The sequence below is a fragment of the Nematostella vectensis genome, chromosome 6 (genome assembly GCF_932526225.1).
Source record: "Nematostella vectensis chromosome 6, jaNemVect1.1, whole genome shotgun sequence".
NCBI classification, from domain to species: domain Eukaryota; kingdom Metazoa; phylum Cnidaria; class Anthozoa; order Actiniaria; family Edwardsiidae; genus Nematostella; species Nematostella vectensis.
This window is the reverse complement of record NC_064039.1, coordinates 12,597,968-13,087,788: the sequence shown is the minus strand read 5'-3', so window position 1 is coordinate 13,087,788 and position 489,821 is coordinate 12,597,968. Positions and strand designations below refer to the sequence as shown.

The window sequence follows — 489,821 nt, the reverse complement described above, 5'->3', positions numbered from 1 at the left end:
GCTGAAATATTTATCATTCTGCACTTTTAACGATTTTGCCCAGATTTTTATTATCCTTTTGTCCGCTTATTTTCCTCGGTAAATAGGATTTAATTCCGCGAGTAACTGCACTGTCAATGCTTTTAGGATGTCAATATCAGTTTAATATTGTGTGTGCTCATCATAGGTCTAATAGAGCTGAGTTTTTCTAATTCTCCTCTCATTTCCCTCACACACACGGAAACTGCCATTCACAAACAAGTTGCGCATGTCACGTGACTTAGCACCAGACCGCCTCGGGCTTGTCCAGCAAGATGCCTTGCGTTTTACGAGGCAAAAACCAGGTGCAGTTTTTTCCCTGCTATTGAAAAGAACAGTTTGCCACAATTTTTGGGGCTCGTACACTCTATTCAACTATTTGTTTTTGTAAAAACGAGATCTTGTTTAAAAAATAAATGTTGTGGTTTTTGTGACTGACAAAATATAAAGGTGAGAATAAAATATAAATTTAAATAGACATTTGAGTATTTTGATATAAAAGTATATCTATTTTTCTTTTTAGAATAAGAATAATTTTAATCCTCGCTACATAAGATACAATTTAGGTTTTTGGTGGGTTTCAGAAGTAACTTTAACATAAATGGTATAAGAAGCAATATGAAATGATGTTAGTGTTATTAGCAGAATATTAAAACTATTTCAAATGGAATTCTCACAAAAAAATAAACCGTTGAAAGGGAATTATTTTACTTATGACTCTTCGAGTTGCTCAGTTTCTCAAAATTAGCCCAATTATTCTTCAATTCTCTAAGACTTAGATGCTAACTAATCGATCGTTAGCTCAGCCCGTTCGCTTTCGGCTTGTTTAACAGGCTAGAAATAATTAATTTACAGCCTATTTTCCAAGCTTTTAAAATATGTATTACCGAAACTCAGTATATTACCCGATTTAAAATTCCCTCATTTATCCATTGTAAATTACGTTGTTCCAATAATAAAGGTTTTCTTTTAATCTATGTTTTTATTAACGAACAGCTTTAGTTAATTTTATAGATCAAAAAAAGATACTGTGAATTTGTTAAGGAAGTCTGTTTAGGCAGATGAATCTGTTTTTATGTAAGCATCTATTTCGCCGGCACGAACTGTTCGGTTCATTCTCTTTTATTATCTAAACATCATGCACATGAGAGATTTAATTGAGAAGGCAAAAAGGGTAAAGATAAGAGTTTGTTAAGTTATTGTACCTAGTAGCATGTAAGCATATTAAAATCGTGTCCGGGTAATATTAGAGGCGCCATGATTATTTCAACATCTCTACCCAGCATATTTCATCTCGGGAAATAGTAATTTAACATTTACTTTAATCTTAGGCACCAAAATAAACATCGTATTTTTTTTACAAAGGTTTGTTATTTTAACTATCTACTATATCTTATCGGATTTTTTAGTTAAAGGTAAGGTTTATCATTCTGATTTACAACTTTTTTCGCAGCAGTGTAGTTCTTTTAGGTATGTTTATTTTGTAGATTTGCTGGAATCTTATAATTGGGTTATGACTCGCGAAAATCACTGAAATTTTGTTTTCTCGCGTTTTGTGTGATTGAGCCATTCAATGCAACCAATTGCCAAACAATGGAGACTAAAGTCTTCACTGAAGGAGGTAAAATGAAGAACAAAAAAATAACATCCAACCGTGAACGTTTTAAAGGCAGTTTCCACGTTTCTTAATCTAAACGATCAAGTGGTGATATTGGTGGTTTTAAATCCGCTTGTTAAACTATCTGTATGGTATATACAAAAATGATTTATTTGATATATTGACATATTTAATTCCAAATCCTATAAAGCGAGGATTGAATTCTCTCGCTGTTATCAGTTCTTGACTTTAAAACGAAACGATATTTTTCAAGGACAGTTTTAAGTTTAATCCCTGATAAAATAAAGCCATACGCTTTTCAGATACAAGTGTAAGCAGGGCGACTCGTTTTCGTATAGATACACACAGATCCACCTTTCACGGCAAAGGTGAAAATGATAAGTTTTACTAATTAAGAATTGATTTTGTGTGTTGAACGATTTCGCCATGAAACAAATCTAGCGACATAACTGTTATTGTTCTATCGGCAAATTACTGCCCGGAGTGTAATGGGCTACTAAGCACCTTTGTTTGGTTCGTAATAGAACAATGAGCGAAAACAATAGGCCATTTGGTACCAGTGAGCAATACATTGTACTGCCTTACCCTAAAATCAGCGTAGCTCCCACGGGAATACTAACTTTAACTGCATACTTGCTTTAAGCTCACTCGGGGGTCAATAAGACTACTCTACGAAACCACATCAAGGCTCGATTGTAATGTGATTGATTGAAGGGGTTTTAACCATTGCACATAATCGCTGTCATACTTCCAAATAATCTTATATTGCCTTTGTTTTTTATTTTGGGTGAGAGTTGATCCTCGTTGTTTTGTTGGCAAAGTATCGCAGTCCGTCAATACGAGACGGTATAAAGGAAGTTGGCCGTTTTTACAACAAACACAGTTCCGCCCAGTCAAAACCCCACTGGAAGTCTATTTTTCAATTTAGACTACAGCCCAAGGGATGCCTAACTGGACTGTCTTCCTGTGGCGGGGGATTGCTTCCTTATTGAGGTACCCACTTAGAGCTTTCGGTCACGAGAATATGTAACATTATCATCTTGTTCAAAACTCATTGGTTGATTTGAATTGTAACAATCTTTTTGTGCTTGGCACGAGTTCCATGCCCGGTACAATATATTAAATAATTTTTTGCGTCTTTGGGTTTTTCTATATGGCACGAGGAATACACCCAACAATCTATTGTACGCAGGTTTGGGTTGATTCACAGCTCATTTGCAGTATTTCAAACACTGTTTTGAGTGTTTAAGCACGAGGCTTGACTGTTGTCAGCTCGTTCACAGTTCTAGGTTAGCTTTTGGGGATTCTAGAAAAAGGAAGATCGTGGTACACACGGGGACAACGCTAAAACACACCGCTGTAATTCTTCACAGCTCATTTTCTGTGAACTTTCTTCCATTTTGAGACAATGAAAGCCCACCCTGAATAAATGGCCCTTTATTTTACTTCAACACAATCCTGTCTTCGATTCACATGTCTTTTCTGCCTTTGTCGTGTTTTATTGTAGTGATTTTAGCCTCTTAATATTTTATTATCTCAAGATCAGGCAGGTGTTGGTGTATCGGATTCCTAGTATGTAACGATAGAGCTCGAGTATTTTTCAATCGAGCTCATTTTTAAAATAAAATAATTATTTTGTCCTAGTGCCAAGTGTTTTCATTCTTATCGTTAGATATTTTGAACTAATCTGATTTATTCATTATTTTATAAGTACTGCAATGTGATTTTTTGCTATAAATACCATATAAGAACTCGTATTTACTTCTCTCTATCGCATGCAATTAGTTTCTTTATTTTAAAAATCCAGTAACAGCGATATATTTTTTAAACAAACGGTCTTAATTAAATGTTAGAATACGCATAGTCCAATCGAATCACGCCTAGTCCAATCGAATCGGAGCTGTAATATGAGCAAATTATACCTTTGTTAAAAAATCGTCAATCTACTTCGATCTTAAAAAATATCAGTTTGATTTATCGTTTTATTTGCGCAGGAATCTACGACGTTCTTTCTCTCAGCAATTTTATTCGAACTTTCTTTTAAAAAATCACATGACTACCAATGTCATTGATATTTGCTACATTTGATTTACATCTTTTGTTATCTTAATAAACTTGAAAAAAACTATTTTTGATCTTCTTTGCACCAATTGTTGAATAGACTCGGTAGCTACGTACATTTTCCTTTGGAATAAAAACAACCTTTGACTTTCGCCTCGTGAAAATTCCATATTTTAAGTTTGACACGTCTGTTTCAACTCAGAAAAGTATAAGTATTTATTTATCTTTCGATAGTTTGTTTTTAGATACGCTTTTTCATAGCAGGTTGTGGATTGCATTGTTTGGATTCATTTCATGAAAGCAAAATATTTCCCTAGCCGACTAACCCCAACCATTGGTTGGCTATCCGCCATTTTCTACGTATTTAGTAAATGTTTTGTCGCATCACTCCACGTGTACTTGTCCTACTCATTTTCTTGTTTGTCCACCCCGCTTTTCATCGACAGGCTTGAAATGGTTTCCATAAGCACTTGACGAGGAGGGCGCTAGTTCTGGCTTGTTATTGTTCAATACTTGTTTGCTATTTAGGGGTCCATTTTTTCGGTTGTGGTTTTAGATAAGGTTTGCTTGTACAATGTTTCCCCCAGATATTTTTCCCACATATATTTTCTCAAAATTCTTTAACTGTAGCTGGTATGCCTTACAAAGTCATCAATAGCATCATCAATGTTTTGTTCCGTTTGTTCTACAGCAGAGCTGTAGCCTCAAATTATTGAGGTTGAGGGGGGGGGGGGGGGGGGGCACGATGCAGAAACACTGATAAAATATTGGGGGCACAACCACGCCCTTATGTCCTTATAATTTGGGGAAAGTATTGGGAGGGGAAGTGGCACGTGACCAACCCCCTGCTATGCATATCAAGAAGATTCAGCCAAAATTGTCGTTTTTGACAAACGCGGTCACTTCCATATAAGAAACCTAAAATATTCCTTATTTCGAAAAAAACTGCATGATTCTTGTCATTTTTAAGGTTGCCGTACCACAGGTGCTTCGTAAACTTTGTGGATTCTAATCAGAAGAGAAAAACTGACTGTGACCGTCCTTGGTCCAAGGACAAAGTATCTGACAAAAAACTAAGATTCCTCGGTACCAGTCCCTCAAAACGACAACGTTTTCTTCATATGGGCCTGAAAAGCGTGAAACAAATCTTCCTACAAACATTATGATTATAATTAATAATACTTTTCAGCCAGCTTCCGTTTTACTGTAGATGGTGTCTATAACAAGCTTGTAACAAAATTACCCCCCCCCCCCCCCATTCAATCTTATCGTCGTTTTGTGTTAAGCTTGTTCTTGCGCATTTTCTAAAAATTGTCTGGCTTGTTGTAAGGTATGGTCCAAATTCTCCCTACTCACCCCTCCCCCTCCTCACCCTTGTAATAAAAAGTTAATAACTTGTAAAGCTTGGTCTGAATTCTCCCTACTCACCCCTCCCCCTCTTTACCCTTATCGGCTTGGTCGTTTGACAATGGTTATGATGGAAAGGCACAAAGTACAGGATCTTTCAAACAAACCCAATTTGCAGGTTAATAAAGAAAATCTACAACTTCTGCCAGAACCATTTTGTCCGCCTGTATTTTTCCAATTGAATGCACCCGTCATTCTCTCGGGGTATTGAAAAAAAAAACATAAAAAGAAAGGGATTTGGCAGTAATGGTATCATTTCTATATAGAAGGAACCGCCTTTTTTTACAGGTATGCCATCCTCTCTGTAGTCTTAGTACTTGGCTAAAATATTTTCACTATCTCCTCCTTTGATTATGTTTTATTTTAAGTATTTTTAGGAGGGGTTAAGTAAGGTGAAACTCTCAACTGCCCCGAACCATAAGAAATACCGCTTATTCTGAATATATACATCACAAAGCAATGATAGTTTATCGTGACCTTTATTCTAGGATAAGATACAATTAAGGGGAGTGATCGTGTAAATACTAAGACTGACAAAGAGGATGACAAGCCTATGCATCATTTAACGATTTTCTCTCCTCGTGTTGGGCTATAGATGTGCTCGCGTGATCTTCGTCCAGTTGTTATCGCTATCTCCCCAGCAGGACTTATCAATTGTACAAGAGTGAATCTTTCTTTTCTTCCAAAGCTTTCGATTAAATGTTTAGATAATTCCTTGTCTATTCAAAGGGATTTCTCCATGCATTTGCTTTCAGCTACGATAACTCGCTCGAAATACACATTTCGCCTTTGGTCAACTTGCATTGAAATAATCTGGGTAGATTATAGGCAACAGTACCATATTTTCTTCAATTTTTGTCTCTCCAGTAACTCATTTTTGGCTAATAACCGTCGTGGGCATTGCGTTGGTTCTGATTCTATGAACTTTTTTCGAATATTCTTCAATAATTCTTCTTAATTTGTCATTTCTCGGTTCTTATTGTGTTGTACCAAACAGATAAATATAAAAATAAAAATACTGCGAACTCTAGTCAGTTATTTTATTATCCTAAAAGGCAGACAATTGGTCAACGCGATAGCGTGAAACCATCTGAGTGCCACGGGCAAGTTGCCCAATAACGAAACACTAAGGGCTTTGATTGACGGGTTTCGTGTTACAATTGTCGCTTTCAATTTATGTATTTGATCTCGCAGAACTCTTAAAATCGCAGTAAAGCAAAAAAGATATAGCATGCACAAGAACAAAACATTTTAGCCCCAAGTCATAGACATTCACGTAACTACGCGCTTTTCCCCACCACACACACGTACATAAATATCCACACAACACACACGTACAGAAATATCCCCACCACACACACGTGCAGAAATATCCCCAACACACACGTGCAGAAATATCCCCACCACACACACATACAGAAATATCCCCACCACAAACACGTGCAGAAATATCCCCACCACACACACGTGCAGAAATATCCCCACCACACACACACGTACAGAAATATCCCCACCACACACACGTACAGAAATATCCCCACCATACACACAAACAGAAATATCCCCACCACACACACGTACAGAAATATCCCCACCACACACACGTACAGAGATATCCCCACCACACACACGTACAGACATATTCCCCCACACACACACGTACATAGATATCCCCACCACGCACACGTGCAGAAATATCCCCACCACACACACGTACAGACATATTCCCCCACACACACACGTACATAGATATCCCCACCACGCACACGTGCAGAAATATCCCCACAACACACACGTACAGGAATATCCCCACCACACACACGTACATAGATATCCCCACCACGCACACGTGCAGAAATATCCCCACAACACACACGTACAGGAATATCCCCACCACACACACGTGCAGAAATATCCCCACCACACACACACGTACAGAAATATCCCCACCACACACACGTACAGAAATATCCCCACCATACACACGTACAGAAATATCCCCACCACACACACGTACAGAAATATACCCTCCACACACAAGTACAGAGATATCTCCACAACACACACGTACAGAAATATCCTCACCACACCTACGTACATAAATATCCCCACCACACACACGTACAGAAATATCCCCACCACACACACGTACAGAAATATCCCCTCCACACACACGTACAGAAACATCCCCACCACACACACGTACAGAAATATCCCCACCACTCACACGTGCAGAAATATCCCCACCACATACACGTACAGAGATATCCTCACTACACACACGTACAGAAATATCCCCTCCACACACAAGTACAGAAATATACCCACCACACACACGTACAGAGATATCCCCACCACACACACGTGCAGAAATATCCCCACCACACACACTTACAGAAATATCCCCACAACACACACGTACAGAAATATCCCCTCCACACACAAGTACAGAGATATCTCCACAACACACACGTACAGAAATATCCTCACCACACCTACGTACAGAAATATCCCCACCACACACACGTGTAGAAATATACCCACCACACACACACGTACAGAAATATCCCCACCACACACACGTACAGAAATATCGTCACCACACACACGTACATAAATATCCCCACCACACACACGTGTAGAAATATACCCACCACACACACGTACAGAGATATCCCCACCACACACACGTACAGAAATATCCCCTCCACACACACGTACAGAAACATCCCCACCACGCACACGTGCAGAAATATCCCCACCACACACACGTACATAGATATCCCCACCACGCACACGTGCAGAAATATCCCCACCACACACACGTACATAGATATCCCCACCACACACACGTGCGGAAATATCCCCACCACACACACGTACATAGATATCCCCACCACGCACACGTGCAGAAATATCCCCACCACACACACGTGCAGAAATATCCCCACCACACACACGTACAGAAATATCCCCACCACACACACGTACAGAAATATCCCCACCATACACACGTACAGAAATATCCCCACCACACACACGTACAGAAATATACCCTCCACACACAAGTACAGAGATATCTCCACAACACACACGTACAGAAATATCCTCACCACACCTACGTACATAAATATCCCCACCACACACACGTACAGAAATATCCCCACCACACACACGTACAGAAATATCCCCTCCACACACACGTACAGAAACATCCCCACCACACACACGTACAGAAATATCCCCACCACTCACACGTGCAGAAATATCCCCACCACATACACGTACAGAGATATCCTCACTACACACACGTACAGAAATATCCCCTCCACACACAAGTACAGAAATATACCCACCACACACACACGTACAGAGATATCCCCACCACACACACGTGCAGAAATATCCCCACCACACACACTTACAGAAATATCCCCACAACACACACGTACAGAAATATCCCCTCCACACACAAGTACAGAGATATCTCCACAACACACACGTACAGAAATATCCTCACCACACCTACGTACAGAAATATCCCCACCACACACACGTGTAGAAATATACCCACCACACACACACGTACAGAAATATCCCCACCACACACACGTACAGAAATATCGTCACCACACACACGTACATAAATATCCCCACCACACACACGTGTAGAAATATACCCACCACACACACGTACAGAGATATCCCCACCACACACACGTACAGAAATATCCCCTCCACACACACGTACAGAAACATCCCCACCACACACACGTACAGAAATATCCCTACCACACACACGTGCAGAAATATCCCCTCCACACACAAGTACAGAGATATCTCCACAACACACACGTACAGATATATCCTCACCACACCTACGTACATAAATATCCCCACCACACACACGTGTAGAAATATACCCACCACACACACACACACACACGTACAGAAATATCCCCACCACACACACGTACAGAAATATCCTCACCACACCTACGTACATAAATATCCCCACCACACACACGTGTAGAAATATACCCACCACACACACACACACACACGAACAGAAATATACCCACCACACACACGTACATAAATATCCCCACCACACACACGTAAAGAAATATACCCACCACACACACGTACAGAAATATTTCCATCACACACGTGCAGAAATATACCCACCACAAACGTACAGAGATATCCCCACAACACAAACGTACATAAATATCCCCACAACACACACGTACAGAAATATCCGCACACGTACAGAAATATCCGCACCATACACACGTACAGAGATATCCCCAAAACACACATGTACAGAAATATCCCCACCACACACACGTGCAGAAATATCCCCACCACACACACGTACAGAGATATCCCCACCACACACACATACCCCATCATACACACATACAGAAATATCCCCACCACACACACGTGCAGAAATATCCCCACACCACACACACGTACAGAGATACCCCCACAACACACACGTACAGAAATATCCCCACCACACACACATACCCCATCACACACACATACAGAAATATCCCCACCACACATACGTGCAGAAATATCCCCACAACACACACACGTACAGAAATATCCCCATCACACACATGTGCAGAAAAATCCCCACAACACACACGTACAGAGATATCCCAACCATTCACACATACAGAAATATCCCAACCACACACACATACAGAAATATCCCCACCACACACACGTACATAAATATCCCCACAACACACACGTACAGAAATATCCCCACCACACACACGTACAGAAATATCCCAACCACACACATATACAGAAATATCCCCACCACACACACGTACAGAAATATCCCAACCACACACATATACAGAAATGTCCCCACCACACACACGTACAGAAATATCCCTACCACACACAAGTACAGAGATATCTCCACAACACACACGTACAGAAATATCCCCACCACACACACATACAGAGATATCCCCACAACACACACGTGCAGAAATATACCCACAACACACAGGTACAGAAATATCCCCACCATACACACGTACATAAATATCCCAACCACACATATATACAGAAATATCCCCACCACACACACGTACAGAAATATCCCTACCACACACAAGTACAGGGATATCTCCACAACACACACGTACAGAAATATCCCCACCACACATACGTACAGAAATATTCCCACCACACCTACGTACATAAATATCCCCACCACACACACGTGTAGAAATATACCCACCACACACACACGAACAGAAATATACCTACCACACACACGTACAGAATATACCCATCACACACGTGCAGAAATATACCCACCACACACGTACAGAGATTTCCTTACAATACACACGTACACAAATACCCCCACCACACACACGTACAGAAATATACCCACCACACACACGTACAGAAATATCCCCACAACACACACGTACAGAGATATCCCCACCACACACACGTACAGAAATATACCCACCACACACACGTACAGAAATATACCCACCACACACACGAACAGAAATATCCCCACCACACACACGTACATAAATATCCCCACCACACACACGTACAGAGATATCCCCACCACACACACATACCCCATCATACACACATACAGAAATATCCCCACCACACACACGTGCAGAAATATCCCCACACCACACACACGTACAGAGATATCCCAACTATTCACACATACAGAAATATCCCAACCACACACACATACAGAAATATCCCCACCACACACACGTACATAAATACCCCCACAACACACACGTACAGAAATATCCTCACCACACACACATACCCCATCACACACACATACAGAAATATCCCCACCACACCCACGTGCAGAAATATCCCCACTACACACACACGTACAGAAATATCCCCACCACACACATGTGCAGAAATATCCCCACAACACACACGTACAGAGATATCCCAACCATTCACACATACAGAAATATCCCAACCACACACACATACAGAAATATCCCCACCACACACACGTACATAAATATCCCCACAACACACACGTACAGAAATATCCCCACCACACACACGTACAGAAATATCCCAACCACACACATATACAGAAATATCCGCACCACACACACGTACAGAAATATCCCCACCACACACATATACAGAAATATCCCCACCACACACACGTACAGAAATATCCCTACCACACACAAGTACAGAGATATCTCCACAACACACACGTACAGAAATACCCCCACCACACACACGTACAGAGATATCCCCACAACACACACGTGCAGAAATATACCCACAACACACAGGTACAGAAATATCCCCACTATACACACGTACATAAATATCCCAACCACACATATATACAGAAATATCCCCACCACACACACGTACAGAAATATCCCTACCACACACAAGTACAGGGATATCTCCACAACACACACGTACAGAAATATCCCCACCACACATACGTACAGAAATATTCCCACCACACCTACGTACATAAATATCCCCACCACACACACGTGTAGAAATATACCCACCACACACACACGAACAGAAATATACCCACCACACACACGTACAGAAATATCCCCACCACACACACGTACAGAAATATACCTACCACACACACGTACAGAATATACCCATCACACACGTACAGAGATTTCCTTACAATACACACGTACACAAATATCCCTACCACACACACGTACAGAAATATACCCACCACACACACGTACAGAAATATCCCCACAACACACACGTACAGAGATACCCCCACCACACACACGTACAGAAATATACCCACCACACACACGAACAGAAATATCCCCACCACACACACGTACATAAATATCCCCACCACACACACGTACAGAGATATCCCCACCGAACACACGTTTAGAAATATACCCACCACACACATCCCCACCACACACAAGTGCAGAAATATCCCCACCAGCTCACGTATAGAAATATCCCCACCACACACACGTACATAAATATCTTAATACACAATACCAATACCTGTTTCTGTTCAGCCCAGTCCTCTATCTGCTGTGATACCGCTGACAAATGATTGTCGTTAGATAACAGTGGACCTTCTATATGACGGACACACTCGGGACCGATCAAATTCGAGAGTTAACACATTTTGCGTACACCCCGTACACCTTTTGCGTAATTTTGTTTTTGCTTGATCGCCATACTTTACAAGGCTACAGCATATAGGTTACATCAACTGAAACAAAACAGTGGCGAGGTACACAAGTAAAGAAGTCAGTAGGTAGAGACTGCGACGCTGAGAATCCTATCCATCGTAGTTTGCTTTTTTCTCAGTCTAATTGTAGAAATATAGAATGTCATTTGCGTCAGCAAAAAGAAGAGACACTTATTCTTAACTTTTGTCTTGGGCGAATTTGCGGAGACGTTCGCCATACAACGTAGCTTCTGCTATTGTCTAATTTGTGCCTACAATCTGTACGTCAGATTCATTGTCATCACTATTTGGTTTATTGTCCTCGATGGGACTCGAATCGCGGTTTAGTAAATACTAATTGTATAGAACAGCAATCACATCGATTTTTTTCATCGTGTTTTGCTTACTGTTGTTGTTTCACCATTTTTCTATGCAATGTAAATTGGTAGTCGTTGGTAATGTCATTTGGGGTTTCCAACCACGATGTCCGCTAGAGGGTGTCCGCTTAATAGAGGTTCGTTATGTAGATGTTCCACAGAGCCGTATCAGGCTACTGTACGTAGGATTGGGGGTGGGGGGGGGGGGGCACAATACAAAAACATTAAGAAAATATTGGGGTTTTGAAAATATCGGGGGGGGCACGTGCCCCCAGTGCCCCACCCCCTGCTACGACCCTGTTCCACTGTACCGACAAAAAAGCAGAAATTATTAGGCGCTCAGTTAACTTTTCAGTTACTGTAACTCTGCATATAGTGCTGTACATGAATGTACAAAGTCATGGGACTCAAAACTCTGTCATGGAAATATTCTCATATATTCCAGCTGATTATCACTAGATTTTACTTGATTGCTCAGAATAATTTCTAAACTTTATACACGTACATTACATTGTACATGACTGTACAAAGTCTTGGGATTCACAAGTCTGTCATTGAAATTATTCCCTCAGTCATTCCAATTATTCTGTCAGTTTGATACCTTTTGTTAAGCATTTTTTATGCATGAACGAAGACAAGCCCGCTTTTTTAGCATAACATAATTACACCATTCCTGACTAATTTGTACCACTTTATTGATTTCCATAGACAAAACCTCAAGCTATATTGTGTCTGCGGGCTGTTTGATTGAGGATGATATTTAAACTTTTCTTTACAAATGCCAATCAGACGTATGTAGTGCACGATATTCGCTTTTGCTGAGTGACATTTTTCCTCTTTTCAGTTATATGGAATTGCTATTTTGGGCGACGATTTTTTCGAATGTGTCACCAATTTTTTTTTTCTTCGCTTCGTAATGCGAAAACACCAAATTCTTTAATTGAGGTGCAGTAAATGTAACAAGTACTGGCGAAATTCTTGACGGTAAAATGAATAGATAAATGGGTTTACAGTACTCTGGAATATCACAAAGAACATGGAAACTTTGATAAATATCGGCGACGCTAGATCAGGCCTTTTTGCGAGATAGAAGAAATTGTAAAATATCCTCGGTAGCCAACACGTAATAAACACGAGTACGACCAGAACACATGACATTGTTCCTTTGCGTTTCTTGATTCTCTCTCTTTGTCGTTCGGAGTCCGACGTCTCCCCGTTACTCGGAACTGCTGGATTAATCCTGGATTTATGGCTTTTGATCGTAATCATGATCATCAGATTCACAACAAAGATCCCGATAGCGGGTATCAGCACAAAGGCGAAGATAAGAAAGATATTGAAGTTTCTGTCTATCTCCTTTCGCCTGTTATCTGGCATCTCCGTGAAGAGCCAACTCAAGCGGACCAGACCCGTTAGCACCGGAAGAAACCATACCAGCACAAGTATTATCACCACTCGGGACTTTGTCATCTTGGCGCCGTAGTAGAGCGGCTGGAATACGGCCAGGTACCTGTCGTAGGTTATAGCGACCAAATTCAGGATGACTCCCTCGAATGGTATATCCCTAAGCAAACCGAACAACCAGCACCATTTCACCAGCGGATAGACGCACTTGGTCTCGCAGAAAGCCGCGAACCAGGGAACGACCAGTACCGACATCAAGAGGTCACTGCACGCTAGGCTGAGAAGGAACACATTCATGAAGTTTTGCCTGAGATTTGTGTTGAGCAGGAATACAGCACATGTGAGGCTGTTTCCAACTAGAATTACAATGGCTATTATCCCGTCTAGGATCCAGAAAGCCAAGTCCAGATCTCTGCTGCAGAGGGACGAAGGTGCTAGGGCTGACCCTGTAGCGTTCGCATCCATGTCGTCAAGTTCTACGTTCACCTTTTATCGATTATCGTGCGCTTTCCTTCTTTCTGTTCGCTTACTATACTCTCCTTATGATAACTTGAATCACTGTCACAATTAAACGACGGGTTTCAGTTCATCGCACCTACCCGCTGATGACATTTAGTATCCTCGCTCCTCAAACACATGGTAGTTCTAAAATAAAGTCAAATGATTAGAGGGAAGTATAGGGAATTTGTCTTTATTGTCCGTTACCAGTGGTAACCATACGGTTAGCTGAGAGCTAGTCAATATGGAAACTTTAATTGACGGAAATGGGACGAAACAAGAACCAGCAAATGCCCAATCATCCTTAATGAAACAACATAACATCCGCTATGGAAAAAATTGCAATTCAGTTTGAAAACAAAAAATATCTCAATCTAGTTTATCTATTCAAGGAAATTCTGTAAAGAGAGTTTTCGAAAAACTTGAGTATACCCGTAATTTTCTGCATCAGATGGTCTTTTGGCGGTAATTTAAAAAAATCACATGTTCCTTGGTGCGACCGTCTCAACTGTGCAAGCAACGGCGACCATTTCCAAGTCGAAAATCGTTCTTAAGCTTGTCTCATTTTGATGAGAGATTTCAAATCAATGATCGTAAACATATCAAAATAAGCCATAGGATCAATTTCTAACTATAGCCAACAATTTCCTGCCGGGTAGACAATTAACTTTACCTTCTGTGATTTTGTGAAAAATGTCCAAGAGAATCAGCCTTTTTTATGTTTTTTTAAAATAAATCTTGACGTGAAAATCCTCGCTTATCGGAGTTTTTGGCACTTCCCACCTGCTCTCTTCTTCCGGATAAGTCAGTCCCGATATATTCCACTCTTTAAATCTAGTACAAGTCACGTGCTTTTTACCTTCTCCTAGCAACTAAGGACAACACAATGCCCTAACCGATTGATCTTCACGGGTAATAATTCCCATCGAGTGTTTCGGATACTTAATGCTCGTTATTTTCGAGAGTTCTTTTCGGGAGTGTCGATTTTGCTACCTTTTACGGTCTTTACATGATATAGCCTCACTTGAGAACGGCTCCGGAAACATCGGCTGTCAAATTAAGCCTTAGAGACAACAACAAAACGCTTACAGAATGCCCTGGACGTACAGGTGTTAGGAATATAGAGCTTTTATGGAGGCCTTGATCTAGGAGGGGCCGGGAGGTGTATGGGAACTAAATTCCACATATTTTTCTTGCACCTTGCGATATCCTGGATCTCCCCTGTGCAAGTGGCTAGTGCACTCATCTAAAAGCGCACTTGACTTTGCTGGATAGATACAAACGTTGCAACTTTTAATACTCTCGATACACTTATAAGAAAGACAAAGTCCTCTTTTGTTGTGCTTGGCAAACAGACCTTTTAATGAGATTGATTACAAAGCATTTGCTATAATAAATAAAGAAAGATCTAGAAGGCGGTTTTAATTACGAAAGTGCTCTTTTAAGATCTTTTTTTCTTGCGAGACCTATTATGTGTGACCTATTGTGGTTTTTGAAAACTTTTTAAAAAAAGAGTCCGGTCCATGTTATTTTAAAGTGATTTTGCACAAATGTAAACATTTTGGCTCTTTTTATAATAAAGAGTTTTTTTTATCGTAAATCATGAAGCTTTTATAATTTCAATTTGTTAGGTTCGTTTTCGCTAGGACGGATCAGGGAAAGCGAAAGATTATGCAACCGCTTAATTCTGGCCATCGATTCTCACTTGTTTTATGTTTGTGTTACCAACAAACGTTAATTGCTATCTTTAAATAAGAAATAAGTAAAAAAAAAAAACATCAGATATCTTGCGCTAATAATGTCTCCTTGCAAAGCCCCAGACAACCTGGCAAATAAAAGGGGGAATTCTCTGACCGGCTTAGGAAGTATTTGTTAAAAACGTTCTTCTCGCAAGGTGAAGCTTTTCGTGAATTGGACGAAATTGAAGGATACTTTTGCGATAAATGGGTCATAGTTTGAAAGGAACACAGAAAAGCGGTTCACAGATGGTGATGTGCTATCCGCCATTAAGTTAATCGACCTTGGATTCGAATAACTTTTTAAAAAATGGGGAAAATTGCCCTGATTTCGTATGCAAAATAAAAGCTTATTTATTACATTATTTTTTGCTATTTTGCACCGTTTTGCGCCTTTTTTCCAAATTAATAATATTTCATTAACGGTTAAATAAGAAAATCTATTGTAGATGTATCTATTAATTATTTCTCTCAAGACAATGTATATAGGAAGAAGCAATTCTCTGATCGTTTCGTGGTCACTTATCGTCGTCGGAAGTGTTTTGTTTTGAGTGTTCTTTTTGCCGCCCGTTGTGCCGTGTTTCTACCCTTTTTGCAAGTCATGTTTTCCATTAATGCACTTGATTGAAAATTTGGGCTTTTTTAGAGCTTTTTTTATTATCCTTGTAGCTATAGCGTATGTCCCTTGCTCGTATTCCCTTTCTACATGCAATCTTTACAATAAACTGGTCGAAAACAACTAGAAAACAGTTATAAAACGTGCTTAATGTTAGGATAAACAATATAGCTTTCACTTTTCAACCTGAAATTTACGTAATTAACTCCCAACAGAATTGCCCAAATTAGCTTAGGTCGGAAATAGGAAACAGTTAAAAAATAATTTGCTTGATTTTCACAAGATACGGCACGAAACCGTTTAACCACATGCTTAAAAAAATAATTGAAAAAGAGGATTATCCTAAATCAGGCCTCACTTGCATATTTTCAAGAGATGCAATTCTCGCTGTTTGAAATACACAAAATCTTCATTTAATCTATCAAATTTTGACATGACAGTGAATCGTGATGAATGTGCTATTATCGATTTATTTTCTGCCAAATTTTCATCTGGCCTGCGGATCTCTGGTTAACGTTGATAAAGCGATTCCCCGAAAGACTTTCTTCGGAATCAAAACAACGGAGTGCAATATTTATCACGGAAACTATATTCTAGATAACATAAACATGCTGATATCACGTGTTTTTCCAAATTTACAATGAAACTCTGATTTAGCTTGGATGTGACTAGAGCCTATAAATATATCATTTGCATTTTATCCCATGCAGTCAAATCAAATCTGTGGAATTTGTTAGAAAATAATTAAAACTTACAGTGTAACCTGGTGTCAAGTCGACAAGGAAACCATCGCAGCCATAAGAGGGTATACTTTAATTCAAGAGCTCTTATTGTTTTGTCCTTTTAAGTAACCGTCGCCAAGCGAGATTCGATAAGTACTTCATGAGTTCATGAGAGAATACAATACCGACAAAACATCTTTAAAAAACCCTTGGAAATTTTCTAGAAACTCCTGATTAAGATAGATGAACACAAAGTAAATTAATCTCGTGCTACTGTATTGTTATGATATATAAGATATGTCAGGAATGATCGAGAAATTATAATTGATGGGCTACTATATGATAGGAAGCTATTATGCGAGAACATTTTATCAGAGGTTTTAAACGCTAGAACGTCAGAGCAGCGCTCAGTGAGAACCAGTCGAGCATGCCAAGAAAAACAAAGAGTTGCGGTATCTCTTGCACTTATGTTCCAGTGTTGGCCTTGAAAGCTTGTTTCACTGTTTAAAAGTAGTTTTCCAACGAGCTAAAATTGTTGTTGTTTTTTTTTTTTTTTAAACTTATAGTTCTTGACAGAGTCACATGATATTTATTCACTTCAAAAAAACCCGCAAGACGCAAAACCCGACAAGGCGCTAAAGTTTTCAGACATTTCGTAATCATCAATCAAGCCTTGTTTTGGCAATATAGACTGTGTTGTCTCATCTTGAATTATAGAAATATGTTTAAATCCAAAATAGAGAAAGAGGTTACAATATTTTTATCTTCTTTATCTAGGTTTTGCCGCCTTTGAGGGCTTTTATCGAAGTTACTTAAAATGATTTTAGCATTATTTTGTTAAAATAATATTTTTTACTTAAGCGTTCTTTTATTCATAATATTAAAGATTTGTTCAACACTTTTTTCTAAATAAAGACAGCTTTCAAGTATAATATTTTCCCTTCTCCTTTTTATTTATTTGAAAAGCAGGCCCGGACTTTGCTAATTACTTTGCATTCTTTATAAGTAATCTTTGTTTTCTTTCAAGCGATGCATAAGGGAAAATCTTTTGCTCTTATTACTATAATAGCGTATATAAAACATATCTCTGTAAAATGTGTCTTGAGTATCTTACTTGAAAAAAGAGCATCGGGAACGAACGGAACATACGAGGAAAGCTTTGTCTCCGATTACCAATAAAAGTATCTAAAATAAACAGGTTGTAATATTCATTGTACATTATGTATTTCTCAGCAGAGAAGTAGACACAGACACATCAAGGATTCCCTATAAGACTTTTTTGATGAACATGCAGTAACGCTTACCACAGAAAGATGAACTGTACGCTTACCACAGAAAGATGAAACCTCGCAATGCCGATAAACCCAAACTTTACTTCACTTGAGTTATTGCAACTCAGAAAATGGGATGACCATCGTTTACCTATTTTTCAAAAGTGGGATTTTTAGGTAAAAACACACAGCATGAAAATACCATGGATTGGCTCAAGGCTTGAATATTTTGGCTCCAAAGGCACATTGGTAATGATCTATATGTTCTCAAATACTCCACAAATGCAATCCAGTTTATTAAATATGTTAAGTTTAGATCAACTTCATTTACCTTTAAGCGCAGTAGAAGCCGTACATCACCTAGATGGAGGGTAAATTGTATTTTTTTTACGTAGCGTTGATAATGGGAAAACAAAACTTAGAGATCAAGCCTAGGTCTTTATCGACGCAGCTGATTCAGTGACTGTCAACATTTTTCTTGTTGCAGCAAGATTGCAGTTCAGGAAATGAAAGTCTTCCACTTGATTAGCGAGATTCTCTTTCATGTCCATCATATGTGTGTACTTTGTTCACCAGAAAATGATTTAATTTTCGAATGCCCTGCTCTATTTAGTTTTTGTTTTATCAGATTGATTCCATCGACAGATAGAAATTCGTTTTCCTTGCGATTTAATTTCTTGTGTATATAAGTAAATTGGAAAGTAAATTCTAACCAACTTGATGAGAAAAACGTTTGTGATGTTTGATTTATCAAAATAATTCATGCTAGTCCCACCAACACTTCAATTCACTCATTTTACCAGTCTCAATTTGTAGCGCATTTGTCTTCATTAAGTAGGAATAAATGGAAATGAATAAATGGATAGGAATGGGGTGTTAAGACGAACCTGTTGTTGTTGCCACTAGCCGGCTACCTCGACACTTTCTCGCGCTAGGTACCAAGATGGTATCCAGAAGGTATATAATGTTCACCTATTATAACACTAACACCACTCAAACATCCTTTAAATAAACTAGTACAAGATCATCCACCGAAAAAGATAGCACTTGATATACCCTGTTTTAGAAACAACTCGAAGCCAATCAAATAGAGCGAATGATATTATTCGCGTACCCAGCTATGCTGTTAATAAAACAAAGGGGTTCTATCTTATTCAATTAAAGTCTTTGTTTAATTTTTCCTATCATTCATCCACGTCAGAAGCAGGCCTCTAGAGGAAAAGTGCATGACTAAACTCTTTTTTTAGTGTATCCCCTAGCTATGCTGTTAATAAAAAAAGGGTTTTTTGTTCTGTTATTCTATAAAGGCGCTGAAGGTCTAAGAAAAAAAGGGCATGATTAAACTCTTTTTTTAGTATATCCCCAGCTATGCTATTAATAAAAAAAGATTTTGATCTTCTATATTATTCAATTAAAAGCGCTATTTATTATTTATCTCTCATTTACGTCAGAGGCAGAGGGTATGAGGAAACAGGCATGACCTAACTCTTTGTTTAGCGTTGCGTTGTGTGCTATACTTATTAGTTATCTGCTCTATCGCGTGCTCACCATCGCGTGAACTAGCTGTTATCGTGAACTAGCTGTTATGTCACAAGAAGCGTAATTAGCTCTCAGTGTAGGCCATGCCAGCCATGATTTAGCAGTTTAGGAAACATCTCCACGATCTCAACAAACCTTGCAGAGGCAGGTGAAATGACAAGCGGGCGGACAGTCCCGTGAGGTTCCGCTACTCGTGAACAAAGCGTGATATGTGAGCGTTTTCGCCTGATTAACTCAGAATGGGAGGAAATTGTGTCACCCATAATAACCAATGAAATAAATTAAATTTGTGTTTAATGTTTTGTTAACGTTGACGACTTGGATACTGATTGTAAAAAATAATAATATTTTATAAAGAGAAATGCTGTCCACTTTCCTCTAACCGAAAATAATTTGGTATATCGTTAAAAACATTAATGTTCTACAAAGTGGTGACGACGGACTCTAATACCTTTCCTTCCTCTGTACAGCCCCTCCCCTCCCCTCCCGCATTTTCTTGCGATACACTTGGTGCCGAGAGCGTGGTACACACTGAAGTCATAGGCGCGCGCTGTTTTATCGTGTTCTTATGTTCAAATGTGTACATCCGCTACACAACAACATAACATCGACATAGGTCATGGACATAAACGACATAACACATGGACATAACGACATAACACATGGACATCACGACATAACATCGACACAAGTCATGGACATAATAACATAATCGAAAAACCATTTTTTTTTTCTCTTACGTCGTTATGTTGTTATGTTCAAATGTGTACATCCGCTACATAACAACATAACATCGACATAGGTCATGGACATAACGACATAGCACATGAACATAACGACATAACACATGGACATCACATCGACACAAGTCATGGTCATAACGACATAATCGAAAAACATTTTTTCTCTAACGTCGTTATGTTGTCATGTCACCTGTGTGCACCGCGTTTAAGAAAACGTCTTGTCATTCGGTGTCAAGTACCTTCATAAGCATTTACTTCAAAGACATAAGTTATTATCCAAAACATTTCAAACGGCAAGAGCAGACGGCTGAGTTGTGAGTGTTTCAAAGGGCACGCTTGGCGTCCTTTAACGCTGTTCCTGTTTGACACGCCTCGATATGCCTGTTCCTGTTTGACACGCCTCGATACGCCTGTTCCTGTTTGACACGCCTCATTTGCCTAATTACTGGGCCACGTCATTTCCCACGGGTCCAATCGAAACAAAGAGGTCGGAAAAGGAGTTGACTTAGCCTTGTCTGACCATCATGAGTGATGAAATTCATGGATCGGCCGAGGGATAAAAATGAAGCACCTCGGAGCGTATCTCAACATGGTTAGCAAGTAAAAAAATAAAATGAATTGCTGGGTCAAGCAAAGCAAGGTGTGGTCTCCCCTCCCCCCTCACTCTTCCGCTCCCTTCCCCCCTCTCTCGCTGGCGCCGTTTGCGGGCGCGTCCTTCCTTTTTAGAGTATTACGTACTTGATAAGGATAAATAGGATGATTTATCATCCTTTTCATCGCGACAACAAAGAAAGCAATCCTGTTAAAGATTTTATTCATTTCGACGATTCAAATTGATTCATTAGAGAAAAAAAATATAATCATATACACCAGAAGTATACAAAATAGACTCATCGATACAGTCTTCTAGTATGCTGACCTCAAATCAGCCATTTTGTGTCGTCTTTCGCGTAGTATTCCACTGCAATGAGTCACTGTTGTCGGCTTCAATTCACAGTAAACTTGGTAAAAAGGAAAGCCGCGTTCATCACAGCTTAACGCTGCATCATCCGCACCCTTCTCATCATCACCAGCATTTGATTCCATTTCACTATCAGACCAGACTCCAATCGGCCGTATTCAAGATAAACATGGTCATCACTCGCTAGATTCGGCTGATTCGAATCACTATCATAACATTCTGCTAGATTCACGAGAAACATCGGACAGTAGAAGCGCCGCGAACAAGTGTTCATCACTGCTAGACTCTGCATCATCCGCCACAGCATTTTCATCGTCATCACCATCTCATTTCAACGTTCGGTCTTAGCCGGGTGAATTCACGACAAGCAACCAGCAAACAGAAGTGCCGCGTGAGGATAAAAGTGTTCATCGCTGCTAGACTCGGCATCATTCTCATCACCATCATCCGCATCATTCTCATCAGCATCATCGTTGCCGAGTCGCGCGCTTCTCTCAGGAATATCTCCCAAATTGTTGATCTCGACAAAACCCTTGAAAAAGAACAGTCTCGCGCGTCAAGTACTCGCGCGTCCGTCAAAACACTCGTGAGACAAGGCAAATTGTAGTCGGAAGTTACCCGGGAAGAGTTGTTAAGCGAGGTGTCAAAATGGCAAGTTGATCACCTCGAATTCGTCTTCTTCCTGGGGGAGGAAATTACAGGGAGGGATATTATAAATCAACGCAAATCAAACGTTTAACATTAAAGTGCGACGTGCGCTACCGCGGTCATTGATACAAAGTCTTAAGAAAGCTAGCCAATTAGCATGCAAGAGTCATTAATGTACTTCCTTATTGGTTTTGATTGGTTTACTTAACAAAGTTGCCACGCTAGCGCACGTCGCACTGTAAATTTCACTATTAAGAATCAGGTTAGGATTAACATTTTGTGATTTGATTGGATTTTACTTCGTTTAGTGACGTAACACATTGACTTGTTATGACGTAGCACATTGCCGTGTTATGACGTAGCACATTGCCGTGTTATGACGTAGCACATTGCCGTGATATGACGCAGCACATTACCGTGTTATGACGTAGCACATTGCCGTGTTATGAAGTAGCACATTGCCGTGTTATGACGTAACACAATGACGTTTTATGACGTAACACAATGACGTGTTATGGCGTAACACAATGACGTGTTATGACGTAGCACATTGCCGTGATATGACGCAGCACATTACCGTGTTATGACGTAGCACATTGCCGTGTTATGAAGTAGCACATTGCCGTGTTATGACGTAACACAATGACGTGTTATGGCGTAACACAATGACGTGTTATGACGTAGCACCTTGCCGTGTTATGTCGTAGCACATTACCGTGTTATGACGTAGCACATTGCCATGTTATGACGTAACACATTGCCGTGTTATGACGTAACACATTGCCGTGTTATGACGTAGCACATTGCCGTGTTATGACGTAGCACATTGCCGTGTTATGACGTAGCACAATGCCGTGTTATGACGTAGCACAATAACGTAAGGGTGACACACCTCCTCCTCCGCCATGCGCACTCGGTTGAGCTGGTAGCACGTCTCGCACACGCGCTCGGCGCTCGTGTAGCCGAACTGCGGGAGGGGAACCCTCTGCTTGGAGCAGTCGCCACAGAACACTTGACCGCACGCCCGGCAGTGATGCTACGTCACGTGACGAAAATCACGTGACGGGGAGAGCACAAGTAAGTACTCGCCAAGAAGACAGTGATGATATGCCAAGTGAAGAAAAATCACGTGACGGGAGATATAATACGTCACGTGACTACGAAAAATTGAATTTTTCGTGCGAAGCTATCCAGACATAACGGTATTTGTGGACGGTGTTTCTCTTGATCTTATTAAGTTAGACCAGAGCTGCCGGTTTACCTTTCTCTTGGTCTTATTCAGTTAGACCAGAGCTGCCGGTTTACCTTTCTCTTGAATCGCGTAAATCTCTGCTTGCAGTCGTGGCACTCCTTAACACGCTCATCCGGGACCCACACGACCGTGTCAGTCGGAGGCTTGGGCACCACTCCCTGCAATACAGATAACACGTGACCAAATACTCATCCGGGACCCACACGACCGTGTCCGCCAGAGGCTTGGGCACCACTCCCTGCAATACAGATAACACGTGACCAAACGCTCATCCGGGACCCACACGACCGTGTCAGTCGGAGGCTTGGGCACCACTCCCTACAATACAGATAACACGTGACCAAACGCTCATCCGGCACCCACACGACCGTGTCCGCCAGAGGCTTGGCCATGACTACTCAGTATTACCGAATACGTGGTTAACTGCGCGCGCCGATTTTTGCTTTAATTTGCCACGTGTTATTAACCATATGCTGTTTTCCATTCGTTGAATTGCGGAAAGAGTGAATTAAAAAAAATAAATCTAATTTCATCTTGTCAAATGGTATGGTTTCATGATTAACTTTTTTTGTGTATGAAGTATAAACAAATAGTGAAAGCCATAATTTAAGTGTTCGATTGTAGATCGTATTTGGCGTTCTAGGTTCTTGTTTCTTAAAGAATATCGATTAACCGCTCCTTATTGTTTATAATTGCAAATACAACGGTTTATTCGCAACTTCTGACACGTTATTGACGATTTTGGAAATATCTTGGTTATATGCTTGAATTGGCCGATGGAAATGGCGGCCTGATTGGCCTTCTTTAAGCTCGGTATTTGTTATTTGATGCTTTACCGACGGTGAAGTAGTGACGTCATCCATGTCGTCACCAGGGTCGATTGGGGTCCAGGCCGTCTCGTCATACCGCAGGAAATAGTCAGACCAGAGCTGCAATCGGCGCAGACTTGAGACTGGCACTAGCATCTGAAAGGAAAACAGAATGTGACTAAACGTGCACCACTCAACATGGCACGTCAATGTCCTCTATAACCAGGTTCACGCCCTTACATACCATCACATACCATCTGTCCGCGTCCTCTATAACCAGGTTCACGCCCTTACATACCATCTGTCCGCGTCCTCTATAACCAGGTTCACGTCCTAAAATACCATAACATACCATCTGTTCGTGTCCTCTATAACCAGGTTCATGTCCTTACATACCATCATATACCATCTGTCCGTGTCCTCTATAACCAGGTTCATGTCCTTACACCATCACATACCATCTGTCGGTGTCCTCTATAACCAGGTTCATGTCCTTACATACCATCGCATACCATCTGTCCGTGTCCTCTATAACCAGGTTCATGTCCTTACATAACATCACATACCATCTGTCTGCGTCCTCTATTGGTATACGGTATTGCGGTCCGTACCTCGGCTGGTGCTAGTGTGAATGTAGTAATATGGCCAAGTACCTCGTTCGAGGCTCGTATGAATGCGGTATTATGGTCACATACCTCGGTCGGCTGGTAGATGCTGTTGGTATAGTTGTCTTTGACAGCATTTAGATGAGACCACAGAGAGACCGTAGTGCGGGTGATAAATGCATGGTGTCTCTCCTGTACGTTGTTGTACAAGAAATTGCCAAACCTGTGAGAACAAAATATAAGCACCTTCTCATGGATGAACTCTGGATATATGACAGGATTTACATGATCTTTTATCCCTTGTAAGCACATACGGGAATAGCCTCAAATTAAATTTGTCAGCCAACACTTTATCATCCTAGCGGAATAGTCTGAGAAAGTATGCTACTCAAGGGAAAAAGACGTAACTCGTGCTAGACTTCAGGTCATCCACCTGTAGAAGAAATTAGCTTTGTCTGGTGGAGGCAATCAGAAGAAAATTGAAGCCAGAGAAACATTTGCATTGACTTGAACCTCGCCTTACGATAAATAAATGTTCTAGCACTGAGAGTCCATATTCATACTTCCCCCTCCTCAATACTAAGAGTGAATATTTCCACTCCCCCCTCCTCAATACTAAGAGTGCATATTTCCACTCCCCCTCCTCAATACTAAGAGTGCATATTTCCACTCCCCCGTCCTCAATACTAAGAGTGCATATTTCCACTCCCCCCTCCTCAATACTAAGAGTGCATATTTCCACTCCCCCCTCCTCAATACTAAGAGTGCATATTTCCACTCCCCCCTCCTCAATTCTAAGAGTGCATATTTCCACTCCCCCCTCCTCAATTCTAAGAGTGTATATTTCCACTCCCCCCTCCTCAATACTAAGAGTGCATATTTCCACTCCCCCCCCTCAATACCAAGAGTGCATATTTCCACTCCCCCCTCCTCAATACTAAAAGTGCATATTTCCACTCCCCCCCTCCTCAATACTAAGAGTCCATATTTCCACTCCCCCCTTCTCAATACTAAGAGTGCATATTTCCACTCCCCCCTCCTCAATACTAAGAGTGCATATTTCCACTCCCCCCTCCTCAATACTAAGAGTGCATATTTCCACTCCCCCCTCCTCAATACTAAGAGTGCATATTTCCACTCCCCCCTCCTCAATACTAAGAGTCCATATTTCCACTCCCCCGTCCTCAATACTAAGAGTGCATATTTCCACTCCCCCCTCCTCAATTCTAAGAGTGCATATTTCCACTCCCCCCTCCTCAATACTAAGAGTCCATATTTCCACTCCCCCGTCCTCAATACTAAGAGTGCATATTTCCACTCCCCCCGTCCTCAATACTAAGAGTGCATATTTCCACTCCCCCCTCCTCAATACTAAGAGTGCATATTTCCACTCCCCCCTCCTCAATACTAAGAGTGCATATTTCCACTCCCCCCTCCTCAATTCTAAGAGTGCATATTTCCACTCCCCCCTCCTCAATTCTAAGAGTGTATATTTCCACTCCCCCCTCCTCAATACTAAGAGTGCATATTTCCACTCCCCCCCCTCAATACCAAGAGTGCATATTTCCACTCCCCCCTCCTCAATACTAAGAGTGCATATTTCCACTCCCCCCCTCCTCAATACTAAGAGTCCATATTTCCACTCCCCCCTTCTCAATACTAAGAGTGCATATTTCCACTCCCCCCTCCTCAATACTAAGAGTGCATATTTCCACTCCCCCCTCCTCAATACTAAGAGTGCATATTTCCACTCCCCCCTCCTCAATACTAAGAGTGCATATTTCCACTCCCCCCTCCTCAATACTAAGAGTCCATATTTCCACTCCCCCGTCCTCAATACTAAGAGTGCATATTTCCACTCCCCCCTCCTCAATTCTAAGAGTGCATATTTCCACTCCCCCCCTCCTCAATACTAAGAGTGCATATTTCCACTCCCCCCCTCCTCAATACTAAGAGTGTATATTTCCACTCCCCCCTCCTCAATACTAAGAGTGCATATTTCCACTCCCCCCTCCTCAATACTAAGAGTGTATATTTCCACTCCCCCCTCCTCAATACTAAGAGTGCATATTTCCACTCCCCCCTTCACAATTTTAAGAGTGCATATTTCCACTCCCCCCCTCCTCAATACTAAGAGTGCATATTTCCACTCCCCCCTTCACAATTCTAAGAGTGCATATTTCCACTCCCCCCCTCCTCAATACTAAGAGTGCATACTTCCACTCCCCCCTCCTCAATACTAAGAGTGCATATTTCCACTCCCCCCTCCTCAATACTAAGAGTGCATATTTCCACTCCCTCCTTCACAATTCTAAGAGTGCATATTTCCACTCCCCCCCTCCTCAATACTAAGAGTGCATATTTCCACTCCCCCCTCCTCAATACTAAGAGTCCATATTTCCACTCCCCCGTCCTCAATACTAAGAGTGCATATTTCCACTCCCCCCTCCTCAATTCTAAGAGTGCATATTTCCACTCCCCCCCTCCTCAATACTAAGAGTGCATATTTCCACTCCCCCCCTCCTCAATACTAAGAGTGTATATTTCCACTCCCCCCTCCTCAATACTAAGAGTGCATATTTCCACTCCCCCCTCCTCAATACTAAGAGTGTATATTTCCACTCCCCCCTCCTCAATACTAAGAGTGCATATTTCCACTCCCCCCTTCACAATTTTAAGAGTGCATATTTCCACTCCCCCCCTCCTCAATACTAAGAGTGCATATTTCCACTCCCCCCTTCACAATTCTAAGAGTGCATATTTCCACTCCCCCCCTCCTCAATACTAAGAGTGCATACTTCCACTCCCCCCTCCTCAATACTAAGAGTGCATATTTCCACTCCCCCCTCCTCAATACTAAGAGTGCATATTTCCACTCCCTCCTTCACAATTCTAAGAGTGCATATTTCCACTCCCCCCCTCCTCAATACTAAGAGTGCATATTTCCACTCCCCCCTCCTCAATACTAAGAGTGCATATTTCCACTCCCCCTCCTCAATACTAAGAGTGCATATTTCCACTCCCCCCTCCTCAATACTAAGAGTCCATATTTCCACTCCCCCCCTCCTCAATACTAAGAGTGCATATTTCCACTCCCCCCTCCTCAATACTAAGAGTGCATATTTCCACTCCCCCCTCCTCAATTCTAAGAGTGCATATTTCCACTCCCCCCCTCCTCAATACTAAGAGTGCATATTTCCACTCCCCCCCTCCTCAATACTAAGAGTGCATATTTCCACTCCCCCCTCCTCAATACTAAGAGTCCATATTTCCACTCCCCCCTCCTCAATACTAAGAGTCCATATTTCCACTCCCCCCTCCTCAATACTAAGAGTGCATATTTCCACTCCCCCCCTCCTCAATACTAAGAGTGCATATTTCCACTCCCCCCTCCTCAATACTAAGAGTGCATATTTCCACTCCCCCCTCCTCAATACTAAGAGTGCATATTTCCACTCCCCCCCTCCTCAATACTAAGAGTGCATATTTCCACTCCCCCCCTCCTCAATACTAAGAGTGCATATTTCCACTCCCCCCTCCTCAATACTAAGAGTCCATATTTCCACTCCCCCCTCCTCAATACTAAGAGTCCATATTTCCACTCCCCCCTCCTCAATACTAAGAGTGCATATTTCCACTCCCCCCTCCTCAATACTAAGAGTGCATATTTCCACTCCCCCCTCCTCAATACTAAGAGTGCATATTTCCACTCCCCCCTCCTCAATACTAAGAGTGCATATTTCCACTCCCCCCCTCCTCAATACTAAGAGTCCATATTTCCACTCCCCCCTCCTCAATACTAAGAGTGCATATTTCCACTCCCCCCTTCTCAATTCTAAGAGTGCATATTTCCACTCCCCCCTCCTCAATACTAAGAGTGCATATTTCCACTCCCCCCTCCTCAATACTAAGAGTCCATATTTCCACTCCCCCCTCCTCAATACTAAGAGTCCATATTTCCACTCCCCCCTCCTCAATACTAAGAGTGCATATTTCCACTCCCCCCCTCCTCAATACTAAGAGTGCATATTTCCACTCCCCCCTCCTCAATACTAAGAGTCCATATTTCCACTCCCCCCTCCTCAATACTAAGAGTACATATTTCCACTCCCCCCCTCCTCAATACTAAGAGTGCATATTTCCACTCCCCCCTCCTCAATACTAAGAGTCCATATTTCCACTCCCCTCTCCTCAATACTAAGAGTCCATATTTCCACTCCCCCCTTCTCAATACTAAGAGTGCATATTTCCACTCCCCCCTCCTCAATACTAAGAGTCCATATTTCCACTCCCCCCTCCTCAATACTAAGAGTGCATATTTCCACTACCCCCCTCCTCAATACTAAGGGTCCATATTTCCACTCCCCCCTCTCCTCAATACTAAGAGTGCATATTTCCACTCCCCCCCCTCCTCAATACTAAGAGTCCATATTTCCACTCCCCCCTCCTCAATACTAAGAGTGCATATTTCCACTCCCCCCTTCTCAATTCTAAGAGTGCATATTTCCACTCCCCCCTCCTCAATACTAAGAGTGCATATTTCCACTCCCCCCTCCTCAATACTAAGAGTGCATATTTCCACTACCCCCCTCCTCAATACTAAGGGTCCATATTTCCACTCCCCCCTCTCCTCAATACTAAGAGTGCATATTTCCACTACCCCCTCCTCAATACTAAGAGTCCATATTTCCACTCCCCCCCTCCTCGATACTAAGAGTGCATATTTCCACTCCCCCCTCCTCAATACTAAGAGTGCATATTTCCACTCCCCCCTCCTCAATACTAAGAGTGCATATTTCCACTCCCCCCTCCTCAATACTAAGAGTGCATATTTCCACTCCCCCCTCCTCAATACTAAGAGTGCATATTTCCACTCCCCCCTCCTCAATACTAAGAGTGCATATTTCCACTCCCCCCTCCTCAATTCTAAGAGTGCATATTTCCACTCCCCCCTCCTCAATACTAAGAGTGCATATTTCCACTCCCCCCCTCCTCAATACTAAGAGTGCATATTTCCACTCCCCCCCTCCTCAATACTAAGAGTGCATATTTCCACTCCCCCCTCCTCAATACTAAGAGTGCATATTTCCACTCCCCCCTCCTCAATACTAAGAGTCCATATTTCCACTCCCCCCTCCTCAATACTAAGAGTGCATATTTCCACTCCCCCCCTCCTCAATACTAAGAGTGCATATTTCCACTCCCCCCTCCTCAATACTAAGAGTGCATATTTCCACTCCCCCCCTCCTCAATACTAAGAGTGCATATTTCCACTCCCCCCCTCCTCAATACTAAGAGTCCATATTTCCACTCCCCCCTCCTCAATACTAAGAGTGCATATTTCCACTCCCCCCTTCTCAATTCTAAGAGTGCATATTTCCACTCCCCCCTCCTCAATACTAAGAGTGCATATTTCCACTCCCCCCTCCTCAATACTAAGAGTCCATATTTCCACTCCCCCCTCCTCAATACTAAGAGTCCATATTTCCACTCCCCCTCCTCAATACTAAGAGTGCATATTTCCACTCCCCCCCTCCTCAATACTAAGAGTGCATATTTCCACTCCCCCCTCCTCAATACTAAGAGTCCATATTTCCACTCCCCCCTCCTCAATACTAAGAGTACATATTTCCACTCCCCCCCTCCTCAATACTAAGAGTGCATATTTCCACTCCCCCCTCCTCAATACTAAGAGTCCATATTTCCACTCCCCTCTCCTCAATACTAAGAGTCCATATTTCCACTCCCCCCTTCTCAATACTAAGAGTGCATATTTCCACTCCCCCCTCCTCAATACTAAGAGTCCATATTTCCACTCCCCCCTCCTCAATACTAAGAGTCCATATTTCCACTCCCCTCTCCTCAATACTAAGAGTCCATATTTCCACTCCCCCCATCTCAATTCTAAGAGTGCATATTTCCACTCCCCCCTCCTCAATACTTAGAGTGCATATTTCCACTCCCCCCTCCTCAATACTAAGAGTGCATATTTCCACTCCCCCTCCTCAATACTAAGAGTGCATATTTCCACTCCCCCCTCCTCAATACTAAGAGTGCATATTTCCACTTTCCCCCTCCTCAATACTAAGAGTCCATATTTCCACTCCCCCCTTCTCAATACTAAGAGTGCATATTTCCACTCCCCCCTCCTCAATACTAAGAGTGCATATTTCCACTCCCCCCCCTCCTCAATACTAAGAGTGCATATTTCCACTCCCCCCCTCCTCAATACTAGGAGTGCATATTTCCACTCCCCCCTTCTCAATTCTAAGAGTGCATATTTCCACTCCCCCCTTCTCAATTCTAAGAGTGCATTTTTCCACTCCCCCCTCCTCAATTCTAAGAGTGCATATTTCCACTCCCCCCTCCTCAATACTAAGAGTGCATATTTCCACTCCCCCCTCCTCAATTCTAAGAGTGCATATTTCCACTCCCCCCTCCTCAATACTAAGAGTGCATATTTCCACTCCCCCCCTCCTCAATACTACGAGTGCATATTTCCACTCCCCCCCTCCTCAATACTAAGAGTGCATATTTCCACTCCACCCTCCTCAATACTAAGAGTGCATATTTCCACTCCCCCGTCCTCAATTCTAAGAGTGCATATTTCCACTCAAACCCTCCTCAATACTAAGAGTGCATATTTCCACTCCCCCCCTTCTCAATACTAAGATTGCATATTTCCACTCCCCCCCTCCTCAATACTAAGATTGCATATTTCCACCCCCCCCCTCCTCAATACTAAGATTGCATATTTCCACCCCCCCCTCCTCAATACTAAGAGTGCATATTTCCACTCCCCCCCTCCTCAATACTAAGAGTGCATATTTCCACTCCCCCCCTCCTCAATACTAAGATTGCATATTTCCACTCCCCCCTCCTCAATACTAAGAGTGCATATTTCCACTCCCCCCTCCTCAATACTAAGAGTGCATATTTCCACTCCCCCCTCCTCAATTCTAAGAGTGCATATTTCCACTCCCCCCTCCTCAATTCTAAGAGTGCATATTTCCACTCCCCCCTTCTCAATACTAAGAGTGCATATTTCCACTCCCCCCCCTCAATACTAAGAGTGCATATTTCCACTCCCCCCCTCCTCAATTCTAAGAGTGTATATTTCCACTCCCCCCTCCTCAATACTAAGAGTGCATATTTCCACTCCCCCCTCCTCAATACTGAGAGTGCATATTTCCAATCCCCCCCCCCTCAATACTAAGAGTGCATATTTCCACTCCCCCCTCCTCAATACTAAGAGTGTATATTTCCACTCCCCCCTCCTCAATACTAAGAGTGCATATTTCCACTCCCCCCCCCCCTCAATACTAAGAGTGCATATTTCCACTCCCCCCCTCCTCAATACTAAGAGTGTATATTTCCACTCCCCCCTCCTCAATACTAAGAGTGCATATTTCCACTCCCCCCCCCCCTCAATACTAAGAGTGCATATTTCCACTCCCCCTCCTCAATTCTAAGAGTGCATATTTCCACTCCCCCCTCCTCAATACTAAGAGTGCATATTTCCACTCCCCCCTCCTCAATACTAAGAGTGCATATTTCCACTCCCCCCCCTCAATACTAAGAGTGCATATTTCCACTCCCCCCTCCTCAATACTAAGAGTGCATATTTCCACTCCCCCCTTCCTCAATACTAAGAGTGCATATTTCCACTCCACCCTCCTCAATACTAAGAGTGCATATTTCCACTCCCCCCTCCTCAATACTAAGAGTGCATATTTCCGCTCCCCACCTCCTCAATACTAAGATTGCATATTTCCACTCCCCCCTCCTCAATTCTAAGAGTGCATATTTCCACTCCCCCCTCCTTAATACTGAGAGTGCATATTTCCACTCCCCCCTCCTCAATACTAAGATTGCATATTTCCACTCCCCCCTCCTCAATACTAAGAGTGCATATTTCCACTCCCCCCTCCTCAATACTAAGAGTGCATATTTCCACTCCCCCCCTCCTCAATACTAAGATTGCATATTTCCACCCCCCCCCTCCTCAATTCTAAGAGTGCATATTTCCACTCCCCCCTCCTCAATACTGAGAGTGCATATTTCCACTCCCCCCCCCCTCAATACTAAGAGTGCATATTTCCACTCCCCCCTCCTCAATACTAAGAGTCCATATTTCCACTCCCCCCTCCTCAATACTAAGAGTGCATATTTCCACTCCCCCCTCCTCAATACTAAGAGTGCATATTTTCTCTCCCCCCCTCCTCAATACTAAGAGTGCATATTTCCACTCCCCCCTCCTCAATACTAAGAGTGCATATTTCCACTCCCCCCTCCTCAATACTAAGAGTGCATATTTCCACTCCCCCCTCCTCAATACTAAGAGTGCATATTTCCACTCCCCCCTCCTCAATACTAAGAGTGCATATTTCCACTCCCCCCTCCTCAATACTAAGAGTGCATATTTCCACTCACCCCCCCCCCCACCTCAATACTAAGAGTGCATATTTCCACTCCCCCCTCCTCAATACTAAGAGTGCATATTTCCACTCCCCCCTCCTCAATACTAAGAGTGCATATTTCCACTCCCCCCCTCCTCAATACTAAGAGTGCATATTTCCACTCCCCCCTTCTCAATACTAAGAGTGCATATTTCCACTCCCCCCTCCTCAATACTAAGAGTGCATATTTCCACTCCCCCCCCTCAATACTAAGAGTGCATATTTCCACTCCCCCCTTCCTCAATACTAAGAGTGCATATTTCCACCCCCCCCTCCTCAATACTAAGAGTGCATATTTCCACTCCCCCCTCCTCATACTCAAGAATTAAGAATGCATTATAATCCCACACATCCCTAACCCTCCTCGACACTCACCACTGAGAGTTGACATGGTCTGCTAGCTTGAGCAAGTAGTTCGCAGTAAATTGGAATGCAGAAGGGAACTGTTTATGGACCTGCCACACACAATCCAGAAACTGGAGGAAGATGGGTGAGCGCTGACTAGGGCATGTCGGGTGGCCTAGACGGTCGCGGAACCGATGACCAAACGAGATCCACTCCTTCTCGATCAACACCTGGAACAGAGATATGAACCTGGATATAAAGGGCACCTACAGATGGTATGCGATGGTGTGGGTAGGTGGTATGAACCTGGTAATTGAGGATATGGACAGATAATATGCCATGTGAGGACATGAACTTGGTTATTGAGGATACAGACAGATGGTATGTAAGGACATGAACCTTGTTATAGAGGACATGGACAGATGGTATGTGATGGTATGTAAGGACATGAACCTGGTTATAAAGGACATGGACAGATAGTATACGACGGTATGTTAGAAAAAAGCACCTGGTTAAAGAGGACACGGAAAGATGGTATGTGATGGTATATAAGGACATGAACCTGGTTATAGAGGACACAGACAGATGGTATGGGATGGTATGTAGCTAAAAAAACCTGGTTAAAAGGACATGATATGCGATGATATGTAGGGGTCATGAACATGGTTATAAAAAAAATACATTTTGAACAACTTCTTGGACGTATAGAGATGTTGGACAAAATCTGAAGGTCTTGTGGAAGAGCAGTTTAGTTTGTTATCAGATTTCTCACCCCATTAGTGAGCCTGGCTTCGTCTACATGGTGCCGTACGGATTTTTGTCTGCTCAATTATTCCTAAGATTACGCGTTTTGTACATGGTACCAGGCTAATCGGATGAAAACAGAGACCGCTAAATGTGAGAATTTTGTCTATTTTCGTCCGGTTAACCTGGTCTCGTGTAAACTGAATACCTAGACGTACGGATGATTGTGCGGACAAAAAAAATCGTCCTTTACCGTGTAAATAAGACACAAGTATTCTGAGTAGCCGAAAGGTACACGAATCATCCATAGTTTAAAACATTTCCTTACGGGGGAATACGGAACTCCGGCAAGAAACGATAAACTCTTTATGAAAGTCTAGCTTTTCAACCAATAAATCCTTATAAAAAAACAGCCGACCAGAGCGCGTACAAAAAAACAGTCATATGATTACCCATTTCCCCCTCAGGTCTAGTTAACCTGGAATCCCCGCCTCAGCGTGTGACCGAGCTGACCTGGAATCCAGCCCCTCCCCTATCCCCCAGTGTGTGGCCGAGCTGACCTGGAATCCAGTGAAGGTCCGGTAGTAGGGGTCTAGTAGTAACTGTGCTAATGACGTCAATTGGGAGGTGCGGTCCCACCCATCGCTGCAGTGCACCAGTGTTGACACGCCCTTGTCCACAAACCGGGCAATGGTCGTAGCACCCTGGAAAGAGACATATTTATTATGTGTAAGAGTGGTTTCCAAAAACCCGTGAAATACTATTTAGTTGATTTAGTACTTAATACACTGTAATGTCTTTGTTCTCTTTTGTTCTTGATTGACACGGGCTTTTGAAAACAACTCTAAGACGTTTTACGCTATTCTATACGGCAAAAATGAGTGAGGGACCGACCGCATTCCTGAAAGGACCGACCTTAAGAGACCGACCCTCCTGACGGAGAGTTTTTCCTGCTTGATGTGTTTGCTCTATATCGCTGTGCTCTTTTGTCAAGTATTGCTTGGTCGATATTTCCTCTCGAGATTTTTGATTGCTAGACATTTTTGTGGGAATATTCGTTACCGACCTTTCACAAACAAGCCGCCTGAGTGGACGATCACATTACCTTGAGAATAGCTGCAATATAAGCTAGCCACTGTGTGGACTCTAGGTGTGAAAGCCACTTCTTCTGTGACGAGGACTCACACACGGCCTGCAGCCTATCCAGGCTGTCTCGCACTGCGTGGATATTCGGGATGTCCAGAAACACCAGACTACAGCCCTGGTACCGGTTTAGCGTGTCTTCGGTGCCTTTACCCTGGACACAAAAGAATGTACATAAAGGTCTACCTGACATACCAAATATACGATATGGTGGCTACATAAGAGTGGCATTTACAGTACTGTTCTAAACCATTTATGGGGTCTGGAAGCTGGAATAAAATGACGATTTCAAGCTGGCATCAAGTAAAATAAAATGTAATAGATGAGGCCTCAGATCCAAAAAGATGTGAAATCCACCTCCAGCAATTTAGAAAACCAGGTTTTTAGACCAGACCTACCCGGATTCGAACTCAAGTCTTTCGTGGCTAGAGAAGGGTGAGTATCTCTGAGCTATCAAGTTTCTTCTTATGTGACAAAGATTAGCATCAAACGTTCGACTCACCATCAACATGTTGCCTCCGGCTGCCATCATGGACCTGGCGTCAAAGATGACCAGTCGTTCAGAGGTGGTGTTACTTAGTCGGGCCCTGCTAACCACCTCCTCGTCTTCAGTAGAAATCTGCGGTAAAGCAGTTAATACTCAGAATTATCTTGAGAGGAATAGGGGTGTGATATGAAAGTAAAAAAAATGGGTGTTTCGTTTTTACCTTTGGGAGAAATATCCGAAGCATCAACACTAATATTCCCCCCCCACCTTTTTTCCATTCACATGGCTCTCGCCCCACTTGCCCCTCTCGCCCCACTTGCCCCTCACCCTCCTATCTTGCCCCCCTCGTACCTTGCCCCTCCCCCTCGTACCTTGCCCCTCCCCCTCGCACCTCCCCCTCCTACCTTGCCCCTCCCCCTCGCACCTTGCCCCCCTCGTACCTTGCCCCTCCCCCTCGTACCTTGCCCCTCCCCTCCCACCTTGCCCTCCCCCTCCCACCTTGCCCCCCTCGTACCTTGCCCCTCACCCTCGTACCTTGCCCCTCCCCCTCGTACCTTGCCCCTCCCCTTCGTACCTTGCCCCTCCCCCTCGTTCCTTGCCCCTCCCACTCGTACCTTGCCCCTCCCCCTCCTACCTTGCCCCTCCCCCTCGCACCTTGCCCCTCCCCCTCCTACCTTGCCCTCACCCTCGCACCTTGCCCCTCCCCCTCGCACCTTGCCCCTTCCCCTCGCACCTTGCTCCCCTCGTACCTTGCCCCTCCCCCTCGCACCTTGCCCCCCTCGTACCTTGCCCCTCACTCTCGTACCTTGCCCCTCCCCCTCGCACCTTGCTCCCCCCTACTTCGCTCCTTCCCCTCCTACCTTGCCCCTCCCCCTCGCACCTTGCCCCACCCCCTCGTACCTTGCCCCTCCCCCTCGCACCATGCCCCTCCCCCTCCCCCTTGCACCCCTCGTACTTTGCCCCTCCCCCCAGTTCCTTGCCTCTCCCACTTATTCCTTGCCTCTTCCCCTCCTACCTTGCCCTCCCCCTCCCCCTCCTACTTTGCCCCTCCCCCTCGTTCCTTGCCCCTCCCCCCTCGTTCCTTGCCCCTTCCCCTCGTACCTTGCCCCTCCCCCCTCGTACTTTGCCCCTTCCCCTCGTACCTTGCCCCTCCCCCTCGCACCTTGCTCCCCCCTACTTCGCCCCTTCCCCTCCTACCTTGCCCCTCCCCCTCGCACCTTGCCCCACCCCCTCGTACCTTGCCCCTCCCCCTCGCACCTTGCCCCTCCCCCTCGCACCCCTCGTACTTTGCCCCTCCCCCTCGTACCTTGCCCCTCCCCCTCGTACCTTGCCTCTCGCCCTCCTACCTTGCCCCTCCCACTCGTACCTTACCCCTCACGCTCGTTCTTTGCCCCTCCCCCTCATACCTTGCCCCTCCCCCCGTTCCTTGCCTCTCCCCCTCATTCCTTGCCCCTCCCCCTCGTTCCTTGCCCCTTCCCCTCCTACCTTGCCCCTCCCCCTCGTACCTTACCCCATCCCCTCCTACCTTGCCCCTTTCCCTCCTACCTTGCCCCTCCCCCTCCAACCTTGCCCCTTCCCCTCATACCTTGCCCCTCCCCCCAGTTCCTTGCCTCTCCCCCTTATTCCTTGCCTCTTCCCCTCCTACCTTGCCCTCCCCCTCCCCCTCCTACTTTGCCCCTCCCCCTCGTTCCTTGCCCCTCCCCTCTCGTTCCTTGCCCCTTCCCCTTGTACCTTGCCCCTCCCCCTCGTACCTTACCCCATCCCCTCCTACCTTGCCCCTTTCCCTCCTACCTTGCCCCTCCCCCTCCAACCTTGCCCCTTCCCCTCATACCTTGCCCCTCCCCCCAGTTCCTTGCCTCTCCCCCTTATTCCTTGCCTCTTCCCCTCCTACCTTGCCCTCCCCCTCCCCCTCCTACTTTGCCCCTCCCCCTCGTTCCTTGCCCCTCCCCCCTCGTTCCTTGCCCCTTCCCCTCGTACCTTGCCCCTCCCCCCTCGTACTTTGCCCCTTCCCCTCGTACCTTGCCCCTCCCCCTCGTTCCTTGCCCCTTCCCCTGGTACCTTGCCCCTCCCCCCTCGTTCCTTGCCCCTTCCCCTCGTACCTTGCCCCTCCCCCCTCGTACTTTGCCCCTTTCCCTCGTACCTTGCCCCTTCCCCTCGTACTTTGCCCCTCCCCTTCCTACCTTGCCCCTCCCCCTCCTACCTTGCCCCTCCCACTCCTACCTTGCCCCTCCCACTCCTATCTTGCCTCTCCCCCTCCCCCTCCTACTTTGCCCCTCCCCCTCGTTCCTTGCCCCTTCCCCTCGTACCTTGCCCCTCCCCCTCGTACCTTGCCCCTCCCCCTCGTTCCTTGCCCCTCCCCCTCCTACCTTGCCCCTCCTCCTCCTAGCTTGCCCCTCCCCCTCATTCCTTGTCCCTCCCCCTCCTACCTTGCCCCTTGCCCCTGTCTTTGGCTGCGCACACCGCATGATGAAGTTTTCTTTCTTGGCATTGTACCACGAAAGCGCAGGAAATCGGCCCTGAGAAATCACCACATCACCTCAGTGAGTCGTTCACAAGTAAGCCCAATATAAGGAAAAGAACTCAGTCACTTACCTTACATCGGAAATGAGAACACGACCTCAACGTCTCGTCCTGGCAACAAATTCAATGAAAACAATGAGTTGATACTATCGCATATTTCTTTACATTAAACTTCTGCAGGGCTACAACCAGATAACCAGGTGACATTGTGTTAAAAACTCATGGTTCGGTTGATGAATCATTATATCAAACGAGCTATGGTCGCGTGTTGGTCAAGATCTGTTGCCCTTGTCTAGGTTCAGTAACGTCACGTTAACGTCAGCATGATTTGTTCAAGTTAAGGTGCAGTGCCAATTAGGTCATGACATTGGGGTACTGAAAAGGGGAGGGGTCAAGCTCATTGGAGCCATGATATGCTTTCTTTTGCTTTGTTCATCTCCGCATGTGCTTTATGTACAGGTTGTTCTAGTTAAAGTTTAGACCACACCCTTCACACGTGAGTCAGGACAGGAGGTAGTAGCTCTCACCTTCCACAGGCATCTCAAAGAAAAGATATGAAATGGCTTTTCGGGCTTCCTGTGATAGGGGTTTCAAGGAGGTTTGAGAATGAGGCCGAGGGACAGAGATATGCCGGCAATAAATTGGTATGTCGTTTCAACCTACTGCCTCTTTCTACCCCCTCCCTCCCTATACGTAATCTTGTAACATTCCATAGAAGGCCTGCTTCTTTCCGTATTGAAATGCGTGTGGAAGGGAGTATCCTAACCTCTATCTCAGCTGGAATGTAGTTGAACTTCGGATACGACCTGCAGACGGTGAAATCCAGGTTTGCTCTGCTTAGCCGCCATTTTGACGACACCTGTAACAGATTCCATAGTGAGACTCTAAGGCCAATCAAGTCTAAAAAATGACATTTATAGTGGAACTCTGTTAGCTCGAACCCTCCAAGGGAATGAGTTATAATTAGCTGGAAGTTATTCGAGTTCCACTATATCCCATCATTCTACTTAATGTGTGTTCACCCTATGAATAGTAGGTTTTTAATAATACAACAACGCGAGTAAAGTGCAAGCTCTGATTAGTCGAGAAAAGTTGTTGATTAGAGTACGCACGCTTGAAGACATCATACGCGCACATTTGTTGTTGTATATAACAAATCCGTGTACCATTTCGTTCGGGACATGCTATGGTATACGTGGATCATTTGAGAATGAACGCACACAAAGAGGAGAACCCACTTGCTAAAAAAGCCGCTGGTGACGCTCGCTTGTCATTACCTTTTGTCGTGTGAACTCATCTTCGCAGTTGTACACGTCCCAGCCATTCAGTTGGAGATCTGACCTGCAGTGGGTAAGACAACATAGTCTACTTCAAAAAGTGAAAATCCCCTTGGTATGTGAGTGACAGGGTTTAACACTATTCAGTTGGAGATCTGACCAACAGTGGTTACGACAACATAGACGACTACAAAGTGGACATCATGTTGGTATGTAAAGTGCAGGTTTAGATGCTATTCTTTTCATGTGCCGTCCCATTTGCAAAAGAATGCAAACAAGAAGAGAACATGGTATGTTGGGAGTAGGTGGTATGGGGCACTTACGTTACGAATGCCTTGGAGGGAGGGTTATCAACTGAGTTGAGGATGATGTACTCCAGCCTCTGCCACAGCACAATAACATAGAACGGCAAGAAGCTGCAAGGAGTCATGGCCATTATATTGATGCCTTGATATCAGCGACAGAATGTAAAAGACATCTAAGGAATAACCTAGAAATTAGTAAGAAAAACGGTACTCACTTTGCAATGAAGTTGTCATTTCTAAGCTTGGAAACTCCAGACTCGGTCATGATAGAAGACTCGGCGACCATGCCAGCTAGAGATAGCACATTAGTAATATCTGGACCTAGTGTAGGCCTCTGGGGGACACCAAGAAGCCCTTCTGGATGTGACATGATGCCGTCAGCACTACCGCTGCTACTACTGTGTGACAGAACTCTAAAGCTGCTGTGGCTACTACTACGAGTCAGATCTTCTGTGTCAGCACCTGACCTTATGTCATCCACTACAAATAGAAATACTTCATTAAAAGGTAGCCCAGATAGGGAGATACTTGAGGCAATAGGTACACCAGGAAGGGAATACTTCAGGTTAAAGAAAGCCCAGAAAGGGAGATACCTCAGGTAAAAGGAAGACCAGGAAGGGACATGCTTCAGGTAAAAGGTAGCCCAGGAAGGAATATACTTTAGGTAAAAGGAAAGCCAGGATTGGAAATACTTCAGTTAAAAGGTAGGACGGGAGATACTTCAGGTAAAAGGTAGACTAGGAAGGGATATACTTCAGGTAAAAGGAAAGCCAGGATTGGAAATACTTCAGTTAAAAGGTAGGACGGGAGATACTTCAGGTAAAAGGTAGACCAGGAATGGAGATACCAGAGGCAATAGGTAGGCCAGGAAGGGAAATACTTCTGTTTAAGGTAAGCCAGAAAGGGAGATACTTGAGACAAAAGGTAGCCCAGGAAAGAAGATACTTTAGTTAATAGGTAGACCAGGAAGGTAAATACTTCAGGCAAAAGGTAAGCCAGGAAGGGGGATACCTGGGCATATGCTGTCCAAGGTCTGTCTGGATTCCCTAGTCTCTCCCCTTTGCTGTTCTTGCAGAACATGTGCTGACTCTGGTACTGAATCTGGACTGGACTGGCTGCTTGCTGGTTCTGGTAACTGGACAAAAAGGCTCTGCATCGGCTGGTTGCTGCTCATGAATGTCAAGAATATGGTGCGGAAATCCCAGCAACGAATGGTTAGGGTCTTGACCTCTGCAAAAGCAGCACTACCGCCAACATCACGCCGCACAACCTGAAGCGAGGAGAAGGGAAACACTGAGTGTTGAGCTCATAAACCAAGAGTACACCTTGAAAATTTTAAATGATTGACAGATATGATTGATAGCAATGATCGACAGCTATGATTGGCAGCAATGATTGACAGTTAAGATTGACAGCTATGTACCTTTTCATCTTCTCCTTTTTCAACTGATTGAATATTGTTAAGAGCAATCCACATGGACATATCCTATGAGAAACGTAATTTGAAAAAATAATAATAAATTAAGAAGCTCGCAAAGACAACATCACGGGAGCCTGTGGTTCTGGTATGTTCTGCCATGATGCTTATTAGGATAGTGCAGTGAATAATACCATAAGCAGGGCTTCTGGAATTACGCGGAAAAAAACTCAAAATTACGTGGGATTCTTTGCTAAATTACGCGGAAAATCAATCATTACGCGCTAAATTATGCTGGATTTTGCAATACATTTTTCTTTAAAATTCAAAATTTTGCGTGATTCTTTACTAAATTACGTGCTAAATAACACGGAATATCAACGGTTACGCCCAAACTACATTTTGTACCGAAGGAAAGCACGAAATAACTTGAAAAGGTTAATTTTTTGCGTGAAAATATCTTAGGCAAAGATCATTGGCTCCTAGCCACCAGCCAATTAAAAAAAGGTATTTTGTTATTAGTCCTAGGCCTTCGCGGTTTAGCAAAGAACGCCTCATTTTATTTGTTTTAGAAATTCAGTTCGAAATATCGTACTCTTTCGAAGAATATCTTCCTTTTTAACGAGAAAAGAACCCTAAAAGAACACATCAGCTGTGCAAAATGTTTTGTCTTTCAAAATATAGCCAAATTACGCGGGATTACGCGGATTGCGCGGAAAAAGCCAAATTACGCGCTTCCGCACAAGGGCGTAATCCCAGAAGCCCTGCATAAGGAATAATAAGCCAGACACACCATTCTATGTTTCCTCACAATACCGAGTCAGATAGATTGATAGACCTAAGGATGAAACAACCTATTCTGTGTGTATTCAGCAGCACCAATATAAAAAAACAACATTTGGCAGGAGGCAAGGTAAGTTTGTGGAATTAAACAAACCATACATTTCTTTCAAAGGTACCACTGCATAGATGGCTCAGGGTAGTGATGGTTGGCTAGGCAAGGTAAAGGCATGTGTGATATCAATGGCATGCATATACTGGGTGAAACACTCTCAGCGTGGGTTATCAGGACGATCAACAACTTACACAATGTCCAATGGCATGGTTTCCTGATGAGTTACACAAGATGACAAGCCTGCAAAAGCAAGGGTGAAACAATTCTTGGAAATAAAATCAAATATTATTTGATTAACCTTTCATGTGTTTATATACTTTGTTTTGCAGAAAAATATAAATGTATCTGAAAAATTGTACTTCAAGTATGTAAGTACAAAGTATGTAAACACATGAGGTTGAAAGGGTATCTGCAGGTAAATGCCTCTGTGAAAACATAGCAATATTGCTTAGGTTTCGAGTATTATCCCTCTGACAGAGGAAAAGCTGCTAAAAACGTCAGCTTCTCTGTTTTCACAGAGTCATAGACCACCTAGTTTTTCGACAATTTGACCACAGATTTTCTAGTCAAACTATGTTAAACATTACAAAAGACTCATTAATAAGATGCCCAACTTGTTGTGTGACTAAGGAAGACCGGTCCACAAGGTTAACCTTCATACAAACACATGTGTAGCCAGGATTTGCTGGGGAAAGGGGGAGTTCACTGTCATTGGTGTCATATATAAGAAGGATAGTATTTGATGATCCTTCAACAAGAAATAATAACCCACTTTTTGGAGGCCAAGGGGGGAGGGGAATGCGTTTTATGAAGCAAACACCGTTGCGATTCAGTGTCTTAGAATTTATGTGCTTTGAGTGAGTTACCTGAAGTCTGTCAAATAGACCCTGCCTATGCCTCGGTGCTTGCTTATTTCCACTACAACGTCGTCCAGCACCATTTCTACATGCTCTGCATCTCCAGGAAAGTCCAATATTGAAGCTCCTGACTCAAATGCAAGCTCAAAGCCAGGCCTTTTCTTGCACAATGCATGAAGCTCATAATCAACGTTCCATCGAGGCACAGGCTTAAAGAAAAAAGAAACAGCTAAACTTATCATGTGATATGATCAAATTCATCACCACCACCATGATAGCCATTTCATTTGAGCAGGTAAAATGATAATGATGGTGATGATGAATCTAATGACCTCTGCAACTGATGATAAGGGCTTTTTAATGATTAAATCAAACATTTTAACCATTTAAGAAAGGTTTGTCAGTACCTGTTTGGCAATCAGGGCTATTTCAAGATACATTTCTCCAGTCACGCCATCCTTGGGTGTGGCCCTACCAAGGGGATACCAGCCATTTCTCTGCCGTTCTGATAATGCTGAGACTGGAATCATAAGTCTTCCCATGAAGTCATCCCTGTTCAGTGTGTCTCGGTCCCACACCTCTATCTGGATGTAGTGGACCATACACCAATTGGCAGATGTCTCATCTATCAAAAGAACATGAGAACCCTGACTAAACTGAACAGAGATATACTAGACAACAGGATGATCATTAACAACGAATTATGTGCTACTTGGCAAAGTGGGTACTTTACCATTGACCTCACTGGAAGAAGAGAAGATAGGGACAATTAAGGGACAATTACGTAATTAAGTATTGACAAAATAGTTGAAGAAGCTATGATCCTTGCTGTCACACACAAGGGAAAAGACCTTGAGGTATGTATCAGAGGTGGTAGGCTGTAATTGAGGAAGGCTCTCAAGTAAAGCACTACGGGATCGAATAGGGAGTGGTTCTTGGGGTATTTAAGCATTAACCCCCATCTTCCCTTCTGCTTACCCCCATCTATCTGCATCAGCTGCGGGACACCGGCGACCTCAAACTGTAGTGTCTCCCGCCACTCAGGGTTGATGGTATTATACTGGACAGCTGTTCTCTGCTCTTGGTCGCCAACGGCCACTATGCAGTAGGGGTCTGATTTCCCGTTAGGATCCATCACCGGTAGATTACGACCCTCAACAACTAGAAAATGGTGAGATGGTTGATTTAATATGACAGCATGCATGTACAGCCTTACAATAGTCTTGTCCACAGATGTTATCAAATCTACCAAACTCAAAGAGGTAGTAGTTAGGGTGATGGTGGAGGCTTCTCTAGTTGGTTGGTTCTAGGAAAAATGTTAACGGCTGTACCTGCAGGTACCTGTGCTATAGTGAGGAGTGCTTGGCATACTTTAAGTAGCGGAGACTGGTTAGAAAACAAGGTTTTTGGCCTTTTTACATTGTTGAATACTGTAAGTGCTTCAGTTGAGCATACAATACGAGAGAACATATTCTTATGTATATTCTAAGTAAACAAAGAATTTAATTCTTCGCATCAAAACTGCACTAAAGTTTTTTTACAAAATTCCAAAGTATTGATACAAATTCTTATGAACACTATTATGCTTGCCATGTTAGCCCACTGGGATTCCGAGATTGTTTTGATAGAGATATACTATCTATAGAACAGCACAAAGCATACATGGCTGTATTAACTAATTTTCTAGGGCTGTAGAGCTCAGGTTGTAATGACAACAAAGCATGCAAAGTGATAGAGACAAAGATTAAAAGAAATTAAATACAAATAGCAAAGTTTTAAATACATTAATGTTATTTGTGCCCAAAAACGCATATTCATAAATTTTGTCCCTATGTTTTCTTGTATGGTACGATTTGTTTTGTGCAGGGTCTTGATCACATGAGGGTTGTTCAACATCAGAGACTGCCTATTTTTTATGCATTTGAAGTTCACTAAGTTTTGTAATCATTTCCTTCAACAAACTATATGCTTTCTTTACATAACAGATATATTGGGTTACACTTGAGTTGGAGCCGTGCTCTGTTGTGTCAACCTTACCGCTATTTCAATATGTGTAATAGTGGTAGAAGCCTTATAAATAAATAAATAAATAAATAAATAAATAAATAAATAAATAAATAAATAAATAAATAAATAAATAAATAAATAAATAAATAAATAAATAAATAAATAAATAAATAAATAAATAAATAAATAAATAAATAAATAAATAGACAGCCTGATTCCATTGGGCATTTAGCAGACAACCATCTCTTGGGTATCTCCTCCTAAGTCACAGAGTTACTCAATTTCTCTTTATTTGTCAGGGCCGTAGCAGGGGCTAGGTACAGGGGGTATGTGCCCCTCCCCAATATTTTCAACAATTATAAGAAAAAGACCAGTAGGGGTGTATCTGTGCCCCAAAACATTTTCTTTATTTCTCAATATTTCGAGGCCTGTGTAGCACAGTGTGTGTAGACACCCTAGCCAAGTGGGATGGTTCTCCCAACCCCTGGCAACCAATCAGCAACAAAATGCCAAAATAAATTGCTATGTCATTGTGTGGCATATGTAAAAATAAGCTTAAAACATCCAGTTATTTTATTCAGTAAGTATGTAAACTTATTATGCTAGGAAAACAAATTTTCAAATCAAATTTCAAAAGAACAACTAAGACGTCATAAAATAAAATATCAGCAAAAGTGCAGGCCACAAGCATACAACCTTACGTTTATGAATAAAAGGCAATTTCGCAAATATTATTTAAGTAAGCATTACAATTAAGAGCTCGAAGTTCAAGATAGAAGTATCAATTGCACAGGTATCGGTACATGGCACGGGTTTTCACTCCAACATAGTGCTCACCCGTTATCGTTAGCAAAGCAGCGCCAACTCCTTTCTTCTTCTGAAAAGCGATGAGACCCGTGGATATGGGCGATAGATGTGCAAGACCATGACCATCTCCATTATCGCTCGAGTTCTCCGTACTTTTAGGGGTAGAACCCGAAGACGGAACGTAAAACATGGTTCCCTCTCTGAAGATTATCACAGTTCTACATAATACACAGAGCAGATATAGAAGGCAGACATTTGCCTGTAAGCCATCTCCTTGTCTTGCATTAGCAAGCACAACAAAGAGGAAACAGTTGGAATTGTTTATGCTCAGAATAAACCAAAATACTGGTATGAGCTCAACTGAATTTGAGCCTGCAGTCAAAACAAAGCCGAGTGACCTCCGAAAATTCCCGACAAGGAAAAACTCATAATGAAGGAATTATTTCAAAACAAAGAAAATATATATTCACAACCTTGAACTTTTTGTAACGAACTTGGATTATTCTTAACTATTTAGGCAGGGAATCAAGGTTCTTAGTTTAATTTCAAAAATTTAAGCCGAATCCGTTTTTCCGTCGGTTTTCCGTCGAGTATGTTTCGGGGAAATTTAAGAATTTAAGCCGCTGGTCAGAATGACTGTATATCCGTTCTGAATATTAGGGGGAAAGATGGCGGAATGTTTCGAGCCGGAAGTGAAAAAACCTCGTCTAGATTCAAGCCCGCCTTTATATGGATCGCTGGGATACATATATCAAACCAAATCCAAGCAAGAAAAGATAAGGTAACCTAGTCGTTTCGTGTTTTCGTGTTTGGACGCCTCACGATATTAAAAACAATGTAATAAAATTATCTATTCTGATCGTGTACTGTATCATTGTAACAGATTCTAATCGATTGTGTCAAAATCGTTTGATATTATGAAGAACAATTATTATTGAAAAAAAACGGGGGAGGGGGAGTATACTGTATGGGATGTATGAGGGGGTTGGTGTACATAATAATAATCAAATATTACTCTAGACAGTTGTTTGTCATGGATTACTATTGATAAACTAAACTCTAACTGTCTGTATGTAGATATGAGGAACTCCAGAAAAAGTTTTTGAAGAAGTATAATGGTGTTTTCCCAGCATTCTTTGCAAGAGCACCAGGCAGGGTCAACCTTATTGGTATGCAAGAAATATTGTTTTTTTGTTAAAGTGTTATGGGATTTAACAATATGCTTTAAGGCACATTTGACCACAAGTCCCAAAGATCCAAATCAGTTTTTATTATTTCCAAATCCCATGGGGCCCTTTATTTTACTTTTGCATGATGCTAATTTAGTGAGAAGCATCCATATTCAAGTTTTTAGTTATCAACTGCAAACACTTTATAACATCACAATACAGGGGCGGATCCAGGATTTAAAAATGGGGGGTGGATAATGGCCAGATAGATGGCTTACTGTATAACTATTCCTGATACTTCACATGATACTTCACGCTGAATTGGATTTGTCGTGTCAGCAAAGTCAAGCAGGCGAAGGCACATGGACAGTACCTCCCATCCCTCAGACATTTATTTTCTTTAAACATAAAAGACTTTTTTTTTACTCAAAAAAGGGGGTGGATATCTCATACCTGTCAACATCCGAAAATCTCAAGGCTTGAGAATTTTTTGAGGGAGGGGTGGGGCATATTCATTTTGGGGGGGAGGGGTGGTTACCTTGCAGGCATTTGCCGTATAGAAAGCTCTCACAAACAAATCCACTTATAGATCTCACAAGGGTGTAAGATAAATTGTGCTGCACAAAAGAATTATTGTCTTAAATATTTTAAAAGAAAATAAGCAAAATGACTATTTTCTATAGAATAATTTTTCGGAAGCGATTAAAATCGCTAAGAAGCGGGAGATTTTGTGCTCAACGTGGTAGAGCGGGAGAAGGGGTCCAAAATCTTGAGACTCCTGCCCAATGCGGGAGAGTTGACAGGTATTATATCCACCCAATCCACCCCCTGTATCCGCCACTCTTCTAATAGCAATGATAAGTTTCTAACAGTAGAAGTGTGTTACATTTGCCTCTTTCTTTTTCATCTCTTCCACCATGAGTGGGACTTATCTTGGTTATGATCTTTGTCGTGCATCCTTCAGGTGAACACATCGACTACTGTGGGTATGGCGTGTTGCCGATGGCTCTAGAGCAAGACATTGTCATTGCTGCATGTCCCAACACTAAAGGAATTCTTCGCATTGCTAACACCAATCCAGATTTCAAGTATGATAATACTTAATAGTGGTACATGCAGCTGGGGTGGGTGGGAAGGCATTAAAACACCCACCCCACCCTTTAGACTTTCTTCCCAATTAATAATATTGAAGCTAAAGTTTATACATTTTAGCCTGCGTGCACCCGTTTACAATTCTTATTGTATAACAATAAGAATTGTAGATGCACTCAGGCTAATAAATTTTTATAAATTAAAGCCTTGTTTTTTGGGGGATTGGCTCCCATTCCCTTCCAGGATTCTGGATCTAGCATTTTTTTTATTTAGTTTCTGTTAATTTTTTTTTTTTGTTAAATTATGTGTATTTCAAAGGAACTTTTCTCTCTTACTAACAGCAACCCTAAATGATATCAGTTAGTTTTAGTAAAAGAGATTAATATGCCTTGTTATACCCAAATTATTTTGGCTCTAGAAATTTTTTTTGCAGAAATACCATCACCTAAGCAAAAAATGTTTCATCTTTGTATACTTTCTCTAGGGATTTCAGTGTGGATAACATTGATTACAACATCGATGGCGAGGAGTGGTATCATTACTTCCTCTGTGGATATAAGGTGCCATATACTATCACATTGTCACATCCATTTATTTTATTTTTTATTTTATTTTATTTTATTAGCTTCGCCACAATAAGCAGGGTAGCCGCAACAGCATGGCCATTTACTGCGGACCCTTTAAAAACTACATAATTACTACAGATAATAGAAGATGTAAAAAGACTATTTACAACAAGTTACTGTTGTAAGCAACAGGCTGTAGCGGTGTCATTGATAGACAGAAAAGACACCGCAGTGCATTGTTAAAAACTTCAAGACATACCGTCCTGGGTCAGCGGTATCTTAACTCAACTGGTAGTGTTGGACTTGAAATAGAGGGGGAGGTTTCTGTCTGTTGTCTGTTTTTCTTACAATCTTGCTCAAAAGTACCCAGTAGTTAAAATCTGGCAAAAAATTTTTGAAGTTGCAGAAATCATGTTTCTTTTAATTATGAATTTATTGAGACATCAAAAATTCACAATTTTTAGAGGTGCATATTCAATAAGTGCTTGTGAAAGCTCATGTACAAATATGTATCTATTGTTAGTGTACAGTATACATTCTACTGTATACTATCAAGTTTTGTTCGATGGATGTGTGATGAAAGTTTTTTTTCTTGATTTTCAGGGAATTGTTGACCGAGTCCCTATACTCGACCCAGTTGGAATGAACGTCTTGGTTGATGGTAACGTACCAAACAGTGCAGGTCTGTCTAGCTCATCTGCTCTTGTTTGCTGCTCCTGTCTGGCGACGCTTCATGTTAACACATTGGAGCTTAGCAAGGTACAGGGTATTGAATGGTATGTGTCTTGCATTCCTATTGGCCACAAAACAGGTGGCCACGCTTGGGGGCCACGGAGCATGTTGTGGGAGGGGGCTGACAATTAAAACAAATTGTCATATTAAAAAAAACGAAAAAGGATGAAATCACAGTATTTGACTTGTTTTCTGTTGCAAAAAGTGGATGGCCTTTTTATAGTGTGGATTCTGATAGATTATTTTGTCTTTTGTTGGTTCAGGTTTCTGTTTATTTGCACATTTTGTCCTTTTTATTAGACCGAGCTTGCAGAAGTGTGTACAAAGTGCGAGAGGTACATTGGGACTGAGGGCGGTGGGTAAGTAACTCACAGACACATTCAGGGGGGTGCACATTTGATTGAGAACAACACCTCTAAACTCAACAGCTTTTAACATATTTTAAATAGCCTGTAAATCCAAAACGTTCTTTTTTTGTGTGCAGCATGGATCAAGCAATCTCATTTCTTGCTGAACCTGGAACTGTAAGTATTCATTCTGTTTTACTGACTTTTTTAGATACATTAGCTCTTCAGTAAAGTAATTCTCACATCTAAAATGTTTCTTACATCTTATTTCCACTTGACTTTTACTAGGCAAAGCATATAGAATTTAACCCTATCAGGGCCTTTGACGTCACTCTGCCAGATGGACTTGCCTTTGTTATCGCCAACAGCCTGGTAAGAAAAAAAATTTGTGATTCCAAAGAAATTCCATATCCTCTTCCCATAGGCCCACCACCATCACCACCACCTCCTGAAATTTTCTTACCCTGAGATCAGCTAAAATTCAGCATGTTTATCCCCTTGGTCACAGGAATTTCCTGTCTGGGTGTTTGGGGGGGTGGGGTGGGATGGGTTGATCTATTCTAGAAGGATACATGAAGGATATATTTTGTTATTTTTTTCTAAGGTGGAAATGAAGAAGTCAACCTCTGCAGGGACACATTTTAATGTGCGTGTGGTAGAATGCCGGCTTGCTGCCAAGGTCTGTGTCTTTTTCTTACCACAAAATAAACAACACTTATGTGTCCTTGGCTTTGCCACATTGCAACAGTTTTGCTAGCTTTTCGGTAATCTTCTTAGTTCTCAGTGTGTCAATTTGTTAATTTTTTAATAGGAAGAGAAGTGGGATGCACCATGCCTGTCGTTCTAACCTCTGAACCCCCTTATTAACACTTACTTTATGCTTATTTTCATCTTTCATTCCTTGCTAACCACTAAAACGTTATTTGTTTTACTGTGTGTATATTTACCTTCAGGTTTTAGCAAAATCCAAAGGACTCGATTGGCAGAAAATCCGCCGCCTGAGTGAAGTACAAGATGCTCTTGGTGTGAGTCTTGATGAAATGTGAGTTTTCCCTTAATGATAGCCATCTATATAAAGAGTCACAATAAAAAATGTAGTCATTTTTTTAACAACAATGCTGATTTGATCATATCAGTTGTTCAACATAGATTTGATTGTTTTAATTGCAGTTGTAACTTTGTTTTAGGGTGACTATTGTGGAATCAACTCTTCACAATGAAGCATACACCAAGGAGGAGCTTTGTAAATTTTTTGAATTGAGTGTAAGTTATTACCGTGTCATTGCTGTTTTCTCTTATTTCTACTCCTCTGGTGGCTCGGGGCTTTGCTCATGATCACATTTTCCAATTGCTTGTCTTCTAGGATGCAGAGCTGGTAACAAAGTGTATGAGTGAGTCAACAGCTGCTGTAACCAGCTTTAAGTTACATGACCGATCAAAGCATGTCTACTCAGAGGCAGCGAGGGTTCTCAAGTTTAAAGAAGTCTGCAAAACCAAACCTCAGGATGCCGCACAGGTGCTTGCTGTATTTCATAATCAACAAAAGATATTAGGGAAAGTATATTTATTATCCCGAGGTAGGGGGTTGGGAGCATGAGGATTTTGATAAAAGTAAGGAATGAAATTAGTTGACCCCCCTCAGGAGGAACAAAATTTCCCATGCCCTCCTTACGCTTCCCCCATATTTTCGTTTACCCCTCTCCCGAAAACTGAAGAAAGAAGGAGCAAAGGAAGGAACTGCAATGAATGCGATCAAGAGAATAGCTGCAAGTTGGACAGAAAGTGGAGGGGAAGAAAATGGCTGAAAACATTTATTCAGAAAAAGTAAAGGCACTCGATTTCTCAAAAATTGGACTAATAACCCCAGGTTGCAACATGATAGTGTTTGGTGCTATAGATGACGTAAAAGAAGCAAAAAGGCTTTTCGATCCTCTCCATGCTAAAAAAAAGCGCAGCACGAGAAAAAAGAAAAGAAAGAGAGCGAGCGAGAAAGACAGCGAATCAGATGTGAGTGCGGATTTTGATGATGGAGAATGAGCGCTTATAGCATTGAAATGTTTATATTTTAGAAATGGAAAATAAGCACTTTATAATATTGTATGGCAGAAACCATAAAAAGATGTATTGGTTGCAACATGATAGTGTTTGGTGCTATAGATGACGAAAAGAAGCAAAAAGGCTTTTCGATCTTCTCCTTGGAAAAAAAAGCGCAGCACGAGAAAAAATAAAAGAAAGAGAGCGAGAAAGACAGCAAATCAGATGTGAGTGCGGATTTTGATGATGGGGAATGAGCGATTTCAGCATTAGAACGTTTATCTTTTAGAAATGGAAAATAAGCACTTTTTAATATTGTATGGCAGAAACCATAAAAAGATGTATTTAGGGTGTATACAGGTTCGCATTGCATACACCTATTTCATAATATGTTGTCAGTGCAAATGGCAAATGCCAATTGTTAATTGGCGGTTCTGCTATCAAAAAATACCATGGAACTCGTCAAATTTCTACTGAATGCAGGAAAATTTGGATAATATTTTCGCTAATAAATCACTTATCATGTTTGTCAATTATTAATACCCCAGAAGGCAATTGCCATTCACCATTTACCAATTGCCATTCACCATTTGCCAATGACAACCTTTATTAAAATAGTGTATATAAAACGTGGCTTAATTAATGCGTATCCTGGACGCCTTGATTTTGCATGCCAAATATCTGCCCCCAAACCGAGACAAGTTAAACCAAGAAGTCTGATTTGACACTTCGTCAAATTATATAGTAGAGACAAACATCCGAAGGAATCAGTGACCCCCCTTTTTAAAATCCAAACACTTTTTATGCCCGCCCCCCTTTTGACCTTGGAAGTTTCTTGTGATCCCCCCCCCCCCCCCCCCACAGTATCCTCATGATGAACTCAAATGAACTTTCCCTTAGAATTCCTACTGGGGATATTGAGCTGTTGTACCATCGTCAGTGATAGTGTTTCCACACTAGCTTTCACTGATTGTAAACTGTGTGGAGTAGACGATACTGATGACTAAAGTCAGTTGCATACTTAGCACATTTGCTCATGTCTGACAGTGCTTATTTGTGCTATACAAATACTAACCATTCCACTCCCATTTCCTTGATCTAGTCATTTATTAATTTTTTTAATACAACTCTACATGCGGTTGGTTTATACCCTTGCGATCATATTGTCTTAGTAGTCATATTTATTTACCTGCAGCCATTTCATGGTTGGTGATGGCCCTGTATGTTTTAGTTGGAATTCAGAGAAGTTTGTTTTTCACATCTGTTTTTTAATAAAACATCTTGTTATTTGTTCACAGGTCCTTGGAGAGTTGATGAACGGCAGTTTTAAGAGTTGTAGCGAGCTTTATGAGTGTAGCTGCGAGGAGCTTAACACCCTAGTGACTATCTGCAGGTATTGTATGCAGTCATCCTGATTTGTGTAATTATTATATATATAATTATTAGTATTTTAAATTAATGTCACAAATTTCTTGTTATTATTTTGACAATTTTTCCAACCATCCTAATGATTTGCAACTTTTCTCTTTACAGTATTTTGATTATTGTTATTGTTGGAGTCGTGTGATTTTTATTAAACATTTTTAATATAAAATATTTTTAAATAAATATTTTCAAATTAAAAAATTCATACTACTACAACTACTAATAATGTTTCTGTTTTTTTGATCAAAATTTTCATAAGGGATACATTGTTATTGTTTACATTTGAAATCTTTTGCAAGGAGATTTCGAAACAATAATCCACAATTGGAGTATGATGCACGAGTAACAGCTTTTTGTGTGTCATTCGGTATTTTGTGGGAGAAGGCGTTTTTTAAAGCGTTGTAAAAGCCGTAAAATCCATAATCCTTTGACTAGATTTTCAAAAAATTTATACAAAACCCCAATTAAAAAAGTGCGTTATCATAAAAAATAGGAGCTATGTTTTTTTAATATCTAACTTGGCATTTCAACTTCCTTTTTCCACAGGAAAGCGGGTGCCCTGGGTTCTCGCCTGACCGGGGCGGGCTGGGGCGGCTGCACTGTATCCATGGTCCGTGAACAAGATGTGGATGACTTCATCGCGAAGGTCACCAAAGAGTACTACTCCACCCCTGCCCGTCAGGAGCGAGTCTCGGAGGCGCTGTTTGCGACCAGGCCTGGTAGTGGAGCGGCCCTTGTCTGTCTCAATGATTGAGCTGTTCATTTGCATCCGTGTCATTCAATGAAGGGTTTCCTGTGTCTGTCCCTTCTGATGGAAATGCATCAATGTACTACGTGTCCTTCCGTGGGTTCCCTGTGTCTACCTCCGCTGATCGAAATGCATCAATGTACGACGTGTCTTTCCGTGGGTCCCCTGTGTCTACCTCCACTGATCGAACTGCATCTAGGTACCACGTGTCTTTCCGTGGGTCCCTTTGTTCCCTCTACTGATAGAACTGCAATACGGGTACCCTGTGTTTTCTAAGTAACTGAACAGTTTTCTGGTCATTTTTGTAATGTGTGTCTCATCTCCCGCGCTGGTTTTATCAGCGGCGGATCCAGGATGGCAAGTGCCCCCTCCCCTACCCCCTCCTTCGGACTGAGTTTTTAGAAGAAATGTGCTCAAACTAAATTCCACGAATAAACCTCCCCTCATATGTTTCTATAGTAATGGCTCACCCCACCCTTCTGCTCGGAACTCACCTCTCCGATATATCCCGGATCCGCCCCTGATTTTAGCTGTACCCTCATATTAAATCATAGCCAAAAGCAATGAATATCTTACTCATGAGTATTAGTGCGATTCCTTATACGTACCGTGTATACAGTCCTCCTAAGACAAAACTATATGAATCGCTACACCTATTATTACATAATATGGCCACCAAGAGACCACGTGGGATATGATGGTCTGTTGTAGCCGCTACACCTTTTCCCCTTAAAGCCGCATTGTCACCAGTTTACTTCCGGTCGATTACGTAACAATCTCCGATGATTTTTAACGGAAAACGCGAAAAATATTTCAAAATATTGAAAGCAGTGTGTCTATTGGAAGTTTCTTTGAGGATGTGATTGATAATTTAGAGCGGATGGCCTGTTAAATATCTCGGATTCTAATAGATTCTTTTGTCTTTTAACGGTTGAGGTTTCCGTCGGACCTCCGGAAGTAAACTGGTGCGGCTTTAACTTTAGTATGAACTCTTTCGTCCTTTGTTGATCACATAGTAATTTGGTTGAAAAAATATTCTAAGCTGAACAATTTTACTTTGGCAATTTTTCGAACAAAACGTTAATTCTCTAGTGTAAACTCGCTCCCTAAGTTTCTTTTATGATTGTAATAAAGGATTTAGGTTCATGTCACTGCTTGCGTATTTTTATTTCAAATGATTTACTCTTTCCTCCATGTTATCTTCGTTATCTTTGTGCAAAGGATGGACTTGCCCCTTTTCGTTATTTGCTTTGCTCTTCCGGATCTGTTGGCCTTTTTCTGATCACCTCTTCGATAATTCCCATCAGTACACTCTTCTCTCAACTTGCGCAACCCGATGTCCCTTATCGAATGCGGTGAAGGAAAGACCTCAACTCTCAGGAAATACACTTTAGCAAGATGGAACTTAATACTATGATCATTGCAATTTATGAGATGTTTGCGAACAGTACAGCAAAAATCCTAATCTTCCCCATCTTTTTAAAGAGCCCTCGAAATAACCAAAATTATTAATTATACCTCATTTACAGAATTCAATCGAAAATATCGCACTGGCTTTCCCATATCAGCCGATGTAAATGAATTCTTTCGCTCATTTGGTACTTTACTAGATGAAAAAATTAGCCTCTGATAAACTAACCACAAACATTCTTACACTTTGCTTTATACTTGCCTGTCACTCTGCTGGTCTGCTATGTATAGTATTCTGTTAGTAATATATGCAAGGGACGCTAGGTGTTACCTGGCATCCTCACTTTGTCCTTTGCTGTATAGTGGAATCTTTTTTATTTATGAGAAACTTTTTAAAAGAATTTTCAGCTTGCGATTTGACCGTATTCTAAGAAAATGCCGAGTATCAGATACCCTGGTTCAAGAGCCTAGAACGTCTCTCTATTTAGTGACCCTAAGTATCATAGTAATGGTGAATGTAAAATCCGGGTTGTTTTCGTACTAGGGAAGTGAAATACAATTGTGTAAACTCTATGTTTGATACTTTATTGGTATTATAATCTTGTATTCCCTATTCGATAGCCGGTTTGTTAGGCGACGATGTCACCGATATTAAAGAACATCCGGTATAACGTTTTCTGCCGCTTTAAACGTTCCAAAAATAAGCTTAGCTTCGTTTGAAAATTAGACGTCCTTTTAAAGTGTATTAATGCAACCACTTCTATACTCTTTGAGTCTTTTCCGCCTTTTACACTTGAGTAAATGCGGATTATTCTGACCCAGATCAAATCTTCCGAAGGTGGTGTTAAAAAACTTTCACCTAAAACAATAAAATCAAAGGTAATTATGGTATATACATTGTAAAACTCTCTTTTACACACCATTGATATAACAAAATCGAATATAAAAACGGAATGTTGTTCCGTTATCGTTCGAACTATCGAGGGATTATCGGAAAGTGCTCGAGTTACACTCGGAAATTTGATTTTTTTTATCTCCGGAAACAATATACGAAGAGCCAGATATAATTGTAAATCGTTCGGAATCCGTTGCAATAGCATCAACCGGCATTTATGGAGAGATCGGAAGCCCGATTGCGTTTGTAAAAAAAAACTCTAAATCTTTTTGACAACATAGTTGCGAATTTATGCACGCCCAATACAAAGAATACAACATTGGGAAGGGGCATGTCCCCAAACCTCACTCACATATTGTTGCGGTTTTGCATTTGCGAAATACCACCTAAAACTGCGCGTAGTTTTAATGAAAAAATTCTAATAATAGGAGGGTACGGATGTCCCTCTCTTTACTAACTTTTGTATTATTCTTATCGCAGAAAAAGCTCTCGTTCCATAGTATATCCTCTCTTCATTATCTTTTCGGTTCTCAAAGATATGTTGGCTCCCTTAGCGGCCGCCTTGAGTGGTTTGGTATGTTTTCTACTTTAGAACCCATCTATTTAGACTTTTTATGACACTTAATATCTCATGCCATTCGATGAACGTATGTACATCTCTGTTCATTTGTTCTTTCGCTAATAGGTATAGGCGCGATTTCAGGATTGGCAGGGGGGCGCAGTCATAGGTATCATATAGAAAAAGGAGAGTTTTGGAAGATTCCTTCATAAGAAATGACCCACTTTTTGGCGGCCAAGGGGGGTGACCGCACCCCCCCCCCCCTTCCTGTGTACGCGCCTGTAAGTAAAGTCTATTTCAAAACGTTTATTCTCTTTGTTTAACGTCAGTCTTTATGAGAAACATAAGGGTAGACCTACGTTATCGATTATATCAAGCAGCAGAATGTTACGACTAACACCATGCTGTTTATATGATTTAAAGGCCTTGAAAGGGGTCTATTATTTGCACCCATCTTGTACTCGCAGCGTCTACTTTGCCTCTGTTTGCCTCTATTTAAAGAATCACACTCAGCCACATCTTTGTTATTGTTTTCAACCAACATTGAAAAACAAATTATAAGGAGAAATCTTGAAATATGCAAAACTATCAATGATACACTCTATTTTTTAAGAACGTCTAATTTTCAGTTGAGGCTTGGCCGTTCTTATTTTTGGGATTTTAAGGCTGAATATGTTTTTATAGATTTTTATAAATTTTAGTATATATATAAGAATATAAGACCCAATGAATTATTAGGAAGGGAATTACACTAATGATCAATAGCAATAATAAGGTTGTTACTATTAGCACAATTTCATTCTGTATTTTAAAACGCATCAGGACTTAAACTTAGTTCTTAAAATTTGGTGAAATCTCAGTATGGACGTTCTTATAAAAAGGTTCTTATTAAAAAAAAAGTGTACTTAATTTACAGAACTCAATCGCAGATATCGCACTAGCTTTCTCGAACCAGTCGATGGAAATGGATGCTTTCTTGCACTTGCTAGGATAACAAAATGGTAACCTGATTCCAGCTTTCGCGCGGCCAGAACAAAAAAAAAATGGCGGCCACGTCTCGGCGTATAGCGAAAACACCGATAAAACATAGCAAAAAAAGCACTGAGTAAACGCCTGTAAGCAGGCTAACAAAATGGTGGCTGAAGAGCCCCGTCTGCCCACACGCTTACTTGAACATTGCTTTATATTCCTGTCATTCGGCTGCTCTGCTATGCGTCGTATACTGTAATAAATATGTATGAGATGCTAGGTGCTGACATCATCACTTTGCCCTTGCTGTACTTAACCACACCACTCCTATATTCTTTTAGTCTTTTCCGCCTTTCGCACTTGAATGCGAATATTCTGACCCAGATAATAAAATTTTCCATCTGAAAGGTGGTGGTCCTGCCTAAATAACAGCCCATTTAACGTTTTCCAGGGGATTTAGTTAGTTAGCTTCCCTCAATAACAAAGCTAATATAACAACGGAATGTGGCTGCGTTATCGTTACGACAATGGATGGGTGTTATCATCGGAAGTTGCTCGGATTACGCTCGGTTATTCGAATTTTTATTTCCGGAAACAATATACGAAGAAACAGATGGTATCGTAAATCGTTCGGAATCCGTCGCAATAGCATCACCAAGAATTCGTGGCGAGATCGGAAGCCCGATTGCGTTTGTAAAGGAAGGTCGCGAAAAAAACCCGTATTTTTCGATTAATAACATACTTGCGAATTCAAGCAATGGCCATCAAAATACTGCTCGTCTTCCTCGAAACTCTTACCTGCGTTACTTAAACCGAAATGGATGAGTTTACTGTGAATTTACTGAACACACTAAAGTTGTGTTACTCAATCGCGTTTTAATGAATGTTTTTATCGCGATAAAGATTATGATCGCCTCTTTTCCTCCAAGGATACGCCGTAATTCTGACCAAATTCCTTAGGACAAATTCTAGTACTTTATTCTAGTGATTAATAGTTGTTACTTTCTTTGTAGAAACAGTTTTGTCCATTCATAGAAAATAGAATAGCAAAATATGTGAAAAACGTTTTTTGCTCGTTCCGGTCACTAAATGTTTTTAGCATTGCTATTACTTGGAATGTTTTTCTCCCTATTATATTTTCGGCCACGTTTGTCTTCGCTTTTGTAGAAACAGTTTAGTTTATTTCCACACGAGAATTTAATAGAAAATAGTTGCAATGTAATAATTGATTAACAAAAAGATTCCCTTGTTCGATAGGACGGTCCCTAAATGATTATAATACTGCCAGCATGGAACGTTTTTCCTTGCGTGTTATTATTTTTTTGGGATACTTTCTTTGTAAAATCAGCGTTTTTGCTCGGAAGAACAGCTACTAAAGGGTTTTTTTTATTCTTCTGCTTAGTACTGAACGTTTCCCTCTATTATCGGTGACTCTCTTTGAACTTTCGTGTTCGATAAATGGTCACTGTATGCTTTTCGCATCGCTACTGCTCAGTACGACACGTTCCCCTTGCTTGATTATCTTTTCGGTTCTCAAAGAATTTGTAATAATCTTTGGTACCCGAAGCCGCCGTGAGTAGCCTAATGTTTTCCACTTTAGACACTTCGCCTGCTTTGTGGTGGTCACAAAAAGATTTTTTATACGCGCGCTAAAAGCCGACGCGGCGATTCAATAAAACATGTCATATCGTCCATTGAGAAAAGGATAATGGCACAGAAGAAAAAAAAGAATATATTGTTCAATTTTCGCTAAACCTAGCTTTGTATTGGAAGTCCTTTCTTGGGCGTTCCCCACTCGAAAGAACCTCGGAATACCGGTGTAAGGCGTAGTAGAGCCAATCGTTGATTTCCGTGCAGGTATCGCACCAACCAATCAATATATCATCGGCAACTCCTTTATCTTTTTATCGCTCCTTTCTATTTGAAGATTAAAAGGGACAAGCTTTTCGGGTTTTCCAAAAATTCCATGTTTGGTTGTGCTTTTTTATATACATTTTTCTTTGCTTTGAGCTGGTTTTCGCTTCTTTTTTGGACAAAGGGCAAAGTTCATTTCTTTGAGGAGGTCAAATGCATCGTAAATTGCAAAGAGCGAATTCATACAAAAAGCCCGTGAACGATAAGAATTATCCATAAAACTTATCGCTCTAGAAGGCTTTTACTGCTTATTTAGTGAACTCTTGACTCATATTTTCTGGCATTGCCTTGTTCAATCATACAAAGTTTTTTTGCAGATTATTGCCCCATATGGTAGTAGTTCGTTGTTATCTTCGGGTTTATTGCAATAGATTCACCGATTACGCTTATGCAAGCCATTATTTGAATGCAGAAACGGCCAGCAACCACTATATGCCACTATGACACGCAAAAAGCGAGTTGGACAGTAAAATTACCCTTTAGTTTTTATCTGTTTTTTAGCTAATTCAGCTTTTTGCGAATATTTCCCTAGGTTCTGTCACTTTTCTTTACATGACGGGTGCTGCTAAGAATTTAATGGAGAAAGATAAAACGTCTTCATATCCAGGGTACCTACTTTATGCATTGTAATCATCTTTTAGCCTAAAAGCTCAGCATTTGACCGTCGCACTGTTTGATCAGCATTCTAGTTCTTTGGACGAAGTGCCTTCGCCCTATGAACTAGCAAAGTCAGCAAAAAAGCAGAAAATGCCTGTCATTTGGTGAAGAACTTCTTAATTCTAGTTCTCACGGCCTCGGTCATCCTTCATGAGCTATGCTATTATTAGCAATCCTATTAAACAATTTAGATAATATTTCATTAAAACCGGGTATTTAATTTAGAAAACCCGCAACTTTATCAGTAAGCAAAATCTGGAGAACTCAAGTCTGCGACTATACTGTCCTTGAACCTTAAACCGATTATCGTTTGCTTAACAAATATTGTTAATCAGCCCGATTTCTGCCTTTTTCCAACTCCTCGAGAATTCTTTACATTTTCCCGCCCTTTCTCGCATTCTACGCGCGCGTATTCGTTACGCATGCGCTTTGCTGTTTCGCTGAGGCCAGTGATTGGCATCTTACAAACTTCTAGTAACTTGTCCTCGCAACTAGTCAAAGACAGACTCGCTTCTAGCCTGAGAGGGTCGAGGTATGCCCGGGTCACAAGGCCGTCTAGAGCTGATAAAAATCTTGAGTTTTCTCTCGGAGTTGGTCACTCTTTGTGCCTTTAATTGCTTTTAATTCCTACACTTAAACACGAATTGGCCAGGGGGCAAAAGGATTCAATTTCAGACTAAGCTATATTCGGCTCTGTTATTCTCATTAGAGGTTAATTTATATAGAAATACATCCTCGAGTAACGAACCAAAATACCTTTTCGTCCTAGAGGTTTTTGGTATACCTCAGGATCCCACAATGAAAATATTGGGAAATTGTTTATTTTCTTTATGGCATCCAAAGTAATTAGGTTGTTTAGTGTAGCACAAGGAGGTTTTTCTAACCCAGAAACCTGAAACTACAGATTTGAAGCAATCATCTCCACCATCCAAAGTATCAATACATCCTTTTCTCAAACAAACATGCTTAGATCTAGCTTTGTTTCAATTAAGTTTGGCAAATGGTAGAAGACTTGTGAAGACTATGAACTTGACTTGTAAGCACTTTAGCCTCGTCGCACCCGAAAATTTCATCGCAGGATTAATAAACGTTCATTTAATTTCATTCTAGCCACGTAAAAGGGTGTTTGGGAGCCCTCAAATTATTAAGACGTCGATGACTCTGGACAAAATCATACAAGGATCAGATCGAAATACTATAGCCCTACTTCTCTTAGCTAATTACCAACTTGGGGTCTAAAGGAAACGTCTCAAATCGTTCTACATTCAGTGAATAATTGAAAAGTTATAGTATAAGAGGCCACAATGAGGTGAGTTTGTTGTTTACTGAGCAGGAAACGAATAAAGGTTACGTGAAAAACTTTCCATAGAAAAATTCCAGCATGGAGTATACATTTCATCACGGCCAATCAAAGGTGTTCATTATGTCTTGCTCTTAAACAAATAATTGTCACCTAAATCGCTCGAGGATCGCGGCTAGTATTACACCTAAATGTTTGCTCTGGAGCTGTCGAATTTAACACTAAACTCGTAAAAAAATAACAAACCCCGATCATATAAAAACCTATTTATACTTGTTGGACGCACAATTGTGGACTCGGTCTCTTCCTCTACACGGTCGTTTGTGAGGTTCGTGCGAACGAAGAGATTATATTTTAGCCCCTGGGTACCCAATACCGGTTTCCCATGAGTCATAGGACTAGCTAGTGTCATGTTAGAACAATAGATCTGCAATACGACTACCTATTGGGTAATTGACAGCGGCTAAAAGCAGGAAATGGCCTCAAATACAGCGCTAGCCGCTTGGTTTATTTAGTCTGAAGAGATCTCCTACAAGCCAACATTGATTTGGTCGTGGGAATTGCGCCACTAACAAACCTTTCGACTTCCCTAGAGGATCATATTCGGCTGATTTCTCGTTGCTTACGCCATGAGTAAGTAGACGGTTTAATTTATAATTTAATATGAAGCTTAAACCGCGCATTGCTACAGGTTATCTAGGGCTGACATAATGTGTTGTATTGTACACAAGTCGTGCTCTTATATTGCATTGGTCGCAAGCATTTGCGCTCATAGAGTTCAGAGTTGCGTTGGTTTGTTTGGCTACACACTAAACAACAAAAAAATGTAAACACAAATTTTCTCAGATTTTATGCTTCCACTTTAGGACACCGAGAGTTGTTTGCCGTTGTCATTAGACGGAGCATGTCTTGACAAGAAATTCGTGTGTTTTTGACACCGAGATCCTGCGAAATCACACAATCACAATTAGATTCAATGAAATTCCATCCGCTGTAACGACTTACGCGCGCAAATGTTTATACTACATTCCTATGCTAAGTCAAGTGAATTGACATTTCGAATAGTGCCTTTATGTTTTTTTTTAGCAGCTACAACAGAAAAGTGTGAGCTCTACAAAGAACCAGCAAGCAAGCGGACTTGCGGTGGATGTGGCGTGCTTATAAACGAACGGTTCCTACTCAAAGCCTTGGACAGATACTGGCACGAAGACTGCTTAAAGTGCTCTTGTTGCGAATGCCGGCTTGGAGAGGTGGGCTCCACCCTCTACACCAAGGCGAATCTCATCTTATGCAAACGAGATTATTTAAGGTAAGAACACAGTAGTGCGCTGGCATTTAAAAGCACTTTGCAAGCTTTTAGTCCAGCCCTCCGTATGCAAGACATTGATAAATGCGCAGTGTTATCTGCGTTGCATCGACTAAAACTAGGCATTCCCGATTATAAACCTGTCCCTCGTGTTGGTTCGTTAATGGAATTTTCTGCTGATCCAATTTAGTTGTCTAGCGTGTTATTTCTCAAATTCACGCGCGTATGCTCAAGAGTGGACCCCCCTCCTACCCCTTCCTCAAGCTCCCATACCCGCAAACACTTACACACTGCAGACTATACCCAATAAAAAAGACAAAAATTACGCGAAAAGTCGGCCCTTGTTCGGCTTTTTTATAGACACATAAGTGAGAGCAAGTCTTGAGGCGATTGACAGACAGACAGGCTTGTCTTGATAAATAGCTTGAGTGAGTGTTGCTTGAGTTGCATCTAATAAGTCGTGTACTAGCCACGATCTGGGGTTCCCCATCGATTCTAGTCTATTACACCCTAAAACTTCGTGACACCGGCGAACCTGTCTAAATCAGTACCGGATTTCAAGAGCATTTGTTTATGTTTTAAAGTGCTTCCCCGTCTCGAGAGATTAAATCTGTAGAAGTTAATCAAACCGAAACGCGCTCATTTGTTTGCGTGTATTAATGCCGTCAATGTTGCCGTTATTGATCTTTATTCGCGGTAGGCGCGGGAAATGACAGTGGATATAAGGAAGCCCCTACCTCGCGTGTCTTAAAAGAACGGAGACAAAATTATTAAAAGTTCGCGTTTGACAGAGGTGTGTGATTGCAAGGAAAATAGGCCGCAATAGGATGGTTGTCATCGTAGGAAAGCATGTGAGTGTCCGCCACACATACCGATCACTGCCTTAAGGATCCCAGTATTAAGCTATGCGCGCTTAGAGACCTTAAAATCCTGTTATATCTTGCGAAATCTTCCCATCGATTCCAGCCACTACTAAACCCGCTATTCCGTTGACACAGCTAACAGAAGAAACGGCGTACTGAAGTGCTTTCAAATGTAATTAGTTTTTCTTCGCAAAACAACAGCGAAAAGAGATACTCTATTTCCGACGTGTTTTCCAGATGATTACACGCTTAATTTCGCACGCGGAGCTGACTCCATTTTCCTCTGTCATGTCGGCAGACCAGACTCTGAAGATGACAAAAAGGGCGAGACCCTTTTATAGAAGATCGTTAGTGCTCCCCAGGCAAAAAATTGTTTGAAATTGGTTTTGTATATACCCGAGTCTCCACGTCCCCGCCACGCTTGCCTTTTGAAGACATGCCAAGCTTGAATTAAGCTTATCTACTCTTGTTCCACCCATTGAAAACTGACATCTCGAACCTGTTGGGTACGGGTGTGTTTATTGTAAAATTGTTTTTGGCTCTCTAGCTCTCTTTCTCAAGTTTATATGTATTTTCAAACGATGAGAATACTTTAAAAGTTAACCTATCAACTCAAAGCACCGCTCGCCCAAGGGAAACCCAAGTCATCCTGGATCATTTACGAGCGGAAATGAAATCTCTGAGGAAGAGGACTTCAATTAGTGAAGAACTTACGATTATTTATATCTGCTGTTTTTTATTCATTTCCAGCAGCTAAAATCAGTCGCCTTCTGGCTTCCATCATTCAAAATCCTTGAAGCGTTTTCATTGGCCAGCACTGAAATTGTTTCCAAACACGACACCTCTCCGTAACGCGCTGACCAATCAAATAGCCCCAAATGCAATCCGTTAGTTTGAATGACAGACTATTTTTCAAGATTATCTTTTTATCATTTGTACTTTTGTTCTCGTCTGTTCCTTGGCGTCCTTGAACGAATTACTTTTACAAAATGTGTATTTCATCAAATGCCTCAAGGTTGTGATAGAAGAGCCCTAGACAAACTCTTTAGTGTTTCTCTTACTGAGGCACATCATTTATATGTCCGGTAACAGGTAGCGTTATATGTCCGGTAACTTGTCGTGTTATATGCCCGGTAACGTGTCGTGTTATATGTCCGGTAACGTGTCGTGTTATATGTCTGGTAGCGTGTCGTGTTTTATGTCCGGTAACGTGTCGTGTTATATGTCTGGTAACGTGTCGTGTTATATGTCCGGTAACGTGTCGTGTTATATGTCCGGTAACGTGTCGTGTTATATGTCCGGTAACGTGTCGTGTTATATGTCTGGTAACGTGTAGCGTTATATGTCCGGTAACGTGTCGTGTTATATGTCCGGTAACGTGTCGTGTTATATGTCCGGTAACGTGTCGTGTTATATGTCCGGTAACGTGTAGCGTTATTTGTCCGGTAACGTGTTGTGTTATATGTCCGGTAACGTGTCGTGTTATTTGTCCGGTAACGTAGAGCGTTATTTGTCCGGTAACGTGTAGCTTTATATGTCCGGTAACGTGTCGTGCTATATGTCCGGTAACGTAATAACACTACCCGTAACCACATAAGGGCATAGAGTAACACGTGGGAAAGTGTTCTTTCTTTCTCTCTTTCTCTCTCTCTCTCTCTTTCTCTCTCTCTCTCTTTCTCTCTCTCTCTCTCTCTCTCTCTCTCTCTCTCTCTCTCTTACTTTCTTTCTTTCTTTCTTTTTTTTTTTCTTTCTTTCTTCTGTGCTCTTGTAGAGACAAGCAATAGAACGACGCTTGCTAAGATACGAAGAAAGATGATACAGTCGAATTAACGGGAGTCGAATTAACGTGAAAGCTTAGAGTATAACCGGGTCAAATTTGACGGGGTTAGAGATATCTGAGTTTGAGTCATCCCAAGGGAAATCGAACTCGAGTACTGGACTAACTCAGCGGAGTAATACTGGGTGCGTATCCCCAATCCTCCGAGAAGTTTTTTTTTATTGAAGGACCCGACGTCTATCGGCTCTTTCGGTTTGCGGTTTGAACGGAGCCCTGTTCTCGTGCCTTCGGACCCCCCAGGAGCTCATAATTAACGACCGACTGTCTGTTTTGACTATTGTACTGCTAGCACACTTGATAATAAAGATTGCGGTCTCGAAAGAATCAGATATAATCTAAGGTCTACATGGAGTGCTTGGCACGACTTTGACAGAAACTCTAGACTTGGGTTACACACTACTAATAAAACAGTCCCAGGAATAAGGCGGATAATCGGTTGAAAATCCCCTCGACAATAGCCTACTGGAATGCTACTCAGTTATGTGCTCTAGGCGGGAGCCGATAATTGGCTTGGGAGGTTGAACATTTCATCAAAATCGGTTTTGTTTGTAAGCTATCGTTGAAGTGATGTTTTTAAGTGTCGAGTTCAAAGTGTCTTTACAAAGGTAGAAACATGGCTGTGTAATTATGCTGTTTCAAACACACCTTTGGGAGAATTCTCTCAGCCAATAGCCACGCCAAGGGGGTAATACTTGAACTGTTGTGCCAAGGTTTAGATTTTCAAATTCAAGTTTCATTCAACTTCAAATTCTGTATATTGGTATAATCCAAATAAGATTATGATATAGTAAGGGAGTAAAGGAGGAATTTCGAATTATGTCTTTAGATGCATACGATTCATTGGAGCTTATATGACATGATCAATCTATGAACTTTCCTTACCCTAACAAAATATAGCATTAGCATCAAAGTCAAGTGAAATTCTCTTTTGAGCTTATGACAGAGAGGCTTCGAAAAAGAGCAAGCCCGTCAAGGCAGACGATAGGAAAGCATAGACATCTGGCCCTCTCTTGACCTGTATGGACCTTAACGTCTAAGGCGGTGAACTCAAGCAGCTTCATTAGCCCTTCATAAGCTCCACGCGTGTGATGTGGTTACGATTACGATTAAAGAATGTTGATAAGCCACTGCTTTGTGTATTGTTTACATTGAAAATACAATCGTCTGTTTGCGAGAAAACTTCAAAAAACATAATCGATTAAAGTGTGATACTCAATCAACGATATTTGAAAGTATCTCAGTGTTCTAGCTTGGATCAGCGTATGGAATCGGAGTCTTTTCGTGACTCGGTTTTGTGCGTTTTTTTTTTGTTCTGGGGGAGGGCCTTAATATTTGGTCGCCTTCCCCCCCACCCCCCCCCCCCCCCCCCGAAAAAAATGACCTTTCCCTAAGTTGGCGGTGTAATTGGCCTACTAGAGTATAAATTCCCCAGACTCTTTCGTACTTCCCTTTGGATGGTTTTGCTCAGGATCTCGGTTTATTTTGACAAAAACTTAGAAGAAGCTGAACTGATTAGAACTGGAGACTGATATTTTATTAACGGTACTTGACTAATAAATACCCCTAAAGGATTCTCGCAGAGGGGATGGATGGGGGGAGAGGGGAGGGGGCACGGTCCTTAGTGACTATATTCTCAGGTTCTCGAGCTGGTGGTTAAAAAATCGAGGAAAACCTCCGTCTCCCTTGCCGTTACAGACATCCTTTTGTTCAAAAGACAAAACTAGCGTTATCATTTTTTTTCTAACAAATGAAGAAATCAAGAGCCAAGCATTTCGATTTATTAATATTATTATAATTACCCTTTAACATTACTCTATTTCCCTTTAATAAAGACTTCTCGCCCGACACTTTAATTTTATCCTGGTTGTTCTTTGACCCCTTAACCCAAAGCGTGAGCCAAAAAGCTTTGATCCTCTACAAATCCATCGTCAATGATTGATCCTCGCTCGTGTAGGACGTATCGTTTCCAAACTTTTTGCGCGTGACTCTTCGAGTTACAAGACATATACGCACGTGATCTCGGATTTCCTTCTTAATCTGACGCCCTTGCGTACTTGGTGTAAGTTCCATGTTAAAGGGTGTTGCTGTCGTGTACGTATATACGCTATAAGCTGTGAATTTTTTTTTTTTTTTTTTTTTTTGGGGGGGGGGGGGTCTTTGAGCTTGAAATTTCCTCCGGGTCAGCTAGTTTACAACCGGTCACTTAACTTACTCGTCGGGTTAGAAAGAAACTGTTCGAGTTGATTTAGAAACTTCACCGGTAAACCCCAAAATGTCGGGCAGGCCGAAATTTCCGTCCATAAAGTTTGGGGGATAAAGCATAAGATCTTATGTAAGGGGTTATTTTCAATTTCTTCTTATCATTTGTCTCCCAATCTTTGTTAGAATTAATAACAAAGGTTCGGCTCTTTAAACAAAACCAAAAACATTCCTCTTCTTAAACTTTCACGGGACACTTGTAAAACACCAGCATATCAAACTTTATGTTTTCCAAATTATTATTTTTCGGCTAAAAATGGATGTCACTTTCCTCCAGACAATAAGCGGTCAGTTGACATTGATGCATTCGACACCATTAGCACCCTCTAAGGGATAGCAGAATCTTTGAATACCCTCTAAGAGAAAGCAGTTTCCTCTAATACCCTAAAAAATGGCACGATCCCTCCCCGTTCACGATTCACCCCTCCCCGATTGCTACATACACAACCCTATTGAGAGCATATTTTTCACGATTTTTACGCTTACGTTAGTTTGCCTTTACCTCTATTGATTGCCCTGGTTCCTGTTTGCAGGTTGTTCGGCACTCGAGGGTTCTGCTCCGTCTGCTGCAAGACTATCCCCGCGTTCGAGATGGTAATGCGAGCCCGCGATAATGTCTATCACCTTGAATGCTTCTCCTGCCAACGCTGTAATCAGCGGTTTTGCGTCGGAGACAAGTTTTACTTGTTTAATAACCGGATTCTTTGTGTGGACGATTACGAGGAGATGATGTCATACAGAAACATGGACCATGGCAGTCGGTACATAGTGTGACCGGGAAGCCAGTTAAATGTTGGCTAGAATTTGAGTGAAAGGTGACCGCGCATGTGAAATAGCGCAATTGGAGTCTTGGTCTGCTGTTGTCCTACACTGGTATTTCAGTGCCTTAGATAGCTTGAGCGTCGATGAGCCCTCGAGCGGTCAGCGTCAGTAAGTGAGAGACATCGAGAAACTAGGACCATGGTAATTGTTACTGCGGAAGAAGGAAAAATATGTTTTTTTAGCACAAAGCAGGTTAAGATACATGACATCAGATATAAAAACGTATGCCTTTGACGGACTGCATATCACAGGTTTTATACTGCCCTATAGAGTCTACTGAATGTGTTCGTCTCGGCAGAGGGATAAAAGAGCTTAAAGATGCCCTATTCAGTCTACTGAATGAGTTTGTCTGGGTCAATTGAGTGTATAATACGCTTATATGCGCTATACCGCTCAGTCTAATGCTGAAGCTTCAAGATAATTAACTCTTTATCTCGAGTGTATAATTCTGTTTATTGTAAATAACACACTTTACCGACTAATATATTAGACTTTACGGTGTAAATAAATTTTGTCCCAGGTGTTATAAAGATTTTTTTTTCTTCTAGCCAGGGAATCACGTTTATTACATTAAAATACGATGGCAAATCAACGGGAATGACAAATAGACTGGGAGAAGTGGACACGGTGATGTCAAGCCGTGAATGATTCTCTGATGTCAAAAACGAAATAAAAAAATTGTCATTGTTAAAGTGTAATAGTCAAGCCAGAACAAAAGAGATTACATTGTATAGTACTAAATAAATTAAATAGTATTTCACGGGTTTTTAAAAACCACTCTATTCAGCGTTTAGAATCATTCACACATTTGCTATGGCAGAGAAATCATATATGAAAGATGTTTTCGTCGTTCTCTGGCGTGACGGGTGCAGTCATTTCTGTGTTCATTTTGGCGCGAGTTTGCTACTCAAAGAGGCACGTGATTTCTTATGACCGTCTATTGTGCAAAGAAGCATGTTGAATTGACAAAAAAACATATTACTTTATCCTTTATATAACAGAAAACCTTTGGAATATGAAGAAAACTAACCTCAGTATCAGGCCCTAGGCCCTAGGGAAGAAAAAGCAAAGAGCGGACTGAAAGCACAAAGATATGGGCTCTAAAGGGGGGGGGGGGGGGGGGAGCAAAGCGCGTTTGGGTAGTTTCATTTTCTCATCCCTCCCTAATAAAGCGTGTACGAAACACCCCCCCCCCCCCCAAAAAAAAAAGCCCGATTCTCAGGTTAGAAGAACCAATACAGCGTTATTGTTTACAACAATAGAGGCTCATTAGGGATGTACTCTGGCGTGAGAGCTTGGGTACCATTGCATATAGGGGGGGTAGGGATTATGTTTGTCAATAAGTGGACAATTTTCTTCGGATAAAAAGAGAAAACATTGAATGAAAAAGGAACGAACGATGCAGCCTCATCTTAAGCTCACAACAACAAAAGCTTGATGAACAATCTAATTCAGATAACTATCAAAACTTACGGTAATGGCTCAGTGTGAATGTAAAGGAGAAATTAAAAAGATACGCATGATGCTACAGTACATATTCATATTCATAAAGTACGTTGTTCTATATATTCAAAAGGTCTTTCCTACTTTATTGGCTTGTCATAGAGATGTTACAGTCCACCTTTTCAGGGGACAATTCTGATCTTGACTTGTATGCACATACTTGTAATAAACCCCCCATATCTCTAAACAAGAAAAAGTTACCGTCTCTGATACCTACGATAATTAGTTTAGTTCTCAAATTCCAGTAGAGATAGCGCAAGACTGAATACTCGAATCACAAACAACCAAAGAATCAAACACGTCAACGGTAGTATAAAAATGATCGAGGGTAACTGCGGTTTTATATCCGCGTATGCCTGAGTTATGCGGTGTCCAATATATGCAGCCAGGCGCTTCAGTGGTTTTTACTCATGCTTACATGCGGGCTGGTTGACGAAAACGTTTTGTCAATCGACTGTATGGGCGCACAGTCACGCCCCTACTGTTTTTTTCTTAAAATATATTTAGTGGTGGTGGTTGGAGGGGGGGGATTTCATACGCAATTTAGCTGCCACCCCAATTGCTTGGGGGTATTATCTCGACAAAAACTGAAATTGATCCTCTATATCAAATCGTATAAAAGACCTCGATTCGTTTATACGCATTCCACAAGCAACGCAGGACATTCCGCCGCGACACGCAAGTTCACGATGACTCAAGGTTTTAACACCATCACGCGATCATTCCACGCCACGCCCTAAATACATTTCATATATATATATATATATATATATATATATATATATTTCTATAAAACAGTTTATCGAACTGTTTTATATTTGCCAATGTGTTGTTCCAGACAATATCCATACCCCCCCCCCCTATTGAGGGGGTAGGATCCGACCCCTCAATAGGGGGGTATGGATATTTTAGGAGGTATGACCCCCAACCCCCAGTAAAAAACATAAATACAGTAACTGTTAAGGAAAAAAAGAAAAAGGGCATTTAACCCCCCCTTCTCCTCTGGAAATTCCTGGGCGTTTGAACCCCCACCCCCCCGGAATTTCCAATCCCCTCAATGGAGGGGAGGGGGGGTATGGATGTTTTCTGGAACTACAAAATCGCCGTTTGCACTTACATTTTTATGAAATGGGTATATCATGATGATTCCAGGTATTCATTTTATTGCTCTATATTGTCTCCGACACCCCCCCCCCCACCCCCTCCCTCTAATCCGTCTCTGCAAATTCAGCTTTCGAAGAATTATTCCTGAATAAGCAGACAGTACACTTTCTGGAAATTTTTAAAAATTACATTTCTTTCATACAGAGTCGGGCCTCGGGATAAATCCACTGAATAAAGCTCGAATCGCAAAGTCCTGCAAACACACTGGTAAAACCGTCATAAAGTACAGTAGCCAGGCCTCGGTGCATGTTTTGTAGAATGGGCGTGGCCTTTGTGACGTCACAGCCTGGATACAAGCGTCTACTACTTGATGAGTTTCCTTGCTACATGACTCGCTCCAGTCCATGAAGCCATTTTTAGCTGAAAAAAGAACATTTGTTTGGCAATATAAGTACTTCCAAGGAAAAGAAACAATCGGAAAATCTTTGAAAACCTTCTCGTGATGTAAGGGCTGAATTTAGATTGTCTCGAACAAATGGCGGTAGCTTAATTTGCGGAGTTTAGTTTTCCAAACTAATTACTGTTCAAAGGAAGCCCCCCCTCCCCCCCCCCCCAGGACCCACCTCTCATAATCGATAACTTTGTGCTTCGTTAAACAGTTTCTTGATACGAAAAAGATTTCCAAACAAATCTTTCGGTTTCTGCAGAATTCCAAACCCATTTTCGTTAGGCCTCTTTGTTATTTTGCGTAATAAAACAATGAACACGAATCAAGCAGTAAGTTACATGTTAATAAGGTCTAATTTTAGTCAGAATATCAGTTGACTGTCGTCGAAATCGATCTACAGCTAAGAACAGACACGCGCCGATTGTCGGGGGCGTGACATATTGTCGGCCAGGCAACTCAAAATCACGATACTGCACGACAAAATATGCCTGACTTTCCATTTTTCGATTTACCTTTTTGAAAGCCTCCCTCGCCGTAATCCGCACGCACTCGACCCGGAGCAGATTTCCAATTCTGTTCTAGTGCTTGAATCAAATTGTGCTTGTGGGTCATTTCGGTACGGTAGCCACCAGGTTCAACTACGATGACTTTGACTCCCCAAGGCTCCAACTCAAGGCGAAGAGCACTTGAAAACGCCTCAACTGCGAACTTGCTGATGCAGTAGACGCCTATACTAGGAACAGAGATATACCCTGAAGGGAAAACATTACTGTGAGAAAACTGATGAAAGATCTACCACAGCTAAAACCTGGCTACAACAGAGCAATCTAACCATCAGACAGAACTGCTTGACCAACAGAAAGACTAGCCCGACAATCACTCTTATCGAAACGACCATCGCACAGGACAACTCGACCATCAGACAGACCATCCCGACCATCAGACAGACCAGCCCGACCATCAGACAGACCAGCCCGACTATCAGACAGACCAGACCGACCATCAGACAGACCAGCCCGACCATCAGGCAGACCAGCCCGACCATCAGGCAGACCAGCCCAACCATCAGGCAGACCAGCCCGACCATCAGATAGACAAACCTGGCCGTCAGACATACAAATTTGGCCGTCGGACAGACCAATCTGACCGTAAGACAGACCAATTTGTCCATTGGACAGACCAACATGGCTGTCAGACGGATCAATCTGACCATTACACAGACCAACCTGACCATCAAACAGACCAAAAATCGACCATCAAATAGACTAGCTCAACCATCAGACCGGCCAACAGGACTTTTAGACAGACCAGCCTAACCATCAAATTGACCATAAATCGACCAGACCAGACCAACCTGACCATTAGACAGACCAACCTGACCATTAAACAGACCAACCTGACCATCAGACAGACCAACCTGACTATTAGACAGACCAACCTGACCATTAGACAGACCAACCTGACCATTAGACAGACCAACCTGACCATCAGACAGACCAACCTGACCATTAGACAGACCAACCTGACCATCAGACAGACCAATCTGACCAATAGACAGACCAACCTGGCCATCAGACAGACCAACCTGACCATTAAACAGACCAACCTGACCATTAGACAGACCAATCTGACCATTAGACAGACCAACCTGACCATCAGACAGACCAACCTGACCATCAGACAGACCAACCTGACCATTAGACAGACCAACCTGACCATCAGACAGACCAACCTGACCATTAGACAGACCAACCTGACCATTAGACAGACCAATATGACCATTAGACAGACCAATATGACCATTAGACAGACCAATCTGACCATCAGACAGACCAATCTGACCATCAGACAGACCAATCTGACCATTAGACAGACCAATCTGACCATTAGACAGACCAATCTGACCATCAGACAGACCAATCTGACCATCAGACAGACCAACCTGACCATTAGACAGACCAACCTGACCATCAGACAGACCAATCTGACCATTAGACAGACCAACCAGACCATCAGACAGACCAACCTGACCATTAGACAGACCAACCTGACCATCAGACAGACCAACCTGACCATCAGACAGACCAATCTGACCATTAAACAGACCAATCTGACCATTAGACAGACCAATCTGACCATTAGACAGACCAATCTGACCATTAGACAGACCAACCTGACCATTAAACAGACCAACCTGACCATCAGACAGACCAACCTGACCATTAGACAGACCAATCTGACCATTAGACAGACCAATCCGTCTATCAGACAGACCAACCTGACCATCAGACAGACCAATCTGACCATTAGACAGACTAATCTGACCATTAGACAGACCAATCTGACAGTTAGACAGACCAATCCGTCCATCAGACAGACCAATCCGTCAATCAGACAGACCAATCCGTCCATCAGACAGACCAATCCGTCCATCAGACAGACCAATCCGTCAATCAGACAGACCAATCTGACCATTACACAGACCAACCTGACCATCAGACAGACCAATCTGACCATTAGACAGACCAACCTGACCATCAGACAGACCAATCTGACCATTAGACAGACCAATCCGTCCATCAGACAGACCAATCCGTCCATCAGACAGACCAATCCGTCCATCAGACAGACCAATCTGTCCATCAGACAGACCAATCTGACCATCAGACAGACCAATCCGTCCATCAGACAGATCAATCCGTCCATCAGACAGACCAATCCGTCCATCAGACAGACCAATCCGTCCATCAGACAGACCAATCCGTCCATCAGACAGACCAATCCGTCCATCAGACAGACCAATCCGTCCATCAGACAGACCAATCCGTCCATCAGACAGACCAATCCGTCCATCAGACAGACCAATCCGTCCATCAGACAGACCAACCTGACCATTAGACAGACCAATCCGTCCATCAGACAGACCAATCTATCCATCAGACAGACTGATGGACAGATCCTATAGAACACGTGTATTCACCTCCCGCGCTAGACATGTTGACAATCCTGCCTCCCGATGTCTTGACCAGCGGTAGAAATGTCTTAGTCACATCCATCATGCCATACAAGTTGACGTCAAGTACCCAACGGCACGTTTCCATGGGAACCCATTCGATGGGTCCAGTTGTTGTGACAGCGGCGTTATTCAGCAAAGCCCAGAGTCCTTTTAAGGGTAGAAGACATTTTACCTTGATTAAAATTATGGGGCGAAGACATTGATTAAGACGTACATAAAAATAAATTAAGTGTTTAAAAAAATTCTTTCCTTTAAAGGCGATTAATAATAGTGCAATTGGAGAGACGGGATCTCCTTTTTGACGTTCTCTGGCTTGAGAATGCGAGAACAGAAGGAAATCAGTCCCTTGAACAGAACGTTTCTTAAACCTTTGGGAAAATATGACCTTGACTTCAGCACTTCGTCCCTACTGCGCGTGTTTTGAATTAATCAGTTACTACATCGTCATCGCCATTGGACGTAACCAATGACGTTTGGATAAACATAAACGACATTCGACTGGCTAATTATAGGGCAAAATGAATTAAAAATAGCTACATCGAATAGTAAATATGGGGGATAAACAATTAAACGATATTAAACACTTTTGCAAAAAAAAAAACATTGATAAATAAAAGAACACATCTAGATAATAAAAAAAACTCCCAGATCGCACTGTACTAACGCAGAAAACGATGCATTTATTTATATTTGACTATTATTAGCTTCTCAGATGTTCTTACCGACGCCGTTGGGTAAATGTTTACAGACGATGTTATATGCTTCTTCTATCTGTGTGGAGTCTGTAACATCCAGAGGAAGTGTGACTAGTCTCTCACTGCAATGTGCCTTCAAGAAGGCCTGCCCTTTGTCGGTAAGGCATGACGCAAAAACATGAAAACCCATATTATCCAACTGTTCCGCCGCCATCTTACCAAACCCAGAGTCACAGCCTGTGATAAGTACATACCGTTCGCAGTAGTCGCCGACTTTGAGCGAATGGAAATACTTAACAAGGAGAAACAGTAAGAGACTAAAAGTGATCCCAGACAAGATGAAAAAGAACGCGTAGCTCAGCTCCATACCTACACTTATGGCATAGATATCCAAATAACAAGGGTTTGGTGAGAGCGTGGTTACAGAACGAACTATATCAGGAATGCGATTCTATTGCTATTTGGAATCATGAACTGTGACAATAGAAAACATTTTTAAAGAATAAAAGAATTAATGAAATTCCTCCAACTAACATTTATATTAAATAAACGGCGTTCAAGCTGTGAACTAAGAAGACGTTTCAGTTTGTTCTTAATGACTCTAATTCGTGTAGACTCTGGAAGGGTCGTTTAGCTGATGCTAGACAAGGGCTTACTCTATTTTCCATACGGCTTCGCTCAAAGAGGTTGGATACTTGGCGAAGGCTTACGGATGACCTTTGAAGGTCATGTCGGCATCACGTACAGATAAAACACACGCACTGCATAAAAACATAACACTATTTTTTGGTGTGGACTTTAAAAACGAAAATACTCAACCCTGGGGGGTTCCTAACATTACATGACTACTGACTATAGATTTTGAAAGCAAAGGAGAAAAATTTCTTGATATTCTGATATAATTTCTTTTAATTATTACAAAAAACAGCACTAGTAGTTATGATAACTAATAATCACTCTTCCAAATATTCTGTCCCTATTTAAAAATATCGTACAGCAAATCAGAGAGCACATTCAATGTTACTGGGCGTATTGGCGGGAACGGATTTGTCATTCAAGAATCAAACAATTGCTTTTTATTGTCAGAGCTCTTGTTTTATAAATTGTATAATCAAGAAAATGGCGTCAAGCCGGTTTTGAAATCTTGCTTTTCCGAGGAGGATCTAAAAGATATCCAAATGACAAATGAACGATAAAAAAAGTTGAAAGAGAACATGCGGCAAATATCTTTTATTTCGGATTTTACTATAGAGGTGAGATACCACAGTTAAAAGAGATACCTCCATACGAAATGAACACCGAGCTGCAAACTACAAGTTTTTGCGAGCCAGACAGATAACTACATTGAAATGAATCTGTCTCGCTAGAGTCACGCATGAGTCTAAAATTTCCGCCAAAACATCAGCTCTACCAACAAACGTACGATGCATGCTTCAGTGTACGAATCAGGGGCGTAGCCAGGGGGGTGGCCTAGGGGGCCGCCCCCCCCCCCACCCCCTTCTAGCAGCCAAAAATACAGTAAATGTATGAGACATTTTCTAAAATACAGGAGAAATTGCCTAGAAAGAGCCTTTTGGGCCCCCTCCTGTTAAATATCCTGGCTACGCCGCTGCGAGTTATTTGTTATTGAGTATTAAGAAACACCTCGATCCGAATACCCAACTGACCATTCGCAGCGGTGGTCAGCGGCTGCGAATTCGGCAAGAATCTCGTATCTATTATTTCTATTTTCTCGAAATTAAACCACCATTGGCAAAAACAGGTTTACCAAAAAATAATTTCTAAAGGGTGTCCCAAAATTTCGTTCCTCTACTTTGGAGTCATAAAACACAGCTTGGTTTTCTACAAATGACTAATGTAGTCAAAAGTCTTTTCTGTCTATTTATTTGATACTTTAGATGGCATTTTTGCCTTTGCTTAAATTTTGGCGCCAAAATTGCACGCCGTCATGTGAGTCCGCCGAGCGATTTCCATGTATTTTTCATACCTGTCAAATCTCCCGCATTAGGCGAGAGTCTCAAGATTTTGGACCCCTTCTCCCGCGTTAACCACCAAATCTCGCGCTTTTTAGCGATTTTTATCGCTTTCGAAAAATTAGTCTATAGAAAATTGTCATTTTGCATTTTTTTTCTATTAAATTATTTAAAACAATAATGTTTTTCAAAAAATACTATTTAGTTTATTTAGTACTAATAGACTGTAATGTCTTTGTTCTCTTTTGTTCTGGCTTGACTATTACACTTTAACAATTACGTTTTGTTGCACGGGATTTTGAAAACCACTCTAACACCCTTTTGAGATCTATAAGTGGATTTGTTCGCGAGAGCTTTCTATACGGGGGTAGGGGGGGGGGGGACCGGGTCCGTTCATAGACGCGAATCGCCCCTCCGGGCCTCCCAGCCCCATTTTAGGCTTGGGAGGTGCGCTGGGCCCCTCCGACACCCCCAGCGCCATTCCAGGCTTGGGAGGCGCGCCGCGCCCCTCCGAGCCCCCCAGCCCCATTTTAGGCCTGGGAGGCATGGATCTCCCCCCGAGCCCCCCAGCCCCATTTCAGGCTTGTGAGGCGCGCCGATTCCCCCCCCCCCCCCCCCCCAGCCCCATTTCAGGCTTCGGAGGCGCGGGTCGCCCATCCGAGCCCCCCAGCCCCATTTCAGGCTTTGGAGGCGCGCCGCGCCCCGCCGAGCCCCCCAGCCCCGTCTCATGCAGATGAGGCCCCGCGTAGATTAATAGTTGCTAATTATCAATCTACGTCGGGACCACTTCGCGTATATAAATAATTGGCAATTGTTAATCTACGTCGGGACCACTTCGCGTAGATAAATAATTAGCAGTGGTTAGCAATCATTAATCTACGGCGGGACTGGGTCCTTTCATAGAAACGAGTGGGAACCTTGCAATTAGACCCCCGTCTGTCCTGTATTATATGCACATGTGCATATACACATGTGCATATACACATGTGCATAGCATTCGAAGGATGAAGGGCGGAAAAGATTACTGCGGGTGGCTAAAGGTCGGCCATGCAAACACGTGCGGCCAGAGGTGCATGGACACCTACTGCAAGGTGCATCTCCAAAGGCTCCGTAAGGGAAGCCCCCTACCCGTGCCGTGCAGGATCTGCGGAATAGAGACGCAGTCGGAGACGCGGTTGTGTCGCCCCTGCGGAGCGAATCGTGTAGGGCAGAGGATGCGCGGCACCGAGAGGCGGGCTCGGGAATGGTTCGCACTCGTCCTGTCTGATATCGCAGCCCGCGATACGGGCAATTAGAGACTGGGTGGCACAAGGCATACCCAAACACTCGCCCCGCCGGCTGCGATGCGGGCAATTAGAGACTGGGTGGCACAGGGCATACCCAAACACTCGTCCTGTCTGGCACAGCAGCCGCGATACGGGCAATTAGAGACTGGGTGGCACAAAGCATACCCAAACATGGACGCCTACATAAAGGAGATTGTCAATAGCATGCCTGACAAAGAGGCGCCTGCCGTACTAGCAGGGCTGGTCCAGAACATCCTGGACGAGGACATCCCCGACGATGTCAAACACAAGCTGCTTAAGCCGCTCGTACCGGCGAAAGCGTGGACAGAGGAAGTCTGGCGCGAGTTCGACCCTTTGCTGGGGCAAAAGAGCCCAGAGGGCTTAGACCCCGAGAAGTACTATTCTCTCTTCGTCGGCGGCGCCCATCTTCGGTTCCCAAGAGTGGATGCCACTCTTCGGGGCCAAGACATAAGCGCCGGTGTTTACCAGGAGATACGAGATCTTGGTGGAGCAGGTACCATTGCTCTAAAGCCGGTAATGCGGGGGCCTGATATTAATGACGATTGCTCGGTGTGGTGGGTCTCGCACGAGCGAGAGTCTCTGCGGGCAAACGCAGTGTTGCCACCGGCGTTACAGACTCTTTACGGTCGTTGGTAAGGCCCCTGCAAAGCCATTGGCGCCAATCACAGAGGAGGAAGGGCGCTCGGAACACAAGATTGGTGGGTCATTAGTCAAAAGAGGGGACCAAATCGCAGTCGGCGCCCTGGAAGGCATCGATGCGGGTATTTGGGAGAAAGGACGAGAGTACCTCGTCTACGTGAGATACGAGCTTCGCCCTTTACCTGAGCAAAATGGTGAGTCTGAGCCAATGTTTGAGCGAGAAGGGGGTGACACCTTCGCTAACTGTGTTGTGAGTTATGTTGCCGACTTCTTGAGGAATCGCGGCACCTCGCGCTCCCTCGGTCTAACCAAGACACGAGGCAAGATCCTTGAGCGATTTGACAAGAAGCTGGCCACTACGGGATGCACGAAAGAAGACCTCTTTGAGATGGAAAAGAAGCTCGAGGTAAAGCTAGTAGCCGTGGACGCCCTGGGCAACGTTATGTGGGACTCGGGGAAGTACAAGACCAAGGCGAGGGTCACTATCCCTTGCCACAATAATCACGCCTGGGCGGAGCTTCCGACCGAACCACCTGCGAACCACGGCCTAGACTTCGAGGCTGAGGGGGAGCTTCGTTCGTTATGTCAGGAGAAGGCTCTAACCAGTGCCGCCACAAAAACGCGCGAGGTAAAAGTGCGAGAGGTGCTCATTCGCTTTATAAACAGGGCGATCCCCAGGCGCACGAGGATCTGGCTGTGCGGGCGCGTTATAGTCAAGCACGAAGGCAAACTGTACCGATCGGGACAGGATGGAGCGGCTATCGACAGAGCGTTTACAGACGAGACAGGATATGACCATCAATGGCTCCCTGATGATCACCCAGCCTACCAAGAGTACACCGAAGCTACGCACTCGATGGGCGGTGCAGTAGGGTATCGCTTCAAGAAGTGGACCCAAAGAGAGAACATCAGGCCAACGCCTCTTAAATACAGGGACGTCTGGCGAGCGGCGCAGGTTGAGTTAAAAGTGTGGAATAGCAAGGAAAACTTAGGGGCGCAGCCTCATGCGCACATCGACATGCGTGCGGCGTACCTAGGATGCGAGGACAGCGTCTTCGGCGGCGCCTCGGACGCCATTGATTTGGTACGGAAATACGGCTTTCCTACGAACGTGTATCGTATTCTCTGAGGCCCGCCACCCCTACACTTCCGGGAGGGTAGGGCAGCACTTGGAACAAAACGAGGGCTGGATCACCACGCCAGAGCTCAAGGACCTGTTAGACTCGTGTGACCTCGTCATGGCCACGGCGAGGGAGGTGTTGTATAGCGTCGGCAAAAAGGACTCCATCAGGGAGGAGGGTCGAGATCGCGCTGTCCGTTTCGTAGGCAAGTGCGCTCGCCATGGCGACGAGTCGTCGATCGTAGTCCGCGACCGTGAAGAAGCCGCGTATCTGACAAACCTCCTTGCGGGCAACGACCACTTACTTAACTTCGAGCATGCCGACGGGGCTCATCTGATCCAATACAAAGACGGTGTCCGACGCTCACAATGGTACTATATCAGGGCCTTCGTCTTGGCGTACACAAACATAGCGTTGCGACGCATGTTGAGGCGGATCCCTCGCGGAGACGTCCTCCGAGTGTGCACAGATGCGATATACGCAAAGGCGGTGCCCAGTGGTGTAAAGCTCGAGGAGCGAAATCCGAGGTATGGAGAGTGTCCCCACAAGAAGCCTGGGTACGAGTGGCGACCCGAAGCGGCTTGGGGTCCGAAAAAGTCGGGAAGCTTGGCCAAGGAGCCAAGCACTGCGCCGAGTCTGCCGTGCGATCTACTGGCCGCAACCTCTGCAAAGATGTATCTAGCCGGCCAAGGAGGATCGGGGGAGACCGAGTGGGCGGTGAGCATGTTCCGCGGCCGCAACGTTGTGGTGCTCACCCCCGAGAATGACCTCGCCCACGACCATCGCAATAACCCGCGCCTCGCGGTGAAGGCTCAAACCTAACACCACTACCTTTGCATACCAGCAGAGAAGCCGATAGAAAAGTGGAGACCTTCCGAGCTGGGGCACAAACTCGACCATCTCGCAGAAGTAATCATCATTGACGAGTGCTGTAAGGTACAGACTAAAATGCTACGCGCCATCCTAGAGTACCTCGCCACGCGGCCGTGTCAGGTAGTGTGTTGTGGCGACTATGGGCAGGTCCCGCCCTCGGGAGATAAAGAGGGGCCTCACGATATGCTCGAGGAGTGGGCACAAGGGAACATCCGCCTGTTCGAGTCCGACTACCGCTGCCTGTGTGAAGACTGCGGAAAGCCGTACAGTACATGCCGCGCCCTCCTCCAGGCTCCACGACATAAAGTACCGGATTTGGTTTCGGCCAGATTCCAAACAGCTTGAGGTGTTTCGAGAGGAGTGGGATGGGGTAGCGTTCGACGCGGCGATCGAGCAGACCCGCCCAAGCGATATGTGGGTGTGCTCGACCAACAGCATGGGGGCTCTTGTTCAGCAGCGATTGATAGAGCACCACAGGAAAAACTACCCCCGATTGCCAGCAACCATCCGCTTTGACCCCGATCCTAGCGTCGCGCATCGTTATCGCAAGCAAGGGCGGCCAGTGCCCGTGCCAGGCAAAAGGGGTGAGAAGGTTGACGCATACAAAGGCACGGTAGTCGAGGTTCCTTTCGACGCGGTCCTTAACGGGCTTCCCCTCAAGTGGAAATACGCGGGCTGGGGAACCGTCCATCGGGTGCAAGGCAAGTCTATCCAGACTCCAAGACGTCTGTTTATCATAGACCACAGCTTAGAGGGCTGGGTCACGAATGCTGTATACACCGGCATCTCCCGCGTGCGGCACGCCGACCAGATAGTCCGCGTGATCCCCCCCGATAACACCCACGGTGCCTTGGTTCCCACAGGACTGCAGGCTACGCCCAGTGAAGAGCTCATTATAGCGCGAATCAAGCGATACGCTATAGACGACAGGCAAAAGGGTCGCACAAAGTACACGGGATCGCACCACGTTCTGACGGTAGACCACGTACTCGGCATGATTGCTGACGCGGAAAAGAATTGCACGGTCTGTGGCACTCAGCTTCTGTTTCAGGGATACACCATCCCCAATGCTTCAGTATCGACCGGCTAGACGACAGTCAGGGTCACTACAAGTGGAATGTCAGACTCACGTGCCTTAGCTGCAATAGAAGGCACAAGCGCTGATCACGCAACACGCAACTGCGAACGCGTGAAGCCGTGCTTAGAGTACGCCGTGTAATACAACACTGGCTGTCCGGGCTCCATAACCCTCTTTAGTATTGGGTATGCCTTGCTTGTCCACCACGGGTCCGTCGCTCGCCGTCGGCCCTTGTCCTGGAGGTCTTCCTCGTTTACGGCGATGTACACCTCCGTTCCGACCTCTAAGGGGGGCTTTTCGGCTTTGAGAGGCACGCGCCTCAGCTTTATGGCGTCTTTAGGCGCAAAGCCAGTCATGCGAGTCTTCGTTGCGTTTATGACGATTGGCAAAGCAGTAACCCACTCGCGGTTTGTTTCGCCGGATGCAAGCTCCTTCGAGTACTACGCACGAAATAGGCGCTGTGCCAGCCAGCGATGGAAAGACGCGGGGAAACCTTGGCTTCTGTGGTGCCCTGGCTCAGCCCGTCGGACCTCCACCCCGTGGTCTGTTAGGAGCTTTGTGGTGGCACCCTTGAACTCCGTGCCGTCATCAACCATGAGGACTTTAGGCCATGTGAGAGGTCCCTCTGCATAGATGTCAGCGAATTCGCGGGAGACGACGGCCGCGCTCTTAGTCCTCATTGGGCGGGCGGCTTTATATCGTGAAGCAACGTCAACGACAGTAAGGGCATACTTGTACCCGCGGTCGGTTGGCAAGAATAGCAGGTCCGACTGGTGGATACGGTTTGGTATCTGCTCCGAGAAGTGGGCGTAGGTAGTCGGAGGAGGGGGTGTCTGTGTGTAGCCAACGACGGGCTGCCAGCTTACCTACTTGCGTACTCGATCTATGGAAGCTGAGCACTTGGGGAGTTTGGCATGCAGAGCGGTCACTACTCTGGCGTAGTATATAGGACGAAGGAACGCATCGAGTTCTTTGTTGGACATGCGCTTCGCCGCCATTACGTGTCGGCATTGTACTGCAACAGGTGTATCAGTCTCCAACAGGCGGTTGCCGTCTGCTCGGGTAGTGCCGAGGCGGTCTTTCTGAGGTCGGTGGGCACTCGGAGAACGACATTGGCGAATCTCTTAACGCACTCCCTGTCTGCGCGCCACAACGAGGTAGTTGGCAACAACGAATGCAGTCGCGTTTAGGACTGCGCCGCCAACCAAAATTGCAATGGAGGCCATCGAGTAGTGTGTACGTTTCACGTGCTGTGTGTATGTGAACACGAGTCTAATACGTGGCCTACACAAGACTACATGGGCAGGATCTTCTGGTCCTCAAGGTAACCCTTCAAAGCGACAGCACCCGCAACAGCGGCAGTCATTTTTGCGTAGTTCATGGCGTTTGCGGAGGGGTCTTTGGTGAAGTCTTCGCCCAAGATCTTGCGCCCAACCCAGCCAATACCGGCGACGAGGCCGGTTATGACTGCGGCGTCGGTGATGGTCTTTGTAATCTTGCTTTGCTGCGTCGTCGACATATATACGCGAGTACGCATATGATGCACGGACGTGCGGATATGGGTGGGGCTCTTGTGTTTAAATGTCTGCTTACTCCATGGCTAACAGTCGAGATTTGCATAGTCCGGGAGCGCGAAGCGCTGTCGCCGGAGCGGCAAGCGTTCCACCCTTGATCTGCTGTGCATTTGCGTCACGTCGTCGGCCCTTACAAGTGGATCGGTAGCTCGCTGTTTGGCAGCTGGTGTACGAGTGAACGCGGCAGCTAGCTCCCGCCTACGTGTGTAGAGGCCGATCAATGACACTAGAAGACCAGCGACCCCGATAACCGAGCTGGCCGACCAAGCAGAGTTGCTTTTCGGGACTGGTGTGTGTGCCGAAGGCATCTTCGGCATGATAGCCCTCGCGTCCCTGCGGCTCGCTAGCGACCGGCGACTCAACGTGTTGCACAGCTTTCTTCTTCGCTCTGTTAAGTCGGTTCCACTCTGCCAAGCGCCTTCCGGCTTCGACTCGTCCAGGGTGTTTAGGTCGGGTCGCGGGTGGCTCGGAGCTCATGATTCTCTCCACCAACGCCGAAGGCGTACGTGCAGGTTCATGAGCAGTTTGTTCCGCAGCTTGTTTGTCAGGTTCCGCTGACCCGTAGGGTCGCTGAGCACTAGAACTTCCTTGAGGTCCCTCCATTTGTGATGCAACTACTTGGTTGCTGAAGAAGTGGCAAGCTTTCAAATGAACGTCTACTCTGGGGTGGCAGAGTCGCCAGTGTACGTTTCCGGGCAAACCAATGGTGGGTCCGCGACTGCTACCTCGTGTTGACACCGCGTGTCAGCGCTTGCTGTTCCGGCGGTGTTCACATGGCGTGCTACGTGTAACGCCCCGACGGCTAAAGTCATCAAACGACCGCAGCGTAGAGACAGGCTTCCGCACAATGTGCGGAGCTCGTTGTTGATGATGTAGTCGGACACTAGGTCATTGTGGAGATCGACCACACTGTCTGTCGGCAGCGCCATGACTACTAGCTTGGTCGTAAGCTTCAGAAAGCTGTCTGCCAGGGCGTCTGTAGTACGACTGGCTAGAGCGGTCTCGTATCGCTTCTCGTACTTCCTCACCTCCTCGGCGCTCATTTCTCTCGACTTCCCCGAGGCTTCCCCGAGCATCTGCTATCTCAGTTTGCTCACCTCCGGTTGCCGTTCCGGCAGGCTGCGTCGAGCAGCCCAACGACTCGACGGCCGGGGGGGCCGGCGGCGCTCCCCTCAAGAAGACTCTCAAAGTATTCGTCGCTCATCATGCACCCTAGGGTGCAACACGTGTGTTCCGCCTTGAGGGCGGTGTGATCGATGCGTATACGTATACGTATACGTGGACGGTGGTTTACTGCGCTTACCCTTCAACTAGGGCGATGGTAAAAGGGTGACGCAAGCAAAACTCTAACTTCGAGAACTTTTTCGTCTTGAGGGCCTTCATGTACTCTTTCATCTTCTCTTCTGAGAGCTCCGCGCCGTAGTCATGCAGGAAAGCTTTCATGTCCGCCTTGATCGGCGTATAGAAAACCACCAAGGCCGCGATGTTCTCACGGAACGGCTTCGTGATGCTGGCGAGCTGCTGCGTAATCACCCACACGCTAATACCTACGTGGCGCGCGCTGAACGCCAAGTTGACGAGCTGGTCAGAGCGCATCTTTACGTCTTTCGAGGCCGCACAGTCGTCGAGTATGATCAGCGTATTAGTGCCTTCGAAGACGGCGGACGCAAACCTCAGCAGTATGTCGATCTGACCCGCCTCAGGTGTGACGACAAACAGACGATTGTCGCCCTCGCCGAAGCCGTCGTATGTTTTTGTTGTAGACAAAGGTAGGGCACACGAGTACGATGTAGTCAAACTTGCCCCGGAAAGGGCCGCGCAGCCGGTCCACTATGAATTGGGTCTTCCCGCATGACGTCGGGCCCACGAAGAGAGCGATAAATGAGATGTTTTTTGGGTCCATACCGCGCTGCCGCAGCGCTTCGCGCACTTCGTGTCTGTGCTCAGTATTGTATGGACTCTAGCTGTCCGTTCATAAGGTTCATTTGGGCTTCGGCCACCACAAACATGTGACAGTTTACGGTACCCATGCCGCTCGCCGTGCGTTTTATCTCGAGATGCACACCGTCGCGGGTGTTGACCAATCGGAGACCGCCCCCATGGATAGCATTGTCGTCCGTCGTTCGAAGGTTGATCCACAGAACTTGTTATCGCCATAGAACGACTCGGGGCTGACTGCCGGAGCGGCAGGCGCTCCGCTGTGCCCCCCCCCTCCGGGGAGGGGCGGACGAACCGCCTTTTCGCCTCCCTCCAGAAATCCGTGGTCCCTGGCTTAAGACCTTATTTGGCATTCCGTCGATCGTAACGCGAACGCTCTTGATGTCGGGGTACACGAACTTCTCAGAGTCGCGAGCCCCTGCCGTGTATGGCTCCACAAAGAGGAGCAACAGACGACTCATAGACCTTCGCGGCAGGTTGACACTCTCGTTGATTATGCTGTCCGTCCCTTTGCTAATCACGAAGGTCTTGTGGAGGTTCACTTGCTCGTAGAAGAACGTTGTGCCGTTTTGGTAGGCGGCGGCTGCAGACCGGGCGAGGTTGTCGTCCCTCAGGCTTTCGTATTCCAGCTCTAGATTTTTGATGCCGTAGGATAATTCGGCAGCATCGCTTCCGACTACTACCTGGTCAACCGTTGCGAGCGTGATCTCGAAGAGCAGCGCCTCGGAGAGCGCCCTTGGGTACAGTACGCCGTGGTCCGTCAGCAGAGAATGGTCTAGCGGGATGGTGTACGTCGCCCCGTGGGCGGCGTTTAGAGCGTTCTACTTGGCGCTACTAGTCGCTTTATCGCCAGCCTTGGAGCGAAGCTTGCGCATGTTTTCTGACTGTATGCCCTGCTCCAGGCGGTCCTCTCTCTCGACCTTGGACAGGTAAAGCTCCTCATACGTTTTAAAGACATCGTTTCGGTTGGTGTCCTGGAGTGTTTCTCCTGCAAACGTGATTTTCAGGCGGCTCACGAGATTTCGGCCGACGTTGTTCACGACGGTATTATTCTCTTGGCCTGATATGGAGAGATCGAAACCGACCCTCAAGGAGCCAGGCACAAGCGTGACGCCTTCCGATAGCTTTGGGACCGCCACATATAGCGTCCCGCTGGGGGAAGCCGTCGACGGGTTGAGAGTGACCCGCTGAACAGTTCTCTCGGCTTTCAACCCCAGAGGAGTTCTGGGTGTTCGTTGGGGGTCAAGTTTATCGCTGACTGACATCCCTACGGTGTACGTACATAAAGTACGAAGTCGCGTGGCTATGGTGCGGACTGTTAGACATGTCTAATATAGCGTAGCATGAGTTATGCGCACGCATCATGGATGATGTTGACGTTGACATTGACGATGCCTTGCCGGGTGCGTCCGCCGATCGCGGAGCAGGGGACGACGAGACGACGCCCCTTATCCCGTTTGACCCCGACGATTGGGAGTCGATCCCAATGACGAGCACGTCGTCGCGGGGGGCCCGGACGCAAACGACCGCTGAAACCTCGTTCACCACAGAGGGTGCAGCGACAAGACTCGGTCTCCAGTCCCTCAGGGAGAAATACCCAGACCTTAACGAGAATCTGATACGGTTCCAGTCAGACCGGAGGGGAAAGACGCTAATACAGCTTCGCAACCTCGACAAAGGAGATTGGACTAAACCAAGACAGCTGTTCAATGAGAACGGGGGCGTTCGACAGGACGTTGCAAAGCTGAAAGGCTTTAAGCTGGCGATTGGGTCCGTGGCAGAGATAGACGCGGTGATCCAGAGAACACAGAACGAGTCCAAGAGCTGCAAGGGGTGGTAGCCCCAGACAGGGAGACGATCGACGACCCTAACACGTCAGACAGTCGCCGCCAAGAGGCCCGTAAGCGCAACGAGGAGAGGCTATCCGAGATTGACGAAGTAGAACGCGAAAACCGAGAGCTCGAGAACCAAAAGCCGCTAAGAGAGCGCATCAAAGCCATCTTCAAAAAGTACGGCTTTACCGTCACCGCTATCGGGTTGGCCGTAGCTAAGACGATCGCGCCATTGTGACGTCGCTCGGCAAGTCGCTCTCTTCCTTGGCCAGAGGGGTCGGTAACGGGCTTAAGGCTATCGGGAAAAAGCTAGGCGAGCTTCTCCCTGGGCTAGTAGGCAGCATCGCGAACTTCGTGTTTAAGGCTGCAGGAAAAGCGGTGAAATTTCTTGGCGAAAATGCGTGGCTGCTCATTCTAGCCGTAGCCGCGTTCTTGGTTCGTCGAATGCAAAGCAATCATCGGAACAAGTAATACGCCGCGGCCACCGCGAGTGCCGACAACCCCGCCTTGAGGGCGGTGTGGTCACTTATTTCGCCCGGTCCGGGTGCGCTTGCCGTTCCGGCGGCAGTCATGCTATACGCAGCATGCATACGTGGAGAGGGGGCAGGCGCCGCGCCCTCTGCGTGCACTTTCGCAGGTGCTAAAGCCTTGCTTCGCACCTCGCGGTCGATCCTCGGATCAGTCACGTGTTGCACACTGGCTTTGTCTCGGTGTTGATCGCGTTCGCGCCGAGCGTCATGGAGTCTGTGGCTTTCTGCAGTTTATTGTTTTAGCCCACGACGCTTTGCGTGTTTATCACCAGATCGCTCGGCATCAGCCACACTCCTGGTGCAACCGCAAGACTCAGTCTCACCTTGGCCTCCTGCCCGGCTAACTGGTACCTTTGCACGCTTTGAACGATGTCGTTTTCTATGATCGCGTCTTCAAGCAGCTTCGTGAACTCCGCCTGCGCCTCCATGGCCGGCCCACCGGCCCCCGCGATGGAGGAACGGACGTTCACCTGCGCGCCAAGCACTGCGTAGACGAACGCCTCGACCGAGCGATCGAGTCTTCCTAGCCCTGCTTTTGTCAGCCCCTCGCCTTTGGGAGGCGCAAACCAGCTATATTGCACGCCCCCGTGGTCGTCGTTGCGTATGAAACCCACCTGCTTCCCACTATTGTATGTCCCATCTTCGTCGCTAAACAGATTGAGGTGGCTCAGGTACTCGTCCGCCGCCGTGTCGTAGCCACGGATCACGTGCACGTTGCGATACCCCTCCCCCGGGTAGAACAAAAACACATCGCCTAGTCCGTGGTTCCGCCCCGCCTTTCCATCGGAAGTCCGGCTTACGCGGCAAGCCGAACTCTATACATAGACGCTCGAAAGCGGCTTTCTTGTAGGGGTTACCTTTTTGCGTGAACGGGCTGTCGCCAGGCACGGGGGCGCCGAGCTCGTAGAGTATCCTCCGCGTGGTAAAGTAGACGTGAAACCTTAGAATTCCCCTGATGACAGAGGAGAGCGTGGCGAAAGCGGGGTCGGTTAGGGACACCCCGCATCCGGCGGTTGCGCACCAGACCGCAAAGTTGAGTTGCTGTGGCCAGTACCCATAGAAAGGCTCTGATAGCGAGACTCCTTGGCGGACTTGTGCGTGACCACTGTCTCTTTGAATACGTCTCGGACCCTAGTCATGAATGATTTGTCCTCAGCCACGTGTATCTCTAGCTGCGAGAGTAGTGGGGTGATGTCGGAGGCCGTGCTCTCCACGGGGGTCGCGGGCACGGCGTAGAGCAGGCCTCTGCGAGGCCGCCCGAGGGTCAGAGATCTAGGGAAACCGGGTTTTGCGCGTTTGACTTGTTCGGCTATAGCGTGTTTGATATGTTCGGCTATAGGGCTCCCGCCGCAGTTGCCGCCTTCTTCGTCTCTTCCACCCCTTTCGCCTCCTCGTTCAGCATCCGCCAGCCTTCTCAATCAATGCTCAGTCCTATTAAACACGAAGGCGGGCTGTGTTCAACACAATGGTGGTCCTACATATTTTGCTCACCAAAGGCGAACAGACGCTCTACTTCGAGCGGCCGATAAGGCGCCCACGCTTCGTGGCGCTCCGGCACTGCTCGCTGTTTAACAGCTGGTATAATCCCGAGCGGGAGCATCAGATAACGACCCCGCCCATCGCCCATCCCGCCCATCGCTACCCTGCCAGCCGGGCACTACACGGCCGAGTCCATCGTGGAGACCATCAACCGCGCTGAAAGCAAGATCCTGACCGCGAAGCTGGATCCCCTCACCGGGAAGATCGCGCTTATGTCCAGTGGCGTTGCGTTCCCGAATGCCGAGCTTTGGGCACTATTTGGCCTAGAGGCTAAACACAATCAGTTAGGGGAGCGGGGCCTCGCACTGCCCTTGGGGGGACCCCCACTTAAGGTGGCTTTGCCGAAAATAGAGGCCCTCTACATCTGCTGCGATATCGTAGATCGCACGCATATGCCTCTCCTTAGGTGAGCCTTCAAACGTTCTCGCTTGCCTAGAAACCCGCGGGAGACCGCACGAGAAAGTCGTCTATGGACCCGACACCCCCGTTTGTGTCGCAGCATCTTCCTCCGAGTTTGTCTCGAGTATCCAAATATGGATCAGGGATGACTGCGGTAGACGGGTGGACTTTAAGGGCAAGCCTGTTCGCCTTGTATTAGAGCTAACCTAGCTCCGACGTAACAGACATGGCAAACAGCGACGTTAGCAGTGGTGCCATATACCCCTCGCTTCCCAGTGTTTGCCCGCAAACGCACATGACGCCTGCCGTTCCGGCAAGCGTCGGCGGCGACGTGCAAAGCTTCCGACTCCAGAAAATATGTGACACTCAGGCGGTTCTAGACAACGAGATAACGCATCATCGACAGGTGCGGAAAAAGTATAAGCGCGCCTTTGCCGTTACCCATGCTGTGTCTGTGGCATCCGGCATCATTGCAGGGGCGCTTTCCAGCGCCGGGGTAGGGGTCTCTTTGAGTGGGATAGGGGCTTTGATCGGCGGTCCGCTGGCAGGGGTCGCTGGGCTGGTCGGTGTCATGGGCGCAGGGGTAGTCTCTAGGGGTCTTACGAGCAAGGTGGCTAAACACGAAGACACGATGGTTTTAGCGGAGAGTAAGAAAAACTCGATCAGCGAGCTGGCCTCTAAGGCTCTGCAAGACGGGAATATCTCAGACGAAGAGTTTCGGCTAATACTTCGGGAACAAGAGAGATACTACGCGCTCAAGGCCGCTATCAGAGCTCGACACGGCCTCGCATCGCGTGAGAGAAAAGCCTCCCTCCCTGGAGACACGCGAAAATATGAAAAAGAGACTGCGAGAAATTCGCGAGGGGTTCAGGAGCGGGGTGTTCGGGTAAAGCTCAGGTTAAAACGCCACGCCAGCGGCTTTGAATTTACGGCCAAAAAACGGTCATTCCGCGCTCCGTAGGGTGGCGGCCCAACCCAATGCTATGCACATGTGCATATACTACAGGACAGACGGGGGTCTAATTGCAAGGCTCCCACTCGTTTCTATGAAAGGCCCCAGTCCCGCCGTAGATTAATGATTGCTAACCATTGCTAATTATTTATCTACGCGAAGTGGTCTCGACGTAGATTAGTAATTGCCAATTATTTATCTACGCGAAGTGGTCCCGACGTATATTGATAATTAGCAATTATCAATCTACGCGGGGCCTCATCTGCATGAGACGGGGCTGGGGGGATCGGCGGGGCGCGGCGCGCCTCCCAAGCCTGGAATGGGGCTGGGGTCGGAGGGGCCCAGCGCACCTCCCAAGCCTAAAATGGGGCTGCGAGGCCCGGAGGGGCGATTCGCCCCACCCCTCCCCCCCAAAAATCTCAAGCCTTGAGATTTTCGGAGGTTGACAGGTATGATTTTTGTCTACATCTTTTGGCACTTCTTCGCGATTTTCACGCCCTTTAAATAGCAATGAGCCCAATTTTATGCTTTTATTCACCCTTGAATAGCATGTTTCAATATTAAGAGACTTTTTTTGGAAAAACGTTATCTGAAAACAGCCAAAACACGTGGCCGTCCGTAGGTCTCTAAAAGAAACCAAGGGGCCATTGAACTATAAAAAGAGGTGTCAAAATAGTCAGCCATCAATTTCGTTTGTCTCGAGGAGAAAACTTGAAACATTTGGATAAAATTGTATGCACAGAAATCCATTCGGCGCCAAAAATAAATGATTTTTTTATTATGTAAAATCCTACTCCACAATTGACTCCAAAGAAGAGGAACAAAGTTTGACACACCCTGTGAATTCGGGGAAAACCCAGACTTTTGACCGTGCAGATAGACAGGCAAATAATTGTCGGTGTTTATGCGAAAGCATTACTTTTAAACAGCAAATTAGTTGTCAATCTTTATTTGCGTGACAATCTTTTATTGCTAAGAAAAAGCAAACCTGCAACCTCTTTTAACACAAGAGTTGCCACATATAAATTGCCGACTTTGTCCCATCTACAAGAGCAAATAAACATTGTCACATAAAATTGCTGGCCTACATACACGGTCAACTATAGTGATCAAATAAAAATTGCTCGTGTAGATGGTGCTTAAAAACAAATGATCGTTCTAAGTCGCTGATGATCTGGTGCGTGACATCGGAAACTTTGCTAACAGCTTGGTTCGAATGCTTAGCATTCTTGAGTTAAAAGGGGTTAAAATCTTCTTTAATAGAAATTAAGGTGCACATCGTGGTGAATCAGAGTGTAACTGATTTGTTTATCTCACCAAGTATTTATTGGGGACACCAAGCAACGATGTAGACAACGTGGGTGACGACAACATGGATGACAACGGCAGAAAATTGAATTGAGAATTTAACAGATGCAGGTAGCAATGCATTCTGTCTGATATCTACATTTCATGTAACCACTCTGCTGGCACGAATCATATTAGATATATCTCTCTCGTAGATTAATCTGATTGGCCCTGCTCTCTAGATTGACACCTAGCTCGAGTCTGATTGGTCACTTTCATCTGATTGGTCATCATCTGACCCTTGAGCCTGCAGTTCGTAATCTTGGAGTTCAGTGGATTTGCCCTCCTCCTTGTCCCAGTCTTTGAGTTTTGCGCCCATCATAAAATCATCCCGTAGTATGTTCCAAGAGTTAGAAGACTTCTGTTCATCCATCTTCTCACTCTGTGGAAAACGTTTCAAGAAATGTTAGAGGCTAAAGACAAATAGATTCATGATGGCAATTCCCCCCTTTTCACTGATGCTGATAGCAAACAGGCTAATTTCACTTTCAGAATATCAATTGTGCAACACACCAAACACTAAAAGAAGTCAAAACAAGATGGAAATAATAAGGACAGGAGACACTGTCAACTTTTCAACAAAAGCAAACTGCAATATTCAACATTTTTTATAATATTTAATGTAAGTGGCTCCCAATATTGGTTGCCTTTCCAATGTTTTATTTTGCTTTTTGTCATCTCTGCATCTGGGTATGGTCATATATGCAGTTAAGTTAACAGCACCATCAAAATGGCACAATGAACGTTGGAAAAAATAATCATTGTCCTGATAATCATGTTCATACTTGGTATCATATTGGCATACTCACAAATCTAGCCACTCTCACCAAAACTTAGAAATTGGGTCTCTACCAAGAGAAAAAAAAACTATTTATCTAACTCACCTTGTTCCCCTTTTGATTTGCTTTTTTAGTTGTTTCTGTGGATTCTTCAGTGACTGTTGCATCGGATGACCTCTTGAGCATGTCCAGAAATGATGACTTTGTCAATGACTCCATTACTATGAAAAACATAAATGGAATTAATCAGCAAACACAACCATCAAGGAGCACATACTATATACAGATATCAAGAAAACAAGTGAAGACTGGTTAACTTCAAGTACCTTTAGTTTTCTTTGTCTCAGTTGTTGCTTTACTTAATTTTGTGTCCATCTCCTTCTGATGTTTACTTACTGCATTGAATAATTTCACAACTGTAGAGAAAGGTATGGAGTATATTTTAAAACTTAATCTATTACACTGAAGAAAAAAATCAGAATAGCACATGAAAATAAATTCCATCTTACCCCCTCTTGTAGCTATTTTCACAAGGTTTCTGTCATAATCTAGATTTGATTTGTCAGGGATTATATGGTCTTTCTCAAGAATTGCATGTTTCTCTTGTGCTTTAGCCTACATCGATATCATTAAAAGGAGGACATTCAATAAAAAATGCTATGCAAACATTAAAAAAACTTTTAACAAACACACTCATACAATTTTTCTCTTACCTTTTTCTTTTTCATTTCTTCTCTATGCTCAGCTTTCCTTTTACTGCCTTTTTGATATTTGGACAATATTACTGGCTGTGAAATAAATTATAGTCATGAAAATACTGTTTATGTAAAGTAAATGTTAATACAGAATTACATTGAAGCAAACACTGTTTCTGCTACTCACTTTATTATCTGTGAGGGGTTTATTAAGAATTTGTGACATGGCATCGGCCCATCTACTTTTACTCTGAAGGTTCTCTTCACCTGGAAGTAACAACCATGACAAGCCAACATACACAACTTAACTTACTTCTGAGATATATTTATGCTTTCATCATCAACAAGAGCACAAGATTGGCCTATAAAAACTAAAATCTCTCTGCACAGGGTGTAGAACACCTTGTTAATGAGGACTATTATGAGGGAAGCTTCAATTTCAGGTGGATTTGATAATGCATTTCTGTTGCTGTTTTAAATAGTAGAGCATATTATCTTCCCTCCAGCTTCAAATAGGCACCATTATAGGCAACTTGCACTAGCAGATCACATGACTTTTTGGGTGGAAAACTAATGAGCACTAAGGTTTTAATGGTCAAAATAACAACAAAAAGCAAATTATTCAGCTCCTACAAATAAGCAAGAAAGTTTCTTTGTAAGGGCTTAATTTAATTTAAAGACTTGACTTTTGCCTCATTCCCTGTCATGATTGGCACATTAATGTCTGTGTTTATTTGGCTTAAATCTGCAACTAAGAAATTCATGTGATCAGCTAGTGCAAGTAACTATTGTCTATATTCGCACGCCTTAAATGGGTTCAGCAGTTGGGATTCAGCTAGTTCAGAACTTAGGCCAAATTTCCTCTCAGGGGCAGATGAGATAAAATATCCTATATAGCACTTGTGTCAATCTACATTTAACAGAAGGAGGGTTTAAATATATTGCTAGGGTTGCTTTCTTCTCAAAGGCAATCATCTTAGTTTCATCTTGTAAGGCTTACTGCTATACACCAAGTTAAAATTTGTAAAATAACAATAACAATAAATAAAAAAGAACATAAATTAACTAATTATTTATTAACTAGCTGGGGCCGGTTGCACAAAGTCTGGATAAGCCTTATCAACAGGTTAAATCCTTATCCAGCAGATAAAACTTATCTGAGTGGTGTGATTTGGTTTCACAAAGCCCGAATAAAAGTTATCCAGCAGTTAAAGTTATCCAGATGATAGAGGTCAAATAAAATCTTATCCACTGAATAAATGTGAAGAAAAAACAAATTGGCTTCTTGCTTTCTAATTTATTGTCAGAATTTAGATTAATTTAAGACACAGTGCAAGTTGAAACACATGCAAATGAAGAATTTTACTGTTGGTAAATTCTCTATGAACAACAAACTTACATGCAGCTGTTAGAAAAGGATTCAATTTATATTGCCTTCACTGTCCAGAAATGAAACTTCCAAATAAAGGAATAAGCTAAACACTATCCCCTTTTATCATTCTGTGATTTATGTGCACCTTGCCTCAATAAACTGTTTGTTTTCTGGCAATTTTTGTAGCTCTTTCAATGTTCACCACTTTGCATATTAACCATGGAAATCGGAAGTCATTTAGTGGTAAATGATGGCTATTCAGGGAATAGTTATCCAGCCTTCTATCAACGCTTTGTGCAGCACTATTTTATCCGCCAGATAACTATCCCAAGGGGGGGAGGGGGGTGTGAGGATACTGTGGAGGGCCTTGAGAAATTTTCAAGGTTTAAAGGGAGGACGTCAAAAGTGTTTTGATATAAAAAGGGGGGGCACTGATTTATTCGTTTGATGTTGCCTCTTCCATTTATTTGACCAAGTGTCAAATAAGACTTTTAGGTTCAAGAATTCTCAGTTTGGGGGCAGTTATTTGGCATGCACAATCCAGGAGTCCAGGATATGTATTTAAGAATGTCAATCACCCACTCCTTGGCTGTTGTTTATCATCGGTTTATTTGCGAGGAAACTTCGAAATAACAATCTGCAAATGAAGTCTGATATGGTATTAATGATCTTTATTTGAAAATATATTGGTTGAATTAGCCGATGGAGGATGCTTTGTGTGACTCGCCATTGAACTGGAGCATAGAATGGTGGCTTGATAGGCCTTCTTCAAGCCATGTTTTATCTATGGAATGCAAACCTGTATACACTCTATATACAATTTTTTTCACGGTTCCCGCTATACAATATTTATAAAGTGCTTATGTTCCATATTTTAATTATTCAAAAAATGTTCTTATTCTACACATGCTCAATTTTCGTCATCAACATCCTCTCTCATATCTGATTTGCAGTCTTTCTCTCTCTGTTTCTTTTCTTATGCTTACAATCACTTTTCTCGCAAGGAGAAGAACAAAAAGCCTTTTTGCTTCTCCTGCGCCATATATAGCATCAACCTTTACCGGGTTGACAACCTGGATGTAGTTGCACCTTTGAGAAATTGAGTTCCTTCACTTTTTCGGAATTAATGTTTTCAGATAATTCTTTCCCCTCCACTTTCTGACAAGCTTGCAGCTAATATCTTGCTTGCACTCCAGCTTGCAGCTAATCTCTTCCTCATTTGCACCGAAAATATGGGGGAAGCATAAGGTGGGGGGGGGGGGGGGGGGGGATGGAAAATTTTGTTCCTCCTGAAAGGGGGGGCAACTAATTTTATCCCTTACTTTTATCAAAATTCTCATCCCCCCTTGGGATAATAAATGAACTTTCTCTTAGTGTAATACTTAAAAACTTAAAGTGTTCAACTCTTTTTTTCTAACTTCAAAGTTCTTGCCATGTTATATTTGCTAAGAGTCCAGTTTGCACCGCATAAAGGGTATTTAGTTCATGTTCAAGGCTTTAAGAGGCTTAAATCACTAGCGCTATTTAAAAAGGCTGTCTCTAAAGCAACAATACAATGTATTAAAACCAAACAAACGACAGCCACGTGCTAACATACACCAAAACACTGCGACCTTTAAGCAAAAAGTCCTGTGCTTTAACACATGTCGTACACAACATGACAAACACATCATAGCAGACAAACCTTCGCTCTCAACGTCGCCATCTTCGCTCGCGTTATCTGAGTTTTCTGGTTCGCTTTCCGAGTATTGAACTTCTACTTTGTTGGCCGCCATATTGGTTTCACAAGAGCAGCCGCTGACAATTTCCAATTTCTTGCAGGCGCACATGTGAGCGAGGAAGAGTCAGGGGCGGCGGAGTGGGAGGGTGGCTGGGGGGATGGTTGTTTCGAGGGGGGGTGGGTAGCTAGGTTTGACAGTAGCGCTAAAATGAAAACATACAGACTAGATAATATAAATAGATTTATACATGTAGCGCTCGCTATATTTTAAACCGCGCTTTATGTGGGAAGGGGGAAGCTCTACCCACTCACTTGTGTGTGCGTGTGTGTGTGTGTGTGTGTGGGGGGGGGGGGGGGGATAGGGGATGGAATGCCATATGTTCTGATCATAAATGGTCATTCAAGGTGACTGGATTCAGATTACAATTAAATCTAGTCACTTCGAATCACCGTTTATGATAACGACAGGGTGAGGGATATTTTACTTTAACATGAAAGCGAAATATTACGTCCTTGTGGCATGACGTGCAAGTGAAATATTCAGGGAGAACTGAAAAAGTATCCACAAAATGCCTTTTACTCCATCTATCAGGCGCCTATGACCTTGAATGACATTATCCATGGTATGTCCGTATATGTGTAGTGGCATCAATCTGCACCCCAAAGTCTCGAAACGTTTTTTTTAATCATTTGCGTACCGTACGGGATAGCTCTTTATTTGATCCTTCTCCTTTGGCGTAGAAACAAGTTATCGCCATGAGATAACTCTTTTAATTCTTTTCATTTGGCGTAAGAACAAGTTATCGCCATGGGAGACCTGTGCGTAAATATCGCTAATAATGTCCCACTTACGTAATTTAGTCACATGCCCTGTGTGTGTTGACATCGCGTTTGACCCTCGCTCCAAATCACCTGTAAAACAACAAAACGGAATGGCGGCCTGCAATGGGGCCAGCAACTTGGCCTCAAAATCGTACGATTACTTCAGTCTCTTGCAGTATAGACTCGCCCCTGCAGATGTGGTAGGTATTAGGAATCGGTTTGATACGAGATTGGTACCTTTTCTATGGCAGATTTGATTCTTTTTGAAATCCAACTCATGTTTCGCTTTCTGCCGTAAGGTTGAGATGCTTTAGACGATATAAAATTCTTAAAATAAAGAGTCCTTAGAACAAGCGTTGGTCGATAGAATTTTTTTTGTGATAGTTTTTGGCTAGAGAATAAATCTAGATTATATCTACAGCATTTTAGATTGGAATTTACGGTGTATTTCTTTTCGCATTTCGGCAGCGTCAACGTCTGCTATCCGTTTTCTTTCCCGCCGATACAAAATCGAGAAGAAAATAATCATTAAAAAGGCTGGTTCTTCGTAAATAAAATATATTTGTTATGGTCGCTTTATTGTATTTCTTTCATGTTATTTTTTTATTTTTATTCCGAATTTACACCAAAAACCTTTCGTGTCCGTGGTTCAAGCCAATAAACGAAAACATAAATAACGAAAATGCCAAAATTTCTGGCGCGTGGATAGACTTCGCAATAAAACGCTTAAAAGTTCACTTAACCTTTCAATGTACACTATATTCTTTGTTATTGTCTTTTTTATTCTAATAATTTTGTCAATATTTTTGTTCTTTGCACCACTACTAACTTATATACAATTACCGTCAAAATCACTTTCTCTTGTGCTCTTCCTCTTGATAAGCAGTTGCGTATTGATTACGTTAAAAATTCAATTAGCGACTCATCGGCACCCTGGAATTTCCTAAGGGTTATTATAGAAACGGAGTATTAGATCTTTTTTTGTTTTTAGGGTGAATGTATTGGACTTTGTACCTACTGGTGGCTTTTTTGTGTCTGTGGTTGTCACAGTGTGTAACTTTGTAATCACCAGCACCCCTGGTTGAGAGAGTTGTTTGCCCAAGATAGTTGAACAGTAGCCAAACAAGGGTGCTTTGTTGTCTATACAAGTTGACAATATCTACCTATTTGTAGTTTGTTCATTGATTTAATGTGTTAAATATTTTTTGTGTGTAAAAAAATGAGCATAGTTTCATTATACATGATAAAAAACATCATTATTGTGTGCTACAGAGAACTGTTATGTGTTAATCATGTCTTGGATAAACCTTAAAAAAATTCTGTGCAGGGAAATTCAATCATTTTTTTGTGACATCACAACTTAACATAGCTAATACTTTATCCAAATTTGTGCTCATCTGAAAAAAATAATTATTCTTACTCTTATTCTTTCAGCTAAAAACAGCAGGACCAAAGCTAGTGCCATTCTTCAAAACTGTCTGCGTCTACTTTGTGGCCTGGCTCCCTGAGTCTGACAGACCTACTATTTTTGCAGCATTGCTTAAAATCTTGCCTATTGCTTGCCTCTGTGGTTTTGTCACACTTCAGGGTGTTTCCCTTACCAAGCAACATGACTACAGTCGGCGCATTCTCCTGGGCTTGATATTCTCAATGATCGGTGATGTCTGTTTGGTGTGGAAACATTCCTACTTCATTCATGGGATGGTAGCTTTTGCCATAGCTCATCTTTTGTACATGCGCTCTTTTGGATTCCGACCTTTGAAGCCTCTTACAGGAATCATTTGCCTTCTGTTGATGCTGCCGTTTTATGTGTTCTACTTCCCAAACCTTAAAGGACTACTGTTTTATGCAGTTCCTGTCTACATTGTGGTCATCGGCATCATGGTTTGGAGAGCCATTACTGGTCTTCAGGCACAGATCTATAGCGACGACGGACTATGGCGCTGGACCAAGCTATGTGCCTGCCTTGGGGCTCTGTCCTTCGCTATCTCAGATGCAGCCATTGGACTTAACAAGTTCTGCTTTCCCATCCCTCACTCTCGTGCTATCATCATGTTCACCTATTATGGCGGCCAGCTGGGCATTGCGCTGTCCACATTCAGTTTGGATGATGAGTACCACCTGCGCATGAAGCAAACTCTGAAGTCTCAGTAAAACACTGAAATCTCAGTGGAGATAGAGTAGGGGATATAAAAGGGGGTAGAGCATACCTGTCAACTCTCCCGCATTAGGCGTGAGTCTCAAGATTTTGGACCCCTACTCCCGCGTTGAGCACCAAATCTCCCGCTTTTAAGAGATTTTTATCGCTTTCGAAAAAATTATTCTATAGAAAATCATCATTTTGCCTATTTTCTATTAAAATATTTGAAACAACTATTCCCTTGCGTAGCCCAATTTATCTAAGACCCTTGTTAGATCTATAAGTGGATTTGTTTGCGAGAGCTTTCTATATGTCAAACACCTGCAAGGTTGAACCACCCCTCCCCCCCAAAAAAAAAAAATCGATATCCCCACCCCTCCCCCCAAAAAATGAATATCCCCACCCCTACCCCCAAAATATTCTCAAGCCTTGAGATTTTCAGAGGTTGACAGGTATGGTACAGTAGTCTATTTACTATGGCAAGCATGAATAATAGTGAACAAAAGCTTGCTGTCAGAGTTTTATCCTTAGTTATACTAATATATATATATAATAATATATATATATAATATATATATATATATAAACTTGAGTGAAAATTCCCGTCAGCCAACAGCCAGTCTATCTAAAAGGATCCAAGATACCAGGGCTCAGTAGCGAAAATATAAATATAGTAGTGTGAAGAAAGATGCTACGATTCCCAACTTTTAGACATTATTAAAAATTTACTAAACGTTATATATATATATATACATTGATATATTGTTTGAGTTCCAAATTATCAAAACATACCTCTTTTTAATTGATGATGACTGTCATGCATGTGTTCAAACAAGACTTGATAGTTGATAACTCAGATGACATTGCTTGATCATGGCATCAATAGACCTGTGCAAGTCAGAATGCTATTCACCTTGCATCAATTTGTTATGTGTTTGGCCACTGTAGTTGCTATGAGCAACATTCCCCTTTAAGTATTTTGATTAAAATAGGGGTTGACAGTGAAAGATGATGAAAATTTTTTTTTTTAAACATTGGCAACTGAAAACTGTTAACTATTAAAGTGCTAATAGCACGTAACTTGACACTTACATGTAATTTCACCATATTCAGCACAAAACTAGACATCTCAGCTTCAGCACTACCCTATTTCTTCCATCAGATATTAAAAGGAAACTAAGCCAGCAGGCTTTTATTTAACTCAGGGGCATAGCCAGAGGGGTGGCCCCCCCTTCTAGCAGCCAAAAATACAGTAAATGTATGAAACATCATCTTAAATACAGCAGAAAATGCCTTGAAATGACCTTTTGGGCCCCCTCCTAGTAAAAATCCTGGCTAAGCCGCTGTAACTTGGTGTTTTGATCAGTCAGAATTTTCAAACCCTTATTTGTGTAAATATGGTCGATTTATATAAGTATTTTGAGTATTAATAGGAAAATTGCTTAGTTATTTCAATCTATGAGTTTTTGTTTTTATGCTTTTTATAATATATGTTTTGTTAAAAAAATTCATACATACTTTGCACATACTATGTTATACCTTTATAGATATTATCTGTATTTATCGGTTTTACTTACGTTATATAAATGAGTTTACTTACCTTTGGTATTATCTTTACAACTGGGAACAAAAATATTTTTAAACGTCATGATCCTAACTTATAAGCTACTACACAAGCAACAATACAATATATCATAAAAACATCAATATAATACAATATATCATAAAATACATTAACAACCAATAAAATGTATAATAAAAAGTTTATCCACACTTGGCTGCTGTTCTGTTATATTTTCCATATTTAGCATTGTAACGGCACCTTAGGCTAAGTTCAAACGTTATATTATCCATTGAGCCGTATTCAATGCAAATGAAGATGTATTTGCATTTACAGCTCATATATAATACAACGTTTGAACTTAGCCTTATACATACATCCAAAATTGAAATTTTTTTCAGGAATTGCTCTATGATAAAGCCACAGCCAAATGGGGACGCTATATTGAAAAACATTTTCTTGTGCACACATCTTTATTTTAAAGTTGACATTTTGGATCCTAAAAAAATGCTCTTGGGTTTGTTATGGAAACATCACAAAATCATTTCTTCATTGCTGTGAATGAGTCATTCTCATTCAACATTGTGTCCACATTGATGAAATGGGATGAAGCATACTATTGTATATACCCATATATACTATAGTATCTGTACAGTGTGTCAGCCTCCATTTTGTCATCCTAAAAAAATACCAAGTGTCAGACAGCATCCATTTTCATCGATGAATTTGGAAAGCTTTTTCAGTATTTTTTTATTACAACATTGTAAAGAGGTTATTTTCAGATTTCTTATAATTTTTCTTTTTAAAAGGAATGAAAACAGTAATCCTGGTGAGCCTGACTAATGCTCTTTAAGTAAAAACCAAAGTGAGAAATAGTAGTTATAGCTTTCTGTCAATTATAACTTGCTTTGTATTGACTTTGACGTTGCTGTTCTCATATTAGAGAATTCAAAAATAATGAAAACTGATATGATGGGGACCAGTTTTCTCCTATAGTGTGAGTACTAGAGAATAAGGGTTTTATGTAAAGAAGATATTGTTTGTAAATAAAATGAGGGAATAATAAAAATGTCTTCTTTCTTTGGGGTAGTGAGAGGGGTGTCTTGTAATTGGCAGACAACAAGTAACAGTAATATCCATTTTTTCCATGCAAGGGTTGTGGTTTTAATGGATTTATAGAACATGGTATAATTTACACTTTTGGACTAATAAATTAAATCAGCACATAAGTACTACCCCTCTAAGATGAATAAGACATGTTCTCTCTAAGTACTTTTGATGTAATACAAATGTTATGTACATTCAAAGAGCCACAACAGTATACTGTTTCAGTCTCTGAATAGCCTTTACAAAGTTTAAGCTCTTTAAAAATTAGTTTCCTTCCTTGTAAGTAGATGAGCAAAACACCCAACAGACATCTGCTTATGACAGCAGAAGGCTGTTAATGTTTTGAGAAAGAATAACTATCGATATTCAAATAAAAAGTGAGGGCAAAATTACTCCTTAACAATCTTTTTCTAAATACCCCCCCCCCCCCCCCAGTGTATACTTTTTCTAAAAACCCTAAAATGCCTGTTTGACCTAGGCAAGCTCGTAATATTTGTTTGTCTTAGGGTCAAAGTAGCAATTTAGACATGGATCATACAGCAGGTCTAACTCCAGTTCATTGTCCTTGTGTTCACTGTGATCAGAGCTTATGCTGTGGTTATGACTTCTTGGCTGGGTGTTCTGGTTCATGCTGTTTGAGGGGGATAAGGCAGAGGTGATGAAATTCTGACTGCCATGATCTGTATATATAACAGGAAAATTATGTTAACAGGCCAAGATTCCTTGTTTGAAGGGGCTTCTAGTCAGTGGTAAAACAAAACAGGATATATGCATCATGGGAAAAAAGCATTTGCAAAGGAGTTTGGGAATCTTCCCACAATGCATTGCATGCTTATTACGTATGCACTAGGTATAAAAATAATTTTTTACTCGTGATTCTAGAATGGGAATGATTAGAGTAGAAAAGCGTGTGTTTATTTATCCCACGTTCCCATTCTGGAATGGAATGAAGGCCATTCACCCATTCTGCTACCTGTAGCAGAATGACTTGAATGCCATTCTGAACATTCTCTACCAACCATTCCCATCCCAGAATGATAGGAAAAAGCACCCTAAGTCATGGATGCTTTTTGACATTGGTGTATAAACTGATAATTTCTTAGGATACTGAGTTTCTCCAGCAATTTACCTGACAGCTTTTCGCTAGGCATGATAATAGGCGGGCTAAATACATCAGTATAGGCCCTGGGGTCCATAGGCAGAGTAGCAGACAGGTCTGGCTCAGAGCCTGGATGCTGAAACAGACAAAAGGATACAACTAAGACACAGTTAGACGGGAAACATACAATAAAAGAAGAAAGGTAAAAAAAGAATTTATACAATGCAAAAAGAATGAAGAGGAATAGTAATCTGGTAGTCATGTGTAATGTTATTAGGGTTGTTAATCACATATTTCACAAAAGAGGGATCCTTTAAAATGTCTATAGTTTGTTGTTTACTAAAACAGCCAAATAAACTGAGGTGTTATTGACAGGTGACAGATGCTATAAGTATAATGAAAAAAAAAACAGTGAGAGAGTCAGTTAAATAGGTACTGCAACTAACACCTAGAGATGTTCATACTGAGAGATTTAAATGTGTCCATTTTATTACAAATAAATTGATTACACTATAAATTTCAAATATTCCTTAAAGAATGCCAATCAACCACTCTTTTGCTTTTGTTTATAATTGAAAATACAGTGGTTTATTTGCAAGGAAATTGCAAATAAATGATACTGTATTTGATTGAAAATATATTGGTTACTCACTTGAATTGGCCGAGGGAAATGGAGGTGTACTTGGCAATTGTGTGTACACGGTATTGAGCATAAAAAGGCTGTGTGATTGGCAGGATTACAAGATGGTGTTCTTAATTGTGCTAGTAAAAGATGTCAAGGATTTTGTTTACGCTTAGTTGTTCGAAGAATTAACGGTTTTAAACAACTGGGGAAAAACTGAATGGAGTGGAAGGCAAACTGCAAATTGGATGCCTCTGAGCCCTACCATCATCTCGTCCTGATAACGATGCACCCTGTGACTCGGAGGGGGTGGCACCTTCCACGTGCTACAACTTTCATCACTATCATCCGATGATTCGCCATCAACATGGATGACCCTGCCAGGTTTACCCAGCCCGTTACTGCCATGGTGGTCACCATGAAAGACATGATCTCCGATCGAGCTGTTGAGAGACTGATCCAGTAGAGAGCTGCTGGAGTCTGAGGTGTCAAAGCGCCATGAGCTCCCAGCCTCTGACTGGTAATTTCTCCATGAGCTAGCAGTTGATTGGTAGGCTTTGGAGTCATAACTCTTGACTGGTAGTGATGCTTTAGGGATCTGTGGGAAAGATTATAATGAGATTCATTCAGGATCATTCATTGAGTAATAGATCAAAATGAAATACTTTAGGGATCTGAGGCATACTGTGTAGGTCATAATGAAATGCTTCTTGGCATTGAGAAATAGATCATAGAAAAAACATAATCTCTCAGTATTATTCTGACTGAAGGAAAGGATGTTTGCTCAAAGCAAATATATATATTTGTTTCCATGGTTACCAAGTAATATTTGGATAGCTCCATCTTGTTGTAGCTGTTTACCTGGACCACAAACTGCTGTGGGAACCTACTGAAGCAGGTATCATGTGGACATCTATGCAAAAACATGCAGTTTTCCCCAAAAACTCAGACTACGTGCCATAACAAGGGATTTGACAAGGGTACAAATGCCCAATGCACATATACATGTACAGCAGAGAACTACAGGCTCTCCACTGTTTGATGTTATTGTACTGGTAATGTGCAATCTTTGTTTTGCAAACTTTAATGAGCTACTAAATGAACTGCAACAGCCTCCTAGTTTGTGCAAATAAAACATGGAAAACTCTTATAATGGAATTACTGCTTCAAGGCAGTTTTGGCAACTGGAATTGAAGGCTGCAGAAAACCTATAACAGAAAGACTGGTACAGTAAGACTTACCTCTTTCAGCAGACTGCTCTTGATGCTGGTTCGCAGCACATGAGGTGTCTGAGGTGGTTCTGGGGTGTCAAATGGGCTGCGCCGCGACCCTCTAGAGCTTGTACGAGAGGCACTACTAGTCTTTAGTAGCTTCTGCAGGTCCTCTTCTTCTGAGCTCTCCCCAGATGCACGATAGAAATCCTCCTCATATTCAGATCTTTCACTCTCCTTCCTTCCCCTCTGCTTGGGGGAGCACTCGGACGCCTTCATATCAGGGCCGGCAGTGACAACAATATTTGGAGACTTTAAATTGTTTGTTTTGCTTTCAACAGGACTACTCACGAAATCATCTTTCCTGTTTTTCCTCGCCCTGGGTGACCTAGGAGCTCTTCTGGGTTTGGATGCAAACGTAAACATTGCATTCTGCTTAGACATTGAAGTACCATATTTCTCAGGTTTTTGTCTCTGTCCATTGATGTTCAACTTTTTAAAGCTTTCTCCTAGACTACTGTCATTCCCTGATGCTTTCAATGAACTCTCACTTTGAGATCTAGAAATAGATTCTGAACAAGAATCTGAGTCTTTTTCATACTTCTCACTGCCTTCAGATATTGAATCCTTTTTTTGACGATAGCCTGAAGTATTTTCCTGAGAACTAGGTTGATCTGAAGTTGACATGTTTCTAGAACCTCTTCCTCCCTTGCCCCCACTGCCCCCTCGTACTCTAACAGGTCTCCTCAAGCTCTTATTGCCTGACCCTGTGCGAGGTGGGCGTGGTTGAATTGCTGTTGGGACAGCCTCAACTTCTAGTGGACTTTTAACATTCTCAATCTCACTTGCATCGGACATGGACCTTTGAAAAGGAATTATCCTATGATCCTTGTCTCTAGCAGTATCAATGTCATGCGGAGAGGAAGAGCGTAGCTGCGTGACAGAACTGCTCCTGTTCAGCATGTTGGATGAGGACCTGCCAACAGAAGAGCCTTCCCTGGATGGTTTACGAGCATGTTTAGGGATAGCAACTCTGGAGCCGAAAGCAATATGAGTTTGTCTTTCCTCTTGCTTAGTACTGTCCATCTCAGAGATGGTTGGGGTAGAGGGTGGGGGGAGTCCTGCTACTTCTCTCGCATGAAGGTCTGCCAGTCGCAACTTGGTGATATTGATGACCTGGAAAAAAGATAAGGAATATATATGTAATGACAAAGGTGACACTACTTAGTATAGGCTCTCTTTTGATGGAATGTAATTAAACTTCGCCAATAGGGCCATAGGTTTTAGTTATTCTGATCAGCTAATCCGTTTATAGCCTTAATAAAAAAACTAGCAGAAAACTATTTTTTTACTTTCTAAATCTTTAGTGCAAAAAATTGTTTTCTCACTGCCTCTAATTCTCTTACATAGCTCAGCTAATAGTGAAAGATCCAGGCAATAGAGGATCTAGGGGGGAGGGGTATGTGGGGCTGTACACCCACTCACCCCACCCCCCTTTTATGAGAAATAGTAAACATGAAAACATTCTAAATGCGCCTCTGCAATAGGTTTAATAGAACCATAGTTTTAAGCATAATGAGTATTGGGGTAGACAACTGAGAGCTTGAAAGACGGGTATAATTTTAATTTTAAAAAATGGATCTGCCACTAGTTGATGATGGGATGAAACTCTTAGGTCAGAATATCTTGAGAAGAGTTTAGCTTTTTTTTTTTTAGATGCATACATTTTCTAACAATACAAACCCCAAACAAGTATTCAAGGCTTAATCTTAGCACTTTTCTGCTTAAAGAAATTATTCTGAGGCCTTGGATAGGTTGGCAAAAGAAACAGAAAAAACAGAAACAGAAAATAGAAAAAAAAACTCAACTTCATCTATAGTTTGGGCGACTTTGTAAAATCGAAAGTAATATTTTATTGGGAACCCTAAGTGTGAAGAAGACACAAATATTAATTGTAATGTGATAGCCCAGGAAATGAACCATTTGGAGAACATGACAGCAGATTGGCAGATGGGATCTCAAGAGAACAAGAGAAGCAACCTGTCTGAATGATAAGTACCTGGGTGTAATGTTGTAAGTCAGGGATCGTTGTAAACTGCATTGCTTTTGGTATTGCTTCCACCTCGCCACTGTTAGTGTGAGATCCATAAAGGTTATCGTCATCAGTGGTGTCTGGTGGTTGTGTTTTCATCGTAAAAATCTTTCTTAAATGACAATTTGCCGACACAGTTAAGCTTTCTAACACTTTGAAAGCTTGGCCTTTGAATGTCTCCCCAACTAGTGAGTTTAAGTCCAAACACAAATTCAGCCAAACGCCAAGTCTAAGAATGCTTAGTGGAAATCTGGCATGAAGTGGTGTAACAGTCACTTCTCTATGACTTGAAGACATGAAGATTCTTCGTTTGTTATTGCCCATATCTGTGATGCCAAGCTCGAACGAGAACGAATGACCAAGAGGTACAAAGAGTTGTAGAATCAGATATTTTTGTATAAGAAACAGCGATTGCTTCTCATCTTTTGGAATACTCATTTTCGTAGTAGTGGACTCTCCCTCGAGGATAAAAACATAGCTTTTAACATCCCGGTCGAATATTTTCTTCGCCGTGGACGCGTTTCCACAGAGTCGCCATTTGGATACAGGATCTCTTCCCTGAGCGCTAAACACCTCCACGAACGGCCCTCCCTACGAGTAACACAAACAAGATTACAATCCCATGATAGGGTTGATGCATAAAGCATAACAACTTAACGATAACAGAAGGATTATCAAAGTTTTTCAAAATAAACTAACTGCTAACAACAGCAAAAAGAGGTTAGCAACACCACAAACGCAAACATAAAACAAAAGACGCTATTTGTGAGTTACCTGGAATTCATTCTTAAACATGGCTCCAGGTTTAAGTTCTGAGATGCTGTGGCCTCGTTTGCGCAAGTGCACTCAGGGGAAGTAAGCAGGGAATCGGTGAAACCATATACAAAAGCTCCCTTATCGGTAATCAGCCGCCATTTTGAACGGTTGTTTGCGCATGACGTGCCACGGTCACGCAGTCTGGGCACGAGTCAGGCGAGCTGAAGTGCAGGAGTGAGAGGGCAAAAGGGGCAAAGTGTAGGAAACTTTAGGCTACGTCCACACGTATCAGGAATATATTTTTTTTGCAGATGCGAAAATTTCCACGTCAACATGCAGCGTATTCGAACGGTTTTCAGCCGTCCACACGTATTGCGCTCACGTACACAGTGGCCTCCTCGAAATCAATATTAAAAAGGGCTCGAAATTTTCGCTCTGTTTATACAAAAGAAGCAATCTATGGTGCATGATAATCACTCCAGAGACTCGATTGACCCAAGACAACCAAATAAGCTCGTTCTCTGTGGTCGCCCCCGACTGTGGAACAAGCTGCCCTTTGTAATTCGTTCTTCTTCAAATGTCAATTGTTTTAAATCTCAGCTAAAAACACATCTTTTTAAAATGGTATGAAAAAAATGTACAAAAGTTATTAATTAATTAATTAATTAATTTATTTATTTAATTTATCTATCTATCTATCTATCTATCTATCTATCTATCTATCTATCTATCTATCTATCTATCTATCTATCTATCTATCTATCTATTTATTTATTTATTTATTTATCTTTTTGCTACTGAGCCTGTAATTTATTAATTTATTATTTATAAATGGATACAGCATTAGATTCAGATTTAGATTAGATTTTTAGACAACACTTTTTAGACTTCAAAAAAATATTATTTGCGCTCAGAAGAGCGATGTATGAGCGCTTTATAAGTATTATTTATTATTATTGTTGTTGTTGTTGTTGTTATTATTATTATTATAAATTTTTCTATTGCATCCCTATAAATCCTTGGTTGCCTCTTAGCGCCTTTGTGTTGCACCGCTTGATAGCCGAATGAACACATGAAATTAATAATCTTCGGACGGTAAAGCGTCAACCGAAGAGTCGATCTCTTGTCGTCCCATGAGCAGGATTCGGACACGCCCCTGCTAATCACCGTAAAGCTCATACGATGATTTTCATCTGAGTAAGTCTAGTTCGAAGCCCAAGCAATTATATTTTATCGGTACCGATAGATTTTCTTTTTATATCGGTTTTCTTTGTTTTGATATAGACATTCGGTATTGTTACACAGTTTTACCATTCTCCATTCTTGATCATGTTTCCTTTGTTGATATTTATTAGCACACACTTTTTAAAACACCCCTCCTCCCTTGTGAAGATCCTTGTCCTTTGATCTGCTTTCTAAGACCACATATGAAATTTCCTGAATGAATGATGTTTTATTAATTTTCTTCTAATATATTTATATAACTATATAGCAGACTCAAATATCTAGTTCTATATATGACATCACAGAATAAAAAAGAAACATTGTGCCACAATTTAGCTTACAGCTTTTTATACATCTACCCCATACATTTGATGCATAGAAAGAATTTACAAGTAAAAAAAATTCACAATTCCCTGACCTCCTCTTGTCACTTTCACTTTCATATTACACTAATTACCACAAAGGACTTAAAAGTATTTACTCAGGGCTAGAAATTCACAAGTCAATTTTATGACAGTCACACAAAAAATCACCTTTATGCTTAAAGTTGAAATTGCAACTGAAATTTTGGAAGGGGTTAGAAATTTGCAAGTTTTTCACTATTTTTCACTATTTCCAACCCTACTAATGTTTGTGATATAAACAACTATGTGGAAGACCATAAGATACTTTAGATCTTGAAGGTTTTTTTTTCTAGAACAGGTAGGTGTAATATTTTTTTGTCAATATTGAAAACAGACAAAACGTTGTTGGAAATTAGCTCTATTTTTGGGCAGGCATTCCAGTTACGGTTTTCTTTTCCTTTTTTTTATATATATGCCAGTCTAATCTTTCCTTCCCCCAAGTTGCTAATGGTCAATGTCAATTTTTTGGAGAGGGCTGGTTATTTATACATCTTTTGACCTTGATACCTTCCAGATACTTCAGGTTTTCCTGGTTCTTGCATGGGTTTGTCCAGGAAGTATAACCAAGTGTTTACAAGCTTTTGGCATCTAATGCATTTGCACTGGCTTTTACATCGTTGCCTATACGCCGGCTATTATCAGCCAGCAAGTTCCTTAGTCCACCACTGCCATCCGAGCACTACACGGCTTCCGCCATCGGCTCAGTCTCGGGCGATGACGGAAGTTTCCGATTGAGGCCGAACGCAATCGTCAGTGAAACAATAACAATCGAAAGCCAAGACATCACACAAGAAGTGTGTAACAGAGTTACATTTCGTGTTTCGATGTAAGCCATTACGGACGCTAGAAACGTAGATAAGATATGACTGCACACGGCTACCAGACAAATAAATTTTAAATGTTGCCAATATTCCTCTTGAAAATAATATAGCAGTAGCCAAATCAAGAGTAAAATGTACGCTGCGAGATGAGATCCGAGTGTCGCGGTAGATGCTTGTGCGAAATGTTCACGTAAAGCAACCACAATGTGCAGAAACGCCGAGGACAGCGCGATAAACGACGCCACTGAAAAACAAAGAAGACTTCGGTGCTTTCGAACAAAACTTTCCTCCATCGACCAAGAGGGAAGTGGCTGGAGTGCACGTTTAGCGAGAGTTCTACTTAGCCGTGTTGTTGTGATGTTTTTCGCTAATCGCGAGAGGCTCTCAGTGATGTTATTGTGGGTTCCAGTTAAGTATAGAGAGAAATAGCCGGCTCGCTCCACTCGAAAATGAACAAAATCGTCAAAGAATGTTCGAACAAAGCGTTCAAATGATCTTGCTCGTACAAACGATGTTAGATCAGACCCTCGACAGGTTTATGCGACTATCGAAAACAGGACAAACAAGTTCAGGGGTTTTATTTGACCACTCGCACTGCGCGACAATCGCCGATCGCTAATTTGCATTTTCCCCTAATTTAAATTCATTCGGTTACTCATGATCATGAAAACAAATATACTAGATGCGAAATTTTCCTTCAACTAAATAGTTTTAAGAAAGCTGGTACATTACTTTTTACCATAAATTCCTTGCACAAGGTGTACTTCACAAGGAACAGAGATTACGCACAAGAGTACATAATTTATTATTCTTGTTTTAGTATTTCAGGTAGCCGAAAGCAATGAGATATTCGCTAATGGCAAAAAATACCATTATCTTCAAAAGCATGGCGGTGGCGCCTAACGGGGCAAGCAATTATAATATATTTCTATAAAATATAAAAGCTGTAGTTTAGTTGTTGGCTAAGAAAACTGGTCGCGTTTTTCGCAAAATCGGCGCTCCAAAAATTGCAACCCAACCCCCAAAACATAGCAGCCCTCCTCCCATTAAATAATGATCTTTTCCTTAGAAAAATCCTGAAAACATGTCATTATATTCGTTGGCGTTATATTGTTCTTAGATAATTCGAAACCCCAGAGCAATGCAAATTCCCTATATTATTGCATTCTTTTCCTCTTCATAAATTTATTGAGAGCTTGAAAGCTCCATAAAGGGTCTTTCGATATAAAGTCAACCAAGCATAAAACAACTGATGTTACTATCGAGAAATAGATTATAATTCCATAAAAGAAACCTTGCGGTCTTGTACTTATAACTTGCCTTCGTTTTTACTTTTTAACCTTTAACAGGAGACCGTCTCTTGCCCTTAGTTAGGACTTAAATGATATATAAATAAAAACAATACTCTTTTCAACCATTAAAAAAGGCAAAATTTAATTATAATAAAAGCATTTGTAACGCCATACTTTTACACCACTGATATAAGTAAGAAGCAACAGCTTTCCATGATTAATTTGCATGTATTTGCATTGAATAAAGTCAAAGTGTAAGTAATGTAAACAACAAGGCCACTTAATTTTTTGCTTAGACAACAATACATTTAGGTGTCAAATGAGAGGGCTATATATAATATCCAGATATGGGATTAAATATATATATATATATATATATATATATATATTGCTGATATATATATATATCAGCAATAAAAACGGTCAAGAGCAGCAACACACGGACAACGCAGTTCTCGAGTTTTTATTGCAAATGCTTCATAAAAAATATAACATTCAATGGAGAATATTTTAGAAAGAAAAATAACAAAGATCTTTTGTCTTCATTAAAAATGATTCTTTGAAAATTAAAAGGTTTATGTTATGGGAGGGAGAGTTTATTAGGGGGAAAAGAAACTTGAAAAAAACTGATAGACTTACGGGGCACGAAATAGGCCATGTGTCTTACTGAATGTTCAAGCCAGAGAGCACCGCTCGATGATCCTAGAACCTAAACAGAAACGAATAAGAACCTAAACAGAACCGAAACAGAACCTAATAACAAGGGGGGTAATTGTTAATAACAAAAAAGAAATCAAAATTACCCATTTTCTGCATAGAATAACAAAGTAGGGCTGCGATTTTTGCGCTATCTTTTCTTTTCCTGGTAGAAAAGAAATTGGCAATTGCCAATCTACGTCGGGCGGGGTCCGGGGTAGAAAGGTCGGGCAGGGGCTTTCATAGAAATGGGGATAACCCCCAGCCCGTTCTCCGTATGCCCAGCGCTTCGCGCGGCATGCCCAACGCCTGGGTATACCGTCTGGGGGCCTCGTGGGAGAGGGATGCGTCATAGGGGTCGCTTAAAGCGTTTGCTTAAAGCGTGGCTGCCCCCCCTTGTGTGGTAACATGTGGGAACCTTGCAATTAGACCCCCGTCTGTCCTGTAGTATACCGACTATTCGAAGGATGAACTGCGGAAAAGATTACTGCGGGTGGCTAAAGGTCGGCCATGCAAACACGTGTGGCCAGAGGTGCATGGACACCTACTGCAAGGTGCACCTCCAAAGGGTCCGTAAGGGTAGCCCCCTCCCCGTGCCGTGCAGGATCTGCGGCATAGGGACGCAGTCGGAGACGCGGTTGTACCGCCCCTGCGGAGCGAACCGTGTAGGGCAGAGGATGCGTGGCACCCAGAGGCGCGCTCGGGAACGGTTCGCACTCGTCCTGTCTGATATCGTAGCCCGCGATACGAGCAATTAGAGACTGGGTGGCACAAGGCATACCCAAACACTCGTCCTGTCTGGTACCGCAGCCCGCGATACGGGCAATTAGAGACTGGGTGGCACAAGGCATACCCAAACATGGACGATTACATAGAGGAGATTCTCAATAGCATGCCTGACAAAGAGGCGCCTGCCGTACTAGCAGGGCTGGTCCAGAACATCCTGGGACGAGGACATCCCCGATGGTGTCAAGCACAAGCTGCTTAAGCCGCTCGTTCAGGCAGAAGCGCGTCGGCGAGAGGCTGACGAAGAGGCCTCGAAGCAGGAGCCGTGGCGCGAGTCCGACCCGCTTCTAAAGCAAAAGGGCCCAAAGGGCTTAGACCCCGAGAAGTACTATTCTCTCTTCGTCGGCGGCGAACATCTTCGGTTCCCAAGCGTGGATGCCACTCTTCGGGGCCAAGACATGAGCGCAGGGTGTTTACCAGGAGGTACGAGATCTTGGTGGAGCAGGAGTCATTGCTCCAAAGCCGGTTATGCGGGGGCCTGATATCAATGACGATGGCTCGGTGTGGTGGGTCTCGCACGAGCGAGAGTCTCTGCGGGCAAACGCAGTATTGCCACAGGTGCTTGAGATGGTGGACCCTGACCGGCGTTACAGACTCTTTACGGTCGCTGGTAAGGCCCCCGCAGAGCCATTGGCGCCAATTACAGAGGAGGAAGGGCGCTCGGAGCACAAGATTGGTGGGTCATTAGTCAAAAGAGGAGACCAAATCGCAGTCGGCGCCCTGGAAGGCATCGATGCGGGTATTTGGGAGAAAGGACGAGAGCACCTCGTCTACGTGAGATACGAGCTTCGCCCTTTACCTGAGCAAAATGGTGAGTCTGGGCCAATGTTTGAGCGAAAGGGGGGTGACACCTTCGCTAATTGTGTTGTGAGTTATGTTGCCGACTTCTTGAGGAATCGTGGCACCTCGCGCTCCCTCGGTCTAACCAAGACACGAAGCAAGAAGCTACTGCGGGATGCACCAAAGAAGACCTCTTTGAGATGGAAAAGAAGCTCGAGATAAAGCTAGTAGCCGTGGACGCCCTGGGCAACGTTATGTGGGACTCGGGGAAGTACAAGGCGAGGGTCACTATCCCTTGCCACAATAACCACGCCTGGGCGGAGCTTCCGACTGAACCACCTGCGATCACGAGCATACACGGCCTAGACTTCGAGGCTGAGGGGGAGCTTCGTTCGTTATGTCAGGAGAAGGCTCTAACCAGTGCCGCCACAAAAACGCGCGAGGCAAAAGTGCGAGAGGTACTTATTTGCTTTATAAACAGGGCGATCCCCAGAAGCACGAGGATCTGGCTGTGCGGGTGCGTTATAGTCACGCAGTGACTATAGAAGGAAAACTGTACCGATCGGGACGGGACAGAGTGGCTATCGACAGGGAGTTTACAGAGGAGACAGGACATGATCCTCAATGGCTCCCTGATGATCACCCAGCCTACCAAGAGTACACCGAAGCTACGCACTCGATGGGCGGCGCAATAGGGTATCGCTTTAAGAAGTGGACCCAAAGAGAGAACATCAGGCCAACGCCTCTTAAATACAGGGACATCTGGCAAGCGGAGCAGGTTGAGTCCAAAGTGTGGAATAGCAAGGAAAACTTAGGGGTGCAGCCTCATGCGCACATCGACATGCGTGCGGCGTACCTAGGATTCGAGGACAGTGTCTTCGGCGGCGCCTCGGACGCCATTGATGTGGTACGGAAATACGGCTTCCCTACGAACGTGTATCGTATCGCGGATGTTGTGGGACGGCCACTGAGCGAGGTTCTTCAACTAACCGGGGTCATTCAGCTGACCAAGTGGGAGTTCTCTGAGGCCTGCCAACCCTACACTTCCGGAAGGGTAGGGCAGCACTTGGAACAAAACGAAGGCTGGATCACCACGCCAGAGCTCAAGGACCTGTTAGACTCGGGTGACCTCGTCATGGCCACGGCGAGGGAGGTGTTGTATAGCGTCGAAATAAAAGGACTCGATCAGGTTCCCCCACTCCATCGCGAGTAGCGAAGACTCGCAGTATCCTGAGGGTCGAGATCTCGCTGTCCGTTTTGTAGGCAAGTGCGCTCGCCATGGCGACGAGTCCTCGATCGTAGTTCGCGACCGTGAAGAAGCCGCGTATCTGACAAACAACCTTGCAGGCAACGACCACTTACTTAACTTCGAGCATGCTGACGGGGCTCATCTGATCCAATACAAAGACGGTGTCCGACGCTCACAATGCTACCATATCAGGGCCTTCGTCTTGGAGTACACAAACATAGCGTTGCGACGCATGTTGAGGCGGATTCCTCGCGAAGACGTCCTCCGAGTGTGCAGAGATGCCACATAGGCAAAGGCGGTGCCCAGTGATGTGACAATCGTGGAGCGAAATCCGAGGTATGGAGAGTGGCGCCACAAGATGCCTGGGTACGAGTGGCGACCCGAAGCGGCTTGGGATCCGAAGAAGTCGGGGAGCTGGGCCAAAGAGCCAAGCACTGCGCCAAGTCTGCCGTGGGATCTAGTGGCCGCAACTTCTGCAAAGATATATCTAGCCGGCCAAGGAGGATCGGGAATGACCGAGTGGTCGGTGAGCATGTTCCGCGGCCGCAACGTTGTGGTGCTCACTCCCGAGAACGACCTCGCCCACGACCATCGCAATAACACGCGCCTCGCGGTGAAAGCTCAAACCTACCACCACTACCTCTGAGACCTTCCAAGCTGGGGCACAAACTCGACCATCTCGCAGAAGTAATCATCATTGACGAGTGCTGTAAGGTACAGACTGAAGTGCTACGCGCCATCCTAGGGTATCTCGCCACGCGGCCGTGTCAGGTAGTGTGTTGTGGCGACTATGGGCAGGTCCCGCCCTGGGGAGATAAAGAGGGGCCTCACGATATGCTCGAGGAGTGGGCACAAGGGAACATCCGCTGGTTCGAGTCCGACTACCGCTGCCTGTGTGAAGACTGCGGAAAGCCGTACAGTACATGCGGATCCGACCGGATTTGGTGTCGGCCAGATTCCCAACAGCTTGAGGTGTTTCGAGAGGAGTGGGATGGGGTAGCGTTCGACGCGACGATTGAGCAGGGCCACCCAAGCGATATGTGGGTGTGCTCGACCAACAAGATGGGGGCTCTTGTTCAGCAGCGATTGATAGAGCACCACAGGAAAAACTACCCCCGATTGCCAGCAACCATTCGCTTTGACCCCGATCCTAGCGTCGCGCATCGTTATCGCAAGCAAGGGCGGCCAGTGCCCGTGCCATGCAAAAGGGGTGAGAAGGTCGACGCATACAAAGGCACGGTAGTCGAGGTTCCTCTCGACGCGGTCCTTAACGGGCTTCCCCTCGAGTGAAAATACACGGGCTGGGGAACCGTCCACCGGGTGCAGGGCAAGACTATCCAGACTCCAAGACGTCTGTTTATCATAGACCACAGCTTAGAGGGCTGGATCACGAATGCTGTATACACCGGCATCCCCCGCGTGCGGCACGCCGACCATATAGTCCGCGTGATCCCCCCGATAACGCCCCCGGTGCCTTGGTTCCCACAGGACTACAGGCTACGCCCAGTGAAGAGCTCATTATAGCGCGAATCAAGCGATACGCTATAGACGACAGACAAAAGGGTCGCACAAAGTACACGGAATTGCACCACGTTCTGACGGTAGACCACGTACTCGGCATGTTTGCTGACGCGGAAAAGAATTGCACGGTCTGTGGCACTCAGCTTCTGTTTCAGGGATACACCATCCCCAATGCTTCAGTATCGACCGGCTAGACGACAGTCAGGGTCACTACAAGTGGAATGTCAGACTCACGTGCCTTAGCTGCAATAGAAGGCACAAGCGCTGATCACGCAACACGCAACTGCGAACGCGTGAAGCCGTGCTTAGAGTACGCCGTGTAATACAACACTGGCTGTCCGGGCTCCATAACCCTCTTTAGTATTGGGTATGCCTTGCTTGTCCACCACGAGTCCGTCCCTCGCCGTCGGCCCTTGTCCTGGAGGTCTTCCTCGTTTACGGCGATGTACACCTCCGTTCCGACCTCTAAGGGGGGCTTTTCGGCTTTGAGAGGCACGCGCCTCAGCTTTATGGCGTCTTTAGGCGCAAAGCCAGTCATGCGAGTCTTCGTTGCGTTTATGACGATTGGCAAAGCAGTAACCCACTCGCGGTTTGTTTCGCCGGATGCAAGCTCCTTCGAGTACTGCGCACGAAATAGGCGCTGTGCCAGCCAGCGATGGAAAGACGCGGGGAAACCTTGGCTTCTGTGGTGCCCTGGCTCAGCCCGTCGGACCTCCACCCCGTGGTCTGTTAGGAGCTTTGTGGTGGCACCCTTGAACTCCGTGCCGTCATCAACCATGAGGACTTTAGGCCATGTGAGAGGTCCCTCTGCATAGATGTCAGCGAGTTCGCGGGAGACGACGGCCGCGCTCTTAGTCCTCAGTGGGCGGGCGGCTTTATATCGTGAAGCAACGTCAACGACAGTCAGGGCATACTTGTACCCGCGGTCGGTTGGCAAGAATAGCAGGTCCGACTGGTGGATACGGTTTGGTATCTGCTCCGAGAAATGGGCGTAGGTAGTCGGAGGAGGGGGTGTCTGTGTGTAGCCTCCGACGGGCTGCGAGCTTACCCACTTGCGCACTCGGTATATGGAGGCTGAGCCCTTGGGAAGTTTGGCATGCAGAGCGGTCACTCCTTGGAAGCCACCTTTGGCGTAGTATATAGGACGAAGGAACGCATCGAGTGCTTCGTCGGACATGCGCTTCATCGCCCTTATGCGTCGGCAATGTATTGCAATACATTGCAACAGGTGTGTCAGTCTCCAACAGGCGGTTGCCGTCTGCTCGGGTAGTGCCGCGCGAAGCGCTCGGTCTTTCTTAGGTAGGCCCTCGGAGAACGACATTGGCGAATCTCTTAACGCACTCGCTGTCTGCGCGCCATAACTCGAGGCTTTGGTCAGCAATGTCACCAAAGCTACGACACCTTCGGTGTCATCGACTTGTCTCGCTTAGCAGCGGCTGCTACCTCGTGCATAGCACTCCACAACCGGTCTGCAATCGCGCAGTATGGAACAGGGCCGCCTAGATCTAAATCACAGCAAGCGGCTAGCTGTGTAGCCGATGGCGAGAGCGCCGTCGCCGATGTACGCCAACTCGGCGTTTTTCTGCGTTCTGCTGGGGACGCAGTAGTCGGACAGCTCAGGAGCCCGCATTGACTCCAGGGATTGTTTTGGTCGGGTCTGGTTGTAAAGTTTGAGCGCGTAGTCAGTGTCGGTGAAGTTTTGCTTTGCGAGAGCCCCTCTCTCGCGGCTTTGCGCTTGCCAATCGAGGATTTTTTGTCGCCGCTGTTGGTAGCGTCCATAGTCTTGTTGGTATTTCTCGAGGGCCTTGTCGTGCCTCTCCTTCTCAGCTAAGGCAGGGCTCTTATCGTTCGACAGGAACTTTGCGAGGTAGTTGCCACCAACGAATGCAGTCGCGTTTAGGACGGCGCCACCAACCAAATTGCGATGGAGGCCATCGAGTAGTGTGTGATGCTGTGTGTACGTGTACGTACATGAACACGAGTCTAATACATAGCCTACACAAGACTACATGGGCAGGATCTTCTGGTCCTCAAGGTAACCCTCCAAAGCGACAGCACCTGCAACGGCGGCAGACATTTTTGCGTAGTTCATGGCGTTCACGGAGGGGTCTTTGGTGAAGTCTTCTCGCAAGACCTTGCGCCCAACCCAGCCGATACCGGCGACGAGGCCGGTTATGACTGCGGCGTCGGTGATGGTCTTTCTAATCTTGCTTTGCTGCGTCGTCTACATTGCGATGCACGGACGTGCGGATATGGGTGGGGCCCTCGTGTTTAAATGTCTGCTTACTCCATGGCTAACAGTCGAGATTTGCATTGTCCGGGTCGTCTCCTTGCTTCCCCCCGGGTAGAACACAAACACATCGCCTAGCTCGTGGTTCCGCCCGCCTTCCCATCGGAAGTCCGGCTTACGCGGCAAACCGAACTCTATAGAAAGCTGCTTTCTTGTAGGGGTTACCTTTTTGCGTGAACGGGCTGTCGCCAGGCAGGGGGGCGCCGAGCTCGTAGAGTATCCTCCACGTGGTAAAGTAGACGTGAAACCTTAGAAATCCCCTGATGACAGAGGGGAGCGTGGCGAAAGCGGGGTCGGTTAGGGACACCCCGCATCCGGCGGTTGCGCACCAGACCGCAAAGTTGAGTTGCTGTGGCGAGACTCCTTGGCGGACTTGTGCGTGACTACTGTCTCTTTGAATATGTCTCGGACCCTAGTCGTGAATGATTTGTCCTCAGCCACGTGTATCTCTAGCTGCGTGAGTAGTGGGGTGATGTCTGAGGCCGTGCTTTCCACGGGGGTCGCGGGCACGGCGTAGAGCAGCGAGAAATTCGCTAAGAGTTCGGGAGCGAGGTGTTCGAGTAAAACTCATGTTTAAACGCCACGCTAGCGGCTTCGAATTTACAGCCAAAAAACGGTCGTTCCGCGCTCCGTAGGGTGGCGGTCCAATCCAACGCTCGGTATACTACAGACGGGGGTCTAATTGCAAGGTTCCCACATGTTACCACACAAGGGGGGCCAGCCACCCCCTTAAAGCGAGGCGCTTTCAGCAAACGCTTTAAGCGACCCCTATGACGCACCCATCTCCCACTAGGCCCCCAGACGGTATACCCCAGACGTTGGGCATGCCGCGCGAAGCGCTGGGCATACGGAGAACGGGCTGGGGGGCGCGGGTTATCCCCATTTCTATGAAAGCCCCTGCCCGACCTTTCTACCCGGACCCTGCCCTGGCAATTGCCAATTTCTTTTCTACCCGGACCCCGCATGGCCATGGAAAACGGGCTGGGGGGCGCGGCGCGGGCCCCTCTCGTTTCTATGAAAGGCCCCAGTTCCGCCGTAGATTGATTGCTAATTATTTATCTACGCGAACCCCGCCAGACGTAGATTGATGATTGCTAATTATTAATCTACGCGATCCTTGATCTGCTGTCTATGAAAAAACCAAGTCCCCCCCTAAGACAATTAAATAAAAATCCGGGGAATCGAATTTGGATTTTGTTCGTATAAATAGCAGCTAGTAGGAACATTTTTTTCTTTCTTTATCATTTTTTTAAATTTTTTGTTTGAACAGATCAGAAACTGGTCCAAAAAATTATGCAGATCTCATAATGAAAAAAATCCCATTCTTTCGGATGATTTGATTTTATTCCGGTTCATTTTGAGTCCAGTGTATTGCGAGCGTAGCGGGCATACCTAATCACGATTTGGGGTATGTCGCTGTCGATGACTCGTTCCCAAGCCCATCTCGGACAAGCCAAATAATAATCGCTCCTTCGGATATGTCGGTATTAAGAGTTCTATTGTTATTATAAAGTTGATATTTTTATGATTATATAAAAACGAAACCTCTGTAAGCAAGGAAACGTCATTAGTAATACTGTTATTCATTGGTAAAATAGATGATGCGTATATTCAATATTCAATTATTGTTTACATTGTTAAAACGATTGTTCCATTTTTCCGGCATGAAAACCCCGAAAACACGAAGTTCACATACCACGGCCGCCTTTGTGTTTTCGGGGTTTTCGTGCAGGAAAAACTATCAAAGCCTACAAGTAGGCTATTTCTATGTAGAGTCCAGACACAGCGCATAAGCTGTGATAATCTATTTATTTTTCGTACAATATTTACACGATAATCTTCGGCTTAACCAAGAGTACACTTTACTCTCACAAAACCCCTCCCAACACGACGCTTCATACTACATGTCCATGCTTCCTTGTCCAACGTGACACACATTTCATTGCTCACTGGACTCAGGGTATCATGTCACTCTCTATGAATCTGTGTTATCTTGTCCTACGTGGCCGTGATACTGTATCCGTGTTATCTGCTATCACGTGACACTCAAAAGACAGTCCGTGCTATCTAGTCTCGCTGTGTAATCCCTGACACAGGACTCCCGCGCACAGCTTGCGTCCTTCAGTGTTCTGCATGCTGCAGATGCCTAGGATGACGTCAGGCGAAGAGCAAACGACAGGAGCGAGCTGTAACAGCTTCTGAGTCTGCGGTAAAAAGAAGCAGCGGGTTCATATATGGTTCACAATATTAATGGTTAGAGTTAAATTATGGTTAGGATTAGTAGAGACACTACAGTGAACCATATATGAATGACAAACCGTGCTAAGTATTCTTCAGCCATGACGTTATGCTTTAATGTTTTACAATGGATTCTTTCTATAATACATCCTGATTAAGGTATATCATTTGGTGTCATCTTCAGGTTTCCTGTGTAACCGAGTTTCTAGATCACGTGTGCATTACCACAGGGATCCCGTGTTGATGGCCAACTCACCAAGTGCGTGGGCAAGCAGGCGAGTACAGGGCCAGTCACGTGATTCGTACAGTTGGCAGTCTGCTGCAGAAAAGCTCGTAAGACGCCGGCGACTGGTCCCACCTTGTACTCACCTACCACAGCGACAAGCTCCTCGCAAAATAACACTACGGATAGAATAGTATGAGACAAGGTAAATAGAGACAGCCCAACGACCAGCCCTACCGCAAATCAGTACAGGACATCAACAACAACAGGACGTCTCAACGATAAAAAAAAAAAAAAAAAAAACTAAGAGAAACAACACAACTTGGCGACGAGACCACAAGTATTATAGCTCTTGCGAATCAAAGACGGCGGACATATTTTTTAGCATACACTTAGTAACAAGGAAACATCACAACCATATAACTCAACAATGCCTTCAATACCACCATTTACTGTACCTAAAGCATCCTGCACTACCGAGGAGGACTGGCCCGAGCTATTCGTGTCCATCTTCTGCATTTTCGAAGGACTGCAATTTAAGAGGTCACGTGATCAGGCAAATGTCGAGATCTGTTATCACAGCTGTTTCAGCGCAGATCCTTCGTATATGGTTCACTATAGTGAACAAAGGGTTAAGGATACTATAGTGAACCATATATGGAAGACCTGCCTGTTCCTTCGTCAACGGTGTTCAGCAGTATCACAGGTATCCCGCGTTACCTGTGCTCAGCGGTATCACAGCTGTTCCCGCATTACCTATGTTCAGCGGTATAACAAATATACCTGCATTACCTGTGCTCATCGGTATCACAGATATCCCAGCGTTACCTGTGCTGAGCGATATCACAGTTGTTCCCGCGCTCTCTGTCATATCCATACTGACGCACCCATCCCAGCTCCAAAGTGTGCGCCGCGAGACGAGCCAGGCCCTGGCCCTTGGGGTCTTGAAGGAGAACGTTAGCCCTGCCGTGACGCAGGCAAGTGGGGATTGCGTGACAGAGTAACGCAGGAATCAGCTCATCGGCATCGAGAAACATTAGACAGCTCCCCACGTCCGCTGGAGAGAAAGGAAGGAATTGGATGGATAGTTAGTGCGACGGATCTGGATAACTAGAGCGCGAATCAAAGGTAGCAAGCAAGTAGGACGGGCGCTCCATAACCCGGATGTAAACCTTTATTGTTTTAAATAGCAAAAACGGGCATGAGGTCTCGTCCCTCCAACTGCAATACATTAAAGCCGCATTGTCACCAGTTTACTTCCGGTCGATTACGTTACAATCTCCGATGATTTTTAACGTAAAACGCGAAAAATATTTCAAAATATTGAAGGCAGTGTGTATATTGCAAGTTTCTTCGAGGATGTGATTGGTAATTTAGAGTGGATGGCATGTTAAATATCTCGGGTTCTAATAGATTCTTTTGTCTTTAACGGTTGAGGTTCCCGTCGGACCTCCGGAAGTGAACTGCTGACAATGCGGCTTTAAGCTCCATCTTGGCGACGTAAACACAGCTGGTAGAGTAACGCAGGTACAGCTGTACAAGTGATAGTGCATGACCTCACTGCATAAAGTACTGAATAGAAGGGTATGGACGCCTTTATCATTGGAGACTCTGTCTTTCTAATCGTAAGTTAGTCCTATCTACCCTTGTTAAGAGATGTCACCAACCTGCAGTTTTCATGTCTTGTTATCGCTACAAGTTAGTATTATCTACCCTTGTTAAAAGATGTCACCAACCTGCAGTATTCATGTCTTGTTATCGCTACAAGTTAGTATTATCTACACTTGTTAAAAGATGTCACCAACCTGCAGTTTTCATGTCTTGTTATCGCTACAAGTTAGTCCTATCTACCCTTGTTAAGAGATGTCACCAACCTGCAGTATTCATGTCTTGTTATCGCTACAAGTTAGTCCTATCTACCCTTGTTAAGAGATGTCACCAACCTGCAGTTTTCATGTCTTGTTATCGCTACAAGTTAGTATTATCTACCCTTGTTAAAAGATGTCACCAACCTGCAGTATTCATGTCTTGTTATCGCTACAAGTTAGTCTTATCTACACTTGTTAAAAGATGTAACCAACCTGCAGTTTTCATGTCTTGTTATCGCTACAAGTTAGTATTATCTACCCTTGTTAAAAGATGTCACCAACCTGCAGTATTCATGTCCTCTTGCCTCGTGAGTGCCAGCATCTCCTTGATGATGACTCGGCAGAACCACCGCGGTCCGCCTAAGATGAGGAAGCGCTTGAACTTGTGGAGTCGGTGAATATCGAGGCTCTTGCTCTTCACGACTTCCACGAGCAACTCACTCATGGCCTGAGAAATACCAACAGATCACTCATGGCCTGAGAAATACCAACAGATCACTTTTGGCCTGAGAAACACCAACAGATCACTGATCGCCTGAGGAAACCGAGGCCAGGGAGAAATAGGTTTGTTGCAAGCAAGAAAGACCGCGGTATTTTATGTGGATGTGTGAATTAAAAAAGTAGGGTAATTTCCTAACCATCTCAACAAATGTTGAAAACTTTCTATAAATTTGGGTCGAAAGAGGGCGATGAGAAAATGAATCAAGGATATATTTTAAGCACACGTTGTCACGTTGTCGCGTCTAGTATGGTTCATGACGTGGGTAAGGGGCGTATTCCAGGGAGAACTTAGTGCCCCCTATTAGCCCCTTAGTGCCCCTATTAGCCCCTTAGTGCCCCTATTAGCTCCTTAGTGCCCCTATTAGCCCCTTAGTGCCCCTATTAGCCCCTTAGTGCCCCTATTAGCCCCTTAGTGCCCCTATAAGCCCCCCTATTAGCCCCTTAGTGCCCCTATTAGCCCCTTAGTGCCCCTATTAGCCCCTTAGTGCCCCTATTAGCCCCTTAGTGCCCCTATTAGCCCCTTAGTGCCCCCTATTAGCCCCTTAGTGCCCCCTATTAGCCCCTTAGTGCCCTCTATTAGCCCCTTAGTGCCCCTATTAGCCCCTTAGTGCCCCTATTAGCCCCTTAATGCCCCTATTAGCCCCTTAGTGCCCCTATTAGCCCCCTAGTGCCCCTATTAGCCCCTTAGTGCCCCTATTAGCCCCTTAGTGCCCCCATTTAGCCCCTTAGTGCCCCTATTAGCCCCTTAGTGCCCCTATTAGCCCCTTAGTGCCCCTATTAGCCCCTTAGTGCCCCCTATTAGCCCCTTAGTGCCCCTATTAGCCCCTTAATGCCCCTATTAGCCCCTTAATGCCCCTATTAGCCCCTTAGTGCCCCCTATTAGCCCCTTAGTGCCCCTATTAGCCCCTTAATGCCCCTATTAGCCCCTTAGTGCCCCCTATTAGCCCCTTAATGCCCCTATTAGCCCCTTAATGCCCCTATTAGCCCCTTAGTGCCCCTATTAGCCCCTTAGTGCCCCCTATTAGCCCCTTAGTGCCCCTATTAGCCCCTTAATGCCCCTATTAGCCCCTTAGTGCCCCTATTAGCCCCTTAGTGCCCCTATTAGCCCCTTAATGCCCCTATTAGCCCCTTAGTGCCCCTATTAGCCCCTTAGTGCCCCCTATTAGCCCCTTAGTGCCCCCTATTAGCCCCTTAGTGCCTCTATTAGCCCCTTTGTGCCCCCATTTAGCCCCTTAGTGCCCTATTAGCCCCTTAGTGCCCCTATTAGCCCCTTAGTGCCCTATGCTAGATTAGCCATATGTACCTTGGACACTGTGGAATTAGGTGGAACAAGGGATTCTTCGCTGTGCTTGTCATCTAAAAAAATATCAGAGAAACAAAGATAAACGCTGGCACACCGTAAATGCTTGTTTAAGGAGTAGCAAAGGGGCCGCTTATTCTGACAAGAAAAAAACTCCAATAATTAGTTCAGTCTCGTCTTTTATTGTTAAAGAATAAAAACATATAGGTGCTGAAAGCCTTCCCTTTGATAATTCTTAGCGGAGCTAAGCGACTCGTGAGCGAAGCCCTATACTGGTGTATAAGAAAAATATGGTAACAAATATTGGTAACCCATCGACTCGAGTTTTGGTGACGGGATGTCCGTCCGACAGTCCGTCCCCAAAAAGGATCGTATGACAACATAACTTGGCAGGTGTCATGTATGTGTCATGTATTTAACGAAGGAAACATCGTATGGCAACCAAACTCGGTAGGTGCCATGTAGGTGTCAAGGGGGGCGGTGCAATTATATGGTCACGTGTTGTGTGACGTCATCGATGACGTCACTAAAAGCAAAACTGTTCCGATTTCATTAAGAACAAAAATATCCATATCTCATGAACGAAACATCATGACAACCAATCTTGGTATGTGTCATGAAGCTGTCAAGGGGGTGCACCAATATAGTCACGTGATTGTGACGTCATTAATGACGTCACTAAAAGTAAAACTACCCTGACGCCGAAACATCGTATGACAACTAAACTTGTTATGTGTGTGTTATGTGGGGGGAAGGGGGGTTAACAAATTGGTCGAATGATTTGTGAAATCGTTGAAATCGTCAAACACAGTAATATAATAATAATATTTAAAATTTCTTAAATTATTAAGCGAAAATGAAGCAAAGATTTGGGCGTTTGGAGCTCCGCTTTTAGGCAATGCCTAAATCTATATATTATATTTTATTTGAGTAGCAGGTGGCCGCAAATAATATATATCGTGCCTTAAAGTGCTCTTGTCAGCCACACCTTTTATTTAAGATTGGAAAGCATAAAATGCGTTAATATCTCGGGGAAAAACATCTAAAACAAAGTTTAATGCATTATTTACCAAATTCAATCGGAAATATTGCCTTGCCTTCCGAAAATCAGCCGATGGAAATGGATGCTTTTTCACACTTGGTACTTTGATAAGATGACAAGATGGCGGCTGCCAGAGGCTGTTAAAGGGCGGCGCCACTTCGAAGTTTGGCGCTTATTAGAGGCTGGGAGCTACATTTCGGTACATGTTTAAAAAAATAGTTTAAATAGGCATGGGTACCTTTGCGCTCTATACTGACCACCATCTCTCGCATCACGGCAAGCATCATGGAGCATCTGAAAACCAAATGGAAATTTTATCAATAACAGCGGGTTTTGTAGCTTTGACAAAGGACAAACACGTCTCAGCACCTAATGCATGTTAGTGCTGAATAAACTACGTATCCTTATTTGTTTTGGTTGTATTTGCCTTGGGTTTGCTCCTTCAGCGAGCTGTGTTACTTCGCGTTCAGACCTCTCTAACGACGCGTCATGTTACCGCGGCCTGGTGAATGAGTGGGGAAGAGGAAAATACGCGCCGTTTGGGGTCAAGTTACTCATTTACCAGAAGATGGTGGTAACATAGCGCGTCGCTTAAAAGGTCTTTAGCGCAGGGACAGAGCTCGCTAGAGAAGCGAAAAAAGGTAAAAAACTTAACAACTCAGATTTTTGCATTTCCCCAATTTCTTCTTCCACTTTCGAATGAAGATAATAGCAACGGTGCGGCTCTTTACGTAGTTTACCTGTCTGTGAAGGTTTGAGGAAGTCCTTTTGGGTTCATGGGCGTCAATAGATACCCAAGCAGCCTAAAACAACAAGTGAAACTTAGAGCAGGGTAAAACATGGACAAGCTGCTGTAATGTTGTTGAGATTGTCGCTGATTTGTTGAGCTTATTGCTAAGTTGTTGAGCTCGATGGGACTTTGGTATATCAAAATAAGCGGCCATGGGCGAAATTGACAAAAGCGTCATAGTTGTCATTACTGTTTTAATACTTTACAATAGTGGAACCTCGATACTTGAGGTAACGATACCCCACTAAACGACCATACTCGATATGAGGATACTCAAACGACGTTTTCCTTGTTCCAGATTTTGTCCAAATAAAGAAACTGAACGGGCACATGTTACGCACGTACCCTGGGTTAACAGGCCTCTCGTCTCCCCTCTCCCCCTCCCCCGTCAGGAATTCTCGCTCTTCTATCCTTAGCGCATTTGTGTGGCCGCAACACCACGCACAGATGCAGATAGCCCAGGCGGGGACCTCATACTTGATGCTCTCGCATAATTTCTAGGATAAGAAACGTGTCACAGATAGATTAGCCTTGGGTGACTTTTCCATAATTTCTAAGAACAGAAACATGCCACATATATCCGTCTTTGGGTGATTTGTACATATTTTCTAGGAACAGAAATATGCCACAGGTAGATTACTGTACGAGTGATTTTACACATTTTAGTCTTGGGGTTATTTGTACACATTTTCTAGGAACAGAAGCATGGAAAAATAGATTAGTGATTTTTCTTTTCTATTAAAAGAAACAAAGACTAGTTCAATAGATATGTTTTAAAACGTGCCCTTTATATGGGTAAAGGTTTTTTTTACGAGATTATGTACTCAGATACAGCAATAAAATGAAAAAAATATATATATACAAATAGGTGAATGCTACAAGCTCAGTGGTATTTTGAAGTGAGACGTGCCTTTTGTGTGAGCTTGCAAAATACGAATAAATACAAAAAGCCCAAATAAACGTGTTTGTGAACCAGAAGAATAAATACACCAAAACTGGTATTTGACTCTGCCAAAGTCTGCCCTGAAGAAATCTTACTAAAGACGAAAATTTCGAATTCCAGTTTTGGGTGTATCACTCCACAACACAATAGACACAATACATCCAAATACCTGTACGATTTCGGGAGAGGCGCCTTGGGATTCGAACTGTGCGGCTTTGAGCATCTCGTGCATAGCGTTGGGTACATCCAGGCACAACTTGTCCCAGCGAGCCTCACTGCAACATCATGAACTTATCAATAAAATCATCAACAAAATCATGACATCATCAATAACATCATCAACAAAACCATGACGTCATCAATATCATCAACAAAATCCTGACATCACCGATAACGTCATCAACAAAATCTTGACATCATCAATAACATCATCAACAAAACCATGACGTCATCAACATCATCAACAGTACTATGACATCATCAATAACACCATCAACAAAACCATGACGTCATGAACATCATCAACAAAATCATGACATCATCAGTAACATAATCAACAAAACCATGAGGTCATCAACATTATAAATGTCAAAATCATGACATCATCGATAACGTCATCAACCAACCCATGACGTCATCAATATCATCAACAAAATCCTGACATCATCGATAACGTCATCAACAAAATCTTGACATCATCAACAAAACGTTGACCTTCAGTCCATTAGAGTGTTTGAGCAGGGACGACGGGAACGCTAGGTGCGACCGAAAAAAAAGCTTTCAAGTTAAGCACTCAATTCAAGAACTAGAGTTCATACTTCCACAGAAATCAGAACTTTTCGCATCCGTTTACTCGGTGATAATTGGCATACGAAACTAGATTTTTTTTTTATAAAAAAAACGAAACTAGATTTATTTGGACGGGTAAACCAGGTTTTTTTCGCTATGTTACAAGACTTATATTATAGGTTGTTTAGGTTAGGGTTTGACGCCATATTAGTTTTCATAATTTTTATCTTAAATCAGCTGAAGATCTTGTTTTTTTAGCTTAATGTTTGGTACATCGGGTATCGTTTGTAAGGGCGTGTTCAGTTTCAATTACGTGGCGGAAAATTTTATCTTTTGGCTTAGAAAACTTTGTTTGAGCATCTAACTTCTTTAATTCTTCCTGAAATTATTTGTCACTTTCACCAATAAATAAACATATTCTAAATAAGAGATCAGGTTAATATGGTATGGTATAAAATTGACAAAACTCAAGACAGATAGTACGAAAAATCCAATACCCTCTTGTTAACCACCTCAAACCTTTATAAATGGCCCCTTTAATAATCAAAATTAGATGTAGTTCAGAACACACCCTACCCGGTGAATGGTCCCTTGGTAAAGAATTGTTGAAGAAGGAGCGTGACAGTTGCCGGGTCTGGTTTGTGTTGGGCATCGGGGGAGAACGTGCGTGATTTATCACACTCGGGAATGTGCGACGATATCCAGCGCGTTACAAACGCTTGCTCCAGACCATAAGCTCGTGCGGCATCCACGATTACCTTAAGAAGAAATAAGTACATTTGACGCATGATATTGTGAACGTTCTCATGGGATACCTTCATGCCTGTTAAATTTAACTCCCGAAATCGTAATGCATGGCATTTGAATTATTTGGGGGTAAAACACCGCATCCATATATAGTGTAAAGTCCAAACTAGGAGACAGACAAAGTTTGAGTAAATCAGCATGGAGGAGACATCGCAGAAACAAAACGGTGCCTTTTCCTTCGTTTTAGGCTTGTATTTCCTTTTAACATTTATGTCTCGTCTTTCTTGTCCGTCTCCATTTTTTACACTAGTGAAAACAGGATTTAAGGGAGTACTGAGTAGTAGCTGCAAAGAAAGAGTTGACTGTGGATATTTTTAATAAAGAAACAATGTCATAAATGTACTGATAAATTTGATAAATGATGGTTACCAGAACCCCATCTTTCTTATGTTTAAAACAATGTTGAGCCCAATGTAGATGTTCCCAATGTCATTGTACTCAATATCGTTGTACCCAATGTTATTTTACTCAATGTTGTTGTACCCAATGCCATTGTACCCAATGTCGTTGTACCCAATGTGGTTGTTCCAATGTCGTTGTACCCAATGTCGTTGTATCCAATGTCGTTGTACCCAATGTCGTTGTACCCAATATCGTTGTACCCAATGTCGTTGTACCCAATGTCGTTGTACCCAATGTCGTTGTACCCAATGTCGTTGTACCCAATGTCGTTGTACCCAATGTCGTTGTACCCAATGTCGTTGTACCCAATGTCGTTGTACCCAATGTCGTTGTACCCAATGTCGTTGTACCCAATGTCGTTGTACCCAATGTCGTTATACCCAATGTCGTTGTACCCAATGTCGTTGTACCCAATGTCGTTGTACCCAATGTCGTTGTACCCAATGTCGTTGTACCCAATGTCGTTGTACCCAATGTCGTTGTACCCAATGTCGTTGTACCCAATGTCGTTGTACCCAATGTCGTTGTACCCAATGTTGTTGTACCCAATGTCATTGTATCCAATGTCGTTTTATTCAATGTCGTTGTACCCAATGTCGTTGTACCCAATGTCATTGTATCCAATGTCGTTGTACCCAATGTCATTGTATCCAATGTCGTTTTATCCAATGTCGTTGTACCCAATGTCGTTGTACCCAATGTCGTTTTATCCAATGTCGTTGTACCCAATGTAGTTTTATCCAATGTCGTTGTACCCAATGTCGTTGTACCCAATGTCGTTGTACCCAATGTCATTGTATCCAATGTCGTTTTATCCAATGTCGTTGTACCCAATGTCGTTGTACCCAATGTCATTGTATCCAATGTCGTTTTATCCAATGTCGTTGTACCCAATGTTGTTGTACCCAATGTCATTGTATCCAATGTCGTTGTATCCAATGTCGTTGTACCCAATGTCGTTGTACCCAATGTCGTTGTACCCAATGTCGTTGTACCCAATGTCGTTGTACCCAATGTCGTTGTACCCAATGTCGTTATACCCAATGTCGTTGTACCCAATGTCGTTGTACCCAATGTCGTTGTACCCAATGTCGTTGTACCCAATGTCGTTGTACCCAATGTCGTTGTACCCAATGTCGTTGTACCCAATGTCGTTGTACCCAATGTCGTTGTACCCAATGTCATTGTATCCAATGTCGTTTTATTCAATGTCGTTGTACCCAATGTCGTTGTACCCAATGTCGTTGTACCCAATGTCGTTGTACTCAATGTCGTTGTACCCAATGTCGTTGTACTCAATGCTGATGTGCCCAATGCTGATGTGCCCAATGCTGATGTACCTTTCTTCCAAAGACTTGGCCGATGTGGCACAGTATAATAAAGGCAGCATTAAAGAGATCCCCTCGCAGTTCGGATGACTTCACTGCAATCACACAAATATACTTAAATGAGAGCCTGGCTTAGGAAGAGATTTGAGACTTAACAGCATGTACTTACTGTCCTCGTCATCGTCACTTGGGTGCTCTGTCTCTTTAGTGATTCTGTTGATGGGGAAGACCAGTCAGAACTTTGCTTATAGTGCATAGGACACAATGTGTGAATTGTGGCATAACAGAGTTTGTAAAGCTCTTTCTGATAATAAATAGGGGCGAATCGAGGGATTGGCGGTGCGGGCACCGGCCACCCTTTTTTCAGATATTTGGCTTATAAATAACACGAAATATAAGAAAATCCACGGAAGAACAATGAATCCGGCCCCTCCTTTCTTGAAACTCTTGTCTCTGACCCCTCTTTCTGGAACTCTTGGATCCGCCCCTCATAAAACCACAAAATTCTAAACGATCAGAACTTAGCCTGACACATGCTGTTCCTCTTATGTTTACTGTTTTACTATTTTACCATCTTTCTACTTTCCTTAGATTGTTTAAACTCTGTCATTTAATAGTATATAAGTACTTCTGGAAATGAAGTGATCGCTGTGACTGTGACAATCCTAAAAAAAAACTTCACTGATGCCACAAAACATAAGGAACTTTACATCAAATTGGTATTTCATTGAAAATTATAAAGATCTTTTATTAGATGGCTGGGAAGGAATTGATCACTTACCTTATTAGTCCAGCGACCATCCCCTGCATCCGCCCCATACTGGCAACTGCTACCATCTTCCAACGAGAGTGCATCAAACTGAACAATGAGCTTAGCTGTGTCAGAAACTTGTCATCCATAGACCGAGATGGGGCTTCTAGTACCTGATGACATGAAAAAAAAAAACATGTAAGGGTTAGAGGTCGGCTGGATGCTACTCTTTGCACTTGGTTCCCTTTGGTTAAGCTTGCTTCTAGGACAGCCTGAGGGGAACGATTAGCTTAAGCTTTATACACCCTGAGGGTCAGTGGCAGGTTTAGGATGCGGCCCAGAAAATGGATATTGGTCAGCCTGAGGGTCAGTGTCAGTCTTTGATTTAGGGTCAGTTTAAGGATAATCTAAGGGTTAGTATCACGTTTATGGTCAGTCATTAGGGCCAGTCAAAGCATATTGGTCAAGCTAAGGCCCTATGTGAACAGTTACTGTATTGGTTTATATGATTATTAACTGGCAGTCTTGGGGTTAAGATCTGCCTGTAATTGTATATTACTTTCACATGAAAGCCTTAATCAGTACAAGAATTGGAACTTGCTTTTTTTTTAAACTATTCTAAATTCCAAGAATAGTTTTCGACTCACCTGAAGCACATCCCTAACTCTGGTTTCTGAAGAGCAAGAACCATAAAGGAGTAAAATTCCCATTTTTTTAACGTTCAGATAGGTTAATAATATAACATCCATTACTATGGAGGGTGTCACGATAGCTTACTGGTAAGGGCTTTATCCCCCAAACAAGAGGACCATGGTTTGAGGTGTAAAAACCTTGCTTTCTACATAGGGGGCTGCAAATCCCTCTCTTCTCAGGCAAAAACGTTAAACCGGAAGTCCTATGTCCACAATTAGCTACCACTAAATACATTGATGCATAAATAAATGTACTTGCATCTTTTTATGGTGTTGGTCATATATCACATACCAGCATCTATGAGTAGTCTGACTGGTTGATATGTAGCTCCCCCTGGGGAAGATTCTTCATCCATGAGGGACTCCCTGAAAAGATATGAAAAATATATTAAGTAAGGGAAAATAAAGTCCAATTTGTTAAAGTAAAAATCATTAAGGGAGGGGAAAAGTATTACACAATTTGTTGAAAAGATATTGCAAAAATATCAAGGGATGAAAAAAAAACAAAGTCCAATTTGTTGAGCCTTGAGCCCAAGTGTCCATGTGCTTGTCCGCTTAAGGAGTGAATAAGAAAGAGATTGACTGAATGGCAGATTGGGAATTTGAAAAGGGCTTTTGGAATCAGAACTGTTCACTTACTCAAAAGATGAATGCAGAAGAATACTGGGTAGAATATGACAAGAGCTTACCGCTGATCAGCGATCTGTTGAAGCCTATCTGCAACTTGCGGTGGGGCATACTTAGAGTACTGGTGAATGAACTCACCAAAGATATCACAGCTAAAAACGTAAAAAAAACCATCATCCCAAGGTGATCCTCATTCCCCTACAGTATGCCCAAATAGAGCTCTGAAAGTGCTTTTACAATGTGATAATTGGAGGACTCTTGTCAAAGGTATACGAATGCAGTGCTAAAATTACAAATTTGACATCTTAAAAGATTGCCTAGTACAGGTCCATCAGTTACTGTATGGTCTCCTTTCTGTGTCAACAACCCTTTGTACATATATGAAGTCTGAATGACTTATGAATGTAAAGTTACAATGGGTTAGCAAACCTGCATTTCTGATCCACCTCGTTGAGTAATGGAGTAAAGTTCTTCAGTTGCTGTAGGACTGCTAGCACTGTGCCGTGTTCGTTGCCTGGGGTTACCTGGGCTTGGCTCTGTAGCCTAGACTCCAGAAGACTGAAAACCTTGGGTAACTAAGAAACCCAATGCAAATAAGATGTTCATGTTTATGCTCATTTTCAATCATCCTACACTTAAAACAGCTTAGTTCCAAATAATACAGGGAAAGTTTTTTTTTTAAGATGAGATTTTAAAAAGTCCAGAAACAAAACAACATTGCCACACAAGTAGGGTCTACAGACTTTAATAGATATGCAGTTCTTACCTTGCATTCTTACTTTATATACATTCTTACTTACTTTGAAAATGAAAAAGCCTGTCCACAGGGATTCCTGCATAGATGTTGAATCAGCCGCCAAGAGGCCAACCAGTGCAGCACGGATTGACTCAAGATACAACTGGTATCTTGTGATGTTCTACAAGGGCCAAAATACATGCACTGCTAAGATGCTTTTTATATGCTATTGCTAATTTGATACATGAAAAGGTTTAGTCAGTATAATTATAAGAGTGATCATAACGCTAATTATGCTACTACTATGTATCAATAGTTTTCTACACAGCCACTTTAAACCCTATCAAGCAACTCACTGGTGCATCAACAACATCACCATTATCATCATCATTTACACCTCAATCACCACCATCATCATAACAGCCACCATCCATCATTTATAACTTCCACTATCCCTATCCTCACCATTAACAATATCATCATCACCATCTCTTCGCCATCACTGATATTGCAATGGTTCTCGTTACACTTTAATTTCCAAGACCACCATGATAGTTTAGTGATTCATGTATGACCCACGAGCTGGCACTAACCGTCTGGCACTACTCCCTAACCCTAACTCTACATGAATTAATGACCATGGGATCTTACATGAAGTATTGACCCATGATTGTCATCATTATACACTTGTATCATGATTGCAAATAACATGTTTTGAATGCAAAACGCACCTGCACTTTCAAAAGTGATTCTAAAACATCAGCAAGTTGCTCTGGTGTGTCAGTAGGATAAACAGTGTTCTGAAACAAACACAAATCAACAATAAATCAGCAAAAACAATATTACATGGCAGTTTAAAAGTAATCCATATGTCTCTATACCTGTAGTTGGATAATGGTTTGGACCATTAGGTTAGGGAGTGGCCCAGGGGTGCGGTCACTGCACCCGTTCATGGGGGTTAGATTGTGCAATCTGCAAAAAAAGAAACATTGTAATTTAGCATAAAACACATTTTTTAATCAACCAATATTTTAAAACAAATTGGAAAGAGAGTCTTAACCCTGCCAAATTGGATTCTAAAGGAAGGGGTGGAGATTGATTTGGGCAGAAATCTTTAATGGGGAAGGGGGGGAGGGAGGTTACAGTCATGCATGTGTTTTTTCTTGTCTCCAATATGTACATTTGAATTTTTCGCTTTCTCTATGCATTTTTATTCTGTCTGGTTTGTGTTGCATGTATTTTTCCAGTATTTTTTTTTATAATTACTGTAATGACTTTCTTTGTTCCTTACACCCCCCCTCCCTTTTCTTGTGATCTAGAATACTACACCTGTTAAAGTTGATCATGAGATCTTTGATGTGCATTTGGATCTCAGGTATTGCACCTTCAGACTGGGTAAGGAGAAAATACTCCTTCATAAGAGCCTGGAATTGGCAATCAAGCTCTGCAGCAATAGCTATATAACATACAAATAAAAATCAACACATTTCCTGCATTGATCTATATCTTTGTCTTCTTCAGTTCACTTATCTATAACTGCAAATTTTATTACAGCATGACCCATAAAATAGTAACCTCCAAAAATATGTGTGAAATGTTTATTGTCTTCTTCAATCACAAGCAATAATTCAGGCACTGGGGCTTGTTTAGACAATTTCTGAATTCACTGTTTGCAAATCTACATGTGATTGGTCAGAGCAAATATTCCATACATCATTTCCACTGTCCATGATTTGACTGGTCATGCCATAATAATCACATCAAGAAGAGGAATAACATGAAAGCACTTATAATAAATAGTATTATGAGGCAGTAGCAAACCCTGTTCCTCCATCTTGCCGACAATGATTAAGCTCTTGTAGGTAGCCGAGCCCATCATGTACGCAAACACCTTGAGGCACTTAGTGGTGTTGTTGATGTGGTACTGCATCATCACATCATTATCTCTTGCAGCCTGCGTGCACAAGATCGATAACAATAAAAAGAACAACAATAACAATAAAAAAATAATGATAAACAATATTAACAATCAATAATAAAGTAACTTAATAATAATTAATACTCATGATAATTATATTAAAAAAAACATGACCCCAAGTTTAATAACAATAATAAAACATAAAAGTGTTCTGCCTTAATTGCACTAAGAATACAAGGGTAGCATAAAACAAAGAGTTGAGAGAAGTTGAAAGTCAGCATAATAATAAATGGTAATAAAAAAATTACTTACATATTTATGTACAAATTCGCATAAGAATAGAATTACATGCACCTATAGTTATTATAATTCAAACTATAACCAATTATCTAATCAACAATTCCAATAAATGGTGATAGGCTAAAAAAGGTGTGAGCAAGATCTTAGTCATCAGACTCATTGCTCCTAACCATCAACTCATCAACATTATAGTGACTCACACTTATATCCCTATACCTGATTTGGAATCACAGGGTCATGTTGCATTGTGATTTCAAATGGTTTAGGGGGACTAAATCAAGCACATTACAGTAAGGTATTGACTTTGAGTCAACATACCCTCTTATTCTCTTATTCTAAACCACTCTCTAACCCCCGCAACAAATCTTTGCCATACCTCTCTGGCTAGCTTTAATAAGTTGATGGCTACTATAAGCAGCCAATACACAGCCTTTAACATGGCAACAGCAAGCTTCAGGCTTTCTTCTTCATCATTTGGACAGCTATTGGTACAAGCAATGATCACAGATCAATCTAACTGCAAATATTCCTCACATGATAAACTTTCTACTAAAAGCTATTGCTGTTATTAGTACTAAAAATATAAATAATTCATAATCATGATAGACAAAATGTGTAGGGTTAGTGTTAGGGTCGTTGTGATATTTTACCTCATATTAGGAACAAATCCCAACATCAAGTTTAGAAGAGCAGTAAGGCATCTATGCTTATTGATGTTTTGAAACTGCAATAAAAAAATAGGACAAATGAAGGAAATACATGACATTCTATCAGTACTTTCCAAAAAAGAAATATCATGTTTATCAATGTCGCTTTATGCGAAAGCAAATGCTCATTTTGCAATGAAATAAATACACTAGTCACAATAATGGCCAAATATATAATTTATGAACAATCTTTGCGCCTGGCTCTGGCTCAATTAACTGAAATTACCAATGCTAGCGATGACAGCAATTTTGGATCAAACCTTTACAAAACTATCCTGCAGAGAAAGCTTTTTTTTTTTATAAAAAAGATAGCACAAAGCTTTCACACAAGAAAATTTAATCTTGCATACAAAATTCCCCCCCCCCCCCCCCCTGAATATCTATCGTTTCTATCCTATATGAGATCTTTATATAATAGAATATTTAAAAATAAGTAGGCTGGGAAGGGAGGCATAGTTTACATACCTGTTGGATAGCTATGAGTGTGTCTGAGCAAGGAATCAGCTATAAAAGAAACAAGAAAACAGGCATGGGCATTTGGAATTATATTTAAAATAGATCTATCTCTAAAGAAATCCAAGAAGTCTGTGCTTTATTTTTGCGATTTTGCAGGTTTAACCCTTAATAACACATTAAACCTCACCTCCGTCACATTGAGACTTAAATTAACTTGTAACCAATAAAATACATTGACTGATTGTTTGACAAATGGACTGAAAGTTTTTTTGTAAGCTTAACGTTTAGAGCTCGTATTTACTTATGTGTTACACACCTCCGCTGTGATCCCGTGTTGTAAATAGGAGAGAATGAGTGAGTTTGGGGTGCTGCCAAACGTAGACTGCTGAATGAGACATTCTAAAACAAATAAGAACATCAAAGTATACGGAGCTCACACACATTTGCAGATTATGTACATCCGTTTCCAGGCTGAAATGACTGTATAAAATACCGAAAACCAAGAAAAATGAATCCCACTCACCGGCAAGCCCTCTGTGGCATTTGTTGTCACCTGTTTTTCTTATCTCTACCAGCCATTGAAGCGGCGTCCATCTTTCTTTCCAAGCTTTTATCAAAACAGACAAAGCCTTCTTCTCGGCCGCCATATTGCATTAGCACAATATCCGCTGACCACATCCTTGATCGTTTCGGGATACCTTTGTCAAACCATGATGGCGGCCACCACGTGAAGCGTGGAACATCCATAACAAACCTATTTTTTTTCGCTGCTTTGGTGTACTTTTTGGTAATGGAAAATGAAGATAAGATCCCCGTTGCACCAGACGAGGGAAGTTCAGGAGAATCAGGCAAGACTAGGATTCGCGAAGGAAAAGCGGAGATAATTTTTCCGGCAGAAAAAGCTGTGTTTTACAACCCTGTTCAGGAATTCAACAGAGACATTAGTAGCGCGGTGATACGTTTAGTGTGCGAGGATATTGATAAGTGGACCAAGAGGCGAAACGACGAGAAGGGAGATGCCGATAAGTTGACACGAGCAGAGAAAAGAGCGAAAGGTATCTATAATCACGGGCAAATGTTCGTGTATCGAATATTATATTTAATTTGTTCACCGAATATCTGTAATAAAACTTCCTGCCCTTCCTACCCTGTTGTATTTTATTACGAGTGGGAAGTAGGTAAACCGAGAAGAGGAAGGAAAAACGCCTAAACTGTTATGAATCACGGCTAAAACCGAACCAGATCTATGACAACAGCTTCAAGAAATTGGCTCTATTACAGATATATTAGGTGAACAAATTAAAGATAACATTCGATACACAAACATTTTGTCTGTTTTGACCATGCTATAATGGCGCTTACCTAGGACGCTGGTGGACACAAAATAGAATCGGCGAAATAGATGTCAGGCCCATGGCTGGGAAGGTGTGAAGTGTGCGGAAAAGATGATGGAATTGTACCTTTACAACAATAACCCTCTTTTGTGTCCTCCTTTTACTGGGGCAGAACTGGGCTTTGCACTGGGGAGAGGGGAAGACGGCAAGTTCACCAAACCCAATTTACTTCTTGGATTAATTTAAGATTTTTTATTTTATTTTGGTAGATAACCTTGCACAGGTCACTATCCTTGAGGGTCTGGCTGCATCAGGGTTACGATCTGTGCGATATGCACTTGAGGTTCCAGGGATTCACCATGTCATAGCAAATGATATCAGTGCTGATGCGTTCAGCCTTATTGAGAACAATGTTAAACACAACAAAGTGGATCATATTGTCAGTGCTAGCAAGAATGATGCATCGTAAGTTTGGGTATACCCTGACATTATCATTATCATCATCACAATTTTTACCATCTTTGCCACAATGACCTTCACCACGACAAAGGTTACTTTTGGATTCCCCGTACTGCCACCAGTGTTACGTATGTCTGGCTCATCATTACTGCCACCATCATCATCACTACCACAACCCACCACCTTCATTACTACCACCACAAGCATCATCATCACTACCATCACCACAATCATTATCACTACAACTACCACCATTGTCCTCATGATTGAAATTCATTTTAGTTACTTTGTTGCAGTTTATTGATGTACCAACATAGATACCCTGCCAGCAGACGCTTCACGTTTATTGATCTAGACCCCTATGGCACTGCTGCCCCATTTCTGGATGGTGCCGTGCAAGCTGTCGCCGATGGAGGAGTCTTGTTGGTCACATGCACAGACATGGGTGTTCTTTGTGGTAATCATAACGATGCATGCTATGGGAAATATGGTGGCATGTCTCTAAAGGCCAAGTTCTGCCATGAAATGGTAAGATGTGGAAATTCTCTGTATATTGTTTTGTGTTTCATGAGGGGTCAGGTTAACAAGGTTCCACTAACTTAAACTGTTTTGTGTGCCTTAAGAGGGTCTGAGAAAGCAAAGGTGCTACTGCATGTTTCTATCGTCATGGACATATCTCCTGTTCTTCCCCCAGGCCCTGCGCCTGCTCCTCTCGTCCATCGAGTCTCATGCCAACCGATACAAGAGGTACATCCTGCCTCTGCTAAGCATGAGTGTTGACTTCTACATCCGCGTGTTTGTTCAAGTTTTCACCAGTGCGTCAGAGGTCAAGCGCACCGCCTCTAAGCAGTCCCTTGTTTACCATTGTACAGGCTGTGGTAGCTTTCATTTTCAACAAGGTATTTCCCATAAGCAATTCCAAATACTTTATACTTATTTGTCCACTCATGTAGCAGCACTCCGCTGCTGCCGTACATGCCCACTGTATAGTTCTACTTCAAGTTCTTATTTTGATGGTATCTGTCCTGACAACATTACTATCACCAGACTGAGATGACAGAGCACAATCTGTCTCACAAAGTGTTCCAAAGTCTCCTTCTTAATTTTTATGGAAAATACAGTACAATATTAATACCATATTAATCAGATGTTTAAAGTGCCAAAATTTCTACCCTTAGGCCTGATAAGATTTAAGACAGTTTTGGGTATTTTATTGTTTTGCCTTCAAGTTACAAAACTCATGTCAGTTTTTTGATATTGCAGTCGGCCGACGTATTGAGGAGGGTGTTAGCAAGAAATACCCACCTGCCCTTGGGCCCCCTGTGGATAGGTCATGTGACCAATGTGGGGGAAAATTCCACCTTGGTGGTCCGATATGGACAGAGCCCATGCATGACACAGACTTTGTCACCAGCCTAGCGGCATTGGTAAAACAGAATACTGACCTTTACAAGACATCAGACAGGATAATTGGTAGGTTTGAATGCTATTGTTGTTACATGACATGACGGAAAACATGATGACGCTTTAAATAAGCCCATTTCACTTTGAATAAGGCGGAGAATTTCTCTGAGTACTTAGTAACTTAAAGCAAACAAAATATCAATTGCAACTTTTTTTAAATTGATAAAATGCGACTTTTTGTAAAGTGTCATTGAAATTTGAGCTTTTCGTCCCTGAACTGATACACAGGCCAATGATGATCAAGGAAAAATTATCTTAAAAAGCCAAAATCTGGTTATGTGCACTTCGGCCCCAAGTTATTTGTGTTTTGAAAATCAGTCCGTAATACAAGGAACCTATAGCCATTGTAAGAAATTGTGTCTTCTCTCTATATCTGGGATTGCGCATTTTCCAGGTTTACCATCATGTCTTGGTACATTGTATTATTGTCAGAGAAGGTAATATGTAAAACCCCCAAGCCGATTTAAAATATTGGGGGAGAGGGGTGGGCATGAAACAGAAATAATATTTGGGGAAACAGCCACGCCCCTACTGGTCATTTCCTTATACTTTTTGAAATGATTGGGAGGGGATTGTGCGCCCTTTTCCCCACCCCCTGCTACGGCCCTGATACTGTATGCAAATATGTGTTAAGTTACTCCGACTGCTATTATTCCAACTTCAAATTCAAATGTGGTACTGAAGTGTAGCTGGACACATAGACTACAGGATCAAGGCTGTAACAGGCATTGAAATGCTAGGGGGGGGGGCATAGAAAACTTGGGGATAGCCATGCCCTTATTGGTTATTTCCTTATAATTAAAAAAAAAAATTGGGGGGCCAGTACTTACAGGTAGTATAGCACTTATTGATGCATTAATACAAACACCAGTAAGATCATATACAATTCACAAGTTTTTGTATTCAAGAATTGTGCAATGTATTTCAATGGTATGAAAGTCAAGCATGCAATCAAGTATTCCCACTGATTTGGTTTCATTGTTATCTTATAAAGTAACAAGGCCTTTCTTGTGCTCACAGTGCTATGTATAAGAAAGTTTTGTAAATGGATCAGTTTGAATCTCTTGATTTCAGGATTACTGAGTATGGTTGCCGAAGAGCTTCCAACTGTACCACTGTTCCACACCATAGACCACTTGTCAAATGTGATCCACTGTTCATCACCCTCCATCGTGCAATTCAGATCAGCTCTTCTTCGTCTTGGTTACAAGGTTTCGGGTTCACATGTATGCCCAACTGCTGTGAAAACAGATGCTCCAAACAATGGTATGTGAGTCAGGGAAAGAGCAACTACGAGATGAACCCCAATCATTACTCAGAATGCCTCAGTCATAATTTTTTTTAAATATTCAGTTGCATTATTGTGAAGTGCTATTCATTTCCACCCATATTGTCTCCCATATTGTCATAAATTAGTTTACCAGGTTCATTGTTTATTTCTGAATAAAGACCTGCCAAGGCTCACACACACTAGGTAATCAAGTTGTATTTGCCATGTGACGCATATACTTTTCCCTGTGACTGGCAGAAATTTACTGTGGAATATTTCGTGTGACTTTGAGGAAGGAAAAATAAGGGATGTTACATGTAAGAATACAAGAGTGTGAATTGCAATTATTTGTTAGGGAAACAACTTGCAGTAGAAATCAATGTACTTCATAGTTTTACTTAAAGAAGGACCTGCGGTATTAAAGGTGCGGACCTGGTCCAAGCTGTCATTCTCGCTAGTCAACGTCAAGTGCAGAGCTCCATAAATAATGAAAAAGCAGAGCCGTAGCTTAACTTTGAAATTTTCAAAATATATAATGTTCTTTATACACAAGGCAATAATATATAATGTTCTTTATACATTATATAATGGCGACAAAAATTGTGATTGAAAATTTAATTCAAAAACAGCAAGCGCGCATTTGAAATGACGCTATTCTTCAGCGCGCGTGTGGAAATAACGAAACCTGAAAAGTTATCTGCTTCAAAATCTCTCCATTCTCTATTTCTTATCTGTCCAGTCACTAGAGAAGATTAAAAATATAGTTGTCTTTGCACCTTTGATGTTTAAGACATTATTTCGAACTTGATCATATCTCTTTTGCTACTTTTTTTGGAGCTCTGCACACAAAGTCTAGTGGGAATGACGACTTGTTTAAGGTGAAACCATGCCCCTGAGTGAAGATTTGTGTGGTTTCAAAAGTGCCCATATTAAAGCGTTCCACTGTATATCACCCTTGGAATCTTGTATGAATCATATGTTGTCTTGTTAGTGTTATGGGATGTGATGAGATGTTGGGAGAAGATAAACCCTGTTAAGAAGAGGCCAGAAGGTAGCCCAGCTTCAGCCATCCTTAGCAAGGATCCTCAGATCCAGGCTTCTTTTGAGATGTACCCTGGAGCAAACCCTCCTTCCAGACAGCAGAAACTCCTGAGATTCCAGGAAAATCCAGAAGCCAACTGGGGTCCAAAGGCCAGGTAGACATTTAAATGTTTCATTGAGTTTTTTTTTTGCATGAGGACTTGGAGAAGAAGAAAGCTTGTGAAGGGAATCATATATATAAATGGCAGAAATTATGCACAATTTTTCATGATTCAAATATGAGATTTGCATTTTTTTCCTTCTAAAATGTGTGAAAATCAGATCGAATAGATTAAAATAAAGGAGAACTGCTTCCTGTAGAAGCCATGCTGGCCTTGTGTTGACCGAATTTATAGGAAATTACAGCAATGTGGGTTTTTAGAAATAATGCAAAGGAACCCTGTTTGTATCTTATTGACAGTCTTCCTGGCCTTTTTTTTCTCTTCCTCAGAGCCAAGAGAAAAGCAGACGCTGACGAAACAATGACAGAAAAAAGAAGAAGGCTGCAGGGAAAGAGGGCTAGCACAGTTGATCACAAACAGTTTCCCTGTAAAAGGTTTAAGGCAGGAATATGTAAGTACGACAAAGATGAATGCAAATATTCACATGATGTTGAGCTCTGCTCACCACGGAAAAGGAAAGTTATTCAGGCAGGCACTAAAAAGGAAGAGGAAGATAGTGCAAAGAAAGATAAGTCTGCTAATCCGGCTGAAATAGAGAAGCAAAGACGAAACTCGCTCTTGGAAGCAGAACACTCCCTGCTTTTTTGAGGACAATATTGTTGTATTTATTATCATAACTAGAATGTCTCCCATTAGCAAATGGTTATATATTTAGAGATTAATGATATCTCAGGAGGTACGATGTTCTGGCGTGTACCTACAAGGGGGGTGTAGGGTTCGGAAGGGTGCATGCCACAAAGAAGTTGAAGGATCATCAAATACTATATTTAATGATAACTGTAACTGCCCCCCCCCCCCCCCCTCCGCAGCATTTTTTCTTGTTTGTTGTAAATTTATAAAGTACTTTTGTCAAAAAGAATTTTCTTTTCCGATTAATTTGAGTGCATCAGTGCACTTTTTTTTAAACAAACATTTGAGAACGGGCACATAGTAGGGTAAAGAGGGTAAATGTTTTTTGTGTGTTACTGACTGACTGACTGGCATACTTCAAAATGATTATGTCAATTACCTGAATTATCTAGTATCAGTGGTTCAATTAAAAACCAACTCTCAGGGGAATAAACACCAAAGTCCTTTTTAAAATGGAGTGGGTAATTTATTACACAAAACAACTTTTAGTATTGTAAATAATACATTTTATTACCATTATTGTGGTAGTACAGTGTACATGTAATATTCACAAATAACTTTTCCCTTGATAAATAATAGTATAACATATACGAAATTCTAGATCATTATGGTAAAAAATCATACATAATATATAACCTTTAGTTTTTTGACAATATCTCATTTGACAAATTCAGTTATTGTAATGGGTACATTCCATAATAGCAGAAGAATTAAGCCCCTCCAGAGGTCCCTTAGCCAACAGCATGATCAATTAGTCATTTGCTGGGATTTCACCAGCTGCAGAGTGAAACAGGTATACAGCATGGCTTTGTAAACAAAAACCACACTCTGTATCTTCTAATAAGTACTGCTTATGTAATAAAATGCTGATATTACTTCTAGTTAACCTTTGAAAATCAGAATTTTTTATGACTAAATGATTCATTTGCTATTGTTTTACAGCATGTTCATATTTATTTATTTTTAACACGTTGATTGAATCTACTTAGTAGGCTAGTCATTTACATACAATTATACTGCTTTTTAGCTACTTTCTTTTTTTTGTTTTGTTTTAACTACTGGTTTGTATAATTTAGAAATAGGTATTTTCACCCTGGTAAAATTAGAATAGTAAAAGTAAGTAAAAGTCTGTGTGTTATAAGACCACACAAGTACTATGAACAAATTGACTGTATAAAGAGAGTTACACAAGCAAAAAATAATGCTATTCAGATGTCAAAAATAAACCTTCACAACCTTGCTAGAACTTCTATGAAATGAGTTTTATTAAAAAGATATATATTTCTGGTACCCATTTTCTTAATATACACCCGATTTACAAATAATATGCAACAAGAAAACGATTGATTATAAATTGAAATGAGATTTGCTTGGTTTGGGGTTTTGTAAGTTTAGTTTTTGGTAAATTTTGAGAATAGCAACAGCTCATTGTGGCTTCACAGTCATAACACTATAACCGGAATAAGGGATTAAAAGATTGTGGGAATAAATTGATACTTATTGTGGCAGGCTTAAAATTATGAAAGCTGAAAGCTATAAACAATGCAATACCCAAAGTCAAAATATTAAAAAACTAAGGTAAAATCACTTTGCAAAGGCAAATATCAAAAAATGTCTATGGAATTGGATAAAATGTGGCATACATACTAAACAACAGTATATTCATTATGCTTAAGTAACAGAAAAATATTTATTTATAATTACAAGTCGTAGCAATATGACAAAATACAGGGTCTTCTGCATGCATCTAAATAGTGAACAATCTATTTGGAGCAGAAGGTGATATAGCTTCAGACAAAGACTTGATTATAAATTTAAAATTGAGCCCCTGTATAGGCGACAGAAATTCAGTAAATGAATTTGTGGCATGTGGATTTTTTTTCTTTTTTTCACTAATTTTTTTTTCTGAAGAGAATTTCATTTGAATAAAATATATGAAATATAAGATAGTTTTATTTCACTGACTAAGAAAATAAATATGCTTTTCTTTACAAATAATGAACTTGAAAAATGGAAAATAAAATGATCATGTACAATTTCTTCGTCATTCTGAAGTTATAACACCTTCATCGATTGGAAATTTAACTACTCAAAAATCACAAACACTACCCTGAGAAATAGAATTTGGTTGTATGTCACTGCAATAGTTAAATTGCCTTATGCCAAACCATGTATTAGGAAACATAAAGAAAAAAACGGGGGTGTATTTGTGAGAAAGAGTTATTAACTTTTAAATCTAGTGGATTGTTTTTTTTTTTGTAAAACTATAGGTACATGAACTAAAACCATCAAAAACTAAAATTCAGATAATATATTGATTGAATTTTTAGTAAATATAAAATCTATAAAAAGTTCAGGGACTTTTAAGCAAAAGAGAAAAGACCATACGAAGTAATCCTCCCCATGCGTTATCCTGCTATATATAATAATAATAATAATAATAATTATAATGATATCACAATTCAGCTATAAGCCTGGCATTTTTAAAAATAATAATGGTACGCTCAAAGAGCGAAATGTTAATTTAAACCATTTTGGTGGTTTTTCAATGAAAGAATATGTAATATTCTTTGGTATTCCCTAGCCAGTAAGCTAAAAGCAAGAATGCCTCATTGCTTCCCTAGCTAATCTTGTACTCTCTGCACTCCTTAATTGCCACACTTGATTGTTATCCAAAAATATCAACCAGAAATTAATATGTGACAGGAATTTAATACTCTACAAAAATAATAAGTATTTGAATGATTGGGAAGGCACTGTCCGCTACACGTTTCTCATTTGTACTAGAAAGTTGAAACTACTCTGGGAAAATGTCTAACCACGAAGCACCGTAAGCTTGTTAAAAGGTTAAAAGATCCCTATCGAAGCTGAGATGTTTTAAAACTTTACTTTTTCTAGAAAAAGCCTGGACATTACTTTTAGCTAAATCATGTGTATTGTAGCTAAACTCACGATGTTAACTCTAAACTTTCAATTCACTCAATAGCAAAGGAGAAATGCTACTAATTGTAAAGACTGTTTTGTACGCCAATTATTTGGAAGATGTACATTATTTTCCGGTTGTTCTTGCGTGGCTGTGTGCTGTAGCCATGAACTATAATGTATATTTTCCAAGAGAATCTGGTATCTACATTAAAGTGTTCTCCATTTAAACTCTATGGTGCATGTACTCTCACGTACAAAGCTAACTTGTACGACGCAGTACAATACCTTCTACCCTACAAATCTAATTCTATATGTGCTAAGCTATATGCCATACTCTGTACCCCTCTAATTAACGAACACTACACCAATACGCCATAGAATGATGGCTTTGTAAATGGATAATGAAGCTGCTGCAGCTTGCTCCTAGATGGTCTGTGTTTGGGACAGCACATGATGCCAATTCCATAGTTCCGCGAAACCCGTACATACCATGACATGAACACGTTGCATGGTGACTCATAAAAAATAGCAAAGTGTTATTTGTAAAAATACTCAAGCTGAAAATAATACCCTGAATGTTATTAGGAATATGTCTGGTTATAGTGCAGTCGTGGTGCTAGTACAAAAATAATTGCAGATCTGAGTGAAGTTGACCGTGGTAATTGTAGAGTTTTCCACACGAATCTCATGTGCAACCATAAAATTTGCGCCCATCTAGGAGCTCTTTCGTGAAGCTTTTCTAAGCAGCGAGCATATACTTTCATTTGTACAAACTTCTTACTACAAAGTTATCTATGAAACCTTATAAGACCAAGTCTCGCATAAATCTAATTTATCTCTAAATTGGGGCTTTAAAATGAGAGCGCTCATCTAATACACTTATGCGCCGGTTTTGCCTACGTGGAATACATAGCTAATCGACTATCTCATACGAAGTTCATTCTGAAAGTTTATTCAGGGTTCCAAACGTATTCCACGTATTCATAAATCGACACCTTATCAAAGGAACACTCGCACGGACACATTTTCTAATAAAATTCTCAAAGATTTGAACTTTTCACCACCTGAAGGGCACCGTACGTGGTCTGTCTGCCCCTTCTTTGACCAGCGGTTTGTGGAATTCCCTGCCTGCGCGTGAGTGGATAATTGCCCAGCACTGCTCGCAGTAGTACTGCAGGCAGGTGACATTCGCGCAGAAAAAGGGCGCGAATTTCCCAGCACACCTTGCGCCGTGACACTCGTCACACAACTGATCGTCAAGAACGTACGGTTTCACCTCCACCTGCGAAAAGACGTTGAAAAAAGCGATTAGTCCTTTTCGCGTTTTTATTATAGTGTTGCCGTGTTGGCGTGTCGTGTTAAAGCACCCGTGTCGTGTCGTGTTAAAGTACCCGTGGCGTGTTATAGTACCCGTGTCGTGGCGTGTCGTGTTAAAGTACCCGTGTCGTGGCGTGTCGTGTTATAGTATCCGTGTCGTGGCGTGTCGTGTTAAAGTACCCGTGTCGTGGCGTGTCGTGTTATAGTACCCGTGTCGTGTAGTGGCGTGTTATAGTATCCGTGTCGTGCTGTGTCGTGTTATAGTACCCGTGTCGTGTAGTGGCGTGTTATATTACCCGTGTCGTGTAGTGGCGTGTTATAGTATCCGTGTTGTGTAGTGTCGTGTTATAGTTCCCGTGTCGTGGCGTGTTATAGTACCCGTGTCGTGGCGTGTCGTGTTAAAGTATCCGTGTCGTCTTGGCGTGTCGTGTTAAAGTACAACGTGTCGTGGCGTGTCGTGTTAAAGTATCCGTGTCGTCTTGGCGTGTCGTGTTATAGTACCCGTGTCGTGTTAAAGTATCCGTGTCGTCTTGGCGTGTCGTGTTATAGTATCCGTGTCGTGTCCTGTCGTGTTAAAGTGTCGGTGTCGTGTTACCGTGTCGTTTTGGCGTGTCGTCCTATATTACCTGCGCGTGTCGTGTTAAAAAGTGTCCGTGTCGTGTTGACTTGCCCTGTTAGCGCTGGACTTACTCGTTTGTCGATGTCCCCGTGTTGCAATTGTACGAATCGTGCGCTGATCGCTGCGATGTAACTTTGCTGGTTTGAGAAGGCGACTCTTCCTGCGCCTAGAAGGGAAACAAATCGTTTATGGTTTGCTACAAATATAACACATTTATGGAGCATTTCATAGGCCAAATGTTTACTTCCTTCCTATACCCCTTGACTATGCGAGAGATGCAAAATGATGCAAAATAGCCCAGTGGTACGGGCCTCTCAAGCCAGAAGACCAGGAAGGTGATCTTGAGATTTTCCAAACGTAGAAACCTGGGTCTCTACATTGAGGGCTGTGAACCCCTCCCACATCCCCCTTATTTATCGAAGAGCCATCTGGTGAGGTACCTTTTGGGTACTTGAGCTCCGGGTCAACATCGATTCCAGCATAGCACACACCCCCATACAACCGGTCCATAATCATGGCCAGCTCAATGGCACGCAAAGGGCGTGGCACGCCACCCACGAAGATAGTCTTCCTGGGGTCAAGTGCTTGGGATCCGTCCATTACAAAGTCGGCATCTGCCAGGTTCCACGGCCGGATCTGGACCTTTGGCCGAAGTAGAAGAAATAATTACTTATATATAATTAATTATATGTACGTTATCGCGTACACCCAAGTATAGCAAGAAGGAGAAACAATTATTGAATCGACGAAAGTCAGCAAGGCACTCAAAGCAAACTCAGACGATGGAATTTTCATAGGCTTGTCTGAAGACAACTCACTTGGCAGGAAAAATTGCCGATTGTCGCCGCTTGTGTACTATATTTCACCAGGTTTATCTGCTTGTTTCTTAGGGTTAACGTTCCTGATTGCGGTTTTCACTAAGTATTACATACCGGTTTGTCCTTGATGGTTGGGCTGGAGACGCATAAGTAGAGCTTGTCATCCTGCCGGAAGCAAGCGCTGATCAACTTCTGGACCGAGATCTCTTCGAGATACAGCAGGAACGCGTATCCTAAAATCACGAGAACTTATTTAGTAAAAGGGTACAGAAGACATACAAGGAGGCAGGCTTTACTATATCGTATGAGGAAAGTAAAGAATATACGTGGGTATTTCCCAAGGATACAGAAGAGACTGTACTTTTCCTCTCATTTGGCTTTCAAATCTCAAAGCAAAGCAATATCTTAACCACCAGACTACTTTTCTTTTCGCAAATAAACTTATTTCTTAGAGTGATTAGAGACTCTCACCTTTTGGCGGGAAGTAGGACTTGCTTTCGGCCTTGTGTGGCCAATCAACGGTCAGGCTCCCGAAGCGACAGAAGCTGGCATGGATCTCATCTAGACGCGATTAAAGAATTTCTTACACTATTAGGTCTCATCAAGAAACTATTGCACCAAATAATTACGATCTAGTATAAAAGTTGTATACGGTGCATGATAGATCTCGGCTATAAACGATTGCACCAAATAATTATCACATAGTGCAAGAGTTGTAAATGATGCCTGTTAGATCTTGTCTATAAACGATTCGAACGATTGCGCCTTAAAATTATCACATGGTAAGAAAAGAGTTATGAATGACTTGCCTGTTAGATCTCGCATAACGATTGCACCAAATAAGAGAGAGTTGTAAATGATGCCTGATAGATCTTGTCTATAAACGATTGCACCAAATGATTATCATTTAGTGCCAAATGATTATCATTTAGTGCAAGAGTTGTAAATGATGCCTGCTATATCTATTTTACGTACCTTCATCGATGTCAGGCGGAAGGCCACCGACAAACACTTTCCTTGAAAAGCGCGGGATGTGCTCTGAGTCGGAGTTCGGCGAGCAGTTCAGAGAGGAAGCGAGTGATGGCACGATTTGATCTGAACAACAAGCATATGGCCATTATAAATTACTGAAAGCATTTAATGCATTTTCAGATATAAATTGGTGTTCAATATTTTTAGATATAGATATTGCGTTCTAAAAGACGTTAATTCCACGTTCTAGCAACTGTAGCAAGGATTTGATGCTCTCACAAGAAGAACGTAGTTGCTAAGTAACCTTATATGTAGTGTAAATCTTTACTATTCAAAGCACTATAAACTTAAGTTAAACGAAGTAAAGTAAATCACTGAAGAATAGTATATCACTGAAGTAAAGTAAAGTAAAGTAAAGAGTCGAATCCGTTGTATGGCGACTACGCATTTTCAAAACATCGATTTGTTTTTGTCTTTTGGGATTTTCTGTTCCGCCAGTCAAATTTTTCTTAGCCAGTCAGATTTTTGCCATCTTTCGCCTGGCTTTCTGTCGCGACACTGTCTGGTTTTTGTCCAGAGGAAAGCCAGGAAAGTGCACACAGCGAGACTCTGATTGGCTCAGAATGGTTTTACTGACGGAACAGAAAAACCAAAACAAATCGTGTTTTGAAAACGCGGGTCGCGATACAACGGATTCGACAGTAAGAATGCGAGGAATCAGAAAAGATCTGCTTGTGCAATTGTTGGGAGTGTGTGTTGTGGTTGTATTTTTTTTTGGGGGGGGGGGGGGGGTAATAGGGTGTGTTTGGGGGGGGGGGGTAATGGGGTGTTACCTCCGTGGTGCAATCCTTTCTTCTGTAGTTGATACCGAAACGCTACGAGATAAAGAGAGTATAAGCCAAATATTCAAGTTCAAGGCTTTAGAACTAGCCAAACCTACGAGATAAAGAGAGTATAAGCCAAATATTTAAGTTCAAGGCTTTAGAACTAGCCAAACGCTACGCGACAAAGAGAGTATAAGCCAAATATTCAAGTTCAAGGCTTTAGAACTAGCCAAACATCTGAGATCATAGGAGAGAGCGGATTACATAGACGTTAGCGGCCATATATTTGGCAAATGCATTTACCCTGGGTGATCTCTCTTACTGAGAGCTTATTTCCATCCCAAATACTATTAAATTAGTAAATAGCTAAAGCCAAAAACACTGAAAGACTATTATAAGATTATAGTGATGCTGGCGTTGTATTGACATTGAGCCCGTGAGCAATACCAGCAGTGTGCGTGTAAGCCTCGTTTTAAATGTATTTCGTTAACCGACATTTTCCGATTTCCAAAGAGTAATACGATGCTATATTTGTTATTTTGAAGCACGATCAATTAATTTTTGATGCCACGGAATTGGATTGCTTTCCAAAACATATAATCGATTTCCTATGGATGGTCTTCTATAGAAATGATTGTTCAATTAGGTCCAAATATTTTGGATTAAGGCCTAATAGCCCGTAATTGGCGCGCCCGTCAAGCGGTAGGCAGGGACGCAAACTTTTGTCATTTGGATGATCGATGGAGTAGTTGAGCTGTGGGCGGATTTAACGTTTGCTGACGATGGTATTATCAACAATGCAGTCTTTCACACGAAGGGAACCTACCTTCGGAGAAACTTACAAACAACAACAAGCACGATTTATCGTGTCTTAGAGTTGTTCTTTAATATCATGCATCATTATGTTGTGTTCCTAAGGTGATTTTAACTTTCACCGTAAAATTACAGCATTTCTGTAGCAACGAGGAGGGTGTTGATTGCACAAGGAGTTTTACTGAGGGCAATTATAAGAACGAAGCCCTCGGGCTCTGCTGGATGATCCATCAAGTGCGCGATGATTAAGTTGTTTGTTGGGGGATACAAACCACAAACGTCACACGAATAAGCTAAGAAGATGGACTTATGCGGAATCACCTTGATCAGTGAATATAGCTAGATGTGCTATAGCATTTTATTATCGAGAAACACATTAACTATACGCCCTCACATACACCTATATATCAAAAAACGTTGCCAGTGCAAATGGCGAAAGTAAAATAACGAACTATTACCACAGAATACGTTGGGCCTCGTGATATTTCTACAGAATACATAAAAACTGGATAAATACGATTAGTTAATTTTTCAGGTTTGTTCTTACAAATCTTCAATGCAATAAGCAATGGTCAGTCTAGTACTGACATTTTTTTAGGAATATTGTGAAAAGTGTTAATGTAAGAAATAACTAACTTTTTGGCCGCCAAGGGGGGGGGGGGGGGGGGGGTGCGCACACACCCTGCGCACCCCCTGTGTACGCGCCTGGAAAAATGTGATTGAGAATAGAAACTGATTTTATTAGATCTGCAGAAACTAGTCGCCTCAGTCGTACAGAGGATTTATCTGTATTCTTTCACAGTTTTGTTAACAGTAATGTGGGTTCTCGGCTCTATTTAATAGCTTGACACAACTTCACCGGATGCTCGTGGCATTACCCTCAAGAACATTCTTGTCTTTCCCTGATTAAGCGTTCCTCGCATCTCTTGACACTCCATCGGAATACACTTAGTTCTTTTTCAAAACATGCTTGACAAGAACGCAATGTGAGACAAAATTTATAAAACTTTCTAGGTGTAGTTTCTCTCGCGCTTAATCATGCGACTATGTCTAGTATGAACTTCGCCACATTCTCCTGATTTCTCTATGCGTGTCCAGCACAGACAGCAAAAAGTAAACGATAGCAGTTTGATTAATTTTATCTTAAAGGTAGTGAGGCGGTGATAACGGAAAGCCAATCTTTCAGTTTATCCATTCTGGTAATATTCTGCTAAAATCGGCTATAAAGACGCGCGTTATATTGATTTTTGCTGCCTTAAGGCAGGCTCACGCGAAGAGCACGACTTAAGTTACTCAATGGGAGACCACAAGAGAGTCTAGTGTTGGCCTTGCATCCGATTCCGTTGAGTTTAAAGTAATTGCACTCCAAGAAGAAAACGTAATTCGTCCCTTTTCTGATATCATGCCTCCGGGAGATCATTCTAGAGAATTAAGTTTTCAGACATGTTTTGTCCCGATTGGCGTCTCCTGTCCTTTCTTGCTAAAATCGGTGGGCATTAATTCCGAGGAGCTTATTATTCAAAGCCTTTCCTTCACTCTCTTCCTGTTATCCCGCCAGAAACTGATGAGTGTACTTACTTAGCATATTCTCTAGACTAGATTTCATTCTCTGCTTGAGTGATGGGAGGCCCTTAATGACGCTTATACATCAAGCTTTTCATCAGATATATTATATCAGGCAACGGCTTGGCGAAGATGCGCCCAGCGAGAGATAGCAACACAAAAAGCTGGCCTGAAAAATTCCACCAATATGCCAATAAAAAAAGACCATTCCATAAAAGAATTTCTTCTTTGATAATCCTTCTACACTTGTCTTTGTCTTATTAAGTTGAGTTTTCAATCTAAACGATTCTTCTAATCATTGGTGTGTTTTTCTATTCGGTCATGATATTAGGTCTTTGCGTTCTCACCTCGCTTCGGGTAACACAGGGTGGAGGTTGTTAGAACTCTGTCTTCGGCTGATAGTTTTGCTTAATGCTCTTTCGCTATCTTGATTGTATCGCATCGTTTCGTTCTAGAGCACTATAATCATTACTGCCAGCGATATCTATGTATAAGAGCGCACTGCACCTGTCCTTTACAGGCCAAACAGTCAATCTTTGCTTGCTAGCCCTTTTATATGTTTACATCCTCTTTTCACAGAAAACCTGCACTAGAAATCTTGCCGCTCACCGAAGAAGACTTTTCCGACCAAATGTTTGAGAGGGGGTGTATTTTTTTGTGCTCTAACGATATATTTCTGTTTTCCTCATTTTCTCTTTTCTCTATCATTCTGTTTTGCGGTCGCGCAGTTCCACACGCACACTGTATAGTAATTGCCGCTGTTTATTGTATCAGAGCAGTAGACTCTAACTAACTTTTTCGTCAAATAAGAGTCCAAGTGAGCGTAAAAGTTTACCTAGTATTACAACACGCGATAATACATATTGACAATTCCGAGCTATATGTCATTGTTAATCGAAATGGAGTGAATTTTAATGCTCTCTGCGACACTTTTTCTTGGTGCCTAAGTTCTGCTTTTAATTTGGTGACAGATGTAGAATCATGGACAAGTATGGTTATTGTTGTGGCAGACAACCAGAGAAAGCTCATCTGAAATATTTGAGCAAGTTCGGCTATCTTTGGTACAACTACTTTCACGATAATTGCTTGAAATCATAGAATGGTATTTAATTTATTCCTAAATGTATTTTTGACAATCCATATTATTTGAAAGCCTCAATTAACCCTCTATTAAACACAAAAAAATAGTCACTCAAGCAAAATGAAAAAAAAAAAAACTAAGCTGGTCAGGAACACTGAGATGTCTTTTCGCCTTTTACTTTATATCTGAAGAAAAATCAAATGTTTAGATAAAAAGCAACACTTTTATTTTAATATGTTTGTTGTATTCCAGAATATACACAATATAAGAATGAGAAGGCGCCTCAGAATTCGGTTGCAAAACAAGCTAACAAGAGTGGTAAACCGCATATCTGGATTACGAATTGGCTTTTGGTTAAGGGCGCTATCATTTTGAACAAAGGAGATGCTTTTTTGCCGCTTTAATTAAACAGCAAAACCTTTGAAAGCTGCCAGGTTTTGTAAAGTACAGCAAGGGGTACTATTGACTCTCGTCGCCCCGCAGTTAAAATTCGTTTTCACACAGTATGGTGGCAATGCTGTTAGAGAACGCTCAGGGAAAATATCTTGTGTTTAGCCAGCTTGATAACTAACGGGAAATAGCCCCGTATAAATTTGTTTTCATGCCAAATAGTCACATTTGCGTGAATGTGGTCGCCTCGGGGACGCTTGCATCAATAACATTAATAAAATAAGTATTCCTGGGTTGAGAAAGCGTGCACTTATTTGTGCATTCTTACGATTTCCTCTGTTTACGTGAGTTGTCATCAATTATTCTTCAATTTGCCGACTTCCACAATTAGGAAAAAGTGATAGTCTATCATTCTTTCTTGAAATGCACAGGCGGTATTTTTTTGTGTGTCTTTCTATTTTGTTCATTGTAAAGGGCAGTTTTGTAGAAACATTTTGTAGGTATTTAGAATATTGTCATACTCTGTCGGTTTGGTGAATATGTGAATTGTGAATTTTTCTGATGTGAAAACTAGGGGTATAGAGATCCATGTGGGATCTTCCCTCTAAATGTGTTTTTCACAATATTGCTAACCCTCTAAACTAAAAAATATAATAAGGTAAACGCTAAGCGCAAGTGTGGAAAAAGAAAACTCTGGCGCTGAATGCTGAAGAGAAAGCAAACATGATCTATTGTGTTCTTTATTCAAGGTGTTTTCATCTTCATATTTTGCGGTAATCGAGCCCGCATAAAAAATTTCCAATGATGGAAACGGAACTTTGGAATGCCAATAGTACCTTCAATAATCGGCTGAAAACAATTTTACTGCAAAACAGAACAGTTGTCTTTTTCATGAATTGAATAATAAGTTTGAACGTTGTTTTGATTTTTTTAAGCGTATCTATATCAAAGGCTAAAGCAATTAATCTTATTTCTTGCTATAATACATCCAAAGTCGGAAAAAGCACATTCAAGCTAAAGCTCTTCTCAGGGTATTACTGTTAATCTAGAGAAAGACGATCGCGCGCACGGCCTCTAGAAAAACTTTGCTAATGTAAGCATCTTTACACATGTCAACGATAACCCTTTTCTTTGTTTTAGCTTCGGTAAAAAGGTGTATTTTCCAAATAATCATTATAAAGATTTTATCAGTTGAAGGGTAGAAAAGACGAGTGAGTTATATCGCGAGGAAACACCAATCAACGACTAGAACATTGAAGAATCTTTGTAGTTTCGTCACTTTCATTGCCGGAATCTTCGCATGACAGCTGAACCTAATATAGAGTAGGCGAAAAGCTGCAGTAATAACATATAGCTCTGAAAGTTTTTCTAGAAATGAAATTCTAAGACAAAATCCAAAGACAATCGAAGAGGGAGATTTTAACCAGCTATCTCGGAAAATCTAGAGACGAAGCATTTAAAAATGTCTTCTTCTTATGCTAATGCCGGTTGCTTTTAGTTTTTTTAAATTTGATTTGAGTTTCTTTACATATTCGGCTGCTTTTCCACCCCGTCGGCTATTCATTTCTCTCATATGCTATAAAAACACTTAAAGAAATATTCAATCCCAAACCACAAGTGAATTTATCTGTTTTTCTTGTTTTTTTTTTTTTTTGCCCGTGAAATTGCATTCTTCGTGTTCTGTTTATGATCACAAGTTACACGAGTTTACTTTGATGGAAAATAAAATAGCAAATATTCCATTTAGAGAAACACTCAAACTATTTTTTGCTTTTGGCTATAAAAGAGACCGACGTAAAGTGAACTTTTCTTCGTTTATTAAAGCTAATCAAAATAAATGTAATTACACTAGATGTTTTCTTGCACCGTTCACTTTTTATCTTTGGCCATGATATATGGCCTTATATGACCGACTATTTCTTGCCTTTCGTTATTTCTATCGTTATATAAAAGTTAAGAAAAGAGAAAATTTTTGTGTTAGATACTTATGAATTCTTTTTCATTTGAAATTGTGGTCAGAAATTCCCTTTGTATTCACAATATTTGTATTAGCCTGTAAAAGGCGGAAAAAAGTTAGACTAGAAGTTTTATTCAGCCATAACAACCATGAGCCAAAAACTAAAAATAAAATAAAACAGAACGCCCTTCAAAGCGCCAAAAAAAAAAAAAACTACTGAAAATCATCAGCTAGTAAAATGAAATAAGATCATAATCCGGAAAACTGTAGAATGTTATTTTTACGAAATGGGAAAGATGTAAGTCAAGAAGCATGGTTGTATTACTACTGATAAACTCATAAAAAATTTATTCTCCGCCTGCAGACAATCTCTGGTGGGAGGTTGGAATCGGCCTGAAAATTTCTACCTTCTTACTTCATACAATATTATTCATCAATCCACCTGATCAGAAAGAAAAATATTTATATCATGACGACCGTGACTAGTTTTGGATCTGGGGTATATACTAATCCCGCCATATTTTTCAGAATAGGAAATAACTACTAGAAATGGAATTGCCCATGGAAACCATGTCTCTTTATTTGCTAGAAACGATCGTTTTACACTACGGTTGCATAGCGATTCGGCCATTAGAACAAACGCTGAAAAAACTATTATCTAAAAGTTCAGATAAACAGTGAACAAAAGAGCAAATAAAACTTGTTTTGGAAATTTAACCGTAACGTACTTTTTAGAGATTTTTTTGATTCGAGGTTAACGTCATTTGATTAATAGGAACGAAAAGAAAAATGTACAGACCTGCCAGGTTTTCAGGTGGATCAGAGGGCGAACGAATAATGTCGAGTAGTCGAGTTTCCAACGACGGGAATTTCATAGAATCCTAGAAAAAAGAAGATTAATATAAACACAAAGATAAGAGAAAATATCTTGGGTGGAATTTACGGCTAGAGTTTCAGTTTATCACTGTTATTGATTCCTCCCGACAGCTGCTTCGTGAAAGAGTTTTTCCTGTCATTAATTTATGCATGTTATTGTCGAGCAAGCGAGATAGAGAATACGCTGTTTCTTTCTAAAACTAACGTGTTTTATCAGACTCAATGAATTCCTTCTATTTTCTAATTAAACGACTTTCTTTTCCTTCGGGAAATCAACGGAACATTGCGGCTGTAAGCCAGTTTGCGGCAAAGTCTAGTCTCCCAAAAAAACTGTCAAGGGTTTCTCCATTCAATGCAAACAACGAAATTTGAATAATTTCAAGACAAGGAAAATCCCCCTTTCAAAGAAGTTCCCCATCACAAGGAACAGTTACAGAACTTTTTCATATGACTTTACCGATAACGTTTGTGATCGACCTACCTGGTAGGAATAGAGCGAATTCGATAGTTCACTGTTCGTCCCGTGTGAATTTCCCAATCCTGTGATATTATCCAGAACTGTGCCATCCACCGGTTGCTGCCCGCTTAAATTTAAACTCTGTAAGCCTTGAGTAATGCTTTGCGCAGTGATACCTTGCCTTGACCCGGAGTAGGCAGATCTTGTACCCCCATTACTTCGGAGGCGAGAGGAAGGAGGGAAGGTAAGGGTTGAGGGACGCGAACCGTTTCGGTGGTTTATGATTGCGTTGTTCGTTGTCGAATAATTTCTTCCCCATGACGAGGAAGGTTGTTGCTGCGGCCAGCCTGACATTGAATGGTTTGGGCTTGCGTTCCAGCCTGACGCTAGCGAATTGATGTTTTGGACTGGTTTGGGGTTCGCTATGTACTGCGAAGAGTTAGGTAATGTTCTTCGCGGCTGATGTCCAATTGATGTAGGAATACTCGATGCGTTAACAGGCCGTCTCCCTGGGCCAAGAACTTGTGTATTTGGCGAAAAATGAACTCCGTTTACTGGCGCAACTCCTGGCTGAACAAAAACATCGTCGATATTCGCTGGTGACCAAAAGGTGGTCGAAGTGGGAAAGTCGTGAAACATGGAATTCTCGGTTGTAAAGCCGATGCGCTTGTGTCCTATGACGTTCGGGTGCGCGGACGCCTGTGTTGTGTTCACCTTAGACTTATTCGTATCCTCTATACAATCCTCGCAAACTCCGTTTGTGCCGTCAGTCTTATTCCCGTTTTGTTCGTCTTTTAGCGTAGTCGGGAAGAAGAGCGAGTTCGAGCGCGCGTCACAATTGTGTTTGAAGTCAACGGGTGACAATGATCTTGTATTCTGGCCAAAATCGGCCATATCCAGTCAAAGTCGAGCTGCGTAGAAGGCGAGAGAGTTGAAGATTACGTAGTTGGTGGCTGTGTTGCAGGTGCTATTGTTTTTCGCGCTAGCCACGTCGTTGTCTTTCTGCTAGCCCTGTAAAAACACTACCGGTGAATGGTTAGCGCGGGGTCACGTGATTGCACCTGTCGGGGAGAGAATATGCAATGATCAAATCACTTGAGATGGACGGGGTTTACAAAGTCGCTGTGAGCTATCTCAATGATCGGAGACGCCAAGCGAGAAAACTCTAACGACAGTCCGTTTGATTAGAGATTTTCTTTATTTGTTATGATCGCCTACACGTATGCGTCGCTCGCGCGATTACTTTTCCCATTTCTCCTATTCTACATTTCCATTCTCTTCGAGCGGAAGGAAAAGCGACGTTCCCAAACAAAGGTCTCCCAAAATTAGACCACATTGATCAAAGTACCTTATTTTTTCATACCAAGGACAGTCTTAAATTACAAAAGAAGACTAGGAATTTTCTTTTTTCTTTAAAATATGGCCCATTCTCACGATTAGTCTACGGTTCGCACGTGGAAAATTCGGTAGTCAGGAAGATCGCCTCAAAATAAAAGACGCTTTGATGAATAGGGGGCATCATTGTGTTAAAGCACTCGTCTATTATGTGACTACATATGGCAAACTCAAAGAAAATCCCTTTGTTGGCCTTTGTTGCTTTCAAAGTGATATATCAATCATCCAACCAGAACAAAAACTCTCTGGTTGGATAAATAGCCATTGTCTCCTTACCTCGGGTTCTGTCAAAATGCGAAGAGTGGGACCGCGGGGAGAGCGCCGATTGTACGCTCCTCTCTCCTTCTTACTGACAGAGAGAATGAATTGTTTTTCGTCTCTTCCGGGTTTTAATGTATATATTTCTGTTCAAATCTATAGGGGATGCTAAAAAGACTATGGATTGATTGGAGCAGAGGTTGCCATCCGTGTAGTAGCTGGCATTTGATTGGCCCATTCAATCAGGTGCACTACGGATTATGCCGAACACATCTGCCTAAGCTTCCCCTCGAATGTCTGAGTAGGTCATGTTCGGCCTTGTACACTGTCTACGTCACAATACGTTTCGTACAGTCCCAATTATACCGTGTCTGCCTCGGTTCCTCCTGCCGACGCAAAGCTCGTCTTTTTTTCTAACCGAAATCGGGTGGATTTCTTTCGCGAGCTTTACATGTGACTGACAAAGGAAATACACATGGCGTGCGACAAGTTGTTTGTTTTGCCACAATATGAACGTTTACGACCCATTGTTTACATTTCGTTGCCTTATTGCACATAGAAATCTATTTTCTATTGTTCTGGCTCGCCCGCAAATGAGTATCTGCTCACGAAGCAAACTTTTCATGAGTTCTTTTGAAACCTTAGCTAACCGAACATGATTTAAATTTCCGGAACCGGAAATAGAGTTATGCCTCATCTACTCCCTCGTTGTGATTGGCTGAAGTCTGTTGCGAAACAGAGGGTTGGATTTCGTGGAATCCGCCATTTTGTTTGAAGCTTTTTCCGTTAGTTCCCTTTTCGGGCTAATTTCTGTAAAAGAGATGGATTTTATTGTCATTTGAGGTTTCTGGCGAGTACAGCTACCCACATTACGGAGATGCAGGACGGAGACAGGGCTGATTTAAAGTTTGTATGCCCATTTCTTGTTTGAACATGTTGGGAATCTTTCAAATTATTAATTGTAATTTGTGAAGAATAGACTTTCTGTATCATGCTGTCATGGTTAGACTTTGATTTTTCAAGCAAATACTCGAATCCTCTGCGAATTTATGTATCTATTTGCTGTACAATTATATTCAAAGCAGCGATAAAACCGTATATAAGTAAATTTATATCTTATAAGTTAGCTGTTCTTTAATTGACGTCTGCAATTACAAATTTTACAGTTATTTTTTTTGTATGCCAATGTATCTAAGAATCAAAACCATTTTGAAGGAACACATAATGGAATTAGGTGTTTGATTTAATTGGTTTATACCATCAGTTTGCATAAAAACTCACAATCAAAATAACGAGATATATTCCTGTGGTTTTATTACACTGCTAATATCAGCAATGCATCTATATCGGCAATGCATTAATATCGACAATTCATTAATATCGGCAATGCATTTTATTTTTAGGCGTTGCTGGGTTTGCTTTGCAACCGATGAGGATGAGCCATCAGTGGCCTGGGTCAAGCCTTGCTTATGCCGTGGCACAACCAAATGGGTCCATCAGTCCTGTTTACAGCGCTGGATTGATGAAAAGCAAGCTGGAAATTCAGCAGCAACCGTTTCTTGCCCTCAGTGCAACACAGATTATATCATTATGTTCCCACCATTAGGGCCTTTGCTCCAAGCCATTGAAAATATGGATCGCATAGTAAACAAAGTCTGCCCGTTTGCTGCTGCTGGTATTGTTGTTGGGTCACTTTATTGGTCGGCTGTAACATATGGTGCTGTAACAGTAATGCAAGTACTTGGTCACAAAGATGGACTAGAAGTGATGGAGAAAGCTGACCCATTATTTCTATTAGTTGGCCTGCCAACAATTCCCTTGACCTTGATCCTTGGAAAGATGATTCGCTGGGAGGATCATGTACTAAGATTCTGGCGTAGACACCTCAGCAAGCTTTCATTTATGAGTTTCTTCCTCCCAAAATTAAAGAGTGACAGTGATGTGGGTTACATGCGGGAACCTGCTGAAGCGACTCCCCTCTCTGACCCTGTGTCTGCGACTAGGGTGCTCTGCGGCGGTCTTATTCTACCAACCATTGCTACTCTTGTTGGAAAAGTTTGCTTTGGATTTGTTGAGTCTGGGCTACATCGTGCATTACTGGTAAGATTGTAGAAATAACCTAGCCAGTAATAGTCTAGACCCCCATTTTAAAAATTAGCCCCGATCCCAGCACTTGTCACATGCCCGGGCGTGTCGGTGGCGAGATAAGTTCAAAGAGAGGGTGAGCTGTCAATCAATCATGTCTCATACCAACATCACAACACTGGCCGTAACTAGGCAGGGTTTCGAACAGTGGAATCAAGCGTTGTTTCACTCCATTCCTATTTTATATAGAACCTAAATACGAAGTTAAGGTCAGAGAGGGCTCAGGCTAGTCACAAACACTAAAGATGGTTACACAATACCGTTCAAATGTTTCGAGACTTTAAAACGATTGCTAGGGTTTTTAGACAAAAGAAATAGAAATATAACAAAGGTACCAACATCACAACACTGGCCGTAACTAGGCAGGGTTTCGAACAGTGGAATCAAGCGTTGTTTCACTCCATTCCTATTTTATATAGAACCTAAATACGAAGTTAAGGTCAGAGAGGGCTCAGGCTAGTCACAAACACTAAAGATGGTTACACAATACCGTTCAAATGTTTCGAGACTTTAAAACGATTGCTAGGGTTTTTAGACAAGAGAAATAGAAATATAACAAAGGCAACTAAAAAGAATTTCACTAACTCAGAAGGCAGGAGACATTTTGGATAATAAGGTTAGAAATATTTTATTCACTGAGTTCAATATTCAACATAAATTGAAAAGAAATTGCTGACAAAGTATCCTAATTCCCGTGCTTAGACTGCTCCCCAATCTTTCAGCAAATGCTGGCTACGAGCCTGAATATCAAACAGATAATACAGCTTAGCAGTGCATTTAGCGTAATTTAGTGTATATTGCACAAGCAGTTTGTCATCAAATGCTGCATTCTGATTGGTTGACCCAAGATTAGGCAATAAGTTATTGCCTATTAATAGCAAAAAGTGCCTATTTGAAAGCCAAAAAGGACAAATTTTGGCTATTCAAATTGACCCCCTGGTGTGTTTTGCGTTGGATTTTTACTCATGCCTACAGCCTCATGGGCTATTCAGAGCCCATTCATTCTTGTTAAATAATTGTTACATATTTCACATATAATATTTCCCTTGTATGTGAACTTGATCCACAGCTGACTCTATAACAAGTGGACTGGTCAACAGTGGTAAATTGGGGATTTGTTCACAATATTTCAATAACCATAATTAGGGGACTTAAAATTCATGATGGCAGAGGGATGACACGACACACACTGATATCTCTGCACACTAAAAGAAAATGGTGGTTACGTGCACTGAAATCTTATTTGTGCTCTACTTAAACTCTCCGCTGTCGTAAATCTTAAGGTCTGTATTATGTTTCAACAACTGCAGACCAATTTTGAAAGACTGTCAATTTTTCTTCCAGGGTGGAATCACATTTGTAGCCTTCAAGGGAGCTGTCAGAATTTATTACAAGCAACAACAGTACATAAGACAAGCACAGAGAGTCATTGAGGACTATACCAACCAGTAAACCTGAGGCGTGTTACTACGCTCAGTAACGGGCCAGAGCATGGAATGGTGTCCATGATTTGAAAAATGCTGACGATAGCATTAATTCTCTAGCGGACATGAATTACCTGTGTGTAGTTGATGATGTTAGGTAGGGTGTATGACATGCCCAAATATTTACAGTTAGGAAAATAGAAAAATGGTATTTGAGTGACTATAAAGTGTAACAGTTGTAGCAAGTACTAGCAAGAGTCACTCGAGATCCGTCAAGGTGTGTTTAATGTCAGTAACTTTAATACCACGTATGTAAAAGAAATGTTGCTATAAACTATACATGAAGGAGATCCTTCATTTGACTTGGATCTTTGATGTAGGTATTTTGTTGACTTATCATGTGAAGGTTTGACATGGTATTAAAGCCGCATTGTCACCAGTTTACTTCCAGCGGTCTAACGGAAACCTCAACCGTTAAAAGACAAAAGAATCTATTAGAATCCGAGATATTAAACAGGCCATCCGCTGTAAATTACCAATCACATCCTCAAAGAAACTTCCAAATAGACACACTGCTTTTAATATTTTGAAATATTTTTCACGTTTTCTGTTTAAAATCATCGGATATTGTTACGTAATCGACCGGAAGTAAACTGGTGACAATGCTGCTTTCAGTGTTTGATATTGATATTTCTATGATTGGGATGGAATCATTACCATGTTTTGCTATTGAATGGAGCAGTAGATAGGATAATGTATATTTTTAATAATGCTCATATATCAACCGAATAATTATCAGTAATGGTATAATAAACTTGTTTTTACAAGGATCAACATGTTACCTAATGTGATTAAAGGTTACTGATTTTTATGCCATAATACTATGCACTTATTGGGAGCTCGGTGCTAAAACAAGCAATTAGGTAATACCATTCTATAAAAAGTCCCATGGACACTTATTATTGTTAGCACCCATCTGTATTGAGGAAGGCTTAGTTTCCATTCCACATCTCTCTCAGGCCCACACCCAGGGGGGTGCAATCACTCTCCCCCACATGGCCGAAGGTCCACTTTCGGTTGTCAATACACATGCCATTTGTGAAAACTATAAAGCATAAGTTAGATAAATCTGTTATGTAGCCAAATCCAGCAATAAATGTCCCTTGAAGATACTGCAAAGGCATGAAAAAAATCACTTTTTTTCGGGGCTGGTCACTCAAACCTCAAAGACTGTCAGGTAAGCTAGCAATTGGAAAAACAACCCTTACTTTTTATTGTAATTTTTTATAATCTGGAAACTCATGCCCTGATTTATGAGTTCCATCATTTAAAATCTGAATTACATTGTGCTTTATGATTGGTGAGCTCCTTAAGGTAAAATGATCGGAAGCAAATTAAAAGGCTTCATTATAATTATTATTTATTTTTATGTTTTTGATTGGTGGAAGCTAGAAGCATGCTTAAGAGCTATAAATCATTGCTGGGAGTTTGAAGAACATAAAACACCGCAGTAATTTGTTATTTCCATTTGATCTTTGGTTGGTTAGCGAGTTAAAAGTCAGCTCTGAGACCTAGTTACTGTGAAATGAAACTCAAGCCTAAGACTACTTCACTTTAAAGAACGATTCCATGCACATCTGCTTGTAAGTACCATCAGCTTCTATCCTCTTTCTCTTTTTTGAAGCTTTTCCATTCATATCCTTGGCTTGGGAGCTTTGGTACAGTTTAAATACCTTCTTCATAGCTGTTGAGATGGCAGAGGAGTCAAGCTCTTCTGGATTGACCCATTTCATGGGCTGACCACTGGCATTTGTCTCAGTCGTGTTCACTTTCTTACAACTAAAAAGCTCAACTACATACTTGTGATGGCGATGGGAAAACTTATGAATTAGTTCACCAACATTATTCCTTTTCTTCACATTTTCCAACCCATACTCCTTAGCTAAGGCTGAAACATCATCTTCATTGATCTTTTCTTTTTCTAAGTTTGGGAATTCCCATAAGCCTGCCAGAAGGCCTGACTCGGGACGTTGAACAAGCAAGAAGTTACCACTATCATCCTCATTGCATTCCTCCTGCACTATTAATACAGTGAAGACTTCCTCTCTTGCTTCCTTTTTCTTTGGTTTCATCGGATAGTTACACACTCCAATCTCTGGATTCCAGGGCTCTGAAGGAGGTAGACACAACGAGCAATCTTCAATATCCTGATCACAAGCACTTATCCTTTCCCCTGTAATCCTCTTAGTGAATTTATCTTTAAAGTCTTCCACCTGGCTATGTGCCTGACAGCTGCTTCTAAGCACACATTTAGAGCACTGGGGAGTCTTGGGTGTGCACAAGGTTGCACCAAATTCCATCATGGCCTGGTTGAAATCCCCTGGCCTATCGTTAGGAACAAGACGATGAGCAAGGCTCCAGAAGTGATCCATGGTTGTGTTACTTGTCATGTCTGCACCTATCCTGCGCAGCCTTGATAACACCCTGATGACGTTACCATCCACCACCCCAGTAGCCTCGCCAAACGCTATGGATGCAATCGCCCCAGCAGTGTACAGGCCCACACCAGGAAGCTCCTTTTGCAGTTTGGCTGCATTTGTAGGGATTTTGCCATCCAACTCATTCACAACCTAAAAATTATCATTCTATCATTTGTGCAAGAAAATAGTTTTTTTCACAATAATTGGACATATTGAAAATATCCATGCATTTAATATATTCTCCCACATTAGCTATCTTGGTACTTATATTCATACTGATATATTCACTGGATTTTCTCAAGATTTTTCCTTAAGCGATGTTGACAGTTATGATAGAACAATGATGAATAGGAACAAAGCAGAAAAATAAGGCCAGTAAAAGTAGAGACTACAAATTAAAGAAAAAAAAAAAAACGTTTAATAATAGTTGGGATTAGACCCCTACTTGATTATAGCCTCATCCCTCCGCGATCTTGTGTCTAATTAAACTGCTTTCATCTACAACAATTGCAGAAATGGCTGAAAAAATGGTAATGATAACAGCTTGATGTAAGTCGGGAGAATGGTGGACCCTTTTTCAGACCGGTAGCTAGAAAGAGGGTGATAGACGTAGGAGGGGAGGGGAGGGGGGGGACAACTGTTAGAAACCCCACATCCATGTAGGGATCAGACCTACAGTTAGCCTTGCTAACTCTTTTCAACGCCAAGTTTCATGCACAAACGAGATACATTATGTTAATACTCATGTCACCTTTATAGCGGCCTCGTGGAGTCTCCTCGCTCGAGAGTAGTACCCTAGACCGGACCAACACTCATTCACCTCCTCTAAGCTAGCCCTCGCTAGCGCCTCCAAACTCGGCCAATTCTTCATCCATCGGTTGTAATAGTCCACGACTGTTGCCACTTGGGTCTGCTGAAGCATGATTTCGGAAACCCAGACAGCATACGCACGAATATTCGCGTCTTGCTCAGTAGCATACGCTCGCCAAGGAAGACTTCGCTTGTTGATATCGTACCATCGTAGAAGATTCTCCCGTATTAATTGAATATCATCCTCGGTAAACTCATGAGAATGGTTTATGGGTTGGTGTGCTGATTTTGCTGCTTTAGAAGGCGCTTTCTTGGATGTTTTCGGCATTTTATCTAAAATGGCGTCTTGATTACGTTGTTGTCATTTGTAGGGAAAAGCGCGCCAAAATACAGGCACGTGACTGTTCGACAGAGGTATCCCGTTAGTTTGACATGAAAATGGTACAGGTGTTTACCCGGTTTTTATATAGCCGCCCCTCCCCCGGTTCTTTATTTTGCTCAATGGCGGCTACGAATCGCTCGAGGTCGGTTTTTCGCTATAAAAATACCGGGGTGCAGGCTAGGCATTTATTTACAAGGGTTGCATCCGAGAGAACATATCGCTGTATCGCAGCCTTTAACCTAACACCCCCCCCCCCCCCCCACGATAGAAAAAGGTCCTCTTAAGAGCAACAATACCTTCCGCAATAACTACACAGAAAAGACAAGAGAATTCTCTATTTTTCCATATGCTGATTTGCGCAGAGCTTTCTGTGTCGCTTGTTTACTTTGTTCTGCGCAACTTTGCGCTATGCTGATTTGCTTTGTACTAAATCAAACTGGAAAATCATACCCTATGTTACATGCCCACCTGCTTAAACACGATTTTCTGCCAGATCTTGAACAGTACGAAAACAGACCTGACAAAACTACAGGAGGGGAGAGATACAATTATTCCCAGATTGAATATTTAAGAAATCCACTTAAAACGAGCAAGAAATATAAAATTTTTAAACGCCAGGTTTAGTTTCATGACCGGGCAAGATAAGCAAGAGGAGTCCCTCACTATCCTAGACCTGTCTTGTCAACCTCCACGCATGTCGGAGATCGAAAGATCGCAAACATGGACAGTGCGCATTGTAAAGTACGCTAAGGTGCGCATGTACTCACAAGTTACGTTTCACACATTAGATTTAGATTTTAGTGCGGCAAAGGTGAGAGAAGCTCCCAGTAGTACTCCCCCCTCTACAGTGCTGTAAAGTATAGCTCACACTCCCTACTTATTTTTTTAATTAGGAAATAACTAGTAGGGTTGTGGTGGCTATCAGGGGCGTACACAGCCTATAGGCCTGCAGTCACTGGACTGCAAAAGAATTTGGCGATCTTATTTGCATTAAGAGGGGAAAATATCAAATGCTTACTCATTCATTTTTATGTACGTAGTTTTATATATATGATGAGGATAACAACTATAATTTTCTTAATCATGTTAATCTACAGATGATTTGAAAACATTGTTATGTCGTTCAGTGCCACGCGACGAATGAAGTCCTATTTCAGATCGAGGATGACAGAGGATCGTGTAATATTCTGAAAAGTCTGACGCATTGACGCCGATTTCAAACCCAAAAGCGGCAGTTATGAATTCTTCACGGGGGATGCGGGATAAGGGGCCACGCCTTTATTCAGCTTCTGAATGCTTTGACTGCAACTTGTTAAAATCCTGCGTACGCCCCTAGCTATGAAAAATTGTGGAAAAAATGTGGCCCGTACCCTGCGGACGGAAACTGTTGGAAAACCACATCACTGAACTAATATGCCTTTGCTAACCAGGCTTGTGACTAAAATTACTTTTTTATACAATTCGTATTGTACCGTACGAAAAGCTTTTGAGGCTTGCTTTTCAAATTTCAGCCTATTCTTTCCAGACAAAAAGTTAAATTGTCCACCACAATCAATCACACAACAACAGTGTGTGTTATGCATGTTTACAATCTAGATAGAGATAGTTTGAAGAGTTTTGTTTGTCGTATTGGTTCAGTTGGGAAGAATTGTGAAAAAAAAATTGTGAAAATCTGCAGACGCTTTTCCTTTTTACCCTACATATAGTAGAAGATCGATAGTCGGTAGTCGGCGGAGTGGTCCCCCCCTCGCCGCCCCTGGTAATAAAGGTTATACTCATACGAGAGAAATAATATTATAAGATGAGTGAATAAAATTATAATGGGTCAGCGAAGGCAGACTCAACAGCGGAACTCGGGTGTTGTCGATAAACAAGCAATACACGTTAACGATACAACGTTTATAGCACGAATGAATGTCCTTTTCCCGTTATTTTACAGCAAAAGGTGTACTCACCCGAATGGCTTGAAAATACATCCAGGCTACATTAAAGATACAACTGCCAAGTACGAATATTATTTAGATTTTTACATTTTTAGTTCATAGTAGAATAAAGGAATTGATTTTAACTCCATATGTAACTTGATCCATTATAATTGTATTCACACACAGCGAGCTTGGGGTACTTGTGGTATTAGTAATCAAATAATTAGACCTCAGGGATGGCTGAGCTGACCAAAAAAAATAGGTATGTGTGTGTGTAAGGAGGGATGGGGTGGGGGGGGGGGGGGGGCAGAATTCAGAACGAGATTTTGAAACTGAATATAATTACAGCGCTGGAACCAAAAGTATTGACAGTTCCTAGGGCGGTGGGAACAGAGTTTGTTATGCTAAATTCTGATTAAAAGAAAAAACAAGAATTTCCCTCTAATTCGGGCTGAAATGTGCCTTGTTTGCGACGCGCTCTCCGTGTTTGATTAGAAAACCGGTCAAGCTACGTTGCGTAACCAGAGCTACTACCTTGTGGCGCGCGAACTGTTCCTACCGCCCTTGCAGTTCTAATTTTCCGCATAATACTTTCGAGGCCCTCCACCAATGACCGAGCTAACTTATGCAAAGACACTCTATTATAATCTTACTCGAAGATGCAAAGCATGAAATAACAAACGAGCTAGTCTTCAAGAGCACTCTCATGCTTTTATTTCATACATGATACTTTTTCACTACCACCTAAAATGTTTCTATTTATAGTAAATTAATGCTATACAAAGCTGTGTGCGCGGTAAAATACAAGCATTTTCGTCACAGCGCGATAATAATTTATGCACATTCGTTAGATTATGGGTAGCGCAAATTTTAAAATTTTGCGCCGAAAATGTGGACAGCAAATCACTAATTTATCAATCTCTTCACACAACTGTCTTGTTACCTGTGCAAAAATATTTTTATTCAAACCAACTGAGGCTCAGAGATTAGCGATTTTTGATCAATTTTTAATTTTTGAGCCCGGGGGTGGGAGGAGCTTTCCCTTTTAAAGTGGAACCTCGTGTTTAAGTTCACACAGGCCGGCAGGCATGGAGAATGTGTACGCTGACATAGAATGCCCAAATATGGCACCGAGACTCAACTAGGATGACCAAATATGGGCATCTAGACTCAACTAGGATGCCCAAATATGGGCACCTGGACTAAAAAAAGTGTACTTTGTTGAAAATCTTAGAAAATGATTGAGGTTTCATTTAGACTATGTCATTAAAAGACAAATCACCACCATCTTTAAGCATTTTGATTAAAATTCTTGCAATATTTCTGGAGTCATCCAGGCCAGAGTGAGGTCTCCCCTCAAACTCCAGTCCCAAGTTTTCAAGCATTTCGCTCAACTTGCATTTCATTTTGTAAAAGTTCCGATAATGTTTCCTGAGGTTGATGTACTTCCTTGACCATTTAGGGAGATTGATGTTGCAAATTTCACATTGGGTAACAAGAAATCTTTGGATGTCCCAAGGCCTGTAAAACAATGCAAAAAAATGTAAGACGATAATTACACAAAAATCATCCTCGGGACCCAAGGGTGTCAAGAATGCATGAAAATGCGGCGGAACAAGGCTGATGGGGAAAGCTATGCTGACCTCGACACTGGGATCCCAAAAGTGAGTTTATGAGTGATGTCATACAATAGCAGTAAGCTAGGAATTTTATCTCACAGTTATACATCAATTTAGTCCGCTATAATAGTTAAAGAATTAAACATTTGATGACAGAAAGAAAATGTTGGCTGTACATGTGAGCTCCTCACCCGTCTGTGACCACAGCAAACTTGTGAGTTGTTCCAATTCCTCTCTCTTTGAGCCAGATATGAAAGTTGTCAAGCACCTGGGGGAAGTTGTCTGATTTATCAACAGTTTCCTGAAAGAAAAACAAGACATTAGCACAATTATTTTAAAACAGCTGCTTAAATATAGAAATGACCAACAGTACCTGAGAGATTCCAGTTAGTTCCTGGCAAAACTTGGTTAGCCTGGGTTTCAAAAGAGGTTTACAATACTGTTGAAATTCGCCTTCCTGTATTATTGAAGAGTAGAACTATGTTAGTACAAATCACTGCAACATGCCTAAGGTCTGCCCAACAGTTTTTAAAGGGGTGGTGTTGGGGTGTAAATATAAGCAAAGGCAGTCTACATAAATATAGAAACAAGGGGAAGCCACAGTTAGTCAATTTTCAAAAGTTATTGTTGTCCCCAGTCATTTTCTCCAACCCCAAATTTAATGTTTACTATCAAATACAGTGAAACCTTGATAATTTTCTACTGGCAAACATTTTATTGAGACTGTCATTATATTGAGTAACACTATATCGATGTTAGCCTGTACTTACAATTTCTAAAGTCTTTGCATTAACCAGCACTGCTGGAAATTCAATGATTTCATGTTGATACCCCTCTGGGTTTTCCTTCTCACAAGTTGCCTCGAAGTCAATGACACAGTAGTAAGCTATGCCATCCCGGTCAACGGAGCAATGCTGGACTTTGGCCTTGGCAAGTTTCTCCTTTTTGATGTGATTTTTTAGTCTTCTTTGGAGGACTTCCTTTACCCCTCTAATTTTAACAAATAGAAAAATAATTAGCTAATGAAAGCAATAATCATATTAGGAAAATTGAGATTTAGAATTTATGTTGATAGTGCACATGTTTGATTTCTCCATGTGCTCAAAGGAAAAACCTGTCAATAACAAATGCTGATATCGTTTGTATGTGCCAGTGTAGTTATCTACCATAATAAACAACAGTTTGTTTAATCGATATCCCCGTGTTATGACATATTCGGGCATTGGATCATTTCATGGTGCAAGCTCCATTTAAAATGTGCTTGTTTTGGAATAAATGATTATATTCAAATTCAGTTTAACATGTCCATGTTTCTTATTAGGGAGTTGATTTACTAATCTCACATTTTTATATGTCGTGCATGGACCGTTCTCCGAGAACTTAAGATATTTAAGTAAAATTTATAAAAATTGCTTGGCCAAGACAAATTAAAATAAGTGATTTGGGGCTATGTTACTAAATTGCACTTTCAGTTTCACTCTTTTAAGCATCGAATTATTCACTTTACCTCGAATCAAGGCCAAGTTTGACCAAGATATCCTTGACTTCCTCCTTCTTCATCCTATTTATCATGCCATTGGATAACGATATCTCCTTGTACACTGGATGATCGTAATTTACCCCTTCCTCTGTCTTCTTTTCCGAACTTCCTTCTGCCATTTTCTTATTTTGGTTTGATGGAAGATACCGCTGTGCCACGTGAACGAGGCTCGAGAAAACTCGTCCCAGACTCCCTGATAACACTGTCCTTGGTAAGAGGATAACAGGGCCAGTGGCGAGTGCTAAGAAAACTAGACCAAACTTAAGGCTATGATTTCCTTTATGACTCCCTCATTATCACACAAATCTGTCATCTTTTGTACCGTATGATTTTAATGCTGTCCAGTTAGTCAAAACAGCTTGTTTTCGCCAGAACATGCGCATGCGCATACGTTGTTCGGCACTGTCGGTAACAGGGGGATCAAAGTGCAGTGCGCGTAAATAATAAGACACTCCTAAGCAATCGGGATAAAACACATTTGCAAATTTCGCAGTTAACTTCTTCTATAGAGGATCATAGCGTTTTGCAATTATGTTTCTCAGGAAAAAAATATTGCAAAATATAGAGAACACTTATATACCGAGGTTGGGTTTTGCAATTATGTTTTTGACATAACTGCGAAATGGAAGGTTTACCCTTATACCGAGGTTGGGTTTTGCAATTATGTTTTTGACATAACTGCAAAATGGAAGGTTTACCTATGTGTCGAGGTTGGGTTTTGCAATTATGTTTTCGACATAACTGCAAAATGGAAGGCTTACCTATATACCGAGGTTGGGTTTTGCAGTTATGTTTTTGACATAACTGCAAAATGGAAGGTTTACCTATATGCCGAAGTTGGGTTTTGCAATTATGTTTTCGACATAACTGCAAAATGGAAGGTTTACCTATATACCGAGGTTGGGTTTTGCAATTATGTTTTTAACATAACAGAGACGTCGGGGCTTAGCTGTGGCTGTGTGGGGTGATAAAATGTGTGGTAATGGACGTTGGTGCGTGGGTTAAAGTGTGTAAGTGTGGCTATTTTATATGGTGTATTGCATTGGGGGCTGTAAGAGTTGGATTAGTGGCTATGTATGAGAGGTAGAAATAGGCTAGCAGTGAGATGTTAGGGGAGAACTGTGTGTTTGACCTTCGAAGGAAGGTGATAATTACCTGTTGATAACTTCTTGTGATAAAATGTTATTCAATCTTGTGGAGTGTAATGTGAGCTTGTAGACAATTAAATGGAATTAAAATACAGGTGATAGGAATAAAATATGAAAGCGTGCAGATACGGTATAAAAGAAAGAAATGGATGGCAAATAGGAGATAGATAGTGGTTATATAAGTATAGGACAGTTGGCTCCTTGAGTACGGGGTGTTATATTGTGTCGTGTAGAGAGAGATTGTGTAACGATGCGCGCTCTAAGATAAGCGATGAGCTTATGCGATGGCCTATATTGAGTGAAAATAATACGCGGAGGTACAGGCAGCAGAAACGGCAAGAACACAAAGAATGGAGTGAAGTGAATGGCATGTACCTGGCGGGCTGATAAAAGGAGATACACAAACACACAGAAACAAAACAATAAGGTGAGAGGTTTCATAAGAGCTCTTAGGAATAAATGTGCCACCACACTAATTCTAGCGCCACGATTTATCGTCAGGAAGCAAGATTTATCCTTATACCGAGGTTGGGTTTTGCAATTATGTTTTTGACATAACTGCAAAATATAGAACTCACCCTTATACCGAGGTTGGGTTTTGCAATTATGTTTTTGACATAACTGCAAAATCACGTCAAGGGTGGCCTTCTAATCTCCCGAAACGCATTTTACAGAGTCTAAACCACAAGTCAACTGATCGGTTAATACTTCCGGTTTTATTGTCGGTAACAATACAGCATCCATCAGTCAATTAAAACGGGCATTGTTCAAGCGATGCTAAATAGAAATGTCAACCAAATGGCTTGACAGTTTACAGAAGAAACCACATCTATCTGATCGTGCGCAAATTATATCCAACCTCCTAAAATCGGTAAACTCTCAATAAGTTAGTCAAAAACATAATGCAAAACCAAACCTTCGCATATAGGTTGAACTCTACATTTTGAAGTTATGTCAAAAACATAATTGTAAAACCCAACCTCCGCATATAGGGTGAACTCTCAATTTCGCACTTATGTCAAAAACATAATTGCAAAAACCAACCTCGGTATATGGGTAAACCCCCCACTTTGCAGTTATGTCAAAAACATAATTGCAAAAACCAACCTCGGCATATAGGTAAACTCTCCATTTTGCAGCTATGTCAAAAACATAATTGCAAAAACCAACCTCGGTATATTGGTAAACTCTCCATTTTGCAGTTATGTCAAAAACATAATTGCAAAAACCAACCTCGGTATATAGGTAAACTCTTCATTTTGCAGCTATGTCAAAAACATAATTGCAAAAACCAACCTCGGTATATTGGTAAACTCTCCATTTTGCAGTTATGTCAAAAACATAATTGCAAAAACCAACCTCGGTATATAGGTAAACTCTTCATTTTGCAGTTATGTCAAAAACATAATTGCAAAAACCAACCTCGGTATATTGGTAAACTCTCCATTTTGCAGTTATGTCAAAAACATAATTGCAAAAACCAACCTCGGTATATAGGTAAACTCTTCATTTTGCAGTTATGTCAAAAACATAATTGCAAAAACCAACCTCGGCATATGGGTAAGCCTTCCATTTTGCAGTTATGTCAAAAACGTAATTGCAAAAACCAATTTGTACAGCGGCGCCCAAAATGGCTGCCACGGCTATTGTAGCTCTGTGAATCTTGTCTCTGTTTTCATGTGTCATTGCTAGTTGAAAGCGTTTGACTGTCAAAGATGATTAACAATCCATCGAATGTTGTACCGGTATACTATCCTATCCTGGCTTTCTGGTCGAAGCTAGACGAATTATACGCAGCCATTATGCAATTTCCAGCGGGAATTATCTGCTTAACGGAAACCTGGCTGAATGAGTCTCATCCCGATCCATTAATCCACCTACCAGGTTACCTGTGTTTTAGAAATGACAGGACTACAAGTCGTGGCGGTGGAGTCTGTACCTATATCAACTCTCGGTACCCTTGTAGGAGGTTACCAGAATTTGAAGACCTCTCCATTGAATCTTTATGGATCAGTGTTAGACCCTATTGGCTTCCAAGGAGTGTATCCACGCTGCTTATCGGATTCATCTACCACCCTCCTTCCAATGGAGAGATGAATCGTCAACTTGTTGACCATATCGACAAGAACTGTGAGTCTTTCCTCTCAAAGCACACCGATGGCCTTGTAGTTGTCACAGGCGATTTCAATCCAAGCAGCACCGGATTAAAGGCTCAATATGTCACTCACAAGACTGGCCTGACTCAGATAATAAATGTCTTGACCAGAGACACCGGTATACTCGATTGGTGTCTGACCAACAAACCAAAGTACTTTCAGCAACCTTTACAGCTCTCCAAGATGGGTAGTTGCGATCACTACCCAATCCTAATCAAGCCCAACTTGTCGGTTACCAACCCCAAAGCCCACAAGAGCTCTGTCTGGCGACGAAACTTGGACGCCTTTGGCCGCTGGATCACTCAATTTTGCTGGAATGCCATCTTGAGCCTTCAGACGGCTAGGGAGAAATTTGAGCGGTTCTATACTGTCATCACTGACGCTGTGAACACTTATCTTTCCTTGCAGAGAGTTCAAGTCTGTGCCACAAACAAACCTTGGATTGGCACATCACTTTGTTCCTTGATTGCTCGCAGACAGAAGGCTCTTACCACCCTCGGTAAAGACTCTTGCCTGTACAAAGAACTCAGGAATCAAGTGCAAAGAGAGTGTAAAGGATGCAGAGAAAGATACTATTCCAACAAAGTTGCTGCGCTTAAAGAGTCAAATATTTCCCGCTGGTGGCAGGAAGTCAAATTTCTCAGTGGCTCCGTTGTCTCAAATGAGTGGTTGCACCAACTGATGGATGACTCTACCCCGTTGGTCCAGATTCTTGCTGAAAGATTCAATGAGTTTCTCCTTGGTCTTACGTCTAATTTCGCGCCCATCAGCCAGCAAGTTACCTGCTCGGGGCCAGTCCCCCCTGAACTGCTTATCACCCCTGGAAAGGCGTTTAAAGCCCTAAGTCGCATCAAAGTGAAGAAGACATCTGGACCTGACCCAGTCCCTAGTGTCATATGAAAGGAATTTGCCCCTGAACTGTCTGATGTCGTCTGCAACCTGTACAATTCCTTATTGATGGAAGGCTTTGTTCCCCAAGAACTGAAGGAGTCGATTGTCCATCCAGTGCCAAAGTGCTACCCTCCAAAGACTCTGAGTGAGGACCTTAGACCCATTACCCTTACTTCTCAGTTAGCTAAAGTTATGGAGGGAATTGCACTTGATTCGCTCTTCGCATGCGTTAAGGATAAGCTTGACCCTAAACAGTTCTCTGTAACAGGGGAGTCTACTGTGCAGTCCATGGTGTATTTTCTCCATTGCATCCTTGAATCGCTTGAAAGAGGCGAAAATTATGTGCGCATATTTTTTGCCGACTTTTCAAAGGGCTTTGACTTAGTCGACCATAACGTCTTAATGTCTGAGCTCGACCTCCTGGGAGTCAACGAGTATCTCCAAAATTGGATTGCTGCCTTTCTCACAGCCCGACCACAGCGCGTCAAAATCAGTGGCCACACCTCATCGCCTGTGTTCCCTAATGGGGGCATACCATAAGGCACTAAGCTTGCTCCACTATTGTTTGCTATACTTGTAAACAGGCTGGCGAGCACTTGGCCATATCGCATTAAGTATGTTGATGACACCATTATCTTTGAAGTGATTCCCAGGTGCTCGCCAAGTTATCTGCCATTTATTGCTAATGATATTTGCAATTTTGCTACGGAGCGTGGGATGAGGCTCAACCCCAAAAAGTGTCGGGAATTAGTCATTAATTTCCTGCAGTACCAGCCATCGCCAGTTAATGCCCTGCAACTCATGGGCCCCGTGATTAAAAGGGTTGGAAGCTACAAAATCCTCGGCGTCCACATTAGCTCAGATCTATTGTGGAATAAGCACGTAGACTATGTAGTTAAGAAGGCAAACAAAAGGCTCTACGCTCTCCGGCTCCTTAAGATATCTGGAGTACCGGTCCATGATCTTGTTGCCATCTATTGTGTACTCATTAGATCTGTTGTGGAGTACGCAGGTCCAGTATGGGCTAATATACCAGGGTTCCTTGTCGACATTGTTGAGGGCATCCAAAAGAGGGCCCTCCGCATCGTTTACCCCATCTACGATACAAGGAGGCCTTGGACGCCAGCGGGCTCCAAAGTCTTGCTGACCGCAGGCGCGAGCTTTGTATCAGTCTCATGACCTCCGCTAAGGAGCTAGAACCCCTTCGATCTGTAATTACTGGAGGCGTAATTAATAACGAGCATGGATACTCACTAAGATCCGGCAGTATGAATACCTACAAACATATTTCTGTAACTAAACGCTTTGATGACTTTGTAACTTACCGATTTCTGTAATATTATAACGCTATATGTGCGGGCCCTTTGCCTTAATTCAGTCTGTAATACTGCCATGGCAATTGAATAAAACCCTATCTATCGTATATATGACAAGGAAAATTCATTCTATCGGCTCTAGCTTTAAAAGAACAATAGTCAATAGATCATTTAAGAATTTCAATGAAACCAGTTTCCTTAATGAACTCAAAAACAAAGAATGGAATGACATAGCATTGTTGACTGGATCCTAATGACATGTGGGAAAAATGGAGAACCCTTTTCATTAGCTGCCTCGATAAACACGCTCCACTCCGCCGTAAAAGAACAGGGAAAAAAGTTCTCCTTGGATTGACTACGATCTAATTAAGAAATGTACAAACGTGATTTTCTTAACAGGAAGGCAGAACAACACGGAGATTAAACTAGTTGGAGTCAATACAAAAAAGAAAGAAACTCTGTCAGCAATGCTATTAAAACAGCCAAACGAAAATATTTTACCAGTAATTTAGAAGATAATAAGGATGATATGCGCAAGACCTGGAAAATTCTAAACGAACTTAGCTCACGTGGGAAAAAAACGTGTGACATTGCTGAGCTTAAAGTTAACGGTGCAACTTTTTCATCCGCCTGTGATATCGCTGAGAAATTCATATCACCATTTTGCAAACACTGGCAAAAATTTAGCGAGTGAAATCCCCAGCACAGGTACCCCATCCGAATCCTATTTATACCAAACTGACAAATCGTTCTCACTTCGCCAAATTCGAGTACGATTATTAAGTAAAAGCCAAGCTACTGGATTGGACAAAATCCCCTGCAACCTGATTAAAATTGCCACTGATATTACTTCGCCTTCGTTGACAAACAAATCTTTAACTGTTCCATCGCTTGCGGAATTTTTCCTTCTGATTGGAAATTTGCAAGCGTTTCTCCTATTTTCAAGAAAGGCGAAAAGTCCGATCCAGGCAACTATAGGCCAATCTCAGTTTTGTCAGTGGTTGCAAAGATATTTGAAAAAGCTGTTTTCAACCAATTTTACAGCTAACTTAACGAAAACAAATTATTAACAGTTTGTCAGTCAGGCTTTAGGTCACTCCATAGTACTCTAACGGCCCTACTAGAAGCTACCAATGACTGGTCTGTCAACATTGACAATGGTCTTCTTAATGGAGTGATTTTTATCGATCTCAAAAAAGCTTTTGATACGATCGACCATGAAATTATTTTGAAAAAACTAGCCTGAAGTGGTTCAGATCATATTTAACAGACAGGGAACAGAAGTGTCGGGTCAATGGCCGACTTTCTGGTAGCCACACCCTAACATGCGGTGTACCTCAAGGCTCAACAATTGGCCCACTTCTGTTCCTTGTCTATATTAATGATTTCCCTCACTGTCTTCACAGCTCCCTCACTCGAATGTATGCCGAAGACACAACAATCACCTATTCGGCTTCGAACCTTGTTGAACTCGAGCTTCAAATTAATTCAAAATTATCGAAATTACACAAATGGCTATTGGCAAATAAGCTTAGTTTAAACATAACTAAAACAGAATTCATGATCATCGGTTCGAGGCAGAGGCTGAAGGCCAGAGCCGATGGAGTGAATATATCAATAAGGATCGAGAACAATGAAATATCTAGAGTTGAAAACACGAAATCCTTAGGTTTGCATATTGACAAGAATTTAAGCTGGGAAAAGCACATAGACGAAAAATCTAAAAAAATTTAAGTGGGATCGGAGCCCTTAAACGAGTGCGTCCTTTCATATCAAGGGGAACGGCATTTACCATTTATAAGGCGTTAATAGAGCCACACTTTGACTACTGCAGTCTTGTTTGGCACGAAATTAGCTCCAAGCTTAACGACAAATTACAAAAATTACAAAATCATGCGGCAAGAATAATTACCAAATCGGATTTCGACACTACATCTGCCACTCTCAGGCGCCTTCTTGATTGGGACGATGTCTCTACAAGAAGGTCCAAACACCTGGGAGTGGCAATGTTCAAAACTCTAAATAATCTCTTTCCTTCTTATCTGACAAATCTATTTGAAACCTGCGACCCAAAATACAATCTAAGAAACCAAGATAATAAGTTAAAGTAAAACTAATTCCATAGCAAAATTTAAAACGTTTCTTCATAATCATTTTACCTTATCAGACGAACACACGGCAGTCATGGAAACCAGTGATATGTAAATATATTTTTATATTGTAACTATAGCATCAAAAAGCCCAAACTGTCGCGATCTCGTACCGACTCTGCCGAGTCGATTTCCAGTTTTTGGTGTTTTATATTGTAACTGATGTACTTGTACGTGTATAAATAAAGTGTATGCATGTAGGTAGGTAGGTAGGTAGGTAGGTAGGTAGGTAGGTAGGTAGGTAGGTAGGTAGGTAGGTAGGTAGGTAGGTAGGTAGGTAGGTAGGTAGGTAGGTAGGTAGGTAGGTAGGTAGGTAGGTAGGTAGGTAGGTAGGTAGGTAGGTAGGTAGGTAGGTAGGTAGGTAGGTAGGTAGGTAGGTAGGTAGGTAGGTAGGTAGGTAGGTAGGTAGGTAGGTAGGTAGGTAGGTAGGTAGGTAGGTAGGTAGGTAGGTAGGTAGGTAGGTAGGTAGGTAGGTAGGTAGGTAGGTAGGTAGGTAGGTAGGTAGGTAGGTAGGTAGGTAGGTAGGTAGGTAGGTAGGTAGGTAGGTAGGTAGGTAGGTAGGTAGGTAGGTAGGTAGGTAGGTAGGTAGGTAGGTAGGTAGGTAGGTAGGTAGGTAGGTAGGTAGGTAGGTAGGTAGGTAGGTAGGTAGGTAGGTAGGTAGGTAGGTAGGTAGGTAGGTAGGTAGGTAGGTAGGTAGGTAGGTAGGTAGGTAGGTAGGTAGGTAGGTAGGTAGGTAGGTAGGTAGGTAGGTAGGTAGGTAGGTAGGTAGGTAGGTAGGTAGGTAGGTAGGTAGGTAGGTAGGTAGGTAGGTAGGTAGGTAGGTAGGTAGGTAGGTAGGTAGGTAGGTAGGTAGGTAGGTAGGTAGGTAGGTAGGTAGGTAGGTAGGTAGGTAGGTAGGTAGGTAGGTAGGTAGGTAGGTAGGTAGGTAGGTAGGTAGGTAGGTAGGTAGGTAGGTAGGTAGGTAGGTAGGTAGGTAGGTAGGTAGGTAGGTAGGTAGGTAGGTAGGTAGGTAGGTAGGTAGGTAGGTAGGTAGGTAGGTAGGTAGGTAGGTAGGTAGGTAGGTAGGTAGGTAGGTAGGTAGGTAGGTAGGTAGGTAGGTAGGTAGGTAGGTAGGTAGGTAGGTAGGTAGGTAGGTAGGTAGGTAGGTAGGTAGGTAGGTAGGTAGGTAGGTAGGTAGGTAGGTAGGTAGGTAGGTAGGTAGGTAGGTAGGTAGGTAGGTAGGTAGGTAGGTAGGTAGGTAGGTAGGTAGGTAGGTAGGTAGGTAGGTAGGTAGGTAGGTAGGTAGGTAGGTAGGTAGGTAGGTAGGTAGGTAGGTAGGTAGGTAGGTAGGTAGGTAGGTAGGTAGGTAGGTAGGTAGGTAGGTAGGTAGGTAGGTAGGTAGGTAGGTAGGTAGGTAGGTAGGTAGGTAGGTAGGTAGGTAGGTAGGTAGGTAGGTAGGTAGGTAGGTAGGTAGGTAGGTAGGTAGGTAGGTAGGTAGGTAGGTAGGTAGGTAGGTAGGTAGGTAGGTAGGTAGGTAGGTAGGTAGGTAGGTAGGTAGGTAGGTAGGTAGGTAGGTAGGTAGGTAGGTAGGTAGGTAGGTAGGTAGGTAGGTAGGTAGGTAGGTAGGTAGGTAGGTAGGTAGGTAGGTAGGTAGGTAGGTAGGTAGGTAGGTAGGTAGGTAGGTAGGTAGGTAGGTAGGTAGGTAGGTAGGTAGGTAGGTAGGTAGGTAGGTAGGTAGGTAGGTAGGTAGGTAGGTAGGTAGGTAGGTAGGTAGGTAGGTAGGTAGGTAGGTAGGTAGGTAGGTAGGTAGGTAGGTAGGTAGGTAGGTAGGTAGGTAGGTAGGTAGGTAGGTAGGTAGGTAGGTAGGTAGGTAGGTAGGTAGGTAGGTAGGTAGGTAGGTAGGTAGGTAGGTAGGTAGGTAGGTAGGTAGGTAGGTAGGTAGGTAGGTAGGTAGGTAGGTAGGTAGGTAGGTAGGTAGGTAGGTAGGTAGGTAGGTAGGTAGGTAGGTAGGTAGGTAGGTAGGTAGGTAGGTAGGTAGGTAGGTAGGTAGGTAGGTAGGTAGGTAGGTAGGTAGGTAGGTAGGTAGGTAGGTAGGTAGGTAGGTAGGTAGGTAGGTAGGTAGGTAGGTAGGTAGGTAGGTAGGTAGGTAGGTAGGTAGGTAGGTAGGTAGGTAGGTAGGTAGGTAGGTAGGTAGGTAGGTAGGTAGGTAGGTAGGTAGGTAGGTAGGTAGGTAGGTAGGTAGGTAGGTAGGTAGGTAGGTATGCATGTATGTATGGGGAAGCAAAGAGCAGTGCGCGCAGATGATAAGCCAGGCGGGAACAATCAGAATTATGAGAAAACAAAGAGCAGTGCGCGTAGATAATAAGAAGCGCGTGAACAATCAGTATTTTGAAAACAAAAAGCAGTGCAGGTAGATAATAAGACGCGCGTGAACAATCAGAATTATAAGAAAACAAAGACCAGTGCGCGTAGATAATAAGACGCGCGTGAACAATCATAATTATGAGAAAACAAAGAGCAGTGCGCGTAGATAATAAGACGCGCGCGAACAATCAGAATCATGGGAAAACAGAAAGAAGTGCGCGTAGATAATAAGACGCGCGTGAACAATCCGAATTATGAGAAAATAAAAAGCAATGCGCGCGTAGATAATGAAACGCGCGTGAACTATCAGAATCATGGGAAAACAGAAAGAAGTGCGCGTAGACAATAAGACGCGCGCGAACAATCAGAATCATGGGAAAACAGAAAGAAGTGCGCGTAGATAATAAGACGCGCGTGAACAATCATAATTATGAGAAAACAAAGAGCAGTGCGCGTAGATAATAAAACGCGCGTGAACAATCAAAATTATGAGATAACAAATAGCAGTGAGCGTAGATAATCAGAATTATGACAAAACAAAGAACAGTAGGCGTAGATAATAAAACGCGCGTGGACATCCAAGCTTATGAGAAAACAAAGAACAGTAGGCGTAGATAATAAAACGCGCGTGAACATCCAAGCTTATGAGAAAACAAAGAACAGTGCGCGTAGATAATAAAACGCGCGTGAACAATCAGTATTATGAGAAAACAAAAAGCAGTGCGCGTAGTAATAAGACGCGCGTGAACAATCAGAATTATGAGGAGACAAGGAGCAGTTCGCATAGAAGAAAAGAACGCGCGTGAACAATCTGAATTTTGACAAAACAGGTAAGTGCGCGTAGATAATGGAGCGAGCGTGAATAATCAGAATTATGAAAAAAAAAAAAAAACAAGTTGGCGTAGATAATAATAAAACAAGCGTCATAAGCCGGGATTATGAGGAAACAAAGAAAAGTGCGAAAATAGGTTACCTACAAACTGCGCTATGCTAATCTCTCGTAATCTTTCGTAACTTCACTATACTTTTTAAATTGTTGTCTAATCGGTAACAACTTTCATTTTACATTCTCTTTAATAATATTTGCGTATTTTTGGCTATGATACCCAAGTATGTACAAAACTATTTACATATTTCTCATTTGTTCTTAAAAACCAGTGAAAATAATTATTTAATAGTCTATCTAGAAAATTTCGTCAATGATGATGCTATGGATTACTGATTTCCTCTCCTTTCATGATCGATCATCACTATCAGGGCCCTGTTGACTTGGCGAGTTGCCACTGACCTCTGACGGCTCAGTGATAGTTTGCTCTTCATCCTCGTCATCCCGTGCGAGCTTCATCAGCTCCGCATCGTCTTTACTGGATTCGGGTTCTGAGCACAGATCGAGCTGCGTAGACTCTGAGGGGCTGACTGCTGACCTTTGTGACGGCTCATGGTCACGTGTTTCCGGAAGTTGAACGTCCTCTCCTTTGAGTCCATTACTTGTTGCAGTTCCAGGTATAATCTCATTAGGATGGCTTCCTTGTTCACTCGCATTTTGTGTTTTTCTTGACACCGAAGCCGTACTCTCGGCTGGTAACTCAAACTGGGTGCTGTGCGTCAGACGTAGTTCCTCTTCTTCTTCCTCTCCTTCCTCCGGCTCATCAGAAAACTCATCCTCATCATCCAACTCTACCACTGAACTATTCTCCGATGACGCGCTGTTTAAGTCCATAGGCAGATAGGAATGCTCCATGTGGAGTCCCCCAGGGGTCGGTTCTCGGGACATGATCTCACGCGCCTGATACCCCGCAAGGATTGGGTCCCAGCCTCGTTGTGATGCTTGGCTGGCGGCACGTGACGCGCGCGATGCTCGTGACGCCATCGTGAGCTCTCGGCTTGGCGGCGGAGGCCGCTCAGGCGTCGGCTCCGTCTCGGAAGTCGTAAACAGGCGCTTGTAGTCTGAAGTGTAGGCATGCGCGTTGTCTTCCTCTAGGATGTGCGCGACTACTAAGTCGCGAGTGCACAGTCTGTGCACCTCTGTTCTGATGGCCTCAATCATTTCCAGATCCCCCGTAGGCTCCACTCCAAGAGTCTGTAGGGTAAAGATAGCCTCTCTGTGGAGAGTAAGGATAGATAGAGAATAAGGGCGAGTCATTGATATAGATATTTAGCCAATCAGGATAGAGAATAAGGGCGAGTCATTGGTATAGATATTTAGCCAATCAGAATAGAGAATAAGGGTCAGCCAATCAGGATAGAGAGTAAGGACTAGTCATTGGTAAACCTGTCATTTCATCTTAAAAATCCACTCCGTAAGTTATGATATCTGTGAGTAATGTAATCTGCTCCCCTGTAACACAAGGCTAAGGCCTAGTTTTACCGCTGTTCCTTCTATTTATCGTTCAAAATGCAAATACGTGCACCATATCGAATAATATAAAACCCTCAATCCCTCTAATGCACTATCAGAAGCCTAGCGTTAGCACTCGCCAGGAATCGAACAGATCTAATTGAATGCCGATCTTTCTCACGCCACACCAGTGCATCACCGAAAGCCTGACCTTTTCACGAGGTCGTCACTCTCCACCACAAGTCGGTCTTGCAGCACACTGAGCATGCGCTCATCTCGTATCCGCAGGGCAGCGACCGCGTTACAAGCCTCTGCACGCACAGCGGCGACCTTCTCGTAACGGATTGCCCATAGCAACACGTCAATCACTCGCTCAGTTACTATGCCAACGCACCCAAGCGCTGAAAACAGAAAAGTGACAATTTGGAAAATGATCATATCTGAAAGCGTGTGAGGTTCACATATAACATAGATATAGATAGATTCAATAACCATTGCTTTTCACTTTAATGATTTTAAGGTCTGCTAGATGCCGACTGTAATTAAGGTCTGCTAGATGCCGATTAAGGTCTGTGAATTGTTAATCTATTTACTTTTACATTTCATTCGACAATTCACTTAATCACTTCACGTGGATCTTTTCATTGTTTGACTAAGCATGCATAGTAAGCCTTCCTATAGCCAACCTCCCACTAGCTCTACCATTTAAACACTATAGCGGTACAACAATGAAGAAGACGGCCAACCCTTGCCCAGCGTGTACGATCCCCGGCTACACCCCCCAACACCAAAACAGAACACACCAGAACCTCGTCACAAGGGTCTGTGCTCGTAGATCATTTGTTAGGAGCATGGGTCTAGGACTACATCACCATAACAAAGAGGAGGGTGCACTGTGACGTCATAACTCTCACTAACCACAGAAACCCCATAAAGTCCCGATTACACTAGTATGTTACGAGCTGCGATTATTAGGTACTTTAAAGCCCCGTGCAAACTGCGCCACCACCTGCCAGCATAGCTGGCGAATTTTCGCTTGACTGACTACAGGACAAAGGAAATGTCAAAATGGGAAATGGACTTTCTGACATTTCCTTTCTGTTGTGGGCAATCGAGCAAGAATTCGCCAGCAATGCTGGGAGGTGCTGGCGCAGTTTGCACGGGGCTTAAGATACGAGTACGGCTACGAGTACGGCGACGGTAGAAAACAATGGAATTAGTTTGATAATTTAAAGGCTGCACGTGAAAATGCGTTTTGTCTGATAGATTTCCAACCGTTCTTCGCCAAAACACGACGTGAAATTCCAAGTTTTACGGTCTGGCGAGTACGTGGTCGGTTGGAGTATAAACTCACTTTTCTTTGTTTCCTATCCTAGAAAGAAGCTTACGGTCAATTTTTGTTAGTTCCTGAATATAAAGTCAGGTAATTTCATCGAAACTATTGAGGAATTTGTCACCAAGCGTTAAAGTATTATCTCGGTCACTCCGTCGTAGCCGTTGTCGCATCTTAAAGTCCCTATTATTGCAACCCCAGATCGCATAAGGGTAACAAACCATGAGATATTTTAGATATAATAGCACACCTTTGATGGCATGTGCCTTGACTTTCCAGCTGCGATCATTACTTGCCATATCAAGTAGACCTTCCAGTAACTTGTCATCAGTGATGCGCAACTGACCCGCCGCCTGCAGAAACATTCAATTACCTTATAATATGCGCAATTAACTCGCCGCCTTCAGAAACAGCCAAGTAATGTACTTTATAACATGCGCAATTAACTCGCTACGTGCAGAGACAGCCAAGTAATGTACTTTATAACATGCGCAATTAACTCGCTACGTGCAGAGACAGCCAAGTAATGTACTTTATAACATGCGCAATTAATTCGCTACGTGCAGAGACAGCCAAGTAATGTACCTGTACCTGTACATGTGCAATTAACTCGCTACGTTCAGAGACAGCCAAGTAATGTACCTTAATATTTCTTAATACTTCACGGTCAAAGGGGAAATAAAGAGGAAATCTTTGCGCGCGAACACTGACTGGTTGAACACTCCAGTGGCAAGAAGATACAAGCAAGAAGATGCAGTGCATGCTTGCATGATTTTGTGCGGCTGCTTATTTAGGTGGCTTCAGAGCAGATGTCAAACGCAGGAAAGTGAAATAGGACATGCAACTGTCCAATTATCTTACCTAAGGCTTCAATTGCTATTAAACAATCCACCAATCCCCTGTAAGACAAAGAATCCAACTATCTGGGACACTCACCATAGCGGCCTCTATCCTGACTGACACATATTCACTCCTGAAGCAGTCAATCAAAGCAGGCAAAAGGCGGACAGTCATGATTCCAAGATTGGAAAGCTGTGGAAATGAAACGAAATGTTTATTATTTGTATAGTGCAAAATAGCATCGCGAGACATGATCAAATGCGCTTTGTTCGACGATCTAATCAACTCTTTTCCATGAGTTCTGAGGCATTGTTATAGGGGCTTGCGGACTGAAGCCCCTAAATTTAGTCTTTATTTCATACACCATGTATCATGATTTTGGACGCTTTTCATGAGTTTTTGAGGGTTCAGAACCCCCACTCAGACACACACACTTTCAAGCTTCTCCACATGCCATAATCTATGCCATCAATAGGTACCAATAAAAAAAGGTTCCTAACTTTCCTTTACTCCAAACGTGGTGCTATGTTACCTTCTTTAATGCGTCAACTTGGGCTCGTTCATTTCCAGTCATGATGCGCTCTCTCAAGGTGTCATGCACAAGCTGGAAAATATAATTAAATTGTCGATGAGTATAAAAAAAGTTTTGCTGTTTGCGAAGGGAAATAAAAAGGTAATCTGGAAGATCTGTAACTTTGTAACATTAAGATTTTAGAAAAAGCGTGGAGTGTGGTACTGGCGGTACCCTCCCATTCCCAGTTTCCCTACCTTTCCATTCCCAGTTTACCCCACCTTTCTATTCATAGTCCCCTACCTTTCCATACCCAGTTTACCTACCTTTCTATTCCCAGTTTACCCACCTTTTTATTCCCAGTTTCCATACCTTTCTATTCCCAGTTTACCCCACCTTTCCATTCCTAATTTCCCTACCTTTCCATTCATAGTTCCCCACCTTTCCATTCCCAGTTTCCCTACCTTTCCATTCATAGTTCCCCACCTTTCCATTCCCAGTTTCCCTACCTTTCCATTCCCAGTTTACTTAACTTTCTATTCCCAGTTTACCCACCTTTTCATTCCCAGTTTCCATACCTTTCTATTCCTAGTTTACCCCACCTTTCCATTCCCAGTTTCCCTACCTTTCCATTCATAGTTCTCCACCTTTCCATTCCCAGTTTACCTACCTTTCCATACCCAGTTTACCTACCTTTCTATTTCCAGTTTACCCACCTTTTCATTCCCAGTTTCCATACCTTTCTATTCCCAGTTTACCCCACCTTTCCATTCCCAGTTTCCCTACCTTTCCATTCATAGTCCCCCACCTTTCCATTCCCAGTTTCCCTACATTTCCATTCAGTTTACCCACCTTTCCATTCCCAGTTTCCCTACATTTCCATTCAGTTTACCCACCTTTCCATTCCCAGTTTTCCCAAGAGCCTGTGCCGCCGCAGAACGCACATCTTTACTCCAGTCGTTCCACATCAAATAGGACAACTTCTGAGTCATGTCCTAAGGATGAAACACAAGATTTTGACTCGTCTAAGTGCAACTAGGTACTAAGGCGACTGCTGTTCAGTTCATGTGGAGCCAGTTCGTCCACACGCTACCCACATTCAAGATAGTGAGTACTTAAAGGAAAAGGACCAAAAGCTTCACAAGTCAAGTATGGGCACATTCATCTTTAAAGCAATGGGCAATGCCACAACGAAGCAGCAAGATCATCAGAAGCAATGGGCAATGCCAGAACGAGCACCAAGATCATCAGAAGCAATGGGCAATGCCAAAACGAGCACCAAGATCATCACAGCTTTAAGACTGACCTTGTTGATGACTCCCCTGAGTTTTGGGATGACCTTTGAGGCTGTCACTCGGTCCTTCCAGCTGTTGCTGTTAAGTAGCTCAGCAATCAGGGAATGCACTATACCCTGAAGGTAGAACAATAACGAACATGAGTTTTCTAACGGTAGGGCTGTCTTACAAAATCTAGCCAAAATGAACTAAATGTTGGGATAGAGTTGCGTTCCCTCTCTCACACAGAGTTATTATTTTGAATGTCATGTAGATACTGTAAGGTCAATCAAGCTAGATTTCCTCAAGGACGGTATCTGATGCATCCTTGTTATTTCTTAGGGAGCTAAAGCAGCCTTGACTCAGCTTAGATTCCAATGGACTTTGGGTGGCTTTTCAGGCAAATCTGCAGCTAGCCCTTTTGCCCCAAATTTAAGCAGTATTCAAGTCCTGGCTGATATTGATGTAATGTGAAAATGTATGTGTAAACTTGATATCCGTTAAAGAAAATCAAATATTTCGTAAAAACTAGGCCTTTTGAAACTTTTAGGGGTGTCAGAGTCTCGGATTTTAAAACATGGTCTCGGAGTCTCAAATTTTGTTAAATAAAGCGATCTGTTTTATGTTGTTACAATGCTTCTGGTTTCCCCTTTTTTTTTTCAAGTCTTTAGTCTAGAGCCTTTCCACTATAAACAGTTACTTTAGCCACTGTAGCAAGATTGTATTGTAATTCTACTTATCTTTTTTTCAACTGATGTTTATGGCATATACCTCGAGCATGTAATCTGAAAAGAAGCTCGGACTCGGATTTTGAAATTTGAGATAAGTTTTGGGCTCAGATTCGGAAACGCAGGTCTCAGAGCCTTGGCAAGTCCCGGATTTACCCATCTCTACCCTTTTAGTTGGATTTAAGATCTGACTGAGCATAGTAAGTTCCTTGTAGACCTACCGAGTATTGACTGAGCTCTGCAAGAAGCGCTCCAGCCTCGATGGTGCGCACTGAGTTATCAGAGTGGAGTTGCCTGACAAGCTCATTGATGACCCGATCACACACGGTCCCAGCCATGGCTAAGCACTGAGTAGCCGCCCACTTTTCAGGACCTCCACCGTGCTCAATCGCCCACAGCAGAACTTTCTCTGCCTAAGGAAAAAAAATTGGAACATCTAACATATTATAAAGCTTCCACATATCTACATGTGTGGCTGCTATTCTTATCAATGATTGTGGCTGCATCATATGCAATCCAGGTTTTCTCACAAAAAAACATCACCCTTACATGAGGGAGGCTATTAAAGGGTATTCCAGTACTCTATGTGGTGACGGTTTGGGCATTAGGGAGGGGAGGTAGCATTATCCTGTTGCATTATGAATTTGAATGTCAAAGGTCTTCTACTGGAAGGAGGGGGGGTGGATTTTTGTAAAAGACATTATAGAGGTGCAGATTTTGAGAAAGGGGACAACTTTCTATACCGCTAAATTCTTAACTGTGTCAAAAGCCTTTGGTATTACAGTGGTTTATTCTAAATACTTCTTTTCAACGTATATTTTTTCACCTCATCACTTTTCTTGTTCAGGGTGTAGAGTGTGATGGCTGCGGCAATCCTGACTTGACAATTCTTGTCATGGAGCAATTTGTTCACTCTATCTAGTAATTCAGGCTCCAAAGCTGCTTGTAGGGGAATCTCTGTATCTTTTCCCTTATCCAACACAACCCCTGAGATGAAAACAATGAAATTAAGACTCAACCTCCCACACCCTTTTTTGTCAACTTTAAACACCACCCTTTTCTGACATACCATACTACACGCTTTTCTCATTCACCCCTCTGCATCTTTTTCCATTTCCTGACGCAGCATACTACACCTGTTACTGGATCACCCTACCACACCCTGCACTACCAGCACCACCACACCATATACTGACGCAGCATACTACACCTGTTACTGGCTCACCCTACCACACCCTGCACTACCAGCACCACCACACCATATTCTGACCCAGCATACTACACCTGTTACTGGCTCACCCTACCACACCCTGCACTACCAGCACCACCACACCATATTCTGACGCAGCATACTACACCTGTTACCAACTCACCCTACCACACCCTACACTACCAACCCTACCATACCATTTTCTGGCCCACATGAAACACACATTTTACTGACTCTAACCCTGCCACACCCCACACTACCAGCCTTACCACACAATCTTCTGGCCCATCCATTCCACACCTTTCTAACCCCACTACTATATCCCCTGAGATGAAAACAATGAAATTAAGACTCAACCTACCACACCCTTTTTTGCCCACTTTAAACACCACCCTTTTCTGACACACTATACTACACCCTTTTCTGATTCACCCTACTGCTCCTTTCATTGACTCACCCTATTACGCCCCACCCTACCACACCATCTTTTGGCCCATCCATTCCGCACCTTTCTGACACCACTACCAAATCTTTCTCGTCTTCAGCATCGTATCTTTACATGTTTTGTTCATCACACGGGCGAAATCAGGGATTAGTCTATGCCATACCTTGTAACTTTGGCTCCTCCTTTTTAGCTTTTCTTATCATGGCAGCTTTGCTACAAGCAGCTACTGCCGAAAGTCTCACATGATCATTTATATCGACCATCCCTTTCATGAGCTCCTCGGTGGTACTATTCTGCCATCTTCGCTCCAGAAACCACTTTGATCTCCACTCCTCGGCTGTTAAACAAACAATCCACTAGGGTCATAGTCAAGGTTAAGGGACCTTTCATAATTTAGAATTGGGAAAGTGAAATTAGAGGGGTTGCGGGTGAGAAGTTTTATTAGCCAAAGAGAGGCTTTTTAAAAGTTAATTATAAGAAAGGGGAATTGAAGTTTGATAGAGTACATGAATGCGAACAACATCAAGAATGGCACATACACTCACAAATTGCTAAAAAAAGTTTGTGATGGCTAATCTAGAACAGCATGTCCCCATTTCATGTTCATAAGTTATCAAATTTGTTAATCCTTATCCCTTGCAACTATCAAATTGTATTAGATAAGCATTACATAAAATGCTACTTACCAATTTTGACTACATTTAGGTCCTCTTTTATTTTTTTCCTCAGCTTGTAACCAGCGCTAATAGTAGCAATGTCCACATCAGAGTGACTAGATGTCTTTGTGGCCAGTAGAATGTCATCTTGAATGACACTTGGCAACTCTTTCCATCTGTGAAGACCCTTAGTTTGGCGACTCACTTGATTATACATTTTCTTCTTCTTTCCCTTAGCTGGAAACCACGGTTTTGCACCTTGGGGAAAATTATCTTGTAAGTGTTTCTGGAACTTGACTTGCTCATTAGAACCTAAAACTATTGTATTTTTGTCACTATGTTTTTTTGCAGGGATTGGCTGAGCTCCTGCAAGTAGCTCTAGTTGATAAACATTCTGTGTATCAAGCTTTTTGTCACCAACACGAGAAGGAAGAGTGAATGATGGTGTATAATTTAGCTCGGTAGCTTCTGATTTTTCCTCCTTTCTTATCTCTTTTTCTTTCTCTTTGCTATGAGAAGACTTTGCTCTAGATTCTCTTCTTGTCTCAGACTTTTCAGGTTTGGAATCAGTCTCCTGAGATGGTTTATACCTCTCTTTGAGAAATACAGCAAGTCTTTCCTTTTCTGGACCTGAAAGATGTTCTTTCACAATCCATTCAGCAGTAGATTTGCTGATTGAGGCAAGGCAATGCTCATCCCATTCATGATGCAAATCTTCCTTTGAAGCCTTCTCAGAGACATTTTGCCCAAGTATCTCAGATGACGACTTATTCAAAACCCTCCTTCCATGTGGCAAAACCTTACTCTTAGTGAGGAGTTTAAGTTTTCTAGGGCCTTTCAGATGACAAGGCATGTGTCTTTTGATTGGCCCACGAGCATCATGCCGCCCAACCAACCCTACCACTTTTGGTTTCATCCTTATAAAACTTCCAGCTTTGTAAACAGCATCACAATCCTTATATGGGACGGTGTGTGGAGCGCGGGAACAAATGACCTCATCAGCAAATGTAAATCCATCACTTATTGTCTTTAGGTAATTTTTACTCAATGTACTGCTTTTATCTTCTCTTGTATGTGGGTGTTGAGATAGCACTTGTAGCAATCTTTCTGCATGGTTTTCATGCATTAGCTCCTCTCCCGGCTTGTTGGGCGCCGGTACAGACGTCCATACCATAGAATTATGACCAGGTCTGGTAGAAGCATACTCCCCTTGGTTGTAAAGTATTGGTTTTTCAATTTGAGACACTTTGAGAAAGCCATCTCTTGCATCCCCCCCAACGTAAGGAACTTGTACTCCGGAGGCAACAGGGAAAAACTCCGCACCGAGGCCTTTTCCAGGAGAAACACTTCTTGCAACTAAAAACAGGGGTAAGGAAAAGCATATAATCAACAAATTCGAAGCCACACATTATATATATATAAATAAATAAATAAATAACATCATGAATCTGAAAAAGAATTGAGAAAACTACCTTAATTGAAAACATGATATCCAATTTAACGAGATTTTTTTGGCTTTTGATGCAGTTGTTGTAGTCAAAAATGACTTTTTTTAGCCGCAAAATTACATAATTGTACCTTAAAATTACACCTCAAGAAAATATATTTGTAGTTCAGTACATACGCGTATTTCGTTTACTTGATATGCTCCCACGGGTTGCCAGATTTGCCATTTTAGTGAGTGTACTTGTTTAACAAGCCGCCATCTTGGTTGCCATCTTGGTTGGTTGTTGTCATGGAAGCCTTTTACTTGAGCCCTGGCAATCTTTCAGCGGTATCTCCCAAAAGGCATGCACTCTCTTCTGAGTACTCAGTCTCTCCCGATCAGTTAGAAAAACACAATTTTATACCCTGGAAATTATATCTTTTTAAAAATTATTGTATCATCCACTTGAAAAATGCATTGTATTGACCTAGGAGAAAGAAATTGTGATTATTTTTGACATTTGTGACATTTCGCGTGACCAAGGTCCTTGTCACGCCATCGCGGTAAGGAACGGCGGGAAATCGAGACGAGAGCATTCACGTGTGACTCTCTTGTTTATGTTGTCGTTCTGATTCTTGGAGGTCTTCTTACTGTACTTCTCCTACTTTTGGGGAAATAGAAAGTCCATTTACGTCTTGCTGTTCACTATGAGCGAAGATAAGAGTCAAAATCCAGAGCATTTCGATCCGCAAGCTAATCCCGGCGAGCGACTGCGTGTCAGATACGAGTACCGCGAACTGATTGCTGCCACGGAAAGTACGTTCATCTCAAGGACTTGATGATTCTTCTTTAGAGTTTAAATGCGAACATTCCTGATGGATTAGATTCTTAAGTTATAGTCTAGACGCAAGCAGTTTTTGTTATGTCTGGTAGTTAAGTTTTTTTTCAAGGGTGTTATTTAAGTATGATTTTTCTCGCATTTTCATAGAGTTTAGATGAGATAGATCATTGCAGTTTAGCGACAGAGAGCTGATTTACAGATAAAGCTTTTTACGTTTGACTTATAATATAATAATAATAAATATAATCTAAATCGTTGCATTCTCCCATCACTCAAATCAAGTAAAATTTAGTATCTTTCCCCTATAGCTTTCTTAGATTCACTGATCCGCAGGTACTCTGGGACCATTATGATAGCAATTATGACTGACAACTCCAATGGTATGGTTTCTGTTCCTCGACTAATTATCGGATTTCCTCAGAAAACAGACATGAGTTTATTAGACCTGACTCCAGAGGATTGCACAAGGCTTTGGACCAGGGCGAGGAGCTTTTCAGCAAAGGTATGACTTGAAGACAGGGGAGCCCCTAGCAATATACGCCTGTATAACATGACCTGTCGAGTTTGTTATCCATATGGTAAAGATAGGTTTAGAAGTATGTAACATAAGTTTCAGCCCTGACATTTACTAATGATTGCCGATACATTTATCAGCTAATTTTAGCAATCTGAATCAATAAATATAGATTATTGGTTCTATCGATTGATCACACCATGATTTCATTCCATTCTACCCAATTGAAATCAATTAATATATTGATACTGCAAATCAATGACAAAAATAAGCAATTATGGTATATTGTTAGTAATGATTATCTATTTTTCCTGTATACAAGTTATGATTTATATATTTGTATATTATTATTTTCCAGTCAAGCAAACAAGAGAAGCTGTTCTTGATTCTCATTTCCTGGTAGTGTCTTCGACTCTTGGAGCTCAGCAAGTTCAACAGTTACAAACACATCTAGTAAAATTTGAGCCTGAAGTATTTGCTGCTAAGTTGGTGGGTGTTTTTTTAGAAAATTATTCATTCACCTTATTTGTTTGACATCTTCAAAATTTAGAAACAATATACAGTATGCATTCGTTCATGCACTTCTTGGCTCTCTTGGATATCCAATTTTCCTGCCATTTGGGTTGAATTCGTATTCCTTTATCAAGCTATGGTAACAATCAGAAACTGTAGAGTTTTGTAATTGTCAGTAATTACATTTCCAATTTGTTGTTGTGGCATTCCCTTTTAGAACAGAATATTTAAAAATGGAAACATGTTTGAATGATAATGGACATGTTTATACTGTAGATCACATTTATGGGTGGTAGAAATCTTACAAATCAAGATGATGATGACGACGATGATGGTACTTTATCACGGAGAAGACAAAGAGAGGTTCCACCTTTAGACTGGAATAAGCTTGGAGAGAAGGTTTCCTCAAAGTTTAGAAAAACACCCTCTTTGACGTTCATGTGAGTATAGGGAGAGTGACAGCACAATCTACCCAGTTTGTTAGCATTTCTGCATACATGTATGGGCCCTTGCCTCTGCTGAAATGGGTTCGAATATCAGTCAAGACATGGCATATGTCTTCTGTGCCCTGATTTGACTTGCTATAGGGCGTGTGTTCCTATGAGTGGGGCTATAGAGCGCGTGTTCCTGTTACTAGGGCTATAGGCCGTGTGTCCCTCTGACTGGGGCTATAGGGCGTGTGTTCCTTTGACTGGGGCTATAGGGCGTGTGTCCCTCTGACTGGGGCTATAGGGCATGTGTTCCTTTGACTGGGGCTATAGGGCGTGTGTTCCTCTGACTGGGGTTATAGGGCGTGTGTTCCTCTGACTGGGGTTATAGGACGTGTGTTCCTCTGACTGGGGCTATAGGGCGTGTCCCTCTGACTGGGGTTATAGGGCGTGTGTCCCTTTGACTGGGGCTATAGGACGTGTGTTCCTATGACTGGGGCTATATGGCGTGTGTTCCTATGACTGGGGTTATAGGGCGTGTGTCCCTCTGACTGGGGTTATAGGGCGTGTGTTCCTCTGACTGGGGCTATAGGGCGTGTCCCTCTGACTGGGGTCATAGGGCGTGTGTTTCTCTGAGTGGGACTATGGAACGTGTGTTCCTCTGACTGAGGCTATAGGGCGCGTGTCCCTCTGACTGGGGCTATAGGGCGTGTGTTCCTCTGACTGGGGCTATAGGCCATGTGTTTCTCTGACTGGGGCTATAGGGCGTGTGTTCCTCTGACTGGGGCTATAGGGCGTGTGTTTCTCTGACTGGGGCTATAGGGCGTGTGTTCCTCTGACTGGGGCTATAGGGCGTGTGTTTCTCTGACTGGGGCTATAGGGCGTGTGTTCCTCTGATTGGGGCTATAGGGCGTGTGTTTCTCTGACTGGGGCTATAGGGCGTGCCCCTCTGACTGGGGCTATAGGCCGTGTGTCCCTCTGACTGGGGTTATCGGGCGTGTGTTCCTATGACTGTGGCTATAGGCCGAGTGTTCCTTTGACTGGGGCTATAGGGCGTGTGTTCCTCTGACTGGGGCTATAGGGCGTGTGTCCCTCTGACTTGGGCTATAGGGCTTGTGTTCCTGTGACTGGGGCTATAGGCCGTGTGTCCCTTTGACTGGGGCTATAGGGCATGTGTCCCTCTGACTGAGGCTATAGACCGTGTGTTCCTCTGGCTAGGGCTATAGGCCGTGTGTTCCTTTGACTGGGGCTATAGGCCGTGTGTCCCTCTGACTGGGGCTATAGGGCGTGTGTCCTTCTGACTGGGGCTATAGACCATGTGTCCCTCTGACTGGGGTTATAGGCCGTATGTCCCTCTGACTGGGGCTATAGGCCTTGAATTCCTTTGACTGGGGCTATAGGCCGTGTGTCCCTTTGACTGGGGCTATAGGGCGTGTGTTCTTTTGACTGGGGCTATATGGCGTGTGTTCTTTTGACTGGGGCTATAGGCCGTGTGTTTCTCTGACTGGGGGCTATAGGGCGTGTGTTCCTGTGACTGGGGCTATAGGGCGTGTGTCCTTCTGACTGGGGCTATAGGGCATGTGTTCCTATGACTGGGGCTATAGGGCGTGTGTCCTTCTGACTGGGGCTATAGGACGTGTGTTCCTTTGACTGGGGCTATAGGGCATGTGTTTCTCTGACTGGGGCTATAGGGCGTGTGTTCCTGTGACTGGGGCTATAGGGCGTGTGTTCCTATGACTGGGGCTATAGGACCTGTGTTCCTTTGACTGGGGCTATAGGGCGTGTGTTCCTCTGACTGGGGCTATAGGGCGTGTGTTCCTATGACTGGGGCTATAGGCCGTGTGTTCCTATGACTGGGGCTATAGGGCGTGTGTTTCTCTGACTGGGGTTATAGGACGTGTGTTCCTCTGACTGGGGCTATAGGGCATGTCCCTCTGACTGGGGTTATAGGGCGTGTGTCCCTTTGACTGGGGCTATAGGACGTGTGTTCCTATGACTGGGGCTATATGGCGTGTGTTCCTATGACTGGGGCTATAGGGCGTGTGTCCCTCTGACTGGGGTTATAGGGCGTGTGTTCCTCTGACTGGGGCTATAGGGCGTGTCCCTCTGACTGGGGTCATAGGGCGTGTGTTTCTCTGAGTGGGACTATGGAACGTGTGTTCCTCTGACTGAGGCTATAGGGCGCGTGTCCCTCTGACTGGGGCTATAGGGCGTGTGTTCCTCTGACTGGGGCTATAGGCCGTGTGTTTCTCTGACTGGGGCTATAGGGCGTGTGTTCCTCTGACTGGGGCTATAGGGCGTGTGTTTCTCTGACTGGGGCTATAGGGCGTGTGTTCCTCTGACTGGGGCTATAGGGCGTGTGTTTCTCTGACTGGGGCTATAGGGCGTGTGTTCCTCTGATTGGGGCTATAGGGCGTGTGTTTCTCTGACTGGGGCTATAGGGCGTGCCCCTCTGACTGGGGCTATAGGCCGTGTGTCCCTCTGACTGGGGTTATCGGGCGTGTGTTCCTATGACTGGGGCTATAGGCCGAGTGTTCCTTTGACTGGGGCTATAGGGCGTGTGTTCCTCTGACTGGGGCTATAGGCCGTGTGTTCCTTTGACTGGGGCTATAGGCCGTGTGTCCCTCTGACTGGGGTTATAGGCCGTATGTCCCTCTGACTGGGGCTATAGACCGTGAATTCCTTTGACTGGGGCTATAGGCCGTGTGTCCCTTTGACTGGGGCTATAGGGCGTGTGTTCTTTTGACTGGGGCTATATGGCGTGTGTTCTTTTGACTGGGGCTATAGGCCGTGTGTTTCTCTGACTGGGGGCTATAGGGCGTGTGTTCCTGTGACTGGGGCTATAGGGCGTGTGTCCTTCTGACTGGGGCTATAGGGCGTGTGTTCCTATGACTGGGGCTATAGGGCGTGTGTTCCTTTGACTGGGGCTATAGGGCATGTGTTTCTCTGACTGGGGCTATAGGGCGTGTGTTTCTATGACTGGGGCTATAGGACGTGTGTTTCTTTGACTGGGGCTATAGGACGTGTGTTTCTCTGACTAGGGCTATAGGGCGTGTGTCCTTCTGACTGGGGCTATAGGACGTGTGTTCCTTTGACTGGGGCTATAGGGCATGTGTTTCTCTGACTGGGGCTATAGGGCGTGTGTTCCTGTGACTGGGGATATAGGGCGTGTGTTCCTATGACTGGGGCTATAGGACCTGTGTTCCTTTGACTGGGGCTATAGGGCGTGTGTTCCTCTGACTGGGGCTATAGGGCGTGTGTTCCTATGACTGGGGCTATAGGCCGTGTGTTCCTATGACTGGGGCTATAGGGCGTGTGTTTCTCTGACTAGGGCTATAGGCCGTGTGTTCCTTTGACTGGGGCTATAGGGCGTGTGTTCCTATGACTGGGGCTATAGGACGTGTGTTCCTTTGACTGGGGCTATAGGGCGTGTGTTTCTCTGAAAGGGGCTATGGGCCGCGTGTTCCTCTGATTGGGGCTATAGGCCCTGTGTTCCTAAGACTGGGGCTATAGGGCGTGTGTTACTTTGACTGGGGCTATAGGGCGTGTGTTACTTTGACTGGGGCTATAGGGCGTATTCCTCTGATTGGGGCTATAGGGCGTATTCCTCTGATTGGGGCTATAGGGCGTGTGTTCCTCTGATTGGGGCTATAGGGCGTGTGTCCCTCTGACTCAGGCTATAGGGAGTGCGTCCCTCTTACTAGGGCTATAGTTATGTTTTAGGTTTTATGTGAAGGACTTAGATAGGCATGACTGATGTAAACACTTGCTGAACACCTATTTCAAAAAAGGTTGCACTTGAGATTCATGTGTCATAACCGCCATGATCTCTGGAAGGTGTCTGTCTGTTCACCATTTTACAGCAACATTAACAAGAATGCTTAGCTCTACAAAACTGGATTTGTATTTTATTTATTTGCTTATCTATTTGATACCCATGAAGCACTGCATACCACAACATTATTATTGTTGTTGTTGTTGTTGTTGTTATTATTATTATTATAACTATGATTTTTGAAAGAAACATTTAATTAGTTAGTTGGGGTAAAATGTTAGGTTTGGGCCACTTGCATTTGACCCCCCTGAAAAAAAGAAGCCGCAGCAGCGTGCCAAAAAGACAGATAAACCAGATGCATCACAGAAAGTCATCCCAAGTCAGGTAAGTGACAAAGGGGTGGGGAAAGGTTCTCTTTGTACTGTAGGGACTGTAGAGACTAAACTGGAGTAGCATATTTATTTGAATAAGCGCCTCCATCAATTTAGCGCCTCCCCCTGAATAAGCGCCCCTCCCCAGGTTTTTTGTAACATACATGTAGTTCTATGAAAGCACTGGAGCGCATAGACTCAGGACAAGAAAGAGACAAACACTTAATAAAAGTATATTTGATAAATATTAAAAAAAATTATTGAAAAAATCTACCTCAAGTTGTAATAATGATATAGAGAAACAAAATTTTGTAGTAGTGTACAATTGATATTGAATGAATAAAAATATGTTTAGCATTCTGAACAAAATTTTCCCTTCTAAATAAGCGCCTCCCTTGAATATTTGCCTCCCCTGAATAAGCACCCCGTCTAAGGTGTTTTTTGTATTCTGTATCACATTTGTTTTGTGTTTGATTTCCCTTCCGCATCTCCTTCGGTCTTTTGTCATTTTCATTATTCCACTGGGTAAGGCCTACCCTTCCCCCTACTGGCTACAGGTCTGCAGTTTTATTGTCCCTAACAACAGCTCCACTCTTTTTATATAAGAACCTTTTTTATAATGGTGTTCAGCCTGGAAATTCCCCAAATTTTAAAGGGGCAGTGTCATGGTAAGAGGTTTGCAATAGCTTTCCGGCCCAGACACAATGAATTTCAGTCAAATTCTAATACTAACTTATGAGCCTTTGGTACTTGTAGGAGACTTAAATTCAAAGGAAATGACCACAAACTGGCATTGACAGCTCATAAAAAGCCTCCAATAAACACTGACTCCAGACATGCGCCGTACCATGACGCTGCCCCTTTAACAACATGTTGAGGCTTAGTTAGCAGCAAAATATTGCTTTGTTAGTCTGATGCATTCTAAAAAAGCAGGATTAAATCATGTTCATTGTAACAACATTAGATATAGTTCTTTTTAAAAAAGGGTGAATAGAGCAAAGCTGATTTGTAATAGAAATATTCTCGTCAGCTTGGTTTTAAAGCTACCATCCATGATAGTATGTCTAATGCTAGGATTTCTTACATGAAGGAAAGTGCAAGACTGGGTTAATGTTTATTACTTGTTTCCTCTCTAGCTTGACAAGATTGAAAGTCAGGAGGAAGCAACGACAAAGGAAGTGACACGGGTCTACTCCTGTCTTGTAAAAGCAACAGTTCCTACAGGTAATACAGGTAGAGATTCACAGAGTTTCACAGTTTGTATACCAGTTGCCTATATAGCAATCCTACTACTAGTAACTTTTGAAAGAGATTTTGTTCTGCTGTAATATTTTTGGATACTGCATATATACAGTAACTAGAACTATTTTTAATTCACTTTGGTGTTTTTCTGTAGTTAACCCAACCATATGGCACACAAAGACCAAAGTTTTTCCATCTATTTCATTGCATGAAAAATTGCCCCAGATAGTTTTAGGGGCAATATTATGCAGAAATGCCACAGTATAGGCACAGAGTTTGTGATTTACTGCTTCAAATATTTACTGTATTTGACTTGTTAAATATTATTTAATAGATGTCAATGGGGATCTAGAGCCAGTTTGTTTCTTCAACTTTGTCATCAACCCTGACAGTTTTGGGCAGACTGTGGAAAATATTTTCCATTTATCATTTCTTATAAAGGTAAGTCTGCAAATCCGGATTTATTTAAATATTTTGGCTCTTGAAGTGGGGGGGGGGGGGGGGGGTTATTAGAAAGAGATGGAGGCTGGATAAGGCTTTCACAGATTAAAAAGTTTGAAATTCCTCCTCTCATTTACATAGTTGAAACTTGTCTAGTATGTATCTACCTCAATAGGTACTGTGATTTAAAAAGTTCTTTTTACTTTTCCAGGAAGGCCGTGCTAGTATCAGTCTGAAGGATGGATTACCATATATCTGTAAGTTCAGTATTCTATTCTCATGGTGGTCTTGTGTCACCTGCTGGAAAGTCCCAGATTAAACAGCGTGTCAGACTTGCATTATTATGCAAGCCTGCCATTTAATGTGCATGAATTATTATTAAAGGATACTGGTATTACTGTTGTTATTATTATTATTATTATTGTAGCACCATCTGAGCCATACAGGGAGGAACAAGGAAAACGGGTCCAGCAGAGAAAACAAGTGATCATGAATATCTCCCTACAAGAGTATAAGGTTGGTCAAGGTCTATTTTGTTTTTGCTCATAAAAATCAAGTTTTTTATTTTATTTTTGCTCATAAAAATCAAGTTTTTATATATCTAGTAAATGTTTGGCAGTAAGTCATTTGTATGGGTTTCACTTCTCAAACTTAATCACTAAGTGTGCTATTGTGCAGTTGGAAGTGGGGATAGAATAAGAGTTTTATCCTTCAATCCTGCCTTTAAAAAATGACAGATGAAAAACATTGTTTGGTTTACTGAAATTATATGATTTATAAAATTATTGGGGGGGGGGGGGGGGGGGGACATGCCCCCAGTGCCATTACCACTGCTATGGCCCTGCTTGATTAAATCCACCCAATTGCAGGAAGCCATTAAAGTATTTGAAATCAAGCAAGCATTGATTCCAACAAGACCCAGAATCCAGCCAGGCAGATCTGGCACGATGAATGGACATAATGGAACAGACCATGGGTCAGACAGTGATTGATAACAAACAAAATACATGTTCCAACCATACTTACAGTGGAACCTCAATAAAGATGACACTATTAGGAATGCGCCATGGGGCAGACAGAGTTTGATGACAAACAAAATACATGTTCCAGCCATACTTACAGTGGAACCTCAATAAAGAGGACACTATTAGTAACGCGCCATGGGGCAGACAGTGCTTGATGACAAACAAAATACATGTTCCAGCCATAGTTACTTGGAACTTCAATAAAAGGATGACACTATTAGGACCCATAACTGGCTTTTATAAATAGATGTTATTATTAAGAAGGTTAAAGTTTAGAGGAAATATGTGGGACTATCTTTTATTGTGAATGTGTGTCTTAGGACACACTGTTATTAGGTTGGTTTTTAAATTCATCTTTGAAACCTAAGTTCTCTTGTACCTAGTTGTCTTTGCAACCATTATGCATCTTGTCATGCAATTTACTCATCCAGAAACTAAACTACATTTTGTGACAGGTTCTTTAAATGGTTGCAAAGATCAATTATTTTTACTGCTTTGTAAATAAAACAAATTTCATGGCCCAGGGGATCAAATATTTAAAAGGAAATTATGCCACGAAATGCATAAAGAAAAGAAAATACTTAAGAGTTATGTTAGACATTTTAGAAAGTTGTAACACAAGTCTATTTAATGTGCCTCATGCTAGTCTGTGTAATTTTATTTGAAGAACAATTGACACATTACCTTGGGTACCAATGGTTTTGTGCCATTAAACACCCTGAGGCACTACGAACTAATTCCTCTCAGCTTGTTTTTACTCAACCAGGATAACACTCAATCGAAAACCAGAGTCCTTAGTATTTAGGTCAATAAGAACAATATTTTATAGACATTACTGTAGGCACTGGGAAAGGCGATAAATAGATTGAGAGAATATATTGTCCAATTTGTACAAAATACTAATAATTTAAGATTCTAGAAATCAGAATGATAAAATTATGCAATTTAGAATGGAATTCATAGCAATTTCTTTACTAGCCTTGGAATGGAAGCTTCTGCTATTAAAATGTTATGTTTAATGCATCTTATGACAAATTCAATCATAGTATTTTAATAAAAAGATTAAGTTTATTCACTGTTTTAATTGCTATGTACAAAGCTTTGCTCTTTCCTTCATAACTTTGACACTTGGGTTCTTGTTAATTTTTTTTTCAAAAAGAGCTCTCAATTCATTGTTATTATAGGACTTTGTACTTCCTCCATGTGACAGAAACTCGGTCAAGACCTGAAACAACAAAAGGACTTTCAGCTGAAAAAAAAAACACATCAATAGCGCTCCTAAGCTCTTTAAGTAGAAGCAAGCAAAGTAAATGGCCAAAGGGGTTATATACCTTTTTCCTAAGTCTTTTGACAGACAGCTCATTGTTTGGGGCTTCTCTTAGGACTCTCTTGATGATAGAAGACCACTTGAACTTTTCTATGAAATACAATTATATATTGCAAGACTGAAAAACAAATCACAGTGCATAAAAGTACAAAAGACATGGAACAATCTCCCATCTCCTTGTTAGTGGCAATTGAAATAATTAATTTTGGGCCTCCATACTTATAATCCAAATTTTAGAAAGTCATGAAAGAAAAATAATGTCCCACTGAGGTGTGCTATATCTGGTAATACCTGTTTGTTTCTCATCTTGATTATTATCCTCTGTTGTGTCCCCTGGTTCTGATCCTTTGACTTTTTTGCAAGGAGAGCTTTCCACATTATTTTCTTCATCATTGTCATCCCTTTTCCGTTTCTTTTTAGATTTCTTGTTCTTATCAGCCAGTTCATGATGCTCTATTTTCTTATTGTTGTTTGTTTTTAATGTTTCCTGTGTCTCCATATCCTTTTTGTTTTTCTTTCCTTTTTTTCTCTTTTTCTCCGATTCAATTTTCTCTGTTTCACTGGGTTCAACACCAGTACCATTGCTACCATTTTCGTTCTGTTCCAAACCATTCTCTGATTGGTTGCTGTTCTGTTCTGATGTGCTCTGCCAGATAAAACCATAGCTGCTATAAGTATAGGCTTAAAAAGATCATTCTGACTTTGCCACCACAAACCTTGTCACCACCAGAGAACACATCCCAAAGTCTCTCCAGTAATGCCTGGTCATAGACATTGATGCTGTTCTTGCAGAAGTTCTAAAAAAACAGTAACAGTCATCTTTGCATCTTGCATTAAATATAATGTATTTAAAAAATCCAGATATGTGCTAAGTTATGCAGATTCTTTAATACCTGGAATTTGGCTCTCTTTCTTGGGATGTTTGAGTACTGTTTGAGTCTACGCAGAAGTCCTTTTATCTGGGGATCCTCATCCTCTGCTCTAGAAGCATCCTGTACTTGCTAACCCAATGGAATCAGAAAAATATCAGCTTTATAAAACACCCTAATCCAATAGCCACAAATGTGTAAAATTTTGTGTTGGGGAGATGGGTTGAAACATGAACTAACCATGCCTTCCCTGGATTAAGTAACTACTCTGCCATGTGACTTCCCCATTATCCTAGGGACAAGTATATGCATACCTGTCAACCTCTGAAAATCTCAAGGCTTGAGAATTTTTTTGGGGGGAGGGGTATATTCATTTAGGGGGGGAAGGGGTGGGTATCACCTTGCAGATTTTTGCCATATAGAAAGCTCCCGCAAACAAATCCACTAAGATCTCACGAGGGTGTTAGATAAATTGCGCTACACAAGGGAATTATTATTTTAATAAGAAGCATATGAGCATTTAGTTAGACTTGTAATTAATTCAAATCGAAGGGTACTATTTGATGAGAGCATATTCACACACCAACATATCTTTTCAATCAAGGGGTCGTGTTTGTGGCTTTGGGCTCCTTGTGTGTTGTAGTACCTTAATCCATTGCTGCTGTTTTTGTTCGCCTTTGTTCTGTTTGTCTTTGGGTTTAAACAACTTCCCTTGGTATTTCTCTGCCTCGGTAATACAGCTTGTATGTCCTGCATATTCGTCACCATGAAAATCCTTGCCACAGTCTATACAAGATAGGACCTCGCAGTTTCGGCACACAGTTTGGTAATGTTTTTCTACTTGATTCTTGCGGATACTCTGTCCACAAGCGTTGCAGATGAACGAAACCATCACTACGTGAAACTGAAACGGCTAAAAGTATTTAAAGTAGGATAAAAGTGGAATTTCGTGAGTAAACACACAAAGTTTCGAAGTTTTCTCCCACTAACGCTCTATACGCACGTGTTGTTCGAGCATGCGCCAAGATAGTTGACCGCATTTATAAATTCATGGGGAGGGGTAGAAGTACAAAATATTGAGCCTTGATTTAACAAAATCTTAGATAATTGATGGATGAAAATGAAATGAATCTCTCTCGTTTGTATCGTTTTGTGTAAATTATTTGGAAAAAAAGCGTGTTTTGATTAATTTTAAGTTCCTTTTGCGAGTACTTTTATTTGTGGGCCTCACCCCACCCCTGTAAATTTAAGCCTTTAATGGACTAAGAATCACAAGTAAAGTACCTGTCCCATTTATAGAAACAAACATTAGATGTTTTCTCGTGTTATGGGCTCTAAACCCTACAAATACTAATTTTACCAAGAAATTATATCGACACAACAGCCAAGGGGATAAAAGCATATCATGGCCCAACTTAAAGGGCATCTAAAATCGTTTTTCAACGAAACAAGGAGAAAACAATGAGTCATCAAAGGAATTTTACACGGGATTTTTACACTGGGTCAAATTCTTCCTGGATATATTATGGTTCCACAAAAAGTCGCTGTTGGTTTATTGTTTTATCTCACTTGCGCTGTGGTAGCCACAATCTACCTGAGCATGATGTATCTAAACGAGAAGGAATGCGACTGCCGGGAATACACAAAAAGACTAATTTTACCAGACGGGCTCCAAGAACAAATACGGGACACGGAATCAAAACAGCGTCTTTCTACGATAGAAACATTTGCTACAATAAAGCCTACACAATCAGGTAATGGGTTGAACATTTGAACTATTTTTCTTAGAAGTTAAGAGTATAAACTAAAATTATAAGGCACTATTTATTGACAAACTGATGGTCTGACGTGTCAGCGCAGTGTGTTGTTAGTTAAAACAACTTGTAAAACTCATCAATTGATCGTTTATCATAAATGTTTCAAGTAATTGTTTCTTAGATACTATTCAAAGCAGGCAAACGTCTCATTTTCACATCGCTTTTCAGATATCCATGGCAAATCTCCCCAAGAACCAGATGATGATTTATCATGGGGTCCTCATGTCTTAGGTGTCGTTGTACCTTACAGGAATAGATTTGAAGAATTGTTAGAGTTTGTGCCTCATATGAATAAATTTCTGAGTGAGAAGAAAATCAGGCACAGAATTTTTATCATGAACCAAGTTGACAAGCACAGGTATAGTACCTATGGAAACTTTTGTGTAAGTATTTGACATTTTTTTATATTTAAATATATTTTTCATACACCTATATCAGTTAAGGTTGCACTTGAGAGTCCATATGTTGTAGCCTGCAATGTATAAATTGCTGAATCCTGGTCTTTCAAAACCATGTGAATTTTTACAGGCACATAAATAAGAATGTGTTTATGCTTTTATAATCTCATTTATTTGATACCCATAAATCACTGCAGGTTAGAACACATGGTTTCTTGAGTGCAACCTTGTTTAAGACAGGTATATACCACTGAATATCTTTCAGTATACTTTAAATGCTCATTTTAGCATCCAATTTCAAAGAACCTCCTTTAGAATGCAATAGTTCTGCACACAGTAATATGCTCCTTCAATAAGAAATACCGTAATAATTTGAATAAGCGCCTGGGGAGCTTATTTAATTTTTCAGGTCTTTGGGGGGGTGCTTATTGGGGAAGGGCCGCTTATTTTATTTCGGCAAAAAATACCAGCTTCTGAATTGATTGAGAACAAAACTTTGTGCACATAGGTACAAAGAAGTTAAAGTGATAATAAGTAGACCGTGTTGTAATGTGAGAATGTCAATGCGAGCTTAATAAAATAACACCATTCAAGTGGCGCTTTTGTTGGGATCTTTTTTAGTGGGATGGGAAGGGGGGGTGCTTATTACAGATTTTGCTGTCGGGTGGGGGGGGGGGGTAGTGCTTATTCCAGATTTTGCTGTCGGGTGGGGGGGGGGGGGGTAGTGCTTATTCCAGATTTTGCTGTCGGGTGGGGGGGGGTAGTGCTTATTCCAGATTTTGCTGTCGGGTGGGGGGGGGTAGTGCTTATTACAGATTTTGCTGTCGGGTGGGGGGGGGGGTAGTGCTTATTCCAGATTTTGCTGTCGGGTGGGGGGGGGGGTAGTGCTTATTCCAGATTTTGCTGTCGGGTGGGGGGGGGGGTAGTGCTTATTCCAGATTTTGCTGTCGGGTGGGGGGGGGGGGGTAGTGCTTATTCGAATCATTACAGTAACATTCTTTTGGTGGCCAAGCTGGGTTGCGCCCAACCAAGGTACTTGCCTATACTTCAAAAACCACCCCCCTTCCTTAGTAAGCCTATATTCCAAATGTAAACTAACACAGTTTATCCTTACTGCCAGGTTCAACCGTGCCTCTCTCCTCAATGTAGGCTACCTTGTAGCCAGGAATGAGTGTGATTATATTGTCATGCATGATGTAGACCTCTTGCCACTCAACTCTAAGTTATTCTATGGGTATCCAGAGAAGGGTCCTTTTCACATCTCATCACCGCACCTTCATCCCAAGTATCACTACAGAACATTTGTGGGTGGGATACTGATGATGACTCTAGAACAATTTGAAAAGGTACATTACATGTATAATTCTATTCATAGTTTTCCCACCATCTTGAAAGAGAAATTCTTGTTTAGAAATGAGCAAAATCTAGCCCTGCATTTCTTATGCAAGCATGTAGATTTGGAATTAATTGGTAATTTATATTTGCATAATTTTATGTTTATATGTGTATAATGCAAGAAAGTGGAAAATTAAACCATGGGCAAAAAAAGATATCAGTAGGGCCAAGCTTAATACTATGTTAGTTGTGGATACTGATGAATGGATCGAATGGTCTAAAGGTGAACGGGTTGTCAAACAAGTTTTGGGGATGGGGAAGAGAAGACGATGAACTCTATCAGCGTATGATGGAAGCTGGCCTGACGGTGAGAAACAAACTGCTGTCATACACATGCCATGTATAAATCATTAATCATTGATCACAGATCAGTGCAAAAAATATATGAAATAATACAGTGGAAACTGGTTCATAGCCAGGGCGGCTATTGAGGCTCAGGCGAAATCATTACTTGACATTGAGTTTTGCTAAAATTTAAAAAAGTGTCATTTAGATGGCCCTTAATAAATGGGTGAATAAATCTCTCCACACGCTCACCCTGGTCATACTCTCTTTTACTTTTAAAGGCCTGACTTTATTTGTTATTGGTTAACCTCTTGAAAAGTCCTTTCTATTGTATTGGTTGTAAACCAAATCCCCTAGGAACATTATGTTAATTCGAGATAATCACGACTCTTATTGTTTTGTTCATCTAAACCGAATTAAACTTTCTCCTTAACTTTCTTCTTAAACTTTCTCCTTAAACAGCTATACCGTCATGGAAAAAATGCCATCACAACGGGCTACAACACTTTCAAGCATGACCACGACCCCCAGCTCAGGAAAAGGGACTATGCTCGGTTATACAATCAGAAAAAGGTGAAGCCATAATTTTTTAATACTAAGAAAAGAGAAAGCAAGTCCTTTCCTTTACGTGTGTTTCGTACATTATGCACGAGGTCATAGCAAACATTGAGCAATGGTAGACAGTGCAGACTTGTTGAAGCTCGGAACGTGCCATGCTCTTTTTGAAATAAAGGAATAAAAAACCCGCGGTGATTCTAATTCCTAATTCCTCAGTTCCTAGTCAGTTTCTAATCGGGATCAGGGGGTACTTCATCAAAAAAAGCCTGGCAAAAACGACAAGTTTTGGCTAAATTTTCTTGATATGAAAAAACGTATACATTTTTCATGAGGATCATGGCCCCCATGAACCCCCTCCATGGCGGAGATAAATCCATCACTTTTCGCCTTTATAGAAGTGATTCAAAAGTACCCACACAATGTAGTCTAGTCTGGCTGTCGAATTGTTTGCTAGAAAAATATGCTACGTCAACCTCTCGTTAAGTCTGATTCTCTGTTTATCTCTTTTGATGTGTTGATTATCTGTCTTGATCTGTTTGGTGCTCATCTGTTTTGATCTGTTTGTGTTTATCGCCTCTTAGGAGTCCTTCCGCAGAGATAGGGATACGGGGGCCGATACGGTGGAGTACACGATACAAAGCAAACGCCAGCTAATGATAGACGGCACGCCCTGTACAATTGTCAACGTGGAGCTGCACTGTGATTATGACGTCACACCATGGTGTGACAGTAAACAGAGTTAACACGCATATCCCTGTCATCATGGCGTTATATGCTATCGTGGCAGTACTTAGAAAGCAGCTAGCAATTTCTCCGATTTGTTCAAAAGGGCAGGAGGCGGTAGCGTCACACTTGTCACAGAGATTATATTATTTGTGTCACCACGTGGCTCGATTTCCAGCACGTTTCTGTTAGCCTGGTGCCACGAACCGACGGCTGAAAAAAAAAAAACCGGTTTTGTCCCCCCCCTCCTGGGGGGGGGGTCTTAAGGGTGATAGGGATGCTCGTCGTAAAATTAAAAAAAAATAACCCTAAAAAATACCTGAACACCAAAAACTGCTACCCTAAAAATACCCTAGAAGCAAAAAAAATATTCCTATAAGTATTTTGTTTAGAAGTTGGAAGTATGCAATAATCCATACCCCTAAAAATACCTGAGGCCCGATTTTGACCCCTAAAATACGACGAGAATTCCTATCAGGTCGTCATGAGAAAACCGCCCCCCCCCCCTCCCCGTCACTATTCGTAGCTATAAAATCATAATCCAAAATAATATATTTATTGCCTTCTTTTAAAATGAGATGGTATACAATTAAAACGTATATTTTCAAAAGTGTATTTGTCGTGTTATAAAAGCTGTGATCTTCTACGTATCTTGGGCGTGACGAACGGAATGTCTTTTATGTTGTTTCTATGATATGATTCTATAGGGCTGTTGGCATTAAAGCTAGCATTTTCAAATGTGTAATGATGCAAAATGGGAAGAATTAATGGAGAAATTCTAAGAAATAAAGAGGATTACGAAAAATGATGAATTCATACTACGAACATCCGACAAGCTCCTCATAGTAAAAAAAAAACTTGACCAGACCAATCGTGTATGCGCGCGAATTCGGATTGTTGTTCAGGTACCCCAAGCTCACAATGTGTGATCACGCTACGTTGTAACTCTTAGTTTGTAGTCAAAATATGGAGTTGAAATGAGCCGTTCATGCTAAAATTAAATCGTTATTCGGGTGAGGATTTTGCGAATTACTCTGTCGAGTCTCTCCCGATACAAGAAGAGGAGAAATACCACACTGTATCTTATTTACAATTACACGTTTTTTCTTTAAAAAAAAATATATTATGCAGCAAGAAACCGCAGCAAAGGGTACCCGACGCACCATGTGTCCGTGAAACACCTGCTTCAAGCGTCATCGGACTCGCCAAACCGGTTGACTTTATCAAATGCCATCCAGGACACGAAAAAAGAGTACCGAAAGCTATCGGCATCGCCGAACCACTCGAAGCAAAGGCGCATGCAAGACCGGTTATTCCGGCTCTTATTTGGTGCTTGGTAAGATAAACAAAATTCGAAGATGAGGCCAAGGAGACACGTGCATATCTTTTACACGCGCTCCTTGATCAGTTTCTGTGACTATATATATAGAACTTGGCCTCACAAGGAATTTGTTCTTCGAACAAAGAAATCCGATGAAATGGCGTCAGGTTCTGGTGACGAAATATTCATAAACTCCTATGGAATACCTCGGCCTTCATCACTTAAGAGAGAAGAGTGGAACAGGGATTTGAGAAAGAAAAGCAAATCCAAGGATAGTATGGTCCTCGTCCCCTTGCTTACGGGCCCAAAAAACGGAGGTCCATCGCCAGAGCGCAAGAACGATTCCAAAAAGCTAGAATACGCAATGACAATATTTCAAGACTACTTCCCTCATCGAGTTGTTATCTCGAGTGAAATATCTGAACATTTCACCTCAAAAACGCTGGAAAATCTACCCATAAAACTGAGTACACTAAAGACTGTAGATTGTAAAATAGTTCAGTGGTACAAAGATGAGTATGGAATGGAAAAATGACTGAACTTGTGTGCGAATTCCCACATGTAAAACACATTAGAATAGACTGACAGAAAGCAGTTTTTGTATTTAACTTCATAGAAAGGAAGTTATTATTAGCTTGTCACAGGGTAGTGTTTGGGGGAGGGGGGTATGCTCCGGCCATTTAGTGGAGCCGGAATTGAAAAAAAAAAAAATAATAATAATAATAACGCATAATGTCTTTTTATATAAACCATTTGAGATTTAAAAAAAAAATAGGCTGTTATCCAATATTGGCTCATATCCTTGACGAAGCCTCTTTGAATAAAGTGGTTATAATATGGTCTGCGTAGGACGTAAAATCAATCATACTTTGATTATCAAAAACGGTGGGCGTTTAGGGAAAACAGTTAGGCTTCTTTGCCTTTCTGAGGGGGCGATCTGATGCCATTACCTTTAAAATATCCAAGCGTTTCATGTAAAACATCAGTTTATCCAGTTTTGCTATACAGACTATCTTTTTATGCTAAAACAATTGTAAAATCTCCTAGTTGTTCTTTCATTTTATAAATGAAGCTTTATTTGTGTTGCGCAAAATTAATGTCATTCATTCGTTCGCCAGACAGGAAATAATATAGCCCAGGCGCGTACAAGGGGGTGCGCAGGGTGCGCGCGCACCCCCCCTTGGCGACCAAAAAGTAGGTCCTTTCTTATTAAGGAACCTTCTACGCTTTTCTATGATACCTATGACCGCGTACCCCCCTCGGCCAATCCTTGCAACGCGCCTGCTTTGCTTCGAATTTTTAATGAAAAATGTCATGGACTAAACGTATCCCGAATCTCATTTCTTTGGAGTTAGGTCAATATCATGGATCACACCAAATCACACCAAAATTTCGGGTCGGAGAGCGAACTGCTTAATTGTTGTTCACCTATTACATTGATAAAAACGAGAGTAAACGGATACGAGTGCGCCATATGTTGATTAGACATTAAAAACAGTAGAATTGTCAGTCTTTAAGTGTCCTGTCACTGCCGCTAGCCATCACGGGGCATGGCGCACGTTCACATACAAACTCCGCTTCCTAACTCTTCCCACAAACAAATTCGCTCTGTCGTAAGGGCTGTTTAATTTCCATATAATAGTCTTTTGGACGAATAGAAAAAGAGGCTCTTCTACCTGAAAACATAGACACTTCCACCCCACCTCCCCTTCAACTACACACAGAACTCAAGACATTCTCGCCAGCAAACGGTTTTTTTTTATCTCCATAAAGCGGACAAACACTGGGTAATATCCTTATAAGGAAACTTCAAGCATATGTGTAAATGCAATTTATTTGAGTAAATCCCCAGCAAAATACACAAAAACGCTATAAAAAAGCTACGTACTGCTATACGATCAGCTATTACTCCCTTGCTACAACACTCCCTGATATACCCATTTTACATGTTTTCAAAGATAACAATATTTGTACAAGTTCAGTCTCACTTCATCCACTTATTGCTAAGGGACTTGCTGTTCTAGTTACGTGCGTTTTTCCATTCCATATTCACTTCTGTACCACTGAACTATTTTACAATCTACAATCTTTGGTGTACTCAGTTTTATGCGTAGATTTTCCAGCGTTTTTGAGGTCAAATGTCCAGATATTTCACTCGAGATAACAACTCGATGAGGGAAGTAGTCTTGAAATATTGTCATTGCGTATTCTAGCTTTTTGGAATCGTTCTTGCGGTCTGGCGATGGACCTCCGTTTTGTGCGCCTGTAAGCAAGGGGACGAGGACCATTCTATCCTTGGATTTGCTCTTCTTTCTCAAATCCCTGTTCCACTCTTCTCTTTTGGCATTAATTGATGAAGGACAACGTACTCCAAAGGAGTTCATGAACATTTTGTCATAGTCCCTTGAAACAGACACCGATGCCATCTCGTTTTTACTCTGCGATGTGTAGATGTTTATGAAGCGCAAGCACAACTGACTACTGAGAAAAAGCGAGTCTTTTATATAGTCACAATAATCACTTAGAAAGCACGTGTGAACAGTTTTCCCTGTACACGTGTATAACTACTTACCGTCATCTTCGACCCATGGTAGCAGATTTACCAAAAAGTTTGTAATACTACACCTGTAAATGTTTCCGTAAATGTTTTGGCAATTCTAAACTTTTTTTTCCAAACTTTTTTTTTCAAACTTATTTTTAATGGCCATCAGAATAATAAAGCCTCAAAATGTAGAGACTTTAGAATAAACAATTTATTGTATCAAAATGGTAATGTTGGAGGTCCGGAAGACTCGGCACTTTTGCTTGATTTATTGATTTGGCCAAAGGCGATGTTAAGTTAATGTTAGAGTTCTTCCATTCAAGGACTTGGAGAATTCCTCTAATAAATCTACAACAAAACATTTAACGAAGGTGAATAGTGTATATTAAAAAAAATATTTTTTTTCACTTTTTAATCTGAATCTTATCTTTTTAATTTGGGAAGGGGAAGAGCGATTGTTTTGTGTATTTCTATTTGATTGGTCGTAAACAGACTATCCCTCACGCGTCTTGAAATCCATGATCCCATCTCACGAGAGACATCAAGAGTTTTGATAAAAAAGAAGTCGAACGTGAGGCCAACCATACATGAGAACGTTCTAGAGTGCATCTCTCATAAGACAAAGAAGTTTTAGAACGAAATCGTGCTGGGCCGTAAGAGAGCCTGGTGACTCAAGAAAAGAATATTAATCAACACTAACTTACAGAACCCCCTGTAAGAATTTTTTGTTTATATTCTAAAGGCGCGTTTTTTTACTCGTGATTCCAAAATGAGAATGATTAGGATAGAAAAAGCGCGCGTTTGTTTATCCCGCGTTCCCATTCCGGAATCTGCTACCTGTAGCAGAATGACCCGAATGCCATTCTGAACACTCTCTACACCAACCATTACCATTCCAGAATGATAGGGAAAAAACGCGCCTTTAAAGATCACGAGTCATACAATGCTCAGGAAACGTGTGTAGATGGGAGTGGGGTTAGCTAAGAATAATTTGCATTAGCCGGTTGCTTAGAGATAACGCCACAATTTTTGTAGAACGCGTGCTGGGGAAAGGGAAAGGGGAGACTGCTCATCTAAAAATATTTTTTTAACCCGCCGGTAGCTTTGGGATCACGAGCCAAACGATGCTCGTAAACGCGTACAGGGTAAAAAAAACAAGGCGATAGATATTTAATCTATAATATACTTCATATCCTGCTAAGAAATTACAAGGACGCTCTTAGAAGGAATAAGTAGTTTTAGCGCAACCTCAAAATAGCTAACTTCTAGTGAAGGAATCTCCCACCCGGACGCCGCGCGATGCATTTTGGGAAGGTTGAAGAAGCGCACGGTGCATGACGGTCAGGGTGCATTTTCGGGGCCGGAATTCGGAGACTAGTAAAAGCAGAGCATGGCAAAGGCTAGTCTTAGACCTAGATTGAACGGCGTGCCAGAGTCGCACCGTTCTGGCTCGGTAGAGGTTCGATCATAGAGCGGCTCTACAATAAACGTCGAACTTTTTGTTTGTTAACTCCCATGGGGAAGGAGTGTAACAATATAGTCATTAGGCACAAAATACATGCTGCTTCGTCTTATGGGGCTAAAATGGAGGACAGAACACGAAGACTAGAAAAGCCTTCTTGGTCAGAGCAATATGGTCTAATAGGAAGAGGAGAATGAATTGATTACATGCCGCAATAGATTGGATGAAGAAAAGGCGACGACTCCTGCTGCGTCTTCTGTTTTTTTTTTTTAATTACAAAACGGCATTTCGCATGAAATGCACTCGTATTTCGTGTCCCCGAAATAAAAGCTGCAGCACATCTTTACCCGACCCGTCGAGTCCTCAGGTAATGATTTCCGAAACGCCGCCATTTTCACTATTGCCTTAAAAGTGCGAGGCAAGGGGCTACATACGGGCTTTCAGGCTACATACAGGGTCTCAGGGGAGTTATTGTCAATTTGGCGCATGCGCGAAGAACGGGGGGGGGGGGGGGAGTCAATAATACTCTGCACGGGTAGCTCCTTTTTTATTTTTGTTCAACCAAAACGATTTGCATTGATTATAAACTAATCTGCATAATGTAATCGCTATGACTGGTGCGACCTTGGAGCACCGTTTACACCTTTTGCTTTTCATTAACGAGAATTGAAATACGCATTCATTTTAGCCAAAATTACAAACATTTACGCCGATGTACTGTCATTTAAGCAAAAGTAAAATCATTCGAACTAAAAGGAAATACATTAACGAACTTTACATAATTGAGTGCACACAATTGCATTTTCTTAACATTCATTCACACTATTCGACAACCAGGAATGAAAAATCCATTTTTATTTGCGCGTTGGTACATAACAATAACACAAATAAAATATCAATAATACGAGAACTCGCAATCAATACAGTGAAAGAAATATTCATTAACATTTTTATTACAGCAAGTGCAAACAATAGTATTTTGTGAAAGTCATTTGCATGCTTCTTACAAACGTTAGCGCCTCCGTACAAACAATAAGCCCTTTATGACAAACAATATCCTAAAATAATTATTTAATTACTTATCGTTTATTTGTGCCCTAATAATGCACATACATGCAAAATAAATGATACTAGCGCTAAAAAATCCCTCGCCGTCCCAAAGTCGCATTATCCGACTAGCCCACCCGCTCCAGAAAGTTGGTGCGACCTCCTCATTAATTCAATTTCGTGCGCAATAAACGGCGTGCTAACGTCGCATTATCTGTCGAATTTTTCTAGATAATGCGACCCTGGCACACCGTTTAATCTAGGCTTTACTTTCTTACAAGTCACGTTTTATTCAACACCTGACGCCAACAGAACCATTAGGGTTAATTGCTTTTACGCCTCATTAAAACCTCGACCTAACAGTTTTCCAATCTAACTACAGGTATCAAAATGATCTTAAAAGGTTTTATTTTCTCAAGTCATCTATAGAGGATTTTTTCTTAATTGCACGAGCTTCACTTTAGGATGTTTTGTTGCTTTTCTCAAAATGGTCTACATCCACTAGAGGTGACACAGTAATATAACAAATTTGAATCAACCAAAGAGAGCGCACTCGACGAGGCAGCAATCTACAGAGAAGCCACAATTATTACCATGAAATTCATTAGCTTTTTTTTTATTTTATTTATTTTTAGGAGATCTAAAATACCGGGGTGGGGTGGGGTGGGAAGGAGATGTGCAGTGCCGATTTTCAGGGGTTAAATCCCCGTTCTTAAGCAAACAAAACATTTAGACAAACTTCTAGCCTGCGTACCATCTTTTATGTGATTTATACAGATCATTACATGTGTTTCAGGAAAACACCCCACACTCTTTATTTAGCCTAGATTCTATTAAAAAAAAAAACAAACAAACACAAAACAAAAGCAATTTAGTAGTCATTGTGAATATCGCTTTAGATATGTGTAGGCTATATTATAAAAACAAAAATACATTTCTATAAGTTTCGCTATTTGTTAAAGAACAAATAACAATATGGAAACAAAATGATAAATCGGTTTAAATATATGTATTCTCGTTTAGTTTTTAAAAGTTTCGTAAAAAAATTGAATATACAATTAGTGTTCATACGACCTGGGTCGACAGTAGGATAAGGTGATGCTGATTCGACGTTTTTAAACAAATTCAAATAATATTAATGGCGTACTCGTGTTACTGTGTTATGATATCTTTTATATGGGCACGGGATTCGATAAAACTTACTTTTTCTCAAGAACAAGGACGATTCAATGAGATAAACGAGAGTTACTGACACCTTATCAATTCGATATGGGCATGGAAAACCATGCAGGGTGTTAACACACAATGTTTACACTGAGACAACAGTGGTTTCTAGAGTTCAAGTGCCATGAAAAATACAAAATTAAGTCCGCTTTTTGTTTTTGAATCAAGTACTGTCGGTAAGAAATAAAAAGTCAGAAACAGTTACTGTCTAATGTTTCAGTTTGTGTTGTTTGGAGCGAAGAAAACTGCAAAGCTTTCCCCTTGTAAGGAATTATTTAAATAGATAAAATGATAAGTAGGCAGTGGAGACGTCGGTTTAAATATATTCTCTTTAGCTTTCCGAAGCCTAATTTAAAAAAATATGCAAGGATAAAATCCAGTGCGCGTTCTTACGTATTGCCCCTATACGCGAGGTCTTGGTCGACATGGTAATGCTGATTATAAGAAGTTAAGATCAGGGAACAGCGGAGGATATCATGCTTCGCCTTTCTCTTCTTGATCTCGCTACACTTTTTTCATGAAATCTCTGGGAACAGAGACAAGAAGCAGGGTTGACATTCTGGAGAGGAGGTTACTACTACGTGTGTAAAAGGGATTTTTAGCGCCTGCTACTCTCTTATCGTATACACTAAGCCCCCGGGGGAGACTCTCCAGAAAAGTAGACGCGGGTGATCGTCACATCTTTTAGGGTATACAATTTCGACCAATTGCCATCTCATAGGGGGTGTTGAAGGACTTTTCCGATTCTGTCATCTCTTAGGGTTAAAAATTCCTTCGACCACACCCAATTTGCTATTTCTTGTTGGATTTATCTTACACGAATGACACCAGGTTGCTTGGAAGTTATAGCGGCTTGATCATCCAGAATGATATAAAACCCCGATAATGCTCCCACCGACAAGGTAGGAAATATGACGTGCAATGGCTGAATACCTTAGCAGCCCAGGGATAAGCTTAGATGTGATGATCCAGTTATGGCCAAGTTTGTCGTGGAATTCCAACAGCTCTATTTCTGGAAAACCTTTGGCGCGCCGTTGCTTGGTGGCGTATACTTGAAGCTGTTCAACGGAGCAAAAAAACAAACATTTATACTAAACCCTTGCAATGATCATTATTCAGACTCTTTTGACTGACACTAACAGCATTAAGTCAATCACAAAAGCAATCTTTCACTAACACAGCATTCCAATTTTCATTAGCGAAATGTGTCAGATTTGAAAGCCAAAAAAGGGCAAGACAACGCCTTTGTTAACAAATCGACCTAGTACGGAGATTTGACTACAAAAATAGCTCTCAGCCTCATGGGCTATAATTAAAATTAGTAACTATTTACCTTTTTACCATACTTGAAGGGGATAATATCATCATCATGATCATGAAGCATCAGTACTGGGCAGTTAACATTTCCCAGCCTAAACAATATTAATAATCACATTAGAGTGGTTTTCAAAATCCCGTGCAACAAAATGTAATCGTTAAAGAGTAATAATCAAGACAAAACAAAAGAGAACAAAGCCATTACAATGTATTAGTACTAAATAAACTGAATAGTATTTTACAGGTTTTTGAAAACCACTCTATCATCAGCACCATTCATCATCATATCACCATCACCATCATTTTTTGATTGATCCTCTTTATTACTTATTTATTACTTTATTACTAAAAGTTGTTTTTAAATTTAAAAAATGGCTTATTAAATAAAACAATTAAATAATACCCCTATCAAAGAGAAGTAGAAGGAGTAGACTTAGTTGCATGCATGCTCTGCTTTCTCTATCTTCTCATTCTATCTCTTGAGAATCGAATTATGTTCAAATAAGACAAACCTTTTGTCAGTTTCAAAGACTCCCTTGAAGCTTTCCATGACAACCTCATGAAAGTATGGTAGAAACTTGAATGGCTGAAATGTGTAAAAATCATTCAGACATAATTATGATTTTGATAGAGATTGGTGCAATAGATGACCAGGGCTTGAAACCAGGTCAGGTCAACTTGGGATATTTTTAAAAGGTGAACCTAGATTGGGGACTGTGTAAACCTAGTGGTTCAGATGACTTTGTCAGAACCCCTGTAGAAGGCTAAGTCTGTCTTCAGCATCTGTACTTGGTCGCATAACCAATGTGACATTAACGTACTAACACCTCACTCATTCATGTAAACAGCAAGCGGTCCCATTAGACCCTATTCATTGTAAATCCAGAGTAATTCAGCCTATGGCTGCAATTCTGGATAAATTTTGCCCAAGTTCCTACCCATCTAAAATCTCAATTCCATACCTTTGCAAGAGAGTGATCAAGTCCAGCATCATATACACTGTTGAATGCAGCTTCAAGAATGAGACCTTTAGGTGGTGCTCTCATCTGTGTCAGCCTTTCGGCAACACCTGTGGCCACTCTAAAACCCAGAGAAAAGGTTTATTAAAGACCACCTTGACCGGGCATGGTGAGAAAAGGTTTATTAAAGACCACCTTGACTGGGCATGGTGAGAAAAGGTTTATTAAAGTCCACCTTGACTGGGCATGGTGAGAAAAAGTTTATTAAAGACCACCTTGACTGGAATTGGTGAGAAAAGGTTTACTAAAGACCACCTTGGCTGGGCTTGGTAATAAAAGGTTTACGTAAGACCACCTTGACTAAGCTTCATGAAAAAAGGTTTACTAAAGATCACCTTGACTGGGCTTGGTGAGAAAAGGTTTACTAAAGATCACCTTGACTGGGCTTGGTGAGAAAAGGTTTACTAAAGATCACCTTGACTGGGCTTGGTGAGAAAAGGTTTATTAAAGACCACCTTGACTGGGCTTGGTGAGAAAAGGTTTACTAAAGACCACCTTGACTGGGCTTGGTGAGAAAAGGTTTACTAAAGACCACCTTGACTGGGCTTGGTGAGAAAAGGTTTACTAAAGACCATCTTGACTGGGCTTGGTGAGATAAGGTTTACTAAAGACCACCTTGACTGGGCTTGGTGAGATAAGGTTTATTAAAGATCACCTTGACTGGGCTTGGTGAGAAAAGGTTTATTAAAGACCACCTTGACTGGGCTTGATGAGAAAAGGTTTATTACAGATCACCTTGACTGGGCTTGGTGAGAAAAGGTTTACTAAAGATCACCTTGACTGGGCTTGATGAGAAAAGGTTTATTAAAGACCACTTAAACTGGGCTTGGTGACAAAAGGTCAACTAAAGACCACCTTGACTGGGCTTGGTGAGAAAAGGTTTACTAAAGACCACCTTGACTGGGCTTGATGAGAAAAGGTCTATTACAGATCACCTTGACTGGGCTTGGTGAGAAAAGATTTACTTAATATAACCTTGACTGGGCTTGGTGAGAAAAGGTTTATTAAAGACCACCTTGACTGGGCTTGGTGAGAAAAGGTCAACTAAAGACCACCTTGACTGGGCTTGGTGAGAAAAGGTTTACTAAAGACCACCTTGACTGGGCATGGTGAGATAAGGTTTACTAAAGACCACCTTGACTGGGCTTGATGAGAAAAGGTTTATTACATATCACCTTGACTGGGCTTGGTGAGAAAAGGTTTACTAAAGATCATCTTGACTGGGCTTGATGAGAAAAGGTCAACTAAAGACCACCTTGACTGGGCTTGGTGAGATAAGGTTTATTAAAGACCACCTTGACTGGGCTTGGTGAGAAAAGGTCAACTAAAGACCACCTTGACTGGGCTTGGTGAGATAAGGTCACTTAAATAGCACCTTGACTGGGCTTGGTGAGAAAAGGTTTTTTAAAGACCACCTTGACTGGGCTTGGTGAGAAAAGGTTTATTAAAGACCACCTTGACTGGGCTTGATAAGAAAAGGTTTATTAAAGACCACCTTGACTGGGCTTGATGAGAAAAGGTTTATTAAAGACCACCTTGACTGGGCTTGGTGAGAAAAGGTTTATTAAAGACCACCTTGACTGGGCATGGTGAGAAAAGATTTATTAAAGACCACGTTGACTGGGCTTGGTAAGAAAAGGTTTATTAAAGACCAGACCACCTTGACTGGGCTTGATGAGAAAAGGTTTATTAAAGACCACCTTGACTGGGCTTGATGAGAAAAGGTTTATTACAGATCACCTTGACTGGGCTTGGTGAGAAAAGGTTTACTAAAGATCACCTTGACTGGGCTTGATGAGAAAAGGTTTATTACAGATCACCTTGACTGGTCTTGGTGAGAAAAGGTCAACTAAAGAACACCTTGACTGGGCTTGGTGAGATAAGGTTTATTAAAGACCACCTTGACTGGGCTTGGTGAGAAAAGGTCAACTAAAGACCACCTTGACTGGGCTTGGTGAGAAAAGGTTTACTAAAGACCACCTTGACTGGGCTTGATGAGAAAAGGTCTATTACAGATCACCTTGACTGGGCTTGGTGAGAAAAGATTTACTTAAGATCACCTTGACTGGGCTTGGTGAGAAAAGGTTTATTAAAGACCACTTAAACTGGGCTTGGTGACAAAAGGTCAACTAAAGACCACCTTGACTGGGCTTGGTGAGAAAAGGTTTACTAAAGACCACCTTGACTGGGCATGGTGAGATAAGGTTTACTAAAGACCACCTTGACAGGGCTTGATGAGAAAAGGTTTATTACAGATCACCTTGACTGGGCTTGGTGAGAAAAGGTTTACTAAAGATCACCTTGACTGGGCTTGATGAGAAAAGGTCAACTAAAGACCACCTTGACTGGGCTTGGTGAGATAAGGTCAAGTAAAGACCACCTTGACTGGGCTTGGTGAGATAAGGTCAATTAAAGAGCACCTTGACTGGGCTTGGTGAGAAAAGGTTTTTAAAAGACCACCTTGACTGGGCTTGGTGAGAAAAGGTTTATTAAAGACCACCTTGACTGGGCTTGATAAGAAAAGGTTTATTAAAGACCACCTTGACTGGGCTTGATGAGAAAAGGTTTATTAAAGACCACCTTGACTGGGCTTGGTGATAAAAGGTTTATTAAAGACCACGTTGACTGGGCTTGGTAAGAAAAGGTTTATTAAAGACCAGACCACCTTGACTGGGCTTGATGAGAAAAGGTTTATTAAAGACCACCTTGACTGGGCTTGATGAGAAAAGGTTTATTACAGATCACCTTGACTGGTCTTGGTGAGAAAAGGTCAACTAAAGAACACCTTGACTGGGCTTGGTGAGATAAGGTAAATTAAAGACCACCTTGACTGGGCTTGGTGAGAAAAGGTCAACTAAAGACCACCTTGACTGGGCTTGGTGAGAAAAGGTTTACTAAAGACCACCTTGACTGGGCTTGATGAGAAAAGGTCTATTACAGATCACCTTGACTGGGCTTGGTGAGAAAAGATTTACTTAAGATCACCTTGACTGGGCTTGGTGAGAAAAGGTTTATTAAAGACCACTTAAACTGGGCTTGGTGACAAAAGGTCAACTAAAGACCACCTTGACTGGGCTTGGTGAGAAAAGGTTTACTAAAGACCACCTTGACTGGGCATGGTGAGATAAGGTTTACTAAAGACCACCTTGACAGGGCTTGATGAGAAAAGGTTTATTACAGATCACCTTGACTGGGCTTGGTGAGAAAAGGTTTACTAAAGATCACCTTGACTGGGCTTGATGAGAAAAGGTCAACTAAAGACCACCTTGACTGGGCTTGGTGAGATAAGGTCAATTAAAGAGCACCTTGACTGGGCTTGGTGAGAAAAGGTTTTTAAAAGACCACCTTGACTGGGCTTGGTGAGAAAAGGTTTATTAAAGACCACCTTGACTGGGCTTGATAAGAAAAGGTTTATTAAAGACCACCTTGACTGGGCTTGATGAGAAAAGGTTTATTAAAGACCACCTTGACTGGGCTTGGTGATAAAAGGTTTATTAAAGACCACGTTGACTGGGCTTGGTAAGAAAAGGTTTATTAAAGACCAGACCACCTTGACTGGGCTTGATGAGAAAAGGTTTATTAAAGACCACCTTGACTGGGCTTGATGAGAAAAGGTTTATTACAGATCACCTTGACTGGGCTTGGTGAGAAAAGGTTTACTAAAGATCACCTTGACTGGGCTTGATGAGAAAAGGTTTATTACAGATCACCTTGACTGGGCTTGGTGAGAAAAGGTCAACTAAAGACCACCTTGACTGGGCTTGGTGAGATAAGGTTTATTAAAGACCACCTTGACTGGGCTTGGTGAGAAAAGGTCAACTAAAGACCACCTTGACTGGGCTTGGTGAGAAAAGGTTTACTAAAGACCACCTTGACTGGGCTTGATGAGAAAAGGTCTATTACAGATCACCTTGACTGGGCTTGGGGAGAAAAGATTTACTTAAGATCACCTTGACTGGGCTTGGTGAGAAAAGGTTTATTAAAGACCACTTAAACTGGGCTTGGTGATAAAAGGTCAACTAAAGACCACCTTGACTGGGCTTGGTGAGAAAAGCTTTACTAAAGACCACCTTGACTGGGCATGGTGAGATAAGGTTTACTAAAGACCACCTTGACAGGGCTTGATGAGAAAAGGTTTATTACAGATCACCTTGACTGGGCTTGGTGAGAAAAGGTTTACTAAAGATCACCTTGACTGGGCTTGATGAGAAAAGGTCAACTAAAGACCACCTTGACTGGGCTTGGTGAGATAAGGTTTATTAAAGACCACCTTGACTGGGCTTGGTGAGCAAAGGTCAAGTAAAGACCACCTTGACTGGGCTTGGTGAGATAAGGTCAATTAAAGAGCACCTTGACTGGGCTTGGGGAGAAAAGGTTTTTTAAAGACCACCTTGACTGGGCTTGGTGAGAAAAGGTTTATTAAAGACCACCTTGACTGGGCTTGATAAGAAAAGGTTTATTAAAGACCACCTTGACTGGGCTTGATGAGAAAAGGTTTATTAAAGACCACCTTGACTGGGCTTGGTGATAAAAGGTTTATTAAAGACCACGTTGACTGGGCTTGGTAAGAAAAGGTTTATTAAAGACCAGACCACCTTGACTGGGCTTGATGAGAAAAGGTTTATTAAAGACTACCTTGACTGGGCTTGATGAGAAAAGGTTTATTACAGATCACCTTGACTGGGCTTGGTGAGAAAAGGTTTACTAAAGATCACCTTGACTGGGCTTGATGAGAAAAGGTTTATTACAGATCACCTTGACTGGGCTTGGTGAGAAAAGGTCAACTAAAGACCACCTTGACTGGGCTTGGTGAGATAAGGTTTATTAAAGACCACCTTGACTGGGCTTGGTGAGAAAAGGTCAACTCAAGACCACCTTGACTGGGCTTGGTGAGAAAAGGTTTACTAAAGACCACTTTGACTGGGCTTGATGAGAAAAGGTCTATTACAGATCACCTTGACTGGGCTTGGTGAGAAAAGATTTACTTAAGATCACCTTGACTGGGCTTGGTGAGAAAAGGTTTATTAAAGACCACTTAAACTGGGCTTGGTGACAAAAGGTCAACTAAAGACCACCTTGACTGGGCTTGGTGAGAAAAGGTTTACTAAAGACCACCTTGACTGTGCATGGTGAGATAAGGTTTACTAAAGACCACCTTGACAGGGCTTGATGAGAAAAGGTTTATTACAGATCACCTTGACTGGGCTTGGTGAGAAAAGGTTTACTAAAGATCACCTTGACTGGGCTTGATGAGAAAAGGTCAACTAAAGACCACCTTGACTGGGCTTGGTGAGATAAGGTTTATTAAAGACCACCTTGACTGGGCTTGGTGAGCAAAGGTCAAGTAAAGACCACCTTGACTGGGCTTGGTGAGATAAGGTCAATTAAAGAGCACCTTGACTGGGCTTGGTGAGAAAAGGTTTTTTAAAGACCACCTTGACTGGGCTTGGTGAGAAAAGGTTTATTAAAGACCACCTTGACTGGGCTTGATAAGAAAAGGTTTATTAAAGACCACCTTGACTGGGCTTGGTGAGAAAAGGTTTATTAAAGACCACCTTGACTGGGCATGGTGAGAAAAGATTTATTAAAGACCACCTTGACTGGGCTTGGTAAGAAAAGGTTTATTAAAGACCAGACCATCTTGACTGGGCATGGTGAGAAAAGGTTTATTAAAGACCACTTTGACTGGGCTTGGTGAGAAAAGGTTTACTAAAGACCACCTTGACTGGGCTTGGTAAGAAAAGGTTTATTAAAGACCACCTTGAGTGGGCTTGATGAGAAAAGGTTTATTAAAGACCACCTTGACTGGGCTTGGTGAGTAACGGTTTACTAAAGACCACCTTGGCTAGGCTTGGTAAGAAAAGGTTTACGTAAGACCACCGTGACTGGGCTTGGTAAGAAAAGCTTTACTAAAGACCACCTTGACTGGGCTTGGTGAGAAAAGGTTTACTAAAGACCACCTTGACTAGGCTTGGTAAGAAAAGGTTTACGTAAGACCACCGTGACTGGGCTTGGTAAGAAAAGCTTTACTAAAGACCACCTTGACTGGGCTTGGTGAGAAAAGGTTTACTAAAGACCACCTTGACTGGGCTTGGTGAGAAAAGGTTTACTAAAGATCACCTTGACTGGGCTTGGTGAGAAAAGGTTTATTAAAGACCACCTTGACTGGGCTTGGTGAGATAAGGTTTACTAAAGACCACCTTGACAGGGCTTGATGAGAAAAGGTTTATTACAGATCACCTTGACTGGGCTTGGTGAGAAAAGGTTTACTAAAGATCACCTTGACTGGGCTTGATGAGAAAAGGTCAACTAAAGACCACCTTGACTGGGCTTGGTGAGATAAGGTTTATTAAAGACCACCTTGACTGGGCTTGGTGAGCAAAGGTCAAGTAAAGACCACCTTGACTGGGCTTGGTGAGATAAGGTCAATTAAAGAGCACCTTGACTGGGCTTGGTGAGAAAAGGTTTTTTAAAGACCACCTTGACTGGGCTTGGTGAGAAAAGGTTTATTAAAGACCACCTTGACTCGGCTTGATAAGAAAAGGTTTATTAAAGACCACCTTGACTGGGCTTGGTGAGAAAAGGTTTATTAAAGACCACCTTGACTGGGCATGGTGAGAAAAGATTTATTAAAGACCACCTTGACTGGGCTTGGTAAGAAAAGGTTTATTAAAGACCAGACCATCTTGACTGGGCATGGTGAGAAAAGGTTTATTAAAGACCACTTTGACTGGGCTTGGTGAGAAAAGGTTTACTAAAGACCACCTTGACTGGGCTTGGTAAGAAAAGGTTTATTAAAGACCACCTTGAGTGGGCTTGATGAGAAAAGGTTTATTAAAGACCACCTTGACTGGGCTTGGTGAGTAACGGTTTACTAAAGACCACCTTGGCTAGGCTTGGTAAGAAAAGGTTTACGTAAGACCACCGTGACTGGGCTTGGTAAGAAAAGCTTTACTAAAGACCACCTTGACTGGGCTTGGTGAGAAAAGGTTTACTAAAGACCACCTTGACTGGGCTTGGTGAGAAAAGGTTTACTAAAGATCACCTTGACTGGGCTTGGTGAGAAAAGGTTTATTAAAGACCACCTTGACTGGGCTTGGTGAGAAAAGGTCAACTAAAGACCACCTTGACTGGGCTTGGTGAAAAAAGGTTTACTAAAGATCACCTTGACTGGGCTTGATGAGAAAAGGTTTATTACAGATCACCTTGACTGGGCTTGGTGAGAAAAGGTTTACTAAAGATCACCTCGACTGGGCTTGATGAGAAAAGGTCAACTAAAGACCACCTTGACTGGGCTTGGTGAGATAAGGTTTATTAAAGACCACCTTGACTGGGCTTGGTGAGAAAAGGTCAACTAAAGACCACCTTGACTGGGCTTGATGAGAAAAGGTCAACTAAAGACCACCTTGACTGGGCTTAGAGAGAAAAGGTTTATTAAAGACCACCTTGACTAGGCTTGATAAGAAAAGGTTTATTAAAGACCACCTTGACTGGGCTTGGTAAGAAAAGGTTTTTTAAAGACCACCTTGACTGGGCTTGGTGAGAAAAGGTTTATTAAAGACCACCTTGACTGGGCTTGATAAGAAAACGTTTATTAAAGACCACCTTGACTGGGCTTGATGAGAAAAGGTTTATTAAAGACCACCTTGACTGGGCTTGGTGAGAAAAGGTTTATTAAAGACCACCTTGACTGGGCATGGTGAGAAAAGATTTATTAAAGGACACCTTGACTGGGCTTGGTAAGAAAAGGTTTATTAAAGACCAGACCACCTTGACTGGGCTTGATAAGAAAAGGTTTATTAAAGACCACCTTGACTGGGCTTGATGAGAAAAGGTCAACTAAAGACCACCTTGACTGGGCTTAGAGAGAAAAGGTTTATTAAAGACCACCTTGAGTAGGCTTGATAAGAAAAGGTTTATTAAAGACCACCTTGACTGGGCTTGGTGAGAAAAGGTTTTTTAAAGACCACCTTGACTGGGCTTGGTGAGAAAAGGTTTATTAAAGACCACCTTGACTGGGCTTGATAAGAAAAGGTTTATTAAAGACCACCTTGACTGGGCTTGGTGAGAAAAGGTTTATTAAAGACCACCTTGACTGGGCATGGTGAGAAAAGATTTATTAAAGAACACCTTGACTGGGCTTGGTAAGAAAAGGTTTATTAAAGACCAGACCACCTTGACTGGGCATGGCGAGAAAAGGTTTATTAAAGACCACCTTGACTGGGCTTGGTGAGAAAAGGTTTATTAAAGACCATCTTGACTGGGCTTGGTGAGAAAAGGTTTATTAAAGACCACCTTGACTGGGCTTGGTGAGAAAAGGTTTATTAAAGACCACCTTGACTGGGCTTGGTGAGAAAAGCTTTACTAAAGACCACCTTGACTGGGCTTGGCGAGAAAAGGTTTATTAAAGACCACCTTGACTGGGCTTGGTGAGAAAAGGTTTACTAAAGACCATCTTGACTGGGCTTGGTAAGAAAAGGTTTACGTAAGACCACCTTGACTGGGCTTGATGAGAAAAGGTCAACTAAAGACCACCTTGACTGGGCTTGGTGAGAAAAGGTTTATTAAAGACCACCTTGACTAGGCTTGGTGAGAAAAGGTCAACTAAAGACCACCTTGACTGGGCTTGGTGAGAAAAGGTTTTTTAAAGACCACCTTGACTGGGCTTGGTGAGAAAAGGTTTATTAAAGACCACCTTGACTGGGCTTGATAAGAAAAGGTTTATTAAAGACCACCTTGACTGGGCTTGATGAGAAAAGGTTTATTAAAGACCACCTTGACTGGGCTTGGTGAGAAAAGGTTTATTAAAGACCACCTTGACTGGGCATGGTGAGAAAAGATTTATTAAAGAACACCTTGACTGGGCTTGGTAAGAAAAGGTTTATTAAAGACCAGACCACCTTGACTGGGCATGGTGAGAAAAGGTTTATTAAAGACCACCTTGACTGGGCTTGGTGAGAAAAGGTTTATTAAAGACCACCTTGACTGGGCTTGGTGAGATAAGGTTTACTAAAGACCACCTTGACTGGGCTTGGTGAGATAAGGTTTACTAAAGACCACCTTGACTGGGCTTGATAAGAAAAGGTTTATTAAAGACCACCTTGACTGGGCTTGATAAGAAAAGGTTTATTAAAGACCATCTTGACTGGGCTTGGTGAGAAAAGGTTTATTAAAGACCACCTTGACTGGGCTTGATGAGAAAAGGTTTACTAAAGACCACCTTGACTGGGCTTGGTGAGAAAAGCTTTACTAAAGACCACCTTGACTGGGCTTGGTGAGAAAAGGTTTACTAAAGACCACCTTGACTGGGCTTGGTGAGAAAAGGTTTACTAAAGACCACCTTGACTGGGCTTGGTGAGAAAAGGTTTACTAAAGACCATCTTGACTGGGCTTGGTGAGATAAGGTTTACTAAAGACCACCTTGACTGGGCTTGGTGAGAAAAGCTTTACTAAAGACCACCTTGACTGGGCTTGGCGAGAAAAGGTTTATTAAAGACCACCTTGACTGGGCTTGGTGAGAAAAGGTTTACTAAAGACCATCTTGACTGGGCTTTGTAAGAAAAGGTTTACGTAAGACCACCTTGACTGGGCTTGATGAGAAAAGGTCAACTAAAGACCACCTTGACTGGGCTTGGTGAGAAAAGGTTTATTAAAGACCACCTTGACTAGGCTTGGTGAGAAAAGGTCAACTAAAGACCACCTTGACTGGGCTTGGTGAGAAAAGGTTTTTTAAAGACCACCTTGACTGGGCTTGGTGAGAAAAGGTTTATTAAAGACCACCTTGACTGGGCTTGATAAGAAAAGGTTTATTAAAGACCACCTTGACTGGGCTTGATGAGAAAAGGTTTATTAAAGACCACCTTGACTGGGCTTGGTGAGAAAAGGTTTATTAAAGACCACCTTGACTGGGCATGGTGAGAAAAGATTTATTAAAGAACACCTTGACTGGGCTTGGTAAGAAAAGGTTTATTAAAGACCAGACCACCTTGACTGGGCATGGTGAGAAAAGGTTTATTAAAGACCACCTTGACTGGGCTTGGTGAGAAAAGGTTTATTAAAGACCACCTTGACTGGGCTTGGTGAGATAAGGTTTACTAAAGACCACCTTGACTGGGCTTGGTGAGATAAGGTTTATTAAAGACCACCTTGACTGGGCTTGATAAGAAAAGGTTTATTAAAGACCACCTTGACTGGGCTTGATAAGAAAAGGTTTATTAAAGACCACCTTGACTGGGCTTGGTGAGAAAAGATTTATTAAAGACCACCTTGACTGGGCTTGATGAGAAAAGGTTTATTAAAGACCACCTTGACTGGGCTTGGTGAGAAAAGGTTTATTAAAGACAACCTTGACTGGGCTTGGTGAGAAAAGGTTTATTAAAGACCACCTTGACTGGGCTGTGCAAGAAAAGGTTTACTAGAGACCACTTTGACTGGGCTTGGTAAAAAAATGTTTATTAAAGACCATTTTGACTAGGCTTGGTGAGCAAATGTTTACCTAAGACCACCTTGACTGACTTGAAAAGCCCATATGCAAAGCACCATAATATATCATCAGGAGAAAAATCAGGGTTTTCAGGTGAAGTGGATTAGAGTGCACAAGACCTGCAAATGGTTCCCCCACCCCCAGATTTTCCATTCCCTTAATTTTTTTGAACAGAGTTTGCACAAAATATTTTTTCAACCCCTTGAGAATCAGCAACCCTCTTTCAGATCGAATACCTTACCTACAAATACGACAGGAAATATGACAGTAATGTACCCACAATGGACTAATTTCATTTTCTAAATAGAAAATTAATAATGTATGTATGTACATGCATCTTTTAGATGACTTCACTCTCTGTTCAACTTTTGTCTTTTGTCTTACTTATATGTATATATATATATCAGGGGTGGATTTTTCAGGTATCACAAATTGTGCCACAAAAGTTCTAAAGGCCCCACTCATAGCTTTTTTTTCTAATACACCAGTCATCTGGATTACTAAAAAATAAGAGCAATACAAAATAACCTTCTCACCCGGATCCTAGGGAATGCCCCCAAATGTAGACGGGTGCTTTTTTACTTCTTCTCTTGATCCATTTCCAAACTGTTAAACCATCTTCAATGAGACCTGTGAAATAGTCAATTATAATCTGTAGGCCAAGCCTGAAAAGGGACTAGAGTTCCAAAGAGCTGTTTAACAGGGTGGGGATAGCTCAGCTTAAAGCAACCCTTAGATGCAAGCGGTGGCTTTAGGTTATTCTGTTAGGTACAGAGGGAAGAAGATTAGAGAGGCTAAGCTTGTAGGGAGGAGATCAATGGGTATGTGTAAAAAAAAAGGTATACATAACTAATAGGGAATCGGATCTGGTCTGTGCCAGACAAAGAAATTAAAAGATCAGCTTTTGGCTAAAAGGAAAAGTAATCTCAGTGAAGAAAGTTTTGTTTCTTAACATTTTGTTTAAGAATCATACACATACAAATTCATATCTTTGAGGGCAGTTTCATTGATAAAATGCATCCTTATAGGGTGATCAGAAAAAAAATTATTTTCAATATTCCTATTTGCTATAATAAATAACCAATAAATATAAAAAAAGAACATTTAAAAAAGAGCTTCCACGTATACATACCTTCCTCTGATGGGTGGCCTTCTGAGTCAGCAAATCCTGGAATAGCAGTCAAATGGTATTTTACTCAGTTGTTACGAGAATATTAAACAAGCCATTTTTTTTCAAAGTAGAATATTATATACCTCGATAGTCAAATGTCACAACATGGAAGGAAAGCTTTGATAACACCTACAAGTATACAAAAGTATATAATGCAAATATTATTTGGTTGACAGGGACAAGAACTGGGAAAGATCTATGAACTTGAATGCAATGTCAGGTCTGGAAAATGTGGAAAATAAAATAAAAAACCTAAGGAATGTTATGTTAAACAAACACTGAAATAATTGTGAAAACCCTCAAACTTCCAAAACTATTTGTGTTAAATGTAATTAGTCGCAATACTTTGCACACCCTGTTTCTGCTCTCAGTAATTATTTTAATGTAAGTCAAAATCATAAATGTGTCATTTTTCTTATTTTTTATTGGTAAATAACCATCTTGAAAGCTAACTAAAATATAACTAAATACCTGGTATAAGGCTACTCTATGAGGTTCTGCCCTGGAAGCAAGATAAAGATAAAAATGCAGAATCATTTTTACAGACAGAAACAACAAAGGATGGAGCTGGATCAGATAGGAATGGATCAAATGAAAAAACATCTGTGGAAAGGGTAGGCTGAATAGTGAAATATAGGGGCAAATAAAATACAAATATATGGGAAAATATGTAAAGGGGATCCGGTAACCACCAAATCATCCTTAAATACAACCATAAATCAAACCATGGCAGCCATTGTTTACAACTTAAAAAGAGGATGTGACCACATTTCCCCTGATTTTAACAAGCTAAAATGATTGTTTGCACTACAACCATAAATATAAATAAAATATAATAATAGTATTACCTATTGAAGGCATTGCCATGGAGATAAAGAAATATAGGTTGACCATCCCCAAGGTTTGTATTAGGTATCTCTTTAGCAGGAATGTACCTGAAATTATCACAGAAAAAAAAAACACATAAATCACAGGTCAGCTTTTTCATTCAAACAATTTGAAAATATCATCTAAAATTCAAGGTGACGAGGGTTGTTTTGAGCTTGTAATACTTACCAAGTACCTAATTTTCCTGCAGGTCCATTAATGTGGAAATTTATTGCACCCTTTGCACCATAAGCTTCAGGGGTTGAGAAGTTAACAAATGGATTATTAGCTGAAATAGGGAAAAGCAGTATAATATGAAATCATAACTCCACAATGACAACCAACATATATTTTAAATTCTGCTCACCATAATTGAGAAATATTGCTTGTTCTCTCACAAATGATGAAGTATAGATCAGAGTAACAGCCAACAGGTATAGGACCACTGGTATAATAATAACCAACTTAAGTATATACTTAATCAATGACCTGAAAAAAAAGAATAAAACACATGTTATTACATTACATATGTGTTGTTTGAGCATTACTGTGCTACCACAAACAAGTATTTATAGAATAATAAGCAGGGACGGATCTAGGGGTGGGCGAAGCACCCCCCTATTTTCAGAGATTTGGCTTAAAAATAATAAGAAATATAAGGATATCCACTGAAGAACAATGAATCCTCTCCTTATTGAAACTTTTACTTCTGCTCCCCCCTTTTTTGACTCCAGGATCCGCACGTGATAAGATTGCTTAAAGTTCTTAAAACCTTCCACTTATATCAATCTAGCCAAAACAAAGTATAGATAAACTTTCAAATTAAATTTGATTGAAATTGGAATTTTCCTGGCCACGCGAAAATAGATTGAATCAAGTGAATAATTCCAAGTTTTAGCGGGAAAATCTGAAAGAATGTATTTTCCTTAAAGCCATTAAAATTCACAGACGCCAATACCACAAAATATCGGCGAATTGTTTCCTATTGCAATGCTACCCACAATGAATTAAAGAATAATTTAAAGTCAAGAATTGTATACGAAAAAAAGAAAATATCGTTTTGTTGTAGGTTTTAAAAACAGTGCACGCTCATGAGAATGTCGCCATTCTTGATTTCGAATGCAGCGCACGCACACAATGCAAAAACAATTCAAAGACTAAAAAATACCTGCTAAATTTTGCAGATTTGTTTCCTGAAGTTAAATAATTATTTGACTACCAGGTTGAGATATAAAGGCGACAGTAAAAGTTGTAACAACACAATGTTCTTCAGCAATAACTAAGAAGACATGAAGCAGTAACCAGTTTAGCGCGCGCATATGTTTTCTCATGTAATTTGGTTGACATCTCGATATACGTCACAAATGACCAGACCCGGGCCTTTCAGTTCACAGCCTTTTTTCCAAAGGTTGACCAAAATACCTCAATATTACAGATTTGAGTTATTCGCACGAACACATGTTAGGGTCCATACGAACGACATACCATTTGGAAGGTGAAAATATAAAGAATTGAAAAAATCTTTCAACTCTGAAAGGTTATATGGACTTTAAAAAATTAGTACAATCCAAGGGTGTGGCCTAGTGGTGGTTTCAAGAATGCCCTCCCTTCTTAGGAGAAAAATACAAACAAAAAAATAATAAGCATTAACAAAAACACACAAAACATTGATGAGAAATGGAACAAAAAAGGAGAGTGTTAAAGAATGATTATAGTAGCTGTAAGGCATCATTTGAGGGATGTAGAATTTCAACTACCATAGTCCCCCATGAACGCCAAGTGATAGGCTCATTTTCTAACAAAAACAAACTCATTATGCCTTACCAGGTTTTGCTTTTTGTAACTACTTTTTCACTGAAAAAAAAACAATTAATTTGTTAATTCGTCCGACTGCAGGCTCACATAAGTAGTAGGCTACAAATTTTACACCTTCATTTGGATAATAACAACAAGGGCGAACACAGGGGTCAAAGTCCATCATTACACCTCATGACATGCTCACTCCTCAGGCGTCTTGCTAAGTGGGCTTCATGGAGGGATTGTAAAGACCTCAAAATTTGTAAGAAATCTCCATATTATTGACTGATCCTTTCAGTGTGCTATTTTAAAATCCCTTCATACAACACGACAAAACGCTACCCCTGAAAGACGTGATTACACCGGCTATAATTCATTTACAATCCGGGTTTGATACCGGATATTTGTCGAATAGCGAATAAAAAACACTAACCTTTCCAGATTTTGCGCATTTCCTTTAGATGTCTGTCCATCTTTATTTTCCTTTTTGCCTCTAAATCGAGCAGTTTGAGACATTTTTACTCCGTTCAGATCAGTTATTGACAAGGCGTTCCTGGTGCTGACCGCTAGTCACTAGAGAGTGCGGGCTACCAGTGTAATAGCTGTGTTTTTCGCGCGACGCGCGAGTATGCTTCTAATTGCCTGGGATTTTTGATCGGGTCTTTTTTTACCGTTTTGAGTTTTTTTTTTTTTTTTTTTTTTTTTTTTTTGCAATCTGATACACTCGCTCCTTGGAGCTTTATTAAAATAGAATGATAAAAAATTGTAAAATTACAAAAAAGTCTGTGTACAAACGATATTTGCTCGGATTTTTTAGCTTTTAACTCCGCTGGTCGTGCGGTTGTCAGCCAAGCGCACGACAAACAACAATCTTGGTGTGTTTATTGGCGTGTTGGTACTACGGGGAAGATCATGATATTCAGGAGAGTAGTGATTTGGGGGGTTCTGGCCTATAACAGCCCGTCCTCCACCCTCCATCCACCAAGTCATAAATATGAGCGCCTTGTCCTAGGCTTCTACCAGCTAAATGTTGGCGAAATCGATAACAATAAAGCGATGATTTCATTCTCTATGCAGAGCTAAATCAATAATTATGAGGTGTTCTTCCAATAATGAAAGCGAAAAGGGTGTAAAGGGGGAGGGTGTAAAGGGGGAAGGGTGTAAAGGGGGAAGGGTGTAAAGGGGAAAAGGTGTAAAAGGGGAAGGGGGTAAAGGGGGAAGGGTATAAAGGGGAAAAGGTGTAAAGGTGTAATGGGGAAGGGGGTAAAGGGGGAAGGGTGTAAAGGGGGAAGGGTGTAAAGGGGGAAGGGTGTAAAGGGGGAAGGGTGTAAAGGGGGAAGGGTGTAAAGGGGGAAGGGTGTAAAGGGAAAGGGGTAAAGGGGGAAGGGTGTAAAGGGGAAGGTGGTAAAGGGTGTAAAGGGGGAAAGGTGTAAAGGGGGAAGGGTGTAAAGAGGAAAAGGTGTAAAGGCAAAGGGGGTAAAGGGGAAAGGGGGGAGGGGGTAAAGGGGGAAGGTGGTAAAGGGTGTAAAGGGGGTAGGGTGTAAAGGGGAAAGGGTGTAAAGGGGAAAGGGTGTAAAGGGGGAAGGGGGTAAAGGGGGAAGGGGGTAAAGGGGGAAGGGGGTAAAGGGGGAAGGGGGTACAGGGGGAAGGGGGTAAAGGGGGAAGGGGGTAAAGGGGGAAGGGGGTACAGGGGGAAGGGGGTAAAGGGGGAGGGGTGTAAAGGGGGTAGGGTGTAAAGGTGAAAGGGTGTAAAGGGGAAAGGGTGTAAAGGGGGAAGGGTGTAAAGGGGGTAGGGTGTAAAGGGGGTAGGGTGTAAAGGGGAAAGGGTGTTAAGGGGGAAGGAAGGTTGTAAATGCACGAGGGGGAGGGGAGGTGAGGCTGACAAGCCGCTTTAGCGCTATCTTTCTTTTTATTATTTTCTTTACAAATCTAGTTCTATCTTTCCTTGAAAAGTTTGTGAGTAGATCTACAAAATATCATTTGAAACACTGTATAAAATAACTCATACCCCCGTACAAGAAGGTAGGTGGTTAAACCCTTTTGTACCTAGAGGGCTGAAGCCAAAAAGACATGCATAGAAATGCGTGAAATAACTTATCATCTATCTACTATCGTCTATCTAACATTTCTAGTATTCATTCAAGATCTAGCTAGTGGTGAAAACACGTCAGACCCTTTGCAAATCTTAAAAAAAGGCTTGACCGTTTTCCCAAGCTCCTGAAACCAAGTGTAGAGGCTTGGGCGACCGACGGTGCCCCGTCTAGTAGAAGTCGGGCTTCCGTCGGCGCTCGGCAGTGTCGAACTCGCTGAGTGCTTGAATGGGAGATTCTTGTCGGACTTGATCGGCGCGCTGAAGATCGGCAAGGCGCTCGTCTTGCGCTTCAAGATGGACCAGCGGTTTCTTTTCAGGAGCACGCATTCTCCACGACACCACAGGTGATTTGACGCTACCAGACTTGTGCTGCGAAAGCGGCAAGTAAACGTAAGCAATTTGGAAATTACACATTCACGATGGCATTGTTTATCTTTGAGGAGAGAAGTGATAGCGACTTCGCGAACGTAAAAGGTTAGGTTTTTTTAAATATTTAATTTTAAAATGGTTAGAACGAAAGTTAGAGTGTTGCATTGACGAATAGTTCATATGAGGCTGTAGAGAGAATAATTATTTTATTTTCACTTGTCCTGGTGACATTAAGTCGTACTAACAATATTTGAGACGGCGTCTGATGAATGCTAAATAAGAAAAGAAATCTTAGAGGTAATGTCTACACATAATAATGTCTGGATAAACAAAACGAGGAGTCTCTTGCTTAAACCAAGTGGTTCAGTGGTGACTCAGCCATCTCTCCTTTTGTTGACACCATCTCAACCATCCACCCCCCACCCCCCCTTTTCACGAGTGTGTTTTAACGTGCGAGTGCTACCAATGACTCAGCCATCTCTCATCTGGTGGACACCATCTCAACCATCAACCCCTCCCCCCCTCTTTTCACGAGTGTGTTTAACGTGCGAGTGCTACCAATGACTCAGCCATCTCTCCTTTGGTTGACACCATCCCCCCCTTCCCCCCTCTTTTCACGAGTGTGTTTTAACGTGCGAGTGCTACCAATGACTCAGCCATCTCTCCTTTGGTTGACACCATCTCAACCATCCCCCCCCTTCCCCCCTCTTTTCACGAGTGTGTTTTAACGTGCGAGTGCTACCAATGACTCAGCCATCTCTCCTTTGGTTGACACCATCTCAACCATCCCCCCCTTCCCACCTCTTTTCACGAGTGTGTTTTCACGTGCGAGTGCTACCAATGACTCAGCCATCTCTCCTTTGGTTGACACCATCTCAACCATCCCCCCCCCCTTCCCCCTCTTTTCACGAGTGTGCTTAACGTGCGGTGCTTCATACCTTTGTGGATGCGACGTAGGATGCTTTGACGGTGAGAATGACGGCGTTCATCAGGTTTCTAGCGGATGTGATCAGAGATGTCGCGCTGTCCAACTAAAACGAGAACAGAACTCTTAATCGAAACATCTTTAATGGTCCTTTTTATACATCATAGCCCATCATGTCATAGCCCCTGTGGTATACATTATATGCATTATCCATATCTATGGGTTTCAGTATACACCTTAATATATCCTATACCCTTAGATAGGAGGGCGCAAGGGCGGTACACAGAGGAGAGGGTTGGATATGGCTTACCCCAGAAACGACGAGTTCCCCGCTGATCATTTGCACGTCGGCCTTCACTCGGCTCGTGATCGTCAGCTGATGCGAGTAGAGCGCAATGCGCTGAAGGTACGCTAACAAGTCGTTCTTGGAACTCGAATCGGGACACTGAGAAACACACGAGATGCACAGTCAAACAAAAAGAAAAAGACGGACGGACGGACGGACGGACGGACAAGCGGACTGGCGTTCTTGTAGACAAGACAGACAATCAGGTAGACACTCACCCGATCAGCGATAGGTTGGGCGAGCTTGTTCATCTTTGCACCAGCTCTGGCGATACGCTGTGCAAACGAGAAAAGAAAGATTATACACGCATGTAAGATAATAAGATATTCCCCAGAAGGTAGATTAGTCTACCGATATAATAATAGAGCTGGGCCTTGAAGCATAGGATGCATGCATGCATGGGATGGAGTGGAATACCTTGGCGGCCTCTATCACGTCCATGGTGGTCTTCAGTGGGCCGGTTCCTCTGCAAACAGACGAGGTGTTAGATTACGAGAAGGCACTCGCACATTACTCCGAGACATGTACCGTAAATGATCTAATAAACACCCGGCGCGTTTATTAAATTAAAGATGGTACGAGGGGGGGGAGGGGGGGGGGGGCGTAAAATAGGAGGCGTTTTGAATTGAGGGGCGTTCTTTACAAACTGTAAAAATATAACAAACTCAAGTCAGTGGGGTTCTAGTCACAGTCAGGATCACTTTAGATTATAGCCTGCGTAGCACCCAGTTAAACACCCAGTGTTAAGCACCCAGGAAATGCCAAACGCAGATTAATTAAATTTGATTTTTATTACCAAAATTCCTATATCGTTTGTTTTTAAGCTGGGGAGGAGGGAGGGAAGGGAGAGTTTGTTAGAGAGGGGCGTTCATTACAAACTTGTGAGCTTAGGGGGAGCGCTCGTAAGATGGGAGGCGTTATTTAGATAGGGGGGGAGGCGTTATTTAGATAGGGGGGAGGCGTTATTTAGATAGGGGGGGAGGCATTATTTAAATAGGAGGGGAGGCGTTATTTAGATAGGGGGGAGGCGTTATTTAGATAGGGGGGGAGGCGTTATTTAGATAGGGGGGAGGCGTTATTTAGATAGGGGGGAGGCGTTATTTAGATAGGGGGGAGGCGTTATTTAGATAGGGGGGGGGGGAGGGGGGCTTTATTAGTTCAGTAACGGTAGTTCGAGTAAGTACGCAGCTGCTTTGTCTCCTATTATCTTTGCTCTACAAAGGAGTTCTTCTGTCTCTATTCTTCTCGTTCTTTGTGTCGAGGTGCGGATATTGTTCATTTGCCCAATCAAATTGCAGCTTGTAAGAGCTGCGTACTGACCCGGTAGTTCCCTTGTTAAATAACTAGTTTTTAACTGCAATTTCTATTGTATTCAGTTATGTTACACAGGGATAAAATGTAATCCCTCTCACCGGGTAAAGTCGGACATTTCCATCATCATCATGCACATCTTCTTGGCGAGCACGATAATCTCGTTGCCAGACTCGTCCCACTTGGTAAGCTCACGCTCCAGCGCCTTGCGCTCACTCATCAGGCCCTGCGTCAGCTCCTCGATCTTGATCTTCTCAGCCTCGGGTAGAGCGCGGAACAGGGACTGAAACGAGAGCATATGGAGTTAGTACGACAGCATTAGGGTGATACGAGTGTATGCTGTAAATGCCCGTGTGTTTCGGGGAGTGGAGGGGGGGGGGGGCATATGGAGTTAGTACGATAGCATTAGGGTAATACGAGTGTATGCTGTAAATGCCCGTGTGTTTCGGGGAGTGGAGGGGGGGGGCATATGGAGTTAGTTAGTACGATAGCATTAGGGTGATACGAGTGTATGCTGGAAATGCCCGGGTGTTTCGGGGAGTGGAGGGGGGGGGGGGGGCATATTGAGTTAGTACGATAGCATTAGGGTAATACGAGTGTATGCTGTAAATGCCCGTGTGTTTCGGGGAGTGGAGGGGGGGGCATATGGAGTTAGTACGATAGCATTAGGGTAATACGAGTGTATGCTGTAAATGCCCGTGTGTTTCGGGGAGTGGAGGGGGGGGCATATGGAGTTAGTACGATAGCATTAGGGTGGTACGAGTGTATGCTGTAAATGCCCGTGTGTTTCGGGGAGTGGAGGGGGGGGGGGGCATATGGAGTTAGTACGATAGCATTAGGGTAATACGAGTGTATGCTGTAAATGCCCGTGTGTTTCGGGGAGTGGAGGGGGGGGGCATATGGAGTTAGTACGATAGCATTAGGGTAATACGAGTGTATGCTGTAAATGCCCGTGTGTTTCGGGGAGTGGAGGGGTGGGCATATGGAGTTAGTACGATAGCATTAGGGTAATACGAGTGTATGCTGTAAATGCCCGGGTGTTTCGGGGAGTGGAGGGGGGGGCATATGGAGTTAGTACGATAGCATTAGGGTAATACGAGTGTATGCTGTAAATGCCCGTGTGTTTCGGGGAGTGGAGGGGGGGGGGCATATGTAGTTAGTACGATAGCATTAGGGTAATACGAGTGTATGCTGTAAATGCCCGTGTGTTTCGGGGAGTGGAGGGGGGGGGGGGCATATGGAGTTAGTACGATAGCATTAGGGTAATACGAGTGTATGCTGTAAATGCCCGTGTGTTTCGGGGAGTGGAGGGGGGGGGGGCATATGGAGTTAGTACGATAGCATTAGGGTAATACGAGTGTATGCTGTAAATGCCCGTGTGTTTCGGGGAGTGGAGGGGGGGGGGGCATATGGAGTTAGTACGATAGCATTAGGGTAATACGAGTGTATGCTGTAAATGCCCGTGTGTTTCGGGGAGTGGAGGGGGGGGCATATGGAGTTAGTACGATAGCATTAGGGTAATACGAGTGTATGCTGTAAATGCCCGTGTGTTTCGGGGAGTGGAGGGGGGGGCATATGGAGTTAGTACGATAGCATTAGGGTAATACGAGTGTATGCTGTAAATGCCCGTGTGTTTCGGGGAGTGGAGGGGGGGGGGGGTGGGCATATGGAGTTAGTACGATAGCATTAGGGTGGTACGAGTATATGCTGTAAATGCCCGTGTGTCTCGGGGAGTGGAGGGGGGGGGCATATGGAGTTAGTACGATAGCATTAGGGTAATACGAGTGTATGCTGTAAATGCCCGTGTGTTTCGGGGAGTGGAGGGGGGGAGCATATGGAGTTAGTACGATAGCATTAGGGTAATACGAGTGTATGCTGTAAATGCCCGTGTGTTTCGGGGAGTGGAGGGGGGGGCATATGGAGTTAGTACGATAGCATTAGGGTGGTACGAGTGTATGCTGTAAATGCCCGTGTGTTTCGGGGAGTGGAGGGGGGGGGGGCATATGGAGTTAGTACGATAGCATTAGGGTGGTACGAGTGTATGCTGTAAATGCCCGTGTGTTTCGGGGAGTGGAGGGGGGGGGGCATATGGAGTTAGTACGATAGCATTAGGGTAATACGAGTGTATGCTGTAAATGCCCGTGTGTTTCGGGGAGTGGAGGGGGGGGGGGGGTGGGCATATGGAGTTAAAACGATAGCATTAGGGTAATACGAGTGTATGCTGTAAATGCCCGTGTGTTTCGGGGAGTGGAGGGGGGGGGGGGGGGGTGGGCATATGGAGTTAGTACGATAGCATTAGGGTGGTACGAGTGTATGCTGTATATGCCCGTGTGGTTTCGAGGGGAGGGGGGTGCCCCACTAGAATTGAACTACACATGCGTATATGCGCGTGTGTATGTTGGAAGGGAAGGAAAGAACGCAGACCAGAAACTGCAAAGAGAACGAGCAAGTCTAGAATTGTACTTGTGTATGGTGTATGTGCGCGTGTGGTTGGGACGGGGCAGAAATACCCTGGAATGAGCGGCTCTGTGAGAAAACCAAAGGAACTCGCGTGTAAAGTGCAAGAGACACCAAATTAGGCGAACTCTTTTCAATGTTATATTGTTTATCGCCCTTTATATCGTATATTACCCTTGCGCTTCTCTTGGACAGGCTCTTGGTTGGGTCGTCTTCGTTATCTTCGTACTCAGAGTAATGGCCTGGAGCGCCTTCGTAGTCGGACACCGGCTCATAATCCGAGGCAGCCTCGATTTCAGATTCCTGCATCAAGCCTAGCACGAGATACAAAGTACTTTGAACGATCCTTACTATATTTCTACCGCGTAAATCAAACTTCGAACCAAGATGCATTTGTACCTTTACCCGCGTTAAATATCATCAAGGTAAACAAAATTAGAACCCCCAAACTTATCTCGTTGATAAGTAAATGCTCATTTTGTTCTAAGTGTCCTAAAGCCTATTTGGCTGACCACAATACCAAGGAAATGAGGGCGAAGCACCTCGAAGAGTCACGCAGTTTGGCAAACAGGATAACACTGCATGCGCTGCGTGTATATTTGCCAAAAATATGCTAGTTCTGTATGTTTTTTTCTAAACAATGCTAGTGTTGTTCACACAGGGATGTATGGGTATTACTTACTGAGCTCAGTCTCGGCGGCCGGCGTCGTGATCATTTCGTTGATGACCGCTGGGCCCTCGTATCGCGCCTTGGTGACGGTCTTTGCCCACTTGACGTTCTCTGGCCCCGTGTAGCCGGCGAACGCCCACGAGGCGTGGAAGCCGGGGTGTACGTTGCCTTGTGCGCCGAGGTTATAGAGCGAGGATTTGGCGTCGTTCACGGCCGTGCCTAGAGTGAGTAAAAGATTAGTAAATGGTTTCTTTAGAGCGAGCAAATGGCATCGTTCGAGACCATTTTTCCAGAGGTAAGAACTTGTGTGTGAGAGCTGGGTACTATAATGCCAGTATAGAGCCTGCATTTGGCGTCGTTCACAGCCATGCCTAAGGAGGCATTGACAGACTAGATTAGGAAACGAAACAAAATATAAGCCGTGAGAGGCAACAAAAGCTTCTATGTCAACATACCGGTAGTGCCCTGGGTGGCCATAAGCACCATCCGTTCCTTAGGCAGGTTGTCCAGGAACTTGGCCATTTTAGCACCATCTCCCTTGGTCGAGTCAGCCGTGTCGAAGTGTGTGGCCATGATGAAGTTTCCCGCGCTGTCTAGGATCACCACATTGTGTCCTCGCTGCATGGGGGATCGCTCGATGCCGTTTACCTTCATGGAGGTGCGGCCGGTAGAGTTGGGGTCGTCCGCACCTTCTGCCTTGATTGCAACCTTGATTTGACCTGATCGTATTAAACAGTATGTTAGCCCATTAGCTATTGCACCGGCCCATACCGGCCGTTAGAAGTGCCCATAAATGAGCTCATGAAACTCGGGCATAAGTCCAAAGATTGCCACCTTGACCCGACCTGAGTTTATTACTTTATTTTACGTTTATTACAAGTTAATATAATGGTTTTCATTAAGCCGTGAACTACACTTTGGTGTGTTACAGCATAATACGCTGTGATTTCTTTGTTTGCTTTTAACCTCTAAATTTATTTTAGAACTAAATTAAACCACACAAATACTACTTCTAATTCAGATACTATCACCATAATTTACTCGGATTAGTACGGATTAGTGTGAGATACGTTACCCGAGCACTGAAGAGGAAATAGTCTTTGAAATCACACTTACACCTGATATAAACATCTGTATAATGTGCCTCCACTAATTAGAGAAGCCAATATGATGCTGCTGAGTATAGTTTTTTAGTTCACTATGACTTTGTAGTCGGTCACGAAAATAAATTACAGTGAAAACCCATTTGAAGCGGATATCCTTAGAGCCAGGTTCCATTATATAATTGTTCGACTTTCTGGAAAAGCCACAATACGTGGAACTCCATACAAAAGAACTGGCTTGTTCCTTTATTGTTACCTGCTTGAGCTGCAGGGGTGGGGATGATAGTAGCGATGATTGACGGCCCCTGGTATCTGGGTCGTATCTCTGCCGTACTCCAGTATCTCTTGGTCGGCCCCGTACACCCGGCAAGCGCAAACGAGCTCTTATAGACGGGGCTTGCGGAGCCTTTAGGGGCGCCTAAGGCTTCCAAGGCCTTAGCAGCGAGGTGGGCGTTGTTTCCTGGAAACAGGGACAACGCATCAGCATTGGACAGGTCGCCTTTAGCTGTACTTGATACCGAACCCACACTGTACTCTATAATACGTGGCTAAATTATTCGTTGTAAGAGAGTTTATTTGCAAGGGTGAAACTATATTCAAAGCATCCTATTTGACAGATGTAAGACTGCAGCATTTTATTTAAAAAAATCAATATGCAAAAGAAATAAAGCATAGTTGTTAGAATTACGCGAGTTGTTAGAATGTCGCGCTTCTGGCGTGCCGAAGCCAATTGTTTGGATTGCGCACATATGAACAGTTCGACGTCTGAATCAATTAAGTTCGGCACGGCAGAATTGAGTTCGGCACGGCACTTAGTGCGGCTGCACCGGTCGCGCTGCACGGCAAAAGCACGACACCGATTCAACCGTCGAGCTTCTGATGTGCCGAATCAAATGCCATCTTTGTTTTATTTTGTGCAACAGAAATTCCGCATCAAATCAACTTTTACTACTCGCAACCTATTGAGCGCGACTTATTTACTGCGACGTCTGAATGTATTTGTCTCGATACAAATAGACAATTGGATTCGGCACGGCAGAAGCGCAACGTATAAATTGGGCCTTAACCGCCGAAATTGATTTTTTTGTTTGTAGAAACTCGGAAATAAAACTGACAGACCTTGTTCTTTTCCTGTCAAGTCCTGTGTGGCCACGAGGACCATGTGATCGTCGGGTAACTCCTCCAGGAAGCGTGCCATGTCCGCGCCTTCACCCGCGTTCGTATTGAAGCTCTTGACAGCGGCGACCTCGCCCGTGGGATCCAGCACCACGATGTTATGGCCAGTCTTACACGGGCAGTACTCGACGCCGTTTACACGGATACTCGCCGTGCCCATGCCACCTTCATCATCACCTCCCTCGCCACGCAGCTCGATCTGCACTTTGCCTGAAAAGGATGTCACGTAATTCAGTACAAGAGCTTGTAGGTTCTTACCACTGGGTTAGAGCGCCTTAAGCAGCCTGTTTCCGCGCTTTTGGTACTTACCACTGGCTTTGGGGGCGTCATAAGCAGTTTATTCCCGCGCCTATTGGAACTTACCGCTGGCTTTGAGGGCGTCATAAGCAGTTTATTCCCGCGCCTGTTGGAACTTACCGCTGGCTTTGAGGGCGTCATAAGCAGTTTATTCTCGCGCCTGTTGGAACTTACCGCTGGCTTTGAGGGCGTCATAAGCAGTTTATTCCCGCGCCTATTGGAACTTACCTATGGCTTTGGGGGCGTCATAAGCAGTTTATTCCCGCGCCTGTTGGAACTTACCGCTGGCTTTGAGGGCGTCATAAGCAGTTTATTCCCGCGCCTTTTGGTACTCACCGCTGGCCTTGAGGGCGTCATAAGCGGCCTGTTCCCGCGCTTTAGCCTGCGCCTCAGCAAACAGAGCTTGTGCGGCATCCTCCATGTCCGGGCTACGAGCTCCCCTCTGCAAAGCAGAACAAACTCATCAATCACCATATATGAGGTGTAACAGCAAATAACGATCAATCATTTCCGTGGGTCGAAGCTTTTACCTTTCCAGCCATCACTGCACGGCGGATGTCACGAATACCCTCATAAACCTAGAAGCAAACATGGTTAAGGAAGTACGAAGTATGGTCTTGTTAAGGCAGGTCAGCAACAACAGGAACAGGAAAGGAAAGATAATCTAGATTTGAGCATTAAAAAATGGTTTTAAGCTCACGCACCAGCTTTGAGGCATCAACAAACTTGGGCTCGTCTGGCTTTGAGTTGGGACCCTTGTGGAGCTCACCAACAGACTGCTCCACAGCCTTCGCGAAATGGGGAATCACTGCAAACACATTACGGACAATAAATATGATCCCTTGTTAGTCCCATCACGTTTCATTCAAACTCACGAATATTGTATTGTCAGTACAAAGGTTCTCAGCAGTACTCAAGATTTTTCTTTGGGGGGGGGGGGGGGGGGGGGCGAAATCCGAAAAAGTGGACCCAATTTTTTTCCGGGGGGGGGGGGGGGGGGGGGGGGGAAGGGGAGTGAGCCCACCCCCGAAAAAACATATGGGGATTTTTTATGCCTTTGCAGTATCTCCACGGGACGTTTATTGTCGAGTTTGACTACATACAAGAGTGATCTAGTTTAAGCTTTATAGATTACAAGCTTTATAGTTTACGCCGTCTACAAATAGCACGTCAATTGAGATCCAAAAGTGGACCTTCAGCCGTTGTTTGGGGGGGGGGGTGCCCCCCCTGGGTACGGGTATGCTCAGTATCAGCAGTTTTCAGTTTTCAACAAAGCATTCATGAATAACATCTATTCCATTTAACGCAACAAGAAAGTAAATTCTTCTTATTTTTGGCTTCTGTTGCAAACTAGTCTCAAACTATATGCAAGTAGAGCAAATGAGCATGGGTAAAATGTCAACCACACACTTTTGATGTGCTTTTGAAAATACAAATGCCATTTTGCAATGAGACTTCTAAATAACCACCATGTGCACCCATGATTAATGTCTATAGTCTATTATCAGTATTTGGTAAAAAGGTCCTCAGTTATTGGCTTGAATTAGCTGATGGGAGTGGATGCTTTGTGCATGTTTGTGAGAGCGTTAACTGTCGTTTACGGCCGCTAACCTTCCTCCCTCATGACTCTGACTGCGTGGTGCACATTGTCAGTGTACGGCCCCTTTTGGTAATTTTCCATCTCAGACGTCACCACGTCATCCACCCGCTGTGTCCGACCGCGAATCTGTCCGGCCGTCCGGTCCAGTGACTCTACATCACGTTCCTGGAGGGCCTGCACACACTTGTTCACGTCTTCCAAAATATGCGCCTCTGGGTAAGAAATAAAACACGACAGTATTACTAGTAGTAACAAGTAGTGCAGCAGTAATATACGCCTCTGGATGAGAAATAAAACACGACAGTATTACTAGTAGTAACAAGTAGTACAGCAGTACTTTTTCAGGTGGCCAGCCTCTATTAGCCAGCTAAAGTAATTCACCAAGTCTTCTTTCAGAAGTACCATATTTGGCTGCCTCACTGTCAAAGTCCAAGGGATAGCTAGAGGTACCGTTGATTCAAAGAGATTATTTTGACTATTTTCACAGGATGCATTTTTGAAATGGTGTCGTTTCTGTGGCAAAAGAGATTTTACAGACTCTGAATAAGATCCTTCTTGGTAGATTTAGAAGCTGCTTTTTTAACCCAAAGGGCACCCCTTCCCTAACAATAATACAAGAAAAGATTAATTAAATGACCACCTTGGGGAGAGCATAGATTCTATCAGATCATTGTCTCGGCTAAAACAGAGTAATATACTGTACCTGCCGCAGCAAGAAAGTCATCAATGTTGGTGACATCATCCACAGCTTCAGTCAGCACTCGGACCTGCTTCTCCCAGGCATCCTTGAACACGTCCATGTTCTCCCGAGCAACCTTACTATGGGGCCTGGCGGCAAGGGTGCGTGCAGCATTTACCACCTGCAACCAGAGAACAGTATATGAGACAAATACAAGAGAAAACCTTAGAGAGAGCATAACTGAGTACAAATTACTGTCTTTATATTAAAAATGTATACCACTTATGTATAAATATACTATTAGCTCGATTCTTTCATTGGAACTCTGATCACTCACTGAGCCCAAAATCTCATTTAAAAAAAAGATTGTTAAAAAAATAAATTGAATTAACAATCTTACCCTCTACTCGATGTCAATTTCATTGAGAACCAGCATTTGCTAAATTGCATTTTATACATGCCTCTTTTTTTTAAATTGGTCACTTGTCTTGGTCCCAAGGGATGCCATATAATGGACATACAATATTTTATTGCTCTGTTCCTCTGTCACGCATTATTTTGACGAAAATCTATGGCTGTCATGTTGTTTCTGGTATGCATACTGTACCTGGGGAGCTAGAGCCCGGATGTGCCTAGCTGCAATTCTGACCATCTTAACCTTCTCGGGGTTATTAGACATGGAGCAGGCCAGGGTAGCAACCTGGGATGAGACAAAGTTGTGACTTTTAGTAACCAGGAGTAAACCATTTAATGCTTTCGTGGTAATTCAGTGACAAAGAAAGTATTGTAGAACTAGATGTAAATTAATAAAGCAATAAGAGACTGAGATGACACAATGAAGCATCTACTATTCACAATGCTGTAACTTGCTAGCAAGCTGTAACTTTGTACTGTATTTCTCATGCAAGATCGCATGACACACAAAGTCAAGGGTGTTGTTTCTTTTGCAAGCAAAGTAGGGTTGGATACATGCTTCTGCAAGTGACAATGTTACATATGTACTTCATTCCTCCTTATCCATTAATTAAATAATAGGGAAATTGAGGAAGCATACTATTTTGGGTTGTATATTTTTGCGATGATAATGTACCAATTATATTATATTACTGTTCTTCTGCAGTCTTCAGGAAAATCAATATAACCATAACAACACATTCATTTCAATTCATTATCCTGGAAATTGCTATGGACTTTCTGAAATCCCCACATTAGCACGACAAGTAAAATGTATAATATGGGTGAAACACACCTCTTCAAGTTTGGCAGCATGATTAAGGAAGAGCTTAGCACACTCTTCTACTTCCCTCTCGTTCCCAGCCTGTGCAGCCTCTATCATCATCAGCAGAGGGAGACTGGTCTCAAGGAAGGAATCTGCAACATTGTCCACCACAGCCTTACGCAGCTGAAGGTATAACAATAAATAGTAAGAGAGACTGAGTTTATGAGCAAGTACAGCACACTTTGATGAAGGTGATCATTATTGATGGGATAAGAGTGAATGAATAGAAGGAACACCCAGAATATTTTTTAGGGTTTAAAACAGCGGGTTAAAAACAGAAGACAAGACATTTTTAAAAAGGGTATACCTAGAATTTGTAATCACAGGGGATTCTACTTTACTCAAAAACGGGGTTCTGAGATATGAATCCAAAACAAAGTCTACAGGGTAAGGCACTGCATAGAGTGTGTACTGCAGGTATTCTGATTGGAAGCAAGTGGTTGCTTGTGTTGCTTTTCTATTATCATATCTTCATGTTTTCTGTCTGCTAACCTGTCCCCTGAGTCCACTTGTCTTGTTGCACATCTTCTCTATAGCCTTGTCCAGCGGCCCTCCAGGGACGGCTTTCTTCTTACCGCCAGCCTAGAGGTAGACAAAATTAGATTATATGGATATGCACTTAGAGATGTGTAACGAAGCCATGGAACTCGTTCACTGTGGTAATCTATTCTTTTGGTATTTTTCAAAAGAATACAATTTAGAAGATAAGGGTAAAAAAAGTGTTTTCTTTCAGAACGCACTTGTGGACAAATGCAGAAAATTACAAAGATAAAAAAAATCTCAAATCATTTTAAAGGGAATGGAGCCTTTATCTCACAAATTTCAAATCCATTTCTCTGAGCAGATGGCAGAGTTCTATGAGGAAAACAGGAGCAGCAGATACTATAATCTCCTTGTATTAGTATCAGAGCTGTTTGTAATGGGTGTGTCATGTTGGGCCACCTATGGTACTCACATGGCTCATGTACTCTGACAGAAGATCCTGCAGCGCCTGCCGCACAGCATTGCACTCTGCAATAATCCTGTCACGAGTGTTGTCCCGGGTACAGTCGGCATCTGCCAGTCGTGCTGCACCACTGATGATTTTCTCCAGCTGCTCCTCAAGGCTTGGGCGTGTCCTCTTCTCAGAGTATGACGCTGGATCCATCACAACTTGACTCTGAAAATGAAGTCACTAATTAACTAAAGATAACACTTATGCAAAACTGACTGCCACTATTCAGCTTGTTACCAGCGGTATATAAATTTTAACATTTATCTAGACTAATAAATTGCATAACTATATTCATAATCCGATAAACTCACATCAAAGTCATCCAGTGCCTTGGCCAGTGCGCCTGAGGTCTCTAAGGGATGTGGCTCACTGGGTCCTGTGGCTTGCGCAGTGCCAGAGATGGAATTGACTGCCTCATTCATCTGGCTAATTATGAAGTCTCGGTTGGCTTTGGCAGAAGCCACTTCTGGATGGCGAACATAGGCCTAAACACGCAATAAAAAAATTGACTCACTTTTTTTTCTTCTTTTTCTTCATTTTATTTTTGATTTTTCTTCTTTTTCTAGCACCAAAACAACCTCACCTTGGAAGAAGATAGAAGCATTTTGCTTGCATCTTTCAAAATAGCCCTAGCAGCAGCCATCTCATCACGGCGTAATGGATCTTTAAGATCCTGAGGAAGCAAAAATGAAAGTATTCATGGGTATGGGGGTGAAACTTCTTTTCCTATTAACCAATACTTCATAACATTGCCTACTTTGTATTCATTATGTTAACCAATGAATAATATATTACCCATGTAATACAGACTTGGATTTTCAAGGATCATTAAAACAAAAAACAGAGATTGAAAATTATTGTTCTTTAATTTAAGAGAGAGAAAAAAGTTTGCTCCAGAAAGTGAATATGTGGTGAAAACAAAATAAAACACAAAACCTTGTGCAGTTTGCACCTAAAGTGGGTCATATGCATAAATATAGTTAGGTTCTCAGGGTGTGTGAAATAACTTACAGCTTGTCTCCTTCCTGAGAGTTGGGCAAGGTTCATCAGGTCATTGCCCAGGTTCTTAAAGGAGTTTAGCAGGTCTGCTGTGTTGCTGGCCCCTTCAAGATCCTTCAGACGTCGCTCGACCTATAATAGGAATATCACAAGAATAACACTTAGAAGATGGAAACAGGTATTCAAATCCATAAGTGATAAATCAAATCCTCTATCAGGGCTATAGCAGGGGGTGGTGCACTGGGGGCACATGCTCCCCCAATATTTTCAAAAAATATAAGGAAATGACCAGTAAGGGCGTGGCTGTGCATTTGCGAAACACACATGAAACTGAGATCAGGGGGCAAACTACGCCATCTTGTTTACAATTTTGCCTACTGACCTCAGTTTCACGGGTGGGTCGCAAAGAGTTGTGGGGGAAGACATGGGAATGGCAAATCGCATTGGTTGCCTACCAGTTTCAGTGAAGCCAGCAGTCTGCACACATCGGCCATATCAGCAACACACAAGAGTCTGGTCACAGATGAGAGCAGCGCACGGGCTGCACGCACCATGGTCATGCGCTTGGTGGATGTGCATGGGTCATCGGCAAACTCCTTGGAGCTGATGTGCATGGTATCACCTACATATAGAATATTTTATACATTTGTAATAGGAACTAACTTATTATTCAAGGGGGGGCACTGAAAGGGTAAAAGCAAACTTCGGCTAATTTTCGCATGCTCACACATTTTTTTCCGCGCTCGCATTGTATTTTTCGATGTGCTCGCTGCTTGATTTATTCAAAAACTTAAAATGCTCGGTCTTGCATAAAAAAACGGGGTGCTCGCAAACTCGCAAGTGCTTGCCAAAGACCATTTGTGGGCCCTATGTATAAATTACCAGAAAAAAAATAACAATAAAAAAAAAAATCCATGAAATTCCACAAAAAAATAATGCTAGGCCCAGCTTTGAATGTCGTTAATTTTTTTAAACATACCATATTCACTCTTTTCTACTAGATGAAAAAATGGTAAAAAAAACAAGTTACATACTACATTTACCACCAATTTCCCCAAATAATCCTCCCTTACCAGCCCCTCGGCAATCTTTGCAAGCTGCAATCATCTCCTCTCGGATCTCCGGGAAATCCTTAGAGATCGACTCCCCAGTCTTGATCAGGCGTACTGTGGCATCCTCAATATCCTGGGCCAGTTTGTGGGCATTTTTGGACTTGCCCACCTTGGAACTTCTCTTCTTTGGCTGGTTTACCAGAGTTGTCACCTGAGGGATTGTGAATATTGTATGGTAAATAATGGACAACGAAGGCACTGTTCATATAAGCTACTGTACCAGTGCTATACTATATAAAATCTGAATGGGAATTCTGGAACAAGAGCATTGCCTCCGCTTCCCTAAATAGTTTGCTGTTTATCAAAAAAGAACACAGTAACCCAATACTTTGTTGTACAGGAAACGGAATCCCCCTCAAATCAAAGAAGAAGACAAATAAAATAAAATAATAAAAGAAACATAAAAATCCAAACACATAGCTGGGGCAAATACAGGGACATGTGCACTCGCTCCTCTACAGCCTTCACGACGCGGTCATTACTATTGAAGAATGACAAAATCTGGCTACGAGCCTGAATTCAATTTGGTGGGTTCGGCCCACAGGATCATTGGGTCTACATTATTCTAGAACATTTGTGATCGAATGTTTTTCTTCTTCAAATATTCATAAAGCTTTTACGTCGATGATATCATCTATACTGCCATTTTTAACCTCTTTCAATCAATTAAAAAATAGCAGGAAAAAGGGAATAATGGATAATGGCAGGGGAGAAACAACCGTGCGAAATTTTACGATACTGGGGTGTCATGTCATTGTTTTATAACAATCACAGCGGCGGGTTTACGGTTAATAAATGTTTTTACGGGACAAATTGCACACACGCAGAGAATGTTTCAAACCGAGAAGCACCCAATCGAATACATCTTAACTGTCCACATTCTTTAAATACAGCAAAGTTTTCAAAGTTATCGCGAAGGCATCAAATCTATAAAAAGCGGCAGGAAGCCAGCACAAGACAACGATGATTTGAAGAGTCTACGCCGCACCCACACATAAAACATTGATATTACACTTCAGACACGGTAGAAATATAGCCACAACTAGGTGCCAGTACATATTAAGACCATTACTAACACTTTAAATTACCAAAACGACAGTTCTCAAAGTGAAATGGGTAAAAATATATTTCGACTGTGTAACAGTTGTTCTCAGTGGTTTGCAAGACGCTAAATTCCTCACATAGTTTGTCAATTTTCGCTGCAAAATCTGCCATAAACAAGGCTTATTCAGGCATAATAGCAGTTAAATGTTGCCCACATTATCTTCTATGTGATTTTCTTTTGACTTTGGTAAAGTCTTCTACTCGATAGCGACCACAAACTCAACCAAATTCCAAATATCAAGAAGTAAACAACTCGCCTGGTGAACCAGAGGCTCGAGTGCTTTTTCCACCGAATGAGTTCGAATTTCCAGAGTCTTCGGGTCCCATTTTACTTTATGATGCTCAACTTTCACGTCTCCACTAGCTTGGTAGGCCGTCCGACTCATTTTCGCCGGTATCTAGAAGTATTTTTCAGCACAAACTCGAAATTTGGGCACGATTTTGAGTGGATTTGTAGGCCGACTCCACAGGAAAATATTCCAAAACTGACCACGTGACCGGTACCCATAATGTCCAATAGCCAATCAGCGCGTTCCTTTGCCGTGATAAATACAAGGGGCTCTAAATATAGCCAAACTGAAAATTCAAGGGGCTCTAAAAATATAGCCATACTGAACATACAGCTTTACTAATGAGTATAGACGATACTACCACAATAGGCTCGATTTATACAGCCTGTGACCAAAAAATATAAAGCAAGGCAACTTGGTGCAAAAAAAAAATAAATAAATACAAACAGGAAAAAAATCCATTTGACTGACACTAGATATTTTAATGTTAGGTAAAAATTTGGAACCGGAGCTCCTGAATCTGAGTAAGAATATTATAAACCCCACTTACTTATTACTGTCCGTGTTACTAGCTCAACTAGCTCGCATTTCTTCTTGAAGAGGTGGACCAACAACAAGCAAGAGTTAAATTTTTCTCGCTTGATATAAATCAGCCTTATGACAGAGACGCAATGAAGAGCATCAACACAACATATTCATTCTATTTTACAATATAGAATCTAATTCTTCCATTCTCCATGGACAGACCATTAGAAAATCTGATGCATGGTTGCAGCTTTTTTTGTGTGCAGGATATATTTTTTTCAAACATAATTTTTGTGTTTTTCTTTCCTTTTTAACTGTATACACGTTTTTGGGTGACAAGTGCACTAGTAGTTTTGTTTGTTTGTAAAAGCTTGCAGGTTATTTGTGTGCAACTCCCTGCGCCCCCCCCCCCCCCCTCCCCCAATACACTCACAAGATTTTTCAATGGTCCATCCATAAAAAGATCAACTATATGGTAATTGACCTCTTTGGGTGACAAATGTAAACAAATGGAATTTAAACCTAATCAATTCATGCCAATTGCTTCACCAGACAACCACGTATGATGTCATCTAACTCAATTTTTTATTTTTTTAGATAATGAATGTCAATCGCTGCTTCTGATTAACAACTCCTCTGATACCTAATTTGCTGGATGTGGCTGTAACTAAACTTAATAATAACAGCATGAGTTTGTGAGTACTCAGGGATCACTGATGATCTCAAATTAATTTTCCTTTCCAAAGGATCAGAATATCATTTTTGAAGTATTACCATTTCCACTAGAACTCTCAGAATATAGCAAAACAAAAGGAATTTAAAAAAATAGAAATTCTAGATGTACAGTAATTTGTTTAAAGGAATGGAATTACCCATGTACTTAATTACTCTTAATACTCAATTGAGTATATTAAAAAGTATTAATTGTTATTCTATAAATCTCAATTCTATAAAGTAATTTCATCATCTATCTTGGCATGTCTCAGGTGACTTGCAGTTCTGAGCAGGATAACAATGTATTTCTCACTTCTGCATAATCAACAACAACATCTTAAACAAACAAGAGAACTAATAAAGGCATTATAACCCAGTTTCTTGATTCAGCAGTGCTGTGTCCGGTGCATCATCAGCGATGTGGTGTTCAGGCACGTCAACAAGAAGTATGTCTGCTTTATTATCATCATCAGTCTTTGAGACACTATCTGTTAGAGGTGGAGCCACTTCATTAGACGACGTGGCATCTGCCTCCTGTTGTTTGGCAGCAGTGATGGACTGCTGAATGTCGTTAAAGATCTCACTCCCCAATTCCGTGCCCTGTTGTCTTTCCATCATGGTAGCACGCTTCGCACGCCAATACATCGCCCTTGGCACCTTGATATATGTCAAATCTGACATCGCACGCACAGTATAGTCAGGCACATACTGCGCAAGGGTCTTGGTACTACCATGTATGTTGGACGAGTTGACTAGCGCCATCCCGCCAAAGTGGGTGAAGGGACCCTCCTCAAATACAAACTGTTCTTGGCCAACATTCACTTCAACTTTGCCTTGAAGGATCAACACAAAAAAATCAGCAGGGGTGCCACGCTTGTAGAGGTACACTTCTTTTTTGTCTGATTTGTCACCCAGTTGGATCTCAGTGATGATGTCTTGTTCAATCAGCCGCTTTAGGACAGCAGTTGAGATGATATCCTCGTGGAAAACATCCACAGCTAAAAACATGAGACAGGAATGATAATAAATAACAGAGCTCTTCTCTTATAGAGGACTGATATTACCTTTGTTATAAATAATAATTGTAACTCAGAAAAGAAAAGATAAAGCCACGATTTCACTTGGCCACTGTCACAAAATTTCATCTTACTAGAGATGTTCTACCAAACAATGGTAGAGCAATTATAGTTAAAATTTGTATTTGTTTTGCTAACTTTAAGTTACACAGTCAAAACTTGGTCCCGGGTGTAAAGAAGATAAAAAGTAGATACCTGTAGACAGGTACTGGAACACGGCAAGAGCCAACTGTGGAGAAATCTTGACTCTCTCACGATCTTGAGAGAAGAACGCAAAGTCTGGTTTTCTTCCCGGTACCACCTTGCCTGACTTGTTATCCACTGAAAGAAAACAATATTGCTCATCAAACATTGAAATTTCAGCATAATGCAAGCTTGTATATACAACATAATATATGTATATAAAAAATTAGTAGCCTTCACTAAAAAAAAAAACAGTTAAAACATCAAATCTGTATTAACACATTATTAAAAAGAATCTGACATTTGGAGAGCAAAGGAAATAATAGTTTTATAAGTGTACTTCTCTGCTGAATTACAAACAGGAAGCTATTTTCTTGCAAAATATAGTAATGTATGAAAATGAAACAAACAGAAAACATAATGCAGGGTTTATGTATAATTGAATGACATTAAACTGAAAGGCAGAGAAATAATAACGAAAATTGATTAGCAAATGGGAAATGTTTCATGAGCAGGGGAATATACTGGTATGGAAGATCAATAATAAATTAATGGGCTATGGGTCGCTTTAGGTTTATGGTTTTCCACAACACACCTGCAAACTAATATTAACATGAAATAAATGAAAGGAAATCATTCCTAACAGAGCGATGTGGGAAAAAAATGTAATTTGACAACGACGAAACGAACAAGATGGATTTCAGTTTTGCTGAAAACATGAATTCAATAATAAAATATAATAATATAATATATAACTAATACTTACAGTATACATCAGTTTCATCTACAATTTCTGACTGAATAATCTCCTCCAAGATATCCTCCAGTGTGACAATGCCTATGGCTTCATAGAATGGGTCTCCCTCCCCCTTATCATTGACTCGTTCAACGATCGCAAGGTGGGAGTGCTTTTTCTTGAACTCCTCTAGAAGCACATCTAAATGAGTGTCGTCAAACACCCTCTGCACTGGATGATTGTAGAACTTGATGACAGTTTGCAATGGGGTGCAATCGTCTGGGTCAACAAAAGCTAAATCTTTTACAAACAACAGACCAACCACATTGTGGCGTTCATCTTCGTATACTGGTATACGACTATGACCAGATTGCATAATCCATGCCATCGTCCTAAAATCCAGAGCTGAGTTAACATTCACCAAAAAGCAGTCCTCCAGTCTAGTCATGACCTCCTGAACAGTCTTGTTCCTGTAGTTCAGGGCTCCTGAGATTATGTTCATCTCGTCTTCTTCAAGGTCATTGTACTCATCAGTTACTTTAATCATTTCCAGTAACTGTTTCTTGTTATAGATAGTGCCCAATTCTTTACCAAGAACACAATCTAAGATCCTACTGATTGGGTATGATAAGGGAAACGTTAAAAACATGAAAATTTTAGTAATCCATATAGTCGTTGCACCTACTTTAAGACCGTGCCTTGAACAAACACTTTGGGGAACAATTTCACCAAAAATAACAATTCCAGCAGTAGATCCAAGAACTGCCACTATACCATTTCCAATCAGGGAGTCCAGCAACACTGTAAACGAAGTATTCACAAGGACATTTCCAAACAGTAGAGTGCAAAGAAGGTAGTTGCCATGTCTTCGAATTGGATCGATTTTCTTGGCATACTTCTGCTCACTGGGTGAACCACTGTTTATAACTATTTTCAACTCGGTGGGATCCAGCGCCATAAGTCCCAGATTCAGCCCAGAAAACAATCCAGACAAAGAAATGAGAATAATAATGAAGGCTATTTTCAGCCATAAAGGTAAGGGATCTGGTTCTGCGGTGCCGATCTCCAAGCTGTGTCCGTTCGAGCCTTGGTGCACCCATTGCGATCTAGAGGAGTTCGTTGCTTTCAAGCAGACGAAATAGGACTTTTCCTTCAAATACGGCAAATTCACGGTTACAAATCCGATGCTACTCGAAGTTTCATGCAGTGTAAGGTTCACAGGCAATGTCTGTCTGTCGTTATCACAATTTTCTCCAGTTTTAGCAGCTTTAGCGGTAAATGACACTAGAATCCCGGGTTCAAATTCTAACCCATACAGCTTCACCGTTGTTGATTTTCCCGCGACAACTTTCAACAATCCGCCTTGGACCGAGCTGGAACCATCCGCTGGAGCTAATCCTAACAGACGTGGTTCACATTTTGAGTTTTCGGGGCACAAGATAATGATGAGAGAAATAAAAAGTAGGACGTAAACGTCGCCCTGTTTGAGGAAATTGTTTGCCATAGGAGTGAAATGTGATAATGTATGCAACTCGTGCTGATATTACAAGGCACTGGTCTCGTGACTTTCTATTGCATAATTTTACCATATTTGGATACCAGTCGTGCGCAAAGACATTTATATTTATTCAAATCAACAGGCCGCTAAAGTTGGTCCGTTAGCTCAGTCGGCAGAGCGCCGTGCTGATAACGCGGAGGTCGAGAGTTCGAGCCTCTCACTGACCAGTCAATAATTTTCATATTTCCCCCATTCATTCGAACTTTTGTCCATTTGAACTTTTGTTAGAATGCCGGCCCTGGAAGGGATATGGGCTAATAAATGGAGGGCCACTAAGTCCTCGTCTCCTCAGAGATAGATGGACCTTTTGTTCCTTCAAAAATCAGCATTCATTAAAGAATGTCGATCAACCACTACTTTGTTATTGTTTATTATTGAAAATACAAAAGTTTATACGCAAGAAAAATTCAAATTAACAATTTCGAATGAATTGACGTTGTTATTGGAAATAATTGGTTTCTTTGAGTCGCTCTGCATTGAGCGGGAGCATAAAATAGCCACTAAATACTCGTCTCCAAAGTGATAGATGGACTGCTTTCATAATCAGTATTCATTAAGAAGACATATCACACCAGCGTAGACCCTTCTTGAGAGATGTGGCCGCTGCGTATCAAGCGTTACGGTGGAGTTTCGAGCGAAGAATGTGGCGCGTTTCTGCAGGGGCGGCGGAAGGGAAGGGGCAGGGGGGGGGGGGGGGGGGTGGGGGCAGCGCCCACTCTCGATAGCAATGGGCCTAATGGGCTCAGGTTAAGTATTGGAAAGAGGGCTTTTGCCATGGGTACGGGCAGGAGTGTATGATTCTCTCTGGTACACGGGACAAAGCTGGAAAACACGCATTACCCAGGGGGGTGTAGGGGGTGGGAACGCATCCCCCCCCCACACACACACACACACACACAAAACGGCCGAATGTTAATTTCCAATGGACGTGGATTTGTAGACAAAACTATAGCTTGCAACAAAGGCAAAAAAAATCACTTTTTTCGTCATATTTTTATCAGAGAACTCATTAAATCCCTTCCCCCTGGAAAAAAATCGGTCCACTTTTTCGGATTTCGCACCCCCCCCCCCCCCCCCCAGAGAAAAATCCTGGGTACGGGCCTGAATTAACAAAGTAAAAGGTAACTTAGCATCTGCGGATAAAAGCAGGGAGTCCAAGGCTACTGTCAGTGATTTTATATAGAAGAACATATTGGGAATGTATGTTGCAAAAAATATTAAAGGGCGTTTAATTTTGCTTTTGATAGACACGTTACGAATTTTGCTTTTATCAGTATATACCTCATATGATACAAAATATCATAAATCCGCGGTATTTTCAGTTTAAATAATAACAACAATAAAGGTTGGCTCTCACTGTGACGCAAGCGCAAGCGTAAGCGCAAACGGAAGCGCAACACAAGTGAAAATCAAGCGCAATCGCAAGCAAATCCAGCAGTTGCGTTCTCTTGCGCTTGCGCTTGCGCCTGCTATACGCTTGTGTTTCTGTGAGAATCGGAAAATTACGTGCGCTGCGCTTGCGCTTACGTCCAAGTGAGAACCAACCTTAACACCAAAGCAAGCATTGTTGTCCACATGGTTATGAAAAACGCATGATACTACAGCGAGATGTTCATATAACTTCGTCATAGCACTCAGCTGCAGGGTGCGCTACCTCATCTCGAGGTGACACCTCACGGTACAATGTACACTTTCCCGCCTCACTGCCACCCGCCTGAGGTACGTAGGTTACTGATTTGCACTCAGTAGTCCGCTGACACCACATAGCGCAGTCGAGACTTCCAGTCGTACCCAGCGTGCGGATGACGGCTTTTGTATCTGTTCGAGCGCAGCCTTGGGCGGGTTTATAAAACCCTCGGTATTGATCTGGTTCTGAGTAAAATTTATAAAGGTTAGCTTTTTCAGAGGTAAGACCTCTTTTCGGGCTTGGATCCTGTGCTTTCGGGGATGAACTAGGAAGTGTGGGGTTTAATTTTCATGGAATCCCGGTCACGATGAGAGGCTAGGGATAGTTGGATAGGATGCCTTAATTTAAAATTCCTTATTCTTGCAATCTTTCAGATAAGAGGACCCCATACCCAAAGTTGCCTTTTGATACAACCCTATCCGAGACCGACGCCCTCCGCGGTTTTTAAAGGGCAGGCAAACACAATATCTCCAGCCTTCTTTTTTCTTTAGGAGGGGGCGTAAGGGATTGTGGTGATGCGGTTTTGCCATAAATCTGGCGCGTATCTTTTTTTTTTCGTATTTTATTTCGAGGTATTGCGGTTTTTTTAGACTGTGAGTTTACGGTTATTGACGGTTTTTGACGTTCTTCTGTGCGGTTTTTGTGCGGTTTTTCTGTGCTATAATGCGTTTTTTGTACCCCTCCCTTAGGCTCCCCTCCTTTAGCGAGCAGATAAATCTAGCGTGTGCGTCGCCGCCCCTCCGCCGTAAATAAATCTGAAGATCCCTTTTACCTGGTGGCGGAGTGGTAGGAGAAATGCCAGCATCAACGTACTGGTACTCGATAGAAAAGCCTGCTTGCTTCACGCCCAAGGGGACTGGGAACTTATCCGAGTAGAAACGGAACCATAACGGCGTATCGACTGTTAGATTCATAGCCATGCCGGCACAGCTCGAATTGTAGCACCTTTAAGAAAATCGCAGAAAGAGCTTGTCATAATACTAGAAACATTTTGAAATGACCCAGTGATACATATGATAACGTTACATATCAATCAATTGCTGTTCGTTTTTCTAAATTGTCTAAAAGAGCCTAGGGCGAGCGCGCGGGATACCTGTGATATTCTAAAACGATAGGGACTAGGCTCCATTTCCAAGATGGCTGCCAGCGAAATCGTAGTAAGCATGAATTCCTGCAAGTTTACGTGGAAATTCTCGCCTTACAAAGCTCTAGAGCGAAAAAAAGCGAAAAAATGATTGAAGCGGACTCCCAAATATGGTATGTAATGCCTAATAAGGAAATGACTGAGCGAGCTAGAAAAACGAAATTTTAAAATAAGAAAATAAGATTGACTGGCATGCAATATCCAGGGAAGAAAAGAGGCGGGGAACTAATCTATATAAGGAGAAGGGTGGGTCAGACAGCTATACTGGTGACAAAAATATCAAATTCAGAATGATACGTCATCACGTGATCGTCAGTGATTGGTTACTGAGTACGGCTCCTGAAAGCAATGTCCTGAAAGAGGACGCTGGATCCCGTTTGTTTTCCTATCCCGTCTTCCTGGTCGCTGTTTACTTCCATCCCGTCTTCCTGGTCGCTGTTTACTCAGGGGCGTAGCCAGGGGGGTGGCCTGGGGGCCCGGGCCCCCCTTTTAGCAGCCAAAATTACAGTAAATGTATGGTACATTATCTAAAATACAAGAGAAAATGCCTTGAAAGTCCTTTTTGGGCCCCCTTCTGTTAAAAATCCTGGTTACGCCGCTGTTACTTTCATTCCGTCTTCCTGGTCGCTGTTTACCTCCATCCCGTCTTCCTGGTCGCTGTTCACCTCCATCCCGTCTTCCTGGTCGCTGTTCACCTCCATCCCGTCTTCCTGGTCGCTGTTCACCTCCATCCCGTCTTCCTGGTCGCTGTTCACCTCCATCCCGTCTTCCTGGTCGCTGTTCACCTCCATCCCGTCTTCCTGGTCGCTGTTCACCTCCATCCCGTCTTCCTGGTCGCTGTTCACCTCCATCCCGTCTTCCTGGTCGCTGTTCACCTCCATCCCGTCTTCCTGGTCGCTGTTCACCTCCATCCCGTCTTCCTGGTCGCTGTTCACCTCCATCCCGTCTTCCTGGTCGCTGTTCACCTCCATCCCGTCTTCCTGGTCGCTGTTCACCTCCATCCCGTCTTCCTGGTCGCTGTTCACCTCCATCCCGTCTTCCTGGTCGCTTCCTCAATCACGTCGTGGGCACAATTTCCCTCAATTTTTTTTACGAAACCCCTGTCGACGTCACGGAATGAAAACCATCCACATGGTAAATGTCAAGTGGTATCATTTTTATTGGAAAATGCCCCATCTAAGAATTCTCCATCCTTGGCGCATTTGCACTTAGGAAGCTATATACACCTATTTGAAATGACATTGTACTCGGAAAAACCATATATCGTATTCCGCAGTGCTTCATGGATATCAAGTAAATAAGCAAGTAAGTTTAAATAAAAACAAATCCAGTCTTCAAAAAATGTGTTTATGTTCCAGTGAACATTCGCATAGGTTTTAGATACCAGGATTCGGTCTTTTATACGCTACCAAAAAAGTGCTGCGGCCCGGTCAACAGAAATTCTTTCGCCTAAATGATTGCAAATTGGGTGTGTTCAACAAAAAAAATTCTTACCCCTTAGTGATAGCAAATCGGGTGTGTTCAACAGAAATTCTTACCCCTGAGAGATAAGCAAATTGGGTGTGGTCAACAGAAATTCTTAGAGATAGCAAATTGGGTGTGTTCAACCTAAATTCTTACCCCTAAGAGATAGCAAATTGGGTGTGGTCAACATAAATTCTTACCCCCAAGAAGAGATAGCAAATTGGGCATTAATATATAAATTCTTACCCCTAAGAGATAGCAAATTGGGTGTGGTCTAAGGAACTTTTATAACAGAGTCGGAAAAAACAGTTCAACACCCCCCGAAGGAATAGCAGTTGGTCGAATTTTTTACCCTTAAAGATGGCAGAATCAGAGAAATCCTTCCACATTACCTAAGGGATAGCAGTTGGTCAAGATTTTATAAAGATAGGACGATCCCCCCGTCTACTTTCCTGGAGAGTCCCCCGGGATGCTGCGGGTTACAATACATTGATTTCCGAGTGCAACGTTATTTGAAATAGGTGTAGTAGTAGGTATAATGTTTTATATATTATATTTTATAATAGATAATAACGTGCTTTTTATCCCCTACTGTTCCTGGATAAATATAGATCGAATTACCAATTACCAAACATATTGAACTGATTTCCGGTCTGTATTCAATATAAACAGAATTCCCTCTGTTACCAGATTTGTATCTCTACATGCAGACGTAGAAAAGAAACACTCGTCTTATCACACGCAGAAGCAATAAGGTAAGCATGTAACGCCCAACCAAATACAATGCCTTTAAATGTGGCTCTTGTCAAAAACCTCGTTGTTTAAAACACGGCCACTTTACACCCAGATACGATGTAGCACTCTAAACCTCCTGACTCTCTCGCGGCTCTCAGACCTGATCCGACTTTCCCAACTCGAGATTTCCACTTTCCCGTTCGCCGGATTACAGTATACTATGTGTAATCTTTGGCGAACGCATGCTAACTTAGAGTACCAGTAAAACAAAGTGAGCATACGTACACAAAAATTGCACGATAATGCAAGCCTTGGCTTTATTTTTCAAGCAAATCCGAATGTCGTGGGATGGTACCATTATAAGTTCAAGCAGGAGCTTTCTTGGATCTTGTAACCCCTAGTAATCAACCTACGCTATTACAATTCTACAGTTACACATTAAATGGTTTCTAGAACTAGTCATAAAAACGAGTCATAAAAACTTATTCGTTTGGTATCTAGTTTTCTTAGGATTCTCGGCTTTACACAGCGCAATGGCGTATTTGCGTACCGTACTCGGATTACGTGCATTCGTTAAGAAAGATGACAAAGTTTGTTTATCCCGTAAACATTTTCAAAACTTTTTATACGATTTTTTTCTCGTAATTCATCTAACGACCATTTAATAGCTGGTAGCTTTGAATCGATTTAGTCTTGAATCAATTTCCAGCTGTTTATAGCTATCACTTTTCTACTGGTCCTTCCCTTACGCGTAGAAATCAGCGGGAACGAGACACGAATGGAGAAGGGAGCCCGCCATATGTCCCCCATCCTCACCAAGAATTAACCCTATATCCTCCCCTACGAAGATTTCTTACTTGACTAGAAGCGCGCCACTGCTGTTCACGCCTCGGCGGATCTCCAGGTGATCGCAAAGCGGCATAGCACAGGGACTCAAGAGGTCGTTCTGTAACATAAGCGACGTTACTTTTATCCGGGAGTAGTGCCCCTTCGGAGGTATTAGTATCCATGTGCAGTTCAGCAGACCAGGGTAGGGCATGGGCCAGTTAGGGGACGAGAAGTTTCCATTCGGGCTCACGAGGTCATTCGGCCCACAGTGTCCTGTGACAAAAAAAATAAACGAGCTGAGAAATGGTGTCCATTTTAATCAATAAACCATATTTCAAAAATTAATATATCAATTTTCTTTTTTTTTATGTTTTTTTATTTTACTTCACGACATCGATTGCACTTATTTAATCATACCAGTTAATCTTGTTTTAATAACTGTCGTTTTTTCTAGCTTGCTCATTTCCTTATTAGGCATTACATACCATATTTGGGAGTCCGCATCAATGATTTTTTTTTTTGCGTTTTTATCGCTCTAGAGCTTTAAAAGTCGAAACATTTCCACGTAAACTTGCAGGAATTCGTGTTTACTACGATTTTGCAGGCAGCCATCTTGGAAATGGAGCCTAGTCCCTAACAACGTTTTAGAATATCACAGGTCGTACCCGCGCGCTCGCCCCAGGCTCATTTAGAAAAACACCATTGATTGATATGTTATTCAGCCTGCTAGCCGGCTCTTCTAATCTCCGGAGAGCCGGCTATCAGGCTATTCTTTATTTTTTAACCATTATTTTTCATTCATTATACGTTTTTTAAAAATTATTTTTTATCTCAGTTTAGAATTATTTATTTTGATATTTTTTTTCCGGACCCCTCTTTTTTTTTTTTTTTTTTTTTTAAATCATTCTACTTTTTATCTCTATTTCTTGATGATAATAATTGGCCACAAACCTCCGGCCTCATCACGGACCCTTTTTTTCTAGTGATCGCCCAAAACTGACGATTTTAATGATCTAATATGAGGAAATCAGGGTTTTTTTAATGAGCGCTGTTTGTCTTGTCTGACACAGGCTTGTAGAAAGAGGACACCGTGTCTTTTTTAATGCTTTAAGATGGTCACCGGAATTGACTACATCCCAGCTCGAATGAAAACACTAAGTTACGTAGACAATTTGCAAAACATTTTATACAATTCTGAATTTGGATGTGTTCTCATGCTCTCTATAGCTAAATTATTTCTCAATCTCAAAACGGAAACCACAATATACCGGAATAATGCAAACCTGGGCTAACATAGACAGCCTTATATGTTCTTACTTGACAATCCCGAATACGAAATCGAGAACCGCACTCCCTCGATCGAGCCACCCGTATCCATGGCAACATGCACTTGATTGGCTGTCGAGTACATGGCGTAAGACGGTGCCGAGGTTCCGCACAGTGATGCTATGGTGAGGTTGGAGGATGAACCATCTAGAACTTTGAGGGAGGCGGGGCATGTCACGTTGATTGACGTGACGTTTAGCCTAATGTACAGGTCGGAACTGAGGCGTATGGTTCGCGTGCAGTTTCCGTGATAGAAAGATGGGTACAATGGATTACGTACTTCTCCATTTGACAAAGTTATTACCGTTTGATTGCACGCTGAAAAAGAAATACAACAACACACTAATATAGTAAAGCAGCGGCCATTTGATATGAGGCAGGGAGGTAACAAAACTTTATTCACGTCCGAAATTATTTTGTGGCAAGCTGGCCAAGCTGCCGATGTTTTATACTTGCAATGTCGCTGTTTCTTTTTGATCATTTGAGGATCATCTGCTAAAGCTTTAGGTTATTTTAATTATTTTATAAGGAATTTTCGTTATCGACCCGTCATATATGAAATAGCCATTCATGCTCTAATTTTAAAAATCATGGGCGGATTTTGGCCGCGCCATAAGTGGGTCATATACTATCCTTTATGGAATGAAAATTCCTTATGCAATCCTTTCCTTCGAGTCATTAGTGTATGCGTTTATGTGCGAGCCACTTATGTTTTTGTTGTAAATTCTTTGTACTTTGTGAAAAATTAAAATATAGAATGAAATAAAACGAAGTATTTTTACTTTAATAAAACAAATTTAATGTATAATTATCATTTTATCAAAAGCAAAACTTGGGCAGCAGACTATAACATAAACGTTATGCTTGATGTAATACACTTTAAGAGAAGGACAAAGCCGAAACAGGACTCGAAGCGGGTGAGAGCCGCCCGCTTAGAGTGTCAGCTTTGTGAAGAGATGTGTGTAACTTGAGTTTAGTGCAATCATCAATGGTCAAAAAATGAGCAATGGTACATTAACATTACCTACCATGGCAAGGGAGGGAGAAGATGAAAAAGAACCCCAAAAAGATAACATAGTTCGCAGATAGCATGTTTCCTGTCGATATAGCGTAGCAATTCCTTTTCAGTAAATTCATACTCTTGCTTTTGATCTTCAAAATCAAATTAGTTTTCCAATTCTATACAGCTGAGTAATTAAGTAAACACATTTAAAATTTAATTGCGCGCTTCCACTTATAAAAACTGATGTAATGATTTTTCAAAAAACGTTAATGAGGAAACCGTGATAATGTAATTGATGAAATTTTTCTTTCTTTTTCTTCTACAGAATAATGAAACCTTCTAAGCATAGAAGTTAGGATAAGGAGATATGTTGCGCAAACAATGAAAGTATTTGGATAAAAACGTGAAAAGAGGCGCTTTGACTATACAAACTTTATTGAATCTTATCTTTTCTTTAGACTGACGTTTTGATTAACGGAAATCTCATTAGAAAGAAGCAAGGTTTTGGTGGTAGCAATATAAGAGTATGAAATCAATCAAGCCGTCTAAAAACCATTCCAGGATTGCCTATAAGAAATCTCCGTTATCAATCTCTTTCCCTTAGGGACGGGCCATAAGAAAAATGAAGGGGGGTGGGGAGGATTCAGTCGTGCATGTTTTACTTAATGGTCCGTTCCATATAAAGAGTTCTGCCGTTACATTGAAAACCAACACCGTTTGGGACTCTCAAGAACTGTCCTCATTAAAGGGGTGTCAGGGTAATATCTAACAGAGAATGTATTGAGCTTTCTTCGGGGCTTGAGTCTTTAATAACAAGGTTTTAATGAATTTACCCCCCATTTCTCGCAGTAACCCCCGCCCCGCGCGCACAATAGCTATTGGGAGGGGGGGGGGGGGGGGGGGGCTTACTGCTATATCACAGAGGCAAATAGATGTATATAGCTACTGCTATATCACAGATGCAAATGGGTGTGTAAAGCTACTGATATATCACAGATACAAATAGATGTATATAGCTACTGCTATATCATAGATGCAAATAGATGTATATAGCTACTGCTATCAGATGCAAATAGATGTATATACCTACTGCTATATAATAGATGTATATAGCTACTGCTAAATCACAGATGCAAATAGATGTATATAGCTACTGCTATATCACAGATGCAAATAGATGTTAATAGCTACTTTTATGTCATAGATGCAAATAGATGTATCTAGCTACTGCTATATCACAGATGCAAATAGATGTTAATAGCTACTTTTATATCATAGATGCAAATAGATGTATTTAGCTACTGCTATATCACAAATGCAAATAGATGTTAATAGCTACTTTTGTATCATAGATGCAAATAGATGCAGCGGCGTAGCCAGGATTTTTAACAGGAGGGGCCCAAAAGGTCATTTCAAGGCATTTTCTGCTATATTTTAGATAATGTCTCATTTTTGGCTTCATTTTTGGCTGCTAGAAAGGGGGTCCGGGCCCTTGGGTCACCCCTCTGGCTACGCCCCTGAGATGTATATAGCTACTACTATATCATAGATGCAAATAGACTTACTATTTGTAGACAAAACTATAAAGCATAAGCGAATTATACCCCGTTCCCACGTATCCGTTTTCGTTTGAAAACGCAACCTTTTTATTCCGTTTCAAAAAGATCCGCGTCAAAACGAAGCGTTTTCATTTTGATACGACCCGTACCCACAAAAACGCAGAAACGATACGAAAACGATAACAAGTTCTACAGCGCATGCCTACTCGCGCGCCAAGTGGAATGGACCTGAGTTATCACGCCATCGTTTTCAAAAGGTTCCGTTTTCGTCCTTCCCCACGGCACCGAAGGGGTATCGTTTTAAAATTGTTCCACTCTGGAGCTCGTTTTCAAATCGTTCCCTTTTCGCGTTTACGTGTGGACGATACACGTATCCTTAACAAAAAGGTTGCATTTTCAAACGAAAACGGATACGTGGGGACGGGAGGCATTTTAGATCACTCTGTTATGTCATAAATCTATAAGTCAAACTTTTTTGTAGTCAAATCCGATAAAAAACGTCCCGTGGAGATGCTGCAATGGCATAAAAAAATCCTTTTTGTTCTTTCGGGGGTGGTTGGATTTGTATCAGAAAACTCACCCACTCCCCCACACACCCACCCCTCGGAAAAATGAGGTCCACATTCGGATTTCGCACCCCCCTAAGAGAAATCCTGAGTGCGGGCATGTAAACAATGCAATTCTTGAGGTTATACAAAATATCGAGCAAGGCGTTTTTAAATCCACGAATGATTTAAAAAAGAGAAACATTTCTGCATCCTCAATGCATAACAAATCTCCTACATTCACGCCCAGTCCGTGGCGCTCAGCTCGGTATTCCTGTGGCTTCCGGGCTTCATGTGGTTGAAGATACGACCCACCTCAGCTCTTGTCTCACGGCACAAGGCAAGTTGGTAAAAAGAGACAAACTTACCAAATTGACCGACTTGTCAATAAACATCCGCAACATCTGCTCCCAATAAAAACACTCCTTGCTGCAAACACCCAAGACTGACCATCTAAACGTTTGCTAGTGCAGGCAAATTTGCCCGTCTGTTATTTGACGTACTGGAGTACTCTGTCTATCCTTACCGTAAAACACTTTGCATAAAAAAAGCACAAGTCCACCTATCAGACAAGGAAGAGTGACTTGGCGAACATCGACAGCTAATAACTAATATCCGGGGGATTGTGACTTAACGTCTTTGACAAACAAAATATCAGGAATCCAGACCATCGAGAGACAGCGGCAAGAGACTGCCAACAGAAAGCATATACTGATATTAGAACTACTAGCGTCCAAGTTTAGCATAGTGACTAAGGTGAACTTAATCTGATTAAGGTGAGTCAGAGGAAATCTGCTTAACACTATTAGAAAATCAAAGATAGAGAGTTTCTTTAAGAGGCTTGTAATGCTGAGAATTTTTGGTTAGGACGAAAAAGGCGTTTCGCTACAAGTTAAAAAAGTAGGGAATCATACTTTATGTAAGTTTAGTTTAAATTTGAGATCGATGAATCATTGTATTTCGAATCCCGGTGCGTTTACGATTATATTGAACTATCTTTTGAATTTATTTTGGGGATGAAAGACGTTTTCTGTAAAACCTGTCTAGGGAAGCAAGAATGTCAGGCGTCTGTCACAGCTCTATAAAAGAAGATAGCGTAATTTTTCAATATCATTTCTCAAAGACGGATTTCTCGGTAATTGCCCCAAGTTAAAATGTAATTTGCTCTTTTTTTGCCAGCGATACGTCAGTATCAGACCCAATAGCGCAAGAGTTCAAGTACTTAGAGTCAGGCTCTCGGTATGATTTACGAGCTCAATTAATTAAAATAAGGCGTCTCAAAACCTAGATCACATTGTTTACAATTGGACACTAATTAACACAGTGCATCAAACCAATAGACAAATTATTATTAAAAAGAACTCATTTCACGCCTTTAGGAAAATGATTAGTAGAGGATTGATTTAAAATGTTTAGTTAAACAATGTGCATTTTGTTCTTTTCTTAGCTATAGTCGTTTTGGAAAGAAAAAAATAATAGCAAAATCTCACAACTTTCATCCGTCTGTTCATCTAGAAAGAAATCCAACAAAGGGCAGTAACCTGTTTCGTTGGAGTACATCGAGTTGTTAGAAGCCCTGTATTTCGTGGCGGTAGTTGTAATTGTTTACCGATCAGTCACTAATTTGACAAGTGCTAGATAAACACGGATTCAGAAAGGAAGGCGTCTTTATTAGTACTTTGACAGTTCTTTATTGTTTGATGCTGATATACTTTATGAGAAAAGTTTCTTTTACTTAACAATGCCGGCACAATATAACACCGTGGTTTACATTCTTATTCTGTATTTGACGGGTAGGTGGTATTTATTTCAACTACTTTTTAATTTTCCGGATTATCCATGCGAGTTATTAAGTTATATTTCCCTCATTTTGCCGTTATCTTTATTCAATCAATCTTCTCAGATTGATATCATTTACTTCTTCGACCATAATGCATTGCGAGTTTGGTTTACATGGTCAGGGGCGGGTCCAGGAGTTCCAGAAAGGGGGGGGGGGGGGGGGGTGGGGCGAAGCAAGAGTTTCAAGAAAGGAGGGGGATTCAATGTTCTTCCGTGGATTTCCTTATACTGTTATATTTCTTGTAATTTTTTAGGCCAATTATCTGAAAATAGGAGGCGGGGTCCTCATGCCCCACCACTGAATCCCCTCTGATGGATGGTTCATCATGCGTTGCTCATTTAGGTTTTATAGGCTACTATACATTGCGTTCATTGTTTTACATCCATTTCAAATAAGTTTGCACCCGGAGAATCCTAGTCCAGAATGTCGAGCGCAAAGAGAGTCCCAGGTCTTCAGCTTAGAATATTTCCTTTTCTGGAAACACTTTTTTTGTTTTGACATTCGGGGCATCAAAACATTAAAACCAATCACAACCAATCACAGATCAAATTGTAAGATGACGTCATAACACTAGCTGGACCTAAGTAAAAAAAAAACATGGCGGCCATAGAGAGACGATAATATGAGCATAAAACAGCAAAGATGTGGTAAACATTTAAATTTCGAATGGCTATGTTCGGTGGGAAAGTCCGATTCGCTATAGTCAATATATGACGGCGAGGATGATGGTCATCACGATTGAATTACAGCTTGGAAGCGTAATTATACTGGAATTCGAAGACACACTTAACGGTGGACAAGCAGGCATGGATTCTTGACCCTGGAGTTGACTACTCAGTACTGCAAATGGTTTTCGTTGCGTCCTCCGAAGCTCATAATACATGCATAAATACATGCCTTACGGTGTGTTGTGTTTAGTTTCAATAAGTTATATATGCAGCCCGTCCGAGTTTGCCGGTCGATCATGAACATTCAGTTTTCAAATTGCCTTGTGCAGGCGCTGTTAAAAATTGATTCGGGGTCTAGAATTTTTCAAAGGTGGTCCAATTTATAAAAACTATTACAATAGCTTTGTGCTAAAAAAGGATTGGACCATTGGACCACAGAACCACACCTGGATCAGCCACTGCAGAAAATGACCTGACACAACAGTATCTCATATTTGTTTTAATGACTTAATAGTGGTATAAGCTTATATCATCTCATCTCCTACACACAAAAAGCATGTGGTATACAGAATATCAAATAAAACAAATAGAAGACACAGTTTGAATTTTTTTTTGATTGGCTTGTACCAACCAGCCCATCTTTTGTATAACTCATAAATCTAAATATTTGACAATGTCCCTAGAGCATGGGGGGTCTGGGGGAACTGGGGGGTCAGTTTGTAACCATACTTTCAAAAAGTGTAATAGTCAATAACACATAGTTTGAACAAATAAAACAAATATTCAAAAAAAAGAATAGTAGTAAGTTTTTTATCACAAAGAGTGGAATAGGAAGGAGAAAATTCAATGATCTCTCTGTCCATCCTTATATACTTATCTTTATCTTCTTTGCCATGGTCAATATCTGAAATAAATTGTAACAATTATATTAAGAAAAGAGGGAGGGATTTCTTTTCAATTTGATTTATAGAGTACAGTAGCTTATTATTTATGATGGCCTTATTGCAGAGGAGCAAACTGAAACTATAGCCTCACACACTAATTTTATTTTTACTCAATTTAGCTAGTTAAAAATAAACTTTGGCAGCGCTGTATAAGATTTCTGGTTTTAAAATCAGCCAGAAAAAGCAAAAAATGATAGCAATAAATACGGCTAGGCTAGCTATCAATCGAAGCAGTCCACTTGACAGTGTAGGGGGGCCCCTTGTTTCCTATATTTATGTCGGTGATGTGCAGAGCTCAACACGATATTGTTTAAAGAAGCCAAACGTCCCAGCAACTGGCGTCGCGTCTCATATAGAGACATACCGATTTCGAAAGCTACATAACCCCTTATTCCCAGAATTATTGTTTTCAAAGCCCAGAAAAACTATTGTAGAGAGATCTTGGCAAATTTCTACATGTGTTTGGGTTCGGAATCGGTCAAACATGGCGCTGCAGAGCTCCAATTCCCTTCGAATAAATACTTACCATCTTCCACATTTTTACTCCATCGCTTCGAAGCCTTGCACGAGATATCTTGGGAAGATATCCTAACACACTGGCTGCTCTAAAATTGCAAAAATCGACGAGGAAAAGCTTTTAAAGCGAAAAATATATCTTCCCGGCGGTAATGGGCGAGGGGCTTGAATGATGACGTCATTATCCATTTAGGCCGCCATATTTGTGTTTCCAGAAAAGGAAATATTCTGAGCTGGTCTGAACTAGGAGAATCCATGTGTTGTAGTCCGCAATGCCTCATGGGTATCAAATACATGAGCTACCTTATAACACTTTATTTTCGCGTCACTTTAATTTCGCGATTTTAAAAGATTCGCGAAAATAAAGTGACGCTAAAATTAAGTATCGCGAAAATTACACCAGAAGCCTTTGGGGGAATATTTGCCGTTTAATAAGCTTAATCAAGAGACCATAACCTAAGAGAACGAATATTTCCTCCGCTTTTCTCTGCCTTATTGGGTCAAATGCAATCGAAGTTTTTCCAACACGTTCGTATGGGTATTCTTTCTTAGCGTATTAGTTTATGATACTTATGCCACCAATTTTAAATATTGAAAATCTAATAATAACAAAAATAGAATTATCCATGCATTAGTATCTTATACTCTAGAAATAGAATATGAAGCAATACAACATGGGGTCGAACTGTGAATCTAACTAACGAAAATATTCTGAACAGATTGCCTAGAAAATCCGTGACCAGTTTTGGCAATTCTACTTTTCCCTTTTCGGGCGAATAAGGTTAACTGAGAGGTTGGAAAAAACTTAAGAAATTCATTACACTCTTTTTTTTTTTATAAAAACGTCTTATTTTCAGTTGAGGCTGGGCCGTTCTTATTTTTGCAGCATTTTATTAAGGCTGAAAATGTTCTTAATGATGTTCTTAAAGAGAACGTGACACGAAATCCTCTTTTGCTTATTTTGACAAATTGACTAGTTAGTATAGTAGCGTTATACCCAACAATAATTCCTCTAACGGACGGAAACCTGATTTTTGATCCTTTTAAAATGAGCAATTTTGGCAAATTTTCGCATGAAACCGGCGACATCCGAATATCTAATTTGCATATCACTTGTGACGTCAAGAGTTGTACAAGTGGGTGATAAACATTAGACATTCCCATACAAAATAGGACGACCCCCACCCAAAATACACATATAATTGATCGTGGATTCCGAATCTTCCCCAGAAAAAAGCTGAGTGTAACCTGAGCAAAGTATCCATAAGGAATCCTTCAGCAATTGGAGCGGTGATTTTTATTAATATTTTTAAAAAGATTTTGAACACCATTAGCGCGCGAATCACCCAACTTTTCGGCAAACTCACTCCTTTTTCGATCACAATTGTGATCAAAGCAATAAGACATACGCTGTTAATAATTGCGAAACGATATTACAAGGCAAAAAGTAACGCATCTATATTTCTGCAAAGCAGAATAAATATTTTGAAAGCGTCTATGCTTTCAAACAATACAGGGAAAAAAATGTTTATAATTTTTTTCGTACAATTTATAATTATTGCGAATTGTCACAAGAACAAAACACGCTCTTAGAAGAACATTTTTACGCACTAAATAAAACTAAAAAAAACTTAATAAAACTAAATAAAACTTTTATGCACTAAATAATGAAACCTATAGATTACAAGGGAAGCAAGCTATAAATCATCCACACAAAGAGATAAAAAACGTCAAGATATCAAACTCGAGAAACGACTGGAAATCTAGAATCTAAAAAGAAGGTTGAGATGCGAGGACTAAAACTCATCAATGAGTAAACAGCAAAAAAAACTCGATTGTATTTAATTCTCTACAAATGCAGTATATGTTACTAGCATTATAATCCCTTAATAGTTTTAATGTTTTTTAAAAGAAAAACTGCCATCAAAACTTGGTATAAGTGAAAGGGAATGTACAACAACCGCACAAATGTACATTTACTAGCAAAACAACGGCGGCAAAACAAAGCGTACGGTGCGATAAGAAAACACTCACAAGAAAACTTTTCACCCTTCACCGTGCTTTTCTTGGTTCTAGAACAAATTCGAATTTTATGTTTACCCTTCCTCCCTCCCGATTGTAAGGACTGGTTATTGTCAATAACTCGACTGTTTTTAATGTAGAGAAATATCATTCCTTGAATGACTGAATCAAATTATGTTGTCAATCGGCGCTGTAAAACAAATTATTTCGCTTTCCCGTTCGGCAATTTGTTGTACTTTGAGACTCAGCAGTGAATCAGATTATTACAATTATAACATTTTCCACCCCGGGGTGCTGTTTGAAGTAAACTGGTATTTTTGTGAGTTTACTAACTTTAGTGAAGTTTTTACCCGCCCCGTCTTTTATGGCCGTTCGCATTCGCACGTGAAAAAAAAGGTAATTATATCTACAACTCAGTTTGCGAATAAAAATTCATTGAAATGAAGTCCAATCCAATAGAACATATTTTAATAATCAAAACATTCATCCTTACCGGTACAAATGAAGCATAGTGCTCAAAACAAGCCAAAATAATCCGGTTGAAATTCATTTGCTTGAATGAACTGATCGACTCGAACTAGTAAACACTCCAGAGATGTCTTTTCATTCCATTCACTTCAGGTTTCGATTAATTCCCTATCTTAGTGATAGGAAAAAGTTGTTCTTGGATCCATTGTTTGAAAATTGTAATCATCTTTCTTTACCAAGTCTTGAAAAGAGAAAAAATACAAGAGATATACTCGTCCTCATCTTTACAAATCTACAATGGCAAGCGAAGTCCGACTGGAACCCCGTCAAGTGTGTACAACTCTTGACGTCAGCCAATCAAAAAAAAGTCGCCAAGACAAGACGTTTTCAAAACACGATTTCAAAAATTCCTGTAATCAATATCGATAGCTATATTTTGTTATAAAAGCTTATGTATTTTTCGTGTCATGGTCTCTTTAAATATTAGTGTTTATAAAATATATTACCCAATGAATTATTAGGAGGAGAAATTATATTACACAAATGATCAATAGCAATATAATATTTAAGGTTATTATTTATTTAGTGGATACAATTTAACACTGCATTTTAGAACACATAAGACTAAAGAAGCAATGTGTTGCTAATAATTGAGCCTTTTCATGTTCTTAGCATTTTCAAGGTGAAATCTCAGGCTGGACGTTCTTATAAAAAAGGTTCTTATAAAAAAAGAGTGTATTTCTTTTTTCCTGTCGATCTTAGAAAAACATTAACATGCAGTTTTTTTGCTAATCAAACCTTGTCAAGAGTTCAGAAAATTAATTTTTCTCTAGCTTTTCTCGATTTTTATCCTCTCAAAAGGCGCGGTTTTGCTTTGGGCAATTTACATCTCTAACAGAAATATTGAAGCCAAGAATTACTGGTAGTTGTTTTTTCGCGAAAACAAAGAAAACAAGTAAAAAGTCACGGTCCGATTTCGGCAATTCGTCTGCTCACATCCTGCAGACGTGCGTATCGTGTGACGTGGCTTGTTTGTTTTTCGATGCTTTTTACCACGGTATCCATGGGGAAGGCACGTTTTGTATTGATGAGCTTTTTTGGCACAAATTAATCAACTATATAGGGCCTCCCCCTCTAGTTATGAAAATAAAGCTCTCCCTCGTAAGTTATTCAGGGATAGATTGATTGAGCAAGGATCGAGCGTTGGACGCAAACTTCTAAAAATCGAACTACGTCTTGTATCACCGCTTAATGTAACACTAACGCTTAATTTAAGAACACTCGACGCTTAATGTAATAACCAAAAACACAGTAAATAAGGTTGATAAAATTGTTTAGCCAATATTTTTAATTTTTACCAAATAACTTTTATTACCCTTTTATTGAAAGAAAATTATAAAAATCAAGAAAATCTAGTAGTGCAATGTGAAAGGAAGAAAGGGAATTTGGACAGTGTAGGCAAGTATGAAGCACATTCACTGGCAAAAGCAATATGCTTATGTATAGAAATGTGTTGTGAGCTGATATGGTTTTAAATGTTGAAGAGAATAAAAAAGCACCCATTTTGCTGTAAAAAAAACTATAGTTGTTTTCAATTCTTCAATGTTCCGTTATTGATGATACCTACAAATACACCCAAACAAGTTTTTCTGGGTTAAACAACAACAAAAAATAAACCTACATACATATCCCACTCTACACCTGTGCATCACGAACTCTTCTATGAACGGCTTCACTCACACATTGCATATATACATACATATATGTATTAAGCTTAATAAGCCTCTGGATTCAGCTTTTCCCTTATAGTACTTACATTTAAAATATTCAATAAAAGATTGATTGATTGATTATAATATGGCTTAAATAGATTGTACGCTGGCTCCGCTTTTTGGCAGTGCCTAAATCTATATATTATTCCTATTTTTTAGAATATATTTTCGCGCGTCTTCTTGTTGTTTTTTTTTACAGAAAGATTTTCGTGTTGCCCCGCGGGCCCGCGAATCGACCGCTCAAAACGCGCGCTCAATCGTTGGCATACAATAAGGAACTGGAGGGAACTAGTTGCGTTAGAGTGATATCACCACGCCTCCACAGTAGTGCAGCATGTGGGACAGTCTCTTGGGGCACAATTGAATTTCTCCATATTATCGAACTCAAGACGATTTCGCGGCGCTGAATTCCGTTTGGATGACGTGTTGGAGAAACGCGATATCAATAGAACGCATGTTTCCATGTCCCATAAGACACAATGTCCAAGGCCCAGCGGATCTCGAGTCCCTGTGGCTCCTCCTTCTGCTATACTGATGATATGTTTTACATTTTTAACATGAAAAATAATCACATTGTGAAGTTGTCAGGGTAACCCTCCCCGAGACCTAGAATAATTGCTCATTTCCCACCCTCTCAGCCTGATTTTCATACCATCACCGTGTGCGCTCAATAAATCGACTGAGGCGAAACTTTTATTGATAGGCTGAAAATCAGGCTCTCCCCTTCGTGGCTTCAGCCTTTGAATAAACTAGGCCTAACTCTACAGCGGGGCAGCATTTATTATTTATTGATGTTCGCGGTCGTTTTTAATAAGATTTTTTTATACGAACGTTTAGCCTGATATTTTCCAAAATGTTAAGAGCCGCCATAAGGATCTCGAGGCTCAAGTTCATAAGAGCTTTTTTTTTTACAAATTACCCAAAAATTAACGATTATAGCCGAATTCTTTGTTGCGCGATCGCGAGAATTTGTTAATCCATTTCTCGTCTGATAGCGCGTTGTCAATCATACCAACGTGACCAATCAATTCTCTGTGTGCAGTCAAATGGTTTATGATGGGGGAGGGGGGGGGGGGGATCCGAAAAAGCTGGAGCCCCCGGTGGACCAAATTTTTCTGGGGGAGGGGGGATGAGGGAGTTTTCTGATAAAAATCTGACCACGCCTGACAGAACAAAAAAAGTTTTTTTCATGCCTTTGCAGTACCTCCACGGGATGTTTATTGTCGGATTTGGCTACAAATAAAGTCTGACTTATGGATTAATGACATACCAGAGTGATCTAGCTTATACTTAATAGTTTTGCCTACGAATATCACGTCTATTGAGAACCGAAAGTGGACTTTTGGCCTTTGTGGGGGAATGCTTTCGCACCCCCTGCACCCCGAATTGCCGAAAGTGGCCCGTAACTTTTTTCTTGTTTTTTTTTTTGTTACCTCGAAATGAAAAAAAACTAATTTTAGGCTTCTGTATTTGTAAGAGTTGAGAAAACGCGCAGCAAAATCGTGCCTTTTTGAGAAGATGGAAATCGAGAAAAAGCTATAGAAAAATTAATTTCCCTCTTCTATTGCAAAATACGGAAAAGCTAGATTTTAATGGAAAAATGTAGGACAATTTTCTAAACTCTTGACAAATTTTGACTAGCAAAAATGGATTTTAATGTATATTCAAGATCGAAAGGACAAAAGAAATTTCTTGTGTCTGTTACCTTATTCGCCTGAAAAGTGAAAAGTAGAATTGCGAAACTGGTCACGGATTCCAGAACCTACCGTTTTCCAGTTTTAATTCGGTATCACATCAACATGCGTCTCCTAAAATCTTCCCAGCATGCTGTTCGCTTATCAACTTGATCCAATCCCCCACGCAACGTAAGAATGGTAAATGGCTGATGGCAAGATGTATCATCTGAGGAGTAAAACTTCTATATTGCGTTGCAAATGATAACTATATAACGTCATAATTTCTTTTTGGGTTCACCATAAGCTTTGTGCGATTAGATAAGACAAGCAGTAGAATCTCAGACTTCAAATATTGTTTTATTCATCTCTAATTTTCTGTTATTTGTTTACTACTCTATTTGTTATTTGTTTACTACTATATTGCAAAGGATAATATAGATAAAAAATAAAAAACAATCACAGGAAGCTCACAGAGAAACCATTAGAGGTTACGCGAGCTATATAAGTTCCAATAATATTCTAAGAATTAACACACTCACTCCTGCACCGCACAGAGCCGGCCGGTAATACAAGGCAATGTAATAATTGAAATTTAATTGAAAATCAATTAACTTCAGCTATCATTCTATTGGATATAAATAAAAAAATATCAATGCAGGATAAGGGGTTGTAGTTTTGGATTATTATAAGTATTGTTGTTGCTTTTATAGTTGCGTTTTGATGACGGTTCAGTATTAGCTATGCTCGGAACATGAGTGTCTTGTGATGCGAGAGAGGCGTACAAAGGTTACTAAGCTGTAGGACGCCTAGTGTTTTCGAAAGCTTGTTGGTAGCTATACCGGGAAGGCATAGATAGCATGGCATCTACTATATTATTAGTAATGAGATTTCATATTTGTCATAAAAAATAGTGATTTATATAAAGGGAAACTTAAACGCCTACATAAATTCCATGAAATTGCATCGTTAAATTCGTTCATGTTTATCACCTACTTGTCATTTGGCGCCCCCACCTTTTGTCCGCCGCCTTTGACATTAATTTAGGATTGGTTAATGCAACTTATTTCGCTCTACTCTTAAAACAACTTTTGGCCGGGTATTAAACGCTGAAACAATGTATTACCTAAAAGTAAAATAAGAAAACGAACTTAAACCAAAACGAAAAGCATAATCATGTCATGATAACATTGTTCAGATAAAATAGCGTACTAAATATCTGATTTTTTAGTATGACAAAGAAGACCGGCTTTTTAGGCCAATCCAAGAGGATCCAGAGGATTGGTTACAGATTAGAAAAAAAAATACATAAATCGAGTGTTTTTTTTTCTATGACTGGGACAAATAGGCTTAACGGAAATTCTTTGCTAAACGTTAAGTCCACTTTACGAAACAATGGTTTTATGTGAGCGTAATCGCGTCCTTTTATACACCGCGGACATTATTAACAGCCTTGATTTTAACCATCTCTCGCAAATTATAGCATATCTGCGACTTCCGTGTTTCTTGCCGACGAGAAGAGCAAGCAAAAAGAAAATTTAATTCAAAATGAACCACTAAGAGCAATCATCAATTATGAACTAACTCGTTGGAGAGAAATTAAGAAGTAATCAAGGCGTAGACACTAAGGATTTGTGCGGTTTCTTAATAAACCGGTGTCTTTGAGCACTTTCCCTCATGTTTGCCTACAAAAACACCAACCGAATAAAGTGTTGATCCCTGTACAAATCATGCGGACTATTTCACGTGAACGTTTTCAACGGTTTTTATTGATCTTTTAAAGGCGCGAATGTATTTAAAACAGTTGCTTATTGAGATAAAAAAAATGCCGCGTATGAGCAGAAAGTCATTCAACCCTAGGATGGTGAGAAAGCGTATTGTGCATGCACTTTTACATTTTCGCTTGACGTCACAAATCCCCATGGCAACAGGTGATTAGCACTTTGCTGGCCATTTAGAGGCGACCACTCATAGGTGATCACAGATAGAAATGTTACGCAAATTATTGCTGTACCATTAACTCCGCCTTGATTACTCATATTGCTTTCTCACTTTCGCAGAGAGGAAACATTTTTACCCACCACAGACAGAGCGAGACTAAGCTAAGTAAAAAGACAAACTTGGCAATAAACCACCTATCCTTAGCAAGGTAAGAAGCTCACGATTTGAAACTTGTTGTCTCTCACACATTTTGACTTTTTGTTTATCGCTTTCTCGTGGATGGGTGCATAACCAGATGTACTCCAAAACAGAATAGGTGGCTAATTTGAACTGTTTTGATCACAGGAATTTACCAATTTCTCTGTTTTACACAGCTTAAGAAGGTTTTTTTATTTGGTGGCGACTTAAGGATTTCCTTGGGACTTAAAATAAGCTCGAACCAATATATAAAACGATCAGACATTAGTGTGTGAATAATTTCTTTTTAAGAGCCGATAGCCCTTCAATCTCAGAAGCCATTTTTAAATGTCCCTTTTTGTCAACGTAATGTATTTAAGTTTCCTTTATACTCGCTGATAACTGAAGTACTTAGAACCAAGCTTTTATAGAAGATGAGTATCGTCTGTGATTTTTCGCTCTTCTAAAAGCTATTTTTAAATAATCTTTAGTTTGTTTATTGTAATGGTAGGATACTGCGAGATTCCAGTTACTGCAGTATTCATTGATAAACAAAAACTATCCATTTTAAGATGTACGTATTGTTGTCGTCGTTGAAGGAAAGCTGAAAAACACAATAAGAAGTTGCTACACAATAGGGAAAAAAACAGCTAAACAGCTTTTTAAGGAGAAAATGAGGAAAAAGTGGTATATAGAAATTAAACTGTACTGCTAATGTTCGAGCCAGAATGTAGATTTGAAATCAATACAAATGAAAAATAAAATAATAATAATAATAGGCATTCAAATTTTCAATTAAATTTCTTTTCTTTGCCAGAAAGGGAACAAGATTAAAAAAATAGATTGCTTTTTTTTTTTCAAAAAAATCTACAATATCTCTTGTGAAAGCGTCCTCGTTATTTTGTTATCACTGATATTTTAAATCATTTTTGGTTTACCGCAAAATTATGTCAAATATATAAATACTTTACTGCACGATATTACAAAAAATCCCTTTTGTTGGCATCATCATTGAAGGTCGCGTTTGGCTTGTCTTTTATAAGTGAGAACCTAACAGCAAGCCATTCGTCGAGTCAAGGCTATTGCAAAATACATCCCGATCGATATAAATCAAGTTGCTAATTAGTTACCATTCGAAACCGACGCTTACACAGGTTATATTTTAAAAGGCATTTGCATTCGTTTTGGGGTCCGTTATGAGAAAAAGTCGAGCTTCAAGAGACATTATTTTCTAAATGAAAGTTTATTTCAGGGCTTGATGAACCTATTATTGGAATTCTTATTTCGCCTGGAAGAAAATTGCTATAGCTAAACATTTAAATTAGATTTATACCACGATGTAAGTACATCCGTCGACTTTTAAGTGAGATAGCTTATTATTGACTTTGTAACACGAGCTACATCTAGTCGAAGGGTGAAAAATACATTTTTTTTACTTCTCGAGTGTATAACGGAAATATATTTGTTTGGCTCCGCCTACATCTCCTTTCCGTCTCAAGATAACTGACGCCCAAAATTGATGACCGTAATAATGACCCCATTCCTCTTCTGTAAAAAGCGCCTTCTTAAAGGTTTGCGCTAACACGGGCGGCAAATGGGACAGTTCTGTTTTACTCTACAAAATCAGGCGAAGTTTTTTTTTAAAATTAAGTCTGTAGGGAAACTGTAGAGGGATCTTAACCTGGGCCCGACTACAAATACACTCACAGGAAATAGTGAATAAGAGAATGTTGAATCATCAGTTAAACAAACATTCCCCTTTTCGCAAATGCGATCCCAACTAAAGTGGATTTCTTGTTAATTCTTTGTTCCTTCCTCTTCAAAGTGAAGTGTACTTTCATCCAGTCCAGCTGATATTTTGTTCCTTTTTTCATACGTTAACGATATAAGTGTTATTCTAAGAGAAGCAGTCTAGGGTTGATTGGAGATACCGACTAGTAGACTTCCTATATTAAATATCGCCTTATGCGTTTCTGCGAGTTGTGCGTTAGAAAAAAAAAAACGCGCGTAATTAGGCATTATCCTCTCGCTTTCCCCTTAACCCAATTGCTTACTCAGCTCAAATTCCGCCGGAAATGTACTTAGGTGGTATGACGCGCACAAGAGTAGTGTAACGGGAATGATGAATCTACATCCTGCTCGATTCTTGAGTTTCTCGTTCAACACGGCAAGGCATAAAGTTTGTGGATAAGATCTCTAAGGCAAATACAAGTCCTCTGCATTCATTAGCTTGAGGTGGTTTTCTCATTAAGCAAAAGGATGACGGAAATTCGTCAGAAGAAAACGGGGTAGACAGAACATTCCGCTGTTAAAGTAAGTAAGAATATTTGCACAGAAGCCATCGACTTCTTTATTCAAAACTTTGCGTATCAATTTGTTTATGTTTTTTTTTGTTATCCAACTTTCTTTTTGCCTTCCTTTTAATTTCTTGAAAACGTTCCATATTTCTATATTTCATTTTACGGCTATGTTGTAAGGATTCGACCAATCGTAATGCGGCGTTTGTGTACGTATTGAGTATCAATTCGTCATACGTCAAGACCGAAATATGAACAAGGTAGAAACTCTATACTTCTCTATGAAATCAGCTCAGTACCACTTTGCCCCCCGACTTTTCCTATTTTGCCACGTAGTCAATTCTCGTCTGTACCCTCCCCTGATTTTCACCTCGGTCCACTTTTTATTCACCAAATTTCTCCCCCCTGTGGTACACCCTGCATCTAACAATTCACATTAAACCCTTCTCTTCTTCCCTCTCCTCATTATTCCTACTCAGACAAGGTGTATAAAGAATCTTTAGGTTCCCGTTATTTCTTCCCCCTTCATGACGAATGCTTCGGCACAATGCCAAGTGACACGAAGAATCCTTGTCTCATTGACTAAATCTAGGATGCTTGTTTTGCATATAGACTGGTGTATTTTCAAATGTAAACAAAGGAGTGTCTGATAAGCGATTTATGATTTTCCCTTTCCTACAATGTTCTTACAACACGTTCTTGCAACACGTAAACGTAATACCGTCTGCGTTCAAATTCAACACTTAACGTCTCGAGTAGAGGCTGATCGTTTTATGAGAAAAGGAACGCAATTATGGCAAATCTTTTTTATAGCACAGTACACACTAATACCTTATTAAGAGACTACCCTATAAACCGCGCTAATCGACCGCTTAATCGGGGTAGGCCGCGTAGCAATGAAACTGAAAATTCTCTCTGCTACGCGTTGCTATGTCTTAATATCCACATTGGTCGCTTTATGGTTTTGCGTCAAATGTGTGTCTCTCTCGACAGTTATTTTTTAACACCAAGAGTTCATAGATCTAATGGGTTCTTTTCTGACCGCTGGTAATTGCTTTAGTAAACAACATAAGTTTTGAACTGGATTTGAGTGACAAATATTTCAGGACTTTGAGAAGTGGTCGCTTAATAGAGGGTGGCCGCTTTAGGTGGTCGCTAAATAGAGGTATCCTATATTTGTCACTTAGTTATGTGTCCCCACTTACCTGGTCATCCCCCGCCTCAGTCGCTTTCATTCTCATCTCCGCGCCCATCGGCTTCCACTCATCAGGGGCCGATCACGTGACAAAATATTGAGTCACACACAGCATCTATTCCATCGTCTAATTGAAGCGAGTAACGGAGATACTTTCAATTAAATATCAGACTTCAATCGTGGATGGTTATTTTGAAGCAAATAAACCTTGTTGTATTTCAAGTTTAAATATAAACGTCCTTTTTTCTTCACTCCTCCGACCCTTTTTAAGCTTACCATCCTTTTCGTTTTCTTTTTAGTGCTTTATCAAAACTCTCTTCCCTCTTTCCCGTCAGCTCTACACCTTCACGGGCTTCCCCTCCCTTTACAATTGCCCTCCCGATAACCCCACCCTTCTTCAAACTCTATACAGTTACAGTATACCCTTGGACACCCTAAGGGCCGGAATTCGGTGCTCGTTACTTCCATCCATTAGTTGTATTTTAGTCTTGCGCAAGAGGTTATTTGTCCGTAATATATAGGTATCTATAATGGATTTTTTTTATAAAAGCGGATTGTTTTAAAAGGGGTGGCGTTTGCAAAGCAAGACCCCATAAGACCCCCCTCTCATCTTTGATTTCCCACTACATGTTTACAAACACCTCACGTAGCTTGAAAATGTGACCCTCAGGCAAAGAGATCACGTTTCAAAACAGTTGCGCCCATTAGGAAACCTGGCTCTTCTTCTTGAGAAGCACTAATACCGATAATTATTACACATAACGAAAAAATCATTTCTTCCAAAATGCTGGCATTTTTCCAAACACAGGGAAATGCAATTGTCAAAGTAAGAGATTAATTATGTTTCGGCATTTTGCCTTTCCAAGCTAACAGGGATTATAGAAAAATGACTGTTTGAGACTTCATAAAGCACTGCCTGAAGTTATTGATTTAAGAAACATTTCTCCAGCAATATTTGCTTTTGTATCGGAAATAAGTGGACAAGTTTGTCAATTAGTGATACTTCGTGAGTACCGACATACGAACATTCGGTTCGCGTGTTTGCGGCTTTTCTACAATACGAAAATCATTAGGGAAATAAAAAAGAGGATAAGAGGGAAAAAAGCTTTCAAATGCAAAAAAAAAGCATCGCTTATTTGACCTATAAATAATCTTGAATCCCCATTAAGATGATTTCTCCGAACAATCAGGAAATTGTTAGAATCTAAAAATGCGAAACTTAGTTTTGTAATTATGTGGGCTAAATGTAGCGTGATCATTATGATGGCAAAGGAGATAATGGGAGGTTGTTTTTCCCGGCGGTTACGTGTTTGCTAGCCGCTAAATCGAGAATTTATCTCGCATCGCTAAGACTGTATCTTGTCGCTACTTGTGCTTGAAGGGCCTTGGTTTGTCGCAACGAGCACAGCAAGGAAGCGTATAAAGGTGAAGCATCCGATATGGTGTGCACTTGAAGGCTAAGTGTCCCTACCGAGTGGAAAGGCGAACATTAGTGAGTGATCCTAATATAAGCTAAGGTGCTTCGATAATCATTTTGTGATTTATTTCGTTAAATGAACAGCCGTGGCTATGTAAACTGCGTTTGCTTTCAACGATTCTTTCATTCTCGCTTTACGTTCCGCACGTTCTCAATAACGGGAGTTTTCATCACGCTTCACGGGGACGCCATCAAAGACAAGTGTAAGTCTCCGTAAGTCCTGTAGCGGTGGTATTAATGTTGTATTGGTCTGATGACGAGATGAAGATATTTAGTGATCTAAGTTCGATGTGAAGCCTGAGATATCTTACCACCCTTTGAACTCGAGTAGGCTTGAAGGTAGCAAGAAGGCCCAAGTAAATACGCGAAATTTGTTTTGCTCGAGACACAAAATACTTCTTTTTTTAAATCAGATATGGTAGGCAAAAGATGGAGATCTCTCTTTTCGGGTTATTTTTCATATAAATTCATGGTCAACACTCAATGCCGAAAGGCATTTCTTGTCATTACAATGATAAACCTAGCTATATTCAATAAAAACCCGCGTGTAAGAACCTAGTAATTTAAAAACCTATAGGCAGAAATTTTAGATTTTAAAACCCTGCACAAAAGGTTAATCTCTTTCAGATCGCTATAATAAGGGGTTGGCTTACGGGTTGTGATTGTGCTTAGACGAGGCGTGGGTAAAAAAATTAAAAGACAACTCAGGAAACAAACTTGGCTTCCTCTTGGCAGGAAAAAAACAACAGGATTTAATATAAGGGGCCCGTGGTGAAAATTTAATGCTCCTTATGTTTGGGTTATTAGATTTATTTTTCAAGACAGCATCAAATATATTTTTCATGCCAATATATTAGGGGACCTTCATACTTGGTAAGCAAATTGTTTGGAGGTCTAAGACTCTGGATTAGTGAGATAAATACGATACCAAGCGGCAGGGTAACTCACTGCGAGCCTCTTTTTGGCGGGAATTATCAGCATAACCCACAATGCTTCTTGAGATGCGTGAACGGAAAATTCATATACCTCTAAATATGGACTTATATTTCTATATTAGGCAATGCAAACAATCGACACCATCCGTGGGGACTAGGTTTGATATGTGTATATTTATTGGCGAAGGGATGAGGCACCAATTGCATAAAATGTTGTTAAGAAAGACGATGAAATAAGAGAAGTGTGTAAAAACAACGCTGCTGCAAAGAGGATCTTCATCAAATGTGTTATTAGGGAAAGCTTATGCATGAAAATTGGCTGCGTCATTTTCATTTACTTTTTAAATCATTACAATTTATGTCCCATAGAATCATACGCTCTCATTCCTTATCTTTATAACTGCATTATCTGTACATAGAGCAAAATTCGCTATGCCTATGATCTTATGCGCAAGCTCTAGTAATTAGTGCAAAATTCAAAAGGATTGATGATTTCGATTACGCAGCCATAAACCAGCCAATAAATAAGGTATAGCAGTTAACTGAAACTTTGATAAAAAGTCGTTAAAAACAATTGAGGTGAAATTGGAGATAGTTAGAGAGAAGAGAGTAATACCATTTTGGACATCGGTGATATTCACTCAGTTCACGCAGCGTGTCTACGAAAATTAAAATAAAAAAAAAGAAAAGCATCGAGGTTTTTTTATGAGAATAAAAAGCAAGGAAAGACGTGTTCCTCAGATAAGTATTCTACTACATTTTTAACGCGTTTAATTGTTCGTTAAAGACATGTGTAGTGAATTGCAGGGAGGGGTGGTAAATACATGAGCAACGCCGTAGGGCGGTGGTACCTATTGGCGTTTTATGAATAGTACTCCTTGAAGGGTAATTCAATGTAACAACAATGTATCAAATTTGACCAACAAAGTAAAGTACAATACATTATTATTGTGCTTAAGGCTATAGTTTAAAGTCTTTGAGTTTATTTGTACTTTAGCTCTCTTCAAACGAAGCCGAACCCGTTCACGAGTTGCGTCATGAGTCTGATCACTTAGTAACATCAAGGTTAGCAAGGTATGTTTTCCTTGGTCTTCCTCCATGGCAATTTCTTAAGAAAAGATGCCAAGCCAAGGTTCTAGCCTTTATCTGTGAACAATCTAAATTGACTGCTTGATTCCGACCATTTAAGGTGTCCTGTTACTGTAAATTAAATCAAAGTCATCTCGTGTCATCACATAGTCTCAGCTGATAGTATGATCGTGTTTCCCCACACGAAACTGTAAGTATTTATAAGCTTAGAACAATAATAGAGCAAATATGTCTTGGTGTACTGGCATTTATGTGTCCTGACCCGAGTATAATGACGCTCACTGCCTAGTCCAAAGCCAATATAAACAAGAAACGAATAAAAAACTACTTCATCTCATTTCATTTTTTGTGATGTATATGGTTTGTGACGTAAGCAAGGAAAGTGATAAATCTACAACCTATACTTCCGGTTTCGCCGCGTATTCATTTCATTCAGTTTTTATAAATAATTAGTGATCGGCATTTTAAAATGCTGTGGTGAAATCTAGACTTTTAGACTAAGTTTTAGCGCGTTGTTAGCCACCCATTTGCAGCGCTATAGTAATAACAAAAAAAAAATAAAGCAATTTCGCCTAAAGAAGTGCGTGTTAATGCGATGTCAAGAGCTTGTGATCGTTCCATGTGTCGCGGACTCATTGTCCACAAAAGCGTTTTTCTGTTTGTTGCTAGCTTTTAAGGACGGCACACGACAGATCACATCCTTGTTAAAAATAGTTGTTGATCTTGCAAATGTGACGTAGAAATTGGGTAGTATTATCCGTTAGTGAGTTGATTTTATCTGACAGCTATATCTTCCTCTGCGCGAACAAAGCCATCTCCATTCTGGTTTATTGTTTTTTTCTCGGCATTGCAAAGTCAAGCACTGTTAGTCCTGTTCCACGGCAAATCAAGCATATGTATCGAGAGATGTCGGAACCAGTCACCTTCGCGTATTTCAGCGCTATTCCTATCTAGCGACGACCAGTCGGCAACGCTTTAAGCCTTGCAGCAACTGAAGGTATTCCATTCTTCTTTTTGTTGATTTTATAAACTCGTATTACTTATAACCAGAGGCGAACTTTTATACGATAGTTTTTTTCGCACGCATGGACTGGATGAGAAGAAAGAACCCGATTGAAAAACCTTTTGTACCTTAAGAACAGTTAATCTCTCCATCAGAAAGCTATGACAAATTGGTTTCCTTGTTTTGGAAATAAAAAAGATGAATTACCTAAAGCCGGATAATTTGAGTTCATTTTTTAAAATGGAAAAAATTGAGTAATGGTCCATTTTGCACCTTAATAGAACCTAAATTGTTTATTGTTTTCTAGTAAAGTTTTAAAGTAATTGTACTTCGTCTGAGGGGTCAGTTTATTTTCCTTTTGTCCCAATGGGTTCGTCTTTCTTACGGACTTGGTCGCGTCTTGGCTTTTATTACATGATTGATATGTTTCGAGAACGCATTGACAGCTTGTGAAACATTTTATCCCTAACTACGTTAGAGGATTATCGATATTGAATTTGTGGGCTGAACCTGCTAGCTCAAAACACCTTGAAAGTGACGTTCAACTGAATAAAGCCTTTCTTTTTTTTTCCTGATAAACTTCCTGAAGATGGGGTTGATATCCAAACTTGGTATCACCTTTCTGCTTGCAATTAGGTGCTCAAATCTTTTAAAACGAACATGCTAAGAATACGTATTTTTATGTGCAATGAACCAATGTGATGAATAGTAATTGTTCTCGTTTTGATTTAAGTAATTCAATCAATAAATTGCTGTAAAATGATAGAAAGCTCTGTGTGAAAACCGTTAAATATCCTAAAAAAAGGGCGAACATCCTGCTTTTTATATAATGTAAAGAGACTTTTGTGGCGGCTTTCTTTGAGATAAATAAAATCTCTTCCAGGCTTTTTTTTACCGATCGCAAAGATTGTTCTAGATATTAGATATCCCATTATTCAATAGGAACCAAACCATTCAAGAAAAGGGAGAAATAGGATTTGTTAAAGAATGTCACTGAGACTTAGATAGCTTACCATACAAATATAAACAACGTGGATTATAGGTCCAGTTCTTATGCATAGTGCCCGACGCTCACTTTATCACAATTATCATTCCGGTGGCTTAACCCAAATAATGTATTGTTAAGACTTTGGAAATCTTATCAGGCAAACAAATTGGATTCGCTTTTTTTTTTAGTGTAAAAGGCCTTCTGCCCAAGGGGATTACACTCAAAGTAAAAGAATACGAATATTTTAGGGAAATATGTCTGTTTTTTTAATAGTATTTATACGTTTTGCATGATCTTGGATTTGCGGTGTTTGAATCTGGTTAGTCAATTAAAATAGGGTAAACACAATTGATGGAATACTGAGATAGCGAAATCAGATCATTCAATATCGAGAGATCGCGAAAAGTCGGGAAAAGAGCTAGAAAGATCATTAGCGCATTTCAACCATCAATGACAAAACACATTATTTTTACGTCGCTGCTAGAATTCTATAAGCTCAATATATAATATGGTGTATAAAAAAATCTTCTGCAGAAATACTTTCCTTTTTTTGGCTAGACTTAAAAATGAATTGTGTGCATTGTGGCTGACGTTATGTGAAATTGAGGCAAATTCTTTTTTTCCCTTTTGATTTTCATTAAACTCTGTAAACACTACGAATCCTAAAATCCATAGAGTTCGTGGAGATGAAATTGGTATTTCTGTGTGTGAGAAAGTCTTGATGACAGTACACAACAGCCTGTTTACGCTCCCGCACAATACCGAGTGACTCAAAGCATCCATTTCCATCAGATAATTCTAGAAAGGAGCTGACAAACTATCAAATGTCATTAATAAAGTTTCAGACTTCAGTCGTGGATGGTTATTTTAAATCTTTATTGCAAATGAACCTTTTTATTTTTAAATATAAACAATAAAAAAGGAGTGGTTGATCTATTGTCAAAGCCCAAGAACGTGCCGAATTATGTTACATAAAATATGCCTCATCGGGCCGCTCTCTTTTTCTAGAACGTCTTGCTAGCATCAAATTTATATATCTTGTTGTAGTTAATAAAGTTAACGTGTGTTTAGATCCATAACTATCGCCAAAGGTCACCTCGATTATTCACGTCTCGACTATTCGCAATAGTTAACGTCGCTTACGGTGTCTAATTGTTAATTAGTATACGACGTGTTATAGCAACCATTCTTGAAGCTGGCAAAAATTTACTCTGTAACCCCGAGTATATAAGGGCTTGTTTTTCCGTATCATTCTGGAATAGGAATGGATGGTAGAAAATGTGCAGAATGGCATTCGCGTCATTCTGCTACAGGTAGCAGAATGGTGGAATGGCCTTCATTCCACTTCGGAATGGGAACGCGGGATAAACAAACTCGCGCTTTTTCTATTCTAACAAGAACCATTCTCATCCCGGAATCACGAATAAAAAAAATAACGCGCCCTAAGAATTAATATCATTGTATGGCTGGAATACATTGCGTTTTGTGGATAAAAATGGGTGTAATAAATAACAAGACTGCGACAAAAGCAGCGTGCTGTCATTACTTCCTGTAATGACAGCACGCTTCCTTCAAGTTCATTGTTTGACGATGTATAACGGTGTTTTACACTAGAAAACTCAAGAGTAGTGCATTCAAGGTGTACTTAGTTCAAAGAGTAGCGACTCTTTCGTGAAACCGACTGGAAAAACCGTGGCGCGCGCGACAGAGAAAGAGAGTAGGGGAGGGTGGGGGGAGGGTGGGGGGGGGGGGGTGGGGGGGGGAGTGGGGTGGGGGGGGGGCTCAGCTTACAGCGTTGAAGATGGCTTTACTAGTAGTTATCATTAACGCTCCGTATGGGAGAAACATTTCGTGAAAATTACAGAATTGTCACTTCTTAGGGACCCCATCACATTTTTTTTCTTCCAAAACGTAAAAAAGCACCCCCTTTTGAACCCCAGGCCCGGCATTATCGAGAAACTTCAAAATAACTCCAAAGGAAATCAAGCATTTTAAATGGAATTATTTTAATGCCAATTTAACACAAATGATGTGAGAAGGTCAATGCTTTCCGTTTTGAAAAATGAACAGTGTCACTTTAACACCAGAGTCAGGCCGACAACTGCAAATATGTAAAGCTATTAACCAAATGCTACGAAAAACGCACACGGCAGAACAAGAAAACTTAATTTAAATTTTGAACAGCACACTGAGCAAGGAGCCTACTCTTCCGATGTGTGGCTAGCAAACGAAGTCAGCAAGGTGCTTATCTCCTTCGTTCACGAGGCCTACATTTGCTATCAGATGGTCACATGGTGCGATTCAAATTGTTTCGCCGTTCATCCTGAAAAAGCAGAGGGTTTTATGTCAAACTTTTTCATCAGAGTTTTTTTTTTTCAGAAATGTTTATGCCTTGTAAAATGGGCTTAAAGAATGCTACCTAATCTATTCTTTGGATTTTTAATACCGATCCAAGATGGTCACATGGTGCGATTTAAATGATTGGATCTTTAATACCGATCCAGAAGCGGATAGTATATATAGATAGTATATATATATATATATATATATATATATATAAGCATAAGATTAAGTCTCAAGGAATCTTTAAGGGCTGTTTTATTAATTTGTTTGATAGTTGTTTGGTTACTCCAGTTAACGTGTTAGCTTGTTACTCTGCGTTTGTTGGGTGGTCGAATGGTAGCCGTTGATGCTTTCCATTTTTTTAAATCCCAGACAGATTTCCCGCAGACATGAATAATTCTACAGTAGGAGAAACCCTTATGGAGGACCCCCCAGCCATCCGCTACACCCGCCTGTTTCTCTACCCCCTTATCTTCGCCGTGGGCGTGGCTGGCAACTCCCTCGTCTGCGCTCTCATCCTGAAGAACGGCAAGTCGTCGTCCGCCAACGGCTACTTCATCCTAAATCTGGCCATCTCCGACCTGATGGCACTCCTCCTTTATTTGCCATTTGACCTGGTCTACCTTGAAAACAGCTACATCTGGCCGTTTGGAACTTTCCTGTGCAAGTTCATCAATTGCCTGAGTAAAGTGTCGGTGACGGTATCTGGGTCTACTTTGGTAGCGATAAGCTATGATCGTTACAGAGCTATTGTGCACTCCCTTCGAGGAAGATTGAGCCAGAGACAGGCTATGGTCATCATGGCCTGCATCTGGGTCTATTCCGCCTTGCTGCAGCTTCCATACGCCTTTGCGCTCAAGCTTATGGGCAGAGAGTGCATAATTGACTTTCAGTTCTGGGGCGGTTCCGAGTTGTATCAGATCAACTACGTTCTTGGCGTATTCACTCCAGAATTTGTGATCCCTGCTATAGCTATCACGCTAGCGTACACGCGAATAGTCTGCCACTTGAAGAAAACACACAAAAAGAATTCCCAGCATGGATTGTACCAAAAGTCAACGATGGCGGCGCGCACCAGGCAAAATAAGAAAACCACGAAGGTCTTAACGGGACTTGTAACCATCTACAGCATCTGCATTCTGCCGCACATGATATGTGTTCTTATGGTGATCTTTAACAAGTCCTATTTGGGCTCTTTCGCGATGAGACTTGCGTACGAGTTCACTCGGCTTCTCACCATCACGAACTCTTGCTTGAATCCTCTGTTGTATGGAGCAATCAGCAAGTCATTCAGGACAGACCTCAGTAACTTTTTGCGGGGGAGGAGGGGGTCACGGGCGTCCATGAAATTCCTCCGTTCAAGTGTCCACATGGGCAACAAGCAAGCGAACAAGTTCACAGAGGCAGGGATTCCTCTAGAAAATTCATTCCAGTAAAAAGCACGTTTTATCGCTGAACTGTAAATAATGAAAATATGAGAGTACGAGAATAAGCAGCGCATCTCTCACTTTTTGTTTTTACTTATAGATTTGCATCATTTTCCTGTGCATGTAAAAAAAAACATTTTCAAAATCTGTTACCAACATACAAAGTAGAACGCAGAAATCTGGTATAGATGCATTTAAAGTGTGTCCGGCTATAAACACTACAAGGTAACGGGTATTATCAGCTGTTTGTATTCAGAGAACATCCTCCGATCTACTACTCTTCTCCCAAGTTAAAAATGGATCCACCTAGATATTGAATACTACCTTAAAGGTATCTCTCCGCAAGTGGACATGTTCCCAAGAAAATATATAACAAGCTTTTCCCCGTGTTTAACGTGGCTCTAGCAAAATGAAATTCAGAATGTTTTACTTATCATACTATTCAGAAAAGAAGGGTCTTTATTACACGGCTCTCCGAAGATAAGTAAATTAACAGGGTCTCTTGCCGTACTTACAATGTCTCTGAAAGTGAGTAGTCCAGTTTCGAATTCGACTGTGACCGCTGGAAAAAGGTACACCAATACAAAGAGGGACGTTTTCTTTCTATTTCGAAGTTTTAGTTGATACCCAGCAACCCTAGACAAACTCCCACCTCAAAATACAAAGGAATTTAGTTATCTGGAAATGGCCATTCATACTCTGACAGATTTTACATTTTAGGAAAAGCGAACGCTTTTGTTCTCGTGATCGCACGGATCAGAAATAGGCCACGTGACTTTTTTGGGTGGCATGCTCGCACGCGCTCCGGCTTTTGGCGCCAAAATAACAACAACAAAAAGGAAATTATTTAGCGCTTTCGAATCAGCCAGAAAATGTCAAAAGGGCTTATTTTAATTAAAAAATTAAATTTTTTTTTTGCCACTTAAAGAGTCACGTTGCCTATACAACTACACTGTAGAACTTGACTGGACGGGCGCGTAACGAAACTGAACTTCAAGTCCCTATTAAGTCCCAACTATTCCGCTTATGCGTGTTCTATTGTACTATACATTTCGTTAACTTTTCTATCTGGAATTTTAAGCAATTCAACTTTGCATGCAGCTAATGTGTTTGAGTTATTGTTAGGGCGCCAAGATTTGATAATCAAACTCATGGCAATATTGCCGAGTTATTAAAACAGCCTTATCACCATCTGAGTATGGATGACTGGTTATATGATAATGAAATCTGGATGACTGGTTATAACATAATGAAGTCCGTTTCCCAGTCTTGTGTAAACTCGTGCGCTGCGACTGTTTGGCATGCAACAAATTCGACGCCTCTACCATTTTTCTTTTTGAATTGCGTCATCAGGGAAGAGTTGAAAAAAATGTTGACATTAATAACGATGATTGTGACCCGCACTTATTTGGTGTAATTGACCTGGCCGTTATGCTGTTTTCTATGATCAACTTAAATGATGTACTTCGAGGCATAATAAGGTATCTATGATGACAATGATGATGATGTTGACGAATGGTGATGGTGGTGGTGATGGTGATTATGGTGATGGTGGTGGTGATGGTGATTATGGTGATGTTGGTGGTGATTATGGTGATGTTGGTGGTGTTGTTGTTGTTGATGATGGTCATGATGATGATTAAGGTGGTGATGATGATGATGGCGATGATGGTAACAATGATTGTGTTCTGATATAAATGACCTAAGGCTACATATTATTTTTTAGATGTGATGTGCGCAAAGATGGTGGAATTAGGAAAATAGACATGGAGATTAAGTGTTATGTTACGTGCCCCTTTGGAGACAGAGTAGCCGCGAGAAAGTTTGAGCATTAATAAAAACGATTTCTTTCTGCCACTAGGTTGAGATTTTAGGTTTCAATGTGGGTATCCCGGTATATGACATCTGGTAATATTTTCATTTTCTCCTACTAAAAACAAATGCATAGCGCAGTTTCTGTTTCGTGATAGCATAAACAAAGCATTTCGTACCACGTGATAGCATAAACAAAGCATTTCTTACCACGTGATAGCATGAACAAAGTATTTCTTACCACGTGATAGCAAAAACAAAGCATTTCTTACCACGTGATAACATAAACAAAGCATTTCTTACCACGTGATAGCATAAACAAAGCATTTCTTACCACGTGATAGCATAAACAAAGCATTTCTTACCAAGTGATAGCATAAACAAAGCATTTCTTACCACGTGATAGCATAAACAAAGCATTTCTTACCACGTGATAGCAAAAACAAAGCATTTCTTACCACGTGATAGCATAAACAAAGCATTTCTTACCACGTGATAGCATAAACAAGGCATTCCTTACCACGTGATATCATAAACAAAGCATTTCTTACCACGTGATAGCATAAACATAGCATTTCTTACCACGTGATAAAATAAACAAAACATTTCTTACCATCACAGCCGTAAAGCTCCATTCGCACGAGCGGAATCTCGAACCATCGCTTTGGGTACAGCCTGACTTAGCGTGCAACCAATTTCTGACAACGTCCATCTCAAACTCTTTCCGCCCTCCCAGCGACTACAAGGCAAAAGGCAAATCACAAAGGGTGTTGGCAATCAAAAGATGATGCCTGAAAGAGGGGATGCATCAACTGTCATTTCTCGTTTGGACGCACACATCAACTAGCATGTCTCGCTTGGACGCACACATCAACTGTCATTTATCGTTTGGACGCACACATCAACTATCATGTCTCGTTTGGACGCACACATCAACTGTCATTTCTCGTATAGACCCACGCATCAACTATCATGTCTCGTTTGGACGCACACTGCAACTATCATGTCTCGTTTGGACGCACTCTTCAACTATCATGTCTCGTTTGGACGCACACATCAACTGAAATGTCTCGTTCAGACGCATACATCAACTATCATGTCTCGTTTGGACGCACTCATCATTTATCATGTCTTGTCTCGATTAAAAAAATCACCACTATCAACTGCAAACAACAACAAAAACAACAAAATTGCCATCATCAGACCCGTAATTCAATGTATACTGCAATGGGCCTTAATAAGCGCAGCAACAAAAGCATCAGCAATAATTTAAATCGCCATTATCATTATCAACAGCCTGTTCTATGGTGTCTCTCTGTCCTTTGATAAATCATACAAAAAAAGCAACAACAACCACATATACTAGACACCATAATCATCAACATCATTAAAACAACAAAATCATCATCATTAACAACAGCAGACTGAAGTAGCGACAACATTATCATCATCATTCTCATCAAGAACAAGAAAATTGCAATCTTTATCACCACCATCATCAACAACACAATTATTTGTTATTATATTAGTAGTATAACAAAAGTTTAAGAACCACCGACAACAACCGGCACTACAAGTACGCCAACATCCTGGTCCCAGTAGCATAATAACGTCAATAACAATCAGCGAGAATACTAACATTGGGCAGACAAAGGTTTCCAAGCAATAATAGAAATCAAGACGAAAACATTAAGCTGATGGAAACAAAACAAAACATACATTTTAATCATCGGAAGAACTTTTAGAGGGAGAATACTAATTATTCAACGTCAAATTTTCGATGACATAAAGATACATATCCTAGATATATTTATTTTTTTATTAATATAATTGTCAGTTTGAGGTTTCAGCATAAGATAAATGATGATACTTTTTAAAAGACGATCGAAAGTAAACGGTAAAAAAGAGTCATTGGTAACATACTACCTTATAACACTTAATTTTCGCGACGTCAAAATTTAGCGATTTTGGGATGGCGATATTTCGCGACACTTTATTTTCACGATTATCCTATTTTCGTAAAAACCAGATCACCTAATTTTCGCGATTTTGGGATAATAAAATCCAGGAAACCAACTGGAAATAAAATGTGCTGTAATCTTTAAAACTGAAACAATTTGTTAAAAAGAGGTGCATGGGCTAACTTTAGTTTCATAAAAATATATAAATACAAGTCCAACTCAACCCCTTACCGTACTATATACATTAGATGACTAAATAGACAAAAACGTAGGAAGAAACCACCGGACAGCCTCTATCTGCTGGTGTGCGTCGGACCTTGTGGTCTGCGTCGACAGTTGATTAATTAATAAAACCTTCAAAAGAAAAAGTCGACAACAACGCAGATTTATGTTTTTTAGAACGATATTTCGGCAGGCCAATACCTGCCTTCTTCAGGTTATAAATGAGTTGCAATGGCATGTTATAGCTAGTATATGTACAAAGTTCATTGATGATTAACTAACAAAAGGTAAAATAGTAATTGAGTAAAGAGTGACTTATGGAAGATGGTAAATAGGGTGGTGTGGATTACTAAGTAGCTAAACGGTTTCTTCACGCCGGTTGAGGCCACCGGGTTCAAGAGTGCCAGCGCGAGCTATCAGTGTGGCTTCTCTTGCTTTGCGGATGGAGTCGCGGTTATTTCTTATTTTTTCAATAGGTATGAGCTCTATGTCAGAAGCGGAGTGGTTAGGTTTTAGGAAGTGTTCAGCGGCGTGGGTTGGTATGGATCGAGATTGGGAGTCTACAGTTCTGCGGTGTTCATTAAAGCGTTCTTTTAATTTGCGTTTAGTTTCCCCAATATATTGATGGTTACAGCGGTTACATTGAATCATATAAATCACGTTTTTAGTATTGTAGGTTATGTGGGAGGTTATAGGTCGTGTTTCACCTGTTGAGAAAAATGTGTAGCTTGTAAGGCCATCGGTTCTAATATAGGGTCAGGTTAGGCAGTTTTTTCCGCAACGGAAAGCACCGGGAGGTTGGTTGGTGGGAGAGCGGTCGGAAGGTAGCTTGGCTTTAACGAGGATGTCGCGGAGGTTAGGTGAGCGGCGAAAGGCGACAAGAGGGGGCTCAGTGAAAACCTTATGGCATCGCTTAGACGAGAGTAGAAGGTTGTAGTTTCTACGGATTATGTTGTTGATGTTAGGTAGTGTAGGGTTATAGGTAGTGACAAAGGGGATGCGACGGGAGTTTTTGTGGTTGTTATTATTAGGGCGTAGGGCGTCAATGTGGGAAATGTTAGCAACGCGTAGGATTTGTCTCTTGAGAAAAGCGGGTTTATAGCCACGCTTGAGGAGGTAGTTGGTGAGTTCATTGTAGCGGTTATTAAAGCTTTCTTTTGTAGAACAAATGCGGCGAATACGGAGGGCGAGGCTATAGGGGATGGCCTTTTTGGTGTGATGAGGATGGCAAGATGAAAAAAGAAGGTGTTGGTGTTTGTCAGTAGGTTTGGAGTAGAGGTCAGTTCCGATTTTACTATTAACAAGGGAGACATTAACGTCAAGAAAAGGTACATTGTTATAGGAGTGGGAGCTTATAAATTTAATGGTGGGATGTAGATTGTTAAGATAATCTACAAAAGCGTTCAATTTGTCTAGACCCTCAGTCCATACAACAAAAATATCGTCGATGTATCTTAACCACGTATGGGGTTTGTAAGGGGCGTCACTAAATAGACAATGTGTTTCGATAAAGCTTATTAAAAGGCCATTATTTTCCAAAAGGCTTCTTGTGTACTCACTGAATTTTTGCGCATCCTAATTTTCGCGACACTTATGTTTCGCGTCACTTTATTTTCGCGAATCTTCTAAAAACGCGAAATTCGCGAAATTAAAGTGACGCGAAAATTAAATGCAATAAGGTATTTCTTCCACAAATTTATACTAAAATATCAATACCGCATAGTAGACACACAATGTAAGAGATTCCAGGTGAAATTAAAACTGATTTGTTATTTTTTAGCTTGTTTTTCATCGGTAATGAAGGGTGAAAACGGAGATACAAAATGGGGAAAGATGAAAACTTTTTCAACTTCATTACCGTCAATTAAGGTCAATGTTTTATTCAATTTTTCTCTAATTTTAACATGATATATAGAAGTTACCCCAAATCATTTTTACCAATTGAAAAATGAAGCGTCATCCTACCTTGAGGAAGGTTGACTTGTTTGAAGATCTTCTGCCTTTCTCCATACAGTTCGCTCGCTACCCCATTTTCCTGAGAAGCTGATGCGGACGTATTTTGCTTCTTTGAGTCCTCTTGCACTGTGTGGTGACATGAGTATGGAGGACAATAAACAGAAATACATTTTTCAAAGCTCTGAAGAAGGTCCAGTGAAAACAAGAAACTTTTGTAAATTTGACAGGATTTTTTCCTGAAGATGAATAATCAGTTGACTACAAGGTTGAGATATTAAGACCACAAAACGATCTTCAGCATTAAGGTAATTCCCTTGAATTGCACTGCGCACCCCTTCTGCGCATAGTGGCGCGCGCTGTTTGTTCGAATTTTCCGGTATTAAGTGCGCGAGCGCGCCACAGTTGTACAAGAAAACAGCAAAAGGCGCGCGTTTTTTACTTAAAATCGCTTTGACAGAAAAACGAAGTCGGTTACCCCCATGTTGTATTTGCTTAAATAGTTAAATATATACGGAAAAATGATATACAGAAGAAGAAAAAAAGTTGGGTTGTAGAAGTTTTGTTATTTCTCTTAAAAGCCGTAAAAATACTTCAAAATGGCGCTTTTTACCGTATGAATAGCGGCGAAAACAATGTATTTTAGTGTGATCTCTTAAAATGTGATTGGTTTTAAACATTAGGTACTACGGGTTATTGTTTAGGAGATCGGATTTTGGCAGCTCGACAAACACAACTTAATTTTCTAAAGACTATAGGCACTCTTTTTGAAAACTAAGAGTTGGGATTTTTCCTTGCGCGATCAATGAAAACGCGTCAACTCTACGCCCCTCTGTTGTGAAAACGAGGTCGGTACCCCCATTTTTTTTTTATTACATTTTTTGAAAGCACTTAACCTCAATATTGTTTATGCCAAGTTTTAAAAAATTCTGAGTTGTAGAACTATTTCAAGGGAATTACCTTAACTTAGAAGACATGAACTAGTATAGCGCGCCCATATATTTTATCAAGAAATTTGATTGACGTCTCGATCTACGTCACAAATGACTAGACCTAGGCTTTACAGGCTTTGAGCCTGTTGGCTTTCCAGTTCACAAGGCATTTTTTTCGGAAGGTTGACCAAAATACCAAAATATTGCAGATTTGAGTTATCCGCGCGAACGCGTATTATTTGGTATCCATACGAACCACATACCATTTGGAAGATAAAAAAATAAATAATCGACCAAATCTATCAATTCTGAAAGGTTATATGGACTTTAAGACATATTCAGTTAAAATCTATAGGATTTCCAAGGGTTAGCAATTGGTTATCTCTTCAATTTTTCCAACTTTTCTATAGAAGCCTATCTCTCTGAAAAAAAAGAAGAAATCAACGTTCACGTTTCAGAGTCAAAACATCTTTTTTTAAGCAATCATACTCTTTGTTAACATCAATTACTTAAATAAATAATAACGTTTTTTTTAATTGTCTGGCTAACATCCTGAACACCTGAATCAACTCATCGTATCGAACTATCCAACCAGACCTTATGGCCAGGCTTAGGGGATGATCCTTAGACAATTAATATTTGGCACACGCTTCTGAAAAGGCACGGCCCAGGTGGATGTTACGGCCTTCACATGGTTAAAAAACAAGAAACATGGCAAATTTTTACCGTATGCTCCACATCATAGTGGTGCTGGAATTCGCAAATTATCAAGGTTTGTATTTGTTATTAAGAGAATGAAACTTTGTTTTGCTTTGCGCAAACACTTTTAGTTGTTATAAACGATAAGGTTTGTAACGTGGTAGTTAACAGTTATTAATAGTTCTCTAGCTTTAGAAAATATTGCTGAATTTTGCTGAAATATAATTGTTTTTTTTATATTCTGCGTTGAAAATTTATCACATTTCGGGTCAAACACTTATTACATTTTGCGTCTTAGGGTTATTATATATTTTGTTGCATTTTGGGTCAGTTATTACTTCCATATAAGGAAACTAATATAATCTTTATTTAGAAAAACTGCACGGTTCTTGTTATTTTTAAGGTTGCCGTACCGCAGGTGCTTCGTAAACTTTATAACGTGTAATCAGAAAAGAATAGCAGTGACTGTGACCATCTTTAGTCAATTGAGAAAGTCTTTGAAAAGAAACTAAGATTCCTTGGTAGCATACTCTCTGCGCAGAGCTTTCTGTGTCGCTCGATTAATTTGCTCCACAAAGTAAACGGGCGACACAGAAAGCTATGCTCAGGAGGGCATCGGTACCAGACCCCAAAAACGACAACATTTTCTTCGTATCATTCCCCCTCCAAAAATCACTTCTATTAACATAGTTTCATGGTATTATAATTCATTTTTTTGTTTTTGATTAAGTGAAAAGCTGTGGTGAAGTGTTCTCCGATGATGCATTGCAAGGCACCATCTCGAGCAAAAACTGGCCCAACCCCTACCCCCAAGGGACAAACTGCACGTGGTCAATCACCAAGTTTCTCACTTCCTACATCAAGTTCACAGTCCACTTTCTTGATCTCCATCCCGGGGTCGGCGAGGACGAGTGCGGGGATTACCTGCTGATCACTGGTACCGACGACTCGCTCCAGCTCTGCGCAGGGCATTCTGGGCCGATCACGTGGTATTCTCCAGAATATACGATGACTTTGACGCTTGTGTCTGTCGTCAACAATGGTGTTAAATCTCACACCGGGTTCAATGCAACCTTTAAAGTCCTTCGAGGTATGCTTGCCTATAACATGGTCATAAGAAGGCGGCCGTAGCCTTCAATCAATTTTAAAGTTAGGGTTCAAGTTGGTCCTAAAAATCAAGTGAATTTCATTGGCGCGCGTTTTTAGATGGGTCGAAAATTACAGTCAATATGGGAACTTATGACCTTTAGAGGCCCCGTAATGAGAAACTAAAACAGGCTAAAACAGGTTAAAACAGGCTAAAACAGGCTAAAACTGGTTAAAACAGGCTAAAACAGGCTGAAATAGGCTAAAACAGGTTAAAACAGGTTAAAACAGGCTAAAACAGGCTAAAACACGGCGAACTCGTTAAATGGTCGAATACAAGCATTTTGCCCAATTTTCCTAAAATTTTGCATACAACTAGAACTATAAACTCGCTTTAAAGGGGTATCTCATTTTGTGCCAATTATTTTGCAATTAGACTATTTTGCCGTTAGCTCCGGAAGCATCCCAAATTTGCGTATGGCAAATTAAAAATATAAAATAACAAGATAAAATGATATACCCTTTTAAAGATTTAAATGTGCTTATGGAAATAAGACGTGCTTCGTTAATTTCGGTTGTGCGGTTAGTGTTCAATCCTTAAAAAAACAATACGGTTCTCAACTAAAATATTTTGTTTGCTGTTTTCAAAAATCTGACACGCATTTTTTTTCGCGGTGGTAAAGATAGACCGCAATCTCAAAATAACAGCTTTAAAGGTCCCCAAGAAAGTGATTTTTTAATGTTTTTAAAGTAGGATTTTGTACAAAAATGCACTTAAAATGCACAAAATTGCACTACCATTAACGACGCCTGGCTTAGGCTCTCCAAATTATCCAGACCATTACAATAGCAACAAAGACCACCCGACCCAAATCTACTAGCCCATACTCCTCCCCCACCCTCCCTCCCTAAAAAGGAGCACATGGTTTGTACTTCCAGTGGGGTCCTCTTCCGAGAACCTGACGGCGCCTAGCGGTTCCCTCTCCTCGCCTAACTACCCGGACCACTACGGTGGCAACACAGACTTTACTTGGAAGATCACCGCTCCACAAGGCCACCACGTCAAACTAACCTTCACCGCCTTCCGGCTCGAACCTTCTGACAATTGCTCCCGTTATGACTATGTCCTGGTACGGGACGAGAAGGCAGATAACCCGGTATTGGCTTATCGCTGCGGGGCCCCGGCCACGCCCATGTCATTTTCGTCCACTGGCCAGGAAATGGTGGTGAAGTTTCACACGGATCTTTTGGTGGCTGATAAAGGTTTCCTGGCAGATTATGTTGTGGTTGCCAACGCGGTAAAGAGACAATATCAAATACCCGGGGAAGCAGGGGCACATTTTGTATTCAAATACAGACATGGCCTCTCAAACGTTTTCTCGGTCCTCTCACACATTCTCACGCCTTCCGCTTCTCACATTTTCCTCGGTCTTCAGCAATTATATGGTAACCGTGCTAAACCAAGCAAAAGATGATGGCTGCTTGTAAAAAGCAAAACCTTTGCTTTTTTGCTTTATACAAGCATCAGCCATCATCTTTTGTTTGGTTGAGCACACTGACTTAAGCAAGGAAAGACAATTGGGGTTTTGAGGCCGAGCGCCCGTAAAGCCTTCATAACATGATTCTTCGAGGTCTAACAACCATATAACAAAACCAAAAAATTCTTAGATTAGGCTGATGTTCTTATCAACCCTAAATTTAACAACAGTATACAATGCACCAAGCATAAAGTGTATTTTTTCTCTTGTTATCAACCGTAAATCAGCATTTTGACAAAAGGTATATAAACAAGTGCTAGGTTCTTATGGCGCTGATGATATATTTAAACTTTTCTTTCAGAGTCCCAAACCACCCATTACTATTCCGGGTAAGTAGACCATTACGGGTATCTATTGACATAACGTTAGAATAGCTAAATTTTTATCGCAACCCTGATAAAATTACGGGTATATACATGACAAATACCAGCCGAGCTGAGTTTTTCCTGTTTTCCATTTTTTCTTGTCAATGAAAAAGTAAGAATGCAAAAAAATTGCTTCAAGATCGACTTATCTTATTTCTGCAAAAAACAGGGGTGGGGCACTGGGGGCATGTGCCCCTCCCTATATTTGCAAAAAATTATAAGGAAATGACCAGTAGGGGCGTAGCTGTGGCCCCACCCCCAATATTTCAAGGCATTCTACGGCACTGAAAAATGACAGTACAATACTGTCGTTCTCTATCCTTGATCAGAGAAAAGAACCACATCAAGCAACTCCTGATCTGTGGAATTTACTTTACAGGTTTTCCCTTCAAATGTCTTTTTTTATGTTATGATGTTTGCAGATTCGTTCTCCGGGGCATATTACCCCGTACAGCATTCCACACTAAACAATCAGCACACCATCAAGACGATACGTACAGACAGCATCCTATCGTGCTTGTTGATGTGTCAGCGGTTGCCTGGGTGTAAATCAGTTACCATAACAATGCAGGACGCAGCATTCTGCGCATGTAAGCTTCACAACACCAGCTCAAAAGAGGTGCCTGGAAGTTTGACAGAAGCTGTTGGATCGTGTTTGTACGAATTGGTAGAGGGGTTTCCATAAAACCCCATAAAGGGGTCGAAAAAAACAAAGCTAAACTATACTAGCGTTTGCAGGAATGTGCTAAAAAGTATTGATGGATACTAGCGGTGCTTGCACGAGGATTTAAAGCGCTTTAAGATATTTCCTAGATGATTCACGAAACCGGGTAGAAGTATGTAAAAGGAAATTGAGACAGGTAGAACGATTAACCCTGGTAACAACAACCAGTCCCTGGATATATGCACAATTAAAGAAGCCACTTTTAGTTGTTGTTATTTCTTGAGCACTTTATTGAGCATTTCCTTTCCACACTTTGAATATTTCATGATCAAGATCATCAAATATTTCTAAACATCGCCATCAAGTTGATTCACAACCACTGTACAATGTACACTTAGGGAAATATCCTTATGTAGATCAAGATGTGCATTATTTGACTTGTTTAGAACTCTTGTGCGGTCGGTCCACTACACGACTAAATTAGTTGTCATGCTCGATTACCTTTTCTTTGACAGTACTAAATAAGTTCATTTATTATCTTGGCCTGCCACGCCCTCGTCCCATACCACCCGGCATGGCGGGCGGTGGGCCATCACCTCCTGACTTGGGATTCTTGATGGTCTCGTCTACCGAGAGGATAAGACAAGATGCTTCTGTAGCTGCTGTGATGGCATTGATCTTGACCACTGCAGGCTCCCAGACGCATGCCTCAAAATTATCAGCAATGTCTTCTCTGTTGATGTCAACTCCATACCACTGCCCCCCTGCCAAGCAACATAAAGTGTTTCAGTTCATGATTGTGCCTAATGGAGTTTTTTTATTTTAGATTCTTTACAATACTGTAAACAGGCAATCTTTTCTTATTTTATAAAAATTTGTTTGAAGAAGTGGCTAATTGAGGATAAAGAGACATTACGTGCAAGCTGACAGAGCAAAAAATAGCATGAAATTTTCCAATTTTCAGTATATAAGCTCAAGATTCCGCATACGAGGAGTTCCTCTGACAAAAAAGCTTAATTCAAAATTTGAAAGAAATTTAGAAAGTATGAAATTTAGATATATGCAACCAAAGTTGTCTTAATTTCTGATCAGAGCCTGACTTTTCCCTAACGAGGAGAATTCATGCTTTGAACATTTGAAAATTGCACTTCAAGCCTCATATTTCGAAGACGAATCCATAAGAGAAAAACACTTTTTGATATGTTGGTTTACATAACATAAGGAACCTCTATCCCCCCTGGATCTACAAGCTTGCCGAAGTTAACCAGACCTTATTTTGGGAAAACTTGCCATTTTTTTGCTCTGTCATACACACACAAATTTCTGTGTTGTTCCCCTGTTTAGCCATCACTGGAAACATTATCAAGGATCAAAGACGTTTTTGGCCAGGAGGAAAACATCTCCACGCCATTGTATCCCTATTAAACAGCGTATAGTATTATGTGCTTTCTTATTAAGGCTTTATATCACAAGAGTTTAAACGAACACCAGAACCAATTGCATAACATGAATGCACAAATAGGATTAAAGGTAAGGAATAGAATAATAATCAAATTGAAGATTCCACTAAAGTATACATTGGGAAAATATCAAACAAACCTTGGAAATGCTTCTGTCTGAGTTTATTCAGTATATTTGTGGCGTCGAAACCAGCGTTATCACACAGCTGTCTGGGGATAATCTCAAATGCCTTGGCCATGGCACCAATCAAGAGCTGCTCTTTGCCAGCAATTGTGCGTGAGTAGTCCCTCAAGTATTTGCTGAGTTCCATCTCGATGGCTCCGCCTCCAGCAACTACAGCATCATTCTTCATTGCTCTCCTCACAATCATGATGGCATCATGAAGTGAGCGTTCAGTCTCCTCCATAAACTGCTCTGCTCCTCCGCGCATGATAATAGTACAAGTTGTGGACTGTTTGCAGCCACTAAAGAAATTATACCTGTACAGGAAAACAAAGCTACTAGTAAACAAAGCTACTAGAAAACAAAGATACTAGTGAACAAAAGCTACTGGTAAACAAAAGCTACAGTATTATTGAACATAGATACTAGTGAACAAAAGCTACTACTAAACAAAAACTACTAGTAAACAAAGGTGCTCGTAAATAAAAGCTTCAGTAGTAGTGAACAAATATACTAGTGAACTAAAGCTACCAATAAACAACAAGAGTCATTTCACATTTCGTTTTAATCACAGGTCTAATAGATAATATCTTTACTCTATGATTAAGACAATTATTTATTTACTGTTACGCTTTTTACCTTTCTCCACCAACTTGTTTCTCCTCAAAGAGGTCGCACCTGCCAAGGACATCGTCTGTCATACTGTTGACAGAAGTCTGGATGGCACCTCCGCATGCTTTCATGGTGCGCTTCAAGTCTTCTTCCGTTACACGGCCAGCGCAAAACATGTCCCTAAATTAAACATGTAACAGAAATTGTCACAATTATCAGTTACAAATCATGATGCCATGAACATCATATTTCAACTCCAAAAGAACTCCCTTAAATAAACAAGAGCAAACTTGTTTATTTAAGGGAGTGGACAGTGTTCCACTACTGTATTACAGTTAAGACCATGATCACCTCAGATACCACTGTTTCCCCCACATATACATGTAATGAGCTCCCCTATAAATCATGCTTACCGATCAGCAAAGTACTGCGTAGCCACATCACCGATAGGAAGCTTAGAGAGGACGACCTTGGCTCCACTCTTCACCACTTTGTCTAGCTTGTCATACAAGATATCCCACTCGGCATCAACTATGCTCTGATAGTCCTGGATGGAGGTAATATGAAAAGCAACCAATTACACCCCACCTTAGAAAATATTGGCTACAAAAATGTTGTTCTGGTTCTTAAGGTTTGTAAAATATATATTGTGCATAACATTATACAATAAAGCTGTTTTTATTGATTTTGTTAATATGTTGAAATATCCTACTATAATTTCCATATGTTTTAGACAGAAAAAAATCAACATTTAAAAGGTAGACTTATTTCAGGTAAGGGGTACATAGAGCTTTTCAAAGCTTTTTAAAAGTACTGTACTGTAGTTAAATGTGTAACACACCTTCACGTTATCCAAGCGAACTTCTGCATTCTCCTTCTCAGCTTTGAGCTCTAGCTCCACATTCAACAGTGCAATCTTACAATGGTTGTAGGTCTTTGGCTGCATCTCGAAACCAGCATAAGAAAAGGTCTTCTTGAATGCCACCCCCTCAATTAGCATGGAGTCCTCAAGGGCACCCCCTGACACTTTCTTCATACCAATCATGTCGAGTGGCAGCAACTCATCAAGCATCATGACGGCATCGACCACCATTTTGGCAAAGAATTCTTTCTGGGTGGCAATAAGCTTTGAGCTAAGAGCTGTGGCAGCACAACGCTCCAAAAGCTGCCTCATCTCACTGGAAAATTAAAATACCAACTTTGCTTACAATAGTCCAGCTGCAGTCATTGTAATAATATTTTGATCATTAAATTAGCAGAGCCATGATGTTTCAGGTAAAGGACTACAGTTGTTTCTTTAGTTAACCAAGGCCAAACTTCAAGAGTGTTTTCATATAATCCCTCAATTAAACTTCTAATTGCCAAGTTTGCAGTGAGCACATTGGAAAGCTCGATTAAATATCAGTTGACATTGAAGGTATCCAGACACTTACCCAGCATCATTCTTCTTTACATGGACAGCAAGTTCTTTTATCCTCTTGATTGCCTGTGCACGAAACATAAACAGTGTAATTGACTTGCGGACAATAAATAATAATATATTTGTCATAATTATGTAATAATAATAAAATATTTGCACTTGACCCAGTCTTACTGCAGCAATAGCAGACTTGAGATTTACGACAACGGAGCTCAACAATGGCGCACATGTTGTATTTCAAGTAGCATGCACTTAAATATTGCATGTGTGCCTTTGTAGACTCCATGCTGTCATAAATCTTAAGGTTCCTAATATCTCACACTCTCTTGGTGTTATTGGGTAATAGTTAAAAGTATTGAACAATTTGAATATAATTTCTAGTCAATGTTGATTTTAATAAAAAAATTAAAGTAAATAAGAATTTAGCACATGACAGACTTACAAGATTTGCTGCCTTCCGGTAGCTTTTGACAATGATCTGCGGGTGAACACCTTCCTCAACAAACTGCTTGACTTGTTTTAAAAACTCACCAGTCAACAATGTGACAGACGTAGTACCATCACCAACCTATAAAAAAGAGGTTAGCCACATAACACCACATAACATATTGTTAGGCCTGCTGTCTACTGCTTGTATAAAACGTGAACCCGCACTATAAAAGGAGCATGCCCAGGACAGCGACACCTTCAGTTTTCGCTCAGCCGTCGAGCTGTCAAGACGTATCAGATTTTCTTATCACAATCGAATATATATGGTTCCATATAAACTAGAAAAAGTAGAAAGAAACAGTTAAGGAAAGTTAAGAAAGATTGGGAAGTTATTTGGGTTTTAAAGGACGCATTCAGAGTTTTATTATGAAATTTTGTGTCTATCGCTCTGCCTAACGGTTAGTTCGCCATGTTGGTTCTGATCTCAAACGTCTCGAGGTGTGTAAAGGGACGTCCCTATCCCTTTTATAGCGCGGTTTCATGTTTAAGTCCATGGTTATGTTAGTTTTAGTCACCTCATGTATTTCAGTTTCACTGGGTGTGAAAACATTAGTTACACTGGTTACCGTTATAAAAAAAATTCCAAAGGCATCACATCGTCTCATGTTAAACTGTTGTAGTAATAATGTTTCATGAGGGTGAGCGTTCTATTTAGCAAAAATAAGCTTTCAGTCATTAGAGCGAAAGCTTTTAATTTTGCTCGCACTAGCTTTCTTTTTTTATTTCGTAAAACAGGGAGCTTAGTTTTATTTTCGTATGAACTGTCACATATAATTGAAGCTCAGCATTGCTGCTGTCCAACTGAATCATTTTTTACAGTAATTTGAAGCCTTTTCATAGATTGTGTAAAAAAAACCAATATATTGACATTCCTATTCTCTACCTTAGCCCCTTTGGCAGAGTAGCTAATGCATAGAATAAAGCTTTAAAGTAATAAATAAACTAAGAAATATAGGGCACCATCTTGGGTAATTTTAAATATCAACTACTTTTTGCAATGGCAGTGAGAAACATATAAGCTTAGTACAAAACCATAAAGAGTGAGACTTTATTGAAGATTCCGAGGTATAGTACAAAACTTCTTGCTATCCCTACCTCTGCATCTTGAGATTTAGCAATATCAACCAAAGTCTTCGCAGCAGGGTGAACTATATCAAGTAAGTTGATAATAGTTGCTCCATCATTAGATATCGTGGCTTTTCCTGTGAGAAACAGAAGAAAACCGGGTAGCTATAGGCATCACGTGTAAAGACAACTGTCAAACAGTGCAACACACCCAAAACACACACCTCGGCCATCTACGATGAGTTTATCCATCCCTCTAGGTCCGAGGGTTGTACGGACCGCATCTGCGATGAATTGGCAAGCATCTATATTGCTAATAAGTTGAGGGATGCCTTGAGATGCATCTGTGCCCTCTTTAAGCAAAATTATACCCGGTTGCTACGAGGAGAGAAAATTGATGTGTTAAAATCACACAATAATATGACAAATATGGGAACCATTCCTAAAGTCAGTTGTCGGAAATATAGTTAAGTATCTGAGCAATCTATTATGGCAGCTATTTCCTCTATGGGAAAAAGGATGGAAACAGATTTTCTCAACAAACTCACCATCTTTGCTGTTTGATATCTCGAGACCTTCCTGACAGCTGCGCAGAAGAATAGCAATCAGGACGTACAACACGCATTCAATTAGAAGGAAAACCGCAGAGTAAAACAGAGGGCGCCATATCTTAGCTTTAGTCACAAGGGGGGGAGGGCACTGGCTCAGACATGCCAAAGGAGCGGCGGAGCTGGCCAGAAGAAAAGTTTATTTCGAGCCCATTTACGGGAGGTGTAAATAATATTTTATAGTGGGGTCTGGGGGCATACCCACTGTGAAAATTTTGCAATTTTCAAATAAATAAAATGCTAATTATTGTTAAAACCTAAATAGAATAAAGCACCATTAGCCCCATCCAAACAGAAATCTTATTTAGACATCTTTTCATACCACCAATCTGAAAAGTTATTAGGGGGGGGGACTCTAACATAAATCGAAATTCGTAAATTCAGTGATGGAAGTTAATAAAACCAAAACTCAAAAGATAAAAATAGCGAGGCATAAACATTTAATATTATTTGTATTATTATATTAAGAATTGTTGTTAATGAATTTTGGTCAGCGGCTATACCTTTGTATAGCCAATATATCCCACACGAGTGTTTGTCATGTTTTTGCCTCGCAAACGAAGCTCAGCATCTACAGCAAAAAATAGTTCATTATTTGTTTATTAGGATTGGAATAGCATAAACTTTTTTTTCCTATTTCGAACTTATTTTTAATGGCCATCAGAATAATAAAGCCTCAAAATGTAGAGACTTTAGAATAAAGTATATGTACAAAGTTCATTGATAATTAACTAGCAAAATCATAAAAATCGTAATTGAGTAAGGAGCAACTAGAGTGGTGTGGATTACTAAACAGTTTCTTCACTGCCTAACCTGCCCCTTAGAACCGATGACCTAACAAGCTACACATTTTTCTCAACAGGTGAAATACGACCTATAACCTCCCACATAACCTGCAATACTAAAAACGTGATTTATATGATTCAATGTAACCGCTGTTACAATCTCGATCTCGCAATCTCGATCCATACCAACTCACGCCGCTGAACACTTTCTAAAACCTAACCACTCCGCTTCTGACATAGAGCTCATACCTATTGAAAAAATAACAAACACTCGCGACCTCATCTGCAAAGCAAGAGAAGCCACACTGATAGCTCGCGCTGGCACTCTTGAACCCGGTGGCCTCAACCGGCGTGAAGAAACCGTTTAGCTGTTTAGTAATCCACACCACCCTAGTTACTCCTTACTAAATCACTATTTTTATCTTTTGTTTAGTTAATTATCAATTAACTTTGTACATATACTCGCTGTAACATGCCACAGTAACTCATTTATAACCTGAAGAAGGCGGGTATTGGCCTGCCAAAATATCGTTCTAAAAACATAAATCTGCGTTGTTGTCGACTTATGTTTTATAAAAAAACAAGGCCTTTCCCTCTGTATCGAAATTTGAGGCCCTCCCCCAAATCGACGCTCAAAAAATCGCAACCCTGCCCTCCAAACATAGCAGCCCTCCCCCCGATAATAAATACGCTTTTTTTGTTCGGGGGTGGGGCCTTCGGGCCTTAATTTTGGGTCGCCTTTTTGTTCTGGGTCACCATTTGTGTGCTTCAGATTGGGGGAGGACCGAAATTTCCCTCCCCCACCGATAAATAACGACCTTTCTCTAAGGCCGTTCATTTCATGTACCGTTCCAAATATGCATATATTTAAAAAAAGGTTGCATTCGGAGAACTAGTATCATAAGAGTATCATAACCCGCAGTGATTCATGGGTATAAAATAAATAAGCAAATAAGCGTAACTAAACTACAAATCCAGGTTTCAACAGCTGTAGAATTCTTGTTTATATTTTCATGAACATTCACATAGCTTCCAGATGCAAGGATTCAGCCGTTACGCGGGTTACGACACAGATTCTCGGGTGCATATTCGAAATAGGCGTAAAACACTCAAATGCCGGATGTTGGAACATTCGAATTTGAGCATTTGCATGTATTTGCATTTAGAACGGCACACGAAAAGAGCGGCATCTAAACTAAGCCTAAGTCTAGATAAGAAGCATTCCCCCTTTGGTTTGACGTTTCCCCCTTATTCTAAGGATGTTATATAAATATGGACCTTTTGGTACATATAGAAGAAGCATATACTCACCCCCCCTCCCCCCAAAAAATGAATATAGACTAAAAAGAGTTTTATTTGCAATGATATAAATACGTCTACATCAGAAGCCAATGACACCTGCTACAATTCATGTAGTAAACCCGCGGACTTTTACGCTTATTGTGTTACATACACCCTCTATTTTTTATAAAAAAAACCTTTATTATTAGAATGTCCAGCTTGGGAATTCAATTTTTAAGAACATTTCGATCAGGCCCATAGCCAGGGGGGGGGGGGGGGGGGGGGGTTCGGCTTGAAGGTCCGCTTATAGCAAACAAACATATATAACGTTTGACTGAAAATATACCGTGCACATCAATGTCTCAATCTTTTTATAATAATTATCTTTATAATAATTATCTTTATTATTATCGCTATATGTTGAAAAGTACCCTATTAATAACATTTTAAATACAAGATTGATTGCCTAAATGTAATAAGGCGAGGAGAGGGGTATACCGGAAATTTGGTCCGCTGAAATGGAAAAACGAACTACCCCGCTCAAAATCCTGGCTACGGGCCTGTCGATGCTCAGATTGTAGCAAAATATTGTTTTGTTAGCGAGAAGTGTTCTATAGTGCGCAGAATCAAATTGTGTTCATAACCTTTAATATTATATTTATATTGACAACTTGTGTAATTCTCTTCTAATACTTCATTGGGTTTTCCAATCCTTAAGAACATTATCAGCCTTAAAATACTTATAAAAAAAGTGTGACTTCAGACGACAACATTCAAACCAACAAAAAATAGAAACCAGGACTACACGATATACACAGCGATAAGTTTTGTTTTTGTTAAATATGAAGAAAACTACGTTATAAAGCAGTAGACAATTTATCAAACTTGCGAACGAAGTTTACTAGCGACGGTCCTGATTTCGGGTTATAGCAGTTATAGCTGGACTGAGTGCGAAAGCTACAAAATCCGAGGAAAACATAAGTCTTGGTGTAACTATTCCTACTTAAAAGACAAATTTATCAAATTGTCTTTCGCATTTTTAAGAGAAACAAGAAAACATTAACCTTACTCGTATTCTTCTTGTAGCAAACAAAAGTTACTTATCGATGGACTAATTTCCAGGCGTAGATAGCACGGGGGCAGTGAGCGTAGCTGCCCCTTTAGTACAGCAGGAATTTACTAGAGACATGTGAAAACATAGCGTCTGCTCACGAAGCAAACTAAAAAAATATCCGAGGCTTGCACTCTTAACGACGTTTACTCAGCAACGGTCCTGGTTTTGGGTTATAGCAATTATAGCTGGACTGAGTGCAAAAGCTGCAAAATCCGAGGAAAACATATGTCCTGGTGTAACCATTAAAAGACAAATACAAAAACAAAAGAAATTGTTTAAAAAAATTCTAACACTAGAACATAGTATCAACAAAATTCACAAGTGTTAAATAAAACCCCTACCAAATGTTTCTTTTTTAAAACTAGATATACTAACTAATGGATAATAAAACTATCCGTTGAACATCTTTGCTCAATACATTGGCACTTTACTTTGACTAAAGATGCGCGAGCATTTGGCTTTTCTCACACAGACACAAATACCTAAGAGATGGGTAGGGAGATGGGTAGGGATTTTCATCTTAGAGGGATGTTCTATATGGCATCTTAAAGCGACACTGCCACCAGTTTATTTCCGGAGGGCCGACGAAAACTTCTACCGACCAGAGACAAAAAAATCTATTAGAATCCACGCTATTTAATAGGCCATCCGCTCTAAATTATCAGCCACATCCTCAAAGAAATTTCAGATACACTTACTGCTTTTACGATTTTGAAATATTTTTCCCGCTGTCCGTTGAAAATAATCGAGATTTTTACGTAATCGACCGGAAGTCGACTAGTGTTAACGCCGCTTAAACATATCAATTTCCTTTGGCACACCAAGGGGGGTGGGTTGGGGGGAGTGGTGAACCCCCCAAGCCCTCCCCTAGATCCGTTACTGATGAGGACCACATGACAAGATAATTCAGCTACATCAGACGGTGCTGGTTACGTAGTATGATAGACTGGTTGACTCTGGTGACATGTCCCTTTGAACTGAGTCCTGTAGAAGGGGAACATAAAGACGATGGAAATATCAGTCAACTGCAGGGGCCGCTTAGAGTAAGGAGGGGGAGGGAGGGAAAGGGCTGAAGCCGACTTTAGGACATAGCTTCTCATGAAAGCTAAGGGCTAGAGTCCGGCAAACGTCGGACCTCTAATTTACCATTTAAAAACAATAAAATAGATTGCAGACTTCTCGCTCACTTCTCGATAGGCATGAATAGACGCCTCATTTGCTGTTTATCAATATTGTTTAATACTCTTAAGTGAGACGAAAAAAAGCACTTCTTGTCTAGGAAAAGAAATACACTCGGTTGAAATCAATGTGGTGGGCAAGGTTGTTATGAAAACAAAGGCAAGTGATCCTTTTTTGTCCACTTCAAGCTGACATTATCTCATTCCTGACTGTGCTATATGAAAAGAAACAACTAGATAAACACATCCCATAGTGCTGTATTCTTAGCAGGGTCATCACAACCTGTTGTGCCTCGTTTTCTGAAAATGGGTCTTCAGGGGTTGGGAGAGTGTGGTGGTGTACCTGTTATAATTGTGCGTTAGAAGGGAAATAAGAAATAATTATTCATTAACTAATTCTTTGAGTACAATGTTCAGGGTATATTTGAGGGCAGCAACTGAATATATAAAGACGCGACATAAGTTTTAAGTTTTTTTTTTCAACCAATTCTAACACATATTTTAATATTAATACTTATTTATTTGATACTTACAGCTAGGCATATGACTGAGTAAGAGTGTGGTCAAAGCTGTTGGTTAATAAATGCATGGAAAAGTTAGTATTAGTAAATCGAGGAGTTCAAAATGTCCTTGGGTAAAATAACTCGTACATAGGTTTACATGCATGTCCACAATGTAAAAAAAATGTCAATTAACATCATGCGTTAAATTCATTAGCATATTAGAGTCAATTGTTAGTTGATTGATTATTGTTATTTATTGACACTTCACAATTACTAATATAGTTGAGTTCATTTTTAACACACTTGGATCAATGACACTTGGATCAAATCAAGGCGGCACCACTCAAAAAATGCCCCAAAGACATCACCAAGGAGTATCTTATTCTGCTTAATTTTCGCGCGATTAATTTTCACGATAAAAAAAAAACAAATTACATCACACGAAATTTAATGGATATCCAAAAATGATATGTTGAGATCTCCAAGTGAGGACATGTAACAATACTCGATAATGTTGGCTCGAGAGAATAATACACTTTTACAACAATAAGACTGACTTTTAAGGCAATTCAGCTACCGCTAAGGGACAGCGTTTTGTTTTAATGCCGTTAATGATCTAATAAATGCCCCCTATCGAAAGAACGCCTTCTATCTAGTGAACCCCCCCCCCTCCTCCTTATCTTAAAAGTTTGTATTGAACACCCTTTCTAACAGACGCCCCTCTCTATAAAACACTCCCCTCCCCCCACGTTTCATCCCTGTCAGCTTGAAAACAAACAACATGAGACTTTCCGTAATATTTAATTGCCTTCTTGCTTAATCTGCTTGGCTTCTACTGAGACTTGCTCAATGTCAAGAAATGCTTGCTACACAGACTATAATATAACGTGATCCTAATTGAAATCAGCACCCCAATGCACTTGGGTTTGTTATATTGTTATATTTGATAAAGAACTCCTTCTACCTATTGAACACCCCCCCCCCCCCCCCCGCCCCTCCTGGGGCCATCGAAATTTAATAAATGCCCCCGGCGTTTATTAGATCATTTACGGTATATTAGCTTTGTTTCATTTGTTGGTAATTTTATTGTAAAAACGATAAAATAGTTACTCGACTTCAATTTCCTGAATTTCAATTGACTTTTTCTCCACAATCGCGAAATTACAATAAATACTTGTGAAATGTGCAAAGACAATTTTCGCTAAATTCACGCGAAAATAAAGAGAAGAATAAGGAACTTCTTTGTTCTTGCCAGCTTTACAATGATAATTGTGATCTTTAATTGAAAATTTACGTAAAATGCGGACCAAACTGTTTTGTGATCATGGGCATTTTTGTGTGATGCAGCACAAATTACGATCATCGCAAGCCCCACACAGTAATCATGCTCAGATGACACCTTAAGTGCAGATTACTTACAGGGCCACTTGCGGTTCTGCCACGTATTGATTTTATTGCTGAATGTAAAGCTTTTATCCAACTTTGCATATCTGCATCTGTGTATGCCTAACAAGAGAGAGAAATGTCGCTGAATTATTAGCAGTTATCAAACTTTCTATGTCTGCCTCTGTGTATGGCTAAGAAAATGGGCGACAAACATGACATGTATTTATTTTTTCATGTCTTGCTACGTGAACACCTAGGTAGAAAGCATGAAATGAAACAAAACAATCAAAAAACAAAAGAATACAAGTTGTACTTTAGAAGAAATTGCAGTACCTGTAGATAAAATGTCCTGTGTGGTGTAACAACCTCAAACATGTGTTCTTTTGTACCACCATCAACTCTAGATTGTACATACACACAAAAACAAAGGTTGATTGATTTTAGAATACAATTTTGTTGTGTGCTTTGAATAACCAGGTGGGGATCAAGAAATTCGAAAAAGAGGAGGCCAAAGCAAGGGTTTCAAGAAAAGAGAGGCCAGATTCATTGGCGCTCAGCTCACTCCTAGATCTGCTACTTATAACAGAATTACACAATTTCTGATTCACATACTTTACAGCTCTTACATTTTACTAACACGTGCTTCACTGATGTCAACAGTGGGGATTGTTCGAATGGGATCTCTGTCCTGTAAAAAAGGTGTAAAATGAGAGAAACATCACAACAAGCATTCATTAAATTTCCAGATACTAATCCTAGATGGTCTTACCGTGTCTTTTTCGTAGTAGCTGAATTTTACTAAATCAAGTTTGAAGTATCTTTTCTTCCAGTTTTTTACCTGAAAACATACAAAATCCTTTTAACTTCATTTTGCATGAATACAATGAAATCTTTAAATATCCTAACTTATGTTCTACTGAAATATTTCTTACACTTCTGCATTTTTAAATGGGTTGCACTATCAATATGAACATTCAGTTCTTTAGAAGTAGGACATAAAGATAGACATTCATGACTTGTTTTTGTGATCATTACAATACATACTTTGACCCATTAAAAAGAAAACAGACAAAAGCACACCTCCCCCCCATAGGAGGGCCAGTGCCCCCCATCCCCACCCCCGATTTTTTCTAAAATTATACGAAATGACCAGTAGGGTTTTCTTAATGTCTAATTTTTTCCCTACTAGAATTATAATGTCCACCACAGCCAATGCTAGTTTGATTTTCTACAGCCTGTCAAAGTGGGACCTTCAAAACAAAAATTGTTATGATCCCATAGCTCCCACTTTGTTGACATGGTGGAGGTGATGGCGTTAAGAATATGTTAAGGTATAAATCAACACAAGGATGAAAAGGTATGTTAAATACCTCTGTGACACAGAGTGGTTGTGCTAACATTGGAGCAAAAAAGCCATAACATTTTTTCTCCTTTTTTTGCTCCGAGGAATGGCTTACACTTGAAACATCATCGCAACTACTCTGTTTCGCACAGACTTTTAACATACCTTTTCAACCTTGTGTTAATTTATACCTTGTCTACACCACACCTACGTTGACCATCTAGTTTTTCTACAGCTTGTCTGTAGTCTTTCTAGTTTTACCATACTGTTAAGGATATGGTTACCTACCACAGCTCCCTTTTTCACTAAGTAGCCATCTTTAATAACTTTGATACCACGAGTGCCAGCTACACTTTCAGAGAAGGAACTCCCTTGACTATCAAGAGATGCTTGGCTCTCGGTGTCTGAATCCGCCTTCTGCAAAACAATCATGTCTCACAATAGTAGGAAAACAGAGAAATGAAACAATACCCCCTCAAAATTTTCTATGCACACTGTCTGTATTTTTCTTATACACAGTCCTCCCCTACTTCCAACAACACCAGAATTTTCTGTCTTTTGTCTACAACTGTATCAAGAGAAAACAATGATAAGTGGCTAGTGTCCCTTTCACATAGCCGCTGTAAATGCAAAATCATGCTACAATCCCACCAAAACCCATTCACCAATTAAGCTACACCTTCACAAAATCCCATGACTAGGAATCATGTATGCCACACAAATAATGCTCCCCCCTGCCAATGTTGAGGGCCGATCATTAGTATGTGGTGGCGGAGTTCCAGGCCTAAGTGAACAACATTGGATCGAGGGGGATGTGGGGAATAGACGTGGCTGACAAAAGGTTAACCGGTATGCACCCATAGACGCAAAAGAGGGTATCGATTTATGAAATGGGTTAAAAGTTTTTGCGTGGGTTGTAGGTTTAACGTGGGGTAGGGGATGGGGGCGGGGCCATTTTCATTCTTTTTTGAAGAAGCAGCCACAACCCCCTGCCGCCTTCTCCACCACTGCTTGTAACTCACCATGACAACAGGTTTTCTTATGACTACTCCGCCAACAATATTTGTCTCGTAGCTGATATGTTCCATCGGTTTATCCTTTCCATTAGTGACCTCTTCAGTGTCAGTAGGGATGGGCTGTGGATCCTCAGGTGGTGGATTATCAATTTGCTTGGAAATGGATCCCTTCTGTTGCCTTCTTGTTGGGTCAACCTTAAAAACAGCAGCGAAGTAATAAGTCCATGGAGCAATATAGCCCACTCCACAGCCATCCCCAAGGGTAGGAGGAACAGGGCATGATAAACTGATAATATTATAATATTATAGAACCACAAAAACTCTGTGCTTTGTTTTGTAACACAATTTCTTTGTTTTCTTGGAAAACCCAGTAAAATATCTGGGCTGCTACACAATGGGGCACAACAAGTTGCTGGCTTGCTGTCTGAAACTTGCGCTGGCACATGCAAAGCCAATGCTATGTATGCTAGTATAAATCTACTCACATACTATCACGAATCTTGCAATTTGATTGGCTCCTGTACTCACTATCTATTGAGCCATAGATAGCGAGTAGCGAAAAAGCTGCAAAAAGCCACTTGAAGTGAAAGAGACAAAAAAACCTTGATTCAAACTCGAGAAATTTGGTTCCTTATCTTTTCTAGCAAATGTATTCTCCATCCTTACAAAAGGACACTCAAAGTAACGAAGACTGCAGGGTTTTGAAGCTAAAGTTTTCAATTTTTGTTTTATCTACATGTGCTGCAAACACCGGTTGCATGCGCTCGCGTACGCACTAGAAAACACGCCATTGCAAACGAGAGCACTCTGTTTTGATTTTGTAAAATACTTTTTTTGTTGTGTTATATTATTTATTACTGAGAGTTATAAGAATCGCCATTTATATGAGGTAGTATGTGAGTGGATTTATACTAAAACAATTAGACTACTCGTTCTTGTTTTCCATGAGTCAAATAGTCAAATCGGCACTACATGCCTCGTTGACTATCTATTAACTCATAGAAAACTCTAACTTGTAGTCTAAAAAGAGGGTATCGATTTATGAAATGGGTCAACAGTTTTGGCGGGGGTTTTAGGTTTAACGTGGGGTAGGGGATGGGGGCGGGGCCATTTTCATTCTTTTTTGAAGAAGCAGCTACAACCCCCTGCCGCCTTCTCCACCACTGCTTGTAACTCACCATGACAACAGGTTTTCTTATGACTACTCCGCCAACAATCTTTGTCTCGTAGCTGATATGTTCCATCGGTTTATCCTTTCCATTAGTGACCTCTTCAGTGTCAGTAGGGATGGGCTGTGGATCCTCAGGTGGTGGATTATCAATTTGCTTGGAAATGGATCCCTTCTGTTGCCTTCTTGTTGGGTCAACCTTAAAAACAGCAGCGAAGTAATAAGTCCATAGAGCAATATAGCCCACTCCACAGCCATCCCCAAGGGTAGTAGGAACAGGGCATGATAAACTAAGACTGATAATATTATAATATTATAGAACCACAAAAACTCTGTGCTTTGTTTTGTAACACAATTTCTTTGTTTTCTTGGAAAACCCAGTAAAATATCTGGGCTGCTACACAATGGGGCACAACAAGTTGCTGGCTTGCTGTCTGAAACTTGCGCTGGCACATGCAAAGCCAATGCTATGTATGCTAGTATAAATCTACTCACATACTATCACGAATCTTGCAATTTGATTGGCTCCTGTACTCACTATCTATTGAGCCATAGATAGCGAGTAGCGAAAAAGCTGGCGAAAAGCCACTTGAAGCGAAAGAGACAAAAAACCTTGATTCAAATTCGAGAAATTTGGTTATCTATCTTTTCTAGCAAATGTATTTTCCATTCTTACAAAAGGACACTCAAAGTAACGAAGACTGCAGGGTTTTGAAGCTAAAGTTTTCAATTTTCGTTTTATCTACACGTGCTGCAAACACCGGTTGCATGCGCTCGCGTACGCACTAGAAAACACGCCATTGCAAACGAGAGCACTCTGTTTTGATTTTGTAAAATACTTTTTTCGTTGTGTTATATTATTTATTACATAAGAATCGCCATTTATATGAGGTAGTATGTGAGTGGATTTATACTAAAACAATTAGACTACTCGTTCTTGTTTTCCATGAGTCAAATAGTCAAATCGGTGCTACATGCCTCGTTGACTATCTATTGACTCATAGAAAACTCAAACTTGTAGTCTAATTGTTAAATTAGACTACAAGTGGCTACATAACAAGAACAGAATTTTTGAAAAACAAAGACAATAGCCCTGATAGCATACCGCCACTCTTCTCAGGTTTGTCACCCACTCTTGCATTTCTTTTTCCTTTTCAGATTTTAGGAAATACTTCTTAGCATCAAACATCTGAATTTCTTGGGGGTGAAGCAAAATAAGCATTATACTGGTTACCATTAAAATGAAAAAAGACTATCTAATAAGGGTATGACCTTATATAATAAGGTACCTACCAAAACAGTAGCCATTTTCTGGAGAGTAGGGTCTCTCTTCAATCTAAGAGTAGAACAGAATTCAAAACTGGCATTAAAGTTTTTGCACAAAATTACATGTAATACATGTAATTTAAGTAATGTTTACGTCATTGTATGTAACCATTGGATTGTTTTCATTTTACTTATATTTTAGGCTGTTGTTGTTCAGTGTATAGACACACCCTGATTTTAAAGGCACTTCCAGTTATGTATCTTTTACACATGAAATGGATAAATATGGTACAATCCAGACCACACCCTAAACCCACCCCCATGCTATTAACTATTTCTGGATTATCTCCCAATGAAGCATTATACCGACAAGGAATAATTTAAAGAGGCCTTCGCCTAAAGACAATCACCTTCGTAATAAATCGAAGCTTAATTTCTCCTTCAGGCATGTTCCACAACTTTTCATTTGGCTGTTGTAAGGAAAAAGAGAAATAAATATTTCATTTAAAAACCTGTAGCGATTTAATATAACTTCAATATGAAATATAATAATATTCTGACATCCACATACATTAGTATAGCACCTCAATAAAGCAGTCAGCCCCTATTACTGTAACTGTTACATTAAGTGGCCAGAAAATATTGTTAATAAATCTTAAAGGTACCAAGAGAAAGGAGTTTATTTATTTAATAATCAAATTAACTAAGTATTTATTCACCCTACAAGCAAGAATTAGCTCAACTACTAAAAGATTAACAAAATGGCAATGATATTGTGCCGACGAAATTAAACAATGCAATATCACAAACACGCTTGCTGATAGTTCACAAGTTAACACTCGAGCAAGTCGAATTCGGCTCTTGTAGAATTCTGATGAAAGAATTTGTGATCCCCGGAAGCCGGAAATAAGTTAAGACATGTTTTTACTAAAAGACAACAAACTCACCGGGCAATAGACGTACGTGTGGTGAAAGTATCTGAGCAAACACTGTTCCTCATCTAGAATAAACAGTTTATTCTTCCAATCTTCATTTTGATCTTTCAGATACAGGGACCCGAGAAGGCGCGAGTATTCATCTCGGTGAAGCATACTTATCTGTTGTTTTGATGGCTGAAGTCAAGCAACTTGTTGCACGCTTTGTGTACAAACTCTACATGTGTGCAGCGTTTTTGCTGGTAATGGTAAAGTAATAGTCAAAGTAACGGTGAGTAGCACTATGACTGCTGATTTGAGTGCAGGAAGCAAGGAATTGAACGACGCAAATCAAAGGCGGCCCTTGGGTAGGAAGCTGACCAAGCTGAAAGTGAGAACCTAATCAGCAGAACAGGAACCATGGTCAGCGGTAGCGCAAAACATCCAACGTGACTTTTGGGAGGCGGGGTGGGGCAGGCAGTCGCAAAGGGAGAAGGGAAGGTTTTGGTTGGACATGATTTGTTGTTGTTTAGCATGGGGCATTGTTTCAACTGGCCATTCGACATCGCGCTCTCTCCCTCGCTCCTTTCTCTTCCCCTCGCGTTCACCATCTCTTTCCATATCTCTATCGCTGAATTGCATTCCACCCAGAAATTATGCACGCGCACATTGATTGCAGAGTTGACACTAAGGTGCAGGATTGCGGATTATCAAAATATCATGATTGTTTATCATTTATTTGATAATTGATAATTTGGTATTTCAATGATTTTTGGGTGATAATAGTATGAAATTCTCTTGAAAAAATTTTAAGTGAAATATCAATGTGAAATATCAAAATGTCATTATCAATTGGATTGTCATGGTAGTTGGCCCCCCAAAAAGGAATTTCAAATTTAAAATTATCACTATCATTCTCATTAATAAGAGAAGCAGGTAGATTGAAAAATCTAAATATCACTATCAATAAATAGAAATTAGCCGGATATAAAGTGATATTCCAAAATAGCAAGTTATCATGGTATCAATATCATATCATTTTATTATTATTATTATTATTATTATCAATGTTGAACAAAATAACATAAACAGTAAGCGAATGATATATCATGATAATATCATTTTTTTCGTTTTACTTGACCAACGACACACTAAGCAGCTAAGATTGATAGTATGATATATCATGATAATATCATTTTTTGTTTTACTTGACCAACGGCACACTAAGATTGATAGTATGATATATCATGATAATATCATTTTTTGTTTTACTTGACCAACGGCACACTAAGATTGATAGTATGATATATCATAATAATATCGTTTTTTGTGTTTACTTGACAGACGGCAATTTCCGTGTGCTTTGGATAATAATAAAACGCTTCTGTTGAAGCGGTTGTTGACAAACCAAATTAAAAATTGTTACGTTTCTAGTGACCTCAAAGTAATTGTTCAGACAACGAAATCCTTGTTCGCGCTACTCAGTGTTGACACCTCGAATCTCGAAAAATTGAGTTGTCTGAAGGCATACACACACACTTTCTTTGTGGTTCGAAACATGGAAAATGTCAACCACAAACTTCACTTCTTGGAGCAGGAGTCTCGCACCTGCACTCCCATTCTTTGCCCGATTTCGGAGGTATGGTACTAAGCCACAGGCCCTGTCATATCCCGGATATTACAAACGGGTGATATCACTGACATCCCTGGAAAAGGTGCGTAAAATGAAAAGAAAAACCTGTGTAAATGATTCACAAGTATACATTTCCGTCATATCCACTACAATACCGCAAGGACGGATCGCAAGCATACCAACAGTGGATTTGAAAAAAAGCGTCTTGCTTTTTTTGCGTGTACATCCCACTAATGGATCAGCCACTTCTTCAGGGAGTTGCCCCACTTCGCATTTATCAACTGTAAATTGGTGGTACTGGTAATTCTTCCACCTCTTGACTCTCGCTGATATGCGCAGCACAAAACTTAGAAGGCATTTGATTTTTACCACATGGAAGGGGAGAATTGCACTCAAATAAGAAAAAAATGTAACTATCATTATATATTCTGATAATATCATGATATATCACTATATCATGGGCCTTAGAAGAGAATGTACCTCATTGAATATTCTTATAATATCATGATATATCACTATATCATGGGACTTGGAAGAAAATGTGCCTCATTAAATATTCTGATAATATCATGATATATAACTCTATCATGGGACTTGGAAGAAAATGTACCTCATTAATTGTTCTGATAATATCCTGATATATCACTATATCATGGTACTTGGAAGAAGATGTACCTCATTAAATATTCGGATGATATCATACACAAATGCTTATATGATAAAAACCCTTTGAAGAATATCAAAATATTAACCCCTATAAGACTCTTGATAAATCATGATATTTAGGGCCTTAAGTACAAGAAACATGTAAGAATTATCATGATATATCACATTTAATGATTAGTCTTGATAATAATGATATACGCAATCCTGCACTTCTCTCAGAGTTGAGAAGAGTTTGTGTAGGGCTGGGTTCCTTGTTATTCTGAGCTCAATTACAGCTCACTATTGTCCAATACCGTTTCCATAAATACAAGTGAGTGGAATTGCACTTCTCTCAGAGTTGAGAAGAGTTTGTGTAGGGCTGGGTTCATTGTTATTCTGAGCTTAATTATAGCTCACTATTGTCCAATACCGTTTCCATAAATACAAGTGAGTGGAATTGCTCGGTTCCAATACCCCCCCCCCCCCCCCCTATTTTAGCCGTTCCCATCCAAAACTCTATTTCGGTGTCAAAACCCATCGACTTCCATTTATTTGAATGGATATAGGTTAGTGATGCAATCATTTTTATTTCTTGACAGGTTAATACTTATTTTACAACATTCTTTAAAAAAATAAAACCTGCTGCAAACTTGAGTAACTACACAAAAATATAGCTTTTAATCGTAAAAATATATAAAACCAAGAGATCATGGTCTCTTGATAAAACTAAAAATGCATTGAATACATTTGTAGGATAATACAATCGATTTTGCGATTTTAAAACTGTTCAACATTTTCTTGTTGGTTGTTACATTTCGTGAAACAAGTGTCGTTTGCGCCTGCGCGTCGCCTTGTACCGAGATCATACTATCCCTATTACTCAAATATTTACTCTAAACACGTCACAGTTGTCCACTATTGAGCATTTATCTAAAGAACCGGAAATACGGCAAGCTAAAACTAAATAGCCGAACCACCATAATAGGCAGCAGGCACGTACCCAGGATTGGCCGAGCAGGGGGGGGGGGGGGGGGGGGGGTGCGCAGTCATAGGTATCATTTGGAAAAATGCATAGTATTTGGTCGCCAAGTGGGGGTGTTCCCGCGCACCCTGCGAACCTGATATATAGATATCTGTTGTGAAAATGGGCTTAATGAAAGCTAACAAGTCTTGACTGGAGAAAGGCGGTAAGTTCTCCGATAAGTGGATACCTAATTAAAGAGAGCACGATATTTTTTCTCGTTATTGCGTTTGTACTGAATTCATTGCGATGTCATTTTCTCCGATATTATCATCTTTCTCAAATATTTTGGAGTCTGTCCCTAAAGTCACAAACATTATCGAGTACCATTCGAGAACATATAAATCATCGAGCACCTTACAAAAAATATCAGAAAATACCTCTGTCCTCGGCTCAACTCTATGGCGAATCCATTTGTATATATATATATTTTAGAATTTTGAGGCTCTCTAACTAACGAATGTTTTTTTTTTTTCAATAGATCGAAAGCCTTACTTCCGAACAAATTATATTAATACTTTAAACCTGACGTTAAAATAAACCAACCTCGTCCCCGGTGTCTTCTGGGTAATTTTCAATATGGCGTCTAGCTGGGAACGAGGTTGTTTTTTTAACTGTTCTGCAAGTCGGAATGAATCAATGTGGCCAGCGGTATGGTTGCTCTAGCGTGGCTGACTGTTGTTTGGGTAATGGTGTCGTGTAGTGATGCCTGATCACTTCCTCTAGGGTGGGAAACCGCTGAGCATCGCGATCGAGGGCATATCCTCCTTCCACCTAATAAAATGGTAAAATAGAAAGTCTGAGTGTATTTAAAGGGCACTGTTGGGCCTTAAAAGGCGTACGTCAATCACTTTCGCATTGTCAACCACTGTCATTGTCAACTACTGTCATTGTCAACCACTGTCATTGTCAACCACTGTCATTGTCAACCACTGTCATTGTCAACTACTTTTGCATTGTCAACCACTGTCATTATCAACCACTGTCATTGTCAATCACTGTCATTGACAACCACTTTTGCATTGTCAATCACTGTCATTGTCAACCACTTTTGCATTGTCAACCACTTTTGCATTGTCAACCACTGTCATTGTCAACTACTTTTGCATTGTCAATCACTGTCATTGTCAACCACTGTCATTGTCAATCACTGTCATTGTCAACCACTGTCATTGTCAACTACTGTCATTGTCAACCACTGTCATAGTCAACCACTGTCATTGTCAACCACTGTCATTGTCAACCACTGTCATTGTCAACCACTGTCATTGTCAACTACTGTCATTGTCAACCACTGTCATTGTCAACCACTGTCATTGTCAACCACTGTCATTGTCAACTACTGTCATTGTCAACTACTGTCATTGTCAACCACTGTCATTGTCAACCACTGTCATTGTCAACCACTGTCATTGTCAACTACTGTCATTGTCAACCACTGTCATTGTCAACCACTGTCATTGTCAACTACTGTCATTGTCAACCACTGTCATTGTCAACCACTTTTGCATTGTCAACCACTGTCATTGTCAACCACTGTCATTGTCAACCACTGTCATTGTCAACCACTGTCATTGTCAACTACTGTCATTGTCAACCACTGTCATTGTCAGCCACTGTCATTGTCAACCACTGTCATTGTCAACCACTGTCATAGTCAACCACTGTCATTGTCAACTACTGTCATTGTCAACCACTGTCATTGTCAACTACTGTCATTGTCAACTACTGTCATTGTCAACCACTGTCATTGTCAACTACTGTCATTGTCAACTACTGTCATTGTCAACCACTGTCATTGTCAACCACTGTCATTGTCAACTACTGTCATTGTCAACCACTGTCATTGTCAATCACTGTCATTGTTAACTACTGTCATTGTCAACCACTGTCATTGTCAACTACTGTCATTGTCAACCACTGTCATTGTCAACTACTGTCATTGTCAACCACTGTCATTGTCAACCACTGTCATTGTCAACCACTGTCATTGTCAACCACTGTCATTGTCAACTACTGTCATTGTCAACTACTGTCATTGTCAACCACTGTCATTGTCAACCACTGTCATTGTCAACCACTGTCATTGTCAACCACTGTCATTGTCAACCACTGTCATTGTCAACCACTGTCATTGTCAACCACTGTCATTGTCAACCACTGTCATTGTCAACCACTGTCATTGTCAACCACTGTCATTGTCAACCACTGTCATTGTCAACTACTGTCATTGTCAACCACTGTCATTGTCAGCCACTGTCATTGTCAACCACTGTCATTGTCAACCACTGTCATAGTCAACCACTGTCATTGTCAACTACTGTCATTGTCAACCACTGTCATTGTCAACTACTGTCATTGTCAACTACTGTCATTGTCAACCACTGTCATTGTCAACTACTGTCATTGTCAACTACTGTCATTGTCAACCACTGTCATTGTCAACCACTGTCATTGTCAACTACTGTCATTGTCAACCACTGTCATTGTCAATCACTGTCATTGTTAACTACTGTCATTGTCAACCACTGTCATTGTCAACTACTGTCATTGTCAACCACTGTCATTGTCAACTACTGTCATTGTCAACCACTGTCATTGTCAACCACTGTCATTGTCAACCACTGTCATTGTCAACCACTGTCATTGTCAACTACTGTCATTGTCAACTACTGTCATTGTCAACCACTGTCATTGTCAACCACTGTCATTGTCAACCACTGTCATTGTCAACCACTGTCATTGTCAACTACTGTCATTGTCAACCACTGTCATTGTCAATCACTGTCATTGTTAACTACTGTCATTGTCAACTACTGTCATTGTCAACCACTGTCATTGTCAACCACTGTCATTGTCAACCACTGTCATTGTCAACCACTGTCATTGTCAACCACTGTCATTGTCAACCACTGTCATTGTCAACTACTGTCATTGTCAACCACTGTCATTGTCAATCACTGTCATTGTTAACTACTGTCATTGTCAACCACTGTCATTGTCAACCACTGTCATTGTCAACCACTGTCATTGTCAACCACTGACATTGTCAACCACTTTTGCATTGCCAACTACTTGATATATTAATGTCGAAACCGTTGTATCGCGACCCGCGTTTTGAAAGCACGATTTGTTTTGGTTTTTTGTTCCGTCCGACTATTCTGAGCCAATCAGAGTCTCGCTTTGTGCACTTCCCTGGCTATCCTCTGGACGAAAACCAGGCAACTGCACTAGGCGAGAGATGGCAAGAATCTGATTGGCTTAGAATAATTTGACTGGCTGAACAGAAAATCCCAAAAGACAAAATCAAATCGATGTTTTCAAAATGCGGTGCCGCAATACAACGGATTCGACAGTAGGGTAATCATAAGAGTTTAATCCCTAAAACGAAAACTCGAACCTTGCTGTAGAAGACAAGAAAGTGCCTCACGCGATCCTCGATACACACAGAAAGGCACTGTAAAGAAACGCATTCTATTAAAGGGGGTACATCATAAGTTCATCACGGTTTACTTAGTAAATCTACCAATGGTTCTCATTGTCAACCACCTGCTCTCCATGAGATGGAAAACGCGAAAAATATTTCAAAATTGCGAAAGCAGCGTTTCTATTGGAGGTTTCTTTGAGGATGTGATTGAAAATTTAGAGCGGATGTCTTGTTCAATTGTTTGTTTGTAATAGATTATATTGCCTTTGAACGGTTAAGGTTTCCGTCGAGCCTCTCGAAGTAAACAGGTGATAATGCGGCTTTAAGGGGATCATAGAGTGTAATTTGCCTAGGCCAGACCGGGCGGATCCACTGGCGTCTCTGACTCAGCCCGAAAGACATCTTAGAACAAATCATTTTCCAAAAGTCACGGACCTATTTTGCCCAAAGATCAAGAATGGTTGAAACCCAAAAGACGAAGGAGTGAAACAGTACCTGACCGATGTCTCCACTTCGACTCTGATGAAGAATGTACATACCATTACGCCCTTCCAGCATCCTGGGGAAGAACCAATAAACAAAGACTGAGGCCATCAATTTAAGTATAGAACAGATGTCTAGGCTATGGTTACCGAAAGATTACTGCGATGTTTTACTCATGCTGTTTGGTTTTCTTTTTTTCTCTTCAATTTAAGCATAGAGGAAATTTAAATACACACACAAAAAAAACATTAAAACAGAAAGATTTGAAAAAAAAAATCCCAATTCAGATGGATGTGACTTCGACAAAAAGTTTTTTTTAAATGACTGATGGAAGCCATCGGTTTCGGCGTTGGAAATTAACATTAGTGAGATATTTCAACAAAACAACAAGGCTACAATATGTATAACAATTATGAGACAACTTACGCTATAGCCTTGGTTTTTTCGATGTCGAGTTTTACAGAAGTTGCAGGCAGAACATCTATATGAATCTGCTAAAACGAGTGCACCACATCACTATACTGTGCGATAGCAGGGGCGCATCCAGGAGTTTCAAAAAGGGAGCCGAGGCAAGGGTTTAAAGAAAGGGGGCGAATACATTGTTCTATCGTGGATTTCCTTATATTTCTAGTTATTTTTAAGCCAAATATCTAAAAAGGGGGGGGGGGGGATCCGCCCCGGCGATAGTATGCGTTTTGATGTTGGTGGATGTGTGACTTTAGAATTAAAGTTTGGGAGGAGTGGGTAGTGTTTTGGGTTTTGGAGTTTTGAAAATTGTTCGCAGTATGCAAAGGGTGTGAAAAAAATTAAGACGGTGAGACAATTAGCATGCGATAGTCACAGTCTTGACTGACACAGACTCCAAAGTTAGGAGTGTTTCGTCGAGTTATGATGTGCACGAAAGCATTTCTTTTGCCTCGCTGGTAAAGGCCCTGTCACACATACATTTTTTTCTCTTGCGACCTGTCTTGCAAAAAATGCTTTTTTGCGTGTGGCACCCCCTTTGCAACTTGTTTTGCATTTCTCAAACTCGCACGAAAAGTAGAATTGTTTCAAGTTGCAGGGAAAACTTAACATATGACAAGGCGTGTGCGACCTGCAACATTTTTTTGCGAGACAGGTTGCAGCCGAAAAGCCTATGTGTGACAGGGCCTTAAGCTAATCAAATCCTTATTGGCTTTTTTCATAAATCTGACAAAGTGGTCACGGTAACGTCATTGCATTTTAATGTAAATTTGTTTGGAGGTGTCACTAAGTGGCTGTGTGTAGATAGACATACCTCTTTTTCATCTGGCGGGGTGCGGAAACTTTTACCTTCAGGTCTTAATCTAGAAAAACAGAACCATATAGCGCAAATGAGCAAATAGACGTTATCAAACTAAACCAGGTTTGTGACCTGAAATTATGTATGTTGTTAGAGTGGTGTTAAATGTTTTAAGAGGCCAGGATTTTGTTGTTTATATGGATTCTCGATTCTACCTAATTTTAAAAGAATATGCTATCAATATTTTATATTTTCTAGCACTGCTAGCTCTTGCTTTTACATACCATAGTCACTAAGTTTTTTTTTCATGCAATGATAAATATACATACCTTTCAAGAGTAGAGAGACGTGGAATAAATTCGTCATTATTATTCCCATGGTTAGGAGTTGATTCTTCATCAGGGAGTATTTTCAGGTAATCATCTTCCTCTAAACAAACATTAAGTTGTGAGCAATGCTGTCTCAATGGGATTATGGGATTACAAGAATCTGAAAGCACGCCCCGTTAAAAAAAACTTGGTGGAGAGTTAGCATGATACCCTTGGAAACAACTCTGCAAACTAAAACACCTAGAAAACATAGGATTTTTAAAATTAATTGCATAACTAATTGAAAAAAATACCACCAAGTATACAGTGTAAGATTTCCAAAATTTAGTGTGGAAATATTAGCAAAAGTCAAATTATGCTAAACTATTACTGTCCTGAAAGATAAGTTCTATAGTGCAGAGTCGAGAAGCTGTTGCCCAAGCCTAAGAAGAAAATGTTCACTAAATGGGTAAACGAAAAATCATAGGGACTATACAGGCCTGTACCCAGGGGGTTGCAGCGGGTGCGAACGCAACCCCCCACAACGGCCGAAAGTCAACTTATGGTTCTCAATAGACGTGCTATTTTGGTATGTCATTAATCCATAAGTCAGTCTTTGTTTGTAGCCAAATCTGATAATATACGTCCCATGGAGATACTGCAAAGGCATAAAAAAACACTTTTTGTTTTTCCGGTGGTGGTTAGATTTTTATCAGAAACATTCCTCCCTTCCCCCTCCCCCAGAAAACTTTTTTTTCGAATTTCGCACCTCCCCCCCCCCCAAAAAAAAAATCCTGGGTACGGGCCTGCTATATAATGAAGTCTCATTGTAGTAAATTGAAAATAATTGACATACCACTATCGGAAGAATCCACAAGTGCAGGATTAGCAGGCGGTAAGCTAGTCTGCTGCGGCAGACAAGCAAGTTCTGGATCTGATGCATATTTGTGGACACTTGGTTTAGGGGGCTTAGTAGGTGGTGAAGGTGAAGAAGGGTGTGACCCGGCATGCACTCTAGGGCTTTGGCGTAACTTAGATCTAGGCTTGGGCAAAGGCGGAAGACTGTTATCCTGGACAGGCTTTAGGGCTGCTTTGCCCAGTATCACTGCAGAAATATCAACAGATGATTTTCCACTTTTCCCCATCATCACAGGTGTTGGAACACTCCCAATCGGTTGTGCTCTTTCCTTTCCAGATTGATTCCTTGCAGGTGGAGGAGGGGGACTACCATTTGGTAGTGTATCAAAGCTGGGAGGAGGGCAGTATTTGGGTTCAGATGAGGCTGAAGAACTGTTCTGTGATTCTGAGAGTTTTTCAAGGGTCAGAGCTTTGGCTAAAGGAAACTCTGGAGCAAACAATGGATAGTCATATTTGAAGCTGTCTCCGTCATCACTACTACCACTGCTGCTCTGTCTGGTTGCTTCACACTCTGGGTTAAAACCACTTCTAAAAGAAAAAGAATCTGGTTAAGTCTATTCAATCAAAGTTCTGGCTGTTTTACATATTGAGTAAGAAAAAGTGTCCCTTTGCTAATGTGGTCAAGCTTAGGCACTGAAGGTGGTTCATTTATGTCTAGGGGACAACAGGCACGCTATAATGTGGAATAAAATTGTCCAAAAAAACTGCCTTCTTACAGTGACTCTTTCACTTAAAATGACATTAAAATTGGCCTAGAGTGTGATGAATATGTCGATTTTTGTCAAAGAAAAAATCAAAACCAATTTTTGGTGTATCTTCAAACTATTTCAAAATTTCTCGCCAATTCCATATCCCAAAATTAAATCTGGATTCACACTTTTTTATTTTTGATGACGGAATTCTTTTCCAGATATTTGGCTTATAAACAACAACACATATAGGAAATTTATGGAAGAACAATAAATCCGGCCACCCCTTTCTTCAAACTGTTGCTTTGGCCACCCTATTTTGAACTTCTGGATCATGCCACCGATTTACGTCACATCAGGAACGTAAGTGAACTGATCTCTATCCTCAAAACAACAGCGTTAATGCAACTTATACCAGGCCATATCGAAACAGAGTGATTTATAAACCAGATTATCTACATAGAAGAAAGTTTGTCACAGCCAAATCCTTATAACCCACAACAGGTACACAGTCCCATGTAAATAGCCAGTGTTTCTAGTGATGGAGTTTAAGCTTGAATTAAGTTGCCCATGGGCTTTGAAGGGTAAGCTCTGTGAATATAAGGTGAGCTGGGTAGCATAATTCAATAAGATAAATTACCTTGTGGCAAGTGGCTCACAATACTCATCAATGTCCTCTTTAATCTTAGACATCCATTCCTGCACCAATAAGAGAGTATTTAGGATAAGACTTTATAAGAAAAGGCTACAGTAAATCGTAGAATCTAGCACTGTCTTACATTCAGCTCTTTTTCTGATTTAGCAGCAAAGTAGAAGGTCCTTTTTTCTGGTTGAAGGTGGGTGAGCTTAAAAACCCAGGGTAACTTGGCGTCCCGTTCAGGAGCTGTAGACACTCTAAAACAAAGTGTAACACCCACACATATTTACTAACTTTAAAAAAGCTCTTGAAGACCCTGAGGTTGGGAGGGATGCACTGTTTGGATATTCTCACTAAACGATGCTGTGCTTTCTAACACTAAGGCAATCATCATTAGTGTACAAACTCACTAAACAATGTCATGCTTACTAACACTAAGCCAATCAGCACAGTGTACAAACTGTTCTAGGATTCAGGAAAAGGATTTTGATTGGTTGGTAATGGAGAAAGTATGTGGTTTGGTTTACAGCAGCTACTTGTGGGGAGTGCTTGTGACACTCAGAGTGGCGTCTCATAAGCAAACTAACAATAAAATGTATATATCAGACTAAGATTTCAATTTAAACTATCATAAAACATGACCAGGAATTTGATTCGGTTGAAGTGTGTGGCCCAACTGGGCATCATTCCCAATGCATTAAATATGTGAGGTCAATTGCTGTAGAATGCAGAGCAATGCATTAGATATGTGAGGTCAATTGCTGTAGAATGCAGAGCAATGTGAGAGGTGTGTTCAAATAAAATCATACCTATATCCACTTAGTGAAAATTGCCCCTTTGCACTCTTATCTAAATAGTTCTTGTAGTAATACATGCAGCCCTTGTGCAAAACAAGGTAGCGGTCTTGCCCTAAATTAAGACAAGAATCATGAGGATCCAAAATGGATGTAGGTTGATGGCAGTAATAACTACCTTTCACAATAATTACAACAAATTTAGGACCCTTACTGGTATAATGCACCTAATTTGAAGCCCTTTCTTTTATCAAAAAAAATCTTTATACCATATAAAAAAATCAGTTTTCAGGATTGCTGATTTTTGTTCTGGAAAAAGGATTCTGATATCTTTTGTTGCCATCTCTTTTCTTTTTGACTCTTTCAACTCTGTATGGATAAAAGGAAATAAAAGACTTACACATGTTGTATTTATTCTCCTTTCTAACAGTCCCACAGTGAATATGACATTCATCTTGGACAAGACTCTGGGCAGGGATAGACATGTATGGCTCAGGGTGCTTGGGTGCAGTGATGTTTGTATCAGTCCTTGATCTTATTCTGTTACCAGGAACACTACACTCATTGTGTCTACTTGTTGGCATAGAGCATGTCCTCCATGTTGGACCATTAGACATTCTGTAGGATGATCAAAATAAAACTGTTCTACTACCCCCAGGGAAAGGTTTGAGTTGGTGGACCCCTTTCCTGGTACCAACTCAAACCTTTCCTTGGGGCTAGTAGAACACCATAGAATGCAATGAAGTGGTATCCTTGGACTCAATGCCATATTTCCCTGAAATGTAGCAAAATAAGGCACATTTGAGGGAATTTTGGGGTTTATTATCAGAATTTAGCCTAACAAACTATGCTCCTCTTGGTTTAACTAGAAAAGATTTCAGTAAAGCTGTAGAAAAACTTAGATGGTCAGCGTGGCGTGGTGTAGACAAGCTTTAAATCAACACAAGGTTGAAAAAGTAAGGGGCATTCAACATTTCAGCTTTTTATAACTTGTCCATTCCTCCTGCCTTGCTTACGGGCATTTCAAGGCTGAAAATAATTTTTACTGGTATTTTTAGAAATTATTTACTTTTGTTTTTTCAATGAAGATTCTTGAATCATTTAAAAAACAAACACTAACTTAGGTGTGTATATGAATATGATACCAATAAAGAATGACAAAGTAATTAATAACATTAATATGAGGTGTCTAATGAATACAATTTGATTGTATTTATCAGAATGCTTCAATCTAAATAATGCAGAGTAGACAGACATTTTCTTTAGTAATGTTTTACAAAGTTAAACATCATATAATAAGTAGCAAAAATATAAAAAAATTTAACAGTTTCACAAACATCGCATCATAAAATGTGGAAGTAAACATTTCCGCAATGTTTTGGTAAAAGCGGAATTTCACACCTCAAAGATAGTTTACATAAAGAAGTGAACTTGTTGAAAGGTCACTCAGATTTGCTGTAAAACTATCAATTACTTCCCGATTGTGCCCTTACATATAACCACCCCATGCTCCACCAGCGCTCTGCACCTAAACACTATCTATTTTATCTATTTAAACAAAAAATACTGCCAAACAAAGAACGTGGAAGTGTCCTACAACTCCTTTACGCCTGATCAATTGGAATGTTTCTAAAAATGACTTGATCGTTGGGTAAACGACAGGACAATTTTTCTCTCCCATGTAAAACAATATACCAAAACTTAAAAAACTGATACTGGGTTTCAAGATTATTTTTACATCTCAAGATTTCAAATTTACTATCGAGTTTTTAAAATTAAAAATGTACTAAACAAATGTTAGTAATTTGATCAAGTAATGCATACCTATTGAGAAGCCCTGCAATGCACTGGAATTCTTTGGTTTGGTTTGAAGTAGAGTTTAAATCCCAATCAATAAGAGTCGCTGCTAATCCCAACGTTATGTTATACCATCATCGTTCCGTCGGTAACATAATCAAACATGATTAGAAAATGTTTGTGCCTGAAAGTTGATGGTGATAAGTCCAGTAAGCCCTGCTAAACGTTTTCCAATGCTTTATGAGCTTGACTCTTTCGATTCAGTTCAGCGAATTATGGTATCAAGAGGTACCAGCCACACAAGAGAATGAAATGCGAATTAGCAGATCACATCCTTTCCTTCCGAGAATTAAAATAAAACACGACACCTAGGAAGCGCTTTAGTAAAGGCATTTGGTTCCGGGAAGCAGCAAAGCATACCGGGATGCCACAGGCAACCCAACGCAAAATTAAAGATAAAAACAGGAAAAATTATTTAGGATATAAATCAACAGGTTTCGCTTTTCTTATTCCATAGAGAGATTGATTTGTTTTATTACTTTATTACTTGTTATTTTTATTCATTTATGGCGGTATTACCCAGGATTCAATGCACCCATGCACCCTCTATATCAACAAACGACCCAGGGAGCCTGGTAACCAGCGACACGACAAAGATGGCAGCCGGATCTTTATTGACGCAGTTTGGCCGAATATTCTTTATTTTCTCTCGTCGGAAGCGACGATTTTTATCAACTCAGGCTGAAACACATACTCTACATATTCCGGTGATGAGCAGGGAGTGCTTGGGGTTTCTAGCTCCAAAGGACGGAGAGGTAAAGTCGAATATATTCTAACACCAACTCTCGCGCAGCGGGAATTTTTTTTTATACTTTAGGTATATATATATATATATATATATATATATATATATATATATATATATATATATATATATATATATATATATATATAAAATACACCAAAAACTGGAAATCGACTCTGCCAAATTTTCGTCTTTAATAAGACTTCTTCAGGGCAGACTGAAGAAGGTGAATCGTTACAAGCTTATTTACATCAGAATAGTGGCGCGAGACGCAAAAACATTACAACTGACAAAAACGCGCATTTTCTAGAATAGCGCGCGCTATGGATAAAAAGAATTTACACATCTCTACGTGGGTTCCTACTACAAAAAAAGTCATCACTATTAAGACCCCGCGGGTAGATAGACTTAAGCCGATAAGCCCACTGGCCTTCCCTTTCCCTAAGCTGAGCCTCAGAGTTACACTTATCTATAAGTTGTACCATAACATTATTAAGACCTACATGATTGTCGCAATGAAAATGTTGATAGATAAGGTCATCCTTAACTCTTTCACTAACCGGTAAACTAGGGTGCTTATTTAACCTACTTTTATGATTATTAAAACGCTTCCTAAAACTATTGATAGTAGACCCTACGTATTGCTTGCTACACATAGAGCAAGTAATTAGATAAGCAACAAAATCTGAGTTACAGTCCAAGTCAAAATTAATGACATATTTCTTATTAGTAACTGTACTGCGAAACTCCCGCCCTGTCTTAAGAAAGTTACACACCCTACACCTTTTACCGCCACACTTACCACAACCTCTAACCTGAGTACTATCCTCTTTAAGAGAGGAGTGCACCAACATATCCTTTAAACTCCTAGGTTTCCTATAAGCCACCATAGGTACCCTACCAATAGCACCCCTACATCTACTAGAAGATTCTAGAACTGGCTGTAAATTACGAAGAATACCAGGTAAATTAGGTAAAGCTGGATGAAAAGTGACTACAAAAGGTACACGATCATTCTTACCTTTACGCCTGTCTTTCAATGTGTTGTCCCTAGGAATACGTCTAACCCGGTCAACTTCCCTCCCCACAAACCTGCTGTCATAACCCCTATCAACTAAATAACCTTGTAACTCTAATACCCTCTTTTCACGGCTATAGGTACTAGAATGGCACCATCATATGCTAATCTTTTTATGGCTAAAGTTGAAAAGGAAATCATAGACTCTTCTCCAGTTAAGCCTTATTTATGGCGTAGGTATATCGATGACATTTTCATGATCTGGACTGAAGGTGAGGACGCTCTGAGAGAGTTTATGGCTCACATGAACTCTATACATAGAACTATAAAATTTACATTTGAGTGGTCCACTAGTCAGGTAAATTTTTTGGATGTTTCACTTACTCTTAGGGATGGGTTAATATCTACAGATCTGTATAGTAAGCCTACTGATAAGCATCAATATCTTTTTCATACGTCCTGTCATCCGTCTGCTTGTAAGAAAGGCATTCCTTTTGTGCAGGCACTACGTATTCGTAGGATATGTTCGGAAGACTCTTCTTTCGAAAAGAGGGTATTAGAGTTACAAGGTTATTTAGTTGATAGGGGTTATGACAGCAGGTCTGTGGGGAGGGAAGTTGACTGGGTTAGACGTATTCCTAGGGACGACACATTGAAAGACAGGCGTAAAGGTAAGAATGATCGTGTACCTTTTGTAGTCACTTTTCATCCAGCTTTACCTAATTTACCTGGTATTCTTCGTGATTTACAGCCAGTTCTAGAATCTTCTAGTAGATGTAGGGGTGCTATTGGTAGGGTACCTATGGTGGCTTATAGGAAACCTAGGAGTTTAAAGGATATGTTGGTGCACTCCTCTCTTAAAGAGGATAGTACTCAGGTTAGAGGTTGTGGTAAGTGTGGCGGTAAAAGGTGTAGGGTGTGTAACTTTCTTAAGACAGGGCGGGAGTTTCGCAGTACAGTTACTAATAAGAAATATGTCATTAATTTTGACTTGGACTGTAACTCAGATTTTGTTGTTTATCTAATTACTTGCTCTATGTGTAGCAAGCAATACGTAGGGTCTACTATCAATAGTTTTAGGAAGCGTTTTAATAATCATAAAAGTAGGTTAAATAAGCACCCTAGTTAACCGGTTAGTGAAAGAGTTAAGGATGACCTTATCTATCAACATTTTCATTGCGACAATCATTTAGGTCTTAATAATGTTATGGTACAACTTATAGATAAGTGTAACTCTGAGGCCAAGCTTAGGGAAAGGGAAGGCCAGTGGGCTTATCGGCTTAAGTCTATCTACCCGCGGGGTCTTAATAGTGATGACTTTTTTTGTAGTAGGAACCCACGTAGAGATGTGTAAATTCTTTTTATCCATAGCGCGCGCTATTCTAGAAAATGCGCGTTTTTGTCAGTTGTAATGTTTTTGCGTCTCGCGCCACTATTCTGATGTAAATAAGCTTGTAACGATTCACCTTCTTCAGTCTGCCCTGAAGAAGTCTTATTAAAGGCGAAAATTTGGCAGAGTCGATTTCCAGTTTTTGGTGTATTTTATTCATTGTTCTGGTACGAGATCGCGACAGTTTGGGCTTTTTGATACTATATATATATATATATATATATATATATATATATATATATATATATATATATACATACAATAAGTACTTAGTAAGAAATTATCGATGATTTGGTTGAGATAGCTTTTTTAGTAAAAGACATGATCTTTTTTATAGGGCTTCTAGCTCTAACGTGGACCCTTTTACAGTCCAAGTAAGATAATTGGGCCTTTAGATCAAAGTGATCACGATTTACAAGTCCGCGTCTTGTAGAGATACTGCAAAGGCATCAAAAATCTATTTTTTTGTTTTTTTAGGGTGGTTAGATTTTTATCAGAGAACTCCTCCCCCTACTATGGGCCTGGCTCTAATTGGAACTGTCATTCCCTTGCCTCCTATGTCTTGGAACATGTATAGATTTTTGTCTTGCCTCCTAGGTCTTAGTACATGTATTGGTTTCCCTTTCCATTTACTGTAGGTCTCAGTACATTTTTTATTTTTTGCCTTGCCTCCTACTGTAGGTCTCAGTACTTCTATTAATTTTTGCCTTGCCTCCTAGGTCACAGTACATCTATTAATTTTTGCCTTGACTCCTAGGTCTCAGTACATCTATTAATTTTTGCCTTGACTCCTAGGTCTCAGTACATCTATTATTTTTTGTCTTGCCTACTAGGTCTTTGTTGATGCAACGTTTGGTGCTGGTGGTCACACCTGTGCAATTCTCAACTCTGCAAAATGTAAAGTATTTGCAGTTGACCGGGATCCAGTTGCAGTAGAAATAGCTCAAGTCCTGTCCACTAGACCAGAGTATAAAGGTCAACTTATTCCATTACAGGGAAAATTCAGTGACTTGTTTGAGCTTCTTTCAAATAATGGCATCAAGAAAGAGTCATTAGATGGAATGCTTCTGGACATTGGGCCATCATCAATGCAATTTGATGACCCTTTGAGAGGGTTTTCTTTGAGTAAAGATGGCCCCCTTGATATGAGAATGGACTCTGAAAATGACACAAAGTCATCAAGAAACTCCTCTTTCACAGCTGCTGATGTTGTAAATTCAATAAGTGAGCGTGAACTCATCTCTGTGCTAAGGCATTATGGAGGAGAGCGAGATGCGGGTATGTATTAGCTACTCTTAGAAGTGTTCGATGAAGTCATCAATATCAGGGACTGTACTCTGTATATATTGGTCTATGATATAGAGAAATGTAACACTTTCTTAACAATGAAGGTAAGTCAACTTCCTTGGTACAAAGGTTGTTTCTTTAAAAAAACAATTGTTGCTTTGGATTTTTACCCTTTTTAACAATCCAGATGATTTGTTATTTAGAAGGTTTCTCATAGCCTGCATAGCGATGCTAAAGGGGAGGGTGAAGGGGTCCGTGGGCGAGACAAAAAAATCAGAGCGTGGGTCTGGTAACTTGGACTTGGATTGTCTGAACTCCCCACTAACTTGAACTTTCTCTTGAAGGTTTGTGTAAAGGAGGGTTTTGCTCTAACTTGGAAAGCTGTTCATTTTACACAAGGAGTTGAAGTGTGGCAATGAAAGCAGGCATACTCTTTATTATACAGAGTAAAACACAAAAACTATATCACACTCCATCCACACTAAGAGCAAATAAACTGGGGTAACACCCCAGAAACCCTGGAAATCTACTGATAACATTTCCTTCAATATCTGCAGCTCGGATCTCACGTGCAGTCATCAAAGCAAGAGACAGGGAGCACATCATGACAACAAGACAGTTAGCTGCCATTGTTGCAAATGCAGTAGGCTTTGGACGAAAAGATAAGTTGAATCGATTTGCACACCCTGCTACAAAAACCTTCCAAGCTCTCCGAATCCTTGTCAACGATGAACTTAATGAGCTTCATAAAGCTCTTAAAGCAGCAAAAAAACTGCTAACACCTGGAGGACGTTTAGTGGTCATCTCGTTTCACTCTGCTGAGGACTCCATTGTCAAACACTTCCTCAAAGATGAGGCAACGAGAAAAACGAGCAAAACCATGTCTGATAGTGACTCTATAACCTGGCTACCACTGCACAAGAAAGTTGTCTCGCCATCCGATGATGAGATATTCTTCAACCCAAGGTGTCGGTCGGCTAAATTGAGGGCTGTTGTGAAAACTAACAAAGAAGTCCTTGAACTATGTCAGTTGACCCACTTGCTTAGCAAGTCAGCGTCCGAGAGTATGACCAAGGAACCAAATTTATAAAATTAATCAATTTATTGTCTATATTTTCACTGTGAAAAGCATTAAACAATACAACATAATAACCCTCTGTGTTCTTATTAACCCACATTCCAATGATATCAAGGAAAATGGAGTGTGGCCTCTATACAACAGACACCGAGTAAAATGAGGAAATGGAAATTGATAATTGGAAGTTTTAAACATTAAAAATAAACGCACAGAAGAACACCCATTTTCAGGATTTTGGCTTATTGTCTTCTTAATCCGAAATCAGGCTGAAATTAAATGCATATTTCTCGATTCCGTCATTCACCATGCACTATTATTAACACGTAATTTCTAGGGGAGGTAGTGGACAGTTGGGCCTAAACTCCAGAACTTTTTAACACATAAACATCCAATAAACCTCCATATAGATCAAAGTGAAAATATGGGAATATCTTATGAAAAAAACTTTTTTTTACTTTGACATTGTTACATTTTACATGAAAAAGATGATTTTAAGTGTTTCGGTGTTTATTTTTCAACCACGTTATTTCAAATCTTATTCGAGTTCGCGTCAAAATTTTAACGGGTGGCAAAGCAACGTAAACGATCACGAGGTAAACTGAGGAACGACAGGTGTCTCGACGAAACTCCCCAGCAAAACAAAAAGCGTAGCTACAAAACAACAGTAACGTCCTTGCGTAAATAATTGCCCGCTTGCAGTGCGGGCTATATTATCTTTGGATAATATCCATTTTCGGGACAGGATAGTTAAGAGATTTTATTACTCATGCCAGTATGTAGGCGGCTTTAGTTATCTAGAAGACGGTCCAAAACATCTTATGTTGTGACTTACTTCGACTCCCCCGCGACCTTACCTGATTGGACAATTTCAATAACACTGAATATTGAATGAGGCTGTAAATAATGACAGTTCAGCAGAAGTCTTTGCACACTTTTATACTCTTTCGGCGAGTGAACATAATTTTCTCAGACCAGATTATGAGAGCTCAAAAACTTCCAGCTTTTATGAGTTAAATTTTAAGCACGCATACTTACGTCTTCCAAAATCCATAAGGCTTTAGAAAAATGGATTCAGCGCAACAGGATTGTTACGGTGGATCGTTTTCCGATGACTTTACGGAAGTTTCTAGCAGATTTAATTCAATGGAGGACCAATGGTCTAGTCAGGTCATGCCTATACCATCTCACACACCTCGGCGACAAGATCTTCAAGTTGTTCCAAGCGAAGAGTGTTTGTCCTTCTTTACGGACTTGTACAGTTCCGACACCGAGATGGTGTCTGGTGTGACATCCTGCGAGAACTCAACATCGAGATTCGACAAACGTGACCCTATCCACACTTCCCAGAGCAACAAAAACTTGCGAATTCCTTCGGATTCAGATAGCCTGGATATCTACCTTGAGCCGTGTGTTCTGACGCCAACATGTGTTGATGACCTTTACAGTACTTTAAAAGACGAACAAACTGACGTCTTTACCTTTCAGAAAGTAGAAACAACGTATCCAGAATCAGAGCTTCAGTCTTGTCAGGCAGGACCCCAAATGTCTGATCAACTCTCGTGGCAAATTAATAACTTACCAAAACAGATCAACTATCCACCCAAATGGGAACATAGAAGTAACAACACAATTACTCAGGAAAACAGGCATGTCAAAGCATATGCCCCGTTTAAAGCATATGCCCCGTTTATACACACAGAGATAGGCAAAGAGACACAAGCGCCAACAGTGCAGACTGTGAATTTTACCGAAAATCCCCAAACTCAGAATACGCTGGCAGAACATGGTTATGGATATTTCAAAGCTTTATCCGTGCCTAACAACGTTTTAGACAATCGAAGGACATCGCTGCAAGATGCAAAGTTGGAACAAGTTGTTTACCTTGATCGACAAGTCATCAAACCAGTTGCTCTCAACTCATCACCAAACAGTTGCTTTCAAGAAAACTACTTGAGCAAATTGTTGGCCAACAATAAATATGATAAAAATAGGGTAGAAGAGGAACTGCCTACAAGAAAAAGTAATTTGCCTTTTAATTCAAAAATACAAACAAATGAAGTAGAATTAGTTCGACATTTAGCTAACGCAAATATAAGAGAGAAACCTTGGAAATCATCGACACGAGAAGAAGGCAGTTCTTTAGTTCAGGATGATGTCCACTCAATAGCGAACAAAGACCAACGTGAAAGACCAATGGTATTTGAGGACAAGATTATACGTTCCTTGCACAATGATATCGAGAAACAGCGAAGGGACCACATGAAACTCCGGTTTGATAACCTTCGAAAGGCCACGCCAAAACTTGAAAATTGTGAGAAAGCGTCTAAAATACAAATACTTAAAGAAGCAGTTCACCTGGTAAAAATATTAGAGAACGAAGGAATAAGGTTGGAAATAGAAAAAGAAAACGAAAAAGTAAAAAACGCAGCCCTTTTAAAAAAATTACAACGTCTCACTTCATTTACAGAAGAACAATAAACAGATTAAAACACTTAGTCTGTTATATAACCCCAAGATGTCATTCATTATCGATAATATACATTCTAACGAAACATACCGCGGGTTCGCAGAAACGATCTGTAAATCGAGCCTACAATTTGCACGGAAGTCGGGATAATATTTCTCTTTTAAAAATATCTAAGTACTTATATCAGTTGTTGAGTTCCAGCAAGTGCATGAAAGTGATAAATGCCAATGACTGAATTTTGACATTTTTAGGAGAAGAAATTGAACCTCAAGGCGGGTAACGCAAATCATGTTTGGATTTCGGATATCACTTGGATGTCACTTGAGAAGCAACAGGCAAAGATACTATATTCGAATTACCAATATGTTGTATTGATATTATAATGTAAATACAGAATATTGTGTTAATTAGCAAAGGGTAATGTGGATATATAAACTGATCAATGACCAGGAGGATGCAGACAAACCTTTATCATCAATGATGGAGAAATATTATTACCGTCTTTTTTGCTTAATTATTCTCATTCATATATTTCTAGGGTTACATAACTCAACAAAGAATATCTTTATTCGTTAATCATGCACTACACAATATCCGCAAACCGGCTGAGAACAGATTTGATTTTAAGATTTCTAGGGGCTACAGGATTAATGGGGCGACCCAATTCGCTAAGGGAGGGGGAGGGGGGTGCGCAGTCATAGGTATCATATCGAAAAGCATAGTATTTAAAGATTCCTTAATAAGAAATGACATCATTTTTGGCGGCCAAGTGCGCGCTACACCATGTGTACGCACCTGGGCTATCGGGTCTCGGTCTTTTTAAGATATGTTGACTACAATAACGGGGGATGCAGTTTTGTTGGTGAAAATGTATAGTAAAACCATATAATCTTCTTCTGTGCCACAAAGAGTTGGTAGAAGTCCTATACGGATTGATACTTCAACCTTTAAGACGGTTGAGCTATAAACAAACATTTGCTTAGCAAATCATGGAAGTTTTCTCGGAGACCCAGTCTTTAGACGTTTTCCTCTGATAAAGCGCTCGTAAAGCGCTCACTTCATCTCATTCATGCACACATACCTTTAGAGAAGGGGAAGATCCCATTACTGGGAAGGGAGGGGGGGGGGGGGGCACTTATAGGTCGTCATCAAGTAGGCTGAGACATATCTTTTTCACATCAACGCGTTGGACCGGATGTGAGAGTCTGAAACAATGAGGTAATCTATATAAGGCGGGAGAAATAGGGAGGTTCTCTGACCATGACATGGCATATCTTACAGGTCCAACCATAGGGCCGAGGCTTGAAAACTTGAAACCCTCGAGAAATAACTTATTCGCCATTTTTGAAATATGGCCCCCGGTTAGTAAGCACTGTCACTGGGGGTGGTCACTGCCAGAGGGTTTATTGCGTCCCCAGTGGTTCTTTTACGTCCCTTCGGTTCAGGTTAATGTAGTGCAGCTTGAAGAGACGGGACCTCCGGTTTAGTGTCCTTATCCGAGAAGACTGGAAACACGTGAGAATAACTTAAACTCACTTGTGACACAAATTCGAACCAAGGCAGGAACCCGGAAAAATCCCCAGTTTGAGCCAGGATTCGAACCTGGGCCACAGCGGCGAGAGGTCGACGCGCTAACACACTAGGCCACCCGTGCTTCCAGTGCCTTTTGAAGGGGCGAGAGGAGGTAGGTCTAGAAAAAAAGTTCAGACCCTTTCCAAGGAGACACCACACCCCATGCACTTCTCTATAGTGGTTGTAAACACTTTTCCTGAACTGCCTTGTGGCCCATAAAATTATTTATTCCAATAATTATTTTTGCGGTATAACTAAAAAGACTACAGACAGCTGTAGAAAAACTAAATGGTCTGCGTGGGCGTGGTGTAGACAAGGAATCAACACAAAGTTGAAAAGGCCAGAATAGTTGCGCTTAGTTTTGCGTAATTATTGACTGTATATGAGTAGTAAGTATATTGATTCAACATTCATTCGCTCGGTGTTGTACTTTCTGTACACTAGTTAGTTCAACTGCACGTGAAACTAAAGTCTGGAACAGCTCAAATCAAGTTAATTTATCCATCCTAAAGTCATGGATTCGATAACAATTATTTTTAATTGCCAACCAGTTGAACGTCTTTCCTTTTAATTTCCCCTGGTAGTGCCGTAGCATAGGCCCCGGAATATTGGAAAAGGCACAATACAGAAAATTTTTGGGACACAGCCACGCCCATACAGGTCATTTTCATATAATTTAAAAAAACAAATTGGGGGGGGGGGAGGGAGTGGAAGGGGGGGAGGGAGTGGAAGGGGGGGAGGGAGTTGAAGGGGGGGAGGGAGTGGAAGGGGGGAGGGAGTGGAAGGGGGGGGGGGAGGGAGTGGAAGGGGGGGAGGGTGTGGAAGGGGGGGAGGGCACGTGTTCCCAGTGCCCCACCCACTACTACGGCCCTGCCTTGGGGGACTATTCACTCGCAAGGCATCGGCGTAAAGTAACCTAATTTCATTGACAAATTTCTAGCTCACAGACAAAGTCTCTGAAATCTCTTGACCATCCCTTTCGCCGCCAACATTACCTGAACCATCCTAATAAGCTAAACTAAATCTGGTCAAGTCGAAGAATTTGGCGTGCAGGTGAACCTTTCATGGTTACCATGGAAACATTGACAAAAACAAGTGCAACTGTAATAACACGGTAAGGCTTATTGTAATAACCACAAATTAAAAAACGAATTTTGATTGGGTTCGAATAAAATGACAACTGAACCAATATTAAGTCGTCTTCGGGTCAAGGGGGATGCATCTCCATGGCCATGTGACATTACGTAATCTGTGATTTCATCATAACTGTAGGCAAAATCATATCACGAGCTACAGGAGACTTTTAAATTTCTTGCTATTACATTAAGCGTTAAGTTCGTTATTCTACATGCTCGTCTGGCAAACGAGTATAAAATCCTGCACGCGGATTGGTGAAGATGTAAGCGGCGGTGTGAGGAAACAGGCGTTTTTCAAGCCATTTCAATGCTGTTATCACGATGATGTTAAAATTCCTCATCATGAAGTGTGGATGTTTAGATGAACATATATGCTCTTTTTTGGTCATAACATGGATGGACTGGACTCGAGAGGCCGGTCTAATGAATTGAGGTAAGCGCAATGAAAAAGCAGCATATATAAAAAGGAATCAGGAATTCGGTCATGAAAATTACTATTTTAGGGGTAAAAACCGTCAACACTTACTGTAGACGATGCGCGAGAGGTCGGGCAGTATGGTAACGCATTCGTATTCAACGGGTTTTATACCTGTCACTCGCATTCACCGAGTCTTACTTTCCAATAACGGTGTACTGTATATGACAACAGGTAACAGCAGATCCCCCTTTGTGCGCCCTACCTTTGTTGTACTTTATTACCATATATTACCTATGCCTGCGTTTATTTAGTCTATTATAGCATTTTTTGTTTAGAGTGGAGTGTGCACTACTTCTGGTCTTAAGAAACTCGCACACTCCATTGTAAGGACACAGCGAGACTCTCTTCACATCTCTGCTTGTGCTGGAACCATCCCGGCAAACTAACGATTACTTGTGTCCTTATCAAATACACCATTGTTTTTATTTTATAATGGAGGACAATTTATGTGATGAAATCTCGAAATACAGTAAAAACCCGGTTATAATAACAAGAATAACAAGTCACTCCAGTGGAGTACGAATACCCAGGCCTGAGTTAAGTAACGAAGTTTTATAATCCATATATCCCGACTTCAAAATCTTAAATCGTAATATCTTCATCAGCCGATGAAAATGGATGCTTCCTTTTTGCTAGGATGACACAATTGCGGCTGCCAGACTTGAAAAATTAAAGACTTAAAGTACTTATGTACAATAAAAATAGAGGGAGATATTAAGTAAAAAAGTAAGAGAAGCTTTACATTGACATTTCAATAACTCGTTACAAAGTAATATCCCGTTTATACTGTCTATTGAGTAATAACTTACTACAACGGGTATGGTCTACACTCCATGGTACCCTTTGTGTAGAGTCTTTTAGTCTCTTTTCACACCTTTACTTGTGGTCATATAGAGAACTTTCCCGACACACAAGTCATTGCATTAACCTTTTCCACCCTCGGAAAAATGCATTCGACGTTGCAGAAAATTTATCCGACCGAGGATACAAGATAATTGCATTACAACAACGTTTGCGAAGTTTCTTTTTTAAGGATTTTAAAAAGCAACTATAAACTTTTTTTTATAAGAAACTAACAACTTTCAGCCTGGACTTTTCTTAAATTTACAAAGAATTTTAATTAAATACCCCTTCTCAGGTAACAAAACATGCTTTCTACATGCTTATCTTAGCACTAAAATGCTGAGTGAATTTTATGTTGTTCCGCGACACGCTTCAAGTATCTTAATGTCTAGGTAATGTCCGTAGCAGAACCACACCATTCAGGCATGGTGCTAAACATTGTAAAATATCGTGAGTTCTAAAAAAACGAGGTGTATTAAAGTTTAATGTTAACTGACTAACTATCGCCGTCATTGTGTTTGCAAACACGTGTGTTGTGTAAATGAAAATACCTGTGTACTTTGTATTTAGAAAAACAATAAGCTTCGAATCTTCTTGTCAAGAATTTACTACAACCTTGTCGCCAACTCGCTGAAGCGCTCATTTTTTTTACAAGATATAATAGAGAAGGATGGGAAAAACCTCTGGGTTAAAAAATCCGTAATCTGAATCTATAGTGCGACGACTTCAAAGACGACACGTCAGCAAAAATAATAACTGTATAAACAAAATGAAAAATATTATTTAGTAAGAAAGCCAGAAAGAAGGGTCTCAATCAACTAAATAACTTGTGAGAAATTGAGGAAACTATTTTGAGGAAGAAATATTTATTTTTCTGCTAATGTAAAATAACTGGTATAGAAAGGAAAGAATAAAAGCCTTCTTTCCTACTGGCCAGTAGGAAAGCTGACAGTAGCTTAAAAGTAGCTAAGAATTAATAGACTACGCAGTATGAAAATGGGATGTTTAAGAGAAAAGCGATTTAAATTAGTTTATCCACGCTGTAACTTCGTTTATTATTATTTCTTTACAAGCAAAGGACAATAGGTGGTTTTGCATTTGTTTTGAGATGATTTACTCAAGATACAGGTGATGAGGAAATAAAATATTTTTAAAAGCATAATAGAAAATTCGGCCCCCGAGGCAGAAACTATACAGGAACCTTTGGTAACAATTATAATAAAGATAACATCACTGTATAGAAATATAGAAATGTAATAATATGTGTTCCCAGTATTACACTTCTTTTCATGTCTGAGAAACACAATTTGGCAAAATAAACTTAGAAGAGCCGCGGGTACCACGATAATTTTTTAAAACTTTTTCTGACATAGGGCATTAAGTGAGTTTAAAGGCCACTTGAACACTATAACAATTTAGATTAAAACTGTATGGCAATTACACTTGCTGTGGCTTTGGTACTTTGATGTCTAAAGAACGATTATAAATCTATTTTACAGAGGAAACCTATAATAAAAAAAAAAAAAACTAGGGAAACAGCGAGGTTTTCACTTTCGTTGCTTTCCATGGGAAAGTTGTCGCTGACGCTTTTGATACAAACTAATAAACCAGGAGGTTAGAGGAGGCATTTTTATTTCTAATGTGTAGTTAATTAAACTTACTCCACCGGCATTTTACTAACAGGTTGTAGAATTCTTTGCAAGCTTAAGCAGGTGGTATACATTAAAATGCCCGGTTTCATGGGGGCTAATTCTTTGATCAAAGCCAAAAAAACGTGCTTTGTTCTGTAGACCACCAGAACTTCATTGAATTCTGTTTTAAAAGCACTAACATTGGTTGCGACGACCGTCTTTTTAAATTTTACGCTTGAGCAAAAACAACAATAACAACAAACGTTTTCTTGTCTGACCAAGGAGACTGCATATTGCAAGAGCCTGATTGTAGTAGTAAGGTTTCTTATTGTTTGCGAAACTTCAGATCTGCATGCAGATTTGCATATAGGACAAGCGAGTGGGAGGGGAAATGAATTGGAAAGAGCAGTGGTACGAACATTTAAATACACGTGTGCGACCAGCAGTTACGATCAGTCGAAAGCTGAGCTTTCTAGAGTGCACATCAAAAATGACACCTCAATCCGCAGAAACTACGAAGATGTTAGAATACCCGAAATATGATTCGCCCCCTTACATTAAAGAAGACGAGAATTTTTTCTTCCCAAATCCTGGGAATGAATTCTGGGAGACGTTTTGCCTTTTAACCCCTCCGCTTTCACCAGTGAATGGAACCACAAGTGAGATTGAAAAACATTTGCAAGACGCAGTACCAAGCGGCCCGCTTGACGAGTTGCGAGAAATTTCCCGCTTCACAGAAGAAGCGCGGGAAATCAGCTCATCGCCCGGATCAGCGCCGATACTCAATGACATAATGTGGAATGCGGGGGAGCGAATCAAAAGGCCGGACTCTGCAATAGACATTGAGATGCGCTCTAGTCTGAACATGACTCCGGTTTGTTTTGATTCTATCGCGAGTACGTACGTCGGAGCTGAAGATTTATTTTCGTTTACATCGCTTTGGGCGGATCAAGGGGAATGTTCAACTGAAGGGAATTCTATTGGCAGGAGTTTGCACGACGTTTCAGACTCAGGTAATCTTTTATTCCAGTTTAGGTGAATCGAAAAAACTCTTATCAAATTTCATACAACGATGTGTTCATGTTGAAATAAGAAAGAAAATTAAGGTGTTATTATCACAAAAGAAACATCAGACAAAACGTTTATGCATACGTCGCTTTTCTTGTCATCAGCTTTATTTGACAACGGTGATGCTTTTGCGCAGCTGTTTAAATGGATGGTTGATTGGATTTAAAATGTTCGACAAGGTTTTCACAATTGAGTCCCTTCCTCTCAGAAAACAAGCCGTCCAATGATTTTGCAACAAAAAATTATAGTATAATAAAATTCGTCTAAAATTCGAACAGCAGGGTATAAATTCTAACCAATGTCAATAGTTCTCTTTAAATAATTTCGAACGACTATTCATTTGCTATTTGCTACAATTGAAACGGCCTTATTGCAAGAAAAGTTAAAATAGCCATTTTGGTATTTGTGCGGGAGGGTAAATGGAGGCGATTGACCTTATAATTCGATGGCTTTAATTTTCCGTTGTGAGGATGTTCTAACTTGGAGATGCAATTTTTGTTTTGATATCGTCGAGAGTAGAGAAAGATCAATGAAAAAACCGCCTTCATTGTCTTGGTCTGCGTCTGCAGGTTTTAATTGTATTCCTGCCAAAAACAATTGTACACTTACCCGCACGACCAGGAAAAGAGTTTTTTGTTTTTTTTGTTTTTCGTTTTTCTAAATCAGCGCCGCACAAACGTGTTTACGTGAAAAAAAAAAAAAAAAAAAAAAAACTCAAAAACACATATGAATAGCCAAACAAACAGTGATGACATAAAGACCCATGACAACTTGGTACATGATTGACTATTTGATAATGTATCCGTAGACAAACAGAATAATTAATTTCGTTTTTTTTTTTTCAGACGAAGAAATCGACGTCGTTGGTATCACCACTAGCGAGGATTCGCGTGAAACGGCTCCAGTAAACCACGCGTGTTCGCGGCCCCTTGGTATTAAATGTACACAGAATACGCCGCAACCACGGCTTTCACAAAGACAGAAAGACAAACCCGATGAGCAAACTTCATCTGACAGTGAACCGGACAATTTCAGAATCTCACATAATGACTTAGAACGAAAAAGGCGTAACGAGCTGCGGAGTCGATTTAATTCGCTTCGGAAAAGTATTCCTGAGTTAGAAAATAACGAGAAAACAGCCAAAATAGCGATATTGAGGAAGGCATATGAACTTGTGCCAAGGCTGCAAAAGGAGGAACTTCGCCTGAAAGAGGAAAAGAATGCGGAGAAACGCAAAAATGCGGCGTTATTAGAGAAACTTATGAAACTGACCAGGGCTTGCAAAGAACGATAAGAAATTGCATATAAAACTTTCTTACAACAGAAAGGCATTATAATCGAAAGGGTGTGACAAGAGAAAAAGGACATGAGGTACAAACACCTCAATTCCTGTGCTTATAATCTTATAAGAAAAATTTCAAGAAAAGAATATATATCTGAAAACATCCATTCACGTATAAACAGTATAATCATAGTATGAGCTAGAGAGGCAGAGAGGGGCTAGTTTTTTCCCCTTCTAGAATTGTATAATAAAAATATATACAAGTACTAAAGGAGCATCAGATTCTATGTTCCACGTGTTTATGATACATGCCCGCAGCCAGGATTTTGAGGGGGGGGGGGGGGGGGGGGGGGGTGTGTTTCGTTTATTCATTTAGCGGTACCTTTTTCTCTTATATTGCTCGTCCCAGCTCGCAGTGGTATTCAGTTTTCCTCGATCAGAGCAGACCTTCGTAATCAAATAAATAGACCAGAAAATTATCCATTTTAAAGCATGAAAATACATTATCTTTTTTAGGCTGTTCGTGAATAGAATAGCTATTCTATTTTCACAAATCCCTGATTCCCATATTGGTAATTTTATAACCTGTCTCTCAAGCTCTTTTGTTTTCACCACGTAACTGGATGTACGCTTTACACGCGATCGGCAAAAGCAACACTATTTTTGTATGACTTATTACCGTTTAGAACATTCTCCCAGTACTTGTTCCAAAATCACTAGACTAAATGATTGCCTATTAAGGAATCTGGTCTATTTTAAGCTTCTCAAATATGGTTCTTGTTTTATTCGCATTGCCTGATCATGGCAGTTCATCGTGATCTTGGTAATCTTCTTGTCACGGAAAGTAGAGCAATCACGTTCACATACACGGCTTGCGAGCGATACTCTTTTGGTCAATCAGGTTTGTCAGGAAATAAGATAATAACCATTTACATATGTGATAAAATAATCATATCAGTGGCGCTAGGTTACCGTATGACTCATACCAATACAAGTAACAATCAGTCCAAATAATTGCTGAATAAAAAAGAAATATGGGATCGATAATATTTTTCACACATCCCTGATTTTTAGTCGGTTGTTCGTGAGTTGTATAGTAATCCCTTGAATCTTTGAAACGCACGAATAACACGCTACATCACATTTTTAGGTGTTATTTTGGGAAATACAATTTCGAATGCAAATTAATTCAACGACCCGTTTAGTCACGGCTTCGCTTTTCAACAATGACGTTACGCGCGTTGAGCTTATCACCATGACAACACTTGCCGATATTGGAGTGTTTATAAAATACTGTGCCGTTTTCGATAGGAATTCATTCGCGAGCAACTATAAGATCGTTCACTGTGGGTCGGATTTCCGCGTGTTCAGGTGAACTAAAGTGCTTGTCCATAGCAAGAGATCGATAACAGTAGTAGAGAACTCTCCTTGAAATGGTCATAAAAGAAAATTCGCCAGTGCTGGAAGTAGAGGATGAACTAAAATTTATGGCGCTTGAAAGGTCGTTCGAAAGTGACGATGAAGAGGAAAGCGAAGACAGCGATGCCTTGAATTTTAGCTGCCACAACAGTCATTTTAAACGACTCTTCGACGAGAAACCTTGCGACCCGCTCGTAATAAAAAGAAGAAAACTCAAAACGCATTTAAGTTCATTGGACTTAGAGCTAGCATCGCTATGCTTTTCGCTTGATGATAAGACAACGAACACTAAAGAAAGTTGTAATTCGCGAATGACTAAAGGGATAACTGAAAAATTTGACATCACAAAAACGCTGAAATTGGGAAAGTCGAGAAAACGTACAAAGATGCAGAGATAAAATGGCGATGGGGAAAAGTGGATATACGGCCGTCGCGAGGATTACAGCTGACAGTACTTGTTGGATGACTGAACTTTCAAATGAAAAACAAGAGACAATATGGGAGTATTTGAATTGAAAAAGAGAAAAGCATTAAGCGGATGCAAAAATCTAAAACATATTACAATATTAGGTTATCTTAAAATTGAATCCAAAAACAATATCCAAACACATATTGTAAATATCATCATATCAATATTTTTATTACAATTATTTATTGTAATATTTAAAAAATCTTTTATCTCAAATTAAATTCAACATCTAAAGCAACCATTGTTGTTTTTGGTTTCCAATAGTTTGACTAAATCTTTGTTCTGCTCCAAAACTTATCCTTTTGCCCAAGGATTTCCAGCAACCTGCAGAACTTTGTTATTTTACCCATAAAAAAACAATCCATCAGGCGCCCTGTTGACCTAACTTTGTTCAGATTTTGGCTCGAAAATTGTAGCATTTATATATTCCCCTCAATAAATTTCTTTTATTTTTTTTAATAGAAAATTTCTATTAAATGTGCTAGTAGACCTTTAAAAATACCTACATATTGTAGAAATACTCTCTTTAATCCAGAGCACTCAACACCTTTTTAGACAACTTAACTGTACACACGGCGTCAGATAAACCGAACAAATTTTAAGAGCAGCCATTGACGCACACAGACAAAATTCACATAAATATTGCTCCTGTCACCATGGCGATAAAACTAAGCAAGATTTCATATCAAGCTTTCCTCTTCTACGTTTAGAAAAAAACAACACCAACTTTTTTTTTTAATTTAAACACATATGCCTATGGATACCAATCTTCAAAAATATATACTAGCAATTGCGTTCAAAACATCTTTTTTTTTACCCACACTTCTTCATTATGTTCGCACCGGAACAACAAATGAATCAAAAATCGATGCAAACTTAAATATATTAAGATATAGAAGGGAGTTGAGCCGAAACCCTGACTCAACACGTGCTATCTTTTTTTCTTGCAATAAGTCTCCTCAAGAGAGCATAAGATAAGAGGGACACTGGTATTCCCCGCGCGCCGTGTCGATTCCGAATCTGTCTTAGTAACCACCACCCCACCACTGCGCGTGAGAATTTGCTCCTTATATTTTGTCCTACTCCCCCGCGGGTTGCGTGTTGTTGTTTTGCCAACTCGATAGGAATGAAAAGAGATCATGTAAAATAACTCGGAAGAAAAAAAGTCTAACTTAAGTTACCAAGATTGGCAAATATACTCACAGAAAGCTAAATCCCTGAATCGTTTGACTGTTTTGTTTGTCTGAGCGGCGAAGTCAAATGAGAAAGAAAAAAAACCGACGAGCGATAAAATGGCTGTGATATACTGCGTTTGATACAAATCCCGACACCAGCTTGTATAATAACAACATAATAATATAACATATAATGATAACAACATCAAAGAAGTACAGTAATATCTCCCTCTTTATTTTCTAAATTTTACAAAAGCTCAGATATTTCAGCTTGCTGGCTTTGACCATCACAAAAATACATTCCCTCGTTACAAGGATAGTTTTATGAAATGTATTTTTTTTTATTCCTTCTCAGTTCACCGGTATATTCACAAAAATCAATATTATATCTAATGTCTAACTTACAGATTTCGTTTGACCATTAGGAAGATAATGAATGTTGAGAAACCACGAAGCAGCAAGTAGGAGCAAAAACGATGATGAAGCACGAGGTTTAGCTCTTGATTTTGAATGAAGTCTCGTTTTGGAAATCTTGCAATCCTCGAAGTACTACATAACCTTAATAAACTGCAACTGCCCGTATCCTTGATGTTAGAATGACATTTTCGATTCTATTTGTGCAAATAGGGGGAGGTTTTTTCGGTTTCATTTCACAAAATAGCGGCAAACAACAAGATGTAAATGCCAAAGCGCTGGGGTAGGGTGAGTAAAAATGCTCACGCGCAGTGGTGGTTACTAAAAATAGCCGGATTCGGACTCGACATGGCGCGCGGGTAATACCAAAGTGCCCCTCTCTTATCTTATGCTCTCTTGGTCTCCCCTCTTATTTATTTTTATTCACTTATTTAGAAATAACGGGAGGTCTCTTTAACTGTATCCAAACTTTAAAAAAAAAGGAATGAATCATCCCCATACATATAATAAACGTAAATGATGATTGTAGAAGATATCAAAACTAATATTTTCAATGTAAATATTTAATGATATCTTTCGCGCCAAAGCACGTTTTGATGTCCATCTAGATAAAAGAGCGCGAACAGCGGGTGGTAGCTACAGACAAAAGCGCGCGAAAATCCGCATCCCATTAATGAACTGGTGCCCGCGGGTACCAAAAGTGTCACAAGGCATAAAAGCGCGGGAAAGCCGCGTGTGTACGCGATGCAAGATGAAAGAGAAAGCGAAATGAAAGACTGGTTAAATAATTTAGACATTACTGTAATTAAACTCGAGACAAGTTATTATATATAGAGAGTGGCAAGAATATTTTTGCCACTCAGATAGTTATTTCATCGTACAATTTATAGCATCAATAAAAAGCAACAACAAATTAAAACGAGTGAATAAAACAACTTCAAAATATTTGCCCACTGTACTGGTACATAGGCTTCACTAAGACCATAGAAATATCAATCCAAAAAAATCAAAGACAATCAAAAACTATCGCACTATCAACAGCAGGCGTTTTTCAAATCTGTTCCATTCATATGATTTTTAAATGATTCTATAAGTGATTGCTATATCAGTTAAACAAATTATGAATGGGAACGACGACCGTGCCGATTCATTCATTAATGATTTGAAATCGCGGATAACGCGTATCAAATCTTGGCGCCAAAACGACGTTTTATCAATCGATAATTCACATACACGGCAAGGGGTGAGGCGAGTAATACGAATGAGGTATCGGTATAAAGTCTTGCTTTGTTCGAAATTAAACAGGTAAGCCAAGAAGGGGAGTGTGTAAAGAAGATAAAGCGAGAAAGACAATAGAGGCAAGAAATAAAGAAAGTGAAAGTGGAAACGGAAAGTCAAAATGAAACGGAAAGTACGTGACATAATGTAGAGGAGCCAATGGAATAATATAAAAATTAAATAAAAAAACACGCAAGAAATTATATGGACAATAAAAATCGAAACGAAACAGCAAAAACTATGCTAGCTAAACTTTTCTGACATGTGAGATAAAAGTCGCGTGATGAAATTTTGTGATAATAAAATTCTGAAATTCCTCGCGCAATATGAAATATCTCGGTGTTGCTTTATCGCTCATGATAACACCATCGCGCCATCAGCCCGTTCACAGACACAACAAACAATTAAGTAAATGTGTTTAACACAAACGAAGTCATATGGGCATGCGTTTCAGACCCATGGCTCATACTTAATTTCATACAAGAAAACATGAAAAGCATAATTCAATGGAAGCACGGACACTGATCCCCCCTGAGGCTGCATTAACGAAAGTTAGCGCTTTTTTCGTTTTCAAAAGTCTGCTGGCAATTCCTATATGTGATGGGACAAACCGTAGGAAGGGGATTATATCGAGAGTCATAATCTTAGGCCAATGATAACATCATGCAGTGAGAAGCATGTTAACGGTCAAAACGTGTTTCTTCTAAAAAAGATGATAATAAAACACGCCAGAAATCGCAGGGGGAAATAAGCATCGGGAGTCATAATCTTCGCCAGATAGCATCATGCAGTGAAAAGTCTATCAAGGTGAAAACGTGTTATAAACTCAATAAAATAAGAAAACACAAAAGAGATCCTCCACAGAAGAAGTTCTATGCTGACCTTCAAATTCACGACTCAAAACAGTAGCTTACTGTGATTGGTTTTGACGCTTCTTGAAGGGCGATTACGTAACATGATACACACCTTAAACACGTGGTTAAAACATTGAATTCTGGCGTGTAAGCTAATAGGTTTTGTCTTATTTTTCCGGTTCAAATATATTCTTTAGTACAAAAAAATTCATCAAGACACAGTATAATACATAGAAACAGAACAGGAAAAGTTTTTTTAACATCAATAACCTAAACAGGCTCTTCCCTTTGTTTACCCGAGATGTCATACTGGTACAAAAGCCTAGTATCGTATTGCCACCTTTATGAAATGTGAGGGGAAGGAAGTCTTTGAGCATTATAGTCAAGTTTTATTATAGATATGTAACGACAAGCAAAAATGAGCTAGGGTTTTCCTACCGGTTCGCCGCTACCACAAGCGGCTTTAATATTTGTAATTTGGCCGTCTTTCTTGTAATGAATTAAATGGCGGTTTTGTCTCGTATAGTATTTTAGTTAACAATACCGCCTGCTATCTAGGTGTTTTGAAAATTATAATACCAACATCTCGCGTCCGAATAACCCGAGTTGAAGCGAGCACGCTGCCCTTTCCTCAACCTCGCTCGAAACCCTAAAATTGTCGCACATACCGTGCAGAATATGAAGACAACAAAAAATCAGTGGGACACGGCGTCCAAATCGATAAAAAATTGGTAAACGGATATCAGAGTTCGGGTAAAAGGGGGAGGGGAGGGGCTGGTGCGTGGGGGTGGTTGGAAAGACCACTATCATGCCGTCGCCCTCATGACCAAACTAGACATAGTGGCCGCACAACAGGAGCATACTATAGCATTTGAATGAGAAGTATAACTATTTTGGAATTTTATAAAGTGAATGGAGGTGGTTATATTTATTTTAACGAGATCCTTGGATTGTTTAAACGGGCGTCATATCAATTATCAGCAGCCTTGACCGACAGCGCGAGGGCGTTCCGTTGCGAAAAGCAATCATGGCGCCCCTTTAATGCATGCTGGGACCAAGGCCTGGCGCCCCTTTGATGCATGCTGGGACCAAGGCCTGGTGCCTCTTTGATGCACGCTGGGGCCAATGTTTAGTGCCCTTTAATGCACGCTGGTACCAATGTTTGGTGCCCCTTTGATGCACGCTGGGACCAATGTTTGGTGCCCTTTGATGCACGCTGGGACCAATGTTTAGTGCCTTTTGATGCACGCTGGGACCAATGTTTAGCGCCCTTTAATGCACGCTGGGACCAATGTTTGGTGCCTCTTTGATGCACGTTGGGACCAATGTTTGGTGCCTCTTTGATGCACGTTGGGACCAATGTTTGGTGTCTCTTTGATGCACGCTGGGGCCAATGCCGTAGTAAGGATAGAGAAGAGAGCAAGTTTGAAGGGTCGTAGTAAGGGAAGAGAAGGTAGCAAGCTTGAAGGGCCGTAGTAAGGGGAGAGAAGGGAGCAAGCTAGAAGGGCCGTAGTAAGGGAAGAGAAGGTAGCAAGCTTGAAGGGACGTAGTAAGGGAAGAGAAGGGGGCAAGCTTGAAGGGTCGTAGTAAGGGAAGAGAAGGTAGCAAGCTTGAAGGGCCGTAGTAAGGGGAGAGAAGGGAGCAAGCTAGAAGGGCCGTAGTAAGGGAAGAGAAGGTAGCAAGCTTGAAAGGCCGTAGTTAGGGGAGAGAAGGGAGCAAGCTTGAAGGGCCGTAGTAAGGGGAGAGAAGGGAGCAAGCTTGAAGGGCCGTAGTAAGGGAAGAGAAGGGGGCAAGCTTGAAGGGTCGTAGTAAGGGAAGAGAAGGTAGCAAGCTTGAAGGGCCGTAGTAAGGGGAGAGAAGGGAGCAAGCTAGAAGGGCCGTAGTAAGGGAAGAGAAGGTAGCAAGCTTGAAGGGACGTAGTTAGGGGAGAGAAGGGAGCAAGCTTGAAGGGCCGTAGTAAGGGGAGAGAAGGGAGCAAGCTTGAAGGGCCGTAGTAAGGGAAGAGAAGGAAGCAAGCTTGAAGGGCCGTAGTAAGGGAAGAGAAGGAAGCAAGTTTGAAGGGCCGTAGTAAGGGGAGAGAAGGGAGCAAGCTTGAAGGGCCGTAGTAAGGGGAGAGAAGGGAGCAAGCTTGAAGGGCCGTAGTAAGGGAAGAGAAGGGAGCAACTATGAAGGGCCGTAGTAAGGGGAGAGAAGGGAGCAAGCTAGAAGGGCCGTAGTAAGGTAAGAGAAGGGGGCAAGCTTGAAGGGTCGTAGTAAGGGAAGAGAAGGTAGCAAGCTTGAAAGGCCGTAGTAAGGGGAGAGAAGGGAGCAAGCTTGAAGGGTCGTAGTGAGGGAAGAGAAGGGAGCAAGTTTGAGGGTGGTAGTAAGGGAGGAGAAGGGAGCAAGCTTGAAGGGACGTAGTAAGGGAAGAGAAGGTAGCAAGCTTGTAGGGCCGTAGTAAGGGGAGAGAAGGGAGCAGGTTTGAAGGTCGTAGTGAGGGAAGAGAAGGGAGCAAGTTTGAGGGTCGTAGTAAGGGAGGAGAAGGGAGCCAGCTTTAAGGGCCGTAGTAAGGGAAGAGAAGGTAGCAAGCTTGTAAGGCCGTAGTAAGGGGAGAGAAGGGAGCAAGCTTGAAGGGCCGTAGTAAGGGGAGAGCAGGGAGCAAGTTTGAAGGGCCGTAGTAAGGGAAGAGAAGGGAGCAAGCTTGAAGGGACGTAGTAAGGGAAGAGAAGGGAGCAAGCTTGAAGGGCCGTAGTAAGGGAAGAGAAGGAAGCAACCATGAAGGGCCGTAGTAAGGGAAGAGAAGGAAGCAACCATGAAGGGCCGTAGTAAGGGGAGAGAAGGGAGCAAGCTAGAAGGGCCGTAGTAAGGGAAGAGAAGGTAGCAAGTTTGAAGGGCCCTAGTAAGGGGAGAGAAGGGAGCAAGCTTGAAGGGCCCTAGTAAGGGAAGAGAAGGGAGCAAGCTTGAAGGGCCGTAGTAAGGGAAGAGAAGGGAGCAAGCTTGAAGGGCCGTAGTAAGGGAAGAGAAGGGAGCAAGTTTGAAGGGCCGTAGTAAGGAGAGAGAAGGGAGCAAGCTTGAAGGGCCGTAGTAAGGGGAGAGAAGGGAGCAAGCTTGAAGGGCCGTAGTAAGGGAAGAGAAGGGAGCAAGCTAGAAGGGCCGTAGTAAGGTAAGAGAAGGGGGCAAGCTTGAAGGGTCGTAGTAAGGGAAGAGAAGGTAGCAAGCTTGAAGGGCCGTAGTAAGGGGAGAGAAGGGAGCAAGCTTGAAGGGTCGTAGTGAGGGAAGAGAAGGGAGCAAGTTTGAGGGTCGTAGTAAGGGAGGAGAAGGGAGCAAGCTTGAAGGGACGTAGTAAGGGAAGAGAAGGTAGCAAGCTTGTAGGGCCGTAGTAAGAGGAGAGAAGGGAGCAGGTTTGAGGGTCGTAGTAAGGTAAGAGAAGGGAGCAAGTTTGAGGGTCGTAGTAAGGGAGGAGAAGGGAGCCAGCTTTAAGGGCCGTAGTAAGGGAAGAGAAGGTAGCAAGCTTGTAGGGCCGTAGTAAGGGGAGAGAAGGTAGCAAGCTTGAAGGGCCCTAGTAAGGGAAGAGAAGGGAGCAAGCTTGAAGGGCCGTAGTAGGGGAAGAGAAGGGAGCAAGTTTGAAGGGCCGTAGTAAGGGGAGAGAAGGGAGCAAGCTTGAATGGCCGTAGTAAGGGGAGAGAAGGGAGCAAGCTTGAAGGGCCGTAGTAAGGGAAGAGAAGGGAGCAACTATGAAGGGCCGTAGTAAAGGGAGAGAAGGGAGCAAGCTAGAAGGGCCGTAGTAAGGTAAGAGAAGGGGGCAAGCTTGAAGGGTCGTAGTAAGGGAAGAGAAGGTAGCAAGCTTGAAGGGCCGTAGTAAGGGGAGAGAAGGGAGCAAGCTTGAAGGGTCGTAGTGAGGGAAGAGAAGGGAGCAAGTTTGAGGGTCGTGGTAAGGGAGGAGAAGGAAGCAAGCTTGAAGGGACGTAGTAAGGGAAGAGAAGGTAGCAAGCTTGTAGGGCCGTAGTAAGGGAAGAGAAGGGAGCAAGTTTGAGGGTCGTAGTAAGGTAGGAGAAGGGAGCCAGCTTTAAGGGCCGTAGTAAGGGAAGAGAAGGTAGCAAGCTTGTAGGGCCGTAGTAAGGGGAGAGAAGGGAGCAAGCTTGTAGGGCCGTAGTAAGGGGAGAGAAGGGAGAAAGTTTGAAGGGTCGTAGTAAGGGAAGAGAAGGGAGCAAGTTTGAAGGGTCGTAGTAAGGGAAGAGAAGGTAGCAAGCTTGAAGGGCCGTAGTAAGGGGAGAGAAGGGAGCAAGCTTGAAGGGTCGTAGTAAGGGAAGAGAAGGGAGCAAGTTTGAAGGGTCGTAGTAAGGGAAGAGAAGGGGGCAAGTTTGAAGGGCCGTAGTAATGGGAGAGAAGGTAGCAAGCTTGAAGGGCCGTAGTAAGGGAAGAGAAGGTAGCAAGCTTGAAGGGCCGTAGTAAGGGAAGAGAAGAGAGCAAGTTTGAAGGGCCGTAGTAAGGGAAGAGAATGGAGCAAGCTTGAAGGGCCGTAGTGAGGGAAGAGAATGGAGCAAGCTTGAAGGGCCGTAGTAATGGGAGAGAAGGTAGCAAGCTTGAAGGGCCGTAGTAAGGGAAGAGAAGGGAGCAAGTTTGAAGGGCCGTAGTAAGGGAAGAGAAGGGAGCAAGTTTGAAGGGCCGTAGTGAGGGAAGAAAAGGGAGCAAGTCTGAGGGCCGTAGTAAGGGGAGAGAAGGGAGCAAGCTTGAAGGGCCGTAGTAAGGGGAGAGAAGGGAGCAAGCTTGAAGGGCCGTAGTAATGGGAGAGAAGGTAGCAAGCTTGAAGGGCCGTAGTAAGGGAAGAAAAGGGAGCAAGTTTGAAGGGCCGTAGTAAGGGGAGAGAAGGGAGCAAGCTTGAAGGGCCGTAGTAAGGGAAGAGAAGGGAGCAAGTTTGAAGGGCCGTAGTAAGGGAAGAGAAGGGAGCAAGTTTGAAGGGCCGTAGTAAGGGAAGAGAAGGAAGCAAGTTTGAAGGGCCGTAGTAAGGGGAGAGAAGGGAGCAAGCTAGAAGGGCCGTAGTAAGGTAAGAGAAGGGAGCAAGTTTGAAGGGCCGTAGTAAGGGAAGAGAAGGAAGCAAGTTTGAAGGGCCGTAGTAAGGGAAGAGAAGGAAGCAAGTTTGAAGGGCCGTAGTAAGGGGAGAGAAGGAAGCAAGTTTGAAGGGCCGTAGTAAGGGGAGAGAAGGGAGCAAGCTAGAAGGGCCGTAGTAAGGGGAGAGAAGGGAGCAAGCTTGAAGGGCCGTAGTAAGTTAAGAGAAGGGGGCAAGCTAGAAGGGCCGTAGTAAGGTAAGAGAAGGGAGCAAGTTTGAAGGGCCGTAGTAAGGGAAGAGAAGGAAGCAAGTTTGAAGGGCCGTAGTAAGGGAAGAGAAGGGAGCAAGTTTGAAGGGCCGTAGTAAGGGAAGAGAAGGAAGCAAGTTTGAAGGGCCGTAGTAAGGGGAGAGAAGGAAGCAAGTTTGAAGGGCCGTAGTAAGGGGAGAGAAGGGAGCAAGCTAGAAGGGCCGTAGTAAGGGGAGAGAAGGGAGCAAGCTTGAAGGGCCGTAGTAAGTTAAGAGAAGGGGGCAAGCTAGAAGGGCCGTAGTAAGGTAAGAGAAGGGAGCAAGTTTGAAGGGCCGTAGTAAGGGAAGAGAAGGAAGCAAGTTTGAAGGGCCGTAGTAAGGGAAGAGAAGGAAGCAAGTTTGAAGGGCCGTAGTAAGGGAAGAGAAGGAAGCAAGTTTGAAGGGCCGTAGTAAGGGGAGAGAAGGAAGCAAGTTTGAAGGGCCGTAGTAAGGGGAGAGAAGGGAGCAAGCTAGAAGGGCCGTAGTAAGGGGAGAGAAGGGAGCAAGCTTGAAGGGCCGTAGTAAGTTAAGAGAAGGGGGCAAGCTAGAAGGGCCGTAGTAAGGTAAGAGAAGGGAGCAAGTTTGAAGGGCCGTAGTAAGGGAAGAGAAGGAAGCAAGTTTGAAGGGCCGTAGTAAGGGGAGAGAAGGGAGCAAGTTTGAAGGGCCGTAGTAAGGGAAGAGAAGGAAGCAAGTTTGAAGGGCCGTAGTAAGGGGAGAGAAGGGAGCAAGCTAGAAGGGCCGTAGTAAGGGGAGAGAAGGGAGCAAGCTTGAAGGGCCGTAGTAAGGGGAGAGAAGGGAGCAAGCTTGAAGGGCCGTAGTAAGTTAAGAGAAGGGGGCAAGCTTGAAGGGCCGTAGTAATGGGAGAGAAGGTAGCAAGCTTGAAGGGCCGTAGTAAGTTAAGAGAAGGGGGCAAGCTTGAAGGGCCGTAGTAATGGGAGAGAAGGGAGCAAGCTTGAAGGGCCGTAGTAATGGGAGAGAAGGTAGCAAGCTTGAAGGGCCGTAGTAAGGGAAGAGAAGGGAGCAAGTTTGAAGGGCCGTAGTAAGGGAAGAGAAGGAAGCAAGCTTGAAGGGCCGTAGTAAGGGGAGAGAAGGGAGCAAGCTTTAAGGGCCGTAGTAAGGGAGGAGAAGGGGGCAAGCTTGAAAGGCCGTAGTAAGGGGAGAGAAGGGAGCAAGCTTGAAGGGTCGTAGTAAGGGGAGAGAAGGAAGCAAGCTTGAAGGGTCGTAGTAAGGGAAGAGAAGGGAGCAAGTTTGATGGCCGTAGTAAGGGAAGAAAAGGGAGGAAGTTTGAGGGCCGTAGTAAGGGGAGAGAAAGCGATAAGAGTTAAAATGAATCTTTGTAGTCCTCTTGGTCGCTCGCCTGATTATATTAGAGTAATTATTACGACTCGACCTTAGCATGGCCCACGAATGCACAATGCAAACATATGGATCAAGCAATGCTGTTCACACCTTTGAGTTTAAGGGTATTGACGCTGGTTGACAAAGAAAATATAATACCCAAAATGTAGTTTTGATTTTTTTTATCTTACGAGTTAAACTTAATTGTTAATTGTTAACTTAACTTAATTGTTTTACGGACAAAAAGGCGGGTCAAGTCATGCGAACGATCACCCGGGAACTTCAAGCTACATGGGAGGAGTATTTCACACTTTTTTCGTACTTTTAATGCAAATTCGAAACTTGAAACTTTGATATCTACTAACAAAAAGGAGTATCCAACCTCAAAACCTCATGAAAAATTAAATGAAAATTAAGCCTAAAACGATTTTTAATCTTGGAAGTATTGCACGTGTCATTTTCCCTGCTTGTTAATATCAGTAGAAATCACTGCCAGACGGTAATGATTAACTGCATGAAGACAATGGGAAAAAAGATACGTATCTCCTTACGCGAGGAAGGATATTAAAACTCTTTCACCATAAAAAATGGGCGTGTTGCCGGCTTTACCCATATAAAAACTATATCAGACGGTAACTATAATCACAAGCAGATCAGACGCGGTATCTTTTTCAAGGGTGTAGGTTGCATGAGCCATAATATCGGGCTGCGCCCCATGGCAAGGTATTTGGTATTTTCCAAGAGCCGAAGATTCAACCCTGAAATCTTAAGGCTGAGCCGGTTATATATATTGCGGTTTTGCCATTAACGCCGACATTACGCTTCAGTCAGGAAATGTTCCTATAAAAAAATAATAATAAGAAAATTCATGTACAAAAATGTAATTTTCTTATGTCCCAAAATGACTTTTTGATCGATATTATTTTGAGCAAAATATATTTTTTGATATATAGTGTTGGTTTGAGAAAAATACAAACTACATAGGTTTCCCTACAGGCCTGTTTCGTGGTTGCCCACTCATCAGGGGAACCACGAAACAGGCCTGTAGGGAAACCTATGTAGTTTGTATTTTTCTCAAACCAACACTATACACCGCTCTACTTTCGAGTATTGAGCACTTTCTATGAAAGCCTTCAACCATCATTTTATCTTTTTTGATATATATATATTTTTTTTTATTTTAATATTTGGGTTTAATGTCGCCATCCTTCTGATCTTGGGCCATAGCCTAAAGATCAAAAACAAAAAAAATATATAAAACCCGTTAAAAAAAATGATATCAAACCCGTTAAAAGTAACTTTTGACATTTTCCATCTTGCGAGAGGCACATATTCACTCATTTATTCTCTAAAGAAATCAAATTAAAAACATGTAACACATTTTACTTTTTATTTTTTAGCTAGGAAAGGAAGCGGTTTTTGGGAATTTTCTAAATGACAATAAGAAGTCCGGAGATCATTATGAAAGACCTACAACAAATGACAGGTATATAGTACAAGCTTGCCACCATCCATAGAGTGAATCTAAAATGCTGATCAAATAAATCTCGCGAACCTTTCAACCAAAAAGTCATTTGAGCAAAATGCAATCAAACAATTGCCATTGTCTTGCAAGAACCGTCTTTCTAATACCCTTGATAGAAAGGTAACACACCTTTTTGACAGAAAGTATCAAACGTTTCATATGGCAAACTGTTAAAGCCTTGATTCCTTGATTACAGCGTGAACAGCGTATTGATAAATCCGTGAAAAGCTTTATACATACATACATACAACTTTCGGCACAATTATTAACCTTCGGTCTTACTATAGAATAATAAAACAATACAGGGAAATATTCTGCGAACGCGCACCTGAAATAAAAAAATATATATTGCCTCAAGCGCTAGTAATTTCTTTTGCCGTGTCCATTAAACATTCGAACAAAAAACACCAGCGTACTAATAGTTTATATTGAATTGGCTTTATGCTGACTATGAGTTGTTTAGTCTTGTGTTTACACCATGCCACCTGGGCATATAGAAATACGAGAACAAAGACCTTGGGTCAAAATGGCTCTTATTGTGTGTGTCCGAAACAGACAAAGTAATCAGAAGCGAGATGAGCGTATAGCTTCTAAGAGCCAGTATATACAAACTTTGATATGTGGCCTATAGTATACAGTGTACACCTCCAGGAGGGTTGAGAGTTCTTCGTTACTTTCTGTATAGTTGACCAGAATTGCACTTGAATATTTCCACCCATTTCCGGGTAGGGGTATTTCTAATTTGCTTGTCAGATGTTGTTATTGAAGTGGAATTTTAATCAAGATCCGATAGGAATGTATCTAAAACAAAATAAGAAAGAGTTAATTGGGAGATTATGTAAATGTATTATTAAAACTGTTTGTAGCTTTAGGCTGTTTAACTCAGTGACAATATTATAATGGGTAATTAAATTGATTTTGAAATTTGGCGGAGAGGGCTAAATGCACACGATAATAATGAGTATTTCCATATTTTGTTTTAATGGAAATAATTGTAAAGGCTAAAAACGCTGTTGAAAAAAAAGAGGAGCAAAAATGCATCTAAAAGGGAATACATTCATTTAAATGCAAATAAAAACAAATGTAAAAATAAATATTAAAATGAAAAATAAATGGGAAAAGAGGAAAGAAACAGCCTTCACGATGCTGATCCTGGTTGGAGTGTGAATATAAAAACAAATTATTTTCCTGTTTTGTGCACAAGGATGATTTATCTGATGAAGTAATAGCTATAAAGAAGGCAACTTAGTTATTTTCGTTTTCCCTTAAAGGGGCTATGCCATGAGTTTTTGATGGGCCACGGTTTACTTTAACAATCGACAACGGGATAAAAGGAAGTTAGCAAGGAAAATCCGATAAAGCATTTTGTTTCTTTTGGTCATTTCTTTGACACACACAAAAGGAGAGAATCTCGATTCTTTGTTTGGGAAACTTTCAACTTTAACAAGCTTCGCAAATGATGTCAGTTTATTCCAGTAACACCGTACGGGTTATCGTGGCGGTAGAATTGTTACTGGCGGCCGGGGAAAAATAATTCTCTAGAGCACGGATTTTCCAGTAAAAGCGAACAATATTTACAAATGGTCGGTAGTATAGTAACTATTGTTCCTGTTGTTGACAATAAAACAAAAACGGGACTATATTTAAAAATCCGGTAAATAAAAATAAAACTTCTCTCTCCATATTGATCGAGGAATAACCTTTATAGAAGGAAGTTAGACACCGTCTTGTATCAATCCGAGAATTTCATATGGCTTAAGAGTGTATACATTATAATCTAGAAGAAGTCTTAGGAAATAAATCGTTTTAAATAATGGTCTTGCGCAATTAAATCTCGAACCTACATTGAAATATAAATTTTATCCAGAACTCAAAAAGTGCACTCTTCAGCTCCATGCCGATAAGTTTAATTGATGTCAAAATATAAAAAGGTTTATCAGGATTTTACATTCCTAAGCAAACATTTCGGTAGGAGCTCTCTGATTTGCGCTATCTTGCGGGTTAAGCTAGAAATTGCGTGCTTTGCCATTATGGTTGCAACCGTGGTAACGGACGATAACGGATATCTTTCTTATATGCCGGTCCATTACTTGACCGGTAATTAGGGCCCTTTTGCTGTGTTTTGCACAAAAATTTTCATTACCAATGTGACCATAAGATTTTCAGGTTCTATTTTGTTTTTTTGTTTTTGCATTTTGTTTTCATATGTGGGAGGTAAACGCATATAAAGCGATTTTCATTAAATATTTCACAATAAGTACCGGCAAAATGTTCTGGATTTCCTTGGCCAAATTCAAGAAAGATGAAATGTTGTCTTATATGGGGGTCAAAATTTGTTAACGATAGCAAAAAAAAATATTAGAACAGATAAGAAATTTTGTCTTAAAGTTTCCCCCGATAAATAGGGCTTCAAAGATTACTTTAGCGAGGGCCTTAACGGGTAAGAGATAACTTATTGAGCAATGTAGGTAAGAATACTTGCTGTAAACAATTGATAAAACAGATAGGATATCACACATACGCTACTTTTAGGACAAAGTTCTAGTTTTGATTGCTTTTTATGACCAAGTGGGTGGGGAGGCGGAAAAAGACGAGACACAGTATTGCACAATAATCTCAAAACTCGTAACCAGGGAAACCAAGAGGTGAGTATTTTATACCTCAATCAAAAAAATTGCTGACAATAATTGCAATAATCTTACTCAATGTCACATTGTATTTAATTTTATTCTTCTTAATTGGCAAACAACAACGGTTACTATGTATGCAGTCAATTCAGTTACTATGATTTTCTAAAAGGAAGCTCTTGGAGTAAATCTGACAGATTTGTTTGAGTACCATAGTGTTTAGAAGTTAATATTACCATCGCGAAACAAATAAAAACAAAAAAGGATACACTTAAATCATACGGTCTTGTTATGTTTTTTGGCATAGATATCGCCAATTTTTATTTTTCTCAGGTTTAGCTATTTTAGTTTTAATGCCTCACATGCAAAATATTTAAATTTAAGTCCTAAAAAAATATTTTTTATAAGTCAAACTCAAGTCAGAACTATAGTTATTTGGACCGAAGTTGGGAACGAACAGCTAGTCAGCAATTAAACACCTGCTAAACGAGAAACAGAGACGGTTAAAAAGTACTCTAGACGTTAGTGCAACAATTTGGCACTGTGCGAACGCCTTGTTAGCGTTGAATGCTCGTTAGTGAAGACCTCAAATACTTTAAAATTCATTAAAATTGCACAACAAAAGTAATAACTATATTCCTGACTCATTTGGATTTGTTTGACAAATGATTGACCTGCTCTATTGCTTTTTCAGTGCAATGGTCTCACAAATGCGACACTGATATCAGATTTCAAGAATATGCTGGAGGGGAAGCCCGCCTTAGGTGTCTGTGAATTCGGAGGACGGTTATACAGTTCTAACTCGATATAAATTGAGAGCTAGGAATCAGCTTTTCTTAGCTTTCAAAACACACTGCGATGGTATGTGAAGTGGCAATCAAAATAAAGCGCTGGAGCTTTTGTTTCCGTTGCTTAGGGCGTTTCGTTTGTGGATTCAACAATTCGTCCCTTAAGGACAGTCCTGTATAGACCACATGTTTCTATGGGCCAATAAATCATAATGCACTTGAGAACGCTCAATTATCTCCCACCTGGTAGTTCCGAAACAATGTCATTTTCGGCAGTTGCATATTTTTGCAACAGAAAGCTCCGAAAAAAATGTATAATAAATTCCAATGTATATGGGATGGTTAAGGTACAGGACAACTGGATTTGATTCTCTAGGATTTGGTTTGATAGTTGTCCATTTTCAGCTTCATCACATAATCCCCGCTAAAATGATTACTTAACCGTAAGTCAAACCGTTAATCTGCTAAAACCTGTGGTATTGGCTAAACAAATGTCTTTTAAACAAGATTGGGTTGCAGTATTTTATCAAGTGTATCGAAGCGCTTAAAAGAGCATCGGCATCGTAAACGTTTCCACTTCAGATGTCCACCCCTTCGGCGTTTTACAATGCGTCTGATGGAGCGAAGAGAGCCCAGCAGGAATTGCAGGTCACAGGTGCACACCCAGTTAAAGCTGACTGTTGTTATATGACACACACAGTTACAACTGAGTCGTGTATCCTGACCTTGCGCATCCAGTGCGCCTTACAGGCATGCACGGACGCCTCTTAGCGTGCTCTTGGAGCAACTTTCTGAGGCGATGCTACCCCTACAACCCTATTCTGAATTACATAAAACATATTTCCAGACAAGCTCTTTTAATAAAGCTAAATACTTAGGATTTTTTTCCTATTAGGCCACAGAAAAAGTGTTTCGTGACAACAGGCTATATGTGATACACAAGTAAAACAACAAAAATAAAACGCAACGCCATTGAATCTTGTTTACGCCGAGGTCCCAAATCTGCAGCTCTGGATGGCTTTCCATTTTGAGTTCCAAGACTTTTATATTAAAACTTACAATTAATACTTTAAAATAACCATCTCAAACCATAATCAAATGATGCACAGTATACTCAGGAGCTTAATAATTTATTTATTCAAGACAATTTCAAAATAATTTAGTTCATTGACTGAAGTCAATGACATAACATGTTGCTTATTTTCGAGTGATAACAACGTTCAAAAGCTATCAAATGCATCCAAGTTTTAATTGGAAATTTTTAATAGGCAACACCTCTTATCGCAAAACACATTATAAAATGAAACACATAATAAGAAGTGACGAAATAAGTAAATTCTGAATATTTTTACTTCAATAACAATCACTGAAGTAATAGGAAATAGAATATTCAACTGTGCTTAAAATATGCTGACTCAGACTCTCGGGCGGCCGTGCAACATTTCGAGTGAACCCGAACAAACTTCTTACGTGGAAAGGCTGAGTGAGTGTAAATCTGGGGGATTTGATGTCAAGGGAGGCAGATGGCCACACTACAGGTGGCAATTGATAATGCAAAGTCGATCAATGGTCGACGCTTGATTAACTAGCCATTGTTCCGCGCGATCAGGTTTTGTGTTCTCGTCTGGAAAACGTGTGGCCCGGCGTCTTCCCGGCGTGCAATGCGAGTTAACTCAGCTGTCCGATCCTCTACGATTAGTGGCTGTTAGTTTTCGAGAAACTGACAGCTCAGGGGTAAACCCTTGAACTCATGAATATGCATTAGGAAGCCTAAAAAAAAGTAATAATTTTCTGGAGAAGGTTGCAGTGTAAGGATTGTTTTCTAATCTCAAGGTAGACCTATCATACAAGGATCTTCGGATTTGTAATCTCGTCAGCCATTCACAAGAAAGATAGGCACCAATTGAACGCGACGAGACAACACGGCCGATTATGTATTGTGTACTCGAGCTTGTCCTACTTATGCAGCACACCGTCGTTGCGTAGGAGGAGCATTGTTCTCCGGCTTTGAATGAATGGATTTGAGTCCGCGTAAGTGTGAAACATTTATCAGTTTGGCGTACGCTAGCTCGGGTGCGTTTCGAAATTGCCCGCGGTTAGTGATTCCACCAACCCAAAAGGACACAGATTCTAATCGCATTTCGACAACTGACACAATTTTACCAGACAACTTTGAAGGTAGGCAAGTGAATGTTGACGGGGCGCGTGACTTTCTATAATTTTACTACATGAATGAACGTGTAGTATGATACACTCGTAATAACCAGCTATCTTCCTCCCCGCAGTTATGACTCTGGTAGCGGAGCACCTACTCATGGACACGTTCGGCTCGGACTTCGACTCTCTGCCACCATCACTTTTTAAGGATTTTCCCGAAGATGGCTTCAACATGAAGAAAAAATCAATGACGAGCATAGAAGAGGATATTATGTCTGATTATTCATTTCCTCCAACTCCGCCGATCTCGCCGGGTTGTTCGTCTATCGCGTCTGAGATCGGCGACCCAGAGCGCATCCAACCAGTCTGCGACGAGCTCGAGGATGACTTCAACTTCGCAGCGGAGGAGAAATCTCTTTACTTCCAGGAGAACGACTTCAAGGATATCTTAATTAAGGACTGTATGTGGAACGGAGCTGCTTTTGAAAACGCAGACAAGAAGCACACGACAGCAGCCAAGCAGAAAGTGAACACGAGTCAATTGGAAAAGATCCGCTTACTCTGTCAAACTCCGCCGATCGCCGAGTCGACCGCGCGCGTTCTGAGCGTTGATCCCGCCGAGATTTTCCCATTTCCCATAAATGCTGACTCGACTGATGGCCCCAAGGATCTGCATGAAGGCAGTGACTCCGGTGAGTCTATTCAACAGTCTCTAAATAAATAATTGTTTGTTGGTTTTACCAACTACGCTCTCTGATCTGTGGCCATTTATTTGATGATAGTAATTTTAACTTGTAGTAGTATAGGCCACTCGCGAGCGTTTAGACTTATCCTAGATTTATAGCCAGCCAAACACACTTCCAACAGTGACCTAGTCACTCTGTACTCCAATTAGCTTAAGTAATGTATTCAAATCTCTTGTAGTTTATTTTATTATCAGGAAGAGTTTAAAGGACTTTTGATCATGAAACGCTAATTCTGATTTTTCGTGTTCCTTTATCAGAAGAGGAAGTAGATGTCGTTACCATTGAGCATTCGGCCAAAAAGGAGGGGGAGGTAGAAAAACCGACTGCTGACGATGTGGAAATGCCAGAGACTCCTGACGAAATCCTTCCAAGTCCTTCCCCGTCCGATGCCTCGACATTCGAGGACTTCGATGATGAAAAAACAGAACTTACGGGAAAAATCAAATCGCGCAAATCTAAAAAATCTTACTCGCATGAACTATCGTTTTACAAACAGGGAAGAAAGTCATCTAAGACAAGTAATTCGGGATCGGGAGATAGCGACGAATCTGAGAATGATAGCGAATACACGAGAGCTACGCACAATGTACTCGAACGAAAGCGCCGCAACGATTTGAAACTAAAGTTTCAAAAACTTCGGGATGCTGTACCGGAGTTAAAGGACAACGAGAGGGCTCCGAAGGTGTCAATCTTGCGCAAATCCTGGGAACACATTGTACAATTAAAGGAGGACGAGTTAAAACTCGTAGCAGAGTTCGAGAAACAGAAAAAGATAAATGCTCTTTTGCTGAAAAAGTTGCTCTCGCTAAATAAGCAAAATTAATAGCACCGATCACTGGCAAAGTGACGGTATTGTATAAATAGGAGCAAAGTATTTAATCGATATATTATATATTAATTCACAGTTTTGTAGAAATGCTTATGCGTAGGAGAGGCGCTATTTGTAGAGTACGCACGAGTCATTCGGTGCGTGGGATTTTTGCCGGCTTTAAATCCAATTCAGCACTGCCATAGAAAAGTTAAAGCAAGCCTACAGGATAATTGAGAAAATGCAAGACGTAAATGCTATGCATTTTGAATATTATAAATCAAGAGCAATGAAGGGTTGAGGCGGCAGGAAATTTAAGAATGAATGAGAGAGCGAAGAAAATGAATAGGTTTATCATACGCCTTGAAAGGCGCGCAAGTGAAATAGGAGTAGAGATTTGCTCGAACTTTTAAAGCACAGTTTCACTACATAAATTATCAATTTCCACAATAAAAATATCAGTTTATCAATGGTTGAGTGTGTTGTTTGCAATGGTAGGGCAGTGGGTCGTTTCGCTTTTACACTCGATAGTTTTTAGAGTTCTTTGTTCGTGGAACAACGAAGTACCCGCGGCTTGTGGTTGTCAATGGAACAAGACGCATTTACATGTTTACTAAAATACTCCCGGTTAAACTGCATACATTAAATCAATTACCTAGTCACACTCAATCGTGCGATTCTCTGTAAAATGTGACAAACGACGTCACTTGGTTTGCGGGAGCAAATTAGCGCTGATTTCACATCTTTGGGTCGGCTTTGTGACACGAGAGGCGTGAGTTTTTTTTTTCTTGCGAAATTGCACAGAAAAAAGCACAAGTTCGTTGCGGGTGACGGTCTCAAATACTTCATTACTATACAATCATGTTATGGCGCCATTTTGATCTCATTGGGCTTTCTAATGACTCGGAACTATTTGATTATTCAAACAAAATTAAAAACACAGACGTTTATATAACTTAAATATACACATCATGCACTTTTACAAACCGACTACATATACTTTTTTTTTACAAAGATGATTATTTAAAAGTTAACGATAAGAGCGCTATCGTCTTGGACTACAATGAAATCGAAAAGACAAAGGCGCGGGAAGCGATTTTGAAAGGGTTGGTTTTAATACCACAAAAAAACGGAGCTGACGAGATCAACCACCTATTTTTTCACCCCTCGACTTTTATCGACCACAGATTCTGATTTTACCTCAACTAATTTTGTTAAAAAAAAAAATAAGACAAACATAAACTCTCGCCTTCGAACTTTCGCGCACTTAATTTGTATCTCGTAAACAGCGCAATTTAAAATAGCGTTTCGTTTGCGCGCAGTGTATTTTACATTTTGTGTTTTCCACCGTAAGTACCTTTACTTAAGTATTGCTTGACACTTCTTTGGGTTATAGAAACCTAATTGTTGGCGCTTAATTCTCGAATAAATCGCACTGGCGATAAGCTTTATTATCTAAATGCATAGCTGGCAGTCAGGAAAGGGCTCAAGGCTAGCGAAGTGTGCAAAGGAATGAGCCGAGCGTTTGACGATAGCTTGTTACACGCGCCATTCAACGACACTCCACGCGCTGTCGGATCGCTCCGTTTCCGGTCGAGCTCCTTCTATTGTTATGCGTCCCTAGAAGTTGTGCCTCTACTGGCCTTCGCGCGCTTTATTATGTAAATAGCTTTAACTCCCTTGACAAGGCAGGTGGCGAATCAATGGAGTAAAAATAGTGCTATTGTTCACTACAGCTGTCTTCAGCAACATTCACCGCTCATTATACAAATTAGATGTAATACATTCCAAATTACTCTCGCTTGTTAGTTTAACTCGGCGTTTTACAAAACTCTAAACACCCGGGATTGCGTCAGAGGAGCCGAGGAACTGGTACATTGCAAACAACATTGAAACCCTTCCCCAAGTTAATTTACTGTGTGAACACACAAAACTGGTTGAACAATTTAGCTTGCAAATCTGCGCTCCTTAATGGCTTTTCTTTCACTTTTGGATACTTTTATAGCAAACATTTCATATGCACTCATTGATATCAGAAGTAACCGCAGGCTCGGCAAACAGCTACATAAACATACAAACGTCAAAAATTAATTCAAAAATACATTTTTTAAATTTTCGACAAAAGGGGGTAAATTGAAAATGTTAGGGTTAACCATGTCTGATTGTTATAGTTTTAAGCTAAACTGATACCAAAATAATTAACTTAACGTTAAGTAATATAGCAGATAAGACGGACATTGTCCGTGTCCATCACAGCGAAAGCGAAATACCTTTAGCTATCTAGATGGACTTCCGGAGTTTAAGTCCCGGTTTAAGACAGATGATAAATTTCACTTTCTCTGCAAACAAAACAGGCGTTTGTAAACTTTTAATATCAGTGATAGACCTAAAAAAATATATAGCAAAGCTATCTTTGGCGGTTATCAGAAAAAAATTAAATTAATCAAAAATGATAAATGCATTATAGAAGTGTATTTTTTATTTTTATTAACAAGGATTTATTCGCCTATAAATAGGAAACCCCGGTATGAAGTTCGAGTGAAAACTGATTTATCAATCAAATCATCGGTGCGAAATATCACCCATTTAGCAAACAACAATAATGAGATATTTATTATCGCCAATATTTTAACAGCTAACTAAATTTCGTTTTGTAGTTTACAATAGTGCGGACTCGGGGGGTTCTTTTGTGCTCGCTTTCGCAATTTTGATTTATTTGTGATCTGGCGCCAGCTGCCACCGAAGTGGCTTCCACTGCAATCCGTCAATCATCAATAGCCAATGGCTTTACCAAGACTGCGGGAGTAAACATTGACATTGGGGTCAATAAGGGACTCGAACCTTAATCTACATCATAAAGGGGGGCTTATTTACGGCCCTGGATCATTGAATCATACGAGTTCCTAGCGCGTGCCAGAGTCCAAACTAAGAGTCGAAAACAATGACCTCCCATTATCCAGGGGCATTAGAGCATTCACAATTATTTCGTTAGGCGCTAAAAGTACTTGCTTATTGTCTCCAAAAATGCAGCTAACTCTTAAATTTTAATCCATTTTCGCTCATTACAGGCTTGTAAACTAGCAATTAAACGCTAGAGATGGAAAGGCTGTTTAACTTTTTCGCGCAAGACTACCTACGTTAGCAGGTTAGCGGCAAGCTTCCTAACGTCTGCATTGTGTACCACCGCTTCTATGATATTGTTCGGGCTTAGCTGGAAGTCGTTTGGTGCTAAAAACGCACAGTTCTGGAATGCAGTTGTTTGAGTTTATTTAGAGTGAAAGTGTTTGGAGTTATGCAGAGCGGATATTTGGTGCGTTGCTCGCTTGTTTAGCACTCGAGATGAGCCTCAAGGTGGCGCGTGCCAGCTGTCTGCGAATCATAAAATCATTGGGGTAATTAGAGTGACACGCGTCGCATTCCGTTGCACGAATATCATCACATAAAGAATCGCACTCTTCCATCTAGCAAACAGACTCGCAAACACCCAACAACCCCTCAATCCTAACACACACCTCTCCATCCCTCCGCAATCTAAATCTAATGCCCAAAGCGGGATAAAAAAAAACCTGGACGTAACACAGAACAGCAAATGAACAATACAATGTGGTAATGACCTTTGTATGATCAAATATGCAGGCAGCACGGATCGGTACAACTAGCCTTTTTGCGTTAACTTCAAGTTTGATGCAGAGATGCAAGTGAAATGTCCCCTCGGTGATAGATTATGTATTTCGTGCCTTGGATCAATGTTATTTCGGTTTCATGCAAGATGGGTGGGGGCACCTCGGGAGGTTGCTGTCATGCCCTGTTTGATTATACTAATTGCGTATTCATGAACAGAACTCGTTTGCATTTTTGATTATCACAGGCTCAGCCTGGCGCATTCGCTCAAACGACTCACACAGGCCAGTTTGCGCACGACGCGACAAGTGACAATAGTCGTTAGCCCATTAACCGCCAGCTCTAGCGGTATAACAGCTCTGCACTTGACTTGGCCACCGCTACCGTCTGCTCTAACTTCAAGTCGTTCGTTTCCAACCAAAATGCTTACCAGTGCTTCATTGTAAGTACTTTTAATTATATCCACACCAGATAGCACCGCGGTAAAACTCCACTCATTCAAACATAAAAAGACTATTGAATTTTTTTTAGGTTTTTTCATCTTTTGTGCACGTAACGGCCTTCTATTTCAATGTGACGCTTAAGGTTGAAAAAGAATATAAGCATTTCCTAAGCAAACATACAGAACGTACATTAATTTCATTACCACAACAAAACTCTTAAACATCTTTTAATTGCATTTCTATATCCGTCGATAGAAGACCACCAAGTATCATGAAAGTGAAAACGGGTCTTAAGTAGATTTTGATTTCCGCTTTTGGAATTTTTGGCGGCCAGTTACCAAGGAACTATTGGTGGCCGTATTCTAGCACATTAAGCAAAGCTATTCTATTTATCTGAGAGTAGGAAACAGCTGTTTTGCACAGCTTTCAATGACCCGTAAAACACTCAGTGTTCTCATCTTTATTACAAACACAGCTGAGCTCAAAAGCCCTTTCTGGAATCTATCTTAGATTCCATTACACTTTGAGAGGCGCGCCATTTGGGGCAAATTCCACTGGTTGGAAACAAAAACGCAATTAAACTGTTTGATCTTCTTTTTTTGCTTTTTCTGGAAACAAAATAATAGAAGTTTTTTAACAACTATCTCAAAGGGACTGGTATCCAATAGTTCTATGTGAAATATTATTGCTAGTAAAACGATACCGTGAGCGGGTAGTGGAGCCATTTAGCGGGTTCTCCCTTGTATTAGCTTTCCCATGCATATGAATACTAAACAAGTGAATGGAGAAACCTCTCGGTCGATGTGATTTTCTGACTCAGCAAACCTGTAAACTTAGTCTTGTTTGTGCAAAACGATAATAAACCGTAACCCAAACTAGTACAAAACGTCAACATATCCATTTCTAGTGAACAGAAATTGAGTTTTCTTTGATTTGCGTCCTACGAAGATGTCCAATAGTATTCAAGGTTTTTTTTGTGGAGTATGCAAATTAGGCATTGTCTTAGTATGACCATTCATTGACTATGACTAGTAGTCCATTCACCCAAGAAAGGAAGCGCGGAGCGCCTATCTCTCAGAACCGCCGCGAGTATCTACTCACGCTGGTACACCTCGACACGATTCGTACTAATTCCGTCCCACTTCTTAATCATCGATCGACTGCTCACACTAAAGGTTACTATTGGGAGTTTGGCGACTGCACTTGGCGATCGCATTGTACATTTGCTGCAGGTCGAAACGCGTCGCAACGATTCTTACTCATACTTTTGCATTCGAATCTTTCAGATTGTGTTGTAACATGTTTTTCGACCAGACGCCTCACCGAGGGATGATGATTCAAGACGGTGGACCACAGGATTTAGTAGTAGAGGCACTCAGCGACGATCTCTGCAACCCCAACATGCAAAATGAAGTCGATTTCTGGAAGAAATTCGCCCTCCCAACCCCACCGTACTCGCCGGAGAACTATAGCAATTCGTGCAAAAGGAACGTTTTTCCCGGCCAACACCAGAACACGTTACAAGTAGTTCCCGATGACTTCCCAGAAGACCTTTCCTCGGATCTGCCGCTTGTGTTATCGGATGCCGAGATGGAAAGACTCACTTCTAGTACATTTGTGAACGATTGTGTTTGGAGTGAAGGGGACTACGACCCACATCGGATGGCTGGGAATTTGTGCGCCCAAACGGAGCCAGTACGAGAAATACTGCCCACACTTCCCGAAAAACAACTCCGCGACTTTGCACAGTACACACAGTCTCTCGCAGCGCAGGAGAACACAGTTTGCCAGCAACAAGCTCCTCATCGCTGGATGCCTTATACCGGTAACTGCCCTTTCATTTAGTTTTTATTTTTGAGTTATAGTCTGAGCTCGCGGATACTACGCCTTGCGAACTCTCAGCTGTCTGTCTGCTGGATTCTTCCACTTTGTGATGTGTCTGATAGCGATGGTGCAACATGCTCCAGTGAAGCGGGCTACGTTAGTTTAAACAGATCTGGAACCCTAAAGAGATTATACAAACATTCACTCAATTCGAGAGAAAACTTGTTATTTTGGCAAAAAACAAGGGATCACTTTGGTGGATTAGAATTTGCGAGCATAGCAACTCTCTAATGGAACGTAGCACATCACATGCAACAAGTTGCTGATTACATATATTCGAGGGTGGACTCACTCGTTCAAAGTTTTACGCCTTTGAAAAACACATTTTAACACTTCACACTTAAAAAGTCACAAGTTTAATCCATCGGTTTTCCATTTATGTATTTTAATCTTTTATTTTACAAAGAGGTATTCCTCTACTCTATGTAGTAAATAACTGACCAAATGTTTTCGATTTTTGTGGAATTAGAAGTAAAATCACAAGGAGAAGGCAATCCGAGTAAGAAAAGTTGGAAATTCTACAAAACACTTGGAATAGAGCTTAAGTTTGTGACGGTTTGCACTAATTACGGGCGGTATCGGTATTGATTTGAAAACAGAAACACAAGGGACAATGATCAGTGACAGACGAATAAAACTCTACTTACTCAAAGACAGCCAGACACTACCGACAGATTTTTATAAATGTGGCTATTAGAAAACAAAATGCCTAAAGAACCCTTGAAAACAACACTATTTACGATTCGTGCAGGCAAACTTTTGCTTAGTAATTGTTCCGTGTTCTTAACAAAAAACTAATTCAAAAAGTGTTTAGAAATATACTCTAAGGAGTTTTGATGTAATAATTTGTACTTATAAATGTTTTTTTTCTTTTTTTTTATAGTCGAGTCTCCCTCACAGCACCAGCAAATCCAACACCCTGTACGACCCGCAGAAGACTTTGCTCCACAAAGATACGAAAATGTAAATTCAAAAAGAACACGAAAACCGAGAAGAGCGAGCCGAAACTCCCCCCAGCGACCGACGGAAACTGAAAACGAAGACTCCGAAGACAGTGAAATCAGCCGAGCAACGCACAACGTACTAGAAAGACAACGGCGGGAAGATCTGAAGTGTCGGTTTCAACTTCTAAGAGACAGTATTCCTGAACTCGAAGACAATGAGCGCGCACCGAAGGTCGCCATCTTGAAGAAAGCCCGAGAATTTGTGCATCAGTTGATAGGCGAGGAAGAGAGATTGTGCGCAGATAAGGAGCTAGAAAGACAGCGCAAACTTATCCTACTCAAGCGTCTTCACGATCTCAGGAACGACTGCTATGGAGTCTTATAAACTCGTTGACTTGTTTACTATCAAATGCAACCACTATGTGGCCCAAAACAACACTATCATTACAAACGTTTTTGTTCCAAATTTCATAGCTTTATTTTTGTCAAAAGTTATTAGTTATTTCGTTGTAAAATAGTTTCTTCAAGAAAACGTGAAACTTGACCCCCTATGGGTCTTTCAAATTATGCCATTTTAGTTATTTTTTTGTAAAAGCGAAATTAATTTCGAATCCAATCAAAATGGCCAGACGACGGCGTACTCGGGCGATTCCCTTTATTCACTCTTTATTTTAATGACGCCGAATTATGCCTAAAAATTATGTAAAAAGGAATTCCAGTTGGTTTAGCTTCAGATGCTAAGATCATAATCTCGTCCATTTAGGACTTAATTTGTACAGACACCATGTACAGGATTGCCTTCGTTTTCCAGCTTTCAAAAACGTAGGTGTGACAGCTACTAGCATTCCGACTTATGCGCAAACTTCGCGCAATTTTCACCCTTCAGTCAATAGCACTTTGGAAATGCTCTACTCGTCACCCAAAGCTAAGTACACCGCCAAAATTCATGAATGAGAATTCCAAATGCGATTTTTCTGTGTGATAAAGTGTTTTAATCAATAACTCCTTTGTTGAAAATGTTGACGAGTGTTCATTGACCAGGTGCTGCTACGGATTGTTAGTTTAATAAGTTTATGTTTATATTAATTTCTTCTAAACTCTAAATTCGAATCTTCTTTTTAATAATTCGACTATAAACCATTTTGTATCATAGTTTAATAGATATGTACATTAATGATTCTATTTTATTTTTATTTTCGAAAAAAAAAACCCTAACAAGTGCCTAGACGCCTATGATTCCGTTTGTTTTGTCTCCAAAAAAAAAACTCTTCATGTCAGTGGCTAAAATCTAAGTACAAAGCATAGAACTAAATCCAGTATAGTATGGGTGATCCATTTCCGCAACCTTATGAGCTCGCAATGACTATTAGAGCCCAACAAATCGAAGAAAATACTTCTCAAAAGACATTTCACTTTCGAATGTCAAAATAACGAGACTTTTCCATTTATGCGACATCGCGTATGTTAGTATGTTGAGGCAGACCTGTCAGGTTCAACCACTTGTTGCGCACAGTTCATAAGTTGTGGTAAAAGGAAGAGAGTTAATACAGTGTATATAACTCAACCTAAGGGTAAAACACAATTAGTTCATTACAAGATATCCAGACTATGTTTATAATTACGTACAAATCTATAAAAACCTTTTCACTCCGAAATCGCAGTTGTAAATAAATAATACCTTATGACGTTCATCAAAACGTCCAATGTACTAAGCAAAAGGTGCTTTATAAGTATCGAAAATTTGTAATAAAGATATAAGATATATCACATAAATAAAAATGTTCAGAACAATGAAGTGTGGTTGAGAACAGTTTATTTCTGTTTGCGCTTCGCCCGCTGCGCCTTATTTCAGTTTATTTGTTAGTCGGAAAAGGACGCTTATTCTTGATTGAATTCAAATGAACAAAAAGCCAATCCAGCTCGACACAAAGCATCATTTAGCTGTAATTCAAGATACAGCTCTCATCTTAATGATGGGCAGATAAAAACAAAGGAAACTTAGAAGGCTCAATAACCGAAATCAAAGTCTGGAAATTTTCATGATTAAAAATAATGGCGTCGATGTAAAATACTCGGGGCTATTTCTGTTTTTATCACAATTAAACAACCGTCGATATTGAACTAAGTACGAAGATGATAAGATGGTATTCAAGATTCAGGGTCGAAAAAGACACTTCGTATATAATTTGTCGGTTGAGTGGATGGGTTTCGTGCCAGAACGTTCTTAATGCACATTTATCATACTCGTATGCAAAAGGTTTGAAAAAAGGGTGGACCTTCAGGGCCTTTACTCCTGGCGTTTGAAGTCTAAAAGGAGCATGTTATAATAATAGCAATACTTATTGGAAAAGAAAGCTACTATGTTTTTTGGCTTCGACAGCAGGACTTTGATAAATATTTGCATTGATGGTCTCACGGAATAGATCGAAAGGGAAAGTGAAAGCCTTTCGACAGAAGTCAAAACGTCATCATTTCCCGATCAAATTTCACAGTTCGCTCTCCGCTTTTCAAAAGCCTTGTCGTAAATAAAACATGGGGTCTACCAATAGTATATTGCCCTTTGTACGGCGGTGGTTCTGGGTTTATTTTTTGGCGAACTTGCCGTTCAATTTGCGAATAAAGCCGTGAGCATTTTAGTGAAAATCGCCAAATGCTTTTTTCTTTTGGGCATTATTAAGCTCTCACGTTAAGTTATGCAACTTGAGTCTAGTACCCAAAATAGCGAATTAAACGTCACTCATGCTGTTATATTTTACGGTGATATGAAGTACTGAAGGATTGCAGACAAGGCCGTCTGATGCTTAAAAAAAGGAGGTTGTTTGAAAATGGCGCGAAACAGTTAGGTAGATTCTTTCGATGTTTTCCCCAGTTGTCAACTGCCATAGAGTGATTTCTTGGCCTCTACATTCTGGTAAATCATCAAATAATATCTTATCTTTTTTATATTCTATTCAAAATATACGAGAACTAATAGTTCTAAAAAATACCGAGACAAAAAAAAAACAAAGCAAAACAAAAATAAGCACAATTAATTTTATCGTTAGCTGATTCCTCGATCACTCTGTAGATTTGAACTGAGCGACTAAAAGTCTAGTTACACAGGCTTAACATGCAAATTAACTTTCCAAGGAAAGTAAATGTGATATACGAAAGCAAAAGTACATAATAGTATGGGTAGCTCCATGATAATATCGAGGCATCGCGATGTGCAGAGAAGGTAACGAAAGCGTATATCACAGTACAGAGGGGGGGGGGGGGGGGGGTATACTTGACCTGATAACAACAATAAAAACAATACAAGCCTCTGCTGGTGGATATGTTCTCGGTATTTACTCGGTATTTTCCAAGCGTTTAGGCATAAGCAATGAAGCAGTACAATTCTCATGTGCACCAACAAAGGAAAAAAATGCATGTCTTTCTTCGGGTTTATAAAAACATTTTAAAAGGAAAGACATGGCTAGCAACAAGCTTTCTTTAAAACTGTTGGTATAAATTTTTGCGGCTTGTGTTTAACCGTTCAAATTGATAACTCAATTCACGGGTACGCAGGATGTATCTCAGTGTCGGAAACATATAAAAAAATGTCGCAAAAAAGGCGCGCCAGGCATGGAAAAAGGGCATCCAGCCATCAAGAGGTGTTGATAACTTTCATCCTGATATGGTGCAAGATTTCAAATCACAGACACCGGCTTGTGGGCGGAGGATTTCACTGAAAGGATCACGTAACAAGAAGAAGACCTTTGAAACTTCAAGAATTTTAGCCCTTAAATTCTAAATTTACCAAAGAGTTTTTGTTAGAAAAAGACGCTGGGACAAAGAGGGGTGTTGTTGATACTGTGCAAAAAAGTTTCTTAAACAATGTAACATTTTTTACCCTTTTCGCAAAGTTCCCATGGCAAGCTGATCTGTATTCTGTCACCCTAAGCGATAATCTCACGAAAACAAATTTTAAGACTGTGAAAAAACAACCTGCTTTAAATGCTGTTCAAAATTGAAAACAGTTTATTCCGTAAAACACGACTAAAAACTGAAAATCAGTTCGAGTTGAGAACATGAAACTTTTATTTTTAAGAAGCAAGAGCCATCTTTCTTTTTCTGATTTGTTTTGGCAGTTTTTGGTGGCTTTATTGAACATGGAACAATAGGTTCTCAGGAACATAGACTTTGTTCCTTTGATGACGCGCCAAGCACAGAGACTCCCATATCTCTATTTAGAGAAACAAGTGAAACACATGTGTTCCGCGTATAAGCGCTCTAGTCCCATATCACCCCATATGCCAAACCAAAGACATTCGCCAGCTCGCCAAACTACGATTTTAACACTGTTCATGTTAAACTTGATTTTTATAGTGTTCAGCAGTATGTCAAGATAGCTTGGAATCTTTTTCTTAGTTCACGATTATCGTGACAGGTACCTGTGGGAATCAAAGAGAAGCTCCTAGCGAATACAAAAGACAAAAATAAATACCAACGATCTCAAGGACGCCCTGAAGCCAACCAGCCTTAGCTTGAATTCGATTTTCTTTTATCGCGTTTTTTTTTTTTAAATCACGGCGTCTTCAACGAGAGATCATAATGCCGAAGATCAAGGCTTGTTTTAGTAACTAGACTTCTTACGCAAATCGTCGCTAAGACCGTGATCCATCGCCATGGTAACAGATGGCGAGTACCAAGCAGCGATTGAATGCGTTCTGATGTAGTTCTTTATATTGAGCAATGGAACAAACAATAATTAGTGGCACAGGTAGCGACAGCAGGGTTGTGAAATAGGACTTAGGGGTGGCCCGGATGAGCGCCTTCTCGGCGTGAAACTAAAGGACACAATAATAAACCTCTCTTTTTTCTTGTAAGGTAGGGACCACTTAAAGTAGCTTCAATAAATTTATCTTCATGCTCGACACTTGGACTCTACAAGCATTCTTATTGGGAAGAAGTGAGATGGGTTCAGACCACCTCAAATCTGGGGGCTCTGAAGGTCTGCTTGCGTCAGAGCAAACATTATTGCACAATGCGTTCGCTTGATGGTCCACGTTCGACAGACCGAGAGAACGGTTACTACTGTATCACTAATAATAGTTGCGATGCCCGGGAAAGCATTTGCGTGGCCTTTTTGAATAGAAACTAACACGACCTTAAGTTCTACTTCGTTATCATGACATTGTTAACGTTTAAAATAAAGAAAATAAAAAATAATATTTTGTACTTTGTACATTGTAAATAAACATTATAATTTCGAATTTCGAAATCGTGACCGGAAACCGCTGGAGTAAACTTATCTTGGTCTTCCTGTTTGGCATGACCACAGCTTCCAGCGGAAGGGATATAATTTGACTTCCAGAGGAAACGTCTGTATTATCCGGTAAGTATTGTAGAAATAGGTATTATCTACTGTGATGGATCTTATTATAGACAAGTGCACAGTGCATTTCTATAGTTGGGATATCATGGCTTTTCAAGACTCACCATTCATGTAAAAATTTTTGGCAGACAGAGGAAGTCGTATCTATAATCCCAGAAAACAGTTGTTATCGGCATAGCTATGAATATCACTTTAAACATCGTCTTCAGCTTAATCGCTATCGTTACAATGATTTTTAACATAATCATCATATTATTCTCGTCATCCTCATTATTATATTACTATCATTATAACATCATTTTTATCATCATCATCATACTGATTAGCATCCCCGTCATCAATACGTCATCGTCGTCAGCATCAGAAACGCAAACTTCCTAATCATCGGCAAGATTACCTAACCATACTGAACAATGGCATCAAAATTAGGTACCGATCAATGCCAGAATAGTCAATGTCATCATGATCATTATCATCATCATCATCAGCAGCAAAAGCATAAACGACAGACGCAATTATATTACCAATTGAATTTTTCATGTTTTTTATATACACATATATATACATGCATAAAGTGAATATCTTACAACTCAAATTGCTGCAAATGGCTACGATGTTCATAGGAGGAAGAGGGAAGTTAAAAGCAGGAACTTGGGTAAAAAAGGTGACAAATATGGAATAATACGCGGGAAAGGAAGCTGTTTTCCGCGAAAAATACAGTATAACGCCTCTCTGAAAAGAGAGTTGTTTCGCTGACGGTTTCAGGAGCGTATTCGGGATTTCCAGCCCCTTTATGAGCTGGAAATATATATATATATATATATATATATATATAAAATTTCTGGTGAAACATACCCCACACCCCTACCGAAACTATCAATCCTCATAAAAAGAAGGCTGTCTAGAGGGGTCTGGTATGCTCACCCAGGGAAATGTATGACATTCAAACCCTCAACAGAAAGAAATGCATCCATGTCCATATGAAAGATATCATAATCAGCAGATGCCTGTGTGTCATATCGGACATTGGAGTCTACAACTTCTATTTGTATCATATCATATCACAGTAAATCAGACGTCTATATCTAAACAATCTCATTTTATTTTCTGGTATAACAACTGAAAATCATATCAATATGTATCAATTGCAACTATAAATAATCAAATATAATGATAGTAAATAATCTCAAATATATCAATAACTATAATTATGTTTTTAAAATCACAAAATCCTGATCAAAATTAATATGTACCAACTGCAACTATAAATGATAAAATAATATATAATGAGATAGTAAATAATTTAATTTTAAACTATTATATAATATATAATATGGGGGATCCCTAATGTGTCATTAACTATTATGTTTTCACTATTACAAAAATTCTAATCATAAACAATATGTACCAACTGCAACTATATTAAAATAAAATAGCATGTGATAATATAATTACATTTTTAAATATCACAATATTTTATGGGAAATCCCAAATGTAACAATAACACTTTCTATATGTAAGATTGTCATAATAACTCAATAATCCTATAGCTGTGCAAAAGTCTTTATCAAGAATAGCTAGAGCAAGCTGAATATTAAGAAGAGCAAATATTACTTCAAGATTAAAATAACGTCTGATATGACAGTTGTTTCCAAGAAAGTCCGGTTTAATACTTTACATGAATAAATCATGGGCGAGACCGGGATTCTTCGCAACCCAGCCTTTCCTTGGTTTGGTCGCTAGCACTACTAGGAAAGCCTATTATTCCAAGGGTTTCCAGGCTGATTGCAGCCCATGCTTTCTCGTAGAGGCAAGAGTAAAAAAGCCTGGTAAAACCGTGGTTTTCCAAAATCTCCGGGCAGTTTTTTTTTTACCTGGGCTTCTGGTACCTCGGAATAAGGATTGACTTCATGTCCTAAGCAATCACCATTTGGATTTATCGTATGAACAAATAGAATGAACTCTAGATAATGAACTCTAGATTCATAGTTGTTTTCCGCACCATAGATAAATTTCAGTGTTTGTAGCGAAAAACAAATTCCTGCAAGCCAATCGCTCGCAAAAAAAATATTCGTGCATCACTGAGGCGTCCGAAAAAAAATTTCAAGCAGACTAGAAAATATCCACCCCCCACCACTACGGACCAGACGGACCATCTAATGGTCCGTCTCTGAGGAACATCAGCGAAAAAAAACTGTTTTCAGAGAGGCGTTTACATTAAACTTTAGCCCTGTATCTTGTGTGTCTTGTTTCCAGAACTCCTAAGTAAGCCATCTTGTATTTCTATAGCCTATTCGGTAATTAGTTATACCATGTTTTCCAGTCAAGCCTCGCATGAACATTCTAAGTTAATAAAACCTAAAACTCTAAGAGCAAACTAGAGCGCAGCTGATGCTGTAGTTCCTACACATGCATCGGTATGCAACAGCCATACTACAGCAAACCAGCTACCTGCTCCCCTAATCATTTTCGATATACTGTAGTTACATGATACATGCATCGGTATGCAAGAAGCAAGAGACATAGTGTAGCCAACGAACTTAAAGCTTAATCGTATGCAATACTTAACGCAACAATTAAAAGCTTTTATAATCTGGTATCAAATATTTGCTTCGGTTAAAAACTTAGTCTGTCATATCCCCCCCATCCAACCCTGACAGATGCGCCTATAAGTCTGACACATACATCGGTATGCAAGACTACCATCGTACGCGACACGGAACAAACAAGTGCTTACAAATAGCTTCGTGTGCCAAGCAAACACAAACAAGTTAGCCAGGCGCCGGCACGCGTAGCGTGTCAACACAGGTATGGGGCAACATAGATCAAGTCACAGAGGGTGGTCCTTACGGCGAACCCTCCTGGGCAAATAACGGATGAGCGCACGAATCAGGGACGCAACCGAGCCGAACCGTCCCGTGCTCTCAAACATCCATGCAGGGGACATTAATTTCCGAAAGATCCCTGTGTGGTCAGCAAAACAATGCCATGTAATCAAACTAGATATGAGACATTTAATATTTTGCTGGTCCGTGCTACGCGTGACCTTAATCAGTCATGGGACGTTCCGAATTTTTTATTTCAAACAAAGTAATCATCAACTTGAACATCTCGCCAATATAATATAGAGATAATTGAATCGTGTGTTTTGATTCAAGTGAAAACATTTTGGTTTGCTTCTAAAGCATCTGCTAATAGAATCTCTTTACCGGATTAATATAAACGAAATAACACCACGGAAAACAAATCACAAGAGTAACGGCATGTCGAGGTATATGTTAAGCTCGCTTACATTGCTAAGAGGCTACAGGTATAAATATAATTATTATGTTAAAGATCTTCAAAAGAGATTATTTTTAAGCCTCTTTTAAGCTTTCATTTTCCGTGAGAGGGCGACAGATCGCGTTAATTAGTTTATTAAAGTTCTTTCAGAAACGCGTTGCAATGAAAACTTCGCAAGTCACGACGCACGATAAAAAGAAAAATACAAATCTAACTTTATAACATTTAAATTTATCAGCGACATAGCACTCAAAACAAACAGCTCCCTTAACCTTAAAACTAGGAACTTTTCCGGAAAATGCCTTATCAGCTTCCGTGCATCGTCTCGCATTCCAATTTCCAAATGGACCCCCTGTAATCGCATTGTCAATAAAACCAATCTCGACGCTATCCATTACATGTGCAGTATACGCTTCATAAAGCTAACATTTCGAGTCATTTTTGGAATCTATTTCCTGTTTTTATATGTCACACACAGATGTGCGTTTTGAGGTTGTTGGTTGACATTCCATTAGCCGAACAAGAGATTTCGTGTCATCGCTAAGGCTCGAGGTCCCGCATCAGTAATTTAATGACGTCAGTTGACAAGGATGTTTGCCCAAGACGCGGAATAACGAATAGACTCTTTAAGGAAGGGCGTTTCTTTTGTTTGAACAATCTGATTAGATTATCAAAAAAGCTATCTTTTAAAGACAAAAAAAGCAATGGTAACATACATTTACTATTTCATCGAACGTTTTCCTGGCAACGGCGAATTGTAAAATTTCTTTGGACTGTCAACTTTTCGCAAGTCTACTTCACAAAGCTTACATAAGGCATCCTGCGTCATTTCCAAAATTGCAGAGGAAAGGAGGGGAGATGCATGCAAAATAATACCCACATTTTGTAGTAAATCACTGCTGAGAATACAAAAACCAAGGCCCCTGTTTTTTTTTTTTTTTTAAATCCAAAGTGTTGTTCGTGGGGGGGGGGGGGGTACCTCAAACCCCCTAGACGGCCGGACATTGCATAATAAAGCTCCTAAGGACTGTAAAATCTCCTTGTTTGTTTGTGCAGTTAGTTGACTCACTACGTGCAAAAATAAAGTGGCCTTACAGAAAAAATACTTGGGCTTTGGAGTTTCATCTCCCACCTACTATGTGCAAAATAATCTTTCATTTGGTGGTTCTGGTGAAGGCTACCCATGACTACAAGTTTACTACTGATATTTACTTCTTCTTCTCTGATCCCCACTGGTAAATAGATCAGATATTTTCTAACTAATTTTTGAGTTTATTATGAAGTACCTATCACAAGCTGAGATACATCTTACTTTTTACTCTGTTTTATCTCACTCTTACCCTGGTCCTAGAGCCTCGAGCGTCTCTCTATCCAGTGGCCAGCGAGGTAACCTCGCTGGCGCACTAAATAGAGAGACGCATGAGGCTCTGGAACCAGGGTATCTCACTCTAAGTTTTCCCAGCAAACAAATTACTTGTAAAAAGACTTTTTGAAAAAAAGAGGTTACAAATTGTTTTTACAATTATCATCTACAATGAGAATTAAGCATGCTCCTTAGGAAAATCATCTACAATGACAATTAAGCATGCTCCTTAGGAAAAAATAAATTTCTAAGCTGTTGTGCTGAGGTTATTTTCTGCAATAAAAAGTAAACTCAGTGATGCTCATTTTGAAGTTTTAAAATGGTGTGTGCTCTATTTAACACATTGACTCCTGGTTATCTTTAGATGAATCTTTACAGCCCATCAAAGTCAAACACTGCTGCACCTAGTCAGCTGTATCCAAGCTTTCAAACAGTGCTTTGCGGTCCCATCTCTAATCCCTTGTTGCTGTGCTAATGTGAGCACAATTTGAAGGATTTTTTTGTATTTTTCAAAAATACAGCTATGGGCATATTGGGATCATGCCTCATTAAGCCTATTGGGGCATAATTGAATGCTGTGCTTATGGATATTTGCAAGCAAAGGTGGATTCATGGGGATTTTTTTTACTTGTTTGGCTTTGCCTAGATATGAAATAATTTTCTAACGAATCACCACAGCTCTCCTAAATTCTGCCTTTTCTGAAACCAAATTGATTCCAAAATTGTTTACACTGCTATTCTGTATCTGTATGACCTGGAATTGATTTGTTTGGCTTTGGGGTGAAAAGACTTATAGAAAAGTGTCGGACTTTGGGGAGAGTGTTGACTGGCCCTTATCTCATGATTTTTTACATGGATCTCCCAGAATGCTTTGCAATTTGTAATGACACCAAGATGGTTTCACAAGCCTTCACGGAGTGGACACTGTGTTTTGAGGCCATTTAAATTGACCTGGAGGATCAGAATAAATGCATCTAATTGTGCCTTGAGCTGTGATTGCTGATCTCCTTCCCTTGTGTGGTATTTTGAGCATTTTGTTGAGAGGGGTGATTCTGCTGTTTTTTTTTTGTTCGACTTGAAATTTGTCAAAGAACCTGAGCTCTTATTTGGTTAAAGAATAGTTGATATCACCTTGGATGTATATCTTCAAGACCATTTATCCTTTAGAGTGTTGCCTGAGTATCTTTATCTTGTTGTGTTTATTTTGCATTTTTACCTTTTCCGTATAAGGTTGAATTGGACAATACTGGTATTTATAGCAAACCTAAAGTGGTTTATGAGTAACATGTGATTCGCAGAGTCTGGTCTCTAAAAACCACGTAAATGGTACAGGCCTATACTGTAAACAAGAATGTTACAGCTTTCCAAATTTTTGTTTTTTTGTTTTTACATTTATTTGCTTGTTCATTTGACATAGCTGTCAACACAACTTGGACATAGCCTGCACAAAGGCGCTAGTTTGTGGGCCGAGCGAAAGTTTGTTTGTGTGGGTAATTGGTTGTGGACGCTTTAGGAGAAATCCTCTCCTCTCGCGATAGCAAGGGATTTCGACTGCGTGCAAAGGTAAACCACGCGTCACAGGGCTCCTGAACACTCGAAAGGCTAAAAGTCCGATTCAGCACAAAGAGAGCCTGTTTGCAGGCTAACTTGAATAGGAATCTTGTGAAGTAGGTAAAATACAGTAAATATGAACATTCTCACAAAAATTAGGCTTGTGATGAAGTCCAAAATCTTGTGACACCCGCCCAATGCGGGTGAGTTGACAGCTATGATTTGATACGCATGAAGCACTCTCGGTTACGACACTAAATTCTGCAAATGTAGCCTCATTTAAAATAGGTGGTAGCCTTCTTGTTAGCAGAGGCCTCTTTTCGTTGTATTTCGCTAAAATAAAAAAAAGCTTATGCTAGCAAGGGAGACTAAAACAAAAAATTCAAACTGCCGTATCGACCATCAAGTCTACCGTTCTAGAGCCTGCATAAACCAACAACCGTACTAGCTTAACTAAGCTTCCACGTCGTAAATCACAATGCGGGATCTATACTCACGAAAAGAAAACAGAATCTTATGCCGTGCAAAGATCAATTGTGTGTACTTACAGGCGATAGTCGTGTAACCGGGGTAAGAGGTAAGAGCTCATATGCAAGCCGCCATTTTGAATTTACCACGCTCCGTAAAACCACAGGCATACCCTTAAAAAACAGGAAGACCACGATAATATACTCCGAGCAGTCGGTGCAGTCCACCGACAAAATTCGTGTACCAATAGTTTTACAGAGCTTTAAAATATAGCTTTGGATATATGTTGTAGTCAAGTAGAATCAAAAAGCCCAAACTGTCGCGATCTCGTACCAGAACAATGAATACAATACACCAAAAACTGGAATTCGACTCTGCCAAATTTTCGTCTTTAATAAGACTTTTTCAGGGCAGACTGAAGAAGGTGAATCGTTGCAAGCTTATTTACATCAGAATAGTGGCGCGAGACGCGAAAACATTACAACTGACAAAAACGCGCATTTTCCAGAATAGCGCGCGCTATGGATAAAAAGAAATTACACATCTCTACGTGGGTTCCTACTACAAAAAAAGTCATCACTATTAAGACCTCGCGGGTAGATAGACTTAAGCCGATAAGCTCACTGGCCTTCCCTTTCCCTAAGCTGAGCGTCAGGGTTACACTTATCTATAAGCTGTACCGTAACATTATTAAGACCTAAATGATTGTCGCAATGAAAATGTTGATAGATAAGGTCATCCTTAACTCTTTCACTAACCGGTAAACTAGGGTGCTTATTTAACCTACTTTTATGATTATTAAAACGCTTCCTAAAACTATTGATTGTAGACCCTACGTATTGCTTGCTACACATAGAGCAAGTAATTAGATTAACAACAAAATCTGAGTTACAGTCCAAGTCAAAATTAATGACATATTTCTTATTAGTAACTGTACTGCGAAACTCCCGCCCTGTCTTAAGAAAGTTACACACCCTACACCTTTTACCGCCACACTTACCACAACCTCTAACCTGAGTACTATCCTCTTTAAGAGAGGAGTGCACCAACATATCCTTTAAACTCCTAAGGTTTCCTACAAGCCACCATAGGTACCCTACCAATAGCACCCCTACATCTACTAGAAGATTCTAGAACTGGCTGCAAATTACGAAGAATACCAGGTAAATTAGGTAAAGCGGGATGAAAAGTGACTATAAAAGGTACACGATCATTCTTACCTTTACGCCTCTCTTTCAATGTGTCGTCCCTAGGAATACGTCTGGGTAGGCCCACAAACCTGCTGTCATAACCCCTATTAACTAAATAAAATTGTAACTCTAATACCCTATTTTAAAAAGAAGAGTCTTCCGAACATATCCTACGAATACGTAGTGCCTGCCCAAAAGGAATACCTTTCTTACAAGCAGGTGGATGACAGGACGTATGAAAAAAGATATTGATGCTTATCAGTAGGCTTACTATACAGATCTGTAGATATAAACCCATCCCTAAGAGTAAGTGAAACATCCAAAAAATTTACCTGACTAGTAGACCACCCAAACGTAAATTTTATAGTTCTATGTATAGAGTTCATGTGAGCCGTAAACTCTCTCAGAGCATCCTCACCTTCAGTCCAGATCATGAAAATGTCATCGATATACCCTACGCCATAAATAAGGCTTAACTGGAGAAGAGTCTATGATTTCCTTTTCCACTTTAGCCATAAAAAGATTAGCATATGATGGTGCCATTCTAGTACCTATAGCCGTACTTAATACCTGTAAATAATGCTTCTTATTAAATACTAAGTTATTATTCTCCAGGACAATGCGAGCATTGTCCACAAGGTCCACAAGGTCCTCAGTAGGAATATAATTACCTGTTAACTTACCACGTTTGTCCAAAGCGGCTTTAAGAGCCTCCAACCCCTCATCATGGGGTATGTGGGGGTAAAGCCCAACCACACCTGCTGTGACTAAGATAGCCCCCTGAGGAAAAGTTCCCATATCCCTCACTATATTAAGAAAATGTTTAGTATCCTTAATATGGGATGGTATAGATGGCACCAAATCCTAAATATGATAATTTACAAACTCAGATATCTTTTCAGTGCACGTATTACACCCCGATATGACTGGCCTACCTGGGTTACCCTTCTTATGTATTTTAGGAAGGAGATAAAATCGACCTGCCCTAGGCTTACCATTGATGATAAGATAATCTAGAGTCTTATCATCTATAAATCCATCAGCAGACAACTTACGTACCCTTCCATTTACTAGCTCCGTAATATACTGCGTGAGATCCTTGGTTTCCTTATATACCTCCTTGTCACTGAGCTGTCTTAGTTCCTCTTGAATATACTTATCCTTATCCATGACCACTACCCCAGACCCCTTATCCGCCTCTTTTATAACTATATCCTTAGCATACCTTAAATCCTTAAGAGCTCGGCGTTCATCCTGTGTCAAATTACTATAAATCTTACCTTGTTTGGTTGAAGATAAGATCTCTTCCTCCAAGGCTTTAGCGTACGCCTCTATAGCAATTTCGCGACCTTTTTCCGGACACCAAGATGATTTTTTTCTAAAAGCTGGGGTTTCCGAAAAATCTGCATCTACGGCATCCGGATCATAAAAAAAAATTCCCTTAACCTTATACGCCTAACGAAATCATTAATATCCTTACGTAAAGCAAACACATCCGACTTATTAGGAGTAGGACAAAATTTAAGACCCTTAGAAAGAAGAGCAACCTCCCCACGGCTAAGTTCCCGGCTAGATAAATTAACAACTACGTTAAGACCCATAGTAGACTCCCCCACTGTACTAGTAACCGCATTAGTATTAATGGTTTCTGGAATAGACCCAGATAATGTTCTAATAATATTGTCCATACTGTGAACCTCGTGCTCTGCTCCTCCATCAACCATGTAGTCTTGCTCCTTTCATCGCAATCACCTCATGCGAAGCATCAAACGCGATCTCTTCATGATCCACTGTCGTTTCCTTATCATGAAGAAATCATCATCACTATGGGTCTTAACGTAGTTGTTAATTTATTATTTCTTAAGACAGGGCAAAAGTTTCGCAGAACAGTTACTAATAAGATATATGTCATTAATTTTGACTTGGACTGTAACTCAGATTTTGTTGTTTATCTAATTACTTGCTCTATGTGTAGCAAGCAATACGTAGGGTCTACAATCAAAGGAAGCGTTTTAATAATCATAAAAGTAGGTTAAATAAGCATCCTAGTTTACCGGTTAGTGAAAGAGTTAAGGATGACCTTATCTATCAACATTTTCATTGCGACAATCATTTAGGTCTTAATAATGTTATGGTACAACTTATAGATAAGTGTAACTCTGACGCTCAGCTTAGGGAAAGGGAAGGCCAGTGGGCTTATCGGCTTAAGTCTATCTACCCGCGGGGTCTTAATAGTAATGACTTTTTTTGTAGTAGGAACCCACGTAGAGATGTGTAATTTCTTTTTATCCATAGCGCGCGCTATTCTAGAAAATGCGCGTTTTTGTCAGTTGTAATGTTTTTGCGTCTCGCGCCACTATTCTGATGTAAATAAGCTTGTAACGATTCACCTTCTTCAGTCTGCCCTGAAGAAGTCTTATTAAAAACGAAAATTTGGCAGAGTCGAAGTCCAGTTTTTGGTGTATTGAAGTTAAGTTGGTATTGTTTGCACCGCCGTGGAAAACATTTAAAAAAATTTTGTTTGTCTATTTACTCTCTGTCCACTGTGTAAAGTCCTTCCTAGTTGTAGCTCAAAAGTGGACTTTTTGTTCTTCGCACCCCCCGCCCCCCTCCTTTCCCGTCTGAGCACATGCGTTAGCTACACTGTACTCTTTGTAGGTCATTAATGAACAGGACCCAGCATAGAGCATTGTGGAACTTCTGAAGAAACGAATACAGAGTCTGCCTAATAAAAAACTTGCTGCTTTCTTCTGTTCAAATCACGATCAACGATAAGTGAAGTAAATAAATAAAAAAATTAAGCATTTTGACCACTCTAGCGGGCGAAGCTCAGCTACAGCGGTAACTCCCAGTACGCGCGCTATTACGTAAGTCATAATGTAACTTTTCCATGATTACGTAACAAAGGTTGCTAAGGTTTCTCGCCAGATTTTCTACATACACCAAACTGAACGGTCGACATTTTTTCGCTCTTCTATTTTTCTTAAAAATGTCCCACAGGAACCCAGTTTATCGGGCCGGCTCGATCAAGAATTTATCCAGCAAAGAGAAAGGTATTTAGTCATGTGAACACAAATGTCACGTGATCAAAGAATCATGTGTCGAAATTATTAAACCTTTCAATGAAGAAGAAGAAGAAGAAGAAGAGGAAAAGTTTTACAAACAAGAGACGGCATACAAAAAGACTCACAAAAAAGAACAAACATTTACTTTTGATAACACAGGGATTCGGGTAAAAAAGCCCACCACCACTGTAGCTGTAAGAAAATTTTTATCTTCGCTAATTCTTGTTTTTATTTTTCTTTAGATATTATTCTTCAGCAAAAGGTAAGATAATAAGTGATCCTTGTTGAATTATTATGGTGGACAATTTTGATAGAGTGGGATGAACATTAAAATGTGAAATAAAAAAAGATCTATTCACATTGAAAAAAAATTAAGTTATTTTAGTGCATTCCTTAAGTAAGTTAATATAAGTTAAGTAAGAATACTAAGAAAAACTTCAAACCTTTCTCTCATCTAACAAGAAACGTACCTTAATAGTACAATTTTTTCTGGTAAAACCCTTCGAATTTCTCCACTCATTCCCATGCGAATGTGTGATTTACTATAAGCGGAGATCCTATTATCACTATCTTACTTCCTATGCACGCCATGTGATCTTTGAAACTACATAATTGTGTCTTCTTGGATAATTAAGTATAAGCTTCTCCCTATTTTAAAAAAAGTCATATCTATCTTTCATCAAAATAAAAATGTAGAATAAAGCCATCCACAATTGCATTCTATGAATTATAAACACTAAATATGCTTCTAATTCGAGAAGGTTTGGATGAAAGCTATAGGGACTAGATATTCTCTTAAAATTCAATCTGATACACACTATAAGTTCATAATAAGTTCATAACTCAAATGACTAATTTTCCAGGTACTCACCGGGGATAGAAATTGTGATTTTGGCTGCTGATTGGTCCGTTTATCCTTAAAGAGATTATTCACGTCTTTGCTCAATGCAGCTAGACCCAGCACAATTTTGCAGTTTCAATATTAGCTTGAATCCCGAATTTTATCCTTGTTCATTCGGGTTCGTTGTTTGTCTATTCACTTTCTGTCCACTGTGTAATGTCCTTCTCCCCCCGTCGCTATGGGCCACCGCTGATTAAGGCTTCGTTTTTTGTCCATTCTTCTGAGTTTCATTTCTTCGCTGAAAGTTATCCGATAAACTAGGAGGAAAGTACAATCATTAAGCTTTAAATTGATATATAGTTTGTTGGCATTTGCTTTAATCCGACGCGAGCGCGAGCGATTTTGCCGGACGATCGGGGTAATTACCGCTTGGGTCTACGGTATCCTTAATGGAACTTCTGAAAAGGGTTTTTATTAGGGCAAGGTACTTACTTAATAAATTATATAAAGATAATAAAAAACTTATGCATTATCAATAATAAATCTGTAAAGAAAACAGTTTTATATCAAACTTAAAGGTAATAGAGAAAGGAAAAAATGTTTGAAAAGTGCACGGTCAAGCTGTTATTGCATTTTTGTCATATATTTTTTAAAAGTAGATTCACATTTTTTCAAATAGAGTTACATTTCTCCCTTTCAACTCCCCATTTACTTTCTGTTTATTTGTTTATTTATTCCTCTCTACCCCAAACATTAGCCAATGAACATGGTTTGGTTTGAAATAAAAAAAATGGAATTAAAAACTTTCAGTAATTTAGTATTTTCCTCCATTGCATTCATTTTTCAGTAGATAGTATGGGTGGATCCAGGGTTTCTAAAAACAACTGGCCAAAGGGTGGGTGCACTAATGTGTATTAATTTCAACATATTCTTCTGAATATTCAATTGCAGTACATGGAAACTACAGTATGGCATCTAAATCTTTGGAATGCTGTTACATTCTTGATATATTCTTCACAAGGTCAAAGATTATTATTATGCTGTTTTGATAAAAAAAATTAGCATAAATAAGAATTGACCGTCAGACTCTTGAAAAACATTCTCATCAACTAAGGCACCTTGAACTTTGACAGCCTTTTTTACACCAAGGTTTAGTACTTTCATACTGCATATTTAATATTATTGAATGAGTACTTGCTTGATCCATTTGGAGGGGCCAATACAATTCATAATTACATGGCAGTAAAAATTGTTTTTTTTTAAATTTCATTACATTCTTTCAATGCTGGCTCCGCTTTTAGGCAGTGCCTAAATCTATATTCACTCTCCTACTCATGTTCTCCTGACTCAACAGGTTATGAGCAAGAACAAATCCAAGATGACAGGCATGATCAGGGCCGTGGCAGGGGGTGGGGCACTGGTGGCACGTTCCCCCCCAATATTTTCGAAAATTATAAGGAAATAACCAATAGGGGCGTGGCTGTGCCCCCAAATACTATGTTACATGTTTATGTGTTGTGCCCCTCCCATTTCTTTAGGCCTTCTCAGGCACTGATGATGGCCCAAATTTCTTCTCGGCACGAAACACATTCATCTTGTTAATAAGAATTATTATCATTGGTTTATTTCAAAGATTGTTTATTAAATTTTCTATTGTTAATATCTAAAATATACTTGAGATGGGAGCGTTAAAGTATCCAACAAATCATACAAACGCTCTTTGAACTTTGACCAGCATTATTTTGGAACTAGTAGTTTAATCTACATGCGCGTACACAGGGCGTTCACAGGGGGGGTACACAGGGGGGGTACACTGGGGTTCACAGGGGTTACACAGGGGGGTACACAGGAGGGTACACAGGGGGTTCACAGGGGGGGTACACAGGGGGGGTACACTGGGGGGGGGGTACACTGGGGTTCACAGGGGGTACACAGGGGGGGTACACAGGAGGGTACACAGGGGGGTACACAGGGGGGTACACAGGAGGTTACACAGGGGGGTACACAGGGGGGGTACACAGGAGGGTACACAGGGGGGGTACACAGGGGGCTTCCCATCCCTTTGGCCGTCAAATAGTGGTTCATTTCTTATTGAAGGATCTTCGCAAATACAATCCTTTTTCCATATGATGCCTGACTATATACCTGTATACTCCCCCCCTCTCATTCTTGGTATACAATATAGTTATTTACAATAAATTATTTGCGTTTTGTTTGAAACACAAGTATCCCAAACTCTAGTGCCTGTGATCACGCTACGTTGTGACTCTTAGTTTGTAGTAACATATGGAGTTAAAATGAAACGTTCACTCTACAATGACATTAGCCTATTTTGCAGTCGGCTAGTTTGAACCCTGATGGCCGAGATGAAGTCGAGGAGGCGATCTTTTGGTGAATAGAAAAGCTCGTAGTCCTTATAGATCTCGGCGGATAATGGTGGTCATATCAGAATATTTCAGCTCTTGGCTCATATCGCTTGGTCTGATTGAGCATAGTGAAATTCTTCAGGGATGGTTCGGTTTGTTAAGGCCTTGACGGCCCTGACCCTTGAAATTCTGAGCCACCTTTTCAGGGGTTGTCAGGGGTACAAGAACGCATCTATCCGATTGGTTTTCTCAGCTTTTATATTATCTGCACCCCCCCCCCCCCCCCCCCCTCCGTCACAACGGCCGAAAGTCCACTTTCGGTTCTCAATAGACGTGCTATTTGTAGACAAAACTATAAAGCAAAAGTTGACCACTCTAGTATAATCCAAGTCAGACATTTTTAAACCAAATCCGCAAATAAACTTCCCATGGAGATACTGCAAAGGCACAAAAAATATTTTTTTGTTCCTTCGGGGGTGGTGAGATTTTTATGATAAAAAGCCCCCCCCCCCCCCCCCCCCCACTCCTTCCCCCAGAAAAATTAGGTCCACTTTTTGGGACCCTCCCAAGAAATATCCTGGGACAGGACCTGATTTGTTTAACAGCGTTTTAAAACTTAACTCAAGTGTTCAGCTGCGTTACTATGTGTAGTGCAAGGGTAGAAGTTTACTGTGTCCAATCCGTGGTGTCAAGATTGTTAGGGCCTGATAAAATTAAAGGGTATTAAAGCCGCATTGTCACCAGTTTACTTCCGGAGGTCCGAAGGAAACCTCAGCCGTTAAAAGACAAAAGAATCTATTCGAATCCGAAATATTTTACAGGCCATCCGCTCTAAATTAGCAGTCACATCCTCAAAGAAACTTCCAATAGACACACTGCTTTCTATATTTTGAAACATTTTTCGTGTTTTCCGTTAAAAATCATCGGATATTGTTAGGTAATCGACCGGAAGTAAACTGGTGACAATGCGGCTTTAATTGTTCAGCTCCCAAATCTCGCATGGTGCGTGGAAAGCCCCTGGGGTATAGACTCCGTGGCTACCTGCTACCCTGCTTTTGCTCGGTGAAACTCCACAGAAACGCTTGCTACGCAAGCTAGATTAGTCACTCTGGGCGGACTCACTCGAGCATATAATGTCAAAGAATGACAATCAACCACTATCTTGTCAACTTAACATTTAAAACTGCAACCGTGTATTTGCGAGAAAACCTCAAAATAATGGTCCACAAATGAAGTACTGGTACTTTATTGGCGATGGTTGTTTGAAAATATATTTGTTCCCCGCATAACTGATTAGCTGATATTGAAAGGTGCATATTTATGTGTGAAATGGTATTGTAGGGAAGCCAGATTGATGGCGGGCGCAAAAGGAAAATGCCTTAGGACAATAGGCGTCTTTCATCGCTAAACGAAGCAACGACAACAATACGTAAACAAATTTATTACAAAAGCTTTTAATGTCATTACATTCTGATTAAACATTTCAAACTTGGAGTGACCATTTTAACACACACACTAGTTTCTCCTCAGGCAGCTAGAGGTATTAATTTTTGTACGTTGTGACCGAGGCATCTCTTGGACGGGATTCTTCAACCCCTAAATTCAAGGAGTATATAGCATAGTTTCTTTCCATCGCCACCTTTACCAAAGATAGACTGCTCCGAATGGCAGCATTACGAAGAGCTGGTGCATGGGGCGTTGTGACCGATGCATCTCTTGGCTGGGAGGGATTCTTCAAACCCTGTAAATTCATCCTCGTATGCGCCTCTGCATTCCGACAACTGAGCAATCGTCAATAAAAAGGCTACTAGGATTGCGATGAGGAATTTCATCCTGGAATTTTCGAAAAATAAAAATACAAAATATAAAGATTTATTTGGAAGTATGTATCATTAATAATACTAATACAGTTCATTTGGTGATTGCGCTAAGATCTTATAATTAGGACCAGGTAGCGCCCGCTCATGGTGATTGTGTGTGCCGTTTAGCAAGAGCTAGTCTTCTGAACTAAAACATTTTCATAAAATTGTTTATTATCGATCTACTTTCTGCGAGTGAATTGCAAGGATTGCTAGAAGATTACAATACAATCAATCCGCGGCTATAAATTTTCTGGTGAAACTTGAAAACATTTTGTTTAACAAAGCGAACTCTAAAATCTTAATAATGTAATCTTAATCTCTTAGTCCCTAAAAAGATCAAAATGAAGTTGTCGTTGTCCCTTTTTGGAGATAATCTAGAGAACCTTTATTAGAGAACAAATCAAAAGCCTTTCCTTTAAAGCCCGATGTCAATTGCTTAAAGTACCGTACCCTGTTTACCTGGACTAAAATAAAATTCAGTCATGCACGGCTTGATTAATATAAGTGGTTTCCTTTCACCGGCTGCAATAATCTCCCAAGATTTCTCCTGAGAATTCTTTTTGTCTCGAAGAGAGAGGTGGCGTATTGGAGAGGTCTTGTCTCTGCATTGAGAGTGACATGCGGTATCATTTTAACATTAAAAAGCGAGAATCACTTATTGTACTCTTTGCGATGTACTACGATATTATTTATACTTGTTAAGCGACGGAGGAGAAGATTTTTGCAGTAGGGTACAGAGCGGGAGTATGTTGTGGTTTCAAATGTGGCATGGTTTGAATTTTTTTCAAACTGGTTTTAACAATTTCAAACCAAGAAGCATTTCAAACCACAACAAATGTGGCATGGTTTGAATTTTTTTCAAACTGGTTTTAACAATTTCAAACCAAGAAGCATTTTGATTTTTTTTCAAATTGATTTTAACAATTTCAAACCAAGAAGCATTTCAAACCACAACAAATGTGGCATGGTTTGAATTTTTTTCAAACTGGTTTTAACGATTTCAAACCAAGAAGCATTTTGAATTTTTTTCAAACTGGTTTTAACAATTTCAAACCAAGAAGCATTTCAAACCACAACAAATGTGGCATGGTTTGAATTTTTTTCAAACTGGTTTTAACAATTTCAAACCAAGAAGCATTTCAAACCACAACAAGTATTATTGCTTCTTTTCTACCAGACCATTCATTTTATGCCAGAAATGAGGTCAGAGTGGAATAAGATGACAGGAAGAATTGTGACTTGATTATGGCATTAAATGCATTTTAAAAGCTGCAACAATCTCCCGAGATTTCTCCTGAGAATTCTTTTTGTCTCCAAGAGAGGCTAAGGCGTATTGTGAAGTTTCAATGTGTGAAGGGGGGGGGGGGGGGGGGTCAAAAAAGTTTCATCCCTTAGAAGTAGGAACTCTTTTTATATATCATTATCGAAATAAGTAATCAAGAACAAAGCTGTTTCCTAGCGTTGCCAATAAAATATTTAGGCTACAATTACTGCTGTTGAGCCGTTAACGCTTTCCTAGAAATAACTAATTCAACCATGTTTATTACTCGGTAGTAGTTCATTTAAGCTTGACCTATAGGATCAATTAAAAAACAACAACTGAAATATATGCATTTGTAAAATGTACTAGGAATCTAGTACGGCAGGTTATAAATGATGTAAAAAAGTCTGACTCGGAAACCTTTGCTTTGGACACCCCCGCGAGTACCAGATCTGGCAGATCTATCAGACCAAGGGCACAGGACGATTTTTTTCTTTTATTAGGACAGTCCCATGCAGTAAAATATAAAATTGTCCTGCGTGATATGGACTAGTGATATGGCATTCAAAGATTATAGGTATAGATACATATTCTTTACTGTTTCGAAACGCCGAGGGCGCCCAACGACCATTTTCGGTCAAATATCTGTTCGGAAGCAAGGTCACCACGGATTTCGGGGTCGTCCTAGAAATGTCAACTTTTTTCGGAATTTGTATTTCTAGATCACCTTTGTTTCTTGGGAAGAGAGCTGGATCACCTATGTTTTTCGGAGTTGCTTTTGTTACCACCATCACCATTTTCGGGGAGATTTTTACGTCCGACCTGCTTTAAAAAAAGAAACCCTACTATATTTTCGGGAGCGAGTATACAAGGGACATTACCTAGAAATTTCATTTACGGATCTTAGAATCGCTAGAAGTTTCGGATGCCTCGGGATGAGTAACTAGATGCGGATGTTATTTCGCCTAGCAAATCCGGACAGATAAAAAATATCTAGGAAAGCACTATATTGTATAAAAATGACTGCAAACGAATAAAAACGGTATCTTAACTCATTTTAGGCCGGTTGTGAAATTTTCGTCGTTGGGTGCCCTTGAAATGCCACAAGGCCATTTGACGAGAAGCAATATGATTTCTTGGTTGTTTTTATTGCATGATTTGTTTATATGTATCTATATTTTCGAATATTTCGTATTACAGTGGAACCCTGATTTAACGATACTGGATTATACGATAACCTCGATTTTACGATGACGTTCTTTTCTCCCGGCGGAAAAACAATGAAATTTATGAGAAATTACCTCGATCTAACGATATTGGATGCAACGATATTCTCGATTTTACGATACAAACCTGTTCTCCCAAGCGAAATTTTGACCTCGATACAACGATATTACGCATTTCAAGAAATAAGGGACATTAGCCAGCGGTTTCTCTGGGCTCACATTTTGCTAGGCCCGCGAGGAATTACAGCGGTATCACAAATAAAAACGAGATTCCGGCCAGCACAGGGGCTTCCCTTTTGTTGTTACACTAGAAGTTTTTAATCAGGTTGACTAAAATTCCAAATAAAAGTAGTATTAGCGGTATTTAAACGTGCGAGGGGCATCTCTGATTTGATACGTCCAATGATAATGGAAGTGCGGCAGTCTTGCTGAGGTTGGAAAACATTATATGCGCAAATTTAAAAAAATATATATTTTAGAAAGGCTTTATGGTTCCCCTGTGTCTATCCCAGAAAGCCGTGGGGCCGTTTAAAAACAAAATGGAGAACGGACGAACGAAGAGAAGTTGTTCTTGCGGAGCGCACCGTTTTCCTTGCTTCAGTCTGTATCTTAAAGACAACAATAATGGTTCCTGAACTAGGCATAACTACATCAAATGTTATTTCTTCGGGAACAAGATTGGAAGGCGCTACTGCCTATTTTATTGGCCAATTTGATGGAAGGATAGTCGATTTACCAATTTCGAGTCCTGCACCTGTGATGCGGCGAACAGTTCTACCTTTTATACGACTACTTTTATGCCCGATTTCAATGAAATTACAGAGAATGTATGGAGGATTGTATGCTCTCAAGCGAACAAAAGTGCAGTGTCCAAGAAACAATTATAGGGCTTTCTCTGGCATCGTTTAAACGGAAAGTGTATCACTCGAATGGCAAGGTTTTTTTTTCGAGTCCTGCATCGTGAGCTCAAAATCTCTGAAACGAGAAAATTTGATAAATTGTGATGTCTCCCTACATTTCCTTATAATAAATGGCAGCCATTTTGACATTGTATGTGCACTATTACGCATGCGTGGCAGCCATGTTGTCTCTTATTTCTGGGAATGGATTCTGTCTATCAACAAAAAGAGAAAAACTTAAGACACCACACGTACAGAGTACAGTTAATCGATTTTCTTGACTTGACAGATCTTGTTAGATGCAGATTACAGTTTACAGAGAGTAACTGTACACAGTTAGGGTCATAACTAAAATTGGAGGTATAAGTTTACACAAGAGACCTGGTTTACCGCAAAATGGCGGCCACAGCCGCAGCGAGAGAACCACGCAGAAAACGTTCTTCTGTCGGCCGAATAATACTCCTACCCATGATTTATTGCGTTTACTGCATGCTAGAGTAACCCGGACGCCATGTTGTTAAGAGAATCAGTGCGATCGTGGCGAGAAAATATTCCGATTTACGGCCAACGTCACTCAAAATTTCACCCTCATGTGTGCCCAATCGATCTGAGAAAGTTGGGATTTCCTTTATGTCCGGACGGTGTCAGCAAAAAAGGAAATACATCGACAGAATCTAAAATAGTTTTTCATCACTTTGATGCTTTGAACAAGCGAATACCTCGTGGGTACCCCATGGGTACCCCGCCGTTTAGTTTTTGGTTACATTTTCGCAGGTGACATGCAGTATCATGGAATCTCACGTCCAGTACCTGAGAGCGTGTTTGAGGTAACTCGCATACATCAAAGTCGCAGAAGAAAGGTAGCCGACTAAAGCAAGCAAGAAGCAGAGTTGTGGAAAACCTTTTTTGTCTTGTTTTTTCATTTTGGTTGGGGTGCTACAGTAGCAGTTGCGAATAAAGATAATCGATGAAATTGAAAGGGACTGGCCTTGTGAGCACATGAGTAGGAGCTTATTTGTCTGAGATATTTTTTCAAGGGGTATGCTCTTGAGATACATGACAAGCGGAATTTTCTGTAGTATGCTACAATAAATAATTGTATACCTATCTTAAACCATGCTAGATGGCAACTTATTTTACGTAAATCCAGTGCACGATGCAAAGTTTGAGTGGATACTGCCAAATAAACAAAGCAATTTCTGCCGTATTCTCTTTGACATTGTATAAAGATACATGCCTACGTTTAAAGACTTCTGCATGGAAAGGAATCAGAAGTTTAGTACTTACACATCAAACCCCTGTTATCTTCTCTTTTATAAGGATGAAATGTTCATGTAAACTAAGTTGCACCCTTTAGTCAAGCGGACAGAATTTCTGTTCAAAAGAAGAAAGTTCATGTGGGTGTAATTGACAATTTATCATTCAGTTATACTATTTTGTAATTTTCAAAACATTGTCAGGCTAAAATGGGATGCCTGATTTGATATCAAAAATATAATTTTTAATGTTCGAAAATGATTCTGTCTGTTGTTTTCTGTAGGGCTTTCTCTAATGAACACACCCATACAGAGACAGATCCAGGGGTGGGAATGGGGGTGATTTTCGTCTGAAGACATCATATAAGTTAACTGTCACCAAATTTTTCTCATATGTCTGCTTAATGCTTTGGAGTATTTGGAAAGGGGTTGTTGGGTTGGTTTTCTGGAGATGATGGTGGCTAGCTGTAATTTCTGGTACACACTTGCAAAGCACAGGATCACATAATTCCCCGCTAGAATACGCAAAGGAAATTAGTGGCACAAAATAATAGAAACAATGCAATCTCAGCATATTACATTCAAAATCATGATCATTTCTGCTGCTTTACCACACTTTTAGGCCAAAATAATGCAGAATTGTTTCTAGTATGCACAAGACTTGAAAAATGTAACAATATTCATGAATTTCAGTTAGTTGACATGACAAATAAAATAAGTCATTGCTAAGCACCTTGGATTTCTTTTAAAAGTTCCTTTTTATGCTAGAATACATGGGGTTGTGTCCAAAAAATACCACCCTACTAATTCTACATACTGTCACACTTGAAATTCTATAGTTTAACACCCTGATGATAAAGAATGAAATTATGAAAACTACATTTTGGGTGGACTGAGAGAAAAAAGCTTTTAAAGCAAAAAATATTTTAATGTCCAGTGGAGTACAATGACTGTGGTCACACAAGTAAACTTGCAACCAGAATAGGTTTTTTAAGTTTAAGCCCCCTCTCTCTCTCACACTTATTTTTTTTTTTATAATAACTACTTACTAACCGAGAGTGAGGTCATGCCGGGAAATATTAATTTGAGGCTTTGGCGTATCGACCGAGGCTTTGCCGCTGAATACCCCCCCCCCCCCCCACCCCCCTCAGCCATGAATAATGAACACTCCCTTATTGCCCTCTTGGCAATGTGCTACGATATTTTTTATGCTTGTTATAGTGGTTTTAGATCACACGCGGCCTTCGCCGTTAAAAAAACTCAACGGCAATATTTGACTTTTGCTACACTACCTAGCATCAACGACATAATCCGTAGAAATTACAACCTCCTACTCTCGTCTAAGCGATACCACAAGGTTTTTACTGAGCCAACCAACCTCCCATCCTCTGGGACCCAGGGCGTCGCGGAGATCATATCTCCTCAGATCTTGATACAATGTTCTTACCATGTTTCTCTTTTATATTTCAGAGGCGAGTAAACCATGTGACCCGTGCCTGGCGGCGCTTGAGGGAAAGAGTGCGCAGTCTTCGAGACCGCCTATTTCCCGGTGCTGCCTCCCCTGCACAGTAAGGGGCCTGGGGTGGCTAGCACAGCTTGAACGACCCCTGGACATCAACACTTCAGTCTAGTATGTAGGGGAGTAGCCAGTGACATCCAGTAAGACGGTTGTTCATACTTGCTGTGCTAGCCACCAGGATTGGCACACCTTTGCCAGACTGTAAGTACTGCTTATAAAAGTTATCAGCTTCATAAAGTTATCAGCTTTATGTGTTTTATGACAATTTAAAATCACGCCAATAGCTCTAACATTACTTACCTTTTTTTGTTGTTTGCAGGGGGTCTGTTGACTTTCCTTTAATTTAATAATAATGATCTAATATCTATTATTACTCTTATCAATCGTATTATCAACTGACTTAATTATTACTTATTATCTTGACCACTTCAGATGCATGCTAGTTTTTGTTAAAATCAGATAATTTTCATTACCAAATGATGCACCAAAGTGTAAAGTTTAACCCATTAGACATCTTATCTGTTTCTATTATCAGCTTAAGTTTTCACCTCAAAACAATGCATGTACTGACATTCCAGTAATTCAATTACTTTTTGCTGTTTTACACTCACACACTTACATTTTTATTCAGAACCATCCTGTTGTAACTCTGGAATCTTGAGGGCCACACCCAGAGCACCTGTGCACCCAGTCCACCTTAGGGCTGCACATAGGTGTTCCTGATGAATGGGGATTAAGGCGGGAAAGGGTTCCGTGACACCATGTTTTCATGGGCCTCCATGCCGATTCCGAGTTGGGTGTGGCCCCGCTAGTGTTGTTTTATCAACCCATTTCTCAGCCACATGAATGAAATGCTGAACATTGAATGGCTTGAGGTTAGTGTATTACATTCAAGTTGGTGTCTGTAAGTAGGAAATAAAGAATTTTTAATAACTAGTAATCATAGCTAGTGTCATAATGTACATAGAACTGTAAATAAAGATGATAAATACTGTATTTGCAGTCTAACTGTAGAATTGCATCATAACATAAAATATATATATTGGACAAAAAGACTGCAAACCCACATTGTATCAGTTGATTAGTGTGAGAAAAGATTTTTACCTGATCCACCTTTGCTTGTCTCACTCCCTCTTCCAGCCAGTTGGCTGATTACATATGTTTACTTGCAGTGTTCAGTGTAGTCATTGAAGTTTGGTGAAGCCCGAACAAGGAATTATCCCATTGAATCAACCTCAGCGTGCAAACATCCATAAGCACAGCGTTAATTCTGACCCAATAGACTTAATGATGTCCTAGAGCACTCTCCTGATGTAAAAGATGTATTCTTCAAGCAAATCAGAAGCAAAGCTGTTGTCAGCGATAAGCTGTCACAGCGCTATCCCTAGACTCGCTGTGCATTGTTGGAAACCTCAAGCCATACCGACTTTGGTCAGGGGTAGCTAATCTTGATCTTAGTTTTAACAGCTTCTAATAAATATTTTTTTTTAAATATAAACAGTTCACATCTGTACCTCTAAAAAGACAACAAAACCAAAGCAACAGGCTGCTCGATATTCTGTCGGAACTTGTCTTCAACAAAATTGTAAACCAGACTTTATCTTATCCAAAACAATAAATATATGCGCGGCAAATTAAGTACTCAATATTTATTACATTCATGCTTTCTTGCTTGTAAATATTACGTACAAAGGCTTATAATACATCAGCGTTGTTTTCATCTCTTTCTTGTAAGGTGACACTTTTATTTTAGCAGGCTTCCTAACTACGTCATTATGTTTATCAGTTTTGATGCCTTAAAATAATTCCAGTACTTCAACTGTTGATAAAATGAAGCATATCCTATTTGTGGCACTCATAATGTTTTGTTTTCGACCATCGGAAGCCCTGTGGGGCGAAGAGCACTAGGTCGGCTTTGAAAAATTTACAATTCTGCGAAAATGTGACGGTGCAAAAAAGTGACTATGTAAATACCCACGTCTATAGTGCGTGCATCTAAAATAAATAATTCTTTCGTACTTCAGTGGAAAATCTTTTAAGATCCAAGCGAGTTTACAAGTTTGTGGTTGCTACAGAACGACAAAATGAAATATATAAAATGTTTTTAGCAAATTCTTCAATGTGGGATACGTTTTGCGTTACGTCTTCACTTCATGTACGAGGGTTTTTTCGACGAGTTTGCTCATCGTTTTTGTAACGAGCCCTACCGTAACCATCTTGACAGTTTTAGAAAGCCATAATGTGTTTCAGATACGTACTTATCAGCGTGGAAAAGGAAAGCTTCATTTATCCTTATTGGTTAACTTTCCGAAAACTATTTCAAGATGTAGTGGATGATCAAGATGTCGTGCGCGTACTCCAGCCTTTCAAAAGTAATCATTTTCTTTACTGTCTAGCTCTGGCTTAGAGGAGGCTATTTAAGAATGGCGTACTAAAGAATCCTGTATGCTGATTTAAATCCTCAAAGGTTGAATGACCATTTTTAAAATAACGTCACATTTTAAAATTTTCTCCAATACTGTAGCCTGCGAAAGCAGACGCCTCTTGCCGCTCGCGAAATAACTCGTGGCAAGAGACGAATTATTTCGTTTTAGAGGCGTCTGATTTTGCAGGCTTCCAATACGGGGGCACGCAGCGCTCTACTTTTCGTAAATTTCTCTCCAGAGGAGAAGTTCTTTTAGTAGCCCGTAACCCGCAGCTCATTTATCGACGTGGCACGACGAATGAAAGAAAACTAGCATGCGCAAATCTGGTTAAAACTAGAGCATCACCAGCGACCAATGGCAGCTGCTTATCAAAGTCTTTGTCACTATAGTAACCTTTGTTTCTCCTCTCACCTTGAAGGAACTGTAGCTGTTTTATTATTGGTCGAATGAACGCCGGCGCCAAACGAGTTCTGAAAGCCTAGCGTTAGTAGTGACCGATGACTACTGCTCATTGACGTCATTGGTACTGTGGTAATCTGTGACTCCTCAGTGACAGTAGCACACCGCGGTCTCGGTGCCATCTCAAACTCCGGCACATCACAGCAAAAGCAGAACTTGACAGTCCGTCGCTTCTCGCGCGCATTTACAGTGTACACGCGCCTACGATAGGAGCACCTACATATCATCTCATGAAACGTGTGACGAAACTCTTTGTTTCTGACAGTGTATATTATGGGATTTATACAGGAACACGCGTATTGAAGCCACTTGATCACTTCGAACGCTACTCCATACGAGCAATCATTTTTGCATATCATTACCACAACGTTCAGAACGAAGAAAGGTCCCCAGCACAAAATAAACGCACCGATAACGATAGCGAGCGTGCGTGCAAGGTGTATCTCAATCAAAACCGAGCCGGTCCATTTGGAGCGCATCCTGACGACCTTGTAGATGGTCCCGTACGAAAATAAGATAATAATCAGAGGAATAAAGAAAGAGACGATGACAAGGAAGAGCGGGTAGTTCCAGTGAGGGAAGGTCATGCGCAAAGCTCCGACGAGAATACTAAAGGACCAAACGAAAAGAATGAACCAGGCGGCCAATTTGGGGTGCTTGGAACGTACACGGTACACAGTAGGGTAGGCCACGGCCAGTAACCTGGAATTGAAAAACAATTAAAAATGGTTAGAGGAAATGCTTTTTAGTTGTGTACCCTGGATGCTCCCACAAGAACTTGGGACACTAGTACCGCCAGGGTGAAGATAAGTCTCTTTAATCGTTTACTTCACAAGTTTCACTAATTTCTCTCGCGTCCTCACACGTGTAACCCTCTTCTAATAGCATCTTTACTTTTTTCCCTGCATTATTACGACTGCATTTCCCCTTCCATCTCCCTTTAATTACTTTTATCGCATTTTTTAAATGCTGCTTTTTCTTATTCTAGTTGCCACCCTCCTTTTCTTATTTCTCTTCCTTATTCCCTCTCTCTCCTTACTCTTCCCTCCTCCATCCTTTCTCTCCCCTCCTCCCTCGTTCATCTTTCCTTCTACTTCCTTTCTCTTCCCTCCTTACTCGTTCATCCTCCCTTCTCCTTCCTTTTTTTCTCTCCCTCGTTCATCTTCCCTTCCATTTCCTTTTTCTTCCCTTCTTTATCTTCCCTTCTTCTTTCTCGTTTTCCTTCCTTTCTTTTCCCTTCCTCGTTGATCTTCCCTTTTCTTTCCTTTCTCTTCCTTCCTCCCTCGTTAATCTTACCTTCTCCTTCCTTTCTCTTCCCTCATCCCTCGTTCATCTTTCCTCCTCCTTCCTTTTTCTTTCCTCCTCCCTCGCTCATCTTCTTCTTTTCTCATCCCTCGTTTATCTTACCTTCTCCATTCCTTTTCTTCACTGCCCCTCTTTTCTCTTCCCTCCATCTTTCTTTCTCTTACCTCATCATCTTATAATAACCCCGACCCCCCCCCCAAGGAACATACTTGCTACATACCTGTCGATACTGATGGCTACCATGTTCCATATGGACGCCGTGCCGCAAAGAATGTCAAATATCATAAATATCTCGTACAGGGGATTCCCTCGGAATTGGCAATAGCTGCAATTAAATGAATAAAAACTTTAGTGATATCATGCAGTAATTACAATATAATATTCGATGCAGCGCCAAAATCAACATACCCATATGTTCTAGTGGCCAGTTTACAAAAAAAAATCATTGAATAAGCACAAATGAGTTTACTGTGTGCGTACTTTTAACAATAGAACTGCGAAGTGCACCATTTTTCTTGAAGAAGTAAAGAAATTCGAAAGTAAAGTCTAAATGTAGAAAAAAAATCATTTTAACAACAAGCTAGTAAATCGCGAATTCTGATTGGTCGAAAAGAGGTGTTTGGTGGCCCATCATTATCATAGCATTTCTCAAACATGGAAAAAAAATCGGAGAACAAAATTTTAGATGAAAAAAAATCGGAGAAAAATAGTCAAGAAGTAAAAATATAAGGAAAAAATAAAACTACTTGGGAATGCGAAAAAAATTAGACAAATTAGAAAAAACTTACTTGAAAATTCTAGTAAGAAAAAATTACGGGAAAAAATATCGTAAGAAAAAATGTATAAAAAAAACTAGTATGAAAAATAAAGAAATCTATAAGAAAAAAATGAATAGGAAAAAAAGTTGAAAAAAAATAAATAGGAAAACATATTAAAAAAATATTATATTTGAGAACAACAAGTTAAAACCAATTCTTTAAGAAGAAAAAAAAAAGTTGGAAAAAATTTATAAGAAAAAAATAGCCAGCGCTGCATTCTGGTAGTTGAAGTAGGTTTCTATGGTTATGCGCAAACTTACAGCTGGAATGGCCTATTGCGTACGAAGTGCTGTTTACTGACAAAGCTATGGAAAATGCTGCCAGAGTGCTTCTTTCGCGGAGTTTTGGAGTCAAATTCTCCTTCGTCCGCATTTTGGATCACCTGTGGCCCGGCCAGTTTGTGGCATTTTGATGCGCGCGCAACATCGTGAAAACGGTCTATTCAGCTAGAATTTTATTTTAATGATGAATAAAATAAATAGATCTCATTTTTGTGTGTCAGGCCTTTGATAATCAATGCGAGGATGTCAGAGCGACTCATGAACAACAACTTGTCTCCTCTGCGTATTGTTTTGCCTCAAAAGCTGGACGTCATCTGTGAATAAGGGCGAACACACGCAAAATATGAGATCTATCGTTAATTCCACATGTTGATTATCTGATTTATATTCTGAAGCACTCTTAGATATTACCCATGGACAACAGCTTGTCTCGCTGTGTGTTGTTTTGCCTGAAAGGCTGTGACGTCATCGTGAATTAGGGCAAACGCACGCAAAATAGGAGATCTATTTTTAATTCCATGTTTATTATTTGTTTCATATTCTGGAGCACTCTTAGATATAACTCCGTCTTTTCAGGGACGCATTATAATAGTTCTAGAATAGAACTCTAGAACAACATGTCATTTTTTTTTAATCAAAAAGGAAATATAATTCATTATAAATCAAAATTTTTCAAACCAAAATCAGGTCGTAATTACATCAATTACTACTCGTCGTGCATTATTTGATAAGACCCGAGCATGCGCGGTTCGCTCTTATACGTTATTCTTGTGGTGTATACTCTTGTAAGTAGCCGAAACCATATCTTATCTTTCGGAACGGGGAAATCGTATAACAATCTAGCTTACACAGAATACGCGTCGAGGCCCCGGGATGTTGATAGACCTGTAAGGCTGGCTCTATCTAGCACATACTTTATAGCAGTTTAAGTGCTGTCGTTGCATTCAAAGATGTAAACAAAATTTCGCAAAATCATGAATAGGCCCTACCGTCTTTCTGCTAATCCGATTATATTGACGCAAATTTAAAGACACATTTCACATTTGATGTTTACATCCCGGTCACAGTATGTACGATAAAGTCGCAATTAACGCTACATTTTAAAACTAGAAAAAGGGAAAGTCGTACATTTTTTATAATTTTTTTTTGTCTTTTTCGATAATGTATTTTTCGTTCATCGTTTTGCCAGTGCTATCTCAGCTGTTTTGTCACTGAATGATGTCTTTTTATCATTTCTGTTAATCTCGGGGTTTTCTTGATGATTTTGTCTTGTTTCAATCAACCCCGTCTGAATTACAACCTGGAAGCCATTTCAGTGTCGTAGCTTTGAAAAGCCATTCGACAGCGTCGACGGTCGTTCGCTAGCCATTAATTTATTGACATCGGGGGATGCGAAAACCAATGCTCTCAACAAAACCTCTAAAAATCTTAGTGATAATTCCTTAACGTAATTTGGACGGAAAAGGTCTTGCGTGTTAATGAGATAGCAGCTAAACCCCCTTTTTTATCGAAACAACGAACTTAGTCGTTCGTTGTTATTGAACTACTCATTGCTATTTTGGGGATATCCCTCTCAACCATCTCAAAAAAAGTGACCGCAAGGGAATATGATTTACCGCATTTTTATGTAAAATAATTAAAAAGGGAAAATTTAATAAACAAGACTCGGTGTTTTGATTTCATACCAGATAGGACGGGATACGAAAAAAAATATACAAATTGACATTCGTGTGATATTTTTTTCGTCATTTCATCGTGTTTAGAAATAGCCATATATATATATTTTTTTTTCTAGTTTATCGATTTATTCTACAATATTAATGCGGTTTGTATCATATATTCAGTTATAAACTAGTGAAAAGTCAGTTGTAGATTTGTATTCTCACGGCATATTGGCGACAAATGACAGCAAATACCTTCGGAAAGCAAACAAATCGTTTATAAAGATGTATTTTAGGAGAAAAATGGAATCCCATCTTATGCATAAGGCTATAGGTTCTATTCTTGTATGGTAAGATATAGCAGGTACACCCATTGAAAAAAATACATCCAGTGAAATCTTGTTTATTACAAGAATTCTCTAGAATAAATTGTAATTTGAGTTGTAATTTTGAGGCAAATATGACGAAAGATCACCCCACTCTTAATTGAACTCCGTCCCTAGCATAGAAACACGTTTGCTACTTTGAATTACACGGAAAACTCAAATTCAAGTCTTTCTTGCGTGTTGCCTAAAAAGCAACTACCACCAAAACAACAAATGGAGTTCGTGTTTGACGACAATGTGCGACAGAGGTCAGAACAGTCAAGCATGTTTTGCATGGCTCGGTTTGTTGTGTTTCCTCTACATGTTAACTACCGAGTGTGGCAACTCTTGTATCCAAAATATAATTACCGCTTCTAAAAAGAAAATCCATTCTTGTAAAGTGCTATAAAGTGAAAATCTATTAAAGGTTATTAGCAAGTTTGCACTTCATTGTAATCCGTAGACAGTTAAGGGTGTCGCTTTTACCTTGTAGGGTGTTTAGAAACACTCGAAACATCAAATGTGAGTTTTATCAATTTTTTAGACGTTTCCCACGTTAAATAAATTACCGGTAAATGTGCGCGCGTATTTTAACTTACTTGATTGCACGCCAGAACATCCAGAGAGGGATATTAACAAATCCGACCAAAATGTCGCTCAGAGCCAGCGAAACCACATAGAAATTAGTCAAAATCCTCAAGTTTCTGTTGATGATAAACGCCATGCACACCAAACCATTTCCGAAGATGGTAAAAATGCTGATCACAGAGAGACAAAACAAGGAAAAAACCATCTTTGCATCCACCGTGATAACTGGGCACTCAGGAAGATCTGTTGTGTTTGAGCAATTGTTTACAGCAGGGTTTGACATCGTGGAAATAAGCCGATACCTGATGAGGGAGCAAACGAATCGAGTTAGTACTTCAACCGATAGTAAACAAATCTCAATGCATCAAGGGACGAAAGACGTATATGGGGATACCACTAACTTCCGTAGGTCTTTGTTCACACGCGCGCGCCTATTCGTGTTTTAAATGATCGTTGGTCCTTGGGTTTGCTGTGTTATTGCCTTAGATATCGTTTGAAGGGGGCTTTGTTGATCGGGGGCTTTCTGGATTGGATCAGTTCAAGGCGGCGTTCGAGAGGTTTGTTTTTACCGATCGAACGCACGAGCTTCACATGTTAATAATATATCAAATCGTAATAGAGATTCAGAATTTGTGATAACACAGCCACAGGCGGATGTGCAAGATACTGAAAATAAAATTTATTAGCGGGCCAATTTTATATGATTTTCAATTATTAAAATAAGCCCTCGTTTTGTCACTTTCTCCTCTAAATATTGCTATATTATCATTGTTTTTTTTAAGAAAGCGAATCAATTATATGATTTTCTTGAAACCCAAGAAGGGGTGGGGGGTGGGGGGGTATTAAATTTGTAATGCCCAGGTCGCAGAAGGAATTTCGATTTGCTGACGTTTGCTGACGGACGTTAAAGAAATAGTTCTGCATCCGACGATCTCGATCTACCGACCTGTTTGAATGCAGGAACGAGCCTTTGCTCCATGATAATAATGTGATAAACGGAGGGAGGAAATGCTTAAAAAAAAAACTCATCGTGCTTCAACACGATAAAGGGGCACTAAAATGAACTTCTTATAAACAAAATCCCGGATACAGCAGTTTTCTTGGGCATAGCAATAGCCGCGCGCAAGTCTAAGGAATGTGATTAAGACCCTATTCATAGGTCGCGCTTCTGCCGCGCCGAATCTAAATGTTTGGATTGCGCACATATGAATAGTTCGACGTCTGAATCAATTAAGTTCGGCACGGCAGAATTGAGTTCGGCACGGCACTAAGCGCGGCTGCACCGGTCGTGCTGCACGGCAAAAGCATGACACCGATTCAAACGTCGAGCTTCTGATGTGCCGAATCAAATGCCATCTTTGTTTTATTTTGTGCAACACAAACTCCGCATCAAATCAACTTTTACTACTCGCAGCCTATTGAGCGCGATTTTTTAGTGCGACGTCTGAATCAACGTTGAACCCAATCTATTTGAGTCGATACAATTAGAGAAAATTAGATATTCGGTACGGAGGAACAGCGCGACGTATGAACCGGGCCTTAGAATAAAAAGCTGAGATCACCGCCAACGATACTTAAACACGAAACCGCGCTATAAAAGGGTAAGGGCCGCCCACAATCGACACCTTTTGAATTCAAATCCGAAGTAAAGATGGCCGGTGGTAACGGAACTCGAAGCGGGAAAATAAATTCCTTCGATTTGCTTATATATCGTACAATTCAGAGGCGAAAATAAAACATATTTAGAAACTTAAAGTAGACTTTTACATCAAATATGAAATCTAGAAACACAAGAGGAGCTGGTTCTCGAAAAAATTTGACCAAGATTTGAGTTGAATTCGAATTACGCGCAGATTTCTCCGGGCCATTCATAAATCGTCCTTGTCTCCGCCATGTTTACGAGCCCACAATATCTTTACAGCCGCTACACAGTGGAACATGCGTGCAATAGTCCCTCGGGATTCCGGTTGAGCTATTGAAAAATTTCGGGACGTTATCACTGATTTTCTGAAACAACTTACCTATACGGAATGCGCTACACGAGAGGCGAGTTGTCGAGTTACGATGCCTCTACTGACAATCTTTAGCCGAATAGCAATTATAGCAAGAATAGCAATGGAAACGAGAAATTAAGTCCTACAGTATAGCAATTTTGCTGAAGATTTTAAAATTATTTCGCTTTTAAATTGTCTGTTTACAACTTAGAATCTGCAACGTGACTTGCGCAACGGTAGTATATTTATCAATCGCGGCTTGTACCGTGCGATTCGCTTATCCTTTTATTAAGTGGTTAGAACAACTTTTTTACAAAAGCTTTGTTATATTACAGGTTTACTTTCGAAGGAGGAATTCTGCAGGGGTAGCTTATAGGCTAAAATGTAGATATTTTAGCTGCCAAATGTGAGATTGCGAGACTGAGATCGCGTAACAGCGCGTGTAATTGTAATTGAATATATACCGGTGTTTATTGTCATTCTGCGGTATGTGAAACCCTTTTGAACATTTTGAAATAATTCAAGCAGGATAAAGTAAAAAAAATTCCTCTTTATTCGCATTGTTATTCAGAGCTGTTGTCCAAACTGAGCTGTTGTCAGTTCGGAGGATGAATGACAACTGAAGGTGACAAACGCCTGGCACAGGCCCTTTTATAGCGCGGTTTCGTTTAGCGAGTTTAGCGCGGTTTAGCGATCCCCATATCATACCCCCCTTGTACTGTACCCTGTAGTCGCTCTCAAAATAAATGATTTGATTGCAATACAAATGCTTCATCGCGCGCAGAGATTTTCAAATGTTCAAAAATAGAATACGATTTTAAAAAATACATACGAAAAAGGAAAAACAGGGGAGTGCAAGACCTTGGTACAAGATCATCAATATCATCGACAGCGTTTTTTATACACTCTCCTCCTACGTGAATGGCGTGTGATATACCCTTATCACGTGATTGAATAGCTTGTTCTATACCCTTATCACGTGATTGAATGGCTTGTGCTATACCCTTATCACGTGATTGAATGGCGTGTGCTATATTCTCATCACGTGATTGAATGGCTCACCGTTATCACGTGGTTGAATGAGGTGTGCTATACCCTTATCACGTGATTGAATGGCGTGTGCTATACCCTTACCACGTGATTGAATGACTTGTGCTATACCCTTATCACGTGATTGGATGTCGGGCTTACCGTTGTCACGTGCTCGAGCCCCTACTTGGGCCCTTGATCATTCAAATCATACACAAAATCGGCTCGTGTAAACCAGGCCTTATATCGCCCTCCTCGCGTGGTTTGTTTGCGTGTGCTACCCCTGGTGGTTGCGGTTTCGCGGTCTATGGGAGCGCGCTATGCTAGCGATGCTTATAGATATCCCCCTGCTTTGTAGTCTGGCCTAATGCTCTTTCCTTGTATGTGACCCAAGAGTAATCTTAACCGATAGTAGCAACCAAAGGTCTCGGGGCCCTAGAAACTATCCAGTTACCGTTACTATATGTGAAATGCTACGAAAATAACATGCACATTAAACAAGATCAAATTAGTGAGAAAATTAGCGCTACCTATGCATTCGTACGCTTAGCATTCGAGGCCTTTATGACTGGGGGCTATTGCGCATGACTGCAAGGCTTGACGCGCATGCGCTGTGTAAGATGGCTACAGGGATCGTTCTTATTTTATGGCTTGGGTCTTTTTCTTGCAGTTCTATAAAATTTCTATTACAAATAGAAATGCGATATTGTGTGGAATATTTTAACAGCATTTTACCCTGCTAATAGAGGCTTGCCCAGGTGTTAATCAGATATGCTTGTATTCGCGGTTTTGGCTACTTGCGTAGTTTTGGTGATTTATTCAGACGAAAAACGCGAGTACCCGGAAACGCGAATCGGCGAGTGTTAAAAACAAAAAGAAAGAAAAGCTCTGCTAGCTAGTATTTGTTTTCACATACTCTTTTTTATAAGAACGTCTAATTTTCAGTTGGGGCTGGGCCGTTCTTATTTTCGGGACATTTTAAGGCTGAATATGTTCTTAAAACGATGTTTTAGTGTATGTATAAGAATAAAATACCCAAACATCAGGACTAGAGAAAAGACATTTTTTCTGCTATCTTAGCCCCGGCATGTTCTTAGCATGTTCAAATTTGGTGAAATCTCAGGCTGTACGTTCTTATAAAAAAGGTTCTTATAAAAAAAGAGTGTATTTTGACATGAGAAAAGTGCGAGAAGACATCCATTTCCATCGGTTCCGGGGCGGCAATTGCGATAATATCGACTGAATTAGGCAAATTAAGCATTACCTAGGCCATTATTGTTGAATACAATAACAACGGCTACGAAATTTGTTCCGCGAGTTAGCTGTTACACGTAGGCTAATGAGCAAAGAAAGCAAACTTTAGTAGTGTACCAGTTTCTGACCAGTTGTGATTGTTTTAGGTTGAACGTGCCAGAGGTGTAATGACTGATCCTCAAAAAATTACCAAGCATACTGGAAGAAAAGGTCTGTCCAGTAAAATCTCTAAATTTTCCTTGGAGCTTACGAAAGTCACTTTCTCAAAAAGAAAACCACAGGCTTACCATCCTCCCGTTGTTATCACCAGATATATTTCCCGTAAATGATCTATTACAAAATAAATGTCGAAGGAAATCTCATAAAGGTGTCTTTGATGTCAATAAATCGTAAACAATCGAAATTTATTGACATCAAAGACAACTTTATGAGATTTCACTCGACCTTTATTTTGTAATTATTTACGGGAAATAATTCTGATGATAACAAAGAGAGGATGGTAAGCCTGTGAGTAAACAAGCTTTTTTTTGTCCTTGATCCCGGTGTCCCGGTGTTCTATACAAGAAAAATGACAAAAATGCTCGCATTTTTATATTGTTTTTTGTTCTTGGAACCGAAAAAACATCGATATCGGATTTTTTGTAAGACTCTGATCTCGGTGTACAGTATCTCTAAAAATAACGTGTTGACACCATCAAATGCCCTATTTTAAAAGGCATATTTAGAACATCCTTCTTCCACTTTCTCCCCACTAGCTTTCTGACGTCTGACCTTCACTGCGCTCGTGGCGAGTTGTTTACTAAAGGCAATTTGGAGAGTTTTATAAAACCATGGGTGAAATTTTTCAGACCTACCAGAGTGGGCATCTAACGGGGATATAACCAGGGGAAATCGAGATATTCTAATATAATAATCTCTATTCTTTGTATAGTCTAACGTCTGCGAAATTGAACGAAAAATGATTCCTTTCAGCACCGGTTGTTTTGTGGTTGTTTTCAAACAATTAAATCTAAAATGAATGCGACTGGGCGATTTCTGACCCGATAAACGTAATACAAATGCTGACTATCGCTCTCTCTTTCGACTACTAGAGAGCAGTATTTTCATACTTACCATAAAAGTATGAAAATTAATGTTGGGATTAATAAAAATCTTCAGTCAAATATGTAAAAATAAAGAGTATTTTTTCACGCGCATGTCTTATAATTTATGTATGAAAATTTATTATTGTTTTATCAACCGTCTTGTACTTTTCCCGTGAAGCGCAGTTTTGTTATCGGTTTGTGAGTAGACGGCAGTCCAATATCCCGGTTTAAACCTAAAGCTATGTATCCTTTGACCCGACGAATCATAACACGTTCATAAAAAAAAGTTTATCATCGGCTAATAATAATATTAATGATAATAAAAAGAATGAGACAGTTTTCTTTATAACCTACCTTTCGCTCCGGTAGTCTCCGGTGTACTCATCAATACATGTACTAACGGATTACATAGAGACATCAGTCCTTTCCGACATGAATTTCTGACTTACCGGATGTTTGCGTGGCGCTTTATAGTTACACTTTCCATTACAGACCACTTAGTCGCCATGGTGTTGCCCTACCAATGTGTCACGCTATTTATGTGTCACGCTACCATGCGCTTCCATTTGTTTCTCAATGGGGGTTATCTTTAATCTTTAATCTTTAATAGTTATACTCCTAAAAAACAGTTAAGACTATACTAGGAGTTGAAAAAGAAAATACAATATGTAAATACAAAAGAAAAATATAATAATAATAATTATCGGCCATCGGAAAAATAATTTAGGTTAAATTGAAAATGAATCATAAATATATATTACTTGAAAAAATTATTGAAATTAGATATTTGATAAAATTAAATAATTAATTATATATACATGAAATTAAAATTATCATCAATAGAGTGAATGCCATAAATGCATGAAACAGCCAACCAACAAGAATCAACCCAAGCGCGAAACAAAGAATCTTTGTCTCACCCTTGAGCCAACTCCCGCTAGTTTGGCAGCCGCTCCATGCATCCATGGCATGCACCCTAAAGATCAGAAACTAGTAAAAAAATATGTTAAATGTTAATGTAAATGTTAAATAAAAATAAATATATCTTTTCATGCATATATATATCAATAGGTATTATTAATTGGTTTGGACTTTTAATAATAAACTGTCCTTGAACTTAGCTAACGAATCTGGGATTGTAGATAAATTTATACTGTTCCAAGTTCTTATAGTTCTTGGGTAAAATGAATATTTATAAGTGTCATTCAATGTTACAAGTTGATGGAAGGGCGCGCAGTTGGGTTGTCTTGAGACTCTTGTGATAGGTGTTACTTCGGGTGGAAAAGATATACCAACAAGGCCATTGTAGATTTTATAGAACATATGTGCTTGATTTAATTGCCTACGTTGTTCCAAGGATTCCCATCCTAGTGAGTTGATCATAGGAGAAACACTACTATAGCGTGAGTAATCATTGAAAACAAATCTTGCTGCACGTCGTTGAATCATCTCAATCTTGTTTATATTACATTGTGTATATGGATTCCATGCACTGGTGGCATATTCTAATTTAGGACGAACAAGTGTTCTATAGGCAGAGTCCTTTACTTCAGGAGAACAACCAGATAGAATGCGTTTCAAAAGGCCAAGGGTAGAATTTGCCTTTTTGCAGATGTTATCACAGTGTTCGTTCCATGATAGATTATCAGCGATGGTTACTCCTAAGTAGGGGGTAGAAGATGCTTGGGTTATACATTTTCCATCCATGGAGTAAGTAAACTTAACAGGTATTTTCTTTCGAGTAATTCCTAAATGATAACATTTAGAAACATTGAATTTAAGTTGCCAAGTTTTTGACCACACAGATAAACGATCGAGGTCTTGTTGTAAAGCTTGACAGTCCTGTAATGAAGCTACCTCTCTATATAATACACAGTCGTCTGCGAATAGACGAAGGTTAGATTGTATAGATGTTGAAATGTCATTAATAAACAATAGGAATAACACTGGGCCCAAAACAGAGCCCTGAGGCACGCCAGACACTACAGACTTGGATGAAGAAACAGTACCATTGACTGAAACACTTTGTTTGCGGTTTGATACAAATGCTTTGATCCAATTGAGCATATTACCTCTGATTCCATAAAAATCAAGTTTAATGAGCAGTCGTTGGTGCGGGACGGAATCAAAGGCCTTTGAGAAGTCTAATAATAAAACATCAGTTTGGCCACGAAAATTAATAGTTTTTGCCCAGTCATGAATTGCAGAGATTAGTTGAGTTTCACAGGAAAATTTTTCCCTAAATCCATGTTGTTGGTTGATAAGGATATTATGAGATGACAAGTGTTTGGCCATATGGCTGAGAATGATGTGTTCCATTATTTTACAACAAATAGAAGTTAATGAAATGGGTCGATAATTGGCTGGCTCAGATTTCAAACCCTTCTTGTGAATCGCTGTGATTAAAGCATTTGACCAATCAGATGGAATCTTGTTGCAGTCGAAAGATTGTTGAAAAATGAATGCTAGCCAATACATACATACATACATACATACATAAACTTTATTTAAGTGTCAAAAGTGTTTAGCTAAAAAAGCTAATTGTGGACACTATAAAAAATAAATAGTCAGATAATTAATAAATAATATGATTTAGAATCTAATCTAGCTATATTTAAAATATTAAAAATATTATGGAAAACTATACGTATTATACATATTAATATAATATATTATATACACAAACACTATATAGACGAGCTATCACAGGCGTAGATACAAGTAAAACAGACATGTGTATACAAATAGACACAAGAACAAACAAACAAACAAACAAGCAACATATAAATAAATAACAAAACAAATTAATATAAAAATATGATACAAGGGTGGTGCACACTCCTCATGTGCCCGACCGCCAGACAGCACACGGGACCACCCCACGTGCCCAGATATGTGATATTGGTTGGGAAACTTCTTTCAGAACATTTGCAGGAATTTCGTCGGGCCCGCATGCCTTCTTGGGATTTAATTCAGATAATTGCTTACAGACTCCCTCAGCAGAAATGTGAAGATCTGGAATTGATGAATATGGTGAATTTCCAAGAGCAGGTGTTGGTAGATGTTCTTGTGTAAATACTGAATGGAAAAAAGTATTAAGAGTTTCAGCTTTATGTGCGTCTGTCACAGAAACAGAGGAATCATTGTTCTTTAAAGGCGGGATGCCAATAGACTCTGATTTGCTACTCCTTACATAAGACCAAAACTTTTTGGGATTATCTTTTAAGCTATTGCCTATGATGTTATTAAGGTAATCATTATGGGAGTCTTTGATGAGCTTTGAAACCAGATTACGCTGACGCTTGAAAGCCTCCCAGTGTTGTTGATTTTTGGACTTAATGGCTTTTTTATGCATACGATCTTTCTTGCGCATTTCTCTTTTGATGTTGGTATTAATCCATGGTAATTTATATTTTGGGCGTGAAGATTTTTGTGGAATAAACTGAGATATCCCAGTAGACAATGAGGTTTTAAACAGGACCCAGTTTTCTTCAACTGTTCTCTTTTCTGGATTTGTCGAGAAGAATGTAGTTGATGAGTCTGACATAAATTTACACAGATCAGGAAAGTTGGCTTTCTTGTATTGATAAACCTTGTGAGGAGGTTTTTAGTGATCTAGAAGGCTTTAAGTTAACCTCAAAGATGACAGCAAGATGATCACTTAAGCCAGAAGCAGTAGAGGTATTAACAATAACATTCGGGTAGGTAGTTAATAACAGGTCCAAAGTCTTACCAGATGATGGTCTTGTGGTAGTTTTGACATGTTGCGAGAGAGAAAAATCATCAATGGTTTGGAGGAACTTTTGATGTAAGGAAGCTGTAGCTGGATTTGTTGGAGTTGGGACACTTGAGTTCCATTCAATGTCTCCAAGATTAAAATCTCCTCCAATTATGATGTTTGGGAAATTTTTAACTTTGTTGAAGACTCGTCTTATAGATTCATTCAGATTATCGATAGAATCAGAAGGTTGGTTTGGTGGCCTATAATAAGATGACATATATATTGATTTACGGTTTGCTAGCTTGAGGGAGGTCCAAATGATTTCACAGTTATCAACTTCAAAATCTGGCTCTTCGGTACAAACTAGATCTGATTTTATGGCTTGAAAGACACCGCCTCCAAATTTATTTCTGTCCCTTCGAAAAACTGAATAGTTCTGAGAGAAGATGGAGTAAGTTGAAATATCAGGGCACAGCTTCGATTCAGTTCCAAGGATAAAGTCAGGATCATGTAAGTTTATGAGAGCTTGGAATTTAGTAATATGATCAGTTCCCTTAAGACCGTTACAATTAAGAATCATGCCAGTTAGTTTTTCCTTTGACTGCTTTCTTGTATTACTTGAATTTCTTGAGCTGGAGTCGAGCGGGCTAGTTTCAGGTGATCTAATAGTAGAGCTACTAATATTCTGTGTATCTTGATGCAATGAGTCTAATGAAGAAAATGAATTTTGTAGCTCGATGGAGGATGATTCAAATAGTGAGCTTGAGAAACTTGGAAAGCCACAAGACACACATAACCACGTACAAGACGAAGCTGCGAGGGTATAGTATAAATCATCATTGATGGAACAGCATCTTGTGTGATACCATAAGTTACAATTGTCACACTGAATACCCTTTTGGTTGCTTTTAACTGGTTTGTTGCAAGAGCCACATGGTTCCTGATTTATGGTTTACGGTTCGTTAAAACGATTAAAAAAAATGGGCGTTTTACGGTTACGGTAAATTTTTTGACATCTCTATTACGGTTAACACTCCATTGAAGAGTTAACACCCCATTGAAGCCCTCGTGTTACGATCAAGACATGTCCAATAACAATTATTTTGTTGATGATTATTTTTTTTGTGCCGTTTTACGGTTAACTGTTTTCAAATTAACCCTTTGAGACCCTCGTGTTACGATAAATACATAATAAATAACAATCATATTGTTGTAATTTGTTCCCATTTTGTGACGCATGCGAAATCGTTAGTCGTGTTTCAGTTAACCGCCCACACCCATCCCATTCCAACACCAAAAAATTGTCAGATTCGCAGTGATTGTGTCTAAATAAAAACATAACAAAAAAACAGATAAACAGATTACCTCCAGAGAGATTGACACAGAATGAAAACCCAGGTCCCTGAGACTGGAATTAAAATTTGGGTGAAAGCTGGGGTCTTAATTCATTGTCAACTAGGTAGCAAACATATCGAGCTATAACAGGTGAACTGTTCTCTTGTACGCAAATAAAAATCTCGATACCTTTAAACGCAATAGATCTTTTCTCTGCAAATGCGTTCATGCTTGTTGTTCTAGACTGTTAGTGGGCCAGAACGAGCTGGCAGTATTTCGGCATTGTTTATATAGTAATTGAAAAACATCTAAATTTGTACATAATTGTTATGCTACAGATACGCTTTTTGATAATGAGAACTCAAAAACATACTAGCCATATTGCGTGGGATTTTATACATTGTTCGCCACACTGGCGGCAATACGCGGTAACATCCACACGAAAACACGCTTAACGGATCACGCAAAAAAATGGCACGTACACGCTCTTGCCAAGCAAAGAAAAAACAAAGCCCAGCCAATGCAGCAAATCAGCAATCTCTTTAATGAGAAAAAAAACTGTGACGATGTCTGTCTATAAACTAGGATCGATAGAACTTATAATACTAATTGTTTGTGAAAAATCTGAATTATTTCAAGTGAGGGCGGATCCTACAAAGTAGGGATTGACATGTCATTTCCTGCTAAGAATTAATCCCTCGCGGTGGGTAGGGGGTAACCTTGTACCTCCTCTCGTCCTGTCACCTGTTAGCAAAGGTAGCATGAAGAAGGGAGGTTGAATTACTATATTAGTTGAAAAGATATATCTTGTCTCCTTGACAACCGAAGCTCTGTCACGCAATGTGTTGTCGTCAAAAACGGGTAGTCAGTACGCAGTCGTCAGTACGCAGCTCTTACAAGCTGCAATTTGATTGGGCAAATGAACAATATCCGCACCTCGACACAAAGAACGAGAAGAATAGAGACAAAAGAACTCTTTTGTAGAGCAAAGATAATGGGAGACAAAGCAGCTGCGTAATTACTCTCAAAAACTGGTATTCAAAAGCTGGTACTTTGCAAAATATATATATATATCTTAGCATCTCTCTCTCTCTCTCTCTCTCTCTCTCTCTCTCTCTCTCTCTCTCTCTCTCTCTCTCTCTCTCTCTCTCTCTCTCTCTCTCTCTCTCTCTCTCTCTCTCTCTCTCTCTCTCTCTCTCTCTCTCTCTCTCTCTCCTGAACACATATGGCTACCTCATCCGTTTGATTTCATTATTTTTATATTATTATTGTATTATAATAGAGCGTATGTCATCAAATTTGTTTCTTTGTTTGTCATGTAGTTACTTAAATGTGACCTGAGCATCAGTTTATTTCAGACAACGCACATTGTTATCATGTGCTACACAGCGGGCACGGGGTATATAGGATAGGAGTCGAGGGGGGGGGGGGGGGGGGGGGGGGGGGGGGGAGGGATGCTCGACTTGACCTTATATGACCGATGGGAGCCTGGGGTGGGACTCCGGCTCATAAAGGTATGGCTATTCAGCGGTGTCACCCGGAAGCGTAGGGAATGGCGTTGACCGAGGCGTTTGATCAAGATCTTTGCTGAATGTTTTCCTAAATTCCACCTGGGTTTAGAACCCTAACCGGTCTGTAACATGACCAGCTGGCGTGCAGTTAGTTCTTCACAGATTGGAGTTGGTAAGCATCGCAAGGATTTTCATTTGTTTATAAATCGAGTTCTTGATCATCCGAGCGCGAGCCAAGAAGCTCTCGATCGCCTTCTTGTTGACTTCCGCAAGCAATGTTGAATTGCGCTTTCATTTCTTTCCCTCCAGTGATCTACAACTTCAATGAAAAAGGTGCACACAAGCTGAAACTTCAGTTGGGCGAAACTGTGCAAGTGCTTGAAGAAAATGGAGGTCTTTCGTAGTTGTAGAATTTCACACTTACACTTGAAACCTGTTGCATAAAGACTTGAACCAAAACAACAATATTTACCTCTTGCTTACAATCGCTTTTGCTCACAACTATCTTTATAACTTTTGTTTACTTAATCTCAATAACCGTTTACAATCTATGGATATTTATTTTGACCTTGATGGTTATTTTTGTGTTTACGTTTGTGATGGAATGTTTGTTTATATTTATACATCATTATTATGTCCATTTATTTCATACTTCCATAAACTTAAATTTTCACATACATGCAAAAGTAAATTTAAATAGTTATGTTTGCTGTTTATTCTAAGTAAAAGTCAATATATGAAAAATAGTATGTATATTGTCACATCATCAAGTTACTGAGTTTGAATTAAAATATCTACTTTTGATTTAAAGTGTTTACTTTACTATTTTTTTATCAGAAAAAAAGGACTACAACAAATACTTAATGTTCAAAGTCACTTGAGAATAGGTGGCCTTTATTTATAGATTTAACACTATAGTAAATCTAGGTGATGTCTTGTCTTTTAGGTTGGTACAGAGGATTTTCCCTGCGGAATAAAAATTCAAGGGTAAACTGTGAATTCTTCATTGTTTTTTGTGTGTTATATTTGACTGATCTTTAGTTTGTCTGATCATGTTGCAGGGGATTTTTCCAATCTCATACGTTAAACTGCGACAACAGAAAAATGGCCAAGTGAGGTATGTGTAACGTTATTGTACAGTATTTCACTGAATGAGTTCAATTAACTGTGTAGAAATGCTTTCACATGTTTCAGATGAAAAGGAGTCCATTTTGTATTTTATTATTCATTTCTTACAGTTTTTGATTTCATATTGCATTGCATGCTTGTGGTGCAATGTCATGCAGATGTCAGCACTGTTTCAGCAGTAAGGTCTTGCAATCACACTTGTTTATTTTTTAAGGAACATGACGTGGTATACTCTAGAAAAGCTCGCTGACAAAAGAATATACATTTTTGTTTCAAGTTGTTATTTTGTACAGTTATCCATGTATTTTTTTCAGGAATAATGAGGGTGTCCTTCAGGAAATCTCACTTGTAGAAGAAATGACATCAGTTTTACGAGAATGGGGAAATATGTGGCAAAACCTTTATCTGGTACATACATAACTGTAGTTCTGATTTTATCTTCTTTATTGTCTTTTTGAGAGGAAGTAGAACACTAAAATATGGTTATACTTTTTACAACTAAAATATCTTTGAATTTTAGAGAAGAGAAGATCACCTTTTCTTGCTTGTGAAAAAGCAGATGGCAGAGTTAATGGACTGGAGAAGACAAATTCTTTCAGAAACTCTTCCTGGAGTAAGTCCTAAAATACATTTCCTCTTTTTACAGTGAGTCATCTGACAAGTCAAAATTACTATATTCATACTAAAATATTGATGTCTCCAATATATTCAAATGGGCAAGGATTGAAAACTGACCCATCTTGTTTTGTGGTTTTGCTGCCTAGGCTCTACAATCTGCCTCTCAATATTGAACTGCAAATACAGTTTTACTCTTTTATGACCCTAGAAATTGAAACCTGGGGCCAGAAAATAGAGCAGAAATACACCCAACCTTTAGTTAAATCAAGCTAGCTCAATTCGATTAAGTATTTTTTTATTTCTTTGAACAGGATCAACTAAAGCAATTGAAACAAAAGGTCACATCAACCATTGACTATGGAAACAGGTTTGTGCTATAGGGTGAGGGGTACTTTGGGTGTCGGTGCAACAGGCGGATCCAAAAAGTTTTTCTGGATTTTTGGGGGATTGAAAACTTTGCCTGATATTTTTGAGGGTCTGTTATCCCCATAATAAAGTAAAAAGGCATTGAAAACATTTAACTCACAATGACGTGCCAGTCGGGTTGTTGTCTGTGGGTGTTAAATAGTCAAGTACCACTTTGGTATGCAATCTATGGTCAGGTATTTTTGGGGTATGCATGTTTGGGCTCCGCCTGCCTCCCTGTCCTATTTATAGTGGAGTACCACCTGACCCCCCCAGGGTACTTTTCCTTGTAAATGCAGTAGGTTATAAAGTTCAAACAATCGACCGAAAGTCTTTGGTAAATAAAACCTCCATTAAATGTTGCTTAAAATCCATAGGATCATTGGACTTGACCTGGTGGTTCGTAATGATGATGGTAATATTCTTGATCCAGATTCAACAGGTGTCATTGAACTTTATAGAAGGGTAAGTGTAGGGCATAAACCATACTGTAGGACTACTATCATTGAACTTTATAGAAGGGTAAGTGTAGGGCATAAACCATACTGTAGGACTACTGTTATTGAACTTTATAGAAGGGTAAGTGTAGGGCATAAACCATACTGTAGGACTACTGTCATTGAACTTTATAGAAGGGTAAGTGTAGGGCATAAACCATACTGTAGGACTACTGTCATTGAACTTTATAGAAGGGTAAGTGTAGGGCATAAACCATACTGTAGGACTACTGTCATTGAACTTTATAGAAAGGGTAAGTGTAGGGCATAAACCATACTGTAGGACTACTATCATTGAACTTTATAGAAGGGTAAGTGTAGGGCATAAACCATACTGTAGGACTACTGTTATTGAACTTTATAGAAGGGTAAGTGTAGGGCATAAACCATACTGTAGGACTACTGTCATTGAACTTTATAGAAGGGTAAGTGTAGGGCATAAACCATACTGTAGGACTACTGTCATTGAACTTTATAGAAGGGTAAGTGTAGGGCATAAACCATACTGTAGGACTACTGTCATTGAACTTTATAGAAAGGGTAAGTGTAGGGCATAAACCAAACTGTAGGACTAATATCATTGAGCTTTATAGAAGGGTAAGTGAAGGGCATAAACCATACTGTAGGACTACTGTCATTGAACTTTATAGAAGGGTAAGTGTAGGGCATAAACCATACTGTAGGACTACTATAATTGATCTTTATAGAGTTTTGTAGGCTTGCCCACTTTTTAGAAAACTTACAATTTGTGCAACCTTACAATTGTAAAATTATATTCTAACTTCTAAGCCAAAGTTTAGTAAGTTTTTACTCGGTGTAATTAAAAGTGTAAGTATCATTTACTATGCACATGTTATGTATATTCATCACTTAATAAAATAAAAATATTTACTTTTTATATTCTTTATTTATCCTACAGCATTTAAGCACGTCCAATAAGATCCAATCATCTGTAAGTAGTACATTTTTTTTTTCAGTTGTCAGCTAGGATTTTTAGAGGGGTGGGGGATACATACGTAGACATAGATATAATACACAATTCTGTTAGGTGAAAAATCTGGTGATTCTTCATGCAAGAAATAAAAAAAAAACACTTTTTACCTCTTGTGTCGATCCCTAGTTATGTACCTACTTTATAGTTACCATTTCATTGGACATACTGTAGATATGGCAGAAAGAGATATAAAAAAAGAAGCTAGACTAGAAAAAAACACTACTTTTTGGTAACAACTGGGACTCTGCATGCCCACTCACCCACTCGAAGAAAAGCAAAGTAGAATTTCTCGCTAACTAGAACTCGGCTAACTCAAATTCCCCGCTAACTCGAACTAGGTTCGATTTCCCTTGGACCTAGTTTTGAGTCATCTTTACTCTGCTAACTCGAATTCCCAGCTAACACGAAGAAAGTTTGATTTCCCTTGGATCTAATTTTGAGTCATTTTTACTCTGCTAACTCGAATTCCCCGCTAACTCGAACTGATTTTTGCTTTCCTTCAGAGTTTGAGTTAGGGGGGTTCTACTGTATTTTAAAACATCATGTTTTATTCCATTTCATGCTTTTTCACTATTAAGAGCAGAGATGAATCTAAGAAGCTCAAGCGGGAGGCTGCCTTCTCTTCGACTCATAACATTTATGTCAATATAAAAAATGTAGTCTGTAACATCAATGATGACGCAGAAGTATTTATTTCACTGTATGATGCACGAGATGGAGAGTTTATTAGGTAAGCAAACAAGTGAACAGAGAGGCAGGTATGGGGGGAGGCTGGGAATAGCCATCTCTAAAAATTGTCATTGATTGCAGCTTCTTAGAAGATGCAAAAGAGTATTTAAAAAAGTGTATTTTAATTTTTAATATTTCTTAATATTTTAATGTAAATAATAATTCATTTTTCAACTTTAGAAGTTTAGAAGTTGCAAAGAATTTTAATAAAGACTATCTATCCATCTATCTATCTAGAATTTCTTTAAACAAATATTTTACAGTAGACATATGAGGTTTAAGTACTGTTAGGCGGCATGTCCAGTTGCTTACTTTAGTCAACATGCACATTGTACTAGTCCTCGAAGTATTTTATAATAATCACTTGCATTCTGACATTTTTCAGTGAACAGTTTGTTGTAAACTGGGACAAGGCTGGTATGCCTAAAGAAATTGATAAGCTGTATAACCTGACTGTGTTGTTTACGGTGAGTTTAACTGGCTGTTCTAATGATTATACTGTACATATTAATTTGCACTCAAGTGAATTTGTACTCAAGTAAATGTTTAAGTAACCCACAACTGGTTTTGGTTTTAAATATTGTATCCTCCACAGAAATTGTCCCTTTTTGATAAAGTTTTAGATTGTTCCATAAACCCATTAAAGATCCATATTCTCTGGTCGTTGGTCTTTTCATCTATGTGGTCATTCAAGCAATATATTTGTTGGTCTTTGCTTTAATTCAATCCAAGTACAAGACGTTTTGCTGAGGTGATCAGGCTATTTGTCATTCCTGTCTGCAGTATTCTTAACAGGGCTTCTGGAATTATGCGGAAAAAAACTCCAAATCATGCAGGATCCTTTGCTAAATTACGCGCTAAATTAAGCGGCAAAATCAATCATTACGTGCTAAATTACGCAGAATTTTGCAATACATTTTTCTTTAAAAATCAAAATTTTGCGGGATTTTTTTTTTTACTGAATTACGTGCTATATTGCACGGGATATCAACTGTTACATCCAAAATACATTTTGTACCGAAGGAAAGCACGAAATAACTTGAAAAGGTTATTTTTGTGTGAAAATATCTTAGGCAAGTTTTCATTGGCTTCTAGCCACCAGCCAATTAAAAAAGGTATTTTATTATTAGTCCTAGGCCTTCGCGGTTTAGCAAAGAACGCCTAGTCATTTTATTTGTTTTCGAAATTCAGTTCAAAATATCGCACTCTTACGGAGTATATCTCTCTTTTTTTACGAGAAATAGAGGTAAGAACCCTAAAAGAACACAACAGCTGTGAAAATAAATGTTTTGTCTTTCAAAATTTAGCCAAATTATGCGGGATTATGCTGAAATTTGTGGATTACGCGGAAAAAGCCAAATTACGCGCTTCCGCACAAGCGCGAAATTCCAGAAGCCCTGTCTTAAGAAGTCCCCCAGCACTTTGATCCAGTCGTCACTACTCATCACAAAGACCCAAAATATTTGCTGTTCACTAACCTGCTCGGAACATGCCTCTGTTCAAAGGGGTGTACCAATGTACTGGTAGTAGTTTTTTCAGAAATTGAATCAACCTGGAAATGCCACATCAACCAAACCCTAAAGCAATATCTCTTAAATAAGGTGTATATACCCATACCCTGATGTATGTCTTGTGCCTGTTTTTTGCTATCCAGGATCTAGGAACTAAAGATCTTAAAAGAGATCGCGTCTTTCTTGTGTGTCAAATAATCCGAGTAGGTGAGTAGTTTCTAATTGTTATATTCATTATTACACCTTTTTGTGATCAGGCATTACCCTTTATCACAATTTTTGGAATGTGATCATCCTCCTTTGCTGCTGCAATACAGTATCTCTGTGGTTGCTCCATCAACTATGTACCCATACATCTTAGTTTATTTGTTTTTATTGTGTCTTTGTTTCAAGGCCGAATGGATCTCAAAGAGCCGGCCAGTAAAAAGCTGACTAAAAACTTGAGAAGGTGTTTTGGAGGTGCAGGTATGAACATTGGTTTGCAAAAGTGGACTGCCTAGCTTTTGATTATGAATATTAACTTAATTGGGTACTATATTTTGCAGGCAATTAATTGCTTGAAAAATGGGTTGGCAGATTTCATGAGAATTTAATTTCATGATTTAGGGGCATAATAATGTGGAATTACATTTTTTGAAAATGTCAAAAGCTTTTTTTCAACTTTTCTCCTCAAGAATGATATTAAACAGAACAAAGAAAATTGAGACAACAAATTATTTTGTGCTTACATCAAAGCAGGAAAAGTTTTTGATCATCTCATCAATTTAAGGAAACAACGAGAAAAATAAACATGTGAGGTTATTAAATTTTGCAAAATTCAGAAAATTAAAGGATCTAGGAATAAGTCCAAAAAAGACAGAGTGCACAATTCCACCTTACAGCAAAATCTTGTTTACTGTACTCATCACAATTAAAAAATTATTTTGATAGACTAGAAAGTGTTTCTTTTTATTTTATTTAGCCTTCTTACCTTGGCTTTGTATTTTATGGTAATTTAATTATATGCACCTTAAGTGCACATAAAATGAAATGGGTTGTTAGGAAAACAAGGACAGAGGGAATTCAGCCAAGAAAATGTTTCCAAAGTTAGCACCTTTTTTTCAGTGTTGAATCTGTCTGATCTGATGTCTGGCAAGGTTCAATATGAGGACGACAAGGAGCACTTCCTGCAGCTACATGTGTAAGGATTTGTCTTTTTTATGTATAAATCTGAACTCTGAGGTCTTGTAAAACAAACAATAAACGAGGTGGATATAAACTTGTATTATCTGTTAATTTTCCTAAAAAAATATTTCATGCAAAACATACAACCAACCAACCATGTAGCCAATATTCTGCAGTATGGTAGCCACATCCTTGCTCAGTTTACCATTAGACAAAAGAAATGCCAGCCAGGAGCAAATAAGGAGCTATGTATCAGTGTTTTATAGCTCACCTGTTTGCATAGAGCTTTTTATAACATAGGTTTTTGAGCCAGCAGAGACTTGTTTCCCAAAATACTGAAAAGGATATATTAACATTGTCACCTTGTACATTGTTTGTTGGACCAAATATTTGAGATGAAATGAGTATGTTCTAATGAGCCAACAAGTCTAGCCATGGTTTATGTTTTAATCATAATTCTTCCAAATCCCCAAACACCTTTTGCCCAATGTATCTGTATTTATGTAACACTGCATTTTCTTTGGAAAATGTTCAAGTATTTTTTTTATTCTTCTGTGCCATTTTCTTTTGTTAATTTATGAGATTAATATTTTTTCATCTACAGTAACACAGCAAAATACTAACAGAAACAATGAATTGAAACTATTAGTTTATATTTATTTTGCTGATAGAACTCATTCTCAATCTTTGTCATTAAAGAGTATTACCATTCAATGAAGCACATGATGTAAGTTACACATTTTTATTTTTCTAAGGGTTGACAATTACCATTATTAGATAATTTAAATCACATGAAATAACAGTAATATTAACATTGCCTAACCCATAACCCGTAATAAACAGTTACTTACGGCCTCAGGGTTCCATTCAGAGTTCCTGAGAACCAGTTTATGCATGATTGGATCAAGAAGATGATAGCCTCACAGCTTGCAGACTCCAAGGGAACAGGACAAGGTAAAGATGGGTTCACACACACCAACAACAAGGGCACAGGGCAAGGTAAAGACTATTTCACACGCAACAACAGCCCGGGCACAGGGCAAGGTAAAGATTAGTTCACACACACACCAACAACAAGGGCACAGGGCAAGGTAAAGATGGGTTCACACACACCAACAACAAGGGCACAGGTCAAGGTAAAGAGGGGTTCACACACCAACAACAAGGGCACAGGGCAAGGTAAAGAGGGGTTCACACACACCAACAACAAGGGCACAGGTCAAGGTAAAGATGGGTTCACACACACACCAACAACAAGGGCACAGGGCAAGGTAAAGATGGGTTCACACACACCAACAACAAGGGCACAGGGCAAGGTAAAGATGGGTTCACACACACCAACAACAAGGGCACAGGTCAAGGTAAAGACTATTTCACACGCAACAACAGCCCGGGCACAGGGCAAGGTAAAGATTAGTTCACACACACACCAACAACAAGGGCACAGGGCAAGGTAAGATGGGTTCACACACAACAGCAACAAGGGCACAGGGCAAGTGTAAAGATGGGTTCACACACAACAACAGCAAAGACACAGGGCAAGGTAGAGACTAGTTCACACACACTAACAACAACGGAAAAAGGCAAGTGTAAAGATGGGTTCATGTACACAACCTCAACAACAAGGGCACAGGGTCAGGTAAAGACGGGTTCACACACACCAACAACAAGGGCACAGGGCAAGGTAAAGACGGGTTCACACACACCAACAACAAGGGCACAGGGCAAGGTACAGACTGGTTCACACAGACCAACATCACAGGCACAGGGCAAGGTAAAGACTGGTTCACACACAACAACAACACAGACACAGGACAAGGTAAAGACTAGTTCACACACAACAACAGCACAGGCACAGGGCAAGGTAAAGATGGGTTCACACACACCAATAGTACAAGCACAGGGCAAGGTAAAGACTGGTTCACACACAACAACAGCACAGGCACAGGGCAAGGTAAAGACTGGTTCACACACACCAACAACAAAGGCAAAGGGCAAGTGTAAAGAATTGTTCTCACACACCAACAGCACAGGCACAGGGCAATGTAAAGATGGGTTCACACACAACAACAGCAAGGGCAAAGGGTAAGTGTAAAGAATTGTTCTCACACACCAACAACAAGGGCACAGGTCAAGGTAAAGACTGGTTCACATGCACCAACAACAAGGACACAGGGCAAGGTAAAGAGTAGTTCACACACACCAACAACAAAGGCACAGGCCAAGGTGAAGATGGGTTAACACACAACAGCAAAGGCACAGGGAAAGGTAAAGACTGGTTCACACACACCAACAACAAGGGCACAGGTCAAGGTAAAGACTGGTTCACATGCACCAACAACAAGGACACAGGGCAAGGTAAAGAATTGTTCTCACACACCAACAAGGGCACAGGGCAAGGTAAAGATAGGTTTACACACAACATGATAGGCACAGGGCAAGGTAAAGACTGGTTCACACACACCAACAACAAGGGCACAGGTCAAGGTAAAGAGTAGTTCACACACACCAACAACAAAGGCACAGGTCAAGGTGAAGATGGGTTAACACACAACAGCAAAGGCACAGGGAAAGGTAAAGACTGGTTCGCCAACAACAACAAGGGCACAGGGCAAGTTTAAGGCCTGAAAAAATCAGTGCATGTCAATCATCACACACTTTTTAAACAACAGCTAAAATTGGCAAGAATCACTGTTGTCTTGGTCTTCAAAATCTACACATCTCATATTATTTTTTTTTTGCTTAAGGAATTTGGGTATCTGTTAAAGTACTTGAAGGAAATGAAGAACAGGTACTGTAAGATCTTGGGTAGTATTTTTTACTAATGTCAGGCTTGGGTTTAATTTAACATATCATCCCTTACTGTAGATTCTTTTATGTAATGGCCTGTAATAGAATTTGTCATACTTAAAACATACACAGTACCCAGCCTAAGTTTGTCTTCCTTTGATCTTTAGATAAGAGAAGAGAACCCTCTTTTAATGAACAAACACACTGCTATTGCTCGCAAGCAAGGCTTCCCAGAGGTTATCATGCCAGGTGGGTATTCCATGCCACACCTTATGAATATGGTACAGCAAACTGATAAATATGATACAGTAAACTGATAAATATGATACAGTAAACTGATAAATATGATACAGCAAACTGATAAATATGATACAGCAAACTGATAAATATGATACAGTAAACTGATAAATATGGCACAGCAAACTGATAAATATGGTACAGTAAACTGATAAATATGATACAGCAAACTGATAAATATGATACAGCAAACTGATAAATATGATACAGCAAACTGATAAATATGGTACAGCAAACTGATAAATATGATACAGTAAACTGATAAATATGATACAGCAAACTGATAAATATGATACAGTAAACTGATAAATATGGTACAGCAAACTGATAAATATGATACAGTAAACTGATAAATATGGTACAGCAAACTGATAAATATGATACAGTAAACTGATAAATATGATACAGCAAACTGATAAATATGATACAGCAAACTGATAAATATGGTACAGCAAACTGATAAATATGATACAGCAAACTGATAAATATGGTACAGCAAACTGATAAATATGATACAGCAAACTGATAAATATGATACAGCAAACTGATAAATATGATACAGTAAACTGATAAATATGATACAGCAAACTGATAAATATGATACAGTAAACTGATAAATATGATACAGCAAACTGATAAATATGATACAGTAAACTGATAAATATGATAAAGTAAACTGATAAATATGATACAGCAAACTGATAAATATGGCACAGCAAACTGATAAATATGGCACAGCAAACTGATAAATATGGCACAGCAAACTGATAAATATGGCACAGCAAACTGATAAATATGGCACAGCAAACTGATAATTATGGCACAGCAAACTGATAAATGTGGCACAGCAAACTGATAAATGTGGCACAGCAAACTGATAAATATGGCACAGCAAACTGATAAATATGGCACAGCAAACTGATAAATATGGTAGAGCAAACTGATAAATATGGTACAGCAAACTGATAAATATGATACAGCATACTGATAAATATGGTACAGCAAACTGATAAATATGATAAAGCAAACTGATAAATATGATAAAGCAAACTGATAAATATGATAAAGTAAACTGATAAATATGATACAGCAAACTGATAAATATGGCACAGCAAACTGATAAATATGATACAGCAAACTGATAAATATGGCACAGCAAACTGATAAATATGGCACAGCAAACTGATAAATATGGCACAGCAAACTGATAAATATGATACAGCAAACTGATAAATATGATACAGTAAACTGATAAATATGATACAGTAAACTGATAAATATGATACAGCAAACTGATAAATATGATACAGCAAACTGATAAATATGATACAGTAAACTGATAAATATGGCACAGCAAACTGATAAATATGGTACAGTAAACTGATAAATATGATACAGCAAACTGATAAATATGATACAGTAAACTGATAAATATGGCACAGCAAACTGATAAATATGATACAGTAAACTGATAAATATGATACAGCAAACTGATAAATATGATACAGTAAACTGATAAATATGATACAGCAAACTGATAAATATGATACAGCAAACTGATAAATATGATACAGTAAACTGATAAATATGATACAGCAAACTGATAAATATGATACAGTAAACTGATAAATATGATACAGCAAACTGATAAATATGATACAGTAAACTGATAAATATGATAAAGCAAACTGATAAATATGGTACAGTAAACTGATAAATATGATAAAGCAAACTGATAAATATGATACAGCAAACTGATAAATATGATACAGTAAACTGATAAATATGATAAAGCAAACTGATAAATATGATACAGCAAACTGATAAATATGATACAGCAAACTGATAAATATGGCACAGCAAACTGATAAATATGGCACAGCAAACTGATAAATATGGCACAGCAAACTGATAAATATGGCACAGCAAACTGATAAATATGGCACAGCAAACTGATAAATATGGCACAGCAAACTGATAAATATGGCACAGCAAACTGATAAATATGGCACAGCAAACTGATAAATATGGCACAGCAAACTGATAAATATGGCACAGCAAACTGATAAATATGGCACAGCAAACTGATAAATATGGCACAGCAAACTGATAAATATGGCACAGCAAACTGATAAATATGGCACAGCAAACTGATAAATATGGCACAGCAAACTGATAAATATGGCACAGCAAACTGATAAATATGGCACAGCAAACTGATAAATATGGCACAGCAAACTGATAAATATGGCACAGCAAACTGATAAATATGGCACAGCAAACTGATAAATATGGCACAGCAAACTGATAAATATGGCACAGCAAACTGATAAATATGGCACAGCAAACTGATAAATATGGCACAGCAAACTGATAAATATGGCACAGCAAACTGATAAATATGGCACAGCAAACTGATAAATATGGCACAGCAAACTGATAAATATGGCACAGCAAACTGATAAATATGGCACAGCAAACTGATAAATATGGCACAGCAAACTGATAAATATGGCACAGCAAACTGATAAATATGGCACAGCAAACTGATAAATATGGTACAGCCACCTTATGGTACAGTCACCCAATTAATATGGTACAGCTACCTAATAAATATGGTACAGCCACCAAAAACGTTGACATACCAGAAAAGTGCATTGTGGGTAATACAATTCCATGCTGATCAGATCATGGGTATTGTCTCTGTTTGCAGGTGATGTGAGAAATGACCTGTATGTGACAGTGCTGTCAGGAGAGTTTGAAAGAGGTAGGTGTCTCTAAAAAAACATTCTTTTTTATTGAGGATTCTGCACTCAAATTTTTAATCACAGTTCTCGAAAGGCATGTGGATGAAATAAAAACACTACAGTCCCCCATATATATATATTTTTGTTATAATTTGTTTCAATGGATCGAAGGGCTTATTTCTCTTAGGCTGTTGTCATAATGTTGTGTTATACAATTGTAGAGGCAATGAATTTTGCAATAAATGTGTTTGTTTTAAATAAAAAGCTAACCATTGTCATTATTCAGGCCACAAAACAGCGAACAAGAACATTGAGGTTACTATGCATGTGCTTTCAGACAATGGGGACATTCTTGAGGTAAGTCACATGGATAAGTCACGTGGATAAGTCACGTAGAAAAGTCATTTGGATAAGCCAAGTGGATAAGTCACATGCATAAGATATGTGGATTAGTCATATGGAAGGCCATATGGATAAGACATGTGGAAAAGTCACGTGGTTAAGTCACATGGATAAGTCACGTGGATAGGTCACGTGGATAAGTCACATGGATTAATCACGTGGAAGGTCATATGGATAAGGCATGGGGATAAGTCTGATGGATAAGTCATGTGGATAAGTCACATGGAAGGTCATATGGATAAGGCAATGTGTATAAGTCACATGGATAAGTCACGTGGATAAGTCACATGGAAGGTCATATGGATAAGGCATGGGGATAAGTCACATGGATAAGTCATGTGGATAAGTCACATGGAAGGTCGTATGGATAAGGCAATGTGTATAAGTCACGGGATAAGTCACATGGAAGGTCATATGAATAAGGCAATGTGGATAAGTCACATGGATAAGACATGGATAAGTCACGGAATAAGTCACAGGATAAATCACATGGATAAGTCACATGGAAGGTCATATAAATAAGGCAATGTGGATAAGTCACATGAATAATTCACGGGATAAGTCACATGGAAGGTCATATAGATAAGGCAACATGGTTGAGTCACGTGGATAAGTCATGGTTGTTAAGACCTCAGGAAGCCTTTCTAACTGAAAATTGTTTCTTGGCAGAATGTGATTAGTTACGGCGCAGGGGAGGATCTGGTTAGTGAGTACCGCTCTGTGATTTACTACCACAGTGGCAAGCCAGAGTGGCATGAAACTATCAAGGTGACGATGTGATACAATCCCCACCCCAACACCCAGCATCGTATGTCATGCAGTGATACAACCCCCACCCCAACGTACAGCATAATATGTCATGCAGTGATACAATCCCCACCCCAACGCACAGCATCATATGTCATGCAGTGATACAATCCCCACCCCAACGCACAGCATCATATGTCATGCAGTGATACAATCCCCACCCCAACGCACAGCATCATATGTCATGCAGTATTATGACATGTAAACATGATGTATTGATACGAACAGCACCACTATCCAGATACCGATGTTTTCATAAGTTTAATGTCCAATATCCAAACACCTTGAATAACGAAAAGCTTCAATCTATTTGTAGTCTTTAATTTGTCTTTCAAAAATGTTGAGAATTTTGAATTCTCAAAACAAAACAACATTGTTACGCAAGCTGGATCAACAGACATACAATTATTTTAATTTGAAACTTTCACGAGAAGCATATGCCCAGTGTTTGCGGCCAGCAGTGTGACTGTCTCTGAAATATGTCATTGTTCCTATCTGCAGCTGGCAGTTCCCATTGAACAGTTCTACGAGTCTCATCTTCGGTTCACGTTCAAACATCGATCTAGCGGAGAAGGTGAGATCTGGAGCAATTTGCAAATCTTTTTGAGATACAAAAATTATGACCTGCTCAACAATGAATGTGTAAGGTGTGAGGTATGTAACACTACTTAGACAATATCAAGTTCTTGTCCTTTTAGTAACTAGTGACCAATGCTTCGTGTAACATCAGTCCCCGAGACTGTCTGGCTTTGTCGCTCTCCTAGAAAATAAATTACATATTTGTGCTACAGTTCTCTAAATCCTAGGTATATCCATAGCTTATGGTGGTGGTATTTGTTGTCGTTTTTCCTTATGCATCTTCTCCGTGTCCAAAATTCCTGGTCAGCTCATCTTCACCCCTCTAGCAAGAGCATACCCTTCTTTTTGTCCAGAGTTACCTAAAATTTTAAAATGCTATTCATCCGCGTGCATCTTTGGCCCGCCATGCTTGCACTGTATATTTTGCGGCGTTAGAGTCTTTGCCGGCTTGCCAAAAACTATCGTTATTATCTTTATTAAATCGACTTCAGATGGATTTATTTCATGTGTTTTCATGATTATAAGTGGGGAATGTTATTAGAGGATCTCATTCCTTTGTTATTGTTCTATAATTGTTAATAAATTTATTTTCGTTTTTTATAGAAAAGGATAAGAGTCAGAAGGTGTTCGCATTTGCGTTCGTTCGATTGATGCAGCGAGACGGCACAACCCTTAAGGATGGCACTCACGAGCTTATGGTCTTCAAGGTCAGTAGACCTGCACTCCTGGTATAGATTGCTTTCCTGTGTAAGATTTTTCAGTGTCACTACTTCCGGTAAAGTTGACATTTTTGCCTTTTGGACGCAGTGGCTCCTGGAATTTTTAATGTCAGTTTTTATGGTATGGCTCGCCTTCCATTTTTAGCCCACAATGCATCCCGGGACTCTGTATCCTCTCGACCCTACACCTCGCAGCTCTGTTTTTATTTAGCGGGCGGAGCTAAGTACACTTGGCCTTTGAATTACGCTGCAGGATTATACAGTCTTTAGTAAAGGTGTTATAACGGTGCTCATATGTGAGTTGAATCGGGCTTGAGAATAGCAGCATTCTATCACATATTACATTGTTCGAAGTTTTCTTTTCGCATTTAAAGGCATGCTATTGAGTTGGAGCTCCAAATATTCCCAAGGAAGTTAATGATGCAAAAAAAAAAAAAAAAACTACACAAAAATATGCACAAAACATGTGCGGAATGTTAAGTTTTCTCCAGGCTGTCTGTTCTTTTTAGGTTTGGAGCAGTTCCGGCTATGTAAAGGCCTTTTCGAAGACATGTTATTTACCTACTCATTTTTTTTTTGTAGTGCAACTCGACCAAAGTGCTGCCATCCACATACTTGCAGTCTGCTTCGTTTAAAATCGAACAGACTCTGATGAACCCTCCCACCAAGGGCGGGGCCGATGCTGCGGCATACTGCAATGACAAATTTAATATCAAGACCCTACTATGCTCCACAAAGCTCACACAGAACCGTAAGGATAACCATTGCATAACTATACGGTGTACCTGCAAACAGAAAAACCTCAAATCGATAAACATCGAAAATATTCGTGTGATGTCTCTTCCTACCAAGTAAATGCTAGAAATTGAAGAGGTGGATGGAAAAGTTTCAACGCCTGATTTGTCGCTTGTGATTTGTAATAAAAAAAAACTTAACTTTTTACCAATGTGACATGGAGTTATATTCGAAAGGGAGAACACCAATTTTTAGCTCACTCATTTTTCTAATCTGTGACTCGAGTGCTGTTGTTCTGGTTGGCTTCTAGTGGATTTACTTGGCCTGCTGAAGTGGCGACAGATGCCAGGCAAGCTGAAAGATGTCCTGGTGACTCTGATGAAAGTCAGTGGGGAAGAGATCGTCAAGGTACTTACAAATGATAATAATGATGATGGTGATGATGGTAATGATAGTGACGTTGGTGGTGATGAAGCAGGGCTCAAAATATTGATGGGGGGGGGGGGAAACAATACAGGAACATTAAGAAAAAATATGGGGCACAACCATGTCCTACCTACATTTCCTTGTAATACTTTACAGATGTTGGGAGCGCCATTTTTTTTTGTGGGGGGGGGGGGGCAATGATGTTGGTGATCATGATTGTGGTGGTGATGATGATGATGTTAGTGTTTGGATGATGTTAGTGTTTGTTGTGATACCAGAGGAAGTGGCTGCTGGTGAGAAAGACCATGAGTGCTTGAGTGCCGTCGGGATGCTAATGATGATGTTAGTGATGGATATGCTGGCTCAGGGGCAAACCCATGGGGTCTTCTCTGACAAAATACTACAGTATCATGCATTCACACTGTTGTGTTATAACATTTTATGCCATTTTGTCATTCGTTTGTTTAGTTCCTCACGGACACATTTGATGCCTTGTTCGCAATCCTCAACGAGAATGCAAGGAAATACGACAAGCTTGTGTTTGATGCCTTGGTAAGCAGTCATTAACTGCCAAATCTTTAGACTGCATGGCTCGTAGTTTATATGTTTGCCATCTTTGTTATCGTTGTGTATTTGTGTATTTTTATTGATGTGTATTGGTGACGTTACTACGGCTATTATTTGGCGTCTTTGTGGGTGTTATTTCTCAAGTATATCTGACGTGCGTCTGACGCACAGATGATGTCACAGTTCGTCATGAACAAAAAAGTACGCAACGAGACGCAGCCGAGTTTTGTGACTTGTTTGTGATACGATGTGACGTCTTCTATGCATCTATAAGAGAACAGTTCTATACAACAAGAAATGTAATTTTACATTACAATCTAGTCGTGTGACGTAATTGCGTGATGTCTATGCTGCTGTTGAGTGACACGACTGCGTAATGTCCATTATGTTACGTGGTTGCATGACATCTATGCAAAAATTGCGTGACTGTTTTCTTTTACAGGTGTTCACCATCAGTCTACTAGCAGACAAGAAGTACCACCACTTCCGCCCTGTGCTGGAGGCGTACATCGACAATCACTTTGCCGCCACCATTGTCCACTCGTAAGGACCCCTGTCTGCCATCTTGTGTTGATTACCGGACTAACAGGTCGATCTAGTGTTAATAACTCGACTAACAAGCTGACCTTTTGTTTAAAACAGAACTTTGATTGCCGTCTATAAAGAATACATCGCATATGCTGAGCGTGATAGCCTGGAGAGGGCGAGGATGGACCTGCTACTGAAAGCCATGAAGGTTAAAAAACCATTTTAAAAATAAACGTGATGGTAGGCATAGTCATTACGGAATTTATAAGGGGCATTTGCACTCATGTACTAAGGAAATTAAAAAAAAAAAGATGTAATAAAATAAAATGCGATAGTGTGGGTAAAAAACGCTGCAAAACCTCCCAGCTTACCTCATTCAAGTGTAATGAAAAGAAAGGGAACAATTTTCTGCGAAATGGATTATATAAGGAGGATTTAGTTTGTATACTTAATGGTTCCAGTAAGCCTACAGTTTGTACCAAAATCGAAGTACTATTTTTTTAATCCAATCCCATCCTCTTGATGTGAGAGATTCAATCCAATGGTATTAATTTAGAGATTAAAGGTTAATCGGTTAACCTAGATAGTTATTTTAAATATTCTGCATGATTTTGCTGTTTTTTTGCTCTACAAACAACACTGAAACCACTCTACCAGGCAAGTGTCCTGTCGAGATCGTTTTGATGAGTGGTAATTTATTGGATTCTTGTACAACCCCTCATGATCGAGCAGATCGCTTTAAATTCTAAATGTTAGATTAAACCATAGCAAAGACGTAAGAAACGTGCCATGTTATTGAGATGTTTTTATAGAACATTGTGATTGCAGCAATGATGGTTTGTTGTCTGCATTGTCATGATCATGATATTGACAATGAAACCACTTTGAGTAACCTTCACGTCTCTAACAGGCTATGGAATACATCTTTAAATTCATCGTTCAGTCCAGAATACTCTACGAGAGGTAAGCGGGGAAGTATAAAAAGTCTAACTCTGGTTTATATGTGGACTACAGCTTTGGATGTGATTACACTTCTCCATTTGTTTCAATGTGATCTCACATGTAAGAATGGTAGTTGTTGTTGGACATTTCAAATCTTATCTTGAGAAACCCCTTCATATCTGTAGGTTCAATGGCTCTAAAGGACACGCTGAATTCCAGGAGGACCTGCGAGGGATGTTCCACTCCTTAGTCAACCTGATGACAAACACAAAAAATGAGACCCTTCTTACACAGGTAAAAGAGGCTATTCAATGGGGAGTGGGTGTGGGTATAAGGGGCAAATGACCCTAAGTATGAGGAGACCCATCTTAAGATACAGGGGGCTATACAAGAGGGTGGTCATATTGGGCAAAATTATCCCATGTATGAGACCCTTGTTACACAGGTAGAGGAGGCTATACAAGGAGGAGGGGGGAGTATATGGGGCAAATGACCCCATGTATAAGTAGACCCTTCTAAAGGTACAGGGAGCTATACAAGGGGGGGTCATATTGGGCAAATTACCCCATGTATGAGACCCTTCTTATTAATTATTGATATTAGTAATTAATTATAACAGTAAGGTGATCCCTAAGAAGTAAACCCTTCCCATACACGCACACACAGGGCGTATCCACAAGTGGGAGGGAGCTGATATAGGGCAAATAACCTGATGTATAAGGAGACCCTTCTTAAGGTACATGGGGCTATACAAGGATGGGAGTAAATAGGGCAATATACCCCATGTATAAGACCCCTTTAATTATTTTCCGAAGGGTGATCCCTAAGAAGTAAACCCTTTTCATACATGCACGCACGGGGCGTATCCACAAGTGGGGGGGAGCTGATATGGGGCAGGTGACATTCAGAGAATAAGGACATTATTATGTACGCTCGCACAGGGCGTATCCACGAGTGCGAGGGAACTGACATAGGGCAGAAAAAATGACCTTCAAGGGGGTGTGGCCTGTACTCAAAAAGGGCTGGTGATCCTTATCCATCTTGTCTCTCCTGACAGGGTGCGGCTCTCAAATATTTCCCCGCAACCTTCGAGCACCTGCTACAGGTCTTTGATGCAAAGGAATTAGCGTAAGTAAACACATTGTTTGGGGAAAGCCCTAGGCTATCAAAAAACATCTTTTGTTATCATGAGAATCGCCAAGTATCAGACTTTTCCGCGATAACATACAACGAGGGAGATATAGATATAGTCGGCCCTTTCCTGACACGAGGTTCACACGAGGCATGAGTTCTACTGGGCTACTTTCTCATGGATACCATGGGTCATGCTAAGTACCTTGTCGTATTACCGCATTGAACCCATACTTCAGAATTGTCAAACCTCTTACAGCTTCGAAAAATTCTTTGCAAAGGGGAAGGCAAATAAAATCCAGTCTAGTCACTCTGAAATTCGTCCATCGTGCAATTAATGCATGGATAATTATGTTTTCTAAATGAAACATGTTTCATTGTTAAAAGAAAAAAGATCCACATGTTGGAACTTGTTTTGTCCTTGAAGAACATTACTCGGTGAAATGTTCTGTGTTTTGATTGGCTAGGTACTATGCACGTGACTTCATTGAAAAAATCCCCGAGAAGCGCTTGACGTCACAAAGGTTGGACTGCATCCATAACATGGTCAAAAGCCCTCTCTTCGAAATCCCCGGCAAGTATGACGTCAGACGAAGAAACAAGAAAAGTCTGTTTTCCTCATCCTAGGCTTCTTGCTAAGCCTTGATTATTTTTGGTTACCCTGTGTTTTATTCGCCCCAAGCAGGCCTTCATTACTTGCTAAGCCTTTTTGGGTTACCCTGTGTTTCGCTCGCCCCCAGACTCCCATTATTTGCTAATTAATAATAATAATATAGTTTATGAAAACCTTTTGCTGTCTGACTGAATTACAGGCTATGTGCGCAACTAAAGTAATTTAAATTAAACAGTAGAAATCTTACAGTAACACATTTAGAGAAGCGATCTGTATTTACGTGGCCAGGGTGAGACTTCCTTCCAGACCTAAGGCACATGCTGTGTTCTGAATCAATGATTCTGTTATGAATCAGGGCGTAAAGCGGACTACTGGGCTACGAATTTCGGTTACGAATTTCTTAATTGCTTTTGGTTACCCTGTGTTTTACTCGCCAAGTCTGATTGCTTTTGGTTACCCTGTGTTTTAATCGCCCCCAGACTCCCAATACTTGCTAAGTCTGATTGCTTTTGGTTACCCTGTGCTTTACTCGCTACCAGACTCCCGCTGTGTGCTGTTGCCGATGGCCGTGAGCCAGATTGGGAAAGAGATGGATAGGAACGAGGAGATGATCATCTGTATTGACGTCCTAAACGATATCCTCATCATGTTGATGAGAAAAGACGTGGTGAGTGATTGACACCTGCCAATCCTGTCAAAGCTGTCTTTACTATTTTTCTCTATTCTGCAAACATGGACTTTTTTCGCACATTGGACTTTTTCTCGCTATTTGTTTCGTGCATCGAAACTTTTGTTAGTTGTGCGATATTTTTCTATGTTTTTTAGTGAATTTATTTTCTTTCAACACAATGTTCACAGGCATGATATGTCACGTGATATGTGACACAATAGGCCACGGATTGATATGTCACGTGCATTGAAATGTGTCATGTTTTTTTTGCTCAGGGCTTGACACACGAGGATGTGTTCTTTCTTGTCGTCTCGCTGCTCCGAGTGGTCGTCAAGGCAGTAATCAAGATGGACAGATCCCAACCTGTTGTGGTGTGTTGACAGACACGTAAAACTTGTAAAATACTAACTAAAGTGATCCTTTGCTTGAGTATAATTCCTAACTTTTGCACAATTTGCGCGATATTTTTATAGCTTCTACAAACTGTCATCCTTCTAGCCTCTCAGTCAAGGTGGTCACATCTTTTACCTTTCCATTTACTTAACCCCCTCCCCATACATCTTTGTGCTAACCTTTCTACCACCTCCTATCTACGTAGTGACCTTAGCCCCCCCACGACCCAGGGCGTTTCTGTGCTAACCTTTGTTCTCTCACCCCCTCCCCCAGGGCGTTTCTGTGCTAACCTCTGTTCTCTCACCCCCTCCCCCAGGGCGTTGCTGTGCTAACCTCTGTTATCTCACCCCCTCCTCCAGGGCGTTTCTGTGCTAACCTCTGTTCTCTCACCCCCTCCCCCAGGGCGTTTTTGGGCTAACCCCTGTTCTCACCCCCTCCCCCAGTGCGTTTCTGTGTTAACCTCTGTTCTCTCACCCCCTCTCCCAGTGCATTTCTGTGCTAACCTCTGTTCTCTCACCCTCTCCCCCAGTGCATTTCTGTGCTAACCTCTGTTCTTTCACCCTCTCCCCCAGTACGCTTCTGTATGTTAACCTCTGTTCTCTCACCCCCTCACCCAGGGTAGCTACGTGGCATGCCTGATTGCCATGCTTCAGTTGATGGATGAAGATCACTACCGGATGTACATTGATCAGTTTTCCTCTCGACTTGACTTGCTGGTAGGTTCCATAATACGAGGGTTTAGGGCTGCAACATCACCAGAACCATGCAGTAATACAGGAAAATAGCATTAAAGCCGCATTGTCACCACACGGCCGATTATTACATAACAATCTCCGATTGAAAACACGAAAAATATTTAAAATTGCGAAAGCAGTGGGTGTATTGGAATTTTTTTTGAGGATTTGATTGATAATTTAGAGCTGATGGCCTGTTAAATAGCGCGGATTCTAATGGATTCTTTTGTCTCTTAACGGTTGAGGTTTTCCTCCGGAAGTAAACTGCTGACAATACGGCTTCAAGACTCCATACCAAAAAAAAAAAACTTCAAACTGGACTACACTAGACAAACGACATAGTTATAGTGGGTGTACTTCTTGTTTTGATCACAGGACTTCCTGATGGAGCTTTTCCTTCTCTTCCGTGAATTTGTCAGCAACAATGTGTACCCCAAAGACTGGGTTGTCATGACGATGGTGCAAAACAGGCAAGGATTAACGTTTACACTTGCTGGTAGCCACAACTGTCCAGAATGTTTTATCTAGGACTGGCTGTGTTGCCTCTACCAAAAACGTACATTGACATTACCTTAGGCATGTGACCATATCTACGACACGTGATCATGACCTTAGGGCACGTGGTCATGACATAAGTTCACGTGATCATGGCCATAACGCATGTGGTCATACGTGGTTAAGACCATACCGCACATGATCATGACCTAAGGACACGTGGTCATGACATAAGTTCACGTGATCATGGCCATACCGCACGTGGTCATGACATTAAAGCACGTGATCGTGGCCATACCGCACGTGGCTAAGACCATACCGCACGTGATAATGGCCATACCACACGTGGTTAAGACCGTACCGCACGTGATCATGAGCAAACCGCACGTGGCTATGACATTAACCGCAGGTGGTGATTAAATCACTGCAAGTGATCATGCTCTAACCGCAGCTTGTCACCACATTAAAGCACGTGATCATTACATAACTGCACGTGATCATTACATCAGTGCACGAGATGATCACATAACTACACGTGATTATTACATTAGTGCGTGAGATCATAACATTAATATGGCACGAGATCATCACTTTAATGTACGAGATCATTACATTAATGGACGGGCTCATCACATTAGTTCGCGTGATCATTATATGGACGGGCTCATCACATTAGTTCGCGTGATCATTATATAACTGCGCGTAATCTAGACTTACCTCATTTGTAACTTTATTGCTTCCAATTGCTGCGTTTGTTTAATTTTTTTTTACTTTGTGCAGTGTTATACTGAACACGATACAGTACTTCTCTGAGGCCCTTCACGACTCGTTCTTCCGCGATGGCGAGTTTGAGTACCAGGTAGGTTCTACATGCCTGAGTATGCGCTATTCCCAGACTCGTAGGGGATGGGGGGGGGGGTGTCTTTTGGGGTTTTGGCTTCAGCCGCCTAAGAATTTCTTGTGCGTGCCAAGAAGTAACAGCTGTCTTTCTCGTTAGTTGTGGAATAATTTTTTCCACCTGTCAGTGGCGTTCATTACCCAAGAGTCACTACAGCTCGAAGACTTCAGCCAGGCAAAGCAGGACAAGATACTCGAAAAGTGAGCTATTTTAAGAAAAATATGGTTGAATCCTGTCGCCCGTTTCTCGAAACACCCGAGAATTATCGGGCCCGAAAACTTTATTTTGCATTTTGGCTAAAAATTTTCGCATTTTTTCCTTTTGGAGAACCGCTTTCATGTTTTAGAACAGTTTAAACTTCCACTTGGTATTCCAAATGATTATGCTCAATAGGGCTATTTTCGATGTTTAGCTGAAGCCCGAAAGTTACCCGAAAAGTCTCGGGTGACTGCAAGGTCCCTAGAAGTTTCTTAATATTTAAGCCTGTGAATTTCGGGCCCGAGAAGTTCGGGAAAGGATCAAAATCTATCATAGATCATCCTCTTTGAAAGAGGATCATCCTTCACATGAATCTTTGTGGAAAAATACGATGTTTGACGATATTTCAACACATTATATACCATAAATTTTATAGGAATTAGCCAGCTTTTCAAATTTAAGGAATGAAACGTTTTCGGGCCCGATAATTATCGGGTGTTTCGACAAATGAGCCCCTGTTAACTTGAACTTTATAAACTTGTTAGCTAGATAATTTTAGTTATCGGGAAGTCTGACATGTACTGGTGGTATGGGGATATTTTTTAAGAACAATTTATTTATCTAGGCTTCTTCCAAAGATAAACTCCTATTTCTGTATTTTTGCAGGTATTCTGACATGCGAATGATAATCGGCCTGAAGATTAACGACATGTGGCACAGCTTAGGTAACACACCTTAGGCTTAGATAACACACCTTATGTAACACGCCTTAAGTAACACACCTTAGGCTTATGTAACACACCTTAGGCTTATGTAACACGCCTTAAGTAACACACCTTAGGCTTATGTAACACACCTTAGGCTTAGGTAACACACCTTATGTAACACGCCTTAAGTAACACACCTTAGGCTTATGTAACACACCTTAGGCTTAGGTAACACACCTTATGTAACACGCCTTAAGTAACACACCTTAGGCTTCGGTAACACACCTTAGGCTTAGGTAACACACCTTAGGCTTATGTAACACACCTTAGGCTTATGTAACACACCTTAGGCTTAGGTAACGCACCTTAGGCTTATGTAACACACCTTAGGCTAATGTAACACACCTTAGGCTTAGGTAACACACCTTAGGCTTAGATAACACACCTTATGTAACACGCCTTAAGTAACACACCTTAGGCTTCGGTAACACACCTTAGGCTTAGGTAACACACCTTAGGTTTAGGTAACGCACCTTAGGCTTATGTAACACACCTTAGGCTAATGTAACACACCTTAGGGTAACACACCTTAGGCTTAGGTAACACACCTTAGGCTTACGTAACACACCTTAGGCTTAGGTAACACACCTTAGGCTTAGGTAACACACCTTAGGCTTAGGTAACGCACCTTAGGCTTATGTAACACACCTTAGGCTAATGTAACACACCATAGGGTAACACACCTTAGGCTTAGGTAACACACCTTAGGCTTAGGTAACACACCTTAGGCTTATGTAACACACCTTATGTAACACGCCTTAAGTAACACACCTTAGGCTTAGGTAACACACCTTAGGCTTAGGTAACACACCTTATGCTTATGTAACACACCTTAGGGTAACACACCTTATGCTTAGGTAACACACCTTAGGCTTAGGTAACACACCTTAGGCTTAGGTAACACACCTTAGGCTTAGGTAACACACCTTAGGCTTAGGTAACACACCTTAGGCTTAGGTAACACACCTTAGGCTTAGGTAACACGCCTTATGTAACACGCCTTAAGTAACACACCTTAGGCTTAGGTAACACACCTTAGGCTTAGGTAACACACCTTATGCTTATGTAACACACCTTAGGGTAACACACCTTAGGCTTAGGTAACACACCTTAGGCTTAGTTAACACACCTTAGGCTTAGGTAACACACCTTAGGCTTAGGTAACACACCTTAGGCTTAGGTAACACTCCTTAGGCTTAGGTAACACACCTTAGGCTTAGGTAACACACCTTAGGCTTAGGTAACACACCTTAGGCTAATGTAAGGTGTGTTACTTATGTAACACACCTTAGGCTAATGTAACACACCTTAGGGTAACACACCTTAGGCTTAGGTAACACACCTTAGGCTTACGTAACACACCTTAGGCTTAGGTAACACACCTTAGGCTTAGGTAACACACCTTAGGCTTAGGTAACGCACCTTAGGCTTATGTAACACACCTTAGGCTAATGTAACACACCTTAGGCTTAGGTAACACACCTTAGGCTTAGGTAACACACCTTAGGCTTAGGTAACACACCTTAGGCTTACGTAACACACCTTAGGCTTAGGTAACACACTTTAGGCTTAGGTAACACACCTTAGGCTTATGTAACACACCTTAGGCTTAGGTAACACCCCTTAGGCTTATGTAACACACCTTAGGCTTATGTAACACACCTTAAGCTTAGGTAACACACCTTAGGCTTAGGTAACACACCTTAGGCTTATGTAACACACCTTAGGGTAATGTAACACACCTTAGGGTAACACACCTTAGGCTTAGGTAACACACCTTAGGCTTAGGTAACACACCTTAGGCTTACATAACACACCTTAGGCTTACGTAACACACCTTAGGGTAACACACCTTAGGCTTAGGTAACACACCTAAGGCTTAGGTAACACACCTTAGGCTTACTTAACACACCTTAGGCTTACGTAACACACCTTAGGCTTAGGTAACACACCTTAGGCTTAGGTAACGCACCTTAGGCTTAGGTAACGCACCATAGACTTATGTAACACACCTTAGGCTTAGGTAACACACCTTAGGCTTAGGTAACACACCTTAGGCTTATGTAACACACCTTAGGCTAATGTAACACACCTTAGGGTAACACACCTTAGGCTTAGGTAACACACCTTAGGCTTAGGTAACACACCTTAGGCTTATGTAACACACCTTAGGCTTATGTAACACACCTTAGGCTTAGGTAACACACCTTAGGCTTAGGTAACACACCTTAGGCTTATGTAACACACCTTAGGGTAATGTAACACACCTTAGGGTAACACACCTTAGGCTTAGGTAACACACCTTAGGCTTATGTAACACGTCTTAGGCTTATGTAACACACCTTAGGCTTAGGTAACACACCTTAGGCTTAGGTAACACACCTTAGGCTTAGGTAACACACCTTATGTAACACGCCTTAAGTAAAACACCTTAGGCTTAGGTAACACACCTTAGGCTTTGGTAACACCCCTTTAGGCTTAGGTAACGCACCTTAGGCTTAGGTAACGCACCATAGACTTATGTAACACACCTTAGGCTTAGGTAACACACCTTAGGCTTAGGTAACACACCTTAGGCTTATGTAACACACCTTAGGCTAATGTAACACACCTTAGGGTAACACACCTTAGGCTTAGGTAACACACCTTAGGCTTAGGTAACACACCTTAGGCTTATGTAACACACCTTAGGCTTATGTAACACACCTTAGGCTTAGGTAACACACCTTAGGCTTAGGTAACACACCTTAGGCTTATGTAACACACCTTAGGGTAATGTAACACACCTTAGGGTAACACACCTTAGGCTTAGGTAACACACCTTAGGCTTATGTAACACGTCTTAGGCTTATGTAACACACCTTAGGCTTAGGTAACACACCTTAGGCTTAGGTAACACACCTTAGGCTTAGGTAACACACCTTATGTAACACGCCTTAAGTAACACACCTTAGGCTTAGGTAACACACCTTAGGCTTTGGTAACACCCCTTTAGGCTTAGGTAACACACCTTAGGCTTATGTAACACACCTTAGGCTTAGGTAACACACCTTAGGCTTACGTAACACACCTTAGGCTTACGTTACACACCTTAGGCTTATGTAACACGTCTTAGGCTAAGGTAACACACCTTAGTATCCCAAGTATCCCTACATTCCCATCCTACTCTGAACGTTTGGTTTGAGCGTTATGTTCTACGTTCTTTACGTTGTCTTAAATTCTTACTTTCTTAACGTATTGTTTTATGTTCACTTTTTTCAGGCTCGCACAAAATCAAGTTCATTCCAGGACTAGTTGGGCCTTTCCTAGAGATGACCTTAATCCCTCAGACAGGTATGGTGTGTGCATGTGATAGGAACAAAGTCAGTTACGAATGCCACTGGGCTACTCTCGGATAGTATCAAGTCACCGAATATCACTTAATCACTTCCTAAAGCATTTCCGGGTAATACCGAGTTACTCCTGAATAGCGGTAGATTTTCACGAGTAGCTCACGAGTCGTCTCCGAATACTGTAGCTTGCAGTTGTTCCCAAGTTGTACCGAGTACACTTCAGCCCCCAAGAGATACTGACTGACATACTGTAGTGGTCACTGTTCAATATCTCACTTCCAAACCCTGTTAATCCCCGAAACAGTGCCATCATTATTAGGGGAAGTAGCCAGCATTGGTTTAGACATCATAATGGGAATTGCTGGCTGGTGTTGGCTAAAACATTTGGCCAGCACTTCGCCAACATTCCTCTTGTTTAGTAGTCAACCGTGCGCTGCAAAGCTGAGTTAAGTCTGTTTGACATCCCAGAGCAATACCGGGCTCTAAGTAGCCTCAATTTGGACCTCAGGCGCCCTTTGATCCTAATGTGATAATGTTGTGTCCGAAATCTACGGAATGCCACCCATCCCCATTTTCCAAGAAAAATTCCAACCGTTTATGAAAAAACTCTGTCGCCCCAATTAACAGAAAAAAAAAACATGCAGCTCATAATGATAGTCGAAATCGTTGTTGTGCGACTTCCCCTGCTCTCGGTGTCACCATTTCTATCCTTTGTGATATTATCCTGTTAGCCCCAGCCCTATCCCTTCCATTTTCCCCTCCCCTTTTAGCCTTCAACCATGTTCCCTTCCCTTCGGGATCCGCCCTTTGACCCTTATGTAATGTTGCCGTGTCCCAGATCTACGGAAAGCCACCATTCCCATATTCTATGACATGATCGAGGTCGAGCACAGGACAACGGGTGGCTTTGTAACGGTGGAGACCGAGATGATGAGCAAGCTGGACGTGCTGGTGGAGGGCGGCAAGGGGAATGCGGACTACAAGGAGCTCTTTCATCAGATGTGAGTCACGTGACGTGATCCCTGATTGGGCTTCCTGTATTATTTTAAACCGAGATGGAGCCTGGGTGCAATGCTTCAAGTTCCCCCAAACCAAAAAATCACCCACGAAGCAACTTTCAATTTTCAGATGTTTATTTCTGTTTATCAGTCTTCCTTTTCCTTCCATCTGTTTATTTGAGTTAATTTAAATCTTTTCTTACTATTTTTTTGTATTAACTGGTCGTTTTATTCGCATCTGTCCAACCCTTTAAGTGAGTGCCATTTTTAACACCAAGTGTGCGATGACCGGTGGAGAACCAGACACAACAATTTGATGATTTTTTATTTACTTCTCGCTCAGTCTGTTCGAATTGTTCAACCGGCATCCTCAGCTGAAGGAGGAGGGACTGCGATTCGTGCAACTTCTCACGCAACTCATGGAAAGACTGCTGGACTATCGTACCGTGGTCCAAGGGGACGAGAACATCGACAATCGCATGAGCTGCATTGTGAATGTGCTGGTACGTATCACGCGGTGCTATTGTAGCAGGGATGGAATAACCTTTATAGTTTTGCCAGAGGAGCAACACTTAAGGTAATTCCCTTGAATTGCACTGCGCACCCCTTCTGCGCATAGTGGCGCGCGCTGTTTGTTCGAATTTTCCGGTATTAAGTGCGCGCGCGCGCCACAGTTGTACAAGAAAACACAGCAAAAGGCGCGCGTTTTTTACTTAAAATCGCTTTGACAGAAAAACGAAGTCGGTTACCCCCAGTTTTTATTTGCTCAAATTGTTAAATATATACGGAAAAATTATATACTGAAAGAAGAAGAAAAGTTGGGTTGTAGAAGTTTTGTTATTTCTCTTAAAAGCCGTAAGAATACAAAATGGCGCTTTTTACCGTATGAATAGTGGCGAAAACAATATCTTTTAGTGCGATCTCTTAAAATGTGATTTGTTTTGAACATTAGCTACTACGGGTTATTGTTTAGGAGATCGGATTCTGGCAGCTCGACAAACAGAACTTAATTTTCTAAAGACTATAGGCACTCTTTTTGAAAACTAAGAGTTGGGATTTCCCTTGCGCGATCAGTAAAAACGCGTCAACTCTACGCCCCTCTGTTGTGAAAACGAGATCGGTACCCCCATTTTTTATTACATTTTTGAGCCAAGTTTAAAAAAATTATGGATTGTAGAACTATTTCAAGGGAATTACCTTAACCGAATAGTTGTCTCCTGAATTCTGTCGCATTTAAATGCTTACAAGATGGTGAATACATGCAAAAGCCAGTAAATGAAATTAAAAAAAACCATTTTCTTTGCTGTAGAATTTCTACAAAGAAATCAGAAGAGAGGAAATGTTCATCAGGTCAGTGTCCTGCGCCTCTGAGCTCGGCTTACGTTCTTAATGAATGTGGCTTAGCCATCATTTATTTGTTATTGTTAATAGTCGAAACACCGAAATGCATAGCCGTACCATAAATCGAATTATTGGGGGGGGGGGGGGGGGGCACGATACAGGAACGTTAAGATAACAATGGGGGACAGCCAAGCCCCCACTTGTCATTTCCTCATAATTTTCGAAAATATTTTGGGGCACATGGCCCTAGTGCCCCACCCCTGCTGCGGTAGTCTTTTGACTTTTATTTATAGTAGCAATATTCAGTTGATTATTTTTGGATTCGGTCTTACTGGGCGCGTAATCATTCTTTAATTTTCAATGAATGTTATGATTTCAGATACGTGTATAAGCTTTGTGACATGCACCTGGCCATTGAGAACTACACCGAGGCCGCCTTCACACTCCTGTTACACGCCGACTTGTTAGAGGTAAGACCGCCTTCACCTTACACACCGACTTGCTAGAGGTAAGGCCGCCTTCGCATTCCTGCTACACGCCGGCTTGTTAGAGGTAAGACCGACTTCGCACTCCTGCTACATGCCGACTTGTTAGAGGAAGGCCGGCTTGCTAGAGGTAAGGCCGCCTTCACACCCCTGCTACACGCCGACTTTTTAGAGGTAAGGCCGACTTCGCACTCCTGCTACATGCCGACTTGTTAGAGGAAAGGCCGCCTTCACACTCCTGCTACACGCCGACTTGTTAGAGGTAAGGCCGCCTTCACACTCCTGCTACACGCCGACGTGTTAGAGGTAAGGCCGCCTTCACACTGCTGCTACACGCCGATTTGCTAGAGGTAAGACCGCCTTCACACTCTTGCCACATTCCTGTCGCTCCTATACCGCCCTGTGACGCCCTAAATATGTACCAAAACATCCAAACATTCCAAATTCAATTCGCAATTCAATTCGCAAATTCAAATTAAAAAAATAACTCAAAATGCAAGCTTGTATTCAGAAAACGGTAGTGAATGGAGAGAAATCCTGATCTGAAAACCATCGAACTTGGGAAATTGGCCGAAAGTTTTTTTACGTTCAAATTATGCAAAGGCTTTCTGTTTGGCTCCATTTGACGTCATCGAAAAGTGCGCTGGATAGGTCTTCTGGATTGATATTTGATTCAATAATTCGTGTTCTTGCTATGGTTAACATTTGTTTCTAGATTTACTATAATCTCCGTTCCTCCTATTTTATTTTTCCCCGTTCCTTGCTCCCTTGCTCCAACATACGAGTCTCGTATGTTACATACTAAACTTCTACCATTTGTTCTAGTGGTGCGATCAGCCGGTCTTTATCGAGTCTTATATGGTACATACTAAACTCCTACCGTTTGTTCTAGTGGTGCGATCAGCCGGTCTTAATCGAGTCTTATATGGTACATACTAAACTCCAACCGTTTGTTATAGTGGAGTGATCAGCCGGTCTTTATCGAGTCTTATATGGTACATACTAAACTCCTACAGTTTGTTCTAGTGGTGCGATCAGCCGGTCTTTATCGAGTCTTAAATGGTACATACTAAACTCCTACCGTTTGTTCTAGTGGTGCGATCAGCCGGTCTTAATCGAGTCTTATATGGTACATACTAAACTCCAACCGTTTGTTATAGTGGAGTGATCAGCCGGTCTTTATCGAGTCTTATATGGTACATACTAAACTCCTACAGTTTGTTCTAGTGGTGCGATCAGCCGGTCTTTATCGAGTCTTAAATGGTACATACTAAACTCCTACCGTTTGTTCTAGTGGTGCGAGCAGCCAGTCCTTATCGAGTCTTATATGGTACATACTAAACTCCTACCGTTTGTTCTAGTGGTGCGATCAGCCGGTCTTAATCGAGTCTTATATGGTACATACTAAACTCCTACCGTTTGTTATAGTGGAGTGATCAGCCGGTCTTTATCGAGTCTTATATGGTACATACTAAACTCCTACAGTTTGTTCTAGTGGTGCGATCAGCCGGTCTTTATCGAGTCTTATATGGTACATACTAAACTTCTACCGTTTGTTCTAGTGGTGCGATCAGCCGGTCTTTATCGAGTCTTATATGGTACATACTAAACTTCTACCGTTTGTTCTAGTGGTGCGATCAGCCGGTCTTAATCGAGTCTTATATGGTACATACTAAACTCCTACCGTTTGTTATAGTGGTGTGATCAGCCGGTCTTTATCGAGTCTTATATGGTACATACTAAACTCCTACAGTTTGTTCTAGTGGTGCGAGCAGCCAGTCCTTATCGAGTCTTATATGGTACATACTAAACTCCTACCGTTTGTTATAGTGGTGCGATCAGCCGGTCTTTATCGAGTCTTATATGGTACATACTAAACTTCTACCGTTTGTTCTAGTGGTGCGATCAGCCGGTCTTTATCGAGTCTTATATGGTACATACTAAACTCCTACCGTTTGTTCTAGTGGTGCGATCAGCCGGTCTTAATCGAGTCTTATATGGTACATACTAAACTCCTACCGTTTGTTATAGTGGTGTGATCAGCCGGTCTTTATCGAGTCTTATATGGTACATACTAAACTCCTACAGTTTGTTCTAGTGGTGCGAGCAGCCAGTCCTTATCGAGTCTTATATGGTACATACTAAACTCCTACCGTTTGTTATAGTGGTGCGATCAGCCGGTCTTTATCGAGTCTTATATGGTACATACTAAACTCATACCGTTTGTTCTAGTGGTGCGATCAGCCGGTCTTTATCGAGTCTTATATGGTACATACTAAACTCCTACCGTTTGTTCTAGTGGTGCGATCAGCCGGTCTTTATCGAGTATTATATGGTACATACTAAACTCCTACTGTTTGTTATAGTGGTGCGATCAGCCGGTCTTTATCGAGTCTTATATGGTACATACTAAACTCATACCGTTTGTTCTAGTGGTGCGATCAGCCGGTCTTTATCGAGTCTTATATGGTACATACTAAACTCCTACCGTTTGTTCTAGTGGTGCGATCAGCCGGTCTTTATCGAGTATTATATGGTACATACTAAACTCCTACCGTTTGTTCTAGTGGTGCGATCAGCCCGTGTTCACGGGTCAAGGCAAGTACCAAGCAACGACTCAGCGTCAGTTGAAGGAGAGCCTCTACACTGACATGATTGACTATTTCGACAAAGGAAAGGTGCGACCAGTTACCCTTTAAACCACTCCTGAAAAAGGGGCGTCCCCAGAGGAGAGGTTCTTTGGCCCCTTTTTAGTAAAATGTAAAGGAAGAGGGTAAAAGTAGAATTACGGCAAAGAACACAGTATTACAAAGAACAATGTATATGATGACCAACAGAGAAGAAAATATTAAAATGGGAAGTTAAAAGGAAGGCCTTTTGGCAAGGGAAAATAGCCCTCTGTTTTCAACAAATAACGTATGCTCGTTCTGCCCCTTGGACTTATTATTTGTTTTAGTAGCGAGGGGTTGGGAGGGGGGGCGCTAGTTAGAAGAGGAGAACGCTCTGTTTTTTAACTCCTCTGTTTTTAACTCCTTTTAACTTCTTATATCGTTCACCCCTGTTATTACTGATTTTTCCACATGTTTTTAGCCGTAAGTCATTTTTCTCTTTTACACCTTTTGTAAATCTTATTTCTGATGTCTGTTTTGTGCTTGATGTAGTGTTGGAAAGAGGCTAAGCATCGTGCTTTATTACGTTACTTACGGATTATTTTTGTTTGGTGAAGTGTTGGGAGGAGGCCATATCCATGTGCAAACAGCTTTCCAAGCAGTACGAAGAACAGACGTTTGACTACATCAAGCTCAGCCACATACTCGTAAGTGAACACACTCGTTAAGTACGAGGAACAGACGTTTGACTACATCAAGCTCAGCTACATACTCGTAAGTGAACATACTCGTTAAGTACGAGGAACAGACTTTTGACTACATCAAACTCAGTCACATACTCGTAAGTGAACACACTCGTTAAGTACGAGGAACAGACGTTTGACTACATCAAGCTCAGCCACATACTCGTAAGTGAACATACTCGTTAAGTACGAGGAACAGACTTTTGACTACATCAAACTAAGCCACATACTCGTAAGTGAACACACTCGTTAAGTACGAGGAACAGACGTTTGACTACATCAAGCTCAGCCACATACTCGTAAGTGAACATAATCGTTAAGTACGAGGAACAGACGTTTGACTACATCAAACTAAGCCACATACTCGTAAGTGAACACACTCGTTAAGTACGAAGAACAGACGTTTGACTACATCAAACTAAGCCACATACTCGTAAGTGAACATACCCGTTAAGTACGAGGAACAGACTTTTGACTACATCAAACTCAGCTACATACTCGTAAGTGAACATACTCGTTAAGTACGAGGAACAGACTTTTGACTACATCAAACTCAGTCACATACTCGTAAGTTAACACACTCGTTAAGTACGAGGAACAGACGTTTGACTACATCAAGCTCAGCTACATACTCGTAAGTGAACACACTCGTTAAGTACGAGAAACAGACTTTTGACTACATCAAACTCAGCCACATACTCGTAAGTGAACATAATCGTTAAGTACGAGGAACAGACGTTTGACTACATCAAACTAAGCCACATACTCGTAAGTGAACACACTCGTTAAGTACGGATAACAGACGTTTGACTACATCAAACTAAGCCACATACTCGTAAGTGAACATACCCGTTAAGTACGAGGAACAGACTTTTGACAACATCAAACTCAGCTACATACTCGTAAGTGAACATACTCGTTAAGTACGAGGAACAGACTTTTGACTACATCAAACTCAGTCACATACTCGTAAGTGAACATACCCGTTAAGTACGAGGAACAGACGTTTGACTACATCAAACTAAGCCACATACTCGTAAGTGAACATACTCGTTAAGTACGAGGAACAGACGTTTGACTACATCAAACTCAGCCACATACTCGTAAGTGAACATACTCGTTAAGTACGAGGAACAGACGTTTGACTACATCAAGCTCAGTCACATACTCGTAAGTGAACACACTCGTTAAGTACGAGGAACAGACGTTTGACTACATCAAACTCAGCCACATACTCGTAAGTGAACATACTCGTTAAGTACGAGAAACAGACTTTTGACTACATCAAACTCGGCCACATACTCGTAAGTGAACACACTCGTTAAGTACGAGAAACAGACGTTTGACTACATCAGACTCAGCCACATACTCGTAAGTGAACACACTCGTTAAGTACGAGGAACAGACGTTTGACTACATCAAGCTCAGCCACATACTCGTAAGTGAACACACTCGTTAAGTACGAGGAACAGACTTTTGACTACATCAAACTCAGCTACATACTCGTAAGTGAACCACCTTTGGGCACCAAGTTCAGTCACATACTTTTAAGTAAACTTGAGCTATAGAGGTGTAAACACTATATCCCAGCTCAATGCTTTATATTCTCTTTCGCTGGAATGGATGCTATTTAGGAGAGCTGTGGTGATTCATTAGAAAATCATTTTCTCATCCAGGCAAAGCCAAACAAGAAAAAATCATCATGAATCCACCTTTGCTTGCAAATATCCATAAGCAAAGCACTCAATTATGCCCCAAAAGACTTCATGATGTCCTGAGACACTCTCCTAATATGCTCATAGCTGTATTTTTGATGAAAAATACAAGCAACCATCAACTTGTGCTGGCTTCAGCACAACGACGAGGGATTAAAAGTGGGGATCGCACAGCACGGTTTCTTGCACAGTGGATTTATACTAAGTGGATTTATACTAAAACTCGTTTATACTAAAACTCGGCGCTACGCGCCTCGTTGACTATCTGTTAACTCATAGAAAACTCGAACTCGTAGTCTAATTGTTAATTATAGTCCAGTCTATCTACGTCAAAAAAGGGGTCAACATCGGACTAATTACAACACAAAGTTTTTTAACGGTTTCTTGCACAAAAAGTATCCCTCCATAACATACTAAAAGTTTTAAAAAATCGGAGCACGCAAACACCCCGAAAAACGGGATCGAATTTCCCCATTCAAGGCTTGTATGAAAAACCACAGGGTTCCCAAGTCATAAAATAAAGAAAAAATACATACTTTAGAAAAAAGAAATGTATACCACTATAGATTACTAGAAATATATATTAGGATATAAAATTTACGTTATTTGAATTGTTTCAGTTATTTTGGGTAAAATGCACAGATTTTTAGCTATCCTTGTCACCACCACTTTGATCTTGCAGACATTTCGTAAATGACTATACGTGATGTAAAACAGGTTCTCATACAAATAGTGCTTAGTGCCTCTCAATAATAATGTCATTGATTCAGTGTAAATAAAGAAAGTATATGGACCCACTATATATGATTATATATTATAGTATAGTATATTATTATATTATGGTATATAATGTATATAATAATAATATATTATATAATCATTCTCATGGTATCGTTTTTCTGAGAAAATAGATTCTTTAATGTCGGAAGTTTTTATAATTTCTTTTAAATTAAGACCAGATTGAGAGGGAATTAGTACACGATGACCCTTTGTATTGGCCGTAGGGCGACAACGCTTGATTGTTCCTGCGGCAGAAGCACTAAACGTGCTGCAGTCCTCAAAAGGGTTCCTTCAGCCTGTCGTTGACCAACATCAGACTTCAGACCGCCTTTCTATCGCCTTTCCATTGGTTGACTTGATAGAGTACTTGGAACTGTTGAACATGGCTGCTGCTGAAGTTGGGGATATATTTTATGGTTCTCTTAGCTCTGTCCTGTTAACAGCTGCCTGTGCGCGGATGTAGGGTGAGGAGACAAGCTTCTTGAATGATGCATCCTTTCCTGTTCGTATTCATGGAATGTGGTATCACAACCAAGAAGCGCATGGATAAAAAGCAAAAAATAAAATGAGGAATAGAAATAGCATTAAAACTTTTACCTAGCAGCTCATTTATGGTCGGCATTTGACAGGATAAGCCCCTTCAGACTGTGTCTGATATCACTGGGGTCCTGCATTTACAATCACACTTAATAATAATAACAAAAAGAAGAAAGATAATAAACTTGAGATCAACGCCATTAAAATCTAACAAACTCAAACTAATGATAATAAACATGATGTACTTGATTATCCTTCTAAAGACCCGTAAAGATAGAAACCTGTGGGTTTTGCCCCAAATAGATAATTAAGCTATATCAGATAACGTTAATTTGATATTTCTTATTATTTATAGTGGTATATATTTGATTTTTTTAAAGTATTTATATTTTTCGTGATTTTCTTGATTTGGGATTCCTGTCGTTTTTCATACATGCCTTGAATGGGGAAATTCGATGCGGTTTTTCGGGGTGTTTGCGTGCTCCGATGTTTTTAGACTTTTAGTATGTTATTAAAGGGGGACTAAATTAATACAAAAACGTTGAAAAACCTTGTGTTGCGATTAGTCCGAGGTTTTTAATTCATAGCCGGCACTGATTTATAGTAGTTATATTTTCCTCTTAACGCCCATTATTTTTTTCTATATTTTTTTTCTATATCGCCCTTATTCCCCTATGATATCAATAAACTAACTTATTCATCATATCGCATGGCTATCGTCTAGTAAACGTGCATTCTTGTTTGTGTAGAACAAGCAAGCCAAGTTTTACGACAACATCATCACACAGGTCCGGGGCGAACCTGAATACTTCCGAGTTGCCTTTTATGGTAAAGGCTTCCCGACATTCCTCCGGGTAAGTGTTAAATAATAATGGCAATAATGAATTATCATCATCATCATCGCCATCACCATCACCATCATCGCCACCATAACTATCACCATCACCAACACCATCGCCACCCAGGGGCGGATACAGGGGGGGGTGGGATATTCACCCCCCTTTTAATGTAAAGGATCTGAGATCTGTGACTTACCAAGAACCACTGGATCAGTTATAAGCCGTCTATCCGGCTATTATCCACCCCCCATTTTGAAATCCTGTATCCGTCCCTACCACTATCATCATCGTCGTCGTCACCACCACCATCACTATCACCATCATCACCACCACCACCATCACCACTATTTTCATCACCATCACAATCACCACCATTATCATCGTCATCATCACCACCATCATCATCATCACCATTACCACCACCATCACCACCATTATTATTATCATCATCATCGTCGTTTAGATTATATATAGATGATAATACATGTGGCCCTCACAAACACATTCATTCCGCTTAGATGGTTTGTGGTTTCGAAGTCGTACCTCACGACTGAAACTTGTGACATATAAAATGAATATAGAATTGAAAATATAAGATGACCGATGTGGTGAGTGTTTGATCTTCTTCAGGATAAAGTGTTCATTTACCGTGGAAAGGAATACGAGCGTCTGTCCGACTTCTGTGTCCGGATCCAGAGTCAGTATCCGAGTGCTAAGGTAAAACATGTGAAAACTACGTGTTTTCAGGAATGTGAGCGAGCGATGAAGGTGTCGACCCCGCGATCCTGCGATCCAAGGGCGGTAGAAACAGCGATTGCTAAATTTTGATAATAAGCCACGAATTTCCCTCTTATTTGGCTATAATGTGCCTTGTTTGCGACGCGCTCTTCATGTTTGTATAGGTAATCATACGACTTCGAGTTCAATTTGGAATTAATTGCACGAGTGAGTTTTTCAAAAAGTGTCATCATTTGAGCTTTTTGAAAAACACACGAGTGGAATTAATTCCAAATTGAACGAGAAAAGTCGTATGATTACTTATTTATAATATGCATAAAAAATTCAACAGGAATTGACGCGCGTTTGAAGTGCCATGTGACAAAATAATTTATTCAGTAAACCATAATTTACAAAGACTCGTGCAACGATCAATCTACTCATAAATCGAGCATTCGAAGAATGTTTCTGAAATAAGTGTTTTATAAAGTTTTTGCCTTACAACTGGCTTTAAGTTTAGTCGGTGTCGGAATCGCTCTCCAGGATGTGATGTCGTCGTTTTAGCGGGCAAACCATCGCTGGGGAGGTCTTGACTAAATCGTACTGTCTAAATCAGCCGTCAGTTATGTTAAGGAGCTCTTACAAAGCATGTAACTTGAGAAAATATGGCGCTCAGGTTGATTAAATCCTGGACGTAATTGCAACATATTCAGAGCTTCAAAGGTAGCATTCGGTTAACAAGATAGCGTAGGATAAAGTGTGGGGGGAGGGGGTGGAGGGGTGCTCCTTTCCCCACGAAAAAGTGTTTCCTTTTTTCTGCACTGAATTTCCTATTTTTGGCACTGTACTTCCTATACATTGCACTGCTCTTAGCCAACCAGAATAGAGAATTTTTTTCATGTATATTATTAAATTAGAAAAAATGGTCAGTGCGAAATGTCAGGGACAATTCGCGCGCCACGGGTAGCAATCAAACAATCACCTGTTCCTACCACCCTTGCGTTTTTGGAATTAAGTGAAAAAACTAAAACATTCTAGTGTTTCTGGTACGGATCTAGGATTTCCCCACAATGTGGACCAAAAATAAATAATGCGTTGTCCGCCATTTTCTTTTTTTCGTTTCCATGATACAAAGCGACCTTGCCACCCTCAAAACCCGCCGCTTGTTTGCCGCTACCCATGACTTCTAATGCCGCTTTTTCCACTTGCAGATGCTGAACTATCTCACACGGCCGGAAGAAGATATCATTAATTCCTCGGGTCAACGTATCCTTCCACAACTTGATTTTGTTTTCAATAATCATGGAAGTGTTAATAATTTGTTTTCAATAATCATGGAAGTGTTTATAATCATGGAAGTGTTAAAAATCATGGAAGTGTTAATAATCATGAAAGTGTTAATAATCATGAAAGTGTTTCTTTAAGGGTATGACCTGGCTGTGATTCCTTGACCTTTCTGCAGACATGCAAATCAACAAGGTCAATCCAGTTCCCGTCGAGAGAAGAAAATTTCGCGGCAAGAATGTCATGGAGCAAATTACTAGGTTGATTGCTAGTATTTAGTTGTTTTCGTTGTTGTTGTCATTTTTGTTGATCTTAGTGATGATAGGTATGTGGTAGTCGTCATTTGTGACGTGAATTGTGCGTGAATTAATCCTTGTGGTGGCGTGTGATTCACGAGTATGACGTCTAAGTACAACTCTGTGTATCGTATTCGTTTATTACTTGAATCAGTTTTTGTTTCGAGTGCTACTGCTAGATCTTATAAGATAATGTAGATAAAAAGGGGATAGTTTAGATGTTGAGAAATCCAACCATATTATTGGGGAGGGGATAGGGTAGATGTTGAGAAATTCAGCCATATTGTGCACAAGATTGTTTGATGTTCATTTTTGTTATTACAAAATTTATTTATTTCAAAGATCCAGTCATTGCAGAATGTCAGGGTTAAATTTTAACAACGCACTAAAAGTCCCAAAAGTGGTGAAACATTTTTGTGGGCAATCTCAGCTCACTAGGCTTCTGTGGCTACAAACTCGGCACAAATCTTTGGCAAGTAAAGCCATTTTCACCGGTACAGCCACCAAAATGTCTTCTGAACTTTTGTTCGGTAACCTTTTCTTCCCTCGGTGATGTTATAGGGGTGAAGGGATGATCCTTGTTGTTATTATTTATGATGTTGATATGCTGCCTTTTTTGAATTTGCCGAAAATTTCGTATATTTCCCAACAGATTTTACGATGTGAATAGCATCAACAAGTTCCAGTACTCAAGAGTATTCCACAAGGGCATCAGAGACAAAGAATGTGAATTCAAGGTAAGAGGCGTCTTTCCTTGATATGGTCATAATTCAGAGCATGTGACTTGTTTAGTACTAAACCTTCGTTTCACTATCCAGAATCATAGTTCCTAGTAAACTGTTGCTTTTTCCTAGTAAATCTTTGGCAAAGTCCACAGGACGCGATGTATTTATTTGAGTAGACGAGTAATTCACTATCCCCAGCGTAAAGGTCCAGTTCTTTACACCAATAAGCAAATGCTAACTTGTAACTGTTTCGCACCCCCCCCCCCCCCCCCTCAACAACGGCAAAAAGTCCACTTGCGGTTCGCAAGACACGTGCTATTTGTAGACAAAACTATAAACCATAATCGAATAAATCACTGTGTCATAAATCTAAAAGTCACACTATTTTGTAGCCAAATCCGATAATAAACGTCCCGTGGAAATACTGCAATGGCATTAAATAAATTCCCTTTTGTTCTTTTGGGGGTGCTCAGATTTTCACCCCTCACTCCACAACCCCCCGCTCTCTAGGGAAAATTTGGTCTACTTTTTCGGATTTTGCACTCCTCCAAGAAGAATCCTGGGTACGGGCCTGTATGTCACTGTCTCTCCGAAAGTTAGAGACTAAGTTATTGGATCCTTAAAAAATGAATGCTTTGCCAGCGCAAGGACATAGCTATCATGAAAGCTATCATAGGAGATGGAAAGTACAGCTTGAGTAGAGAGCTTCTGTTGTTTATTTTCCTCCCTTCATCGTCTTCCATGAAAAAAATGTTGATGACCCATACAACAGTCTACTCGCGATAAAACTCCAAAATAACAATCCATGATTGAAGTCGGATACTTTCTAAACGATCCCCGATTGAGATTTACTCCGATTATCGTTTTAAAGAGCCGATGGAAATGGATGCTTTGTGTGACCTTATATTGTGAGGGAGTGTAGAGTTGTGGCGTGATTGGACTTCTTTGAAGGCAAATATTTATCATATTCATACGTTGCAGACGATGTGGCTGGAGCGCACTATTCTCTACACCAAGTACAAGTTTCCAGGAATTCTTTGCTGGTTTGAAGTCATCAGCAGTGACCTGGTTAGTATAAAGGTGCTCTGTGTTGGGGGAGGGCTACTTCTGCAAAAAAAAGTGACCTCCAAAGCTCCTTACATTTAGTGGTCGAGTGGATAAAAGCGTTTTGTGATTGACTGTTGCGGTTATTTTGATTATCGTCGAGGAGTGTATCGTCTGACGAGGGAGCTTGGCTCCGAAATCTTTCGCGTCGAAGATGAAACAAAGAATTTCGGGTGAACCATAGAAAAACGTACTACATTCAACATGATTGTGTTTTCTCCTTTCTATCTTTTTTAGGAGGAAGTGAGTCCCATCAGGAACGCCCTCGAGACGATGATGTCCAAGAACAAGGAGCTAAGAAGTCTGATCGGTATGCTCAAGGCGGACCCTAACCTCAATGTCAACCCACTTACCCAGAACCTCCAGGGTACAGTGGACGCCGCGGTCATGGGTGGAACCTCAAACTACGAGAAGGTAGGCCATCTTTTTTATGATGTGTCAATTTGTCAAGCCAGTCCCTCTCGTCATACAATGACAGCGCTGAAACAATATCGTCGAGTCGGGGGCATGGGAAGGTGACCCAGGAAGTCGCCGTACTGCTCATGTCTGACCATGCGCCCGTTTCTCGAAACACCCGAGAATTCTCGGGCCCGAAAACTTTATTTTGCATTTTGGCTAAAAAATTCGCATGTTTTCCTTCTGGAGAACCGCTTTCATGGTTCTTATTCCAAATGATTACGCTCAATAGGGCTATTTTCGAAGTTTTGCTAAAGCCAAAAAGTTACCCGAAAAGTCTCGGGTGACTGCGAGGTCCCGAGATCTTTCTTAATGTTTTAGCCATGTGAATTTCGGGCCTGGGGAAGATCAAAATCTATAAAACCAAAAAGAGGATTATTCTTCACATGAATCTTTGTAATAAAATACGATGTTTGACGATATTTCAACACAATTAGATACCATAAATTTTAAAGGAATTAGCAAGCTTTTCAAATTTAAAGAATAAAGCGTTTTCGGGCCCGAGAATTCTCGGGTGTTTCGAGAAACGGGCCCCATGTAACACAACTAAGGACGGAAATTGTTTTTTGCGGTTGTTTTTTAACTTTGCTTTGAAAGTGCGATGTCAAGTATAATGCTAACATTTATTTGTAGCGCTCGGAGAAGTTAACATCCCACAAAAAAATATCCAGATAGGTTTGTTGTAGGCGTTTGGTCTTTCAGATGACTGCACGTTAACATTGTGTTTATATAAACAATGGGATGAAATAAAATTGGATGAAATAAAATTGAACATTGTACTGGGAAAAATGGGAATGTTGTTAGGCTAAGTACACCAAACGAATGTTAGTCTATATAATCATTCTATCATAAATCATCTATTTTGCGAAAAGTATTAAAAAGTAGAAAGCAAGATTTAGAATAAGTTTATCAAACTGTCTTTCTATTTTTATCGCATTTTCAAGGGCAGGTGTAAAATCAACCAATCCATATAAAAGTACGTATTTCAGGCTACCACCCATATGCTAACGCTACTTCATGACTAATCTACTTTTATAGCTTTTCTTGATACCAGAGTACCTTAAAGAAAACCCCGATCACCAGCAGTATGTGGATCAGCTGAAGGAACTCCTGGTAGAACAGGTGGGTTAAAAGAAGAGTGAACAAATTTGAAAGCTGAAATAGATGAATATGTCAAGTGTCTAGGTGCTTGTTTAGATTTCCTATGACTAGTAGCTTCCCTGTGTGTCATTTTTTAATCATTTCTTTTTTCTTTTGTCCAAGCTTCTATTGATCTGTCTATTCTTGTTCTATCCACGCTTTGTCTGTTGTTTCTTCCTTTTGTTCTATCCACGCTTTGTCTGTTTTGTTTGTTCTTTTTGTTCTATACACGATTTGTCTGTTCTGTGTCTTCTTCTTGTTCTGTCCACGCTTTGTCTGTGTCTTCTTCTTGTTCTGTTCACGCTTTGACTACTCTGATATCGTGTTAGGTGGATGTGCTTGAGGAGGGTATACGGTTGCACGGCACACGCATTAAGGATAACATACGACCGCTACACGAGATCATCGAGACGGGCTTCAAGCAGAAGAAGGCGCACTTTGAGCAGTTCAGAAAGGTAGGCTCTTCCAAAGAAAAGGGATATAGGGGAACTATCATTTAAAAATATGCAACATTTGTCACACGCGTCACAAAAATGTTTCTCAAATATCCGAGAACCATTACTATGTCGCTGCTACAAGATTTGTCGCGCTCCCTACAATATTTTTCGGGGTTGCTAAAATAGAAAACATGTCGCACGCTACACGCTTTCTGATCCCTTCACGCCACCTTTTTAGATGTTCCCGCCTTTTGGGATCGACCAATACGTTTATATCCGTACGGAAGTTGATTTGTTTAATTGTCACAGATTAATTTTGAAAGGCCATAAAATAAATTAAAATACGCATAATTAGTAATCATCAGAAATGATAATGATCTTCATTCGAAAATGTTTATCATCATATATAGTTGTTTTCCTGTGAGATTTGAGATGTTTTGCTTCTGGTAGAAGGCCAAGCCGAGTGTGAGCTCTGCGCCGCCAAGGAACCCTCGCTCTCGGCTCACCATACAGCCACGCAGCTCAGATGAAAGGTCGACCATATCCAGCGACGAGTGAGTACTCCACTGCGCATACGTACATACATTCGCCATTCTTTCTTCGCGCGAGGATTGGGTCGAATAGCATGCGAGTAGCATGCTGGGATCATCTTATAGGATGCAACTCCAACTTTGTAAACGAGTTGATGGCAGGTTTTGGCAATTCCGCTACCGGAAGATCTTCAATAGTTAGATAAGCCGGGTCGCCATTGGCATCGTTCGGCGCCATGTTTAATTGCCTCCCCTAAAATCGTCCCAGCATGCTGTTCGCTTATCAACTCGACCCAATCCCACGCGCAACGTAAGAATGGCAAATGCATTCTCCAAGAGGGAAAAGAACACGCGTCCTCCTTAAGACTCCCTAGTCCCTTGCCTTCTTACTGGGTTTCCTGTGCTTTTATCGTGGGACTGGAACTAGCACCCAGTCATGTCACGACTTTTTCTCATCAAAGGAAACCCGTTCAGAACACTTAGGGGATAAAATGTCTAACATTCGGGGTGCCTGGCATTTTATGAAGGCGAGGTGCAAGGGTTGTAGTCTATACACGAGGCAAAGGTCTTTGTCTAAAGTGTGTCGCTAATAGTCAGTTTTCAACCTATTAGAGTGGTTTTCATTAACTTGTGAAACAAAGTGTGATAGTCACAGTGTAATAGTCAGGAAAACACAAAAGAGAACCATGGAGTAAGATGGCAATAAGGTGTAATACGCTAAAGTGTAATTCACGGGTTCATGAAAATCACTCTATTGCCATTGTGTTGCTAATCGTTTTCATTGCTCTCTGTTTTATTCTAGAATGGCCCCACCAATTTTACCCCTCAAACACAACAAACAGGTAAATTCTACCGTTTTGTGCACCACGCACTTTTGCAAGACTTGTTTTAAGTGACACAGCTTGATTGTTGAAATTCCACCCAGATCCTTTGGAAATTTCAGATTCAACAAGCAAAAATAAAAAGGGACATGAACTATTAACTATATACATTTAGGTCACTTTTTTTTTTACAAGCCGGGGTTGAGAAAAGAGAAAATACAACTTTCTTTTCCTCCCCTTACCCTCTTACCACTGCTCTCACGCGACTAAAACAAAATTAACTAGTTCTCGGCGCATTAACTAGTTCTGCCCGAAAACCAGTTTTGTATTACAATGGAGTTGTCTAACTCCATGGTATTGAGGACCTGATATTTTGAATTTCCACCGTAATTCTCGCTAACCGAGCAAAAATGATGAGAGGTATTTCACGGGTTTTCATTGAGATCTATTCTCCTAGTCTATGGAAGACACACCCGGGGAAGAGCGATCCACCACAGTCGACGGCCCTCCCAAGCCACCCCGACCCACCCCTCCCGAATCTCTTCTCATCAGTGGAGAGACCCCCCCGTCCCTTCCAAGTAAAGGAAGAAGACCGTCGCAGCAAAGGGGGAGTACGGCATCTAGCGGGTCCGGGGGGGATGTAGACTTGCCGAGTACGCCAGAGGTAGCAATGCTTTTCTATAATGTGAATCTAATATTATTTTACAAAGGTAAAAAGGCTTTTTTTATAACAAAATGGCCTTTTTCTCTCTACAGAATTGACTTTAAAGGAATTTTCGCTCTGAAAGCAGTACTCGATTTTATTTATATCCATCCATAAATATATCTATTGGTCCAAAAATGTTTTTATGGTACTATTTTTTCTACTTGTAAATAATCATGACTCTCAGCTCTATATTTGATAACAATGTTTCCCAGTACCAAAATGACCCAGATTTTAATAGCTCCAGCTAACGCTTGACTCGTTTGCAGTCCGTCCCGGTCGTCCCCCCTCGTCGCCAGACCATACGTGCACCCAAGCCGCAAGACTCGCCCCCAGTCCCTCCTAAGAGCCGGGACTCTCGGTTGTGATTTGCTATTCCTTAGTCAAATAGGTAGAATCCTTATCAATACAATATATCTATTCTTATACAATTCTATTTTTATTTTACAAGAATTCCGGGTTACAAATTATGGCACCGGCCGTCCATTCTAAGTCTGCCAATAGTGATGACGAGAAAGATTAGACAATAGAGGAAGGAAGAAATTGGTTTTAGAGACTCGTTGGACCTTCCTCTCATTAAAGAAAAAAAAAATTGGAAAAAAATCATTTGGAAATAACGCTGTAAATTAAAGGGTAAATTTTCAATTCGTTATTGCAAAAAAATTCACTTAGTCTTTTGCTCGGTCCCCTGTCGGGCCACCTGTGGATTTGGCGCCAATTAGCTGCTTGCGCACGGCAATTGAAAAAACTGCGGAGGAAATCACTGCTTTGATTGGCTGCGTTCCTCTATCAAAAATAGTATTTTTTTTTTACAAATATTGAAAATTTAGGAAAAATAGATTTGATTCTTATAAAGGAAATGCTTTTGTGTGATGATGACATTTAAGCTGTTGTGTTTATTAAGTGTCCTATTTCGTGAGACGGATAGGAAAGTAAATTCTAGAATTAAGGGCATTACAAAACTCTTTATACAAAATATAGGCCTTATTTTTATAAAAACCTTTTTATCATGCACAAAAAGAAATAAAATTATACTGGAATTTTTGTTGTCTCTTTTTTATCTTTTACATTCAAAAGAGCAATAGGCTGGTCAAAAATGAAAACAGACCTGCCAAGTGTTAATGATTCCGAATTACCACTTGTGCTCGTTTTTTATGGCCCTGGGTGCTCATTTAATTTTTAAGGTCATTGTTGAGGCTACATTTGTAATAACCTGCCACATTTGATGTAACGGCAACATTTGTAATAAAGTAGGCCACATTTGTAATAAACTATCTGATATCTCATGAGAGAAACACTAAGTTTGGTTGTCGTACGATGTTTCTTTCATGAGATATCAGATAGTTTATTACAAATGTGGCCGTTATAACAAATGTGGCAGGTTATTACAAATGTGGCCTCAACAGTCCTCAGAGGGCGCTTGTTTGAAAGTGGGCACTTATTATGTGAAACGGGAAAGTTATTTGTTTGGACCAAAATGTACGATAGCAATAAGGGACGGACCATTAGATAAGGTGAGGTGGGGAGAGAAGGTGATTAGGTGGGGTGGGGAGGTTTGAGTCGCTCATGTTTTCATAGCTAGATACCCCCTCCCCCCATGGCACCTCGCGTAGGCAATCTCTTTCAGAAACCTTGAGAGAAAAAGGAGTTTTAACGCCTTTAAATTTTCTGCTCCCAAATGACTGTTATGCATGTAGACTTGGTTCATATATAGTCGATCGACAAAAGGTTGGCGTCAACCGGTTTCGCGACTAGCCCGCATGTAAGCATGGGTAAAATCCACTGAAGCGCCTATCTGCATATATTAGCCACTGCATAACTTCAGAGCGGTAGCGGTGGCTAATATATGCAGCTTGGCGCTTCAGTGGTTTTCACTCATGCTTACATGCAGGCTAGTCGCGTAGTCGCGAACCCGGTTGACGACAGCCTTATTTCCGGCGCGTTATACAGCAGAGTGCGCGCACCTATAATAGTCTCTGATTGGCCACTGACTTAGTAACTTTCTCTTGGATATTTTGATTGGCCCAGATCAGAAGTTGAAATTAAGGTTCCCGCTTTTACGATGTGAGTTTATCGAGCGGTTCAAATATGGAGAAAAACACTACGACTCTCCCACCTAATCGCGATAAATCTGTCCTAAGTTCAGCCTTAGAGATGTGTCAACGTTATTTGGGATAGAGAAATCACACAAAGAACAAGAGAAGGCTTTCTCTGCTTTTCTGAACGATGATGTCGATGTCTTTCTACGGAAAGTCTTTCATTTACCAAGCAATTTCGTTTTTTAAGTTATTTTCCAAAGTTCTATCCAAAATAGCTAGGTTTTTACCAAATTTTTCATTTTAAGCTACAGATCACGGCAATTCTGAATATGTATGCGCTTGTGTTATGTACACAGAAATCTAAACGCTCAAGTTCACATCGAACGCGGAAAGTCGAGAAGCGCTTGCTATCCACGAGATACCGTTCGTAATCTTTCTTACAAAGAATGCAAGTATACATAGCAGAATTAAAACGAAGGAATGTGCACTTGGAAAGTAGCAGCATTAGTGGCGATGTTGGAATGTTTGTTTTGCAGGACGAAACCCTGAATAAGAGAAAAGCCATGCATAGATGTCAAAATTAATTTATTCAAATTTATTACAATGGCGTCACGGAACACAATTATATATTGCGTTGCGTAGACGCTACGAGAGGATTTCGCGAGTCAGCGGCTACGCGTAGGCTAAAATTCTTATGAAAGAAGCATTCTAGATTCTGAGTTTATTGCGGTACTAGTTTAAAGCCAAATCGATTGCGGAATAATTGAGGTTGTTCGAAGGTCAAAGTTTGGGAAAAAGCGACTGTAGTACAAAAACAATAATGCTGAATTCGTGTTTCATCGACTATATTAATTTGAATATCTCGAGATAGACGTCTTGAAGAATAACGAACATAATGTCAATCAAATAGTTCACAGAAAAAATACTAACATCTAAAAGTAAGATTTGATATGTCCATAAACATTTGTAAGTATTAACATTTGGAAAACCGTGTTTTCAAGTTTGCGCTTGGAGAATTAAGTAGCACATTTTCGCCATAATTACAATTCGAATGCATCCATTTTGATCGCTTTTAGTTTTCGGTGGACTGTGTTTAGACACTTACTTCTTGGATATGATTAAAGCTAATATCATTAAAGCCAATTATTTATTACAGCATATTTTAGAGGGACTCGCACTTTGTTTCTGTACTACAGTCGCTTTTTTCCAAACTTCGACCGATTAACGTCAATTATTCAGCAATAAACTCCAAATCTAGGATGTTTCTTTCATAAGAATTGGAAAGAATTAGAGAAATCACGCAAATATGATTGTATGGGAGCGCTTTGAAAACGCATGTTTTTTGGGGAAACCAGTCCTTTAAATTGACGCGGGCCACCTTAAAATACATTGCTTTTTCCATGATTCACCAAAAACTGGATTTCGACTTCAATCAGACTTCTTCAGGGCAGACTCTGGTTAACGAACACGACTATTTGGGTTTTTTGTATTTATGCTTTTTCCATGGATACCAATGACTGCGCACCCCCCCCCCCCCCCCCCTCAGCCAATCCTGCGTACGCGCCTGTATATCTCATCACGAAAACTCGTAATTAATTCAAGACCGGTGTCTAGATCTAGATTTGCTTGATTGATTGTGTATCTTTAATAAACAACTCGTTAAATGTTGACCTCAGCAGTATCCATTATAAAGGGTGAAGGGAACATCGCAGCTATTCTCAACCCCCCGCAACGCGGCGCTTGAGCAAGAGGGAGACCATGGGAAACCGATTTTTTTTTACTTTCCATGATAGACTCGTCGATCGACATAGTTAGGAAAGCCTTATAAGTTCGTGTTTATTCATATGTTTATTCTAAATACCACAAAAGTCTAACTAGTTAACTTGGCAGGGAAAGTGTTATATTTTTATGATATTTCAAAAAAGAAATACCTTGAGTGGGTTTTAATTAAAGACACCACATAGAGTGCAAGTTGAACTTTAATGGCTGTCATGTCTAGAGCCAACAATGCTAACAATTATTAATAATTATAAATAATGTTATAGTTAAACGCCCAAGCGAATATCGCTTATCCTGATGAACATGACAGCGTCATAACTACTGGCCCGCGATGATCTAACTAATTAACGTATTCCGAACATTTTTTACTATCTCCGTATAGACTAATGGAATTTCTTTTAAATGGATGTTCTTATATTAGTATAAGGATTTTCTTTCACTAAAATTCTAGGCCTACAATAAATGAATAATAAAGCGTGAATTAGACAAATTCATTGACATAACAAAAAGAAATCTTAATTTCAAATAGTTATACGATTTAAGTTTTGTTCTGTTTTAATTTCATATTGATATAATTCTTATAGTCGTTCTTCTTCAAACTTTGCATTATCGATAAATCTTTCGAGGCTATAGGGGCAATCGCACGTTCGTTTCAATGTGAAAATACACCATGGAATCGTCCATTTCTTGAGGGCGAAATAGACGGCTGATAGAGTATGTAGATGTGAAATCCGTTTGCATCGCGCCGAATTTACTCACAAGAAGACAATCAAACAGCTTTTAGATAGTGCCGTCCAGTAGTTTTTCTCTCTGCTGGATCGGTGACGGTAGCATTCTTAAAAAATACTGCTACCGATGCGACTGCCCCTTTAACGAAAGAAAAACGAAATAAATACGACCGAACAACTTTTCTAGATCATTATCGCCATGGCACTATAGAGCGTTTTTATGCATGGAGCGGTGTTCTCTCCTACTGGTGGTTTGACAAACAAAAACGACATTACCCTATTAACGTGAAAGCACTAAAGCATCATGCTATATATTCTCGTATCACATCATCTAACAAACAGATTTAAAAAGATACAGAGAATTTAGTCTTCTATAAGGAGTTGATAGGTTCAATGCGTAAAAATGTAAAGAATTGTGACAGAAGAAATTTAATTATCGGTTAGAAAAAACAAATATTTACTTAAAAGATTCGTAACGGAAGTTTTTCAAAACAAAACTCCCTCTTTTGATTGCGGGAACGACCCCTAACATTTTATCGATGCAACTAAGTTATATATTTGATTGAATTGCTTACTTTCGAGCGGGAATCTTGATCATTATTTACGGCATTAATTTCCCTTTTGTCTTTTCTGTCAAGAAAACAACCGGATTTGAATATCTTCAATAAATATTTTACTTCGAATATTGGCTAAGAATTTTTTATACTAGAATTACTAAGCAAGTGTATCTAGAACCTTTTTGTATATCTTGGAGCTGTATTCTATTGCATTTTTGTAATATACAGTGGAACGTCTTTTTGGATATGTACATTCGAGTTTAGTAGGTCCATAATTTTGCGATATACTCTTCATAAGTCATTCGAGATGTTGTAGATGTGTCAAATTGTTCTTCGCTTATCTTAGGCGTTCGCCTAACGTGTCGCAGAGCTGGGCGTAGCAATACGCTAAGTTCGTCGTAAATGTCCATTAAGACTTTGATGTTGGTTCTGGTAGTTGGAGCTCTGTAAGGACTCAGTGATAGACATCCATATCGTATCGTTCGGTGCCCCTTGGGTCGGTGACGGTCATGGACTTGACGCGTCGTTTTTGCCTACAGCTCCACCAGACAAGGAGTAGAACCTTGATTAGACTCATCAGGCCTGCAAGCCCAAGCAGCACAACATTGAATAGAGCATTGCGATCTTTCTCATCATCGGGCCAGTGCGCGTGGAATGTACCAGCAAAGCCGACCACGAAAGCAGGGTAGAAGGTAAAGGTGTAGCGGGTGTAGGGGAGGAAGACAAAGATGTCCAGAAGGAATCCGAACATCAATGCCCCCGCCAAGGCTGCAAGGGTGATAGTGCTCGCTATCTCGTCCTCGACACCGGCAGTGAATTTGAGGACGATTCCAGAGTGTAGGATCGCACAAAATGTGGCCCACGAAGCGTACAACCCTACTCCATTGGTCACGAACATTTCGATCATAAAGTGGTCGCAAGTGGAGAAGGATTTCCTTCGCAGAAGTAGCTCATCTAGCCGGTAGTAAGCGATGGCCAGCGCAATGAACATGGACAAGACAATGCCTCCCATGAAACCAAGGGATGCATTGATAAGCTTTTCTTCCCATAGGAATACCCATCCAAGCGTGAACCCGAAGCCGAAGAATACAATCAACATGAACGCGATGTTCATGACTTTCGGTGCATTGCTTCGACAAGGAATAACGAACGCGTACAGCAGCCAAGGAAGTTGCCATCCGAAGACGCCTGCCCAGATCCACCATGTCCACCACTGGGGCGTGATCTGTAGCTTGTAGCTCGTGTACCCATCTAACGGAATCGAGTGATTGAAGTATTTTAGCGGACTCTTGTCCTTGTATTTACCAAAGTAAAAAAACACAACCGCTGCAGCGTAAGCTAGAAACGCTGCTACCGTCACCATCGCTAGAGGAAAGCGGTACGAAACCGCCATGATCGGAGAAGTGGAGAAATGTTTTGATGTTGTGCGAAGTGTTCGCGCCCTTGAAGAGCTCGATGAGCAGTATAAGATGCAAAGTGTTCTAGGCGTGTTGGGCTGCGTCAAAACAAACGGTATGTTAATGAGGGCTTGAAAGAGGGGACACCTCGCTGAATGGACGGAGCTGTTTGGATGGTTGTGATCATGTGTTCTATTGTTCCAGAGGCTTCTCGGGGTTTTTATTATTGTGGAAGACAGCAGGTGAAATTCTGGGCTTAAAAAGCAACCCGAATTTTAAATTGTTTCCTGTGGTTATTCATGAAGTCGTGAGAAATTGTAATGGCTAAATAAAAACAAAATATTATCACTTTCTCACCAACGAGACAAATTTGTTGACATCGCGAGATTTCATATTTGCTCGAACTACGTCGGTGGCATTTTTCAGTAAGCTAAGACAAAACGCGGTCAAATTTTGCCCAGACTTTCGCGAACTTCGACGGCATAGGGAATACCTTTTTAGAGTACAATAAGATTTCGATATAGAGAGCACCGAATGTTCTAGAAATAATCGATCCTTTCTGTTTCTTATTTCCGCAAGCGAGAATTTCATTAGCTTATTTAAGTTTCCCTTAGGTTTCAATTTAATAAATTCTTTTAAAATATGATTGGTTAAATAACTAAAATAATACGCGTATGCTGGTCCTGGCTGGCTAGGGCCTGCCAATGGAACAAAATTCAATTTAAATTTGTTTATAGTTCAGCGTTCATTTCGTAAAGAAGCTACGCTCCCGCCGGCACAGTGGAAATGATTGGCATTCTGCCTCCGCTAAAATTCACCAAAACAATACAAAAATCGATAACTAATCAAGTCCTTTAGTATTTGAGAAAAGTTGCCATCTAATTCATTCGAAGTATCTCGACGATAGGGGGTCGCTCAACAAGGAAGTTAATATATTTCAGCCGAAGCCTTTAACAGACAAGAAACCTGTCTCTTAAATTCAGAACAAAAAAAAAGGTGGCTACCAAAATTAAGATCCTAAGAGTACCGGAACGATAATCATTTTATCATTATTGATTTCGACATCAAGTCCATGTAATTTGGAGTAACATAAGGTGATAAAATATCACAAAAAGATCTGAGGAATGTTCTGTTATGTCTCTTATCCGAACGCCTTTAATAGAGGTTTTCATCTTGTTAAACATCCGTATATTTTATCTTCTAATTAAGTTAAGCTCCTTGCAAATGCAAAGTTAAAGTGCTCCCTCAGGCAAGATAAGCGTTTGAACTACATACTAGCGGTTCTTGCAAATAAAGTAAAAACAACAGATAAAACAAATAAAATAGCTCATTCCGTCCATAAGACTAGGGATATGGAGTTACTGATATATTAAACATGTTAGTTTATATTTTATAAAAACTGAATGAAAAATCTTAACGGCGGCTTCTCCACACCTACCATTTCAATTAACAAAATTCCATGACATGACTAATAACCATATCGTGCGGTTACTTTAGTCAAAATCTAACATTTAACCCCTCAACCGGCCTGTACCGGCTTTGGGAAGTCCCCACAACCCAAAAAATTCATAAATTCAAAATAAACACAACAAGATGAAGATACTCAGGCATCAGTCTAAGGGATAAATGGTCTTGCAGATATGCATCCAACCAAGGTGTTGGCATCTACTCTTAAGCCAAATAATAGCACAGGTTCTTTGACAAATCTCAAATCGAACAAGGAGAGAAAAGCAGAATCACCCCTCTCAATAAAACGCTCAAAATACCACACAAGGGAGAGAGATCAGCAAACACAGCTCAAGACACAAATAGATACCTTTATTCTGATCCTCCAGGTACATTTCCTTGACCTCAAAACACAATGCCCATTCCTTGAAGGATTGTACAACCACGAAAATATGTTTACGTATTGCAAAGCATTCTGGGAGATCCAGGGGAAAATTCACGAGGGGAGGGCCAGTCAACACTCCTCTCCCCAAAGTCAGATGGTTTTTTATAAGTCTTTTCACCCCGAAGCCAAACAAATCAATTCCAGGTCATACAGACCCAGAATAGCAGTGTAAACAATTTTGGAATCAATTTGGTTTCAGAAAAGACACCATTTAGGAGAGCTGTGGTGATTCATTAGGAAATTATTTTCTTATCCGGGCAAAGCCAAACAAGAAAAAATCATCATGAATCCACCTTTGCTTGCAAATATCCATAAGCAAAGCACTCAATTATGCCCCAAAAGACTTCATGATGTCCTGAGACACTCTCCTAATATGCTCATAGCTGTATTTTTTATGAAAAATACAAGCAACCATCAACTTGTGCTGGCTTCAGCACATCGACGAGAGATTAAAAGTGGGGACCGCAAAGCACTGTTGGAAAGCTTGGATACCGCTGACTAGGTGCAGCTGTGTTTGACTTTGATGGGCTGTATAAAACTCAGAATAGGGGGGGAGGTATCTGTTTTCAGTCTGTTTTTTGTAAATTCAGCTCCAAAAAAGCCAGGAGTCAATGGGTTAACATAGATCCACAATCATATTATGGGTTGACATTTTTTATTAAGACAGAACGTTTTAAAGAACAAGAAATAACAAAAATATGGACGGCTCTGTTGTATAGAAATGCTTTCGAAGCTTCTAAACGCATTCTGATTGGTGGAAGGTCCATCAAGTTTTTTGACATCCTCGGAGACCCAGGGCGTCACGGAGATCGGGCACACAGGGAGCGCCCGAGAAAGAAACAGGATGATGCACAAAGCAGTGTGGTCCAAATAAAGAACAAATGTATTCAACTCACGCTTTTTGGGGGTGGTGGTTTTTCTAAGGGGGCAGAGAGACAATCACTCCACCCCCTCTCCCTCCACGATATCATTAGTTCACTGTCATTATCATGCTATCAATGTTATCATGTTATCAAACAACACTTTTAACAAATAACTGTGCAATGCATTTCCACCTAACACAATACACACTTAGATATTCAGTACTTGTTCTCCTTGAAAAAGTTTTTGGTGCGGCAAAAAGCAGTTTATATACAGTACATTTTCGCTATATGAGCATCTATTAACCACTTGTAGGCATTGGAGTTTTTTATGCGACAAGAAAACCGAGTGTTCGCTATTCGACCATCATTTTGGAAAATACAGTGACAGAGTTTTGGACAATGTGTCAGACTTTGTAATATGGCGGCAAAAATGGCGTTCTCTGGGTTTTCTTGCTGAATAGAAACTCAGATGTTCAAGTAGGTTAGGGGAACCATTGAAAGGTTCTAAATACCTATTATTTACAGCCAAATTCGTTGTCGAGCGACCTCTGCGAATCCTAAATCCTTGTCTCATTTGGGAATAGCGCTTAGTCAGACACAAGCTTTGGGGGCAGTTTGTCTGGTTGTGATTGTTTGGTTTGATTGACTACGTGCTATTCCCAGATTAAGAAAGAAATTTTGAATACTGGCAGGTTGTGCAGCAATGAATTTGGCTATAAAATTATTGACTGGCTAGTATAGAATCAGTTAATTACTATAGAGCTTTCATCATTTTTCTAGCCCCCCTACTCTTCTCTCCCTCAAAACTGCATTGAACAAGATACTATAACTAGCTTTAATATAAGCATGTAAAGTATATAGATAAAATCTCAAAGTCCTTGTCACAACCTTTTTCAATACATATACTACCATATATTCCTATTTCACAAAAGGTTGTCAGTGCAAATGGCAATTGGCAAATGGCTTTTAGGTACTAATTATTCATAAAATTTAAGGTGTTAAATCAAGTCCAACAATGTCAGAGCCAAGCATCGGTAACGTTTGATGGATAGTTGTTTTGATTTATCCATATTCTTGGAGACACATGGTTACTTTTGATTGTGGGACTGCTATTTTGCCAATCGCCATTTGCACTGACAACCTTTATTGAAATAGGTGTATATACATACTGTATATACTGCACGGCCAAAGAACACTCAACGCAGCAGTGAATAAGGCAAGTAGAAATATAAAAAGAGTTTAAATTGGCAAAGGTAGTGCCTTGATGCTATCATAGCACTCTTCATAAGGCTCGGTAATATCCTCATGTTTTTTTATGAGTACAATACTTGTTGGTCGCTTGGTAAGACTGGATGCTCCCAGGTCCTAGAGGTATTACAAATTGTAAGAATTAGTTCATATGAAATCCTCATCATATGAATGCATTTGTAACTAGTTTATATTTTATAGCCTAATGTATGGGTTTACAACCCTTGTAAAGCTTGTTTTATGTCAAATAAGATGGATAATTTCTATGAGTACTAAGCGAGTAATAATAAACAAAAATAATTTCCCTTAAAAACAATGATGCAACTATTTGTCCAGTAACATTGAAAGGTATGGCTTTTGTCACTGCGTACATAAATAGTATGAGAATGATCAGGGCAAAATTTACAAAGATAAGATCTTGGAGGAATGCATTTTAGCCTTGAGATACTAAGGTGTGAATAGGAAAAAGGAATCCAGGATGTGAGAAAGTGACGACCATTTCTAGGGATTGTAGTAAATAATACAATTATATTTATGATCACACCTACCACTTTAGAAGGCACATATGCATAGGGGATCTTACTATCTTCACACATTACAGGGATATGAGATATGACATCTATAGGGGAAACGTCACCAGCAAGAATAACAAACCTAAAGAAGAAAATATTAAGAAACATAAGTGAAAGCAAAGAAAGTAAATACCCCAACCTAGCTGACAAGGCTTTTTTTATGTGTTTCAGATCACCTATAACACTGAAATCACATGACCTGTGTGTTAGTTGTATGTTATAGTTCTATATGCACATAAGTTTTATGGAAAAAGAACTCACCATTAATGGCTGATAAACAAATATACTCATGTATAATACGCATGTTGAAAACAAGTAAAAAGTCAATAAAAATAAGTGCGCTAGAGGCATAGATAAACACGAAAACAGTGTGCGCCAAACATGCGAGTCCCATAAATGGGCACTAGCTCAATAGATCCCTACCCCGGGAAAGAATGAGTTCAATAAACCTCTCTCATGGGATAAACATGAACGTCAAAATCCCTGACTACGGGCCAGTTTAACTGTTTAAATCCCCACCCCTTGCCGCACCTCCCCCCATTGGCTTAACATTGATAGGTGCATTACATCCAGGACTTAAATTTTTATCAGGGGCAAATCCAGAAATTCCAAAAAGGGAGGGCAGAAGCAAGTATTTTAAGGAAGGGGGAGCCATATTTATTGTTCTTTCATAGATGTCCTTATATTTCTTATTATTATTAATATGTCAAATGTCTGAAAATGGAGGGCCCAGGGCCCATCCCTAGAAACGCTTATGTTGTTCCTGGTGGGACTTTCAGCCCAAGAGGTAAATAGCAAAGTCATCATCCCCTTTTACTACAAACCCAGTACAACAAATAGTAAAAATATACACAAAACAATATCTATCACCTCCCTGCTATTTCGATGTGTTTTTGTTTCCCTGTTCAGTTGAGCAAGAATTGCTCACTTGATTCACATTTGCTCTACATCTATTTTGAAACAAAAACTGGTTTTCCAATTCATCAACAGATATCGTAGATAATATATTACTATACACTATGAGTCTATATGAAGAAACTTACCCTTTTTCCCCCTTTCGTAAGGCCTTTACGACTTCTTTAACGCCTCGTCTCAAAGTCTTCGCCTTGGAAGCTAAATTCAAATATTTACGATTTGTTACTTTAAAACGTTTACAAAACGGCGGTAACACCGAAACGCCAGCTCAACAAAACTTACTTTAGTTCTGAATTTGAAACAATCATATTACTTCATCCAGTAAAGGCAATACAATATTCACCTTTCACAAACCAAAACAACATTGTGGATGACCAACGTCAAGCTTACCTTTCTTGACAGTTTTATAAAGTTTCTTCGTCAACTTTCTACTTGCGAGAGGCTTGGCAATTATACTAACAGCAGCAGCAAGTTCGTCGTAGTCCGGTCTTGTTTCTCCGTTCTTTTCCTCGCTTTCTTCCTTGTTCTTGTCCTTGGATTTCGCCATTTTGCCTTCTCGCACGTGTGACGCCGAATACACAGCTGGCCGGGAGAAGACTGGCACTACTTTGTATGACCGCTGAAGCACCGCGGCGCTCATTATATTTTATGTCCGTAGCGAGGTGATTATTTCGAACGCTTATTCCAAATCCATTTTATCAGAGATTAAAAAAAAAGCGTTGTGGCAGGTCTTTCCATGGATCCCTCGTCATCGGGCTTTATGAAGTGCAAAGGAGAGGCACTTATAGGTTGGAGAGGCTTATTCGAGAGAAGTGCTTATTCGAGAAATTACGTTGAGTTTTGAAGCCCCTCCCCTAAATAAACTTCTTTTGCCGATCTCGTGTAAAATTAAGGGGGGCGTCGTTTGTTGAGGGAGAGAGATAAGGGTGTGTAATAATAGTTTTGATTTGCGAACTGATGAACGAACCACGCATATTAGGGGGGGGGGGGGGGCTCTGAATTTCACTAGAATACTTGAAAAAAAAATGTGTGTTTGTGTATCTCCTTCTATCACATTCCCAGAAATAAGGGACATTAGCCAGCGGTTTCTCTGGGCTCACATTTTGCTAGGCCCGCGAGGAATAACAGCGGTATCACAAATAAAAACGAGATTCCGGCCAGCACAGGGGCTTCCCTTTTGTTGTTACACTAGAAGTTTTTAATCAGGTTGACTAAAACTCCAAATAAAAGTAGTATTAGCGGTATTTAAACGTGCAAGGGGCATCTCTGATTTGATACGTCCAATGATAATGGAAGTGCGGCAGTCTTGCTGAGGTTGGAAAACATTATATGCGCAAATTTAAAACAAATTTATTTTAGAAAGGCTTTATGGTTCCCCTGTGTCTATCCCAGAAAGCCGTGGGGCCGTTTAAAAACAAAATGGAGAACGGACGAACGGGGAGAAGTTGTTCTTGCGGAGCGCACCGTTTTCCTTGCTTCAGTCTTTATTTTAATGACAACAATAATGGTTCCTGAACTAGGCATAACTACATCAAATGTTATTTCTTCGGGAACAAGATTGGAAGGCGCTACTGCCTATTTTATTGGCCAATTTGATGGAAGGATAGTCGATTTACCAATTTCGAGTCCTGCACCTGTGATGCGGCGAACAGTTCTACCTTTTAAACGACTACTTTTATGCCCGATTTCAATGAAATTACAGAGAATGTATGGAGGATTGTATGCTCTCAAGCGAACAAAAGTGCAATGTCCAAGGAACAATTATAGGGCTTTCTCTGGCATCGTTTGAACGGAAAGTGTATCACTCGAATGGCAAGGTTTTTTTTTCGAGCCCTGCATCGTGAGCCCAAAATATATGAAACGAGAAAATTTGATAAATTGTGATGTCTCCCCACATTTCCTTATAATAAATGGCAGCCATTTTGACATTGTATGTGCACTATTACGCATGCGTGGCGGCCATGTTGTCTCTTATTTCTGGGAATGAGCCCGCCAGGTACATGCCATTCACTTCTCTCGATTCTTCGTATTCCTGCCGTTTCTGCTGCCTGTACCTCCGCGTATTATTTTCGCTCAATATAGGCCATCGCATAAGCTCATCGCTTATCAGCCATTATCTTAGAACGCGCATCGTTACACAATCTCTCTTTACACGACACAATATAACACCCCGTACTCAAGGAGCCAACTGTCCTATACTTATATAACCACTATCTATCTCCTATTTGCCATCCATTTCTTTCTTTTATACCCTATCTGCACGCTTTCATATTTTATTCCTATCACCGGCCTTGTAATTCCATTTAATTGCCTACAAGCTCACATTACACTCCACAAGATTGAATAACATGTTATCAGAAGAAGTTATCAACATGTAATTATCACCTTCCCCCGAAGGTCAAACACACAGTTCTCCCCTAACATCTCACTGCTAGCCTATTTCTACCTCTCATACATAGCCACTACTCCGACCCTTACAGCCCTCAATGCAATACACCATATAAAATAGCCACACGTACACACTTTAACCCACGCACCAACGTCCATTACCACACATTTTATCACCCCACACAGCCACAGTTAAGCCCCGACGCCTCGGTACGGATACCAGATTAAAACCAAAACACACGAAAAAAAAAATATAGGACCCTCCCCTTGAAATAGGTAAAAAATTGAGTACCCCCCCCCCCCCCCCCCACCGGTACGGTTAGTCCGGTTTCAAACAGACCAACTTTCAGAGAGGAACAAATTAGAAAACTAAAAAAATAAACAATAGAAAAATCGAATTCCAAAACAATAAAACCAGGTTTCGCGTGTTATCAAGTTAATTGATTTGGCGGGAAATCGTTGATTGCAGTGCTGAAATGATTTTGCAGCTTACTGACCAACTGACTGACACACATTAGAATCCGACATGCATAAAGGGGCATGAAATAGCAAATGCTCACCGTTCAAAGAATTTAAAGCTTGTGCAATGATAATAACTTTAACCTATTTTGGCAAAAAGAAAAAAAAAAGGGATAAATTTAAAGTCTATAGTCGGTTAACCACAATAGTCGGTGAGGAAGAGAAACCCAAAATGACAAATGAAGGCCAGAAGCAAGGTTTTCGTCTTCGCCTAAAGACGTGTATTTCTTTAAAAAATGGACCTTGCTGCAACAAGTACAGTATTCGGACAGCATTCGATAAAAAAGGTTTCAAGACCTTCGCTAATTTGGAGCAGCTCTTCTGTAAAGACTTTCAAGGAAACTGCTTTAAAGAAGAGATCGACAGCGTTTTTTGTGATGATTTTGATAAAAAAAGCTAAACTACTAACTCTTAGACAATTGTATCTCTCTGTTTAAGGCGACAACGCAAAAAAATACAATTTAGGGAATGGCAACAAAACCCTTCATGGTCTATCTCCTGCTCAAATGGGTTTCCAAGATAAAGTTTACAAAGGCCCCTTCTACAGCATTTGTCTGAAGATGAGTTATTTTAGAATATATGATGCCAAGTTATTTTACATAATTACACAGATTGTTTTTAATTGACAACAACTGCCAATTAAAACCCTATTAAGTTTTACTTAAAATCCAATCGCCAATCACATACTTTCACGAATCTTGTGATTTGTTTCATTCGTTACTCGCTATCTATCCGGTGATAGACAGCGCGAGTAGCAAATACCGGCGTTTTGAACACTAAAATGGTGGCTTTATGAAATTGCGGCATAAAAATC

The 489,821-nt window shown here is 40.8% G+C and overlaps 37 protein-coding genes, 5 long non-coding RNA genes, 1 other non-coding gene and 1 pseudogene across 77 annotated transcripts; 19 read left to right on the top strand and 25 right to left on the bottom strand.

Moving 5' to 3' along the window:
• Positions 1-13,392: 13,392 nt before the first annotated feature.
• Positions 13,393-21,725, bottom strand: LOC5520964 (adenosine receptor A2a). 4 transcript variants are annotated; one of them, XM_032366011.2, is made up of 3 exons: positions 19,297-19,825; positions 19,025-19,116; positions 13,393-14,767 (listed from the first exon to the last, which is right to left on the bottom strand). In XM_032366011.2, exon 3 carries the CDS (start codon positions 14,585-14,587, stop codon positions 13,655-13,657), a length of 933 nt encoding a protein of 310 aa, XP_032221902.2. In that variant the 5' UTR covers positions 14,588-14,767; positions 19,025-19,116; positions 19,297-19,825; the 3' UTR covers positions 13,393-13,654. The 4 variants fall into 4 exon arrangements, with proteins under 4 accessions (XP_032221902.2, XP_032221903.2, XP_032221904.2 ...); XM_032366012.2 differs by lacking the exons at positions 19,025-19,116; positions 19,297-19,825 and adding an exon at positions 19,853-21,725; XM_032366013.2 differs by lacking the exon at positions 19,025-19,116.
• A 319-nt stretch (positions 21,726-22,044) lies between these two features.
• On the bottom strand, positions 22,045-47,166 carry LOC5520963. Of its 4 annotated transcripts, none has more exons than XM_048729041.1 (22): positions 46,816-47,166; positions 44,950-45,132; positions 44,379-44,596; positions 43,981-44,180; positions 43,306-43,354; positions 42,226-42,288; positions 41,814-42,072; positions 41,018-41,282; positions 40,821-40,913; positions 40,498-40,561; positions 39,987-40,079; positions 39,293-39,331; positions 39,127-39,216; positions 36,716-36,832; positions 36,176-36,367; positions 35,631-35,774; positions 34,357-34,556; positions 25,613-25,745; positions 24,945-25,073; positions 24,162-24,346; positions 23,749-23,892; positions 22,045-22,740 (listed from the first exon to the last, which is right to left on the bottom strand). In XM_048729041.1, the coding sequence occupies exons 1-22, from the start codon at positions 46,973-46,975 to the stop codon at positions 22,527-22,529; spliced, it is 3,234 nt and encodes a 1,077-aa protein (XP_048584998.1). In that variant the 5' UTR covers positions 46,976-47,166; the 3' UTR covers positions 22,045-22,526. The 4 variants fall into 4 exon arrangements, with proteins under 4 accessions (XP_048584998.1, XP_048585000.1, XP_048584999.1 ...); XM_048729043.1 differs by having other exon boundaries at positions 22,045-22,890; positions 46,816-47,165; XM_048729042.1 differs by having other exon boundaries at positions 24,162-24,266; positions 46,816-47,164.
• A 243-nt stretch (positions 47,167-47,409) lies between these two features.
• LOC5521063 (N-acetylgalactosamine kinase) lies at positions 47,410-55,453 on the top strand. Its single transcript, XM_032366009.2, has 14 exons — positions 47,410-47,566; positions 47,863-47,954; positions 48,919-49,042; positions 49,531-49,606; positions 50,216-50,371; positions 50,645-50,703; positions 50,829-50,868; positions 50,980-51,063; positions 51,296-51,370; positions 51,645-51,733; positions 51,879-51,954; positions 52,055-52,207; positions 54,024-54,118; positions 54,697-55,453. The coding sequence occupies exons 1-14, from the start codon at positions 47,454-47,456 to the stop codon at positions 54,902-54,904; spliced, it is 1,440 nt and encodes a 479-aa protein (XP_032221900.2). The 5' UTR covers positions 47,410-47,453; the 3' UTR covers positions 54,905-55,453.
• A 7,389-nt stretch (positions 55,454-62,842) lies between these two features.
• Positions 62,843-70,381, top strand: LOC5521062 (LIM domain only protein 3). 2 transcript variants are annotated; one of them, XM_032366008.2, is made up of 3 exons: positions 62,843-63,235; positions 63,692-63,911; positions 69,401-70,381. In XM_032366008.2, the coding sequence occupies exons 1-3, from the start codon at positions 63,232-63,234 to the stop codon at positions 69,639-69,641; spliced, it is 465 nt and encodes a 154-aa protein (XP_032221899.1). In that variant the 5' UTR covers positions 62,843-63,231; the 3' UTR covers positions 69,642-70,381. The 2 variants fall into 2 exon arrangements, with proteins under 2 accessions (XP_032221899.1, XP_001640872.1); XM_001640822.3 differs by having other exon boundaries at positions 62,865-63,235; positions 63,689-63,911.
• A 2,084-nt stretch (positions 70,382-72,465) lies between these two features.
• Positions 72,466-77,135, bottom strand: LOC5520962 (short-chain dehydrogenase/reductase family 9C member 7). Its single transcript, XM_048729543.1, has 4 exons — positions 76,483-77,135; positions 75,725-75,907; positions 73,257-73,496; positions 72,466-72,716 (listed from the first exon to the last, which is right to left on the bottom strand). The coding sequence occupies exons 1-4, from the start codon at positions 76,820-76,822 to the stop codon at positions 72,493-72,495; spliced, it is 987 nt and encodes a 328-aa protein (XP_048585500.1). The 5' UTR covers positions 76,823-77,135; the 3' UTR covers positions 72,466-72,492.
• A 15,833-nt stretch (positions 77,136-92,968) lies between these two features.
• Positions 92,969-98,225, bottom strand: LOC5520961 (RRP15-like protein). Its single transcript, XM_001640719.3, has 7 exons — positions 98,088-98,225; positions 95,219-95,298; positions 95,050-95,124; positions 94,846-94,951; positions 94,663-94,752; positions 94,442-94,557; positions 92,969-93,939 (listed from the first exon to the last, which is right to left on the bottom strand). The coding sequence occupies exons 1-7, from the start codon at positions 98,176-98,178 to the stop codon at positions 93,748-93,750; spliced, it is 750 nt and encodes a 249-aa protein (XP_001640769.2). The 5' UTR covers positions 98,179-98,225; the 3' UTR covers positions 92,969-93,747.
• A 334-nt stretch (positions 98,226-98,559) lies between these two features.
• Positions 98,560-102,858, top strand: LOC5521061 (lysoplasmalogenase-like protein TMEM86A). Of its 2 annotated transcripts, none has more exons than XM_032366088.2 (2): positions 98,560-98,746; positions 100,380-102,858. In XM_032366088.2, exons 1-2 carry the CDS (start codon positions 98,732-98,734, stop codon positions 101,097-101,099), a joined length of 735 nt encoding a protein of 244 aa, XP_032221979.1. In that variant the 5' UTR covers positions 98,560-98,731; the 3' UTR covers positions 101,100-102,858. The 2 variants fall into 2 exon arrangements, with proteins under 2 accessions (XP_032221979.1, XP_001640871.2); XM_001640821.3 differs by lacking the exon at positions 98,560-98,746 and adding an exon at positions 98,915-99,145.
• A 927-nt stretch (positions 102,859-103,785) lies between these two features.
• Positions 103,786-109,734, bottom strand: LOC116604130 (protein CFAP20DC). Of its 2 annotated transcripts, none has more exons than XM_032366086.2 (6): positions 109,552-109,734; positions 108,745-109,368; positions 106,716-107,861; positions 105,740-106,072; positions 104,883-104,988; positions 103,786-104,433 (listed from the first exon to the last, which is right to left on the bottom strand). In XM_032366086.2, exons 1-6 carry the CDS (start codon positions 109,570-109,572, stop codon positions 104,228-104,230), a joined length of 2,436 nt encoding a protein of 811 aa, XP_032221977.2. In that variant the 5' UTR covers positions 109,573-109,734; the 3' UTR covers positions 103,786-104,227. The 2 variants fall into 2 exon arrangements, with proteins under 2 accessions (XP_032221977.2, XP_032221978.2); XM_032366087.2 differs by having other exon boundaries at positions 104,166-104,384.
• Positions 109,735-122,163: 12,429 nt separating this feature from the next.
• On the bottom strand, positions 122,164-139,683 carry LOC5521060 (mediator of RNA polymerase II transcription subunit 24). The gene is made up of 28 exons (XM_048728474.1): positions 139,538-139,683; positions 139,331-139,413; positions 139,024-139,062; positions 138,502-138,575; positions 138,228-138,333; positions 137,455-137,587; positions 136,963-137,089; positions 136,515-136,605; positions 136,365-136,433; positions 135,698-135,814; positions 135,327-135,472; positions 134,960-135,049; positions 134,563-134,636; positions 134,226-134,251; positions 133,609-133,751; positions 132,997-133,040; positions 132,840-132,922; positions 130,867-131,048; positions 129,671-129,776; positions 128,904-129,055; positions 128,509-128,571; positions 128,007-128,062; positions 126,730-126,782; positions 125,208-125,373; positions 123,886-124,114; positions 123,516-123,586; positions 123,091-123,236; positions 122,164-122,800 (listed from the first exon to the last, which is right to left on the bottom strand). The coding sequence occupies exons 1-28, from the start codon at positions 139,659-139,661 to the stop codon at positions 122,660-122,662; spliced, it is 2,934 nt and encodes a 977-aa protein (XP_048584431.1). The 5' UTR covers positions 139,662-139,683; the 3' UTR covers positions 122,164-122,659.
• An 8-nt stretch (positions 139,684-139,691) lies between these two features.
• LOC5521057 (tRNA (guanine(26)-N(2))-dimethyltransferase) lies at positions 139,692-146,679 on the top strand. 2 transcript variants are annotated; one of them, XM_032366228.2, is made up of 8 exons: positions 139,692-140,069; positions 140,618-140,813; positions 141,104-141,335; positions 141,502-141,706; positions 142,071-142,280; positions 143,346-143,537; positions 144,533-144,732; positions 145,073-145,310. In XM_032366228.2, the coding sequence occupies exons 1-8, from the start codon at positions 139,805-139,807 to the stop codon at positions 145,094-145,096; spliced, it is 1,524 nt and encodes a 507-aa protein (XP_032222119.2). In that variant the 5' UTR covers positions 139,692-139,804; the 3' UTR covers positions 145,097-145,310. The 2 variants fall into 2 exon arrangements, with proteins under 2 accessions (XP_032222119.2, XP_001640869.2); XM_001640819.3 differs by having other exon boundaries at positions 139,693-140,069; positions 144,533-144,737; positions 145,073-146,679.
• On the bottom strand, positions 145,917-161,853 carry LOC5521056 (cytoplasmic polyadenylation element-binding protein 2). Of its 2 annotated transcripts, none has more exons than XM_001640716.3 (10): positions 161,717-161,853; positions 160,070-161,106; positions 159,512-159,593; positions 152,918-152,959; positions 152,088-152,207; positions 151,584-151,673; positions 151,227-151,345; positions 150,735-150,936; positions 150,366-150,460; positions 145,917-149,640 (listed from the first exon to the last, which is right to left on the bottom strand). In XM_001640716.3, the coding sequence occupies exons 2-10, from the start codon at positions 160,937-160,939 to the stop codon at positions 149,416-149,418; spliced, it is 1,845 nt and encodes a 614-aa protein (XP_001640766.2). In that variant the 5' UTR covers positions 160,940-161,106; positions 161,717-161,853; the 3' UTR covers positions 145,917-149,415. The 2 variants fall into 2 exon arrangements, with proteins under 2 accessions (XP_001640766.2, XP_032222117.1); XM_032366226.2 differs by having other exon boundaries at positions 160,070-161,067; positions 161,717-161,852.
• A 478-nt stretch (positions 161,854-162,331) lies between these two features.
• Positions 162,332-166,097, top strand: LOC5521055 (E3 ubiquitin-protein ligase MARCHF5). The gene is made up of 3 exons (XM_001640818.3): positions 162,332-162,604; positions 163,102-163,798; positions 165,188-166,097. The coding sequence occupies exons 1-3, from the start codon at positions 162,576-162,578 to the stop codon at positions 165,293-165,295; spliced, it is 834 nt and encodes a 277-aa protein (XP_001640868.2). The 5' UTR covers positions 162,332-162,575; the 3' UTR covers positions 165,296-166,097.
• Positions 166,014-168,948, bottom strand: LOC5520959 (adenine DNA glycosylase). The gene is made up of 2 exons (XM_001640714.3): positions 168,499-168,948; positions 166,014-167,897 (listed from the first exon to the last, which is right to left on the bottom strand). Exons 1-2 carry the CDS (start codon positions 168,883-168,885, stop codon positions 166,872-166,874), a joined length of 1,413 nt encoding a protein of 470 aa, XP_001640764.1. The 5' UTR covers positions 168,886-168,948; the 3' UTR covers positions 166,014-166,871.
• A 2,602-nt stretch (positions 168,949-171,550) lies between these two features.
• On the bottom strand, positions 171,551-174,177 carry LOC5520958 (3'-5' exoribonuclease 1). Its single transcript, XM_001640713.3, has 5 exons — positions 173,991-174,177; positions 173,254-173,473; positions 172,857-172,940; positions 172,675-172,784; positions 171,551-172,385 (listed from the first exon to the last, which is right to left on the bottom strand). Exons 1-5 carry the CDS (start codon positions 174,140-174,142, stop codon positions 172,118-172,120), a joined length of 834 nt encoding a protein of 277 aa, XP_001640763.1. The 5' UTR covers positions 174,143-174,177; the 3' UTR covers positions 171,551-172,117.
• A 756-nt stretch (positions 174,178-174,933) lies between these two features.
• LOC125567928 lies at positions 174,934-178,227 on the top strand. The gene is made up of 2 exons (XM_048728968.1): positions 174,934-175,598; positions 177,736-178,227. Exons 1-2 carry the CDS (start codon positions 175,536-175,538, stop codon positions 178,225-178,227), a joined length of 555 nt encoding a protein of 184 aa, XP_048584925.1. The 5' UTR covers positions 174,934-175,535.
• Positions 178,228-178,284: 57 nt separating this feature from the next.
• LOC116604109 lies at positions 178,285-178,758 on the top strand. The gene has a single exon (XM_032366006.2). The coding sequence runs from the start codon at positions 178,285-178,287 to the stop codon at positions 178,756-178,758; it is 474 nt and encodes a 157-aa protein (XP_032221897.1).
• A 1,561-nt stretch (positions 178,759-180,319) lies between these two features.
• Positions 180,320-181,645, top strand: LOC116604108 (annotated as a pseudogene).
• A 3,437-nt stretch (positions 181,646-185,082) lies between these two features.
• LOC5521054 (HEAT repeat-containing protein 4) lies at positions 185,083-195,132 on the bottom strand. Of its 2 annotated transcripts, none has more exons than XM_032366002.2 (12): positions 194,987-195,132; positions 193,393-194,718; positions 192,870-193,043; positions 191,878-192,038; positions 191,273-191,464; positions 190,356-190,460; positions 189,946-190,044; positions 189,071-189,142; positions 188,635-188,730; positions 187,949-188,051; positions 186,577-186,766; positions 185,083-186,129 (listed from the first exon to the last, which is right to left on the bottom strand). In XM_032366002.2, exons 1-12 carry the CDS (start codon positions 195,033-195,035, stop codon positions 185,262-185,264), a joined length of 3,435 nt encoding a protein of 1,144 aa, XP_032221893.2. In that variant the 5' UTR covers positions 195,036-195,132; the 3' UTR covers positions 185,083-185,261. The 2 variants fall into 2 exon arrangements, with proteins under 2 accessions (XP_032221893.2, XP_048584717.1); XM_048728760.1 differs by having other exon boundaries at positions 195,002-195,106.
• A 70-nt stretch (positions 195,133-195,202) lies between these two features.
• LOC5520957 (non-structural maintenance of chromosomes element 4 homolog A) lies at positions 195,203-205,009 on the top strand. Of its 2 annotated transcripts, none has more exons than XM_032366003.2 (10): positions 195,203-195,604; positions 196,051-196,131; positions 196,502-196,632; positions 196,933-197,096; positions 201,141-201,243; positions 202,367-202,454; positions 202,807-202,913; positions 203,125-203,170; positions 203,341-203,429; positions 203,783-205,009. In XM_032366003.2, the coding sequence occupies exons 1-10, from the start codon at positions 195,496-195,498 to the stop codon at positions 203,903-203,905; spliced, it is 1,041 nt and encodes a 346-aa protein (XP_032221894.2). In that variant the 5' UTR covers positions 195,203-195,495; the 3' UTR covers positions 203,906-205,009. The 2 variants fall into 2 exon arrangements, with proteins under 2 accessions (XP_032221894.2, XP_048584718.1); XM_048728761.1 differs by having other exon boundaries at positions 202,367-202,463.
• LOC5520956 (cell growth-regulating nucleolar protein) lies at positions 204,987-207,169 on the bottom strand. The gene is made up of 6 exons (XM_001640711.3): positions 206,781-207,169; positions 206,159-206,266; positions 205,982-206,062; positions 205,557-205,911; positions 205,270-205,355; positions 204,987-205,163 (listed from the first exon to the last, which is right to left on the bottom strand). The coding sequence occupies exons 1-6, from the start codon at positions 207,024-207,026 to the stop codon at positions 205,026-205,028; spliced, it is 1,014 nt and encodes a 337-aa protein (XP_001640761.2). The 5' UTR covers positions 207,027-207,169; the 3' UTR covers positions 204,987-205,025.
• Positions 207,170-207,400: 231 nt separating this feature from the next.
• On the top strand, positions 207,401-211,920 carry LOC5521053 (beta-1,4-galactosyltransferase 7). 2 transcript variants are annotated; one of them, XM_001640816.3, is made up of 6 exons: positions 207,402-207,888; positions 208,120-208,309; positions 209,470-209,695; positions 209,968-210,051; positions 210,492-210,602; positions 211,169-211,920. In XM_001640816.3, the coding sequence occupies exons 1-6, from the start codon at positions 207,660-207,662 to the stop codon at positions 211,328-211,330; spliced, it is 1,002 nt and encodes a 333-aa protein (XP_001640866.3). In that variant the 5' UTR covers positions 207,402-207,659; the 3' UTR covers positions 211,331-211,920. The 2 variants fall into 2 exon arrangements, with proteins under 2 accessions (XP_048584719.1, XP_001640866.3); XM_048728762.1 differs by lacking the exon at positions 209,968-210,051 and having other exon boundaries at positions 207,401-207,888.
• Positions 211,921-217,470: 5,550 nt separating this feature from the next.
• Positions 217,471-236,142, bottom strand: LOC5520955 (lysophosphatidylserine lipase ABHD12). Its single transcript, XM_001640710.3, has 14 exons — positions 235,994-236,142; positions 235,588-235,617; positions 234,131-234,252; positions 233,953-234,052; positions 233,745-233,831; positions 233,368-233,398; positions 232,980-233,025; positions 232,858-232,893; positions 232,262-232,355; positions 221,186-221,303; positions 220,736-220,809; positions 220,240-220,318; positions 219,840-219,964; positions 217,471-219,432 (listed from the first exon to the last, which is right to left on the bottom strand). The coding sequence occupies exons 1-14, from the start codon at positions 236,074-236,076 to the stop codon at positions 219,411-219,413; spliced, it is 1,047 nt and encodes a 348-aa protein (XP_001640760.3). The 5' UTR covers positions 236,077-236,142; the 3' UTR covers positions 217,471-219,410.
• A 1,308-nt stretch (positions 236,143-237,450) lies between these two features.
• LOC5521052 (catenin alpha-2) lies at positions 237,451-254,564 on the bottom strand. Its single transcript, XM_048728930.1, has 26 exons — positions 254,331-254,564; positions 252,931-253,120; positions 252,313-252,479; positions 251,870-251,989; positions 251,442-251,531; positions 251,170-251,343; positions 250,820-251,023; positions 250,357-250,446; positions 249,835-249,987; positions 249,193-249,285; positions 248,610-248,766; positions 247,918-248,118; positions 247,011-247,114; positions 246,837-246,884; positions 246,643-246,748; positions 245,953-246,219; positions 245,090-245,293; positions 244,186-244,449; positions 243,743-243,949; positions 243,235-243,374; positions 240,705-240,886; positions 239,710-239,758; positions 239,511-239,567; positions 239,257-239,391; positions 238,960-239,052; positions 237,451-238,021 (listed from the first exon to the last, which is right to left on the bottom strand). Exons 1-26 carry the CDS (start codon positions 254,457-254,459, stop codon positions 237,821-237,823), a joined length of 3,825 nt encoding a protein of 1,274 aa, XP_048584887.1. The 5' UTR covers positions 254,460-254,564; the 3' UTR covers positions 237,451-237,820.
• A 260-nt stretch (positions 254,565-254,824) lies between these two features.
• LOC5520953 (metal transporter CNNM4) lies at positions 254,825-259,132 on the bottom strand. The gene is made up of 3 exons (XM_001640707.3): positions 257,628-259,132; positions 256,874-256,999; positions 254,825-256,600 (listed from the first exon to the last, which is right to left on the bottom strand). Exons 1-3 carry the CDS (start codon positions 259,099-259,101, stop codon positions 255,969-255,971), a joined length of 2,232 nt encoding a protein of 743 aa, XP_001640757.3. The 5' UTR covers positions 259,102-259,132; the 3' UTR covers positions 254,825-255,968.
• Positions 259,133-259,249: 117 nt separating this feature from the next.
• On the top strand, positions 259,250-259,322 carry Trnai-gau. The gene has a single exon. It is a non-coding gene; the product is annotated as a tRNA-Ile (tRNA).
• Positions 259,323-260,407: 1,085 nt separating this feature from the next.
• On the bottom strand, positions 260,408-268,113 carry LOC5521051 (tolloid-like protein 1). Of its 2 annotated transcripts, XM_048728952.1 has the most exons (5): positions 267,368-268,113; positions 266,331-266,657; positions 265,043-265,286; positions 261,615-261,787; positions 260,408-261,027 (listed from the first exon to the last, which is right to left on the bottom strand). In XM_048728952.1, the coding sequence occupies exons 1-5, from the start codon at positions 267,474-267,476 to the stop codon at positions 260,768-260,770; spliced, it is 1,113 nt and encodes a 370-aa protein (XP_048584909.1). In that variant the 5' UTR covers positions 267,477-268,113; the 3' UTR covers positions 260,408-260,767. The 2 variants fall into 2 exon arrangements, with proteins under 2 accessions (XP_048584909.1, XP_048584908.1); XM_048728951.1 differs by lacking the exon at positions 267,368-268,113 and having other exon boundaries at positions 266,331-267,227.
• A 4,440-nt stretch (positions 268,114-272,553) lies between these two features.
• Positions 272,554-273,854, bottom strand: LOC125567920. The gene is made up of 2 exons (XR_007311903.1): positions 273,425-273,854; positions 272,554-272,858 (listed from the first exon to the last, which is right to left on the bottom strand). It is a non-coding gene; the product is annotated as an uncharacterized LOC125567920 (long non-coding RNA).
• A 7,489-nt stretch (positions 273,855-281,343) lies between these two features.
• LOC5521050 (tolloid-like protein 1) lies at positions 281,344-305,718 on the top strand. The gene is made up of 6 exons (XM_048728953.1): positions 281,344-281,498; positions 286,341-286,384; positions 302,531-302,890; positions 303,826-304,184; positions 304,726-304,753; positions 305,212-305,718. The coding sequence occupies exons 3-6, from the start codon at positions 302,809-302,811 to the stop codon at positions 305,472-305,474; spliced, it is 732 nt and encodes a 243-aa protein (XP_048584910.1). The 5' UTR covers positions 281,344-281,498; positions 286,341-286,384; positions 302,531-302,808; the 3' UTR covers positions 305,475-305,718.
• LOC125556662 (galanin receptor type 1-like) lies at positions 283,134-295,412 on the top strand. Of its 6 annotated transcripts, none has more exons than XM_032366172.2 (2): positions 283,134-283,780; positions 293,167-295,412. In XM_032366172.2, the coding sequence occupies exon 2, from the start codon at positions 293,184-293,186 to the stop codon at positions 294,228-294,230; it is 1,047 nt and encodes a 348-aa protein (XP_032222063.2). In that variant the 5' UTR covers positions 283,134-283,780; positions 293,167-293,183; the 3' UTR covers positions 294,231-295,412. The 6 variants fall into 6 exon arrangements, with proteins under 6 accessions (XP_032222063.2, XP_048584903.1, XP_048584905.1 ...); XM_048728946.1 differs by lacking the exon at positions 283,134-283,780 and adding an exon at positions 283,799-286,639; XM_048728948.1 differs by lacking the exon at positions 283,134-283,780 and adding an exon at positions 283,803-286,451.
• Position 305,719: 1 nt separating the features above from the next.
• On the bottom strand, positions 305,720-311,339 carry LOC5521049 (T-complex protein 1 subunit eta). Its single transcript, XM_032366159.2, has 10 exons — positions 311,211-311,339; positions 310,887-311,040; positions 310,693-310,799; positions 309,551-309,676; positions 309,122-309,174; positions 308,530-308,866; positions 308,102-308,235; positions 307,716-307,868; positions 307,053-307,393; positions 305,720-306,217 (listed from the first exon to the last, which is right to left on the bottom strand). The coding sequence occupies exons 1-10, from the start codon at positions 311,211-311,213 to the stop codon at positions 305,988-305,990; spliced, it is 1,638 nt and encodes a 545-aa protein (XP_032222050.1). The 5' UTR covers positions 311,214-311,339; the 3' UTR covers positions 305,720-305,987.
• A 2,628-nt stretch (positions 311,340-313,967) lies between these two features.
• LOC116604161 (pleckstrin homology domain-containing family A member 2) lies at positions 313,968-323,657 on the bottom strand. Of its 5 annotated transcripts, none has more exons than XM_048728862.1 (13): positions 323,257-323,656; positions 322,720-322,779; positions 322,337-322,379; positions 322,149-322,240; positions 321,054-321,242; positions 319,882-320,070; positions 319,148-319,276; positions 318,287-318,355; positions 318,144-318,205; positions 317,851-317,917; positions 317,551-317,637; positions 316,162-316,197; positions 313,968-315,434 (listed from the first exon to the last, which is right to left on the bottom strand). In XM_048728862.1, exons 1-12 carry the CDS (start codon positions 323,398-323,400, stop codon positions 316,192-316,194), a joined length of 1,137 nt encoding a protein of 378 aa, XP_048584819.1. In that variant the 5' UTR covers positions 323,401-323,656; the 3' UTR covers positions 313,968-315,434; positions 316,162-316,191. The 5 variants fall into 5 exon arrangements, with proteins under 5 accessions (XP_048584819.1, XP_048584818.1, XP_032222069.2 ...); XM_032366179.2 differs by lacking the exon at positions 313,968-315,434 and adding an exon at positions 315,666-315,971 and having other exon boundaries at positions 323,257-323,657; XM_048728861.1 differs by lacking the exon at positions 316,162-316,197 and having other exon boundaries at positions 323,257-323,657.
• A 2,411-nt stretch (positions 323,658-326,068) lies between these two features.
• On the bottom strand, positions 326,069-337,231 carry LOC5521048 (SH3 domain-binding protein 2). Of its 5 annotated transcripts, none has more exons than XM_032366187.2 (12): positions 336,867-337,231; positions 335,443-335,660; positions 335,058-335,157; positions 334,391-334,505; positions 334,252-334,310; positions 332,861-333,450; positions 332,026-332,125; positions 331,712-331,760; positions 330,859-330,926; positions 330,489-330,508; positions 329,923-329,979; positions 326,069-327,296 (listed from the first exon to the last, which is right to left on the bottom strand). In XM_032366187.2, the coding sequence occupies exons 2-12, from the start codon at positions 335,657-335,659 to the stop codon at positions 327,133-327,135; spliced, it is 1,539 nt and encodes a 512-aa protein (XP_032222078.2). In that variant the 5' UTR covers position 335,660; positions 336,867-337,231; the 3' UTR covers positions 326,069-327,132. The 5 variants fall into 5 exon arrangements, with proteins under 5 accessions (XP_032222078.2, XP_032222076.2, XP_048584817.1 ...); XM_032366185.2 differs by having other exon boundaries at positions 330,445-330,508; positions 330,859-330,923; XM_048728860.1 differs by having other exon boundaries at positions 330,859-330,923.
• A 254-nt stretch (positions 337,232-337,485) lies between these two features.
• LOC5520951 (ribosomal RNA small subunit methyltransferase H) lies at positions 337,486-342,491 on the top strand. Its single transcript, XM_001640813.3, has 3 exons — positions 337,486-337,654; positions 340,886-341,330; positions 341,897-342,491. Exons 1-3 carry the CDS (start codon positions 337,496-337,498, stop codon positions 342,427-342,429), a joined length of 1,137 nt encoding a protein of 378 aa, XP_001640863.2. The 5' UTR covers positions 337,486-337,495; the 3' UTR covers positions 342,430-342,491.
• An 847-nt stretch (positions 342,492-343,338) lies between these two features.
• Positions 343,339-353,181, top strand: LOC5521047. Its single transcript, XM_048728967.1, has 4 exons — positions 343,339-344,892; positions 345,136-345,219; positions 350,915-351,557; positions 352,458-353,181. The coding sequence occupies exons 1-4, from the start codon at positions 343,483-343,485 to the stop codon at positions 352,904-352,906; spliced, it is 2,586 nt and encodes an 861-aa protein (XP_048584924.1). The 5' UTR covers positions 343,339-343,482; the 3' UTR covers positions 352,907-353,181.
• A 13,751-nt stretch (positions 353,182-366,932) lies between these two features.
• LOC125567955 lies at positions 366,933-393,076 on the bottom strand. Of its 2 annotated transcripts, XR_007311929.1 has the most exons (3): positions 392,799-393,076; positions 386,159-386,198; positions 366,933-367,478 (listed from the first exon to the last, which is right to left on the bottom strand). It is a non-coding gene; the product is annotated as an uncharacterized LOC125567955 (long non-coding RNA). The 2 variants fall into 2 exon arrangements; XR_007311930.1 differs by lacking the exons at positions 366,933-367,478; positions 386,159-386,198 and adding an exon at positions 379,719-379,871.
• Positions 371,883-374,273, top strand: LOC5520948 (transcriptional regulator Myc-2). Its single transcript, XM_001640809.3, has 3 exons — positions 371,883-372,270; positions 372,378-372,941; positions 373,253-374,273. The coding sequence occupies exons 1-3, from the start codon at positions 372,108-372,110 to the stop codon at positions 373,816-373,818; spliced, it is 1,293 nt and encodes a 430-aa protein (XP_001640859.2). The 5' UTR covers positions 371,883-372,107; the 3' UTR covers positions 373,819-374,273.
• LOC116604135 lies at positions 376,285-377,669 on the bottom strand. Its single transcript, XR_004290931.2, has 2 exons — positions 377,418-377,669; positions 376,285-377,172 (listed from the first exon to the last, which is right to left on the bottom strand). It is a non-coding gene; the product is annotated as an uncharacterized LOC116604135 (long non-coding RNA).
• Positions 377,720-382,490, top strand: LOC5520947 (protein L-Myc-1b). Of its 2 annotated transcripts, none has more exons than XM_032366098.2 (3): positions 377,720-377,866; positions 379,154-379,692; positions 380,635-382,490. In XM_032366098.2, exons 1-3 carry the CDS (start codon positions 377,847-377,849, stop codon positions 381,078-381,080), a joined length of 1,005 nt encoding a protein of 334 aa, XP_032221989.2. In that variant the 5' UTR covers positions 377,720-377,846; the 3' UTR covers positions 381,081-382,490. The 2 variants fall into 2 exon arrangements, with proteins under 2 accessions (XP_032221989.2, XP_032221990.2); XM_032366099.2 differs by lacking the exon at positions 377,720-377,866 and adding an exon at positions 378,893-379,042.
• Positions 393,077-396,373: 3,297 nt separating the features above from the next.
• LOC116619904 lies at positions 396,374-399,483 on the top strand. The gene is made up of 3 exons (XR_004296922.2): positions 396,374-396,961; positions 397,216-397,235; positions 399,169-399,483. It is a non-coding gene; the product is annotated as an uncharacterized LOC116619904 (long non-coding RNA).
• A 2,123-nt stretch (positions 399,484-401,606) lies between these two features.
• Positions 401,607-402,896, bottom strand: LOC125567967. Its single transcript, XR_007311947.1, has 2 exons — positions 402,502-402,896; positions 401,607-402,013 (listed from the first exon to the last, which is right to left on the bottom strand). It is a non-coding gene; the product is annotated as an uncharacterized LOC125567967 (long non-coding RNA).
• A 6,941-nt stretch (positions 402,897-409,837) lies between these two features.
• LOC116604140 (dopamine D2-like receptor) lies at positions 409,838-426,777 on the bottom strand. Of its 3 annotated transcripts, none has more exons than XM_032366127.2 (4): positions 426,714-426,777; positions 416,118-416,408; positions 412,614-412,718; positions 409,838-411,790 (listed from the first exon to the last, which is right to left on the bottom strand). In XM_032366127.2, exons 2-4 carry the CDS (start codon positions 416,387-416,389, stop codon positions 411,037-411,039), a joined length of 1,131 nt encoding a protein of 376 aa, XP_032222018.2. In that variant the 5' UTR covers positions 416,390-416,408; positions 426,714-426,777; the 3' UTR covers positions 409,838-411,036. The 3 variants fall into 3 exon arrangements, with proteins under 3 accessions (XP_032222018.2, XP_032222015.2, XP_032222014.2); XM_032366124.2 differs by lacking the exon at positions 426,714-426,777 and adding an exon at positions 421,823-421,948; XM_032366123.2 differs by lacking the exon at positions 426,714-426,777 and adding an exon at positions 416,508-416,772.
• A 1,268-nt stretch (positions 426,778-428,045) lies between these two features.
• Positions 428,046-475,151, top strand: LOC5520946 (dedicator of cytokinesis protein 1). 3 transcript variants are annotated; one of them, XM_048728568.1, is made up of 58 exons: positions 428,046-428,207; positions 428,345-428,428; positions 428,982-429,022; positions 429,097-429,152; positions 429,478-429,571; positions 429,684-429,776; positions 430,093-430,148; positions 430,564-430,651; positions 431,603-431,635; positions 432,256-432,407; positions 432,792-432,873; positions 434,061-434,124; positions 434,311-434,382; positions 435,022-435,097; positions 435,953-436,035; positions 437,829-437,872; positions 438,039-438,120; positions 440,882-440,935; positions 441,202-441,272; positions 441,987-442,085; positions 442,626-442,698; positions 443,307-443,410; positions 444,005-444,173; positions 444,468-444,565; positions 445,052-445,135; positions 445,593-445,693; positions 445,793-445,886; positions 446,589-446,641; positions 446,806-446,914; positions 447,678-447,748; positions 448,219-448,325; positions 448,904-449,031; positions 449,310-449,405; positions 450,045-450,143; positions 450,537-450,631; positions 451,437-451,515; positions 451,654-451,754; positions 452,419-452,477; positions 455,781-455,852; positions 456,690-456,852; positions 457,193-457,352; positions 458,159-458,199; positions 458,570-458,660; positions 461,243-461,353; positions 461,902-461,991; positions 465,809-465,913; positions 466,529-466,615; positions 467,827-467,881; positions 468,078-468,159; positions 468,848-468,932; positions 469,902-469,988; positions 470,262-470,438; positions 471,519-471,602; positions 471,950-472,075; positions 472,508-472,611; positions 473,390-473,429; positions 473,866-474,072; positions 474,381-475,151. In XM_048728568.1, the coding sequence occupies exons 1-58, from the start codon at positions 428,165-428,167 to the stop codon at positions 474,477-474,479; spliced, it is 5,253 nt and encodes a 1,750-aa protein (XP_048584525.1). In that variant the 5' UTR covers positions 428,046-428,164; the 3' UTR covers positions 474,480-475,151. The 3 variants fall into 3 exon arrangements, with proteins under 3 accessions (XP_048584525.1, XP_048584524.1, XP_048584523.1); XM_048728567.1 differs by having other exon boundaries at positions 435,941-436,035; positions 472,511-472,611; XM_048728566.1 differs by having other exon boundaries at positions 435,941-436,035.
• A 2,960-nt stretch (positions 475,152-478,111) lies between these two features.
• LOC5521045 lies at positions 478,112-482,086 on the bottom strand. Its single transcript, XM_032366066.2, has one exon. It carries the CDS (start codon positions 480,605-480,607, stop codon positions 479,669-479,671), a length of 939 nt encoding a protein of 312 aa, XP_032221957.2. The 5' UTR covers positions 480,608-482,086; the 3' UTR covers positions 478,112-479,668.
• A 1,054-nt stretch (positions 482,087-483,140) lies between these two features.
• LOC5520945 (H/ACA ribonucleoprotein complex subunit 2-like protein) lies at positions 483,141-486,697 on the bottom strand. The gene is made up of 4 exons (XM_032366067.2): positions 486,491-486,697; positions 486,229-486,298; positions 485,162-485,267; positions 483,141-484,730 (listed from the first exon to the last, which is right to left on the bottom strand). Exons 1-4 carry the CDS (start codon positions 486,645-486,647, stop codon positions 484,605-484,607), a joined length of 459 nt encoding a protein of 152 aa, XP_032221958.2. The 5' UTR covers positions 486,648-486,697; the 3' UTR covers positions 483,141-484,604.
• Positions 486,698-489,821: the final 3,124 nt, after the last annotated feature.

What these genes read in the sequence shown, in the direction of transcription:
- LOC5520964 (XM_032366012.2), bottom strand. Translation starts at nt 14,587, where the DNA reads ATGGATGCGAACGCTACAGGGTCAGCCCTAGCACCTTCGTCCCTCTGC.
- LOC5520963 (XM_048729041.1), bottom strand. Translation starts at nt 46,975, where the DNA reads ATGTTTTACGTTCCGTCTTCGGGTTCTACCCCTAAAAGTACGGAGAAC. An exon ending in TGCTTTGCTAACGATAACGG is followed by an intron (nt 45,133 to 46,815) that starts GTGAGCACTATG and finishes ACCATTTTCTAG; the next exon opens with TTGTTGAGGGTCGTAATCTA. An exon ending in GCTGATGCAGATAGATGGGG is followed by an intron (nt 44,597 to 44,949) that starts GTAAGCAGAAGG and finishes TTCTTTTGATAG; the next exon opens with ATGAGACATCTGCCAATTGG.
- LOC5521063 (XM_032366009.2), top strand. Translation starts at nt 47,454, where the DNA reads ATGGCGGAATGTTTCGAGCCGGAAGTGAAAAAACCTCGTCTAGATTCA. An exon ending in AGGCAGGGTCAACCTTATTG is followed by an intron (nt 47,955 to 48,918) that starts GTATGCAAGAAA and finishes TGCATCCTTCAG; the next exon opens with GTGAACACATCGACTACTGT. An exon ending in GTAAATTTTTTGAATTGAGT is followed by an intron (nt 51,955 to 52,054) that starts GTAAGTTATTAC and finishes CTTGTCTTCTAG; the next exon opens with GATGCAGAGCTGGTAACAAA.
- LOC5521062 (XM_001640822.3), top strand. An exon ending in TGCAAACGAGATTATTTAAG is followed by an intron (nt 63,912 to 69,400) that starts GTAAGAACACAG and finishes TCCTGTTTGCAG; the next exon opens with GTTGTTCGGCACTCGAGGGT.
- LOC5520962 (XM_048729543.1), bottom strand. Translation starts at nt 76,822, where the DNA reads ATGGAGCTGAGCTACGCGTTCTTTTTCATCTTGTCTGGGATCACTTTT. An exon ending in ACATTTACCCAACGGCGTCG is followed by an intron (nt 75,908 to 76,482) that starts GTAAGAACATCT and finishes TACCCTTAAAAG; the next exon opens with GACTCTGGGCTTTGCTGAAT. An exon ending in CGAGGGAGGCTTTCAAAAAG is followed by an intron (nt 72,717 to 73,256) that starts GTAAATCGAAAA and finishes TTCTTTTTTCAG; the next exon opens with CTAAAAATGGCTTCATGGAC.
- LOC5520961 (XM_001640719.3), bottom strand. Translation starts at nt 98,178, where the DNA reads ATGGCGGCCAACAAAGTAGAAGTTCAATACTCGGAAAGCGAACCAGAA. An exon ending in AACCCCTCACAGATAATAAA is followed by an intron (nt 95,125 to 95,218) that starts GTGAGTAGCAGA and finishes TTTATTTCACAG; the next exon opens with CCAGTAATATTGTCCAAATA. An exon ending in GAAAATAGCTACAAGAGGGG is followed by an intron (nt 94,753 to 94,845) that starts GTAAGATGGAAT and finishes CTTTCTCTACAG; the next exon opens with TTGTGAAATTATTCAATGCA.
- LOC5521061 (XM_001640821.3), top strand. Translation starts at nt 98,963, where the DNA reads ATGTCCCACTTACGTAATTTAGTCACATGCCCTGTGTGTGTTGACATC. An exon ending in GACTCGCCCCTGCAGATGTG is followed by an intron (nt 99,146 to 100,379) that starts GTAGGTATTAGG and finishes TTATTCTTTCAG; the next exon opens with CTAAAAACAGCAGGACCAAA.
- LOC116604130 (XM_032366086.2), bottom strand. Translation starts at nt 109,572, where the DNA reads ATGTTTAAGAATGAATTCCAG. An exon ending in AGAGCAGTCTGCTGAAAGAG is followed by an intron (nt 106,073 to 106,715) that starts GTAAGTCTTACT and finishes TCTTTCCCACAG; the next exon opens with ATCCCTAAAGCATCACTACC. An exon ending in GCCTAGCGAAAAGCTGTCAG is followed by an intron (nt 104,434 to 104,882) that starts GTAAATTGCTGG and finishes TTATATATACAG; the next exon opens with ATCATGGCAGTCAGAATTTC.
- LOC5521060 (XM_048728474.1), bottom strand. Translation starts at nt 139,661, where the DNA reads ATGGCGGCCGAGAAGAAGGCTTTGTCTGTTTTGATAAAAGCTTGGAAA. An exon ending in CAGGCTTTTTCATTTTCAAA is followed by an intron (nt 135,473 to 135,697) that starts GTAAGTAAGAAT and finishes TGGGTTTCTTAG; the next exon opens with TTACCCAAGGTTTTCAGTCT. An exon ending in GGTAGTGCAGGATGCTTTAG is followed by an intron (nt 123,237 to 123,515) that starts GTACAGTAAATG and finishes TTCTATCCGTAG; the next exon opens with TGTTATTTTGCGAGGAGCTT.
- LOC5521057 (XM_001640819.3), top strand. Translation starts at nt 139,805, where the DNA reads ATGGAAAATGAAGATAAGATCCCCGTTGCACCAGACGAGGGAAGTTCA. An exon ending in AGCAGAGAAAAGAGCGAAAG is followed by an intron (nt 140,070 to 140,617) that starts GTATCTATAATC and finishes TTATTTTGGTAG; the next exon opens with ATAACCTTGCACAGGTCACT. An exon ending in GACATCAGACAGGATAATTG is followed by an intron (nt 142,281 to 143,345) that starts GTAGGTTTGAAT and finishes TCTTGATTTCAG; the next exon opens with GATTACTGAGTATGGTTGCC.
- LOC5521056 (XM_001640716.3), bottom strand. Translation starts at nt 160,939, where the DNA reads ATGGCCGATTTTGGCCAGAATACAAGATCATTGTCACCCGTTGACTTC. An exon ending in TCCACCTGAAAACCTGGCAG is followed by an intron (nt 152,960 to 159,511) that starts GTCTGTACATTT and finishes TTTATCTCGTAG; the next exon opens with CGTTTCGGTATCAACTACAG. An exon ending in TCCGCCTGACATCGATGAAG is followed by an intron (nt 151,674 to 152,087) that starts GTACGTAAAATA and finishes AATCGCGTCTAG; the next exon opens with ATGAGATCCATGCCAGCTTC.
- LOC5521055 (XM_001640818.3), top strand. Translation starts at nt 162,576, where the DNA reads ATGCAGGACGGAGACAGGGCTGATTTAAA. An exon ending in GGAGACAGGGCTGATTTAAA is followed by an intron (nt 162,605 to 163,101) that starts GTTTGTATGCCC and finishes TTTTATTTTTAG; the next exon opens with GCGTTGCTGGGTTTGCTTTG. An exon ending in GGCTACATCGTGCATTACTG is followed by an intron (nt 163,799 to 165,187) that starts GTAAGATTGTAG and finishes TTTTTCTTCCAG; the next exon opens with GGTGGAATCACATTTGTAGC.
- LOC5520959 (XM_001640714.3), bottom strand. Translation starts at nt 168,885, where the DNA reads ATGCCGAAAACATCCAAGAAAGCGCCTTCTAAAGCAGCAAAATCAGCA. An exon ending in TCCACGAGGCCGCTATAAAG is followed by an intron (nt 167,898 to 168,498) that starts GTGACATGAGTA and finishes GATAATTTTTAG; the next exon opens with GTTGTGAATGAGTTGGATGG.
- LOC5520958 (XM_001640713.3), bottom strand. Translation starts at nt 174,142, where the DNA reads ATGGCAGAAGGAAGTTCGGAAAAGAAGACAGAGGAAGGGGTAAATTAC. An exon ending in AAACTTGGCCTTGATTCGAG is followed by an intron (nt 173,474 to 173,990) that starts GTAAAGTGAATA and finishes TGTTAAAATTAG; the next exon opens with AGGGGTAAAGGAAGTCCTCC. An exon ending in ATGCAAAGACTTTAGAAATT is followed by an intron (nt 172,941 to 173,253) that starts GTAAGTACAGGC and finishes TCAATAATACAG; the next exon opens with GAAGGCGAATTTCAACAGTA.
- LOC125567928 (XM_048728968.1), top strand. Translation starts at nt 175,536, where the DNA reads ATGGCATGTACCTGGCGGGCTGATAAAAGGAGATACACAAACACACAG. An exon ending in CACAGAAACAAAACAATAAG is followed by an intron (nt 175,599 to 177,735) that starts GTGAGAGGTTTC and finishes CTTTCCTTGCAG; the next exon opens with AGAGTTCAAGTCTGTGCCAC.
- LOC116604109 (XM_032366006.2), top strand. Translation starts at nt 178,285, where the DNA reads ATGGAAGGCTTTGTTCCCCAAGAACTGAAGGAGTCGATTGTCCATCCA.
- LOC5521054 (XM_032366002.2), bottom strand. Translation starts at nt 195,035, where the DNA reads ATGGCAAATCTGGCAACCCGTGGGAGCATATCAAGTAAACGAAATACG. An exon ending in TCAGGGGAGTCATCAACAAG is followed by an intron (nt 190,045 to 190,355) that starts GTCAGTCTTAAA and finishes TTTCATCCTTAG; the next exon opens with GACATGACTCAGAAGTTGTC. An exon ending in GGAAAACTGGGAATGGAAAG is followed by an intron (nt 189,143 to 189,945) that starts GTGGGTAAACTG and finishes TATATTTTCCAG; the next exon opens with CTTGTGCATGACACCTTGAG.
- LOC5520957 (XM_048728761.1), top strand. Translation starts at nt 195,496, where the DNA reads ATGAGCGAAGATAAGAGTCAAAATCCAGAGCATTTCGATCCGCAAGCT. An exon ending in ACACCCTCTTTGACGTTCAT is followed by an intron (nt 197,097 to 201,140) that starts GTGAGTATAGGG and finishes GTAAAATGTTAG; the next exon opens with GTTTGGGCCACTTGCATTTG. An exon ending in AGTTCCTACAGGTAATACAG is followed by an intron (nt 202,464 to 202,806) that starts GTAGAGATTCAC and finishes ATTATTTAATAG; the next exon opens with ATGTCAATGGGGATCTAGAG.
- LOC5520956 (XM_001640711.3), bottom strand. Translation starts at nt 207,026, where the DNA reads ATGGTTTCGTTCATCTGCAACGCTTGTGGACAGAGTATCCGCAAGAAT. An exon ending in TGTTCTCTGGTGGTGACAAG is followed by an intron (nt 205,912 to 205,981) that starts GTTTGTGGTGGC and finishes TTTATCTGGCAG; the next exon opens with AGCACATCAGAACAGAACAG. An exon ending in TCAAGATGAGAAACAAACAG is followed by an intron (nt 205,356 to 205,556) that starts GTATTACCAGAT and finishes TGTATTTCATAG; the next exon opens with AAAAGTTCAAGTGGTCTTCT.
- LOC5521053 (XM_001640816.3), top strand. Translation starts at nt 207,660, where the DNA reads ATGGTTCCACAAAAAGTCGCTGTTGGTTTATTGTTTTATCTCACTTGC. An exon ending in AATAAAGCCTACACAATCAG is followed by an intron (nt 207,889 to 208,119) that starts GTAATGGGTTGA and finishes ATCGCTTTTCAG; the next exon opens with ATATCCATGGCAAATCTCCC. An exon ending in TGATGGAAGCTGGCCTGACG is followed by an intron (nt 210,052 to 210,491) that starts GTGAGAAACAAA and finishes CTCCTTAAACAG; the next exon opens with CTATACCGTCATGGAAAAAA.
- LOC5520955 (XM_001640710.3), bottom strand. Translation starts at nt 236,076, where the DNA reads ATGTCTCAAACTGCTCGATTTAGAGGCAAAAAGGAAAATAAAGATGGA. An exon ending in GTTACAAAAAGCAAAACCTG is followed by an intron (nt 234,253 to 235,587) that starts GTAAGGCATAAT and finishes CTTTTTTTTCAG; the next exon opens with GTCATTGATTAAGTATATAC. An exon ending in GTCTTTGAAACTGACAAAAG is followed by an intron (nt 220,319 to 220,735) that starts GTTTGTCTTATT and finishes AATATTGTTTAG; the next exon opens with GCTGGGAAATGTTAACTGCC.
- LOC5521052 (XM_048728930.1), bottom strand. Translation starts at nt 254,459, where the DNA reads ATGAGTCGGACGGCCTACCAAGCTAGTGGAGACGTGAAAGTTGAGCAT. An exon ending in CCCAACCTATCGCTGATCGG is followed by an intron (nt 239,392 to 239,510) that starts GTGAGTGTCTAC and finishes TGTGTTTCTCAG; the next exon opens with TGTCCCGATTCGAGTTCCAA. An exon ending in CCTACGTCGCATCCACAAAG is followed by an intron (nt 238,022 to 238,959) that starts GTATGAAGCACC and finishes CCGCTTTCGCAG; the next exon opens with CACAAGTCTGGTAGCGTCAA.
- LOC5520953 (XM_001640707.3), bottom strand. Translation starts at nt 259,101, where the DNA reads ATGGCAAACAATTTCCTCAAACAGGGCGACGTTTACGTCCTACTTTTT. An exon ending in AGATGAAACTGATGTATACT is followed by an intron (nt 257,000 to 257,627) that starts GTAAGTATTAGT and finishes GTTTTCTTTCAG; the next exon opens with TGGATAACAAGTCAGGCAAG. An exon ending in GTTCCAGTACCTGTCTACAG is followed by an intron (nt 256,601 to 256,873) that starts GTATCTACTTTT and finishes TCATGTTTTTAG; the next exon opens with CTGTGGATGTTTTCCACGAG.
- LOC5521051 (XM_048728951.1), bottom strand. Translation starts at nt 266,820, where the DNA reads ATGATCAAAAAGAAACAGCGACATTGCAAGTATAAAACATCGGCAGCT. An exon ending in TTCGTATTCGGGATTGTCAA is followed by an intron (nt 265,287 to 266,330) that starts GTAAGAACATAT and finishes TTTTTGTCACAG; the next exon opens with GACACTGTGGGCCGAATGAC. An exon ending in AGTGGCGCGCTTCTAGTCAA is followed by an intron (nt 261,788 to 265,042) that starts GTAAGAAATCTT and finishes ATTTTCTTAAAG; the next exon opens with GTGCTACAATTCGAGCTGTG.
- LOC125556662 (XM_048728946.1), top strand. Translation starts at nt 286,513, where the DNA reads ATGAACAGCCGTGGCTATGTAAACTGCGTTTGCTTTCAACGATTCTTT. An exon ending in GGACGCCATCAAAGACAAGT is followed by an intron (nt 286,640 to 293,166) that starts GTAAGTCTCCGT and finishes TTTAAATCCCAG; the next exon opens with ACAGATTTCCCGCAGACATG.
- LOC5521050 (XM_048728953.1), top strand. Translation starts at nt 302,809, where the DNA reads ATGACTTTGACGCTTGTGTCTGTCGTCAACAATGGTGTTAAATCTCAC. An exon ending in AACCTTTAAAGTCCTTCGAG is followed by an intron (nt 302,891 to 303,825) that starts GTATGCTTGCCT and finishes TTGTACTTCCAG; the next exon opens with TGGGGTCCTCTTCCGAGAAC. An exon ending in ATGTTGTGGTTGCCAACGCG is followed by an intron (nt 304,185 to 304,725) that starts GTAAAGAGACAA and finishes CTTTTCTTTCAG; the next exon opens with AGTCCCAAACCACCCATTAC.
- LOC5521049 (XM_032366159.2), bottom strand. An exon ending in ACGCAGTACTTTGCTGATCG is followed by an intron (nt 307,869 to 308,101) that starts GTAAGCATGATT and finishes TGTTTAATTTAG; the next exon opens with GGACATGTTTTGCGCTGGCC. An exon ending in AAACAAGTTGGTGGAGAAAG is followed by an intron (nt 307,394 to 307,715) that starts GTAAAAAGCGTA and finishes TTTCCTGTACAG; the next exon opens with GTATAATTTCTTTAGTGGCT.
- LOC116604161 (XM_048728861.1), bottom strand. Translation starts at nt 323,400, where the DNA reads ATGCTTCACCGAGATGAATACTCGCGCCTTCTCGGGTCCCTGTATCTG. An exon ending in TAAGAAAACCTGTTGTCATG is followed by an intron (nt 320,071 to 321,053) that starts GTGAGTTACAAG and finishes GCTGTTTTTAAG; the next exon opens with GTTGACCCAACAAGAAGGCA. An exon ending in TAGTGAAAAAGGGAGCTGTG is followed by an intron (nt 318,356 to 319,147) that starts GTAGGTAACCAT and finishes GTATGTTTTCAG; the next exon opens with GTAAAAAACTGGAAGAAAAG.
- LOC5521048 (XM_032366184.2), bottom strand. Translation starts at nt 335,659, where the DNA reads ATGTCTAATGGTCCAACATGGAGGACATGCTCTATGCCAACAAGTAGA. An exon ending in GGAGAATAAATACAACATGT is followed by an intron (nt 335,158 to 335,442) that starts GTAAGTCTTTTA and finishes GTCTTAATTTAG; the next exon opens with GGCAAGACCGCTACCTTGTT. An exon ending in CGTCTCTCTACTCTTGAAAG is followed by an intron (nt 331,761 to 332,025) that starts GTATGTATATTT and finishes CTGTTTTTCTAG; the next exon opens with ATTAAGACCTGAAGGTAAAA.
- LOC5520951 (XM_001640813.3), top strand. Translation starts at nt 337,496, where the DNA reads ATGGCAGCCGGATCTTTATTGACGCAGTTTGGCCGAATATTCTTTATT. An exon ending in TAGCTCCAAAGGACGGAGAG is followed by an intron (nt 337,655 to 340,885) that starts GTAAAGTCGAAT and finishes CTTGCCTACTAG; the next exon opens with GTCTTTGTTGATGCAACGTT. An exon ending in TGGAGGAGAGCGAGATGCGG is followed by an intron (nt 341,331 to 341,896) that starts GTATGTATTAGC and finishes CAATATCTGCAG; the next exon opens with CTCGGATCTCACGTGCAGTC.
- LOC5521047 (XM_048728967.1), top strand. Translation starts at nt 343,483, where the DNA reads ATGGATTCAGCGCAACAGGATTGTTACGGTGGATCGTTTTCCGATGAC. An exon ending in TGTCACTTGAGAAGCAACAG is followed by an intron (nt 345,220 to 350,914) that starts GCAAAGATACTA and finishes ATTTGCATATAG; the next exon opens with GACAAGCGAGTGGGAGGGGA. An exon ending in GCACGACGTTTCAGACTCAG is followed by an intron (nt 351,558 to 352,457) that starts GTAATCTTTTAT and finishes TTTTTTTTTCAG; the next exon opens with ACGAAGAAATCGACGTCGTT.
- LOC5520948 (XM_001640809.3), top strand. Translation starts at nt 372,108, where the DNA reads ATGGATTTGAGTCCGCGTAAGTGTGAAACATTTATCAGTTTGGCGTAC. An exon ending in TTTACCAGACAACTTTGAAG is followed by an intron (nt 372,271 to 372,377) that starts GTAGGCAAGTGA and finishes TCCTCCCCGCAG; the next exon opens with TTATGACTCTGGTAGCGGAG. An exon ending in GCATGAAGGCAGTGACTCCG is followed by an intron (nt 372,942 to 373,252) that starts GTGAGTCTATTC and finishes TTCCTTTATCAG; the next exon opens with AAGAGGAAGTAGATGTCGTT.
- LOC5520947 (XM_032366098.2), top strand. Translation starts at nt 377,847, where the DNA reads ATGCTTACCAGTGCTTCATT. An exon ending in ATGCTTACCAGTGCTTCATT is followed by an intron (nt 377,867 to 379,153) that starts GTAAGTACTTTT and finishes CGAATCTTTCAG; the next exon opens with ATTGTGTTGTAACATGTTTT. An exon ending in TCGCTGGATGCCTTATACCG is followed by an intron (nt 379,693 to 380,634) that starts GTAACTGCCCTT and finishes TTTTTTTTATAG; the next exon opens with TCGAGTCTCCCTCACAGCAC.
- LOC116604140 (XM_032366127.2), bottom strand. Translation starts at nt 416,389, where the DNA reads ATGTCAAACCCTGCTGTAAACAATTGCTCAAACACAACAGATCTTCCT. An exon ending in ATGTTCTGGCGTGCAATCAA is followed by an intron (nt 412,719 to 416,117) that starts GTAAGTTAAAAT and finishes ATTTAATTGCAG; the next exon opens with CTATTGCCAATTCCGAGGGA. An exon ending in GTAGCCATCAGTATCGACAG is followed by an intron (nt 411,791 to 412,613) that starts GTATGTAGCAAG and finishes TTTCAATTCCAG; the next exon opens with GTTACTGGCCGTGGCCTACC.
- LOC5520946 (XM_048728566.1), top strand. Translation starts at nt 428,165, where the DNA reads ATGACCAGCTGGCGTGCAGTTAGTTCTTCACAGATTGGAGTTG. An exon ending in TTTCAGAAACTCTTCCTGGA is followed by an intron (nt 429,777 to 430,092) that starts GTAAGTCCTAAA and finishes TTCTTTGAACAG; the next exon opens with GATCAACTAAAGCAATTGAA. An exon ending in ATGACGATGGTGCAAAACAG is followed by an intron (nt 450,632 to 451,436) that starts GCAAGGATTAAC and finishes TACTTTGTGCAG; the next exon opens with TGTTATACTGAACACGATAC.
- LOC5521045 (XM_032366066.2), bottom strand. Translation starts at nt 480,607, where the DNA reads ATGGCGGTTTCGTACCGCTTTCCTCTAGCGATGGTGACGGTAGCAGCG.
- LOC5520945 (XM_032366067.2), bottom strand. Translation starts at nt 486,647, where the DNA reads ATGGCGAAATCCAAGGACAAGAACAAGGAAGAAAGCGAGGAAAAGAAC. An exon ending in TTACGAAAGGGGGAAAAAGG is followed by an intron (nt 485,268 to 486,228) that starts GTAAGTTTCTTC and finishes TTTCTTCTTTAG; the next exon opens with GTTTGTTATTCTTGCTGGTG. An exon ending in CATATGTGCCTTCTAAAGTG is followed by an intron (nt 484,731 to 485,161) that starts GTAGGTGTGATC and finishes TAATACCTCTAG; the next exon opens with GACCTGGGAGCATCCAGTCT.